Source organism: Typopeltis vanoorti, chromosome 26 (genome assembly GCF_054136105.1).
Source record: "Typopeltis vanoorti isolate ZY-2024b chromosome 26, IOZ_Tvanoo_1.0, whole genome shotgun sequence".
NCBI classification, from domain to species: domain Eukaryota; kingdom Metazoa; phylum Arthropoda; class Arachnida; order Uropygi; family Thelyphonidae; genus Typopeltis; species Typopeltis vanoorti.
In genome coordinates, this window is record NC_143574.1 from 26150001 (window position 1) to 26589575 (window position 439575).

A 439575-nucleotide genomic window follows, 5' to 3' on the forward strand; every position below is an offset into this window, starting at 1 on the left:
TCTACTCTCTGGGACAGGAGTTGCCTCCATCTTAGAAGCATGAATGAAAACTGAAGCTGTGATATGATACAACATTTTCAAGCGCATCATCGATGTTGTACTCTTCTTGGGAGAACGTGGCCTAGCATTTTCTGGTTCATCCCATCGAACTGGTGATTAAAACAATGGAAACTTTTGAGGACTCATCGACCTACTTTCCAGGTGGTACCCCCCATCCTTCAGGAACCTGTGCTAAGTGTAGAGGAGTCAAAAAAAGAAATGAGCGGCTTCAATGAATGCATATCTGAAGCAATAAACTTTTTTCGGAACAATTCAAACTGTGTGCGACTTGTTAGTGCCGGTCCTAAGTGGTGGGAATAACTAATAATCAAATTATTAGTTATTCCCACTGGAAGACATTGGCAACAAGGTCATTGAAGATAGAAATTCCACATGGATGCTGAAGTAGCAAACAGAATTCTGCTCACAGAGCTCACAAAACTTCGAAACAACAAGAAATATATGAATGAAGCCAAATTGGTTCCATCAAAAATAAATATAGAAATAAAACCTCTCCCGTAGATGTGGAAAGTGATGTGAAGAGAAAAGCTTTATTTTTATAAGAGCAATATCCTGCTAAACTTAACGGCGATGATTTCGGAAAAGAAATGCAACATTAACCCATTCACCACCCTTCAAGTAAAAAAAAAATACTCTTAACACCTTCGCTCAACACACTCTTTCACGATCTCCAGGGGTGACCCTCGTTCTAATAATAATGATAATAATATTTTAATTCAATGATTTTTATTATTAAAATTATTATTAATTTTAAAAATTATAAATTAAATTAAAAAATTAATTTTAAAAATTATAAATGAATTTAAAAAATTAATTTTAGAAATTATAAAAATATTGATAATAATAATACATTTGTATACACCGCGCTAGGCCGCACGAAGGAAGTCTTGGTTTCGAGTCTAGTCGGCGACTAGAGGAAATTTTTCTAAGCCTTTTTTCGACCGGTTCCCGAGTTAGTCGATCTCTGGCACGGGCAAGCAGGTTTTTCGTCCTGTAAATTCAAGAAAATCGACCGTAGAACCCACAGTATTTCAGACATTAAATATATTGTGTTAGGGTTAGAGACCACGAGATGGCGGCACATTTGAGCCGTCTCTCTTCACTGCGTACCGCTTAATTAGTGATAGCCTTGGGCCATCTGTCTCTGATTGGGTACCAGTGGAGATTGAACTGCCCACTCAGTCTCCAAAAGTTAGATAGGGCTAAATGGCCTCGCCTACTCCCGTATATACGGGAATAAAAAGGCGTTAGCTGATTTTTTTTTTTTTTTTTTTTTGTATTTCATACCTAACAATTATAAATAATGCAAATGAACAGGGTTCTTAAGCTTGTAATTCCAATATTACAAGAATTTCAATGTAACAACCAAAAGACTACTTACCTTCTTCCATTGAAACAGTGCGCAGCCGTAATTACATGCCATTCGTCTATTAATACGCCCCCACAGAGAAACTTGGGACCATCTCCGTTTACAGTAAATATTGCCGTCTGAAAAAAAAAAAAAAAAAAAAAAAGTTCATATAGAAAGAACAGGCAAACATATAAAATCAAACGCTTATTACTTTCGAGATTCTTTACAAAATTGCACCAGAAGTATAAACTTTGATAATTTGGTTATTAAATTGCAAAAGGCCTAAGTCTTATGAATATCTCATACATATCACTGGTTGCGAAAATAGTCTAAGAGACTTTTCAAAGAAACGTTGCGCCATCTCGTGACAAAGTTTGAACACAAATAAATTTATAAAAATTTCGTCATCGAAATCACACACACACATGACTACAGGGCCGCGCCATATGTTTGTGCAGACTGTGCCTTGCACAAGGGCGCTTGAAGATGAGCGGCGCTATTTTACCACGGGAAAGAATATATATATATATATATATATATATATATATATAAAATGATAAGCCTTTTTATGTCTGTTTGTATGTCACGTTTTTTGAAATGTTTTGAGTGTCGAGTCTTCAAAATTCGAGTCATCAGAATTCAAGGAGAACAGGTCTACCAGTCCGGAATTCGGGAGGGGGGAGGGCCCCCATTTGAGGATTCGACACTCATGGACCGACTCGACAAATTGATCAAAATTAGACTCGGGAAATTTCTGAACAAAAACAACTTCTTTTCAAAGAATCAATTTGGGTTCAGGCAAAAGTTTAGCCCAGAACGTGGTTTAGTGAACTCCACAAACACAGTTTATACCTCCCTTGACGAACATAAACTAACATTAGCAGTATTTCTAGATATACACAAAGCTTTTGACTGTGTATCACATGAAATTTTAATTTAAAAAAATTAGAAGAGATAGGAATACGAGGTACTGCCCTAAACTGGTTCAAAAATTACTTAAATGCCAGATCACAAATTGTAAAAATAAATAACAGCTATAACAGCTCCAAAACAGTAGACTGCGGTGTACCTCAAGGATCTGTTTTGGGACCAATTTTATTTAATATTTATATCAATGACTTCTGCAATCTTAAACTAAACAGTAAAATAAATACTTCTGCAGATGATACAGTACTCATTTTCAAAATGAAAATCATCGTGAATGCTGAACTTTTGAAAGTAACCAATTGGTTCCAGTCAAACAAACTCAGTCTGAGTGTCTCAAAAACTAAATACGTAAATTTTAACTTGCGAAATACAACTGGCAAAATGAACTTCACTGCGCAATTAATTTTGCAATTAATTTTGATAAGCTAGAAACCGCATATCACCGATGTCGTAACTAAAGTAAGGATTATGTTAAACAGACTTTACTACCTAAACAGATTCTTAAATTTAAATATGCTAAAAATATTATATTCTACCTGGATTCAAAGCACACTACAATATATTAAGTGGGGGAGGAATCTATCGCACTACTCTGAAACCTTTAGTCTCGACTCAGAATAAAGTAATTAAAATCTTAACTAGAAAGAAATATAAGGATAGCTGCAATGTGTAATAAATACACCATATGGGAGATATTGGTGAAGAGAGAGACGATGTCAAAGTTAATTAGCATGTCAGTTTTCAGCAGTTGAAGGTCTTTTATTTTGGCATGTAATTCTGTGGAATTTTTTATTGAAGGGGTTGAATGGCCTATGTGGGGACGGAGAAGGTTGAATAAGAATAGGTCTAGCTACTCACTAATGTCCACCTACTGTCAAGCCCAGCCGCTGTTTTTTCCTGAGATCCCGAGCCTGAGAATCCTGTGCGAGCCCTGCTGCATGATATCTGCAATCAACGTGGTAAGACCCCTTTTTTTGTTATTTTCCTTGTTTTTCTCGGCTATTTTTGATCTTGCCTGGTGCCTGTCTGTCAGTCTTCCGCCTGTTAGTAGGAGATTTCTGCTGAGGGGGAAAGCTTGGCGTTTCTCCTTTTTTTTCTCCTGGAAGGCCCGCTGGTTCCTTCCTTTTTTTCGGGAAATTATAACAAGGATATTCTTAACTTTCTGATATGACTTCCTTCTTACCTAGAGTGAAAACCCTCGGTTTCGAGGTAAAATCTAACATCGAAAAGCGGACGTTCGCGAAAGCTTTAATAGATACTGTAGGGATAAATAATATATTCGGATTTACCTCGTACGGGGGAGGGAGGTTCCAGGTCGTTGTAAAAGACGAAGCAACGAGAGAAAAACTCTCTTTAGGAGTTCAATGCGAAGGACAAAAATACCTCCCTACTTTAATAGGGAGTATGTTAAAAACGATCAGAATAGACAGATTCCCAGTCGAATATTTAGAAAGCGGGGACGCTTTAATTAAGAATCTTTTTTCCAAATGGGGAACAGTGAAAGAAGTTAGAATAATGCAGGACAGTGACTTCCCAGAATGGAAGTCGTGGGTGGTATACGTCTCCATGGAGATGAAAACACCCGTTCCCAACTTCGTCTTTATCGGTTCGGCCAGGGTAATGATCAATTACCCTGGTGTCAAGAAGCAGTGCTTCAGATGTGGATCCTTCGAACATATGGGGGCAGACTGCCCCACAGGCAAATGCCAAAACTGCTTGACAGCAGGTCATGGCCGGGATAAATGCGATCAAACATGTTTAAAATGCGGGGACACAAAACACAAAGTAAATGAATACCCGCGTAGAACAGCTGCGGAAAGAACAGGAGGCAATATAACCCCTGCCTCCGCAATACCTACAGAAAACCCTGCGATGGCAGAGCAAGAAGCAGCTCCATCCGTACAGCCACCACCTGACACGATGCTGATAGCAGATCCTAAATTGTTGAAACAAACCACACCAAGGAAAACAGAAAAGAAGAAGCAGCGCTCCTCAAAAGGTAGAAACCCCTACTAGTACAACAGAAACAAGAGAAGAAAAATTGGAAGCAAACAGTGCCGCAAAACGCACGAGAGACTCGGACACGGAAGAAAATAAAAGGACAAAAGCCAGCAGTCCAAATCCAACAGAAAATAATAGTGAAACCCCAACACCAGCAAAGGAAAATCTAACAACAATGGGGGAACCAGGGGAACTGGAATCCCAGATCTCCGGTAAAGACGATTCTGACGATGATATGAAATTCTAGGACAGCAACATGGAGGAGCGAAATGATATGAAATTCTAGGACAGCAGGGAGGTTTGTAAATTAATGGTGCAAACCTCCTATCCTCTGTGTCCTGAGACAGGGCTTAATCATACCGTGTCTCTTCCTTTAAAAAGAAATATGTTTGTCTATTTTTCCCCCCCTTTCTCTTTTTCTCTCTTCACGAGTTCTTACAGTTCATATAGGAGGGGACAGATCTGAGAACCCGGGCTGCGAAGGCTTACAGCGAGGCGGTGCTGCTCGTTGTGAGCGGCATCTCTCGGGCCAGATTCTTCCCCCAAATCTTGCTCTTCCCGTGGTGTAAGGTTGGCCAGTTCTCTTACTGTTTATATATATATTTAAAAAAAAACCTGTTCTTTTTCAATAAAATTAAATGAAGTTTTAAAAGAAACACCTGGTCAGTTAAATTGTTAATTTAAAAGTATTTTACGAGCGCATTTAAGAAAAGTTTATTTCAAAGTTTTTTTTTAGAACAGGTGTAAGGGGATGATGTTTTATAGACCTTTTAGCCACAACTTCTGGGTTATATAGCTAAACGGTTTGACTGAGGCCTCTTTTTAACTACTACTATCCTACTCTACCTTTCTTTAATCTCCCCTATTACTACCTGCTGACCCTCAGCAATCTTTATACTCCAAAGGCCGATGATGAAAGACATTAACTCCCATTCTACTCCTGAGATATTTATACGTCTATAGGATTCTATTATTCATAAAAAACGACAATGAATACGTAAATATCAAACCAGATACTTTCCTTAGTAGATATAAAGGCCTAAAATATTTAGTTCCAAAAGCAAATAAAGAAGCAATACACAAACATTATACTTATTTAGCGCCAAAAGTATTCAACACACTACCTCTAACAATAAGAAATGAAACTAACCCAAACAAATACAAAACTCTAATCAGAGTATTTATTTTCGCACAGAAATGAGGAAGCTCTGTTCAAAATAATTGTATAAATTATTGGTTTTTAGCATATTGTATTCAAAGATCCAGTCTTATGTGTAAAACGTAAAATTTAAATACTATTTAACTGCTTTGTTTTGTTTCGTTCCTAATTAATTGTTATGCAACTTTCGCTGTATGATGAAATTTTATTTTATCTGCGATTTTATTATGTAATTATATTATAATAATATGTAATATGTATATTATATGAATTTACATATGTGTATATAATGAAAATGCATTACAAAATTTTTGTAACTTTATGCATATCGTAACCTGGATGAGCTGTTGCTCTTAGGTTACACACGTGATTATTCAACATTTTGTACTATTATAGGAAGCTTACAAATAAACATATACAGTATCTTATTTAAAAAAAAACAAACAAACTCGGGGAGTTGGGCGCCGTAAGCGCCAAGGGGAAGAGCCCCCTTTTGAAGACTCGACACTCAGGGGATTCGCTAGTCGCCAGGGGGGGCGACTCTCCCCTTTCTAGTCTTCAAAATTCGAGTCATCAGAATTCAAGGAGAACCAGAACCAGCCTACCAGTCCGTAACTCGGGGAGTTGGGCGCCAGGAGGCCGGCCCCCCCTTTTGAAGACTCGACACTCAAAAAGGGGGGGAGTTCCGCCCCTTTCGAGAATTCAAAAGGGGGAGGAATCGCTCCCCCGTCATCAGAATTCAAGGAGAACCGGTCTACCAGTCCGGAACTCGGGGGTTTTGGCGCCGTAGGCGCCAGGGGGGGAATATCCCCCTTTCGAGTCTTCAAAATTCGAGTAATCAGAATTCAAGGAGAACCAGCCTACCACTTCGGAACACAGAGGGTTGGGCGCCGTAGGCGCCAGGGGGGGGGGCGTATCCTCCCTGGTATACATATAAATTTTCTTATTCTTGAATGATATCGTACTATATAAATTACACAATTACAAATTATAGTTAATGCAATAAAAACGAAATTTAAAATCAGTCAAATTATTATGGATTCTTAATAATCTAACAATATTTTCAACTTAATACATCACCAGTTTAGTGGAAATTATTAGTTTAAGACAGACTGTGAATTTATTCTTACGCTGTGCTTTACCCTTTGTGGATGTGTGATTGTGACTAAAACAGTGACATTGTTCTGCAAATTTGGAAGGTAAGAAACTATAACATAATTGATTTTTTTTCGATAGTAAGCATTTGGTGAGACTTTAAAATAAAAAGGGCAGTAAACTTGACCATCCAAAATAAATTTTGATTTTAATTGAACCTCTACTTTGCAAGAAAAACATTTATAAATTAAAAAATAATAATAATAAATTGTAAATTGCCGTTATTTTTGTTGCCACTTAAAAATAATATCAAGGAAATTTACCAGACTCTTTTTGATATTACAGAAGATGAAATCAAAGATATCGATTCTAGAGTTCAGGCAGACAACTTAATTTCAAAGATTTATTCGTTTAAATTTATTTACTCTGTTCATGTTTGATACGAAATCGTAAGTTTCGTAAATGTTGCAAGCAAAATAATGCAGAATCCGACATTTGATATAGGAAAAATTACAGAAAATCTTGACTATGTTATACAAGAATTAAATACTCGCCGAACAGACCAATATGTTTAAAATATTATTAGAACTGCAAAAGAAGTAGCAAACGATCTTAATATTGATCCTATTTTTCCAGACATTCGCAAAAGAACAAAAACAAAAATATTTAGTTACGAAGCAGCAGATGAGACATTGCATGATCCTAAACAAAATTTTAAAATAAATTATTTTTCTTCGCGATTTTAAACATGACAATAACTTAAGTCACGGAAAAATTCATACTCTTAAACCAACATAGTGAGGACTTTAAAGTTATAAGAGACATTAGCGAATTAAAAGATTGGAGCGATGAAGATTTAATGAACTGTAAAGATTTGCACTTAAAACTGAGCGACAATCAAGATTCCGACAATCGCGATATTGATGGTATGACTTTATTTGAGGAATTAAAAACTTTGCAATGTTTTATTAAAAAAGAGTCGGCTCCTCAGGATGTTATATACGAAAATAAATTAACCGACACGTTTCCGAATACTGAGATCGTGATGCGTATTTATTTAACATTACCAATATCCGTAGCATCGGAGGAAATACGTTTTTCAAAACTGAAACTAATAAAAAATTATTTGCGGTCAACAATGGCTGGAGAACGTCTAACGGATTTATCAATTATACCAATCGAAAATAATATTATGGATTCGTTGCACATTAAAGATATTATTAAACATTTTGTGGCTGCTAAAGCAAGACGATAAATATGTAAAATAAATCTACATTTATCCTAATTGTTATACAATTAAAAACATCTCCAAATTATCTTTCTTATGTAATAATATTTCTTTTTATATTAAAATAAAAGTAATTTTTGTTTATATATATATATATATATATATATATATATATATTGTATTTATATATTAACGAAATAAACATTTTTGAAAATTTTTATTATTAAAAATTCCTTATTAATGAATTTTAGTGATTACAATGTTCTACTATTGTTAAATAAAATTTATTTTTATGTATGCGTATAAACTGTTTTGTACTTTTAACAAAGTAGAATTTTTCGCAAAAATATTTCATGGAAACTTATTTTATGAGGGCGCTGAAAAACGTTTTGCACAAGGGCGCCTCCTACCCACGGCGCGGCACTGCAAGACTCCTAGTGAATTCTTTTTATTATTATTATTAACTGTGGAAATTGAATATCGTTTATTATGGCTTGTTTTTTTGTGAATATCCAATTATGTTTGTGCTGTACTGACTTGTTTGTTTTTATCCTCTTTCACAAAGTACTTTCTCTTCGTTAAAATAAAATAAAAAAATTAAAAAAAGGTGTGCGAGGTGGGGTGGAGAGCGATTTCACTCGTTCTTGCTACGTTGCCTCCGTTTTCAAAATGTTGAGAAATAGAAAATTTCATCGTCTGTTAGCATACAGTCTTTGGGGAGACATGCAGCGCCACACCTCTTCTTCTTCCCATTATTAAAATCAGGTTCAAAGTATGGCTTTTTATTGTTGTTTATTTTAAGCATTTTATTTTGAGTTATCATTCGGTATATACCAACATATTATCAGTAAAGGATCGTGCATTACTTTGTGGAAACTGACCACTATCTTTCTGATAATTTTCCATTAATAATTTTTCAAAACAATAATACGGGAAAGGGGGTTATTAAGACATGATTAATAATACTGAAATAGATGCTGAAGTAAGTGGGTTCGGTGACCAGAAATCTTATGAGTCTAGCCTTCCCGGTTATCTCTATTGGAATCACTTTCGTGATAAAACTTCTTGCTTCCTCAGGGAAAGGGAAACCTGTTTGGCCTCAGACTACCTTGACACCTATCTGTCCGTGTATCTTCTCTTGTATATCATCTTGCATGATACTTTGAGGACAGACGTATATGTTTCACTTTCGTACATTTACAAATATTTTTAAAATGTTCATATTTTTTTTCTGTATGGTATATCTAGGAAATTAAGAAACATTTGAAACTACTAAATGTTGATTCATTTGGGACAGCATGGTTTGAGCTCCACAACGTATGCGACAATTCTGTAGTCGAGAAACCTTTTGCAAGATTCCACATTTACTTATGCTTGCTTTTAAAATTTATTAACGCTGTTTCAAAAGGTGTAACAGAATGATTTAGTACTATAGTGAAGAATTAATTAAATTATTAATCCTATTTAAGTTTCGTTGTTTCAGTAAAATGGCCGTGAATTTAACTATCTAAAAATATTTCCTACAACAGACGAAGTCCAGTTCTTACCATCCAAGGCCAACTGCCCTGTTTTGCCGCAGTTCCTCCCACAGCAAATTGATGAATGACTGCGTACGGGTGGGTTTGGGCAGTTGGAATACGTCGACCACTAATCAGAACGGTAGTCAGAATATCTTGTTCTTTTTCATCTCCACTACTATTACTTTCGTAGTTCTCTTCTACGTTAAAAAAAGATCTTCTCGGCTGAATGATACCTTCAGGCTCAGGACCATCAGTTGGGAACATAATACCCCCACGATTTGGTGGAACGGTGACAGGCGATGTCACTATTGCTTGCTGATTAGGTTTTTTCCCACATCCTGTGGGGAGAAATAAATAGAATTAGAGTGGTTTAAACAGCGGCTATCGACAAAAGATGTCAAATATTAAAATGGGAGAATAAAAAAGACCAGAAGGGGAAAAGTCTTGATTTATTTTTGCATACAATAATTTGCATATAATCATAATAAGTTGCTTACTATTACATCTTAAGGGGGGGGGGAGTTCTCTAACCTTCGAAGATCTGTTTCGATTCGGCAGTGGGAGTAATTGGTTCAGTTGTCACTTCCTTAGTTAATTCTATTTCACAGCACACCATTGGGACTACATCATCGATCCATCCACAAGTATGAGGGGATTTTCCTACAGCGATACTTTCGAGTGCCGCACTGCATTCACGGACATCTCGACATTCGCTTGGTCTTCCTATTGCTTCGGAACATTTTTCATCTTCTGGGTAGATAAGAGTGGATGCTTCATCTCTTGAAGAAAGAATTTCTGGAAATATTAAAAAAGAAATACTTTTAATCCACACAAAATGTTTGAATATTTATTTATTATTCACAACGGAAACTCGGGTTTTTCCGTTTCTGAAAACAGGAAAAGCCATCCCGTGGACATACGGATCTACACCCTCTGTCCAAAAAAGAAACCGAAGTTTTGATAGAAAATAAAACACAGGCCAATTATAATTATTCAAATCATTTGTTTCAATCAATATACTTTCACTCAGCTTCGGTACAGCGTTTGGCATGTTCAATTAATTCGTTAAATGAGCTTTTTATATCGGTTTTTGGGATACTGTTGAGGGTCGTGGTTATTGCCACCTGAACGTTTTCAATGGTGTCGTGTCGCTTTCCTTTCATCGGCAAATGAAGTTGGGGAAGAGAAAGAGGTCACAGTGTGCTAAATCAGGTGAATACGGCGAGTTTGAGTCCTTACGAGGGGTTTTAATGAGGTCCTTGCAGTTCAATTCCACACATTTTTTGGTCATCGGTCAACTTGTGGGAAACAAATCGCAAAATGTTTTGCACAGCTCATTTCGGAATCCCCAATTCATCCTCAATCAATCTTATGGACGATTTCTTTGATGAAATCACGCACTTTTTGGATGTTAACTTCGCTCAGTCCAGTTTTTGGATGGCCCGGCTTTTCATCGTCCTCAAGCATCTCACGACCAGTTTAAAATCACTTAAACCACTCGTAAACTTGATTACGGGATAAGCATTCATCACCGTATGCATTTGATGCGTTTCGGTAAAGCTTTTATCAAGTTTAACACAAAAGTCAATCGCAGCTCTCTGTCTAAAACTCATTTTCCGATCGTTCGTCAAAACACGGTCACTCTTGGCACTATAACTCGGCTTCTAATGAAACAAATGTCATAAATAGTTGACACAACACTAACGAAGGTTGCCGCTTTCGACAACAAAAAGACACAACAGGTGGCGCCACTACTTTCTTCAATTTTCGAAAAGTTCAGTTTCTTTTTGACAGAGGGTGAACAGACATAGAACCCTATTAGACCAGGAAGGCAAGGTGAAACCACCTTATTCTATAATAATTCCCTAGCGAAGCAGCACTGCTACTCGCCCACCACTGGGTCGAGGGATACTACTAATTCTAAGCTAATAAAACTTTCCTTACTGTCCATTAGCATCGTAGAGACGGAATGGGCTAAGGCTTTTATTTATTTTTTACATAATTCGGAAAATTCTGTACTTGAGACTAATTGTGAAATTTACTCGTATGAAGCTGGCAAGTAAGACATTTCCCTCATCACCAATTTAGGAAATTTCGAATTTAAAAAATAATCAAAAATTGGTTTATTTAAAATAGTGCTTAAAACTGTCTTAAGTTTTAAGACAGTTTTTAAGGACCTCTTTTGCAATTACAGTCACGTGACTTAAATAAGGCGATGAAATATATTTTATCTCACGAATCGCAACGTTCATTGTCGATTCGTATTGTAGAGGCGGATCTATCTAAACACACCTTCATATAAAAATGTATTATGTAAACACATCTTTAATATGAAGATATGTTATAGAACAGGGGTGGCCACAAGCACTGTCAATGGACTCACGCAACAATATGTTGAACGATACCAATGGACTTACGCCTAACTAACGTGTCGTGGCAGGCAGGCATAGCTTCTGCATTTCCGTCTCACATTTCGCCATGCATACACTCACTTACTCCCGTACAATTGCATCAGTCAAAGCTTAGCTCTTTTAAGTCTTACCGGAATTATTTTGGCTCCAAAAGGACGCAGAATTGGCCACCCCTGTTATAGAATCTTGTGGATACGACGTCTTTTTGTTATATTTCCATGGTAACAGTAGTGTTCTGCTTCTGCACAGCGTTATCACCAATAAATGCTATTTACTTGTTTTATTATTATAACGTATTATTATTATAACTATATTATTATTATTAGTAGTAGTATAACGGTCTACGCAAACACATCAAACAACCACTTAACAAAATTAGAAATATTACGTAGGAAAATCGTGTCAGCAGTGATTTGGAGACTTTACAGCCAATATCCGAACCGCTTATGGCGACACACAATCCTGAGCATTAAAAATCTGAAACATTACATAATGTTACCAAGAAATTACTTCAACATCACCTATTGTAACAACAGAGACACATCGCATAACACGACCCACAACAACTCTTTACATCCCCACACCCTTCAACAACTCATACGGTTCTTTTGTGAGATCACATCTGATACCCACGCTACTCAACAACCTACCAAGAAATTTAAAACACAAACAACTACAGAACATTAAAACACGAACTTTGGAAACTATACCAACGCAGTTAATATAGTAGCATTAACACTTATATACACATCACAAATCACCAGCATCCAACGCCTACATTCCATCCATAAACAGTACCAAACACCATAAATAGTGAAGGCTAATCCCATTCTCTTAATAAAAGTAAACCCTAGCTTCGAAGCAGGAGGGATTAGCCTGCCTCATTCAACTAATCCTCATAATCATAGACTGCAAATTATTGTAATGTCAATACCGTGCATAATAATAAATGATGATATTGATATGAAAAAAAAATGTGTATTTATATTTAAAGAAAAAATATTAAAAAGAAATAAGATACTTTAAACTGCGTACAGAATTCTGTACAAAAAATGTAACGTATCTTAATTATACATATATAAATACATGTACTCTGTATGATGATAATAGAAAAAAAAATCATTATTAAAAAATTATATAGAGAGAAATAATATTAAAATGGCACGGATATAAAAATAAATCTGTAATAATCATCACCGTTAATATTATAATAATATACGTTGTGTAAACAATTATTATTATTTCAAAAAATATTATGTGCGTGGAAGTATCTGTTATGCACAAATGTGTTCATGGTTTTTATTTTGATTCATTTATTTTTATATCCATCCCATTTTAATTTTTAATTGATGTATTAAATATTTTGAGTTAAAGACGTAAGCATGATGAAAACGATATCGTTTTGCATATTTATTTTTCTTTTCCCTATTTTGACTGGCTTAATAAAAATAACTGCTAAAGTACTATTTTGATAAAAATGATATTTTAATATTCTTCAGGAAATCCGCATGTTCTGAAGGTTGTGAAGAGTCCAGTTTACCTTGAAGTCTATTTCATCATATAACTTGCATGAAGCAATTATAAACTGCTGGAGGGTTAAAAGTCGGTAAAGCTTTATATTCTGTGTTTGCATCATTTCAGTAAATTGGTAATGATTGAAACAATGTTGGACAACTTAATAAAAAAAAATAATCGTCCGATAGTCAGTTAAATATTAATGAGCGCTCTGAAATGGAGTCATGGATTTGAAAACTTATATAATTGCTTATACTTCCAAATTAAATAAATATAGTTTTGAATAAGAAAATATACAGCAGTTGAGATATTGAATACAAAAATATCAGACGACTTTGAACTCGAAATGTAGAAAATGAATCAAAGAAAACAATTGAAGAGAACTCACTAGAAAAACGGCGAATGGGTGAGTAGCTATATTTCACTGTACATTCTGTTACTTGAAGGTTATATTCTCTGAATGTGTTTGTAACAAAGCAAATTCCGCTGGCAGAATGCCATCTTTTTTATCTTTTTACCTTGCTTTACATGCATTGTCGGTCATAAAACCTGAGAAATGTTTGGTAAAATGATTTCACACATCTGTTTTTGATAAGCGTAACTCTTGAACGACGCCAAACCAGTTAAATATTAAAGATAAAAAAAAAAAAAAGATTTTCCAGGGCCTCCTCAAGAAGGATGCGTTATCACTTTTGTAAAAACTATTTCTTGATAGATAAATAATATCTTAGTTGCGCAGATTCATCTTCCGCTTATCTTTTCCTGCACTCGCCTCTTCCCCTTCTGTCTGTCTGTCTCTCCTTGTGTGCGTGCGCGCGCGTGCGTCTCCTTATGCATGTGGAATTCTAAACATTTTCGTAATCTACCTCTGATGGTTTCAGTTGCAATCTTCTTAAAAATAATTATTCCTTGAAAAATATAATATGCCAAACTGTAAGAAATAAATGAGGTACACGTCGTTTAGATGAAAATGAAAATGGAGTTAGAAAATATTTATTTATTTATTTATTTATGTTATTTTTTTTAAATAACAAGAGCCAATAAGCTTCATTCCAGGGATATAAACATTATTCAAATTAAGAGGATATTAAATCCCACATTGTTTTAAAACCGAATAAGAAACTCAAAGATCGGAAACAGTTTCATGCCGAAACTTTTATAGTTACTATAGTAACTATAAAAGTATCAGCGAATTACTAGCGTGAGCTAATGCAAGTAGTCCTAGTATACGTAGTACAATCTCGGGCAACTCGTTGCAAAGGTGGAGAAAGTTCAGATCGTTATTCTTAGGTATTTTCCATAATGTAAAAACACATTTCCTAGGAAATGTATGCTGTTATTACATTATGGTGGGAGGTCACTACCCAGACCGGTTTCAGCCTTTTTTGAGGCTTCATCAGTGAGTAGCAGTAGTATTATGGAAAATACCTAAGAATAACGATCTGAACTTTCCCCACCTTTGCAACGAGTTGCCCGAGATTGTACTACGTACTAGGACTACTTGCATTCCACTCACGCTAGTATTCGCAGATACTTTTATAGTTTTTTATACTATATTCGGCATGAAACTCTTTGATTCCAATCTTTGAGTTTCTTATTCAGTTTTAAAACAATGTGGGATTTAATATCCCCTTAATTTGAATAATGTTATTTTTTATTTTATTATTTTTTTACAACCAATTTATTTAATAATTCTAATTTAATTCTCACTTAACACATTAAATGAGAATATAAATGAGATTGCATTTTGTGTGTGTGTGTGTTCTAAAAAAAGCTAATTTTAAACTAGTTTCTTTACTTGGAATTAATTTGCACTTTAGCTTCATTTTCACTGTGGCTATGACGATAGTACAGCGATAATAATAACAACATCGTGTAATTTTTGCTTGAAAACTATATATTTTATATAATACTAATATTACACATTATAAATGTTCTTGCATAAAGAACTCTCGCCTCAACACAAGTTGAGTAGCGTGATTTATGAGGAATATTAAAGTTTTTTTTTCATTCTTTCTTCTTCTAATCCATTTTTTATAAAAAATCTTTGGTTGTTGCCCCCCCCCCCCCCCCTCATTTGTCTCCTTCTGTCTCTGTTGAAGGCTCCCCGATGCCAACATTCTCCAAACATCCCCTCTAGGTCATCCGTTTCTATAATACTTTTATATATCCATTTGTTTTATATCATTTTAAATTTAATTTATTATAAATAAATAATAAACGTCAAAATAATAATAATAATAATAAAATCCGTCGAATGTAGCTGTTGTTTATTGTAAACAAGCAAATTTATGGTACTAAACTCTGCTAATATAAAACACAAGTGAGTTTTGATGAGTAGATTTTTAATATAAAATATTCAATAAAATTAACATTCTAAATTAACGAGAATATATTCACTAATAAATATATTTCCTATATAGAATTTGACTTCCTTTAACAGTAGGATTTAATGTCAAAACTCACCACGGAGGGCCCCAGTAGCGATGCAGAACAATAGCCATGCAAAGTGTGTAGTCCACATTATAATAATCAGATTTCCGTAAAACTGACTTACTGGTGGGACTTTGATTTTTTTTCATTCAGTGAATATCACGAATAAATCTCATTTCGAAAACGCTTGGAGATTCCTAACCAACCATCTAAATAAGAAAGGGGTTTTCTTGTGATCACACACACATTTACGTCATCTTGACATTATGCTCTGTTTGACTGTAGTCAAAGGCCATTTACTACTCAGCTTGACCCGGCTACCTACACTCACCGCCAACAACTTTCTACGTATTAAAGGTGCGACCGACTCTTCAAAGACGTACGGAAATACAAACGTTAAGTTCCTTGTTTGGTTTCTTTCCCTTTTCTACACTCAAAGTCATCCATTTTCCCCCCTTCTTAAGACAGGGATTTTGCATACAAAATAGTAAAACTCCCAGATATGACAGCTTTTGCTACTTAGAAGTGCAATCTTGAAGTAGTTGTGTAGTTGTATAGCTTGAGGCAAAAGAACAGTGCTAAAACTACTTACGCAAGTCTGCAACAAGAGCCTATTTGTTACGATATAGCTGAATTAGCTTCCTTCAATGTTTCTTAATGTTAACTATATTCGTACTTGAAATGACATTATATTAATATTGCTGTATTTATATTCTACGTAGGAAAGATAACGTTATGTATTGTTCTATTTTAAATGCTCTTAAAACTTGTTCATTTTGATATTTCTGAAATACCGGATTTCTTCATTACGGGACCAGTCTGCCATCTAGCGACAATTATGAACAACATTAATTGTTATACTGTACTAATAATAAATTTGTTATAGAATGTTGTATAGGTAGAATTCGATTAAAAAGAATTACCGGATAATTAAACTGTACCCTGAAAGTTTTGAATTAAGAATTAGGAAATGGGGTTCGGACTCAAACCATTTTCTATTTACAATCCAAGTGTTAAAAAATTGTAAAAAATCTAAAATGTGTTTTTAGATTTTCTTTATTAAAACATCTATAAATTCATGTTACTCACGTTGCAATGCTTTTCCCATATTTTATGTAATGTGTGTGTGTGTCAGTTCGTCTCGGACTGGTTTACTGGTTTGTGTATTTCCAGGAAAAAGATCGGAGTTTCCAGAAGGAAAAAAAAAATAATAATAAAGTTACCTCTGCGCGTGAAACTAGGTAATTGCATTCCTTTTGAAAAAAATAGGTCAAGTTATCTGGGCTACGGATTAGTCTTATGACTTTCCCTTACTTCACTGGGGGGGGGGGGGAATGTTCAAATTCAGTAAATAGTAGGAATTTCATTGAGAAATTCCTACTATTTGGCTTATCCATTATTTCAGACGTGGATAAGCCAATTAATTGATAATTATTTTGTCACGGAATCTTTCCACCAATCATACCATATGTTTTGCAACCTATGACTTGTCCTTGCTAAAAGCATAAAAAAAGAAAAATAAATAATAAACGCTCGCAGTGGCAACAAACGATATTTTCACCAATAAAAGTGCCACAGTTAATTACTAAACGACGATCCAAACTTCGGAAGTGCTGTTAGATTAAAATGTAGAAAGCTATAACACACTCATAAACGAACCCTAAATTTTACGGTCAGACATACCTTTAGCAAGCCATAAAATCATACCTTCGCCTTCTTACTTTGAAGCGATCTGATTATCGTTTGCTAAACATACCTAAACTGGATACAAGCGACATCTTGCGTTAGATACTGTTAATAACACTAATTATAAGTTCACCTTTAAACAATTAAATACATAATATTAATTAAATATTATGGCGTGCATTTACTGCCCGATTTGCATGTTTTTCAAAGGAGTAAAAATTCACTTACCACCATCACAGACTAACTAATTCACCTTTAGTTGAAACATCGTCATAAAAAATAAAAATAAATAAATAAATACATAAATATAGTTGACCAATATAATACTCATAAGTGACCATCAATGCAATTTATAGGTCACAATAAAATAATAATATTTATCCATGTCTGTCTCATAAATGACTACATATATCTTACATAAATGAGTTTCCTTGGAATTACGCTACTTATAAGACACGAACTCGCTTATTGCTTTTGGGTAAGAGTCTCACAGGCTTAGTTTCTTTGGGTTTAGTTAGAATTGCCAACCAAGCCACTAAAGCTATGAGGGACTAGTTGATTATATCTGGTAATATGAACCGCATGTGTTCTTCAGATTGACGGGTTTATGACTTTCGTTCTAAAAAAGTATAATATAAATATGTACTTTAAATAAAAACTGTTTTTAATTTGACTTTCCTCAATGAATATAAATTTTATATTACACTTTGCATGTTATAAAACATTAATCGAACTGAACTCGGGAAAATAAAATACAAGCTAATGCGATCCTTGAGCTTGATGTCTGCTGCAAAGAGTTTTTATTTGGGATACTAATTTAGTCATTTTTAATCTTGAATCCCCATGGTTTGTGGTATCCAGATGATTTCTTTTTTTCAGTAGCAAGTCATTTACTGCACTAAAGCCACATTCAACTAAATATGACCACGGGAAGGACAACAGTAATTTTTTAGACTAATAGATTTTGCTTTTCTGAGAGTTTTTCTTGATATTGTATTTATGTCAACTGCTGTATTAGTGAGGTCAGCTTTTTTTCTTTGAAAGTCAGGTTGCAACATCGACAATTTATCCCCGACAATGGTGAGTTTTTTGAGTATATCAGTGATGAGGTGACGAATGCAACGTCATTTTCAAATTGCCCCCAAAATATTCAAATCCCCCTGTGGGGCGTACCCCCCACGTTGGAAAACAATGCTATATAAGAATGCGGGCGAAATGCATCCGAGAGATTATATAGAATCTTGGGCAAAAAAAAAAATAATCATCAATTTGGCTTAGTAATTATAATGTACAATACAATCTTGGGGGAGAGGGAGATATACTCTACATAAAGGAATCACTAAACAGATTAACAACTCGTTTTAATCCTACTTAAAAACCTCTCAACAAATAAATTCTTGTTACAATGGATCGTGGAGCTGTCCACAGTTACTAAACATATTCATACGTCGCCTACCTTTGAATATATGACACACATGATTTGTGAAAAATTCAACAGCATGTTTCCTGATATCTCTAAAGCTAATCCTTTCTTTTTATAAAAGCCAGACTAACAAAAGGTTGGGAACGTATAATACATTAGCATTTTGGGTTAGCTAATCCGGAAAACATGGACTGGACATTAAACATGATGTTTATTTAAGTCACTTAGGCATCCAATAATAAAGTAGTAATAAAAATCATCTATGACCGAAGATTTTTTCGCATTCATGCTACCCTAGGAAAAGCGAGACTTGACTAACGAGGAAAACTACTTGGACTCGTACATGGACAATAAGACTAGCACTATTGTCCCTATATCTCAGGCTGCATTTTTTTAAAATCTTTTTTTCCTTAATGGATAGACTTCGGCTTGGAAATATCCTTTAAAAGCCATGATTTTTGTTTTTGTTGTAGTATGGTATGGTACGTCAAGGCAAAGCAGCTAATCATTTGTTGAGTTTACTCATTGAGTTCATTTTTCATCGCCTTACTGTTTATTTTAAATCGTGCAATCTATGTAGTAAAGTTTTATTTGATGAATAAGCCCATTATATAAAAATGTACTATTATTTATCGTCTTGAAGTGGCGCCCCTCCTGATCAGGCGCTTTAATTGCCCTCTTATTAAACATGTTAATAAAATCGGTGAATAACAAGGTCAATGAGGATACGCCAGCCCATAAAAAGAGGCTTTCTGGTATCAATTAGGATTCAAAGTTAAAAATCATACAAAAACTGGAGTCCGTTTTAAGATTGTTGGCTTCACACATCAATGTAAATTAAGTGAGTCAACAGTAACCATAACAGCGCATACCCTGAGTAAAATGGGAATTACCTGTATGTTGACAATGTTTTTCTATTACGATTTAGCATGAAAAAAAAAAAAAACTTGACCATTGCATGATGGTTCTTTTCGATCCTTTTGTTCTACACAAAGTTACATGTGATCTTTTATATGTGATTTTAGTTTTCAAATTAAAATATATTGCGTAATTTATAACAATATTTAATTTTATCATCAACAATCCTATACAATTCTCTTATTTTGTATAAAAAATAATAAAAATCCATCTTGTAGCACTTAGGAGGACGCTAGCAGCACTGTGTTTACCACAGTGTCATATTGCTACGCACGCAAGCATATGCACGTCATAGTGAGATGGGAGCTATTAACGTAATGCGGCACTGTCCGTCACACAGTTCCACTGTTGTTTATATGCAGTTTGCGCCAGTAGAAGTGTTCGTAGTTCTTATCGTGTTTACTCCGTCTCTTTAAATACTTGGACATTACAATTAAAGACATAACATTTGTTATAGTTTTATTTTAGAACATTATTGGGGTTGTGATGATGGATTTTATTTTAAGTAATATTTCTTTTTCTTCTTCATTCACGTTTCTTAATATTTTGGACGCATAATATTATGAAGTTCCGTGTTTATCTATTTTTATCCTGCATGCTTTTGTGTGTGTGTGTGTGTGTGTGTGTTTTACAATTAATTTCTTCTTCTTGTGATTTTTTATATAACCATTGTTTATATGCTTTCTTTTCTTTGATTATTATTATTATTATTATTATTATTATTATTATTACATGACATCTCTAGGGAGTCCAGTGATTCATCGAGGAAGGGCACCTACTCCACAATTCTCTGCCCCACCAGTCAATTTACCAACTACAACGAACCACAATTACAATTATCATATACACCAGCGCCACCTACCTCCCACCACTACCACTATCGAACCCGCAGCCTTCCAAGACTTTCATTCTTATTCTTTTTATTTATTTACTTATTTGTTTATTTATTTTTAGCAGCATTGGGAAATTGAACGAATTTCTCAGTTGACAGAAACTCCATCAACAACTATTCTAATAATCCACAACAGTTGCGTTTCTTCTCCAGCAAATCTCACATGACACAAATCAACCAAACCTTTGGAACTCTTTTACCTCCTTGCTCATTCATCTCCACACCTTTCTTCAATAGTGATCAGATAATCTTGCCCATTTCACTACGAGTAAAATTTCGGTCTTATTCTGTTGAAAAATAAAACTCTGCAAACAAATAATGACATTTTGTTAGCGCATCAAAAAACTGTCATATATTTTACTGATAAAATCATTGTTCTTTATATAGCAGTTAACAATGTAGTCACTGTTCCATCTACAGACAGAAATTTCTTTGGGAATCAGACAACTCGCACTCGTTAAATTAATGCCTTGATGGTAATTCAAAAACAACCCAGAGTAGTAATTAGAATGTTAAATAACTAACTGTCCTTGAGGACTCCCGGCCTAGTAGTCATTATGTACTTTCAGAATAAGATGTGCTTGGTTCTGGCAGGTTATTCTTAGGGCAAGTACCAGCTAGGTACTTGTCCTAAGAATAAGAATAAAGAATAAAATTATCGTTTAACCGATCTGGTGTTTCGCAGGTGAGCGGTGAGCTAACCAACTACCATTGCAAAAAGGTCAGAAGGCAAAATAGATACATAGAATAAATTAGATGGGAAATGAGACGGATATAATGGAAAAGAAGCAGTCAATGGATAAGGGAAGCCGATTGCTAGAATGTACGTTTATACAATGAAAGTGAGCGTCCAGATAAGTAGTTAAAGAGGATTTGATTGGACATTTCAGTTTTCTGATTGGTTTCCTAAATATTCAGAAATATTGCTGAAATAGCCAACTTTCCTACAAAAGTATTATAAATTTCTGTAGAGTTCTGTGTAAACTTGTTTAATTCCTTTAGCGTGAACTATTGGAATTCGCTGTCTAGGTTTTATGGTGCTAAGAGTCATCGCTCATATTGGCATTGAATTCTGAATCAAATGAAACAATTGTATTATCAATTCTATTTTGCCTTTCGCAGGCAACCACATGCCTGGGGAAGGAGGATCTTCTTCGGCCATAGCCAAGTTAGCTGGTCTTGGGCGTTTACAGCAGGGGTTTTTCCACCAGTTTATCTGGGTTTTTCATCCAGCAAAGCAGGCAAACCAGCCCCATGAGCACACGGATTACAGTCAAGAATATTGACCCAGCCATAGGTCTGATTCGTCAGCTATGTCGGTTCCGAACCCGGATAAAATTTGGGGGGATTGAGGTGATGTCGTACATCCCAGTAAAAAGGGACTCACGGCTGTTGTATCACAATACGAAATAACACCAACGTGTCTAGCAGGTTCTCGTAAACTTCCTAGATCTCACATTTTCTCTTCCAAGATATTTCCACCGATTGTGTATTCTACATCCTATCTTTGTTTCCCAAATTTCAAACCTTACACTTCACAACTTTGAATTGACATCCCCACTCATTTACCCATTTCTCCAGTGCATTCTGCAGGGGTAGGCCATATTTTTAAGTGTGCTTTCCAAAATCGACAAATCTTTAACGCAAAATTTTCTCAAGTGCCCACCGAAATTTTAGGGAACATATTATTATTTGGTGTATTTTAAGTATTGAAAGAACCTTTTCAAATAATCAAAAATCACACTAGAACGGTAAAATCAAAGAATATTGTAAGAGTGATGATTGTAAGTCATGCAAGATTGAATGAATGTAAAAATTAGTGATGGAATTTTTACTTAAAAGTCCTTCTACCCTGTTGATAACGTGGATATTTTTTTATTTACATTTAAATATATTTCTAGCTGTCATATAAAGCCACACAATTTAAAGACGTTTTATATTTTGTAACCTTTAGAGATGTGCATGCGCTACTAGCTTCATCTGTAAGGCTACTCCTGTTAGGAGACTTAACAAAGTTCATCACTGAGAACAATGATTCACAAGGATATGTAGATGCAAAAATGGATAGTAATGCTGTTGCAAGAGTTGTTAAACATACAAAAGTTTCGGGATTAGCATTCCAAGTCCTTAGTACCTTGTTTTTCGCACCGCTCTGTTACTCACGTTTCTAATCGCGTTTCAATATTTTCAAGTCAATTCTGAGGTCAAACAAATTTCTGTCTTCAAATTGAGCTACTTTGAAAATCGATCAACTGCATTTGAAAATCATCCATATTTATCCACGAAAACATCTGCAAGTTTAGTTCACCCAGTTTTATAATGGCTGGACACTTAATGAATTTTGTGGCCTCTTCTAATTCTCTGAACTTAACAAATCTTAGCGAGACTGCTCAACAGTTTGACACATTGACGTTTAAAAATAGCTTTTGATGACATTACATTGGCGGTGTGGTTTGTCATCCTTTTGAAGATCATTGATGTATTTCTTTAGGTTTGGAAAATATCTAAATCTCTCACTGTCTACGTCCCTCTTAAAACTCCTAGTTGCATTTCAAATGCCTTTATGTCTTACCAGAGTCTTACTAGACAACAGAGTCTTACCAGACCCTGTAGTCCAAGGTTCAAGTCATTTAAATGTTTGCAAAAATTGGCAAAAAAATTAGTTTACAAACCCACACGATGTCATACATTTCTTTATAAGACATTTGTTGATTAGTCCAAAAGAGATTTATCTCATCCAGGCACTCAACAAATCGTTTCAGAACAAGACCTCGACTAAGCCAACGAACATTGTTGTACATTATTAGTCCTTCGTACACCGATCCACCTCATTCAGTAGATTCTGAAATTGTCTTTTATTCAAAGCACTTGCAGAAATGCAATTAACAACTTTGTTTACTGTTTACATCACTTTTTGAAGTTCCTTTAGGCTAGCATTTGCACATAAAGTCTCCTCATGTATGATGCAATGAAAACCTATCAGGAGATGTTGGATATGTATTTATTTATATGATTATTTTAAAGTGAGCCTTGGGTTGCGTGCTGGAAAAAAGTCGTTGGCGTGCCATGTTTGGCACGCGTGCCAAGGATTCCCCATCACTGTCCTATTGCAAAGCCACTGCATCCACTCTACTCCTGATCCCCAATTTTGCATCATCTGTAAACAAATGCTTATACATTATAATTTTGAAAGCCTATTTGTCATAGGAGTTGCCTATGTGTACACAAAGACCGTGTGAACAAAGAATCATGAATAGCATTGGTAAAGAAACTAATTAGCAACTTCAGTTTGCATTATTTAGTAGATGGTAGGTAACTGTTGGCATTATAGTATTACGCGCGCACACACACACACAAGAAAACATTTAAAAGCCCTAGAAAAAAACGGACAGGCTTTTGAAAGAAAAGAAAATTAATTTTCAATGTCGGTGCATTTCTAGAATTATAATAATGAAGTTTACGCTATCTTTAAATGCGCCTACAGCTTACTAATGTCCTCATTGACATCAGCTTTGCTCACTGACACTGACCTTTGGGTGATTTTTTTGTTATTCGTTTACATATAAATGCGTGTGCCTATTTATTAAAAATTCCGAAAAAGATTGTTTCTAATATTCGGAATGCAACGTCCAATTTGATTCCAGAACTCCACCCGGATGTTCAAGGCATTTAAGGACTAAGCAACTCCTCCTTAGATTCGTTTTTCTTTTATAATAACAATTACAGGAACAGGGTTATAGTTATGTTGCCGATGGGACCCGCTAGCCGATAATAATCGGGTTGTTTATGCACTGTACGGCATTGGCGGAATGCATGCGTCCAGACTCCAAATCAAGATATACATAAGCAGACTGGAATGCGGGTATAGCTGAGTAAAGTGGGGGAGATGATTAACCCCCCCTAGACAGAAGAATTCAAAAGATGAGTGGCCTTTGCCTCTTCAACGTCCCACGCAGCTTGTCATCCCACAGACTCCATCATTAGAACGGGGATCGGCTGTAAAATTAACATAAAAACGGCTACCAAGAGGTTGTCTGTGTTAAATAACCATATCACTATGGAGCACTCAGAAAGACAGCAGGGGAGTCAGACAAATGGCAGATTGTTCTGTTTTTGACATTTCGATCACTACAAGTCTCGATGTAATCTTTGGGTTACGATACAAAGTCAGTCAGTCACCTGTGCCATTGTTCCTTCACCCTTTTAAAGCTAAGAGCCATCCGACAATGCTTCATAGGTATTTCGAAAAACAACACAAACAAACCCACTTCAATGTCAGCGCACCTTACAATACGACCTTGGTAAAGGCATCTCCATTTCAAGTCCTAATATGCTGGTACATATCGAGAAAGAAATGACACTTGCTAATCGTAGAGTAATGTTTGATCACGTACCCCCAAGACAGAAAAAAAATAAATAGCGCGTACCCCCAATTGATTGAGCAAAAATCTATTGTAATAAGTATTATTTATTAAATATTTATTACAATATTTAATGTGAACAATGGCCTTGCATTTCTTTAATAATTTCTTGAAATTCTGGTCTCTTACTTCTTATCTACAGATGTAGATAAGAAGTAAGAGATTTACTCCCTAGTTTTAAAAAACATGACAGCTTTGCCACGGACGATGTGTGCAAAGTCGCCCAATGTGCGCTACTCGCAAATTTTAGTTTACAGGAGCTTCATAACGTCTTTGTCTATATTAGATATATGTTTAATTGATGAAAGAAAGTAATATTCTTTATCTTTAATTAATTACTTAATTTTTTTCCTATCAATATAAAACTTTTTTTGGCGTACCCCCACGTATCGACTCGCGTACCCCACTTTGGAGACTACTGGTCTATGGGGTCACATTTTAAAACCTTATTCCTCACAAACAACAATATAAAAACTGCCTGGTTATAGTTATAAAATAAAATACTTATTTTTAGATATTAAATTCATAATATAAACACTAGAGGTCGCTGAAAAATTAGTTATATATAGATTATTTATTATTGTTATTTTACTGATGCGCGTTTATTTTAACAAAACCAAGATACTACTGTTTCTATTTTTGTATTTTTTTAGCTTTTAACGTAATTTTTTATTTTATTTATTTGTTAGTATTAATTAGTTAGTATTAATGAACGATTTGTCGAGCACATTTTAATAAATATGCCTCAGAATGTTGGTAAAATCGAAAATTAAAAAAAAAAAAAAAAAGAAATATTAATATCAGAAATTAAGGAAGCTTCTTATTTTGCAATAATGCTCGATTCAACGCCAGACTTTGCCAACTAGCTATTATATTTAGGTACGTTACCGCAAATTCAGACATTAGAGAAACATTTATCGGGTTCACCAGTATTATACAACATATTTCCTTATATTTAGAAGAGAGAGTATTAAAAAAATTAGAGTAATTATCTTTGGAGTTAAAAATGTGTAGACGGCAAAGCTATGATAACGCTACCAACATGAAAACTGTCTATACAGGTTTACAAGCCATCAGGCGCTCCTCACTTTGCTTGTGGATTGTACTGTTAATGCCAGCGCGCGCTGGCCTCAACTCAGCCGCCCGCGGTTGTCGACACCTCCGAGTGCGAGTGAAGTACGGAGGTATCTGTTCTAGGAAACGTACGGTCACAAGCAAGATCAATGCGATGCGATGCGGCCCGGCATGTCTGTAGTGTGCGCTGTCGCATTTTTGCGACGCGACACAGTCTGCTGCAGCAATAGTGCGCGCTTAGCTTTACATTAGATGGATATACGTGGATATAAACAAATTAAAGACGTATTACTTGAACTATCCATCTCTCCTCATGAAAAACCTATTTCTAAATTAGAGAGCTCATCATTGGCTGAACATTTTGACAAACCAGAAACAGCAATTTTAATAGTTATATGGGACAAACTTTTACAACGAATACATGCTACTAGTAAATCTCTACAAGATCCCGATATGGATTTGTTTTTAGCTAATAATTTGTTACACTCTTTATGTGGTTTTATTTTAGATATAAGAAATAGTTTTGCTGCTGTAAATGAAGAAGCGAATTTATTACAGATGAGACAAAATTTAAAGATGAAAAGGAAAGAGTTAAAAAACGAGAAAAAAAGTCTCACGAAATTTCACAGTTTAACGAACAGATTTCTCGTATATTACATGGGAAAGAAAATTTCCTTGTTAGTAATTTTAATGTGATTTGCGATAAGCTAATTTGGAAATTAATGAAAGAGAAAAACACTATTTAGACATATTAGATATGTTTGACATTTTTTGAAGAAAGATATAGATCAAGACAAGTACAAGACTAGTATTAACAAAATTTTACTAATTTATGGGACTGATATGGAAACAATTTTAAAAATATTTTTGACGATGCCTATTTCAAATACAAGTGCTGAACGCTCATTTTCAGTGTTGAAACGAATAAAAAATTATTAAAGAAGCAACTTGCACCAAAATAAAACAAGTGACCTGTCGTTATTATGCATTGAATCAGATGTAATGGACTCGATCAATAATGAACATTATAGATATATTTGCTAAAACCAAAGCCAGAAAAAAAAACTTTTAGCTATTATTTTTTTTATTTAAATTTGAACTGATTTATTTTTTATCCTTTTTTTAAATGCAAATATATGTATACCAATATTGTGTTATTTTTATTTTATTAAAATAAAAATAACACAATTTAATAAAAATAAAAATTTTTATTTTCAATAAACTAAAAAAAATGCATATGAATTTGATTAACTGAAATAGATTTGTTCTTTTGAGGCCTAATAATAATGATGTTGCGCCAGGGTCTCCAAAAGTATAAATGCTGCCCTGACTGAATATGTAACAATATTAAAGAAAATCTGGACTCACTAATTATAAAAAGCCAATAAAAGAATAGAGCCAATGAATGAAGAATGGAAAAAATCATATAGAAAGAAGGTCAGCACAATAACTAGTTGGCCTATCTATCCTTGTGAAAATGGCGTTCATTGCCAAAAAAAACCTACTAAAACGAATAACTCAGGTTTTTATCCCCCTAACTCAACATTTAAGACATAATATATACCTGTAGAATATAAGGATATTATATAGGATATAGGCACACAGGATGGCGGCACTTGTCAGCCGTACAGCGTCGTCCCAGAAAGCCTTTATTCATTGATAGCCTCTAGGTCAGGTATCATTGAAAGCTAAAGGGTGAAGTCGGCTGCCTCTCTGTCTTCAAAAAGTCAATTAATGTTAAAAGAGCTCTGTCTGTGAGGAATACAAGACGTTAGAAGATTTATTTATTTATAACACCATAGCTCTTTGTTATCATCATCATAGAACTTTGTAATGCGGTTATTATTGATGTTTGCGACATTTGAAGTAAACGATGACCAGCAACTTATGTACCATTACAAGTGAACTTGAGGGTAGCGACTTGGAACCAATAGGGGAAAGTCTAAACGTAATTGGCAGGAAGAAATCAACAATAAAGGACGTCCTCAATTTAAGTTGCTTTTCTTCTCGGAATCAGGTGTATTCAAGGAAAGTTCCCCACTGAGGAAATACCCTGCAAATTTCCTGCCCTCATTTAAACTATAAATCTCTCGTCCTTGACCATTCTCGTTTCCGTTTTACAGACCAACTGGTCCGGTGGATGATACGGAAACAAGAAATTCTCTAGCCATTACTGATGCAATTATTTAAAATTATTCTTTGTTACTTATTAACCTCACCAAGAGACAGCACGAGAAACACACCTTTTAAAGTCGTTAAAAGATAAAATCAATAAAATCTATAAAAACCAAAAAGAGAAGAAAAGACAATATTTTAAAACCATTTACATGGTCCAAACTCTTTATCGAATGTTTAAGTTTGTGGTAGCCATTGTTTTAAGGCATCGGCCGCTGTTGTGCGCATCAATTATTCTAAGAAATGTTTCTCTCCATAACTGCAACTAGTAAAGGACTTTGAGATCAATGTTTCTTAAACTGTGTTCCCTGAGAACATGTCAGGATTCCGCAGAACATACAGACATTTGTAACTTATTTTTAAGTAGAGTTTAGTAGTCTCAAAATTTTTAAGAAACAGTGTTTGATATCATAGGTTACAATGGTAACGTATAATCTCAGAGAATTCATAGAATGCGACTAATGGTTTCAGTGAACTTGGCCACATTATATACTTATTAACTTCACTAGGTCAAGGCTAACAGTATTATCAATATTTAAGAGTTTCTTTCTCCGAAGGATCATGAATCCTTGCGCACGTGTGCAAACTTTTCCTGGTATAGATGTCGCCGTTACCGAAATATGAATTTAAAAAAAAAGGGGAAAAAAGAAAAGAAAAGTGTAATTATCCTACATTTACTAATTCATCACATTTAATATAAGAATGTTCCCAATAAATCAAATGTTTGGTATTATTTCACTATATATATATATATATATATATATATATATATATATATATATATATATATATATATATATATATATATATATATATATATATATATATATATATATATATTGAGCTTTGCGTTGTGTATCGAAGACCGACGCTAGACAAGCTACCTTGGCTTGCTCGGTTGTGGGAGCATCCAAGGTAGCTCGACTTATGGTAGCTCGACTGGTGAGTTACATATAATATGTCATGCTTGTTTTTTTGTGTAAAAAATTATTTTTATAATAATGATCACAAACTGCAACGAAAGGAAAAAAAACAACATTGAAAACAAAATTAATTCCTCTCTAAGAAAAATATTCCAAATCTTGGATCGGTTGAAAAATGAAGAAAATATTATAATTTTATAATAAAACAAATTACTTGTTTTATTATAAATTTTAAAAATAAAACAAACTACTTGTTTGTTTTATACAGCTTTTATACATTTTTTATACAGTTTTATACATTTTTTAAACAAAAAAAAATTTACGGATAGTGTTGCCATCTATGGTCTAGGCCGAGAACTTTTCAGATCACCCTCATATATATAGTATGTTTTTACCCTGAGGGTAGCCGAAGAATTTTTCAGCCACCCTCCAAGACTCGAACTTTCAGTCGTCGGTCCTGTATAGAGCAACACGATCTACTGTAGTTAGGCCGATTTTAATAAAATTTGGTGTTTAAAATGCTACTAAAAATTGTCAACTTATTGGAATTTTCAATTTTAGTATCGCCCGAACCATAAAGGTGGGAAAATGATCCAGAAACAGCATCAAATTGTATGTTTTGGATTATAATAATCTGAGCACGTAGTACATTATGATTAAAATAGCTCTTATGGTAATAAATGACGTTACTATGGAACTATTATCAATCGTACTAGCGTATGAACGAGAATTGTTTTGTGACAGCATTGAAAGAGTAACTCGAACCGATTACCGTAACCATTAAACATATTTTTATGTCTACCATTTAAAACACGGAAAAACTAAACACCCCCGTGTTTAACATTTTATGTAAGTAAGCTGTTTCCTAATATAAGTCACTATTACTAAATCCATGGCATGTTGAATACAAAATAATGATCATGACACGTTTATGTCTTTCAAAGAAACTGGGTACACTTTTTAGTAAACCGCTTCTTGTAAAAATAAGAGAAAATGAAGGGTTGTAAAGAGATCATTTAAAAAATTGTACTCGATCGGTTGACATTTAGCCTTGGCCTTATGACCTACCACTTTATTGGCGGTTACAAATAGCCACACCGTTCTCTGAAGTGTGTTGCGTACTAATAATGATGGCATTTCATGGCATTTACCCACACGATTTGTACTCCCACGCAAAACAAGTTGCAAAAGGATCTGGAAATTCATAATAACTGGTTCAGGGAAATTTTACTTTCTGTTTTTTAACAGACATATATCACCTGAATTAATGAGAGAGAGAGAGAGAGAGAGAGAGAGAGAGAGAGAGAGAGAGAGAGAGAGAGAGAGAGAGAGAGAGAGAGAGAGAGAGAGAAATAGATTGACAGCAGGGTTTTTCCCTCCTGGCAACTCGGGTTTTTCATCCGCATACAGGCAAATCGACCAGAGAACACACGCCATTTGCAGATACAAAAAATGCTGTTAGTGGGCGGTTGATGATGCGATATGTAGGGATGCTGAATAGTGGCGTTGCGTATAGGTAGAGGATTAAGTATTGTAGAAAGTGGGTGGTGTGGAGTAGAATGTCTTGCAGCGACCATTCTGTAGACTCTTTGGAAATGTCACATCAACAATAATAATAATAATAATAATAATAATAATAATAATAATAGTGGCGGTTGTGAGCGGCAGATGGCGTTGGTGTAGATGGTGAGGTTCGCTGTAGTTGAGGATTGAATGGTGGAGACAGAGTAGATGCCCTCCCTCGATGAGTCTCTGGACTCCCTGGAGGTGTAACATAATAATTTATTATAAATTATTACCAACATTTATCCGTTATCATTTATTTATGACGTTTCAGGTGTACCATAGAAAAGGGATTTTTTGTAAGGTATTTGTGTTGCTTCTTTTATACCGTATATTTTTATTGAAAGCTTGGAATTTCTTGTTCTATCATATGAATTATGATAATAAATTAGGAAAATTCAAGCACCATATTGAAAACGACCACGCAGCATTTATAACATCCTCATAAAAGAGCTAATAAAAATCGACGTCATGTTGAACCTGTAATTGACAGTTAATTATATTTAAATGTAATTTTTTAAATACAATCCGTCTTGATTTACACATGGGTTGCATTCCTGGACCATCGCGTAAAGAAGAATTTGCCTCAATTAAGATCAATTATCCAATAAAAACAGATTAAAATTCGAGGGAGGTGAATGCCGCGAATGCATAAGTACTTAGCATTGTAACGGTTTTCCAGCTGGGGAAAATCTTAAGAAGAATTATGGTACAGTTCTGCGTATATCGCGAATTGTACGACGTACCTTCACTAAGGCTAAGTGTACCATTAATCATGGCACTGCCCTGATCAGTTCTATAACTTTTTACAACTTTCGTTTTCGCTTCTAAATTTAAAGTTTTATTATTATATTTTTTAAAGCATTAGTTGCACTAACACTTGGCTGTTTAGAAGTTACATAACACATATTTAATACTGTTTTATTATGAAAAAAAAAATTACTGTTATGAAAACAAACCTTCACTACATATCCACACTCACTAACCGAACCATTGCCGTTACCTTAACAGATATTGCATATTCTATTGAGGAAATAACATTCATTGAAATATTTTGATTTGTTGAGTTAGCGGTCTTTTTTGTAAGTTTTTTTTGACCCTGGGTGAACATAAAATAGTATTTAATTTTTACGTATAATAAGATTAAATAGAATTCGTTGTTATTGGTTGTTGACCAAGTTTTCGCAGAGATGAAATGTGAATACATCGCTCTGAGATACGCTATAAGACAAGCACAAGTACATTATGATGTGTGCCAATAGTCCTGTGAAAATGACTGAAAAGCTAAGTACCATGCACCCTCTATCCAAAAAGAAACGGAACTTTTCGAAAATAGAAAAAACTAGTGGCGCCACCTGTTGTATCTTTTTGTTGTCGAAAGCGGCAACCTTCATTAGTGTTGTGTGAACTGTTTATGACATTTGTTTCATTAGAAGCCGAGTTGTAGTGCCAAGAGTGACTGTGTTTTGACGAACGGTCGCAAAATGAGTTTCAAGCAGAGCTGCGATTGACTTTTGTGTTAAACTTGGTAAAAGGTTTACCGAAACGCATCAAATGCTTCAAACAGCATACGGTGATGAATGCTTATCCCGTACTCAGGTTTACGAGTGGTTTAAGCGATTTCAAAGTGGTCGTGAGACGCTTGAGGACGACGAAAAGCCGGGCCGTCCAAAAACTGGACTCAGTGAAGTTAACATCCGAAAAGTGCGTGATTTCATCAAAGCAAACCCGAAATCGTCCGTGAGATTGATTGAAGATGAATTGGGGATTCCACAATCAACTGTGCACAACATTTTGACCGCCAGTTTGGGCCTTCGTAAATTGAATTCGCGATTTGTTCCCCACAAGTTGACCGACGACCAAAAAGGTATCGAATTGAACACTGCAAGGACCTCATTAAAACTCGTAAGGACTCAGACTTCCTTGAAATGATCGTTACTGGTGAAGAAAGTGGTGCTTTGAGTATGAGCACGAAACAAAGCGCCAGAGTGCTGAGTGGACACCACCAGAAGAGGGGCATCCGAAAAAAAGTCGCTTGGAGAAGTCAAAAGTAAAGACAATGCTAATTTGTTTCTACAATTCCAAGGGCATCAACCACAAAGAATTCGTTCTCCTGGTCAAACGGTCAATGGTGAGTTTTATCTCGAAGTTTTGAAGCGATTGAAAGCGAGAATTTGTCGCGTACGGCATGAATATCGTGAAGACCGACCGTTCGTCAAAACACACTGTCATTCTTGGCAATATAAATCGGCTTCTAATGAAACAAATATCATAAACAGTTGACACAACACTAATGAAGGTTGCCGCTTTCGACAACAAAAAGACACAACAGGTGGCGCCACTAGGTTCTTCTATTTTCGAAAAGTTCGGTTTATTTTTGGACAGACGGTGTAGGCCAGTTTTTTATTTATTTATTTATTTGATATGATGATAATTCGTTGGTAGCCCTTTTACGGGGAGGTACAACACCATCTCAATTCCCCCCTTCCATTTTATTTGGGTTCGGGACCGGCATACTTCACAAATCAGGCCTATCGCTGGGAGGGACTGTTTCTTAAGATTTCTGACACTAATTCATGTGTTTACAGGGTGGACGGTTCGCTTGTTCTGGGGTATGGAAAACGGGTGAAAAAAAAACCCTACCTCCATAAGAGATCGGCTAACTCACCTTTAGTCGAAAGAGACCAGTGCAATCGAAACCGCCCAGAGGGCTTCGTTTATACCGATTGAGCTACCGAGGCTATAGTCCTTACTATTCTGCTTACAAGAATCATCAGGGCCGTATTCTCTCTGTGCAAATGCTGGCTAATGATATTCAACTTAGAACCCACAGTTACAGGATACCAGTTGGAGGTGTGAAGCGTCAAATCGAGTTAATAAAATGCGTAGATAATTGTTTTAATGCAAATGAGATAGTTGAGCTAAGAATCCAGGAGTAGGGAGTTTAAAATAAATTAAATTAATAAAAAAAAAAACACTTAGCCCACCCACGGGGCTAAATTATAGGTTATAACCTTCGTGGGTGGTCATATTAAAAATAAAAAAACTAATTAGGGGGGAGACGATTCCCTCCTAGCTAAACGCCACTGATCGACTGTGTTGCTCTGGACATTTATTAAACTCAGCGAGCACAGAAATATGCCAACAGAGTTAGTAGCTAATTGAGATCAGCATGTGCTGATCTCAAGCTATGGGTTAGATGCCAAACATATAAGAAACAAAAATGACCACATCTAATAAATTCTTTCTGCATCGTAATTTACACAAGTTAGGAGGTCAACTGAATACACAGAATATACAACTGGAATGTACGATTTTTTGTTTTTGTTCTTTCATGCGCCCGACACTCTCCCACCCTGTTTTTATTGCTAATTCTATTATCGAAGTGGGTGTTGGGTTACACTTTAAAAGCCATTTAAGTCTCTATTAAACACATTAAACCACTTACTGTCTTCGAGCTCACTGTTACCACAATCTTTGTCTCTTACCCTACCCCGAAGTTAATACTTGAGGGGTCACACAACTAAAGGGGCATAATTACAGTACTAATTTTCGAAGCATGAGGGTACACACCCTTGAATTTCAATTTATCATGATGCCCTTATCTGATGTTTACGGGACTTGGGATGGGTGAGTTGGGGTGGGAAGGAAAAGTAGTAGAAGTAAGTGTCCATCCATTTCACGGAGAAAGTCACCGAACAAGGGACCCCCTCCGGCGAGCGTATAAGAGCTAGCTGTTAGGACCATCGACCTGCAATGTAAACGGTGCGTTCCTTCCAAGTCATGTGATCACGTCATAGGGCGCATCCTGTAGATGAGCTTGCTAATGCACGAGCAAGCGTCTGGGTGTCTTCTCTTCGTGTATACACACGCGTGTGCGTGTGCGCGTGCGTGTGTACGTACGTCCATCTATGTATCTACATAAATAGTTCGGCTTACGTATGGTGCGCTCTGTCAGGAACTTCACTTGCGTAGATTAAGTGTGTCCAGGTGAGGGAACGTGGTCGACTTTAGGATCGTAGATTGAAGATTGATAAGTTCGTGAGCTATCAGTATTGGACCAGGACCAAAAGTAACATGTACAATTATAGAACCTCAGTTGAAGTTTTTCTTGTTGGCTTGATGGTAGTGGTCAGTGGACACTACGTATATGGTAAGTTATTGAGTTGGATCGTTGTGCTTATGAAGTCTTTTCTTTTCTATCTTTTTCGTTCTTCCTCAATCCAACTATCACACTACTTTCTCTAAGTACCGCTGACTTTTTTTTGGACGAGTTGGATCAAGTTCTGGAGCAAGAGTTCAAAGCAACAAAGCATTTTCTTACCTGCATTGAATTAACCTAATTTTTAATATTCATTAGTATTAAATGTGTGAACAATAATAAAGGATCGTAAATGTTATACAACACAGGTTGTCCCACCTCAGAATTCAATTATAAAATGTTTTTTTATTTATTTATGTTGTGTCTTCTATTTCTATCTTACTTATGAATTAGCGATCACCGCAGATGCTCAGTCATAGGTCGTATGCGATGCGTAGTGTGTATTCGCAAATCGTCTACTCAACTCGCCCCCCCCCCCTCCCCCAAGGTTAAATCCTGAGCGATCGGTCCCCTCCAAGATTAAATCTTGAGTGCGCCACTGGCTTATATATGTATATAGAGACAGGTCTCGGTACATACGCTCACTCACATAAAAAAATTTCAAAAAAAAAAAAAATTAATGCTATATTTTCTATTCATCCTATGGGGAGTCGGGTGAGTAATTTTTTTTTTTTTTTTTTTTTTTTTGCTTGTAGGATTTTGGCTGTTTGCGAAATCATTCCAATATTTATTCGTGGATTACTGAAGGCGATAAGCCTGTTTTGTTTTGTTTTTAATAAATTCAGGTTTTTAATCCTACCAGTCTATAAAATCGACCGTAAAACACACAAGCACAAATAATATTAATCAGGATTAGGAACATCCTCCCTGGATATCATTGAAACTACTCAAACTTCGTTAATGGCAAAAGTTAGCTGACCACCAATACTTTTAGATTGTAACTAGTAATATTGGATGAAATGATCTATCGTATGGGGATTATAGAACAAATTGTTCTAGCTCTATGGGTTAGTGTTTTTAAGATACCATATTGTTGAGAAGGGTAATGGTGTGATTGTTTGTGTAAATATCTCCCTGTATGTGTGGGTTTTCTATCAACCGAGATGATAAGGATCCTTCTGGAAGACGTGTGATAAGTGTGTCCAGAGGGCAGACAGTCATTAGCTTCTGGTTCTATTGTAAAGTGGACTTTTTGGATATTTTAAATGCGCTAAAAATGTATTCACTGTGTGTGGGCCATGTGGCCAAATAGCAGACACGTCATCAACATAGCGTAGCCATCCCATCTGTGTTCGCATCGGTACTGTGAACTAGGTTAACAGTGCTGATCTTATACTAAAGAATACAAATATTCTAAAACTCAGAAGTACTCTAAATATTTTTGATATATAATGATATATACTGTCTATTACAAAAAAACAACATAGTTTAAAGATAAACAGCCTTAATCATCGGAAAATGTGAATTTTATTTTTTATTTATTTATTTATTGGGCTGGAGAAGGAACGTTGATTGAAAAAAGGATATTACATGAGGCCATTACCAACAATGGTGAATGGAACTTTGTTTCCTGGTGTTAACAGCCAGTATTGTGATAATCATGACATAAATGTGAAGATAATGTTCAGGATTAAGAAAGTTTCCTTCCATCGGATATCTCCGACACGTTGATTAGTCAAATGGAGTAGAATAACGTTCAGGGACAAGCATAACATAAAAACTAAGAAAGTTATCCTCTTCCCACGAAGAATGAACTATGATCTCCGTATAAGTTGATGAATGAAGGGGCAGAGAATGCAGTAGGCCTTTCTCTGCATTCTTGAGCAATCATCCAAGAAGAGCCGAAGTTAATTGAACTCAGGTAATTGCAACCGAAAGCAATTGAGGCGAAACACGGAGTTGCTGATTATTGTGATTACGTTAGGGGTGTGTGTGTGTGTGTGTGCGTGCGTGCGTGCGTGCGTCGTACGTGTGTGTGTGTGTTGGAATAAACTGATCACAGATCTTTTATATGAAGTAAAGAGCAATAAATAGAGGGCGCTGTGCAGTCGAGTTTTTCCATTGGTAGCTTCAAAAAAGGGTTTTTCAAATTAAAACGTTATTTATTTATTTACTTTTGAGATCAAGGTTGTTGCGTTTAATAAAATCAGCTGTGGATATATCAAGAGTTAGATAAAGTGTCATATTTATTTATTTATTTTTAAAATATATATGAGATTTACAAAAAAAAAACGGTTTTATTACAAACTTTATAGTAAAAAAATTACGATTTTATATAAATACACCCTCTGTCCAAAAAGAAACCGAACTTTTCGAAAATAGAAGAAACTAGTTGCGCCATCTGGTGTATCTTTTTGTTGTCGAAAGCGGCAACCTTCATTAGTGTTGTATCAACTGTTTATGACATTTGTTTCATTAGAAGCCGAGTTATAGTGCCAAGAGTGACAGTGTGTTTTGACGAACGGTCGGAAAATGAGTTTCAAACAGAGCTGCGATTGACTTTTGTGTTAAACTCGGTAAAAGTTTTATCGTAACGCATCAAATGCTTCAAAAAACATAAAGTGATGAATGCTTATCCCATACTCAAGTTTACGAGTAGTTTAAGCGATTTTAAAGTGGTCGTGAGACGCTTGAGGACGACGAAAAGCCGGGCAGTCCAAAAACTCGACTGAGCGAAGTTAACATCCAAAAAGTGTCTGATTTCATCAAAGAAAGCACGAAATCATCCGTAAGATTGATTGCAGATGAATTGGGATTCCAAAATCAAAACACACGGTCACTCTTGGCACTATAACTCGGCTTCTAATGAAACAAATATCATAAACAGTTGACATAACACTAACGAAGGTTGGCGCTTTCGACAACAAAAAGTCACAACAGGTGGCGCCACTAGTTTCTTCTATAAATCTTCTAACCTGGCAAATGTGCTGTAGGTGTTGTAACTTTTCGTGTCTGGAATCAATATTAAAAAAATAAATTAATATTTAAAAAAAAACAATCAAATAAAAGCAATGAAGAGGTTGAAGAGTGGAAAACTTTTTTTTTTAATTTGTTGATCTTGCCTTTTGATTAGATTACGAAAAGCAGTTGAAGTGAGGAATTTACATCAGTAATGCTCGTAAACAGGTGTTGACTGAGGTGTTCTGTGCCATGTCATGTTATTCTAATAACAAATATCTATGGGTATTCTTGTTCGTCAGCACTATTCAGGTAGGTCACGTGATTCAGCACTTACTCTGGCGCATAGGACTATCAGGAAAACATTTTCAAGATCTTTTTCCAAGTCATGCCTTTCAATTGTTGGTAGCAACTATGTTATTTGTGATTAATTGGACAATTCATAGTGCTTTTTGGGGGGTGGGGGGTGGGGGGACCGACTAACTCACCAAGTTAGTCGGTCTCTCATGGAGGTTGGGGGATATTTCCCGCAAATATGCAGTCGTTTTGAAATTTCTGAAGAAGTAAATAAGGTTGCGAGATCAGGACAGTATATTTATGTTGTGTTGAGTTTTTCTAGCTGTTTGGTTTGCTTTGTTGGATGAAAAACCGGACTTTTCTGCAAGAAATATCTCTTTCACCTCGTGTTGTTAATCGAAACAAGAGATCGCTAGACCGTAGCGATGTCTCCCCACTCAAGAAATTGTTGTATTAAACTAATATTGCAACATTTCATTTAAATAACAGGAACGACAAAGCCAGCAAAGGATGATCGATTGGTAAAGCCTCTGCTACTAATGACTCACGCAAAAAAAGTTAAGCAAGTTTCAGCGCAGTTAGTAGTTGGAAGGGGTGTCGTTCGTTGCTGTTGGCACACTCTCCCTCGATGAGTCTTTGGACTCCCTGGAGGTGTCACATAACAATAAAGACCCCTACCAGTCTTTTTTTTCCTAAATGCAGATTGAACACCAGCAGTTATTTCAATAAATAGTTTATTATTATTACTTAAGAGCTGTAATACCGCAAGGATGTTTCGCTTTTGCTCTCTGAACCTGTGGAGCTTTTGACCTTTCACCTGATAGTAACGCCACACCAACTGAGGCTTTTGACCTTGAAATCACAAAGCGATACGCTGAATGCCACAGACACAAGGCATCACAGACACATCATTATGGACTAGTAGAAGAAGCCTACTTAAAGTGGACTGCAATATCCTCAGATAACATAAAAGGTCAATAGAATATTATAAAATTATGGGTAAACTAGAAATTAGTTCTAAAAAGCAACCTAAAGCATTTATCGAAATCATTCAACAATTTGCGACATAAATACCATTAGGGTTATGACCTCTAAGCTACCTTTTAAGAGTCCACCCCCCCCCCCCCAATGGATAAATTCTACCGTGGGTTATCTGTACCGAGGGAGGAGGTGCTTGTAATGTAAGCCTCTAAGCTGTAGCTTGTCTATGTGTCAATCCAGTCATGAATGTCGCGTGTACTTGTATAGTCTGTGATCTTTCAACGTGACACTTTGAATTTCCTTATGTCTCGTCAAAAGCTTCACGTTGTTTCCATCTATTTTTCTTGTGACTGATGTACCTGTACATGCTTGTACAGGTACATCAGCTGTCATAACCCCAATTTACTTTTTTTTTCACCTAGGAGACAATCAGGACAAGTTTACGTCATTTGAAGTAAAAATATTTTAAAAGAATGCTTTAAATGATAATCTGATCAAAATATTCACTGGAATTAATTTTTTTTTCTTGCCTTTACAGTACCATCATTTATGATAATATACTGATGTGATTTGAAACATGAAAAATTCTCTAGATGGTGATACTAGACTGGATCTTCCATGTTATCAAACTATGGTAAAACACAAACGTTTAATAGGTATAGAAATGAAATAATGGGCGAAAAATTTGCTTGGAATTATGTACGAGGAGACAAAGGCAGAATGTTATGTTGTAAGGATGGAGGCATTGATTCTCTTTTTTATAAAAAGAAAAAAAAATGTCGAAATTACGAAACTGGATAAACTCATTATTTGATTGAAATACCTGATAGAGGTTTCTCATGTCATAGAGTGGATTCCAATCACGATTTTTCCATCCAAAGTGCCTGTCTATACCTACTCAGCTACCCAGGCTTCAATAAATATCCTACATGCCAACTAAAATATAAAAATAAATAAATAAATAATCCACTAATGCCTTTTATTACTCAGAGAAAGTAGGCGAGATTGTTTTAGTCTCTACTAACTTTTTGAATAGCGATGGACAGACAGTTTCCACCCTTAGACATCACTGACAGCTTACCCAAGATATCATGATTCAAAAGCACCTGGAAAGGAGAGTATGGTAGACGACTGCTGCTTTATCGTGGTTCCTAACCCTAACACTCTTTATTATTATCTGAAATAGTGTGGATTCTACGGTTGATTTTCTTGAGTTATGGTATAAAAACTCGACTTTTTAGGGTAGGGGGAGGAACCCTACTTATCCATGTCAAAAATCCTAACTCCGGAATCGATGCTTCAATTCTGACTTGAATTCTTCTGATCTGACTTGAAAAAAAAACATCTGACAGTTTATTATTACGTTTTGTAATCCTATATTTGTTCATCTTTACTTAGAACCAAAATTTCCTTCTTCATTATTGGAAATATAGATTGAATTCGTCATTGCTTTAATAGGCAGTGTAAAAAAAAAATGCATTTTATTGACTACTTTATTGTTTTGTTTATATTTACATTCGTGATTCTTGACTTCTGTATTTTTAGCGCAAGGAAGTTCAAGGCACAGAGGCGCCCATAGGCTAACACAGTCCTGTTCTACAGCTAGAAGGCTTCGTGGAACGTGCATTGACATCAGAGATTGCACTGCAGCGAAGGATGAGATCGAAAGTGGATATTTACCAGTGCAATGTGGATGGAATGGAGATTACCCTAAAGTATGTTGTGAACGAAAAAGCCCACATAATGATTCCCCGGATATCTTCCGTGCTCCAGATGACCATTATCATTACGGTAGCATCACTGGACCTCCTTTGAGAACATCAGGAAGTCGTTATGAAACCAAGCAAAATAGTAAGTGAATTTACTTACTTACTTACAGAATAATGTTTATTATTATTATTATTATTATTATTATTATTATTATTATTATTATTATTATTATTATTATTATTATTATTATTATTTATTCACAGGCATTAGTAGACGAAGTGTTAATTTTAATTTGAAAAATTAAAAATTAAATTAAAATATCCAAGTTTCTGGGAAGAAAATCTTCTTCCCCACCGTATGAGAGCGGACGGATCACCTTCACTTGAAAAGTCCTTAGAAGGGTTTTCTTCGCGTCATGAATGGTATTTAGAACCCAAGTTGGGCTCCATATCTTGCTAATATTAATCTAATAATTTTTTAAATATTTTCTTGTTATTATTTAACCGATGCCTCCATTAATTAATTTAAAAATAATCTTTCCACCTTTTAATAGAAAAAAAAAACGGGAGAAAAAAACACGTGCAATCAACGGACATAATATATTGGCACACAACTACCCTTAGATCTAGAATATTTCATTGATAAACAAGTGCAACATTCAATTGGGTATGCATATACAAGAAATCAAAGCAGCAAGTGTCTACTTTGCTGTGATCTGTGCTGCCATCTGTTAATGTATTGTTCAACTAAGTATGTTATTTTTCTTGTATAATTATTGTAATTACATGGAAAAGAAAGTTGGTTCGAGTGGATCCAAAACAAGGATGAACTGACCTTAGTGGGGAGGCGGGCAACATTTGGTCCTTTTTTTGGAGGGGGATTAACAGCATACAGAAAAAAATATACAAATATATACAAAACTGTTCTTAAAACAACTTAGGGAAAAAAAGAACATAACAGTCTTCGTGCTGGAACTTACCGGCATATTGTAGGATTTAGTTTGGCCTTTGATGAACGATGATAGCTTCAAATAGTTTACCGGCTTGGTTAGCACGGTGGAGGGGGATCATTGTACGTGCTGCTAAAAACTTTTTATATGCAGTTTCAAAATTTAAAATATTAGATTACAAATTAAAGCTTTTTCACAAGAACAATGAAAAAATCAATAATTTTTCTATAAATTAAGTTTTCGTTGAATTATTTGTTCAGAAGAAAAGATCGGCAGGTTCGAATCCGGGTCTAAAAAGTGAGGGAGCCTTTGTGAGGGCTTTTCAATTGAAGATGAGTTATTTGCCCTTATATGGTGGTAGCAAAGTTGTTCTTACCCAACAGTTGGGGTTTTTCATCCTGCTAAAAGGCAAACAAGTCAGATACCACGAGGGAAAAACAACAACAACCACGAAAAAGACATAATATATTAGCCTCATAGCCTTAGATGCTACCAGTAATTCTAACTACTATGGCTTATCTTGTTGACGGAGTGGTTAGTGTATCCGCTGATCATATTAAATATTAAAATGCATATTAAAATGCAAATTACTTGATTACGTTCATCACCACGTGTTCTAGTTCGATAAAAGGTGGATCTGGATTTTGAAAACAGCAGAACTAACTGGTTTCTCAAAAGGTGAAATATCCTGGATGTTTAATCAGTGGAAAAATAACCCTTATCCTGGTCTAAGAGACATAACTAAGGTCCTAGGACAGTCTACTAAGAAAGAGATTGGCGTCGTCTGAGAAAGTACGGACAGACAGAACTTCTCGTGTGCAGAAAATGAACAAACCATTTAACGAAGTCTGTTGTCGACCCATATCGCATAGAACTATTCGTAGAGAATCGAAGAGGATCTGTGTTGGCAGTCGCAATACCTATACGAAAACTACTGAAATTTGCGAAAAATCGGAAAGTTCATCTACAGTGGTGTCAGGAACACCGTGACTGGACACTGGAAGACTGGAAAATAATCATGTGGTCCGACACTGTACATCGTGTTCCGTACTGGCAGTAGGCAACGGGAGTTCCATGAACCTAGCTTGCCTTGTAAAAACAACTGAAGATTCTGGAACTGGTGCCATGATGTGGGACATGTTAGGTTGGAACGGAGCAGGTCTCCTGATATTGCTTGAAAGTCGGGGGTGTTCTCCAAGGAATAACTGAACATTTCTGCGGATCAACTTCACCTACAATGTTCACTTTTTATCTAGCAGATGATGATTGATTCATGGACAACAATGCTACTGTCCATCACGCAAGAATTGTTCAGCAGTGGTTCAGAGAGAATGACAGCGACTTCCACCATCTTCCCTGGCGACCACAAAGCCGGAAGCTGAACCCCATTGAAAATGTATTAGACAAGTTAAAAAAACAGATCGGGCAAATCTGAGATAGATAAAAGACTGTTTGTTGAACTCCTGGTATGTTTTCGTAGAATACAATCCAACACCTTGTGGAATCTATGCCATACTGCACATGCGCTGTAATTCGGGCTGAAGGAGGTCCAACACAGTATTAAATTCGGGCTATATATATACATATATATGTGATTTTTTTCATATTAAGATATCTGCCATATAGCGAATATTCTTTGTTAACCTGTCAGCCATAATAAGGAATCCAAACTAAAAATTTCTAAGACCAGGAACTCTCCTTTCTGCTGATACTACTTGAAATCCCAGGTTTATCCACGTTTATAACATTTATTATTATTTGTTTTCACTTATTTCTTTCAGAATGTTAGGAGATGCATACGGTTCCACATAAGGTTCTATTAAGGTAGAAATGGAGGAATTTTGAGCAATTGACACAATGAAGAAGGAAAAGTTGGTCCTTGTTGGGGATCTAAATAGCAAAGTAGGAAATGATGTTCAGACATACAGGAATATTTTGGGAAAATGTGAAGAAAAGAGCAAAGCCAATAATAAAGGCAAATGCCTGATGGATTTCTGCTCATGGCATGGATTGTTTATTACTAACACCATGTTCCAACATAAAAATGTGCACAAATTCACATGGAGAGAAGAGGCAAGCAATAAGAAGAGTCTCATTGACTATGTTATTGTTGATAGTGATGTTTTCTCCTTGGTGCAGGACACCAGAGTGTACAAAGGATTTGAAATTGGAAGTGATCACTCTTTAGTCTTGAGCAGGATAAAATTGAATTTCATATTGAAAAGAATAACATGTAAGAAAGTTTTAAAGCAAATAAAAGTTGAGCAGCTCTCAGATGTGAACTGTAGACTAAAACACACAAACATTATTCAAGCAAAAATGCAAGAGATTTAAGAATAGGAACCAAAATTTGGAGATTCAGTAGCAAGCCCTGAAGAAAGCCCTGATTGATTCAGCCCAGAGAGGCATGTGGTGAGGTTGTCAGCAAATATAGAAAAAAATCAGAACTCCATGCTGGACAAAGAAAGTTAAAGAGGCAGTGAAGAAAAAGAAGAAAGCGTACCAAAAGTTCCTGGCAAATAAGTGAGCTTTTGCTCTCAGAGAATACGGAGACAAATGTAAGAAAGCTAAACACTGTAAAACTAGCTAAACAAAAGTCATGGGAGGACTTTGGCAAGAATATAGAAAATAAATATCAAGAAGGTGGCAAAATATTCTGGAGGTTGTTGAAGAATTTCACAAATGGAGGAAAGAGTGCTGTAAAAGGAGTTAGAGATGATAAAGGTTACATGAAAGCAGGAGAAAAAGATATCCTGGAAGTATGGAGTAATTACTTTGAAAAACTGCTAAATGCAACAATCAGTGATAGCATAGTGGTAAAAACACTCAATAGACATGAAGTCAAGAATACATATCCATACTTGAAGTAGAAAAAGCCATCAAAGGCTGGAAATGTGGAAAGGCAGCAAGAGTAGATGATATTCGACCAGAAATGCTGAAGTATGGTGGTATAAAATCTTACAGTGGCTGCACTGCATAGTTCAAAGGGCCTGGACAGAAGGACGAATTCCTGATGATTGGAGTAGAGCTCTCATAGTACCCATATATAAAAAGGGAATAAAGTTGAATGGGAAAATTTTATTTCATTGGTATTTCATTACCGAGTGTTCCTGTTAAGATATATTCAAGTATACTTGAAAATCGATTGAGAAAGATTGTGGAAGGGAAACTTGGTGAAGAACAAGCTAGATATATACCAAAAGAGAAATCCTGGGAATATAACAAAAATCTGTATTTAAGTTTTGTCGATCTGGAAAAGGCATATGACAAGGTGCCAAGAGAGAAGCTATTCAATACGCTGCAGTTATATGGTGTCAATGGGGCATTATATCAAGCAATACTTAGTCTTTATTTGAGTTGTGAGTCAGCAGTTAGAATTGAAGGAAGTAGTGGAGGTCGTTTAATGTCAAATCTGGTATCAGAGAAGGATGTACATTATCCCCTCTGTTATTCATTATCTATATGGATCACATTATGAAGGAAAGTGGTATTAAACATGATATTAGAATTGGACATGTTAATGTCAGCTCTTTGCTTTATGTGGACGATGTTATACTTCTAAATAAATCCGCTACAAGTTTGCAAGAGTCCCTGACTAAATTGAATAACTGTTATAATAGATGTGGTATGAAGGTCAGCAATAAAAAGACAAAGACAATGAAAATAGGCAGAATCATTGAAAATGTCAACTGTGTTGTGAATGGATAACCTATAGAACAAGTGGAATATTTCAGCTACTTAGGCTCAATTTTTAGTGAAGATGGTAAATTAAATATGGAAATAGACAACAAAGCTGGTATGGTAGGAAGCCAACTGAATATTTTTAGTTGACTTCCTACCTAAATATATATGGAAGAAGAGAGGAATTAGCAAAACACTAAATTAGCTGTATACAAGACAGTGTTCACACCAGTTTTAACTTATGGATCTGAGAGCTGGGTCACTTAATAACACTTGACCAAAGACTAGAGACCACAGATATGAGAATCCTGAGAAAGATTATAGGTGAACAGATGGCATCAATGGCAATATCATATTATAAACGAGGATATTAGGAAAGAACTTGATATTGTCAGCATCCAGGAATGCGTTAGCAGAGCTAATCTCAGGTGTTCTCTGCCAGGTTGGCAGGAAAACGACCCAGAAGAAGACCAAGATATAGGTGGACTGTTACGGTACAAAGTGCCTTAGAAGATAGAAATATAAGATCTGATAAGGTTGGAGTCTTGCGAGGTAACAGATTGATTTTGAGGAAAATTGTAAATAGCAAGTTATGACGTAAAATTTTCATGTAGTACTGTCATATCCTGTACATCCCTTGAAGGTACATGGCAAGAATTTGATGATAATAAAGCAGGATGTATAATATTTTGCAATATGAAATACGATGACAAATTCTGAGTAAAATATTTCCATGTTTTTGTCGCCAGAGGGCCATCATCATAATGTATAGCATTGTGTAACTGTTTGTATGTTTGAATAAATTCGTTTTAATGAATTTATTAAAATTAGTTTTCTTCATTTTTAGATCTTTGCTATAATTTTAATTAATTTCGAAATTAAGATAAATACAAAGGAACGTGGTTTTCTTTATGTGCTTTGCATCTGAAATATCTTTTATTTTCATAATATTTGCTATGTAATTGCATTGCATTTATTATCGTATTCCTCTATCGTTTGCAGGTTGCGGTATCAGTAGACTTGTTAATTTTTCGGTAGCTAGTCGAAACCAAAAAATATCATCTCATTTGTCAACAATTCAAAAGCGAAATCAGACTTCTCAGGGACTTAGAAGGTCTTCATCTCAGGAGGGTGTAGATCATGGACATTTAGATGCTGGTATATCACAATCTGCCCCTTTTCGTCCCCTCATTGCAGGAGGAAAAGATGCAAAGGAAGGAAGATGGCCATGGATGGTAAGTTAGCCATTAGATGTGCTAGCAGGATATTTACATGTATCGAACTAAACATTCTTAATAGATCTGTATAATTGAACTGACGAAACAGTTTTATTTTCGAAGTTTATTATTAAAAAAATCATGCCCTTCAGTGCAACAGTATATGGAAACGAAAAAGATAAATAAATAAAATGATAATAATAAAATAAAAATTAAAAACATATGATCGTTACGTTTACATCAACTGTATAAATTTATTAAATTGACCAATTTAATAAATTTGAATCCATTGAAGAGACTTGTCTTTCGCTTCTGAGGCTGGACCTCGAAATGCATTGTTGTTATTATTATTATGTCTTCCGGGTTCGAATTCTATGATGCGAAGAATCTCTATGATGGCATTTCAGATGAAGGTGAGTTGGGCAGTCTGCGCTGGAAGAGTTTACTCCTGGAAAATTTAAGTTTTTCATCCAGAACAGGCACACTATCTAGAAGAATACACACAATTTACAGAATAATACGCTGGCCTCATAGTCTTAGTTGTTTCGGTTGAATAAAACAAACAAACAAACAAATAAATAGTCTTGGAGTATTCGCTGTCCATTAGGATATTTACAGATGTAGCAAGTTTTGTTTTGGGTGTTGTGGAATGTTGCATATACGTATCTTTATACATTTGTTTTCTGCATGCTGTATACATTAGTTTATTACAATTAGTAAATCTGTTAACGCCTTTTACTCCCCCAAACGGAGTATACGAAGCTGTTTAACCCTAATTAACGTTTGAAGAATGGTGGACAGCCATCTTCACTCTTAGCAACGACAGTTAGCTGACCCAAGCCTATCAGTGGTTTTAATAGACATCGGGGAAGTTAAGAGTGCCGCTATCCTGCTCTTACTCTAACGCAGCGTTTCTCAATCTTTATAACCCCAAGGACCAGTAAAATGCCTAAAACAATTCTACGGATCACTACGTTACAGAGGCGTAGCTGGGGGGGGGGGGAATCCTCCCCGGTAAAATTTTACTTCAAAAATAAACATAGTGTTTTAATTTAGTTCCCTATACGTCGTTTTGACTTTTTGTAATTTTTTTAAAAACCAATGGGAATTACCAACATTTCGGAAAAACTGTGCCATTTATAACATAACAAATTAAAAGCATGTTTTGAATACATATGGAAACATAATTAATTAAATTGGAAGTAAAGGATTAAAAGTGTTTCATCATTGAACAAAGTCTTAATTTTTATTAAACGAGTAAACAATATGATATAATTATATTACTACTTAGTTTTAATGAGATGGTTGAGCTTCTCGGCCCTTGCAGAGTTGCTGGATATCTGGCTCAATATTGGTAAGCTTCAGTCGAAGATCGGCGCATACACTAAGACGATTTCTGTATTTTGTTTTTATTTGAAGGAACAATGATAATCCTTTCTCACAAAGATTCAATACTTCTTCAGATAATTCGGGAAATTCACTTCTCACTGAAGGCGAGATCCAAAATCGAGCCAAACTCAGATCACGGAATTGCATTTTAAGTCCACTGCCACTTGAAAGCTCAATTAACTGTTCTTTTTTCGATAACGAAAGGTCGTTCTCGTGGCTGCAAGCCTGAAATGGATCGCGAACCCACAGAAATTTCTTATAAAAGTTATTCGGAAAATATGTTTCAAAATTCCGTTTCAGATTTTTGAGGTGGTCACAAACCCTTTCCAAAAACTCAGAATCAACGAAAATATCATTTTTTTTCACTAAAAGAATTCCAATGTTGGAAAAGGTGCAAATTGTTTGTCTTTTATAATTAATCCATAAAATCAGTTTTTTCTCGAATGCCTTTATTTTGTCGTAGGCATCAAGAACAGTTAAAGAATTTCCCTGAAGGGAGAGATTTAGTTCATTTAATTGCGAAAAAATGGCTGAAAGATAGGATAGTGTTGATAACCATGCTTCATCAACAAGGAGTGATCCAAACAGAAGCCTATACATTTTTTCCCACTGGATCACTTTGTGTACTATGTAATTATTGAGAGTGTGAAATATTTCTTCTACAGTTGTTCGGGATGGCAAAACAGAATATCATCATGAATAATGTTATGATGCGTATACTAACTGCGTATCATTTGTAATATCAGTAGTCTCGTCTATTTGTAACGCATAATAAAGGCTTTTCTTAACTCTTTCGATTAACTAAGATTTTATATCACCTGCCATATCATTAATTCTGCGATCGACAGTGTCATTTGAAAGGAGGAATCAAATCAGCATCTTTTAGTAACTTGTTGCCAAACATAGTTTTTACCACATCTTTTATAGCTGGAAGTAGCAAATTTTCCCCGATAGAATGAGGTTTCCCTGTTTTCGCTATGCGCAAACTGAAGAGATAGGATTCTTCCAGTGCCTTGCTATTAATGGAACCCATGTAAGAAACAATATCTTTCCCAGGATTTAATGTTCCTAAGCGTCGCTGAAAAAGTTCAATTGGCTTATTTTTCACACGGCAATGTTTAGTTTCTAAATGTCGTCGGAGTTTCGCAAGTTTCATGCTCTCATTCGATAACACTTCTTAACACAAAACCCATTGAGGTTTCTGTTCACTTTCATCTCCACTTCAAGTAAACCCGAATTCCAAATATGAACTGTTATATTTCCTACCGTATTTTTTCTTTGAACTGCTTGTTTCTTCTACTTTAATAGTATCAGATTTACTCGCCGTTACACCACAATTAGGGTAGCATCACCTGTTTCATTTGCTCTTCTTTTCAAACTCCTAGTTCTAAGTCACTTTTCTATTATTAAAAAATGTTTCCGAAAAATATATAAATATATAATACTGGGGTTAACTCAGAACACACTTTGTCCAAGTATCACTTAGCACTTCTGAAGATATACTGGTCTTGGTTGAAGGAGGAAAACCTTCAATAATAAAAACCAATAAACACAAGCAATTGGTTGAAATGTGGATAACACATGTTGACTTCAAATCTGACAAAACAGCAGAGGAAGGCGGAAGCAATAAAACTATATTGTTGTTCACTTCACCCCACTTTTATTATTCGTCATTCTGCTGCTAAATTTGTAGCAGCAGAATGACGAATAATAAAAGAGGGATGAAGTGAACAACATTATACTTTTATTGCTTCCACCTTTGAACATTCTGATGCTTTTTTTTTTGTCTCCATTTGATTTCAATACTTTTTACTTACTTATTCAATTTTTAATTTGTTTTGTTTAGATAATTAAATATATATATATTTATTTAATTAATTTAAGTCTGCCTGAGGACCACCTGTCACATCGTCGCGGACCACAGGTTGAGAAACACTCCTCTAACGCAATATATTAATCTTTGAAATAATGTACACCCTCTGTCCAAAAAGAAACCGAACTTATCGAAAATAGAAGAAACTAGTGGCGCCACCTGTTGTATCTTTTTGTTGTCGAAAGCGACAATCGTCATTAGTGTTGTTTCAAATGTTTATGACATTTCTTTCATTAGAAGTCGAGTTATAGTGCCAAGAGTGACAGTGTGTTTTGACGAACGATCGAAAAATGAGTTTCAAACTAAGAGCTCCGATTGACTTGTTAAATTTGGTAAAGGTTTTACAGAAACGCATCAAATGCTTCCTAAAGCATACGATGATGAATGCTTATCCCGTACTCAAGTTTAGGAATGGTTTAAGCGATTTCGAAATGGTCGTGAGACGCTTGAGGACGACGAAAAGCCGGGCCGTCCAAAAACTGGACTGAGCGAAGTTAACATCCAGAAATTGACGATTTCATCAAAGAAAACCCGAAATCGTCCGTGAGGCTGATTGAAGATGAATTGGGGATTCCAAAATCAACTGTGCACAACATTTTGACCGCCAATTTGGGCCTTCGTAAATTGAATTCGCGATTTTGTTCCCCACAAGTTGACCGACGACCAAAAATGTATCGAATTGAACACTGGAAGGACAAACTTCCCTGAAACGATTGTTACTGGTTACGAAACGTGGTGTTTTGAGTATGAAACCGGAACAGAGTGCTGAGTAGAGACCACCACAAGAAGGGCATCAGAAAAAAAGTCGCTTGGAGAAGTCAAAAGTAAGACTTGTGATTTGTTTCTACGATTCCAATGTCATTATGCACAAAGAATTCGTTCTCCTGGTCAAACGGTCAATGGTGAGTTTTATCTCAAAGTTTTGAAGCGATTGATAGCGAGAATTCGTTGCATACGGCATGAATATCGTGACGACCGACCGTTCGTCAAAACACAGTCACTCTTGGCACTATAACTCGGCTACTAATGAAACAAATATCATAAACAGTTGACACAACACTAATGAAGGTTGCCGCTTTCGACAACAAAAAGATACAAAAGGTGGCGCCACTAGTTTCTTCTATTTTCGAAAAGTTCGGTTTCTTTTTGGAACAGAGGGGGTGTATTTTGCTATCTATGTTCTGGCTAGGAATGGAAATTGATACTGCCAGATTCTAGGATATAAATTGCTTGCAGAAGATGTAAATTAATAAGTTCATCTTCTTTACTTGTCCCTTCTTTCATATGAAGGTTATCAACATGTTTAGCATCTGTATGTATATCAATGATTGATTAACTGTCATCAATTTATCTCAGATTTATTATTTAGGCCAATCATCATTCACTTCAATGTCAAAATTGAATCCCTTTCAAAACACCAAACACAACAAGTTTATTTATTTTTTAGCTATAAAATTTCTATCAATATTCTCAGCTAATAGTGACACTGTGTGCGTCTTATTCCTAATAGGTAGCAATTTATTATATCTCACCACGCACCCAGCAGCCTGCTTTTCAATGTGGAGGTTTTTTGGTCGACAATATTCACGTGATTACTGCAGCCCACTGTTTTCCAAGGAATCCGTAAGAAATTTGTCTTTATGTACATATTATTTTGCTTAAAATATCCAAACTTATGATTAATAACAACTGAAAATTTAATCTGTGCGTGTGTGTATGCTTGTGTATGTATGCGTGCGCTAGGATACGTACATTTTGCTCTTTGAAACGTAAAATTAATTAATTAATTAATGTCTTTTATCTCAGAGGGAACAAAAAGAACTCTTTTTAGCCTCAACTAACTTTTAAAAATACGTAGGTAGGTTGTTGTTCATTAGTTTATATATTTTCAGATACAGTTTATAATAGTATATATTGGAATTCTTTTAATTAAAAAGTTCTTTTACATAATTCATTTAATTTTAATATAATAATATACACAATATTCTGACACATGCTACATATCAACAAACGAATATAAAGTGATACATAAAACCATGGTACGCTTAGAAATTCTGTTCTAATTTTCCACTCAAAACATCAAGCTTGTGTATGTTATGCCAACTACTCAACGAGCACTCAGGGACGGCAGATGAAGGCTCACCTCCGGCGATAAAATATGAGTTATCAGTAAAGGATCACTAACTATGGGAGCTAGTGACCCACTGAGTTATATGCTTTGTCAGACTGGGTTACTGGCCGAAAAGTTTGAGAAATACACTGTACTAGAAGACGATTGAGATTCCATAATGTCCTTTTCACTTCAGGTCCAGAGTACAGATATAGCTGTAGATGACCAACATCGATATCATTCTTCATTCACCCCAGACTGAAATTCACTTAAAAGTCCATTAATCTTTATAAGTGATTGAATCATAGCTACCGATCTGGCCTTGTGGGTAGTGTATCTTATCTCTAACCAAAAAGGCTGGGGATCAACAACCCAATTTCAAGAATCCTATCTTTGGATTAATGGATTCCACCTACATTTTTGTGGTTCTGCAGTATATGCTGGCAGTTCCTCAGTGAATGGTCACTTGTTTCTCATTCTATACAGAAGGTTTCAGTCATTTAAATTATCTGCATGTTCTATGATGTTGAGGAGATAATCCTGGAGGATTACCGAATACGTTTCGATACTTGGAATATCGATGTAAAGCAGGTTAATGCAGTTTTATGAATAAATTTTCATGCTTTATGTTACAAGATGAATATCGTCTGCAAGCACCAGAAGATAATATGCAGTTTTATATAAATAGAAGTTTTCTCTAATACATGTACTTTTGCTTACACATATAATACTTTGGTATTATCTTCTTTCTTCACGAACATTTTTGTATCTCTTGTACCATAACAACTGATACTTTTTTTTTATTATCACTTGCGTGCTTTTAAATAGGGAACTTCTCAAGTATTTTGAGAAGAACATGGGCCTCTTTGGCTGGTCAGTCTTTATAACCACCGTTGTCTTGATTTAATTACTAGCTCTTAGCATGTTATTTATAGTTACGTGCTGGTAAACTTCATAAAATTGGCAAAGACTGATTTCTTTTATTTTTGAAATCGTCCCTCACCAGTAATAATAATAATTTTTTTAAAAAAATTATACAAGTTCATGACTGTTTTGTTACATAATTTGCAGTCTTTGATTATGAGGATTACGTGTGGATGAGTGAGGCAGATTAATCCCACCTACTTCGAAGCTTGGGGTAGCTTTTATGAAGAGAGTGGGATTTAGCCTTCACTATTTGTGTTGTTGCTACTGTTTATGTATGGGATGTAAACATTGGATGCTAGTGAGTTGTGATGTGTATATTAGTGTTAATGGTATATTAACTTTGTTGGTATATTTTCGAGTTCGTGTTTTAATGTTCTGTAGTTATCTACGTGTTTTACGTTTCTTGGTAGGTTGTTGAGTAGCGTGGGTATCTGATGTGATCTCACCAAAGAACCGTATGAGTTGTTGAAGGGTGTGGGGATGTAGAGAGTTGCTGAATAATAATAATAATAATAATAATAATAATAATAATAATAATAATAATAATAATAATAATAATAATAATAATAATTTAAGTGCAAAATTTAAGTATTCAGGACAGGTTATGATCTTGCTATGCGTTTAAAACAGCTTCTATAGTATTCTCAACTAAGTTTGACTTTACTAGTAGTTAATTTTACTAGTACTCAATTCTCAATCCGATTTCTAGTATTAAATTCTGAATCGTAATTTGCTAGTATTAAAGTCTCAATCAGATCCTGAACAGTAATATTCTTAAATTAAAAACATGGCTATCTGGGCATTGCGTTAAAAAGTATTTATCTATAATTTATTTTTTAAAATAATGATAAGGAAATAATAAAGCGAAAGGGGCATTTTATTTTTTTATCTATGATATAAGTCTTGTTGAAGTTTAACTACTATTTCTTGTTACATAAATAATTGCCAATATGCCAGTCAGCCATTGGTAACAATTATTCTTGATGTCCTTTGAGCTGGAGGCCAATCTCTTCTCTGTTCTATGCAGCATCGTGTGCAAGCAAGTACCAAAAGCCAATTTAGTCAATCATACGAATCCTAGATGGCGCCATATTGCACAATTACTTCTGCGTGAATTTCATCTATGTTGTAATGTTTCTAAGAGCATTATGTAATCCACAGATTACATAATACTCTTAGAAAAGTAGCAGTTATAGTTCCATGACGGTTTGTTGAAAACTAAAAGTATATTACATAACAAAATTTTTCTCACGTTACTCATTAAAAAAGAAATATAATTTTTTACTTTTTTCATATGATCGGTTAACATTGAAACAGATTCTTTGTTTAAGATTTATATCTGTTTAATAATAAATGCTCAATTATAAATTGATGCTCTTGGACAAACAATGCATTCTCTGATATTCAATAAAATGTGTTATTGTTCATGCGAATAAAAAGATCTAGAATAGCAACACGTTAAAATGTAGTTGAGAGCTTTTGATTAACTTAATAATGTTGCTGATTATACTTTTTCATTTGATAATCATGTTAATATTTTTCGGCAAGATAAATAAGGCATATAAAAAAGTAAAAACATTAAAGAAATAAGTGTTATTAATTTGTATTTATTATAAATTCAAGATAGGCAAAAATATTCGTTTTTTTAGGTATTTGTTTTAAACATTGCGAACAGATTTAATATTTCATATTTATGAATTTAGGGACACAAAACACACGTGTTGAAAAGATTATTTTACTGATTAATAATAAAATAATAACCATACGTTTCGACCCTTATATTGAGGTCATCTTCAGAAGGATACATGTTTATAAGAACAAGCTACATGCTGTTGCACTCTATACAAGTAAATTACATCTACGTTGTTAACTAATCTTTTTTCTTAGCCTGCCCTCTAGCGATAAAAAAATAAATTAATAAAATAAAAACTACAATAAACAAAAAATAAAATAAAAACTACAATAAACTCTGCTAAAGTCCTCACGTACTAGGATTCTTCTGGAATTATTTTCTTCTGGATTTGTACAGGTTGCTATTGAATGTTCAGGAGGGAAAAAAAAAAAAAAACACTTGACCAAGTCTTCTTGTATTGAGATTTTTTTTCCTTCGTGGTTGCTATGAAGGTTGTAGATGGGTCCTCCATATTCTTGAAATTGTTAGGCCATCATTTTTATTCAGATTCGGATCATGTTTGAGCATTTCACATGCTTCCTTGAATTTCCGCTCGAACCAGGTTTTGGTGCGGTGTAGGGACTTGGTACCTTTCCTGTCAATTCTGTGGTATGTTTGGAGTGCATGGTCAGAAATGCCAGTTTTTCCAAAATGGAGCTATTTTATGTGATGTTTGTGTTCATCCTTTCTGATTGAGATGGTTCGCCCTGTTTCCCCTGTGTAAGGTATGTTACATGGTCAAACATGATCCGAATCTGAATAAAAATGATGGTCTAACAATTCCAAGAATGTGGAGGACCCATCTACAACCTTCATAGCAACCACGAAGGAAAAAATCTCAATTCAAGAAGACTTGGTGAAGTGTTTTTTTTTTTTTTTTTCTCCTGAGCATTCAATAGCAATACTGTACAAATCCAGAAGATATAATATAACAGTTTAAATTGTATAATTCCAGAAGAATCCTAGTACGTGAGGACATTAGCAGAGTTTATTGTAGTTTTTATTTTATTTTTTGTTTATTGTAGTTTTTATTTTATTTATTTATTTTTTTATCACTAGAGGGCAGGCTAAGAAAAAAGATTAGTTAACAACGTACGTGTAATTTACTTGTATAGAGTGCAACAGCATGTAGCTTGTTCTTATACCCATGTATCCTTCTGAAGATGACCTCAATACAGGGGTCGAAACGTCAAGTTATTATTTTATTATTAATCAGTAAAATAATCTTTTCTACGCGTGTGTTTTGTGTCCCTAAATTCATAAATATGAATGCTGATCACCGTGTAACCTTAAAAGAGTTTAATATTTGTTTAGTTTAGGTAATTTTTACTATTTTAATTACTTCTGATAACCTTCCAATAATATCATTCAGTATTCTTTGTTTTTCGTTCTCTCCTGATAACCTTATAACAAGAAATTACTATCTAGAGAGAAAGAAAGACAAAGAAAACTGATATTTCGATAGTTAAAGAAGTATCAGTAAAGTATGCACATACCTAAAGACTCTAAATGGTGCATTGCTTTCATATTAATGTTATGGGTGCTTTAGAGTTATTTCACTTAAAAGTGAAGCATTATTATAAACTAATATATTAGTCAATCAGTTCTTACAATTGTAAGACATTTAGAACATTGAAATCAGCAATGGCTAACATCATCAAAAGCTGGAAACGTAACGATGAAAAAGAAACCCAACGAATAGTTATGAACACTTTGTTCTGCATCACTGGACTCTTTCAGCCTCAGTGCATCGACAGTTATAATGGTTTGTGCTAGAATCCTATATTATCCACTCTGATATTTCATATTCTTTTTTGTGCAGTTTCAAGAAAGAATTAAAGCTTAAAATTTTAACATTTCAATGTTTTAAATGGACAAATATGTATACTTTTCAAATCAATTGGTTGTGTTTTGATGTGATGGCTGCCAGGAGAACGTTATTTAACAATACATCGTCTTGTCTCAAGTTTATAGTTACACGTTTATAGTTTTATGACGAGATACATACTCTCAGCACTAGTGATGAAATTTAATTTGAAATATAAACATGTTTACATGTTTATATTACATGTTTACATCACTGAACATTGTATATATAAAATAACGTGTGTATTTGTGCATATGTGGTTATTTTCGTATTTATTTTCAGGAAAATCGAGAATTTCTTTGTTCGAATCGGAGATATAGATGTTGAGCAAGGTCAAGGGATTTGGATTGATAAAGTATTCGTTCATGAAGGCTTTCAAGAAGGTAGATTTTACAATGATATAGCTGTTCTGCAACTTTATGAAGTTGTCGATAATCCTGGGGCAGGACCCTTATGCTTGCCCACGGCTGAAAGTGACTCACAGACACTGGAAAACTACAGAACTACAGTTTTAGGATGGGGAGATCAGACATATGGTAAGTAATGAATTATCAAGAACTCATAAATTAAATAATCTGCTAAGACCTTATAAACGGCATCCAATAAAGAAAGGCAGACAAGTGCCGCCATTTCATGGTCCCCTAACCCTAATGCAGTATATTAATGTCTGAAAGAGTGTGGGCTCGATAGTCGATATTCTTGAGCTACTGGGACAAAAAGCCCATGCCAGAGATCGATTAACTTAGGAAAAGTTCCTCTAGTCGCTGACTGGAATTGAACTTGGAATGGTCCTTCTTCTAGAAGTTCAACATTATGGTTGCAAAATAATTTTAATAATAGGTAATTTTAATTACTCTTTGAATATTGACGTATTGCTGACGAGTTTTTCCCCTGTGGAATGGCATTAGTTTCCATAGCGCTAGACCGCCAGAAGAAGCACCGTTTTAGGTTGGATTTTCTAGTCACTGACTAGAGGAATTTTACCTATTTCCGGTTTCCGATTTAGTCGATCTTTGGCACGGTAAGAAGTGTTTTCCTCCTGTAAATTCAGGTTTTTTTATCCAAGCAGTTCAGAAAATTGGCCACAGAACTCACGATTTGAAATATAATATATATTTTAGAGTTTAGGACAAGGAGATGATGGCATTCATATTCTGTAATCTAACTCGAGAAATCTCTCTCCACAGATAGTTGTCAGCTCAGCTAAAAGGTGAAAACCTTTTAGCTGACTGACAGCTAAAAGGTTTTCAGGTTGAAAACCTTTTAGCTAACTTTTCAAGATTGAAAAAATCTTTTCAAGATTTTTTTCAATCTTGAAAAGTTAGCTTTAAAGCAGTTTAATCTATTTCTTTTTAGAATAAAAGTCAATTTTATTTCTCCTGTGCTCATATCTGAATAAGAGGATTAATTTTTTTTTGGGTTAATTCAGAAATTCATGTTCAGGGTTATGAGTAAGTCCTAACCACTACGATGATAGTGATTAGGACTTTTCATATTAACCGAAAATCAAATCTCCACTGGCAAAGTCTTAGTCCAAAGAAACGAACCTCCTTGTAGAACCAGAGGAACCAGATGTCATGGAATTCATTGCAGTTTAAAGAAATAAAACGGTAATTGGAAATAGTGGTACTCCTTTGATGTGAAGACCATTGATGATTTTTTCATACGCGATTTTTACACCAAATATGTTGGATTCCGAGTATGAAACAGTTTCTGTTATATGAATATTATATATTATTATATTTTAATGAATATACAAAACTATTCGATGAAGTTTTCTTCAGAATTCTTGTGCAAAGGTTGGTCGATTGGTAGAGCCTCTGCTGCTAATGGCTCAGTAAAAAGTTAAGCAAGTTTGAGCGCGGTTAGTAGTTGATGAGTCTTTGGACTTCCTGGAGGTGTTACATAATAATAAAGATTTCAGACCATTTTTTTTTAAAACGAAGTGTTGTATTTCGACTATTGCACTTCTTAACACAGTAATGAAGGATGTTTGATCTAAATATTCATCGATACGCTGTATATTTTATTTATATATTTCTTTTGGATCATTCATAGCTGGAAAAAGTCGTACCAATTTATTGCAAGAATTGTCTGGAATTCCTATAGTTCCGACAAATGAATGTGATGCTGCCTATAACAAGTTAAACAACTTTAGAGTTCAGTTTCCTCGTGGTATCACGGATGAGTTTATATGCGCAGGCTTCCCCACTGGGAAGAAAGACGCATGTCAGGTATGTTTGCTTATTTACCATTATTCTTTTATATTATTATTATTATTATCATTATACAAAAACAATTAGACAAGATTTCTTTAAAATTCTTGTGTATGGACTCTTTACTATCTACCCATTTTGAATACAAATATATTACTGTATTTGAAATTGCCTCTACAGTTAGGTCAATGGACAACACGAAATACAACATAGTAATGGCATATTTCTACTGAACCAATATGCTACAGTAAATACATTAAGAATAGCAAAAGATGCTGTGTGCTCATTTCTTGTAGTGTTCACAATATCATTATTGGCATTTGGACGTACAGGTGAGGTATTAGTCAGAAGTTGCTACTTCTTAGCAATGGGGGGGCGGTGCAGAGTACCATCCACCCACTAGAGCTCCATATCAGGCTGTTCTTGGCTTGAAGCAGATGTCTGTGCAGCCGCGCTATATGGTAGACAGTCGCTGTGGTTGATCTTTGGATGCCTCCTCAGGGACATGCTTAGTTAATGGCGGCATGGGACGCAATATCACATTGTCGTTTTAGAGTTCTGTGGCGTTTGGTTTGAGAAGCCTTGCAAAGGACAGTTACACCACTCCTGATGAAAATGCTTCTGTTAGTTTCGGGCTGTTTATTCATGATATTATTCTGCTTATCTCACAGTTGCTTTCCATATCTGGGGTGTCAGTAGGCGATGTTGGTTTAGCCGTAAGTTTTGGAGACTGAGAGGCAAATAAAATAAATAAATCGACAGTATAACTCACACTATTTCAGGCAATAATGTATAGTGTTAGGTACCATGAAACAATGAGCGTTGTCTGCTATAATCTCCTCCTGATTCTTATTAAAATCAGTGATAGCCTTGGGTAAGCTTCTCTGTGATGGTTACCAGTCTTCAGAAGCTAGGTAGCTAAACGCCTCGCCAGTATTTTTAGGGAATAAAAGACGTTAGCAGATTTATTTATAAAATTTTATTTCCAAATGAAGTACGTAGAACTCTTTTAGCCCTAAGCTTTCACCAATCGGTTTGCAGCTGGTGTTTACTCTTAGTCCTCGACAGCTTTTGACTTCAAGGCTACCAGAAATTTCAAGACATGGCTGATAACAGTAGTAGTTGAGTATAACTCACAACAGTGAGTTGTATTCAATTTTTCTTAGTTGTAAAACTGGAATTTACTTTAGAAAAACTATTCCGACCTGCACATAGATCGACTAGAAAACTATAAGAATCAAGCTATTATTGGTGATGGTAATAGATAGTAATGTATACAGCAGTGTGATTATCGCTTTTATTCTTACCAAGTTTTTTATTAGGAATAAAAGCGATTATATGCAGTTTAATGACACTGGAGATAATACGGAAGAAGAGATAAAATTTGGAAACTTATGCATGTTAAATCTCTTAGAACTTTATTAGAGATAAGTGTACTATCTTGATAATCTAAGGCAGTGGTCTCCAGTGTGGTACGTGTAGCCCCAGGGGATACGCGAGTCGATGCGTGAGGGTACATCAAAAAAAGTTTTATATTGATAGGAAAAAAGTAAGTAATTAATTAAAGATAACTAATATTACTTTCTTTCATCAATTAAACATATATCTAATATAGACAAAGACGTTATAAAGATCCTGTAAACTTAAATTTGCGAGTAGCGCACATTGGGCGACTTTGCACACATAATCGTCCGTGGCAAAGCTGTCATGTTTTTTAAAACTACGGAGTAAATCTCTTATTTCTTATCATTGTCATTGTTTGTAGAGTATCCCTGGTGTTGACAAGCCCAACTAGAGAAGGAAAATATGCTTAGTTATCCTGCTATCTACAGATGGCACCACAGTCGTATTAATTATTCGACTATTAGTAGTAAGTTTAATGATTTTTTAGTATATATTGTGTCTGTGCAATTTCAACGCCTTTTTGTGATTACGTTTACACTAGAAATAGTGAATTAATATTATCAAAATCGCTTACATTTTTTAAAAGTGTTTGAAATTATTAATAGTAAATGAATTATATTTAAATTTTACAAATTAATCCTCACAAAATGGATAAATGGTTAAAAAAAATTTCCTCCAAAGAAACAAACCACGAATTGAAGATAATTATGATAGTACTTCTACATCAGACGAACAACAAGGAAAAGATAGGATTGATTCTTCTATTCAAACAAGTTCGTTATCGCTCAAATTAAGTGATAAAAACATTAATCTGGAACTTAACAAAACCTTGCCCAAGAAAGTTCGAAATTACCAAGAGGACTACTTGAAATGGGGTTTTACATCGACGATAGTCAACAATGAACCTCGTCCTACATGTGTATTGTGTCATGAGACGCTATGCAATGGAAGTATGAAACCATCATTATTAGTAAGACATTTAAAAACTAAACATCCTGAACATGAACACAAATCTTACAATTTTTTGAACGATGTTTGAAGACATGCAATTCTCAATCCAACAACTTAAAAAAATTCACTAAAATTAACGATAAATATTTGGAGGCATCTCTTGAGGTTGCATTCTTAATTGCAAAAGACCAAAAACCACACACCATTGGGGAAACACTTGTACTCCCAACCGCCATAAAAATGGTAGAAATAATCCATGGAAAAGAATACGCAGATAAACTAAAATGTATTCCCTTATCAGCAAATACTATTGGTAGACGTATAGAAATCACTGCAGATAATTTAAAGAAACAAGGTATCGCAGTATCAGAAGCCATCTAACCAGAATTTCAAGAAATTATGAAACACCTTGGTTAGAGTCGAGTTCCGTCTCGTATTCAATGTAAAGCTAAGCGTACACTGTTGCCGAAGCAGGCTGTATCGCATTGCAAAAATGCGACAGCGCACACTACAGGCGTGCCGGGCAGCATCGCATCGCATTGACCTTGCTTGTGACCATACGTTTACTAGAATAGATACCTTCGTACTTCACTCGCGCTCGGAGGTGTCGAACCCCGGGTGGCTGAGTCAAGATCAGCGCACGCTGGCCTTAATAGCATAGGTCACATGCCAAACATAGAGCGCCTTATTTTTCAAACATGTTTGAACTTGTCGCAGCATTTAAAACCATTACAGGCTAATATTAATTTTGATAATTTTTCAAGGAACACTTAGATAACTTGAAACTCGCTTAAACCGATGTGCGGATAACCGAATAAATATGGTATTCGCTTTCTAACCGACATGATATGGGTTTGAACAGATGCTTGAAACAATCTTTAGGTGGTAAATGATCTTTCCTGCTCTGTTCGATACCGTCACCGCTCTGCTCATTGAAGGCCTGTGTGAATTTGTAAAACTTCACCATGCTTAATCTCTAAAGAACGGTTTCTGGATTAATTAACCTTCAGCTCATCCACTGTACTAAATATGTACCATAGTTTTATAGCCTTCCATGAGTTAAATAAATCTTTAAGTAAATAAAATAAATAAATTTAAGGAAATAAGCAAATAGACAAGTCAAGATTGCACCTGAACTATGTTCAGGTCTGAGGCAACTCGTGGTAAAGGAGGAGTAAGCTCTGATCACTTTCCCTTAGTATCTCCCCTAATGCGCAGCACAGCTCCTTGCGGACATGTATGATGCTATGCATTAAGGGGAAGGCCACTACCCAGACCGGTTTCGTCCTTTATTGAGGTCTCGTCAGTGGGAGCCTAACCCTGAGATGCCAAGCTTAAGTGATGCAGAAGTTATAAATTTTTTTATTATTATTATTATTATTATTATTATTATTATTATTCCCAACACCTCCAAGGAGTCCGAAGACTCATCGCGGGAGAACACCTATAGCTGTCTCAACCACTACACTGAACCACTACTACGAATAATCTCCATCAACGCCATCTACCGGCCACCACAACTAGTATTTTACCTATACAAGTTGCCACAAGGTGCTTTGATCTTATTAAATAAAAATCTCAGGATGAGAGAAAGACGTAGAAAGTTTTTTACCTTGGGTATAATATACGTTGAAGATACCAAGTAATTTTATAAACTTGGTTTTAATCATTTTTCCCAAGTAAGCAAACAGACAGGCAGGGGAACGCCAAGGGTATTTGCAGCCTGGGCGCAAACTTTTATCGGTCGCCCCTAATACTGCATTGTATAATCCAATTTAGATATTAGCTACATAAAATGCCACCCTATCAATGATACCGCGCCAAACATGATGTTTGGCGCGGCCCTGCAGACAGGTTAGTCAAGTTTGCGCCTGAAGTATTTTCAGGTCTCAGGCAACTCGTGGTAAAGGTGGAATAAGCCCTGATCGGTCTGGCTCCCACTGACGAGACCTCAATAAAGGTCGAAGCCGGTCTGGGTAGTTGCCCTTTTCTTAATGGATAGCATCATACATGTCCGCAAGGAGATGTGCTGTGCATTAGGGGAGATACTAAGGGAAAGTGATCACACACACACACACACACACACACACACACACACACACACACACACACACACACACACACACACACACACACACTTTTTATAACAATAAGATGATTAATATTTATAATGATAGAAATGTTAATATATAACTTTTTTTCAAATATCTTTTACAGGGTGATTCTGGAGGACCTTTGATGATAAATTTAAATAATCGTTGGATGGCCATTGGTGTTGTTTCGTTTGGCTACAGATGTGCTGAATCTAGTTTTCCAGGAGTGTATACCCGCATATCGTATCACATGGATTGGATACAACGCTTCCTCAGTTAGAGCTTCAACAGATTAGTAACAGTATCCATGAGAATTCGCATCTCTGTACATCAAACGCCGCACACTCCAGAAAAAACTATGCTGCCACAGCTTAGGCTACAAGAACATTTGTGTATGCAAGAACAATTTCATTGGCTGAAAATACTTGCTCAACACGGAGATTCCTTATTTGTGCTAGTCCTTCCTTTTGATCGCACAGCAGTTTGTCCAATGTAACAACAGTGGGATGAGACAATGCTAAGATCATCATTACTGTGAACGGAAGCATTCTCCTGTGTTCTCATTATCACACAGTAATTATTTAGTTGATCTCATATGTTTATTTCTGTTCATGCCCTTTTATAGATCAATTTTTCCCTTTCATTTTCTTCCGCGTTTAGTGATACTATGATTTCAAACAACTTTCCGTTCATTAGTGATATGTCAGGGACACATTCATTCTCCTGGCGCCCCCTGTGATTTTATTAAAGCTACAAATCCTAAGAAATACTGTGTATCTAATTCTTAGATAATAAATCAATAATTTCTGACACATATTATTAAATTTCAGTTCGTTCTTTTTATATGCATACAATGGTATACTAATATATATATATATATATATATATATATTTTTTTTTTTTTTTTTGCAGAGTTTGCTCATACTAATCTACCTTATCATTGTTTCCTGCATTAATAATTTTTCTTTGTTTCAAATTTTTATTCGTTAACCACGCCACTGGCCAAGACATCTATGACGTCAAGGTTATCATGGATGCGAAGTGCATATTAAAATTGCAATACCATTGATATTACATTGAAATATATGATGGATACGAAGCGTGTGAGAATGCGTATTTGATCCATAATGGCCGGTTTTATAAGATTAAAAATTAAGGAAAAATGAGGTAATAGTAAAATGCTAAAAATTAACACTAGCTTTCTTATGTATTGTGCTATTTTTGGACATTTTCATATTATTCATATTTATCATAATTTAAATATAAATTGAATTCATTTCTTTAAAACAAAAGTTTTAAGTATGCCTCTAGTGTTCGTTTTCTTGCTATCATTATTTAATGAAATTAATTGCTTAGGTATGAAATTCACATCAGCTACGTGCTGAAAGACAGGAAAAATAAATACAGAATAATTTGCCCTTTATTTCACACTTCGATTGATATAGTTTGTTATCACTTTGTAAACAGTTTGCAACATTCTTTCATTGTGTTTGTATCACGCATCAGTAGGAGGAAATGCTACTACCGCTGCGTAGTTGTATTTCCGGGGTATTATGATAAAAGCTTCTGTCAATAGCGCGTATATTAATAAAACGGATATCTTGTAGTTGACTGACAGCTAACAACAGTGTAGAAAACTTGATTGATTTATGATGCGATAAGCATCAAGGGCATTAGGTTATATTTACATCGATTGGTCATGTATGCAGTTATATCTAAAGAGAGAGACAAAACACGGATTTCCCGTCACATGACTTATGATTCAGACAAGTTATTTTTATATCAGAAAATATTTCTGTTATTTAGAGTACATATGGACAGTTAATTTTTTTTTTTTTTCATGTGAATTCCAAATTGCTTCGTTTTAGTTGTCAGAAAATATTACACTGTTGATCATAGGTAAATAACATAAATCATTGAAAAAACAAATGAATACCAAAAAACATTTGGTCTGGCATTTATTGATTTTTGAAAAGGCATTTGATCCAATTTGAACGTTAGCTATTTTAGAAGCCCATAAAAAACATGGAATTGAAAAAAACGTACATTGATATACCTAGTTATATATATTAAAATGCAACTGCATTTTAATATATATAACTAGTCGTTTCACCTCAATTATTTATAGTAGCTCTAGAAGAAATTTTTAAAATCCTGAATTAGGAAAATAGAGGAATTATAGTAAATGGGAAAGAACTAAAGCAACTACGATTTGCTGATGACATTAAGAATAATGTCATCAGTAAAAAGAAAGAAGCAATTATAAACAAAGAAAAAACAAAGATAATGTATAATAAATATATCTCCAAAAAGTCAGTTCAAATGAAACACTAGGTAATTAATCTGCACCTCCTGTGTGCAGATCAATTACCTGGGACCAAAGATCACATTAGAGGGAGGTTGTGAAAAAGAAATTATACGTAGACCTCAACTTGGTTGGATAGCCTTTGGAGAACAGTGTGAAATACTCAAAGGAATACTTCAATCTACCTTAAAAGAAAAATAATCGACAGTTGTATTATTCCAGTCATGACATGAAAGCGAAACTTTGACTTTGACTAAAAATGTCTAAAAAGTTGAGGATTATCAGAGGAAAATGGAAAGATTACTCAGTATTACCATTCTTGATAGAAAGAGCAATACTTGGATCAGAGCTCACACTAGTACAAGGGTAATTATAACAGCCATTAAAAGATCCAAATGGCAATGGGAATGTCATATTGCAAGAAGTAACACTTAAACATGGACAAAATTTATATCAAAATGATATCCCAGATATTGAAAGAAAGAAAGCTACAGGAAGACTAAAGAGACTGTGTTAGGATGAGATTAAATAGATGGCTGGAACTCAGTGGCCTAGAAAAACACAAGACTGAATGCAGGAATTTGAATGTATGAGGCATTTGTTCAGCAATGGACAGAAAATCACTATGAAGGTATAATAGGTTTAAGCCTCCAGCTTCCACTTCAAGGAACACTATTCTTCCTCATTGTTTCAAATTGAGAACTCCATATTTAAGTTACAAAGAGTGTACTTTTATCCTTTTTATATGATATGGGATATTATGAATTTGTACCACACTGAGAGGCTTGATACTTGCTTCAAATTCTGGCTTTGCCTCTTACAGAATGTTGTCGTCTACGTACGTTGTACGATTAGGAAATGCTTCATAGAACTCTTCCTAACACTGGTAAGTAATTTTTCCTGGATATTCTTGCTGGTATTTTAGGTTAATTTTTTTAAGATGTCAGTCAACATACTATCAAATTTGAATTTAAATGAAGAGCTGAGATTCTTCCAAAGGAACAAAATCCAAATCAAATATGCATATTGCTTCTTCCAGAGATAAACTAATGTTCTCGCTGTTTTGACCTTCTAGGGTGAGAATGACATTATAAGCTACCATGAATATTGATTCCTTGAATTGCTTGTTGGTGTTAATTGCCATGGTAAGTCGTTTCAAGGGTAATATAATTCTTGACCACTTGATTAAGTAAGATGTGAAGAAGTTTTCATTTTGAGAAAAATCTCTAACCAACTCTCGAAGTTTGGCCCAAAATCTGTTCTTTTTATTATGCAAAAATGTACGCATGTTCCTCATGGCCGAAGCTTTTCTGAACTACAAAGCTGGAAAATATGACATACTCATCAGAATATAATGGTATCAGTTACTCAATGGGAAGGATATTATCAGTGCATGGAAAGCTTTGCAAAGGGGCTTAATTGAGATAGTATCTGAAATGTGTTATACGTCAAAGAACAAATAGTGTGCGAGCGAAATAGCTGTGAAACCTTATTAAGCAAGAGATCCCTAAGAAGAGAATAATGTGGAAGGAATTGGAATATCGTGAGAATAATGGTGAGAGAAGGTGTGAAATAAAGTGTATAAAGCACAGGTCAGAAAAGTTAGGAGTATCGTGCAGAAGGCTAAGTCTGGTACGAAAAGAAATTGGCTGCACCCGAAAGAATTTTATTGTTATACAGCAAGTAAAAGAAAGAATGAATTTGGAAGAGTAACTTTACTGAATTGTAGACTGTACCCCTGTATCAGAAGACGAGATAGGTCAAATAATGAGTGCTCACTTCGCTAAGATATCTATCAACCAGGCGTATGTAACATAGTGCTACCACAACGTTGGACGAAGAGATAGAAGTGCATGAGAAGGAGGTTCCAGAGTTGTTGCATAACCTGGATAAGAATTCGGCAATTGAAACAGATGGAATATCAGCACGTGCTAAAGGAATGTTCAGCCGAACTGGCTAGGTCCTTGATATTTTTGTATAATTTGAATCAGCTCAGAAAAGAACACACAGGAATGGAAATAATGTATGATAAAATCCATTGCATGAATGATGCAAAGACTGATGTATGTAGTCGACCTGTATACATCTATGAAGTTATGAAGAGTTTAGAGAAGTTGTACTAAGTCGCATACAGAAAGAGATTTGCAAGGAAGAACAGCATTGGGTTTAAAATGAGGTCGTTTCTGAGTAATCTGTTTATAGTTTATAATAATGTTACGATTGAGTAGGATAAAGCGAATAGATATACTGCGATATTGTTAGACCATGCTAAGGCATTTGATAGGATACTAGATGAAAGTCTTTTGGATAAAGTGTAGAATATGGGATTGGAATATAAACTATTATCTTGAATAAGTGGATCGCTTATGGACAGGTATCAGAAAGTGGTAATAGGGGTGTGAATCTGCCATATTTAAGGTGGCCATTGGTGAGCCCAGGGATCCTTGGACCATTGTTGGACTATATATATTAATGATATTGGGAAAATATGGAATAGATGTTCATTTTTCTACTGATAATGCAAAGATAAACAAGGCACGGATAAAAGCAGATATCAAGGATGCTACTGATATCAGCATTCACAGGGTTGTTCGAATAGGCTGAAAGTGTGGTCAAATGATAATGGCTATTAATTCAATGTTAGTAAGTGTAAACTGATAAACTGTCTTTTTAAAGTGCAGTTTAACGTTTTTATTTCCCATCCTCTGAGTGAGTGGATTTAAGTTTTTCTACTTCTGCTGTTATTTTTTGCCCTTATGTATTAAATTCATCTTCTTATAAAATTATTATTTTTTGGTTGAATTTCCATAATGGAAAGTTTATGCTAATAAATATTATTGATCTTTTTTTTTAAATTTTTTTCTTTTTTTGGAAGACTGAAGTTTAGTCTCTAGCATGTGGTGATCTCCGAAGATGATTAGCATATGTTTAACGCTATTTACGATTATACGTCAATGATTTGGAAGGAAATATTTGTGAATTCTGGATGCATTACTGGAGGAGCGAAGTGGATACTTTAGGCATTCTCTGTTTTGGATTAAAAATTGCCCTTGATGCCAATGGAGAAATATACTTTTAGTGATTTAGGTTTAGTAGCAGCCGTGAGCATTTCCTTCCTGTTTTTGATATTTCTTAATCAGATTTATTTCAATTTCTTTCGATTCAGTTTCCAAACGTATTCAGATATTTTTATTATTTTGTTTTTCAATGCTTTCCTTAACTGGACGAACTCTTTCTAAGCCAATCTTCGACCGGTTCCCGAGTTAGTCGATCTCGTGCACGAGCAAGCAGGTTTTTCGTCCCGGAAACTCAAGAAAATCGAAGGTAGCACCAACATTATTCCAGACAGTAACATATCCTGTTTGTGTTAGACACCAAGAGATGGCAGCACTTGTTTGCTGGTCTCTTCATCAGTAGTCGCCTATAATAAGTGATAGACATGGGTCAGCTATCTCTGATTAGCTATCGGTGGAGATTGAACTGCCCACTGTCTCCAAAAGCTAGATAGGGTATAAAGGCCTCGTCTACTCCCTATAAGGGAATAAAAGGCGTCAGCTGATTTATTTTTTTAATTTTTTTTCCAATTCATTCGGTAATAGGAGTATGTGCACCGAATGTGTTTCTATGGCCTGAGTTTCCTGTATTATTTAGTGTCATCGTGTTTGTGAATTTGCCTCGAAATTCACTGGAGTTCACAACTATTCAACTTAACTTCTTGATATACGGAATATATTCAATTTTTATCCCTTCCTCAAATTTTAAAATTAATTTCTTTTTATAGATGGTACCTGGTTTCCAAATTATTATTTTTAATAGTGACAATAGTATCTCAGAACTCAATATTATCATACTTTTCGAAATGTAGTACTGCTAATTTGATATATGCAGTGGCATCCAGTACACAATAATTTCTAATTTTCTGAAATGTTTATAATGATTATTTCGTACATTCTGTTCTTCACTTTATCTGAAGATGGGCTATACAATGGTGGCAGGATTTCCCTCCCCAAAACAGTTGCTTCATCAGGTAAAAACCAAGCCAGAAGAACACAATTGAGCAGTAAAAACATAAAACTGCAATATCCTCATAGTCTTTTGATTAGACCATCATCCAAAGAATACCAGCAATACTAACAGTTCCTCACGTTAATGTTACATATATTAATAAACTTTACTATACTATTCAGATCTATAATTTTACTTTTCTTTAAGATGTTTTCAATATCTGTAAACGGTCAGTTGATTCAAAGATAAAAGAAGAAACATAATTATACTTCAAATGGTATTCTTTAAATCATATTATTAATTCCATAATAAATAAATTATGGTCTGAGTCAATATCAGCTCCTGGATATGTTGATATCCTTTTTACACTGTTTCTATACCTGTTTTGTATTAACATATAATCAATCTGGTATCTTGCGATATCTCGTGGTATTTTCCATGTATATGTTCTTCTCTTTGGTTCTTTGGAAGTTTGAACTAAGTATTGCCAATAATTACTTTGTGTCTTTTACAAAAATGTATAAGTATTTCACCCCCTCTCAGTCCTTTTACCAAGGCAATACTTTCTGTTATTCCCTTCTTTCCCTTTTCACCTACCATTGCATTCTAGTCTCCCATCCAGATGGTACACCATTTAGTTTTGTCTTCTTCCATTATCTCTTTGATTTTATATCTCTTCTATTTCATTTTCATCATGTCACTTATGGGCATATATATCTGTATAATCATTATGTACACAGGCTTTGCTTTCAGTTTAATCATAATCACCCTGTCACTTTTATATATTGTTTTTTCTACTGAATCTTTAACCTTTTCATTCAACACAAATGCTACTCTATTTTTAACTCGTGTTCTACAGAAATATATAATTCTATAACCATCACTTTCAAAATCTATATCTTCTCATCTAACTTCACTTAGACCAACCACATCCAATTTATTCCTCTCATTTTTTCCTTGAAGTTCTCTAATTTACCATCTCTCAAAATTGTTCTTACATCCCAAGTTACCACTCATATAGTTTCTATCATATTCTCTCCTGGACGTCTTATTTTATTCCTATTTTCCTTAATACTTGACCCCATCCTCATTGTCCATATTAGAGTTTCGTAGGTTAACGACCTGAGAAGCCCCATTTCTTCTCCTGCCAGGCATGACACCGATAGACCCCGTTTTTGCCAGTTATGGAGACTAAATTTGCTGAGTTCACCATATTTCTTGGAAATAATACTGAGGTGGTTTTCCATTGCCTTCCTCAGGAAACCATTATGGTAAGATCTCAAACCTGGAGAGTAGCAGAAAATTTGCAAAATAATATAGAAAAATTTATTTTCAGTAGTTATATAATAGTAATAATAATAAAATCAGCTAAAGCCTCTTATTATCTTATAGCGAGTAGGTGATACCATTTTAGCTCTTTCTAACATTTGGCGACTTGAGTGTGCAATTCAGTCTCCACTGGTAGCCAATCAAAGATAGCTGGCCAAAGACTCACTAATTATAAAGTGCTACCTGATGAGAGAGAGAAGTGACAAGTGTCGACATCTCGTGTTCCCTAACCCTAAATGCTACTATTTGTAATAGTGTGGGTTCTACACTCGATTTTCTTGAGTTTATGGAATGAAATACCTAAACTCGGGAACTAGAAAAAGTTCCTGTAGTCGAAAACTCCAATTGAACCTAAGAGCGGCCAAACGCCTGAAAGCAAACAGAAACAAACCATACTTCCACTGAACTACACAAGCTTTAATAATACTAATTTTATTTTATTTTATTTTTTATTTTATTTTTTTTAACATTTTATTATGTCTCAGATAAATTACATATGGAAACAAACGACACTTCCACTGAACTACACAAGCTTTAATAATAATTATTTTATTTTATTATTTTTTTTTTTAACATTTTATTATGTCTCAGATAAATTACATACATAGATACAATAATAATTATATATACATATAGACCAGTGTAGAAACGAAACCACCGCCATCTATTATTCCTCAGATAAACTCTGCAAAGCTTCGAGGAAGAAATCAGAAATACCTTCCAAAGAAAGAAATTAATTTTATATACAATAATACTAATAATAATAATAATAATAATAATAATAATAATAATAATAATAATAATAATAATAATAATAAATTATTCTCAATTAAGCATTTAGAATGTTTGTTGCTTTACTGAACGTTTATCCCATTGGTGATTGTGGTATCACGTGCTCATAGTTGATATATTTTTATAGGCTTATCCTAATTGCGTAAACATTGCTCAAGCTCACAAAGCATTGCAATACGAATGCCTATAATATTATGACACGATTGAAACAAATGACAATGTTTATTTTACTTACATTATTATTAAATACGAAAGATAAAATATATGTAATTACCAAATCATTTGTATGGAAGAATAAAAGCAAGGAAAAATGGAAATAATAATATAAAATAGCAAACTTCATGATAAACGTAAATATAGCATTTATCATTCAATGCACATTTCATCACAATTTTCCTTCATCAGTCAGTAATTAATAACATCACTGAGAAGCAAGAAAAATCATAAGAAGCTGCGCCAATTCCTACTGCTAATAATGTGGTCTCATTAATCGTTTCTGAGTAGTCCTTCAGGGATATGACTATCTCTTGAAAACTTTCTTAGTTAGTTTGTTTGATTTGCCTATTAACTTAACATACTTGTGAAATGAGCGCTGTTTCCTATGGTCTCATTCTTTTTATTAATAGTAATAATAAAATATATTGTTGGGTTGATGGATCATTACATCAATGCTCCTATTAATTCACGTATTTTGGTTGCCATATCTGGGACCTCTAATGCATTTTATTCCCCAGACTGAGCAAGTAATGATAGTCTCTATCAATCAAGTCTTTACTGATAGTAAACCAGTGGATTCAAGCTATCAATGAATCAAAGATTTTCAGTGATCACTTCTTACTTCTCCACCTGCCAGCTTGACGTACATGAGAAATAGAATCATCATCATCATCAATTTCCTGAAAACCCTCTCAAGGGTTTTTCAGACTACTGTGATAGCAGTGCATGACTAAGTTTACATTATTATGAATGTCACAACAAAATTTTCCTGCAAATGAGTCTATAACTTAACAGCACTTCAATATCGTGATATCTGACATTTCATGCTTCTGAGGCACTTTTTATTGAATCAAACCAACAAGAACTTGGTCTTCCTCTGAGTCTCTCCTGCTGTCTCGGTATCAAACACTTCTTTTACTCAACTTTTCTCTCCCATTCTATTTAAGTGACTACATCACCTTAGATTAACACTGCACACACATTCTTAAATGCAAACAATGGTATTCTGCCACTGATGCCATTTGTTCAGGCATCTAATTTTTCTCTGAACTCTCATATCTGTGGTCCTAGTTCCAACCCCACTCTCAGACCGATAACTAAAAACTGGTTTAAACCCTCTTTTATTCTGCAAGTTTGTCGTTTTGGCTAATATTTCTCTTATTCCTTATAAATTTATTTAGCTGGCTCCCAACCATACCAGCTTTGTATGTTCTGCTGTCTATTTCCATATTTGTCTTACCAGCTTTGCTAAAATCTCTTCCTAAATTGACGAAATATTTTGTTCTATAGGCTCTTCATTTAGAATGCAGTTGAAGTGTTTAATGTTTTTGTATATTTTCATAGTTTCGCTCTTTTTATTGCTGACTTTATGCTAAATTTGTGACAGCTATTATTCAATTTAGTTTGAGAATCCTGAAGCCTTGCACTAAATCCTCTGCCCAAAAAGAAACCAAACTTTTCGAAAATAGAAGAAACAAGTGGCGCCACCTGTTGTATAGTTTTGTTGTCGAAAGCGGCAACCTTCGTTAGTGTTGTGTCAACTACTTATGACATTTGTTTCATAAGAAGCCGAGTTATAGTGCCAAGAGTGAGAGTGTGTTTTGACGAACGGTCAGTCGTCACGATATTCATGCCGTACTCGACGAATTCTTTGTGGATAATGCCCTTGGAATCGTAGAAACAAATCAGCATTGTATTTACTTTTGACTTTTGCAAGCGACTTTTTTTTCAGATGCCCCTCTTCTGGTGGTCTCCACTCAGCACTCTGTTTCGGGCTCATATTCAAAACGCCACGTTTCGTTACCAGTAACGATAATTTTTTCAAGGAAGTTTGAGTCCTTACGAACGATTTTAATGAGGTCCTTGCAGTGTTCAATTCGATATATTTTTTGGTCTTCGGTCAACTTGTGGGGAACAAATCGCGAATTCAATTTACGAAGGCCCAAACTCTCGGTCAAAATGTTGTGCACAGTTGATTTTGGAATCCCCAATTCATCTCTGATCAATCGTACGGAACGATTTCTGGTTCTCTTTCATGAAATCACGCACTTTTTGGATGTTAACTTCGCTCAGTTGGACGGCCTGGCTTTTCGTCGTCCTCAATCGTCTCACGACCACTTTGAAATCGCTTAAACCACTCGTAAACTTGAGTACGGGATAAGCATTCATCACTGTATGCTTTTTGAAGCATTTGATGCGTTTCGGTAATACGTTTATCAAGTTCAACACAAAAGTCAATCGCAGATCTCTGTTTGAAACTCATTTTCCGACCGTTCGTCAAAACACACTGTCATTCTTTGCTCTATAACTCGGCTTCTAATGGAACAAATGTCATAAACAATTGACATAACATTAATGAAGGTTGCCGCTTTCGACAATGAAAATATACAATAGGTGGCGCAACTAGTTTCTCCTATTTTCTGAAAGTTCGGTTTCTTTTTGATCAGAGGGTGTACAGGGTGTTCGGGATAAATTTGACAGTTTCGTAAGGAAAAAGAAAATCTTCTTTGTATCTATTAAATTTAATGAATTGACAAAAAAACATTACAGGCAGAGTTAATTACAATACTATCAACAATCAGATCGTCTGCTAGGGATCTTTCTTCTTGCTACATCCTCGTAGTCACCATTGCAAGTCTCTAGTTCATGCCTGATTGTTTTTACTGTATTCAGGGAGCATTGGGCAGCAGTCGTAATATCCTTATTTTGATGGCGGGCACGAATCATCATGATACAAGTTATTCTCTTCCATGATTCAGGTGGGTTCCAGCTATCCATCCTTTCTGACATCTTGTATATGAATGAAGAAGGGTCCAAACTTTTAAATGAAGAGAAGTGTGTGTTAATACATGTAACTTACGGAAAAATATAATTAATTATAAATATGTCAAATTTATCCCGAACACCCTGTAGTTGTGTTTAGGAGTACAACATCATCTGCATTAAGACTGGTATTAGAATCACGAGGCAGAATTACTTGCAGCATCTTCAATTCTAATACTAGACCTAATGCCATTTTGTGATCTATATAGATGACGAATAAGAGCAGAGATAATGTGGATCCATGTATTATCCTAGTAGTTTGAAAAGCTTTTCTGTAGGCACCTTATCATATGCCTTTTCTAGAACTACAAAGCTCAAGTACAGATCCTTGTAATATTCCCACGATTTTTCAACCCATTAATGATAAAGTGAAAATCTGATCTTGACAACCACTGTTTGGTTTGAATCCAGCTTGTTCTTCTCTGAGTTTCTCTTTCATGATCTTTCTCAATCTCTTTTCAAGTATGCATGCATAAATCTTACCTAGAACACTTAAGCAGAGAAATTCCTCTGTAATTCTTACATTCGTTTTATTCCCTTTTTTTATAGATGGGAACTATTAGAACTTTACTCCAATCATCGACCTCCTAAATATGCCCTCTGCATTATGTAGAGAGCATATTTTTCACTTCCATATTTAAGCATTTTTGGTCGAATATCGTCTACGCCAGCCGCCTTTTCGCATTTCAAGTTTTTGATGGCTTACTCTGCTTCAGGTATTGATACAGTCCGACCACATAAGAGAGAGCTGTCGTTGGCAGACTGCCAAGAAAAGTCAATTCCTGTTGAAGGGGAGAAAGAATACGTGCTTTATACGTCAAATTTTCCAACTGTTATACAAGCAAAATAGTTACCAACTTTAAAAACTACAATGATCATAAAAGAAAGGTTAATTTACTGACGTGTAATAATAAACAACTCATCCCACAAGACGGATTGATTACCCTATTATCGGAATGGATTCTCCTTCTTCTGATATGCGCAGAAGTGTCGAAGGGTCTCGTATCTGTGGGCGTACTTATATGCACACTCATTTTGCATTCCTGTTGAAAAATTTGCAAGCATAAAAGAAGCCGCTGTGTAATGATTTTCTTATTATAAAATATTATTTTCAAAGTTAGATAGGGCTAAAAACGGCCTCGCCTACTCCCTATGTATACGGGAATAAAAAGGCGTTAGCTGATTTTTTTTTTTTTTTTTTTTGATACATACAACATGCACGAAACACGCAGACGACACATATTAGCTCATTAGTTGGAAGGAGATTGGTTTGTTCCTTTACGAGGTGAGGAATTTTTATTTTAATCAAAGTGAATTAATTGATCTTGTATTCTCCAGATGTTTAATTTTGGCAACAAAATAAGCGCAAATAGCCAAAATGCTTTAGTGACAGCCGTTAATTCAAATCAAAACAAAGCCAAGCAACAGAAGAAAAATCATTTGAAGAACACTTATCAGATAAACAGTTTTCTGTGAAATTGTCTACAGCAGTAAATTGAAGATTTAGTTGTTATTATCAGCTAGTATAAGTAGCAAAACGTTTGCGCATTCTATGTTTTACAACTCAACAACAAAGTAAATGATATATTTTAAATCATAATTATAAAAAATCCACTAACAATGGCAAGAACCACTTAATATTAATGAGAACCAGCGGCGGCTCGTGACTTGAAATCGTGGGGGCGCTGCAACTTTCGAAATATACACACACACTGTAAGTACAGTGTATACGTGTTTGGATAAAATAATCAAATTATAGTAAAAATTAAAAAAAAAATTAAACATGAAAAAATATTGTTCATTATCGATAAAATTATATAGTTTGGTAAAATTCAAAATTACTTAAAAATAAAATCCATTATCACAACCCCAATAATGTTTAAAATTATATAATTAAGGGGATAATAAATCCCTCATTATTTCAAAGCCGAATAAGAAACTCGAAGATCGAAATCTTAGAGTTTCATGTCGTAGAACATTCGGCAAGTCCAAGCGTATACGGAGCATAATGAGGGATTTATTATCCCCTTAATTAAATATTTTACGTTGCTGAAAAAAAGCCTTTTGGCTCTTTATTGTAGTAATAATATATGGATACACCTTTCTGGCAATTCGTATAGTAAAGTATGTAAGATCTGTTCACTAAAATCTTTGTATTATTCAGGTCTACCTACTCACTGATGAGACCTCAATAAACGTCGAAACCGGTCCGGGTAGTGACTTTCCCTCATAATGTAAAACAGTAATGCACCTCGTAGGAGCTGCGTTTTACATTATGAGAAAATATTAAGGACAGTGATCGAAGCTTGCTCCGAGTTGCCCTAGTGTTGTACCACCAGGCGTTGACTTGCGCTTGGACTTGCCGAACTGGCATGAAACTCTTAGATTTCGATCTTCGAGGTTCTTATTCGGCTTTGAAATAATGAGGCATTTATTATAACCTTAATTAAATAATTCACGTCTCCGAAAAAAAGCCTTTTAGCTCTTTAATGTTCTAAAATAAAAAACTATAACAAATGTTATGTCTTTAATTGTAATGTCCAAATATTTAAAGAGACGCAGTAAACACGATAAGCACTATGAACACTCTACTACTGGTGCAAACTGCATATAAACAACAGTGGAACTGCTCGAGGGACAGTGCCGCATTACGCTAATAGCTCGCATCTCACTATGACGTGCATATGCTTGCGCTTAGCAATATGATACTGTGGTAAACACTGTGCTGCTAGCGCCCTCCTAAGTGCTACAAGATGGATTTTTATTATTTTTTATGCAAAATAAGAGAATTGTATAGGATCGTTGATGATAAAATTAAATATTACAAGAAAATATAAATAAATTAATAAATATATTTGTATGTCGAGAAAAATTGGGGAAGCTGCAGTTCCGCAGTGCCTATGAACGAGCCGCCCATGGTAAGAACCGATTTCGTGATGGGTCTCAAATTATTACTCAAATTCAGGCCAATATTAAATGTGCCAGTGATGTTTGTCATTAAGCATAATTTTATTTTATCACTGCTGTCCATAATTTACATCAGTTAAATACAAGTCATTAAAAGGTCAATAAATCTTCTAATGTCTTTTACTCCCAAAGGAGTAGATGGAATACTTTCATTCCTGACCAACTTTTGGAAAACAGTAGACGCTGATTTGTACCCTTAGCCATTACCGAAAGTTGAGTCAATTGTCATTGACTCAACTTTCGATTATACTATTATCAATATTACTATTACTATTACCTCGACTAACCTTTTTTACGATGTTGTCACCCCAAAGCCATTGCATCCCCATACCTGTGCCTCTTGTGCCTAAGCCTAGAGTGACGCTAGACTTAGGTCTACTTCCAAGTATAGTTTGCAGTAGACCAAAGTAGTAGTGGACACTAGTTTCCATCGTTCAAGCCTTTACTGATAGTGAACTCGAGTTGTCAATAAATCAAATCTTTTCAGGAGAAAGAGTACAGAAAACGACTGCATCACCTCGTGGCCTGAAATCCTAATACTGGTATAATTATTCACAACAATGTTTTCATGGTCGATTTCTTGATACTTGGTATTAAAATGCAAATTTCCTGGAAAAAGTTCTACTTGCTATGCCAGAGACCTTTTCGTTCGAAGAAATATCAAAGAAAGGCTTAGAAAATGTACCTTTAGTCGACGAGTATAATGGAACTTAAAACAATATTTTCTCAGTGGCCTAACGCTCTGGATGCAAACGCTATTTCCGCAGGGTTACAAAAGCACCTACATAATATTCATGAAACTCTAATGATGCAATGCAAATAAACAATATGATATGAACAAGAATTGAATTGAATCATAAAATGCAAAGGATGAATGAATTTTGAGAAATCTTGATAAATATATTATTATTATTATTATTATTATTATTATTATTATTATTATTATTATTATTATTATTATTATAATAACTGGTATTTCCATGGATATATCAGTATCTTTTTACTTCGTTGAGTAAGAAGACTCATCGCAGAAAACCCTATATTGACACACTAGCCATTATTCACACAATTCTTATGATACCACACCTTATACTGATTCACTGATAAAGCATTCACAACCAACTCTTGCAACCCATGTCACCCATTAACCACCTTCCAAGCAAAAAAATCTAGTTCCAAACCCACTTGCTAACCACACTCTTACACAACCTTTACTGGTGATCCCTTGTTCTCTCCCATCTTGCAATGTACCAAAAAAAATTTTCAGTGTACTGAATAACAAAAAGTATTCATTCATGTGACCAATTAGGACAGCACCAGCTTCTATACATAGAATTGATTTTATGAATTTCAATGAATTTAAATATTTTTATTTGAAATTATTCCTTGTGGCATATTAGAATTAACACACCATTACACTACGTGGAAAACCGTTATATTGTATTTGTGTGGTGATATGAATTTCTGTTACAAAATATAAAATAGGATTACTTCCAAAACATAGATAATAAAGAAATAAGAAAGAGTAATGCAAAATGAAAATTAGCTGTAATTTGTGAAACTATAAATTGATCATTACTGAACTATTTCAAGTTGTGGTTCTTGGTGGTGGTTAAGAAGAAGAAGTGTAAATTCTTTTCTAAATATTATGCTTAATCTATATTAGATGGATTTTAAAAAAATGGATTATTTAGGAGATAAATGAAACCCTATCTTATAGGGTAAGGTTCACCTAGTTACAATTTGTATATTTTGAGTTTTTCCATACATTTACAAAAAAATAATTTATAAATGTATAGAAAAACTCAAAGGCCTGTGTAGCTCAGTGGAAGTGGCGCTTGCGTCCTCTGTGGTTGGTCTTGAAGTCAGATTTAAGTTCAAGTCTAGTCGCCGACTGGAGGAACTTTTTCTAAGCCTTTCTTCGACCGATTCCCGAGTTAGTCGATCTCTGGCACGGGCAAGCGGGTTTTTTATCCCGTAAACTCAAGAAAATCGACCATAGTACTCACATTATTTCATATAGTAAAATATCTTATTAGGGTTAGGTACCAAGAGATGGCAGCACTTGTTTGCCAGCCTCTTCATCGGCGGCTGCTATAATTAGTGATAGACATGGACCAGCTATCTCTGATTGGCTACCGATGGAGATTGAACTGCCCACTCAGTCTCCAAAAGCTAGATAGGGTATAAAGGCATCGCCTGCTCCCTATAAAGGGAATAAAAGGCATTAGCTGATTTTTTTTTTTTTTTAGAAATTCTAACTATTATAATAACAAGCTTATTTTTTATTAGTCATGGTCCAGTAGTTACAAGAAAAATTAGATGCACGGCTAGTTTTTCTAATAAAATTATATAGTACATGTATTAGATATAAAGAAAACAAAAACTGTTTAATTTTCTGACTGAAGATAACATAATTGTATGTATCTTTTAAATGGCATAAAATATATATAAAAAGGCCCATATAGTTCAGTGGAAGTTGCATCCTCTGCTCTAGGCCGCCTGAAGATAGACTTAAAATTCTAGTCCAGTCACTGACTGGAGGAACTTTTTCTAAGCCTTTCTTTGACGGTTTCCGAGTTAGTCGATCTTATCACGAGCAAGTAGTTTTTTTTCCTGGAAACGCTGGTATTTCAACCCATAAACTCAACAAAATCTACCATAGAGCCCGCATTATTTCAGACAGTAACATATCCGGTTAGAGTTAGGTACCAAGAGATGGCAGCACTTTTTTACCGATGTCTTCATCGGTGGCCGCCTATATTTAGTGATAGCGATAGACCAGCTATGTCTGATTGGATACTGATGGATATTGAACTGCCCACTCAGTCTCCAAAAACCAGATATGGTTTAATGACCTCGCCTACTCCCTATAAGGGAATAAAAGACATTAATTTATTTTTAAGCAGTATATTTAAGATGTATAGATACATATAAAAATATGACGAAACCATTCATTCATATTTGCTATTTCTTGTCTAATTCGATGCAGAATTTCCTCGAGATATTTTATTACATTACCCTCTATAGCTTTGTATAAATGCCTCTTGTTCCATAATGCTAATCTACCACAGAAAGGAATGTTATATTTTTGATTCTAGTTGCCAAAACTTTTTAAGAGCTTTTTAGGCAGTTTCCAACTCGGTCTTAACATCAAAGGTGTTTATTTACTTATTTTCTACCAAAAACTGGAGATTTTAACCGCGCAACTCGGAAAAATAGATAAAAACTCTTATACCATTTCAGACAGTAATACAGGTTAGGATTTAGGATTACAATACAGAGGCAGATTTTTGTTATAATTTCTCCTGCACATACCTTATTCTTCAAAGTCATGATAACAATTGACTCAACTTTCGGTAACGGCTAAGGGTACAAATCAGCGTCTACTGTTTTCCAAAAGTTGGTCAGGGATGAAAGTATTCCATCTACTCCTTTGGGAGTAAAAAACATTAGAAGATTTATTGACCTTTTAATGACTTGTATTGAACTGATGTAAATTATGGACAGCAGTGATAAAATAAAATTATGCTTATTGACAAACATCACTGGCACATTTAACATTGGCCTGAATTTGAGTAATAATTTGAGACCCATCTGAAATCGATTCTCACAATGGGCGGCTCATGCATAGGCACTGCGGAACTGCAGCGCCCCCAATTTTTCTCGACACATAAATATATTTATTAATTTATTTATATTTGCTTGTAATATTTAATTTTATCATCAATGATCCTATACAATTCTCTTATTTTGTATAAAAAATAATAAAAATCTATCTTGTAGCACTTAGGAGGGCACTAGCAGCACTGTGTTTACCACAGTGCCATATTGCTACGAGCAGCGCCCCAGAAATGTTCTATTTGCATTTTTTTTTGGTGATAACTATGAACTGCTTTTAACAAAAAAATAACTTTATGATGCCTGTGTTGTCTTACAATGCCTTAAAAAAACTGGCTTAGTGGTTCCACATGCCCTTGAACCAGCACTGCCTAGGTCTACTCCCTTTGGAGAATAAAAGACATTAGATGATTTATTTTATTTCATTTTTTTAAAATAAATAAATAAATAAATTAGCTCACGCCTTTTATTCCCTTATATGGAATGGAATAAAAGCGACCAATTCCCAAATTATATCAACTAACTCGGGAATTGATTGAAAATAGGCTTAGGAAAAAGTTTCTCCAGTCGGAGACTAGACTTGAACCTAAGTTTAACATCGAACAACCAAGCACAGAGAAGGCAAGCACCACTTCCACTCAGCCAGCCTTCATTTTATGTTTTATAAATGTTTAATATTATGTAATTTTATATGAACTAGATTACCATAAGAATAGTGCCGGGTACCTTTTTCATATGGATGCAAATTTTGCTAAAATCAGGATATAGAAGAAATAAGGCATCCTTATATAAATAAATATACAATAATAAAGAAATAAATCCGATACGCCTAAAATTCCCCTATAAGAAGCAGGCGTAGCCGATCTAACTTTTTGGAGAATGAGGAGAAAGTTCAGTTTCTACTGGTAGCCAATCAGAAATAGCTGAATGACTGTCAATAATTATAAATGACATCTAGTAAACAAAAGGCTGCCAAGTATCCCATATTGTGGTCCCTGACCCTAAAAGAATATAATTATTGTCTGAATTAGTGTGGGTTCAACAGTTGACTTTCTTCAATTTATGGAGAACAACCCGAGTTTTCAGGAGAAAAAAGCCGATTGCCTGTGCACGAGAACTGTCAGAAGAAACTGTTAGAATTTGAGCAAAGCGCTTGTTGCTAGTGACCTAGTGCTATTGATGCAAATGTCATTTCCGCAGGGCTACGCAAGCCTTTTAATCCATTATTGCTATGCTAAAATTACAATACCACGTAATGTGCCGAAATTCATTCTTGTATTGCTATATTCATTCAACTTCTCGTGAGATCAAAATAGCTGCACGCAGCTTTAATTTCTCTCCTTATTCTCTCTCTCTCTCTCTCTCTCTCTCTTTTTTTTTGATGGTATCAGATCTCTATTGATGGTAATGGATATTTAGATTTCTGATCCCTAGATAGAATAATAAGACCAGAATCAGGATTCTTATTGTATCAGTCGTTTTGCAGGAAAAAGCTGAGAAAAACAGTCCCATCCATGTTATCATGAGAAATTTTTCCACCACCTTTTCCCCACCATCTACATGATTTTCACCAATATAAAATATTAATATATACAAAATATAAAATATAAAATGCTAAATCTGTTCTATTGGACATCCCAATAGACGATAATAAATAGTAAACAACAGTTAGAAAGCTTCGGTACATTTACAAAGGGTTAACCCCCCCAAAATATACTGGAAACGTTCAGAAGAGTTTGCAGAAGAAAAGAATAGATAAAAGTAAAAATGAGTTGAAAAACAATCGAAAATGTCAGCGACAACTATTTGGAATTTAGAATCTACATAAAATTAATTAGGTTCGCTTGATTAGGTTGCTATGAAAAAGAGTTCTTTAGATGACGAATCCAATTTTATGATGGATGAGAGAGAGGGAGAGAGATGCATGCTAAATAACAATCAGCTATCCAATTCATTTAATACTTTATCTGCACTTAGCTAGTGATTTGCTACAAGTTCTTAATTATTATTATTAAGAAATTCTCAAATGGTAAACAAAAAAATCAGCTAACGCCTTTTTATTCCTGTATAGGAAGTGAGGCCGTTTTAGCCCTATCCAACTTTCGGAAACAGAGCGGGCATTTGAATCTCCACTGATAGCCAATCAGAGACAGCTGGCCCAAGGCTATCTATAATTTAATCGACACGCAATGAAGAGACGGCTAAAAAAAATCGAACTTCTGTTTGTGGTATACCACGAACATTGAACTTCGACATGTATCTGAACATTCTGGACAATGCCATCCTTTCTACTTTGTGGCGTTTCTATGGAACCTATCATCATCTCTTTCAGCAAGACAATGCACCTTCTCACAAGGCTGCTGCTGGAACTGAGTAGTTTTTGGACATGAACATAATCACCCTTGACTAGCCTCCACAGAGCCCTGATCTCAACCATATTAAATATCTGTGGGATGAACTGGAGTGTTAGGTGAGGTCAAGAGACGTCCTCCTCACAACAGTCCAGGAACTCATTGCATGCCTACAGGAAGAATTGTCCAAAATTTCCATTGATTATTATTATTATTATTATTATTATTATTATTATTATTATTATTATTATTATTATTATTATTTTACACCTCCAGGGAGTCCAAAGACTCATCGAGGGAGAGTGTGCCAACAGATTATGTAAAAAAGTATGCTTGTAGGATTGCTGCGGTCATCGCAGCGAAAGGAGATCCTTCATCTTATAAGGTGGATGCTATGGCTGTTTGTTCCTCACAACATTGTGTCCATTGACTTCTTTTCAACAGTGTAGTAATTAATACAAAATGCCATCTACTGCCTACCATGGTAAATAGTATACTTTCTGTAAATTGAGGAACAATCCCATTGTTCCTCAATTGCACTCTGGAGGTTCTTATTATGAGAATTTTTTCTCTGAATCTTCGTATTATTATTAGTAATGATCACCTCTTTAGAGTTACAAGACGGGTCATTCATATCTCTCCTTAAACAAATTGACAGATGAAGCATTCTCGCAGTTAACTCTAGCAACTCATTCTATTCGTTCACCATGCTCCAACCAAAAATTTTAGTCCTCACACCATTGTTTACCATACTCTTACGCAATATCCAGGGATGACCATTTGTTCTGCCACTTCTAGCCAATCGTTTAAATATTTCCCATACATTAATCTATGAAACATTTTTATTAGCTCAATTGCTTTTTCATGTACCATCGTTTCTGCCTTTTGCAATCCACAGAGGGGACATCTCACGACCACTCACCAACTTAGTACTCTGTCTCTGAATCCTCTCCACCAATTTCTTATCCCCATCAAATCCAGGCAACCAGACCCAAGCACAATAATCCAGATATTGACGGATCAAGGCCTTGTATAGAGGAACGAAAACTGCTATATTCATGTTAATATGTTCTTCAATAACAAAGTAATTCTATGGACTACGTTGGACACATTGGCATCATGACCTCTGAACTTCGTCTCTCTATCTATCAACACTTGGACTCGTTGGAGATGTCACGTAATAATAATAATAATAATAATATGATGATGATGATGATGATGACGATGAAGAACAACAATAAAGCTTTGAATACAAGGTATTGAAATCTTTCTTCTGGTTGTTTAAATTATTTGCCAAATTTTCTTTCTATCTTTGGTTATTTCCTAGATGGCGCTTCCGAATAAAAACAAACATGTCGCGTTAATAATATGAAATGTTTTTAGTTGTCAAACTATAGAAATATTTTAAAATAACGAGTTCTGTTATCATCTTGTGTTGTTTGAAAATATCTTTCGTTGTGTGAGAAGTTTTTAGTCATTCGTATAAGTAGAATATATATACTGTATATGATGAACGTATTCTCACGTTTTTTGCAGTTATATTTAAAATTAATATGTTGCTTTTTTTAATCCCCCCCCCTCCGTATTACCATTTTTAAATGAGTGTCACCGTCATTCTAAGTATGGACCGTGCGAACCCTAACTTCTGTTGAACGAAGTCCAAAAGTTTGCTACTATTTTTGGATTTACTCCGATGCGATTATAGCTAGGTTTCTCATCCATATGTAGGAGATGTATCTTGAAATGGTGTTCGTCTTTCATTTCGGATATATCGACGGAGAATGTAGATGTGGAAGAACTTCATATTTCAGGTAGAAAAATAGAATTTTCGCGTAACCGTAACTTATAATTCAGAGGAATAATCAACCGCATTTTTGTTCTTGTATAAACCAAACTTGCTCTGGAAAGCTAAATACTTCTCGTTTGTCGTTTACGACTGCCGTCGTGGAAAGTTTTCTCATTTAAACCAAGGAGGAGCTTGCCTGTATTGGTAAGTAGATTAATAAAGTTTACGCATACGGGATAGCGATGTCTAGTCAAGTGCAGAGCTATACATTTATTTTGAATTATTATTTTGCAGTTGTTACATCATTGGCAGCAATGCGCACGATTCTGAAGTATGGAGATGCGTTACTATTGCTGTCAGTTAGCACAGATAAACAAATAATTCTATAAAATAGAAAATTGTGTATTCGGATTATTGCATCGCTCTATCTGGCATGTTCCAGTTAAAAAGTGTACTATTATTCGTTATTTTAAAAAGTCGTTTCAAACGAAAGCATAATGTATTTGGATAAAGTTTTCAAGTATAGTATATTTTGTAAGTAATTATATTATATAGAAATATAACTAAGAACTTGAATTAATTCAGTATTATATCTTGTTATTCTATTACATTTTACGTTGATTTCGGAGATTGTGCACTAGTCATTTCTATTATTTAATGTTTTAATTTAATTTGAGAATTAATTGTATTCATTATTTCAAATCACCATAAAGCAAATATAACATTTAAATATTTATATCTGAGCTAGAGTTTAATTGGTTAGATTCTCATATGCCTTATTGCTGTTGCTATAGTACTGATCCTCTGTATAGGACAGTTTCCTAGCATTTTTAACTTATAATTGAAATTTGAAATTTAAGGAACATGTTGCAAAGGTAATAAAGACAACTCAGAAAATTCTGCAATATTAAGATGAACATTAATCAGCAGAGATAAAATGTTAGTGATTCCATTGTATTCATTATTTCAAATCACCATAAAGCAAATATAACATTTAAATATTTATATCTGAGCTAGAGTTTAATTGGTTAGATTCTCATATGCCTTATTGCTGTTGCTATAGTACTGATCCTCTGTATAGGACAGTTTCCTAGCATTTTTAACTTATAATTGAAATTTGAAATTTAAGGAACATGTTGCAAAGGTAATAAAGACAACTCAGAAAATTCTGCAATATTAAGATGAACATTAATCAGCAGAGATAAAATGTTAGTGATTCCATTGTATAAAGCCCAGATCAGGTCACACCTGAACTCAAGTCTGGTCACTAGGGTTTGGAGGTAATGAAGATACTTTGGAGAAGATGCAGAGGTGGTTGACAAAAGTGATTTCAGGACCGTGGAATGTTAAGTATGAGGTTAGAATAAAGTCATGTAATTTGCACATTTTGACGATAGAAGGCGAAGGAGCGATATATAAAAGTTTAAACCCTTGAGAGGCATTTATTTACCGGATGGATACGAGAAAGATTTTTCAGATAGTGGAAAATAAGGATAGGGAAAGAACATCCTTGGAAATTGCGCAAGGAAGTGGTGAATAAGAGGGTGAGAAATTTTTGTAACATGGTGAGTGGAATTCTTTGCCTGAGTATGCTGTGAATGAATTTAAACTTCGGTATGATATATATGTTGCAGGTAGGAGAGATTTTCCGAAGTATACATTAAAAAGTGTGTGGTCTTTTTATTCACTGTGAAAGAAGTAATATATACTTCTTTCACATTGTAATATAATATAATGTATACTTCTTGTATAATGTAAATTGTTAATGGTATAAATGTCTCTCCCTCGATGAGTGTTTTTACCCCATAAGAGTTTATGTAATAATAATAATAATAAACGCACAATACCGAAAGAATATTCACTGTTAGATCTTTTTTTGTGTAGTATCCGCATTCCACATAACAGTGAACCGAATGGCCCAGAGAATTTATTATTATTGTTACAGATACTCGCATGGAGTCCAAATGTTATACTGCACTATCTACCTTGATAGGTGACAATTTTGTAATAAAAAATGCCTCCTTTAATTTCAATCGGAAATTTGATTCCCGTAGGACTCCATGGATGTGAGCGCATTATAAGAATAGTAAAACTTTTAATCTCGAAATTTCTATAACGAATATTATTATTATTATTATTATTATTAATAAGCGGAGCCGAGTGATTTACCAGTGCTGAGCCGCTCAATTTATTGTATGGTTAAGACAGTGCAGAAAAGGTAATTTAATAAAATGTCAGAGGGGTTTTCATAATGTTTTGAGGTATGCAAGCAAATGTATTTTACTTCCCGTTTCCTCTTCCTTCTTCTTCAAGTGTCATCCCCTAGATGGAAGTTGGCGAACATGTCACGGAACTTTTTTCTTTCTTTTGCTGGTCTGGAACATTTATGATAATTAAAGCCAGTTCAGACCTTAATGTCTTAAGAATGTAAAGATTCTTTTGTAACTTTTCGTAATTTGCATACCATTTTTTTTTTTGTGCTGTGCCGTTTATTAAATGAGTCATCGGCAATTGTAAAAAATCACGTGACTTTGTTTTTATTTTTTATTATTTTCGAATTAATTATATTAGAAAATGAATGTGCTTTTCTTGTTCATAAGGTCATGCATATTCATTTTCTTACACAATTAATTATTGTAAAATTTTAATGTCATCATTTGTTTTCTAATGATGTTTAATTGTTTTTTAATGTTTTCAATTGAATTATGTTTTCCTCTCTTCCTAGTGAAAAGAGGAAAAAATTGTTTGGTAAAGCTTTATTTTCCCATGTTAAGCATAGGACTCCCTTGGTGCTTTGGATATACCACCTTACCATCCGTCTGTCTCTTACAAAATCAGAGATTAATCATTAATCTCTGATTTGAGAAATTTTAAATAGCATCAGGAGAGCTAAGTAGAAAATCTTTACCTGTTCAACTTATCTTTTAAAATATGTTCAGTATATCCTTCCCAAAAGAGTCAGATGACAAACACCTACTGTGTCAAGTGCAGCCATGTATAATTTGAATATGGAATAGTTTTGTGTGTGGGGAAAAAAAGAAAAGAAAAAAACCAAATCTCGTTTTTAAACATATAAGCTACTAAATTCTATTTTTTCAATTTATTATTGATAATAATAAATTTAGAATTTAATTTTTTATAGTTATTAATAATAAAATAATAGAACAGATAAATACTTTCAGTTATCTTGGATGTGAAATATCATATGAAGGAGAAAAAGACATAAAATTAAAGACTTTGAAATTTTTACAGATTATAGGCCTGATAAATAGAACACTCAATCCAAATATAGTACAAAAAAGAAACACACTTGAAAATATGCAATACTTTAGCAGTGCCCACTAGTGAAATGAGATTTATGAGAAGAACTGCAAAATACACATTATTAGACCAAAAAAGAAACAAAGACATTTTATAAGAACTAAAAACAAAATTAACAGAAGCAAAACTAAACAATTATAAACAAAAAATGGATAGAACATGTAAACCGAATGACCAACACCTGATATCCTAAACAAATACAATATAATATAAGCCAATTGAAAAGAGAAGATAGGGTAGACCTCAAAAAAGGATATTGGATGGATAATGAGACCGGAACATACCAGTATGGTCTATATCCGTAATTAGTGTTATGATGATGCTGATGAATTTTTTTATTGTTTACCATTAAAGTTTTGCATACCCCCATTAAAATTCTGGGGATAAAGAAAGGAAAAAAACAACTGAATTTAATTTTTAAAAATTACCAAGAAGTATTGTCACATCTTTCAGAATTCTTCATTTATTATTTTTTAAAAAATCCTCCATGCTGTGTGATACTTCCTGGTCACCATATTGCTTTTTTAGTTAGCTATCTGGAAGAAATAATATATACACCAACATGCAAAATTGTCTTGAAGATAAAACTAGAAAACTTTACCATAATGGTTTTGTATGACAGATTTTTTGAGATAACACAAATCTCTTGCACAGATGCTAGGAAACATAAAAATGACTGTTGCACAGAATAACTTGATTTCATTTGAGTTTCAGTTTACAAATTGGCAGAAGTAACAAATATATGTTTTGTATGAGTTATCATTTTGACATAGTATTATCTTCTAGTTTTAAATTCGATGGCATAAATGCTTTGCACTTCTGCCTTTTGGGAAATCATCCACTCATTTGGGAAATCACCAACTCTTCCTGAATTATTGTTAGTATTCACAGTTCAAAAAAAAAAAAAAAAAACTTGGCAAAAAATAAATTTGACAAGAAGTACAGTTACATTGCCACTCTAAAATATTTGCTGTAAAACACACCACTGAATCATGAATAAGTCACTTTTCACTGTTTTGTAAAGAAAAGACCAAGGATTGCTATAGGCCAGAGACTTCCAGATGATCTGGAAGATGTGCTTCACCAAATTAGCACAATGAGTACAGGTTGGGTGATTATTGTGTTGGACTTCAATATGGAGATATAGACTGGAAGGAAGAAAGATCACATGGCAAGAAGGAAATAGGATTTATACACCTGCTGAGGGATAATTACATAAGACAGCATGTGATGGAGGGGACTAGGGGTGGGAGAGTATTGGACCTGATCATAGAATCAGAAGAGCTATCCATAACCAAGGCGACAACATTGCCTCTAATTGGTGAAAGTGGCCATGCGGTCTTGACTGGAGAGAGATTGTAAAACATGAGGAATATTCTCTCAAGAAGGGTATTTGTGGAACTACAAGGCAGGTGATTATGACATGCTTAGGAAGAAGCTTAAATCTGTACCATGGCATAAAACACTGCAGGATAAAGATGTTAGTAGTTCATGGGATATAGTTATTATTATTATTCCTGACACCTCCAAGGAGTCTGAAGACTCATCATGGGAGGACACCTTCGATTGAAGGATCATCTAGAGCATAGGTTCCCAAAGTGAGCGGTACCGTCCCCCCCCCAGTGGGTGCTGAAGCCTTCTAGGGGGGCTATAGCGCGCTCAGAAGCATTTGGGGGCGGTCGGTGGCTCTTTATAGAAGAAATTAATAATATATATTTAAAAATTAATTATTTTCGTCATTTTGCGATTAGATAATCATTTAAAATTTAAATATTGAATTTTAATTCATCTTATGCCCATCTTACATGATAAATTTTTTTATCAATTTTCTATTTCAATTATTTAATCATTTGAAAATTTACCATGTCAGATAGAAATAGATGCTCTATTTTCTCATTGACATAGAAAATTGACATGTATATATGTGTGTATAATAGGTTATGTTTACAGTGGCAAATATATTCGTTATATTTCATTTCAAAATATATATAAAATATATAAAACCACTTTTCTAATTGATTTGTACAAAATTAAACCCACTTTTATATAATTTAATATTACGAGTAAAAATAATAATGGCAAGAAAGAAATAAAATCATAAATTTTAGTTAGCCTTGTTAGTACTAACTTATATTGCTAACTTGAGGGAAAAAAGAAAGCAAATATTATTCGAAACTTATTATACTGTTTTCTGTGGTTATGTTTTGTAGGTTTGTTGTTTATATCTTGTGTAATTATTTTATTTATTAATTATTATTTATAATTATTCGGACGATGTCGTGGTCAGGCGAACAAAATGCGCTTGCGTGCTAAATAAAAAATTGAACGTGTCATAAAGGATATTTTAACTTCTATTCTTTATATACTTAAAAAATGTCTTCATTTTTTGCTATTGTTTAAAAATTGATCATGCCATACAGGCTTTAGTCTATCCACGCAGCAGATGAGTCTTAACTGGTAGAATGTCGGTCAACTATTACATAGGTAATTCACTCAATTTAGCATGTTTTGACAGGAATATGGGTGCTTGCAGTGACTTGTTCAAAGTACGAGTACGATGGTATCGAAACAAGTCAATGTATGCAAGTCAATTTGGGCTAGATTTCAAATCTATAAATACTAGTGGTTTAGGAATAAGTTTCATTATTTTTTGTGTGCTTTGCCAACAATCATCAGTCGAAAGTGTGATAGATAAGTGGAGTCATACAAAGTGTACATTAAATCTTTTGTTTTGTGAATATTTTTGTAAATTTTATTACTTCATTATGTCTGAATATAAGAAGAAATGTCGACAGTACAGTATTGAGTATTTGAAATATGGTTTTATTCAGTCTCAAATATTTGAAATATGGTTTTATTCAAACTGTTATAATGGGGGGCATTACAAAATTTGTCTTACAAAGTGGGCGGTGGCCCGAAAAAGTTTGGCAACCTATGATCTAGAGGAAGCAGCATTAAATTGTATATCTTGGGTAAGGAGGGTTAATTGAGTAGGAGTTACATGGATGAATAATATCATTAAGTACAAGCTGCAGAAGAAGAAAATGTTGTGGAGGGTATATAGAGAGAAAGGTGGCCAGCAAACTCATGAACAGTACAAGGTTCAGGCAAGAAAGGTGACCAGCATGGCAAGGAAGACAGATTCAGATTATGAGAAGAATCTAACTGAGCAGGCCAAAGGAAATCCCAAAGAGTTCCTTCATTATTTGGAAAGTAAAAGGAAGAATGATTATGGAAGATTCACTTTAATAAGTGATGGTCACCAGGAGACAGAAGCAGATAAAGTAGTTGAGTTACTGAGCTACCACTTTGCAAGGATATATCATCCTAGTGAGGTTACTGCTTTAACCATGTGACAGGCACTAATGTGTAAAAAGAGGTGGATGAATTGGAGGTTCTTAGGATATTGCAGAATCTCAATATAAATACAGCTGTGGGATTAGATGGGATAGGGTTGCCAGTTCCCTTACAAGAATGTGTAAGGGAACTGGCAATGCCTTTTGACTAAGCTGCTTAATTTAAGTCTCAGCAGTGGTAGAGTTCCAAGGGAATGGAAAGAGGACAAAATAATTCCTTTGCATAATAGAAGTTCTAAGACTACAGTAGCAAATTATAGACCAATCAGTATCTCAGGCGTAGTGGTAAAAGTACTAGAAAAATTGATAAAAAAAAAGAAAATTCAAGAATGAGTAGATAAAAATATGATACTGTATGAGGGTCAACATGGCTCTGTGAAGAGTTGGTCATGCCTTAGTAATTTACTAACTTTTTATTATAGAGTAACAGCTGAGTTGAATAAAGGAAATGGGTATACAATCATTTTACTGCATTTTGCAAAGGCATTTGACAGAATACCACATGTTATGCATCTGTTTCTGATGGTGTACTCAAGAATTTCTAAGGAAGTGTCACTGAGGCTGGATTTCTTTAAATTTGGAAGGAGGGGTGGCAATATTTTTTGATTTCCCTTTTTTTTTTTATTATTATTGTCTATTGACATGCTGCCAAATTATAGTGAAATTCATGTGGTAAGGCGTAAGTGCTAAGAAAACTCATGATAAAAGTTTAATGTAGTGAAAAAGCACTAGGATATGATTAAAAATAGTATTTAATGCTTTCAGTATTTCATTAGTTACAGAGACATTGTCAGGGAGTACAAAATGAGAATTGTGACACACACACACAGCACAAAACTAACTGAAACACTTGGGCGAAGGACTAGAGTCCTAAATAAATGGGACACCAACTATGGACACCTGTCGACAGCCTAGAATGTAAACTGGGATCTCGAAGTATTAGTGTTTTTCATAATTTGGGAAATTTTATGCAACCATATTTATTTAAATTAGGCTGATTTTTAAGAATAGCAGATTCTAAAAACAGTCTTTCTCTACTACATTTACTCTGATGTAAAAAGATCATCATTTAGCATGATGATCTTTTTAATGCTCTGTGTGTGTGTTAAAGTTTCATTTTGTACTCCCTGACGATGTCTCTATAACTGAGATGAAATACTGGGAGCATTAAATACCATTTTTAATCATTTCCTAAATGAAGTGCTGTTTCATTTCATTAAACTTTTATCATGAGCACTAAAATTCAATATTATGATGAAATTTATTATAACAACAGTTATGAATTGTCGTTTTGGTGTATTAAGAAGAAGAATCCAAGCTCCTTAGATCATATTCTGTGTTTTATTGCTACTCCATACAAATGGCAAAAAGTTTAACCAGAAAACTGCAGATTTGATTAAAGTTTTTTAATTCCATATCCCACAGTACAAAAGAAAAACATCACTAACACTTTTCTCATAGAGTAGTTAATTGAATCCAACTCATAAGTAGATGTTCAGTTGCTTATATTATTATTGTTATTATACAATAATAATAATAATAATAATGAACGGCATCCTTTGCATGGACATGCTGCAGTACATAGGAGGCTAAGATCAAGGATAAGTTTTATTCAATCAGTGGAACCGTTGGTTGATTCCATAAAAGCTACAAGGTCAACGATGTGGCAAGAACAATCTCCAGAGACTCTGAACTTAAAGTTCAGAGTCTCTGGAGATTGTTTAAGAAAGATTCGTTTAAGAAAACGAATCTTTTCTTTCCAGCTTACATCTAGACTGGCAAAGATGGAAGACATTGAATAGACTTTGTTCTGGAATGGGCAGATCAAAGCAGAATATGGTCAGATGGGGCTACACTATAATGATAGCTGCTCATGTTGTGAAACACAAACCATGGATCATCTTCTGCAATGCTGCTTAATATATATTAATAATATATGTACCCGAGAAGATTTAATGCAATGTAATGAAACAGCTTTAAAGTATATTAATCACTGGATGATTGAAATCTGACATTTTGTTTTTGCATGATATTTTATGCAAGTGGCATTTTTGTCTTTTAATGTATGCTTTTAATATCCCTTTTAATGTCTATTTCCTTAAATGTATGCTTTTAATTATTTATATATATGCTCTTACATTTTCTGTAATTTGCACATGAAATAAATTTATTTTCTCTAATCAAATATTATTAATATATTTAAGGGGGGGGAAGGCAAATGTGCATAACAATAAAATAACAAAACAAGGGCACAAAATACTTTAATGCCTCCATTTATGATTCTTCAGGATAGCATTGCATTGCTGCTTTTGTGTAAATCCCTCAATAAATGAAACATGTAGTTGAATATATCTTGTTTTTTTTTGTTAAATGGGATGTTTACATAATGGCTTGTTCATAATTTATGTAATGCTATTTTTTAGATTTTAGATATTCCCTTCCAGTTTGTCACATAATCTCGCAAAAAATAATGTCCATTTCCTCAAATTATTATCCTCTCCTCACCAACTTCCTCCAGAACTGTAAGGTTTATTTATGAACCTTAGTATATTTAGAACCTTAATATTTTTCACTTTTTTAAAGTGAAAAATATTATTTTAATATCTTGGTTTGATAATATATTGCTTTCTTTCCTGTGAAATTATTATTTTAAACATATACTATTATTATTATTATTATTATTATTATTATTATTCAGGCCTCCAAGGAGTCAAAAGACTCATCGAGGGAGGTCCTTCCTAAGACATAAAGTCTGTCAAGACTCATCGAGGGGAGGTCCTCCCCCTGAGAAACACAAAGTCTATCATACCACTCTTTAAACTCACTGACTGTTCTCACTCCCACCACTCCATCAGGCAATGCATTCCATGGCTCAACCACCCTCCACACAAAGAAACCACTCCTTACCTCTTGCTCACAGTTTCCTTTCGTAACTTCCAGGGATGGCCTCTTGTCATCACTCCTTCCCGCTGTTCAACCAAGCGAAAGAACTCCCCAGTGTCAACCCTGTAACCATCTCTCAATAACATACTAATAACAAAGCTTTCATTGCTGGATAACTGGAAAGAGGGAGATCTGTATAGCTTATATAGAATGTGGAGAACAGACCACGACTTCTGAATCTATGTCTAGTTCCCAATTTCATGTAATGTATCCTGTTGTTATTAGTCTCTGCATGGATGCTAAATGAATGAGGATGGGCTAGCAATTGGGAATTTAGCCAAACAAAATTGTATTCTGTATTGGTTTAATTAATGAGCAGATATAGTGGTTCATCCTGATCAGATATTATGCTAGCTGGGGTGGCTAGCTAAACAAGGTCTCTGCTGTTTTCATCAGGTAACTTGCATGAAAAGAAGTCAGCTAGGGAACAAATAAACAATCCAAAACTCATTTAAATTGAGGATGGACGTTATCAATGTATGAATCATCAATAGAAAAGGGTTGAAGGTAGCAGAGGATTATAGAAATGCTATTCTGATGTGTATTATTGAGATTGTATTATTATATTATTATGTATTATTAAGAGAGGACAAAAACAGATACATTTAATAACTATAAGATGTTATATTCAGTCAGTAGTGATCAAGGAAAGAAAGGAATAGCTTTATTATTCAACACCAAACACAGAAATTAACCTCTTGTATTGTAGGCAGTTTAAATTAAAATGATGACAAATTTCAAAAGGGAAGATAGTGAGATTTAGTTGTACTTATGGTGTTACAGAAGGTTCCAGTAGAGAAGTACAGAAATTTTTAGTAGTTATTAGTGGTCACCTGGTTTTCAGAAGGATGAAGAGATGTTGGAAAGGGTCCAAAGGCGACTGACTAAGGTAGTTTCTGACCTCTGGAATGTCGAGTATGAGGAAAGATTGAAAAGATGTAATTTGCAGAGTCTAGTGGAGAGAAGGAAGAGGGGAGATATGATAGAGACCTACAAGTTGGTAAGGGGTTGTTATAGGATCAATAGTGGAGAAGTTCTACAGAGAATAGTGGGAGATCAGGGGAGAACCAGAGGTCATGCCTGGAAACTGTATAAAGAGGGTGTGAGTAGGGGAGTGAGAGGCAGGTTTTTTTCGTGCAGAGTTGTGAATGATTGGAATGCCTTGCCTGAGAGTGTGGTGTCTGCAAGGAGTTTGAATGTGTTTAAGACCCGGTATGATGAGATGTGTGTGAGATAAAAGGACCTCCTAGATGAGTCTTTGACTCCATGAGGTCTTGTTTAATAATAATATAATAATAATAATAATAATAATTATTATTAGAGAGGGTCAGCTAATGAGAAGAAAATGGGAAAGCTTGTTTTTGTTGGAGACCTAAACAGCAGAATAAGAAATGAATCTAACTTGGTTGGCTGAGTGCATAGCATACCTGCTCTCAAACCAACAGGTTGTGGGTTCGAATCTTAGCATGGATGTTTGTAAAAGCCTGGATGAATTGTTGAAATTAGAAATTAGCTGAGCAGGTGCAAAAGGAAATCTCAAAGAGTTTTTGTTTTGTGGCAAGGAAGAATGACAATAGAAGGATAACTTTAATGAGTGCAGATTGTAGAGAGGTGACAGAGGCAGATGAAATTGTTGAGCTACTACTGAGTGACCATTTGCAAGGATATAGCATCCAAGTAAGATATTATGGTTGAGTTGACAGGAACTTATGTGAGAGCAGAGCTTGATGCATTGGAGATACTTAGAATATTGCAGAATCTGAATGCAAATACAGCTCCGAGATTGAATGAGATATCAGCTTGCGTTTTAAGAAGAATGTGCTGGGGAATTGGTGATGCCGTTTACTAGGCTATTTAATTTAAGTCTCAGTCTGGAAAAGTCCCAAAAAGAGTAGAAGGAGGGCAAAATAATTCCTTTGCATAAAGGAGAATATAAATCTGTTGTTGAAAGCAAATTATAGACCAATCATTATCTCAGGAGTGGTGGTAAAAGTACTGGAAAAGTTGGTCAAAAAGAGAATTCAGGAATGGGTGGATAAGGTCAAATATAAGTTAAAAACTTTACTAAGGTCACACCTTAGTTATGTAATAACTTTTTATAATAGTGACAGCTGAGTTGGATAAAGGGAATGGCTACATGATGATACTGCTGGATTTTCTACTTACTACTTAATCCTCTTCACTCCACCTGGGAGCATAGGTCTTCCACCACCATTTTCCACCGGACTCTGTTTTTTACTTCTGTTTTTATTTGGTTCCAGTTTTTATTAATATTTGTTATTTCTTTCAATATTGTTTTTTTCCATGTTTTTCTTGGGCCTTCCTCGTCTGCTTTTACCCTGTGGGTTCCAATCTAGAGCCTGTTTTACTATTATTTAATCTTCTTTCCTCAACACATGCCCCAACCATCTCCTTTTCTTATCACGTATCTGTTTCAACATGAGTTTTTTGGTTTGTTCTCTGCCATAGTTCTTTGTTTGATATTTGTTTTGGCCAATATATTCCCAGTAGCATTCTTAAACACTTGTTTAGGAAGACCTGGGCACTGTTAACTATCTTTTTGTTTAGCATCCAAGTTTCTGATCCATACATTAGTATTGCATTTACATTTGAGTTAAATATTCTCATTTTAGTTTTTATAGACAAATACTTGTTTTTCCAAATATTTCTAAGTTGGTTGAAAGTTGAATAAGCCAGCCGTTTCCTTCTATTTATATCTTCAGTAGTTCCTCCTTTTATTGATACTATTGAACCAAGGTATATGAATTGTTCTACTTCTTTAAGTGGTATTTCTTCTATTGTTATTTGTTTATTTTGCTTTGCATTTATTTTCATCAACATTATTTTATTTTTATTTATCCTAAGACCAACTTTTTTGGCTGTTTCTACAAGTGTTGTTGTATTTTGTTCTATATGTTGGTGCTTCTGTGAAAGTATGCAGATATCATCTGCAAAATCTAGATCGTGGAGTTGGTTTTGAAGTAACCATTGTAATCGTGTATTTCCATGAGATACTTTTCTCATCACCCAGTCTACAACAATTAAAAACATAGTAGGGGAGAGTATACAACCTTGCCTTACTCCTGTCTTTGTTTTAAATGGTTCTGAGAGGGTATTTCCATGTATTGCTGGATCTTACAAATGCATTTCATAGGATACAGCATGGAACTCTGTTAAGCAAACTGCAACAAATGGGGATGGATATGACACTGATGATATGGATAAAAGGGTGGCTGATGGAGAGAGATATCAAAAAGTAAAATATGGAGGAGCAGAATCCAGGAGAAGTGGTATGCTACAGGACTCTGTGCTTGGATTACCGCTATTTGTATATAAGTGATATAGAAAATATTTGAAGGCAGATATTCATTTGTTTGCTGAGGATGCAAAGCTGGGTAGGGTAATAGTTAATCAAGGTGATGCAGAGAGCTTCCAGGACGATTTAAATAGGCTGACAGCATGGGGTAAAGATAGTGGGTGTCAGTTTAATGTTGAGAAATGTGAAGTTATGCATTTAGGATAAATAACTTACAAGCTGTCTACCATATTGATGGAGTAGTACTCCATGAAACAGATGAAACTAGGGATCTGGGCTGGGAGGGGGTGTTAGTAGATGAAGTTTAGAGAGCATATTGCTAAAGTAGCCAGGGTAGCCTACAGGATGATTTAATTATTGAAGAATATACTAACAAGCAGCGATAAGGGAGTTATCATTTCTCTTTATAAAGCCTTGATATGACCACATCTGGATTACTGTGTTTAGGTCTGGTCACCTGGGTTTCTTGGGGATGAGGAACTGGTGGATAGGATCTAGAGGCAAGTGACTAAGTTGGTGAGTGGTATGTGTTGAGGATTTGTGGTTTGCAAAAGCTGGTTGGTAGAAAAAAAGGAGAAAGATATTATAGAAACATTTAAGTAACTTAAAGGATTTTATAGTATTGATGCAGAGGAAATATTTTAGCACTTGGCTACAGGGAACAGAATAAGAGGTCATCCCTGGAAGTTGGGTAAGTGTATGGATAGCAAGGTGTGAGGACTAGATTTTTCACTTGGAGAGTGGTGAATGAATGGAATGGGATTGTCTGAGTCAGTTGAGTGCTTTTTCTATTAATGGTTTCAAGGAGAGGTGCAATAGATATTGTTGATAATTTGAATCTCCCACAGTGAGTCTTAGGAGGAGGTGCCTATGCAATAATAATAATAATCTCCTACATACTGAAATGTTTTAAGAAAATGTAGGGAAAAGAGCAGAGCTACCTGTTGGATTTCAAAGGAATGAGTAAAAGCCATATCTAGGCTAATCATAGTATCTAAATTGCACCCCAAAGATCCACAAACCAAGTGTTCCATTAAAACCTCTAATAGATTGCACTGGCTGCACTATATTTTTAAATATTTGTCCACCTTCGCTTGAAAATCTGTTTCACATATTAAGAACTGGATTTTAAAACTAAATTTTGTGATCTTCATATAAGCCTTTCAGATACTATGATTAGTAACTCAGATTTTAGGGAAAGACAATGCATACTAAAATATTTAAAAAACTTTAATTAATGCTTCCTATATTTTGGTAATGTTACATTATCATCTTCAGGGAACATAAAAATATTGATATGTGCATGCAGGCACTAACACTAAACAAATATGGCTGAAGAAAACAACTGAAGTCAATCCTAGAGTCCTAAAGGTGCCCCCCCCCCTAGTGAGCTAAATTGGATTGTCTTGGCTGTAGGAATTATGATAGGGGCGACTCTAGGACCGACTGCATGCACATATTATTTTTATGATCCCTGAAGATGGTAATGTAACATTACCAAAATATAGGGAGTATTAATTAAAGTTTTTTAATTTATATTTTAGTATACGTTGGCTTTCCCTAAAATCTGACAGTTATGTATTACCAACGTAATCTACAAGTTTATCTACAAGAACTATGATTAGTCCAGATATGATATCTCTTTTCACTAACATCCCTTTGACAGAAACCATTAATTCACTTAAAGAAGATTTTCCTTTGGATGTTATCAAACTTTGACTATTATTCACTCCATTTGTTTTAGTGTCTGGGATAAATTATATTAGTAGACTGAAGTTACAGCCATGGGAAGTCCTCTTTCTCTTATGCTTGCATTAAATGGAGCATTTCGAAGAGTGTCTCATTAGAGACATTTCTCTTAAACGTACAGTGTAGTACTTAAAAGAAATGCACACTGATCACATCCTTTCTACTTCTCATCATCATCATCGTCGCATTCAAAAAGTCAGGATCTTTTTACACCACGCACATAGTTTATGTTCCTTTGAAGACCTATGCCAAGAATTGAATTATATTAAATCTTCCTTTTTAAAATGGTTTTAATGAATCCTTTATCAACAAAGCATTTCATCGCTTCAGGCTTCCAGTCGGTATGTTTTAGGAAGCAATTCTCAGATTCCTCTTCCATAATTAAGGGAATACCTGAACATACTGCTAAACATTATGGCCTCTTAACGCTGTGATGTCCTTTTGTCCTATCAGACTTTGAAGAGTTCTTCCTATAATCATGTTTTTACTAGTAAATACTCTTTAGACAAATTACATAGGCCACCCTTGAGCAAGTGATTTTACAGAACGTTCTACTATTGCTTCAATAAACTTTCTTATATTATTCACTTATTAGCTTCACTTTAAAGACTGACAAAAATATCTGTATTACATTTACATGTCCTTTCGACATACTTTACAGCTTTCAGTTAGCTGATACAGTTAGCAAAGTATGAATTTATGGTAAAGAAAACATTCGTTACTATAATTATTAAATGAGAAGTTTTCATCCTTATAGACTAGTTACAAATATCAAGATTTGTGATAAGTATACAGTTCCATTCATGGTGCTAATTTCTAAACATATATTGTTCTTATTATTATTACACCCTCCATGAAGTCGGCAGACTCATCATAGGAAGTTCATTCAACTGACAACAAATCTATCATACTGAATCTTAAAATTCTTAACACTCCCTGCATTAACAACATATTCTAGTAATGTCTTCTAATATCTTCATATTTAATATAATTCTGTAACTGAATGTCATTTTTTCACCTCCCCAATTTCTCTAATAACTGCCATATCAAAGGTAACAGAAAGGCAAGTATAAACATCTCTAATAACTGTCATATCCATTCACTCATAATTGTCCATGTAAAAAATTTACTCCTTATACCCCATCTTCACTACACTCTTACACAATTTTCAGGGATGGTCTCTGGTTCTTCTTCCTCTCACCGTCTCTTTTTATAATCTGCTCTGGATTAATCTGATAAAATCCTCCTGACTAACTTCTCTACCATGTCACCTCTTTTCCTCCTATCCACCAAACTCTACAATCCACATTCCTCCAACCTCTCTCCATAGCCAACATTACATAGTTCTGATATTGTCTTAGTCACTCTTCTCTGGATCCTCTCCTAGTTTCTACATCACATTGAAAGTCAGGTGACCAAATCTGAGCACAATACTCCAAGTGTGGTCTGACCAGTGCTTTGTATAGTGGCATACCCACCTCCTTATCCCTATATATTAGAGTACTTATCATAGTGGCACAACAATGTGTAGTCTTTGCAACATTTGCAATTTGACTTCTAAACTTCAGTCTACTGTCAACCGTCACTCCCAAATCTCGAATCTCATTCACTTCCTGCAGTATGGCACTGTTGATGTAATACACAGTCTTATATTTTTGCATTCCAAAATGCAACACCTTGCACTTATTAATATTAAAACTACAATCCCCCACTCCTTTGTCCAAGTCAAAAGTCTATTCAGATCTTCCTGAAGGGAATTAATATCAGCTGTGCTACTTGTAATTCTCCCAAACTTTGCATCAACAGCACACAACTGAAGATTCACAGTCAGTCCACGTGATATATCATTTGCAAACACGCTAAGTAGCAAGGGTCCCAAGAACAGATCTCTGGGACGTGCTACTGATTACTCTCCTTTTTTTTGAGCAACTACTCCATCATATACAACTTGCTGGTATCATTCAGAGAGCCAATCTCTGATGCAGTTTGTACACCAACTTATCATGTGAGAATCTATCAAACACTTTTGCAAAGTCCAAGAATATCACTGTATATGATTCTCCCTTATCTAACACACTAATTACTTGTCATAAAATGCATGTAAATTGCTAAAACAAGACCAACACTTTACTAATCATCATAAATTCATACTAATCACCATAAAGAATACTGTGTCTTGTATTCTATTCCTAACCAATCTCTCCACCACCTTGACTATAACTGTAGTTATACAAAACTGGTCTATATTCAACAAGTTTCCCATCATACAGCTTTGTTTATTCTATATAATTTATTTCCATATTTAATTTGCCATTTTCATTTAAAATATGGACATCTTCCTCTGCAAGGATTGCAAAGAATCGCCATTAATCAACAATAATGTCAGAAGTTTGGCTACAGTGAAAGGTAGAACATTTGCATATTTAACTCTGATATGATGATGTTCTACTTATGTGTTTTTGATCTCTTAAGTTTTGATATATTGAATGCTCAAATCATATAAACATTATCTGTTTTCTTTTTCGAAGGTAATTAATTTAGTAACCTCTTCATGTATACCGAAATTTGAAAATCAAGTCAATTCAGCTTACCATTACAGTAGAAATCTTGGTATCTACATTCACAGATTAACTTTTAGAAGTCAATAAGTTATATCCTCATGTGAAATACGTTTTTTTTTTTTACCAGACTAAGTACTGGAAGTGAGTCCTCAATGCAAATAAGGGGTCTCATTCTGTATGGACAAACTAGTCTGAGTAATGAAAGCTGGTTCTCATGGTTCTGAATAAATTGAAGTTTTAATATGTGCACTTTTGAAAGATTTATGATTAGCTTAAATGGTTTTAATAAACTTTTTATATTCAATTATCATTAACTGCAATAAGATGACAGGACCTTACTAAAAGAATTAAAGACTCAAATTAAGAAAGTTTTGTATGTGAGCAGGCTTAAAATGCTGTATAGCTCATTATGCAATTATAGAAATATTGCATGTCACTGAGGACTGAAATTAATCATTAGTTTAATAATTTTAATATATTTTGCTTCTCATACTGGTATTTAGCAAGTAGATGACAATATCAATCCTGACTCACAATGAGTCTTCATATCCCATGGAAATGCCTGTATACCAGTAATGATAAATGCAAAGGTTGGTCGATTGGTAGAGCCTCTGCTGCTAATGGTTCACACAAAAAAGTTAAGCAAGTTTGAGTGTGGTTAGCAGTTGGAAGGGATTCAATCGTTTGATGCTATTGGCACACTCTCCCTCAATGAGTGTTTGGACTCCCTGGAGGTGTCACATAATAAAAATAACTAAATTAATTACTATATTTTGCAAAAAGTCCAGCTGTCATTATTATTATTATTACACCATACCTCCAGGGAGTCCAAAGACTCATCGAGGTAGGGCTTTACTCTTTTATGTGGGTTGAGGATAGTAAGTTTTAATGTCACCAGAATGCTGTCCTGTTTCATTTCATTTTCTGGGAGAAAGACGATTCTTCACTCTTTGACGGTATTCTGCTTCAATCAGGATCAGTTGACTTTCGCATCTAGTCTGGCACAAACACATCATGTTTATAGCCTCTTCGGCCTACAAAAACCTTGTATTATTTTTCATTCCAAACTATACTCTCATACTTGGCTTCTGACACTTGACAAATTTCAAATCTGCCTGACCTTAGAATATTGTTCTCACATTTGGGCTTGTACACCTAGGACTTTCCTCAAGAATGCTTGATGGTATTCAGAAGAGAGCAGCTATTCACTTAATGATGATCCTTTCTCTCACTGACTCCATTTATCACTTTCTCATAGATGCTCTGCAGGGGTGCGCTGACCATATGTGCAATGTGTGCGACGCACACAGGTGCCAGGTTAGTAAAGGCGGCAAAGATTTGGTATGATATTTTAAATAAAGTGAATTTTGTCAGCAAAATACTGCAGTCTTCAATGAATCGCCAATCATTCAATGCATTTTGCTTTAGATGCATTGAATGATCTAAATCAATTTTTAAATCATTATAGGTCTGATGAAACTTGCAAAGAAATTGTAGAAAGCTCAAAATTAATTGCAGCAAATTTGATGCAGAATCTGTATTTTGTAATAGTAGACCACTAAGGCGACATAAAAAGACCACACAGTTTAATAATGAAAATATAGTAGATCCTGAAATTTCATTTAAAGTAATTTTTTTTTTATCTGCATAATACATCAAACATTACAATCTTTGCAGGAAAGATTTACTTTATTAAAAGAACATATGAATTCATTTAAGTTTTTGTATTTGTTAAGTGCTTCACAAAATAAAAAATATTTATTTTCTTGTTGTAAAACGTTACAACAAAAATTAACACATGAGAATCATTCAGACATTGTTGCAGATGATTTATGGGAAGAAATTTTACACTGTCAACCATTTATTTCTAATTTTAAAAACATATATATCAGATAATTCGGTATATTTATTCAAACGACTTAATCACAGTTTATCCAAACTTTACAATTGCTCTTTGGACTCTTTGTTATTACCGGTATCTGTAGCATCTGCAGAACGGTCTTTTTCTAAACTTAAAATTATTAAAACTACTTGCATTCCACATTGGTATAAGACAGACTTTCAAATCTTGCCATTATATCAATAGAGTCAGATATTTTAGATCAACTTGATATACATGATATTATTTGAGAATTTTCATTAATGAAAACTAGAAAAGTTCAATTCACAAAGTGATTTTTCTTTCTGTTTAAATATTTAACTATTTCTTTACCCAATGTTTAATATGTTCCTATTTTATATATTTGTAAGTTACTATTATTTATTTACTTTATTTTTTTCAAAATTCTTTTTGTTGTTTTTGTACCCTTCTTGTATGTTTATTGCTTTTTATACCTTTTTTTTTTTGTCATTTCTGCTTTTTGTTCAATAAACTTATAATTAATATATTTCATTTTTACTCACAGATACGTTTTATAAAGTGATTTTTTATTGGGGGGGGGTATAGGGGTGCCAACTAAAGTTTTGCACACAGGCGCTGGACACTACTGGCATGCCCCTGATGCTCTGTTGCTGCATTGTCTTTCTATAAGTATTTCCATGGATGATGCTCCATTGAACTGGTCACTACCATCCCACCACTTTTTTTTAAATTATATGTGAACACAAGCAGCTGCTTATCATCAATACCCATATACATTTCTGCTTCAAACTTATCAAACCAACTTTCATCATTCTCTCTTTCATTCCCTTCTTTTTGGAACAGTCTTCCCTAGACCGCTTTCTCTAATGATTATAATCCTCAGAAACAGATCAACAAATTTCTTTCTTCTCTCTAATGACTTGCCAGCACATGTCATAGGTTGGGTTCTCTTGTGTGTGTTTGAGGCTGATATAATAAATACACTTACTTCATCTCACAATTCTCTGTTTTATGATAATAGAGTTAAACAGACCTCAACATCTTTCTTAGGATTAACTTAAATAACACTTTATATAGTGCATTTTTTCTGTAAAAAATGCATTACAATTATCCTTATGCTAATCAGTTGTAAAAGTCTTCTCCTCCCATCCCATCTCTAATGAAAATGTAAAATACAAAATAAAAATTAATTTTTAACATTTAAGTCTCTTAATTGTAATCTGAACTTGTTCTATTCAAATGATTCCCACTTGAAATCAATTTCTTTTCTTAGGCAGGTTAATATTATTTGGAGAAGAGAGCAGCTATCTATAAGAAGAAAGGATATAAGACTAAGGCTTATATACCAACTTATAACTAACATTCATCAATTCATTAGTGGCTCTTGTTGTGTGCTATTGTGTGTGTGTGTGTGTGTGCATGCACACACACCATCATCATCATCAAATTCCTGCCATGTACCCTCAAGGGGTGTACAGGATATGATAGTACTACATGAAAAAAATTACATCATTACTAACTTCCTATCTACAATTTTCTTCCAAATCAGTCTGTTACTTGTCAAGGCTTCAACATTATCAGATCTTATATTTCTATCGTCTAAGGCACTTTGTACCGTATCAATCCACCTATATCTTGGTCTTCCTCTGGGTTGTTTTGTTGCCAACCTGGCAGAGAACACTTGTTTTGCTAATCTTTCTTCGCCCATTCTGTTTAAGTGACCATACCACCTGAGATTAGCTCTGCTAACGCATTCCTGGATGTTGACAATGTCAACACACACATATCTATTTCTTATTTGTTTAATGGAACTTAATTGTTAGTGCTGGTGGAGAACAATAATCTTAGTATTTGGTCCTGGAAGCCCATGCTTAAGGAATAAGTGGAAATCATTCAAAGTACACTGTTTGGAAAGAAGTCAATTGATAACATAGTGTGAGGAACAAACAGTCATGGGGCCCCCACCTTAATAAGATATAGGACCTCCTTTTACTGCAGTGACTGCAGCAATCCAATAGTGCATACTTTCCACAAGCATAAGATTGCAATCAGTAGAAATTTTGGACCATTCTTCCTGTAAGTATGTAATGAGATCCTGGACTGTTGTGGGGCAGATGTTCCTTTACCTCACCCAACACTACAGTTCATCCCACAAATGTTCAGTAGGGTTGGGATCAGGGCTTTGTCTAGGCCAGTCAAGTTTGGTGACATTCATGTCCATAAACCATGCAGTTGCAGTAGCAGCCTTATGACACATTGCATTCTCTTGCTGAAAGAGACAATTGGTAGAAATGCCACAAAGAAATAGGAAGCATTGCATTGTCCATAATGTTTCAAATACCTCTCGTAGTTCAATGTTTGTGGCTCCACAGAGGTTCGAGGCCAAACTATGAAAAATAGGACCATACCATCACACCACTACCTCTGAATTTCATAGTTGGGGTTATGTACTCTGCCAAGATATGTTCACTAGGAAACCGCCACATCCATCCTTCTGCTTGGTAGAGGGGTGTACCTTGATTTGCTGCTCTATGACACAGCTTTCCAAACTTCCAAGTCCCACTCTGCATGCTCTTTGCACTACTGAAGGCAATGCTGCATGTTTATTTGGATAATGTGGGGCTTGCATATTATTATTATTCCTGACACCTCCAAGGAGTCCGAAGACTCATTGCAGGAGGGCACCTACAACTGTTTCAACTGTCTCAACCATTATACCGAACCTCTACTACGAATTATCTCAATCAACGCCATCTACCACCCACCACCACAACTAGTATTTTTTTGTTTGTAAATTGTGTGTGTTCTGAAGTGCCGATTTGGCTGTATGTGGGATGAAAAAACCAGAGTTTCCAGGAGAAAGAACCCTGCTACCTCGGCTAACTCGCCTTCGATTGAAAAATCGTCCAGATAAACATTCCTCCTGTCGCGACGAGAATTGAACTTAGGCCTATTCCAATGGGTGCAATGTACCGTTGTTCTTCCAATTGCGCTACGGAGGCACGTAAATATTGCAGTCCTACCATGGAAATCCATGTTGTATACCTTGGTTCCGAATGTTTTTGTGCAGATTCATGTTCCAGACAATGCCTGGAACTTCACATTCTACAGTTATGTTCGGTAAGTGTGGCAACACTCGACCAAAGACTAGAGACCACTGATATGAGAGTCCTGAGAAAGATTAGAGGTGTAAACAGATGGCATCAGTGGCAATATCATATTAAAAATGAGGATATTAGGAAAGAACTTGACATTGTCAACATCCAGGAATGCATTAGCAGAGCTAATCTCAGGTGGTATGGTCACTTAAACAGAATGGGCGAAGAAAGATTAGCAAAACAAGTGTTCTCTGCCAGGTTGGCAGCAAAAGGACCCAGAGGAAGACCAAGATATAGGTGGATTCATACAGTACGAAGTGCCTTAGACGATAGAAATATAAGATCTGATAATGTTGGAGTCTTGACAAGTAACAGACTGATTTGGAGGAAAATTGTAGATAGGAAGTTAGTAATGATGTAATTTTTTTCATGTAGTACTATCATATCCTGTACACCCCTTGAGGGTACATGGCAGGAATTTGATGATGATAAGATCTGACTGTGAGATGAGATAATTAGACCTCTCAAGGAGTGTTTATTTTTGTCAGTTGCATTTTAAGAGTATCTCATTCTATCTTGGGGTCATTATTGAATTTTGTTTCTGTAGTATGCTGCCAAATGTAGACTTGGAAAAGTTTAATTGCTGTACAATATCACTTGCATACTTTTTTCTCTAAAAGTCATCAGATAGAAGATTAAAATGATGTCTGGATGACTACTTTGATTTCCTTTGTAGTCTTTTAGTAGATAAGGTTTAAGTGGGTGAGTGATGAAATATAAATGTTTATCCACTTCCTGTGACTTGAAGCTGAAATTGTGCACTTGATATAGTTTTGAGTGTGTAACAGTAGAAAAAAAAAAATCCACTGTTTTCAAGATTAAATAGCCTATACAAGTTTTTGAATCCTCCAAAAATACATTTTTGTTTGCCCTTGAACTAAATCTGTAAAGATATTAGGACAGAACATTTTTGCATTGTGTAGGACTTAAAAGTTGAGATACAATGTCTAAAGAGCTGTCCTGTCTTTTGTAGTTAGTTTTCAAGAGAACTTAATTTGAAAGAGAAAAAAAAATGTTTTCAAATTTTTGAAAGTTCTGCAGAATTTTCTATTAGAAATATGAGGGTGGTCTGCAAAGTTCTCGGCCTAACAATGAAAAAAACGAATTTATAATTTCAACATTATTTTTATTTTTCAACATAATCTCCCTTAAGACTAATACATTTATTCCATTGATGCTCCAGCGCCATTATCCCATCCCTGTAGTGGTTCTCAGTAAGATCTGCAAAATACCTTTCTACAGGTGCAATCACCTCTTGATTCGAAGAAAAACGCTAACCAGCAAGGAAGAGTTTTAGTTTTGGGAAGAGACAGAAGTCAGAGGGAGCCAAATCTGGGGAATACTGTGGATGTTCCAACAATTCACTGTGCAGATCCCTTAATTTTCCCATTTCCAAAACACCTTTGTGGGCAGGTGCATTGTCCTAATGAAAGATGTTTTTTTCTTTTGCAAACAGTCTTTTGTCACGAATTTTTTCATCTAGTCTGGTTAAAAAATCAGAATAATATTCTCCGGTTATTGTTTTACCCTTTTCAAGATAATTAATAAACAAAATGCACTTAGCATTCCAAAACACCGATGCCATGACCTTTCCAGCTGAATGGAACTGACTTTGTCTTCTTTGGCACCGAACAACCGGCTTCTGTCCACTGTTTGGATTCTGGTGTGTCATGGTGAATCCAAGTCTCATCCATAGTAATAAAATGACGCAAAAAATCAGTTTTATTCTTGTTAAAATGCTCCGAGCACTGTTCAGAGATTTTCATGCAAGTGCGTTTCTGATCTGCTGTGAGCAAGCGCGGCACCCATCTTGTGCAAAGCTTTTTCATATGCAATTCTTCATGCAAAATATATCCTATAGTCTCAGCAATTTAGTGCACATTGAGTCGCCGGTCATCCAATACCATATCGTGCACTTGATCGATGATTTTTGATGTTGTTACACTTTTTGGACGTCCTTCACATGGATCATCTTCAAGAATGGTGCAGCCAATTTCTTATTTGTCAAAAATGAAGGAGAAGAGTGCCCAAACTTTTATGAACTTTGAATGAATTTCTTTTGCCTTTAAACCTTCTTCTACAGAGAATTTTATAACCACACAATACTCATTTTATCCATTTCAAGGGATACAGACAACACTTTGGCTTCAGACAGCTGTATAAAACAAACTACTTGCTAGAATGACTTTCAATTTCACATGATGCTTATTATAGATGTGCCAACTTAGAAAAAAAAATCTTGCTGATAGTGTTGCCATCTATGGTTGAGGCCGAAAACTTTTCAGACAACCCTCGTATAAGCATAAAAATATCAAGTGGGTTCTTAACAAAAGGGCTTGCTTTTACTGTTGACATGAATTCATATGAAACATTTGTTATAAGAATATGAACTGTGAGCTTCACATGAAGCTAGATAAAAATCTAAGTATTATAAATAAATATTTTAGGATATTTTCTTGAAGAATTATATTTTATCATTTTTAAAAAAAATTTTCACCATCTTTGTGAGACTGCTGGTCTTCTCATGAAACTATTACAATATCTTTTGCTGCATTTTGAAGAAAACTTCACTTTGCCTTTCACTTTTAGTTTTCACATTTACTTTCTAAGTGTTCACTTTGGAGCGTACATCTTCACAGCGATTAGATTCATTTGGACATTTAAGTTGATGAAATCATTAGTTTTCTAATATGGTTGAACTGTTCACTTCACATTAAGCTAAAATGATTTGTTAAATATCATAAATATTAAAAATTAATGTTTTAGGTTTATATGCTCAATAATCATATTAATTGCATTTTTGGAAATTATGGAGACAACTACCGTGTTTGAATAAAAACTTTAGTTTACTATTACTAAAATTTTTTTAAAATTTACTATTACTACTATTACTAAAATTTTAGTAATAGTAAACTAAAGTTTTTATTCAAACACGGTAGTTGTCTCCATAATTTCCAAAAATGCATTCGGATCACCGTGCAAGCCTAAAAGAAAGGAATCATATTAATTATTTTTCACAGTATCTTAATGGAATATTCTTATGTCCCAGTTTAGCAGTTTAATTTTTATAAAATTATGCACAACAACTTGTAGGTTAATGACTGGATAGAGAGCTCATATTTTATTCCTGAAGGTGTAAAGAAATAGAAATTGTTAACTAGAAATTACAAAATTAGTTCTGTAACAATAGGCTTCAACAGAATATCTCTTTTTCTGCTATTCTCCAAATGATTATTTTAGGAAGCTCTTGGCAGGGGACTTCTCATTGATCTTACACTCTTGGAACTTCTTTCAAGAAAACTTAAATTGAACCTCTCTTTGTACTAGATGATAATAATAATAGAAAAGGGACCTGGTATTGTGGGCACTTTTCTATTATTATTACATGGATATGTTCATCCAATCTGAAGACTCGTCGTGGGAGGTCTACACTAAACATTTCACATTTCTACACATTTCTTCATTATTAATAATATCAGGTTCTTTTCTGATGTTTTCATTTTTAATGTTTCTGCCATTGATACTATCTGTTCAATCCTTTCATTTTCCTCAGAACTCTGATATTAATGATCTCCAGTGTGGAAGTAACATTTGATTGCTTTTGAGTTTCTTGGAGTGCTAATTTTCCCTTCATCCCTTTCAATAAATGATGTTAACTCTAATATTAAGATTACAGCTACATGTTCAATGGATAGAACTCAACTGCAAGAAATTGCTGAGGCTAATGAGGTTTTGGGTGTAATTGTGGACAGGGAGTTGAAGTTCAGAAGGCATGTTGCAAAAAAACAAACAAAATTATTCCTCATGACACCTCCATGGAGTCCGAAGACTTCGTTTGAGGACACCCATTGTACAACTCTTCGTCTCCACCATTACACCGAACCTCTTCTACCAATCATCTACATCAGCGCCATCTACTGCCCACAACCACCACAACTAGTATTGTGTGTCTGAAGGGCCGATTTGTCTGTTATGCAGGATGAAAAACCCAAGTTTCTGGGAGAAAAAATCCTGCTCCCTCCGTATGAGATCGGCTAACTCACCATCAATTGAAAAAGTCCATATAAAGATTTTCTAATTGAAGGGCACAGTGTACCGTTGTTCTTCCAATTGCGCTACGGAGGATCTAGTTCAAAGTTCAAAGGATCACTTGGATGGACACCATCCAGTTGATTCAAATGACAAAAGAGGTCATACATCTTTATAAGGATGTGATCACATCTGGATTGCTGTGTAAAGTTTGATCACCTATGTTTTTTGAGAATGAGGAAGTGAAGAGGATTCAAATGTAAGTGACCAAGATGGTAACAGGCTTTTGGTATGCTTCCTGTGTAAATAGATTGAAGGTTTATGAAATACAAAAATTGGTTCATGGGCAGAAGAGAGAGAGAGAAAAGATATGAAAGAAACTTATAAGTTGCTAAAGAGGTTTTGTAAGATAAGTGCAGAAGGAATTTCTCAATACATCACAAGAGTAGACAGGACCAGGAATCACCATTCCCACTCTAGCAGTGGAATAAGAGCATAGTAAGTAAGACCCTGAGGACTATATTTTTTGTAGGTTGGGTGAAATGAAGTTTAATAGATTGTTGCCTGAGGTGGTTATGAGTACTTGGTCTGTGAATGAGTTAAAGGAAATGTATGATAGGTATTGTGGGAATAAAGGTTAGAGTGGACTCCACATGATGAGCCTTTAAGCTCCCTGGAGGTGTCACGTAATAATAATGTTAAGTTTAATAGCCTATTGCCTTAAAGATAGTATGATCATTTATGATCCCTTGTTTTTTAGTGCTAATTAATTTGTGAAACTTTACATGAAATAAAATTAATTTCATGCAAATTAATGCTTCATATTGCAGCAAGGAACTAAAATATGGGAGAGTCCTGTTTGCTGAATATGTGCTTCAAGATAATTTGTACATTAATAAATACATGTACATGCAGTCTGTTGGAATGCTAGAGCACATATGTTGGATGATGATGATTCATACCCATATCTTGATACTGCTAATTAGTAACCATGCATTCAATTTCAAGTAGTATTAGCTAAGGTCAGTTAATGTGATAGACCCTCCATAGCTCAGTTGGTATAGGTGAAGATTTTTAAAATGATGTGGTGCAATATATAGAAGGGAGGCAAGTATCACAACAATTGGAAGTGAAAGAATCAGAGGTATATTAGGTATTGATTGGGTTAGATGTTAATTAGGCTGTGGGAGTTGATAGCATATCACTATGCATTAAGGAATGTGCACCACAGTTGGCTATGCCCTTGACCTATTATTTAATGAAAGTCTTGCAGTTGGTTGGCAGAAGGAAGGCAAAATAGTACCACTTCACAAGTATGGTTCTACAACAGGAGTTTCCAATTATAGACCAGTTTGTATAATGGTAGTTGTAGTCAAAGTGATAAAGAGATTGGTTAGGAATAGAATACAGAATTGGGTTGATGTACATACCATTCCTTTATGGTGGTCAGTATGGATTCGTAAAGGATAGGTGTTGTTTTAGCAATTTACTTGCATTTTATAATAATGTAACAAGTATGTTAGGTAAGGGAGAATCATATGCAGCGATGTTCTTGGGCTTTGCAAAAGTGTTTGATAGATTACCACATGATAAGTTGATGCACAAGCTGCAGAGGATGGGAATAGATGCATCGGAGATGTCTCTCTCTGAATGATACCAGCAGGTTGTGTATGATGGAGCAGGGTCTCAAAAAAGAAGGGTAACCAGTGGTGTGCCCTAGGGGTCTGTTCGTGAGGCCCTGCTGTTTAACTTGATTGTAAACAATATATCATGTGGGCTGAGTGGGGATCTTCACTTGTTTGCTGATGATGCAAAGTTGGGGAGATTTATAAGTAGCCCTGCTCATGTTAATTCCCTTCAGGAAGATTTGAATAGACTTTTGACTTGGACATAAAAGTGGGGTTGTAGTTTTAATATTAATAAGTGCAAGATGTTGGAGTGTAGAAATGTAAGGCTGTGTACTCTATCGACAGTGCCGTACTGCAGGAAGTGGATGAGATTAGAGATTTGGGAGTGATGGTTGACAGTAGACTGAAGTTTAGTGGGCATATTGCTAGTATTGCAAAGGCTGCACTAAGATGTGCAGCCTTTGCAACATAAGAATTACTCTAACCTTTGCTGCTATGATAAGAATTATTCTAACGTGTAGGGATAAGGAACTTGTTGTGCTGCTGTATAAAGCACTGACCAGATCACACTTGGACTATTGTGCTCAAATCTGGTCAGGAGAGGGTTCAGAGACAAGTGACTAAGACAATATCAGAACTTTAGAATGCTAGCTATGGAGAGAGGTTGAAGAAATGTGGATTGCAAAGTTTAATGGATAGGAGGAAGAGAGGTGATATGATAGAGACATTTAAGTTAGTGAGAGAATTTTATTGGATTAATCCAGGCGAGATGATAAAAAAATTGAAGGTGAGAGGGGAAAAACCAGAGGTCATTCCTGGAAGTTATGCAAGAATATAGTGAAGAGTGGTCCTGAGGAGTAGAGTTTTAACATGGATAATTGTCTGTGAATGGAATGCATTATCTGAATGTGTTGTTAATGTAAGGAGTGTTAAGGATTTTAAGATTTGGTATGATAAATATGTTGTTAGTTGAATGAAACTTCCACGATGAATCTGCTGACTCCATGGAGGGTGCAATATAATAATAATAATAATGTTTTTTATTTATTTTTTACATAGTTTAGAAACCTTGCTCTAGAGCAGTGGTTCCCAACCTTTTTCCACTTGTGTACCCCTTTTAAACCCATTTCTATAAATTGTACCCCTTGTTTTTCTGTTTTTAAATACTGATACTTTTGTTCGGTGCCTATCTTAATGTAAAATAGTGGAAATAATTATTTTTCTGCTATTACTGATTATTTTTTGTGTATCCCTGAACGGCCCAGCACGAACCCCTGGGGGGTAGTACACGTACCACCGGTTGGGAACCGATGCTCTAAACATTGAACTTTATCGAGCCACTTCAGGCCCTCCAGAGGGATTCAAGCCCACAGCCTGTTTGTTATAGACACTTACCACTTGGCTAGCTAGCATAAGTAATAGGTGGAGTAAAAATAAATAGAATATATGGAATTAAAAGAGGAAGCAAAGAAGTTGGTTTGGCAAGTTTGGAAGTGGACTACGAATGGATGTTAACCAGCATCTACTCTCGTTCTTACTGTTTTGAAGAAATGATAGTAGCCAGCAGTGCATTGTCCATGAAGTATCTTAAATAGGCATAAGGTGAAAACTGACATCTTTGAGAGAGCGAGATTGGAGTGGATCTATGAAAGAGGGACCATCATTTAATCATATTGTCCTCTTCTGGATAGTGTCAAACAGTCTTAGAGAAGACTTTGGTGGACAACTCCAAATGTGTGAGCAGTATCCCATGGTTGAGCAGATTTGGGATTGGTACAAAGTTTGCAGCTGTACAATGAGAAATTGCCTTGGGTGGAAAAGTACACAATTTTTGGCAGTTGCAGAAGATATAGATGAGAGGTGTTTGTGCCAGGAATGGCTAGAGGTGTAGGTCAGCCCAAGAAGGGAAATCTGATTGTGTTTGGATATCTGGGTATTATCAAAAGGTAGGGGAAAGAGAGATGAGGTCTTCCCCAGGGACTAGACAGGACTGAATTTTGGTAGCATTACTAATCCTTGGGACCAACAAGATTTGTCAAATGAAAAAGAAGAATGAAATGTACTGTGATCCCGAAAGCTTTGTATTGGATTTGAAGTCAATAAGAGCAGCTTAGTCATACAAGAGGAAAAGAGTGGGAGAAGGTACAGAACCTTGAGGTACTCTTGCATTGGTGGGGAAATCTGAGGAGAGGAAACCATCTAACATGATTCATAGTGAGCTATTGGGGATAAAGCTGGTGACCAGTTGTACAGGGTGGAAGGCAGACCATAGGATAGTACTATGTAGAGTAGGCTTCTCTGCCAAATACGATCAAATTCTTTATAAATGTCGATAACAACCACATGAGTTTCTCCAGTTTCCATGGCTTGAGTCCAGAGGGTGAGTGGTGAAGGCTACATCAATTGTGGATCAAGAGTGGCAAAATATTCCATATTGCTGGTCACTAATTACCTTTGGGTTTCCATGTGGTGCAGAAGTTGGCTGTTGATGAACTCATCTGTAATTTTTGAAAGAACAGAAGGGAAGGGAAATCAGTTGGGGCTTTAGTTTGTTGGCTGACTTTTGCCACCTTTTTTTTGGAATAGACTGGATATGCTTATTTCCATGTTGTAGGGTGGGTGCCAGTTGAATAGGATAGACATTAATTCTCCAGCAGAAGTTCTTAACACGTTAGGTGATATACTATCAGGACCAGATGCCTTTTTGTGTGTGTGTGTGTCTAAGTTATTAAGAAATCTTCTGATTTCTTTCTGGCAGAAGACTGTGGCTAGAAGGGAGCATTCCTAGTAAAATGGGAGGAACTATGCCTTGGTCATCAGTGTGAAAATTGGAAGAGAACAGTAAACTTTGGGTGATAGGTGACTACTGGGTTTGACTGTCCTTTGGACAGGAGGTGAGATTGCAGCATTTGGCCCTTTCATTTGAATTCGGAGATTTTTTTTTACATTTGTTGCTAGCTGCACTATAGGTGAGTGTGTAGCCGAAGTTTTGGTCTTGAGCCATACACATGGATTTTTTTCTTGTGCTTGATTGGTAGACTTTTTTGAGAACCAAGGTTTAGATAGTGGTTGAGAACTTTGGATTGAATGGTAGATGAAGGTCTTCATTCCTGTGAGGATGATTTCTTTTATTTTGGTTCAAGTAGGTGTTTGGATCAGGAGAATAGAAGCAACAGAGTTCATTCCATTTGGCACCCTTGTAATGTCAAAAGACATGGGACTGAAAATTGCTGGAAGAAGGTTGTTCCATGGTGAAGGAGACTTGTATGAGGTGTGATGGGGGTCTGAGTTACTGAAAAGAGAACTTACATCCACAGTCTGTTTTCAAAGTGAGCTGGTTAAGAAGAGGTCAAGTGTGTTGGCAATTTGGCGTGAGCCATCTGGTATTCTTGTAGAGAGATTGTCTATCATTGCTAATGGCAAATACATACCTTAGCATCCACAGCTTGAATGTAATTGGAGAAGTAAACCAGTTTGAATTGTAGATGTTGAAATCGTCTCGTAGGATGATCTTACTATTAAGATATTTTGATTGTAGAAAATCATGCTTTGGAGGTACGGTTGAAGAGGTCAGAGTAGTTACTGGAATGGCAGTGCAATAGCGACAGTAAATGAATGTGATAAGATAATTTGATAAAGAAATTTTGAGCCAAAGCACATCAAATGTGAGGAGGATGCAGTGGCGAATTCTCCTTGCTATGCTTGCTGCGCAAGCTCATTAATTGAGAAAGAAGTAATATTTATTTGTTAATAAATCCGTGCATTTATAAGCATTCCATTTAGGCTTTTATTTTTGTAGACAGAAGACGTCTTAAGCTTGCGCGGCAATAATTCAGCTTTGCGTTGTGCATCGAAGGCCGATACTTGCTTGTCTAGTCAAAGCTACCTTGGCTTGCTCTGTTGTAGGAGCTTCCAGGTCCTCGCAGCACTTTGATTTCATGCGCGCTCATAGCCATTTCCGCTCCCTTCATGTCATCTCAAAAATTCATATATTCCCTGTTGCTTAAACACGGGCCATACGCAGTCAAAGTAGCTCTAGCCAGTGAGCTTCAGCCAGCCTTTACAAGTGCCCGTGTTGCTTGGGAAAATTAAGTTACAACCAACTTTTTATGACGATGTTATTGACCAGTTCATAAAGAAGAACCGTAGGGTAGAATTTGTATTCAAGTAGCTAAATTGAAAAAGATAGAATATCATTTGTAAAATAAATGTTGTATTTGTATGATTAAATATACATAAATTTCTAAATATATTGTTTTAAATGGCCAGTAATTCATTATTCTGCTAATCAGACTTCAATCACACCTCTCACTCCTTGAATGATAACAAGAGCAAGCGTGAATATCAAGACCAGTATTCGCCTCTGGGAGGGTGAGAGATTCAATGTTTTGCATTCTCTAACATGGGATGCCAGTTTTGATAGCAGCACTTGTGCATTCATGAAGGAACCATGTAATGTGCAGTTTGGGCAGTTGAGATGAGTCAGCAAATCTTCATTAAATGTCCATATTTAGTTTTATGGAGTAAGGAGGCATTACTGCAGCAGTCAGTATGGGATGTGTGATCTAATAATCCTGTTATCTTGTCTTGTAATGCAGCTGTAACATGTTCCTGTCTGTTTAGATACTACGCAACCCGTTTGCCTTAATATACTGTGCACTGGATTCTGTATCCCTGATGATGAAAGTAGAGGCGGGGTAGGGGGGAAATGAGAATTAGATCCTTGAATGTTGTTGGGATCCGAATGATTAATGATTCTGTTTCATGAATTATGCCCATTCAACACTCAACAAGTATTAAACAGATCATTATTTTCTACTTGACCATTCGTTGATTATTCATTTGGATATTGCAATTTCAGATTCAAAAATTTCAGTTTCGTCATCATCACTGGAATTAGATTTTAATTCATGTTTTGTAAAATGGGCGAATTCTTAAATCTCTTTAATTAGAAGTTCATTATCAGAGATATTCAAGGGAAAAAAAGTTAGGCAAGCAGAATCTTATATATATATATATATATATATATATATATATATACTACATTAGTAAGTACAGTACACAAAAAATAAAAATAACTATAAAATAAGAAAATATATAGAAGAAACAAATATGTAAAGAATATATGTGAGCCTGCATGTTGTAGCGATTTACGTTGAAGTTTCCCGAACAAAAACAACTTGAAACCGGAATGTATTATTTACATGGCAATGTCATGCGAGCTCAATCTATTATTATCAGAGGCTCTTTAACAGTACAGTCAGTGAACGAAAGTCCTCGAGAACAAGGAAAAGTCATGCATGGAGGGAGACAGTGTCACCCTTCCTAATAAGTTTTGTTATTAATGCTGATAGGAAGATCGGACAGTGCACCAAAATCTTGCAGATATTGGTGCACTGCCATCAGTTCTGTGACACTTAACCAGGCTTTGTAGAACTTGTGCTACTTCCAGAAACATTTTCTCTGGTTCCAACTGGAATTTGTTGCAGAAACAGCATAACCCATTGAATACTAAATTCATACGCATTTTTTTAATCATGTGTTAAAAACACATGACTACATGTGCATTAGAAACAGCACTATAACTATTTTTTATATATATAATGTGACTAATGCACATGCCACATACAAGTGTGTATGACAAAATCTTTATGTATAGATTGATTCAAAAGTCGCGCACATCATAAAATAAACTTGAATTTTTCAACATTTGAGCAAGTGTTCAAAATGGCCGTTCTTGGCAGACACGTGAACTTTTTTACCAAATTGGAGGCAACTCTTCGAAGCATGGAATTACTGATCAATTGTGTGAGGATTATTTTCATACACCTTACCTTTCAGGTCACTCCATAGGAAGAAAGCTGGAGGTGACAAATCTGGCGACCTTGGGGACCAAAGTCCTTTAGAAATCTATCACTGAAATCTCGCAAAAAATGACATTATTTCATTTGATGTATGGCAAGTGGCACATAGTAAATTTAGGCGCCCCTATACAATGTCTCTATGCAGTAATTAGTGCGTCATTTTTTTTCGATACCCAAATTCGATTAGTGCGCCTATATACATCTTAAAAATAAATGTTACAGATTTTAAAAATTTAAAAATCGTTAATTTTCATACATCGAAACCTTTCAACATTTGGTACTGCTGTTTATGATCAGTCATAAAAATTGCCTGCAGGATTATAACAATCGACGGCGTATATTATTTTTCGTACAAGCGATGTTTTTAAGCAGTAATGCAGAGGCTGACCCTGATGAATAGAGAAGCAGTAAAATTTGCAGAAGAGTAGAAAAGGCAATAGGGCCATACCGTCGATTGTATGAAAAAAAGAAACAAAATGCCTGCCAAACTATGTTAGCTCAATTCTTTGTTAAGAAGTAGAATAATAAAATTTATATTCTGAATATGTTATATAGTCTTTCAGCTTCATGATTTTACTTAGTTTGCACGTGTAGTATCTTTATGACTGGGCTACTTGTATATAGAGGCTAATGACTTCATATAATTGTCTTAGTATCCCAAAATTTAAAGGATACTTTCTTTCAAATACGTCTATGCTATGCATTATGGGAAGAGCCACTACCCAGACCGGTTTCGCCTTTTATTGAAGTCTCATCAGTGGGAACCAGACCAAGAAGCTATACCAAGGTTGAAGTAATGCAGAAGTCATATATTTCCCATATACAAGTAGTGAAAAGGTTGAAAGTTTTTTTCCCTTGGTTATACTATAAATAACTGATAAGTTATGAGTAACCAGTCTGGGTAGTGGCCCTTCTCATAATACATAGCATTATACTTATCCGAAAGTTGGTGGTTTGAATTATGGGATACTAAGGCAATTGATGTGAAGTCATTAGTTTCGAGTAGTGTAACTAAGTGAAAAAAAAATTCAAGTAATATATATATGCAGTATCAACTATGCCAATAACGCTGTCATTTGTAAATTGAAGCCAACCCTGCTTTTCAGTACTTGGTTCAGTTTTTTTTTTTTTTTTTTCCTGCACGTAATGTGTACAGCGGTGTAACGGAAGATTGTATTGAAAGAGATATTAAAAGTGACACGATTAAGTGTGTGTGTGTGTGAGAGAGTAAAAGTGATGATCGAAAGAATAGTAGTTTGACGGACGTAAAGAATGAAGAGTTGGCCTTAATGAGGGTGATAGCGCGCTTACGCGGAATACAAAGCGTTTGAAGAAACGTCTGGCGAGTGGATCAGCTGATAAGAGAAAGGAATGCTTGAAGAGTTGAACCACAACCAAAGAGAGAGTAGAAGTTCAATTGCAGGCCAGTGAAAATAGCACATTTGAGACATCTAGTGTGAGATACTGGCCAACAGAACAAAATATACAGTTGGATACTTCTGTAGACAAGAGGATGATGGGGATAGCATGCATCGGCAAATAAGCTCAATGAGTAGAAGATAGGCAATTATTATGGGGCCTTCAACTTAGACGTAGGAGAGGACACAACTGAATCAAGGAGAAATAGTAGAATTACTTAGTGAACACTTTGCAAGAGTATATAATCCGATGGAGATATTGCAGTAACAAGAGAGGCAAAGAGAACTGAGGTAAATGAACTGGAGATGCATAGCATATTACAGAACTTTGATGTTTAATGTCAGCCCCCGCTCTGGATTAGTCCCAAGAGAGTGGAAAGATGGGAAATAGTTTTATTGCATAAAGGAGGCTCCAAAACTGATGTTAAAATTGTGCAGGATGATTTGGATAGACTGGCAGTTTAGAAAAAGGAGAATGGATGTCAGAAACTTTCCGGTCTAGGACGCTAGAATATTTTTCAGGATGAATTTCAGGTTTACGCTGGCAGGTACCCCCAAAACCGAAACCTGACAAAAATTCTGATAATAGACATACTTATACTGACTTCACGACCTTAGCTGTTTCAATATAAATCCAAACAAATCTTGATTTCGGGTTATGGACATTGAAAATGCAAGAATCTGCATCTTACAAAGTTTAAAATGATTTCGTTTCTGTTCAATAGATGGCGGTTCATGTAAACATGGATATATTTATATCCATGTTTACATGAACACGAAATATTTGGAGTCAGTTTATTTGCCTCCTTATATCATCTTTCTGTGCATAAGCGTGGAAAGACGTCTCCTCGAACCAGATTGACGCGAAAGAGTGGAGAGTCTTGCTAGCCTTCTCAACCAGCTTGATCTACAAAATGCAGATCCAGTTATTCCATATTATTCTTAATTGTTCGCAGTTTAGCTGTCTATATGTCTGTGTTTGTTCTCTCTATACGAAGTTATGACTCACATCCATTCCTATTCATCTCACTCACTCACAAATCCAAATAGACCTACTGAGAACTCAGTCATCTATCCAGGATGAATTTAGTCACGCTAAATACCCAGAGGTCTAATATTTTTTTTAACAATATTTTTCTCCATTATTTCATTCTCTGTTGAAGCTACGTTTCAGCTTCGTATTACCAACAGATAAATCGCATTTCAAGAATGTGCGGTTGTTCTTAATGCAACCCCTAAAGGGTGGAGTTATCATTGATTTGCCTGTACAAGTGGACAGCGAAGCAGTTATCTTTCTGTCATACAGTTTTGGACTATACTGCGAAGTGCAGTATTTTTAACTATATGTTTTGACAGGCTGAATGCTATCTGTAGCAAAACATTGCGACGTTTGGTAGTATTTCTATTGTCTTAGCAATATGAAGTTCCATTTCTTTTGGGATGTTTTCTTTTCTTTTTGACGAGTTACAGAATTAGGTTGCTCCTCCAGCCATACCTTCCCCAAAGTTTAATAAGTGATCTTGTTCTGTAATGTCATATTCCAGATTATTGTTCCTCTGTCAGCATACCGCATATTCCACACACGTTCTTAACGACTACTTATTCTTGATATCATTTCCATCAAGAAGTCAAACATTTTAGCCTTGAACGACAAAGCAGGATAGTCTGCAACTTGAACTTTATTACTTCTGTCACGTGAGTTTATAACTTAATTTGCGTTATCGAGTGAGCGATTTCGACAGCGACCTATCATCACGTTTAAAAGACAAGCATATATATTTATCAAATATAATTCACTTACAGAGAGAAAGAATAGAAATCCAGGTTATGTCACTGGTTTGGTCAGGATACGGTATTTTCAAAATTTTCAATTGCGCTTAAAAGATTCGAATTTTTTTTTTTAAATTATTCATCCAATCTACATAACTATATTAATCCAATATAATTAAACTTTTATTATTATAATTATAATTAATTATAATAATTAATTAGATCGCGCCCTGAGGCAAACAGTTAAATATCGCCCCTGATGGATTATAAGACAAAAATATAAGAAAATCTCCAATTGCTAATTTTGTTTTTATTTCAGGAGAAACATCAATGCAAACGATTCCAGAATAATATTAATTAAATGTTTGCTCTACGGGGATATCGTAAAATAAAACTGTTTATAAGCTCTTCTAAATTTAAATTATAAGCTATGTCCGCCTCTATCGATAGAGTTCCTAGACTAACCAATCTTTCTTGGATAACGGCTGTTCGCAAATAATTTTTAACCAGTCTTTCCGCACTTGCTACGCTTAGAGGAATTGTTAGCTTCGCGAATGCACCTACCGCAACATAGCTGAACGAGTGCCCGTATTAAGCCGTGTCGTGAGGCAGACTGCCTCTATGCTACACTGTATACAGTAGTCCCCCCCATCTTAGGGGGGAAACTACTGTATTCTTATTATTAATAACTATATTATGTTATATATAATTATAACAACATACTGTAATAAAGTTATCTGAATGGAATTTTTTTCAAAAGGCTGCAAGTTGCATGTAGCTTTGTCCACCTTTGCAAAGAGCTGCCCTAGTGTTGGACTATCTCTGGGATCAGCCGAACTTTTTTTTTGCAAAATTTTATCGCATTTCGCAATTTTTTTTTTCTTTTCCATTGAGGAGGAGATTTAATCTCCCTAGCTACAAGGGAAAAAGGAATTAATTGTACTTTTCTTTTCAATTAAGTAATGGTCATCTGGATAAGACTCAGATATTCGATAACCTGGCCGTTGCGAACCAGATTTCGAGTGGAGCGTAATTCATAAAAATCATCTCCAGATATCATCATTTGTCATTGCAGGTCAATGATGACCCTACCAGATGACAAATGAAACATCGCAACTAAACGCTTATGGAGTAAACATATATAAATAACCGAATGGTGTAAGAAACAATTGGCAATTTTTGTTTTAAATTTTAAAAAAAATTAATAAATTATTTTACTATATGTTTTAATATATAATTTAACAAAATATTTCTTAGAAAAATTCAATTTTCTTTAAAAGAATTGTTATACTATCTAAATATATGACTTTGGCATTATCTCCTATGTAATGTATTGATGACATCGTCAGTGTGGTTTAGGCTTAAGAACTTTCTATATTGGAAAGATTAACCAACCTGATTAGCAGAATAGAGGATTACGTTTAAGATTAATGCATGTGTAAACGTACACACACACATCTCATCTCATATGTGTAAATATATAAATAGGTATAGGTAAAAAATTATTTTCGTTATTTCACAGACTGTATTCGATATGTGCATGTTTTGTTTTGGTGGTAGAACTGAAAACACCGCAATAAAATTCAGTTATATATATTTAGAATATTTAGTAATGTATGGGCTGTATTTATGGTGTCCATTTTCGATTGATGGAAATCCCCGCCATATTTAATTTGGAAAACCGAGACATTGATTTTTAGCTATGTTAAAGTGTTTTGACCCCATGGAAGTCTGATAATATTAATACATTACGTAGTTACTAGTCATTCAGTTTATAACAGACCAGTATAAAAAATTCTTAAGCCTAAACCACATTGACGATGTCATCAATACATTACATAGAAGGTAATGCCAAAGTCATATATTTAGACAGTATAACAATTCTTTTAAAGAAAATTGAATTTTTCTAAGAAATATTTTGTTAAATTATATACTAAAATATATAGTAAAAATAATTTCTTAAATTGTTTTAAATTTAAAATAAAAATTGCAAACTGTTTCTTACACCATTCGGTTCTTTATATAAGTTTATTCCATATGCGTTTAGTTGCGATTTTTTTTCAAAGATCAGGAGTGTGATTTTTATTTAGAGGCGGTAGAGGAAAAAAAGTCCTTTTTAGGACTTCCAGGGTAACAAATAGCAATGCTGAACCGAGGAAGTAAACTGAGGTTCGGCTGTTGCTGTTATCCTGGGTGTGAGTTTTTGAGTTTGCTCCCTTAGGGTTTTTGCCTTAAGGGAGCACCTTGAGTCTCCGGGGAAGGTGTTCTCCGGCAGGGCCCGCTGAGGGGTTCTTGTCGGTGAAAATTATATTTTCCTCGGAATTTGAGCGGTTCTGCTCAGGAGTCGGGGAGCCCGTTGGGGTGCTTGAACGGGGCGGCCGACACTGAGTGGAACCAACGCTGAGCGGTTCTGCTTAAACGGGGAGCCCGTCGGGGTGCTTGGACGGGGCGGCCGTCAATGAGTGGAACCAACGCTGAGACATGGACGGTCTTTCGCCCACTATGGAGTGGCCTAGAGATCGTCCGATTTTTTGAGATTTTACCCTTTACTTACTAATCAGGAAAAAAGTCCTTTTTAGGTTCCCGGGTAACAGATGGCAATGCTGTAGCCAATGAAGTTTTAACTGAGGCTCGGCTATTACCGTTACCCAGTACCCAGCCATGACTAGAGCTTTTTAGCTCAACAACACTCCATCCACACAGATTTTCTTCATTCAGATGACGGGATAAAGAGTCAAGGACTCAGTCCATCGCCCACTTCTTATAAGAACTTTTCAAAGAACGGGTGTAGGGCGGAGATGTGTTTGGAGGAGCTGAAAACGTATTTGGGTTTACCCCCTATGGGGGCGGAAAGTACCAAGTAGTTGTCAAGAACATAGCAACCAGAAATAAGCTACTTATGTGGAGAAAAAAACATTTTTCCGCTTTCATGGTAGAGAGCATCTTAAAAATGCTCAGAATACCGATATTCCCCCTAGAATACGCGGAGAATGAAGACATCATTCGAAGCGTGTTCTCAAAGTGGGGGGACTTAAAGGAAATTCAGATTCTTAACGATGCTGACAACCCAGAGTGGAAATCAGGGGAAGTAAACATCTCCCTTGAGATGAAAACTGAAGTTCCCAACTTCATTCTCATAGGATCTGCCAGGGTAATGGTAAACTACCCTGGCGTGAAAAAGCAATGTTTCAGGTGTGCTGCCGTCAGTCATCTTGGGGCTGACTGCCCTCGACTAAAAATGCAAAAATTGTCTTAAAACAAGCAATACACTAGATAAATGTAAAGCAGCTTGCCTCAAATGTGGTGCCATAGACCACAAAGTGGACACCTGCCCATCCGAAAAAGAGAAGGCAGCCTCCACTCAGCATCCAAACCTAAGGAAGAGAAGAAGCGAGGCACACACGAAAAAGAAACAGCTAAAAAACAAGCTGCCACAAATGATGCAAATGACCCCCCACTTCTAAGTTCACCTTTCTATTATCTTTCCAGACCTTTCTGCAGGTTTACTATCTCTGTATCTTATTCATGTTAAGTTTTCTGGTTTTTGTTACGTTTCCTTTTCAGAATTTTTTCTAAAGTGAAAAATCAACGTCCGTTTTAGAAACACCCCTGGGGGGTAAACAGCTAAAACAGGTCAGCTGAGGCCTCTTTTACCTACTCTACCACTATGCACTCTATCTTTATTTCCTCTCCTACTATCTGCTGAATCTCAGCATCTATCTCACTCCACAGGCCGATGATGAGATTTTGTCGAGCTCACAAAATATATATCATTGACCTGTGTCCATACGCGACAGGTGGAAACCCCTCCATATTTAATTTGAAAAACCGGGACATTAATTTTTAGCTATGTCAAAATGTTTTGACCCCATGGAAGTCTGATAATAATACATTACGTAGATACTAGTCATTCAGTTTATAACAGACCAGTAATCGAATAATACTGTATAACTCAAAAATGTGTAACTCATAATGTGTTTTACATTATGAGAAAATATCAAGGATAGTGAAGGAGCTTGCTCCACCTTTGCTTCGAGTTGCCTTGGTGTTGTACTACCAGGTGTTCACTTACGCTTGGATTCGCCGATAGTTCTTCGGCATGAAACTCTGAGATCGTAGTTTTCGATCTCAGAGTTTCGCATACTGGCTGTAAAATAATAAGGGATTTTTATCCCCTTAATTTAATTAACTTCGCCAGAAAAAATAGCTGTTTGGCTTTTTATCTTACTATATAACTCAATAAAATAAAAGTATGGTATTTATGAGAATGTTCGAGTTTTTATTAACTTTATTTCAAAATGGAAGTGCACAGTTAACGTGATATTACAGATCTACTTGGGGGGGGGGGGTCTGGAAAGTTCTGATGACACGTAGAACAAAAAAACGTTTTTTCAAAAATGTTTTTTCTTTTAGAATATAATTTTTGTTTTAGTAGCCATTGGTTTTAAAGGTCCATTTAAGATGTTGTAGTTCTTTTTTTAGTTCTTCTTCATCTGACAGTCCAGATCTTGCACGATTCGCTAGAGTTGATATAATACCCAACTTCTGCGCTGGATGGTGATGCGAGGACGCATGCAGATATCTGTCCGTGTGTGTCGGCTTTCTATTTTCTAAATTTCTTTTTAAATGGACCTTTAAAAGCAATGGCTACTCTTTAAAAAGTATTGACAAACAATTATATCAACGTAGAGACACAGGACGACTCCAAAGGTTATATCTCCTTGCCATATATCAGCACACTATCCAAAAAAACTGCGTAGAATCTTAAAGAAGTTTAACATACAAACGTGCTTCTCGACTCTTCCAAAAATAAGATCAAGTTTCAGCAATTACAAACAAACTCACAACCTTCTACAATTCCCAGGTGTATACAAAATCGCGTGTGAGTGCGGAAAACCTTACTATGGCCAAACGGAGAAGTCTATCCTCGTACCTCTCCGGGAACACCAGAGAGACATTGCTTACAAGAGAACCAGGGCTACTACCCTATCAGACCATGTCCTGATTTCAATAAACACAAATGACGAAAGCCGCCAACATGAAGTAAATTGGACAACTTCAAACCTACACATTTGCCACGATGAGGTAGAACACCGCATTGTCGAGTCAAAAGAAATCACCTTGGACCCTCTTCAAATGAACAATAATCTCAGCTATAATTTGCCTGACTCTTTCAGCTCTACTATCAGATACTGGAGATCGCGTGGTTCCACACACGCACAAGTGTACAACAATAGAACACGGACTATAGCTCAAGTTCATAATTGTAATTTACAGTCGAATTTATAGCTTTAGAGTGTCTCAATATTTTTTTTTCAGTGTCTTTTAATAGCTTTCTATGTTCTTAACGGCCTGATGAGGTCGATCCCGACGAAACATGTTGCGTATCAAATAAATCTCAATTTTTTATAATTCTCGGGTTTTTAGTCAGTTTATATAAAAAATGAACATATCCCAACTACGAGTTAATATTAGTAGTCATATATATATATAACTTTACCAAGTTTAAGACAAAAGTCAATCGCAGCTCTCTGTTTGAAACTCATTTTCCGACCGTTCGTCAAAACACAGTCACTCTTGGCACTATAACTCGGCTTCTAATGAAACAAATGTCATAAACAGTTGACACAACACTAATGAAGGTTGCCTCTTTCGACAACAAAAAGATAAAACAGGTGGCGCCACTAGTTTCTTCTATTTTTCGAAAAGTTCGGTTTCTTTTTGTGTATATAAGTTCATACTCTGCTGTTGCTTGTCCACGTTGGTTTCTGCTTTAATTTTAATGTGTTACAGTTGCGTTTTACTATTAAAGTGAAAATTAGAATATTAATATGAGAATACGTTTTTGTTTGACTGAGCAGATAGTACGGCCGTTCTCCAACCTGCAGGACCTAACTTGCTTGGGTCCGGTGCGTCATGGACGTTAGTGGATGTTTTTAGGTGGTAGGTGATTTTCAATGCTCGGTGTGAAACCTCGAAATGACTTATAAAAGTACTATCAGACTGTTTGGTACTTTTATAGGGAATTTCATTTAAAGCCATAGTATGCTAGCAAATTGTAATCACTCAAAACGGAAGCTGAAGCTTACACTATACAACTTTGCAAATTCCAAAAACAGTCTATAGTTTACTGAACGGACATGACCTTTGGCATTTATCTTAATATTTCACCCACTTGAAAGACAATCTTCGAAGACTCCGTATATTTGTCTTTTATTATAGTGTTTCAGGGCTTTGTGGATCAGATTGCACCCTTTGCGAACTCAGTTTTCTTCATAGGTTAGGTAGAAACTCGAATACCTACACATCATTAATTCTTGTCAATAAAGATATTTGTTTATATCTGTACGCGTGTTATGACTTGTAGCAGGATAGTATATGTTCGTGTGTATATATAAATTTATGGTTTTTAATTCGAACTATGAGGATATTTTGTATGCAGTGAATGCGGCTCCTTGGGTGCGGCTTGTTTAACTTACTCTAATATCCTGTGCTCTGAACCAAAGTTAATTGCTGATGCTACTGCGACCACGATTGTCGATTTTCGTGATCACTCAGTTTGCTGCTGGTCTGGTAGAAAACGTTACATCTACATTAAACAAATAATATTTAATGCAGTATACAAAATCTTAGTGTTCAATTAACGATTGTGTAGAGAATTTTCTAATCCTGGTTTGATATTGTGTAGTTCATTATACTGTGAAAAAAGAATCATTATTTTTAATAAATTTTCGTGTTTGCAATAGTTATAGAAACTTATAAGGGGAAGAACTTTTTATTCTTTTTTAAATTACACTCTACAACTAGCTACGTACTACTTGACTATGCTGTTAAAACCATGGGAAGAACTTCACCAGCTTAACGTGAAGCCCTTTATATTATTACATATACTTATCCTGTACGGAATCTTTTGGCAAACATCCAACAGGGATATTGATTGCTGGAATGTTTTTTAAGTTTTGTTTTCTTTCTGGTATGCGTACACTTGACCTACTTGATCTTATAATGTCAGAGAGAGGTATGTTTTATAATTCAAGTAATTTTTTGATTGTGTTCTCCATAGTCTCCACATATCTATAGCTCAGTAGCAATTCCAGATTTAGTAGAATACATTTTATATAATATACTGCATTAACCCTCTGTTGGGAATTCTTAAATACGAATTTTTAGTACGTTTACTGTCATTCATTTCATATCCTACCACTTCTCTCGCCAAAATTTCCCCTATCAGAACTTTTTGGAAACTGGCTGTCCTCTAGTTTCTAAAAGTTAGACAAGGCTAAACGGCCTCGTCTAATCCCTTTGGGAAATAAGAGGTGTTGGCCGTTTTTAGTGTGGGTTCAAATCCTAACATGGATGTTTGTGAATATCTTTAGGTGGTAGATGAATTCTATTTATAAAAATTACTTACTCTGAATAGAACGTTGATTATGGTAGCCAGGCTGTAGCGCCAGAGCTTCCACCATTATTGGATGTCTTATACGTTTTAAAGCGGAAGGATAACAGGCTACCATCTCACCTCGATGGCAGATCTTATAGTTCTGAATTATTGGTTGTAGATTTTCAAAGAAGAAAACCAAGTTAGTTGTGCACGAGATTGACTTACCCACCTTCTGTTGAAAAAGCTTTGTTTCTTACGCCCTCTGTGGGAGATATATATATGATGAACTTTTTTTTTATTTCTTCATGTTTCTGAATGACTATTTCATTTTTTATATTTATATGACAGACTGTTTTATTATTATTCTTAGATTGGATTATTCCCGAACAAGAACAACATTTAAGTGATTCATACAATTCTTCACATGTTTTGGAACGATAATTTAAAAGTGAACCTGCCATCAACTTTTTTCTTTGCTACACTAAACGAGGAAGTAAACTTCAGAGAAAAATGGATATGAATTTTTGCGCACAGTACTGAGAAGGGTGGGTAAGTATATAATTTAGTTTATATGCCTTGTAATGGTATAACTCATAGTTTGCTACTTTTCCTAACATTAATGCACTCTGTTTAATTTAGGTGATTTTTTTATGTATTTAAAAACATTTTAATCAAATAGTACTTGATTATCGCTACTGTTAACATGTTTAGATTTTTTTTAAAGAAACTGCGCATTTGTAGTTTGTATACCAAAAGATGACTATTATATTTATTAAAACTTTATACAGAAAGACATTTCTTACAGCTGAATCTTATCGTGAAATTATATTATTTATTTATTGGCTTTTCTGTCACTCCAAAGTTAATCAGAGACGCAATTAATCACAAGTTACTAAAGATCGGTATTTTCTAGCGCGCTATTCTTGACGTCACATGCAGCTTCGTCTGCGCGCTACCATGACGACCGCTAGCGTCTATGCAGTTTAACCACGTTTTTGCTAGAAAGAAGCGACAAACGGTAATAAACCGATGTAGTCACTTCGAATATAAGGAAGTTGTAATATCAGCAGAGCACAGGAGAAAGTCCATGTAGAAGCTCAGCATTGTAGGATTTAAGCAAAGTCGATGGCATAGTCGTCGTACGTTTTAAACTGTGTATATGTGTAATAGAGAGTCAGCTGTTTGCGAATATTTTGCTGTCACGTTAATTAAAGGATTTCAAGGATAACCAGTGGGGTAAGAATTTCCTTGAATATTGTTTGCATACCGAGTAGGCGATACCACTATCATTAGAGTCTGTTTATTTGCCGTATTAGTAATGGACCATTTTACGTGAAAAAATCACTGTTCTTTTAGGAACAGATAGTGATATTTTTTTTTTATTTCTCAGCCATTGACTGTGTACGTGCGACTGTTTCGACTTCCTTAAGGCAGTTGCCAAACTGTTGGCTTCCCCACCCCTCTGTTTAGTACGATATTTTTGAATTAACATGCTTTCTCGTGAAAATCGAGCAGGATTCTCAAAATATAACGCTGAAATCGCGTAACTCTTTGTAATGGCACTTCCCTTTTGTACATTATTTCTCTTCCCCCCCCCCCCCCGGAGGTTACTTAACGCTATCGATTATGACTCATTTGCTGCTGTTCAAGAACAAGTGAAGGACAATACAATGGTAGCAGTATTAAGCGATGATTTTCGTGAGATATGGGTTCAATAAATTTTCACTATTATAAGGACATTTTCACTTAAGGAATATAATAAACTACACGTAAGTCGATACGTTTTGCCCTGTTTTTTTATTTCGGCGTTTCTAGCACTAATTCATAATGAAACCATTATACATTAGTGCTATATTAGATAATATAGAAGATAAAAAAACATTACCCTTAACAAAAATATTTTTTTTTTTTTTTTTTTTTTTTTTTTTTTTGCACATATCTCGGTCATCTCTGAAATCTTAACCTATATAGAAGTGTATGTAACATGTATTTTTATATAGGGAAAAAAGATGTGGACATTTTTAGAAACTATTTTTTCCTGTAGAAAACCCCAAAGATGTCACACAGGAACTATGTTTTTATCTCGCCAGATCTGCCAGTCTATCCTACGTAGTGTAAATCACAACTGCAATTGATCTTGTAGATGGTTTTTTTCAATGGCTGATATGGAGTTTCAGATGTTTAAACCTCTACATCCGCCACTTAAAAACAAAACCAGGTGTCTACATGAGCATTTGCAATTGTGGTTCACTCCAAAGTTTTTCAAACGGTGCTCCGCAGAGCCTTGGGCTCCACTGCAGTTATCTCAGGCTCTGTAAGACAATTTTAGAATATTCTTTATTTATTTTTCAAGCTATAAGATAACATCAGTAATTAGAATTACCACTTTTCACATCTGAATAAGGGCGCAGACAGAACATGCGATGTTTTCCGCTTGTTTTATACTTCATAGATGGCGTTATTGCATGCAATACGCCATCTATGGGCTTCGTGGAGCGAAGTTGAAAAATTCGCCAGTGGATACGGCAACAGCAATCTTTTACATTTTGCAAAAGTTAAATCAGTAAGTAGATGAATAAATATTCAAAGAAAAAATACATTTTCACAAGTATTTACATTTATGTAAAATTTAAAAAAAAAAATTAATTTAAATATAATGTAAAATTTAACACTCAAGGGACGTTGAGAATGAAAGATAGCATAAATCAGGACTGGCAGCACAGTGTTGGTTATGTAGGTTTTGCATCTTTTACTATGTTATTATATCCTGTATTTGATACTCTCCTCTGTCGTTTGCGTTAAGATAATAGTCTGTGACAAATAACGCAATCGGTGATCACATAGAAAACTGATTTGAAGGGCTGTTGAAACGGCCTCACATTGCACCATGATGTGAAACTGTAGCCTATTTAAAATAAAAAAAAAATCAGACGGCTGTAATATTTCTTTCTTGAAGCCTTACTAACAAGGTTAACAAAACTACAGACAAATTTGTAAGATTTCTTCTTGCTCAGTAAGTGCTTTGACTTTTGCATTCTCATTTTTGAGAGCGAATATTTTAGATTAGTACGAAAAGGACTGAAGCTAGATGGTAAGTATCATATCTAATGATTTTAAAGCTTTTTTTTTTTAATATAGCCATAAAACGCTGTGATAATGAACTGTACATTTTAGTATGGGAAAAAAAGTAAAACCGAATTAGTATCGGATTATTTAAAAAATAATCCTATGTTGCCAGTGGAACATATGGTTTTTGCTTGACACCACCCCCGTCGTTAACGTGTTAAAACTAAGAAATATATAGTGAATGTATTTCAGATATTATGGAATTCGGTTGAAGGGAATTAGCATTTCAACTCAACTGTTGAAATGCTAATTTGTCTTTGGTTCGCGCGATCTTTTGTTAATACCGCACCAATCATATGCACTGCTTCATAGCTGCTCTACGTATCTCAAGTCTTGTAAATTACTGGTAATTTTTGTTAGAAATAATGGGAAAGAAGATGACGGGTAGATGACTTTGACGATGCACACAAAGAAACTGTTCTCGATGCCAAAAGTAGTGATAGCGAGTAGGAGCTTCTTGGTAAGTCACACCATTTTCAGTTTTTTTTCTGAAAACTTGAGTTTACGAAAATTCCCGCATGTATCTCGCAACACGATTTTTTAGCTTTAATTTTGGGAAAAAAGTTAGTTATATTCTTGAAATCCTGTACAGTAGTACTCCTCCTTATGGCGATCCGCTTTTCAATTACTACTAATGCGTATTTATACGCCGCTTCTTTATTCACAAGTAATGCGCAATTACTCTGCGTTTTACTGTGAATTCTAAACTTATTTTATTGTTACTATAATAAGCCAGAAGGCTATTTTACCGGCGACATAAGTTAAGTTTAAAGGGAGATGGTAAATCCCGTTTTATTTTATAGCCAGGTTCGAAACTCGGATCGAAATCCATAGAGTTTCATGCCGAAAAAACTATCGGCGAGCCCAAGTGTAAGTGATCACTTGGGTAGTACAACACCAGGACAACTCGAAGCAAAGGTGGAGCAAGCTCCATCACTAACCTTAATATTCTCTCATAATGTAAAACACAGCTCCTAAGAGATGTATATATACTTATTTAAGTTAAGGGATATTATATCCCATATTGTTTCTTAGCCGAATATAGAAACTATATAAAGTTCGGCAATTCCAAGCGTAAGCAAATACGTGGATAGTGCAGCACCTGATCCCTTAGGTAGTGCAAGCTGAGGCAATTCATGAAGCCTTTTGAAGAGCCAAAGGCCTTGAAGCCTTTGGCTCTTCATATCATTAGTAATTTATTAGGACACCTTCTTGGCAATTCTCATAAAAGGGATGTAAGTTCCGTTCGCTACAAACTTGGTATTAACTAGGTCTACCTACTAACTGATGATACCTCAAAAAAGGTTGAAACCGGTCTGGGTAGTGATCTCTCTCATGATGTAGAACAACAATACAGCTCCTAGGAGCTAAGTTCACATTATGGTTAAATATCAAGAATAGTGATCGGAGCTTGCTCCACTCTTTCTATGAGTTGCCTCAGCTTGCACTATCCACGTATTTGCTTACGCTTGGAATTGCCGAACTTTATATAGTTTCTATATTCGGCTAAGAAACAATATGGGATATAATATCCCTTAACTTAAATAAGTATATATACATCTCTTAGGAGCTGTGTTTTACATTATGAGAGAATATTAAGGTTAGTGACGGAGCTTGCTCCACCTTTGCTTCGAGTTGCCCTGGTGTTGTACTACCCAAGTGATCACTTACACTTGGGCTCGCCGATAGTTTTTTCGGCATGAAACTCTATGGATTCGATGGATTTCGATCTGAGTTTCGTACCCGGCTATAAAATAAAACGGGATTTACCATCTCCCTTTAAACTTATTTTATTGTTGTTTAGAATGCAGATAAAATTCAAAGTAAGGGGGCGCTGTTGTTGCCAAATCACCGTCGTATAGCGATCACTGCCTTTTTTTTTTTTTTCCCACTTCTAGAGGCATGTAATGGTTTAATATATGCGCGCGCGTGTGTGTGTGTGTGTGTATGTGTGTGTGTGTGTGTGTAAATGCGTGAAAACGTTATTAAACTATTACTCGCGTCTACAACTAAAAAAATAAAATAAAAAAAACATCACCGATTCATTATTATACGACGAAATTCGCTATATTTGAGTTGTCACAATATTCGGTTGCCATAGTAATTGTCTGTATTTGGGTTGTCATAGATCTTGCATATTCCCTGAAGAGGCATTATTGGAAAATGAGTGCATACGTTGTTGAAGAATGTACTCGTGTAATTCTTTCAAAATTAACCTCTTCTCATTCACCCTTAGAAATAGCGATTGTTCTGTCTTCTAAAGCAACGGCAGCGCAGCTCGAAGACTTTATTTTATTTATTTATTTTTTAATCGTGTCCACGTTGTTTAGTTTACTTTTTCATTTACTATTTATATCTCTGTTCGTCGAATAAATAAAGCAAAGATTCGAGTTTTTAATTGCTTGTTGCAAGCAACCCTGACCTGGATAGGACGGAAAACTTCGTTCGTGTCACCTGCTATTAAATGAACTGCCGACCTTCAGAAAAGAACGGGAAAAGACGTTTTTGGCATTACTTTTGACTTGTTGCCTTAATCTTTGTCGCTTAACACGTGAGCAGCACGCCATTTGCATTATCACTGGCAGTGGCATCATAACTGGGAAAGAGTGTATGGTTAAGACTTGCGTTAATTGCCAATTAATTACACTTTTCGGAACACTGATCATTATTTGGTGCTTTGATATACGGACGTGCTTCAGTTAAAAATCGATTATATTTTATCAGAATCAACCATAAATTCTTATGATGTTCTGTCCATTGTTTGTCTTGTATTATGTTGATTTGTGCTATATCTCTTTCACCACTGTTTAATTTCCCCCATATTTTATTTGGCATGTTGATGATGGAAGTAATATTATGTATGCAATAGTCCTGTGACATCTGTGGCAGCTACAGATGCGGTATCTAGGTCATGGTCTTTTTTTTTTTTTTTTTTCCTCGAGTGCGAGACATTTTTCCTTGGCATTTAGGATTCAAGGAATTACTTTGTAACAAAATTCAAAATCAACAAAAAAAAAAAAATGCTGTTTTTAATGATTGAGTGCATAAATGTTTTAGACAAAATAAAATAAAGTGCATATTTTGATCGGCATTGCTCTCTTCAAAACGAACATTTCGTTGATGTTCTTTAAATGGCCGGCGGTCGTCACCACTTGAAATCTCTTGGACAGCATTTGTATAATTCTCATTGCATACTTCGGCTGGTTTAGTTATCAAGAAGTCAGTAATAAGACCTTGCTTACCACTATGCTGCACTTTTTTTTTATTAAGTTCATAATACGGAGCTAAACAAATATCCAATTGTCTCGTGAATTATCCATATCGCAAATTTGAGGAAGATAAAATTTGTTTTAATTTTTGAAAAATGAAAATGCGTCGCTGAAATTCTAACAATCCGTTTTATAGAAACAGAATTATACTACTAATGAAATTATTTATTTGTTATAGCTTTCTAACAAGACCGGTTTGATTAAAAAAAAAAAAAAAGTACTCTTGTTTATTACGCAGTTAAAATGAAGAAAACAAAATGAATATTGCCCCTTAAGCGAGGATACCTATAATGTCTAACAACATGCAGGTGTTATAACTGGTTACGACGCCTGTTATTATTAATATTAGCATCTGCTGCGAGGGCTTACTTCACCTGACAAAACACACACAAAAATATGAAGTCACTGCTGGAACAGGAGGATGACGTACGGATAAGTATAAGTTACGGCAAACTGTCTTTTGATACTGACTGGTCAGACAAGGATATGACCCAGACTCCACAATTTGCATTGTGTTGATAATTGCTAGAACTGACGATCTTTTTTTTTTTTTTTTTTTTTTTTTTTTTTTTTTTTTTTTTTACGAATCCACTTTTCACTGCAGGCTAGTAATATTTTATTGTTTCAAGCATCATAAAAAAATAATACACAGAACAACAACCAAAAATTTCCCCTTATACTAAAATTGGCTAAGAAAATCCGAGTGCTAAGAAAATTTAAAATTAAATTTTAATTTAATTTTAAATCTGGATGATTTAAAATTAAATTAAAAAAGTCAGAAGAATAGACGCAAGAGATAATCAATTGACCACGCCTCATAGTCTTACTCGGCCGTCTCGAACACGTTTTGTTGCTCTGTTCCTTTATTGTATTTTTTTCTTTAGGACTGTTCGCCATCATTTGTCCGCTTTCTTTTAAGCCCGTAAAAACAGGAATAATCCGTGATCAACATGCATGCATAGCTCACCTTCAACCTTACTGTACCAACATCTCTTTTTCTTGCTCCTTTCCATCTGCCTGGTTTCAACAATCTAAAGCTTATATCAGCAGGTTCCTCCTTTATCCTTAGCCACCTAGCCTACTCAGAACACTGTTGTGCTGTACAAGGCGTGTTCAAAACAAGACCGAACTTTTGCTATAAAGACTTGATTGCTTATTTTAGCACTCTTTAAGCACTGTCCCCTTCAAAGTAGTCCCCTCTACTGGTGATCCACCATTCCCCCATTGTTGAAATGCTCCCTGGAACGCACTTTGTGTGATGGCATACAGTTCTTTTATCACATTTTCCTTAATATCCTCTATGGTTTGGAAACGATGGTGGAGAATAAGGTGGATTCAAGTCTGGTTTCTTCACAATTCAGCCCTCTTCCTTCGCACGGCATTGGTCAAACGCGTTGAAAGTTCCTGGTACAACTCTTTGTTTACGATCTAACCACGTGATGCAAATTCATAATGGATAATGCCTTTCCAATAGGAAAAAAAATCCATCCGTGCTTTTTTTTGGTCGAGGAGACTCTTTCTCATCTCCTGTTATGACGTTCTTAAGAAAGTTTTCATTACCATTTGCATTGGCAAGCAGTTCCTGACTGGTTTCAACACGGTTCTCTTTTTGATCGTCAGTCGACAAACGCGCCACGAATTTTGCATCGACGCTACGCATCTGAAGTTTTTCAGTCAAAATTTGATGGCAAGATCCTATGCTGATTCCTACTTCGTCAGCAACTTCCTTCTCGGACAGTTAAACGACGATTTCCACGAATCAAAGCACGAACTCTCTTTCTCGACACGCTCGTTGTCTGTTGATGTGGAAGGTCGTCCAGGCTTGGGATCTTCATCGACTGACGTTCTGCTCTTTTTTAAAACGCTTAAACCACTCGTAGCACTGAGTTCGACTCATACAGTCCTCCTCTTATGCTTGGTTAAGCAATTGAAATGTTTCTGTAAAATTTTTACCAAGTTTGCAGCAAAATTTCACACACACACGTTGTTCTTCAAGCTCTTTCATTGTTACTAACCTGACGAACAGCTTTTGCACGTGCTAGCTTTGAGGATGTAACTCGGTGACTAATGCTCATAGCAGAACGGGACAAATGGCAGTTTGTTGTCAAACCATTTGCCCTGCCGCTAGGTGCGCTCAGTAACCGGAGCTCGCTCTCTGTATACAACCAGTCCTCGACTTACGACGCCCATCCCATTCACATGTTCATCGAATACCAACTCAATCGCTGTAACCCATGGACCAGAGTGTTATTGCTGCCTTCGAGACATTATTTAAGACATACTTTTTTTTTTTTTTCTCTCAGGCTATTGCTACTACTGAGGGTGACAAAATACTCAAACTTTTGGAAAGAGTAATATCTTACATTGTACAAAGAATGTACGCGCAGCAGGAAGGGAGTCAACATCAAAGTGCATAAATGGTGTTTGGGAGCAGCTGCTGAAAATGTGCTTATACATTCACACGATTCGGCAAAGGCAAAGCCTTACAAGAAACTGGTGACAAGATAGCGCTGCTAGCTCAAGAGTTAGAGGATGAGAATGAATATATATATCCTGTCCAAAAAGAAACCAATCTTTTCGAAAATAGAAGAAACTAGTGGCGCCACCTGTTGTATCTTTTGTTGTCGAAAGTGGCAACCTTCATTAGTGTTGTGTCAACTGTTTATTATGACATTTGTTTCATTAGCAGCCGAGTTATAGTGCCAAGAGTCACAGTGTTTTGACGAACGATGGGAATATGAGTTTCAAACAGAGAGCTGCGATTGACTTTTGTGTTAAACTTGGTAAAAGTTTTACTGAAACACATCAAATGCTTCAAAAAGCATACGGTGATGAATGCTTATCCCGTACTCAAGTTCACGAGTGGTTTAAGCGATTTCAAAGTGGTCGTTAACATCCAAAAAGTGTGTGATTTCATCAAAGAAAATCCGAAATTGTCCTTAAGATTGATCGAAGATGAATTGGGGATTCCAAAATCAACTGTGCACAACATTTTGACCGAGAGTTTAGGCCTTCGTAAATGGAATTCACGGTTTGTTCCCCATAAGTTGACCGACGACCAAAAAATGTATCGAATTGAACACTGCAAGGACCTCATTAAAACCGCTTATAAGGACTCACACTTATGAGCGGTTTTAATGGAAACTTAAGGAAACGATCGTTACTGGTGACGAAACGTGGTGTTTTGAGTATGAGCCCGAAACAAAAGCGCCAGAGTGCTGAGTAGAGACCACCAGAAGAGGGGCATCCGAAAAAAGGTCGCTTGGAGAAGTCAAAAGTTAATCAATGCTGATTTGTTTCTACGATTCCAAGGGCATTAACCACAAAGAATTCGTTCCGCCTGGCCAAACGGTCAATGGCGAGTTTTATCTCGAAGTTTTGAAGCGATTGATAGCGAGAATTCGTCGCGTACGGCATGAATATCGTGACGACCGACCGTTCCTCAAAACACCCTGTCACTCTTGGCACTATAACTCGGCTTCTAATGAAACAAACATCATAAAAAGTTGACTAATGAAGGTTGCCGCTGTCGACAACAAAAAGATACAACAGGTGGCGCCACTAGTTTCTCCTATTGTCCAAAAGGTCAGTTTCTTTTTGGACGGATGGTGTAAGCGCACATAGGCACTGTACATTCATGTTTCTTTGTTAATTAAAATACAGCACTTTTAAGTTACAATTTGTACATTGTGTTATTTCGCTTTGAAAAGAGTAAAATTAGTTAAAAATATAACAAAATAGATCTGTACGTTTTAGCATTCAGACATGTTAATTAACATATCCTTATAGTTCTGTAGTGAGATCCGAATTAGGATCATCGGAACGGAACCCCCGTCATAAGTCGAAAGCCGGCTGTACATTTCATATTTCAATATCCTAATATGGGAACTGTATTCCTTTTGTCACAGTTTTTTAATATACAATATTCATTTTTTGAGGTTCGTTTGCTGGCATAGAAGTTGGCGAAAAACAAGTTGTCCTCTATCAGTCTTCACAAGACGTCCAGAGGAGTTAAGTTTGAAGACCAATGGCCATGTATTTGCATTAGGCATTCCACCAATCTGGAACATGAATTGGAAACTTTCGGGCATAGTTATTGAAGAAGTGCGTCATCCTGTTGAAAATTACATGATGACGATCGGTGGAATCGTCATCAATATTGTTGAAACAACAAGTTGCATTGAGATGGTTAACTTGCCATAAATAGACCAAAAAGTAAGATCACTCTATCTTAATCATCAACCATATTTAGATGCTTCATTTAAAAAGCGTGCACTGAACTTTGTGAAGAAAATAGCATTACTTACTCAGAAATTCCCTTTGCATTGAGCAGACATATGGGCAATTACGTCATAGCAGTGTGAATCTTTCATTAACTCATGGAATCAGAATAGTCTAGTTGTGTCATACATTCCCTTTATATTACGAAGCTTTGTAGTCATGTCAGTTTTGTAACAGCAGTTTTTTTTTTTTTTCCTGAACTTGCTCCGAAAGATTTATAATTTAAAACTAAAAGCAAAAAATAAATTGCTTATCCGAAGCATTAAGAATTCATTTTTAATTTATAAACGGATATATTTGTATGCAGAAGATGTTAATGTTACGTTTTACTAATGAAACAATAGAACTGCAAACAATCCATAACGTTAACTCTGACGTCAGATCCCTTTAACGTCTTACTTCCGGTGCCTGAAACTGACAGCATGATTCTGAAGTTTAATCTTTATAGTTTCAATTTAGGAAAGCATCAAATATTATTTCTCGCATTAAATATTCTCATTTAATGTCTTCGCAATTCACACTACTGTCTGTTCTGAGAATTCTGTTGTCAATTACCTTCAGAGTCATAAATCAGATCCAATTTAACATGTTTGTGTTAATTTGCTTTGTCAATATCAGTTCTGTTAAATTTAAACGTTATTTCTCTATTTTTCGTTTGTTTAGTTCTTCCTGCGCGATGTCTTTCAGCTAACTTATTTGCAGATTTTTATTTACAAGAGTTCGAGATGTGATTTAAAAAAAAAAATTTTCTTTATTTAGCTGACTTTCATCTTTAGCTTATCCTGGCCTATTACATCCAGCCTCCAAAAAACTTGACATTACTTTTTTTCTTTATTTTGTTCGAAACATTACTTCTATCCTTCTCAACTCCTAACACCTTATGAAATCCAATCCTACCATCCTTAGAATATTGGGCTCTCATTCATTTAGATGTGCATCTAAATGGGAGAACCTCCCTAAGAATTCTTTGGTTATATGTAGGTGACAATCCGTTTAATAAATGACGACCTCTCTCACAGGCTCCCTCTCTTTACATTCCAAGGCGCTATATTTCTAGAAAAAAAATGCATTTTACTTTTTTTTTTATATAGAAGTTGGATGTAGTTTCATGGGCGTTGATTCACGGAATTAGTCACCGTATTCCTTCCTTTCTTGTAATCATGAAGAACACGAGCAGCCACTGGTTAGCATCTACATACAGTTCAACTCAAAGCATAGAGAACAACTTTCTTGTCTTCTTCCTGCATTCCATCTACCTCTGTTCTTATGACTTATGCTTGTGACAGGATAAACTGGATGCAAGTGAACCCAAAAAGAGAAAATTGATTTTGAAAGGAATCTGGAACATTATCAAAAAATGAGAGGGGATGAGGCAGGATTTTCTTGCAACTAATAAAGCAAGCTTGAGTTTTTTTGTTTTTTTTTGTCATTGAATTTTCTTAAGTTGTCTTCACCCCATTTGAGGATGTTGAGCGGGTCAGCGTTCAAGTCACTAGTTATGGAAGATCTTGAGGAATCTAACATTGGGGTACTGCAGGGTTTATCGAATGAGGAAGAGGAATGAAAAGTACTGTCATCGGCAAAGCTTTGAAAAGGATTTGAAGAGAGAAAGGTCATTGATAGAGGAAGAACGTGAGTGAGAGTACAGAGCCCTGGGGCACTCCAGTATAGATGTGGAAATCTGATAGCCATCCACCATGACACGCAATGAAGGATTAGTGAGGAAGTTGGCAATCTAATCACAGAGTGTAGAAGGAAGCCCATGAGATGGCAGCTTGTTCAAGAGGCCTCAGTGCCAGACACAATCACATGCCTTAAAAATAAATCAGCTAACGCCTTTTATTCCCCTATAAGGAAGTAGACAAGGCCGTTTCAGCTCTGTCTAACGTTTGGAGACTGAGGAGCAGTTCATCTCCACTGGTAGCCAATCAGAGATAGCTGGCTCAAGATTATCACTAATTATACATGGCACTGGTGAAGAGATGCGGCTGACAAGTGTCCCTAATCCTAGCAATACGTTTTACTGTCTGAAATAGTGTGGGTTCTACGGTCGATTTTTACGACCGTACAACTGCGAGACGAAAAACTCGCGTTTCAGGGAGAAAAATCCCGCTTGTCCATGCCAGGGATCGACCAACTCCGGAACCAGTTTTAAAAAAAAGGATTGGTAAAAGTTCCCCTAGTCAGCGACTAGAATAGAACTTGTGACGCTCTTCCTTCGGGTGGTCTAGCGCCAAGGACGGCACACGCCCCTTCGACTGAGCTACACAGGCGCCTTTGAAATATCGAGAGCGATGAGTTTCTCCAAATCTTTTCACGGGCTGTGTGGCTGTAGAACGAGAATGGCAGAATCCATATTGGTGATAGCTAATTAACTGTTGAGTCTCTAGGTAATGAAGCTGGTTGTTGAAAACTTTCTCCATCAATTTTGAAAGTGCCGAGGTGAGAGCAATGGGTCGATAGTTAGATGGCTGACTTTTGTCTCCCTTTTTGGGCACAGGCTGGATGTAGTCTTGCCTGTGCTGTTGGATAGATGCCAGTAGAATATGATAGTTTATATAGGCGATACAGGATCGGTGTCAATTCTGGAGAACAACTGGAGGAATACCATCTGGATCCAGGAGCCTTAGTATCAAGATTAATGAGATTTTCTGACGTTCTTTGACAGATGTTCAGAGGAGGCAGGCACCGGGAAGTTTGTGGTAGTATGGGAGGTGATTTGCTTTGGTCATCGAGGCAGGAGTTGGAGGAAAAATGGCTGATTCCAAGAGGTCTGCCTTTTCTTTCGGAAACGTTACTATAGTGCCATCGATAACTTTTTTACACATGTTTCTGGCTGTTGTGTAAGCTGAAGTTTTTAATTTAAGCCATTAAACATATGCTGCATTTTTATCATGGACAACAGAGGTACATTTTTGTGAGAACCAGGGCTTGGATACAGGTCGGGGGTTTGCAGTGGAGTGGGGAATGAAGGTTCTCATTCTAGTGAGGATTATTTCAGTTATTAGTTCAGTGCAGGTGTTGGATCGGGAGAGCGAAGCAGTAATCCGACTATGGAAAAGCGGCATAAAAATTGCGGAAGTCATGCCAGTTAGGACAATTATAGTGCCATAAGGTACGAGGCTGGGAAGAGGACAAACTGTAGAGATGGAGATTGGAACAAGACAGTGGTCAGAATTGCCAAGGGAAGAGTAGACATCTACAGTGTATTTTGGAGGGAGAGCTGGTTAAGAAAAAGTCATGGTCACGAATATTGATAGAATGACGAAGATTGACTATTTCTGTTGGCTCATGACTGATGCTAAATGATTCAGCTTCCCTTCCAGCTTGATCTGGGGAGTCAGTGTTAAAGTCGTTGAAGGAGGACAATCTCATAATTTGGGTAGTTAGTTTGTAAGGAATCAATTTTTAGAAATCTTGAGCCAGAGAAGATCGAAAAGTGGGGACTCCAAGTTGGATAACCTTTGACAAGGGATATCCGATTTTACTAAAGCACATGTTCCGCTTTTTTTTCTTTTAGACTGTGGTCGCGGAGGACGCCAACTAAGGTTCTGGGTGTATGTCACTAATGTTTGTATTATTGCCTCTAATGTTGATGAAATGAATATGGATTTTTATTGGAAACATTTTTGGTGTTATGGCAACATATGCTTGGTCTATATAGCAGTTTATATAACGTTATTGATTGAGGCTGTTTGTGAAACACACAAACTTGTCAGAGGACGCGTGCATTGAAACTATAGGAAACTATGAAGATAGTATTAACTGTTCTGTCGTGTCATAAATTAAGCTCTATATATAAACTACTCTACTATGTTAGTGAAGGATTGAATTAAAATTGTTCATGCATTTCCTGTGGGGAGTTAGAAAACAGCGTTTGCCCGGAGGTAGCTTCTTGTAACCCGCGAGAAATATTCGGAAAAAAAATGTTAAAGGAGCTAATTTTCCAAATAAATTTTTATTTTTATTTTTTAAAACTACAATGACAAAAGCTAAATAAAATGACTGCGCATGTCTATGCGATAAAATGCACTGTGGTGATTTTCACATACGATAGAAAGGTCTTGCGAATACTCAAGTTGAGTGTAACGAAATCATTCGATAAGGTTTGCTTAATAATTTCTAAAGTATTAAAGGTAGCCAAACCAAACTTATATCATTCGATAGCTGAGGGAATAAAGATTTCTCAGTGACCTTCAGATAGAATGCCGCGCCCCACGGGGGGATCCGCCATTTTTCTTCGCACTCTGTCGTGGTACGACGCTCGTTTTAGTGTCAATGGACAGCTCTCGTCGAGATCTATCGATTTAACGCATAATTCTTAAATTTCAGTACAGTGTTGGTGACGAAAATGTAGATTGAAGTTGGAAAATTTTAGAAATGCCACAATGTCCGCCTATACTCACCGGAAAGCCAGCCAGAAATATGCCGAACGCATACGACGGGAAAGAGCAACTCGTCAGCTTTCCAATAATATCCCAATGTCTGGGTCGGAACCAATAAGAAAGTATCGGGAGCGAAAGAAATTGGAAGTGGTGTAGGACGCTACTGACGGCGCCAGCACTTCGTGCGGGGGCCCCGCACGAACCCATTGATGTAAATGACGTAAGCGACTATGCCGCCGCTTCAGAAGATGGATTGAACGAAATGGATGTGGATTTCGGAAGATCGGTGACAGTGGAAGAGCATTGGAGATCGGCGAGCCCGCTTGCGTCATAACGATTCACAAATCGCAAGGAGGCGCTTTCGATCGAGTCGTCTTTCAGTACGACAAGTCTCAACAAAATCAACTCGTGTACTTTGCACTCAGGAGTCACTTCTATCGACGGGCTGTATTTGACTAACGAGAGAGACGATTATAAATTTTATTATGGTTACGGAAATTCAGCATCCACTGTCAGGGATATCTCCCTGACAGTGGACAGTGACAGATACCTCACTTGCCGACGCTGGTTAAGCGAGTTGACAGTTTTTGTGGTCGACGATCGTCGACTGCTGCGATCACAGAGGAGGTCCAGATATTAAACGTAGATGATGATCATGACAACGGCAAAAACTCACGGCTGGGAGTCTTACTTGTATCTTACTTGTCTTACTTATCAACGCACAGAGTTTGGTGGAGCACGCCGAAGATATCGAAACCGAGTCCAATACGAACAGATCTGACTATTTGGTCATCGGTGAAACCTGGATGGATGATGCCACACCTGTGAATGTATCTGGTTTCGAACTTAAAGCATGTAAGAATACAACCATACAAAGGCGACGCAATCAACCGTCAACTTCGTCGTCATCGTCCAAATGCACCGCCGGTGGAGAGTCGATGTGTCATGTACAGGAACTTCAACAGCTTCACCGATTGTCAACGTATCGTTACCATTAATGTCAGTCTTAAGCTTAGAGTCGAAGAACCATCAGTGAGAGAGAAAGGTATGCCTGGACGACGTAACGATCAACGGTGCATCTAAATTTGTCCTCGGAGCTGTGTACATTCATCCGAACGCTTCGTCGTCATTGATAGAATGTTGTATCTATCGATCCCTGCTGCAATACTCGAAAAGCATAAAGAAAATAAATCCCCAGTATCGAGCCAGACCTGCATACGCCCATCATCATCACCGGTGACTTCAATGTCGATGTGTCACAAATCCGATCACTGCAGGACTTTATGGAACGCGAGTTTAATCTCGTTTACGTTCAGACCACGGTTACCACGCCAGGTAACACATGTATTGATTCGACTTTCGCCCGAAACATGGACGTATCTTGTCTACCGTTTGTATCTTACTTCTCTTACCATAGACCATGATAAATAAAATTATAATCGATTAAACTTGTTTTCATTTATTTACACTTCCCAACACATATATAATCCGCTGGCGTGACGTATTCACGTAAAACCCTTCCGGCCTTGCTCCGATACAGCCACACCCGATTTTAATTTTTAATTTTTTATTCTTCTTGTATACACATTATATTCTATTTGCAGGTTAAGGGAGAACTATATAAAATATTTTCAAAGCGGTGTTGCTTATGTAACTCGTAAAGCGCGCTACGTTTTATTTGTAAAAACCCGAGTTCGACTCGTGTAGAGAGAAAGATTTTCAGTACATCGACGAGATTAAAACTGCTGTTGTCTTTTTAGTTATAATGCATTTTATGCTTCCGCTTCTCTCGCTTACATACTCAGATTACGTGCGTCGTAACGTCACTCATTAAATGAATAGGAGTTATTCCACTCCATGCTTTATGTACACCTGTGCTTATTAAAACAGGTGCACTGTCCCCTGACACGAGAACTCCCACTGAGAATGAAAAGTAAATTTTGATGGCGGAGCCGAAGTATCCTGTTGATTCTCCATTCATGGAAATCGTGTAGGTGTAAGTGTGGTTATTAGTTCGTTACTGCTTATGCTGTGTAATTATTAATATACAATAGATACAATACATACTAAACTCCACAGGCATATATGCAGAATCCTTTTTATGGAAAGGATTGCTGCGTATCACTTGGGAGGTTGAATCTGATCTGATAGATACATGCTAATTGTTAACATGAATATTCTTGAATCTCTCTATTGTATAGATAGATTCATGTCGTATGTGTGAGGGAGGAATCACGACATGTACTCTTTAAATCAGATTTAGGCGTTTGGGTATAAAATGGTGTGTGTGTGTGTGTGGAATCTGTGGGTGTTCAGACGTAGGCGACCTCCCACATACTTGACACGGCAATAACGATGCATTTTTCGCCTTCGTAATCCAGAGTGATGTTCCAATAAAAACGACTGCTGTTCGTATTGATTTATGTAATATATAAAGCGCAGACTTTGTCAATATTATCGGAATAATTTGTTAACGATTAGTTAGGCTGTTTTTTGTTTCATGCCACAAAGATGGGTATTGGGTATTTTGTCCAGAAATATTAACTGAAATAAAGGATATTCTGATGTACAACTCCAAGAGAAGGCTTGAGTCGAAGTCTATTGTTATTTCCAGATCAAAAAGTTTTTTTTAATAAAAACAAATCATTTATGTATTATATATTTACATTCTACAGTAATTTCATACATTTATGGTATGTATACGAAGTGAGTTGACATTTATACATGTAAAATAGGATCTTGGATTTCATAGTAATTAAAGATGTATCTAGTTGAGTCCTACGTGATAGTGTCCATTTATCCTGGCAGGGAAACTATCACTAAGATCTGTAGTAGGCGAATGAAGGGTTGATAGGGAAGCATTTCATGGACTTACTAACGCAAAATGGGTAACACTGAACGGTAACTTCCATATACTTTATTTATTTATTTTTTTAATACTGTTCACTTTGGAAAAAGTAAAGAAAGTTTCAGTATTAAAGAATTTATTGAATTCTTTAATAATAAAAGGCATCTTATATGCTTTAATTTCAAAGTTTATCTGAATAAATTTGAAGAAAAATCTATGAAAAACATTAGGCCTGATAAATAAGCTGTAAAGGATGATAGATATATACTCGACTATTGGGGTATAAAATTTCTTTAAAGCAAAATATCAATTAGATCTAGCTGGGATGCTAAGATTAAATGAAAATCCTTTTTATAGATGCTTGAAATCTACTAAGGAGAACAGAAACGGCTTGAGAATAATTTGAAGGTCCGCGCGGTTAGTCTAGTGGCTGTGCGCTTCGCAACCATATGCCTAGGGAAGGAGTGGCCTAGGTTTGATTCCCGTTGGTGATGTGAGGAACTGAAGGATCTTCCTCAGCCATAGGCAAGTTAGCCGGTCTTGGACGTAGACAGCAGGGTTTTTCCCCCCAGTTTATCTGGGGTTTTTCATCCTACAAAGAAGCAAATCGGCCTTGAGCACTCAACACTACAGGACATAAGATACACCAAGGCTCAGGGCTGACTACCTTATCCTGTGAACGGCTTGAGGCCCGATGATTAATAAACCCTCGACACCGCAAGGTAAAAAGAGGGAAGATGAGATGAATGATTTGAATAATTCATCAATGGTTATAAAATAATCGATAATGAACACCAATTAAGTAGAAGAAGAAATACTGCTTGATAGTAAAGTTTTACACAAAGGCATAAATCGTCAATATTGACTGAGCTACAGTCAATATTGACGATACAGAAGTCTACTTTATTTTCATTGAGTCGTTGAGAATGGCAATATGTTTATGAAGATGTCGCGAGAGAAGTATAATAGGATATTACGTATATTTAGATTTCAGCACAGCCTTTGATAGCATTTCACATAAAGAACCTGCTGATTAAAGTGTAACAATATTGGTTACTTAATGTCATGAATGGGGAATTGGTTCTTATTTAGATGTGAAATAGTGTTTAGAAGTTAAATTCAGGGTGTGTGTGTGTGTGTGTGTAGGAGAGATAATTGGCAGTTTGTTTCATTTGGTGCTACCAGGCTCTATTAGAATACGTAATAAAAAGTTAGTAAAGAGAATTAGAGCAAAAATAAGTTTATTTTGTACTGTTAAGGTTGAAGATATATGGAATGGTCTTCAGTAACGGGCTACAGAAGTAACAAATTTAAAAAATAAAGCTTAAGAAAGAGAATAGGTTAGTTCAAATTAATAATAATCATATGCATACGCGATATTACAAATATAATTTAGTAGTTGGAACCCGAATTTTATTTTGCTCGTGAATAAATCTATATACAGTATATCTTTAATACATACTCGTTCATAGTTTGCTTCATCGTTAGGTGTATCGGCAAGGCCACATTTATGCCATAGCCACTGTAGATAGAAGGTCAATAATAAATGTATTTCATTGTGGATGAGTAGTTGGATCGTTCTGAACAGAATAAATGTATAAGTTTTTGATTGTTAGGTTTTTTAGGGATTTGTTTTTTAATCCTGTGCATTTCTCTACAGTCTCTTTTGTTTTAAGCTTCATCGGGAAATTTTACTATTTATCATTATAGAAAGGGCATATTATTATTCGCCATTGCAGTTTTGATTGCTTTCCAGATTTCATAAAATTTTAAGATCGCATTCATTCTCAAAAGAAAGAGGTGGGGGGGGGGGCACTGATAAATCCGAAAAATCCGAAAGTCGTATAATTTTTTCTAAAATATAAGAAGAAAATCTTTAGAAGAAAAGACTATTGTAACAAATTCTTCTGAAACTCTTATAAGACTTTGTCTTTTGCAGATTTTGTAAAGAATATAATGCTAAAATGTGGAAAGGCAGAAGGAATAAATGAAATACCTGCAGAATTCCTGAAACAACTTGAAGAAATAATCAAAATAATAAATTTAATTTATAACAAACGAGAATTACCAAAGGAATTTATGACCTTAATATTTATACGTATACCAAAGAAAAGCAATGCAGCGAACTGCAAGGATTTTAGAACAATAAGCCTCATTTCCCATACATCAAAAATACTTATGAGAATCTTAACACGAAGAATTGCATCTAAAGTGGAAGATTTTCTTGGAGAAGATCAGTTTAGTTTCAGGAAGGGTAGGGGAACAAGAGATGCGATTGGACTGTTAAGAATCGTAAGTGAAAGAAGTCTGGAAGTGAATAAAGAGGTTAATATCTGTTATATAGATTTTGAAAAAGCTTTTTACTTTGTAAAATGGGATATGATGGTGGAAGTAATGGAAAAGAGTGGTGTAGATTGGAAAGACAGAGTCTAATTATCTCACTATATATGGGACAAACTGCCATGGTGAGAGACATATATGGCACAACAGAACCAGGTATCATTGGACGAGGCTGTTCTCTGTCACCAATTTTGTTTAACATGTATTCCGAAGCAATGTTAAAAGAAGCGCTGGAGAATTCGGAAGAAGGAATAAAGATTGGAGGCAGACAAATATTTGCAATACGATATGCAGATGACAAGGCATTATTATCAAATACTGAAACAGGACTACAACATCTGTTGAACAGATTACTGGGGTCCTGTATCAATTATGGAATGAAAATTAACATAAGAAAAACAAAGGTAATGAAAGTAGCAAGAATCAAGTAAAGACATTTAAATATCTAGGAAGTGTGATTAGCAGTGATGGAAGATGTAAAAGTGACATAAAAGCAAGAATAACGATGGGAAAAGATGCCTTTAATAGAAAATGCAATTTATTCTGAAGTAAAATGGATAGAAACCTAAAGAAAAGACTAATAAAATGTTATGTGTGGAGTGTTACCCTCTGTGCAGCTGAAACTTGGACATTGAAGAAATTAAGATTTTGGAAAGCTTTGAGATGTGGATTTGGAGAAGGATGGAAAAAATTAAATGGACAGATAAAATAACTAATGAAGAGGTCTTTAAAAGAGTAGAAGAAGAAAGAAGTCTGTTAAAGAGGATAAAAAGAAGAAAGGGAAACTAGATCGGACATATTCTGAGAGGGAATGGAATCATCAGAGATGCCATCGAAAGAAGAATAGACAGAAAAAGACCCAGAGGAAGAGTAAGTAAAACAATGCTAGATGTCATGCTGAATGGAGGTACACAACCTTGAAAGAGAAGCCTCAGAACAGAAAAGAGTGGAAGGAAAGTTTCTGCTACTAAGAAATGAATCTGCTCATTTGCAGAATTTACAGGGACTGCTACTGTCAATATCCATGTACCTTGAATTCTGCTCCACACTCACCGAACCGGCTTCTCGTCCCTTTCCTTGATTTTGTGTGTTTGTCTTTTGGAACAGGCTTCTCCACGGCTGTCCCCGACGATTATAGTCTCCAAATCTTCAGGAAACATCTTAACAAATTTCTTCTTGTCTTTCTGGTCACTTGTCCACGCACAGCACTATCATGATATAAGTTTTAGTCTTCTCGTGTATCTTGGGAGGTTGATATATAAATGTTTTATGAGTATACGAAATAAACTTTAGAGTAGAGTGCAGTGTGTCACATATTCTTGATTCGATTCAGTATTTTTGTTTTCACACAAGTTTAAGACACACTGGTCTAATTGATACGATAAGCACAACGTATCTACTACTTGACATTTGTTTGTACATTCTTATAATGTGCGAATTTTCATAAAATTATATTACAAGTAAGCTTATGTGTTGATTGTATTGATTATCGCTTCGTTGCTATACTGTATATTATTTCTTGATATAAAATACTATCATGGTAAATTGAAACATTTCTAATCAGCAAGTATATACCATGCTTTCAATTACGGAGCATATAATCTCAAAAATTGTTGCCATGCTTATTAATAAACCAGGCAAACTGGCAAGAAAAGCACAGGCAGTTAACAGATCCACAGTGTACTGGTCTAATCGTAGTCATTTCGGTCGCAATCCCAAACAACAACCCCAAACTGTATTTAATGCGGTTATAAATTTAACAAACTGGTTCTGCATTTCATCTGGCATGATGCCAACAGTAAAACACGATTATGTAAGGTGTGGAGTTACTTTTCTTCTACTCATAGCTACTAACGTATCGTAAGTAGCTGCGGGTGAAAGCTGTTCAATTGCATCTTTTGTGCATGGATATTACAGGCTGTGACTTTATCGTGAGCATGCATTGTACCTTTTGAACTAAGAGTCAGAGTAAAGCAATCATTTTATGTAAACAAAAATATAAAAGAAGGCCTAATAGTTATCCTTGTGTTACGTCCAAAGTGTAAATGGGAATCAGATAAGATATTTTGAATTTTTTTTTATCGGTATTTTTTTGTATTTCGCATAAGAGTTAAACTAATTAAAAATTGGCTGTTCAATAAGGTTGAGATCAGGGCTCTGTGGACGCCAGATCAAATGCGATGACGTTCATATCCACAATCTACGGTTTACAGCAGCAGCTTTATACGGCGCATTGTCCAGAATGTTCAGAAACGGCTCGGAGTTCAGTGTTCGTGGTACTACAGAGGTCAGAGGTCAAACCAGTAAAAAACAGGACCATACCACACATACATAACTCATGCCAAAAACATGATAATAAAAAAGAGAATCATGATGTCATTATATATTAACAGGATTGAAGAATTTGAAATATTTTAAGTTAAAAACTTTGAAGGAAAACATAGATCTAATCCAAGGAGTTGGAAAATGAAATTAAAAATAAAATAAATAAAAGTTAAAAGTCTCAATAAGAAAAAAACATATATATCATTATAAATTTGGATCTAAGTTCGTAATCCAGGTCACAGCTTCAGGAGCCACTTGTAAAAAAAGTCATTCCAGTCGTGATAAGTACGGAAGGTGCATTCTTTTACAATATGCTGCATAGTCTATCGTGGAGCACCACAGTCACATTCTGGAGATGTATGTCTGTTCCATTTATAGAGAGAGTATCTCCACATAGGCCATGGTTTGTCCGAATCCTGTTTAGTATTGTCCAGGTTTTGTGAGGTAGATCCGATCTTGTAATGATTTGATCACCTTTAAAGATACTATGCAAATGTTCTTTCGTGTTTTCCTTCCATGTTTCCTCCCACTTTGATAAAGAATTAAAATTATTTAGCACTGGTTCTGCTGCTCGTAGTGATGGATGACGAGATTTCAATCTATCGACGTTAAGAGTTGAGCGATCCTCATGAAATTCACGGACTAAAGAATTCAATCTACGTAGTTCTGTAGGAATAATGCCTGCTAAAAGAGGTAACCAATAAGTTGGAGTTGATCTAATAGAGCCTGTAATTAATCTTAAGGTATTGTTCAATTGAGAATCGATAATCCTTCTGTGAGGGCTATTTAGCCACACAGAACACAATATTCAAAAAGAAAAGATATAAGAGAGAAATATTAAGCTGAACTAGAAAATAAGATCAGCAGTATTGATACGGATAGACTGGATTGATCTAAGAGAGAAAATCAAAGAATGCGATAAAGGTCTTCTGGATCAGGCAGAGAGGAAGGAAGCGCCCTGGATTACTGAGGAGGTGGACGAAAGAAGAAAATTTGTTGAAGAATAAGAACAGCGATGAAGCCCAAGTCAGGTATAAAGAGATCAATAAACAAGTAAAACTTCTGGCTAAAAAGGCAAAGGAAGACTGGCTCAATGAGCCAGTCTTCCTTTATTAATCTGGAAATAGAGGAAAAGATTTTATTGGAAAAAAATGATAAGATGGAAGAAGTATGATACGGAACGTTATGGAGATGAAGGTAATCTGGAATGTGATCAGATAGAAAATGATGATGATGATGATGATGCCCCGGAAATGAAGAAATGGAAACCGAAGCAGCCATTAAAAGAATAAAGGATAGGAAAGTTCCAGGAGTGGATGATATTCAAGGAGAGTTACTGAGGGCATTGGGAAAGGAAGGAATAAAACTTCTATCCATCATCTTTAATAGAAGTCTGGAGGAGGCTAGAATACCTAAAGACTTCGTAAGAGCTATTTTTATTCCTATTCCCAAGACTACAGGAACGATGGATTGCAGCATGCACAGAACTGTCAGCTTGATTAGCCACGTTGCAAAAAGTCCTAATCAACATAATATATAAAAGACTGGAACAGATGATAGAGAGGGAATTAAATGAAGCACTTTGGTTTCAGGAGAAACAGGGGAACCAGGGAAGCTATCACAACACTATGGATATTGGGAGAAAGAATGATCGAGTGCAATAAAGATTTGTATCTATGCTTTGTGGACTATGAAAAAAGCTTTCGATAACGTTAATCACTGTTTTATTTGAGATTTTTCATAAAATAGGAATAGATAAAAATATTACGAGAATTTTGTTGAGAATATACAAACTCAAGAAGCCAGGGTCAGATTTGAAGGAGAGGATACTGAATGGATCCCCATAAGAAAGGGTGTGGGATGTCCCCACTTCTTTTTAATGTCTATAGTGAATGGATGATGAGGGAAGCCTTGGAAGATCTGAAGGATGGAATAAAGATAAACGGACATCTGATAAATAATATAAGATATGCACATGACATTGTACTTATGAGCGAAACAGAGGAAATCTTGCAAAGAATATTGAAGAGACTGAACAGAGTTGAAAATGAGAGATATAAAATGAAAATAAACATTCAGAAGACAAAAGTGATGAAGATTTCAAGGAAAGAAAACGATGGGATGGAAATCACTTTGAACGGACGAAGAATAGAAAATGTAAAAAGTTTTGAATACCTTGGGTGTTGGACAATAGAAGACAATAGATCTAATTATGAAATTAAGAACGGAATTAAAAAAGCAAAAGCAGCATTTTTCCAAATATACCACATATTAGGAAATAGATATCTGAACAAACAGTTGAAAGTAAGAATTCTCAAGACAATGATCTGGAGCATGGGGGCATATGGAGGTGAGTCCTGGACGATCAATAAGGAGATGATTGACCTACTGAATGCATTTGAAATGTGGTGCTTGAGAAAAATGGATCGGATCAGCTGGACTGAAAGAGTGAGCAATGAAGAGGTTCTTAAAAGATTCAAAATGAAAAGACTATATGGCTAGTATCCAAAGAAGAAAAATAGTGTTTGCAGGACATTTGATGAGGGGAAGGGGTCTTTTGGAGAGCTTCCCAGAATAGTATTGCAGGGGATGGTGGAGGGAAGTAGAGGACGAAGAAGACCTCGACTACAATAGAAAGACAACGAAGATTGGACGGACAAGAATCTTACAGAAGCAATAGATAGAGAGGCATGGAAGTGGACTGTTCATCAGCTGCAATCTTCTTAAAAAGGATGCCACAGGATTAGACTAGATAGCTAAGTCAGCTTTTAGAATTTGTTCTGTGTATCTTATGCATTTATGCTGTATAGTTATTGCTATATCTTCGGCATAGCAAAATTTCCTTGATGTAGTGACGTGATCAGATTTATACAGATTGAATAATAAGGGAGATAAAACAGATCCTTGTGGCAATCCATTATTTAACTTCCTTTCGCTCTAGTTTTATTACCTATAGCCACTGTAAATCTTCTATCTCTTAGCATATTGTTAATGATATGGACTGTTGTTTTACATGGGATAATTTTATATAATTTATATAGAAGGCCTTGTCTCCGGACGGTAACGAAGGCTGCTGACAAATCAATAAATGCTGATGTGTTTAAACCTTTTTGAAAACCAGATCCTATGTGAGTTACTAAAGAGAGAACCTGGTCAGAACACCCACGATTTGGTCTGAAGCCAACTTGTTCTTATTGAGATATATTTAAAAATAGTGGAGCTTATTTTATTATAAATAAGTCTTTCAAAGAGTTTATAACAACTGAGAAGAGTAATAGGTCGGTAACTTTCCGGTTTATGGCTTACCAGGCTTTAAAATTGACATTATTTTTGCTTTTTTAAAAATAGTGGGAAGTTTACCAGTTGTAAGAATGTCAGTAGAGAACTTTGTTAACAATAATCTTGCATTTCTTCCCAGATTAATCAAAAATTCTGGATGAATGTTATCAAAACCAGGAGCCTTACCGGCTTTAATTCCTTTAAGGCTGCTTCAACTTCTTGCTGCGTACAAGGGCGTGCAAAATTTGAAGTTATAGGTGAAGACTTGCTAAATTCTTTTAATTTTCTCTTTATATATCTTGTATGCTTTTTATTGATTGGGGTACGTGATGTATTAACAATATATATAGCTAGTTGATCTGTGGTGATTCTTGGTAGTTCTTTAATCAATGGAACACTACCACCTAGTTTCCTAAGAAGGCTCCAAGCTTTACTGCTGGAATGAGCAAAGTCTATACCTTCAACTGTATTTACCCATTTTTTCCTTCGGGATATATCCAAGTTTTCTAGGAGTTCGTCTGCTGTTTTTGGGTCATTGTTTATCTAATATTCATTATAAAGTAATTCACATTCTTCGCTCCAACCATGTATATAGTTAGGTCTAATACCTCTAGGAATACTTTTCTTGGCAGCAAGCAGGACTACACCTATAAATCGATGAAAATTACTACTTATTGGAGATATCCAGCGAATACATTTGTCTAGTTCATTTGCGTATTTATTCCAGTCAGCTTTTTTAAAATTCCAGCGTGGAATAGGCTTTGATCTTACAAGTGGAATAGAAATACCAATGTCAATTAATACCGGTCTATGTTGACTATGAGGAAAGTCGGTTAAGACCGTCTCAAATTTTTCTGGCCAAGGTGATCCAGGCGGCTTATAAATATTCGTAATTGTAATATCTTGAACTTTTTTATCACTACTATATGTATGTTTTCTTCAGTATTTTAAGATAGAAGAAAAACTTCTTTAAGACGATTTCGCACGTACGTTGCTATTCCATATACTTCGTGATAAGTTGCACCAACATCAGTGTAACCCTGGAGTGCGACCTCTTTTAAAGAGCTGTTCAGAATCAGCAGCGCGTGTTTCCTGGATCACAATCACATCAGCATTGTTGGGTAACATTAATTTCGATAAATAATCGCATTTGACTTTGCTAATAGATTCAGTATTTAATTGACAACTACGTAGTGTAGGGCCAGTGTTTCTAAATTCTAGTTTCCGCAAGTCACTATTCAGTAGACATCATGAAATTGACCAGGAGATCCTTAGGATGGACTGGCTGCCTAACTTTTGCTTCAGAGAATCATTACGAACATCCACAAGTCATTCACAGAAATCATCATCATCAGTATCAAGGATTTAGGCCTAGCATGGCCTGTTCCGGCCTTAGAAGTGATCGTTGAATCCTTTAAGAGGACATCCTGGTTTTCTTTTTCTTAATGGCTTGTACTTTAGATCTTGTTTTGGTAATCTTTCTGTTTTCATTCTTTGAACGTGTTCCATCCAATTTATGTTTATATTTTTTAATTTTTTTCTATTACTGGTTCTTGGTTTAATTCTTTCATAATTTCTTCGTTTCTTTTGTGATCAAATAGGGTATACTTTGCAGTTTTTCTCATAAACTTCATTTCTGCTGCTGTTAATCTTTGTTTGTCTTTTTGTTTTATTGTCCAGATTTCGCTTCCATACATTAAGACCGGTAGGGCTAATGTATTGTATACTTTTAGCCTGGTTTGCTTTTGAACTAGGTTTGGTTTAAATATAGAGTTAATTAAACCTGTTATTTTTAAATATTTTGCAATTTTTACGTTTATATCTTTTTCATTTTCATATGTGATCGTACATCCTAGGTAGTTAAATGAATTCACCTGTTCTAAGATCTTGTTATCTAATACTATTTTAGTTCTTGCTGGATCTTGTCCTTTAAAGGCCATAGTTTTTGATTTTTCCGTTGATATTATCATACCATAATCGTTGGATATCTCATTTAGATCGAAAATAGCTTTCTGTAGTTTATCTTCAGAATTTGTAATTATTATTTGGTGTCGTCGGCAAAGAGGAGAGTGTTTAAGTTTACTGTAGGAGAAAGTTTAATTCCTTGATGTAAATTTTTATTCCATTTTATTATTATTTAATTTAAGTAGATATTAAAAAGAGTTGCTGAGAGGGGACATCCCTGTCGAACCCCTTGGTTTATCTCTCTCGTATACGATAGCTCGTGATTTAATCTTATTTGTATTTGATTATTGTCATATATACCTTGTGATAGCTTTTAGGATATTATTTGGTATTTGTCTTTCTTTTAATATGTTGAATAATATGTTTCTTTTAACTTTGTCAAATGCATTCTCAAAGTCAATAAATGCAATATGTGTTTCTAAATTGTATTCTCTTCTTTTCTCTATTATTAATTTTAGGCAAAAGACCGGGTCTGTACATGATCGTCCTTTTCTAAATCCATTCTGTACTTCTAAAATAAAGTTTTCGGAATATTTCATTAGTTTGTTATTTAAGATTCTGCTATATATTTTGTAACAGGAATTTAGTATACTGATACCTCTATGGTTTTTAGGGTCATCTCTATTACAGAAATCAGCTTCATTAAACTTAGTATTCACTCATCGTCTGTTATTCCATTTTGAGAGGATGGAGCGAAAATTTCTCCAACATCATAGCTTAACTGTAATCGTTCGTTCATAAAATCGCTTTCCATTTAACGGCACTTCCAAACGAGATGCTGTGATCTGATAATTTTCCTTCAAGGATTGCTGTTCAAATCAGCTTGAGCGTTGGTGCGTGCTGTGTTTACATGACAGATATTTGCCTTCTCTTTAAAAGTGGTTACGTAGGCGTGCTTTGCGGCAAGCAACCCTGAAAACGGCCTGCCTGTTGTCGCCTTGTTGGACCCCTCTGGGAGTGGCCTCTCTTCACTGACCTAGAGTGGGCAGCGAACGACGACTGTCATGTTATGCTGCGCTGTCGTGTGGCAGCTGTTGGCGTGACTGGCATGCATCTTTTTAAAATAGCATTTCTCAGCACCCAGGATTTTTAACTCGATTAGTTTAAGAGCGAGATTGTTTACTTTTGGTGGGCGTTGGTTAGCGGTGGAGAGAAAAGTTTATAGATCGTTATTGCATCCATTATTACAAGTATGGCTGATATCCAGGTAGAGTGGCGTATAGACAGAGAGAGGAATCCGGATATCTGCTGTGGAATACCACTCAAAGAGAAATTGGGTGTTAAACATTGACGAATATATAGGAAACGTAAAATATTCCAATTGTGATGAATACAGTATGTTGTCTCAGACATTTACTAACTCCGTTTTTATGCATATTCTTGAGTTGCGGCTTCATTGCTAGTTTCTGTTCTTAACAGTTTGTCTGTTGGAGTTCAAATTTGATCAACTCGTCCTTTATTATTATTTTTTTAATTTTTTTTAAAGTCTATTGACCTTTTATCTCGGTCTTCTTCATACATCATTTTTGCCTGAAATTTGTTTTATTAATCGAAATTTCATTCCCAATCTGTGTTAGTTACTCAAGAGGTTTATCTCTGCTTACGTACTCTTGAATGGTAATTATATCAAGTTCTTTTTTAATAACTCCACTTTAAATTTGGTCTACCATGTATCATAATGATTTTCTCGGATTCATGTATTAAAATTGATTGCACACTGGTTTTGTATTGCTACTTTGTGGTCGTCTGATTCTCATTTGTTACATATCTGGCGTTGTTGATCGAGTAAGTATCATGTGACCATCGACTTAATCAAAGTGGTTTCAAAAAGTACCATGTTTAGTTGGGATTCCTGGATTATCAGATCCATAGCCGCCAGTGGAACTTAATAAATATTCTATAAGTTTCAAATCTTTCATAGGTGGAAAAGCATCTAGACTACTAGATAAACAATATTCTCTGTAAGGAAAATGAAAGAAATTCAGAGGTGTGTTTACGATAGAGGTACGAATGATTTAAAATTGGAATTATTAGAATTTCTACAGGATTTTTGTCTCCCATTTTAGCTGCTAAATCAAAACTCAAGAGGTAACTTTAACTTATAATGTTCAAGAGCACAAAGTTAGAAATCCGTTGTTATAATAGCAGCTAATGGGATGCTAAATTGGGCTATGTGCTATATATGACCGTAGCTTTATCATCATCATCATGCTTATCAAGGATTTAGGCCTAGCATGGCCTGTTCTGGCCTTAGAAGTCATCGTTGAATCGTTTAAGAGGACGTCCTGGTTTTCTTTTTCCTAATGGCTTGTACTTTAAGGCTTGTTTTGGTAATCTTTCTGCTTTCATTCTTTGAACGTGTTCCATCCGTTTATGTTTATATTTTTTAATTTTTTCTATTACTGGTTGTTGGTTTAATTCTTTCATAATATCTTCGTTTCTTTTGTGATCAAATAGAGTATACTTTGCAGTTTTTCTCATAAACTTCATTTCTGCTGCTGTTAATCTTTGTTTGTCTTTTTGTTTTATTGTCCAGATTTCGCTTCCATACATTAAGACCGGTAGGGCTAATGTATTGTATACTTTTAGTCTGGTTTGCTTTGGAACTAGGTTTGGTTTAAATATAGAGTTAATTACACCTGTTATTTTTAAATATTTTGCAATTTTTACTTTTATATCTTTGTCATTTTCATATGTGATCATACATCCTAGGTAGTTAAATGAATTCACCTGTTCTAAGATCTTGTTATCTATTACTATTTTAGTTCTTGCTGGATCTCGTCCTTTGAAGGCCATCGTTTTTGATTTTTCTGTTGATATTATCATACCATAATCTTTGGATATCTCATTTAGATCTAAAATAGCTTTCTGTAGTTTATCTTCAGAATTTTTAATTATTATTTGGTCGCCGGCAAAGAGGAGAGTGTTTAAGTTTACTGTAGGAGAAAGTTTAATTCCTTGATGTAAATTTTTATTCCATTTTATTATTATTTAATTTAAGTAGATATTAAAAAGAGTTGCTGAGAGAGGACATCCCTGTCGGACCCCTTGGTTTATCTCTCTCGTATATGATAGCTCATGATTTAATCTTATTGTATTTGATTATTTTCATATATACTTGTGATAGCTTTTAGGATATTATTTGGTATTTGTCTTTCTTTTAATATGTTAAATAATATGTTTCTTTTAACTTTGTCAAATGCTTTTTCAAAGTCAATAAATGCAATATGTGTTTCTGAATTGTATTCTCTTTTTTTCTCTATTAATAATTTTAGGCAAAAGGCCGGGTCTATACACGATCTTCCTTTTCTAAATCCATTCTACACTTCTAAAATAAAGTTTTCGGAATATTTCATTAGTTTGCTATTTAAGATTCTGCTATATATTTCGTAACAGGAATTTAGTATACTGATACCTCTATAGTTTTTAGGGTCATTTTTATTACCTTTTTTAAAGATAGGAATCACAATTGCTTTTTTCCATTCTATTGGGGGTGGGGAGTTACCAGTTGAATAAATTTTATTTAAAAATAATAAGAGTCTTTCTTTGAATCTTGTTCCTGCGTATTTATTTAGTTCTGAACCTAGCTCATCTTCTCCAGGTGATTTTCCGTTTCTTGTTTCTTTCAGGCTGATTTCTTCTTCTTTAGTTATTTCCTTTTCATTTTCGTTAATTGTTTGCCAGTTGTCTTTTTTAAAACATTTGTCTGTCCACAGTTCTGTGTAGTAATTTAGAAATTCTTCTAATTTCAATTCAGTGTTTAATTTTATGTTTTCTTTGGTATCTGCATTTAACTGTTTCAAAATCTTATACACATTGGGTCTTATTTTATATAAATCATGTTCTAAATTAAAAACAAATTTGTTCCATGATTCTCTGTCTTTTTCTGACTTCTCTTTTAGCTATGGCTCTATTCTTTTATATTCTATTTTATCTTCTAATCTTTTACTGCTTAACCATTTGTGATAGGCTTCTTTTTTCATTTTGATTAATTCTTTGGTTGTATCGTCCCGTATCAGTTTTTTTTCTTTTTATTAAATTTTTTGGTCTTTGATTTGCTTCTTCATTTAGTATCGTTTTTATATTAAGCCATTCAATTTCTGTTCGTTCAATTCGTTTTTTTTATCTAAATATTGGTTAATTCTTTGTTCATATAGCCATTGTACATTTGTGTCATTCAATAGTCTAGTTTTATAAACAAATGTTTCAATTTTTCTTTCTGTTCTTGTTACTTGTAGCTAGTTAGGTGGTAATCTTAATTTTATTTTAACAAGGAAGTGGTCACTGCTTATTTCATATCCTCTGTGAACTCTAACATCTAGTGAAAATTTTGATGTCTTTTCATTTAGTATAAAGTAATCTAATATTGATTTCCATCCTCTTGCTGCCCAAGTATATTTATGTATGTCTTTATGTTTATAGAAGGAATTCATTATTTTTAGGTTATTATAAACGACAAAGTCAATCAATTTTTTACCATTTCTGTTTAGAGTGTGTTCTCCATGTATTCCTATATTATTATTAATTTTCGTGTTTCCAATTCTTGCATTTAAGTCTCCTGCTAAAATTACGCAATCATTTTTATTTATTTTATTATATATGTTTTGTAGCTGATTATAAAAATCAACATTATCCTCTTCTCTTCCTTCTTTTGGGGCATATAAACCAATTATTGTTAAATAGCCTCTATCTATTTTTATACTAGCTTCTATTATTCTTTGATTCCATAATTTATAATGTTCTAACTGTTTTGAAAGGGAGTTATGAATCCAAATCATGACTCCTGCTTGTGCTCTTTGGTCTCTGTCGACTCCACTGTATATCACATTAAAATTTTAGTTCTCATAGTTCCTTTTAATTTCTGTTTTGTTTCAGTGATTACTGCTATTTTAAAATTTCTTTCATTTAATAATTGGTCTAATTCTATTTCTTTATATGCTATTCCTCTTACATTCCAGTTTGTTATGTGTATTATATTTTGTCGTTTACATTTTTGTTTTACCTTTTCCATTCCAGGGATTGTTTTCCATAGATTCAATCCGATTATCTTTTTCTGTCAGCTTACAAGTAGAATTATGTTCTCCATGTCAGGGGACTAGCCTGACGATGGAATAGTTCAGTGGTAGGGCTGCTACTTAAGGCTTCTGAACTAGCCTTCTTCCGAATTTAAACCCATAGGAGGAATAGGGTATATTGAAGGGGGAAAGAGTAAATTATAGAAGAATTATAGTAAGGTTTATAGAGAGGGCATAGTTGTAAGGCTAGAAATGAAAAGACCCCATGGCCCTCGAGTACTCTAATAGCATAAGGGTCATAAAATAAGAAGAGTTGGCTGATAAGGCCTTATAGGAAAGATTAAAGTAAGTGGATCTTCCTCAAAGTAGTAGAAGGAGAGGATAGATCCAGCTAGGGGTCCATGGGAGTGCTGCTTCCCTTACAATCAAGATGATGGCCCTGTTGGTCCACGAGTCTTTTCAGTATATTCGGACCACCCCACCATATATATATATACATACACACACGCACGCACACATGGTGGGCTCCCCTATCCGCCATCCAAGGGACGCGCTCTCTAGTAATTCATGAAATTATTAATTAGCTATTAATTCATGAAATTAGTTTGTTAAGAGGAAATACTTTGGCATCGATGACATCAATGTAAATATTTGCGATCCCTTGAGTTGTTAAGACCGCAAAATGCTAGTACTTTTTAGGAAGATTTAAGAACGAACTCTTTACACTTATTTTAATCATTTGCCAAGTTGACTGGCAGTTGACTTATCGGTTATAAGAGAAAAGCGAACCATTATTAATGAGGAATTTTAAATGGGAGATATTAACTCGAATAATTAGTTGGGAGATAGAAATGTTTGGAGCATCTTCATGATAGTTTTTAAGAGAAAAAAAAGGAGGGGTGAATTATTTAAAGGAATATGATCTTATTTTTCGTAATAACATCAGAGCAATTAGTAAATGGATCCTATATAAATTACTTAAGCCCTGTGTGATAGTGATCATTTGACCTTGGTAGAGGAATTAAGACTAACGGGAGAAGTGATAGGTGGGTTTCGCGTCAGCCATTCGCAGATCCTAGTCTGTTATAAGTTTGATATTAACGCCTACACGTTTCGAAAGTAATATGCTTATCTAAACCAAGTTTCCGCGCTAATAGCATTCATTTATTACTTGCGTTTAAACTAAAAAGCTCAATGTTTTCATAGTAAACTAGATGCCATGTAGAAAAGCCTTTATTGATATGTTTTTTTAATAGAACTTGCGTCATTATAACGTTTATTAGACACACATATTCACAAGAATATAGTAAATTTATTATTGCAAATATTTCGACCAGAAGCTAATTGGCATCGTCAGTGTATCAACATAATCACAAGACGAAGCTACACAAAGAATTTTAATCCTGTTTACAGGGCTGTTGTCGGATGCCACCTAGTGGGTGGTTACAGTAAAATAAGATTACAATTAAGGCACAAATTCCAAATTAAGTGATTAGAAATAAAATTAGATTAGATAATGAAATGACACCAGCATTATATTAAATTAAATCAACCCAATTTTTATTTAAAAATAAATAAATAAAAAATAAAATAAAAAGTAAATAATAAAAAAATTAATAATAAGTAAAATGGGGTGGAGGAACACGATTGCTTGCCATTTATAAGGATGAGACGCTCCCAAATCTTGGCAATAGAGAGATAAATAATCGCATTCCGATTTAAATTGGGTAGTGTAAAAGTGCTTCAGCACAGCACTCTTTAAATAACCTCTCAAATCTAAACTTGCACCGATGTAAAAGGAAAGTATTGGACCATAGAATATTGCGGTCTGTGTCCACTTCATAGCAAGGCCAGATTTTTCTGGTTTATTGTTGTTAATATAAGATTGGTGTTCTTCTAGTCGTTTTTCAACAGAACGTCCTGTTTGTCCAAAATACAAGCGGAAGCACTCGCACTGAACTCGGTAAACACCAGGGAGGGTGCTGTTTATCTTTCATATGTAACCAAGAGGAGATTTTGTTGATAGGGGAAAAAAAAGTAGAAACAAAATTATTTTTTCATAATCAGCAATCGTCTCAGAGATGCTTGCGATATATGGATAGGGTGCTCTTAGTACAGGTTCAAGGTGTTTGGCGATGGGCTTGTAAGAGTGCAAGATGCATGTAAACTTCCTTGAGGTGAAACCATTCTGTAGTAATATGCATTGGATGGTGCTCAATTCTTGTTGAGAGCTCGGGGATTGGAGTAGATAACACGTTCTAGTGAGCAAATATTTGAAGATACCTATTTTTTTTTTTTTTAGCTGGATGGTGAATCTTGCTGAATGTAGCGGCCTGTGAAGGTAGGTTTACGGTGAATAGAAATAAGTATTTTAAAAGGGATTACGGGAAAGGAGGACGAACATTCAGGAAGACTAATTGTCCATCCTTTTCTTTTTCCATAGCGAAGTTGATGCGTGGATGTAAGCTGTTGGTTTTGGTTAAAACGGTAAGTAGAGATGTGTAGATGTGTTTTGGCAAACGTATCATCTACATCTCTAACCCAGAAAGAAGATTCAGTTTATATTGAAGAGAATAGGTATTCATCGGGATGCTCTAAGTAGAAATTAGGAAATGCAGGTGACAAAGGGCGCCCCATGGCGGTTCCTTCAATTTGCTTGTAGAATTGGGTCTCGCAAATGAAATAACCCGAGTGCAATACAAAGTCGAACAGTTCAACTATGTCTGGAGGAAACTAATCTGATAGCAATTTGAAAGTGTCAGCCAGAGGTACATCAATAAATAAGGACTGGATATCAAAGCTAATCATGAGGTTTGTAGGCTTGATGGGTTGCGTTTTTTTATTTTTGTCAAAAAATCTGATATGGATAGTACGGGAGCTTAAAAACGACCTTGGAATTTGACTAAACGATACTACGTGTGTGTGTGGGGGGGGGTCTAGGTCTGCGTGTAACTTCTTCCATATGTATTTTTGGAAGGCCATAAAAGCGTGGATTTCTATCAAAATGGGTCTTCACATTTTTGGTACTGTCTTCATCCCAAGTAATCACTCTGTTTGAGTGAAGAATTAAATTTATTAATTTGATTGTTGGTATGGTTCTGGGGAATCTGGTAAGTGGACTAATCTTGTAACAGAAGAGATTTTTTTTTTTTTTTTGTTTACTCAGTTGTGTCCATGATAACTACAGCTGTAAATAGGATTAACGTTCTTTGTTGTAGCTTCACCTTGTAATCATGTTGCTGGTCGAAATATTTGCGGTAATAAAATTACTATATTCTTGTGACAAATCTTACTTTTTAGGAAGTATTCAACAAATATGAGTTCATTTTATTATGACTGAAAATACTGTATGTGGAATGGCTTTCAATAACGGTGAATTTATATACTTTTAAAGAATTAGTTGTGGCTGAAGGGTAGATTAATTAAAAAGTTGTAATACGATGATTAGTTGTAATTTACCTGTCTTCAGTACCTTTTTCATGATCCGTGACATAGTCAAGCAGAGTGCCCTAAACTCCTAATGCCTATTAGAAACAATCTAAAAAACTTAACCTTCAATAAAATATTCTTCTTATCAAGGATTAGGCATTGACTGTGTTCAGGCTTTATTGGTCTTTCCATGTTGTGTGATGAAATGAAAAAAAAAAAAAAAATCACTTCTATAAGATAGCAGCTAATTCATCTATAAAGGCCCTTATTAAAAAAAATCTTCATTTGATAGACAGGATTCGACTCAAATCTTGCAAACCGAAGGGCAAAAGTTATAATGTTCTTGCGACTTCACTATAACACTGCACCATTGAACATGTTAGTGATGCTGTTATGTATTTATTCATAAATATATATAAAATACAGTGAAACTTGTTCAAAGCGGAATCGCAAAGGATCGAATATATTCTCCTCCTCCTCATCCTCCACATCGTTTTGTGTATTTCTTACAGCTAGTAGAGCAGATTCAAAGCTGTAATGTGTGTGTGGCTAGATGGTCATCACTCCGAACAAAGTTCTTTTCCTCAGCAGAGATTGGATATTGCAGCAATGTTTTCACTCGCCTTCTCCAAATTATCTGCCCCATCACTTTCCCCAAACCCAGCTTTAGCAAAACACGATTTTACTGTTTGCTTTAATTTTCTTCACTGCCAACCCGATCCAATTCACAACATCCAGAACCGATACAGATCTTGCTAATGCGTAAGAACTATCGGCTTCTTCTACATTCAAAATCAAAGATTGCATCAGAAATCGTGCGATTCGAATGTGTAAATAACACCCAGTGTACTATGTAAATTATACCCAGTGTAAATGCAACCAGTGTATTACAGCCCATATCCATGGGCTGTAATACACTGGTTGCATTTTCTGAGAACCAGGCGATTTTCACATTTGAAAGGGTTACCTTTGGGTGGCAGGTAGCATTATCAAGAAAAAGGATGACATTTCTATTTTCTTTCTTCATTTTTGCATTAAACATGTTTAACCACTCTTCCATTGTAGCTGCAGTCATCCAAGCTTTTTTATTGTTTATTAATTTTCAGGTTCTTGAAACATCTTGGTTTTGCTGCTTTTCCATTTCTCCCACCAGATTCCCACACAATAACATTGTAAGTCTTTCTTTGGACATTTTGCCCCGCTACACTTTTCTCCCTTAACCGCCAGTGATTTTGTTGTTAATGCCCAAAAAATTCTAGCAGTTCCACACAATATTCCACACACAATCAGTTTATCGAAATTAGGGTTAGTGAAATGTTCGAATTTACCGGAAATGACCCACATTAATTCTCAAACGAAGCAGTAAAAGCACACAAGTGCCAAAATCTAACAAATATAGGTGTATTTTTAAAACACTTTCCGCTTTATAAGTAATTTTTAATAAATTCTTCAAATATTGCTTTCCGTTTCCGCGTTGAGCAGATTCTGTATTATACAAAATAACACTGTAATGTCTATTCTTCTGGCCGGGACTATATAATTCACCTTGAAATCGCATGTTCTTTATTTTAACTTATTATTGTCTGAAATAATGAGTTTTTTTTTTTTTTTTAAACTCGTTTCTTGAAAACGCTGGCTGCTCCGACATTCGACTGATTTGGAAACTGGACGAAAACAAACAAACAAAGAAAAAAACGACTTAGAAAAGCTCCTCTAGTTGGTAACTAGAATCAACCCTGTAACTTTTTTTCCTTTCATGTCCAGCATTAAAAAAGAATACAACGTTAACCTACATATTCATATAAAAATAACATACACCCTCTGTCCAAAAAGAAACCGAACTTTTCGAAACTAGGGGCGCCACCTGTTGTATCTTTTTGTGTCGAAAGCGGCAACCTTCATTAGTGTTGTGTCAACTGTTTGTGACATTTGTTTCATTAGAAGCCGAGTTATAGTGCCAAGAGTGACAGTGTGTTTGGACGAACGGTCGGTCGTCACGATATTCATGCCGTACGCGACGAATTCTCGCTATCAATCGCTTCAAAACTTCGAGATAAAACTCACTATTCACCGATTGGCCAGGTGGAACGAATTCTTTTTGGATAATGCTCTTGCAATCGTAGAAACAAATCAGCATTGATTGACTTTTGACTTCTCCAAGCGACTTTTTTTCGGATGTCCCTCTTCTGGTGGTCTCCACTCAGCACTCTGGCGCTTTGTTTCGGGCTCGTACTCAAAACACCACGTTTCGTCACCAATAACGATCGTTTCAAGGAAGTTTGCGTCCTTACGAGCGGTTTCAATGAGGTTCTTGCAGTGTTCAATTCGATACATTTTTTGGTCGTCGGTCAACTTGTGGGGAACAAATCGCGAATTCAATTTACGAAGGCCCAAACTCTCGGTCAAAATGTTTTGCACAGTTGATTTTGGAATCCCCAATTCATCTTCAATCAATCTCACGGACGATTTCGGGTTTTCTTGGATGAAATCACGCACTTTTTGGATGTCAACTTCGCTCAGTCCTGTTTTTGGACGGGCTGGCTTTTCGTCGTCCTCAAGCGTCTCACGACCACTTTGAAATCGCTTAAACCACTCGTAAACTTGAGTACGGTATAAGCATTCATCACCGTATGCTTTTTGAAGCATTTGATGCGTTTCGGTAATACGTTTATCAAGTTCAACACAAAAGTCAATCGCAGCTCTCTGTTTGAAACTCATTTTCCGACCGTTCGTCAAAACACACTGTCATTCTTTGCTCTATAACTCGGCTTCTAATGGAACAAATGTGATAAACAATTGACATAACACTAATGAAGGTTGCCGCTTTCGATAACAAAAAGATACAACAGGTGGCGCCACTAGTTTCTTTTATTTTAGAAATGTTCGGTTTCTTTTTGGGCAGAAGGTTTATATTGCTTCTTCACAATCCTTCCACCTCCCTATAATACATTTAATGAGATTAAGTAAAAAACAGTATTTTAGGTAAACCATGGAATGTGCAGTTGGAAAATATTATCTCTTCGTAGTTTAATATCGAGTTAATGATTTTTGTGATCGAGTTTTTGTTTTCATCCCACATTTGTTGACTGAAAGGGATTTGATTTATTTCAAAGGTAACATCCGCTGCATAAAATTGGGAATAGTGCTTAATGTGTCTCTATTTTGTCATCAGCTTTAATATCATTTCCTTAATGTGGACTTTGTAGAATGATAGATCACATTATTAATGTTGTAATCACAATCAAACTGCTTTCCTATGCATTTTTTAATTTCGCGTGTGACGTCATACGTTTTACGCATCGTTGCATGTTAGGTTCCTTTAACAAGGTATCAGTTGAGTGAAGAACAGTTTTACCTTTGGTACCTTATCATCATAAACTCGCTGTTATTGCATTCCACATATTAATCACTCGAAGTGTTGCTGGACCAATTCGATTGTCTGATTACTTTGTTGTCTTTAAAGAACGTCAGCATTATCGACATGTCGAAGGTCACATCTGAACTGACCACATTGTTGATATTCTTCCTGAACTGCTCGCATCACCGCTTTATCATCGGAGTTAGAAAACATTTCTTTCTGTCTATGAGGCCATCTGCCGATAACTGCCACTTACCGTGACATTCTGAAGTCACAAAAATCGCACAGGACTTCATAGTTTCTTCCTGCCCATATAAAGATAGGATAAGAGATATGTTTGGAATATCATAGCCGGGGCTGTGTCCCCACTTGGAAAGGAAATCAAGGATTCACCTTTCATTGGTATTTTCTAAAATGATCATAACGCTACCACATGTTTAAGAAATGGATGGCAAATGCTTCGATTTATTCTCATATATGTACATCCTCTGTCCCAAAAGAAACGGAACTTTTCGAAAATAGAAGAAACTATTGGCGCCACCTGTCGTATGTTTTTGTTGTCGAAAGCGGTAACCTTCATTAGTGTTGTGTCAACTGTTTATGACATTTGTTTCATTAGAAGCCGAGTTATAGTAGCAAGAGTGTGTTTTCACAAACGGTCGGAAAATCAGTTTCAAAGAGAGAGCTGCGATTGACTTTTGTGTTAAACTTAGTAAAAGTTTTACGAAACGCATGAAATGCTTCAAAAAGCATACCCTGATGAATGCTTATCCCGTACTCAAGTTTACGAATGGTTTAAGCGATTTCAAAGTGGTCATGAGACGCTTGAGGATGACGATAAGCCAGGCCGTCCAAAAACTGGACTGAGCGAAGTTGACATCCAAAAAGTGCGTGATTTCATCAAGGGAAACCCGAAATCTTCCGTGAGATTGATTGAAGATGAATTGGGGATTCCAAAATCAACTGTGTACAATATTTTGACCGAGAGTTTGGGCCTTCGTAAATTGAATTCGCGATTTGTTCCCCACAAGTTGATCGACGACCAAAAAATGTATCGAATTGAACACCGCAAGGACCTCATTAAAACCTCTCGTAAGGACTCAAACTTCCTTGAAACTATCGTTACTGGTGGCGAAAAGTGGTGTTTTGAGTACGAGCCCGAAACAAAGCGCAAGAGTGCTGACCACCAGAAGAGGACCATCCGAAAAAAAGTCGCTTGGAGAAGTCAAAAGTAAAGACGATGCTGATTTGTTTCTACGATTCCAAGGGCATCATCCACAAAGAATTCGTTCCGCCTGGCCAAACGGCCAATGGTGAGTTTTATCTCGAAGTTTTGAAGCGATTGAATAGCGAAAATTCGTCGCGTACGGCATGAATATCGTGATGCAAGCAGTTAGTCGCATTTGCACGATAATGGACCATCTCATCGTTCGAATATTGTGAGACAGTTTTTGAGCAAAAACCAAGTTTGTGTGTTGGATCATTCGCCGTATTCACCTGATGTAGCACCCTGAGACTTCTTTCTGTTCCCCCGACTTCATTTGCCGATGAAAGGAAAGTGATACTACACCATTGAAAACGTTCCAGTGGCAGTAACCACGACCCTCAACAGTATCCCAAAAACCGATATTTAACGAATTAATTGAACATGCAAAACGCTGTATCGAAGCTGAGGGAGAGTATATTGATTGTTGAAATAAATGATTTGAATAATTATAATTGGCCTGTGTTTTATTTTCTATCAAAAGTTCGGTTAGTTTATGGACAGAGGGTATAGGTAAAATGCTTAAAATGCTACTTATATAAAACTTAAAAGGTGCAACAAAGAACACCTTTAATATCTGTGAATATTGTTCATGAAGTTCCAGACCATTTTGTTTATTATCATTCGTAACATTTATTGATGATATACACTGCTTGAAAAAAAGTTAACGGACACCATAGTGTGAGGAACAAACAACCATGGCGCTCGCCCTAATAAGATGTAGGACCTCATTTCGCTGCAATGACTGGGAATTTTGGACCATTCTTCCTGTAGGAATGTAATGAAGTCGGTTACATGATGAAATTACACAGGACAAAATTACACAAAGAAAAAATTACACAAAAAATTATTTCGTAATTTCAAAAAAGAAACAATTACACATATAAGAAATGAAATGTAATTTTATTTCGTAATTTCGAGATTACGAAAAAAATTATAAGGAAAATTAGGAAAATATTTACACAAGTAATTTCGAAATTACGAAAATTACACTAAGAAAAAAATTCAAAGGAAAAAATACACAAGTAAGAAATTACACATAAAATAAAATTTACCAAAAATTGTACAAAATTTATGAACTGCTCAAGAATTTCTAAGAATTGTTTGGGTGAAGGTATATTAGTAAATGTTTGTCTTACATTCTTCAGTTCTAGTTTAGTGACTCGTAATACAACTAGTGTATAACATGCGAGTTAATAAATTTCGTGATTAATTTTTTAAAATAAATTTTTAATTTACCCATGGCTGATTTTGAGTATGGCGTTAGTAACAAAGGTGGTCAAATTATAATTTATAAAGGATTCGAGTTTGTTCGTCACCGTGAAACTGCCATCCGAACTATTCATTGGCGTTGTGCAAAGTTGTGCAAACTTTACATTGTCGATCGCTGTTCCATACCAGAGACAACAAGATTATCCGTGAGTCTTCAGAACACTGTCATGTTAATAGGACTTTTGAATCTGAAGCTCATCAACTTGCAAATCAAATGAAAAGAAAAATGTCGAATCCAGAAGCAACGGCTCGTGCAATTATAGCTAACAGTTTAGTGACTGTATCAGACGGGTTAAAAATGTACCTACCGAAGAAGAGCTCCATGACGAGGCGATTAAATAGATCCAAAGCTAAAACAATCGGAAACGTTCCGTCAAATCCAGATAACAAAAACTTTGAAATACCAGAGAAATACTCTAAAATGGATTATTCATGATTCCGGGGCAGAATAATACTAATTGGTCACAAGACTCTTCTAGATCAACTTGTAGTGAACGATTTTTGGCTAGCAGATGGTACATTTAAAGTGGTTCCAGAAATATATTATCAGTTATACAATATCCATGTCCAATATGATGCAGGCATCGCTTTTCCTTGTCTACTGGCTCTTCTACCAGGGAAACAGCAGCAATGAATGTTTTTCGTGCCGTGTTTGAAAACTTCGAAATTGGTGGCTGCTTTTTCCACTTATCACAATCTATTATACGCAAAGTAAATGAATGTGGACTAAAATCTCTATACGAACCCAATCAGTCATTTGCAGTACACATTAAAATGTTACGATCCCTTGCACTTTTACCAGAAAAATGATAGAAACATTTTTAGAAGTTGCTGATCTGTTCTCTAATTTAGACGAATTTAATGAACAAATCGAGCAAGTTCTCCTTTACTTCGAACGTACATATATTCGAAGTCGACAGCTCAGGAACGGCACTTATAGACAACCTCTATTCAATATTTCTGCTTGGAACCATAGACACTCTGCAGCCAACTGTATAGCTAGAACTACAAATTGTATCGAAGGATGGCACTATGGACTTCAGCCTCTCTTTCAGTGTTCCCATCCATCTGTTTGGAAATTTTTGGATAACATTGTTAAAGAATTATCTTTACAACATAAACTATTTGCAGCATTTAACTGCTCAACGAAACCCAGGACGTAGGTACATTTCGTTAAAATAACGTATTTCAAACATTGTACAAAACTATGACTCTAATAGACGATTGGAATTTTTGCGTTGTATAGCTTATATGACTTAGTGTTTGTTTTTTATTATTTTTTAAAATAAAAGTAATTTTTGCAATATTAAGAAAGTTTGTGTTTATTTTGACAACAAAATACCAATAATATTTTAATCGAATTCAAGTCAACAGGTAGGTCTTATAAAGTATTACAAAATTAACGGAACATTTGTGTAATTTTTTCTTAGTGTTCGTAGCACCACAGAGGTCCGAGACTAAATCAGGAGGAACACCAGTACTTCTGAATTTTATAGTTGAGGTTACGCCCTCTGGTAAGAGACGTTCACCGATCATTCGCCACATCCACACCCATCCATCTGCTCGGTAGAGGGTGTAACGTGATTCGTCGCTCCATAATACAGCTTTTTCAACTTCCACGTTCCACTGCATATACTCTGCTTCATTGAAGCCAATGCTGCATGGTTCGAGTAATGTGGAGCTAGCATATTGCGGTCCTACCGTAGAAACCCATGTCGTGAGCCTTGGTTCTAAATGTTTTTGTACAGATTCGAGTTCCAGTCGAAGCCCGGAACTCAACGTGTCGTCCGATGAATTGCGGGTTTTATGTCTCTATAGTTGGTGTCACTAATTATTGACTTGGAATGGCTCAGTTGTTCAACAATTTGCCGAACAGATAAACCTGCAAACGTTGACCCTTTTTTTTTAATCAGTGTACACATATACAGTAAAACCCCGTTTTTACGTTCCCGCAATTTACGTTTTCATGCCATTTACGTCATTTTTCGTTGGTTCCGTCTTAAGGCTTATTCTCACGATGTATTGTTTTCCCGCCATTAACAACTTGATGTGGACGTTATTTCCCGTGATTTGCGTTTTTTTTTTTTTTTTCTCTCGGTGGCAATACCGATTTTCGAATCGATTTCAGCGGAAATCTGCGCATTTCTGTTCTCAGGTGGCGTTGCTTTCGGCTGTAGTTTCGTTTCCACCATCACGGTGACTTGCACGCATGCAGCAGTACTGTAGTGATGAGCGATACCGTGATTTTTCAATCACAGTACGAATTGATATTGCAGAATTTCGGCAACGTAATTTAGCGCGTGAAAGTCTTTCAAGTTGCATGGTGGATTATCCATGTTAGTAACATGGAGAAAAAAAGACAGAAAATGTATTTCGGTAGAAGAAAAGATGGCAATTCTGCGACGTGTAGATTGGCATGCCGGAACACGTGCGCATTCAGCATAAGATCTTGGACTCTCCGTGTCCACTTTGAACACAATAGTAAAAAACAGGTCAAGCATTGAATTCAATGCAAAGCAGTCTTGCGCTAAGTCAACAAAAAAAAACGAAAAGCAAAAACAATCAACAATTAAAGATTTTTTTAAATAGATAAATGTAAGTACATTGTAAATTCATTTATTTTCAGTTATTAAATTTTGTAATCTAGTATGTAGACACATACTAGCAGTAAGTCATCTTTTAGCCTTTTTTAAATGTTTTTTTACATTTCCTGCTATTAACACTTTCCTGCTATTTGCACTTTTTTCCATCAGTCTCCTGAAAAGTGTGTAAAAAAGGGGTTTTACTGTATATTGAGTAGAATTTTGTTGTCTTGGAAGCATCTTTGGTTTGTTGATATTAAACATACACCAATTTATTTGTTATTCGGTATACGCGAGCAGACGTTGTGCTTCCATGTTGTAGAAATATAGAAGCACAACGTTATGTTCGCGTTAAATAAAACTGTTTTATTAATTTTTTTTCCCAGTTATTAAATGTCTTCAAATTAGTTTAAGAACTATGCAGTTTCCAACAAAAAATTACTGTTTGAATTCTCAGGTATGAGTCAGTCTTGATTATATCATATTTTTCTGTTATCAGCAAGAATTTTGCGGAAGTTCTTGCTGATGACAGTATCACATTAGTAAGCTGAATGTACAAATAAAAACAGGGATTCCTCATGACACCAAATGCAAAAGAGCTTGCTAATCTACAATGACATCACAGAAGACTTGCTGACTTCATTGTTGACAGAAAACGTGACTGGATGTTCATATTAGCCTCAGTAGGATGGATATGTTGCAGGAAGTGCAACAAACGAGAACATAAAAGTTGTTATGGTTGTAGAAGAAATTTCTAACTTGCCCAACGAGTTTTGAGAATGTTACACTAGTTCGGGTTTACGAACTAGTGTTAGTGGCAGTGTGGTGAAAAGCTATGCTTTCGCCTCCTAGAATGTAGGTCTTTCGAAAAGAAGACGTCGTTTTTTCAACTGCTCTATGGAGTCTCTGCCATAGAGAATCTGCCAATGGAAGGCACTTCAATTCTACCGAAGAGGAACAGCCCATGGGCACCAGAGAGTTTGGAGAAAACTCTCTAGTTCATTTATGATGGGAATGATAAATGAACCAGAGAATATTCTTCATACAAAATGTCTACCCGATGTCTGTTGATTCTTAAGAACAGAAATCTCAGTAAAAATTTCACCAACAAATTCAGTGATAGACTTGGGGGGGAGGGGGTCAGATAAGAAATTATCGGTTATATAGACAAGATTTAACTATTCTGCATGAGAAGACACTTTTATCAAGTGAATACAAGTTTTATCTCGATTTGGCAGTTATTTTATCAACTCTTTTGACAAATGTGCTAATTTAAAATTATGATTGCTATATGTTATAGTTTTTTGAATTGTTGGCCAATCTTCCATAAAAGAAAACTAATAAAAACAAGTTGACATTTTCGCATTAGGCCGTCACTTGTTGACCTGCCAGGTGGAGAGAAAATCTACATCGGACTAGATATAGTTTATAGTAACTGCTAATCAGACACGAACATGTTTCCTTATTTAGTCAAGGAATGAAAACACACAGGTTGTGCGTGGAGGATTGTGGCCTCGCCCGGCATTTACGTGGGCTCGGGTTCATTCCCATCGGTGACATTTTTCCTTGTCAACTGCAAGGTACACGTAGGTGTAGCCTAGCATTTGAGGAAGTACAGATCGAGTTGACGTTTATTCACCATAATCTGGTACACCATATTTACCAAATGTATGGTTTTTAAAGTTTTTTATAAGGCTCGGTTTTATACAACATTATTATGGAAAAGTAAAAAATAAATATAGCATGTGTATCTTGAATCCTGTTATTGAATAATTGCTTAGGGATTCGTGTGATCAAATAACAGATCAGATAGTCTCTTACTTGATCTTGCTACAGATTACAGTTTCTTGAATTATTGGCCGATCTTAAGCAAAATCATATTCTGGATTAAATGAGCTATAATTATTCTTTTAAATATCTCCGGAAACTCCAGTTTCCAGGAAAGAAAACCCTCCTACAGGGTGTCCCAAAATTCACGCAAGAAGTAATTTTGATAGAAAACACAGGTTTGTAATTAAAAATTGTAAGTTCTTATTGATTCATAAAGTATACAGTATAGGGTTATGCATGGAATAGCATATTGGGTAAATGGCCTCCACGGCTTTGCTGGCACATACGCACTCTTTTGTCGAAATTTTCCATGACCGTTTTGCATAAATGTGGCTGAATTTCGTTGATACAGCCTTCAATTTCCTCCTTCAAGGCGTGGGTGGTCATGGGCTTGTTGGCATAAACCTTAGACTTCAAAAAAAACCCAAAGAAAAAAGTCCAACGGCGTTAAGTCACATCACCTGGGGGGGGGCAATTCTGATCATCTAAACGGGAAATTACACGACCAGGAAATGACTCATGCAGTAATTGAATTGTTTCTCGGGCTGTATGGCATGTGGCACCGTCTTGTTGAAACCACATGTCGTCCACATCCATATCTTGCAATTTAGGCACAAAAAAACTGGATTATCATGTCGCGATAGCGAGCACCATTTGCTGTTATTGCCTTACCAGCCGCATTTTCGAAGAAGAATGGACCGATGATGCCTCCAGCCCAAAATCCGCAACAAACAGTGACACGTTGTGGATGCATTTGTTTCTCAACAATCACTCGTGGATTTTCTGAACCCCTAATGCGACAATTTTGTCGATTAACGAAGCCATCAAGATGAAAATGAGCCTCATCGCTGAAGATGATTTTGTTCGAAAAATAAGCATCCACTTGTTGTTCTATAATCCATTCAACGAACTCTCTTCGCTGTGTGTGGTCAGTAGGCTTCAGTTCTTGAGTCAATTGAACTTTGTAAGCATAAAGATGCAAATCTTTCGTGAGAATACGCTGTAGAGAGCTTCTCGAAATGCCCAATTCAAGACCACGGTGCCGAATTGATGTTCCTGGACTCTCAGCAACACTCTCACGAACTGCTTCGATGTTTTTTGTTGAAGGACGGCCAGAGTGTATAAGATCACTAATTGATCCAGTTTCCTTGAATTTTTTAATTAATCATTTCACAGTTGATGAAGTTAAATCACTATTCCGACCATATTTTGTACGAAAATTGCGAACTGTAGCTGCCAAACCTTCATTATTTTTAAAATATTGCTCAACAATGAAAATGCGTTGTTCTTTCGTGTAGCGCTCCATTTTTAATAACTCTGAACTGTCAGCTGTCACGCTGTCTTTTTTTTTCTCGTTGGCAACACTTTACCGCACAAATGGCGCTAAATTTAAATCTTGCGTGAATTTTGGGACATCCTGTACAAACATGCATTCTGGACAGAGAGCATAAGCAATTCATAGACATCATACACTGTCTTCGTAGCCTCAGTGGCTTCGGCCGTAACTTCAAACAAGTCAACCAAACTATACTTCTAATACCATGTTTGATCTCGAATTATTATCTGCAAAAAATTGTTTACCTTAATGTATAAAACCAGAACAGTAACAAGTATTCATTTTTTTTTTCATCACTTAAAATCCTTAAAAATCCATGACACTATCAAATATTATTCTCTATATGGGCAACATGTCTAAGAGTCTATCTCCTTATACTGCATGTTCCCCTGCTCTTTTTTGTCCTCTTCATTTCACCTCTTAAACTCAAATAGATAGTGTCACCGCGGATAAAAAAAAAACTTTAAAAAATCCAAAAAATTAAAAAAAAACACTCAAAATTCTTCCACATTCACTTTTGCATTCTTATCGTGAACACTAAATTGAATTACAGTGGTACCTTGAGATACGAGTGCCCCAACATACGAGTTTTTTTGAGATATGAGCCGTCACTAGGTCGATTTTTTGCCTTGAGTTACGAGCCAGAATTTGAGATACGAGCCTGCTTCGGTGACGTCACAACCACTACTCTTCTCAGATTCCCGAGTCTTGCGCGTCGTTCAATTCACGTATGCTTCTGCGGTGTTGAGTTTTTTTTTATTTTTTATTTTTTTTTTTTTTTTTTATGTACTATTCTGAAGCAGAAGAACTCGATAAAGGCTATAACTCCAGCTAAGGGCGTTAAAATTATTTCAAAGCTATGCAGCTCTGTCCATGGAAAGATGGAGAACCTGCTAATTTTTTGGTTAACATGGAAGCAGCTCGCAGGAGACACTGTGACAGAAACTATAATTTGCGAGAAGGCACGAGTCATTTACGCAGATTTGCTGCAGCAGACCCCAGATACTTCATCGCTTCACAAGAGCAGTTCAAAAGCGAGTCGTGGGTGGTTCGAAAATTTCCGAAAAAGGACCGGCATTCACTCCATTGTCAGGCATGGTGTAAAAACCTTTGCTGAATTGATCGAAGCCAAAGGATACATTCTCCAACAAGTTTTCAATTGTGACGAGACAGGGCTCTTCTGGAAGAAGATGCCAAGCAAAACTTACATAACGGCAGAAGAAAAGAAGATGCCAGGTCACAAGCCCATGAAGGATAGGTTGACCCTCGCACTGTGCAAATGCAAGTGGCGACTGCAAGATCAAGCCGCTGCTCGTATACCACTCAGAAAACCCCAGAGCCTTCAAGACACATAAGGTTTTAAAAGAAAAACTGCAGGTTATGTGGAGGGCAAACCCAAAGGCATGGGTCACCAGGCAGTTTTTTTTTGTGCAGTGGGTCAACTTGGTCTTTGGTCCTGCCGTTAAGGAATACCTCGAGGTCAATGACTTACCCCTGCAAGCACTTCTCGTCCTTGACAATGCTCCTGCCCACCCACCAAACCTTGAAGACGACATCCTCGAGGAGTTCAGTTTTATAAAGATTCTCTACTTTCCACCAAACACCACCACTATCCTACAGCCCATGGACCAACAGGTGATCTCCAATTTCAAGAAGCGTTTTACCAAACACATGTTCTGACGCTGCTTTGTGGTTACGGAGAGCACAAACCTCACCCTTCGAGAGTTCTGGGAGGACCACTACAACATTGTCATATGCCTCAAAATTATTGACATGACCTGCCAGGGTGTTACAAAAAGGACCTTGACCTCTGCATGGAAAAAGCTGTGGCTGAAAGGGACTTTGAAGGATTTAGATCTGAACAGGAAGTGCTGGAGGAGATTGTGTCCCTCGGGAAGTCCATGGGCCTGCAGGTGGATGAGGAAGACATCGAATACCTTGTCGTCGCACATTCCGAGCAACTGACGACGGAGGAGTTGACAGAACTACACACGCAGCAACATACGGAGGTTCTGCAGGAGATTGGCACAACCGCAGAGACAGAGGAGGTTATCTCTTCAAGTGAGATAAAGAAAGTGTTGGCAGTGTGGGGAAAAGATCTGACTTACCACAGCGTGGCAAAAAAGAGAAAAAAAAAACTAGCGAAGAAGAAAATTAAGTTAAACAAAAGTGAAGTGAAAGAAAAAATTAATACCATACTCTAATCGGCTCCGCCAACATCTGTTTATTTCTTTAGATTCTCTTTTATTTGTATGTATGTACAGTATTTGGTTTTATTTTGTTTCTATCCAATATTTGTTCATTATAAATGCATTATTATCAAAAAAGTGGAGTGGTTTTGGGAGCTGGTACGAATTAATCTCATTTTAATTAATTTAAATGGAGAAAATTGATTTGAGATACAAGCATTTTGACTTACGAGCTCGGTCATGAAATGAATTAAACTCGTATCTCAAGGTATCACTGTATATACATCTATACACATACAAACCATATCTCCTGTTTTTTTTTTTTTTTTTTTTTTTTTTTTTTGACAACCGAAATTACTGCCACAACAGCCACGCCCTTCTTAACTGTCTGAAGTATATTTCTTGCCAGAGGATGCCTAATCTTGAATCTCCTCTGTTCACCTTCTCTGCCTCAAAATTTCCGTGCTTCATTATGTATTATTCATCTACTGCTTTTACCGCTCCCCCAGTTCTGAAATTCAACTTGATCTCTTTGAATGCCTTATCCTTGAAGATTGATTTCCTGCAATCCAACTACCCTATCAGTGAAGTCATTTTCTTAACAACTCGAATGCAACTCTGACTGGCTATCTATTTCCAGTTCCACTGAGGAAGCTGGAAGAGAAGCTGAGGTCATTGCTGTTAAGCAGTGACCTCAGCTGTTAATCTGTCAGCCAGAATATCCAGACAGTTTTCTCCACTTACCCAACACTGGATCTTTTCTGAACCAGAAACTAGTACCTTCCAGGTACACTGTATATACAGGGTGGCCATAAAATAACTTTCCCTCTTTGGAGGCATCTGTAGCTAAAACCAATAAACGGAATGAGACCAAATTTCATATTGAGACTTTTGAAAGCATGGGGAGATGATTTCCGCGAAAAACAGATTTAGTACCAACAGTCGCCGATAGGGGACATTTTGGCGCTGGCGGAGCCATTTCCCGTAAGATTATCCAGACTGTACCATAAGCCATATCAAGCAACAACTGTTACTGTCTCTTCTTGCCCTGCTTTCTGTCCTCTGCCAGGTCTAACTCCTAGTGATCCAGTTTCTTCAAACTTCTTAATCATAGCTCTCAGTGCTACAGCTGACATAGGACCTGTATGCAGGTTATGAAGCCTTCTAAATTCCCGAAGGGCCGCTACGGCATTGCACTGTTTAAGGTAAAACAAGTTAGCAAGTAAAGTACGCTGAGGCAGGGTAGGACGCGTATTGAGCACAATTCGTCAGTCATTCGAATAACTGCCTGAACGTTCCCAATCCCTTTTTAAGTGGAATTGGTGGCGCTGCTGTCATATGCACAGTAAAATTTGCGCAATCCTTTTACCTGCATTTACTGCAAATATTTGACTGCTTTCGGCTCTGCTAGCGCCAAAATTTCCCCTATCGGCGACTTTTGGTGCTAAATCTTTTTTTTTCGCGGAATTCATCTGCCCATGCCTTCGAAAGTCTCAATATAAAATGTGGTCTCATTCCATATATTAGTTTTAGCTGAAGATACCTCCAAAGAGGGAACGTTAATTTATGACCACCCTGTATAATCCTTCCTCTTGGTAATTCAGATCTTGCAGTGGTGTGCAGGATAGATGTTAATTCCATAGCACAAGTTTTTAGTACAGCTGGAGGAATAGTATCAAAGGCCAGGAAACTTATTGGTACCAAGTCTATTGAGTATTTTCTGATGTCCTAACGAAAGATTAGATGAAACATTCTGTGGGATAATTTTGAACAGTGGGAAACGATGCTTCGGGACCTTGTTGGAGAACTAGGGCTTGAATAAGGGTCAAGGATTTGAGTGGAGTGGCGAATAAAGGCACTCATCCAAGCAAGAATAATTTTGGTTAGTACAACTAGACAGAGCCTCCATAGCTCAGTTGGTTTCGATGAACGCGTTGGTTGGAAAGACCCGGATTCGAATCCTATCTATAAAGTGGAGAACCTTTATCAAGTGTTTTCAATCAAATGGTGAGTTAGCCGGTCTTATATCTCATACAAAGGTGGAGAGTTTTTTCCTTCTAGAGACTTGTATTTTTCCTTCCTCAAAACAGGCAAATCCGCTGGAAGAACACGCGCAATATACAGACATAGGATACTACGGGAATAAGGATCACCCCCCCCCCCTATTCCGTCAGATTTAGTTTCGAATACCTGTACGGTAATGTTTGGGTCTACGCATAAGCATGAATCAGGAAAGAAGGAGAACCAAACAAGTACTTGGATCAGAAGAGTGGAAACAGTAATCAGACCAATGGGTTGTCTCCCACACATTGTGGGCGACTCCACAGGAAGCTGGCGACCCAGTTGCCAAAAGATTGAAGGCAGGCCATATGATAGTAGTTTGCTGAGCAGATCTCTGTACCAGACCCAACGAAATGCCTTAGAAATATCAATATCAACTATGTGACTTTCTCCAAATCTTTCCATGGCTTGAGTCCAGCTGTGGGTGATGAATGTTAAAAGATTAACTGTGGATCAGGGTTGCGAAATCTATATTGGTCACTAATTAGTTGGTGCTGGGACCAGTGGCGTATTTACGTATAAGCCATATAGGTCCGGGCCTAGAGCGACAAATTTTGAAGGGCGGTGGAAATTTCCGGGCTCTCATTTTTGTACTTATATTTATGTTACGAATTTACGATATAAATAGGTTATGCATGTAAATCAACATGTTCATTAAATATGGGGGGAAAGCACTTTCTACTGGCCTAGGGGCGGGAAAAACCTAAATACGCCACTGGCTGGTACTACAAGTGATAGCAGTTGGTTGTTGACATTTTCCATTTTTGAGATAGTGGAAGTGAAAGTAATTGGACAGTACTTTGTCGAACAGAAGGTCGAGTCTTTTAGCGAGGTTTAGGTTTAGAATATTTTCTGTTTATTTCCACTCGGTAAGAATCGGTGAAGAGAAGAAGACAAGTGTCGTCATATCGTATTCTTCAACCATACCTTTTATTGTCTGAAATAACGTGGGTTCTACGGTCCGAGTTTCCGAGCAAAGAAATTTACTCGGAAACTCGGCCTCTAGTCGGCGACTAGATTCGAACTAAGAACGCTTTCTTCGGGTGGCCTTGCGCTATGGATGCAAAAAGGATATGGACTTTTCAGCAATAAAAAAAACAATCATTAGTAGTCCATACTTGGTAAAGTGCTTATTCTAGAGTTTACAATTCATGTTCACGATAAGTTCTGTAGATTTCGATACGCAACAATTAGCAACAACAAGCGCGTACGCCTATACCACGTGTAGTTTGCGACTATGAGACAAATTCGCCATTTGCATTTATTGTTGTGTCTCATAGCAATGTAGCTTATGTTTTATGTGATAAGTGCATTTTTTTTTTTAATTGTACGTATTTCACCCGAGTGTGTAATTGAACAGTTGTAACTTTTATCCTCACATAGAGCATGCTGAGCAACTCAAACCTGGAATCATAGCTAAAAGCTAGAAATTTTAACTGCATCATACCTGCTGTTCTGTGATGAAGTCATTAGCTTCTCTATCATAACACTCAAATGTATACCCAGAATCCTCTTGCTGCTGTAGAAAGTTTGAAAATTTTTACAGTGTCTGTCCATATCGATGTATTTTCTACGATTATTTGGTCCATGTTTGTGGTTTTAACTAGTCTTCTTACAAGTGACATTTATTTACGATTTCTCTAAGGTGAATTGTCGTTACTTGGTGCATCACCTGTCTGACCTCTTTTTTTTTAAAAAAGCTATTTTTTTAATATATATATAATGACTGTTTCATTCTGGTGTAACTTTTTTGTAATCGATTTTGTTGTTTTTTAGCTCGCTCGTCCAGTTTAAAGTCAGCAAAATCTGCAGACAAGTTAAACTTATCTTTTGGTGTGCTTATTTTCTGGTAAGTAAGAAAATTAATTGCCGTATATGCTGTCCGCCATTAATATGCGAATTAACTAGCGAATTTTGATTGCAAAAACTATAATTCTGGCAAAACCAAAAATATGACTAGTAATTAATTTTACACTGATTTAATTTAATTTTATTTATTTATTTATTTTTATTTTTATTTTATTTTATTTTATTTTTTGCATTAAAGAAATACAAGCAATGCATTTAAATACTTGCAGGTGTTTTGATTATTTTTCTCCCTAAAGGCAGGGTGGTTTCTGTGTGATTTGTCCTGTATGCATTCATTGGGCACAAATGCATATCATAGCGGGATAACTAGATTTTTTAAAAAAATATATACATATATTCCACTACACCTACGGAATGCTTACGCTCACGCGAGTTCGACATGCCTTTGGCTGTGTCCCTCATTTCTTACAGCGACAGTTAAAAGGATGGAATGCCTGTATTAACATTCCAAATTACCAGAATGTTTGACCCTGGGCTACGAAGTGAAGGCACGTCGAGATACTAACACCCACGGATAAACTTACCCACCCACCCATGTTGAAGTCGCACGTTGTATACAAAGCGACATTCATGAACGTCTCTGATGTGCTATATAAGTGCACTTGTATTCATTTTAAGGCTTTCAAAAAAAGAAACCATCGTGCCACATTATAGCATAGTACTTGATTCGCTGCATTTCATGATTATAGTTAAAAGGATTAGCAACATCTATAAAGAAGGTTGCGAGTTATTACAGCGCTTTAATTGGAGCCTGATTGCTCTATCTATCTATCTATCTATTGATCCACGTTTTTAGAATTAATTGTAACAATAAGAACATCAACAAGTAAGATTTTCACGAACCAACTGCAGGTTTTTGCCCAGGGGCCCACCCATCACGTAACATGTACGTTACAGCATGGCAGCGTGAGTTGCCTGCGCACCACGCGGCTCCCAAGGTAAAGAGACGTGTGAGTTCTACATGCTTCACGAGGTCCCGGGCTCAAAACTAGCGTGAGTTAAATACAACGAACATGGCAGTTAATGTATTAAGTAGACAGATGAAAACATACATCATCTCTCTGTGTGGAAGATGTTCTCAAGTTTTTCATCTTAATGCCCCTACTCTAATTGGCTTTTCTTCTCCACTCATTTCCATCAAATACAGACTTTTTCTCCTTTTCCCCTCCTTTTGTACATCCTGGAGATCGCTTTGTAGGCTGGTGGTGGATGACTCATTATCTGTTGCGTCACAAACACCTTCAATAAGAGATTTCTTAACACCAAAATTAAACAAAGTCCCTTGTCCCTTATTCATATTAAAATTTAAATCTGCAGGCTTATTACTTTTAAAAAATCACGGCACCACGGTTTCGAAACTTTCACCCTGCAATACGAACTTGCGAAGAAAGTATTCAGTAGATTTGAGAACCGGATACAGACTATCTTGATCTTCAATTTTAATGGAAAAATTTTCTTTATACTTCCTTGCTGATTGGTCACTAACATTTGCAACGCATATGTTATTTCTTTCAGTTTTGAGAACAGAGGATACGCCGCCCATTGTTGTAATCGGCTTGCAGGCAATTTTTATGATCGGCCGATTGTTGACAGATTTCGATGTGTGAAAATTAACGATAATTCACGAATACTTCATCGTTTAAAAATACACGGCTTGGTCAGTAACATTTGCTACACAGATGTTATTAGGCGTTCTGGGTCTGAGCTTTTCGACATATTCGCGAATATTATTCTCCTCAGAATATTTCCACTATAAAATATTTATTCGTGAGAAATGCTTAGAAAACTAAAAGGACAAATTTGGGAAGTGGAGAGGATGGCTATTGGCAGTCGCTAAAGGAATTCCAACACGGTTTTAAAAGTTTCTAAATCAATGACCGATACTACAGCTCGCAAAAGCTGCGAAATGATTATAATAACGAATAAACAAAATAATATAAAATAGCAAGAAATAAAACAACAAATTCCGATTTTCAAATGCGATCTCTTCATTCAGGTGGAACCCATAGTTTATTTTATAGTTTATAAGCTCAAGATAATGCGAACGATTGCATTATCTTGAGCTTCTGTTCTGAAAAACCGTTTTAGCAGTGAATGTTTGGACCTGTGCGTGTTCTCTTTTCTAACCCTGCATCGTTCGATGTGTTCTGTTTCGAAATATCATTTTTAAGTGACAGCATCTTGTTCAAGAGGCAAAACATTTTTTTTTATTTCGCTAACTGATATATATTAAGATTTTGTCAGCTCTATCGACCATCATATTCTTTAGATAATCCATTTTGCATTATTATCATCACTTAAAAGCTCTCTTAACTGGGTAGGTAGTTACGATCCGAACTCTTTAAAACGCCAACGAAAGTGGGAGTGAGCTGCGTTGACCTCACGCGCAACAGTCGAGAGAATTGCGTAGTTTTAAGAGCACGTGACGTAGTTTTTGAAGCCAGCCCATCTTCGGGATAGCCTATTCGAAAAACGAACCCACGTGCAGCTTCTTCTCTTCCATGCTTCCCACTCATCCGTTCAAGATTGATAGTCGTTTCGGGCCATGGCCGCCTTGGCAAAGGACGCTATCCGTGGGCGGCACGGCCGCCAGACTACGTCGACGGAAGAAAAAGACAGTTAAAACATTTCTTAAGGCTCAACACCTATTGGCAGGACATAGAGCCCAAGCATTTGTGTCTGGCTATCGCTAGTTTCTGTGTTGTGTATTGATTTGGCTTGCCACGTGCTGTATCTTCTGGCGAGCGCATCTTGGCACGTGCGTCAGCGTTACTACGCGCATTTCCTTGTTGTGTTTTGTTCGCACTACGGCGAAGATTGCTCGAGTCGCGTTCGTGTTTACGTGGCAGACATCGCGCCATGCATCTCTTTTTTACGAAGGACTGTTGGAATAGTTAATTGCTCAGCAACACCTCAATGTCTCCATTAGGTAAGCACTAAAGAGCAGGGTATCGTTTAGGATTAGCATGCGCGTATGTTGGCGCGTGCGCGGTTTTGTTATAAGTGATATGGATTAGAAATCTCCGCTTTTATCTGATCAAACAGTATTTAAATTGAAAAAGGAAAAAAATCTTGCTGTTCTTTTAGGAGTTGTTCCCTACTGAATTTTATTTCCTACTCGTATTTTTTTTTTTTTTTTTCATATTTTTTGTCGTAAACCACTGCATAAAACATGACCGACGAGTACGTCCAACGTTTATTTAAGATACGATAATACTAAGGGGTTCAGGAACAAAATTTGATAATGGTTCTGTTTCGTTCACTTGGTTCTCAGCAATATTTTGATTTCCTTGTAATTTATAACAATATTTACACAAAAAAATCTATTGAAGTTTAAGCCTGTTGTCTCAGTTAATTATTACTTATTGCTGCGTATTGAACTGTAGACTTAAACCAGTTACTTCTCTTAAGTCGTTTTTGGAGGCCATAGGCCGCCAAACTTGTGTTTCTGTCCTTCCATTGGCTAATCACGCCTTATTTATTACTTTATATTTGTAAAATATTGCAAGGCTACTAGTTGCGTATTCAATGACCCTCTATAGTATTCCTTATGTGAATGTATAAAGAAATGAAAAATAAAAGTATAAAACAAACTCATAAATTTTATACTCTATTTTTTTTAATTAAAAATTCAACGTACAAAATCGATTTTCTTAATGTGCATTGTACCAGCGAAAGTTGTATCATACATTACACCTAGTAGAATATTCATTTGCCACCTGTAGACATTTACAGGCATTCATACCCAAGTAGGATTCGAAATAACAGCCTGATAGAGAAGCCACCTATTCGCTTGCCATATTTTCAAGCAGAAATCGATCTTCAGCATCAGGCCTTTCATCTATAGTGTAATAAAATTTTGTTCAAATAGCTAAGATCAAAATGTATTTTTGAAAAATTTCGTTTATCTTTTTATTGCGTATAGAATTATTCATATTTATATTTCATCGGCTAAAATACGTAATCAAATACATGCTATTTATTTATGTTTTTTAACAGCAGTTGGCTGCGTGTCTGAGATAGTAATTGATATTAGAGTGAAGGTAAAACGTATTGGGCCAACCTCCTTTACCAGAATAAAGTTGATAAAGTTGACGAGAATCATTTGAAACTTAGGGCTCCCGAAAAGCACAGAAATCACGCACTTTTCTAACAGAAAAAAAAAAAAAAAAAAAATGCACCCAATCCAGACTATAGTACGAAATAAAATATCAGACTACCTCATGATGATGGTGATAGTGAAAACATTCTTGAGGTTTGGAAACCTTAGTCATAGAAAATCACTATATTTCCAAACCTATTTTTACTTTCCTTGATCCATTATTACTGAATAATTACAGAGAATGTTCATTATTTTATTGCAAATTAAAATTTCAATTAAATGCCTTACCATCGGCAAATGGCATACCAGGAATAAGACTGGATTTACGATCCTCAAGACACTTTTATCTTCCCCTTTGCCTGTCCATTTATTATTCATTCAATAAGGATTTTTTTTTCTTTATTTTGAATTATAAATTATAGTACAAAATTCTGTCTTTTCCTCCACTTATTAAAATAAGAACCTATCAACTATTAAAACTTCAGAATATACTGTCATTGTAAGAAGACTGTAATAATACTTTTTAAGCCTAACGACCGATATACTACGTCTCTATGGGAACATAACAATCCTTAGCGGTAAGTTAAAAATGCATAGTAACAGTACTGTCGTTTGCATCTGGCATTCCTCTATTGTTGGCATTTCTTTTCCTACTAACGGTATTATTCTGTGTGTTGATAGTTTGGTTTATTATTTAGATTTGAAAATGCGTGAATTGTTGTATAAATAAATTTTACTTTAACGAAACACCAAATTTTTGGAATTGACTAAAAAAAAAAGAACCTTTTTGCTCAATTAAAATCAATATTATCAGTCTTTACGCTTTTTAAGCATCTTTTATTTTATAAGCATCTTGTTGTTACCGAGTTCATTCATTTCCTGACTTTCTGATAGATGCAAAAAAAAGAAAGGAATTTTCGTAGTACGACTAACTCGTGCCGACTGGTTTATCTTTGCTGTTGCCACGCGGGCCAAAATAGAAGCCAAGCAGTGTATACACGCGCACACATGCACACCTGCTCTGTCAGCTATTTTCGTTTTTTCCTGCCGGCACTTTTTTTTTTTTTTTTTTTTTTGAACCAGTTTATTGCCATGTCGGTCGTTGCTACGTCACTGGACGAATTTTGGCAGCAGAGACATCTGCAGTGAAAATGGCATCTTTAAACTGAAGCGAAGTTTCGTGTAATTGCGTTAGTTTTATAGCTATATTTGTGCGAAGAATATTTAAAACACCACTGAAGCCCAGTTCTTCAAATTCTCACTCCATTATTTCAATATTTTAAAGCGCGTTTTTCTTCTTTCATATTCATTTCTTTAAAAAATGTTACCTGTAGAAATTCAGATTTGAATTTAATAGATTAAACTTCGATTTAATAGATTAACAAGTTCGTCTTTATTGTTTGGGATCTCCATAAAACGAATGTTTCTTCTAAAAAACAAGATACAGATATTGTACACCCACACTTCATAGAACCGAGCTTGGCAATGTGCCAAGAATAGCAATTCATGCTGAAGGAGAGAAAGAAATAAAGGACCTACGAATTGATCACCAGCTCGCGAAATCACGTGCTTTTTACGTAAATTTTCCAATTGTTATACAAGCAAAGTAGTTACCAATTTAAAAACTAGAATTTTCGTAAAAGAAAAGCTAATAAACAATCATCCCACGAAATGCATTGATTACCCTGTTATCAGAATGGATTCTCCTTCTTCTGCCATGCTCAGAAGTATCAAAGGGTCTCGCATCTGTGAGCGTACAGTAGTTAAAGTTTTTTTTTTTTTTTTTTTTTTCCTTTCATGAAATAAACATAGGAAATTGTTCATTTCCTAGTATCGCATATGGAAATAGAAATTTAGAAGGAAAAAGAACCTTGGAAATTCTGGATATGAAAATCTATTTTTATCTATTTATTTATTTATATTTTTTTAATTAAGGAGGGAGGTTGTTCCAAGAAAGGAGAACAGTAGATGGAATGATTAAAGAAATTGTTTTGTGAATTTGGAGGCAAGAAGCTTAACAGATTTAGAGGCATGTGGGACATTTACTGATGCCATAACGCTGTTTTTCCCTCAGTTGCTAAATACGCACGGATGATGTCATAAATATATAAAAGACTAATATAAAATCTCATTTATTTCTAATTTCGAATCTGTATAGATGAATAAACAATGAACTATACAGCGTTTAGTTCACTACCTTATTCTGGCTGTTTGACTAAATGCGTTCGGAAGATTTATGTTTTGGAAATGCTTGGATGATTTTCAAAAAAAAAAAAAAAAAAAAGCTGTATGACTTCCGCAAACTTGCAAGTGTAATTACGGCTTCTATCCGAAGTAGTGCGTGTTAAGTTTGCTTTTGAATAGGCATCAACGCGCAACCGGTTTCATGACCCATATTAGCAAGGAAAGGACTCGGGTGCACGTCACGAATGTGATGTCAACACTGATAGTTAAACTTGGGTAATCATGACGTAAACTGCGACGCCTAGCTTGATGTTATGTTTACGTAAACAAACTGGAAAATATAAATTTATTTTTTCTCTGGTCGCGTGACACTAAGTGTAGTAGCACAATGACTTCGTTATAGATCTTTTGCATCATACTTTTCGTGACAGGATACCCAAGCAGAATTATTTCTATAATATTATGGCTGTCTTATAGAGAGAGTGTGATCTTTTTGGACGACTGACGTCCAAAACAAGAAAGTTGAGTAACATGAAGACTTGAATACCAAAAAACATTCCTTTTCCTTTTGACATTGGTTACTGACCTCTATCATTCATTCTCCAAACGTATTACACGCTAAAGCAATTTCCTATATCTCGTTGCCTCTTTACACTATTATTTCACTGGTATTCACTGGCTGAGAAATAGTTCCTGTTAAAAAATATGCGTCATCTAATTCCAACTTTCTTATTAGAATAAGAGGAAAACTTATCACCGTTTTTCCCTACCACCTGAAAGCTTTGCACCCAATCAGATATGAATCCATTCCCAGATATGAATGGAATTTGTTTGAGTGGGTTAATTGACGATCCTTCTCTTACAGACTCTCCATCCACTGTCTCGCTGATGGCCAGTTTTCTTATTGGGTCTCTTCTACATGAGCATTGTTTAGCAGAATTAGTTTCCATCATACCGTCCATTTATGCCGTTTATATCATCAAGGGCAGTTAGACTCATTTATGATCTTTCTCTTGCTGACCTTCTCTACGCTGGCAAAACGTTTAGTTTGTGCTGTTTTTTGTTCTCACCGATACTTCGCACGGGTGTTGTTCGTCTAGCTTGGCGTTCACTCTTGTCGATCGATCAATCACGATTTTGGAACTTATATTACTCAGTTGTGTTTCTTATTCATTCACACAGTGACTGTTCTATAGAACAAACGTTCTCCATCAGTATTTGCCAAAATTACAACTGCAGTAATTTAAAAGAATTGTCAGTATTTTGTCTCGTTTGTTGTCTAAGCCACAGTACCAATGGTTTCATTTGTGTGCGTTGTAAATGTTTGGCTTATTGAGAGAGAGAGAGAGAAAGGCACGGTGTGAAGACTCGATACTCAGGGGGCTACCCTGAGTGTCGAGTCTTCAAAATTCGAGTCATCAGAATTCAAGGAGAACCGGCCTGCCAATCCGGAACACAGGGGGTGGGCACCGTAGGTGTCAGGGGGGTGAAGTCCCCTAGTGAAGATATAAAGATATAAAAAGGTATAAAGATATACCTCATCTGCGCCTATTTTTTACTGTATTCTTTTGTCACTTGTTTTCTCACGTGACTAACAAAATAATATTTCGCATGGATCCAGTAGGCGGCCGTGGGTGTTCAGTTTAGTAGTCCTCATTGGCAAGAAACTGGAGAGCTGGGTTCTGTATAGGCGGTTAATCAAGGCCAACAGGGCTTTAACTTGATAATAAAAAGAAAAACATGTAACTTGGAGCGATTTTCTTAGTATAAAAGAAAAAAGCAGGACGTGCCAAGAATTGTGTTAACGTTTGTTTGCTGAAAACCTACATAATCTGCCTACTGATGAGAATTTGGTAAGCTGATTAGTAAATATATGTTAAAGCTTTCTCCGCCCTCGTATTTTGAATTTAAAATCTCTCTTAAGCCACATTCCTATTCCTTTATTATTAACGTGAAATATTTCTTGCGATAAATTATTTTAATATTAACATGATAGGAAACCTAGCAATTTCTCGATTAGTGCGCCTAATGCGTTAAAAACAGGCGCATTAATCGAAAACGCACTAATTAAATATAATAACCTGTGGAAAAAAGTATAATTCGTTCCTCAAATTTCTTTTTGGAACTTTAATTTTTTTTATAAAAGAATGAGATTTAATTTTATTTATTTTTTTCATAAAAGAGAAGTTAATTTTCTGAGTGTAATAATAAATAACTCATCCCAAAAGACGGATTGATTACCCTATTATCGGAATGGATTCTCCTTTTCGTGACATGCGCAGAAGTGTCGAAGAGTCTCGAATCTGTGGACGTACTATAGCAGACGACATAAATTTTGGCGGTAAAAATTTGGAACATGTATACATAGTGTACATGGAAGTAGTGTAGTAGGCCATTAAAAATAACTTTGTAAAATGTTTTTAATCGATAACTAAATTATTTCATTCTGGTGAGTGATTTAAAATAGTTGGCCATAAAAATGTAATTTAGTTGTTTGTTTATTGTTCTGTCCTTTTAAAAAACTGCTCTAACATCTATGATTTGACAGATACAAAAACACCTTAAATTGTTTTAACTAAGATTAGCGTCTGTTTTTCTAAAGAAGGAAACTATATCGCATATATACACCGATTGATGTTTTTTCTGTCTTGCAGACACTAGAGTTATAATACGAGTTTTAAAATTCGCTTTTTTTTCTTTCTTTTTTTTTTTTTTGCATTCATATTCATGTATACTGTCTAGGAATGCATGGCACATAAGCAATAGCTTTTCACGAGAGGCAAACAGTTCTATTTAATGATGGCGAAAATAATTATCAATATCATTTTGTTGAATTGAAATTTTTTTGATATCCAGTTTGAGAATCACTGATATAGTGTATAAAATTTAGTAAAATATTGATGAAAACAAAATACGGAAACGTTTTTTGAATTTGAATTAAAAAAAAAAAGATAAAAATTCGAATATGTAGACATAACCAGTTTGCCTGTTCGTATGTGTAAATATATGTATATATGTTACCGCTAAAGTGCAGAAACCAGTTATTCTACAGATTATCTAGGTATTGTGCAGATTAACTAGGGTGATCCGTTAAAGTGCCGAAAATTTTTTCATTTCTCAAATTACCTAGATAATCTGCACATTACCTACTAGGCACTCGTTAAAGTGAAAATAAGATCGTTGCTGGAACAACAGCAACGTTTCTGTACGCTTAAATTAAGATAATGTTATTTATTTATTTTTCGATATCTAAAGAATCAAGTTAATACAATCTAACAATCAACAAATTAGTTGATAGAATCAATCATCAATCAATTAAAAAACTATAATACAAAGAATCAAACGGTTTAAAATATTATTACAATTAAGGAAATGAATTTGCAAAATATATGACACATAACTTAAGCTAAAGCACGTAGTTCAACACTACGGCAACTCGTAGCAAAGATGGGTAAAGTTCTGAACTTTACCCACCTTTGCAACGAGTTGCCTTAGTGTTGAACTACGTGCTTTAGCTTACGCTACAATTCGCCGAAATTTTTATAGTTTACTATATTCGTCATGAAACGCTTTGATTCCGATCTTTGAGTCTCTTAATTCGGCTTTGAAATAATGTGGGACTTAATATTCCCTTGCCGATCAACAGTTGATCGGGTTTTTTTTTTATGCAGCAGCCCTTTCATGGAAATTTAGGCTGTGGAGTTAGTACAAGATTTGGCGCAAATCTCTGTGGCTGTGGACCTGAATTCTTAGTTGAAAATATCCACCGAGGCGTGACATCCTTTGGTGATGTCAGCCACAGTTAATCTTGGAATCTGCTGCAATTTCACGAACTGATATGACTAACATACTTGTGATAATACCTCGTTGAAAGTCAATTAACTCTAAACCACACCCTATTTTCTCTGTTGTGCACAGCTACAGCTATTTAGTGCTTTCCTTTTCATTTATATCTCGCTCTGCTACGCAATTTCTCACTACTATGTAGTACTAGAGGAAAACGAATGTTTGTATATGAGCAGGGTAATGAAAAATTAGATTGTGGCTGTATGCGACCGCAGGGATTTAATTGATAAAAATACAAGTACACTGCTCGAGGACACGGCTAATTGCGTACCAATTCTAAAATAAAGTCGATGCGCAAAATAGTTTCTTCGCTGAAACGCACATTGTTATATCACAATTTATATGATAAAATATTCACGTTTTTCAGCTTTCATGCACATCTTAAAGTCATGGGATTAGAAATGAAAATTTTTGTCATCGCTGGGAATGAGTGCATTTCTAGCCGGCATGCAGATAGGTGCAAAGTGAAGAATATTGTACACAGCTGGCGCCATCTCGTGTTCACAGTACTAAGTAATATATTATTTTTATGTCGTGTGTGTAAGATTGGCGTTTTGTTTTTGCGAGTTGCATATAATTGCAAGTGATGACACTATTCTCTCATACGTTTTATTGCATGTGCATGTGTGTGTGTGTGTGTGCTTTTCTTTTGTAGTAATTTAGTGAAGTAATGTACTAAAGAAAAGTTTAAATTCATCTATGTGTTCATATATAGAATCTATTTCAAGTTTAATTGTATTGTGAAAAACTGTATCAATGAGGTTCTTGAGCGCTTTTAAAAATACTGTAATTTGAAAATGGATTTGAAAACATCATTGTAAAATAAAATAAAATAAAACCTTAATTTATACAACGGAATGCATATATTTTTCATACTCTACCAACTGCGAGGCCCTTTCTAAGCTCGAGCCCTCCCTGTGCTACTGCAAAGGTCGCACACCCAGGAAACCGCTCCTTTTTCTGCTGATCTCGCAGTCAGTTATTGTATCTGGAATCATTAATGTTATCGCGAAGGTATCCAGGTGCTACCGATTTTAAATATTTTATGTTTAAATGCCCTCGTATCTGTACTGTAAAAATCAATGAGGGCATCTCTGTTCTCCACAAATAAGAAAACTGATAAATACAGTGTAAGATTTCATCACAATATCTGTATAGTGCTAAACATTTTTTGAAGGAAAGAAATAGGAACCGGTTGTCTTAAATATACACTGCTTGGAAAGAAATCAACGGACACCATAGTGTGAGGACCAAACAGCCATATCGCTCACCTTAATATGTAGGACCTTTCGCTGATGATTGCAACAAACATTCCTACGGGACATATTCTCCACAAGCGCACGCTAGCCATTAATCGGAATTTTGGACCGTGTAGGCATGTAATGAGGTCCTGGACTGTTGTAGGGCGGACCTCCCTTGACCCCACCCGACGTTCCAGTTCATCCTACAGATGTTCAGTAGGATTGTGATCAGGACTCAGTGGAGGCCAGTCCAGTCTGCGGACATCTGTGTCCTAAGGCTGGTGCTGTAACTGCGTGGTTTGTGGACATGAATATCTCCAGACTTGAAAACATAATTGTCTTGTTTCATAGAAACGTAGAAAACATTGCATTGTCTACGTATTGTCAGATACCTCCCGGAATTCATTGCTCGTGGTACCACAAACAGAGGTCCAAAGCCAAAGCGGGAAAAACAGAACCATATCACACTGCCACCTTCGAAATTCCTAGTTGGGATTACACACTCTGGTAACAGACGTTCATCGGACATCTGCCACACTCACACTCATCAGTCTGCTCGGTAGATGATGTAGCGTGATTCGTCGCTCCAGATTTCCAAACTTCTACGTCCCACCGTACATGCTCTTTGACTGAAGGCAACACTGCATGTTGGTTTGGCTCACGTGGGCTTGCATATTGCGGTCCTACCTTGGAAATTTTGGCATGGATGTTTGTGATTGTCCTACAAACTTTGTGTGGAAAGGGAATCTGCGACCCTACCGCTTATTCTAGTAGAAGACATCATTGCCATAACCATGTGAGGTACGGCAGTGACCATACTGCGTCTACGGACGTCAAATGTGATTTTTTTTTTTTTTTTTTTTTTTTTTTTTTTTTTTTTTAGCACCCTACGCACAGGTTCGATCAGCCTCTTTCAAACTCCATCTTTTAAACCTATATCACATTAGTAGGTGGTTATTTGAGACTATACATACTGTTTCAAGCATCTTCAAACCGGTAAATTTGAAGATGTTTTAAATATCAAAATGAAGAATGTTACTTCACTGTCTTTATAAGAAATATTCTTACAAGATTTCTCAAAAGTATTGCTTCCATTATAAATTAATAGCTTTGTTCTAGAGCCGAAAGTGAAAAGTCAGTAGTGAAATATAAGTTGAGGATTTTATTTAAAATAAAGAGCCAAGAGGCTTCAATTCGGCGACGTAAAATTTATTTAAATTAAAGGGACATTAAATCCCACATTATTTCAAAGCCGAATAAGAAACTCAAAGATAGAAATCTAATCTAAGAGTTTCATGCCGAATATAGAAACAAGATAAAGTTCGGCGACTCCAAGCGTAAGCCAACACCTGGTAGTGCAACGCCAGGGCAACTCGTTGCAAAGGTAGAGCAAGCTCCGATCAATGTTCTTAGATTTACCCATAATGTAAAATAACAGCTCCTAGGAGATGTATTACTGTTCTACATCATGAGAGGTCACCACCCAGACCGATTTTGACCTTTTTTTGAGGTCCCATCAGTGAGTATGTAGACCTGAATAATACTAAGATGGTAGCTTTTTTACATTATGGGTAAATCTAAGAACAGTGATCGGATCTTGCTCCACCTTTGCAACTTGTTGCCCTGGCATTGCACTACAAGGTGTTGGCTTACGCTTGGACTCGCCGAACTTTATATAGTTTCTATATTCGGCATGAAACTCTTAGATTAGATTTCTATCTTTGAGTTTCTTATTCGGCTTTGAAATAATGTGGGATTTAATATCTCCTTAATTTAAATAAGTTGATATCAGTAGCTCATTTTTATTGTAAATTTAATTTATTATTTTTCCCTCTAAGTAAGTATTTTGAAACTAGTATTGTTTAATAAACTAAACTCCTACTGAATAAAGCTTTCATTCGATAAAAGAATCCAGCTTTTTTTTTTTTTTTTTTTTTTTTAAACCTTGCGATACCAGTATATTTACTTATGTCCTCACTGCCTGCGGCTTTGTTTAAAGATTGCTATCTAGGCTGCACTGAAGAAGAAGTTCCGCATACTGGTTCAGGTATGGTTTTGTGACATTTTAATAGTTTAGAGGAGTAACATGGAAAATTTACAGAAATAATATTTATAATAATAACTTTATGTTTCTACGTAATGAAAAAAAAATGATAATTTCCCGAAAGGAAAGGGAACATTCTGAAATTTTGACGTAAAAAAATAATTTATGAAAGCCGAATTTCCTAGAAATAATCAAGGAATTAATATGGTAAATTTGTTTGCTTTCAACGAAAAATATATTTCGTTATTTAGTCTCGCTTGAAATACACGCTAATTCCTGTTTAATCAGTACACTGACTTTACTTCTTTGGACAGACTTATTTTGATATCTGAATTTCAAATGTTTTGTTCTACCCTTCATATCAATGCCAGGTGAGTCTTAAAAACTTGAGAATCTTTAGCATATATTTATTTATTTGTGTGTGTGTGTGTTAGATTGGATGTATTTCATTAATAACTCTTTGATTTTCAGTAATGAATAAATTGGTGAGAGGGCGCTGATAACGATATCGACATTAAACATGCTAATAAGTAAATTGTAAGGAACATTTGAGATCTATGTAAAATGTTTGGCTTTTAGATGATTTCTTTTCATGTCATTATATAAAGGAGAGGGTGGGGGGAACTGTTTTCCCTCCACCTTGACACTGTGATTGTAGAAAAACTTTTCATAAAACTAGAGCATAAAAAATATAAAAAAAAATCCATAATAAAAATAATAATTAGATTGGATGTATTTCGTTAATAACTCTTTGATTTTCAGTAATGAATAAATTGGTGAGAGGGCGCTGATAATGATATCGACATTAAACATGCTAATAAGTAAATTGTAAGGAACATTTGAGATCTATGTAAAATGTTTGGCTTTTAGATGATTTCTTTTCATGTCATTATATAAAGGAGAGGGTGGGGGGAACTGTTTTCCCTCCACCTTGACACTGTGATTGTAGAAAAACTTTTCATAAAACTAGAGCATAAAAAATAAAAAAAAAAATCCATAATAAAAATAATAATTAGATTGGATGTATTTCGTTAATAACTCTTTGATTTTCAGTAATGAATAAATTGGTGAGAGGGCGCTGATAACGATATCGACATTAAACATGCTAATAAGTAAACTGTAAGGAATTAATATTTAAGCTATAATCATAGCCTTAATTAATAATTAAGGCTATGTAAAATGTTTGGCTTTTAGATGAATCCTTTCATGTCATTATATAAAGGAGAGGGTGGGGGGAACTGTTTTCCCCCCACCTTGACACTGTGATTGTAGAAAAACTTCATAAAACTAGAGCATAAAAAATAAAAAAACACAAAAAATCCATAATAAAAATAATAATAAGATAATTTGTATTTTTCATGTTTCGTCCCCCCCACCTCCCACAAAATTTTGCGAACTTGTACACTAAGTACCGCTTATGAACTGGGGATTTTTTTTTATTAATTTCATATCTGGAAACTGTGCAGACCAAACATGGGACTTTTACAAGCCACTTCACGCCTCGCTATATACTTCAGGCCTGAAATCTATATAATGCTGTTTTCTTTATTCTGATATTCGTTTTAAGATAACTCATTTTAAGTTACCGCCCTAAGAAAGGATAATCATGAAGTGCCAAGTTTGTGTCACCATTAACACCATAGTCTTGCATTTCGCGTGATGGGAATGACTAAGATTGGGCACAAGCCAACATCAGCTAGGTTGGGGGTAGAAAATTGAGAAGTCTTAGTATATGCCGCAAAATGCTCGCTATTATTGAGAAACTAATTTCGGCTAGAATTTGGTGTAACCACAGTTCAGAACTAAAAAGTGCAACGCATCAGCATCTCACATAAGATGAGTGTTGTAAGAAGCTGAGATTCATATTTATACAGGTTTTGCTTTACTTTTTAAATATCTTTTCATAAAGCGAAATTAATTTTTTATTTTATTTTATCCAGGATTTTCAATTGCTCGGAGATTTATCGAGTTTACATATCAATCTGTCGTGAGAGATATTTTTAAAATTATGATTTTTGAATTTGTTGCTATTAGTAGACTATTTTTTAACGTTCTGATGTAGCAGGCAGGTGTGGAAATAACAAATCCACTGTTTGTGTCTTACAATAAATGTGATTCTAAATTCTCTGTTTACATCTGCACATTTGCTGAAATGCTGTAGCAAAGCAGTATGGCGTTTTTAACATTGTAAGAATTAAGTGACCGAGGATTATTATGATGTCTAAGTGAAACTCTTTTGTGGGTTATAATCCCTCTACTTTAATTCTGCAAGAATCAGAGATATGCTATCATACAAGAAGCATTGCATATAATTATAAATTTTATGCGCTTTAACTATCTTATCTTTAATATTTCGACATTTATGTAGATGACCAAGCAATGTAAGAAAGGTGTTTTTCAAATTTGTCGAAATCAATTGAACGATGTGAGCTGTAGAAGTTATTGTAAAGGATCTCTTCTTCAGATCTGGAATATACAGGGTGTCCCCAAAATTCACGCAAGATTTAAATTTAGCACCATTTGTGCGGTAAAGTGTTGCCAACGAGAAAAAAAAGACAGCGTGAAGCTGACAGGGTTATTAAAAATGACCACACAGCAAAGAGAGTTCGTTGAATGGATTATGGAACAACAACAAGTGGATGCTTATTTTTCGAACAAAATCATCTTCAGCGATGAGGCTCATTTTCATCCTGATGGCTTCGTTAATCGACAAAATTGTCGCATTTGGGGTTCAGAAAATCCACGAGTGATTGTTGAGAAACAAATGCTTCCACAACGTGTCACTGTTTGGTGCGGATTTTTGGCTGGAGGCATCATCGGTCCATTCTTCTTCGAAAATGCGGCTGGTAAGGTAATAACAGTTAATGGTGCTCGCTATCGCGACATGATAATCCAGTTTTTTGTGCCTAAATTGCAAGATATGGATGTGGACGACATGTGGTTTCAACAAGACGGTGCCACATGCCATACAGCCCGAGAAACAATTCAATTACTGCATGAGTCGTTTCCTGGTCGTGTAATTTCCCGTTTTGATGATCAGAATTGACCGCCCAGATCATGCGACTTAACGCCGTTGGACTTTTTTCTTTGGGGTTTTTTGAAGTCTAAGATTTATGCCAACAAGCCCACGACCACCCACGCCTTGAAGGAAGAAATTGAGCGCTGTATCAACGAAATTCAGCCACATTTATGCAAAACGGTCATGGAAAATTTCGACAAAAGAGTGCGTTTGTGCCAGCAAAGCCGTGGAGGCCATTTACTCGATATGCTATTCCATGCATCACCCTATACTGTATACTTTATGAATCAATAAGAAATTACAATTTTTAATTAAAAACCTGTGTTTTCTATCAAAATTACTTCTTGCGTGAATTTTGGGACACCATAATTGTTATAATGTAGAATGCATGGATCTCATCGGAAAAGGTCCGTGCTTAAATTCTCTCAAGGAAAGAAATTTTCTGGACCCTTTATGTAGCCCCCATAGCCGAGTCGGTATCACTGATGCCTCTTGTTTGGGGAAAAAACCTGGATTCGAATCCCGTTTTATACGAAAGTAGCAGGGCTTCTTTTCTCCCGGAAAGTGTGATTTTTAACTTGCATAGTCCAAACCAGCTGCAGAATGCACACTAACAGATATAATACATTGGTCACCCAGTCGCTTCCCTGCCATAATTCCAAACAATCCAACACCATCCTAGACTTTTGCAAGCGAGGCACAGAATTTCGATTTTTAATTCTACAAAATATAAAAATGGCCCATGAACACACTTAAATGGCAGCAATAGTAAGCATGATGTAAAAAGATTAAGGAGAGTCATCACAGTTAAACCAATTACCTCAAATTATGTGATAATAATGGATTATCACATGATAAATAATCAAATTAAGATCACGCATTTATTTATTTATTGAACTTCATACTGAGAGTGCAGTATTACATTTACAAATCTTACTAGGCCGAAGCCTTTATGAAGATCATCCGATTCTGGCACGAGGCATCCTAATGGTAAACGCTGATGGCAGCTCTAAGCCACCAGTGTGCCTTGCAGAGCACGCAGAGACAGAATTTTAAAGTCTTCATATGACAGTCCTAATAAAGTCTTTATAACTAGCGGAGCACCAAACCCCGCAAAAATAAATAGTAGCACTGGTAAAGTTAGGAGTTTCCCCAAACTCCTCTTGTATTACAAGGTCTTGGTTCTGCTTGTAGTATTGCACCTTATTAAGATGCCTAGAGGTGAGTGGGTGTCCAGTACCCACTACCCGGGCATCAGTAACCCATACTTCTTTTCCTTTCTTTATTATCAAATCTGGTTTCCTTCAGCGTACCTCTGTACGGAAGTGAGTTTCTACCATGGTCTTCCAACTTTATTTCTTAAACGGTTATTTAATATGGAGACCACGGCGCCATGCCTCCGTACACGGATTCCATGTGTTCTAAAACAACACTGAGAGATATGAGATAGAGTTTCACTGTAGCGGCAGCCAGCTCTACAGTTGATATCATTTCTACCCCAACGAGTTGTATGTTCCTTCGCGGGTAGGCATTAATCCTAATACGGTCTACATACTCATATCCTAGTAGTAATCTGGTGCCATCCCTAATCCATTGATGTTGAGGGGGGTGGCACACCTTGTAAGATTCACAAAGAGAAGCACCATCGAGAGTCATGAAGTAGAGATGTCCATCTCTTATGCTCTGCCGATGCTGTCACTATCTGGGAGCTCTGGTACTGGGTCCAACCCCTGGTAAAGGGGGTTGGACCCAGTACCAGGCGTCTGTAATCGTCTTAAATAATAGAACTGTGGAAAGCCTCCCTTTAGATGGGTGAGGAGGAAGCTTCAAGCTTTGCTAACCGGATGAAACGCAGTCGCGGAATCAACCAGCGGAGAGATCGAATACCGAGCCCACCATCCTTCATTGTAGCATGAAAATACGCCACTGGGGTGTCAGGAGATAGGCAGAGCCAAGATCTCACCGCAGAGCAAACTACCTTATCCATTCGGGATAATATCGAAACATACATACAGCTAAACTAATCACCTCAAGTTATGTGGTAATAATGGATAGCTGATTCAAATTAAGATCGTGCATTTCTCCATTAAATAGTCGTGAATTCAGTTTCTCTTATGACCTATTTCTAAAAATGCTTAAGGTTCTTTGAAAATTTCACTATGAACGTTTTGGAAGTATTAGTCATTTCTACCAGACATTTATCTGCCTGTCATACCTCTGGAACCCAGGCAATGAAATCTAGGCAGAATTATGTGTTCGAACAAATACGTTTTTTTTTTAATTGGAGTGAATTTGTTTATCTTTCATGGTTAATTACTCTCGACTGCTGATACTCTGCAAATGTCAAATCTATCTTTCATTAAAAGCCTGTTCTCGCATCCAAACCTCCTCGTGACTAAATAATAATAATAATAATTAACAAATAAATAAAATCAGCTAAACGAGGCTAATCTTCTTGAATGGCAGACAGTCTCAAGTAGAGTGATGTGGGCAAATGGGGAACTGGACAATGAGCCTTATGTGTGCCTATGGTCCAACAGAAGGGACCATAGGCACAAATTCCCATTTCTACTAAGGTAGAAGTGGAGGAATTTTTTGAGGCTTTAGAGAAAGCAACTGACACAGTGAAAAAGGAAAAGTTGGACCTTGTTGGGGATCTAAATAGAAGAGTAGGAAATGATTGTCAGACATACAGAAATATTTTGGGAAAATTTGGACAAAAGAGCAAAACTAACAATAATGTAAATACCTGTTGGATTTCTGCTCAGGACAAGAACTGGTTATTACTAACACCATGTTCCAACATAAAAACGTGCACAAATTCACATGGAGAGAAGAGGCTAGGAATAAGAAAAGTCATTGACTATGTTATTGTTGATAATGATGTTTTCTCTGGTACAGGACACCAGCGTGTACAGAGGATTTGAAATTGGAAGTGATCACTAATTAGTCTTGAGCAGGATAAAATTGAATTTCATATTGAAAAGATTAACATATAAGAAAGTTTTAAAGCGAATAAAAGTTGAGCATCTCTCAGATGTCAACTGTAGACTAAAATACACAAAGATTGCTGAAGAAAAAATGAAAGAGTTTGAGAACACGAACCAAACCTTCGAGATTCAGTGGCAAGCCCTGAAGAAAAAAGAACAGATTGATTCAGCCAGAGAGGCATGTGGTGAGGTTGTCTGCAAGGATAGAAAACTCAGAACTCCATGGTGGACACAGAAAGTTAAAGAGGAAGTGAAAGAAAAGAAGAAAGCATATCAAAAGTTCCTGGCAAATAAGTCAGCTTGTGCTCTTAGAGAATATTAGAGAACACAGAGACAAATATAAGAAAGCTAAACACTGTGTAAAACTAGCTAAACAAAAGTCATGGAAGTTTGGCAAGAACATAGAAAATAAATATCAAGAAGATGGCACGATATTCTGGAGGTTGATTGAGAAGCTCAGAAATGGAGGAAAGAAATTAGAGATGATAAAGGCTGTACAACGAATTAGGGATGATAAAGTTATCATGGAAACAGGAGAAAAAGATATCCTTGAAGTATGGAGTAATTACTTCGAAAAATTGCTAAATGAAGCAAGCAGTGATGACAGCAAAGTGGTAAAAAACACTGATCAGGCATGCAGTCAAGAATACATATCCATGTGGAAAGGCAGCAGAAGAAGATGCTATTCGACGAGAAATGCTGAAGTATGGTGGTATAAAAGTCTTTCAGTGGCTACACTGCATAGTTCAGAAAGCCTGGACAGAGGGACGAATTCCCGATGATTGGAGTAGAGCTCTCACAGTACCCATATATAAAAAGGGAAATAAAACTGAATGTGAGAATTACAGAGGTATTTCCCTACTGAGTGTTCCTGGCAAGATCTATGCAAGTATACTTGAGAAACGATTGAGAAGAATTGTGGAAGAACAAGCTGGATTCCGACCAAACAGAGGCTCTCAGGATCAGATCTTCACTTTACGACAAATAGTCGAGAAAGCCTGGGAATATAACAAAGATCTGTATTTAAGTTTTGTCGATTTGGAAAAGGCATATGACACGGTGCCGAGATAGAAGCTATTCAGTACGCTACAGTTATGTGGTGTCAATGGGGCATTATATCAAGCAATACTTAGTGTTTATTTGAGTTGTAAGTAAGCAGTTAGAATTGCAGCAACTAGACGAAAATGGTTTGACGTTAAATCTCACGTCAGACAAAGATGTACATTATACCCTCTTTTATTCATTATTTATATAGATCACGGTATGATGGAAAGCAGTATTAAACCTGATATCAAAATTGGAGGTGTTAATCTCAGCTCTTTGCTTTATGCGGATGATGTTATACTTCTAAATAAATCCACTATAAGTCTGCAAGATTCCCTAACTAAAATGAATAACTGTTGTAATAGATATGGTATGAAGGTCAGCAATAACAAGACAAAGAAAATGAAAATAGGCAGAAGCATAGAAAATATCAACTGCATTGTGAATGGAGAACCTATAGAACAAATTAAACATTTCAGCTACTTAGGCACGATTTTTAGTGAAGATGGTAAATTAAATATGAAAATAGACAACAGAATCAACAAAGCTGGTATGGTAGGAAGTCAAATGAATAAATTCATATGGAATAAGAGAGAAATTAGTCGAAACACTAAATTAGCTGTATACAAGACAGTGTTCAAACCAGTTTTAACTTATGGATCTGAGAACTGGGTCAGAAGTAAAACACTTGACCAAAGACTAGTGACCGCAGATATGAGGGTCCTGAGAAAGATTAGGGGCATGACATCAATGGCAATATCATATTAAAAACGAGGATATTAGGAAAGAACGTGACATTGTCAACATCCAGGAATGCGTTAGCAGTTTAAGTTTATGGAAGAGGAAAGATTAGTGGAACAAGTGTTCTTTGCCGGGTTGGTAGGAAAAAGATCCAGAGGAAGACTAAGATTGATGATGAATACCCTTTATTCGCTTATATGGAGTATTCGAGGCCATTTAATCCTATTTAGTTTTTGGAGACTCAGTGGACAGTTCAGTCTCCACCAATAGCTAATCAGAGATAGCTGGCCCAAGACTGTCATCGGCAACCAACGAAGAAACAGGGAAATAAGTGCTGCCATCTCTTGATTCCTGACAGGATGTGTTTTGCTCTGAAATAATGTGGGTTCTACGGTCGATTTTCTTGAGTTTACGGGAAGAAAATCCCGAATTTTCCGCAGAAAAAACCCGCCACTACCACCTTCGGAATCGAATAATTTAAGTACCTTTCCTTTGGAAATTAATAATATGGATATTATCATAACCATGATAATATGGATATTATCATGGTCATTGTTTAACGAACTAGTGTCTAAAAATTCATTTTCTTGAAAAACCTGTGAAAACATAAGCAACACCTAGTCATTATTGCTATATCTTTCTTCAAACTGCACCGAGTTCCCCCTCCCATCGAAGCATCCTCTGTAGTAAATTAAAAAAAAAAAATTGTGTTTTTGATCCAGTGGAGCTATCATTTAATGATAATTACGGCAAGAGTGAAATTAGATTTGTTTACACGATGACCTTCTATGCTAAGCAATCTCATGTTTCGCAATAAACAGAGAAAAAGTGTTGTGTATGCTGGGAGGGGCGGGGGATTGAAATGGAAGTCCTGGCTGTGTTGCAAGACATGCGACATTGGTTGCTCAAACTAGTGTTGAGCAATCGGTGGAAATATAGAGCGTGTATCATGGTAGCCAAGTCGTGCTAATGACATTACTTCTGCGTTGTGCTCGAGTTATGTCATTACGATCATAATAATGATTGCGAGATACATATCTACGTTATTTAGTTATCAAAAATTCTCTGTTGCTTTGAAATATCCCATCTGACTTACACGTCCGCAATCATTTACAAGGAATATATAGAGAATGTGCTTAGCTAAGTGACTTGAGTGTTACTAATGAAATGTTATGATTCGCAAAACGTATAGACTATATCAAGATAAAGCAACCGCTAATTCATAGCATTCCTTCTGATTACGACATAACTGAGTGAAATGTTATTCCAAAAACAAGGATGTGGGAATTTTCCCTTACATTTATCCCCTACGTAATGGAAAATAATCTCTACGCGACTCGCAAATTTCATAATGGAAGTCAGTATCAAATGACACTTGAACTTTGACTTAAATGACTGTATATAATCATTCTACATTTCATTATTTGTTTATTTGTTGGAACATCCACCCAATTCCCCAGATTTGAACGATCAGGCAGTCACTCTTCTGGTGTAGCCTTTGTTTTTATGATGAAAATGCCCAATGTGCTTTGCTTATTCCTCTTCTTCTTTCCATCATAAATTTGTTTACAGCAAGTAAACCCACCATGTACTTTTGTTTCTATTATTAAGTAGCGTTCAACATTGGGGTCCATGTCTTCAACCATTTTGAGAACATCGCAAACTGCAAAGAACATTTCTGCAAGACCTTTCACTGTAAATTGTTTAACTACCTCTTCTTGTTTTTCCTCTTCTGCAACAGTTGTTCCTCCACTTCGATCAATTCGTTGGTCAACCTCTTCAGGGGAACTTTCTGTGAGTTGAATTATGTCATCATTCACTTCGAGATTCAGATTGTTTGCTAGGCTCACTATTACGAACTTCCAAAATCAAGCACAAACCTTTTTAATGTCTTTTTCCATATGCCACTCATACATTGAGAGGTCACTTCGTCCCAAGCCACAGCAATATTTTTAATAGCATGATAAATATTGAATGTTTTCCAGAATTACATGAGAGTCTGGTCGTTTCCTTCAGTAGCAGAAATGGCTTGTGAAAAAGTTGTCCGTAGATAATACGCCTCAAATACGGCAAGAACTCTCTGATCCATCGGGTGGATCAATGACGTAGTGTTTGGAGGGAGAAACATGACCTTGAACTCGGTGAAGATCACCGCTTTAAGACGTCTAATCTGGAGCAGAATTAATAAAATTTTAAATTCTACATTTTCTTTCACACATTAGATTTTTATTTCACTCGCATAACAGTTTATATCCAGCCACATTACCCGTAACAGAATCGTATTAAGGGCATTACGACTTATAAAATTAGGTACAGATTTTAGCTTTTTTGGGAATGTTCGCTCGTGCATTTTTTTTCCGAAAGAAGGACGTCTCATCCATATTAAATATTTGCTGTGGCAAATAATTTTCCTCCGTAATAATTTTATCCAATTTTTCCACAAACTCCTTGGCAGCCTTCTCAGCACTTGCAGATTCCCAGCCCTTTTCACATTATGCAGCGCAAAATGCTGCTTGAATCTCATGAACCAACCGGAAGAAGCGTTGAATTGGTAGTCATAATCGGGTTCTGCTTTCTCCTTCAACATGTTGAAGAGGCTTAGTGCCTTAGGGTTATGAGCGGTTTGAACCAGTAATGGTCACAGTGCTAAGGGGCATGCGCTTTTGGTTCCGGTCTTCTATCCATGATGCAAGTAGCATTTCCATATCACCGATAGGATCCGATACAACCTCTACGATTTCATCCTTATTTTTCAAAATGGTCGTCACTGTAGAATGGGAGTCATGTGCGATAACATTGACGGACTAACCAGCTTCATTTTCCTTTATAACTTGCACCCTTGTTTCAAGATCAATTACTCGCCTCTTGTTCTGTGATTCTTCACTAGATTTTTTTATTGGGCTTGTAGGGGCCATGTTGCACAATACATCACAAAATATTTAACGATAAATACACAAATAACCTATTTCTTAAACACAAAATCAACAGAGGAACTATTGAAGACGTGCCGACTGCCGAGGGAGGTTGCCACTGTGCATGCTTTACCTTAAGCTCGTTTGCGTCTTGTTCGAAAGTATAGCCGAAAATGTCATTTATTCCCTTATGGGATCACGGACGTAAGTCGAGGGATGACTATATATATATATATATATATATATATATACAGGGTGTTCGGGATAAATTTGACAGTTTCGTAAGGAAAAAGAAAATCTTCTTTGTATCTATTAAATTTAATGAATTGACAAAAAAACATTACAGGCAGAGTTAATTACAATACTATCAACAAGATTTACTCAAAATAACCACCATTAGCATCGATCACAGCTTCAATTCTGCTTCGGAACCTCGAACAAGCTGATGCTACAGTCTCCCTGGGAAGGGCCGCAAAAACTGTTTTAATTTTATCCATTAACTGGGCTTTTGTATTACTGGAAGTGCGATTGGTGTCTTTTTCAACTGCGCCCCATACAAAATAATCCATGGGGTTAAGGTCTGGGGAGTTTGGAGGCCAAACATTTGGACTGGTGAAGTCGTAGAAATTTTCAGACAACCATTTTTGACTTTTCCCAGAGGTGTGGCAAGGGGCCGAATCCTGCTGCCATACATACGGCCTACCATTGGCTACCCTTGTTATCCAGGGCTTGACTACAGTTAGCAACTCCACGAACAAAGCCCGAATTCCAATGCCAGGGTTCTTCAACACCTGTTCCTGCAGATTTGCGAGGAATTCTGCTGTACGAACGCAATCAGATCGTCTGCTAGGGATCTTTCTTCTTGCTACATCCTCGTAGTCACCATTGCAAGTCTCTAGTTCATGCCTGATTGTTTTTACTGTATTCAGGGAGCATTGGGCAGCAGTCGTAATATCCTTATTTTGATGGCGGGCACGAATCATCATGATACAAGTTATTCTCTTCCATGATTCAGGTGGGTTCCAGCTATCCATCCTTTCTGACATCTTGTATATGAATGAAGAAGGGTCCAAACTTTTAAATGAAGAGAAGTGTGTGTTAATACATGTAACTTACGGAAAAATATAATTAATTATAAATATGTCAAATTTATCCCGAACACCCTGTATATATACACACACACACACACACACACACACACACACGAGGGTGGTCTGAAAAGTTCTTGGCCTCGACCATAGATGGCAACATTATCGGCATGATTTTTTTTTATCTAAGTTGGTACATCTCTCATAAGCATCCATGTGAAATTGCAAGTCATTCTATCAAGTAGTTTGCTTTATACAGCTGTCCCTTAAAATGGATAAAATTGAGTATCGTGCGGTTATAAAATTCTTTGTAAAAGAAAGTTTAATTCCAAAAGAAATTCATTCGAAGTTCATAAAAGTTTATGGGCACTCTTCTCCTTTGTTTTTGACAATTAAGAAATGGGCTGCCGAGTTTAAATGTGGCCGTACCAACCTTGAAGATGATCCACATGAAAGACGTTCAAAAAGTATAACAACCAGAAATCATTGATCAAGTGCACGATATGGTATTGGATGACCGGCGAGTCAAAGTGCGCGAAATTGCTGAGACTATAGGCATTTCAAAAGAACGTGTAGGATATATTTTGCACGAAGAATTGCAAATGAAAAAGCTTTGCGCAAGATGGGTGCCGCGCTTGCTCACAGCAGATCAAAAACCACTCGCATGAAAATCTCCGAACAGTGCTTGGAGCGTTTAATAACAAGAATAAAACTGATTTTGTGCATCGATTTATTACTATGGATGAGACTTGGATTCACCATTACACATCAGAATCCAAACAGCAGTCAAATCAATGGAGAGAAGCTGGTTGTTCAGCGCCGAAGACAGTCAGTAGGAAAGGTCATGGCATTGGCGTTTTGTTTATTAATTATCTTGAAAAGGGTAAAACAATAACTGGGGAATATTATTCTGATCTTTTAACCAGAGTAGACAAAAAAAATTCGTGAGAAAAGACCCAGTTTGCAGAAGAAAAAAGTCATCTTTTATCAGGACAATGCATCTCCCCACAAAGGTGTTTTGGCAGTGGAAAAATTAAGGGATCTGCACTATGTATTGTTGGAATATCCACCCATTCCTCAGACTAACAGTGGCGTTCGCTTGCGATTCACGTTGTGTTATGATGAATCAGTCACGTTATATTATGATGATCAACTTTCACCTTGTTTCTTGTTGCATGGATTTAGGTTTTTAATTGCAATGACTTTGAATGCTCAGACGAAGAAATTGTAGTCAGTGTAGGCCATTTTTATACGCTGCTATAATACTTCATGATATGTCTGTTATATGTGCTGCTAATCCTGATTTATGCTTTCCTTTTTATTCTGTAAGTTTTTGATATGTTCTGACATGTATATTTCTCTTGACTGGCCTGTTTTTCCCCCATAGTAAATTTCACACGAACAAATGATTTTGCATTCTCCCGGTTTTTTGAGTGGTGAATGGGGTAGTTTTGGAGGTCGAAGGAAACTGGAGATCTTGTTTGGCAGGGTAAAAACATCTTTGCTCTTGTTGACTCAACAGAGTGGCGTAGCTAGAGCTGTTGCCTCCCGGAGTGGTCCCTGAGTTTGCCTCCCCTCTCAATACACACCAAAAATACTACAAAAAGTCGAAACGAATATATTAATTAAATTAATTAAAACACTTATGTTTATTTTTGAAGTAAAACTTTAATTTCAACATTCTAAAATGTTATTTTTCTTGCTTTTCTGTTAGCAAAATCGTCGATGACAATGGCGAAGTCTATTTCATAGTAAAGTAGGTAATTCTTAATCAATTTTATTTAGAAAAACTCCTCTCACAACTAGCAACACTTACAGCAATTGTGACGAAAATTCGCAGCAGTATTACAATATTTGGAAATGAGTTCTCGAGACTGTATTTTAGAATTAACTGAAAAGGTTCAAAGTGCTGCCCGTGGCGGACTGCCCCCCCCCCGCACCACCACCCTAGCTATGCCACTGATTCAACATATTTGATAGCCGTGACAAACCATATACAAAGTAGCGACACGTCCGAATTTACGCGTAAGCTAGACTACTGGTTAAGGTCGAACTTCATTGCAAGGACCACCAAAAAAACTATTAAACCGGAAATTTAATAAAAGTTATAGCGTGGGATCACAGCAGTTCTTAAATCTGGCCCTCCTAGGGATTGCAGTTCTTAGTCAGATCGTTCAAAAAGTCATCGGGAAAAAAAAAAAAACCCTCAAATCTTTCATTAAAAACTATATGCACGCAGATATCGAACCCACCACTCAATTACATCGCTGTCCATCATTATACATATATGTATATATGTGTTAAAGATGCCAAGCAATTTTATAAAGTTGGTTTTAATCCTTTTTCCCAAGTAAGCAAACAGACAAGTAAGTCAAGTTTGCGCCTGAACTATGTTCAGGTCTGAGGCAACTCGTGGTAAAGGCGGAGTAAGCTCTGATCACTCCACCTTTACCACGAGTTGCCTCAGACCTGAACATAGTTCAGGCGCAAACTTGACTTACTTGTGTGTTTGCTTACTTGGGAAAAAGGATTAAAACCAAGTTGATAAAGTTGCTTGGTATCTTTAACATATAGTATACCCAAGGTAAAAAACTTTCTACATTATATATGTATGTGTGTGTATGTATATGTGTGTGTGTGTATATATATATATATATATATATATATATATATATGTGCCATTAATCAGCATGTCGTTTAGTTTGCAGCTGTCTTGTTTGTCAGTATAAGCAGTTGACAAGTGAGCGATGCGATCGTATGCAATCATAAAAAAAAAGTTGTGTAATGGCATTTCTCGTTACATCACTCGTGGTCATAATTAAATCTAGAGCCGCTTTTATCGCTCTCTACTATACGACATCATTTTATTCTGCTTAATCTTACCATTAAAACGGTCTAATTATAGCGAAAATACAGTAGTATGTATTTGTAGTAGAAGTTTCAATTCGTTTTGTTAATAGAAATTTAATTATAACAGAAAATATATTTTCTCAAATAGTCTTGAACTAAGAAATAGTTGAAAATAACCAGCTCATTGGTTAACGCTTCTTATCGCGATATATTATACAAATTAGAGTTGAATTGTCGATTGTTGATTGGTTAAAATACCGACAGGTATGCCAAAAGTTATAATATATTTTGTTAATTTCTGTTTCAAGACATAATTTTATTCTGGCTAGAGTTTTTTTTTTTTTTTTTTTCTTTCTCCTTTACATGTTTGATTAAAATAAAAATGTCACTAGCTTGACGCATTTTGCCGAACCAACGTAAGCGCACTAAAATTTGTTAAACATAAATCGATGTTTAAATAGCGAAAATGTTTCCTCGTTAGTTTAATTATTTGCTCGTTTATATAAATTCTGTTGTTAGATTTGTTTCTTTATGCTTGAGAGAATTGTCCTAGTAAGTCAGAAGAATGAATCCTAGTTGAGTCATACTTACGTTATGCTGTGAAAATTATATTAAATGACTTGTGAGATACTTGTAAAAGGTCACCGACCATATACTATTGTATATGAGTGTTTCCCTATGTGTGGTAATGTGTAATGCCAGCAGAGGTCGTCTGATTGCTTGCTGATTGTTAATACTTGTATTATTCGTTTAATAGTCACTTCGGTAGGCCAGTTACGGGCGGTTGCTTTGGTTCACTGACCTGATCATTAAGAAATATATAATTCGCGGTTTCATATTTGTTTTTATGTTCTTCTTAAGTGCGTACAACATTAATGGTAAGAAATTTTATTTTATCCAAGTAATAAGAACTATTGGAGTATTTTAATTGAATTTCTCGAATATTTTCCATCTGTGTGTGCGATAGATTATATTTATATGTTGTTTATATTTTGTCTAAAAAAAGTTATACACGTTTAGGCTACATCAGCCTAATATGTAGTTCCTAGCGTTGTTAGCTACCAATTAAATCATTTTCTTGCAGTGAAATATTTCTATAAATCGGTTTCGGAATTTACCAGCAACTTTGGAAACCGATTTTCCCCCCTTTCGAAATACCCTTCTTCAACAGTAACATATTTTTTTTTATTACTCTTCCAGTAACTTTAAGGACGAGTTAGAAAGGGTTAGAATTAAGTTAGAGTTGTAGGTGTCCTCCCGCGATGGGTCTTCGGACTCCTTGGAGGTGTCACGAATAATAATAATAATAATGATAATAATAATAATAATAATAATAATTACTTTCTAACCCTTCCTGTAATCTTAACGAACCCTTTGCACATCTACGCTATTTTTATTTCTTACCATGGAAGAAACGTGCATTGGCAATCATGGCCTAGTAACTTTCATGAACCACTCCATGAATAATTCACCAATATCCGGGTGTTTGTACACATCCCCACGTTTCATCACTGGTCACCTGTTGCTTAACAAGTACGCGATTGGATAGAACATTTCTATGTTTTGAAACCATATTCCAATTTTAATTAATTTTTTTTTCAGTTGAATTTAATTGTGTGCTACCATTCAAGGTCACTGTAGCTTATCTTTTCTTTTATTATTTTTCTATACACAGTATATATATAATTTTCTCGAACCTTAAATAATATGTTGCTTCTCTCCTGATGGTAGATCATAAAAATAACCTTTCGCTTTATTGCAGGACTCCGAGAGAGAGATAAGATCGTGTGTCGCGAAACAATCAGCATAAGGCTATTACAGCCAATAACACTGCGACGCATTACAGACATGTTTACGTAGTGACCCTTAGGCTAATAGCAATCTATAAATGCTCTTTATTTATGATCGATTAATTACTCTCCGTTAATTGCGCCATACCAGGATTTGGTCTGTATTAAATGAATTTTAAATAGTTTTAAATGCTTAACAAGTTACCTGTTCTGTGATCCAAATGAAAGGTAGGGAACTGTGAGTAACCTTTGAAAAAAAAAAAAAAAAAAAAAAAGGATTATAACGCATTTTGCGGATATCGTTTCTAAGAAATATTACCAAAGACTCTTTCAATATCTTCCTCGAATTAACGAAAAGGAAATAAGAAGCTTTCTTCAATAAGCTAAAGTTCCCGTTTTGTATCCTTGACAAAAATTAATTGTAGTGATTAAATATATTTTTCTTAGAATATTAAGAAAAATTCCAAAGTTGGAGTAAACGATTCCTTGTCATTCTGTGAATAGCGAATCACCATAAATAAATTATACGAATAAGAAAATTAAGTGTTCCTCTCTGAATTTGCGGTGTGTAGGCAGTTGTCGTTTTTTTCTTTTTCAAAAAAGCATATCATTGGTTAAGTGTTTACAAATCTACATTCACTATTTTAAATATGGATTTGTAAAAATTTCTATTTTCGTCCAAACTTCTGTAGTCACTACACAGAACACAATGGAACCTCGCCATGTAAGTTTATGATAGTTTTGTTTCATACTGCGTATTTCACTCGTTCTTAATATTACTTAACAATATTGGCTAAAGTTCGAAGTACGTATTTAAAATAAGACTCCCGACCTTTTTATTTTATTTTTATTTATTAGACACAGTGGTCTGTTAAGCCATGTAACTTGGTTTCTTGTAAACCTAACGTTAGTATGACATGGTAGATGATTCTGTTTCCTGTTTGTCGGTATTTTATTTATTTTTAATTTTTTTTTGAAAAATCCATGAGATCACTGGAAAGTTCGAATCTAGGATTTTTGTATGAATTAAGAAACTAAATGAGATTAAATACGTAAAGCTAAGATAAGATTTTCTGTCTACGTCTCAAAGCACTCGCTAGTAATAGGAATATGATTTATTTCTTCATTCTCAGAATAAAGCATGCTGGATACAAAATTGGTAATGTTTTTTACTCGGTAGTGACCTCGTGCTACTTAACTCTTTCATCTGATAACAAACATTGAAACACGTATCCTTTCAACATCGTTAAGTAGATATTCAAATTAATTTAGCTGTTTAGTTTGACAGTTAAAATTTTTATTTGTTGCTAAACGTTAGGCTTAGTAAGGGCGCTCGTTCAGCCATATTGCGGTAGGCGCCGAGCAAGTGCGGAAATAAGTTTTTCCAAGCTTAAACTGACTTAAAAATTATTTGCGAACAGCAATGACCCAAGAAAGATTGGTTGGTCTAACAACTATACGACAGAGGCGAACATACCTTATAATTTAAATTTAGAAGAGCTCATAAACAGTTTTATTGTGCGATATCCCAGTAGAGCAAACATTTAATTAATATTATTATGTAATCGTTTTGCATTAATGTTTCTCTTGTAATAAAAACAAAATAGCAATTGGAGATTTGCTTATATTTTTGTCTTATAATCCATCAGGGGCGATATTTAATTGTTTGCCTCAGGGCGCGATCTAATCTGGCGATGGCCATGTTTTCTATTGTAGAATGTATTTCAATAGCACGCGCACCAGCTTCATTTGAACGTTGTTTTGCATATTTTAAACTTTTGAAGACGATATTTAGTGTGGTGTATGTCTCTAAAAGACATTCACATCAAACTTAAAAGGAAGTTATTGTCATTTTTATTACTCTTGAAATGATTAGAAAAATGACGCTGCACAACAAATTTAAAGATTTATTTTTTTTTTTTTTATTAAAGGTGGTGATTTTTATAAATTTGGGTGGACTAAATTCAAATCTGATTTCTGAAGTGGTGCATTATATCATATGAAAACTTTAAGGTAGATTAATTTTTGTAATAAAAACAAAATTAGATTTAAAATTACCGTTTGATGCTTTTGGTTTGAAAACATCTGTCTGGAGTTTCCTTGATAACAAGTCAGAATGCTTAACCACCATGTTAGAATTCCATTTTCTTAGGAATTGCTTCTCCATTGTGGAATGTGCCCCAATGCAATCTTTCCCCATGTTCCTCTTTAACTGCATTTAAGTTTGTTAAAAGAAATGCAGACGTGAATCAAGCAGGGGCGGCTCGTGGCTTGAAATCGTGGTGCTGCAACTTTCGAAATATGTATATATACATACATATGTATATTTCGAAAAAGTGTATGCGTGTTTGGGTAAAATATCAAAATTATGTTAAAAATTAAACATGAAAAAATATTGTTTATTATTAAAATTATTATTATTAAAATTATACAGTTTAGTATAATTCAAAATCCATTCCTTTAATTGTAATTAAAGGAATGGATTTACAATTTTTGGACATTACAATTAAATCCTTTAATTGTAATGTCCAAATATTTAAAGAGACGGAGTGAACACGATAAGCACTACGAACACTCTACTACTGGCGCAAACTGCATATAAACAACAGTGGAACTGTGCGACGGACAGTGCCGCATTACGCTAATAGCTCGCATCTCACTATGACGTGCATATGTTTGTGCGCGTAGCAATAGGATTGACTCTAGTAATTTAACATCGATTTCAATATAAGGCCAAAGTAAGTGACTTTTTTTTTTTTTTTTTAACAGAACTGTAAGCACTGAATGTCCACGCGGTTAGCCTAGTGGCTATGCGCTTCGCAACCATATGCCTGGGGAAGGCGTGTCCTAGGTTCGATTTCCGTCTACGACGTAAGGAGTTGAAGGATCTTCCTCCGCCTTAACCAAGTTAGCCGATCTTGGGCGTGGACAGCAGGGTTTTTCCCCCCAGTTTATCTGGGGTTTAGCATCCCGCAAGCAGGCAAACCGGCCTCGTGAACACACACACACACGGACACAGTCATGAATATCGCCCTTAGAGGATGCAGCAGAGGAGTGGCGAACCTAAAAAAAGTAACTTCCGAGTTCTGTTATCTATTTGCTTAGAAAATCGACATTGGATCTACAGAAATCAGCAGCATTGAGTTTCATTGAGTCACGTTTATCCCGATAACTGTTCTGGCACGAGATTGATTGCACCCGTGGTTCCTTAGCTCACCCATTGCGGACTATTGCAATTTTTATTTATTTATTTTTTATTTTAAAACTATTCGTTTCTCATTTAATGATCCAAGCAGAATTGTCAGCTTGTAGGAGCTCTGAAATCTTAGGATCCAGAACATCGTTTTGGAAAAGTGAGAAATCAGCTTAGTTGCTAATGTAATAAATATCCCTCTATTCCAGTAACATGCTATCCTTATTGAAGTCCAAACTGAAATGACAGATGTCATCACGTTTCTGGAACAAATACGTTTTTGTATTCGTATAACCATTCCGGAAGCGAGTCTCTTTGACTGTTATTAGTTCACTATTCATGACCATAAGATCTTTTATAATTGACATTGCGCGAGGCTTAAACTAGCATTTTCGCCATGTTTATGTATTGGTTCCAAGGATAGAACTAACGCGGTACATACGTAAGCTGCTTGACAGTTTTCGACATCAAACACGAAATGGCACACATACTTCATTGATAAATTGCATTAGTTCAGTCGTGTTTTAGATCATCGAGTTACGATATTTACAATCATCATTCTTTATTTATTATTTTTCGTGTGTGCTCGTGCTCATATCCTGCAATTGAGGAAGGTAGTTGGATATAACAACTACTGAAACGTTGAGACTTTGTAGTATAAATAAAAGCTAACGATTATTATGTTCAATATGTATAATATCAAATCGCATAAACATATTTCACACAAAATATAGGTTAATATGAATTTCATGATTATTCTAGAATAGCATTAATTTCTCAACGAATGTAGATTTTTAAAAAATTGTTTACTGTGTCTTATTGATTAAATTAGCTCCGGAATCGTGAATTTTAATATATATATATATATATATATATATATATATATATATATATATATATATATATATATATATATATATATATATATATATATATATTAAAATTGTATTGCGCTTCATGTTCGTAGATCTCCATCACCACTTGTGTATTACACCTCGTTCCTCACCTTTTATGATACTGAGATGACGTCATGAAAATTTGAGACGTTTTACCTATTTTTTTGAAATGTGATAGTTGATTAGATTTTTATTATAACAAGAGAATGTTCAGTTTAGTATTCATTTTATTTTTTTGTTTCCACACAACTGTATATCGTGATTACATGTTATAAATGACTGTCTTGTATAATCGTTTTTTTTAAAGTTTTGCAGTGACTAACTTAATATACTTCTTGTATTTTCGCAGTAGATTTCTTTTGTAATTATATTTATCACTTGGAAATCATATTAGTGTAAAACGTATACTACTCAACTATATGCTCGAGTTTACTGTTTCCGAGATAGTGAGCTGTTTTCAGCGGTTGCGTAACAGTGGACATTGGATAATTGTCACTTGACTTAGTGTCATGCATATACAGGGAGCGGCCTTTGGCTAATGACGTGGAAATTATTGCAGATGATAATTTGGAAAAAAATAATAAGCCAGGAAGTAAATACTGTATATGGATGTCAAAATCAAGTTAAGCAGAATTCGCCACTTGAAGCGATTATTGTGACATTCTGTAATTTGCATGAAATATAAATCTAACCTTTGATTTCCAAAATAGTTTTAAACAAGGTATTGCATTTTGTTTAACAGTGAAACTGCATTTTTATGGGAATTATTAAATTGCAATGGGTTGTAATTTTTGATATTCTAGGATTTTGGAGAATATCGAGGAAAATTGGCTTTGAAACCCAAGCATCTCCTTTCATTTTTGACGATGATCACGTTTATATATATGTAGCGAAAAAGTTGAATGTACTTTATGGAATGTAGTTAAAAATCGCTTGCAAGTGTTAAGATGACTATTTTTGAGAGTTCTTGTGTTCCACTCAGCAAACAAGCAAAAAGATCTGCTTCTTCTTGCTTTATGTTTCAGTTTGTAACTATAATACATCATTCAGGGCAGTTTAGCATTTTGTATTGACAAAATGAAATAAAATTTCATTAATTTCAGTCTTTTTTTTCCTTTTAACAATTTTAAAATGGCACCCAAGAATGACTCTTCATTCTTTCCCTTCCTACCACTTACTGAACCCCCCCCCCATCCCTCTCTCCTATAAAACCGTTACAATTCCTTTTAAGTCTGTTTGCCAAACTCTTCAGTTAATATTTTTAGTTGTTCCTCATGCTGAACATTTCATAATTCTAATATCATGTTAGTTATTTTTCTCTTTACTATTTCTGTAACTGGACAACCAGATCTGTGAACACTAATCCAGAATCAAGGCCTCGTTAAAGAAGAACATTAACTCTCTTATTCCTGTCAGTGTTATCGTCATTATTCTTTGTGCCTTTATTACTACGTTTGTAACATATCACCTGAACTCTGTCCATTATCACAACACCTAGATCCTTAGCCTCTAAATACTCCTTTAGTACAGTCTCACTAATATAATAAAAAAAGCCTTAATTTTTTTCATTTCACAATGCATGGCTAAACTTAGCAATATTAAAATGGTATCTATTGTCCCAAAGATGGAAAGAGAGCTACAGGAAGACCAAAAAGATGGTGAGAAAATAAGATTAAAGAGATGGTTGTAACTCAGTGGCATAGCAAAGCAAGATAGAACTGAATGGGGAATTTTAGGAGAGGCCTTCATCCAGCAGTGGACAACAAATGGCTGCTGCTGACGATGATGATCCATTCTGCTATACTCACATTTCTGATTTATTCAAGTCATAATCATTTCTTAGCATTCTTCCTAACTTTGCATCATCAGCAAACAGCTGTGTATGCTTTTTCAAATCATACAAACTATTGTTCATATACCAATGAAGTAAATGTTGTTTTATGTACCTTTCTTGTATTTTCCTACTTTCATTAATTTTTGCACTACCATTTACTTTTATAAATCCTCCTGTATTATCATACAAAAATGAGAAGCAGAAGCATATGTAGGGAAGAAGGGGTATAGTAATTGAATAAGGAATTGATATCAACAGAAATAAGTGGGCAAAGTTTTAAAATAATATACATTAATCCTTAAGTAGATACATCAGTTGTACTTTCATTAGTGGACATATAGAACATACTGGTGGTATTTGTTAGATGCAACAGTTAATGTGAACAGGGTTGGGAGGATTGCCCCCCCCCACCACATAAAATCTGAATAAAATAAAGAAGTAATTATCAACTTAAAAAGCTGAAAATAAACCTATTTCAGCCAGCCCATGTTTTGGCTAAGTGGATAGCATCAAGTGGACAGTTCTCTGATTGAAAGTTTTTTGTGAGTTTCTTACACTGGAAAATGAAATTCGTATTATGAGATATTACTTTGCTTTTTGGAGTCCTGAAGGGACTTGGAAAAACTCCAAAGAGCAGATTTTGGATTATCTAACTCTTTGTCCACTCACATTACTGTGAGTGGATGAAGTAAGTGTACTATACAACATGCTATAGTATAAATGTACTATAGATTGCAGCCTTTTACAAGTGCACACCGAATCCACTTTTTTGAGATATAATACAAATTGCAGCATGAAACATGCTGAAACAAAATAAAAACAGGTGTGAATGAACTTCTGATGATAAATATATTTAATTAGCAGGGGCGAATATTCCGGGTGTGCTAGGTGTGCGATGCTCATCCACGAAATATCAGTATCACCGATATTATATTTATGCATTTATTCCCTTTAAAGACTCACTCATGTTTGCAGACTTCATGCGATTCCTAAAATTGAACACAATATACTATACTAATGCTTCATTGTCCTCTTCACGAGGATAATAAAGCATTAGTGCTTCATGGAGAAGGCACTTTTTGCCGCATAAACATTACATCACATTCGCGTTAATAGCCCAGGTGTGCTTTCAAAATGCATACACCTTTGAGCCATTTGAAAAGATGTAAAGAGTGTACAGCGTATCAAATTCTTAGCGTTGTATTTTTTTAAACCGCTGAGAAGGCGTAACTAGGTGAGCTTAAATTTTCAGCACCTAGCGGCTGTGATTGGTTATTGTGTCAACCAATCCAATTGAATGTTGTCACTGTCATGAGTTGAGAGATTACTATATCCAACAGCTTTATTACAAACAGTTGTTACACATGTTTTCTGGAACTGAAAATCTGAAAGTGGATGTTAGGAGAAAAATGCTAATTGTTTTTTCTTTTGTTGTGCAGTATAGCATCTGTTGAGATTGCAAAGCTTTTTAACGATATATAGAGACATTTTTATTCGTCTTTGGAAACAACAGACAGTAAAAAATATCTATTCCTGAATAAAAATGAATATTCTGTGTATTATAAGACATTGTTGATCTACAACAAAATACCAGCATATGTGAGATTGATAAGATAGAAGAACAGCTGATACTAAAAAAAAAAAAAAAAAAAAAAAAAAAAAACTAATGAATTTAGGATTCCCGAAAGTGTGGATAATTCCAATAATGATCAGATGTTATGTATACCGAGTCTCAGTAAACAAAATAAAATTCTTGGAAAACAGAGCGAAATATACACAAACCAGAGAAATTCACATAACATGTGCAACAAATTTTACGAGATGATTTGCTGCTCCATCAAACCATATTTATTCCTACAATACTCTCTCTCTCTCTCTCATAATTTTTTTTTTTTAATTATGCCATCATAAATTTACTTATTCATGTTTAGAATTTATAGGATCGTGCTACTTGTTCTACCCAGCAACTTATAGAACACACATCACAAATGATAATTATTAATTATTCTTTGCCATTAATGAAAATGTTTCTACTCACACTTATTATTATTATTAAACAAGACCCCATGGAGTCAAAGACTTATTCCTTCCTATTCTCACATCTTATAAATGATGGTTCACATATTTTCATCTTTGAGTACTTCAAATATACCAACCAAATTTAGCATTCTCCTGCATTGTTGTTTTCTAATCAATCATAAAACAGATTGTTCCCCCACTCTACGCAGAAGTATTCAAAGTTATCCTGCAGTTAGTTGCATTGGACCAATTAAGATGAGTGCTGATACACTGTGCCCTCTCAAAATTTTCATACATCGATAAAATACAATCCCATGGTCATAGGCATCCGCAGTGGGAGGGAATGGGGTCCTTCCCCAGGGATCGATTAAAAAATTCCACAAATTATAATCGTAAAATTGATTGAGATATGTAATCTTACACCCTTGACCTTGGGAACGCTTTTTCTTTCTTAAAATTTTATTATGGGGTGGCCATTGAACACATGTTTTATTGCAGTAATGTGTTCCTGTTTTTGGTTCATCTTTTTCATTTGTGAACAGTGACCAGTTAGTTTGCCCTCTGTCTAGTAAGTTACAGAGTGAAGCGTGAATTGTAAATTTATAGTGAAACAAATTTAAACAAAAAAATACATTTTTAAAAGGTCTTATCTTTTAGAAATGTATTTTTATTTGTATGTAATTGAATATTATTTTGCTTGTTAGTTTTATTATTTTTTTGCTTTTAAACTGAAATAATTTAATTTAGGATTAATTAATTAGTTGATTTTTAATAAAATATGCCAGTCAATTTTTTTATATATGAAATTGTGCTAAAAACTATTAATTCTTAGTATCTTTTTTTTCCCCCAAGAATTAAAGATCATTAAAATCAATGCAAAACGAAAATAATGTATTTATAGTTTACATCAACAAATAATTACATCAAAAGAGCTAAAAGACGTTTATTGATATAGTTATTTAATTAAATCAATAATTATAAAAATTTATTGATGTAATTATTTGTCTCCAAGCTTCCCCCCTCCCTGGAAAACATGACAACACACCTAACCGAAATGATCACATGATGCCACTTTTAATTAGTCACAAATTGAACTTTGTAAAAAAAATTCATTATGGAAACAATTGTTTTTCATGATTGAATGTGAGAAAGATTGACATTAGTGGAACTAAATTTAAATTAAATATAACTGTGAGTTTAATTCTAGTTTTGACTTTTTAACAAAGTCAAATTTTGTGGCAAATTATATAATTTGTCATAAATATATTTTTCACAATATGTTCAAATCCATTTTTATTTTATCCTTCAACATGCTTAATACTTATTTCTCTATTTCTCAATACAATGTGAAAAAAAATTGAAATTAAATGTTATTAGTGAAAAACTGATCGATGTATTCCATTTAATATGACTGTGGCATCAGTCTTCACAAATAATCATTCCATCTTCATGAATTTTCATTCTATCTTACATGTTAGGCTCAATGGCCAGTCATGGTCAGGTAACTTGGTTTCTTAGAAACCTAATTAATGCTCTGACAGGCCAGTTAATCTTGTTTGTTTGGTCTTCTCTGTCTGTCAAATTTTGTGTATTCCCTTGCCAGTTTGTCTGTCTTGCTTGATAAAAAAAAACTCAGGTTTCTTGCCTGAAAAAAAAAATAGTCTTGATTTCAGGTGTTTGTAGTAATAATAATAAAACCTTTCACTTCTGTATGAGACTAGCTAACTCATTTGTGAAAAGCCTTTATAGAGTTTTAACTCATTCTAGATGGGATTTGAACTCTGGTCTTTTCAACCAGAGGGCATTGTCTGTATTGAGTGAACTACAGTGTCTCTTTTCACAAATAAAAAGTTCTTAATTCTTTATTCAATCTTTCTTACTTCTCAGTTATAACCTCACAAGTACTGTAAGAGTGGTGTTGGTCTTTTTTTTTTTTTTTAATTAATTTTTTTTTTTTAAAGCATTGCAGGATCTTTACATCATTCAGATTATAATGAAATAATCTACCCTATCTGGTTGGCTAAGTGAATAGCATCTGCACTCTCCATCCACAGGTTATGGATCCCACAACAAATTAATATTTAAGTTTTGCTACAGGATTGAATTTTAGTGTGTGATTATTTATTATACTCATTTCATTTTTATTTTCAAATACTTCTGTTCTTGAATAATCTGTTTTCTGATGCATGCATATTTTTAATTTCCCAAAGGCAGTGACCACACACAGGGCAGGGAAGGAGCTGCAGAAATATCCTTTGAATTGAAAGATGTCATTTATTCTATATGGAAATTTTACAAGGTATGGGTTTAAAAACTTTAGCATTTATATTTAAATTTAGAGTATTTAATTATTAGCTAACAGTTATTGATCACCACTGTTGGCCAGTAGAAAGTGAAACACAAGTAATGAAATAATAACTATTATATTACACTTGATCCACACGAACTCCAAAGACTCATTACAGGAAGCCTGTGCTAATCATTATTCACACAATACTTCTCCTTAAACCTATTCACAAACAAAGCAAACTCATTCCACTCATTCATCACTTTTGAAGCAAAAAAAAAATCTAAACATCACATCCTTGTAGATCTTCCAGAGATGATCACCCCCCCCCCCTCTCTCTCGTCCATTCACGTATCAAAAATTTCTTTAGTTCTGTTGTGAACCAGCCACCAAAGTGGTGGCTGGTTCACTGTTTCTGCATCCTCTCCACCACTTTCACATCTCCAAGAAACTCACTAGATGAAATCTGTGCACAGTTGGTAAGATATGGTTGTATCAGAGCCTTATAAAGAGGAATAATTAATCCTTTCTTTTAGGCTTGCATGGTGATCCGAATGCATTTTTGGAAATTACGGAGACAACTACCGTGTTTGAATAAAAACTTTAGTTTAATATTACTAAAATTTACAATTCGACGTTTCAACCTTTATGTCAAGGTCATCTTCTGGAGCGTACAAATATACACAAGAAACAAGCTATACTACAATCAGACTGGTTCGTTAAAGACACTGACCAACCGCTATCACAATTGTTGGCCTGACCTCTGGTGGAAAAAAAAAAAAATATACATCAACGCTAGAGTCTTATTATTTGTGTTGTCTACTATATACATATATTAACATCATTCCAGCCAGTTGGAGTGGAATGGTTTCTAATACTAGCGGATTGGCTAGAGTCCTGACTTATGTTGAATCTTTCATATTAGGTTGGCTGAATGTGTGCCATCCAGATCCTTGGAATTTTCATACCATATTTATTGTTGATATTTGGGTGGTTTATCAGGATTTTGCAAGATTCTTTAAATTTTCTTTCGTACCATGTTTTTGTGCGGTGTAAGGAGCAGGTGCTTTTCCAGTTTTCCAGGAATAATTAACTTCCAAATGCCTGTTTTTCATTGCACTTCTTAGCATCCAAAAGTAATCATTTTGAGCTGTTTTGTGTACTTTTGCAATATATCCTCTGATTTTCAACTTCAATCTCAGTATCATTAATGAAAGTTGAATGTAGTGGCCCATGTGCAGAACCCTATGGCACACCTCTGGTCACCTGCCTTCTTTTTGATTCATCTCCACTATATACTATTCTTTGTTGTCTGTCTGTCAGCCATACTGTTATTCTTATCACAAACTTCATGGATAATAGGTCCTCTACTTATGTAATACAGGTTGGTGTGGTTTCCTGTCAGTTGCCTTTGTACAAAGTTTAGCAGTATATATGGTGTAACCATTTCTCATACTCAACTGAACTATCACTAGATTGTAGAAAGCATACTCCTTTCAGAAAGCCATGCTGTTACTTCAAGAGTATCTTATTCTGATCTACCCTTTCCTGAATTCTGCCCTAAAGAAACTTTTTAAATACCGTGACTACCACTTCTGAGGTGCTAGATGGTATATAATTTGCTACATCAGTCTTGGGGTCTATTTTATGTAATGGAACTTAGCACTCTGCCTGTGTTGAGACTTGAATCAAACAATCTGGTTAGGAACATTGCCATTTCTGGTGCACTTACTCATAACACATAGGCTGATATCTCGTTCATTCCATAGCTGATTATCCTTAATATCCTAAAACATCTTTGGTTCATCTACTTCTATTTTCATATTGATCTCACACTGCATTATCTCCAGCTGGAATGATACACACTTGCAAAGTGATCACTCAGTAATGCAACTTTTTCTATTTCTGTTACTCGCATAATCATTCTTCCTGTATAGGAAGAATATAGGAAAAACACTTTGGAATTTCCCTTGACCTGCTTGGCTTGACCACAATCTGATTTTTCCTTCCTAACCATACTGGTTACTCTTCTTGCCTATGCTTTGTACTGTCCATGAGCCTACTAATCACCTTTATCCTTATATACTTTCCACAACAGTGTGTTTTTTTTTGATATTTCTTGCTTAATGATGCTGCATATCTATTTAATTCCTGCCTATTTGCAACAGCGCTATGCTTATAAACAAGATCAGAGGAAGAGAATAAATGTATAATTTATTGAGTTGCTAATATTTCACAGATTTCAAAACAGAAATTTCAGAGTACAAATTACAAATGTGGTGAAACATATAACACCCAATTAGATTGTTGCAGAACATTTTGAATTGTAACTATAAAGAAATTGATGTTCTTTCAAGGTATTTTCTAGGTATCAGATAAAAATAAAGTAAATTTTGAGATTTCAAGCTAAATGTGGTCTTAGAATGGCTGTCTCCCAGACCTGCAGCCATATGTAACAAGGTTAGGGAAGTATTTCATATCTAGTGCTGATTCTAAAAGTAGTATTTCAGACATAGCAATTTCTGTGCAGCACAGTTGTTTTCTTCCATTTAATCCTTGGGAAGGAATATCCAGAGTATGGTCTGCCATCTTGACTTGACTTCACTTGACATACAGATGATAGCAAATGTAGATTTTATTTTCTTCCAGGCAGGTGTTAACAGATCTACTGGTATTGGAGACCTGAAGGGACTTGAAAAAGTTCCATGTCTGGTCTCTAGAGTAAGGTTTCTTGACTATGTAAAAAATAAATAAAAAAGTGCAAAAATGTAAAAATTGATAAAAATAGAAAAAAAAAATTAGCCCACCCATGGTACAAATCTACTATAAGTCTACAAATAACCTTTTGTGGGTGAGCGCCACATAAAAGAATAAAAATGAAATTTCCAAAGTAGTTAAGTTGCAACCATGAGGAAACTTACAGTCCAGGATGTGGAAGAAGAAGAAGAAGAAGCTGATCCTTTGGATAATGGATCAAGGTTGCCGGCTTTATGTTTGGTTTGAAGATACAGAATGTTGACAGAATACAGAGATGGGAATAGTTTTGTTGTATTATTTTGTGTTAAATGTAGAAAGGATAGGCATATGCAGTATTTTATCTATTTTATGGGGGTTTTTCGCTTGGCTAAAAAAAAAGTGATGCAAAGATAACCGAGTTCTGTGAGAGTAGAGTCATTAGAGTAAACAATTCTTTCTTTTAAGGTTACACTATGGTCAGTATTCATAGTGAAGAATTTACGGAGATAAAAACATGCATATTGGAATGATTGCTTTATTCATAATTAAGAAAATAATATTCAACGTTTTGACCTCTGTATTGAGGTCAGGAAAACATACATATGTACAGCCCCGTCCATGATGTGAGGAACCTTTATTTGGTCTCTTTCGACTAAAGATGAGTTAGCCAGTCTCATATGGAGGTAGAATGTTTTTTCTCCCAGAAACTCTGGTTTTTCATCCCTCAGAACAGGCAAACCGACCCTTGAATACACACGGATCTACAGTCATAAAATACATACTTAATCCCTCACAAGGAGGGCTCGACCAGTCCTAAGGGACGGTGGAGGAATTGGGAAAACCCCATATGAATAAATATTAAATTAGTCTATATCAGAGATAGATGTTGAAAGTTTTTTCACTTGGTTAAACATTTATAGTTTACACAGGTTCTTCTTGGCCTCATGTTCCCTTGGTAAGTCCCTGACTTCCTAGAGGCATCCATGTAGTATAAATAATAATAATTTATTTAATTAAATACCAGTTTAATCAGTATTAACACTCGATCATTATTAATTTAATTAAGCTTTTTTACTGTGGATGTGTTATCTTGTATTATCTTCTTCTGTAAATATGGTAATACTTGTTTCATATCTGAAACTACATTTTTTCATGATTTTCTACAAACTTGCAATTTCATTTTCTTTTGATTATAGATTGCATTATAAATTCCTGAGCAGCATGAAGTATTAATAGTGCATTAAGTGAATGAATAGAAAGGGATGAGGGGGCACATGGGGCCAGTCATAACAGAGTTGAAGACTGTTAACATTGCACTAGAATCCAAATATATCTGTAAATGAGTCTTGTAATTCCTGGAGACCAAATAATAATAATGATAATCTCACTATGTTTTGATGTTATTATTCATACTGTGGCTGGTAATGAAAATTTAGATCCCATTTGTGGTGCCTTTTGTGAAACTTGTTATTATATAAATGCAAGATTTTGATGTTACGATATTGCTCTTATAAAAACCATTTATTTTGTTATTAACGAGATTCATGATAATTACAGGAAATTATTTCAAGTCTGGATTGAGCGAGCTGAAGCAGCCAACAAACTCCCTGCCCATTCAGTGCCATTCACGTTTCATGATATGGACATTTTCCCCTCCAGTTCTCAAGGTGAGTATCTGTTTTTAAAGCAGTCTGATGTTAAACAGAATTTAATAATTATATTATACTGTACTAATGCTATTGAAACCAGTAGAAATCTACTTCACTACATGTACATTCTTTTGAATGTCCATATAATATATCAGAATACATTGGTTTCTCTCTGTGAATGTTTGTATAGCATTCATAAATTTTCTTAATCACTTGCAATTTTGAAATGTTTCATCTTTCTCATTTTTATGCATATGTGTACCATTTCAGAATGCTATGTGAATTTGACAACCATCCAGGCAGGTCTCTCTCTCTCTCTCTCTCTCTCTCTGCGTGCGTGCATGTATGCATGTGTGTGTGTTTTCCTCCTGATAATAACCTTACCAGGAAGTAATTTATTCCTACATACTCCAATGCATATATTACATGTAGTTTCCAAGTACTGATTAATATTTATATTTTTACATCAATATTCATATTTACATTTATTTATATCTATATGGACTTTTTCATCCATATTTATATTTTTATATATACATATATTTACACTATATAATTTTTACAATATTAGTAAATTATGTTACATTACAATGACTGGAAGTTGATCTTATCGGCAAATTGAATCAATTCTGAGTAATACTTTTCGATAAGTCTCTGTTTTGACACTGGCCACTTGTCTCCAGAAGTGATGATGAGTTGTATTAGGGGCATCTGGATGGAATCCAGTAGCCAACTGTAAAGTATGTGATTGACAGTCTAGTCTGTTTAGGGTGCAGACAAAATGCATAATAGGAATTCCAGGATATGGAATCTGTGTAGGTAGTGTCTTAGTTTTCCATGTCCTGTTAGTAGCATGGTTAAACCTGGAGAGCTGGCATGTTTTTTCAGCTGGAGTCTGCTTCTGCTACTTGGCCAGAATTCTTTTGTTGCTGATCCGTTTTTTGATGTTTTCATTTCTTCTTCTCACAAATTTAGGCTTCTTTCTTCTGCAAGAGTTTTTATAGCAGATTTTGAATACTTTTGGTAATTTGTTTCTACCATTTCATTTCTAGCCACTTCTTTAGCCAGCTGATCTGATCTTCGTTTCCTGCTAACCAAGTATACACATTCACAGAATTTGATTTCCCATCCCTCTAGAATGAGATTTCAAACCAGATATCTTGTCTGTTCTATTAATGCTATATGGTTGTTCTGTTTTTTTATACCATCTATAGTGCTTCCACTGTCACTGTAAATTGTTACTGTCTTTTAATGAGAGGTGTGGAGTTCTAATTCCCAGAGATATGTAAGTGAATAAACTATATAGCAAGTTGTTCTTCTTGTTTGTTGGAACAGAGAGTATCCAGTCTAGAGCAGCGTTCTTTTATAATGGATTGTCTGTTATATGCAATAAAAGAACAACTGAAGTCCCTTCAGTTTTGCTTCCATCAGTGTATATATGGAAATTGTCACTTTCAGAGCTTTCCTTTTCCTTAATATATGTTCTCTTTGCTGGGTGAGGCCACCTACTGTAGTGAAGCAGACATTCATAGCAATTTGGATCAATGCTGGAATTTCTGTTATATCTTCCGGAAGTGACTTCACATATAAGAGAGAAATCTTGCATTTTCAGTCAGATCCGTGTTAGACCAGCAATAATGCAAACTGCCTCGAAAGTATTGTCCTATATCCTTTAATTATACATAAGGACTTGTGAACTCTGTTTAGCTTTTTTAGTTTTTCTTTGATTTTAGTGCATATTTCCAGGTAGGTGCAGCATAAGATATCAATGGTAGTATAGCTCCATTATATATTGTTTTCAGTGCTCGTTTGCCTAATCCCTACTTAATCCTTGTTGACTTAGCTAGTAGTTTACTATTTGTAAGCTTTTTTTCAGCAACATATAAGATGTGCTTGTTGAAGGTAATTTTTCATCTATTGTTATTCCTAGGTTATTTTAGTTCATTGGCTTCCTCGAGAACTTCCCCATAATTTATAAAGACTGTTACATGTTGTTTTGATTTTTTACGTGAGATGTAAGCGCTTTAGACTTAGTGCTATTGAAGGTAACTTTCTTCTCACATGCCCACTCTACAATCAATTTTAAAGAGTTCTTCGTCTAAGTGTAAGTCGTTGCATCTCCGAATCATCATCATTGGCAAAAGCTATGACTTTTGTTTCAGTAGTGAAAGGAAGTCTTAATATCAAGGTACAACTTGCTATTAAGAACCTTGCAGAGAGCCTCGGTTGACTTCTTTCGTTATAGTTATTGTTTTTAATGTCATGGTTGCTCTTCTGTCTGTAAAATAATTTTTTGTAAGGTAGAGTAGGTTTTTTGGACATTTTAAATCTCTTAATTGATTGATTATGGCCACCACACAGCATCGAAGGCTCCTTGTACATCAAGTGAGATCAGTAGTATGTCCTTTTTTTGCTGTAGACTATCTTCTGTGAACTCTTTAACCTCCATAATTGCATCTACTGTGCTTGATTGAGGTCTAAATGCATGTTGATTGCTGCTTATAGATTTCTTGAGTAGACAAAGTGCGTTATTTGGTTTATCAGAAGTTTTACTAGTACCTTACCAGCAGTGTTTATGAGACTGATTGACCTGTATTTGCTAATTTTGTTGGTTGTTTCTTTTCCTCATTTGATTATGGGTATAATTTTAGAACGTTTCCATACTAAAGGAAATCTCACTCATTTTAGGCGTTGTAAACTGTTGTTATGAATTCCATAAGTTCGACAAATGCTCTTAGGAGAGGAGTATATCGCTGGTTATTCTGTCCTCTCTAGGAGTTTTTCTTGGATCCATTGATCTTAATACTGACTCGATTTCATTATTTGTAAATAAGTTGTCATTAGGAGTGTCTGTGTCTGTTTTCATTCTTTGTCTGTAAGTTTTGTGGATTTCTTCATCTCTTAATTCATCATCATCGGGAATAAACTTGTTTATCATAATAGCTGCAGTTTCTGCTAAGTTTTTAGTGTAGGAGTCATCTGTTTTCTTAATAGTTGATAATATAGGTGTTGTCTTATTCTTTTTCGCTGCTAATTTATATATACAGTTCCAAAGATTCAATACGGTTGAAACAGTATAGAATTTTTTCCATAATTCTGTTTTCACATTTGTAATTTTGGACTGATAGCTGTATTTGGCTTTATAGTAGTTCTATCTTAAATCTTGATTATTGTATGTTATTTGATATAGTTATTTGACATATCCATACTTGTTATTTGACATATTATTTGAGTATGCTATTTGACATATCCATACTTGAAGTAGATAAAGCCATCAAAGGGTTGAAATGTGGAAAGGCAGCAGGAGTAGATGATATTCGACCAGAAATGCTGAAGTATGGTGGTATAAAAGTCTTACAGTGGCTGCACTGCATAGTTCAGAAAGCCTGGACAGAGGGACGAATTCCCGATGATTGGAGTAGAGCTCTCATAGTACCCATATATAAAAAGGGAAATAAAACTGAATGTGAGAATTACAGAGGTATTTCCCTACTGAGTGTTCCTGGCAAGATCTATGCCAGTATACTTGAGAAACGGTTGAGAAGAATTGTGGAAGAAAAGCTTGGTGAAGAACAAGCTGGATTCAGGCCAAATAGAGGCTGTCAGGATCAGATCTTCACTTTACGACAAATAGTCGAGAAAGCATGGGAATATAACAAAGATCTATATTTAAGTTTTGTCGATTTGGAAAAGGCATATGACAAGGTGCCAAGAGAGAAGCTATTCAATATGCTGCAGTTATATGGTGTCAATGGGGCATTATATCAAGCAATACTTAGTCTTTATTTGAGTTGTAAGTCAGCAGTTAGAATTGAAGGAAGTACAGGAAGATGGTTTAATGTTAAATCTGGTGTGAGACAAGGATGTACATTATCCCCTCTGTTATTCATTATCTATATGGATCACATTATGAAGGAAAGTGGTATTAAACCTGATATCAAAATTGGAGATGTTAATGTCAGCTCTTTGCTTTATGCGGATGATGTTATACTTCTAAATAAATCCGCTACAAGTCTGCAAGATTCTCTGACTAAATTGAATAGCTGTTGTAATAGATATGGTATGAAGGTCAGCAATAAAAAGACAAAGACAATGAAAATAGGCAGAATCATTGAAAATGTCAACTGTGTTGTGAATGGAGAACCTGTGGAACAAGTAAAACATTTCAGCTACTTAGGCACAATTTTTACTGAAGATGGTAAATTAAATATAGAAATAGACAACAGAATCAGCAAAGCTGGTATGGTGGGAAGTCAATTGAATAAATTCATATGGAATAAGAGAGAAATTAGTCGGAACACTAAATTAGCTGTATACAAGACGGTGTTCAAACCAGTTTTAACTTATGGATCTGAGAGCTGGGTCAGAAGTAAAACACTTGACTAAAGACTAGAGACCGCAGATATGAGAGTCCTGAGAAAGATTAGAGGCGTGAACAGATGGCATCAATGGCAATATCATATTAAAAATGAGGATATTAGGAAAGAACTTGACATTGTCAGCATCCAGGAATGCATTAGCAGAGCTAATCTCAGGTGGTATGGTCACTTAAATAGAATGGGAGAGGAAAGATTAGCAAAACAAGTGTTCTCTGCCAGGTTGGCAGGAAAACGACCCAGAGGAAGACCAAGATATAGGTGGATTGATACGGTACAAAGTGCCTTAGACGATAGAAATATAAGATCTGATAATGTTGGAGTCTTGACAAGTAACAGACTGATTTGGAGGAAAATTGTAGATAGGAAGTTAGTAATGATGTAATTTTTTCATATAGTACTGTCATATCCTGTACACCCCTTGAGGGTACATAGCAGGAATTTGATGATGATGATGAAGATTCAATACGGTTGAAACAGTATAGAATTTTTTCCATAATTCTGTTTTCACATTTGTAATTTTGGACTGATAGCTGTATTTGGCTTTATAGTAGTTCTATCTTAAATCTTGATTATTGTATGTTATTTGATATAGTCGTCTGAATGCGCTAACATGTTTTCTTAGGACTCTTAGTTCACCATTCCACCAAGGTACTGATTTTCTTCCATCGATGTTTAGCTTGGTCGCATCAATATTTGGTCGCTGGATTTTTTCAGACCTGAAAATCATAGAAATAAAGAAGTCTATATTGGCTTGTGCTGATGCCCAGATGGCTAGGTTCTTGTCTAAGCTGAGCTTTGTTTGCTGATCCCATTAAAACGATATTCTGAGATTACGCATGAAAATTCTCTTTTTCATGCTTTTACAAATATGTTTTTATTAGTGAAGTACTTGATGTTAACGCAATGGTTTGTGTTGTGTATTCTGTTTAAATTTTTGTTACTGAAGGTGAAACTTAACATGCGATGATCAGAACAGCTTTTCTCTTCTTCACATCTCCATTCAGAGACCCGGGGTAAAATAGCATTGTTTGATATTGTCAAATCAATCAAATCAATGAAACTGCTTCCTCTGATATTTTTAAATGATGGAGTATTGTGTGTGTGTGTGAGAGAGAGAGAGAGAGAGAGGCTGACTTTTACATTAACCAAGACCAGATTTAAGATTTTATTGGCCTTAAGCTATAACTGTTAAGAAGTCTGCATGTAATGTGAGACTCTAAGCTGTAGTTTATTAAGCTTATACATAAATCTGGCCCTGTTTACAACTCTTGTAATAAAAGCATACACATTTTAATTCCATTATTGTAAGATGGAGGTTTTTGACAAGATTTTTGTATCCCTCATGCATTATTACATGGGCTTTTTTGAAAGGTTAGCTAAATAGATCTTTTCACATGCTATTTGGATGCTATTGAAAGTGCTTCAGTTTATTAGAAGTAAGCAGCATGAAGAATGTACTAACATCAACAGACAGTTAACATAAGTTTTTTTTTTTTTAATTTTTTATATATAAATATATATGTGTGTGTTTTTATATATATATATATATGAATATATGTGTGTGTGTCAATTAATTTATTTTCAGGAGTTGATATATATCTCGTACTGAAATATCTCATAGATGTGTATGTAAAAGAAGTTTTTATCTATACATAAACTATGAAATAATTTGATTCTTGCCCTTTACTAATAAAGTTTGTAGCTACAGTGACAAAGTGAAAAAAAAACACATAACAGGAATTATGTATTATTAAAGAGAGAATACTAAGAACATTTTGGTAGCAGTGGCAAGTTGATAACTGGCTTATGGTAGCCGCATGGGGATGTTAGTGAAAAAATTGATACTCGTTTCTAATGAGCTGGCTGCTCCCTACCTCCATGGGACTAGAAACTTTCAAACAGTAATATAATCACTTAAGTTCTAAAAACATTTTAGTAAAGAAAAGTTTTACAGTGAAAAATGTATCAACAGTTACATTTTTGAAGAAAAAAATATATACAACTTATTGTCACCAACAGCAAGTTACACATTAGGCCAATGGCAGACAACATGTTAATGAAACTTTAGTGAATAAGTAGCTTAAAACTTTTAAAGTAGCAACCACTGATTTTCTCAGAAACTTCAAGATAAAAGACTACAAGTCTTCACTTATTAACACATTCACATCAGGACAATCAAAACTCTCTCACCACCTTCATAACCATCTAGTGGGACGAGAGAAAACACCATGCCCCGTGTCAATTTCATACTTGCATATTGGCAGACGAATCACATATCGTGATGGTTCTTCAGTTGTAACCAAATATGCATGCACATGGAGGGGGGGGAGAGGAACTAATGTATGTGGTTGTTTTAGGATATTTGTCTAAAAATCAAGACGTAAGCGAAAGAATTCATCATAAAATATAAATACCAGAATCACTTATGTTTAATATTTTTATTTGGAAAATTTTCAGCTGAGCTTCATAGCTATTGCCAATGCAGTTATAGGAAAACTAAAAAGAACAACAGTTTGATTGAAAGCACATGATATTATGTGCACTATGGGCTGCAGGAGAATAGCTCCATATGCATTAATAGATATTCAAAATAAATTAATTTAGTTAATTATTTTTAAATATAATCAAAATTTAATTACAATTAAGAAACACATGAATGGTGAGTATTAATTAATATAACTACCCAAAATTGAGGAAGTTTTAGGCAGTTGCTTTTGTTCAGGTTTGGGTTGTGAATGTGTGCTTCACAGCTTTCTTTGTAGAGTCTTTCCAGAAGAAAATACTTTTGTTGTTTGGATTTTGGTTTTGTTCCACTGAATTCTGTGTTTTGTAGCTAAAGCATGGCTAGTTAAACTGGATTTGTTGGATTCTTTAAGAGAAATGTATTCTTGATGTTCTTCATGACGAATTTGTTCAGATCGACCAGTTTGTCCATAATAACATAAGCCACAAGAGCAGGGGATTCTGTAAACTCCAGGATAAGATGGAGGAGGATATTTGTCTTTTGGTGAGATAAGGAATGTATTAAGTTTGCGAACTGGATGGAAAGTGACTTGTATGTTAATCTGTTGAAGTAATCCTGCTATTTTTTCTGAAAGTCCCTTAACATATAGAATACGTTAATCATTTGTTTGCCATTAATGAAAGTATTTCTATTCAAGCCGGTTCTTTCTCTCCCATATATTTCCCATTCTCAAGTGGCTCATTAATGGTGGTTCACATTTTTACAGCTTTTATTAATTCAAATATACCAACCAAATATGGCATTCTCCTTAATCATTGTTTTCTAATATATCCTAAAACATGCCCTAATGTTTCTAATATGTTCTTCAGGAGGGTTAGAACATATTAGATATCTCTGTATTCAAACAAAGTTTGCACGTGTAGCCCAGTTTGTGAAGTGACTTCACGTGCAAACTTTGTTTGCTTATACTTGGATAAAGGATGAAACCAAGAATGTAATTTCTTGGCATCTTTAATTCAGTACTTTCCTATTCATCAGATTTAAGAAGCCTGCATGTTACATCTCTTTTTGATTCATATAACCTGGAAAGCATATATTATTATTATTATTACCCAAGACCCCATGGAGTCAAAGACTCATCTGGGAGGTCCTTTTATCAAACACACAGCTCATCATACCACACTTTAAACACAGATAAATTCTCTGCACACACTACACTTTCAGGCAAGGCATTCCAATCATTCACAACTCTGCATTAAAAAACCTGCTTCTCACTCTCCTACTCACATCCTCCTTATACAGCTTCCAGGGATGACCTCTGGTTCTCCTCTGATCTCCCACTATTTTCTGTAGAACCTCTCCAGCATTGATCCTATAACAACCCCTTAATAACTTGTAGGTCTCTATCATATCTCCTCTCCTCCTCCTCCTGTCCACCAGACCCTGCAAGTTGCATCTTCTCAATCTTTCCTCATACTCGATATTTCAGAGGTCAGAAACTACCTTAGTCATCTTGGTAGCCTCTGGACCCTCTCGAACATCTCTTCATCCTTCTGAAAAATCTGGGCACAATAGTCCATGTGTGGTCTAATCAAAGCCTTATACAATGGAACAAGAATCTCTCTACTTCTATAAGTTAGTGTCCTCCACATCATTCCCAGAAGTCTTTGTGTTGTCTTCACAATTTTGGCTATGTGTTCCCTAAATTTCAGATCCTTATCTATCACCCCTCTCTTTTTTCTCCACCTCCAACAATATATCCTTACCAAGCGTAAATTCTGCATTCCATTTTTTTTTTTCCAAATTTTAAAACCTTACATTTTGCAACATTGAACTCATATCCCCATTCCCATGCCCAATCACTCAATTTATTCAAGTCTTTTTGTAAGGCCACAACATCCTCTCTACTCTTCATGGTTCGTCCCAACTTTTGCATCATCTGCAAACAACTGAATATCATTAATATATAAGTTAAACAGCAATATAGTAAGTGATATTCCATCTTGTAGGACATATTGAATTAGATTTAATTTTTGTCTCCTTTAATGCCAAGGTTGTAACTAAATAATACTTGGTCTTCTCTCGATTTCCTTGATCTTGATATTTGAATTTGGTAAATTTCAAGTATGAACTTTTGAGATCTGTTCAATTAATCATCATCTCCTTTCTCGGAAACACACACACACACACACACACACACACACACACACACACACACACACACACACACACACACACACATCATCATCATCATCATCATCATTCCAACCATATTTCTAGTATTGTCATTGTCACATACTTCTATCTCCCATTTATGTCAGTAATAGATCGTACAACATTAGCACTTGTATATAAAAAAGTCGTCGTTATTAAATAGGGTTCAGAAAGTGAGTGGTGTAAGGCAAGGTGCAGTGCCTAGATGAAGTTTAATTGTTTGCAAGTAAATGAAAATGCTAGTGAGGATTATTATTAATGAAACTGATGTATAGAGACTCTTCAGAATCGTTTGAATGGACTCATATAGGTATGGTGAGTAATGTCAGTTCATTATGTGTAATTACAGACTGCTGGAAGCAGAGGAGGCAAAGAATCTTGAGTGATAATTGATATGGAGTAGACTTTCAGAGCTGTGGTAAAGATAGTAAGAATAACAGAGAATTGTTTCAGTGGTTGACACCGACAAGTAGAAACAAGGTATTGCTAGTTCAGTTTTATAAGATCCTGGTCAAACCATAACCTGGAATGTTGTACATAGCTTTGGTTGCCTGGATTTCAGTTAGGGATGAAACCTGGGGTAAAAGAGAATGGGAGAGAGAATATTCAGAGATGCATAACAAAAGTGATGCCTATTCACATAAATTGAGAATATGTAACTGCAGAGTTTGATTACATTTTAAGTGCTCACCAGATGAGCATTGTAAAGGAACTTACCAGATAAGTTCCTCTCAACAATTTTCAAGTTGCAAAACAAGGGCGTGATGTGCACCAGCGAAATGCCATTAAAGTGTGATGTGATATGATGGATGCAATGAATCTTTTAACTCTGGTTTTGTGGTAATAATAATAATAATGCTTAAAACAAACTTATCCATTCATGTAGACTATTTAAAATTCAAGGAGTATCCAACACATATTTTTTCATCATAATATAATAATGCATTTTTGCTAATTTTATAAAAATAAAATTAGCAAAAATCCTTGCAAGTAACATGTGTCTGCAAGACTATAGTTGACTTGACCTAGTTTATTGAGATTGCAGTGTGCTATATAACAGTTGCTTAAATGTAATATGTGATTTTTAAATTTGAATTGTATAACAGTACAGATTCCTAGTTTGTTAACCATAGTTTATTTATCAACAGTTCATGAGATGTTACAATGTGCCAATGAGTGTTCCAAACGTCCAAATGGGGACTATCTTACATTTGGGGAATTTTGTGTTTATGCTTCCGAGTTGAAAACATGTACAGACAACAAGTAAGTATCTCATGAATGAATCAGTGTGTACATATGTATTACATCTGATATTGGTATTTCACCGCACTACATATACATTAACTTTCAAATAATACATACAGAAACCATATAATGGTATATATTGATACAAAATTAATAACGGAAAAAACTCACGTACAAAGATTATTTAATAGTATAATTTTCGCCTGTGTGTCACAGGCATCTTCAGTACATATTAAGCTCAAATTAAACAGTAACTGACGATTCCAAAAAGCGCCACCTAAGTAGCTGGTGTAAGATAACTAAAAAGGTCAATAAATTTCCTAAAAAAAAAAAAAAAAAAAAAAAAAAAAAAAAAAAAAAAAATCAATACAATAAAAAGTTAGGAAAGATTAGCTGATTTGTAAAGTACTATCTCCATAAAGGGGGTAGACATAAGCTGTCAGATCTGTTTAAGTTAGGAGAATGAAGCAGAGTTTCACATGTTTCTTTATAAAGGCGTTCCATGAGGAACCAACTTTTGTGAAGAACTCTTGTCTCCAATGAACTCTATGTCTAGTGAAGATGGCATGTTCTGTAAGTCCAGCCTTTTCAGGTTTAAAGTATTCAATATAAGATTGGTGTTCTTCTAGCTGAATAGAGACAGGTCTTCCTGTTTGTCTGAAATAAGATAATCCACAAGAGCATGGAATCTGGTAGACACCTGGATGATTAAGATGTGGAAGCTTGTCCTTAGGAGAAGTGAGAAAGGTGGAGATTTTTCTAAACGGTCGAAAGGCAACAAAAATATTCAGTGGTTTTAAAAGTTTTGCTATACGTTCACTGATGCCTTGTACATAAGGGATAGGAATGTGCGTTATTTCTTCTGTGTTTGAAGAGGAAGACATATTAAAAGTACTCAAAGTTCTTTTAATGAAGCAATTCTTACAACCATTGGATAGAAAGGAAGAAGTTATATTATTATTGTTTATTATTATTATTGTTCCGGGAAACTCCAAGGAGTCGACAGACTCATCGAGGGAGGCCCTAACATGTCAAGAACAACTATTCAACATTCACACAGTATCTATCATACCTTGCCTTGAACTCATTCACGGTCGTAGCACCCACAACAGACTCTGGAAGCTTATTCCACTCATTTACCACTCTCCAAGTAAAGAACCTAGCTCTAACACCCTTGTCAACCATGCTCTTGCCCAGCTTCCCTAGTCCTCCCACCACCAGTCATATTTTCAAAAATATCTTCTGGATCAATCTTATAAAAACCCTTCAGTAATTTGAATGTCTCAATCATATCACCCCTCCGCCTATCATCCAATTTCTGCAACCCACAAATCTTCAACCTATTCTCATAAGGTTCATTCCACAGACCTGCTATCATCTTGGTCACTCGTCTCTGGACCCTCTCCACTTCCTTCCCATCACGAAGAAACCCTGGTGCCCATAGCTGGGCACAGAAGTCCAGATGGGGTCTTATCAAGGCTCGATACAGAGGAACAACAACTTGTTCGTCTCTGCATGTTAAAGTATTTTTCAGAAGCCAAGTGATTTGGTGAGCTGTTTTAGTTACTTTTGCAATGTGCCCCCCTAAACTTCAATTCCCTATCCACCAACACTCCCAAATCCCTGTCCTCATCAATCTCCTGGAGTATGGTTCCACCAATGCGATATACTGCTGCTATTCTTTTCACCCCAAAGTGCATAACCTTACACTTTGCCACATTAAATTGACATCCATTTTTCCTAGCCCAGTCCTCCAAACTATCCAAATCATCCTGTAAAATTTTGACATCCTGTGCACTCACAATTGCTCTACCCAACTTTGCATCATCAGGAAACAAGTGAACACTTCCTCTCAGATCCTTTCCAATATCATTGATGAACAAATTGAAAAGCAGTGGTCCAAGAACAGAGCCCTGTGGCACTCCACTAGTCACAAGACGTCTTTTAGACTCCACTCCTGAATAAACCACTCTTTGATATCTCTCCTTCAACCACCCTCTTATCCATCTCACCAACCCTATATCTATACCCATCTGCTCCAGTTTACTGATTAGGGTTCCATGTGGTATCCTATCAAAGGCCTTGTTGTTGTATATTGTAGTTCTTTCTGTAAAAGATCATCTGAAGAACAAAAGGAGTAGGCCTGATGAACCAGTGTTTTAATAGTTCCTGCCTTTTGACTGGGATGGTGATGAGATTCTGCATGGATATAATGGCCTGTATGAGTCTTCTTTCTATAAACTGAGAAATGTAGGTTACCATCTGGTTAGCAAAGAATTATAAGATCTAAAAAACTCTTCAGACGATCTTTTACAGAAAGAACTACAATATATAACTTCTTCCTTTCTATCTAATGGTTATAAGAATTGCTTTATTAAAAGAACTTTGAGTAGTTTTAATGTCTTCCTCTTCAAACACAGAAGAAATAACGTGCATCCTATCCCTTATGTACAAGGCATCAGTGAACGTATAGCAAAACTTTTAAAACTACTGAATATTTTTGTTGCCTTTCGACCGTTTAGAAAAATCTCCACCTTTCTCACTTCTCCTAAGGACAAGCTTCCACATCTTAATCATCCAGGTGTCTACCAGATTCCGTGCTCTTGTGGATTATCTTATTTCGGACAAACGGGAAGATCTGCCTCTATTCGGCTGGAAGAACACCAATCTTATATTGAATACTTTAAACCTGAAAAGTTTGCACTTGCAGAACATGCCATCTTCACTAGACATAGAGTTCATTGGAGAAAGACAAGAGTTCTTCACAAAAGTCGGTTCCTCATGGAACGCTTTATAAAGAAACATGTGAAACTCTGATTCATTCTCCTAACTTAAACAGATCCAATGGCCTACGTCTGTCCCCTTTATGGGAGATAGTACTTTACAAATCAGCTAATCTTTCCTAACTTTTTATTGTATTGATTTTTTTTTTTTAGGAAATTTATTGACCTTTTTAGTTATCTTACACCAGCTACTTAGGTGGCGCTTTTTGGAATTGTCAGTTATTGTTTAATTTGAGCTTAATATGTACTGAAGATGCCTGTGACACACAGGCGAAAATTATACTATTAAATAATCTTTGTACGTGAGTTTTTTCCGTTATTAATTTGGTATCGATATGTCTACTCACGGTATACCTCTGTTAAAACTTAATGGTATATGTTGTTATTATTATTATTATTAGACCTCTGGGAGTCCAAGACTCATTGAGGGAGGGATAATAAGCAGTATGGTTTAGATTTCTTCTAACGTTGCATTCTGGTTTCATCCATATTTTACTGTAGCATAAGGAAAAATATAATGCTTTGGATAGGAAGTAAACTTACTGACATCACAAATTGCTTGAAGTAGCCACTCTAATTCACAATCTTAAAAATTGACTTGCACTATGGTGAGCATACCGGCATGTTTCAAGCTTTTATTTTCACTATACAGAAGATGTCTCACTACATTTTCACTATATTGGTATTATACTACACTACATATATGTTAACCTTCAAATAATACACACAGTAACCATATAATGGTATATATAATAAGCAGTATGGTTTAGATTTCTTCTAACATTGTAAACATTTCAAACCATCCTATGCCAGTTCTCAGGTATTACTCCTCTTCACCAGACTTCAACTGTTTTTTTTTATCATAATCTCATGTTTTCCTCAGCATTCCTTCTTTGCATTGTCCATCACACACACACACACTGACTATTTCTGTGGTTCATACTGCCAGTGCTGCATTTCCTGCCTCCTATTTCCCTATCCATCCATCCATCTTGCAGCATGCCTTTTCTCTCATTCTCATCTCTTATTCCTTCCTGGTCTCTTACTGGCCTTCTCTTCCTGTCCATTCACAACCATTCCTTTAGTCTTCTCTTCATCTGTAAATAAACAGATTGCATTAATGCTGATATTTTTATCAAAGTTATAGAATAGTGATTCTTAAACTTTATTCTGTGAAACTCTAATGTTCCACAAGGGAATTTCAGGAATATTTGATGAAAAGTATATATAGTCATGATGACAGAGAAATGGATCAGTGGTATCTTCCCTTCCTTCCCACTGAATTGAAATTCTGGACTGTGTTAATCAAACTTTTGAAATTAGACTGCCGTCCATGCCTAGTTGCTCAGTTCATTATAATATGTGTGCATGCCCGCGTGCGCGTGCACACACACACACGCCTTGGAAACTGCTGCTATGTATTGTTCAGTATTTGTGGGTGTAAACAAAAATGAATATGATTCAGTTTTGATCCTGAAATTAAGAATGAGAATGATCATACAAATGATTCTTCAGTGGGAGTGACTCTAAACAGATAGAGAAAAAGAGAGAGCAGACATACACACAGACAAAGTCAAATGGAATAAATAATAAGGGATAATGCACAAGTGCCTATAAATAAGAGGGGAGGGATCAGTTGCTGCACTTACTATTCATGCCAGGAGTATCAGAAGTAAAAGTAAGAAGTTATGGTATTCATCAGGTGACTTGGGAAAAATTATTTCCATTAGCTTTACTTTATCAATAGATGAAGATATGAATATGATGGGGAAAATGTGAAGAATATTTACATGCAACTTATACATAACAAGAAGGAAATATTGTTAATAATAATAGCAACCAAATTTAATTCAATCAATGGAGAGATGCAGGTAATGGACAAAAAAAAAAAAATGGGAACAGTACATATTTTGATTAATATGGCATTGATCTAATGTGGGCTTCTAATATAGCCTGCATTCTTTAGGGAGAGACTCTGTCACTGCTTGGAATTCAACTGGAGGAATTTTACATCATTCGTCTGACAGAAACCAGATCAATTTGCCTTTGTTCTTTCGAGGTGGAAAACATTACCTGAGAGCTCACTTCAAAATGTTCCATAAATGTTCTGTAGGATTTAAGTCTGGTGATTGGGATGGCCATTGCAGACAGGATACCTCACCATCATGTACTGCAAACTACTGGGTGACCACATTTGCTCAATGAATGGGAGCATTATCTTGTTGAAACAAGGCTGGCTGCATAGGAGAAAAGTGTGTCAACATGCCATGAGAATGTGCGCCAGCCAGACTATTACAGAACCACCAAAACCTTTCACAGTTGGAAACAAGCACTTTGGTTGGTAAGTTTCCTTCGGCTGACCCTGCAGATGTATTTGTTTGTTTGCAGCAAAAAGTGTGAACGTGAATTCATCGGACCTGTGATCTTTGCACCATTGGACGCAACAGCTTGTGTTGATGAAAGTGATCAAAGGCTTGTGTAAAGCAACCTGACCATGATATCCAACTCTGTGTAGTTCCCAGTGCAGTTTTTGTTGAAATGGGTTTCTCACGACTGGTGTTGATTTTTTCACACAATAGCTCAGCAGTAGCCCACCTATTTTTTTGGTACAGCACACTAATGCTCTTGCAGTAAGTGCTTTCATCCACTATTGCATTTTGCTGATGTTTGGCCTATTGACTGCCATGTTGACATAACCTTAGAGTGTTTTTCAATAATTTCAGCAGTTCTGGTCACAGATGTGTATGCCACCTGGCTCAAACAATCATGTCCCTTTCAAAGTCACTAAGGTCCTCTCTGAGGTCCTCATTCTAACATGCAATAAATGGCAGCAGGCCTACATTTTCCTTTATACACATGTCCCTAGGAATGGCGGGAGTATATTTGCATATCGACTACATCTGTGCTTGATGCATCGTAGACGCTGCATTGCAACTGCTGATAGCATGATCCAATAGATCATTGTTTCCATTTTTTTGCCAATTACCTGTAGGATAAAATATGTGGTGTTGATGAGGATGATAAGCTTGTTATAAGCCTTGATGTACCATGAATGTGAAATGTATAGAAAAATTAACCACCCTGTAATCTTTGGTTCTGTAATTTGTTTTGTTCTGTAAGTACAAAACAGGTAACATTGTAAAGGATTTTAAATATGGGAACATGGATTTCAGAGACAAAATAGCACATGAGGAAGAAAAATAATTTGTAGTTGTTCTTGAGGAAAGAACTCAAAAGTGTTGATGTTATCTGAATGGATTAACATTTGAAATAATCTGGATTAACATGGCATGGTCTTTCTACGGTGCTAGGCTGGCATTGAAAAGAGAACCTATGCAGCACCGACCAGGATGGTGAAAACGGATCACATGACATGGCATAACAATTTTTTATTAATTGCAGACATCCATACTAGACTTCTTGCTCTTAACAGAAACCCAAATTCCAACTACATCAAGAATGTCTCACTTTCAATGCCCAAATTATATTCTTCACAATTCATTTCACTGCAAGGGTGGTATTTGTACCTTTGTGTGATCTGATATTTCCTATCAGAGAATGCAAATTTAGAAGGAAACTTGCTTTTGACCTCCTCCTCTGACTCAAGGTTTCTTGCACTACTTAGTAACATTCATTTGCTGCATTTACCTATCTCCAAATTTGGAAACCACTCATGCCTCTTCACTTTCCTCTCTATGAAGCTCAACTATCATTAATCCAGCTATCCAAACAAGTCATTCAATTCATCTTCCTAGGTGACTTGAATGTCCACAACTCTGGCTAGTTTCCCTTTGCTAACACTCCCGATCAAGCCAAACATGATGTAGAAGTTTTTGCTATAATTAATTATTTAGTGAAAATCATATATCTACCTACCCAAATTTTTAATAATCCTTTCCACCTTCCCAAGTACCCTTGATCTTTTTTTTTAATAACCAGTTCTCCTTCGAGATACACTGTGGAGGTCACCACCTCTTGGCAACTTAGATCTTGTGCAAGTTTCCAGTCTCACAGAGCACCTCTCCTCTGACCACACTCACCTTCACATCCTTTGGTACTACCAAGGTACCAAGTGGGATGACCTCCAGAACTACTACTACTCTTACTTTCCATAGTGTGACCGTTGCTTCAAATTTTCTGACCCAGACACTTGCACTGAGAAAGTTACAGAATTATCCACACTGGCATGAAGTTTTCATCCTACCCAAAATTCTCATCCACTTTCCAGCCACGAGTCAAAGTGAGTGAAATTGCAGACACAAGGAACTTTGTACACTTCTAAATTACAGATGCCAAAAAATTATATTCTTGTTTAATCTTTTATCCAAGTAGAAGCAAACAAAGTTTGTGCTTGAAATATCTTCACAACTAGGCTATGTGTATACAGAAGCTAATGACTTCACTTTATTTGCCTTAGTATCCCATAATGCAAAGCATGCATCCTCTCAGGTGTGTATAATGCTAAGCACTATGGAAGGATCACTACCAAGACTGATTTCGACCTTTATTGAGGTGTCATCAGGTGGGAGCCATACCAAGAAGAGTTACCAATGTTGAAGTAATGCAGAAGTGATATTTTTCCCATATACAAGTAGTGAAAAACTTGTATATGGTAAAGGGAAGTGTTCACATGACAGTCCTTAAAACTGATCTCAGTCTTCTTTGGTGCTGAACAACCGACTTCTGTACACTGCTATTTGGATTCTGGTGTGTAATGGTGAATCTAAGTCTCATCCATAGTAATAAATCGACTCACAAAATCAGTTTTATTCTTGTTAAAATGCTTCAAGCACTGTTCAGAGATTTTCATGTGAGTGCATTTTTGATTTGCTGTGACCAAGCATGGCACCCATCTTGCGCAAAGCTTTTTCATTTGCGATTCTTCATGCAAAATATATCCTACATGTTCTTTTGAAATGCCTATAGTCTCAGCAATTTCACTCACTTTGACTCATTGGTCATCCAATACCATATCGTGCACTTGATCAATGATTTCTGGTGTTGTTACACTTTTTGAATGTCCTTCACATGGATCATCTTCAAGGCTGGTACGGCCACGTCTAAACTCGGCATTTAAGCCCATTTCTTAATTGTCGAAAAGGAAGGAGAAGAGTGCCCATAAACTTTTATGAATTTCGAATTAATTTCTTTTGGTGTTAAACCTTCTTTTACAAAGAATTTTATAACTGCACGATACTCAATTTTATCCATTTCAAGGGATACAGACAACACTTTTGCTTCAGACAGCTGTATAGAACAAACTACTTGATAGAATGACTTGCAATTTCACATTGATGCTTATGACAGATGTACCAAGTTAGAAAAAAAAATCTTGCTGATAGTGTTGCCATCTATGGTCGAGGCCAAGAACTTTTCAGACCATCCTTGTACATCTAATGGTAGCCCATTCTGTATACTCACCACATGCCACAAGAAGAACCTGAACTTCACATGATTTCTAACAACACCTCCTAGCCACCTTCTAGGGATGACCTCAAGTTCTACCTTCACCATTCATTAACTGCAAAATCTCACTTGCATAAGATCTCCTTAATAACTTGCATGTTCACATCTCTTCTGCCTATTCCATCAGCTTAGAACACGTTTTTCTCATACATCTTGGTTACTTGGCACTGAATCTTTCCCGCTATCTCCATTTCCCCTTAGAACCCAGTTGGCCATATCTGTACACAGTAATCCAGGTTTGGTTTTATGAAAGCTTTGTGAAGTGGGAGAATAATTTATTACAAAGTTAGTATTTTTTATCAATGCTGTTATCTAATGCTGTGACTTCTAAACTTTTAGCTCAATGTCCATGATAACCTTTAATTTTCTAGCTTCATTGAGCAATGAATTTCCATTATTACAATATTCTTCCTATAATGTCCTACATGCTAAATGTATAACTTGACTCTTGGCAACATTGAATTGGAAGTCATTGTGATTTGCCCATATAACCAATCAGTTTCATATCAGCCTCAGGGATTTTGTATCAATTATATTAATCTCCCTACCTTAGCATTGTTGGCAAATAACGGAATATCATGTTCAAAACTGTCCCTAGTATATGTAATCATGTCCCATGATTACATATACATGTTAAACAACAATGGTCCAAGAACAGAGCCCTGTGGTACACCACTGGTACCCTTCTCCTCATAGACTTAGCACTGACATACATCACTTTCTGTTACTTGGTCAGCCACTCTTCAATCCGTGTCACAAGTTTATTCTGCGAACTCATCCATTTGAGGTTGTATACCAACCCCCACTGTGGAGGTTGGTAAAAACCCCCATTGTGGAGTCCTATCAGATATCATGGCAAAATACAGAAGTTGTGTGTAGTAGAGTATACTCTCCTCGATGAGTCCTTGGAGGTGTGACAGAATATTAACAATACTTCTCACTGTCTCCACTACTTACTTAATCCACTAACTACACACAACACCATCTACTGCCCACCAAAGTAGTATTTTTTTGTCTGTAAATTGCAAATGTTCTTCTGGCCGATTTGTCTATATTCCTTTTATCCTGAGTTTTCAGGTGAAAAAAACCCTTCTACTTTCATATGAGATCAGTGAATCATTAGCTTGAAAAAACCCATATAAATATTCCTCCCGTCATGACAAGAATCAAATTCAGGTGCTTTCCAACCAAACAGTGCATACTGTCATTTTTTTCACTTGCACTGCAGTTGCATATCATGGTATATTAATTCCCCTTATCTTACTATGCTGTCACTTTACTATAGAACATCAGCAGTTTACCATGAACAGAATCATGCTATCCTCTATGGAGATCATAGTGTTATCTACCCAGCTTTAAATGTAGTTCTTAACCATCCTTTCCAATACCTAATAACACATCAGAGATACTGATTTGTCTGCAACTCACTCCATCAGTCTTAGCTCCACCTTGGTATAATGGAATTATCTTGCTCTCCCTCTGCTCATTAGGAATCTTGCTTGTGCTGAGACTCAGATTGAACAACCAGGTCAGTGATATATCAACATCAGTGTGTGATATCCTAATTCAGTCCAACTGCTATATTTGAGTCAAGCTTATGAAACAGCTTTAATATTTCTAACTGATCTATTTCTATTTCTTCTCCACTGCTTTCCCAGCATCCAGAGGACTAATTTATCTGCCTGAAATGTATACTTTACTTAATTATTCACTTAACAAATCAGCTATTTTTTGTGTATCTGACAATTTGCTACCATTTCCATTCACTAAAGTTGTTCTTCCATGGTCATTCTTTTTTCTGTTTCTTTCATATCTATTTTCATACACTCACCTCTTTCACACCACTATTACCATCTTGCATTGTACCATGTCATCTCAATTGTTCCCTCATTTGAATTTCTGGGATAATCACCATTTCATGTGCCTTGACTCTCTATTATCACATATTTCTGGAAAATTCTAGCACCATCATTTACAGTTTCCCATAAACTGTTCACTTTTGGCAATACATACATTCCACACATTACATGGAATAATATTTTTCAAGTCAAACTCAGAGGACTCACACCTCCATTTTTATACCTCATGCACACACTTTATTAATGCATATAAATAAAGAGTATATAACACACAATCAACTTTGCACACATTTAAACTCTGCAGATTAATTACTAATTAATAAAAACACCCTTACAGTGCTACATATTAAAAAAAAAGGAAGCAGTATCTAGAGAGAAGCAAAAACAAACGTGACTTGTCACAAACTGTGCCAACCACCCTATTATATTATATACACCACTGTAAATCTTAACTAAATATCTAAATCAAAACAAAATCTGACCAAAACAAAATCTGACCAAACCAAAATCTGAACTAAACCTTTCATAATATAAACCAATATTGCTATTTTTTTTTTTTTTATGAAAACAAGCTTGTCTTTTCAGAGCACTCTTAACAGTGATCTTCCTCAATACTTTACCTAGTGATATCTTCCAATATATCATCTACTCCAGCTGCCTTTCCACATTTCTGGTTTTTGGTAAATTTTTCTACCCCAAGTATTGATATGTACTCCTGATTGCATTCCTCTTGAATATTTTTACTGCCATTGTGACACTTTGTGTTTCATTTAACAGGTTTTCAAAGTAATTACACCAGATATCTAGAATATCTTTACTTTCGGTTTTTTATATCATCTTGATCATCTCTGATTCCTTTTACAGTGCTCTTTCTTCCATTTCTAAGCTTTTTCAAAAGCCTCCAGAGCATTTTGCTACCTTCTTGGTATTTATCTTCTGTATTCTTGCTAGTCTTCCCATAACTTTTCTTTAGCTACTTTTACACACTTTGCTTCACCTTCTCAGAGCACATGCTGACTGACTCTAGGAACTTTTGTTATACTTTTCATGACTGCCTCTTGATTTCCTGAGTCAGCCATGGAAGTCTGATTTTTTTATCCTTACAATCAGCTTCACCACATGCCTCCCTGGCATTCAACCAAGGAGATATGTGGTTTAGCAATGAATCTCTAAGGTTTGACTCTTTTTTTTTTTTCCCCAAACACTTTCATTTTTTTTGAATAATATCTATGTATTTGAGTCTACAGTTCATCTCTGAAAGCTGCTTGACATTGATTTATTTTTAAAATATTTGTACATATCTTTTTTTCAATATGAAATTAATTTTATCTTGATCAAAAGCCAGGTCATCTTTTTTATCTTCCACCTTAGGTCATAGACCCAGCAAAAGTTGGTCAATTGGTAGAGCCTCTGCTACTAATGGCTCAGCAAAAAGTTAAGCAAGTTTGAGCACGGTTAATAGTTGGGAGGGATCAATCATTCGATGCTGTTGGCATATTCTTCCTCGATGAGTATTTGGACTCCCTGGAGGTGTCAAATAATAATAATAATAATAATAATAATAATAAAACTAAGTGGTGATCTTTTCAAATCCACTGATACTCTTGTGTCTTGAACCACTATGAAAAAGTTGCTATCAACCATAACATGCATTGTCAATGTACACATTGAATGAGTTTGTACTGGTTTGTTTGAAGTAGAGAAAAAACATCTTTATAATTTAAGATATTCTGTATAGCAGATAAAGCATAAATCCACTGTGTTCCACTCTCAGGGTTTTTGAAGTTTGTTCAAATGAGAGTTTATTCCTGAAAATCCCGGAGTGTTTGGAGGATTAGCATTGCAAATCTAGGAGATTGATATCGGTGATGACAAAGGGATTGAGGTGGCACTGGAGTTGCTGATGAGCTTGATATGGATGATAAATATCTTTACCTTTTAAAGCTATTTTAATGAAAAGTACAAAAAATAATTAAGAAATGAAATAATGGTTTCTTAAATATATAGTGACAGTAAGATAATCCATTTAAGCAGCGAGAACAAGACTGAACAACAAATCCTTAATAGAAGCATCATTTATACTGAAAAATTTAATATATTTGGTTTGATGATTAGTTAGTGCCATAATGTAGGATTATGAACCTGTCATGTACAATTTTACAATTGTCAGGCTTCAGGCCAACTATAAATCTGTCTTTTTGAAGGATAACCGAGTTTTCACATCAGTTATATGTTGTGATATCATCATCAAGAAAGGTTAGCATTATTGATCACACATATCATTGATGTAGATCAGAAAGAATGTGGGATTCTTAATGCTTCCATAGAATACTCCTCAGAACTAAAAAGAAAGCTGACAACTTATAGATTTCTTTTTAGTTTTCTTTTACTCATTACCCATAGAAATTTTGACTTTATGAGTTAGACAGGAACAAGACTGTTTCAACAAACTTTGCCCGATCCAATTCATTATAAAATTTTATGAACTCCAGGCAGGAAAATATAAATAAAATTCTATTACTGTTAGAGCAACTAGCAAATATTGCTACAGCAATCAAGGTAAAGCTGCAATCAATTTTTCTGTTCTGTTTTCTTTGAAAACAAATACCATCCCATAGTTTAATCAGTGTCTTGATTATGATATATGTAGCCTTAACGTTATGTACTATACAAACTGATTGTTGCTTGCAGTGTCCAAAAGATCTTAATAAAAACTACTTTCTAACTCTTATCTAATCTGTCATTTTTTATCTATAGGTTTTCAGACATGTACTGGAAATTGGGGATTTCAGAGTGGACTAGACAGGAAATTGCTTTGATCCTTTCTCCTGGCTTTTTATTTCTAATAGTATAATCCTTAGCCAAGGATAGTGTTTCCCAAAGTGTGGTATGAGTACCCTTGGGGATATGCAAAAGGTCTTTAGGGGATATTTGGCACTTTGTTTTAATTTCAATTATCATTTTATGTTATTTTTACTTTTATATTTCTGTCACCGTATTGCCACAGATAAGTGCAGGTGTCCATTTTATAATTAATTTTTCAATAACTGGAAGGAATATTTAAACAAAACATGTTCCTTGGCACTTATCACTGACCTCTGTTAGTTCTGCATCTAGTGGACAACATGATCTTGTTCCAACCACATGGTTCAAAGTGTTTGCATTAAAAGCTTAAATTCAAATGTAGTAGTTGAAACCATTTGATTGAAACTCTCCACTCAATTTCAGAATCACAAATGATTCTGAAATTGAGTGGAGAGGAAAAACTTACAATTTAAGATACTTGAGTATTTCACCACCCACGCATACATCTCTGTACATGTTTAATTGTGTTTGTGTCAGAAGTTGTCTTTGTGATGTGTTCCCATCTGTGACTAAAAATAATAAATATAGAAGTGGATTTCACCAAACTAACTTCTTCCTAACAAAAACAGGTTAGGTTAGAATTCAGAAACAGGTTAGTTTCATTCATCTAATTTAAACATTTGTTATTATTGAAAATTTAAATTTCATAATTTTTGTTTTTATTGCATACATATGGATTTGTATAACTAAAATATATTTAATAATTAAAAAAATTTCATGTGTTAATGCAATTTTAAAAAATAAATACCTTTATAATTATTCTTGTTTAAATGAAATATAACTTCTCTCAGATTTCCTTTTCCTGAGTGGGAGGATATGCCTGTGTTATGAACATTTTAAAAGGGGTACACAGGGACTGGAAGTTTGGGAAATACTGGTCTAGGATATACTATTTCCTTGTTGGTTCTTAGTTTAGGATTGACCATTAGAACATATATTTCAATAAAAAATATTGAGAACACTTAGGTAGAAAAAGTGGAGGTTATTTAACAGAGGTGCTGCCCTTGTAAGTTTAGATCACACAGTTTTAGACATCTAGATTGAACAAGCCAATCTAGTTATCTAGATCTCATTAACAGATATTGGAACATATCTAATATCAGTTAATGACCTATTCTTAAAACAACTTTCATATAAGCAGTATTTGCACCAAAATCTGCTTTTTTGAAGTATGGATATCCAGTATTGTCTCCAGATCAAGTTTGAGAGTCATCAGTGCATAAGTTGCTGAGATGACAGATAGACCAGAAATGAGGTATGTAGAGGAAGTGAAAATTTTTAGATTTAAAATATTTACAGGCTTAGTTGGTTGGCACAATAAGCATAGAATAAGAAATGGATCAAATCTTATGGAATCTTACAGGCAGTCCATTTATGGCTGGGTAGGTATCTAGAAGCAAGTCTTACATAATTAGTGGAGTGAAAAGTCCATTCTGTAAGGGCACTCAATTTGTTAGCAATGTTGATATTCCATTTGGGGCTGTATAACAAAGGGCTATACGATATGATTAGGTCTTGGGATTTGGCATCACCAATTAAGATTTAGATAACTGATACTTAATTTCATGGGTGGGTGAGTTCAGCTAAGCTAAATTTTAGTAACTTTTTATAAAAGATAATGCACATTCACTATTTTACTGACCTGCCAGCACATGGTAGGCTAAATGCTTGGATTTATACAGAATTGAATCAGTGTCATCTTCTAATAAGGATCAGTTGCAAAAATAATATTGCATGTGTGCATATCTAGAAGGTAATTTTGTTGGCCTGGTTAGCCACTTGGCTAACCAAGCCAACACTGTATAATAGTGATTGTTATACAGTGTTGTTTAATTACATAATTACATATAAGAGAACATAATTACATATAAGGAGTAGACATACTTAATATACTAAAATCTTTAAATAACTTACATGTGATAATTTTGCCTAGTATCAAGGCCATCTTCTATGTTGGATTATACATGAAATCAAAACAAACAAAGTGGAATAGAACGATTAAATTAGTGTATCCACTCTCCAGCCAAGAGACTGTGGGCTTGAATCCCGCCAAGGGCATGAATGTTTGTGATTGTCATACTAACCAGTTACCACATGTACTGCTGTGTCCTGGCACAGTATGACCTTGATGTCTTTGCAACATAAAAAATCAATCAAATCAAAATCAAACTATTATATGGTGAAAGAAATATGATGAATGCAATTTAATAAAAATAGCTACTTGTTACTGGGAAAAGTAAATACCACAAATTCCTAAATAGGTCAGAAATCTGTGTTTTCTACAAAACAATAGGTCTGGGTACTCTTTCAAGCAAAACGAAAATAATATTTTTAGCAAAAATATTATTTTCATTATGTAATTCTTCACATCTAATTCTGTAGTTAAAAAACAAAACTTATTTATTTATTTTTCTTGCAAACACTACAGTTATGTTAGCATGATCTTTTTTTTCTTCTGTCTCTTTAATATATTATAGAAATTTTCAGCATCTTAAAAATGTTTGACATTGATGCTGACATCAAAGGTCATGCTAAAGAAAATCCAAAACATTTAGTTTATTGATTGTGTTAAATGGCTAATGTCAAGAATAAAAATTTGTGAAAATGATTTGCAACTGTTTCTGTAAAGGTGAGCTGTGTTCAATCATGTAGGAGATATTCACAAAGGAAGTACAAAGTCACCATTAGAAAATAATTAGTACTCCATGTTTGAACTAAGTCCCAGAGAGTTTTTAGCCCCCCTCAGGTGGCAGTTGACTCTCCAAACAGTATCATTGTTTTGAGGTAAATCACTTTTTCAGGTGAATGGCATATATAAAAGAAAATTTATGATATGTCTCATAAATGAATTCATATTGTCATTCTAATCATCACCCAGGTTTAGTAAGTTTCCTTCATAATGGGTTCCATATAGATGATGAATAACAATAGAGATGGCATGCACCATCCTCTTACACACACCTGATTTTATATCACACTATCTTTGTATATATATCCATCAGTTGTAACTACTGACTTACAATTTAAGTGTAGGCTATTTTGTATAATGTCTAATTTACATCACATAATTGTAATTTTTTAGGAGCATTTCTTTTGGCATCTCATGATGTGCCTTTACCGGATGTACAAAACTTGAGCACAATTTCTCGTTAGAGTCCATGATTTCTTGACTGCTTGTTATAAAGTAGAAATTCTGGTCTTGATTCCTATTTGACTTGAATCCAGCTTGTTCTTCCACAGTTTTTCTTAGTTTCTTCTCAGGTATGCTTATATTTATCTTATTTGAATAACTGAATATGGTATCCTCATACATTTGGTTGCTTTAGCCATAATTCTAAATAACCAACCAACCAAGTAGAGTGATCTTCTGTAATTCTCACATTCAGTTTTCCATATACAAGTGGTCAAAAAGTGTCGCACGTTATTATTAAAATACTCTGGATTAAAGATAGATGTTGGAAGTTTTCCCACTTGGTTATACTATAAAGATGCCAAGAAATTATATTCTTGGTTTAATCCTTTCTCCAAGTGTAAGCAAACAAAGATTGTGCCTGAAGTAATTTCAGGACAAGGCAACTTGTATATAGAGGCTAAAGACTTCACGTCACTTGCCTTAGTATTCGATAATGCAAAGCACATGTCTGTAAGAATATGTGTTCATTTTAAAAATTTTATGGAATTTACAACCGTGTTAAAAAACTTTTTTTTTATTATCCCGACATTTCTATCTTCACATCAAGATCATCATCTGGAGCATACATAAGTATACAGAACAAGCTGAGTTACATCATTAACTGTAAGCTAGAGAAACAATGTCTAGAAATCATTGTTTCTCTAGCTTACAGTTAATGATGTAACTCAGCTTGTTCTGTATACTTATGTACGCTCCAGATGATGATCTTGACGTGATGAGCGAAACGTCGGGATAATAAAAAAAAGTTTTTTAACACGGTTGTAAATTCCATAAAATTTTTAAAATGAATGCTGATCACTGTGTAACCCTAAAAGAAAGGTAAGAATATGTGCTTTGCATTATGGGATATGTAATTAGCTTCTATATATGAGTTGCCCTGTCCTGAAATTACTTCAGGCTCAAACTTTATTTGCTTAAACTTGGATAAAGGATTAAACCAAGAATATAATTTCTTGGCACCTTTAATTTACGCATTCTGTTTTATTTCTCTTTTTATTTCATAGATGGGTATTATGAGGGCTCTACTATGTCTGTAATTTTACATTTCTGAATTATGCAGTGTAATCATTGTAAAATTGTTATGTCTATATTTCTGATCAGGTGTCATCTAACTTGCCTTTCCACATTAGATTTCCAATAGTTTTTAAAAATATTTAAAAATATTTTTCTAAAAATCCACTTCTTTTTTATAAAATGTAAAAATTTAATTTAGCATGTTGAAAGGCTTTGAATTTATGCTACAAAATTAGATTGAGATGGACCACTGTTGATAGTTTTTAATAAAGGATTGTTAGATATAAGATATAGAATTTGAAGAATGAAGTGATGAAAACAAATTCTCAAAAAGTGTCTTTATTTAAAAGAAAAAAAAATGTGAGTTTAGAAAATTAAGTTATCCATGTTAGATAAATTGGATAATTTGAAATATGTGCTTATTATATACAGATAAGCAAAGGTTTTCTTAATTGAATCATAATAGTTACTTATGACAGGTAAATCGTTTATTGGTATATTGGTCTCTTATTGTTTTCAAATTTTGTAAACCTAGTGTAATTATACTGTGCAATATTTATTGTTCTGTGGAATATTTCTTGATATGTATTAATAGTTTTATATACGAGGGTGGTCTGAAAAGTTCTCAGACTCGACCATAAATGGCAACACTATCAAGATTTTTTTTTTCTAGGTTTTCTTAGTTTTTTTTCCTTAGTACATCTGTCATAAGCATCCATGTGAAATTGCAAGTCATTCTATCAAGTAGTTTGTTTTATACAGCTGTCTGCAGCAAAACTGTTGTCTGTATCGCTTGAAATGAATAAAATTCAGATCGTGTGGTTATAAAATTCTTTATAAAAGGTTTAACGGCAAAAGAAATTCATTCGAAGTTCATAAAAGTTTATGGGCACTCTTCTCCTTAGTTTTTGACAATCAAGAAATGGGCTGCTGAGTTTAAACATGGCCATACCAGCCTTGAAGATGATCCATGTGAAGGACGTTTAAAAAGTGTACACCAGAAATCATTGATCAAGTGTGTGAAACTGCTGAGACTATAGGCATTTCAAAAGAACGTGCAGGATATATTTTGCATGAAGAATTGCAAATGAAAAACTTTTGCGCAAGATGGGTGCGTGTCTGCTTTTGATCTGCTCACAGCAGATCAAAAATGCATTCGCATGAAAATCTCTGAGCAGCGCTTGGAGCGTATTAACAAGAATAAAACTGATTTTGTGCATTGGTTTATTACTATGGATGAGACTTGGATTCACCATTACCCATCAGAATCCAAACAGCAGTCAAAACAGTGGACAGAAGCCGTTGTTCAGCACCAAAGAAGACAAAGTCGGTTCCCATCAGCAGGAAAGGTGATGGCATCAGTGTTTTGGGATGCTAAAGGCATTTTGTTTATTAATTATCTTGAAAAGGGTAAAACAATAACCGAGGAATATTATTCCGATCTTTTAACCAGACTAGATGAAAAAATTCGTGAGAAAAGACCTAGTTTGCAGCAGAAAAAATCATCTTTCATCAGGACAATGCAACTGAAGGTGTTTTGGCAATGGGAAAATTAGGGTATCTGCACTATGAATTGTTGGAACATCCACTCTATTTCCCCAGATTTGGCTCCTTCTGACCTATCTCTTTCCAAAACTAAAACTCTTTCTCACTGGTCAGCATTTTTCTTTGAATCAAGAAGTGATTGCAGTTGTAGAGGGTTGTTTTGCAGATCTTCGTGAGAACCACTACAAGGACCGGATAATGCTGCTGGAGCATCACTGGAATAAGTGTATTAGTCTTAAGGGAGATTGTTGAAAATTAAAAATAATTTTGAAATTATAAATTTGTTTTTTCATTGTTAGGGCGAGAACTTTTCAGACTACCCTCATATATAAGAAGGAGATCAACAGCTACATGTGAAAATTCTAATTATGTTATGAATTTATTTATCAGATATCTCATTTTAATCATTTAGAATATCCCGACCAACTCCCTTATCAAAATGCTCAAAAGAAGCTAAATGTCTTAATACAAGAAGAAAAACAATGTCACGTAAGTTAGAATGTATTACCAATAATTTGAAACTTTTGCAATAATTTTATTTGTTGATATACATAATTTTAGTCTGGAAACTTGTTATGCATATGAGAATGCATTGTGTTATGTTAATTATAATGAATTGCAATAATTCCTCAATTACCATATTTGCCAGCGTATAAGATGCACTTTTTTCTTTGAAAATAGGTCTGAAAAACAGGGTGCGTCTTTTATGCTGATACTCAGTTTTTTATTACTTTCATTTCTGGAAATTTTCTCTGTTCCGAGTTACTCGATTTCTTTCTTGCTTCCTCGCGTTGTGTGAGAGCATTCCAGTTACATAGAGTTCAGTGGATGCGCATGCGCTCTCATTGACGATCACAGCTGTGTTTCTTTTCGTTTAAACTTTTCAGTTGTTGTTGTGGTTGTTGTAAACGGCGATAAATTTCTGCCGTTAAATTTTCTCTAAATTTCTTGGTAAATTATGGCTGAAAAATGTCGGTATTGCTACAGTATTGCATACAAGCTACGTGTGATTGCGTGTGCTAAAGAACATGGGCTGCAGAGAAGCATTTCGGGCCACCCCAACTGAGAAAATGATAAGAACTCGGTGGAATCAGGAAGAGGATCTAAAAAAATTTTTTTTCCCTAAAAAATGCGTATAAAAATGGGGGTGCGTCTTATATGCTGGCAGATACGGTAATTGGAATTATCGTATCATCTCCAATCCAAGCATGCAGATGAATTGGATTGGAGATGATAAAGAAATTGATATTTCCATCTAATTTCATCATTCATTAACTTCTTGCCCATGTACTTAACTTCTTAAAGTTAAGAAGTTTTAACTTCTTAACATGGGCAAGAAGTTAAAAGAGAGTAGAAACACTTGACATGTTTTAAGCAGTTAGATGCTCAAAAATGTGCTTTGAACATTTTAGACACTGATCTTTTTAATTATTGCTTTTGAACACTTTACTATCATTATTATTATTATGCAGGCTCCTCTTGGGTGTCTAAAAATCATCAAGGGATGGGCCCCTTCTATGTCACTCATTGGCTACATATCTGTCATCTCTCTCCTTGAACACATTTATTGATGACACACTCACAACGTTGAATGGTAGCTCATTTTACATGCCAGTCAAGAACCTGGTTCTTACATTTTTTCTACCCATATGCTTCTGCTCAGCTTCTAGAGGTAACCTTATATCTTCTCTCACCCTGACATGAACTGCACAGTCTCATTTGTATCTCTATTATGCAATCTCCTTATCAGCTTGTCTATATTGCAGCTCTTTCATTCATCCTTTCTCAGATGAAGACCGCATTTATTCAGTCTGTTCTCATATGCACAATTTCATAGGCCAGATATTCTGGATTACATTCTTCTTGATCTTTTCAACTGTGTCTCCATTTCCACAGAACTCAGGTGGTCATATCTGAGTACGTTATTCCAGATGTGGACTTAACACGTTAACATTGTGGCTCTTCAACTCCAACTTTTTGTCCATCATCACTTGCAGGTGTCTGGTTTTATTGGCCCTGCTTAAGTGCCGGGAAAAAAACCTGATAAAAGTTTAATGTAGTGAAACCGTGCTAGGAAAGGATTAAAAATAGTATTTAATACTTCCAGTATTTCATCTCGGAGACATTGTCAGGAGTACAAAATGAGACGTAACACACACAACGACAACACAAAACTAACTGAAACATGTGGATGAAAGATTAGAGTCTTAACTAGGTGGGACACCCTCTATGGTCACCTGTCAGCGACCTAGGATGTAAACTGGGATCTCAAAGTATTAGTGTTTCCCATATTGTAGGAAGTTTTATGCAACCATATTTATTCAAATTAGGTTGATTTTTAAGAGCAACAGCAGATTCTGAAAACAGTCTGTCTCTTCTAAATTTACTGTAATGGAGCATGATGGTCTTTTTTCAATTGATTCTGTGAGCTATATCCAAAGAATGGTCTGTAAGACAAGATTGACTACAATCATGACTGTAGATACATTATTTTATGTTTTTCCATTTGGATGGTAGCTGATCTTTCTGTCTGCCCTAGTAGACCAACTTGCAGGAACAAGGAACTCTATGTACACCTGGAACTCAGAGGGGAGGGAGTTTGTCTTTAATGGAGCAGATAAGGATAGTAAGTTTTAAGTGGAGCTTGAAAGTGGTGCAAAAATTGTATTACTTTGAGATTCTAGATATTTTTTCTGATGTGTTTTGGGCATAGGGATGGTGATAGCATTACTAAAATCTTTCTGAAGAGAAGGTCGTGGATTTTTGGGGAAGGATTGATTTTTTTTTTTTTTTTTTTTTTTTTTTTTTTTTTGATATTATGGGAACTGTAGCCATTAGATAGAAAAGTGTGGTGTATTAATTGAGTTCTGCTGCAAGAGAGGTCTCATTGGAACAATGAGACCTCTCTTGCAGCAGAGGTTATAAGCTCTGAGTTAGTGATTTTATGACATTATATTGTTGAGAGGGAGAAGGGAATGATGGGAAAGTTTGTGAATGTATCTCTCTTTCTCTCTCTCTCTCTGTGACTTGGTTTCCAATACTGAAAAGGACAACCATTAGGGAGGCAAATGACCAAGGTGTCTAGAAAGGCTAGACTATTATTAGCTTCCATTTTCAATGTGATCAAATAGAAATCACATCTACATATCTTAACCAGAAAGACGGTTTGAGATGGACTCAGTCAAGAACTTGTTTTTCAAAATCTTACATAAAAAAATTTCAAAGGGAGGTGAGAGGGAGACTCCATAGAGGGACCCTCTATCTGTTTATAAATTTTGTTCTTCCAAGAGAAATTACCAGAATGGATAACAGAGGAAAAGAGGTAGTGACATCAAGAGTGAACAATGAGGTGATGTCAAAGCTTATTAGGATATCAGTATCATTAACTTTGGATACAGCTCACAGAATCAATTGGGAAAATACCATCATGCTCCATCACAGTAAATTTAGAAGAGAAAGACTGTTTTTAGATCTGCTGCGGCTCTTAAAAATCAGCCTAATTTGAATAAACATAGTTGCACAAAACTTTCCAAAATATAGGAAACACTAATACTTTGAGATTCTTCCAGTTTACATTTTAGGCTGTCAATAGGTGTCCATAGAGGGTGCCCCACCTAGTTAGGACTGTAGTCTTTTGTCCACTTGTTATCAGTCAGTTTTTTGCTGCCCTTTGTGTGTGTGTGTGTGTGTGTGTGTGTGTGTTACAAGTCTTATTTTGCACTCCCTGATGATGTATTTATAACCAAGATGAAATACTGGAAAAAATAAATTATTATTATTATTATTCGTGACGCCTCCAAGGAGTCCAAAGACTCATCGCAGGAGGATACCTATTGTACAACTCTCCGTCTCGAGCCGATTTGTCTGTATGCAGGACGAAAAACCTGAGTTTCTGGGAGAAAAAAAACCCTGCTACCTCCGTATGAGATCGGCTAATTCACTTTCGATTGTAAAAGTCCATATAAAGATTCCTCCCGTCATGACGAGAATCGAACTTAGGCCTTTTCCAATTGAAGGGCGCTACGTACCATTCTTCCAATTGCACTACAGAGGCGCTTCTATTTTTAATTCTTTCCTAGTGCTGTTTCACTCCATTAAACTTTTATCATGGGCCTTATCAGTCACCTGTTTCAAATTCCCATTAATATAATACTTGGACTGCAGTGTCTTCAGCTGAAAATGCATAACCTTATACCTTTTATTATTATTATTCTTGTTATTATTATACGGTATCTCCATGGAATTTGGAAACTCATCGTGGGAGACCCAAACTAACTGTTATATACACAAAACCTATCATACCTCTCCTTGAATTCATTCACCAGCAGGGAACTCGCAACCCATTCCACTCATTCACTGCTCTTCATGCAAAAAATCTGGTCTGCACATCCCGACTAACCACACTCTTGCACAACTTCCATGGATGGTCCCCTAGTTCTGGAGAGAACATGGAGAAAGTGCAGAGGCAAATAATGAAGACTCTCTCAGGACTGTGGAATATCAAGTATGATGAGAGTTTGAGGGAATGTGGTCTTCAAAGTTTGGCATATAGGAGGAATTGGGATGATATGATTGAGATGTATAAGCTGATGAGAGGTGCCTACCAAACAGATATAGGAGAATTATTGCATATGATAAAAGGCCTCATTAAAACTGTAATGTAATGTATTGTTTTTTGGTCACTTCTTAAAAAATCCTCATTTTCTGGCATTATCCTAGCAGATTATTATTATTATTTTTTTTATTATTATTTCCCAAGACTTCATGGAGTCAAAGACTCATCTGGGAGGTTCTTTTATCACACACACACACACACACATCATCATACCGTGTCTTAAACACACTCAAACTCCTTGCCGACACTACACTCTCAGGCAAGGCATTCCAATCATTCACAACTCTGCACGAAAAAAAACTGCCTCTCACTCCCTTACTCACACCCTCTTTATACAGTTTCCAGGGATGACCTCTGGTTCTCCCCTGATCTCCCACTATTCTCTGTAGAACTTCTCCACCATTGATCTTATAACAACCCCTTACCGACTTGTAGGTCTCTATCATATCTCCCGTCTTCCTTCTCTCCACCAGACTCTGTAAATCACATCTTCTCAATCTTTCCTCATACTCAACATTCCAGAGGTCAGATAAACTTTTAGTGAGGAAATCTTTAATAGTAAAAGTGTGTTTCTGTGCAGCCATAACCCTTCAGAAAATAATGACAGGACCTTCAAAATTTGGCAGCATTATTGGAAGTTTTGAGGCACCTTGAGGAAATGCCTTTAATCTTAGTGATACAATTTTTTTATTAATTTTATAATTTATTTTCTTTCTTTATTTATTTTATATATATGTATATATATATATATTGAATCTCTGCACTATCTTCTGGTAAATTTCACTGAACAATGCCAGGTTCATGGTAGTTGAAAATAAAATGTCCTGATTTTGAGTGTAAAAATTGTAATTTTGTCTTTGCAGTATCTATCCATTATTGAATTTTTACATATTTATTTATGTAAAATTTTTGAATAAAATTAAAAACACATAAAGAAAATAAATAAAATGTTTATGATTCTAGTGATAAAGTAGTATATTTGCTTTTTAAAAAATCAAAGTACTTTTATTCTCTTATAGGTCCTTCAAAATATGAAGGTGAGTTCTTCATTTGTATAATATCTTATATTGTGGAATGTAAATGATAATTTGTCAAACAATGACATTATAGAAGTCATATAATTAAAAATATGGGAAATATTTTTCTCATTTAATATTTTAGCTAAGTAAGTTATTTATTTTGATCTTCAGCAGAGTTAATTCCCTACCTATCCCTTTCCCTTATCCTCTAGTGTTTCTTGGAGGTTCATGCAATCCCACTACTTGGAGGACAGATCTTGCTATTCCTACACTAAAGAATATGGGAATTTCGTATTATAATCCAGTAGGTACATAACCCTATTATATTCTTATTGATACAACATATTGTTTACATATTTTCAAATCTATGAATGCAGTGCTATTATAATATGAAAATAATTAACTGCACCTCTTTGCATATCTTTCATATATGCAGATAAATCAATATTAACACTGATCTTCTATTACTATTAATTACCTTGCATTTTCATATTGGATTCAGGTTATTGTTGTATGTTTTTCATTGAGAAATAAATTATGCTTGACAAGAAATTATATTCTTATTTTCATCTTTATTTTACCCAATCGTGAGTAAACAAAAGTTTGTATGTGAAATATCTTCATGACTAATCTTGTAGATAGAGACTGTTGACTTCACATTAATTTCTATATCCAGGTGCATTTTTCCTGTAAATGGAAATATGAATTTTGCCATTTAGTTCCCAATATTTCCAGTGGTTTAGCTCACACTGATGAGATATCAATAAATCATCGAAACTGATATTGGTAGCGACGCTCCTCTAGAAATATTTTGAAATATCTTGAATTGTGATATATTCAAATGAGAGTATAATTTCTTGTGGAGTATAATTATATCACATTATTATTTAATTTTATGCTTTTTTTTTTTCCATAAAATTACAGCTTTCCTCCTAATGTAGCATATTAATTCAGTGCTTGAAGTAGGGAAAATAATTAGGATGTTCATGGGAAATGAGGAGAATTGTGCCTACAAAATCAACAAATTGATACTTTGATACAGTGTGAAATCAAGGTACAGTTGGGTCTCCTTTTATGCGGTAGATACGTTTCACAGAAAACAGCATTTAAAAAATCGCACAAAAAAGACCTAACTTATGTTGAAAAATTAGGGATACGTTCCATACTTTTTTAAAACTGCATAAAACCAAAGCAATGAATTAAAATAAACCTAAAATCGCATAAAAAAGTTTATAAAAATTCAGAAATATAAGAATGCCTAAGTTTATTTTAAAGCTTTATTCATTTAATTTTATTGAAAAGTGATATTTTTTTTTTACATTTTGTCATCAGAATTATCGTCACTATTGTTGGTTCTGTCTTTCATCCAATCTTATATTTGCTAGCTGTTGTTTGACTCCACTTTCAAACATAAAGAAAATTTTTATTATACTGCGCCACTCTATGTTTGAAATCACACAATTTTTGTGAAGGAATCGAGCACCAATTAGTACTACAGCTATAAGAACTTACTACAGGCCAAAATTGTCTTACTTATATATAGGGTTTCCTGCAAGATTCGTATTTTAATGAGCGGTGCAATGAAACTGAAATTAGGCAAGCATAAGAATCAAGTTAAACAAGATATTTAATTCTCTCACAAAATTATTCTTACATAAGAAACAAGAACTCTGTTAAGATCAATACAATTAGAAAACAATTTATGCCTTCTATAAAGAAATTAGATTCTGCTAGAACTTATGTATGAGGCTTTCACAATTCTCATCCATTATGATTTCAACTTAGTTTCACTTTAATCATGCTACCGGCCAAGACGTCAAGGTTATCATGGATGTGAAGTGCATATTAAAATTGCAATACCATTGATATTACATTAAAATATATGATGGATACGAAGCGTATGAGGATGTATTTGATCCATAATGGCCGGTAAGGTGGTTAAACAACATCCATATTCAGCAAAACATTTAAAAGTTAATTCTTTTTAGTCTCAGAGAAATATTCATAAACTACAATTTATCAAGCACTTAACTGGCAACTTCAATATCTATCAGAGGATTAAAATAGTTCTTAAAAGGTTGAGTCTTAAATATACATATGCATTGTTAGATAACACATTCAAACACAAACTATTTCTTTAATGAAGTTTCTCACATTTTGTTTCACAAGGAAATGTATTATAATATCACTCAATCAAGCTGGACTAGCTTGATTGAGTGATAGCAACACAAAATTTTACCATGTTCTTCGGACACAAGCATCACTATCACATGTTAGTTATAGAATGGATATTCTTACCGGTATGATGATCATAGCTTGCACATTATGGCACTCGATAATCTTCCACTTTAGACAACATTCTTGCTCGTAATAACTTGTCTTACGATAAATCTCAATCATATTATTATCCATTCATTCAGGTAAATTCCTTTACGAGGTGATAGGAAACTATAAATAGTTATGAGTTCGAAGTAAGATTCATTAAAATCAGAACAAGCTTCCAAATCTTTGTTGCGACGTTCGATCTCAGGTTAGGTCACATCTCACTACCTATCTACACTCACTCCATTTTCCTTCTGGTTCCTTCTTCCTCTATCTCATAAATCCTCTCTCTTTTCCCTGCCCAAACCACAAAATTATCATGGGATCGTTGTACAGTTCTCAGTGCTAAGGCACACACTATCATGAAATAACTTACTTTTCTGACAGCAGCCAATCAAATCACATTAGCAGAGTCCGTTAGAAATACTTTCACTTTCCGTAACAACAAATAAAATGCATATATTACAGTTCACTTAGGATACATTTACAAGTTATATTAATAATTTATACAAGATAAAATGACTAAAAAAAAATTACAATTATTATTTCAATGAACAATTAACAGTAAGTGTTTAAATTACAATTTATTTATTGAAAATTTATTTTTCACTTGGTCAGACTATAATAAATTTAGTTTAATCCTTTATCCAAGTGTGTGCAAACAAAGTTTGCGCCTGAAAGTATCTCAGGACTGGGGTAAAGTAGTACAACACCGGGCAACTCCTTGCAAAGGTGGAGCAAGCTACCAACTTCAGTGGGGCCTGGCTCCCACTGAAGAGACCTCAATAAAAAAAGATCGAAACTAGTCTGGGTAGTGGCCCTTCCCTTAATGCATGACATTATATATATCCGCAAGGAGATGTGTTTTGGCATTATGGGAGATACTGAGATAGGAGTGTTGGTATCTTGCTCCACCTTTGCAAGGAGTTGCCCAGTGTTATACTACTTTACCCCAGTCCTGAAGATACTTTCAGGTGCAAACTTTGTTTGCACACACTTGGATAAAGGATTAAACTAAATTTATTACAATTTATTTAGGAGCAAACTTAGCTCAGGAAATGCAATTCATGTTAAATCATGGATGAAGTATTAATAAATCATAAAATTCTTCATTCACAATTTAACACTATTACACAATATTCAGCAACGTTTGCGAACTGGTGCAAAATCACTTTCATCACCACAAGAGATAGTCACCGCATCAGATCTGTATGGTAAAGGCAATGGTACTTCACAAACAGAATTAGCTTTACCCTCGTTCTGTGCTGAATTTTTTCTTCTGACAATGTAATCAGTGATTATACTTTGTGATGATGATTTTACTAATTTTTTATACAGCTCGTGATATCGAGACATACAGTTGTTCAGCTCACATTGGAATATAAAGGGTCGTTCAGAATTTGTGTCATTAACAAGAAAATGATTTTCTAATTTATTGCACAGTTCAAGACCTTCACGAATTATATTTGTAGTGAGGGGGACAGGTTTTTCTTCTCCTTGACTATCCTTTTCTGGATCTTCGATGATATTTAAAGTTAATCGATATCCTATAATATCATCATCACGTAAGGCCTTATCCACAAGCAATTCGTCTACATCATTCTGGCTAAATGTATCAAAACCTTCTCCACCAATTTCCTGTGCCAAAGTAATGATTTCAGCTGATAATGTAGATGTTTGCATGGTTGTGCTGTTTGCAACACATCCAGGCCAAGCTGCTTTACAGCAGGCATTTAAAGTTTGTGGTCTTATTTCAGCAATAGCAGATGCAACATGATTTAAGCAGTCCAGAATAGAAAATTTTTTTCAAACGTCAGTTACTGTTAGTGATTCATTTTCTAGTTTATCCAATATACATAGGCTGTTCAATAAGTAATAAGACTATATTTATACAGAAAACAGATTACCTTTAATAGTCATCATTTACATGGTCTTTTTCGAAGTAAAGCATTTGTCCCAACGTTGCGTCCACTTCTTAAACACATGTGAAAGTCCGTTTTTTGAGAGTTCTTTCAAAACCGCCTCCGCAGCTTTTACACATGCTTTGTTGCTTTCGAAATGGCAGCCTCTTAGTGGTTTCTTGAGCTGAGGAAACAGCCAGAAATCGCATGGTGCGAGATCAGGACTGTATGGAGGGTGTGGTAGGATATCTGTGTTGTTCTGCAAAACGTCCACTACACAACCAGCAATATGTGGCCTTGCATTACTGCAGTGCAATAAGAAGCCATTCTTCAGCAACGGACGCTTCCTTTTGACGTGCTTGATGATAATTGCTGCTGTGTTGATCATTGTCTCTGTGATGGACGTTGAAGGGTCTTCCCTCACGTTCAAGATTTTCCACATTTTGCTTTCCTTCCTTAAAAGTTTTATGCCAGCAAAAAACACTTGCCCCGATTTTTGCAAATGCACACAAAATTTAATATTCGCATAACACTGTTCTAAGGACGCTTCCATTACGACAACTGGTCGCGACTCGTAGGCACGCCGAAACAAGCTTGCGTTTAGTCACGTGACACTCTGGCACATCAGCCCGTATACACCATCTATCAACCTCTTTTGTTAATACAGACAGCAACATTTCTTTATTCCACAGAAATTAATATTGTGATGAGTGGTTTCGCAGTAAAATTAGTCTTATTATTTATTGAACAGCCCACGTAAATTGAAATGTGTGCTTAACATAATATTTTTTAAAAGTAGCAATTATGCCTTGATCTAATGGATGAATAATGCTTGTTGTATTGGGTGGAAAAAACACTACCTGCCATTTGGATGTTCTGCAGATGACTTGGTGCATTGTCAGTAATTAATAAAACTTTAAAATCGAGAGCTTTTTGCTTCATATATGTTTCCACTTCTGGTACAAAGCAATTATTGAACCATTCAGTAAATACAGCAGTTGTTACACAGGCTTTTGTATTAGCCATCCAATGTACCGGTAGCTGTTTTAGATCTTTGCGTTTTAGAGCACGTGGTCTTAGAGATCGATTTACTAGGAGGAGTTTCAACATTCGATCTCCTGATGCATTGCTACAAAGTAGCAACGCCACTCAATCTTTGCTTGCTTTAAACCCACTTGCTTTTTTCTCAGACTTTGTGATGCAAGTTTGACTAGGCATTTTCTTCCAAAACAATCCTGTTTCATCAGCGTTAAACACTTGATTGGGACAATATCCACCATCTTCAATAATTTTGACTAACTTCTCTTGAAAATTTTTGGCTGCTGCTTCATCTGCTCCTGTAACCTCACCTGTGATCTTCATGTAATGAAGTGCATTTTTTTTTTTTTAAACCCAGTTAACCATCCTTTGCTAGCCGAAAATTCTTTGTCAGCCTGAGAAGCAGAAGTAGATGGCTCCAATTGCTTCATCTGTTCATAAAACCGAAGAATGTTTTGTTTAATTAAATAACCACTTATAGGAATTCTTCTTTGTGTTAATTCTTCAATCCAAATTACGAGCGCTCGTTCCGTTTTTTCTAATAAAGCATCTCTTGAGTACAATGATAATTTGGCACTTAGTTTTGTGTCAGAAATGACAGATTTTCTTATTGCGACTTCATTCTTTTTAATTGCTCTTATAGTAGATTCGTTTAAATTAAAATGTTTACCAATCGCCGTAGATCCCTATCCTTTTGCTAAGCGATCTAAAATTACAATTTTCATTTCCAAAGAAATTGCTTTTCTTTGGTACTTTTTTTTTTTCTCTATTGGGGCAAATTAAATCTTTAAAATAAAAATTAGCAAAATTTAGACTTTTGATAATGAAAATATGAATGCTTTCTCACATGCAAAATTAAACTTCACGGACACTCACTGCTTACATGTTACTCACGTTATGCCAGAATGTGCGGCAACGCGCTGTTCATTAAGTTTTGAAGTTATGCACCGCATAAAAAAGATTTGCATAAAAAGAGACCCGAGTGTATGTCTTATTATCTTACGAGTTATCCTGAAACTTCCAGGATGCTATAAGTCCTAGAAAAGGTAGAAGGATAGCTTGAGCCTTACAAAAAATATAACTGGAATAGCATCCTGTCACTTCCTGTCTTAGTTTCAGCACTGTCTTTAATGCATGACCTATGGAACTAGGATATTCAAAACAAAATGTTAGTATAGGAAACATTTTTTTTTTTTATTATTATTATCCCATGGTATTATTACACCAGATCATAGAGGTCAAGTTCATGTATTTTATACAGCACCTTTTTTGGATTGTTATAGAGTTCACATTTGGAAATATTCATACAGTTTAGCAAATGCATTGGTGATGCTTCCTTGATGTTACAGATTTTGCAGGTGGGGAAGACTTTTATGCATTGCTAAACTTGATTGGTCTTGTGTGGCCGGTCTTGAAGCGAGAGATCATGGTAGTCGCACTGCGATTAAACTTGGAGTTGATGGTAGCTCCTGGATTTTCTGCTGAGTACCAGTGGTGAGTCATGTCCTGAAGAAGTGTTCTTTTTATGTTTTCTTTTTGGGTGGTTTTAAAAAGATTGAAATCTGTGGTATCACTTGATATTGCAGCCATTTTTGCTACTTCATCTGCAGTTTTATTTCCCTTTAATCCCACATGGGATTGGATCCATTGGAAGATTATTTCGGAATCCTTATGTAGTTTGTTTATGTAAATAAAATAAAATTTTATTTATTTTATTTTGTTTAAATGAAATATCCTTGGATTGTCCAAATAAAATAGTCGACTATCCAGCATTTCCTCCAAATGAAGACAGGAAAAATATAGTTATCAACTCTGAATTAGGGAAACATGAGAAAAAAACCTAGAAAACCCTGAAATCTTGAGATCATTAGCCCTTTCAAAAATAATGGAATATGGACCTGACTCAATAAAGATCTACACAGATGGCTCTAAAAATCCAAATGGCAATTCTGGGAGTGGCGTACTCATCTATGGCACTGATAATATAGAACTAAAAACAACCAACAGTATTGGATGCAACGCATGCAGAATTAATAGCCATTAACACAGCACTGCAATATTTGGACAAACAAAACCTGAAGGAGTTTATATTTTTCACAGATTCCTTAACAGTCCTTCAAGCTATTAAGGACTGGCCATCAAGAAATACTTAGAGAAGTATAGGAAACATTTTTTAGGAGAATGAGCAATTATAATGGCTTAGCAGTCATAATTTGTTAATGATTTCAGTTACGAGGTACTAAGGAAAATGTGTCTGAAGGAATTCATGACGTTGTTGTGATGATTTTTGATCATGAAACCTTTAATACTGCAGCAAATTATCATTATGGGAAATTATCAATGTAGTAATGAATGTTCCCCTCAACAAACTCACTGTAATGATGTAAAAATAAATAAATAAAATAAATTACAAAAAACAGTGTGTGTGTATATATATATATTGTTTTTTGTAATTGATAAATTGTCATTGATAAAATTGGGAGTGGGGGGAATGCTTAGTCCACCCACTGTGCAAATGTACTATAGGTTCACTGATAATCTTTTGTGGGTGAGAACCATATAAAAAAATAATAATTAAAATATAAAAAAAAATCCAGTTTGTCAATATCTCCTGAAATCTTGCTTGTCCAAAGAGTTCAGCTTGATTGTATACAAAATTTCAGCTGCTAACACACATAGTATAAAGGTGTTTCTAGTAGAAAGACATATACATGGACTGTTTATAACTGTTATTTTTGAAGGAATTATAACGTATAATGAATATTAATTACAATGACTAACTAATACTTCTGATATTTTGGAAAAGTCAAATTGCCATCATCAGGGAACACAGAACAATGATATATGCATGCAGCCACTGCCATTGGGTAAATGATGCTGAAGAAAAGCAACCAAAGTTGGGCCTAGTGTCCTAAATGGCACTCATTAGTGGGCTACATTGAGTAGTCTTGGCCATTAGGCTGAAGATCTGGAAATGAGTGCTTCCCAAATTTGGAGCAGCTTCATGCACCCAAATTTGTTGAGATTTGGAAAGACCTGAGGGAGCTGTTGTAAGAGATAAAGGATAATAGTGTTGTAGGAAAAGTTGTTACCATGTTGCCCAGATATGACAACAGTGAGTTGAGAAGTAGAGCAGAGATCATGAATAGCAAGATGGCCAAGTTATGTGAGGCAAAAGGGGTTCAGTTTGTGAATCTGTGGAGTGAATTTGAAGGAAAGAAAGCTGGGATGGTTTAAAGTTGATGAATTGCATTTGATGAATGAGTTTGGGATTGGGCATTTAGAAAGACTGTTGTTTGCAGAGAAGGCACAGAATCAAGAAGTTAATGTTACTAAGGATTAAAGGATACTTGTGAAGCAGGATAGCACAGGTAACGTGTTGTATGATTGGAGGAAGATATGAGGTTGAAGAATGTGGTTGTGGTAGTACAAGGTGATGGAGTGCATAAAGGTGAGGATGAGACAGGTCTGTATGACAATCAGAGTCAGGATCAGGGAAACAGGAGTGGTCAGAGACTAAAGAGAGAGAGGTGTGATATAGAAGCTAGATGTTTGTATACAAATGTAAGTAGTGTTTGAAATAAGAGAGCTGTGTTTGTTGCATTGATCAGTATGTCAGCATGTCCAAAGATAATCAGTATAAACGAAACTTGGTTGCCTGAGTAATATCATGTTATGTAATATCATAAATCGAAATGGAAGGATATACAATTTTCCGGAAGGATAGGAGGGTGAAAAGAGGAGGAGGGGGGGTGCTGTTAATGACTGCAGAGGAATTGTGTCCACAAAGTGTGGATGTTTAATACTACATGTGCAGATTTCGAATTTGTGTTGTTCGAAGTTGAAATTAATATCTGATAGGATGCTGTTATAGGCCAGGGAATGTAGAGAATACTGAATATGAAATGTTTAGGCAAATTGATTGGGCATGTAAAAAGAAAATGATTCTGATAGGAGACTTTAATTACAGAAATACAGACTGGAAGGAGGAGGTAGCATATGAGAATAAGGAGAGTAACTTTGTTGAATTTCTGAAAGATAAATATCTTAAGCAGCATGTGACTGAAGCAACTAGAGGCTTTAGTGTTTGGATATTGATAACTTTACAAGATGTAGTTGTTAATGAGGTATTAACACTCCCACCAGTTGTTGAGAGTGATCACGAAGTACTTGTTTGAGAAATGGTGAAACAAGAAAAGGATGTATGTGGAATTATAAAGCAGGTGATTATGGGAAACTCTGTAGTCAACTGGCATCAATATGTTGGGTAGATGATGAGCTATACAGAAAAGATGTTTACAATGCATGGAAATTTATAAGGCAGTATCTGACACATGCAATGCATGACTGAATACCAAGGGTTAAGTGAGTAAATAGAGTAGAAGTGAAATGAATGAACAATGAAATCAAGCAAGCTGTGTTGGAAAAGAAGATGCTATGGAAGAGGTACTAGACAGTGGTGGCAATCAGATCCATCAAGAGTAAAAGTGCAGGGCAGGAAGGTGATAAGCATGGTAAAGAAAGAAAAGGTGCAATATAAGAGGAGATTGGATGGCCAGATCAAGGTTAATTGAAGGAATTCTTCTATATGGCAAGCAAGAGAAAGATTGTTTCATGTTGACACTGGTGGATAGTCATGGCAGTAGAGTGACCATTGCAAAGGATATAGTAGAAATATTGAATAAGCACTTTATCAGCATTGTCATACGGGTGTCAGTGATGCTGAGCAATATGTAGAAGGGAAGCAAGGATTAGTAGAACTGTAAGTGAAAGAATCAGAGGTGTGTCAGGTGTTGATTGGGTTAGATGTTAATAAGGCTGTAGGAATGGACGACATATCACCATGTATTTTTAAGAAATGTGCACAATAGTTAGCTATGCCCTTGACTTAGTTATTTGATGAACATCTTACAATGGGTAAGGTTCCTAAATGAAAAGAAGGGAAAGTAGTATACTCCACAAGCATGGTTTTAGGACAGAAGTTCCCAATTATAGACCAGTTTGTATAACTGCAGTTGCAGTCAAGGTGTTGGAGAGATTTGTTAGGAATAGAATACAAGATTGGGTTGATGTACATAGTATTCTTTATGATGGTCATCATGGATTTGTAAAGGAGAGCTTTTGTTTTAGCAATTTACTTGCATTTTATGATGAGGTAACAAGTATTAGATAATTGAGAGTCATATACAGTAATATATGGCCGAGTGGTTAGTGTCTGCTCTCCAGCCGAAAGGCCAGGTTCAAATCCTGCCGTGGGCATGGATGTTTGTGATTGTATGTGAAAGTGGTGGTGATCAGCGGTAGATGGCGTTGGTGTAGATGATAAAAGTAGTTGGTGGATGAGTGGTGGAGACGGAGAGTTGTAGTGTAGGTGCCCTCCCTCGATGAGTCTTTGGACTCCCTGGAGGTGTCCAAAGACTCATCGAGTTGGCTGCAGAGTATAGAAATAGATAGTATACTAGTTAGATGTATTGGTGATTGGCTTTCTGAATCTTACCACCAAGTTGTGTATGATGGAGCAGTGTCTCAAAAAAAGGAGGGTAACCAGTGGCATGCCCTAGGGTTCTGTTCCTGGGCCCTACTGTTTAACTTGTTTGCAAATGATATATCATGTGGACTGACTGGGGGATCTTCAGTTGTCTGCTGATGGTGTAAAGTTGGGAAGAATTATAGGTCGTATTGTTGATGTTAATTTCCTTCAGGAAGAAGATTTCAATACACTTTTGACTTAGACAAAGGAGTGGAGTTGTAGTTTAAATATTTATAAGTGCACTTTGGAGTACAGAAATATAAGGCTATGCACTATATTAATGATGCTATAGTGCAGGAAGTGGACAAGATTCGAGATTTGGGAGTAATGGTTAACAGTAGACTGAAGTTTAGAGTGCATACTGTAAATGTGGTTATTGCCGCTTGAACTTTACTGCAAGTGTTGCAAAGACTGCACATCATAGTGCTACTATGATAAGAAGTACTCTACTCTAACATATAGGAATAAGGAGGTGGTTGTGCACTGTATAAAGCACTGGTCAGACCTCACTTAGACTGTTGTGCTCAGATTTGGTCGCCTGGTTTTCACTGTGATGTGGAAACATTGGAGAGGGTCCAGAAATGAGTGACTAAGACAGTATCAGGACTCTGGAATGCTGGCTATGGAGAGAGGTTGAAGAAATGTGGATTGCAGAGTTGGTTGATAGGAGGAAAAGAGTAGAAGGCAAGAGAGAAGAAGAACCAGAGGCCATCCCTGGAAGTTATGTGTGGTGAAGAGTGGTGTGAGGAGTAGATTTTTTACATGGAGAATTGTTAGTGAATGGAACATATTATCCGAATATGTTATTAATGCAGGGAATGTTAAGGAGCTTAAGATTCAGTGTGATAAATATATTGTCTTCTGACTCTATGGAGAGTATTATAATAATAATCTTGTGTTCTAGATGTCTGTCTGAATTTTAAAGGCCTCATAATATATCTGCATTTTCATTTTCAATAACTTTTTCATTTGTATGTTCCCAAGGCATTTTGCAAGTTAGAAAACCATATTTCTTACACAAGATCAAATATGTACTTATCTTTTACTGATATTTTACTCTGTATAGTTAATTTCTCTCTGCTTTTTCATAGTACTACAATATTTTTAAGAATTTAAAATATTTTTTTAGTTAATATTTTTTCTTATTGCTTTTTAATCAAGATTCATTTATTGTTTGTACTTAGTTGCTTTGTTATTAATGAATGTACTTTGTTTATAAAGTTCACTTGGCCTTAACCTTTTAACTTCCTCTAAGCTTTTTTAATGCTGGGATTTATTGTATCACTGGACTCTTGAGGTAAAACAGGTTTGTTGATGCACTCCTTCCACACTATCACAACAGTTGATGTAAGGGATAATTTTGTAGATTTTTCTAGCTCATAGGAAAATTATTTATGTACCTTGGTTCTATGTTGTTGAATATATTTCAATTGGCAATTTCACAGATGCTGATTGTAGAACTGTTGTTGCTATATCTAATTGTGCTATAATCAGTGGCAGTGATAACGAACTAATATGAGTGAATGTAAACAAGAAAAATTCCTTCTCTCCATTTTTTTAAGAACTCAGAATGCAATGAAAATTCTGAAGATTGTGATCCAGTACAGTGATGTTTGTGAATTTGATGAAAACATCTGTTTTTCATTGAGAAATCACCCTATTCTAGGACACATGAGAAGGATAGGATTGGTTATCTCCAAGTATTGTTATTATTATCACATTATTAACAGACCTACATAGAGTCATGAAACTCATTGTAGAAGTCTCACTTAACCAGTAACATATGTTATATTGTTAGACTTTGACTCATTCATAATGCCTTTTTTTCAAAGCATGGTTAGTAGTTGGCATTGCTTGTCACCATGCAAAAGATTATCTCTCAGCAACTTTCTCGTTATGCCATTATACAGAACTTCAAGGGATGGTCTGTATTTCTTTCTCTCCACTAATCTCTAAATAATTTTTCATGCCAGTCTGGAAGAACCTCCTCGCTAACCTCCCTCAAACTTTCCTAATAAGAAAAATTTCAGAATTATGATATTGCCTTAGTCTGTCATGTCTGAATCCTTTTCAGAGTTTCTTCAGAATCCAAGTGTGGAAATTTGTGCACAAATACAGTAGCGAAGAATAAATTCATCCGAACAAGCCAAATTTTCATCAAGTTTTTGGTTTTGGTTTGATTTTTGTTTTAGTTCACAATAATTTTGGTTTATGTTTCAGTTCACAATAGTTTTGGTTTATGTTTCCGTTCACAATAATTTTGGTTTTGGTTTACTATTTTCGGCTTTTGTTTTAGTTCACAATTTTTATTTTGGTTAAGTGCTGTGTGTTTTAACTGTCTCTATGATGTTTATTAATAGTGTTGTGCATTTTTAATAGTGTAAACAAGTTGACATTCATAGTGTTTTATTCATTTTGTGTAGCTATAAAATGGATACATCTCCAAGAAAGTATTCAAAAATATGTACTCTTTCTCAGCACACATCCATGACTCAAAGACAAATTGCCAATGAGTGTGGTGTTGGTTTGGGTACTGTTAATGTGATTTTAACAGAGAGGGAGACAGGGACCTTTTCTCCTGCAGAAAAAAAAAATGTAGGCAGAAAAAGCAAAAGTATACTTACTCACACACTCATTCAGTTAGGAAAAGCAAAATGAATTCAAGTTTGTCTGCTGTAGACTTGAATAGAGACTTGGCAGCTAGTGGGATTAATGATACTACCTTTATGTTTCTGACATGACAGTCCATTGAAGATTGTTGATAGCAGGGAATACTGCTCACAGACCAAATAAGAAACAACTGTTGACAAAAGCTATGCAGAAAAAGAAAAAAGCTATGTACACTTTTGCTCCAGTGGGCAAAAGTGTACATAGATTGGACTGTGGAGAAGTAGAAGAATGTCATATTCTCAGATGAGAGCCATTTCTTTGTTCAAGGAGAGTGAGTACCTTATGTTCGCAAACCACCACCAAACTATTCTTTATTGGTGGTTATCAGAACCACTGCCTAAGAATAGTTTGGAGATCAGAATGTAAGGAAGTAATCTAGAAGTTTTGTTAATATGTGTAATGTGAAGTCTGTTAACTGAGAAAAAGGAGTGATGACAATTGTGCTTGTTTCAATATAAATATACTAGGATTAGCTTTGATAAAATTTTATCATATCAGTTATGTAAATAAAACTGCAGATATTCAGAAATGCTTTTTTTTCATTGTTAAATAAATGATAAAAATAATTATCTGCTACTATTTTCATATTTTTCTCTCCCTTGCAGCAAGTAGCTCACTGGGGACCAGAATTAATACAACTAGAAAATCAGGCTAAGCAAGTAAGAAATGTTATTATTATATTATTGTTACTGAATCATTAACAGACCTCTATGTGATCAGAAGACTCACTGAATGAGGTGTTCTTTAATAGATACTGTTTAATGTAATTAGTACTGTCATGGTAATTGTTATAAATTTTTTGGAGCATTGTAACCTTAAAAGAAAGAATTATTCACTCTTTGTACTCTCACTACCCTATCAGACAATGCATTCCACTGTCCAACTACTCTTCATTCAGTAAAGCCATTTCTTCCCCCACTCTTCCTCACCTCTTCATTTGTATCTCTCAAGAATGTCCCCTTGTCCTTGCTCCTTATTGAGACAGTTAAACTGTCCTCCCTTAACAGTTTAACTGTCTCAATCATATCACTTCATCATCTTCTCTCTACCTAACTAACATTGTACAGTCATGATATCTGCCTCTGCACTCCTTCCAAGGTTAATTTATTCCTTTCAAATCCCAGTGAGCAAATCTGAGCGCAGTAATCTAGATCTGGTCAGATCAGGGACTTTATACAATGGAATAACCACTCTTCTTTCTTTGCTGGCCAGCATCCCTCTCAGTATTATATCATAATCATCTGGGTTGCATTCGTGACCTTTGTAATATGTCCCCTAAACTTCAAGTTTCTATCAGTCATCACTTAGAACAGTTGCACCAACGGTATGCAGCCTCCCATCAGTGGATCTCAAACTTCAGGACCTTATGTTTGCATTAGGCTGATATCCCCCATTCATTTTCCCATCTCTCCAGCTAATACAAATCCTTCTGAAGAGCTAACCGTTCCCTTTCAAATAGAACCCAGGTAACAAAAATAGGTACAAACCACAGCAGAGATATATAAACCAAATGTAGAGTGCCTCAAGGTGCAGTATTATTGCACACTATTTTCAATGTATACATAAATGATATTCACAGGCTCTCAATACAGAGCTACTATTAACATATCGATATATTAGTATGCACTACTAAGAATCCAGACATTATCACCACCTCTCTACAGTATTACAAGACATATAAACACCAATAGCATATAGTATTCCAGGGGTGTGCTATGTAAAGCAACATTAAAAAATCATTAAATTCTATAAACTTACTTTATTAAAAAAAACAAAAAACATTCTATTTATACATCAGTTCAGTCCTTTGTTTTTGAAATGTAAATGCTACATAAATTTAAAAGATAGGGAGACATGATTTACAATCTTTCACAATTTTTAACTTGACTTCATAATCTTGGTTTCAAAATCATGTACATAAGATCTCTTCAGCACTGTTTCCCATTGTTGAGAAGAATAAAAATAGATGTCAGTTAAAAAAAGAAAAAGAAAAATACACAGTTATCTAACAGGAAACTACCAGGAATAACTAACTGCACTGCACTTCTTGGTGACAAATAAGCTGTTGAGCAGAACTAATTTGCTTATGCTGTTCAGAGCCTGCACACCTTTAATTCCCATACAAATTTTACTCAGTTTGCATGCACTCACCTTTACCTGTTAAAAATGCATGTTGATTCCTAATGGTAGATTTCTTGTACAGAAACACATTTCTCTCACTTCATACTCGAGTAGTCAACATGTGCTTTGACAACGATGCTCACCTTATTTGATTTACAGTCATCATGTGGGTATCTTAATATGTGTAAAAGTTCGTGACTATTTATTTTAAATAAATAATTGACATAAATAAATAAATACATTTATTTCAAATAAATGACTGCTCAAAAATTATTTCTTCATGAATTTCTCGGATATGTTGTGCACACCTAGCACACCCTGAATATACACCCCTGCCAAACACACTACTACCATATTTTTACAATAACTCAATCATAACACTAAAACCCAAATGCTAATTATCATAAACCCATGAATAGCATATTTTGCACCAGTCACACATATCATCATATTGATGATGACAAATGTCTTTGACCTGAACTGCATCTGCAATGTGCTAAATATTTAGGCCTTTATATAAATATGGACTGCTACGATGAGCCAAGAGGCTATTTTTTTCCTGCGGCGTAAATTAAGTTAAGGGGATAATAAATCCCCCATTATTTTAAAAACTGGATACAAAACTCAGAGATCGAAAAATAGCGAAATCTAAGAGTTTCATGCCGAAGAACTATCGGCGAGTCCAAGCGTAAGTCTTCACTTGGGTGGTACAACACTAGGGCAACTCGTGTCAAAGGTGGAGCAAGATCCATCACTATCCTTAATATTTTCTCATAATGTAAAACGCAGCTCCTAGGAGATGTATTACTGTTTTACAATATGAGGAGAGGTCACTACCCAGATCGGTTTTGACCTTTATTTTAAAATAATGGGGGATTTGTTATCCCCTTAACTTAATGGACTGCTACCTTAAATAGACCAAATGCATTAAATACCTTCATAACAAACTTTGCATCATTACTCACACTGTTCCACTTAAAAGTTATGATACCGATCAATACCAAGATACTTGAAGCAAGATTGAAGCAGTGGGCAGAACAGAGAATATGTATGAAAATGTTTGTGACAGTGTAATGGCAGATGGGATTGAAACAGGGGTTAAAAGTCACATGATTCAGAGAAAGAGCAAAAGTGTTGATTGAAACAATAGTAGTATGACAGATGTAAAGAATGAAGAGTTGGCTGTAATGAGGGAGATAGCTTAGTTACGTGGAGTGATACACAGGACAGTGGGAGCTGCAGTGAATGTAGAAACGTGTGGTGACTGGATCAGCTGATATCAGAAAAAAAGAAGTGTGAGAAAAGAGAAACGAATGTTTGACTAAGACAGAGAGAGAGAGAGAGAGAAAAGGAAAAATCAAGGAGCGAGTCTTTCTGGCAATTCTGCCCATAAGAGGTGTGATTGGCACAGATTCACAAAATCATACTTTCCAGGTGCAAAAATTAATGGTGATAGTGAGACTATTAGAGTGCAAAAGAGTAAAGTGAAAGCGTTGATCATTTTGACTGGAATGAATGATTCAAAAGGAGAAAAGAATGGCATGAGGGAGGATGTGAAATAAAGTAGCAAAAGAAATGAGGGAGAAAGTTAAGTGAGTCTGTTGCCACAGTATGACAGAGTTGAGCTGAGAAGGAGGGCCATAATATTGAATGACTCAATGTGTAGGTTATGCAGGAGGAATAATGTGGAGTTTGTGGATGTGTGTGTGTAGAGAGTTTGATGGGTGAAAGGACTTATACAAGAAGGATGGTTTGCATCTGAATGGATTTGGCATTCAGAGTCTGGTAAAAGTATTGTTAAATGAAGTGAAAGTGGATATGCAGAATCAGGGAAAGTAGAGCTTTTGGAGGTGGGGGGGGGTAGCTGTTGAGCATGTACATAGATACCAGTGAGGAAGCTGAACGTAAGAATATGCATAAAATGCCTAATACCACTGGTGACAAACCAGTGGAAAGAGGGGGATAATAGTTCCATTGCATAAAGGAGGTTCCAAGACTGATGTAGCAAATTACCGACCACTCGGCATATCAGAAGTTTTCAAGGTAGTGGAGAAGTTGGTAAAGAGTAAAGTACAGGCATGGATAGATAGAAATGGGATTCTGTGTTTTTTTTAGAGGGGGGGGGGACATGATTTTATAAGGGTAGGTCATGCTTCAGTAACTTGCTCACATTTGCAGTGACAGCTGAGCTGGATAAAGGTAATAGGTTTACAATGATACTGCTGGACTTTGCAAAATCCTTTGACATGATACCACATGGAATTCTAATCAATAAACTACAGCAGATGGGGATGGATATAGGGTTGGTTGGGCAGGTAAGAGGGTGGTTGATGGAGAGATATCAGAGAGTACTTTATTCAGGAGTAGAGTCCAGAAGAAGACCTGTGACTAGTGGCATGCCACAAAGCTCTGTTCTTGGGCTGTTACTGTTTAATTTGTACATTAATGATAACTGAAAGGAACTGTTCAGTTATTTGCTGATGATGTAAAATTGGGTAGAGCAATAGTTAATACAGATAATGTTAAAATTTTGCAGGATGAATTGGATAGACTGACAGTCTGGGTAAAGGAGAATGAATGTCAGTTTAATGTGGCAAAGTGGCCAATACAACAAGTTGACCCAAACCATACCATGAGAATGCGCCCAGACCATTACAGAACTATCAAAACATTTTAAAGTTGGAAACAAGCACTCTGGCTGGTAAACTTCCTTCAGCTGATGCCACACACACATTCGTCCACAGCAAAAAGTGTGAATGTGGATTAATTGGACCATATCACATCTCTCCATTGTTGTGTAGTCCATTGCCTCTGATCTTTGCACCATTAGAAGCAACAACGTGCATTGACAGGAGTGATCAAAGATTTGTGTAAGGCAACCTGACTGTGATATTCAACTCTCTGTAGTTCCCTGCACAGAGTTTTTGTTGAAATGGATTTCTCACAAGTGGTGTTGAATTTTTCACACAATTGCTCAACAGTAGCCCACCTGTTTTTCATGGTACAGTGCACTAATGTCTCTTCCTCTTGGAGTAAGCAATTTTGTCGATTATTGCATTTCGCTAATGATGTTTGTCTTGTTGATTAAAATGCTGACATAACCTTAGAGACTGTTCCTTGACTAACTTGTGCAATTTCAGCTGTTCTGGTCATGGATGCACCTGCCAGCCTGGCTCCAACAATCATGTCCCTTTCAAAGTCACTGAGGTCCTCTCTGGATTCCATTCTAACATGCAATAAATGGCAGAGCCTCTGTTTGCCTTTATACACACGTCCCTAGGAATGTCAGGAGTACATCTGTATTTAGTGCATTGTCACAGCTATAATAGTACCTAGTACCAAAGAAAAAATGAGAAAAAATATTTTTTAACAAATATTATTATTAACACCTGACCTCCATGGAGTCAGAGACTCATCAACGGGAAGTACACACCATCACACACAAAGCTCATCCTACCATGCTTTAAACTAATTCAATGCGTTCACAATACACTCAGGCAATGCATTCCACTCACCAACCACTTTCTATTTTTCATTCTCCTGCTCACACACTCCTTATACAGTTTCCAGGGATGGCTTCTTGTTCTACCTCCCCTCTCCCATTGTATGAAAAATTTCTTCCATGTCAACCTGATAATAACCCTGACTGTCTCAATCATATCCACACCCCTCCTCCAATAGGAAGCTTTGCAATTTACATTCTCTTAACCTGTCTTCATACTCCACATTCCAAAGACCACTGATCACCTTTGTGAATCATCTCTGGATACTTTCTGACATATCTTTGTCACCATGAAAACCCAGTGACCAAATCTGTGCACAATAATCCATATGAGGCCTGATCAAGGTTTTATACAATGGTATCATAACCCCTGCAGCAAACCACTAGTGACCTTCATCTTTTGGGATAAAGCACTCCCATATACAGTTTTCTGATGCCAATGTGACAGCCAGTCACTGATCCAACTAAGAAGTCTGTTATCCAATCCCATCCATTTCAACAGCTTGTTATGAGACCATCTATCAAAAGCTTTTGCAAAATCAAAATATACCACTGTCTATGCATCTCCCTTGTCCAAGACATTGTCACCTTGTTACAGTACATAAGTAAGTTGGTAAAACACGATTGCCCTTTAACAAACCCATTCTGACCACTACAGAGAATATTGCTGTTATCAACCCATTTCTGTATCGTACTTCTCGCCAATCTCTCTCTCTCATACCTTCACAAAAACTCAAAATATACAGATTGGCCTATAATTTTTAGCCACAGATTTATCACTACCTTTATGCAGTGGAACAATTTTACCTTCTTTCCACTCTCTTGGAACCTGTGGCATTGTAATATTTATTAAACAAGCATGCCAATGCTGCTGTCAGTTCCTTGAAACGTTCCCTTAAGATGTATGGTGGTATGTCATCAAATCCTGTTGTCTTATTGACATCAAGGTTATTTATTTCCTCAATTACCTCATGCTCACTCACAATTAAGCCATCCTTTCTTATGTCTTCTACAATTAGTTCCTGATGATTCCACAATCATCAGGTTGAAATATTGTCATAAAATGATCAATGAGTACTTCAATAATGTCTTCTGCAGCAGTTACCACTCTACAATTTTTATCCATTAACATCATCTTACCATAATCATTCTTCTTTCTACTTGCCAGATATCTAAAAAACTCTCTCTCTAGGGTTTTTTGTCTGATTCTCTAATTTTTGCTCATACTGCACTTTTGTTGTCCTTACTGAGTCAGTCTCCTGGCTTGTTCTTTATACACTTCATATAACTGATTATTGCCATTATTCATCTTATACTGCCTCCAAAGTGCCTTCTTCTTCCAGATTTCATGCTTAATCCCCTCATTCATCCATTTTACACCTACCTTATTCAATTTTTTGACCTTCAACACATTGATGCGTTTTTGTATTTCTTAATCAGTTCCCAAGCAGTATTTATTTCCTTATCACTCAACTTTTCAATCCATGCTATAGCTCCAAGCTACCTCTTAAGCTTGTCGTAATCACCAGCCTTTAACTTCCACATATATTCTTTCTTCACAGAAGTCTGCATATGGCTAAGTGATCATTTCATGATCACTCTCACCAACTGGAGAAAAATACATAACCCTATTCACAATTGCATCATCTGATGAAATGATCAGATCCAAACCTCTTGATCCTCACATGCCCTCCTTTACATGCTGCCTGAGATAGTTGTCTCTCAAGAAATTCATCTTCCTTATTCCCAAATACTGTCTCTTTTTTCCAATCTATACCGCCATAATTAAAATCTCCCATAATAATCATCCATCCTTTGTTCATACATTTTTTCATCCCCACTCTCCACATTCCATTGCTTATAGCAACATACAACTAAAAATTAAAGATACCAAGAAATTATATACTTGGATAAAGGTTTAATCCTTTATCCAAGTGTAAGCAAACAAAGTTTGTGCCTGTATGACTGTGGCAACTTGTATATAGAAGCTAATGACTTCATATCACTTGCCTTAGTATCCCATAATGCAAAGCACATATCCTTACGGACATGTATGATGCTATACATTATGAGAAGGGTCACTACCTACACTGGTTTCACTATATAAGTGAAGGGAAGTTTCCAAAAACTCAGCAAGTGCGAGCAACCTGAGAGATAATTTTACTCAGCGGTGGTTCCACTCAGTGACAGGCCCACCATGCCATTGAGAAGAATCCTCATCGGTGGCTCTACTCAGTGGTAGGCTCACCCCTCCACCAAGCAGAGCCATAATCTCAGTGATGGCCCCACTTAGAGACAGGTGAAAACCTACCCTCAAGAAGTGCCACTCATATATCAGGGAAAGGGACTCATTCACTGTATAAATAAAGCCATCTCTAAAAATTAGACAATCCCCAGACCACTCCCTATGATTGACTGAGAGATTGTCCAACTCAGCATTGGTTCCACTTAGTGACAGGCTCACCCTACCACTGAGCAGAGCCACTCATATTCCAGAGAAAAGCACACACCAAAATGACCCCAATAGAGGCCTTGCCAGAAAACACCAATCCCCAGGGACTCAAGTTGCTCTCTCAGGGAAAGCAACCACTTCTGCACAAAAGTGCATCAGTGTGAGGTAGACCAAGAGGTGAAACTAAGTCTTAAAAGAACTGGGTGATGGACTGAGTCCTTGACTCTTTATCCCGTCATCTGAATGAATAGAATCTGTGTGGATGGAGTGTTATCCAGCTAAAGACTTCAGTCATGGCTGGGTAACTGGCAATAGCCGAGCCTCAGTTAAAACTTCATTGGCTACAGCATTGCCATTCGTTACCCTGGAAGTCCTAAAAAGAACTTTTTTTTCTTCAAATTCAGGTGAAACTAAGTCCTTATAAGGACTGGCTTAAAGGGGCGAAGCAAGAATGCTTTTCATCTTCCCCGTTATCTGTAGAGGACAGTGTAGGGATAAGGTGTTATTGAGCAATTAAAGCTCTGATCATGGCAGGAGGGTAACAGCAATGGCCAAGCCTCAGTTAGAGCTTCATTGGCTACAGCATTGCCATCCATTACCCTCCAAGGGTATTAATTAATCACCGAATCTCACGGTCGATTAACTCATTCCTTCTTCTGGTGAAACTAAGACAACAACACAACAACAACAACGTTACTGGCTTGCTGGGTGAAGCATAAAATGCTTTTTATTTTCCCCTTTATCTGTGTGGAGAAGCTTGATGGGGGAGATTGTGAGACTTATGCTCGCACTTTGTGAACTATGGAGTTAGCTCTGTTCTGCTGAAAGCAGGATTGCCTTGGGTCTTTTGTGTTTTTGATAGTCATGTTCACTATAACTGGAAGCTTGTCTGATTAGTGGATTGGGATGAGAATGTGCCTTACTGAAGAACTTTTCTGCATGGTCATGAAGGAGAGAACGGATGTCAGGGTTCCGGTTTCTCTGTGGATCTGCGTGTTTCTGACGAACCATGGGGCATCTAAGATCATCCGCAGGCATTTGTTTTGTATCCTCTGTAGTTTCTGGATGTTAGATTTGGATGTGTGACTCCATGCCGGGAATGCATATGTGATTACTGGTCGAATTACCATCTTATATAATAACAGCTTGTTGCGTTTATCCAATTTGCTGTTGCGATTGATCAGGGGATAGAGTTGGGCTATGGTTCTGGATGTCTTTGTGCCTATGAGCTTGATATGGCTGTTGAAATTTAGCTTTTTGTCTAGCTGTACTCCAAGGTATTTGGCTTCTGTCTGCCATGGTATCTTTTTTCCGAGAAGTTCAATATCATCTTGGATGAAGGCTTTGCGTCTGGTGAACAGTATAGCTGAGCTTTTGACGGGGTTTACTTGTATCCTCCAGCCGGAGAACCATTTCTCTAGCTTTGTGATAGTATCCTGGAGACGACTGATCACCAGGTGTGGGCGGAGAGATCTTGTCATTATGGCTGTGTCGTCAGCATATAGGGCTGTGATGGTAGTCCTCAGGTTCTGTGGAATGTCCGCCACGTAGAGTGTGAAAAGTAAAGGAGCCAAAAGAGATCCCTGTGGTACTCCTGCCAGGATTTTGTGCCTAGTTGAGATGGTGCCATTTATTTTTATCTGCATGGATCTGTCAGTGAGGTATGATTTTATTAGACGGGTAAGGTTTGTTGGAATGTTGGCCTGAATGAGTTTATAAAGTAATCCTTGATGCCATACCTTATCAAAGGCCTTGGCAATATCCAGAAAAACTGCAGCTGTGTGAATGTTCCAGTTGTATCCTTGAGTGATATGCTCCACTAGTCGGTGTATTTGTTGCACTGTGCTGTGCATACGGCGGAAGCCGAATTGTTCGTTTGGAATTATTCCTATTTGGTCTGATTTTTCTTGTAGTCTTGAAAGGATAATTTTTTCAGCAATCTTTCCCAGGTTGGAAAGCAGGCTTATTGGACGGTAGCTTTGCGGATTGTTTCCTGGCTTTTTTATTGGTATGATGTCTGCTGTTTTCCATGCAGAGGGGAAGTGTTGTATCCTCAATATTGCATTGGTTATGTTAACCAGGTGCATAATAGCCTTTTTAGGAAGTAATTTGATGATTCTGTTAGTAATTCCATCTGGCCCTGGAGCTTTTTTGTTGTTTAGATGTTTTATGATGTTGGTTATTTCATCTGGAGTAGTGGGGGTGATGCTGGCTGGTTTGTCTTCGGACTGACTTAAGGTACGCTTGACCTGCTGGTGGACTTTATATATGTGGGTGATGTTTATATTATCATATGACGGGCTGCATTGTTTTTCTAGGTTTTCTGCTATTGCTTCTGCTTTTTCTTTATCAGTGTGCGCCGTTCCATGAGCAGTTTGCATGGGCGGTAGGGGATTGTGTTTAGTGCGCAGAATCTTCAGAAATTTCCATATTGTGTGATCTTCTGGGTTGAGTGATGATAGTTTATTGTCCCAATCCTGGTTCCTGTGGATTTGAAGTGCTTTTCTGACTTGATTGTTCAACTTGTTCAGGGTTTTCTTGTCCTGTGGGGCTCTTGTGTTGTGGTATCTTTTCCTGGCTTTGTTTTTTGTTCTGATGAGGTCCATTATGTTTTCTGGGAGCCGACCGGATGGGTGGTTGGTTGTGGTTTTGGTGACTGCTTCTAGTGCTTTTTTAATTTGGCTTGTTAAATTGCTTATTGCTTTATCTATTTCTTCTTTTTTGTGGATGATTGGTACATGACCAATGTAGTATTCTGGTAGGATTTTAGCTAGCCTATCCCACGATATGAAGGTGTGCTGGTGGGCCAGTTGGTCTTGCGTGCCAAGTTTGATCAGGATTGGGTTGTGGTCGGATGATAGTTCACTGAGCGTCTCTAGTTTGTATTGATAACTGATGTTTCTAAGGATAGCTATGTCAAGTACATCTGATCTGCCATGAGGGCTGTAATGAGTGTGCTCAGTGGGTCCTGCTACCACAACTGAGTTAAGTGTTGAACAGTTGTGTAGTATGCGACCACTTCTGTTGTTGGTGGTGCTGAACCATGCTGTGTGTTTGGCATTCAAGTCACCTACTATGATGGTGGGGTCTGTGGTGCCGAGGACTGCATCCAGGTCTCTTGTCAGTAGAGGATTGCTTGGTGAGTTGTAGGCAGCAAATATCTTGAGGCTTCCAGCATTGTTTGTGTGGACTTGTATTCCTGTGGTTTCCAGGTTTGTAGTCTGTGGGTTGGATATGGCATTGTGGTGGAGGTATGGTTTGATGTAGATGGCAGTGCCTCCCCCTCTGGAGCTGAGTCTATCCGTTCGGTATATTGTGTATCCTCTCACTTTTGGGTTGTTGGCAGGTCTTAGGTGGGTCTCGTTGATCAGCATTATGTCCGGGTTGTGTCTTTGTGCGAATTCCTGTAGTTCTAATGTTTTGTTGGTGAGGCCATTGGCATTCCAGGCTGCAATTAGAAGCGAGTTAGGTTTTACTTTTGTTTTATTCATAGTTGAGTGCTTGAGTATGGAATGGGTTCCTTGCAGGAATCTCTTTGTGGAGGATGGAGTTGGGTTTGTCCTGCTGAATTCCTGCAGCATAGTGGCTAGCGAAGCAGTCAGTATTGCTGTAATGTTGGAGCCTATTTGATTGCTTTGTATTGTGTCCTTTGGGCGGGCTGCTTCTGCATAGGTCTTGGTGGAAGGTTGAGCCCTTTCCTGACTTTTATGGATTGGGTTTTGGTGGTTTGATGACTGTGCAGCAGAGATGCTTTGAGTGGTGGTCCAGATTGGGGGAGGTTGGACGGGTCTTGTAGTTCCGTGATTTCTGGGATGGTGGCTGCATCCTTTGTAGTTTGCTGGGTGGGGACCTCCACAGTTGGCACATTTGGCTGGTGTGGTTCTTGCTTTTGTGCATGTAATGGTTCGATGCTTCTCGCCACACTTCAGGCATCTGAACTCGGCTTTATAGAGTCTTTGGGCATTTCCAAACTTTTGGCAACGATGGCATTGCCCTGCTGATGCCCTTTTCCTGAGTGGCTCTGTTGATATTTTAAGTCCACAGACTGCAGTTATGTCATAAATTTGTCTTTGTGTGTTCTGTATCTCAACCAATACTAATGGCATCGGTTGTTTATCGGATCTGTACATCCGGCTGACTTTGATAAGTGTTAGGCCCTGCTGGGTAAGGTCAGCTGCGATCTCCTCGGAGATAATGCCTTCGGTGACACCTCGCAGTACAACCTTTAGATTTCTTTTGCTGCTTAGTGCGAAGGTGTGGTACTGTAGTTTGTTGTTATCCATCATTTTTGTTATTCCTCTGTAGTCTGTGACTGTTGTTGGTTGAATTTTTACACCTTCGTCGGTGTTTCTGGCCCAGGAGTATCCAATTTGATGTTCTCTTAGGTTTCTTGCAACTGTGGTCCATTTTTCCTTTTCATGGAGAATTACAGAGGGGGACCTTTTCCCTTTTTTCAGGGACTATTTGTGAGGGTGTTTCGTTTTCCACATGATCATCCTCGATTCTACGTCTCTTGCCTGTCTGTTCTCCTGTGAAGACCGTCTGACTGAGGCTCTCGGGCAGGGAGATGGATGTGTCATTGATCTCTTCCACTTCGCCCTCCAGGTTTAGGAAACCTGGCCATTCAGTATCAAATTTTTTAAGCAGTAATTTAAACAATTTTAATGCTTGCTCTTTGTTTAGATGCTCTAGCAGATCAGTAATATTATCCATGTCTGTTTTATTTGTTGTTATATCTAGTAGGTAGTGATTGGAAAATTGCTTATGATCGCAATTAGAAATCCCGCAGGTCTTAAGACCTGTCAGCAGAAATTTTGTAGAGGATATTGCAGATGAAAAGGATTGCCAGCAATATCAAGCGATTAGCTAAACGCGCAAATCAATAGCATATGAAATTTCAGAAAATGAAGAACGCTTACCTCTATATATATCATTTATCATTCAAAACTATCGCACTGAACTAATATGCGAGCCACCATTTGCATTAGCCAAAAATACGCTGGTGAAACTAAGGTTGTAAGTAATGCAAAAGTCATATTTTTATATATGAGTATCCAAAAGGTGTCACTCCTTATTATTAAATTACTCTGGATTAGAGATAGTTGTTGGAAGTTTTTCCATTTGTTTATACAATAAATTAAAGATACCAAGAAATTATATACTTGGTTAAATCCTTTATCCAAGTGTAAGCAAACAAAGTTTGTGCCTGAAGTATTTTCAGGACTGGGACAATTCGTATATAGAAGCTAATGACTTCACATCACTTCCTTAGTATCCCATAATGCAACCTTAGTATCACCTCTGGGTCTGGCTGCCACTGATGAGACCTCAATAAAGGTTGAAACCAGTGTGGGTAGTGACCCTTCTCATAATGCATAGCATTATACATGTCCATAAGGATATGTGCTTTGCATTATGGGGTACTAAGGCAATCCTCAGTGATGTAAAGTCATTAGCTTCTATATATGAGTTGCTCCAGTCCTGAAAATGCTTCAGGCACAAACTTTGTTTGCTTACACTTGGATCAAGGATTAAATCAAGTATATAATTTCTTGGTATCTTTAATTTATAGCATAACCAAGTGGAAAAACTTCCAACATCTAACTAAATATCTCTTCCTGTCAACCTCTACCTCACACTGCACTGCCTCATTATTTCCCTATTTCCAACACTATTTCCCTCTTTCATGTCTATCTTATATGGACATAATTCTCCTGATATTATTAGCAGTACTCCACCTCCCTTCTTGTCCTTTCTCTCTTTATGAAAAACATTATACTCTTCCATTTTTATTTCCATTCATTCCATTCAATAAGCGAAATCATTTCATCTCCCATTTCTGATACTCCTTGCATTTGTAAATAAACAGCAGTTCACTTACAGGTCTCTAACCAGTCCTACCCTGGCCACTTGTTGGTTATGATTTCCCCTCACCTACCCTTGCCCAGTCACCTTTCACTGCTTACCACGTATGTCTGCTCAGTCTAAACTACCCCACTCACATTCTAATCTATTCCATTTCTATTCTGATCATCTCCGTGTATACATTTGCTACTACTTCCAACTCCCACTCTACCTATGCCATATCTTCCTGTCCACCCAGGCTCTCCCTGTTTTCTTATTCCTCTTGCATTCCCATTCACTCTTCATCTCTCACACTACTGCTGTTTCCATTTCCAAGCACTTCTTTCTCTTCAATATCACTCTTCTGATCTTTCACTTCATTTCTTACTTCTGATCTCTTGCTTGCATCACACATTGCACTTCCATCTAGCAATAATTTCACCAGTTCACTCACTCATTCCAAAGCCATTCAAATGAAATCCATCATGTCTGTATAATTCTATTCTTCCCTCATATACATGCCATACATCCAGAAACTCCACTCCCTTCTCCACACAACTCCACTAGCATTCCATTCGTGATTCTGGCTCTCTGTCTCAACTCATTATTGTCATACCCTCTGCAACACACTGAACCTCTCCCACTATGCTGTTATCTTTCACTATCTATTCTGAAATTTCTTTAATTTTCACCAGTAATAATAAAGGAGATCATTTTGACCAATAATAAAAGAAGATAATAATTTATATTGATTATCATCTTTATTTCTTGCTCTTTTTTTCTTCCCTCTCGTGTTTTCTTTGGTATCAGATGCCAATATGGCTGTGACAAAATATGTGGTATTTTTGCTACTTGAATTTTGTAAAATTGACATAAATCAATGAATCATCACAATGTTCATGCCTACAATCAGAACTGCCATTTTATTTTTAAGTACTAGCTGTTTGTTTGATTATATTTGGTTTAGAAATAAATAAATTTATTCTTTTACAAACTTTTTTTGAAACTGCCCAAATGAAATTGCATTTAATTTGCAAACATAAATTAAGTTGACAAATATAGCAAGTTGCCAGCAACTAATAACTATTATACAAATAACTATTATTTGTACACTGTGCAAAAAAACTTCCCATTTTGTAATGCAAACTCTGGTTTGTTGTTACTTCACTAAATGCAAGGGAATGGAATTAAGAAGCTTATATTTCATATTCCAAACAAAAGAACAGGCATGTCTTTCTTTCTTTCTTTTTTTCTTCTCTTCCACCCCCCCCATCAATCATTTTGTGTTTCTGTTGGCATTACTTATTCTTATTAATAGAACCATACTCACAGTATGAGATAGATATTTTAAAAAATTGGGGAAAAAAAGCAACAGTAAGTACTTGTACCAATCCTGAAATGAGAACAGAATTTCCAGCAATGTTTGCCTGCTTGACATCAAATAATATTTATTTTCAAATAATATTTATATATATATATATTTATTTGTATTATGTATTTGTGTGCACACATATATATATATAAGAACAGTCCACGTTGATATGTTCAATTCACTTCTTTCAGTATTCATATATTTTGTTACATTTTAGTTCTTTACATATTCTGTCTTTTTTTTTTTTTTTTTTGTTTTTCCATAGAGTATAGCTTGCTGTCCTTTGCAGGAATTTCATTTCTCCAGTTTCTATTCTTTTTCTTCTGCAGTTTTTATGGTCCATAATTCACATCCATACAGTAGAAAAGGTCTTGCCAAAATGTTCTAAACTCTGATTCTTATATGCTTTTGAACTTGGTTAGGTTTGAAAATATTATTGATCATTCCTGTTATATTTAGAAACTGTGAAATTTCAATATCGATGTCATCTTCTTTTGTATATGGTACAACACATCCAAGGTATTTGAAGCAGTTAATTTTTTCTAAAATCTTATTTTTAATCATGATTTTACTTCTGACTGGAGATGGTCTTTTAAAAGTCATGATTTTTATTTTGTCTATTGATATTTGCATTCCATATTTTTTAGCAATTACATTTAGGGAGTGTATTGATCTTTGGAGTTCCTCCTCACTTCTTGCTATGATTATCTGGTCATCTGAAAACAAAAGAGCATTGAGTATAGTTCCACAATCCAGTTTAAATGCTGGTTTTTACCATTTTATCATTTTTTTTAAAAATTCCATTTCATCTATATAGGTAATAAATAAGAGTGGTGACATTGGGCATCCTTGACAGAACCCTCTGTTTTTATTGATTTCTATTTTGTTTCATTCATTTTTTCAGCTATTTGGTTGTTTTGATACTGATTTGGAATGTTGAGATTCTTGAGTATGGTTCACAGTTTGTTCCTTAAGCCTCTGTCAAAGGCTTTCTAATAATGTACTAATGCCATGTGTGTTCTATGTTCAATTCATAACATTTTTCCATTAAGAGTTTTAATGTAAAAGCTGGGTCAATGCATGAGCATTCTTTTTGGAAGCCATTTTGTTCTTTATAAAGTTTATGAAGAACAAACCCCTTATGTAGAAGGGGTTTGTTCTTCATGATTTAAGTGTTGAAGTTAATATTTGTGCATATAACTTATAACCAGCATTTAGGAGACTTATTCTTCTCTAGTTTTCAGTTGCACTTATTGTTTTTTTTTTTATGCTGTGTATTGGAATGATAATTATCTTATTCCAACTTTCTGGGATTTTTCCTTGCTGCCAGATATTGTTAAATAATTTTAAAAGGCATTTGATGAATAGGATGCCTACATATTTAATAAGCTCTATATTTATTCCATCTTCTCCAGGGGATTTTGTACAACTATCTAATTGTAAGTTTTGGAAGTCCAGCCAGGTTTTCTCTTTGATTATTTTAAGTTTCACTTTGTCTTTTACCTCCTTATTCATATTTCTTAGAATTTGGCCTCTCTATGAAATTATCTCATGTTTCTCTGGTCCTTTTCTGGCATGCCTTTTTTTTTTTTTTTTTTGCTATTGCTCTTTTGTATTTATAATTAATTTCTGCTTCTAGTGATTTTGTGTTTATTCATTGTTTTTATGCTTCTTTCTTGTGTATGATTATTGCTTCAATGTTTTCATTCCAGTTTCTTATTCCCTTTCTCCTCTTCCATTTACTTTTTTGTTCCAAGGCATTCTGACGCTGCATGTATTAATATATATATATATATTTTTAATCATTCCATTTTATTTGATAAATGATAACTGACACTGGGTTTAATAGGTCGTGATAATATAGATAGTTAAGCCGACTAGTTCTATCACATATGCTAGTCACCTCTTGTGGGTTAGGAAGAACAAAAAAATACGGTAAGCAGTAAACACGAATCAGTACATAAAACTGAACATTTTTTACACAAAAGTAAAAAAACAAACAAACAGAAACATATGGAGCATGGAAGTTGACATGGGTCAGAGATTGTTCAGTAGGTATGCATGATAGTTGGCAGATTGATGTGAAGATGAAGTCTGATGTGTAGAAAGATCTAATAAGTTAATTCCAAATATCACATAAAATCATTCTTTAGTTTCTGTTGAGTGTGCCTCATGAGTTGATAACCATTGTAGCCTCTTTGATGTACCTTTCCTAGATGTTTTAATTTTGAAAAAAAGCAGAAGGAGGCCTCTATCTTAGCATATACCATAAGCCCACTCATATAGGTCATTACCTACATTTCTCTTCATTGCACCATATATTGTAAAAATTAGTTATTATACATATGCTAAAACAAGGGTGATGAAAAAACACTAAAAGAAGAATTACATTCTCTTCTCCAGTTGTTGGTGAGCAATGGATATTCTAAGAAAATGATATAAAGCATGCTATTCTCTACTTCTGCTCCACGACAGATTCCTAACATATGTTACAGAGGCTCATTTCCCATCCCTTATATTATTAGGCTTTCTCTCAAAATTACCAATCTCTTGACATAAGAGTGGCTTTCAAGCTCATTCTGACTATACAAGCTCTGTTACGTTCACCTAAAGACCACAACCCTTTCAACATTTTGGGGTCTAAAATATTTCATGTTCTTTGTAACCTTGCTTACTTAGGGCAAACATCAGAAGTTTGGAAATCAGACAAAAAGAGCATATTGGAGACATTAATAACAACATAGAAGACAGCTCAGGCCTAGCTTTCCACTTCTCCCACACTTATCACAGTATTGAATGGGACAAGAGCTTCATCAAGAGGCTACGATGGTTATCTACTCACAAGACACACCCAACAGAAACCAAGGAATGATTTTATGTGATATTTGGAAGTCACTTATTAGATCTCTCCACACATCAGACTTTAACTTTTCTGCCAACTATCATGCATACCTACTGAATAATTTCTGATCTATGTCAGCTTCCATGCTCCACATGTTCCAGTTTCGTTATGTAATGGTTGATGTTTATTGCTTATTGTATTTTTTTGTTCTTCCTTACCCAGAAGAAGCCACTAGCATACACTAGTGGCCAAAATTGTGGAAACCTTTTGGAAAAAATGTATTTTTGAGGTTTGATGGTTCATAACACCACTTTTTTTTGGTGTAATACCATAAAATTATATACAGGGTGTTCGGGATAAATTTGACATATTTATAATTAATTATATTTTTCCGTAAGTTACATGTATTAACACACACTTCTCTTCATTTAAAAGTTTGGACCCTTCTTCATTCATATACAAGATGTCAGAAAGGATGGATAGCTGGAACCCACCTGAATCATGGAAGAGAATAACTTGTATCATGATGATTCGTGCCCGCCATCAAAATAAGGATATTACGACTGCTGCCCAATGCTCCCTGAATACAGTAAAAACAATCAGGCATGAACTAGAGACTTGCAATGGTGACTACGAGGATGTAGCAAGAAGAAAGATCCCTAGCAGACGATCTGATTGCGTTCGTACAGCAGAATTCCTCGCAAATCTGCAGGAACAGGTGTTGAAGAACCCTGGCATTGGAATTCGGGCTTTGTTCGTGGAGTTGCTAACTGTAGTCAAGCCCTGGATAACAAGGGTAGCCAATGGTAGGCCGTATGTATGGCAGCAGGATTCGGCCCCTTGCCACACCTCTGGGAAAAGTCAAAAATGGTTGTCTGAAAATTTCTACGACTTCACCAGTCCAAATGTTTGGCCTCCAAACTCCCCAGACCTTAACCCCATGGGTTATTTTGTATGGGGCGCAGTTGAAAAAGACACCAATCGCACTTAAAGTAATACAAAAGCCCAGTTAATGGATAAAATTAAAACAGTTTTTGCGGCCCTTCCCAGGGAGACTGTAGCATCAGCTTGTTCGAGGTTCCGAAGCAGAATTGAAGCTGTGATCGATGCTAATGGTGGTTATTTTGAGTAAATCTTGTTGATAGTATTGTAATTAACTCTGCCTGTAATGTTTTTTTGTCAATTCATTAAATTTAATAGATACAAAGAAGATTTTCTTTTTCCTTACGAAACTGTCAAATTTATCCCGAACACCCTGTATATATCAGTGAAAAGATAATTTAATCAAGAATATAATGCAATAAAGTTTGTTCAATTATCTGTATTCTATGAAATGTTATAGCCAAATAACTAGAAAAAAGAAGCACAACCTGCTTACGTTGATATGAAGTAGCTTGCCTTCATTGATAAGTTTCGTGTAGCGTAATTGGAATGATCGCTGGGCAGCAGGATGTTTCATGATATATTTTGAACAACCTCAGTTCGTTTCCCAGAGATGTCTGTGCATTTGTTATTAATTCTATATTTTGTTGTGGCCTTGCAAGAAGACTTGAATAAATTGAGTGATTGGGCAAGCAAATGGGGATGTGAGTTAAATGTTGCAAAATGTAAGGTTTTAAAATTTGGAAAACAAAGATGGGATGCAGAATTTATGCTTGGTGAGAATATATTGTTGGAAGTAGAGGAAATAAGAGATCTGGGGGTGATAGTGGATAAGGATCTAAAATTTAGGGGACACATCGCCAAAATGTGAAGACAACACAAAGACTTCTGGGAATGATGCGGAGGACATTGACATGTAGAAGTACGGAGATTCTTGTTCCATTGTATAAGGCTTTGATTAGGCCACACATGGACTATTGTGCCCAGATTTGGTCACCGGGTTTTCAGAAGGATGAAGAGATGTTGGAAAGGGTCCAAAGGCGACTGACTAAGGTAGTTTATGACCTCTGGAATGTTGAGTATGAGGAAAGATTGAGAAGATGTAATTTGCAGAGTCTAGTGGAGAGAAGGAAGAGGGGAGATATGATAGAGACCTACAAGTTGGTAAGGGGTTGTTATAAGATCAATGGTGGAGAAGTTCTACAGAGAATAGTGGGAGATCAGGGGAGAACCAGAGGTCATCCCTGGAAACTGTATAAAGAGGGTGTGAGTAGGGGAGTGAGATGCAGGTTTTTTCGTGCAGAGTTGTGAATGATTGGAATGCCTTGCCTGAGATTGTGGTGTCTGCAAGGAGTTTGAGTGTGTTTAAGGCTCGGTATGATGAGATGTGTGTGTGATAAAAGGACCTTCCAGATGAGTCTTTGACTCCATGAGGTCTTGTTTAATAATAATAATAATAATAATAATTTGAATGTAGCCAATGAGCATGAGTGTTTAGAGAGCCAGTCAGGTGTCATCTTGTTTTGGCAATGAGCCAATAAGGTCACAGTAGGATTCAGCTATTGATGTCATGTATTGGAGCTGAGAGGAGGACATTTGTCAGTGTATGTTATGTGATTGCTATCAAGTTGGTTGTTTTTTTTGTGTGTTCTTTTATTTAGTAAGCTTGTAAAACGTAATAAAATTAAAGAAATGGCGCAAAGAGTTGACTGGTCACCCAGAAAGTGATGTAAAATAGTACTATTAAGTGAACAAGGCTACAGTTATGAAGAAATTAGAAGAAAAATTGGTGGAAACTTAACCAGAGGTGGCATTTCTAAATTTTTGAAGCAGTATAAGGAGACTCAAAGGCAGGAAGAGGTGCACAACAGCAAGTGATGATAGAAGAATTGAGAGACTGTGCCTACGTGACAGAAGAGAATCATCTGGGTGTATACAAGATGAAATGGCGCAATACAATGTGAAGTTATGTGCAAGGACTGTTTGGCACAGACCTCAGGAATTGGTCTAAATGCTAGAATTCCACTATAAAAGCCATTTTTATCTCTCAAACAAAGGTTGAAAAGATTAAACTGGGCTAAAACCCATGTTAACTGGACAGCAGAACAACGGGACAGTGTTACTTGGAGTGATGAAACCAAAATCTCCCTGTTTGGTAGTAATGGCATAAAATACGTAAGGAGAAGAATTGGAGAAGATTTGCATCCTGATTGCATTACACCTACCATGAAACACCCACTTAGGGTTATGATCTGTGGTTGTATGACATCAAAAGGTGTGGGCAGAATTTGCGTGATTAATGGGAATATAAATGCCCAAAAACATAAATGAAATACTTGAGCTCAAAAAGCCTTCCACACGTGATCTTTTCCAAGACAATGAAGCATTTATATTTCAACAGGATTCAGCTCCATGTCATGTTGCTGTTGTGTTTCAAGATAATCATATTCCACTGCTGGGATGGCCTGGGAATAGCCCAGACCTTAACCCAATCGAAAATCTAAGGCACCGACTAAAGAAACTTGTTAGTCAGAAGCATCCCCACCAATAAAACCCAATTAATAGAAGCAATAATTCAATCTTGGTTTCACATTATAACAGCTGCAGAACTAAAAAACTTGGTTCACTTCATGGGAACACATTGGGCGTAATTAACAGTAAAGGTTACCCAACTAAGTATTAACTCACATTATGAGAATTTTTTATATCTAATTTTTTCTATGTGTTTCACTTTTCTTCTTTATAACTGCTGTTCTAATAAAAACTCCTTCATAAAAGTTATTGCATTACATTCTTGATTAAATTATCTTTCCACTGATATATAATTTTATGGTATTACACAAAAAAAAAATGGTGTTATGAGCCATCAAACCTCAAAAATACACTTTTTCCAAAAGGTTTCCACAATTTTGGTCACTAGTGTATGTGGCGAAAACAAATGTGACAAATGTCACATTTGTTTTTTTGGTCAATCAATCTACAATCTCCATTCGACCTCTATATCATCATTTTATTTTATTTGCTCTAGTTTTCTATTTATTCTTTCAAATAAAGATAGCTAGCCTGGTTGGCCGAGTGGTTAGCGTATCTGCTCTCAAGCCAAAAGGTTGCGGGTTCGAATCTCGCCGTGGGCATGGATGTTTGTGATTGTCTGTGAGAATACTAGTGGTGGTGGTCGGCGGTAGACAGCATTGGGGTAGATGATTAACGTAGTCGTAGTTGGTGGGTTGAGTGGAGACGGAGAGGTGTGGAATAGGTTCCCTCCCTCAATCAGTCTTTGGACTCCCTGGAGGTGCTATGTAATAATAATAATACATTTGTCATCCAAGAGTTGAACTCTAAAAGATTCCTGTGGGTTTCTCTTAGCATTGATTTGGTTAATGTTAAACCATTTTGGGGATATTCTTGATTTCCTTCTAAGAGATACTGATCCGAAGGATAATGAACTCTGGCATTGAAGTCTCCCATTATTAATACATAATCATTTGGGCTTATTTTATCTTTTATTTTTTGTAAATGTGAATAAAAGGCATTGTTATTTTCCTTTCTTCCTTTCTTTGGGGCACATAGACATCAATAATATTCAGGAAGCCATAACTTATTTGTAAACTTGGTTCTAGAATCTCTTGCTACAGAATTTGTAATGTATGGTGTTATTTTAAATTGATTTGTCAATAAAAATCATTACTCCTTTTTGACTCCACTCTGTAGATATAGATGTAATTATCTGTTTCATTTGAATCTTTTTGTTTTTTTTCTTTGTTTCTGTCATTACTGCTAATTTGATATTTCTTTCTATTATGGTTTTGTCTAGATTTTGGTATTTGTGATGGATACCTTGACATTCCAAGTAACAACATTCAGATATTCTTGTTTATTTTTATTCTTTTTCCTTACCTTATCCTGCTCATATTTGTTAAACCTGTCAGAGTTATTTTCCAGAGTGACAGTGGGGTTACTTCTTTCCTGAGACATTGGAGTAAGAAAAGATTCAGCTGGCTTGGTTTAGCCATCTGCAGCCTAGTTTGGTGGTGAAGTGAGGTGGGGCTGCCACCTTAGGGCCTCCAAACTTGCCCTAAATATCCCTTCTCTCATTTGTAGCTGACCAAGCTTCCCACTAGGGTTAATTCCTGATCTTCCACTTGGTTACTCAGGTTCCAGGGTTCACCATGCAGAGGTGAAAGTTGGATTGGGGAGGAGAGACTGGGTGATCCTACTTGTGAGGATCATATATTAGAGATCCATCTCCTTTCAAGTCCAAGAACAATGTTTATAAGAATGATCATCATAAATAATGCTAATCCTAAATTTCGACAATAAAATTGTGCAAGTTTCATTTTGTTTTTCCTAACTGGTTACAATTTTAATTTTTGATTTTGTAGTACTTCTATTAGAGCCTCCATAGCTCAGTCAGTATAGACGAAGCCCCTTGGTCAGAAAGACCTGGGTTTGATTCCCATCCAAGACATCAGGAACCTTTATCTGGTCTCTTTCAACTAAGGGTGAGTTAGCCTGTCTCATATGGAGGTGGGGGGGGATTTCACCTGGAAACTCGGTTTTCTTCCCCCCCCCATAACAGGCAAACCAGTCCCATGAACACATGCAGCTACAGACACAGGACACACTGGGAGGCATAGGGCCATCCACCTTATCCTCAAGATGGTTGTGAAGTCCACAGCTAGTTAACTTCAATGGTTCATGAAAAGCTTAAGATAAGACAAGTACTTCTATTAACTTTCCCAGTAGTAAATTACAAAGTACTGTAGTCACTATGAACTATGAAAATTACTTTAGGACAATTTCAGAAATGTGTTTAAAGCAACAAATTCTATTTATATGCTTGATTATATTTATATACTTCAGCAAAACATATATATCCAGGTGGTAAGAATGCCAGTAGTAGTGAAAAAATAAATAAATAAAATAAAAATTAAAAAGTGCTACAGTACAGCAAGTATTAACATTATAGTAGCTATTTTCATGCTACTTTGATGAATTATTACTGTTTTTCTAATCAGCATAAGGAAAATAGTAAAATGCATTTCACTCTTGCAGTTAAAAAGATTGCAGAATTCATTATTCTTTAAGAATAATGTAATGGAGTAGTGTGCTCTCCCATCAGTCTTGGACTCCTTGGAGATGTCATGTAATAATAATAATAATATACGATTATGTACCCGAGGTTAGGAAGAAAAATCAGGTGGGAATTCAGTGAATAAGTAGTATTATTAAGCAAGAGCTGAAGATGAAGAAAATGTTATGGAGGGTACTTAAGGAGAAATGTGATCAGCAAGTCCATATATACATACATACATACATACATATATATATATATATATATATATAGAGAGAGAGAGAGAGAGAGAGAGAGAGAGAGAGTACAGTCAAGACAGATAACAAGCATAGTGACAAATGCAAAATCAGATTATGAGAGAGAATTAGCCTAGCCAAGGAAAATCCCAGAGAATTTTTTTGCTATATATATTAAGCAAATGGAAGAAATGAGCATGAAACGGTAACTTTAATGAATGCTGGTGGTAAGGAGGTGGCAGAAGTAGAAGATGAAATAGTTGCATTAGTGAGTTGATCACTTTGCAAGTATGTATTATCCATGTTGAGTTAATGGAGAATCCAGTTTGCAAATAAAAATGTAATGCTGTGATATGTTGTTGCTCTTCAGCTTACAGTACAAGCTTTACTATCTTCACGGAAGAAAAGAGAAAGATAGAAAGAGAAAAAGAAGCATTATAATGAATAGCAATTTAAAGATTGCTTTGGTTTTATGAAATTCTATTTTTTTTTCTTTTGTTTTTTATTTGAATTCTCGTGTAAGTTATTATTAACTTTTGTTTTGTTATTGTGAATTCTTGTATTAGTTATTTTTTTTTTTTTTTTTTAGAATGCAGAGGTAATGTTTTTTGTAATAGACAACCAAACACGATCAGTTGCATCAATGATTGAGGCATCTCACATAGCTGGTAATTATTATAGAATTTCTCAGTACAGTTTTGCATGCTATTTATTCTTTTACCTTTTTTTTTATTATTATGCTAGAATAAATTTAAATTTATGCATTGAAAACATGTATTTACATAATTTAGGAACACAGAGAAAGCTGATACTAGTTATCCATGAATTTGAACGACCAGGATCTATAGTTATGGGGGAATCCATCACAGAAATGTATGAATAGTTTTTACTTTATGCATACAAATGAATTATTACTTTTTTTATTTATATTTTATGCAAAGATCTGATAGTATTGTATTATCTTTTAGATGTTGAGAGCATGTAGAAATATTTTTAGTTGTTCTTTCTTTTAGGCTTACACGGTGATCCAAATACATTTTGGAAAATTATGGAGACAACTACCGTGTTTGAGTAAAACTTTAGTTTAATATAAACTAAGATCCACTTTCGATGTTTCGACCTTTATATCAAGGTCATCTTCTGGAGCATATGCTATATACAGAAAACAAGCTACCCTACAATCTACATGGTTTGTTAAAGTTACTGATCATCTGTTACAACAATTATTGGCCCGACCTCTGGCAAAAAAAAAAAAATAAAAAAAATAATACATAAATAAAAATAAAATAAAATAAAAAATAAATAAATTAAAAAAAATAAACGAAAATTAAAAATGTACATCAATGCTAGAGTCCTATTATGAATATTATGTAAAATTACATTGGGAGCAATAACAAGTCTATGTATATATATTATTATTATTATTATTACTACCCCAAGACCTCATGGAGTCAAAGACTCATCTGGGAGGTCCTCTTATCACACACATATCTCATCATACCGTGTCTTAAACACACTCAAACTCCTTGCCGACACCACACTCTCAGGCAAGGCATTCCAATCATTCACAACTCTGCACGAAAAAAACCTGCCTCTCACTCTCCTACTCACACCCTCTTTATACAGTTTCCAGGGATGACTTCTGGTTCTCCCCTGATCTCCCACTATTCTCTGTAGAACTTCTCCACCATTGATCTTATAACAACCCCTTACCAACTTGTAGGTCTCTATCATATCTCCCCTCTTCCTCCTCTCCACCAGACTCTGCAAATTACATCTTCTCAATCTTTACTCATACTCAACATTCCAGATTTCCCCCATATATATATATATAGAGAGAGAGAGAGAGAGAAAGAGAGAAAAAAAGTTTTTTACCTTGGGTATAATATATGTTAAAGATGCCAAGCTATTTTAAATCTGGTTTTACTCCATTTCCCAAGTAAGCAAACAGACAAATAAGTCAAGTTTGCACCTGCACGTACCATGATCATACATATACATTCCAACCAGTTGGTATGGAATGGTTTCCAATACTGGCTGAAGGTTGCCTAGAGTTCTGACGTATGCTGAATGCTACGTGTTAGGTGGGCTGAATGTGTGCCATCCAGATTCTTGTAATTTTCATGGCACCATTATTATTGATATTTGGGTGGTTTATCAGAATTTTGTAGGCTTCCTTAAATTTTCTTTCATACCAGGTTTTAGTATGGTGTAAGGAGCGGGTACTTTTCCAGTCTATTTGGTGTAAGGTGTTGAGAAGTGATAGTGGGAAAGTGTTTATATTAAACTAAAGTTTTACTCAAACACAGTAATTGTCTCCATAATTTTCCAAAATGTATTTTTAGTTGTCTCTGCTGTTATTGTATTAATGCTACCAAATTTAGTGTTGGCTTTACTTGAGACATATTAGGTATTTGCTGTCATTATGGTACATATGCTACTTATATATAAATATTGATATAATGATATAAAAATAATGAATTTTAGCAGTTGTAGATATAACCAGTGTTCTTTGTGATTCCCCTCCCCTTCCAGTCACTGCATACAGTGAATTTTGCTGTATGTCATCAGTGGTATTACTGCATGGCACTTGCAACCTGATCAAAGTTCCTTTCAATTTATGTTGCACAAGCACATAGAGTGAACAAAACCCTTATCAGGAATAAATACCTATAATAAAACTCTTATCCTGATTTCTTATACTTCATCCAGTATATGGAAATTTAATATTGATATTTTATATTGATCTGATTTGGAGGAAAATTGTAGATAGGAAGTTAGTAATGATGTAAATTTTTCATGTAGTACTATCATATCCTGTACACCCCCTTTAGAGTACATGTCAGGAATTTGATGATGATGATGAGATTATTTTTCATCTTTAGTGAGAAACAAAAAACTGAATATCTCTGTGTCAATATTATGATTTACTTTAAGAAATATTAATACTCTTGAAGTTGCTAAGGATAATTTTGACTATATCAATTACTTTGAAGCTAATTGAGTCTGATTAATTTTGACTAATTTAGATGTCCTCTTTTGGTTTTCTCTGACCCAAAATATCCTTACACCATTTGTTGCTTATTTGCTGCCTTTACCAGTCTTCTTCTAATCTCCATTCTGATTTCTTTGATTATTTTTCTCTGAATATCTCTGTGTCAATATTGTGATTTACTTTAAGAAATATTTATGCATTATTTGTATTAATACTCTTGAAATTGCTAAAGATAATGTTGACTAACTGATATAGTCATATACTAATTGAACAACATCAACGAATTGAAAATTTTGTTTTACTTTGAAGCTAATGAGTCTGAAAAGCTAATTCAGCTAATCTGAAAAGCATTTGATAAAGTTAAAAGAAGTATTTTATTTAACATATTAAAAGAATGACAAATACCAAATACTATCATAAGTATATATTAAAATAATCAAATACAAATAAGATTAAATCACGAGCTATCATATACGAGAGAGATAAACCAAGGAGTCAAACAGGGATGTTCCCTTTCAACAACTCTTTTTAATATTTATCTAAATGAACAATAATAAAATGAAATAAAAATTCCATCAAGGTATTAAACTTTCTCCTACTGTGAACTTAAACACTCTCCTTTTTGCTGATGATCAAATAATAATTATAAATTCTGAAGATAACTAACAGAAAGATATTTTAAATTTAAATGAAATAGCCAAAAATTATGGAATGATAATATCAACAGAAAAGTCAAAAATGATGGCCTTTAATGGACAAGATCCAATAAGGACTAAAATAGTAATAGATAACAAGATTTTAGAACAGGTGAATTCATTTAACTACCTAGGATGTATGATCACATATGAAAATGAAAAAGATATAAACCTAAAAATTGCAAAATATTTAAAAATAACAGGTGTAATTAACTCTATATTTAAACCTAACCTAGTTCAAAAACAAACCAGACTAAAAGTATACAATACATTAGCCCTACCAGTCCTATTGTATGGAATGGAAGTGAAATCTGGACAATAAAACAAAAAGTCAAATAAAGATTAATAACAGCTGAAATGAAGTTTATAAGAAAAACTGCAAAATATACCCTATTTGATCACAAAAGAAATGAAGAAATTATGAAAGAATTAAACCAGGAATCAGTAATAGAAAAAATTTAAAAAATACAAACATAAATGGATGGAACACGTTGAAAGAATGAAAACAGAAATATTATCAAAACAAGCTTTAAATTACAAACTGTTAGGAAAAAGAAAACCAAGATATCCTATAAAGAGATTCAATAATGACTTCTAAGGTCAGAACAGGCCACTCTAGGCCTAAATCCTTGAAAAGCATGATGAGGAGGATTTATCTCTGAAGGTTAAAAGAAAAACAAAAATGAGATCATCTTTCTCAGACTTCAGCTGTCATAATTCAATCCTGCTTCCCTTCTCTAACTTTGCAGATTAGGTGAAGAAACATGTGCCAAAGTATTTGTTGTTAATAATAATAATCTTAACACAAATTGTCCTTCTGCAAACCAGAATATCAAATTATCCTCATTATTCTAATCTCCCTCCAATACACTATTGATATCAGGTCTCCTTTTGGTAACTAACTTTTATCCATCTCTTTTTTATACAGATTGACCTTCTCACCCAGCCAGTCTCAGTCCACCCCACATCCTCTGGTGCATCAACAGTACTAAACAGGTTGAGTTCAACAGTTCTTATATTTCATTTCCATTCTCTGCTCTCCTGATCTAAGCACCTGCTCTGACCAAATAACTGAAATGAACTTGATCTCCTGACCTTAAAAAGAGGAAGGGAACAGAAGTGAACATCAGTTTGTTAGTAGCCTGAGGAGAGGGGAAAAGTGATACATGGTTGAACGTCAACTTCCTGATTGGACAGACCCAGTGAGATATAGCTGGCATAAATTAATTCTCTGAAAATTAAAGAATTATTGCACAATATACAGTTTGTTTGTTTGTTTTTTATTTGAAGTTGAAGTAAAAGTTATGAAATTTGTTTGGGTAGTAGCTCATTTTATGTTTGAAAGAGACTTTTTCTGATTTCTAAATTTCTTATTTAGAATTTTTGACCTAAAGTTTAGGTTTCAACCATAAACACTTATGATGATCATTAGTTTTTATGGTTGAAATCTAAAATTTCAACCATAAACTTAAATTAGAAAGCTCATTAATTCATGTAATGAGAAGGGTAACAAGGTAGTGGTAGTAAAAAAAAAAAGTAATTAATGCACTTTTTAATTGTAATTTATAATATGAATAAAGCTATACCTTGAGTATGAGGATGTTCTGTTTTCAAATTTCAGTTTTTATTATCTGTTGATCAGTTTTTATTTGCATCTTATAGAAAAGTAAGCAATTAATTAACACAAAAAAATTGCATCATAGATGCAGGATAATAAAACTGTAGCTTGTTTTTATGTGAATATTGTTCACCAGTTCATAAAAATAAGTCGTGTGTATTCTATTTTATAATAGAGAATTTAAGGACCTCCAGCAGGGTCAGAGGTATTTGCAAGACCTTGTAGAAAGACAGAGTATCCCCGTATTTCAGAATATTCACCATGCTTTGTTATGCTGTGGGAGAGTTTTACGTGAAGGAATTAGGCCGCAAGACCTTTCTCTTCAGGATGCAGCTCATCCAGTTAAGATGGCCTATCTTCATTTAGGGGACAAGCTTATGTGAGTTGTATTTTTGGAATATGTTTTGTTTATTATGCAAGATTAAACAGTCTTCTTAAAAGGTTCTTAACATGAGGCCATGTTATGTTATAATTACTATTCATTTTTGAGAGCATTTTGAGTCAAATTCATTTTGAATTTGACCATAATAATGCAACATATTCTGATCTTTGGTTTAATGACTCATCTGCCACTGTAACCTGGGTAGCTTGGGCTGTAGCAGCCCAAGTTAAAGTGGGAATGGTTTAGACTGTATACTTTCAACATTTGTAGATGTCTTTACCAAACTGATCTAGTTAGTTTTAGAGGTATACTACCTAAAATAATTACCTATATTTTAGGAAATTACCTATTTTAAAAGGAAAATACTTTTTAAAAGGTATTTTCCTTTTAAAAAAAGGAAAATACCTTTTCCTTTTTTAAAAAAAAAAAAGAAAAAGGTATTTTTCTTTTTTTTTTTTTTTTTCCCTGCTTTTGTGCAGTAGAAAAGAAAACAAATGGTCTGGATTTTGTTTCCCTTTTTTTTTTATTTTTTCAAAACCTTTATTCTCTCATTCAAAAACTCTCATTCTGTTTGGTTGCTCTCCATATTCACTGCTAAGGTTACTACCAAAACATTTCACAGTACTTGGATAGATTTCTAAATTTTGCCTTTTTAGATAACACTTAGGTGGATCCTTTTTAAAATAGTTTACAGCAATACATATGTTCAAAAGGATGTGTGCTGTGCATTGTGGGATACCTAGGCAATTGATATGATGTCAACAACATCTATATGCAAGTAGTCTAGATAAATGCATAAACATTGTTTGCATTTATATTTGGGTTAAGAGTAAAATAAGAAATAATCTACCTGTGTTCTATTTTAAGTTTGCTATTGAGATGTATTCTGTTTCATAACACTCACACTAGTTCTGAATTAGGAGTCCACAATGCTGTATATAACTTGATTACTGTATAGTAGTAAACTCTCTTTTACTTCACGTACTAGTCTCATCTTCCATAATTGCAGCAGTGTACTATGCCACCTTGAAAATACTTGTGAGTTGGTGCAATTGTAGTTTCCTGTTAACTGTCATACCACCTCATCTTTCCACTTCTTACCAGTACAACTCTGCCAAAACAAATACAGAATATTCCATATCTTCATTCTAAAATGTAAATTGTATATACTGCTTCAGTGCCACTGAAGATGATAACTAATATCATCCTTAGTAGCAGCTGAGGATGATACTAGTCTGGGTTGAACTAACATTATTAAACTAATTATTTTATTTATTTTTGACTGTTGTTAAGTGATGTTGTTTAGTGAACTATTATTACACAATATACTTTCAGAAACATTGTTTCATTATGGCACTGATGCATATGATTAAAATGGCGACCAAGACATCAATGTTGACTGATATCGAAGTGTGGTATTTAGTGTGATGTAGCATATATTTCATGTATTCGCTGCCGAGAGTGAATGGTTTGTGGTATGAGAGCGAGAATAGAGAAAATATTTGTTGAAAATGCTTCATGAGTATAAAAAATGCTAGGCATGTTGAGAGCAAAAGAATGACATGACTGATATTATGGATATAAGGCAAGATTGTCAAAGTGTTGCCGAATGTGTAGCGGAAGCAGTAAATGATGGTGCACAAAATACGAATGAAAGTTTGAAGACAGTGATTGAAAGAAATAATGTGGAGGATGAGATGCTAATGCAGAAAGAAATTGCACACTTATGTAAACTTCTTCACAGGACAAAACTTGAGCTCGAGTGATGGAAGAAATGATTACTATGTAGTACAGAAAGATGGAGAAATGAAAGAAAGAGTCAATGGGAAAAGCATAAAAGTGCAAAAAACTGGAAAAAAAGAGATAATATTGTATGGATATTTGATGATAAGAGGTATACTTAATGAGAAAATGAAAGAAAGCATGTTTTCCAGGTGTGAAAGATAAAGGACATATGCAATGAGAGAAGATATGAAAGAATTGTTAGAAGAAGCAAAAATGAAGAGTAAGAAAGTATAAATTGTGAGTCTGCTGCCTCAGTATGATAGGATAGAATTGAGAAGAATGGTCATGATTGCCAATGAGAAGATTGTGCAGGGGGAATGGTGTACAGTTTATAGATGTGTGGAATGAATTTAATGGATGTAAGCACCTGTATATGCCTGATAAGCTGCACTTAAATGGCTTTGGAGTTAGGTGCTTGGAGAAAGCATTGCTCAGTGAGAGTTTGGAAGTGCAAAACTAGAGATATTAGAGACATTAGGGAGGGAAGCAATCAATCATGGGTGGCTACACACGATTGATTGCTAGATGAGTATGGGTGTAGGAATGATTGTGAAAAGCTAGGTGCAGTTTCCCAGGTTTCGTATCTGAATGGGTAGCTAATGATAACTGTGGGCCCAAATGCCCAAAGTATCAGAATAAAGGAGACGTCACATAGGCCAGCTTAACTTGGCCAAAATTTATTGGCATCAGCGAGACCTGGTTGTCAGAGAATGATGTAGTTACAGGGTTAGAATGCAATGGATATTGTATTTTGAAAGAAGATAGAAGAAATAGGGCACGAGGAGAGGTATTATTAATGATAGCTGAAGAACTTCAACCAACAAAAATAGAAGTTAAGGAAGATTGTAGGTCTGATGGAAATGATTTATTTGGGGCTGTCTGTTGTGTGATAGAAGCCAATAGAACAAAATATATTGTTGGTTGATGCTATAGACTTGGGTGTCCAGAAGAAAATGTGGACAACATGCATCAGCAGATTTGCACAATGAGTGCAGTTATCATGGGAGACATCAACTATGGTGATATACATTGGAAGAAGGAAAGGGCACATGATAAAATGGAAATGGAATTTATACAGTTACTAAGGGATAATTACCTGAAACAGCATGTGATGGAAGGGACTAGGGGTTTGAAAGTGTTGGATCTAGTATTAGCTTCAGAAGATCTACCTATTACTGCAGTAGTAACTCTACCTCTGATCCAGGAAAGTGACCATGTAGTCTTGGAAATGTAGTCTTGACTGAAATTTCTCAACGTTGAGCCTCTCAGGAGGCTCAACATTAAGAAATTTCAGTCAAGAAAGGGATTATAACAAACTTAGGAGACAACTTGTGACAGTGCCATGGCATAAGAAACTACATGAAATGAACGTCATTAGTGCATGAGAAGTGGTTAAGGATTCTTTGAGCATGGTATCAGAGTGCATACCCAGGGTCAGGAGGATAATCCGAGTAGGGATTACATGGATGACTAACAATATAAAACAGGAGCTGAAAAAAAAAAAAAAGAAAGAAAGCATTGTGGAAGAAATATAAACAAAAAGGTGACAGAGAGTATTGAGTTGTGAGTATTGAGGTAGATGAACTAGAGGTACTCAGTGCAGTCATCCCTCGAGTTGCGTCCGTTCGAAGATACGTCCATGATCACATAATGGAATAAATAACATTTTCGGCTGTACTTTCAAACAAGACTCAAGTGAGAGTAAAGTAAAAAGGTTTCTATTCAGTAACAGTGCATCATGCACAGTGGCAACAGCTCATTCAGCAGCTACCTCGTCAGTCGGCACGTGTCTTCAACAGTTCCTCTGTTGATTCTGTGTTTGAGAAATAGATTATTTGTGTATTTATCATTAAATATTTCGCGATATTTTGTGCAACATGGCCCTTACATGCCCAATCAAAAAACCTAGTGAAGAATCACAGAAAAAGAGGTGAGCAATTGATTTTGAAACGAAGTTGCAAGTTATAAAGAAGAAACATGAAGCTGGTAAGTCCGTCAATGTGATCACACATGACTTTGGATGGTCTCATTCTACAGTGACGACCATTTTGAAAAATAAGGATAAAATCATAGAAGCTGTGAAAAGATCTGCTTCCATTAAATCGACGATAGTGACGAAGCAACGACAAGGTCCCATCAGTGAAATGGGATGTTGAAGTAGAAAGTAGGTCCTGATTATGACTACGAATTTAACGCTTCTTCCGGTTGGTTCATGAGATTCAAACAGCGTTTTGCGCTGCATAATGTGAAAATGTATTATTATTATTATTATTATTACATGACACCTCCAGGGAGTTTAAAGACTCATCGAGGGAGGGCACCTACTCTATAACCTGCTCCACCAACCGCAGCTACCATCTACCGCCCACCACCACCACTAGATTTTCACCGACAATCACAAACATCCATGCCCACAGAGGGATTCGAACCCGCAGCCTTTTGGCTGGAGAGCAGATACATTAACCACTCGGCCAACCAGGCCAGCATGGTTAGTGTGGTTATTAACTAAGAACTGCAAAAAAATGTTACAATTACACTAAGTTCAAGTTTTAATAATAAAATACTTTGAAAATAGTATCCCTCAAAATATGGAGTTAAATTTATATAAAATACAAAAATTCAGATTATCATAAATAGTGGAGTGCCCCAGGGGTCTGTACTACTCTTTAATTTTTATATTAATGATATAGCAGAAGATTTGAAGTGGGATATTCAGTTGTTTCCCGATGATACCAAACTAGGGAAGTCAATAGTTGATAAAGGTGATGTAGATATTTTATAAGATGTTTTAAATAAATTTGCTTTGTGGACAATGGTTGGAAATTCAGTGTTGTAAAATGTAAGGTAATGCACTTTGGGATGAAAAGATTACATACTTCATATCATATTGATGCTACTAGATTACAGGAAATTGATGAAACTAGGAATCTGTGGGGTGATGGTGGATAGGGATTTGAAATTCAGAGGACATTGCAAGAGTTGACAAAATAGCTCAGAGAATTCGTTGGATGCTGAAGAGCACATTGACAAGTAAAGATAAGGAGGTTATTATTCTTCTTTATAAGGCTATGATTTGGCTGCATGTTGACTACTGTGCACAGACTTTCTCACCTGCATTTCTTGGGAATTGGGAGGTTGTGGAAAAGATTCAGAAATGAGTGACCAATATGGTGACATGTCTGTGGAATTGTAGGCATAGGTTTTTATGGTTTAGCAGTTCAAAAGAAAAATTCCGGTATTGCGACCACATGTCTGTGGTCTGTGGAATGTTCCCTATGAGGATAGATTGAGGGTGTGTGAATTGCAGAGTTTAACTGACAGGCAGAGGGGAGGGGGATATGGTAGAAACTTAAAAGTTACTAAAAGGATATTATAACATTGACACAGAAGAAATTTTTCATTGCATGAGGAGTAGAGGGAAAACAAGGGGTCTTACTTGGAAGCTGTCTAATGGTGTTAGTAAGGGTGTGTAGACCAGGTTCTTTTCTTGGAGAGTAGTGAATGAGTGGAATGGGTTGCCAAAGGTTGTTATGAGCACCTCAGAAGAGAACCCTTTATTGAATAGAATGGGTCTCCTGCAATGAGTCTTTTGACTCCATGGAGTGCCCATATATATAATAATAATGATTCTGTGTTCAAATCCTTCTGAAGGGACATGACATCAGCATCATAATATTTTAACTTTACTAAATACAAATATTTATATTGGTAAATATTTGTATTTATATAAATAAATATTTATATTAACTTTACTAAATACAAATATTGGATACAAATCTGCACACATCATCAGATGTGTGCAGATTTGTATCCAACCACTCACTGTATGATTTACCAATTCCAGTCAGTCCTTGACTTAAGTGGTTTATGTCTTAAGTGACTTAAATTATCAGGTTAATTTTCGACAATCCCATCTAAAGTCATAAATGTTGCAAGTCAGAAATCACTATATGAACTATAAGAATGCTAAAACGTATTGGCTGTTTTGCTATGTTTTTAAACTAATTTTAGTCTTCATAGTGAAATAAAACAATGTACAAATTATAACTTAAAATTCCTATACACAGTATTATACTATAATAAATAATGAAACATGAGTGCTTCGGTGCACTTATAAGTACAATAATCAGATGAAATATATGTAGCAAGATTAATTCTTCAAGGTTGCTACTTTATCAATTGGAAAATTCATCAGATTGGGTAGGGGAAGCTAGGTAATCAACAGCAAATTCTTCAAATTCAGGAAATGCAACAAAGTGTTCTGAGGATGTTCACCAGATGAATTGCTTGTGCAGGGTGTAGGCTCATCTTCAGATGTTGAGGTCAGAGCAGCAGTGGGATTCTTTAAAAAATGTTACATTATATTGAACTCAGTTCTGTACAGGTTTCCTTTTTCTGCATAAATTTCTCTATAGCAAGTAGTTTGCAGCTTGCACCATTCTGTCTGCTTTTCTAAATCTCTCTATGTTCGGATTCATGCCTTCAAACAACTGAGCCACCATATTAACAGAGGCAAATCTCTGCCAGTTTTCTTACTGAACTTTTTATTTTTTATTATTTTATTTTATTTATTTTTTATTTTTTTTGTAGGGAGGGTGCTAACTTTCCTTTTCTTCCTCTTCTCCTACTGCTTCTGAAATGTCTTAATTTAAGGGCACTGTCAACTTCCAAATCTTTAGCTACCAACATCAATATGTTCACACATTCAAATCCTGAATGTGTGAACATATGTTTTCAGCAACTTCTTCCAAAAGTCTCTAAGGATTTGAGAACCCTCAGTAGCAGTAATAGCCTGAGCAAAAACATTTCTTAAATAATATGTCTTGAAAGCAGCAATAACAGCCTGGTCTAAGGATTGCAGGAGTCAGGAGTTATTTGATGAATATGTCAATGGGTTGTCATCATAAGTCAAGGACTGACTGTAATTAGCAGTGACATAAGAACAGAATTTTGTAATGTGCCATTTGTTACAAAAGAATTGTAAAAACCAGGAGGAAAATGCACATGAAAATCTTTATTAGCATAGAATTTTCGCCTAAGTATCATAGGTTTCATTAGTACAAGATCACGGAATGGCAATTAATTACCATTCTGTGATCCTATGATACTTCTGAGAAAATTCTATGTAATAAATTTTCCATGTGAGTTTTCTTCCAGTTTTATAATTTTTTTCAATATGCCAATTCACAGTATTACATTATCGAAACAATTATTGCACAACTTGTTGTGCAATAATTGTTTCGATATTTTTTGATTATTTCTCTATTTTCTCTATTTCTCTATCGATTATTTCGATATGTTTCGATTTTTCCTCCAGCAAATAGGCAAACTGGTCATAGAGCTTATTATCCATTTGTCTGATTTATCCTATACCATCTTCCTTTATGTAAGGCCAATGTCTTGACTTTGTATAAAACTAATTTTAATGATGTTGAACTTATCTTCAGGGTCAGTTATGTCTGTGTGAACGAGAAACATGTGTGCTCTCTGACCAGTTTGCCTATTTTGCTGGAGGAAAAATCCAGTTTCCAGGAAAAGTTTCCCTGCCTTATCTATATGAGAATGGCTAACTCACTTTCAACTGAAAAGTCTTTATAAATAAACGTTCCTCACATCTTAGATGAAATTTGACTCCAAGTCTTTCCATGGTCTCATTGGTCTCATGTTGGGTGAACCACTCTAACCATTGTTTCACACAATACTGATCATACTTTGAACTCATTCATTGACAAAGCCCTTATAACCATCTCTGGAAACAACCCATTTATCACCCACCTAACAAAAAATCTTTTCTGACACACTTATTAAACCACACTTCTATACAATTTTCAGGGGTGATCCCTTGTTCTCTCCCTTCCTGCCATGTACAAAAAAGTCTTCAGGGTCAATCGTTTAAAACTCCTTTAATAATTTATATGCTACTATCATGTCAACTCTTATTCACCTATTAGCTAGTTTTTGAAGCTTATAGACCTTCAATCTATTCTTATAGGGAGCATTCCATAGATCATCTACAATCTTGGTCACTCGCTTCTGGATCTTCTTCATCATATAGGATCAAGGCAACCAGATGTGCAAAAAGTAGTCTGGATCTTCTTAAGGCTTTATAAAGGGGAATAATAACTTCCTTATATTATACTTGACAAGAAATTATAGTATTGTTTTAATCTGTTATCCCAGCATAAGCAAACAGAGTTTATGCATGAAGTATCTTCATGTCTAGTCTACTTGTATAATAGAGTCTGTTGACTTTTACATCAGTTGCTTCAGTATCCAATAATGCATAAAGTATCTTTGCTAGTTGTGAAGGTAATTCACAAATAAACTTTATTTGTTTATGCTTATTCTACAAGGATTTACTTAGTCTTTTCTGGGTCTAGCTTCCACTGATAAGACTTCAGTAAATATTGAAACCAGTCTGGGTAGTGATCTTTCCCATAATTCATAATAATATACACATCCAAATGATAGTGTACTTTGCATTATTGGATACTGAGGCAATTGCTGTCAAGTTATCAGCTGCTACAAGTAGACTAGTTGTGAAGATACTTAATGCATAAATTTTGTTTGCTTATGCATAAGTAATAGATTAAAGCAAGAATATAATTTCTTGTCAAGAAATCGTATACTTTGTAACCAAGAAACACTTTCTTCAACTGCAAATCCAGCTGAGTTATAAACCTTTTTGCTGAAACAGTGAAGATTGTTAGTAGCAATGCTTGTATTAATTACAGACTTCCTCAAGTAGTCTGTTGAGATTTTATTAAGCACATGTCATAATAAGACCCAGTCTCACACTGGGCAATTTTTGTTGCCCAGTGTGAGACCACCTGCCCTGCTTATTTGAGGCCTGAAGTAGCTTGAAAAAGTTTGATGTTTGGTCTAAATATGGGTCGTTATTATTATTATCATTATCCTGAGACCCCCATAGAGTCACAGATTTATCTAAAAGGACCCTTTTGTCAGAGCTCACAACTAGTTCTGGCAATCCATTGTGCTCATTTACCACTTGCCAAGCAAAAAATTTGGTCTGCATGCTGTTATTAACAGACTACAACTTCTAGGGGTGACCCCCTGGTTCTCTCTCTCTATTGTCGTCTATTGAAACATTTCTTTTATGTCACTCTTAGAACTCTTTTAGTATCCTATAAGTTTCTGTCATGTCTCTCCTCTTTTCTGCCTATCAACAAAACTTTGCAGTCCACACATCTTTATAGGGAGCATTCTACAAACTTTTGACCAGCTTGGTCACTTGCCTTGTATAATTTTCACTTTCATCTTGCCATTACCCCTTTCTTCACTCCAGTCTATGTCCCCACGGTTGAAATCACCCCATAATAATTACTCAGTGTACATCCATTGCACTAATCTGCCAGTGCATGGCATCTTCCTGTGAACCCCCTTCCTGGTCTGCAGCATCAACTAGCAATATATTTTGTCCTTTTGGCCTCTGTTTTACACCAGAGAGAGAGATTCAAATGAATCATCTCTTCCAGACATAAAATCCTTCTTAAATACTATTTTTGTTGGTCAAAGTATTTCAGTTATCATTAGCAATACCCACTTCCACTTATTCTCTCTCTCCTTCCTGCAACAATGCCCTGTACATTCTTTCCCTGTAACTATATTATTTCTGTTAACCAGGTCTTGCTGATGCCAATAATTTTTGGCTAAGTCAAGCTGACCAATGCCAAATACTCCTACCATGTACTTTCATTCATGTACATGCATTTCAGCATCCTTGCAGTCTTCTTGCTTCTATAACAACTCTTTCATATCTTCTCTCATTGCATATTTCTCACATTACAAATCATTCATACCAGCCAAAATAATAAATTCTTTCACTTTTCCCCTCTGAAAGCTAAGCTTCACTAAAATCATTGATCTTTGTACTGGGAAGCACTTTTGTCATATTCTCATTATATTACATGGAAGTTGAAAGTGATGTCAGTGCTGCCATGTGTTGGATGCATGTATATTCACTTTTTTGTTGTTGTTGTTGCAACCATGCAAATCAAATTAAAGTTTAGTTTTAAATTTATGCTCTTCATTTTGTTTTTTCTGATGGAGGATCTGAATATAAAGATGAATTTTATATTGCAGAAAACTTCGAGAAGTATTCGATGATCTGGATACACACAGTTTAGGAGAGATTACATTAAATGATGTAAGTATAAATGGTGATGCTTAAAATAGATCCCTGTAATCCAGAATATAATGCATGAGGATGTAGCAGAAATTAAGAGATCTGAATTTTTATTCATAGAATCAAGTCTAATAATTTGGTGTAAATTGTAACATGTCGGTACCAGTTCAGTTGATCTTTGATAGATCTTGCCAACCTCTATGACTAGAACTATATTATGTTAAAAAGGTCATATATATTGATGTAAAACAGCTAGAAAAATATTTAAAATAATGAAAAGCACATTTTAATTATAGTGTTGATTATCAGTCTAAAATTCACAAGTTGATGAACCAAACTGCCAAGAGTGTACCATTCCAGTAAACCGAAAGGAGATTTCTCTGAGAAAAATTCAAGATAATATATCCCTGTTTTGAAGAAAACTGAGTTGTTGGAAAGTCATCTGTACAGTTTTTATGTTTGTCAATGAACCAATAAAGAATTGGTGATCAAAGCCATGACTAATTTACTATATTCACAAGATCTAGCACCTCTCAATATTTTTCTTCCTCAAAAGTTGAAAAAAATTAAGAAGCCATTATTTTCATATATTAACGAACCGGGTAATATTGACTATAGCCAAATTATCAAAACAATGAATTTTGCATTTTTTATTAATAGAGGAAAGTGGTATATTACATTGAAAAAAAGAGTTTTTTGAAAAGCAATAAATAATTTTCAAATAGCGAGTAATTTATTTATTAAACTTTTCTTCTCTATTCTTTTATTTTCTGATCAACCCTTAGCTATGATTTAGAATGCAATCATCTTTTGCTACGGCAAACTTGCAGGATCTAGATAGAAAATGATACTTTTGGGATTTTGTACAGGACTTTTGGTCTTAATTTATTATTATTATTATTGACCTTTGTGGAGTCATAAGACTCATTGTGGGGGATGACCTCAGATGACACAAAATTTATCATACAACTCCTTAAACTCATTCACTGTTTGTACTCTCACCACCCTTTCAGACAATACATTCCATTCTCCAATCACTCTCCATGCAAAAAAGCTTACTTCTTATTCTTATCGACTACTTCCTTTTGCAACTTCCAGAGATGATCTCTTGTCCTTGTTCCTTCCCCCTTTTTCTACTATATAAAAAATCATTCTGGTATCCTTTTAAATGTCTCACTCATATCCCCCCCCCCCACCCGTTCATCTTCTCTCAACCACTCTGTTGTTTGCATGCCTTGTACAACTGCAACATTGTGTACAGACCTGATATCATTTTTATTATACACCTCTGCACCCTTTCCAAGGTTACATCTTCCCCTTCAAATCTCAGCTACCAGATCTGAGTACAGTAATCTAGATGTGGTGTGATCAAAGCTTTAAAAGTGAAACTACTACTCAGAGAATTGCAGTGTTTCTGAGTTTTCTCCACAATCATCATTGTGATATGTCCTCTGAACTTAACCAATTCTATCTGCAATCCCTGCAAGATACTTTCTCCACTTCTAGCATAATTCTACTAAATGAGTATGAAACATCATCTGTGGATTCCAAATTTCAAAACCTATTCATTTGCTCACATCTCCAGCCTATTCAAATCTTCTTAAGCAACATAACCCTCTTATTAATAATCCTCCCACATTTCACATCATATGCAAACAACTGAATATCTCCCTGTAATCTAATGCCAGTACTGTTTGATCTTTCAGACAGAAAGATCAAACAGCACTGACCCCCTATAGAACTCCACTTGTAACCTTTCTACTCTTTGATGCTGTTCCCCCCCCCCCACACACACACATGTACCCCATATACAACTCTGTGATATCTATCAGAAAGCCAATTACTAGTCCACTTTACTAGCCTAACATCCAAACCCATGTGTTGCAACTTAAATCATTAACTTGTCAAGTGGCACCCTATTAAATTTCTCTGAAAAATCCAAAAAAATGACAGTATATGAGTATATGATCATTTTTCCTTATCCTTATCCATTGCTCTTGTTATTCTATCATAAAAGGTAGCTAGATTATTTAAACATGCATGACCCTTAACAAATCCATGCTAGTAGGTATAAATAATATTGCCCTAATCTTCCCAATTCTGTATATGAGTTCTTACCAATTTTTCCAAACACTTAACAACCACAGAAGAAATATAAACTGATCTATAGTCTGATACCTCCATTCTGCCACCATTCTTATGCAAAGACTCACCATCTTATTCTCCTTCCACTCCCCAGATTTTTGCTCCATTGTAAACAACTGTCATTAAACAGCAAGGATTAATGACACAGTCAGTTCCTTATCATATTCCTTTAAGACACATGGCAAAATCCCATCTGGTTCCACTGCCTTACTGACATCTAGAATGCCCAAATTCCAGATATCAATAGGGTTCAAGATATCTGTAAGGACATCCTCTTCATTCACTTCTAATCCTTCACCCCTCTTTATCCCTCTAGGAATAGAAGCAGGATGGAATCCCTAGTAAACTTAAGTAAAATTAAATAGCTTAACTATGTCATCTGTCTTGATAACGTGACTTACTATCTCCATTCAGAAAGGTAATATGTCCACAGTCACTTTTCCTCCTACTGACCACATAGCAAAAGAATTTCTGGATTCACCTTGAACTGCAGCACTAGTCGTCTCTTGTATTATAATTTTTCTTTCCTTACTAGTCACCTTCCTAGTCTGAGTCTTATATTCCTCATGCAGTTGTTCTCTACCTTTTTCTGTATATGCCTTCCATAACCTCTTTTTCATCTATGATTACTGATTGATTTCTTAAGTCAAGGACTGAGAGCCTCCATAACTCAGTTGGTTTTGACAGAGCCCTTTGGTTGAAAAGGCCTGGGTTCAAATCCCATATATGACATGAGGAACCTTTATCAGGACTTTTCAGTTCAAAGGTGAGTTTGCCAGACTCATCCAGAAGTGGAGGGTTTTTTCTCCCACAAACTTTGGCTTTGAAACAGGCAAACCAGCCCTATGAACACACGCATATCTATAGACATAAGATACTAAATGCAAGCTGGAAGAGATTTCAGTCTCACCATCTTATCTTTTTGCTGCACATCATGAATCTCAGGTAAAGATCCATAATAGTCAACCTGCTGGATGGAAATGACACTTGACAACACAGTCAAGGATTCTGCTCCAATCTACCAACACACTTGATTTCTTCTTAATAAGCTCCCCTTCCAAATATACTGTGAATGTCAGTTCTACTCTTGAAAACTCAAGCTACAACCTCGTATAAGTCTCCTTTGCTATGTAACAACCTTCACCCAACAGTCCTTAGTCTCTTGTCCTTTGGCACTACCAAATGAGATAACCTCCATGAGTCTAGGTATCTGCCTGACTCTGGGTATATACAATTTGATACTTCAAACACCTCTTGACCATATCCCATAGACTAATGCTGTATTTTTTCAATCACCTGCTTTGTAATTCCACAACCCCTTCTTAACAGACAATTCTGCATGTCTTGCATTCTCCAGGTTATGATCATATGACTACTTTTCTCAAGCAGAGAACGTGCAGCTGCATTAGGTAATTTTCTCTTAGCAACTATATAAATTACATTTCCTTCCTTCCCTCTGATTATTCCTCCCTCCAATCTGTGTCCCCATAGTTGAAGTTTCATATAATAATTTGACTTGTGCTAACTTTCCAATGCATGCTTTTTACATTCTCCCTTATAACCCCTGTCCTATAGGAGCAACCAACCTATATATTTCATCTTGTTGAACTCTGTCTCATACCAGATGTTTCAAATGACCTGCCTTCTGTATCCCTGTCCTTACGTACTTTTACTCTTTTTGGATTCAACTCTTCTGCTATCATTAGAAAAATCCCCTCTTCCCATTCTGTCCCCTCTGTTCTCTGAAAATACTATCTCCCTTGCATTCTATCCCTTTGACTATATCATCCTCCATTAACCAAGTCTCACTAATCCCTATAACTATAATTGTATTTATCTTCTGCCTTAATTTTAGAAACACCACTTCTTAGAGTAAAATAGCAAAATAATAATAATAATAATATATATTTAGTAAATCCATACTTCTCTCATTCTTTATTTAGTATAATTGAGAAATGCTTAAATCATTTCTCTTGCAAAGTATTATATAATTTTATGGTTATATTTCTGGTTTATATAAACATCATGACAAAATTTTTTAAATTAAGGGGATATAAAATCCACATTGTTTTAAAACCGAATAAGAAACTCAAAGATTGGAATTAGAGAGTTTCATGCCGAATATAGTAAACTATAAAGTATCGGCAAATACTAGTGTGAGCTAATGCAAGTGACCCTAGTATGTAGTACAATATCGGACAACTCGTTGCAAAGGTGGGGAAAGTTCAGATCGCTATTCTTAGGTATTTTCCATAATGTAAAAACCCATTTCCTAGGAAATGTATGCTGTTATTACATTATGGAGGGAGGTCACTACCCAGACCGGTTTCAGCCTTTTTTGAGGCCTCATCAGTGAGTAGCTAGACCATAATACCAAAGTGTATAACGAAAAGAACTTATATACTCTGCTATACGAGTTTCCAAAGAGGTGCAACCATTAAGTTACTTAAATATAAAGAGCTAATAAGCTTCATTTCGGCGATATAAACAATATTTTAAATTAAGGGGATATAAAATCCACGTTTTAAAACCGAATAAGAAACTCAAAGATTGGAATCACAGAGTTTCATGCCGAATATAGTAAACTATAAAGTATCGGCGAACACTAGCGGTTTTAAAACAATGTGGATTTTATATCCCCTTAATTTAAAATATTGTTTATATCGCCGAAATGAAGCTTATTAGCTCTTTATATTTAAGTAACCTAATGGTTGCACCTCTTTGGAAACTCGTATAGCAGAGTATATAAGTTCTTTTCGCTATACACTTTGGTATTATGGTCTAGCTACTCACTGATGAGACCTCAAAAAAGGCTGAAACCAGCTGGGTAGTGACCTCCCTCCATAATCGTGTGGACAGACTTATGTGTTCGTCGAACATGTTGTTTATTATTTTAACGGTATAATAGAACACAGAAACTAAGTAAATAATTAATTTATTGACTTGATGCTGATATTTCGCTGGTATTATAACCAGCATCTTCAGAGCACAAAAACACTGTTTGTCACAATACGCGAGACTAAAACAACATGGTGTACTTAACCAAAATTGTAGCAGCAACACAAAGACTAAGGTCCTGATTTTGGCGCCCTCTATCTGAAAAAAAAAAAACGCTATCATATGTTACTAGAGTCCTAGAAAAGTGCTAGTTTTTTCTTAATATGACTGTCTCCCAGATCTTTGGCAAGTTAATACAGCCATATTTGTTGAGATTTGGAGTGTGTTTTAGGGCTTCTGTCGCCTCTAAGAACAATCTCTCTGATTTATATGGGTTTCTGTGTAGTACTTTTGTGTTTTTCCAGTTGATCCTGTGTGCAGGGGTATCCAGAGCATGGTCTGCTAGGCCCGACTTCCCATAATGATATTTCCGGATATATCGTTTATGTTCGCTGATGTGGATATTCACAGTTCTTCCTGTTTGACCGTAGTAGGCTTGATTGCATGAGCAGGGTACTTGGTAGACTCCTGGATGTGATAAAGGAGGAATGCTGTCCTTGGGTGAGCGGATAAGGGTGGCTAATTTGCTACATGGTCTGAATGTGGTGCGTAGTTTATGTTTATTGAGGATTCTTGAGATCTTTTCGGATGTGCCTTTAATGTAGGGGATGGTGACTGTTTTGTTGAGTTCTCTGTGGTAGATGGTGGGAGGGGTTTCTTAGGAGTGTTTAGTATTTTGTTTATTTTTTGTGGATTGTAGCCGTTGGCCAAGAAGGTGTGGCGTAAGTGAGTCAGTTCAGCAGTCAGAGCCTTGTCATTTGAACAGATTGCTCTCGCTCTATGGGTTAGCGTTTTTAATATGCCATATTGTTGAGAAGGATGATGGTGTGATTGTTTGTGTAAGTATCTGCCTGTATGTGTGGGTTTTCTGAAAACTGAAAATGATAAGGAACCATCTGGGAGACGTGTGATGAGTGTATCCAGGAAGGGCAGACAGTTGTTGGCTTCCAGTTCCATAGTAAAGTGGATTTTTGGATGTTGGCTATTTAAATGTGCTAAGAATGTTTTCAATGTCTCAGGGCCATGTGGCCAAATAGCAAGCACATCATCAACATAGCATAGCCAAAGTGTTGGTTTGAGAGTGGCTGTATTGATTGCTTGTTTTTTCCAGGTGTTCTATGTAAAAGTTGGCTAGGGGGGGAGAAAGAGGGGAGCCCATGGCTGTCCCATCAATTTGTTTGTATATTTTCCCTTTCCATGTGAAATATCCTGCATGTATTGTGAATTTGAATAGTTCAAATATATCAGGGGGGAAGTGTGACTTCAGTAGATTGAGGGTTTCTATTAGTGGTACATTTGTGAATAGTGAAGTGATGTCAAAGCTTACTATTAAGTCTGAGCTTTTTAGGGTGAGGTGTTGTAAGATGCTTTTTAGGTGCGCTGAATTTTTGATAAAGGTGGGAGAATTGTTAGTGAGAGTGGCTAGTAGCTTCGCTAAATGTCTAGCCAGTTTGTATGTGGGACTATTTATACTGTCCACAATTGGGCGTAGGGGTGTGCCTGGTTTGTGAATTTTTGGTGATCCATAGATCCTCGGTGTTTTAACATGGAAAGGTTTGAGTTTGTTAACTGTGTCTTTGGGCCAGGAAGTGACTTTTTTTAATAATTTTCGTGTCTTATTCTTTTGTGTGTTGGTAGGATTGCAATCTATAATTTTGTATGTTGACTGATCTTGTAATAGTGTGTGCATTTTGTTTTCATATTCAGTTGTGTCCATCACCACGGTTGCATTTCCTTTGTCTGCTTTTGTTATGGTAATCTGGCTGTTGTTGTGTAGCTCTTTTATAGCAATGAATTCCTTATGTGGGATATTATTTTTTGGAGGCTTGGACTTGATTAGGATGTTGGCCACATCTAAACGTATGTTGTTAGCTATTGTTGGAGGCAGGTCGTAAATTCCTCGTTCGATGGACGCCATTATTTCGGCTTTTGGAACTTGCTTGGGAGTTATGGCAAAGTTGTGCCCTCGACTTAAAGCAGTCATGGCTTCTTTGCTTAAGGTGAGTGACGATAGATTCACGACGACGAGGTCTTGTTGTAATTGTGGTCGTTGTATGGTGTTCCGTTGTTGTAGATTTTCGAACTTCTTTTGGTGCCGGTTTTTGACTCTGTCGAATTCTTTTTTTGCCGTTGCATCGGTGATGTTCTCTAAGATCTGCCAAAGTTCCGTATTTAGAATATTATGCAGTGATTCTCGTAATTCGCTGATGGTTGTATTTGCTTGTGCTAATTCCCGACGAGTGGTGTTAATTTGTTCGCGTAAAAGCGCTACACTCGCTCGTTTATAGATGCGTTGGGCTTTGGCCGAGTGGAACTTGTTTTTGATTTTAAAACAGTTCGGTATTAATTTGGTGTCTCGGCACCTCTTTAAGATTGTGGACAGTATAAATAGTCCCACATACAAACTGGCTAGACATTTAGCGAAGCTACTAGCCACTCTCACTAACAATTCTCCCTCCTTTATCAAAAATTCAGCACACCTAAAAAGCATCTTACAACACCTCACCCTAAAAAGCTCAGACTTAAGTAAGCTTTGACATCACTTCACTATTCACAAATGTACCACTAATAGAAACCCTCAATCTACTGAAGTCACACTTCCCCCCTGATATATTTGAACTATTCAAATTCACAATACATGCAGGATATTTCACATGGAAAGGGAAAATATACAAACAAATTGATGGGACAGCCATGGGCTCCCCCCTTTCTCTCCCCCCCCCCCAGCCAACTTTTACATAGAACACCTGGAAAAACAAGCAATCAATACAGCTACTCTCAAACCAACACTTTGGCTACGCTATGTTGATGATGTGCTTGCTATTTGGCCACATGGCCCTGAGACATTGAAAACATTCTTAGCACATTTAAATAGCCAACATCCAAAAATCCACTTTACTATGGAACTGGAAGCCAACAACTGTCTGCCCTTCCTGGATACACTCATCACACGTCTCCCAGATGGTTCCTTATCATTTTCAGTTTTCAGAAAACCCACACATACAGGCAGATACTTACACAAACAATCACACCATCATCCTTCTCAACAATATGGCATATTAAAAACGCTAACCCATAGAGCGAGAGCAATCTGTTCAAATGACAAGGCTCTGACTGCTGAACTGACTCACTTACGCCACACCTTCTTGGCCAACGGCTACAATCCACAAAAAATAAACAAAATACTAAACACTCCTAAGAAACCCCTCCCACCATCTACCACAGAGAACTCAACAAAACAGTCACCATCCCCTACATTAAAGGCACATCCGAAAAGATCTCAAGAATCCTCAATAAACATAAACTACGCACCACATTCAGACCATGTAGCAAATTAGCCACCCTCATCCGCTCACCCAAGGACAGCATTCCTCCTTTATCACATCCAGGAGTCTACCAAGTACCCTGCTCATGCAATCAAGCCTACTACGGTCAAACAGGAAGAACTGTGAATATCCACATCAGCGAACATAAACGATACGTCCGGAAATATCATTATGGGAAGTCGGGCCTAGCAGACCATGCTCTGGATACCCCTACACACAGGATCAACTGGAAAAACACAAAAGTACTACACAGAAACCCATATAAATCAGAGAGATTGTTCTTAGAGGCGACAGAAGCCCTAAAACACACTCCAAATCTCAACAAATATGGCTGTATTAACTTGCCAAAGATCTGGGAGATAGTCATATTAAGAAAAAACTAGCACTTTTCTAGGACTCTAGTAATATATGATAGCGTTTTTTTTTTTTTTTTTTTTTTTTTTTCAGATAGAGGGCGCAAAAATCAGGACTCTAGTCTTTGTGTTGCTGCTACAATTTTGGTTAAGTACACCATGTTGTTTTAGTCTCGCGTATTGTGACAAACAGTGTTTTTGTGCTCTGAAGATGCTGGTTATAATACCAGCGAAATATCAGCATCAAGTCAATAAATTAATTATTTACTTAGTTTCTGTGTTCTATTATACCGTTAAAATAATAAACAACTCCCTCCATAATGTAATAACAGCATACATTTCCTAGGAAATGGGTTTTTACATTATGGAAAATACCTAAGAATAACGATCTGAACTTTCCCCACCTTTGCAACGAGTTGTCCGATATTGTACTACGTACTAGGGTCACTTGCATTAGCTCACGCTAGTGTTCGCCGATACTTTATAGTTTACTATATTCAGCATGAAACTCTCTGATTCCAATCTTTGAGTTTCTTATTCGGTTTTAAAACAATGTGGAATACGAGGCTAATCTTCTTGAATGGCAGTCAGTCTCAAGTAGAGTAATGTGGGCAAATATGAGAATGGGGAACTGGACAATGAGACTTATTTGTGCCTATGGTCCCACAGAACGTTCTACTAAGGTAGAAGTGGAGGAATATTTTGAGGCTTTAGAAAAAGCAACTGACACAAAAAAAAATGAAAAGTTGGTCCTTGTTGGGGATCTAAATAGCAGAGTAGGAAATGATTGTGAGACATACAAAAATATTTTGGGAAAATTTGGAGAAAAGAGCAAAGCTAATAATAATGGCAAATATCAATTGGATTTCTGCTCAGGACATGGACTGGTTATTACTAACACCATGTTCCAACATAAAAATGTGCACAAATTCACATGGAGAGAAGAGGCTAGGAATAAGAAAAGTCTCATTGACTATGTTATTGTTGATAGTGATGTTTTCTCCCTAGTGCAGGACACCAGAGTGTACAGAGGATTTGAAATTGGAAGTGATCACTATTTAGTCTTGAGCAAGATAAAATTGAATTTCACATTGAAAAGAATAACATGTAAGAAAGTTTTAAAGCGAATAAAAGTTGAACAGCTCTCAGATGTGAACTGTAGACTAAAATACACAAAGATTATTGAAAAAAAAATGAAAGAGTTTAAGAACAGGAATCAAACCTTGGAGATTCATTGGCAAACTCTGAAGAAAACATTGATTGATTCTGCTAGAGAGGCATGTGGTGTGATTGTCTGTAAGGATAAAAAAATCAGAACTCCCTGGTGGACACAGGAACTTAAAGCGGCAGTGAAGGAAAAGAAGAAAGCATACCAAAAGTTCCTGTCAAATAAGTCAGCTTGTGCTCTTAGAGAATATAGAGACAAATGCAAGAATGTTAAACACTGTGTAAAGCTAGCTAAACAAAAGTTGTGGGAGGACTCTGGCAAGAATATAGAAAATAAATATCAAGAAGGTGGCAAAATATTCTGGAGGTTGTTGAAGAAGCTTAAGAATGGAGGAAAGAGTGCTGTAAAAGGAATTAGAGATGATAAAGGTGACATGAAAACGGGAGAAAAAGATATCCTTGAAGTATGGAGTAATTACTTTGAAAAACTGCTAAATGAAACAAGCAGTGATGACAGCACAGTGATAAAAAACACTGACCAGGCATGCAGTCAGGAATACATATCCATACTTGAAGTAGAAAAAGCCATCAAAGGCTTGAAATGTGGAAAGGCAGCAGGAGTAGATGATATTCAACCAGAAATGCTGAAGTATGGTGGTATAAGAATCTTACAGTGGCTGCACTGCATAGTTCAGAAAGCCTGGATAGAGGGATGAATTCCTGATGATTGGAGTAGAGCTCTCATAGTACCCATATATAAAAAGGGAAATAAAACTGCATGTGAGAATTACAGAGGTATTTCCCTACTGAGTGTTCCTGGCAAGATCTATGCAAGTATACTTGAGAAACGGTTGAGAAGAATTGTGGAAGAAAAGCTTGGTGAAGAACAAGCTGGATTCAGGCCAAATAGAGGTTGTCAGGATCAGATCTTCACTTTACGACAAATAGTCGAGAAAGCATGGGAATATAACAAAGATCTGTATTTAAGTTTTGTCGATCTGGAAAAGGCATATGACAAGGTGCCAAGAGAGAAGCTATTCAATACGCTGCAGTTATATGGTGACAATGGGGCATTATATCAAGCAATACTTAGTCTTTATTTGAGTTGTAAGTCAGCAGTTAGAATTGAAGGAAATCCAGGAAGATGGTTTAATGTTAAATCTGGTGTGAGACAAGGATATACATTATCCCCTCTGTTATTCATTATCTATATGGATCACATTATGAAGGAAAATGGTATTAAACCTGATACCAAAATTGGAGATGTTAATGTCAGCTCTTTGCTTTATGCGGATGATGTTATACTTCTAAATAAATCTGCTACAAGTCTGCAAGATTCTCTGACCAAATTGAATAGCTGTTGTAATAGATATGGTATGAAGGTCAGCAATAAAAAGACAAAGATAATGAAAATAGGTAGAATCATTGAAAATGTCTACTGTGTTGTGAATGGAGAACCTGTAGAACAAGTAAAACATTTCAGCTATTTAGGCACGATTTTTACTGAAGATGGTAAATTAAATATAGAAATAGACAACAGAATCAGCAAAGCTGGTATGGTGGGAAGTCAATTGAATAAATTCATATGGAATAAGAGAAAATTAGTCGGAACACTAAATTAGCTGTATACAAGACAGTGTTCAAACCAGTTTTAACTTATGGATCTAAGAGCTGGGTCAGAAGTAAAACACTTGATCAAAGACTAGAGACCACAGATATGAGAGTCCTGAGAAAGATTATAGGCGTGAACAGATGGCATCAATGGCAATATCATATTAAAAACGAGGATATTAGGAAAGAACTTGACATTGTCAGCATCCAGGAATGCATTAGCAGAGCTAATCTCAGGTGGTATGGTCACTTGAACAGAATGGGCGAAAAAAGATTAGCAAAACAAGTGTTCTCTGCCAGGTTGGCAGGAAAATGACCCAGGGGAAGACCAAGATATAGGTGGATTGATACGGTACAAAGTGCCTTAGATGATAGAAATATAAGATCTGATAATGTTGGAGTCTTGACAAGTAACAGACTGATTTGGAGGAAAATTGTAGATAGGAAATTAATAATGATGTAAATTTTTCATGTAGTACTATCATATCCTGCACACCCCTTGAGGGTACATGGCAGGAATTTGATGATGATGATGATTTAAAATATTGTTTATATCGCCAAGATGAAGCTTATAAGCTCTTTATATTTAAGTAACTTAATGGTTGCACCTCTTTGGAAACTCATATAGCAGAGTATATAAGTTCTTTTCGCTATACACTTTGGTATTATGGTCTAGCTACTCACTGATGAGGCCTCAAAAAAGGCTGAAACCAGCTGGGTAGTGACCTCCCTCCATAATGTAATAACAGCATACATTTCCTAGGAAATGGGTTTTTACATTATGGAAAATACCTAAGAATAGCGATCTGAACTTTCCCCACCTTTGCAACGAGTTGTTCGATATTGTACTACGTACTAGGGTCACTTGCATTAGCTCATGCTAGTGTTCACCGATACTTTATAGTTTACTATATTCGGCATGAAACTCTCTAATTCCAATCTTTGAGTTTCTTATTTGGTTTTAAAACAATGTGGATTTTATATCCCCTTAATTTAAAATATTGTTTATATCACCGAAACGAAGCCTATTAGCTCTTTATATTTAAGTAATCATGACAAAAGAATCTGAACTAGGTAGGATTTTAATGAAATAAGAATAGTACTGCATATATTAACTTTTCTGTTAGATGGATATTTATATGTACATTATATTCAAAATGTAGTTTTAATATTAATGAATTTCAATTCAATTTATTAATCAATTTAAATAAAATTATTAGATTTCATTATTATTTAGTATATCATTATCAGTACACTTGTTTTCTGGTGATGTGAAGGATGTGTTTTCACCTATTATTGTGTTCATAAATTGCACACTTGATCTCTGAATAATTGGCTGATATGTCATTATATCATCAAACTCAGTCATGATGGATTATTTCTCATTTATTGTGACTGTTTTCTATATTATTTCTTCCATTATAATAAATTTTTCCACCATTATGTAACTGTATATTTATCAGCTGTTTCAAGAAAAAATATATATAGTTCACAACTATTGAGGGGTATTTGTAGGGTTTCAGACAATAATAGAGATAAAGTTAATATGAGGGATGATTTTGTAGATTGTTCTCTCATGTGGACTGCCTTAATAAAATAATTGAAATCTACCTTGGTGGTATACTTCCATTTAGAAGTTAACTTATTTTGAGTATGCTTATGTTGATGATTACAATGTAGCAAACACATGGAAACCAGAAGAATCATTTGTTATAGTGGAAAGTTTGTTATATAGTGAAATTACCTTTATCATTGTAGGTGGTTTATTATTATTATTATTGTATTATTATTGTTAAAGGAGTGAATTTATCTTAGCAGTATTTGCTGTAGTGCGAGTTTATCATATTTTCATAGATGCCATTATCAAATAGTCTTTGTTTTGTTTTCTGTTTATTTGTTTATCAGTAATGAATAAACAGAAGTTCATCCATTACTGAATACTGTTCATTTCTGCAGTATTCAGTAATTTGTTGTATTATTTTATTTTTGATTTTTTAATAAAGCATATACATTATTACATTATTTTGCTTCTTAAACATTCCAGGTATCAAATATATAATTGATTTTCTTTCATGTTTTCTTTAATTAAGTAAAACTTTTTTTGTATAGGTATGTATGGCTTTCAGAATTGTAACCTGTCAAGAATTACCTCTTGATAATCTAAAATCCATAATTTTTAATCAAAAAAATCACATGCTAAATGGAACCCAGTTTAAGGATCTTAAGGTCCTTGATCTTGATGCTGTTAAAATAAACTTTGACCAGTTCTGTTGCATCATGACAGAATTTCAAAATCAGGTAAGCATATTTTTGCTTATTTAAAAAGATTAATTTTTACTGCTACCTACTGAACTTATTGAAATTTTATCCAGTGCTGGAGTTTCTATACTGCTCTCATGGCCTGATTTACTTTTTTCCCTGAAATCTAAATACCCCAACTTTAAATCATTAAACAGGACACATCGTTGGGAGACATTTATGCTACTAATAATGGTTGCTGAATTCCATAGCTCAGTCGGTATAGACAAAGCCCTTTGGTCAGAAAGACCTGGGTTCGATTCCTGTCTATAACATGAGAAACCTTTATCTGGTCTCTTTCGACTAAAGGTGAGCTAGCCGGTCTTATACAGAGTTAGAGGGTTTTTTCACCCAGAAACACGGGGTTTTCATTCATCAGAACAGGCAAACTGGTCTTCTGAACATGCACAAATTTACATGAATACTTACAATATGTGGGAGAGATAGGGTCCTCACCTCGTTATGCCTGTAGTCAACCATAAGTCATATCGTGGCAGTCAATCTCCTAGATAGGAGATGACACATGAATGGGATGGGTACGGATGCACCCTTCCATGAGATAGGTTACTTTCTTGACACCATGGATTACAAACATATTTATCTCCCCCCCCTCCCCTACACACATTGTCTTAGTGTGATTTCTGGTTGTAGTTCAACCCAACAGTTGTGTAGCACAGTGCTTCCCAAACTTCTGGATGTCAGGGCCCCCTTGGGAAAAATTAAAATATTTCACAGCTCCCCTCGGAAAAAAATCGTAATATAGATATATATTATTATAATATTTTTTATATTTATACTCAATACAAAACATACTCAGTGAAATTGCAAAAATCAAATGCAAATATTGCATTTTTAGCATCTTACATACACATTTGACATGGCACATTATCTCATATTTTTATATAGATAAGGAGTGTCCTAGTCTCGATTCCCATTGCCGACGTGAGGAGCTTAAGGATCTTCCTCAGCCATAGCCAAGTTAGCCAGTCTTGGGTGTGGATAGTGGGGTTTTTTTCACCCAGTTTATCTGGGGTTTTTCATCCCGCAAGGTAGGCAAACTGGCTGTAAACACACACGGATCTACAGTCATAAATACTTAACCCCCATGAGGGGGCTCAACTCGCCCCAATAGGGACGGGAGAGAAAAGGGAGGAAACTCCATATGAATAAATAAATAAATAAATTGATCTTATTGTACATTTGCAGTACGAGCACATGAAACGTAAAATGATTAGTAATAAAGAAAGAATTAAAAACTTAAAAGAAGTTTAATAACAATGTAATGTGATGGATGTGTTTCAATACTGCTACACAAAAAGTCAATATCAGGTGAAATATTTGAAACTGCAATTCTTAGATTTCTGCTTTGAAATGAAACTTATATGAATAAGCATATATTTACTAATGTTCATTAAGCGCCGAAATATGCAGGAAGCAAAATTTGTGAATCCTCACTAATGTGTGATTTTTTTCCATTAAAATATAAAAAATAACAAAAAGGAAATAATAAAAATTAAATACGTTTCTTTTAAGATAAAAAAAAAATCTACTCAGTCTTAAAACATTTTAAATTTGTTTTCATTATTTCACACCCTCCCCTCAACAAAACCTACGGCCCCCAAGGGGGCCACGGCCCACAGTTTGGGAAGCACTGGTGTAGCATATCAAAATGCTGCAAAGATGGAGGGATTAGCAAAAGTCCTTGTTGATTTCTTCAACAATATGCCATGTTTTTGCATGGCATATTGTTGAAGAAATCAACAAGGACTTTTGCTGATTTATTGATGGATGAGTTTGCATTCAAGTTTGTATTATCATATACTCAGTGCAAGTAACATAAATTGAGGATATCATGGTTTTTGATATTGCATGTATAGTTCATATGACCCTTACCAGCTTTTTTTACACATGAATCTTGGTGACATTATTTATAAATAGATTATGCAGAAAAAGTCACTTTTAAAATTCTTACAAAGGCATGGTAGAAATATTTCATGATTGTTGTTCCGATAGATAAAATGTACATCTAATTATGAAAACATGTGGCAGAGGACATTCTTTTTGGGGATTAACTGACACATTTTGGCACTTCATTTTTACCATCTGGGGACGCTTAAAGCAGAAGGTGTATTATAAAGTTTTCTGATCGCACGAGTATAGACCAAAATGTAGATTTAGAAGATATGAAGCATGACATATAACAGGTTATTAAATGTTTATTTGGTAAAAGAAGGCAAGGTTTGAAGGATGTTCATAATATCCATAGCCATGAAGATGGCTATAGATGCTCTGAACATTTTAATTCTGTGAATTAAAATTTGGAATTCTATGAATTTCAAAATGGTTGTACATTACTTCATCATCATATTCCATGTACAGGATATTATGATAGTACTACATGAAGAACTTGCATCATTACTAACTTCCTGTCAACAATTTTCCTCCAAATCAATCTATTATCTGTCAAGACTCCAACATTATCAGATCTTATATTTCTGTCTTCTAAGGCACATTTTACTGTATCAATACACCTATACCTTGCTCTTCCTCTGGGTATTTTTCCTGCCCACCTGACGGAGAACAATAGTTTTGCTAATCTTTCCTCTCACATTCTGTTTAAGTTACCATACCACCTGAGATTAGCTCTGCTATTACATTCCTGGATGCTAACAATGCCAAGGTCTTTCCTAATATCCTAAGGTCTTTCCTAATTATTTCTTAATATGACATTGCCATTGATGCCATCTGCTCAATCCCCCTAATCTTTTTCAGGACTCTCATATCTGTAGACTCTAGTCTTTGGTCAAGAATTTTATTTCTAACCCAGCTCTCAGATCCATAAGTTAAAATTGGCTGTATACACTGTCTTGTAGACAGCTAATTTAGTGTTTTAACTAATTTCTCTCTTATTCCATATAAATTTATTCATTTGACTTCCTATCATATTGCTTGATATAATGCCCCATTGACACCATGCAACTGTAGCGTTTTGAATAGCTTTTCCCTTGGCACCTTGTCATATGCCTTTTGCAGATCTACAAAACTTAAATACTGATCATTGTTATATTCCCACGATTTCTCAACTATTTCTCGTAAAGTGAAAATCTGATCCTGACAGCCTCTGTTTGATCTTAATCCAGCTTGTTCTTCCCCAAGCATAAATCTTACCAGGAACACTCAGTAGTGAAATTCCTCTGTAATTCTCAGATACAGTTTCATTTCACTTTTTGTATATGAGTACTATTAGAACTCTACTCCAATCGTCTATAATTCATCCCTCTGTCCAGGCCTTCTGAACTATGCAGTGCAGCTACTGCAAGACTTTTATACCTCCATACTTGAGCATTCCTAGTTGAATATCATCTTCTCCTGCTGCTTTTCCACATTTCAGGCTTTAGATGACTTTTTCTACTTCAAGTATGAATATGTATTCCTGATTGCATGCCTGTTGAGTGTTTTTTTACCTAGCTGTGCTGTCATTGACTATTCCATTTTGTAATTTTTCGAAGTAATTACTCCATATCCATTTTTGAAAATTATGGAGACAACTACCGTGTTTGAATAAAAACTTTAGTTTAATATAACTAAAATCTACATTCGACGTTTCAACCTTTATGTCAAGGTCATCTTCTGGAGCATACAACTATACACAGAAAACAAGCTACACTACAATCAAACTGGTTTGTTAAAGTTACTGACCCACCGCTACAACAATTGTTGGCCTGACCTCTGGTTAAAAAAAAAAAAAAAATTATACATCAATGCTAGAGTCCTGTTATTAGTGTTATCTGTTGGTTGTAGACATATATTGGGCGCAACAACAAGTCTATGTATCTATCTATATACATATATTAACATCATGATTATACATGTACATTCCAGCCAGTTGGTATGGAATGGTTTCTAATACTAGCTGAAGATTGGCTAGAGTCCTGACTTATGCTGGATCTTATATATCAGGTGGGCTAAATGTGTGCCATCCAGATCCTTGGAATTTTCATGCCATCTTTGTTGCTGATATTTGAGTGGTTTATCAGGATTTCGCAGGCTTCCTTAAATTTCCTTCCATACCAGGTTTTTGTGTGGTGCAAAGAATGGGTGCTTTTCCAGTTGATTTGGTGTAAGGTGTTGAGCGCGTGATCTGAGAGGCATGCTTCACCATAATGGTTATATTTAATGTGTTTAATGTGTTCTTTCTTGCGTATAGGGATTGTCCGTCCTGTTTCACCAATGTACTGTAAGTTACAGGTGCAGCAGATGCAATAGACTCCAGGATGTGCCAATAGGAGGAGAGGATCCTTAGTGGAGCTGAATATATTTTTAAGTTTAGTGGGTGGTTTAAAGGTGGCATCGAGGTTATAATGTTGTAGGATTCTGTTGATTTTTTCTGATAACCCTTTAATGTATGGGATGGCTATAGTTTTACTGTAATCTAGATTCGTTTTTGTTGTTGTTTCATGGAGTATTTTATTAATAGTATTTTTGTTATATCCATTATTTATGAATGTGTCGCTGATGATTTTTAATTCTTGTTTCAGGGCTTGCTGGTTAGAGCAAATTGTTGTAGCTCTGTTTTTAAGGTTGTTAATGACTCCATACTTTTGTGATGGGTGGTGGTATGAATTAGCATGTACGTATTGGCCAGTGTGTGTCGGTTTTTGGTAGACTGTGAGGGATAGACTGCCTGAAGGAAGATGTGTGTCTCAGAACGGGAGCGAGTTTTGATTTTCGATTTCAATGGTAAATTGTATGCGTTCGTGTTGTTTGTTCAGGTGGCTAAGGAATGCGTTTAGTGTTTGTCGCCTGTGCAGCCAGATCGTGAACACGTCGTCGACGTATCTAAGCCAGACTGTCGGTCAGCGTGGCGGAATCTAAAGCCCTTTGCTCAAAGGTTTCCATGTAGAAGTTAGTGATTGGGTGGGATAGTGGTGAGCCCATGGCTGTACTTTCTTTTTGTAGGTAAAATTTGTTTTGTCACACGAAGTAACCGGACTCTAGTACGTGGGCAAAGAGAGCCGTAATGTCGGGTGGAAATTTGTTCTGTAGTAGGAGAATTGTGTTATTGATGGGAACATTAGTGAAAAGGGCAGAAACGTCAAAACTGACTAATAAGTCGTCTTTGTCGAGTGTTATGTTTTTAATTTTGTTTGTAAAGTGTTGTGTGTTCTTTACGTTGGAGGGGGAATGACCTACCAACTCCTTGAGTGTTGATGCTAATTTCTTGACTAAGTAGTAATTGGGGCTGTCAATTCCTTCCACAATAAGTTGAAGGGGAACATTTTGTTTGTGTATTTTTGGGACCCTATATATTCTGGGGGGGTTTGCGTAGTGGGGTTTGAGTTTTTTAACCGTGTCCGGTGGCCAAGAAGTGACGGACTTGAGTAGTTTCTCTGCTTTATCCTTTATCCTGTTTGTTGGATTATAATTCACCAGCTTATATGTGTTGTTATCGGCTACTAGCTGATTCATCTGAAGTATGTATATTGACCTGTCAAGGATGACAGCGGCATTGCCTTTATCCGATTTCATTATTATTATGTCTTGGTTGGCTTTTAATGATTTAATTGCTGTGAGTTCTGTTTTTGTGAAATTGTCCTGTATGGTTTTCTTAATGTTTAGGACATTACTAGTTTCTAGTCGTATTTTATCAGCTATATTGTTAGGTAGGGACTTGATGCCTCTTTCTATGTGGTAGATAAAATCCAATTTGTTTACCTTTTTAGGTGCTATTGCGTAGTTAAGTCCTTTATTCAGTAGCGTAAGTTTGCTGCTGTTCAAGGTGTGGTTTGATAGGTTGATCACATGGTTCTTGCTTGTGGTTGGTCGCTCCTTGTTTGTTGTTCATTGTTGGTGTTTATTGGGGAGGAGGTCTCCTGATTGGATGGATTCCTGTGATTGGCCACCATATTTCGCCGTTGTTTCAAACTATGGAATTTGGTCTTGAGTTTTTCTTTATTCTTTTCCAGGGTATATTTGGCTGAATTGTCAGTAATTCTTTCAAGTACTCGTAGAATGTCTGGATTAATATAGTTCAATAGTAGTTCAGAATTGCAATTTTGAAACCAGATTTCCGCCTGACATTATGGCCCTCTTTGCCCACGTACTACCATCTGGTTACTTCGTATGGCAAAACAAATTTTACCTACAAAAAGAAAGTACAGCCATGGGCTCACCACTATCCCCCCCTTCCCCCCAATTGCTAACTTCTACATGGAAACCATTGAGCAAAGGGCTCTAGATTCTGCCACGCTAAGACCGACAGTCTGGCTTAGATACGTCGATGACGTGTTCATGATCTGGCCGCACGGGCGACAAACGCTAAACACATTCCTTATCCATCTGAACAAACAACACGAACGCATACAATTTACTAATGAAATTGAAAATCAAAACTCGCTCCTGTTCCTAGACACACTAGTCACACGTCTTCCTTCAGGCAGTCTATCCTTCACGGTCTACTGAAAACCGACACACACTGGCCAATACATACATGCTAATTCATACCACCACCCATCACAAAAGTATAGAGTCATTAACACCCTTAAAAACAGAGCTACAACAATTTGCTCTAACCAGCAAGCCCTGAAAGAAGAACTAAAAATCATCAGCGACACATTCATAAATAATTGATATAACAAAAATACTATTAATAAAATACTCCATCAAACAACAACAAAAACGAATCTAGATTACAGTAAAACCATAGCCATCCCATACATTAAAGGGTTATCAAAAAATCAACAGAATCCTACAACATTATAACCTCAATGTCACCTTTAAACCACCCACTAAACTTAAAACTATATTCAGCTCCTCTGAGGATCCTCTCCTCCCATTGGCACATCCTGGAGTCTATTGCATCTGCTGCACCTGTAACTTACCGTACATTGATGAAACAGGACGGACAATTCCTGTACGCAAGAAAGAACACATTAGACACATTAAATATAACCATTATGGTGAAGCAGGCCTCTCAGATCACACGCTCAACACCTTACACCAAATCAACTGGAAAAGCACCCACTCTTTACACCACAAAAACCTGATATGAAAGGAAATTTAAGGAAGCCTGCGAAATCCTGATAAACCACCCAAATATCAACAACAAAGATGGCATGAAAATTCCAAGGATCTGGATGGCATACATTCAGCCTACCTAATATATAAGATCCAGCATAAGTCAGGACTCTAGCCAATCTTCAGCTAGTATTAGAAATCATTCCATACCAACTGGCTGGAATGTACGTGTATAATCATGATGTTAATATATGTATATAGATAGATACATAGACTTGTTGTTGCGCCCAATATATGTCTACAACGAACAGATAACTAATAACAGGATTCTAGCATCGATGTATAATTTTTTTTTTTTTTTTTTTTTTTTTTTTTTTAACCAGAGGTCAGGCCAACAATTGTTGTAGCGGTAAGTCAGTAACTTTAACAAACCAGTTTGATTGTAGTGTAGCTTGTTTTCTGTGTATAGTTGTATGCTCCAGAAGATGACCTTGACATAAAGGTCGAAACGTCGAATGTAGATTTTAGTTATATTAAACTAAAGTTTTTATTCAAACACAGTAGTTGTCTCCATAATTTTCAAAAATGCATTCGAATCACCATGTAAGCTTAAAAGAAAGTAATTACTCCATACATTAAGGATATCTTTTTCTCCCATTTTCATGTCACTTTTATCATCTCTAATTACTTTTACAGCATTCTTTCCACCATTTCTGAGCTTTTTCAACAGCCTCCAGAATATTTTGCCACATTCCTAATATTTATTTTCTATGTTCTTGCCAAAGTCTCCAAGTGACTTTTGTTTAGCTAGTTTTACAGGGTGTTTAGCTTTCTTACATTTGTTTCTGTATTCTCTAAGATCACAATCTGACTTATTTGGCAGGAACTTTCGATATGCTTTCTTCTTGTCCTTCACTGCCTCTTTATTTTCTTGTGTCCACCATGGAATTCTGATTTTTCTATCCTTGCAGACAACCTCACCACACACCTCTCTGGCTGTATCAATCAATGTTTTCTTCAGGGCCTGCCACTGAATCTCCAACGCTTGGTTCCTGTTCTCAAACTCTTTCATTTTTTATTGAACAATGTTTGTGTATTTTTGTCTACAGTTCACATCTGAGAGCTGCTCAACTTTTATTTGCTTTAAAACTTTAATGAAATTCAATTTTATCCTGTTCAAGACTAAATAGTGATCACTTCCTCTGTACACTCTAGTGTCCTGCACTAGGGAGAAAACATCACTATCAACAATAACATAGTCAATGAGACTTTTCTTATTCCTAGCCTCTTCTCTCCATGTGAATTTGTGCACATTTTTATGTTGGAACATGGTGTTAGTAATAACCAGTCCATGTCCTGAGCAGAAATCCAACAGATATTTGCCATTATTATTAGCTTTGCTCTTTTTCTCCAAATTTTCCCAAAATATTTCTGTATGTCTGACAATCATTTCCAACTCTGCTATTTAGATCTCTAACAAGGACCAACTTTTCCTTTTTAATTGTGTAAGGTGCTTTCTCTAAGCCTCAGAAAATTCCTCCACTTCTACCTTAGTAGAACCTTCTATGGGACTATGGACACAAATAAGTCTCATTGTCTAGTTCCCCATTCCAGTATCTGTCCATATCACTCTACTTGATATTGCCTGCCATTCAAGAAGATTAGCCTCGTATTTAGTGTTGAATACTATGACTACTCCTTGTTTTCCCTGATTGTTATTGCTTGAATATAACATTTTGTATTTATTGCTTAGAAAGATCTAACCATTACTTAAAAATGATTGTAGATTTGGAGAATAGAATTTTTAAAACTGCTCCATTAAAACAACAATCCACAACTGACTTGTCTACATTAAAATGTATAAAAGATTATCACTTTGGAAGCACAGTCAAAAGAACATATGCCTTTGATAGTTAACATCTAGAATTGAATCCCATCTAGTACATGAAATATACTGATTTGAAACTAAAGGTGAATTAGCTGGTTTTATATGGAAATAGTATTTTTTTTCTCTCCTGCAAAACAGCTAGACTAGCTGAAGAACACATCTGATTTTGATACAAATTATCCTTGTTGCTTTAATATAGGTACATAAATTGACATACTTAGAAAAATTAAAGATGGAAGCATAAAGTTATTAGCTGTAAAATTTTTGCCTACATATTCCATTTTGCCTACATTCCATCATTGAGGCATCCTCAGTAATGGAACACAGTATTAAATTACAATTGAAGAATCATTTTCAAAAATCATCACTGTAACATTAATAGGACAACCGATGGTCAGTTAAGATTCCTAATTATTTACAAAAATAAATAAATAATAAAAAAATTACAATAATGTAATGATCAGTTCACATCTGAGAGCTGCTCAACTTTTATTTGCTTTAAAACTTTCATGAAATTCAATTTTATCCTGTTCAAGACTAAATAGTGATCACTTCCTCTGTAATAATATTTCCCATAAAGGGGATAGATAACCAAGGACCATCAGATCTGTTTAATTTTGGTCAGTGTAGGAAGGTCTCACAACTCTCTCTATATAAGCAATCTACTTCTATGCAAAAGCTTAGTTTTCTTCCAAGAAACTCTCTGTTTAGTTGAGATTGTAGTTTCATTCATGGTACTGGATGTAAGATTTATGTTCTTCACAACAGATGGTGACAGATTTACCAGACTGTCCAAAGTAAGACAAACCATAGGAGCTTGGGATCTGGTAGATACCTGGAAGGTTGAGTGGAGAAAGATTGTTTTTAGGCAAAGAAAGGAAATTAGAAATCTTCCTGACAGGACAAAAGGATACTACAATATTAAGAAATTTTAGAATTTTAGCTATATATTCAGAAATCCCTTTAATATAAAGTAGTGGAATCTGAGTGATATCTTCAGGCGATCTAGAGACTGATTGTCTAAAGCTGTTTAAGGCTTTCTTAATAAAAGATTCATTAAAACCATTCTTCATAAAAGATATAATTTGATTCTTGTTGTAAAAGGTCTTGCTATGACATAGGTGAAAATTTTACAACTAATAAATTTTTCTAAGATATCCTTGTCTCAAAGATACCTTAGAAAACCTTATAATACCTTATATTTCAAGTATGCTGTTCTTGATAGTATTTTATGTTTTTTCTTCAAGTTAAATCTTAACAATTTTTAATTCTGAAGGAACTAATTTCTCAAATATATATGTTTTAAATAAGCATTAAATTAATCAGTTCATATTGTTCTCATCAGTTCATCAGCTTCATCTGTCTATTATAATAATTGCCATCTCATCACTTTTCTACATATTAACATCCCCCCCCCCCCAATGTGTGACACTTGTTTCTTTTGGAGTATATCTCCCATTGATGGTACTGGCCTTTTCGTCCTTATTCTTACAGTATGTCCTTATGTTTTTCTTCCCGCATTCTTTGTTTTACTTCTCTAAGTCTTTTTTCACTATCCTGTCTTTCCAAACCACCTTCACTGGGGTCCAATGCCTCGACACCATGTTTACTCTGCAGTGCGAACATGGACATCTGGAAAGTGGGATATTTAAACTACCTGCTTAGGCTTTACACCCCAAACCTTTTTCGCTGCTTCAGATGTCAAAAGTATGGTTATTCTCAAACTGCATAGTGTAGCTCTGCCATCTGGACCTGATCTAGCAGTAAAGATCATGAGAATAAAGACTATAAGAGCAAAATGCCCTAATTGTGAAGAAGATCACCCAGCCTTTGCTGGGTGATCTATGCAGGGATAGCCACAGCCTTTATGAGGCAGTGCATTATCTTGCTGAAAAAGAATAAAGACAATGGTCAGTTCCATAGAAATGCCACAAAGTAGGAAGCCTTGTATTGCCAGAATGTTCAGATACCACTCAGAGTTCAGTGTTCGTGGTCAGAAATAAAGGTCTGAGACCAAACTAGGAAAAACAGGACTATCATCACACTGCCACCTCCTAATTTCATAGTCAGAGTTAATCACTCTGGTAAGAGTCATTCACCCATCCATCTACTCGGTAGAGGGTATATCATGATACACCCTCTACTGAGCAGATGGATGGGTAGAGGCTGTATCCTTAGTGTTGCTCCATAACAGTTTTACAAGCTTCCATGTCCCACACCACTAAAGAACGATGTTGCATGTTGATTTTGGTAATGTGGGACTTGCATATTGCTGTCCTACTATGGAAACCCATTGTGAGCCTTGGCTTTTAATGTTTTTGTGCAGATTTGTATTCCACTTGATGTGTGGAGCTCTTCATTCAATATTTTAGCTGACAAATGGCAGTTTTTACATATTATCCTTCGTAGCACCCTACAGTCATGTTCAGTGAGTGTGGTGAATTGTTCACTGTAGGTAGCACTTAACAGCTGACTCCCTGCACTTCCACCTCAGTATGGTATCACTGATTATTGATCTGGGATGGTCCAATTTGTCAGCAATTTGCTCAACAGATAGGCCTGCAACATGGCATCCTATCACAATGCCTCTTTCAAACTGCAGCAATTTCATTCAGATACAGTTTCACTGACTTGGGAGCATCATATTCCTCCAATTTATGCTGGCTACCAACACATGACTCATTACATGGCACAATGCTCCTTGCCCATGAGGATGTCCATTAACTTCTTTCCAAGCAGTGCAAAACGACATTTCTAGTGTCCTAGAAGGAGTCTAATTTGACAACTTCTTGGATATTTTTCCTGATGAATACTGGCCATCCACAGTCTCTAGACGGAAAAGAATCCAAGGCTAATGAAAATAAAAACCATTCAACATAAGAAGTCAGATGATACCACCAAAGAAAAAATAATAATAATGAAAAATTATACAATGGAGTTGTTCTGGATTCTCTCAAAACATCAAGGCTCTCTTGCAGAAGTATAAACTGATATGCCTGCAGGAAGCATACCTGCAGGCATATCAGTTTATTAAGAAATGGCTTCTGTCATTCATGAAAACAGGACAGAGGATGGATCTGTCCACAGAAGCATTGTTATTTTTGTTGGGAAACCATCCCCTGTCCAGCAAGTCCCACTTAATATGAATGTAGCAGTTACTATCCAACTCCCAGTCAGAAATTTAGCAGTATGCTGCATCTATGTTCCTCCTGTTAGATATCTCTCAAGATAACCTTGATAACATCATATTGCAGTTACCACCCACCTTAATCTTAGTGGGTAATTTAAACAGATACAGCACTCTAGGGCAGTCCTTGAACAAACACAGAGAAAGAGCTTTTGAATGTATGCTCGAAAACAATAATCTCATCCTCCTAAACACAGGAAGCAATACCTTCTTTCATATTCCTGCCCAAACATTTACTACCATCGAATTAACTGTTTGTTCACTCTCCCTTTTATCCTTTAAGTGGGAAACTGACAAGAAATTATTTTGGAGTGATCAATTTCCTATGATATCCATATTTCTGCATAGGAAACCAGCTTTCCATCATGTATATCATGATGGAAAATTGAACAAGCTGACTGGCCCATTTTCTCATCATTAGTATTTGATTCTGTGATGGGCAGCTCCTCTTCTATCAGAAATGCAGTGAACTATGTGATAGTGTATTATATAAGCTGCCACAACTGCAATTCCTAAAACATCTAGTTGGTTTCCACATTTCCCTAAGACTGTGGAATGATGATCGCATAGCATCCAAAGAACCTCTGGGTATTTTCTGATGATATCCCACAACAACGAACCTTATTTATCCCAAATGTGCCCAAGCTTAAGCATGGCACATCTGGTGGCAGAGTCAAAGGAATCCTGGATCCAATATACATCCTCCATAACAAGAACAACAAACACTAAAGAAGTCTTGGACAAAATCCAGAAACTGAAGAAGATACTACCCACCAGCTCTCTATCCTTTCAATGGATGCACAGTTGCTTATCCAACGGTGATTGCTGACACACTCAGGGAAATTTTTGCTATGACAGCAGTATCATCATATCCTCTCCCCCTCAGTGTTTCTTGTTCAAAACAGCAAAGCAGTGAAATAACAAATTCTGTTTTCTTTGAACAGTACTGAAGAATGCAACAGGCCATTCACAAAAGGAGAAATGAAAACCACTTGGTTTAAGTACCACCCAACTACTTTTGAACCAAATAATATTAGCTGAGATGGTCAAACACTTTTCACTATTATCTGTAGATTAATTGTTGCATCTTTACAAGAGAATTTTCTGTGAGAGTATAATTCCAACCCAGGGAAGGGTCCAAAATTCCCAAATAATTACTGTCTGATTACTGTGATCAGCTGCTTGTGCAAGATTCTGGAAAAAATCGTTAACTCTCGTCTTTTATGGTTTCTGGAGAGTAACAACTATTTTTTTCCAGAACACAATCTGGCTTCCAAAAATATTATCCTACTACTGATCATCTAGTCTGGCTGGAGGCATTCATTAGAGATGCCTTCCTAAAACATTAAAATCTAGTATCAATTTTCTTTGATGTGGAAAAAACATATGACACTCCTTGGAAATGATACTTGAGACCTGCACAATTTTGATCTCAAAGGAAATTTCCCTTTTTATAAAGAACTCTCTATCAAACCAAATCTTCCAAGTCTGGGTGGGTTTTAAATTTCGATTTTAAATATCACATTTTTTTGTAATGTAATCAAGGTCAACTCGATAACAGAACATCTTCCTCCAACAGTAAGTAATGCACTCTGTGGATGACTTTACCATATTTGTCATTAATGTAATATGAGGGTTATAGAAACACAGCTGCAGCAACCTATTGACCATCTCTTAAAATGGGGGCTTGCAAATGGATTCAAATTTTCACATCAGAAGACAGTTTGTTTGCTTTTGCCACAGATGTGGTCTTCACCCTAACCAGAATTCTAACTAGGACAAACATGAAATGCAGTTGCACAAGCCAAGTTCATAAAGCGCATATTTGACAAATTTACCTTCCTCCCTCATGTAAGACAATTGTGAGATAAGTGATAAAAAGCAATGAACATCCTTTGCATCCTGTCTTCCATTTGTTGGGGTGCTGACAGATGTTCTTTGGTTCATTTGTACAGGACAATGATAAGATCAAAACTTGATTATGGGTCCCAAGTCTAACTTCTGACAGAGGGTAGCCCTGTAACGGCTAGACCTGGAACATTTTGGACTGTTTTCAAAATGTTCCAGAAAAACACCTATTCTCCTATTGAGGCAAATGAACTACCTTTTTCACTTTGGCATAAAACAGCTGTCTCTGTATATTTTACTTTCATTGCATTATATGCAATGAAAGTAAAATCCCTGCCAGACGAACCCATGTGGCCAACTATTTTTTGTCCATGATGAGAGAATCTGTACAATACGTGACAGATTGCCAACTTAGTAACCCTTTGGCTTGTGAATAAAAGCTCTCTTACAAGCTCTAGATATTAGGGTAGACCATAGCACAGATGCCACTAAATGTGCTTCCATCATGGCATTCATGCATACCACCATGCAGCTTTTCTTTCTGTAAACTACCATAATATTTTGCCCCTCTCATTGTTTACCAACAGCTTTTTTCAAGTACACAGAAGAGAATACTCTAATTTTGTGCCTGTCTACACAGACAGTTCAAAATTGGAATACCTAGTACGATCTTATGCTGTCTTTCTAGACAGCATTATATCTGCACACAAATCCCACTAGAGCATAACAACATTAAAGTACATCAGACTACATTGCTACCAAAGGTGCATAATATATTCAGACTCACACAAAGTTATCATCAAGCTATAAAAAGTCTAGAGCTGCACAAACATTCAGAATTCTCAAATTTAATGCCTCTCTCAGTTATGGAAGCTACACTTAGATGTACATTTCTATTGGATTCCAAGCCAAGATACTGGATGTTGGATTCCAAGATACTGCAGCTAGGTTAGCTCATTTCTCAAGCATTCACCATCTGCCCATACCATATATTGATTACTGACAAATTATCAGACACAAATGTTTATCTCAGTGACATCTTTGCATGAATTTTCAAGCAAGAAATCTTTCAAGTCAAAATATTATTTCTACACTTCTTATCTGTAAAATGGAGTAACGCTATTCTCTTTAGCTATTTTCGTCATAAACATGCAAAAACAGCTAAATAGAATAGTGTCGCTGCATTTTACCGATAAGAAGTGTAGAAATAATATTATTTCTACTTTTATTATTATTATTACATGACACCTCCATGGAGTCAAAAGACTCCATGGAGGTGTCAAACTCTGTCTCCACCACTCAATACACCATCTACGACCCACCACCGCTAGTATTTCCACAGACAATCATAAACATCCATGCCCATAATGGGAGTTGAACCTGAAGCCTTTTGGCTGGAGAGCAGATACGCTAACCACTCAGCCAATGGGAAGATGAGTTTATGCTGTAAACAGAATTTTGGGGCTTTGCAATTAAGCCTAATTAGGTGTGAAAAGGAAATCTCACATTCACAGTATATGTAATTTCAAAGTTCTTTACTTATAAAAAGGAATTGTTTTCAAGTACAATAAAAGTGGCATATTGCAGCATAATTCATTACTTTAAAGTGTTATTTTTCATAGTTAAATGGACTGTATTCCAGGGACAAAAAGAGTTTGTTATAGGATTTTAACATAGAGTTTAACATAGGATTTTCAGGCTCAAAATAATATTTCAGCACTAGTATCTCAGAACTGGAGTAAAGCTATTCTGTTTACCTCTTATTATGAAGGTCAGATGTTATGATGGTGCTTGTGTAGTAAGTGCCGACTGTATAAACTTCATTTAAAAGAGTGGAAAGACTTTTTTGAAAGGAAAACTTTTATTTGAAACATACTCAAGTCTAAACATCAGAAGAAATCAAGAAGTATCCTCAGAAAAGAAATGGAACTAGCATAAGAATTAGAGAATTACTAAGTTGACCAAATGGGTATTACCAAAACAAGGAAGATAATAAACAGGTGAGATTCTTCTAAGTAATGACCACAAGATATTATATTGAGGAAAAGAAGGAGCAGCTATAGTATGCAACACTAAACATGAAGACAATCTTCTTGAATGGTAGGTAGTTTCAAGTAATGATATGCACAAACATCAAAATCAGGAATTGGTAATCGGAGTTATTTGTACCTATGGGCCTAAAGAAAGAATAAGAAAAAATCCATAATTGTAATTAAATTCTCTGACATAAAGAAACAGAAAAAGGGTGTCCTTGTTGGACATCTAAACAGTAGAGTAGAAAATGAATACTGGACATATAGAAAATTCGGAGAAAAGAACAAAGCTAATAATAAATATCTGCTGGATTTTTGTTCAGGCATGGACTACTCATCATCAAATGCATTTCCCAATATACAGATATGGTCAAATTTGCATGATACAAGAAATAAAAGTCTCACTGACTGCTATTGCTGATAGTGATATCTTCACATTGGTTCAGGACACATACGTGTATAGAGAATTTGAAACAGGAAGTGACTATCATTTAGTTTTCAGCAGGATAAAATAGATGTATCATGCTGAAAAGAAAAATATGTGTGAAAGTTTTAAAAAGAATCAAAGACCAGCAGCTTTCATAGGTGAACTTAAATTCATTTATACAAATACTGTTCATGAAAAAAAATGAAAGTTTGAAAACAAGAACTGTATCTTGAAGATTCACTGGTGGACTCTAAAAAAAATCATTGATTCATCCAGAGAGGCATGTTGTGAGGTTGCCTACAGGTATAGAAAAATCAAAACTCCATGCTGAATGCAGGAAGTTAAAGAGAAAAAAAAGCATAAAATTCCTAGCAAGTAAGTCTGCATATGTTCTGAGAGAATACAGAGCAAAATGTTAGAAACTGAAACAGTTCCACTCCTTTGGAACTCGACCTAATGTAAGACTGATATTAAACAAATATGTCAAGGCAGATGGCAACTCTTTGGCACTTTCCTTCAAAATATGCAGTTATATATTATCAAATCCTCACATCCTTATTAATATCAAGTTTGCTTAATTCCCAATATACCTCTTGCTCACTCACAGTCAGTCTCTCCTCTTCATCATCCACTGCTCTCAGACTCTCCATGATAGTACATTCACAAGGATGAAAGATCTTTATGAACTCTTCATTAAATATCTCAACTATATCCTCTACTGCAGTTGTCCTTCTACTATTTATACTTTTTTTATATATACTTTTACTTTTTCTTATACTTTTTTACATTTTTACTTTTACTTTTTCTTATACTTTTTTACATTTTTACTTTTACTTTTTCTTATACTTTTTTTACATCTATTTTTACCCTGATGAAGCCAAACAGCTAAGTTGGCAAAACTTGTCAGTATTTTCTTACTTAGTTTCAAATAAATTTGACCTATATAAACCCAAATTGAAGTTAATCTCTCCCATAGAACTCCCAATGTTTTTTTTTCCCCATTAGCTAACTACTGCTCATGATTCACTTTTGCTTTCCTTACCTATAAGGTCACCTTTCTTGCCTGTTCTTTGTACTCCATATTTAATTGATTATTATCACTACTTATATGTTGCCTGCATAAATCCTTTTTTCTCTGTATTGCATGTGTAATCTCTTCATTCATCCTTTTCACATCTACCTTATTTAACCTTCCCCTTGGAATACATTTAGACATTGTTTTCTACTAAATAGTTCTTAAATAGCACCTGAGCAGCATCGATCTCCTTTCCACCCAACTCCCCATTCCATGCTACAGCTGCAAGCTGTTTCATTAACTTCTCATTAATAACTTCTCTTATACACAGAATTCCTCACATGACTGGCAACCACCCAGATAATCACTTCACTTGGAGGGAGATTTGACACCTCATTTATAATGACATCCTGTGAGGAGATGATCAAATCCAAGACCCTTAGTCTTTGTGTGCCTTCTGTTGCATACTGTCTGAGGTAGGTTTCTCTCAGAAACTCAAGAAATTCATTTTCTTTACTTCTGGTTGTTATTTTGTCATCACAATCTGTATTGCCATTATTAAAAGCACCCTGTTCCTATTTGCTTGTCTAATTTTCTTATACATTTCATGGTCACTACCGTCCACATTACCAGGTCTATAGCACTTCCGATGAAGTATTTCAATATATTCACCTCCACCTCACACCATACTGCCTCAGAACCATTGCCACTATTCCCCCCCCCTTGTCTCTCTATCTTGTATGGACATAACTCTATCTTCGATAGCACCCCATCTCCCTTTTTACCCTTTCTCTTTTCACAAAAAACATCACTTTCATCTTTATTCTTGTCAGGATGTCATCCTCATCCAACCATGTCTTACATATTCCAACAGTTTTTGGTAAATGAACTGAATCATTGCAACCATTTCATTTCTCATATTTCTGCTACTTCAGGCATTCTTCTTTAAACATAACAGCTCATTCCTATATAACAAGTTTCACTGATACTGCTTATTAGATGCGACTTCTCCATACCTTATTTGAGCGATTTCTTTTTTTCCTTACCCATCCCAGAACCTTCTTCAGATTCATTTGTTCTCCCTACATCCCAAGCCATCCCATTCCCTTGTCTGCACACTGTCACTTCCTCTTTGAGCAGTAACCTTTCTCATGCTACATTCTAATACCCACCTTGAATCTTCCCGATTTCGCTGTTTATCTTTGCACACTTGTTCTCTCATTCTCTACACTCATGCTATTCACTTCTTTATTTATAAGCACCACTTCAATCTGTCCTTCCTTATTCTCTCACTCTTTCCCATGGCTTCTTATTTGTTCAGATTCATTCTCTCCAAATGACTCACACCAAAACCATTCAAATGCAGTCCATCACTCTTATACAGTTCAATTCATCCTTCAAACAACTAATTCCACACATTAACAAACTACACTCCTTTCCCTTCATTTCTGCATGCATATCATTCATAATCCTTGCTCTCTGCCTCGTTCCATCACTGTCATACCTGAACAATAAACTGACTACATTTCCTATCACACTATTATCTTTTATCCTTCTCAACAACCTCCTTATATCCAATCTTACATTCTCCTTGTTCCCCAGTCAAGTCATTTGTTCCTACTACCACTACCAATGCCACTTTCATTACCTCTTTCATACCAACATCATTTGTTCTCGTCTTCTTCACTGTCGCATACATATCTACAATTCTCATCATTTCACTCTGCATCTGCTTCATCTCTTGCCTCATCCACACCAACTTTGCTTTCATGTCTTGCATCATTTTTTGCTGTGATTCACTCTTGCTATCTTATTGTCTTGTTATCATCTTATTGTATTGTTACTTGATTATTGAAATTATTGAGGTTGTAAAAACAGAATGGATTTATCAGAATAATTTAAAGAAAAAAGTTTTATATTTTTTCTTTGATAAAAATGTGATCTTCAGCAAGGAAAGAATAAAGGATTCATCCCAGACAAATCAACAAACAAACAAAAAGTGTTGACATTATTTCAGAATTTTTCCCTTCCCTGTTTCTGAACTGATCAAGTAGTCGGAAGTGTTTGATGTTTGAAGATTAGATGCTAAATTGTTTACTATATTTTTAAAATTAGTAGATTTAACATGTTTCATCAGTTTTCTGTAATTCTGTACCATTTCTTCTCTCTCTCTCTCTTTCTTTCTTCACAGTTAGAGAATGGACCCCGTTTATTTGATTCATTGGCAAATAAGGCATCCCACATGCTGTGTTCTGTTTTGCATTCTTTTGCACGGATCTTTGGTAAGTATCTCCAAATGGAATGTGCCTTCCTATGTAATAAATGATTGTTAAATTTAAAAATTACTTTATAAATAAATTACTTTGATAAGTAATATGTGGTATGATGTAATTCTACATTCAATGCTTCATTAGCAAGTGAAGTGTTACAGCACAGTTGTAAAATATGTGCTGTTGCTTCAGCCATTTCATGAGTCCAACTCCCAACAACTATTCTTTTGTTTGAACTTGGGGGGGGGAAGTGTTTTAGAGTCCTGTGTAGGTGCCAAAATGTTAGTGTATATAGTGTGCCTGTTAATTGATGAGACAGATTTTTTATTGGTGTATTGTAAATAGAATTGAGCAAAATAGTATACAATTTTAACTGGTAGAATGTACTCTCTCCAACAAGCACATGCACATTGAGTTAGCTTCATTAGTTCTCACGTAGATTGCTGATAGTGAGACAGTGTTAGTATCTTGTGTGAATGATTGACCAAGATTGTACCATTTTAGAAAAAAATCAAGACTGTTGACAAATCATGGTGTGCCATCAATCTTCTTCTTCTTCGCGTTCTTCCTGCTTCCTATGCAGGGTCCGCGTGTTACTTAGATGCGACTACTTGTTAGTACTACTCCCAATCGACCCGTCGCCTGGTCTGCCGCTAGGGGGGGGGGAACATATTTTTGACTGTAGAGGTGTATGTTCACGGGGCCGGTTTGCGGGATGAAAAACGCCAGATAAACTGGCAGAAAAAACCCTACTGACCGCGCCCAAGACCGGCTAACTTGGCTATGCCTGAGGAAGATCCTCAAATTCCTCACGTCTACAATGGGAATCGAACCTGGGACACTCCTTCCCCAGGCATATGGTTGCGATGCGCAAAGCCACTAGGCTAACTGCGCGGTCCATGGTGTGCTATCAATACAACCTAAAAACAAAAAGCAAAGCATGTGGCAGTTGATGACATCTCCAAGGCAACAAATAGTTCAATTGTCAAAGTTTCTTCAGCAATCTGTTTTCTTTGGCATTCATGGAATTATCCATAAGGATTTGTTCCAAAGGGCCAAAAACAGTTACAGTGTATTGTCTGATTCGGAGAATGAGATGAGTGCAAGAGGAGCAGTACCTAACAAACAGCTGTTGCTATGTGAAAATATGCTTGGACATTGTGTTAAGTGTGGCACAGTTTCTTGCTTCCAAACCCACTATATTGTTCAAACACCCACCATATTGCTGGATATGGAACTGGTGGAGTTTTTGTTTCTGAAATTGAAAACAAAATTCAGAGGATGGTGTTTTGACTCATTGGAGGTTATCCAAGAGTGTGACTACTGAGCTTTAGACACCTGCCAGTAGTGTTTTGAAAATGTGTATCAATGACATACATGTTGTATTGAGTTAAGTGAAGATTATATTTAAAATAAGTGATTCACTCCTGTATTTGCTCTTTATTTTTATATGAATTTTGTTATTTTTATTTATCAGACACACTATGTGTGTGCGTGTGTGTGTACATGATGATGATTTGCTGTATATAATCAAATTCCTGATATATACCTTCAAAGGGTGCCTTCATAGTGGCTTCATTTTTAATTGGATAATGCCGTTGGTGCCATATGTTCACTCCTCTATTTTTTCTCAGAATTCTCATATTTGTTATGAATGCTGACAGTGTGATAGTACTAGATGAAAAGTTTACATTGCTACCAACTTCCTATCAATAATTTTCTGCCAAATTAGTCTGTTACTTGTCAAAACTAATATTGTGTGATCTTATATTTTTGTCTTCTGAGGCATTTTGAACTACATTGGTCCACTAGATCTTACCCTTTCTCTGGATCGTTTTCCTACCATTCTGGCTTCAAACATTTGTTTGTTTTGTTAATCTTTTTCCCCACCTGAGCTGTGCTCACACACTTAACATTGTCATCATTGTGTGATGACAATGTTAAGTGCCTTCATAGTGTCTTCATTTTTAATTGGATAATGCCATTGGTGCCATATGTTAACTCCTCTATTTTTTCTCAGAATTCTCATATTTGTTATGAATGCTGACAGTGTCAAGTTCCATACTAATATCTTTATTTTAATGTAATTCTGCTATTGATGCCATATATTCACTCCTGTCATTTTTCTCAGAATTCTCATATCTGTGACCTCAAGTCTTTCATCAATTGTTTTATTTCTAACCCAACTCTCAGATTCTTAAGTCAGAATTGGTGTGAATATTACTTAAATATAAGAGCCAACAAGCTTCATTTTGGCGATATAAACATTAATTAAATTAAGGGGATATTAGATCCCACATTGTTTTAAAACCGAATAAGAAACTCAAAGATTGGAATCAGAGAGTTTCATGCCGAATAAAGTATAAAAAAACTATAAAAGTATCGGCAAATACTAGCGTGAGCTAAATGCAAGTAGTCCTAGAATGTAGTACAAACACAGCAACTCGTTGCAAAGGTGGGTAAAGTTCTGATCACTATTCTTGGTATTTTCCATAATGTAAAAGCACATTTCCTAGGAAATGTATGCTGTTATTACATTGGAGGTCACTACCCAGACTGGTTTCAGCCTTTATTGAGGCTTCATCAGTGAATAGCTAGACCAAATTAATACCAAAGGGATAGCGAAAAGAACTTATATACTCTGCTATACGAGTTGTCCAAAAGGTGCACCCATTAAGTTACTTAAATATAAGAGCCAACAGGCTTCATTTTGGCGATATAAACATTAATTAAATTAAGGGGATATTAGATCCCACATTGTTTTATACTTTTATAGTTTTTTTATACTATATTCGGCATGAAACTCTCTGATTCCAATCTTTGAGTTTCTTATTTGGTTTTAAAACAATGTGGGATTTAATATCCCCTTAATTTAATTAATGTTTATATTATCACTGAAATGGCAGAAAAGCTTATCCTTCCACATGAGACCAGTTAACGTACTCTCAGTTAAAATCCATTTGTATGTAACTCTCACTACCACTACAGAATTACTACTACTTACTTATCCTCTTCATGCCTCATGGCACATAAGGCTGAGATGTGTTTCTTAGTCCTCTGTTCTCAGCCACTGGTTCAGCTTCTCTCCAGCTATACCAGCCAGCCTTTCTTCTTTCTTTTGTCTCAAGTTAATCTAGTCGTATCCCTTTTCTGTAGTTCTTCTGGGATCCATGTCAAAGCCACTCTAGGAGTCTCTCCGCTGTCCGTTCTCAATGTATTATTATTATTATTATTATTATTATTATTATAAACAGATCTCCATGGAATCAAGAGACCCATTGAGGGAGGTCCCACTCTCACATGCACAGCTCATTTGTACTTCGATTTAAATGCATTTACTGTCCCTGCACTCTATGTCCAATCCATTTCCATCTGTGGTTTTTCTTTCATCAGTGATATTTTTTTGTTCAGTCAGCTTATATAAGTCATCATTTGTTATACACTGTGGCCAAAATATTTTTAATATTTTGCACTGACATTTTTTTTAACTATTTAAAAGAGCTTTCTTGTCTCTGATTCATATAATAATATGGCCTTAACATTGCTATTGAATATCTTTATTTTGGTTTTATTATGATTTCCATATATTACTTAATTTTTTGAAAGTAGTTTTAGCTTTTGTCAATCTTTTGCATTATATTCCTGTCAATTCCACCTTTAGTATCTACATTTGCTAACAAGTATGTAAAATTCTTAACTTCTTCTTCTACAGCCTGCTGATTGATTTTAATTTCTTTTTGGCATTTGCTATTTGACTTAAGAACTTTTGTTTTAGACATATTTATTTTAAGGCTTACTATTTCAGAATTGCTCACTATAAAAAACTGCAGAAGAGTCCTAACTAAATCTCTTTCTCTCTCCCTACGTATATATATATATATATATATATGTACATAAATGGTGCCCAAAAATAACTGGAATCCGAACTTGGGGTGTGCAGTTTTCTGTGTCAGTCTGGCAAGTGGCATCATCCTGAGTGAACCAATTTGTTGTTCTGACCTTTTTTGTTAGTGCTTACAAGCAAGTTTGGCAATTTTGTGATGACTGACCATAAGGAACAGAGAGTGTGCATGAAATTTTGTTTTCTTTTGGGTAAAACTGCAGCTGAAACTATTGTTATGCTTCAACAAGCCTTTAAGGATGACGCTTTAGAGTAAATGCAAGTAGGTCTATGAGTGGTTTTCCCATTTCAAAAATGAAGACATGTCAGTTGAAGACCAATCACAATCTGACCGACTTTCAACAAACAGAAATGATGAAAACATCAAAAATATTTGCCAGGCAATCAATGAAGATTGTTGAAAGACTTGAGCAAGTTTTCTGAAGAGACAAATTTGTCATGAGGTTTGTGCCAGTGAATTTTAACAGAAGATCTGTAAATGAAACTTGTGTCTGCTAAATTTGTACCTCGTTTTCTCACAGAGGGTAAAAAAAATAGCCGTGTGAATATTTGCCACGATTTGAGGGAGCAAGTTCTTAATGACCAGAATTTTCTTTCAAAAGTTGTGACTAGGGACAAGTCTTGGTGTTACGGTTATGATCCAGAAACAAAACAGGCACCAAGCCAGTGGAAAAAACATGCAAATTCACTGAGACCCAAGAAGGCATGTCAATGTTGATTTTAAAAAAAAAAATTTTTTTTTTTTAAATTTTTATGTGATTGGAATTGTATACAAATGATTTGTTCCTCTTGGACAGACAGTGAACCAACATTGTTATCTCAATGTTTAGAGAACTACATGATAGGGTGTGACGAAAATGGCCAGAAATGTGCAGATTGGCTGCTGCACCATGACAATACCCCAACCCACACAGCTTTGTCTGTCCAACAGTTCTTGATGAAAAACAACATGACCATTGTTCCCTACTCTTCCTACTCACCGATCTCTCTCTCTCTCTCCATGTGACTTTTTTTTATTACCATGGATAAAGAAAAATGAAAGGGCAGCAATTTTGTTGATGTGGGTGAAGTGAAAGAAAAGTCACTGGAGGCATGAACAGTATTCCAGCCGAACAGTTCCAGAACTGTTTCCAATAGTGGAAAAAAATTGGGACAAATGCATTGACTCACATGGAAAGTACTTTGAAGGAGACCAGAATATGGTGTTATAAAACACGTGTTATAAAAATCCATTAAGCCTCCAACATGATGGTGTTATAAACTTTAATAAAAATTTAAAAAAAAAAAAATTCTGGTTATTTTGGGGTCCTCCCTTCCCCTTATATATATGCTGGGCCCGACAAATACATGTGCACATGACAAGTAGATTTTGCTAGCTAGTGACTATCTGCAGACTGGACAGAATGGAATATTTTCTATTTAATAAAAAAATTTAACTTCTCCAGCTAAGGTGCGAGCACTGTTATTCATTTTGTGGATTTCCTATTGACTTATTGGGGCATATCATTTAAAAAAAAAAAAAGGATTGGTCTTGGGCGAGCAAATTTGTTGTGTGACAAGTAGAGTTTTGTATAATTTGTTGATCCCTGTGTATATCTATCTTCTTTTTTTTTTTTTTGTGATTTCCATTCACACACACACACACACACACACACAAAAAGATTATATATATCCCTGCAAGTGGCATTGTATGAATATTTAGTGGTGTAGTGAATGAAAGGATGTGCTATCCTGGAGGTAGAATGACTACAGTGATTGAGGCATTGGATCTGAGGGTAACCAAGCAAAACAGTGATAGTGACAATAAGACAAATGATTTGGTTCAAAATGAGGAGAATGTAATTCAGGGGATCAGGGGTCATAGATGGAGATCATCAATTTCCTAATATGTACTATGACATATATGTACACAATTACTATGATAGTACTACATGAGTAACTTTACATTATTGCCAGTGTATGAACAATTTTCCTCAAAATGTTATATCTAACATTTTGGTTTTCTAAAGGCACATCTAACTGAATCAATCCGTCTAGATTTTGGTCTTGCCTCAATCCCTTACCTGCCATGTTTTCATCAAACATGTACTTTGCTAGCCTTTCCCCCTCCCATTCTGTTTAAGTAACCATATCACCATATTTGCCTTGCTCACTCATTCCTGAATGCTAACAATGCCATGTGTTATGATAGTATTATACGAAAAAGTTATATAATCACTAACTTCTTATCAACAATTTTCCTCCAAATCAATCTGTTGTCTTTCAAGACTCTAATATAATCAGATCTTATATTTCTCTATTCTAATGCACTGTTTACTGTTTCAATCCACCTAGATATTGGTCTTCCTTTGGGTCTTTTTTCTTGCTGTCCTGGCAAAAAACACTTGTTTTACTAAACTCCTCTCCCATTACACGTAAGTGACCAAACCACCTGAGATTAGCTGTACTAACACATTCCTGAATGTTAATAATGTCAAGTTCTTTCCTAATATCTTCATTTTTAATATGATATTGCCATTGATGCCATATGCTCACTTCCCTAATCTTTCTCAGAACATTCTGCTGTCTGTAATCATCACTATCCTAAGACTATCATAATATCCTGTACACCCTCAAGGGGTGTACAGGATATTATAATTCTACATGAAGCATTTACATCATTACTGACTTCCTATCAACAATTTTTCCTCCAAATCTATCTGTTAGCTCAGTGGATGTGGCGTTTGCACACCACGACACTTGGCCGCACGAAGGAAGACTTGGTTTCGAGTCTAGTCGGCGACTAGAGGAAATTTTTCTAAGCCTTCTTTCGACCAGTTCCCGAGTTAGTCGATCTCTGGCACGGGCAAGCTGGTTTTTCCTCCCGGAAACTCGGGTTTTTCGTCCCGTAAACTCAAGAAAATCGACCGTAGAACCCACATTATTTCAGACATTAAATATATTGTGTTAGGGTTAGGGACCACGAGATGGCGGCACATTTGAGCCGTCTCTCTTCACTGTGTACTGCTTAATTAGTGATAGCCTTGGGCCATCTATCTCTGATTGGTACCAGTGGAGATTGAACTGCCCACTCAGTTTACAAAGTTAGATAGGGCTAAATGGCCTCGCCTACTCCCCATATACGGGAATAAAAAGGCATTAGCTGATTTTTTTTTTTTTTTTTTTGATCTATCTGTTATCTGTCAAGACATAAACATTATCAGATCTTATATTTCTGTCTTCTAAGGCAGCGCTTCCCAAACTGTGGGCTGCGGCCCCTTGGGGGCTGTTAGTTTTGTTGAGGGAGCCTGTGAAATAATGAAAGCAAATTAAAAATATTTTAAGACTAAGTGTGCCATGTCAAATATGTATGTAAGATGCTAAAAATGTAATATTTGCATTTGATTTTTGCAATATTCGCTCTGTATGTTTTGTATTGAATATAAATACAACAAATATTATAATAATATATGTACGTAATACAAATTTTTTTTTTGATTGGGGCCATGAAATATTTTAATTTTTCCAAGGAGGCCTTTACATCCAAAAGTTTGGGAAGCACTGTTCTAAGGCACTTTTTACTGTATCAATCCACCTATATTTTGGTCTTCCTCTGGGCCTTTTTCCTGCCAACCTCACAGAGAACACTTGTTTTGCTAATCTTTCATCTCCCATTCTGTTTACGTGACTATTACTACCTGAGATTAGCTCTCCTAACACATTCCTGGGTGCGAACAATGTCACGTCTTTGATAACTAATATAATCATTTTTAATATGATATTGACATTGATGCCATCTGTTCACTCCCCTAATCTTTCTCAAGACTCTCGTATCTGTGATTTCTAGTCTTTGGTCAAGTGTTTTATTTCTGACCCAGCTCCATAAGTTTCGATCTTTCTGATCCAAAGTTAAAATTGATTTGAACACTGTCTTGTATACAGCTAATTTAGTGTTTTGGCTAATTTCTCTCTTATTCCATATAAATTTATTCAATTGACTTCCTACCATACCAGCTTTGTTGATTCCGTTTTCTATTTCCATATTTAATTTAACATCTTCACTAAAAATTCAGCGTAAGTAGCTGAAATGTTTCACTTGTTCTATAGGTTCTCCATTCATAATGCAGTTGATATTTTCAATGCTTCTGCCTATTTTCATTTTCTTTGTCTTGTTATTGCTGACCTTCATAGCATATCTATTACAACAGTTATTCAATTTAGTCAAGGAATCTTGCAGACTTATAGTGGATTTAATTAGAAGTATAACGTCATCTCCATAAAGTAAAGAGCTGAGATTAACATCTCCAGTTTTGATATCAAGTTTAATACTGCTTTCCTTCATACTGTGATCCATATAAATAATGAATAAAAGAGGGGATAATGTACATCTTTGTCTGACGTGAGATTTAATGTCAAACCATTTTCGTCTAGTTGCTGGAAATCTAACTGCTGACTTACAACTCAAATAAAGACTAAGTATTGCTTGATATAATGCCCCATTGACACCATATAACGGTAATGTTTTTAATAGCTTTTCTCTTTGGCACCTTATCATATGCCTTTTGCAGGGCTACAAAACTTAAATACAGATCTTGGTTTTATTCCCACGATTTCTCAACTATTTGTTGTAAACTGAAAATCTGATCCTGATACCTCTGTTTGGCCTGAATCCAGCTTGTTCTTCACCAAGCTTCCCTTCCACAATCTGTCTCAACTGTTTCACAAGTATGCTTGCATAAATCTTGCCACGAACACTCATTAGGGAAATACCTCTGTAATTCTCACATTACATTTTATTTCCCTTTTTGCATATGGGTACTATTACAGCTCTACTCCAATCATCTGCTATTCGTCCCTCCATTCAGGCCTCCTGAACTATGCAGTGCAGCCACTGTAAGACTTTTATACTTCCATAAAATTATCTACTCCTGCTGTCTTTCCATATTTCAGACTTTTTCTGGATTTTTCTACTTCAAGTATGGATATGTATTCCTGATTGCATGCCTGTTGAGTGTTTTGCAATTGTTTGAAGTAATTACTCCATACATCAAGGATATCTTTTTTTCCAGTTTTTATGTCACCCTTATCATTTCTACTTCCTTTTACAGCACTCTTTGCTCCATTTCTTAGCTTTTACAATAACCTCCAGAATATTTTGCCACCTTCCTGATATTTATTTTCTGTGTTCTTGCCAAAGTCTTCCCATGACTTTTGTTTAGCTAGGTTTACACAGTGTTTAGCTTTCTTACATTTGTCTCTATTCTCTAAAAGCACAAGTTGACTTATTCACCCAAAACTTTTGATATGCTTTCTTCTTTTCCTTCACTGCCTCTTTAATTTCCTGTGTCCACCATGGAATTTTATTTGCTTTAAAACTTTCTTACATGTTCTTCTTTTCAATATGAAATTCATTTTTATCCTGCTCAAGACTAAATAGTGATCACTTCCAATTTCAAATCCTCTGTACACACTGGTGTCCTGCACCAGTGAGAAAACATCACTATCAACCATAACATAGTCAGTGAGACTTTTCTTATTCCTTTCCTCTTCTCTTCATGTGAATTTATGCACATTTTTATGTTGGAACATTGTGTTTGTAATAACCAGTCTATGTCCTGAACAGAAATCCAACATGTATTTGCCAAAGTCTTCCCATGACTTTTGTTTAGCTAGGTTTACACAGTGTTTAGCTTTCTTACATTTATTAGCTTTGCTCTTTTCTCCAAATGTTCCCAAAATATTTCTGTATGTCTGACAATCATTTCCCACTCTGCTATTTAGATCACCAACAAGAACCAACTTTTCAGTTTTCATTGTGTCAGTTGCTTTCTCTAAAGCCTCAAAAAATTACCCCACTTCTACCTTAGCAGAACCTTCTGTGGAGCCATAGGCACAAATAAGTCCCATTCTGATATTTGCCTGTATCACTGCTTGATAATGCCTGCCATTCAAGAAGTTTAGACTCATATTTAGCGTTGAATACTATAGCTAGTTCTTATTTTCCCTGATTGTTATTGCCTGAACTTTGTATTTATTGCTTAGAAATGTTTACTGTGATTTTGTATTTATTGCTTAGAAAGATCTCACCAGTTTTTGTTTCACTCACCCCTAGTATGTTGATCTGGCACTTATCCAATTCTTCTGCTAGTTCCATTTCTTTGTTATTCAGGCTTCTTATGTTTGATAGTACTGATCTTGAAGTCTGGTGATATTGAGTAGGGGTGCATTTCAGGATTTGTTCGAGTAGCTGACTTTTTGGTGTTCATCCTTGGTTCCCTGGCAAAAACAACAGGGCCTAGTTTAACCAGGCGATGCCTCAGCCAGCATGAAATTCTGTCATGTTGTACCATCATTTTTCTTGTGGTTTAAGCCAATAAGGAGATAGTTTGGTTGGCTAAATCCGAAATTGCCAGCCCATCCTCATTTGTTCAGTATCCTGGTAGATACCTAACAGGGTGCACCACGAGAAAGTGAGTATTGGACATTATGTCAGAACCCCTGGTTGGTTGTATGTTCCTTTAAAGGCTATGTGGAGGTCTCCTCTCAGTTGTACAGTTTTTATCCTAAAGCACCCCTTTTGCTGTCTATTTCCGTATTTAATTTGCCATCTTTGCTAAAGATGGCAAATCATGGCAAGATCCATAAAAAGGGGTGATTAAGGGTCAAAGCTGTATAACTGAGAGGAGTCCTCCACATAGCCTTTAAAGGAATATGAAGAACCGATCAGGGCTACTGATCTAATGTCCAATCCTCACCTTCTCGTGGTGCACCCTGTTGGGTATCTATCTGGATACTGAATGGATGAGGATGGACTGGCAATTTGGGATTTAGCCGACCAAATTGTATTCTTATTGGCTTATACCAAATAACAAAATGATGCTACAACATGACAAAATTTCATGCTGGCTGGGATGTCGCCCAGTTAAACAAGGCCCCCCCCCCCCATTGTTTTTTCCAGGGAACCAGAGCAAACAGCAAAAATCAGCTACTGGAAAATCTGAAAACACATCCCAACTCGACATCAACAGAGCTAAAGATCAGTGCTATCAACATAAGAAGCCTGAATGGCAAAGAAATGGAGCTAGGTAAAGAATTACATAAGTACCAGATCGACATAATATGGGTGACTGAAACAAAAAAGACAAAAACTGGTGATATCTTTCTGAGCAATAAATACAAAATGTTATATTCAGGCAAAGACAATCAAGGAAAAGAAGGAGTAGTTATAGTATCCAACACTAAATATGAGGCTAATCTTCTTGAATGGCAGGCAGTCTCAATCAAGTAGAGTGATGTGGGCAAATATCAGAATGGGGAACTGGACAATGAGACTTATTTGTGCCTATGGTCCCACAGAAGGTTCTACGAAGGTAGAAGTGAAGGAATTTTTTGAGGCTTTAGAGAAAGCAACTGAAACAATGAAAATGGAAAAGTTGGTCCTTGTTGGGAATCGAAAAAATAGCAGAGTAGAAAATGATTGTCAGACATACAAAAATATTTTGGGAAAATTTGGAGAAAAGAGCAAAGCTAATAATAATGTCAAATACTTGTTGGATTTCTGCTCAAGACATGGACTGGTTATTACCAACACCATGTTCCAACATAAAAATGTGCACAAATTCACATGGAGAGAAGAGGCAAGGGATAAGAAAAGTCTCATTGACTATGTTATTGTTGATAGTGATGTTTTCTTCCTGGTTCAGGACACCAGAGTGTACAGAGGATTTGAAATTGGTAGTGATCACTATTTAGTCTTGAGCAGGATAAAATTGAATTTCATATTGAAAAGAATAACATATAAGAAAGTTTTAAAGCGAATAAAAGTTGAGCAGCTCTCAGATGTGAACTGTAGACTGAAATACACAAAGATTATTGAAGAAAAAATGAAAGAGTTTGAGAACAGCAACCAAACCTTGGAGATTCAGTGGCAAGCATTGAACCCTGATTGATTCAGCCAGAGAGGCATGTGGTGAGGTTGTCTGCAAGGATAGAAAAATCGGAACTCCATGGTGGACACAGGAAGTTAAAGAGGCAGTGAAGGAAAACAAGAAAGCATATCAAAAGTTCCTGGCAAATAAGTCAGCTTGTGCTCTTAGAGAATACATAGACAAATGTAAGAAAGCTAAACACTGTGTAAAACTGGCTAAACAAAAGTCATGGGAGGACTTTGGCAAGAACATAGAAAATAAATATCAAGAAGGTGGCAAAATATTCTGGAGGTTGATGAAGAAGCTTAGAAATGGAGGAAAGAGTGCTGTAAAAGGACTTACGAAAGGAAACTGTGAGCAAGTGGGTGAGGAGTGGTTTCTTTGCATGGAGGGTGGTTGAATCATGGAATGCATTGACTGATGGAGTGGTGAGAGTAAGAATGGTCAACGAGTTTAAGGAGTGGTATGATAAACTTCGTGTTTCTTAGGGGTGACCTCCCCTCGATGAGTCTTGATAGACTTTGTGTTTCTTAGGAAGGACTTCCCTGACTCCATGGAGGCCTGAATAATAATAATAATAATAATAATAATAATAATAATAAAGGTGACATGAAAACAGGAGAAAAAGATATCCTTGAAGTATGGAGTAATTACTTCAAAAAATTGCTAAATGAAACAAGCAGTGATAACACAGTGGTAAAAAAACACTCAACAGGCATACAGTCAGGAATACATATCTTTACATGAAGTAGAACAAGCCATCAAAGGCTTGAAATGTGGAAAGGCAGCAGGAGTAGATGAAATTCAACCAGAAATGCTCAAGTATAGAGGTATAAAAGTCGTACAGTGGCTGCACTACATAGTTCAGAAGGCCTGGACAGAGGGATGAATTCCCGATGAATGGAGTAGAGCGCATAGTACCCATATATAAAAAAAAGGGAAATAAAACTGAATGTGAGAATTGCAGAGGTATTTCCCTACTGAGTGTTCCTGGTAAGATTTATGCAAATATGCTTCAGAAACGGTTGAGAAGAGTGGAAGAAAAGCTGGGTGAAGAACAAGCTGGATTCATGCCAAATAGAGGCTGTCAGGATCAGATCTTCACTTTATGACAAATAGTTGAAAAATCATGGGAATATAACAAATATCTGTATTTAAGTTTTGTCGATCTGGAAAAGGCATATGACAAGGTGCCAAGAGAGAAGCTATTCAATACACTACAGTTATATGGTGTCAATGGGAGATTATATCACGCAATACTTAGTCTTTATTTGAGTTGTAAGTCAGCAGATGGAATTGAAGGAAGTACAGGAAGATGGTTTAATGTTAAATCTGGTGTCAGACAAGAATGTACATTATCCCCTCAGTTATTCATTATCTATGTGGATCACATTATGAAGAAAAGTGGTATTAAATCTGATATCAAAATTGGAGATGTTAATGTCAGCTCTTTGCTTTATGTGGATGATGTTATACTTCTAAATAAATCTGCTACAAGTCTGCAAGATTCCCTGACTAAATTGAATAATTGTTGTAATAGATATGGTATGAAGGTCAGCAATAAAAAGACAAAGACAATGAAAATAGGTAGAATCGTTGAAAATGTCAACTGTGTTGTGAATGGAGAACCTGTGGAACAAGTAATACATTTCAGCTACTTAGGCATGATTTTAAATGAAGATGGAAATAGACAACTGAATCAACAAAATTGGTATGGTAGGAAGTCAATTGAATTAATACATATGGAATAAGAGAGAAATTAGTGAAAACACTAAATTAGCTGTATACAAAACAGTGTTCAAACCAATTTTAACTTATGGATCTGAGAGCTGGGTCAGAAGTAAAACACTCGACCAAAGACTAGAGACTGCAGATATGAGAGTCCTGAGAAAGATTAGAGGTGTAAACAGATGGCATTAATGGAAATATCATATTAAAAACGAGGATATTAGGAAAGAACTTGACACTGTCATCATCCAGGAATGCGTTAGCAGAGCTAATGCTTTAGACGATAGAAATATAAGATCTGATAATGTTGGAGTCTTGACAAGTAACAGACTGATTTGGAGGAAAATTGTAGATATGAAGTTAGTAATGATGTAAATTTTTCATGTAGTACTATCATATCCTGTACACCCCCTGAGGGTAAATGGCAGGAATTTGATGATGATGATGATCTTTGCTAAAAATTATGGCTAAATAGCTGAATTGTTTTACTTGTTTTTCAGGTTCACCATTCAGGATATAGTTGATGTTTTCAATGTTTTTGCCTATTTTCATTGTCTTTCTCTTTTTATTTTTGATTTCCATACCCATTATCACAGCACTTATCCAGTTTAGTCAGGGAATCCAGCACACTTGTATTGAACTTATTTAGAACATCATCTGCAGAAAGTAAGAGCTGAGATTTACATCTTTAATTTTGATATTAGGTTTAATACCACTTTCCTTCACCATGTGATCCATAATAGATGATGAGTAACAGTGGAGATAATGTAGACCCTTGTCTCACACCTGATTTAACATCAGACTATCATCCTGCACCTCCTTCAATTTCAACTGCTGACTTAACAACCCAAATATAGACTTCTTTGCTGCTTAATATAATGTCCCATTTATGTCATAAAACTGTAGCATTTTGAACAGCTTTCCTTCTGGTGCATTGTCATGTGCATTTTCCAGATCTATAAAACTTAAAGACATATTATTGTCATTTTCTAATGACTTATCCACTATTTATTTTTAAGTGAAAATTTGATCCTGACAACTTTTATTTGGCCTGAACCCTTGTTCCTTTCCAAGCTTCCCTTCCACAATTTTCATGAGGTGTTTCTCAAGTATACTTGCATAAATCTTACCAACAACACTCATTATGGAAAATCCTCAGTAATTCTCACCTAGTGTCTGAGTTTTATTTCCTTTTTTTTTTTTTGTATGGATGGGTACTATGAGAGCTCTACTTCAGTTATCTGGAATTCGACCCTCTAACCAGACCTTATGAATTATGCAGTGTAGCTACTGTAAAACATTTTCACCTCCATATTTGAGCATTTCTGGATGTATATCATCTACTCTCATATCTGTGGTCTCTAGCCTTTGATCATGCGATTATTTTTTACCCAATTCTCAGATCCATAACTTAAAACTATTTTGAAACACTATCTTCTGTATTGTTTGTTTAGTGTTTTGAATAATTTATCCCTTACTTCATATAAATTTATTTGTCTACAGTAGCTTCCCACCATACCAGCTTTGCTTATTCTATTGTCTATTTCATACATAACTTGCCATCTTCACTAAACGCTGTGCCTGAAATATTTTACTTGTTCTATAGGTTTTTTCCATTGCAAATGCTGTGGATTTCTATATTTCTACCTATTATTAAGAGAGACCTCCAGGGAGTCAGAGACTCATCGAGGGAGGCTACATACTACACACACCAGCTATCATACTTATTCTTGAATTAATTGACATTGCTTACACTCACAACATCCATAGGCAATCCATTCCAATCATGCACCACCCTCTGAGAGAAAAATCTAGCCCTCACACCCTTCTTGCGTGCCTTCATTCTCAGCTTCCAAGGATGCTCTCTCGTACTCTCCCCACCCTCCATAAATTGATAAATTCCACAATTGAATCCTGTATGACCCTTTCAGAAGTTTGTAAGTCTCAATCATATCACCCCTCTTTCTCCTGTTGGCTAGTGTCTGCAGTCTACAAATTCTCAATCTGTCTTTGTAATCAGTATTCCACAATCCTGATATCATTTTTAACACTCTCCTTTGTACTCTCTCCAGTATATCAGAATCACAACGGAAACCAGGAGACCAGACCTGCACACAATAGTCCAAGTGAAGTCTTATCAAGGCCTTGTAAAGAGACAAAATGACATCCTTATCTTTACACGTGAACATTCGTTTCAGTATTGCAATTATCTTTTCAGTTGTATTTGCAATTTTTGCCACATGGCACCTGAACTCTAGTTTTTGATCATGCGATCATTTTTTACCCAACTCTCAGATCCATAACTTGAAACTAGTTTGAACACTATCTTGTTTGTTTAGTGTTTTGAATAATTCCTATCTATTAACACTGCAAGATCCCTAGCCTCATTCGTTTCTTCTAGCCTAATCCCACCAATATAATATGACATTGGATATCTAATCATGCCAAAGTTATATATCTTGTGAGTAAATGTAAAGTCTTAATGACTTTACATTTACTCACATTGAATTGACACCCATTTTCCCATGCCCACAATTCCAGTCTATTCAAATCATTCTGTAAAGACTGCATATCAGCAGCATTCCTGATTACCCTACCTATCTTTGCATCATCAACAAATAATTATATGTTACTTGTCAAATCCTTTCCAATATCATTAATGTACAGATTGAATAACAGTGGACCAAGAACTGATCCTTGTGGTACACCACTTGTTACCTTAAGCCTTGCAGACTCAGATCTCCCGTATACCACTTTTTGATATCTGTCAGTTGGCCATCCTCTTATCTATGCTAATATTGTATAACCCAAACTCATTTTCTCCAATTTATGCAGCAGTCTGCCATGCTGTATTCTATCAAAAGCCTTAGCAAAATCCAAAAGTATCATGGTGTATTCATTTCCCCTTGTCTAGTTCAATGGTAACATTGTTATAGAATGTGAACAAGTTGCTAAAACATGACCTTCCCTTAGTAAACCCATGTTGTTCACTGGAAAGTAGAGATTCACTGTCAACCTATTTCTGAATGCAGGCCCTAACCAATTTTTCCAAAATCTTCACCACCACTTCTGAGATACTAATTGGTCAATATTTGGATACATCAGTCTTTGCACCACTCTTGTGCAATGGAATTACCATACCTTTCTTTTAGTGTTACACGGTGATCAGCATTCATTTAAAAATTTTATGGAATTTACAACCTTGATAAAAAAACTTTTTTATCATCCCAACGTTTTGATCTTCATATCAAGATCATCATCTGGAGCATACATAAATATACAAGACAAGCTGAATTACATTATTAACTGTAAGCTAGAGAAAACTAAAAAAAAAAAAAAAAAATTTTTTTTTCACTAGAGGTCATGCGAGTAGAATAACGTGATCAAATCATTGTTTCTCTAACTTATAGTTAATAATGTAACTCAGCTTGCCTTGTTTATTTATGTATGCTCCAGATGATGATCTTGATATGAAGATCAAAACATCAAGATAATAAAAAAGTTTTTTTAACAAGGTTGTAAATTCCATAAAATTTTTAAAAGAATTACCATACATTCCACAAACACTTTTATCAACAAGGATGTTTTATTAACGCTAATATTTCGCTGATTTTCAAATCAGCATCATCAGAGCACAACACACATGTAAACGCGACAGTGAGTGAAACAATATAATTGCAGAAAGACAAAAGATCTAAAGTCCTATTTTTGGCGCCCTCTAACGAAAAAAAAAAAAAAGCAGCAGTTATCCAGGAGTTTTTCTTAGGATAACCGTCTCCCAAATTTTTGGCAAATTAATGCAACCATATTTGTTAAGGTTGGGAGAATTCTTCAAAGCCATTGCTGACTCAAAAAATAGTCTTTCAGATCTATAACGACTCCTAAATAGCACATTCGTTTTTCTCCATCTAATCCTGTGTGAAGGAGTGTCCAAAGCGTGGTCTGCCAGTCCCGACTTGCCATAGTAATAGTAACGAATGTATCTTTCATGTTCTTCCAGGCGGATGTTCACTGATCTTCCTGTTTGCCCATAATAGGCCAAGTCACAGTCACATGGAACTTCATACACTCCTGGGTGTGCTAAAGGGTGAAGTTTATCCTTTGGTGAGCGGATCAGAGTTGCCAGCTTGACATGAGGCTTGAAGGTGGTGCGAAGGCCATGTTTCACCAATACTTTGGCTATCTTTTCCGATGTACCTCTGATATAGGGAATAGAAATGGTCATGTTGTATTCTTGTGTATTAGGGGGGGGGCAAAGTAATGGGCCTATGTAGTATTTTTTCTATTTTGTAGGGATTGTAGCCGTTGGCTAAGAACGTATGGCGCAGGTACTGGAGTTCAGTGGTCAGAGCTGTATCGTTAGAACAAATGGCTCTGGCTCTGTGTGTCAGTGTTTTTAAAATGCCGTACTGTTGGACTGGATGATGATGTGATTGTTTATGTAGGTATCTTCCTGTGTGTGTGTGGGCTTCCTGTAAATAGAAAAAGATAGTGATCCATCTAAAAGGCGGGTGACTAATGTGTCAAGAAATGGTAAACAGTTATTTGATTCTTTTTCTACTGTGAAGTGAATTTTGGGGTGTTGGCTGTTTAGGTAGGTGACAAAAGCATCCAAAGTGTCTTGTCCATGGGGCCAGATGGCAAACACATCATCTACATAGTGCAACCACACTAGTGGCTTGTATGTAGCTGTGGTAAGTACTTTGTTTTCAAAGTGTTCCATGTAAAAATTTGCTAACGGGGGGGAGAGGGGGGAACCCATAGCAGTACCATTAATCTGTTTGTAGAATTCCCCCCCCCCCATGTAAAGTAACCTGCATTCAAGGTAAATTGAAATAATTCAAAAATATCTGGGGGAAATTTAGACTTGATTAATTCAAGAGTGTCTATAAGTGGTACATTGGTAAATAGGGAGGTGACATCGAAACTAACCATTATGTCTGAATTTTTTAGGATTAGATTTTTAACCAGTGTTTTGAAATGGATAGAATTTTTTACAAAAGTAGAGGAGTTGCCAGTAAGAGGGGCAAGCGACTTCGCTAAATGCTGGGCCAGTTTATATGTGGGACTATCTATGCTATCAACCATGTTAAAACACCACGCATTTATGGATTACCAAAAATCCACAAAACTAATGTTCCCCTACGCCCCATAGTTGATAGCATAGATAGTCCCACATATAAACTGGCCCGGCATTTAGCGAAGTCGCTTGCCCCTCTTACTGGCAACTCCTCTACTTTTGTAAAAAATTCTATCCATTTCAAAACACTGGTTAAAAATCTAATCCTAAAAAATTCAGACATAATGGTTAGTTTCGATGTCACCTCCCTATTTACCAATGTACCACTTATAGACACTCTTGAATTAATCAAGTCTAAATTTCCCCCAGATATTTTTGAATTATTTCAATTTACCTTGAATGCAGGTTACTTTACATGGGGGGGGGGGAAATTCTACAAACAGATTAATGGTACTGCTATGGGTTCCCCCCCTCTCCCCCCCGTTAGCAAATTTTTACATGGAACACTTTGAAAACAAAGTACTTACCACAGCTACATACAAGCCACTAGTGTGGTTGCGCTATGTAGATGATGTGTTTGCCATATGGTCCCATGGACAAGACACTTTGGATGCTTTTGTCACCTACCTAAACAGCCAACACCCCAAAATTCACTTCACAGTAGAAAAAGAATCATATAACTGTTTACCATTTCTTGACACATTAGTCACCCGCCTTTTAGATGGATCACTATCTTTTTCTATTTACAGGAAGCCCACACACACAGGAAGATACCTACATAAACAATCACATCATCATCCAGTCCAACAGTACGGCATTTTAAAAACACTGACACACAGAGCCAGAGCCATTTGTTCTAACGATACAGCTCTGACCACTGAACTCCAGTACCTGCGCCATACGTTCTTAGCCAACGGCTACAATCCCTACAAAATAGAAAAAATACTACATAGGCCCATTACTTTGCCCCCCCCTAATACACAAGAATACAACATGACCATTTCTATTCCCTATATCAGAGGTACATCGGAAAAGATAGCCAAAGCATTGGTGAAACATGGCCTTCGCACCACCTTCAAGCCTCATGTCAAGCTGGCAACTCTGATCCGCTCACCAAAGGATAAACTTCACCCTTTAGCACACCCAGGAGTGTATGAAGTTCCATGTGACTGTGACTTGGCCTATTATGGGCAAACAGGAAGATCAGTGAACATCCGCCTGGAAGAACATGAAAGATACATTCGTTACTATTACTATGGCAAGTCGGGACTGGCAGACCACGCTTTGGACACTCCTTCACACAGGATTAGATGGAGAAAAACGAATGTGCTATTTAGGAGTCGTTATAGATCTGAAAGACTATTTTTTGAGTCAGCAATGGCTTTGAAGAATTCTCCCAACCTTAACAAATATGGTTGCATTAATTTGCCAAAAATTTGGGAGACGGTTATCCTAAGAAAAACTCCTGGATAACTGCTGCTTTTTTTTTTTTTTCGTTAGAGGGCGCCAAAAATAGGACTTTAGATCTTTTGTCTTTCTGCAATTATATTGTTTCACTCACTGTCGCGTTTACATGTGTGTTGTGCTCTGATGATGCTGATTTGAAAATCAGCGAAATATTAGCGTTAATAAAACATCCTTGTTGATAAAAGTGTTTGTGGTGTTGTTAATACCGTGAAAAAATAAGTAATGAATAACCAGCAACGCCTAAGCTTATCAGTTAGATTACCATACATTCCTTCGATTCCTGCAGAATCTTCCCTATTCTGAGACTCGTATTAAACATCCTGGTCAAAGGAATGGGTAGTTCAGCTGAACACTTTTTTTAGCACACATGCTGATATTTCATCAATCCATCCCTATTGCTGAATTCTTATTTAGTTTGTGCAATAGCTCTAATACCTCGGCCTCACACACCTGCATTTCTTTATCTAGTGAAGAGGTAACAGTGAGCTGAATGCTGCATTCACCAGGTAGATAGCTTTTAATGAAATAGGCATTCATTAACTGAACAACCTCTTCTGCATCTGTAACCCTCACGCCATCTGGATTTAGAAGAGTTATTCTTTCATATTCAATCTTTCTTTACTTGCAGCATATCGATAGAATTCCTGTGGGTTGTCTTTTGCATGCAGAGCCAGTTTCTTTTCATAAACAGACTTTGCTTTCCATGCAACAGTTGTGACTATTCTAGCCTGCTGCTTATAATGTTCATAACGCACGTCATCCTTATGCAAACGGTATTCCTTCCACATCGTCCTTTTCTTACGAATCTCTTGCTTAATAAAATTACACATCGATTTGTCTCCTACTTTATTTATTCTTCGATTTTCATAGTTTCACTCTATTTTCATAGTTTTGTCTTTTTATTGCTGATTTTCTTGCAAATTTGATACAGTTTATTATTATTATTATTACCCAGACTCCATGGAGTCAAAGACTCATCTGGGAGGTCCTTTTATCATACCGTGTTTTAAACACACTCGAATTCTCTGCAGACACCACACTCTCAGCGAGGCATTCCAATCATTCACAACTCTGTATGAAAAAAAAAACTGCTTCTCATTCCCCTGCTCACACCCTCTTTATACAGTTTCCAAGGATAACCTCTGGTTCTCCCTTGATCTCCCACCATTTTCTGTAGAACCTCTCCAACATTGATCCTATAACAACCCCTTACTAACTTGTAGATCTCTATCATATCTCTCTTCCTCCTGTCCACCTGACTCTGCAAATTGCATCTTCTCAATCTTTCCTCATATTCGAAATTCCAGAGGTTAGAAATTACCTTAGTCAGTCGCCTCTGGACCCTTTCCAACATCTCTTCGTCCTTCTGAAAACCAGGTGAGCAAATCTGGACAATAATCCATGTGTGGCCTAATCAAAGCCTTATACAATGGAACAAGAATCTCCCGATGTCTACAAGTCAGTGTCCTCCGCATCATTCCCAGAAGCCTTTGTGTTGTCTTCACAATTTTGGCAATGTGTCCCCAAAATTTCTGCATCCTGTCTTTGTTTCTAAAATTTTAAAACCTTACATTTTGCAACATTGAATTCATATACCCATTCCCGTGCCCAATCATTCAATTTATTCAAGTCTTCTTGTAAGGCCACAACATCTTCTCTACTCTTTATAGTTCATTCCAACTTTGCATCATCTGTAAACAACTGAATATTTCCATTCAAATCTTCACCAATATCATTTATATACAAGTTAAACAGTAATGGCCCTAAAACAGACCCCTGAGGCACACCACTAGTGACTTTCCTTTTCCTGGATAACACTCCCCCGTACACAACTTGTTGATACCTGTCAGATAGCCAGTCTCCAATCCACTGCACTAATCTGATATCCAACCTCATCTGCTTTAGTTTGACTATCAATTTATCATGCAGTAATCTATCAAAAGCCTTTGCGCAATCTAAGTATATTAATGTGTATTGTTATTGAGTTTAGTCAAAGAATCCTTGAGACTTGCAATCAATGTATTTTGGAGTACAATATCTGCATAAAGCAAAGATGTTATCACTGATTCTAATATCATGTTTAATGTCATTTTTTTTTCATAATGCAATCAACAAATGATGAATAAGCAGAAATAGTGGGCATGCTTGCTTACACAGACTAGTATTGCTCTGCATAACTTTCCATTTACTCCATATAATTGTAGAGATTTGAAAAAATTTTTCAAATCTCTACAATGTTTGGTTTGGTTCTTGAGTCTACAGTTTATCTGTAAAAGTTGCTCAACTTTAATTCTTTTAAAAACTTTTTTTATCCTCTTTTACTGATCCTGGGCACCTTGTTGTATGCCTTTTCCTGATCTACAAAAGTACAGACGTTGTTACATTCCCATGATTTCTCAACTATTTGTCATAACATGAAAATCTGATCCTGACAACTTCTATTTGGCATGAATCAAGCTTGTTCTTCTCCCAGTTTCTCTTACAAATGTTTTTCAACCTCTTTCCAAGTTTGCTTGCATAAATTTTTCCTGGGACACTTAGTTTAGAAATTCCTCTGTAGTTCTCACATTCAGCTTTACTCCCATTTATAATAGATGAACTATGACAGCTCTATTCCAATCTTCTGGAATTTGACTTTCTGACCAGGCCCTCTGAACCAAGCAATGTAGCTACTGCAAACTCCTTTTTTACCTCCATATTTAATTAATCTGGTCGAATATCATCTTCTCCAGCTACTTTTCCACATTTCAAATTTTTATTTACTTCAAGTATAGTCATACCCCAAAGTTACGCGGTAGGTGGGACGAACAAAAAGTGCACAAGTCGAATTTGCGTAACTCGGGATATAATTTTGCATGTAATTTATATATACAAACATACAAAATATTAGTTAATTAGGACCAAAGGTTTACAAAAACACCTATTTTTTTAAGAAATATAATCAAAGTTATTTTTGATGTTGATGATTTCATCATCATCATCATCATCAAATTCCTGCCATTTACCCTCAAGGGGTGTACAGGATATGACAGTACTACATGAAAAAATTACATCGTTACTAACTTCCTATCTACAATTTTCCTCCAAATCAGTCTGTTACTTGTCAAGACTCCAACATTATCAGATCTTATATTTCTGTCGTCTAAGGCACTTTGTACCGTATCAATCCACCTATATCTTGGTCTTCCTCTGGGTCGTTTTCCTGCCAACCTGGCAGAGAACACTTGTTTTGCTAATCTTTCCTCTCCCATTCTATTTAAGTGACCATACCATCTGAGATTAGCTCTGCTAACGCATTCCTGGATGCTGACAATGTCAAGTTCTTTCCTAATATCCTCGTTTTTAATATGATATTGCCATTGATGCCATCTGTTCACGCCTCTAATCTTTCTCAGGACTCTCATATCTGCGGTCTCTAGTCTTTGGTCAAGTGTTTTACTTCTGACCCAGCTCTCAGATCCATAAGTTAAAATTGGTTTGAACACAGTTTTGTATACAGCTAATTTAGTGTTCCGACTAATTTCTTTCTTATTCCATATGAATTTATTCAATTGACTTCCCACGATACCAGCTTTGCTGATTCTGTTGTCTATTTCTATATTTAGTTTACCATCTTCAGTAAAAATTGTGCCTAAGTAGCTAAAATGTTTTACTTGTTCCACAGGTTCTCCATTCACAACACAGTTGACATTTTCAATGATTCTGCCTATTTTCATTGTCTTTGTCTTTTTATTGCTGACCTTCATACCATATCTATTACAACAGCTATTCAATTTAGTCAGAGAATCTTGCAGACTTGTAGCGGATTTATTTAGAAGTTTAACATCATCCGCATAAAGCAAAGAGCTGACATTAACATCTCCAATTTTGATATCAGGTTTAATACCACATTCCTTCATAATGTGATCCATATAGATAATGAATAACAGAGGGGATAATGTACATCCTTGTCTCACACCAGATTTAACATTAAACCATCTTCCTGTACTTCCTTCAATTCTAACTGCTGACTCACAACTCAAATAAAGACTAAGTATTGCTTGATATAATGCCCCATTGACACCATATAACTGCAGCGTATTGAATAGCTTCTCTCTTGGCACCTTGTCATATGCCTTTTCCAAATCGACAAAACTTAAATACAGATCTTTGTTATATTCCCATGCTTTCTCGACTATTTGTCGTAAAGTGAAGATCTGATCCTGACAGCCTCTATTTGGCCTGAATCCAGCTTGTTCTTCACCAAGCTTTTCTTCCACAATTCTTCTCAACCGTTTCTCAAGTATACTTGCATAGATCTTGCCAGGAACACTCAGTAGGGAAATACCTCTGTAATTCTCACATTCAGTTTTATTTCCTTTTTTATATATGGGTACTATGAGAGCTCTACTCCAATCATCGGGAATTCGTCCCTCTGTCCAGGCTTTCTGAACTATGCAGTGCAGCCACTGTAAGACTCTTATACCACCATACTTCAGCATTTCTGGTCGAATATCATCTACTCCTGCTGCCTTTCCACATTTCAAGCCTTTGATGGCTTTTTCTACTTCAAGTATGGATATGTATTCCTGACTGCATGCCTGGTCAGTGTTTTTTATCACTGTGCTGTCATCACTGCTTGTTTCATTTAGCAGTTTTTCAAAGTAATTACTCCATACTTCAAGGATATCTTTTTCTCCTATTTTCATTTCACCTTTATCATCTCTAATTCCTTTTACAGCACTCTTTCCTCAATTCCTAAGCTTCTTCAACAACCTCCAGAATATTTTGCCACCTTCTTGATATTTATTTTCTATATTCTTGCCAAAGTCCTCCCATGACTTTTGTTTAGCTAGTTTTACACACTGTTTAGCTTTCTTACATTTGTCTCTGTATTCTGTAAGAGTAAAAGCTGACTTATTTGCCAGGAACTTTTGATATGCTTTCTTCTTTTCCTTCACTGTCTCTTTAACTTCCTGTGTCCACCAAGGAGTTCTGATTTTTTTATCTTTGCACACAACCTCACCACATGCCTCTCTGGCAGAATCAATCAATGTTTCCTTCAGAGTTTGCCACTGAATCTCCAAGGTTTGATTCCTGTTCTCAAACTCTTTCATTTTCTTTTCAATAATATTTCTGTATTTTAGTCTACAGTTTACATCTGAGAGCTGCTCAACTTTTATTCGCTTTAAAACTTTCTTACATGTTATTCTTTTCAATATGAAATTCAATTTTATCCTGCTCAAGACTAAATAGTGATCACTTCCAATTTCAAATCCTCTGTACACTCTGGTGTCCTGCACCAGGGAGAAAACATCACTATCAACAATAACATAGTCAATGAGACTTTTCTTATTCCTTGTCTCTTCTCTCCATGTGAATTTGTGCACATTTTTATGTTGGAACATGGTGTTGGTAATAACCAGTCCATGTCCTGAGCAGAAATCCAACAGATATTTGCCATTATTATTAGCTTTGCTCTTTTCTCCAAATTTTCCCAAAATATTTTTGTATGTCTCACAATCATTTCCTACTCTACTATTTAGATCCCCAACAAGGACCAACTTTTCCTTTTTCATTGTGTCAGTTGCTTTTTCTAAAGCCTCAAAAAATTCCTCCACTTCTACCTTAGTAGAGCCTTCTGTGGGACCATAGGCACAAATAAGTCTCATTGTCCAGTTCCCCATTCTCATATTTGCCCACATTACTCTACTTGAGACTGACTGCCATTCAAGAAGATTAGCCTCATATTTTGTGTTGAATACTATGGCTACTCCTTCTTTTCCTTGATTGTTATTGCCTAAATATAACATTTTGTATTTATTGCTCAGAAAGATCTCACCAGTTTTGGTCTTTTTTGTTTCAGTCATCCCTATTATGTCGATCTGGTACTTATCTAATTCCTCAGCTAGCTCCATTTCTTTGCCATTCAGGCTTCTTACGTTGATAGTACCGATCTTTAACTCTGGTGATGTTGAGTTGGGGTTTGTTTTCAGATTTGTTCCAGTAGCTGACTTTTCGCTGTTCGCCCTGGTTCCCTGGCGAAAACAACGGGGGCGTTGTTTAACCGGGCGACGCCCCAGCCGGCATGAAATTTTGTCATGTTGTACCATCAGTTTTTATTTTGGTTTAACCAATAAGAATACAATTTGGTCGGCTAAATCCCAAATTGCCAGCCCATCCTCGTTCGTTCAGTATCAAAGTAGATACCCAACAGGGTGCACCACGAGAAGGTGAGGATTGGACATTAGGTCAGAAGCCCTGGTCGGTTCTCCGCATTCCTTTAAAGGCTATGTGGAGGTCTCCTCTCAGTTATACAGCTTTGACCCTTAAGCACCCCTTGATGATTTCATTAAATCTAATAGATTCGTCTGACAGCATAATGTCTTTTTCTTGTCACGTAAAATGTCTTCATAGGAAGCTAATGATTTTTTTATTCTTTGCCTTGTGGCTACAATTCGTTCCTCATTAGAATCTATGTCCTCCAAAATCTGCAAACGTTTCTTTTATGATTGTTCTTACTGTGGATTTCTGTAGATCGAACTTCTTGACTAGCTCACAAATTTTCATTCTGCCTTCAAAATCCTTAATAATGTTCAGTTTTGTTTTCAAAGTCAATGTTTTTCTTTTCTTGCTAGCTATAAAAGAAATCGGACTTGCTTCTTTTGGACGACATTATTATTTTTTATGTGATAAAATTTTTATCAAGAACATAACATTAAACAATCGCAAGGTTTGTAGACTATAAAAATCGTGTATGAATGGAGACTGCACGGAACACGTCAGTGCTTGTTCACAGCATGTGCGATATTGGCGAATGCGGCCGGCGCCGGAAAGATACTACTAGTGGTGAAGCGGGACGGGAATACGTACATATAAGAAATCGCGTAACTCCGGATTCGTGTAAGTCAGGGTATGACTGTATTGAAATCTACTCCTGTTTACATTTCTCTTGAATATTTTCTTCTAGGCTCTGTCACTTCTTGTTTCACTGTTAAGTGAAACAAGAAAAAAGCTTACAGATTGTTCTTATTGAAAAATAAGTGGACTTTTTCAATAGCCTCCAGAACATTTTGCTACCTTCCTGCTATTTATTTTCTATATTCTTACTGCAGTTTTCCCATGACTTTTGTTTAGCTACTTTCACACATATCTTAGCTCCCTTGCATTTTTCTCTGTATTGTAGGGCATCTACCAACTTATTTGCTAAGAACTTTTGGCATGCTTTCTTCTTTTCCAGGACTGCTTCTTTAACTTTGTGTGTCCACATGCCTCCTCCAGCTGAATCAATCAGTGTTTTCTTCAGAGTTTTTCACTGAGTCAAGGTTTGGTTTCTTAAGTCTATAGTTTATCTGTAAAAGTTGTTCAACTTTAATTCTTTTAAAAACCTTTTTTTACCCTCTTTTACCTTTTTTCTTTACCTTCTTTACAGTTTACCATACTTAGAACTAAGTGAGGGTCACTTCCAATTTCAAATACCTGTACACTCTTATAGCCTGAACCAGCATGAAGATATCACTGTCGACAATGACTTAGTCAATGAGGCTTTTCTTATTTCTTGTAGTGGAGGAAAGGTGGTTGCCCAGGTGTGACAATGATCAGTGGAGGCAGTGAACAAAGATCATGAATGATATGTTAGCAAAACATGAATGATGTATTAGCAGAAATATATGAAAAGAAAAGAGTGCAGTTTGTGAATGTGTAGGATGAATGAATCTATATAAGAGCTATCAAATGGACTGCCTATCAAATGGACTGCATTTGATAGGTTTGGCATCAGTCATCCGAAGATGCTGTTGCTGGAAGGGAGAGTAATGATGGCTACAATGGATCTGGGCAATGTAGAAGAGCAAAGTAGGAGGGATTATAGGAATGTTTATGAATGAAGATGTTAGTAGCATGAGTGAGGATACTGAAAGAACTGGAGTGCAAGCCAGAGAGGGAAATTGGGTGGGGAGAGCAGACAGTGAAACGGAATAAGAAAGGTCAATGCTGGAAGAGAAAGTGAATGTGCAAGTAGACAAGAAAGGAATGGGATGACCTTGGATTTGGGAAGGGGGGGGGGAATAGCATTTGGGTCTAGGAGGTCTCGGGTAGGTAATGAGAGAGAGAAATGGCAGAGGAGTCACATCTGAGAAATGGTATCAGTGGGACTTGTTATAGATCCAGAAATTAACTGTTATCTTGTATAAGAATGCAAGAAGTAATAAGGGAATGAAATTCTTGCACTTTAAGTTTGTAAACACCCACCCAAAAAAGTGTTGGAATAAGTAAGACAAGGTTGGATGAGAATGACATCCTGATAGGAATAGAGATGAATGGGTGAAATACTTCTCATGAAAATAGAAATGGCAAAGAGGGAAGTTGATGATAGAAAAGGAGTTGTGCCCATGCCAAGTAGAGATTTAAGGGAGAAATAATGGCAATAGTTTTGAGGCAGTATGGTGTGAGGTAGAGGTGGATAGAATGAAATATTTATGGGATGTTGCTGTAGACCTGGTAAGGTGGAGGGCAATGACAATAAAATGTATAAGCAAATACAAAAAGGGTTATCATCATGAGTGATTTTAATGATAGTAATATAGATTGGAATGGTGAGATGGAATCCAGTAGTAAAGAAAACGAATGTCTCGGCAGTATGTAATAGAGAACATGCAAGGATTGAAAATCTTGCATTTGATCATTTCATCAGTGAGGAGATCATTATAAATGAGATGTAAGATCTCTCTTTAGCTGTAAGAGTGACCATCAAGTGATTACCTGAGTGGTTGCCTATATGAGGACTTCTGTGAGGAAAGGATATATATGGAACTACAAGATGGGTGACATGAAAAGTTCAGGAAATAGCTTGCAGCAATATCATCGAATGAGGAGTTAGGTGGGAAGGAGATTAAAGCTACTTGGGTGCTATTCAAGAACTATTTAGCAGAATCTGAATGTATTCCAACAATCAGGTTAAATAAGGTGGGTGTGAAATGGAGTAAGAACACATTTTGGAGAAGCATAAGATGAGTGACAATAATTATTTGCATGAGGACTACATAAAACAGGCTAAGAAGGTGACTTGCTTTGTAAAGGGTAGCAAAAGTGCAGTATGAGCAGCAGTTAGCTAATAAAGTAAAAAAAAACAAAAAACTACAGAGTTCAATACATAGCCAGTATAAGAAAGAGTGATTATGGAAGGACACAGGTCAGTGAAAATGGTATAAGGATAACTGCTGCAGAGAATATAGTTGATATATTAAATGAGTAGTACATAAATGTATTTCATTCTTGTGGATGTGAAAACATGCAGAGTTTGAGTGCAATGGGAAGGGAGGAAGAGAGACTGACTATGAGCAGGCAGAAGGTATATGGAGAATTGAGTAAACTTTATGTTAATAATGGCAATTTGGGACTTGATGATATATCACTGCATGTTTTGAGGGAATATGTTACTAGCTGATATGTGCCTTGACAGACTTGTTTAATATGAGCCTTACAGTGGGCCAACTTCCAAAGGAGTGGAAGGATGGCAAGGTTCTACCACGCTTCATAAAGGAAGTTACAAGACTCAAGCTACAAATTATAGGCAACCCTGTGTGTGTGTCAGGTGTTGTTGTTAAAGTGTTAGTGGAGAGGTTAGTGTGCACCAAGATCCACAACTGAGTTGACAGCAGCAGTTGACAGCCTTTGATCAATAAACATGGGTTTACTAAAAGAAGATCATGTTTTAGTAATCTGCTTAGTGACAACTTTTGATAGATTGCCATGTGGCAAGTTGATAATTAGGAAAAGATGGATCATACATTAGTGCAATGGATTGGAGACTGACTATCTGGTAAGTTTCAGATAGTCAGTCAGATGGGTTTTCCTCAATACACTATCAGGTTGATAGCTAACTTATACAGGGAGTAAGAAGCCGTGGTAAGAACAGGTGTTGGATTGACTGACTGGCTTCAAGTAGGAAAAGGAGTTAGGCAAGGATGTTTACTTTCTCATCACTTGTTTAGTATGTATGCAGAGGACATCATGCGTGAAGCATTGGATGAGATCGAGACAGGAATTAGGATAGGAGTAGATTGATCAGTAATCTGAGGTATGCTGATGATACAGTACTTCTTCGTAATGACATGGAAGAACTAGGACTAATTCTTGACAAAGCTAATAAGATCAGTAATAACAGAGGACTTCAACTCAATCCTAGCAAGACAAAGATTATGGTTCTCGAAGGAAATGCAAACAAGAAGCTCTTGAGAAACAAGTGTACCTTAATGGAGAAAGAATTGAGGAAGTCAGCAAGTTTGAGTACCTGGGATCCATTATTAATGTGAAGAATTGCTGTTCAGAAGATGTCAGAAGAGGGTTAGGAATGGCTAAAACAAACAGTCAGAGACTTGTCTAAAATCTGGAAGGATGGATCTATGGGAACAAAGTTGAGGATTTTGGATGCGGTTGTTTTTCCAACAGCAACTTATGGATGTGAGACTTGGAACCTAAAAAGGTCAGATAAGAAACAGATATCTGCTTTTGAGATGTGGTGTTACAGAAGGCTGTTGAGAATATCATATACTGAAAGGCATACAAATGAATGGGTGTTAGAAAAGATCAGTAGAACTTTAAGACTCCTTAAGGTATTGACAGAAGAAAGGTAAAATATTTTGGACACATTGAAACGATGGATGGGGTGACTTCTCAGAACAGTAATAGAAGCTAAAGTTCCTGGAAAAAGAGGAAGGAATAGACCATCAATGAGATGGATGGATGGTGTGTGTGTGTGGAGTGACTGATCCTCAGAGAGTTGAGGCCTCCAGAAAAGCAAACAATAGGACTACATGGCGAGGCTTGGTGTGGCATATCACCGAGCATTGGAGCGACCATACGGCATCTGTGGATGCCCAGTGAACATAGTAGTAGTGGGAGTCACCAGAGCTGAGACTTAGATTAAACAACATGGTCAATGGCACTGACATTTCCCTCACTGCTTGACGTAAAACTCAAGCTAGTATACCATTTAATCCCACAGCTGTATTCACATTAAGGTTTTGTAATATGCTATGCACCTCCATTTCATTTACCTTAGTTCTCATAATCTTTTGGCTCTCTCATTCCTGCAATATCACCACCTGGATGATATGCTCTTGCAAAGTGTTCACTTAGTAATTCTACTATTTCAACTGATTCAGTTACCTCCCTACCATCAGCATTCCTTAAAATCATTTTGCCATATTTCTTTTACTTGCAGCATATCGAAAGAACCGTTTGGGATTCTCTTTAGCCTGCATTGCTGTCTTCCTTTCATAATCTGCTTTTGCCTTTCTTACCACACTAGATACCCTTCTGGCCTGTGCCTTGTACTGTTCATGTGCCTACAGGTCACCTCTCTCTCTCTTTTTAAATTCTATCACAATTGTTTCTTTTTTTGCATCTCCAGCTTGATGATAATATTCATCCATTTAATTCCCACTTGATTTACTCTCCTGACTCTAGGCAGACTATCATCATCCAGCCCTTGCTGTTTTACATGCCATTACACCGATCCAAGCAATCTCCTAAGCTTGTCACACTTACTAGCTCTTTAATTCCACATATATTCTGTCTTAACTGAAAATTCCACATATTTGGACATTTCACTGATTGGTGACAACATGGTCATATTCATTATAGATGAATTCTCAGATTCAGTTACTAGATTGAGTACTCTCGAATCCCCTGGTATATTCCATTACATGCTGTATCAGGTAATTATTCCTTAGTAACTGCATAAAACTCATTTCCTTCCTCTCATGTGTCCTCTCCTTCTTCCAATTTATGTTTCCATAATTGAAATTCCCCATAATAATTACTTTTCCTCCACTCGTTGAGTTCTGTATGCTGATGCATACTATCTCGATCATCTTTTCCATCCCCTGCTCTATAGCAGCATCCAACTGTATATTTTGTTATGCTGGTCTCAATCTCACACCAGATAGCCTCAAATGTGCTATTTTCACTGGCCTGCAGTTGAACTTATGCTCTCTTTTTGCAGTTCATTGGCTGTCATCAAGTATCATTAACATACAAGTTTAACTTGTGTGTTAATAATATTGGGAAAAGTTTGAATGGGATTATCCAGTTGTTCACAAATGATGCAAAGTTGGGAAAAACTATGAGTAGTAGAGCAGATGTGTGACTTTATAAGTGGACTTGAATATGGTAAGTGAATGGGTGTGGGATTGCCAGTTTGATGCTGCAAAGTGTAAGGGTTTAAAATTTGAAAAGAAAGATGGGATGTAAAGTATATAATTGAGAGGGATATACAGAGTCCGTCAAAAAAATGTATACACACTTCAGCAAAAGAAAAACCTGTATAAAAATTATTGTAATATTAAATTTACACAGACATCAAGGGATAAATACAAGTTACTTTTGACTTCTACAATTACACAAGGTGCTCAAAGTGGTTACCATTAGTTTCCAGACACTTATTATTATGGCGAACTGCTACTTGGGCACCGTTGGCCAAAGTGTTCAGTGGGATTGTTGCGCATGTTGTTTCAATTTCTTTTTGAAGGGCCCCCAGTCTAGCTGGTTTTCTGTGATACACTACATCCTTTAGAGTCCTCCCAGGTAGAAGTCCAAGGAGTTCAAAGAAGTCCTCTCCCCCACTCTATTTTATAGAGTGGGAGAGAGAGGGGGGGGGGGATAGAACAAGAAACTGTATGAAGAGGGTGTGAGCAGAGGAATGAAGAGTAGGTTCTTTTCATGGAGAGTGGTTGGTGAGTGGCATGCATTGCCTGAGTGCATTGTGGGTGTAGTCACATTGCATCAGTTTAAAGCACGGTTGGATGAGCATTGTGTGCAATAGTGTGTATACCTTCCATGATGAGTCTCTGACTCCATGGAGGTCAAATGTTAATAATAATAATTATGGTTTAACTGCATAAGTCCTTGATTAGGTCTCATATGGTCACATATTTGGTCATCTACTTTACAAAAGGATGAAAAGATATTGAAAAGAGTCTGGAGGCAATTGATTAAGGGTTTCCTGGAATGTTGAGAGATGGGGAGGGGTAAAAACAAGAGATCATTCCTGGAACTCTAAGGAGGATCTGAACAAGAGAGCAAAGCAAAAATCTTTGATTTTTGCATAAGATTGGTGAATGATTGGAATACAGAATGTGAGTGCACTTAAAGCACAGTCTGATGAACTCTGTGTGTGTGTGTGTGTGTGTGTGTGTGTGTGTGTGTGTGTGTGTGTGTGTGTGTGTGTGTGTGTGTGTGTGTGTGTGTGTGTGTGAGTGAGAGAAAGAGAGACCTCCCACTACTAATAATGATAATAATAATTCTTACCAAAATGCATGATGCCATTTAGAAGAGGGTAATCTGGTTAATTGGTGATCCTTCTCTTACAGATTCTCTTCAAAAGTGATGAATCACTTTCTCATAAATGCTCTGTTTTTACCATTTACAAATAGGTATTTCAATGAATCTACCGAACTGCTCTACTGAACTAGCTACTATTACTCTTCCTTCTCCTGTTAGTCCCTTTAACAATACTCAAGCAACTGCTCAAACCCACCAAACCAACTTTTGCCTTCCTTTTTTCGTTCCATTTATATCTTTTTTTTTTCCTCTAGGGTCTTCGTTATTATTATTATTATTGTTGTTGTTGTTCCGGCAACTCCAAGGAGTCGACAGACTCATCGAGGGAGGCCCTAACATCATGTCAAGAACAACTATTCGACATTCACACAATATCTAATCGTACCTTGCTATGAACTCATTCATGGTCGTAGCACCCACAACAGACTCTGGAAGCTTATTCCACTCATTCACTACTCTCCAAGTAAAAAACCTAGCTCTAACACCCTTGTCAACCACGTTCTTGCCCAGCTTCCATTATGTTGCTCTTCATGACTACAATCTTTATCTATTTAAGAAAAACATCAACAATAATAATAATTATGGTTTAAATGCATAAGGCCTTGATTAGGTCTCATAGGTCACATATTTGGTCATCTCTTTTTCAAAAGGATGAAAGGATGAACACTGCCCATGCATAGCATTAATGTACTATAGGTTTTTTAGCACTTCATGTCATTTGATATAATAAAATCTCAAAGTGAGTAAAATAAGATTGTATTTTGATAGCAAAGTAAATTTTGAGTAATGTATGGTTGGATCTAGAATTTTCTTAGAAAAATTCTGCTTTGTGTAATAATGTTTCTCAAAAACATATATAACAGTATTATTTTTTTCATTCTGTTGTTCTTAAAGTTTTTATGGTTACTTATAAAGGATCACATATGGAAATTATTATTTTGAAAAGGATTTAGTTTAAAAAAAACACAAAAAAAAACCTTATTTCTTCATTAAAGGGTAATGCAGTATTTCTTGAACAGCTCATGTATAATCTAAAGTTGCTTTTCTTTTCATGCTTTCTTATGCATAATTTACTTTTGAACTTTTTAGAGTGGATGCTTCCTAATCATAATTCAAATTGTAATGGTGAGGTTTCATTTGCTTCTCATTGTCGTGATATATATTTGGGAGGATCAGGAAGGCCTTCAACTTGGAGAGAGAACATTGCCATTCCAATACTTAAGTGAGTATGAAAATATTGTATCCAATCATTTTCAGTAGACAGCTTGCCTTCCCAAATTACCGATATACTAGAATGCCAAAAGGTGATTTTTAAAGAGTTCGTAATTAGATATCCATACGATAAACTCATATTTGAATTGACATTTGCATTGTTATATAATATGTTCTTTAAAATGTATGTTTGACCAACACTTGTTTAATTAATCGAATGTGCTGATGCAGTGCAAGAATATCTACATTTAAAAAATGACATTAAAGTTGTGTTACTCAGTTACTCAAAACTGAGTCTTCTTTGAAGAGAGATTCAGGGTGAAAGCTTCAGAGAGAAATATGATGGAAGAGACATGAAGAGGCTATAGTAGCAGATGAAATATGAGTGACAAAAACCAAGAGCATCTTTGTAAAGAAAATAAGATAGTTTGCCATGCTTAGCAGCAGAAAGGAGGTGAGAAATAGGATATTTTATGGTAAATTTCTTATAGAGAAGACGGAATGAATGATAGGAAGAAATCTGCTGGAAACAAAGATTTAGAATGCGATCAACAGGAGTGAGGGCATTGCAAAGGATTTTGGGTGGTTGTATTTACTGGTTTAGGATAAAAGAAAGTTGTAGGTTTCTGAATTTTTTTTTTTTTGCTAATGTTTGATAGTGTTACACTATGAGGAGAATTCAAATGACCAGTACAGCCATGGTTCTTGACTCAGAATTTGTCACTGACTTTCCCCCCCCCCCCCATGCACACAATAAGAGGTTGTAAAACCTATATATCAGTTGCATGTATGTGCAACAAGAAAGAAGGGATTTGTTAATGTGTTTCTTTAAATAACTGTAGGTTGTTGTAGACTGTTGGAAGAAACTGTTCCAAAGTACAGAGGTAAAAGGAATAAAAGTGCATGATGATAAGTTGAGTCAGTATGCTTGAAGCTAGATAGCTGGCAGATGTTGTCCTCCTTGTAAGTTTGGGCTTTAAGAAAAGTGGTGGGATGGTATCAGCCAGTTTAGTGAAACTTGGTGTAGGATTAAACCAAGTTTGGTCTACTTTCATCAAAAATCTAACAACTGTAGAACTAGGATATGACATATGTCATGCCACAGAATATGACAGTAACAACTGCATTGTTCCACCACCTACATGCTAATTAACACAAAAGAGCTTTTTCCTGGTCACTTTGTTTATATGTACCAGTTCTGATAACATCTGTTATGTGTAGTTAATTTTTCTAATTTTTTTTTTTTTTTTTACACAAGTTTTGTACCCCTGATATCGAACTTGCATCCAACAACTTACAAAACTTACAATATTGGGTTATATTGTTTATTTTAATAAAATATTTTATGTATAGAAACATGTGGTCTCAATTCCAGAAATTAAATGAAGATTTACTATACTACAGAAATATTCAATTCTATCCAATTCTAGAAGAAGCTTATGGTGGTGAGTGTTTATGAGTAATTGATGGTCATCTAGGTGTGAAAAAAGCTTATTGCCGATGAGAGGTGAGTGCAGTAGGTTGATGACTGGATTAGATGGATATAGGCTTGTTTACATCTTGTAGGACAGATGCCACGTGAGCGTAAAAGATTGAAAAGACAATGCAAGATGAGCATTAATTCAGATGTACAAGTTTTAAACAGTTTGAAAGATATATTATCAGAACCAGAAGACTCGTCAGTATTCAGTCTGTTCATCTTTGATGTTTTTCTGACAGCAAACATAAATGAGACATGCAGTAAGTAATAGTTCTTGGTAAAGTGGCATGACGGCAGGGGGGGGGGAATACTTTGTGTAGGGGTTGGAGGAGAAGAACGATGCCAAGTTTTGAGTGATATCTCAATGGTATCATCTGGGTGTGTGTGTGAGAGAGAGAGAGAGCTAGAGAATTGGATAGAAGTTGCACCTGGCCTTAGCAAAGGACCAGAAAGCTCAGCAGGAGGTAGGTTTGTAGAACTTGACTCTTTCAAATTACGTTTTGGATTGGTTGATGGTCTTTTTGCAGTTATTGCATGCTGCACTGTAGACTGAGTGGATTGCTTGGATTTTGTTGTCAAGCCACTTGCAATATGCTAAATTCCTGAATTGTTTTCTTGGACTTCCTTTGTACTCTTGTTAGAAACACAATGTTTGGATAGTGGTTTGGACTTTTGAATGGAATGGGGATGAAGGCCTTCATTCCAGCAAGAATTATTTCAGTTATTCAGTTGGAGCAGGTGTCTCTGAGACCAAAGTAGTGTTAGTCCAAAGGAGAAGTAGAATCAAGCAGTTCATTCGATTTGGCACTGTCATAGTATTAAAGAATGCTAGACAGAGAGTGACTGAGTGAAAGGTATGTATTCTACAAGAAAAGCAGACTTGGATGAAGTTATGGTGTGAATTACTAAGAGCATTTCAGACCATGTCTAAATTGCTGATATCTGCAGATAAATACACCAGTTCTCCTATAAATACATTGTATTTATGAGGAGAACTGGTTAAAAAAAAAAAAAAGATCAAGGGTGTTGAGAGTGACAAAGATTATCAGGGTGGAGAGATGGACAGTTTGTGTAAGATTGCTACTAACATCAGATATCTCTGCATCTCTTATGGCTTGATCAGTGGAATTGGAAAAGGGTAGCCATTCTGTGTTGTGAACATTGAAGTCCCCAAAAAAGATGACCTTGATATTTGGGTATTTGGACTGTAGATGATCAAGCTTCATGCAAATAATGGAAAAGGTCAGAATAGTTATCGAAATTTGGAAATCAATTAACACAGCAGATGAACTGCATGGGAAAAGGAACTTTTGAGCCACAGCAAGTTGTGAAGAGGGGATTCAAGATTTCCATTCTCTGGCACAGATTGTCAGACTTTACAAATGCATAGGTTCCACTCTTGTTGCAGAAGGAATTGTGCAACATGAATTTAAATGATGTGTGTGTGCATCATTTAAGTTCATGTTAAAACCACATGTTGAAGTAGATAGGAAGTTTTTTTAATGCTTTTGTTGTTTGGATTATCATTGGTTTTTTTTTTAAGTTTTTTGGTTAAAATTTTATGAGTTTTTTTTAGGGAAATATTTTTTGGTCTGCAGTGCTAAAAAAATTTATGTTGATTTACATGGTTCAATTAATGTTAAGGAGTTAAGATTTGGGGATATGGTGGAGTGAATGATACACAAACATGCTTCTCACACAGAGACAGCATCATCCAGTCTGTTGTGTGGCTTCTGCATATTACAATTTCACTTCCTCCAGGCATGAACTGGCAAAGTACGTGGCAGCAGAATTATTTGCTAACTGACCAGGAAGGTCTCTGCCCAATGTATTTCCCTTAAGTTCAGGCTCATGTACTATGTATTGGCCATCCTGCTGACCTGTTTTATGGTCATACCCTCAAATATTGTAGGTTTATTATTATTATTATTGCATGGGCACCTCCATGGAGTCCTAAAACTCACCATGGGAGATCCCAGCCATCATCACAATATCTATTGCACCTCTCCAGACATAGCACTTACAACTGACTCAGGCAACCCATTCCATTCATTCACCACTTTCCAAGAAAAAAATCTAATTCTCATGTCTTTGCTAACCACACTCTTACCCAGCTTACAGTGATGACTTCTTGTTCTGTTCCCTCTAGCCAAGCCAAGTGCTGAAACATTTCCCCTACATCAATGCTATAAAATCCTTTAAGTAACTTAAATGTTTTATCAAGGCTGGTCGATTGGTCATACTCATCGATGGGTAGAGCCTCTGCTACTAATGTCTCAGCAAAAAGTTAAGCAAGTTTGAGCACAATTAGTAGTTGGAAGGGAACAATTGTTTGGTGCTGTTGGCGCACTGTCCCTCGATGAGTCTTTGCACTCATCGGTATAGAGGGTGATATTGCTTCCTCCTCCAGATATCCTTTGACTCTCCCACATGCACTGTGAACATCCTTCTCTCAGAACTTTATGCAACGGTACTCCTTCAAGCTGCCTCCTAAGTGTGTCATAATCATCTACCTCACAGCTCCACGTATACCCTGTCTTAACTGGAATTTCCACATTCTGTTATCTCCCAAGTCAAGACCACTTGATCATTTTCCCCAATTAGAGGTAATGTTATGAACAGGTCTTATGAATCGGTAACAAAATCCAAAACTCTCATACCCCTAGTCTCTTCCATCACATTCTGCTTCAAGTAATTATTATCATCATCATCAAACCTCCATAGAGTCAAAAGACTTATTGTAGAGGGTCTCACCCTCACATGCACAGCTCAGCATACCTTGCTTTAAATGCATTCACTGTTTCTGCACTCCCCACACACACTCTCAGGCAGTGTATTCCAATCACCCACTACTCTTCATGCAAAAAATCTACTCCCCGCTCCCTTGCTCACACTTTTCTTATACAGCTTTCATCGATGGTCTTGTGTTCTCCCATTGTCTCCAGACTTTTGTGAAAAATGTCATCTATGTTAATCATGTAATTATTCCTTACCAGCTTATATATCTCAATCATGTCCCCTTTTTTCTTTCAGTCCACTAGGCTCTCCAATTTGCAATCTGTCTTCATAACTCTACATTCCAAAAACTGGTTTTTGGAATGTAGAGTTATGATTCCGACATTCCAACAACTCATCATTGTTTTGAAAACTAGAAGACATAATCTGCACTGTAATCCATATATCTCATCAAATCCATGTACAATGGAATCATAACATCCTTACTTCTACATGTCAGTTTTCTACTCATCATTCCCATAATCTGCTGTGTTGTATTTACAATTTCAGCAAAATGTTCATGATATTTCAAGTTCTTATCCAGCATTACCCCCAGATCTTTCATCTTCTCCATCTTCTCTAAGATATATCTCCACCAATACTATACTCTGTATCTCATCTTTGCTTCCCAAATTTTAAAACCATACACTTTGCTTCATTAAACTGACATCCCTGCACACACTCCCATTTAGACAGTCATTTCAAGTTCTCTTGCAAGGCTAGAACATCTCTTATCTAATGCATCAATTATCCTGCTAATTCTCTCTCTCTCTCTCTCTTGGAAAACACCTTATGGAATCTCTCATTTATCACAACTATAATAATGGAATCTCCACATCGCTGTTCTCAGCATCACCTCTTTTTCTCTACTTTCATCTTAACCTTTTGTACTCGTCCATTCTTATCCACCAAACTTCTCATCTCACTATGCATATTTTTCATTTCACTTCTCATTCTGATCAACTCATTTTTCAAGTCTTGCATCTTGGCAACTGAACTATCTATTAGTTTATCATTTGTTTCTTTCATTTCTTCATTCTGACTGTCCTTCACCCACAGTGTCACTCTTTTGTTTCTTCAGCTATACTTTCTTTCATTCCCACTTGCTTTTGTCCCATGATTTATACAATCACTTGTTCCCACAATTAAGCACTTTCATTTCATTCACCAGTTTCTCACTTACTGATAACTTGTAGTCTAACAGAATATCACACTTTTGACATATCCATACCCTCTCTCTCTCATCTTCTGTTCAGTCTTTCCACAAACACACACTCCACATTCTGCCATGTATACATGTTGCATTCAAGACAATGTACCGTTCTCGAAAAGTCCATGCCATTAATTACATTTAATTTTCATGCTGTGTGATGCACTGATATTGTTTTACTGCTATTTTGTTGTCATTCACTGCCAGCTTCAAAAATAGTAAAAGTCATTTCAAACACACAAATCTCCACAATTATCATTTAAGCTAAGCTATGAAAAATAAACGAACTACACCAAACACCAAAACACAAATTCAAATCACTACTTTACTACAAAAATAAAACTTATCTTTTCAACAGCAACTTTTGATGGCCTTTCACAAAGTGCCACTCTAATGCCTCCATCTGAATAAGTTAAAGGAGTGCTAAAGTAGTAATAATTGCAGCAGTAAATTTCAAAACTTTAAGGCATTGATTTTTAAATCAACAATGGAGCTGTTTTTTTGCTCTTCTGAAAAGTAGCCAAATCCATATTCGCTAGTTTAGCATGGTGGTGAAGATATAACAGATGTATGTTATATGAGGTAAGGCATGATCCCAACATCAAGTTCTTCAGGTTTGCTACTCCCATACTCACTAGAGTAAGTCCTTGAGTAAATACTATGAAACATAATTACACTATAGAATATACTACAGAATATGCATAATTTTAAATAAACAGAGATCTTCATCCTATGGAATTACAGTTCGGTATTATTTATTTACAGAAAGAAAGGGCTCACCTATTTTAGTCCCCAGGATGGACACTGGAGCGACAGATTAATTCCCCTAGAAGCTTCAGCTATAGAAAATAGTCAAGTTTTACTGTTTGTCATTACAAAAGATACAAGAGCTTTGGCACAGATGATTGTGGTATGTATTATAGGTTTATTTTTATTTCATAATTGTCAGATTTTAGGGAAAGATAACGTATGAAAAGCCAAACGGCTATTTTTCTGGTGACCTTAATTAAAATTAAGGGGATAAAAATCCCTTGTTGTTTTTCAGCCAGTAAGCGAAAATCTAAGATCAAGAACTACGATCTATGAGTTTCGTGCTGAAGAACTATCAGCGAATCCAAGTGTAAGTGACCATTTGGTAGTACAACACCAAGGCAACTCAAAGCAAAGGTGGAGCAAGCTCCCTCACTACCCTTGATATTTTCTCATAATGTAAAAACACAGCTACTAGGAGATGTAATACTGTTATTACATTATGAGGAGAGGTCACTACCCAGACTGGTTTCAACCGTTTTTGAGGTCTCATCAGTGAGTAGGTAGACCTGGATGATATCAAGTTTTAAGTGAAAAGAACTTATATACCTTCACTATACGAATGCCATAAAGGTGTGCCTATATATTATAACTAAGATGAAAAGCCAAATGGCTATTGTTCTGGCGACCTTAATTAAAATTAAGGGGATAAAAATCCCTTGTTGTTTTTCAGCAATTATGGCATTCGTATAGTGAAGGTATATAAGTTCTTTTCACTTAAACCTCGATATCATCCAGGTCTACCTACTCACTGATGAGACCTCAAAAACGGTTGAAACCGATCTGGGTAGTGACCTCTCCTCATAATGTAATGACAGTATTACATCTCCTAGGAGCTGTGTTTTTACATTATGAGAAAATATCAAGGATAGTGAGGGAGCTTGCTCCACCTTTGCTTCGAGTTTCCTTGGTGTTGTACTACCAAGTGGTCACTTATGCTTGGATTCACCGATAGTTCTTTTGCATGAAACTCATAGATCGTAGTTCTCGATCTTAGAGTTTCGCTTACTGGCTGAAAAACAACAAGGGATTTTTATCCCCTTAATTTTTAAAAACAACGTATACTAGAATATTAATTAATACTTCCTATATTTCAGTAATGTTACATTACCATTTTCAGGGAACATAAAAATAATGATATGTGCATTCAGGCACTAACAATAAATAAATATGGCTGAAGAAAACAACCAAAGTCGATTCTAGAGTCCTAAAGGTGCCCCCCTAGTGGACTAAATTGGACTGTCTTGGCTGTTGGTCTGATGTTCTTAGAATGCAAAGCTTTCCATATTTGGGGCAGTCTCATGCATCCAAATTTGTTGAGGTTTGATGAGTTTTTTAGAGCTCAGGCTAATTCCAGGAATAATCTCTCATATTTATACTTACTGCGGTGTAGTAAAGTGGCTTTCTTCCAGCATATTTTTTCAGCCATATTTGTTTATTGTTAGTGCCTGCATGCGCATATCATTATTTTTATGTTCCCTGAAGATGGTAATGTAAAATTACCGAAATATAGAAAGTATTAATTAAAGTTTTTTAATTAATATTCTAGTACATGTTGCCTTTCCCTAAAATCTGACAGTTATGTATTACCAACGTATAAGTTTATCTACAAGAATTATATTATTTCAGTCTGAGGATAGAACAAAGATTGCATCATAAGAGTTTTAAATTTTAACAATTAATTTTATTATGTTTTAGATATTGCAATTTTTTATTGAGATATATCAATATTACTAAAAAACAAAAAAGTTTTCAAGGTATATGATATTAGTCTTCTTCTTCTTCCTGCTCGGTCTCCTCATGTCTGAGGACTCCTGACCCTAGCTACAATGTCTCTCCATTTCTTTCTGTCTTTTGTTGCAGCAGTGCCAAACTCCATAGTAAGTCCAGTGATCTTTTTTTGCTCTTGGGTGTCCTCTTTTTCTTTCTCCTTCCACTTTGCCCTGAATGATAAGTTTTTCCAGATTGTCATTTTCACATCTTGAAATGTGACTAAAATATTTGAGAATTTTTTCATTTACAATATCACATAGCTGCCTCTTGATTTTTAGTTGACTTATTATACTTTCATTAGACCTTTTGTCCATCCAGGAGACTCTCAACATCCTTCTCCGGCACCACCACGTGATATTAGTCACTCCAAGTGAAATCATCAGGAGGGGTGGGGGGGGTTGAAGCTGCATAATTTTTGATTTTAATGACAGGAGCTCCTTTGTCAACCAATCCTTTATATCAGCAGTTCTCAAACTTTTTTTTTGGTCTCAGTGACCCCTTTGCACTCTTAATAATTACTGAGGACTTCAAACAGCTTTTTTTTTATATGGGTTATATATCTATCAATGTTTACTGCATTAGAAATTGAAACTGAGAATCAATATAACATTGCATGCTTATTTTGTTTAGGAGGATCCCATAAATCTGTGGGCTTAGATTTAGTGATTAAATCACAATTAAACTTTTAGTGATATTTGCTATAGTACATGGAAATAGATCAGTTCCTGGTAATAAAAAATTAAATTCAAAAAATATAAAAATGTATAATTGCCCTAAGATGCTAGCATGCATCTTAGGGCAATTCTGAAACAGGCTTTAAAGAAAAGATTTTATATATATATATATATATATATTCTTATTTCTTCCTTCCCTCTTTTACCTTGTAGTGTTCGAGGATTTTCTATTCATTTAACCTGCTACTGTATTGAGGATAAGGTGGTTAGCCCTATACCTCTGATATATATATATATATATATATATATATATATATATCAGAGGCATAGGGCTAACAATTTTATTATTTTAAAATAACAATTTTAATTAAAGCATAGGGCTATAATATATATATATATATATATTCATAATCAACAGCCATTGTCAATCCACTGATGGGTGAAGGCCTTTCCAAGATTATTCCAAGACTGTCTGTCCATGGTTCTCTTTTCCCATGTCAATCCTGCAAATCTGATGATGTCATCAATCAACCATGATTTAGGTCGGCTTGTGGAATCCAATCCATTACTTTTTTTTCCATTGTTGATCTTGTCCAGCCCATTGCCACTTCAGATGTTTCACTCTTCCTATGACATCAGAGACTTTGGTTTGGTTTCTTATCCACATATTCCTTTTGTGATCCAGGTCTTGTGATAACAAGCATACTTCTTTCCATACTAAATTGTGTCGTTGTTAATTTTTAAATTTCCTTTGCCTTTAGTGTCCATGTTTCACAGCCATATGTCAATATAGTTGGCTTTTGAATACTGAATGTATTTTTCCAAATGCTTTCCACCCAAACATTGTGCACCTTTTAATTTCATCCATGATATTTTGTTCCATTGATATCTGTTGTCCTAAGTATATGTAATGATCTACTTGTTTAATTTCATCGTTATTGATTTTTATTATTTCTGGTTGGATAACTATTGAACATAACTTGGGTCTTCTTTAGGTTTATCCTTAGGCCAGCTGTTTTGCTAGCAATTTGAAGTTCATGGATACAGGTCTGTAATTCATGCACCGTTGAAGTAAAGATAACTATGTCATCTGCAAAGCATAAATGGCTTCAATAACTTCTATTTATCTTCAGACCTTTCCCTTCCCCAATCAAGAAGTTTCAATATTTCTTCTAGGCATGCTGTGAATAATTTTGTAGATATTGTCACCCTGTGTTATCCCTCTCTGTATTTCCACAATAGAAATGTTTCCAATGAAATGAATTGCTGCTGTGGCATTGATTTGATGGTCCTGACATATGGCTCTTCCACTTGTTGGTTTCGTAATGCTTTAAGTATTGCACAAGTTTTTACTGAATTGAATGTTTTCTCATAATCAATAAAACCAAGACATAGTGGTAACTGATATTCATTACACTGTAATGATTATCAAACATTACAGTTTCATAATCTGTTGTACAACTTGAATATGGTCCATTGTACTACAGCCACTTCGAACGCCTTCCTGTTCTTTTGGTTGTGCTAGGTCATTGACCAAAAATCGCGGAGCGATTTTTGGTCGATCTCTTGTGTATTCCTCCTTACTTACAAATTTAATTAAAACTGAAAACATAATATTTTATTTATCATTATTTTGTATTATTTTTAGTTCACTTTAAGTGTATTGCTATTGTTTATTTATTTTTTGTTAAAATTGTCTAATCAGTAATTTTCTTATAAGTCTGGGTAAATGAATTAATTTGGATTAGTTGAAGTCAAACAGCGAGCCGAGTGAATACGATTATAAGCAAAGTGTAAAAACTCAATTGTAGCTTAAATATTAAATATTCCAAAGCACATTACATTGATTTTTTACTTAGGTTAAGTCCCATGTGAATATTGTAAAAAAATAAACTTTGTTTGTCTCGGTATAGTTTGTATTAGATGTTTTTGCAAATAACTCTTTTGAAGCTAATTGTATATTCTGCTTTAATAAGAATATGTTAGAGTGTTAAAAACAAAGGCAATGTTTTTGTCGCTGAAGCTGTACATGGCAGCATTAGAAAGATTGTTATTGAAACTTGTATGTATGAGAAAGGCTTGCAGGCTCTTAAGTGTAAACATCTCTGAAGTCAGTCAGAAAGAGTTCAAACAACTTTCCGATTGTCAGCAACTTACAATCAGAAGAAAGCGGAGGAGAACAAAAGGCGTGCTGAACTTGAAACTTAAGATGAAAGACTCATACTGATTCTTTGGGGGTTGCCAAACTTCATGCGAGGTCTCAGAGGAGGCCTAATAAAAAGGGACTGAAGCAAGCAGAAGGGGTCCCGGTTCCAGAATTGCTGTCAGAGAGGAGGCCGCCCGGTCCAGAGTCGCCATCATAGAGACTGCTCGGATCCACATTGCTTGAGAGAGGAGTTTCCCTTCCAGAAAGGAGCTTCTCAGTTCAAGACGACGCTAGAGAGAGACTACTTCTAGGCCACAGAAGTAGTCTCTCTCTAGTACATGGCCAATTCTTCATATCAACTTGACTATGACAATATTGCGAGGTCCAAACAATACCAAATTTCACATTAACTTTTTTTTTTTTTAATCAACCAGCATTTCCTGTAACTTGTGAGTTTGTAATCAATCTGTTGTTTTTTCTAACTTTGGTTTTCCAGAATAGAGAAATAAATATTTTATTCCAATATAATTTTTTTTTTTTTGTTGTATTAAAAAATTAAAAGTGATAAATAAATTTTAAATACACAAATAAAATTTTTAGTTGTGTATTTAAAATTTTTAAATACACAACTTTTTTTAGTTATTTATTTTTAGTTGTTTATTTGTGCATAAGCAGGTTGGGGGAACGTAATTTATATAAGAGAGTAGATCAGCGAATAACATATATAAGAGAGTAGATCGCCGAATAACTTTTTATAGAAAAGTAGCTAGCGTAGTAAAAAAGGTTGAACACCACTGTGCTAGGTCTAGAGTCGTACAAAGCCTATGAGCCAAGACTTTTGTAAACACTGTAAACCACCAATAGTAGACTTATGGATCAGTAGTTTTTCATGTCTTCTACTTCACTTTTTTTATGTATCAGAATTAGTGTAGCCTTCTTCCGTGTTCTTGGTACATCGATTTTCTTTAGACATAAGATAAAGAGTTTTGCCAAGAATTTGTAGATTATTTCTCCACCTGCTTTTAGAAGTCCAACTACAACTACATCTTCACCTGCAGCTTTTCTATTTTGCTAGCTTTGGATGCTCCACATAACTTCTTCTGATATAGAAAAGTTATAGAAAAATTCTGCTATAAACACCTTCAACAGATAAAGATAAAGTCTGTTTGCTTTATCTGTTTGCTGAAGATAAAGTCAATTTCACTAGTTTTTCCCATTTGGGCTCTTCCATGTCCATCAGAAAGTAATTATTAACCAAAACCTTTTACAGTGCTCACTTGAAATAGCTGGTACCACAGAACAGAAACAAGACAAAATTTCTGAAGAAACAAAACAGCTTATGAAGAAATGAAAACAATTACTTAATATCAGAAAAAAGAGATGTTTTTCTTATTGCTGAAGATAAAGTCAGTTTCACTAGTTTTTCCCATTAGGGCTCTTCCATGTCCACTTCCTATGTGCTTTTTTCTTGAAAAAGGAATTCATGATGTACAGGTTTTCTTTTTCTGCAAATTCTATTACCCTTGCTCTTCTATCATCTTTCATGCCATATCCGAAGTTCCTCATTGAGCTTTCATCTGATTGTTGTATACCAATTCTAGCATTAAAGTCTCCCATTATAATTCTGAAATGATGTTTTCCTTTATTGTAAAGTTGGGATACATCATGATAGAAGACTTCAATTTCTTCATCAGTATGACTTATTGTTGGTGCATAGATTTGGATGATCTTAAGAGTGTATCTTTTTGAGATTTGAATAACAATACTTACTATTCGATCTGATATACTGTCAAATTCTATTATGTTGTTCTTCAATTTTTTTATTAATCATGAATCCAACTCCACTGATTCTTTCCTTATCTTGACTTGTATAATAATAATAATTATTATTATTATTCGTGACACCTCCAAGGAGTCTGAAGACTCATCGTGGGAGGACACCTATTGTATAGCTCTCCATCTCTACCACTACACCTAACCTCTCAGGTGTTTCCATTATGTCTCCATTTTTTAATTGAAGAATTTCTTTGCCATTATGTCTAACTTCACACAGTCCGAGAATGTCCCATTTTAGTCTCTTTAGCACTTCAGTTAGTTCATTTAGCCTTGCTTCAGTGCTCAGATTCCTACAGTTTAACACGTTCATTGCCAATCACGTGATATCGCACAATGCGAGTTCTCACCAAACTGCCGATCATGTGTTATCGCGTGGACATTGCTAACTAAATAAAAAAATAAAAAAAATTTGGCCACCACACGAAATTCCAATTTTCAGCTTGGCAAATGATATCACGCGATGCGAGTTCTCACCAAATGGCCGATCATGCGTTATCGCGTGGACATCGCTAACTAAATAAAAAAATATAAAAAATTTGGCCACCACACGAAATTCCAATTTTCAGCTTGGCAATGAAAGTGTTAAAGTTGTGAGGTTTAGCTTATATATATATATATATATATATAAGCGATCGCTTAAGGGTCAAGCCTACTGGGAGGAGACCTCCACATCACCTTTAAGGAATGTGGAGAAACGATTGGCTTCTGCCCTAATGTCCAATCCTCACCTACACTAGGAACTGAAAGAACAAAAATGGGCTGGCAGTTTGGGACTTAGCTGACCAAATTGTACTTTCTATTGGTGAGCAATAAAAAGACTACCGGAACTCATGCTCAACATCTAGAACAGTGGTTCTTAACCTTTTCAAAGTCAGTCGTGGAACACTTTTGATTATAAAAAAAATTTGGGGAACACCAAAAACATTAGCATCATAAAACTAACAATAAAGATATGCCTTTTATAAAAATGGAACTTATTTTAATGCGATACTTGAGCTTGTCGGATTTTGACATTTCAGCAATATAAGGTCTAATAGCGTTTATTTGATGCTTTTTAGTTTTTATATGGGTTAATATTGAGAAACCAAGTTGACACAAATATGATGTTGAAAACCATAACAAAATTTTCAGTACTCTTGTGGAGAGAGCTGGGTATTCAGCTTGGACAAAAATCCAAAATTCCTCAAGAGTTATTTCAGAGAATTTCGTTTTTAGAGTACGATCCGTTGACAAGGTAACTAATTGTTGTTCTTCTTGTAACGAAAATTCACAACTCGATATATTATAACTGTGCCAAATGGATTTCGTATCCAGTGATAGTGTGTATTTAAGGAAGGAAAGTAACTTGAAATTTTTCTTCCAATATTGTTTATTGTTCTGTTATAACAAAAATAATTCCTTTGACATTTTTATTCAGAGTAGCCAATTACACTCAGAACTGTGTCATCTTTCACCGGCGGAACACTTTTAAGCAGTTCGCAGAACACAAGTGTTCTGGGGAACACCAGCTACAAACCACTGATCTAGAAGAAGAAGAAGAAGAACAAACCCAACATCAGAAGAACTGAAGATAGCAACCATCAATATAAGGAGTATCAGTGAAAAGGAAATCGAGCTTGCAGAAAAACTGAAAAAGTACCACGTGGACATAATTTGCATCACTGAAACAAAGAAGACCAAAGCAGGTGAGATCTTACTAAATAATAAGCATAGGATGTTATATTCAGTCTGTAATGATCAAAGAAAGGAAGGAAGGAGTAGTGATAGTATTCAACACGAAACATTAAAATAAACTTTTGATGGAAGGCAGTTTAAAGTAGAATTATGTGGACAAACTTCAAATGCAGAAATGGACAGTAACACTTGTTTATGCCTATGGTCCCACAGAGGTTCTCCTAAGGAAGAAGTGGAGGAATTTTCTGATTCACTAGAGCAGGCAACTGACAAAGAAAATTGGAAAAAGTGGTACTTGTTGGAGATCCAAACAGCAGAGTAAACAGTGAATCCCACTGGCATATAGAAATGTCTTCAGAAAATTGAGGGAAAATGGCAATGCCAATAATAATGGTAAGTATTTGCTGGATTTCTGCTCAGGATATGGACTAGTCACTACTAACACCATGTTCTAACATAAGAATATTATTGTTATTATTGTTATTCTGGCCTCCATGGAGTCAAAAGACTCATCGTGGGGAAGTCTTTCCTAGGAAACACAAAGTCTATCATACCACTCCTTGAACTCATTGATCGTTCTAGTTCTCACTACTCTATCTGGCAATGCATTCCACCGTTCAACCATCCTCCATGCAAAGAAACCACTCCTCACCCTCTTGCTCACAGCTTCCTTTTTGCAACTTCCAGGGATGGTCCCTTGTCATTACTCCTTCCTGCTGTTCGACCAAGTGAAAGAACTCCCCTTTCCTATCATGCACAAGTTTACGTGCAGAGAAGATACAAGAAATAAGAAAAGCCTCATTGACTATGTTATTGTTGATAGTGATATCTTCATGCTCGTTCAGGATATATGAGTGTACAGATTATTTGAAATAGGAAGTGACACTCACTTACTTTTAAGTAGGATAAAACTGAATATTGTATTGAAAAGAACAGTGTGTAAAAAAATTTTTTTAAATAATTAAGGTTGTGCAGCATTTACAAATAAACTGTAGACTTAATTATGTGAACATTATTGAAGAAAGAATTAAACAGTTCAAACACAAGAACCAAACCTTTGCGTCTCAGTGGCAAACTGAAGAAAACATTGATTGATTCAGCTAGAGGGGCATGTCGGGAAGTTGTCTTCAAGGATAGAAAAATAAGACCAACATCATGGATACACAATATTAAAGAAGCAGTCCTCAAAAAGAAGAAAGCATACCGAAAGTTCCTAGCAAATAAGTTGGTAGATGCCCTACAAGAATACAGAGAAAAATGCAAGGGAACTAAAGTATGTGTGAAAGTAGCTAAACAAATGTCACTGAAGTCATGGGAAGACTTCAGTAAGAATATAAAAAATAAATAGCAGGAAGGTGGCAAAATGTTCTGGAGGCTATTGAAAAAGCTTAGAAATGGAATAAAGTGTACTGTAAAAGGAATCAAAAATAATAATGGTGACATGAAACTGAAGATAAGGATATCCTAGATATCAGGAATAATTATTTTGAAAAACTAATAAATGAAACAAGAAGTAGCAGAGTCATAGTAGAAAATTTTTAAGAGAAATGTAAACAGGAGTACATTTCAATACTTGAAGTAGGAAAAAAACATTAAAAACATGAAATGTGGAAAAGCAGCTGGAGAAGATGATATTATTATTATTATTATTATTATTATTACGGGTATCTCCATGGAGTCAGTAGACTCATCGCGGGAGACCCAAACTAGCAAAACAATATCTGTCATATCTCTTCTTGAATTCATTTACAGACGAAGAGCTCACAACTAAGTCAGGCAATGAATTCCACTCATTCACCACCCTCCAGGCAAAAAACCTTGTTCTGACACCTTTGTTAACCACACTCTTCTTTAATTTCCAGAGATGACCTCTTGTTCTTCCATCACTTTCACACAGCTGAAACATTTCCCCTGCATCAATCCTATAAAAACCTTTTAGTAATTTGAATGTTTCTATCATATCCCCTCTTCTTCGCCTATCAACCAATCTCTGCAATCCACAAGCTCTCAATCTATCGATGTAGGGAGCATTTTTTATATCACTCACCAACTTGGTCACTCTTCTCTGAACCCTCTCCACAGCCTCCTCATCTCCAAGGTGACCAGACCTGAGCACAGTAATCCAAATGTGGAAGTATCAATGCTTTATAAAGGGGAATAATAACCTCTTTATCTCTGGATGTCAGTGTGTTCCTCAACAACCAAGTAATCCTATGTGCAATCTTGGACACCTTAGCAATGTGTCCTCTGAACTTCATCTCCCTATCTACCAATACCCCTAAGTCCCTAGCCTCATCAATCTCTTGGAGTACCTTTCCATCGATGTAGTACACAGCTGGTAATCTTTTAATCCCAAAATGCATGACTTTACACTTTTCCACATTGAACTGACATCCATTTTCTTTTGCCCATTTTACCAGCTTATTTAAATCCTCCTGCAAACTTTCAACATCAGCTTGATTTTTTATTGCACTACACAACTTTGCATCATCAGCAAACAACTGAATATCTCCCTTTAAGCCGTTTCCTATATCATTTATATACAAATTAAACAACATTGGCCCAAGCACTATTCGACCAGGATAATCAAATATGGAGGTAAAAAAGAGTTTGCAGAGACTACACTGCTTAGTTCAGAGGGCCTAGTGAGAAGGTCGAATTCCAGACGATTGGAGTAGAGCCGTCATAGTTCATCTATTAAAAAAGGGAGTAAAGCTGAATATGAGAACTACAGAGGAATTTCTCTACTAAGTGCTCCATGTAAATTTATGCAAGCAAACTTGAAAAGAGGTTGAGAAAAACTAAGAGAAGAACAAGCTTGATTCAGGCCAAATAGAGGTCGTCAGGATCAGATTTTCATGTTATAATAAATAGTTGAGAAATCATGAGAATATGACAGGGATCTGTACTTAAGTTTTGTAGATCTGGAAAAGACACACAACAAGGTACCCGAGGGAAAGCTATTCAGAACTACATTTGTATGGGATAAATGAAACATTACACAGGGCAGTACATAGTATATTTAAGTTGTAATTCAGCAGTCAGAATTGAAGGAAATACAGGAATATGGTTTCATGTGAAATCAGGTGTGTAAGACAAGGATGCATATTATGTCCACTGTTATTCATCATCTATATGGACCACATTATGAAAGAAAGTGGCATTAAACATGATAATATATTTGGAGATATATCGAACTTAGTTCTTTGCTTTATGCAGATGATGTTGTACTCCTAAACACATCCAGTGCAAGTCTCCAGGATTCTCTTACTAAAGTACTAAATTGAATGATCGCTGTAACAAATGTGGCATGAAAATCAGCAATAAAAACACCAAAACTATGAAATTGGTAAGAACTTAGAAAAACTTTGGCCACATTCTCAGTGGAGAACTTATAGAACAAGTAAAATATTTCAACTATTTAGGCGTACTTTTCAAGAATGCGTGACCAGAGCTAATATAAGATGATATGGTCACTTAAACAAAATGGGAGAGGAAGGGTTAGCAAAACAGGCATTTGATGGCAGGAAAAAGACCTAGAGGAAGACCAATGTCTATGTGGATTGATTTAGTCGGAAGTGCCCTCGAAGAAGAAATGTTAGATACAACAGTATTGAAGTGCTGACAAGTAATGGACTAATTTGGAGGAAAATTGATTATAGGAGATTAGAAATAATGTAAATTTAATGATATCATACTGAGATAGTAGCCTAAACACCCCCTTGAGGGTACATATCAGTAAATTAATGATGGTGATATAGAAAAAACACACAGACATATATTCACCACACAAAAAATAGACTAAAATCATTGCTAGATTCAAATGCCTGGACACTGTTTCTCAGATTATATTCAATCCCAAATTAACAATTGCATCAAATTGATTGCAGCTCATCATGCAGAAAAATGGAATGCCTTCACTAACCTCCATAAAAATGTTACATCCACTTCCTTCAGAAATACTAAAAATACATCTGCACTGGGAAATTCAGTTATCAATTTATCAAACTATAGTGCTACTTAAGATGAAATTTTCATATTATACAAAGGCCTTAATTTTGCCGAATCCCAAAGGTACATATGATATCATTATTGAAATCCAAGCAAAACTGAAAATGGACCCCAATAAAGAAGCCATTTTCAATAAAAATACAGTGTAATCTCTCTCCTAATCTACAGAAAGCCCAAAAAAGATATCCTGATATTATGATCAATAAAGCTGATAAAGGTGTCATGGTGGTTATCATAAATAAAGTTGATTATTATAATATCCAGCATATCCACTCTGCAGCCAAAAGGCTGCTGGTTCGAATCCTGCTGTGGGCATGGATGTTTGTGATTTTCTGTGAAAATGCTAGTGGTGGTGGTGGGTAGTAGATGGTGTTGGCCTAGATGATGTTTGGCTGTAGTTGATGGATTGAGTGGGGAAGACGGAGAGTTGTAGAGTAGGTGCCCTCCCTCAAAGAGTCTTTGGACTCCTTGGAGGTGTCACATAATAATAATAATAAAATCGAAGAAATCTTGAATAACTAAAACACATATAAAAAATATCCAGTGATCACACTCTGAATCTCATGAAACAGATCCCCAGAATACTCGTTCTCCACATATTTTTGGAAAATCCAATAATCTCGTATCAAGACACCACTATATCACCACTATTAAAATACATAGCAAAATTGCTAAAACAATCCTTGGGGTTATTTTATGATCAAAATCACCAGAAATCTTTTTCACCATATATCGAACTTAATTCTATCTCAAAATGTCAATCTAATATCTTTGGATGCAACAGCTCTGAGCAGCAATGTTGTCATCTCTAATGCATTGGACATTATTCGCACCCTGCTTTTAGAAGATCCTTCTTTAAGTTCATGCACTAAATTAACTCCTAATGATATTTTAACCCTTTTTAAGTTAATAATTTCTATAAATTCAAGTTTAATAATGACATATTCAAACCTTTGGATTCCCAGTGGGCAGTTGGCCAAAGTATTTTTTGGCACATCTGGAATCCAACATACTGTACCCCTTTTCTGTCCTTTTGCATTACTTTTTATGGTTGATTCCGGATGATACATTGAAGCCTCAACATGCATAACCTTCCTGCAAACCTCACTCAACGATTTCAGTAACAGACTTACATTTACTATAGAATCAGAACATAACAAATCTATTTAAACTTCCTAAATTTAACTAAAATCAAAACAAAACAACCATATAAGAAACATAAATATTCCATAAATCTATATACACACATCAGGAATTACCTGCACTCCAACTCCTACCACTCATACTTCATTAAAAAATCAGTGATTCTTTCACAGTTTATCAACACATAAATTCTCAACCAACAAGAATCTTAATATAGTATCTACCATTTATCCAACCTTCAGTCAATTAGCCCTTTCATGTCAACCAACTTCTGGTGGAGTACCATGTAATTGTATTTCAATTATCAGAACTTTTGTTCTGAAGTTAAATGTTAGATTACTGTAATGAAATTAAAAAAAAATTAACACAGGTTTGCAAAAACTGAGAATATCTAATCTTCTTCTTTCACTACTCGTTATTCCCGCTTCCTATGCAGGGTCCGAGTGTTACTTTAGATTCGACTTCTTGTTAGTACCACTCCCAACCGACCTGTTGCCTAGTCTGCCACTGGAGAGGATATATTTTTGACCGTAGCAGCGTATGTTCACAGAGCTGGTTTGGTTTGCCGGCTTGCGGGATGAAAAACCCCAGATAAACTGGTGGAAAAAACCCTACTGCCCGCACTCGAGACCAGCTAACTTGGCTATGCCTGAGGAAGATCCTCAAGTTCCTCACGTCTTTGATGGGAATCGAACCTGGGACACTCCTTCCCCAGGAATATGGTTGCCAAACGCAAAGCCACTAGGCTAACTGCACGGACTAAAAAAAAAAACTGAGAATATCTAATACAGTTGATAAATTACACAAACTTAACTGCTAGGGTTCTGTAACTACTCCACCCACCAAAGAAAATTTTCCTTCACGTAAAATAGTAAACTATCCTATATTCAGAATATATATATCAATCTTTTAACATATGGACTACAAATTAGTTTTTATTACTAGTAGTAATTTATTACCAGTAGTACTACTACTAGTCAGAACTTGTACAATGGGGTATGGAAGCCTGGAAAGCTGTGTTATGGAGCAGCAAATCAAACTACACCCTCTACCAAGCAGGTGGATGGGTGTGACGAATGCCCAGTGAACATCTCTTACCAAAGTGCTTAACACCAGCTGTGAAATTCAGAGGTGGCATTGTGAGGGTGTCGTACTGTTTTTCCTCAAACTTTTGTTTGTAGTGTTACAAGGTATCGGAACATTCTGGATAAGCAGTACTTCCTACTTTGTGGCATTTCTACAAAACTGACCATTGTCTCTTTCAGCAAGACAATGCAACGTGTCATAAGGCTGCTTCTGTAACTGCATGATTTGTGGAATGAACATGCCCCTGCATGTAATGAGGTCCTGTCCAGGACCTCATTACATGCCTACAGGCAGAATGGTTGAAAATTCTATTGATCTCCATCATATGCTTGTGGAAAGTATGCTCCCATAGGGTTGCTGCAATCATCGCAGCAAAAGGGGGTCCTACACTTATTAAGGAGATACCATGGCTGTTTGTTCCTTCACACTATGGAAAAAAGTCCATATAAACTTTATATAACAAATTCCAAGCTGCCTGTAGGAAAATGAAGCTACACCCTCTACCAAGCGGATGGATGGATGTGGCGGATGCCCAGTGAACATCTCTTACCAAAGTGCATTGCCCCAACTGTGAAATTCATATTTATTTATGTTATTTAAAAATAACAATGGAACCCATTACATGTTAACATAAATAACAATTTCATCATCATAATGCTAATTACGGATATAGACCATATTGATCTGCTCCAGTCTTTATCCATCTAATATTCTCTTTTGAAGTCTATCTGGCCTTCTCTTTCCAATTGGTTTATTTTATTAATTGCTTAAGATATCGGATGTTGGCCATTTGGTTTACATGTTCTATCCAATTTTGTTTGTAATTGTTTAGCTGTTGGAAGTTTTTCCACTTGGTTATACTATAAATTAAAGATACCAAGAAATTATATACTTGGTTGCAAACTTTGTTTGTTTACACTTGGATAAAGGATTAAACCAAGTATATAATTTATTGGTATCTTTAATTTGTAATTGTGTAGTTTTTCCTTCTATTGATTTTATTTTTAGTTCTTTTAAAATATCTTTCTCCCTTTTTTATGTAATAATGTGTATTTTGTAGTTCTTCTCATGAATCTCATTTCACTTATTTTTATTCTTTGTTTATTGCCCAAATTTTGCTGCCATGTGTGGCACTGCTAAAGTATTATATATTTTTAAGTGTTTCTTTTTTGTACAATATTTGAATTGAGTGTTATATTTATCAACCCTATAACCTGTAAAAATGTCTTTTTCTCCTTCATATGATATTTCAAACCCAAGATAATTGAAAGTATTTATCTATTCTATTATTTTATTATTAACTATTTTACTTCTAACTAGAATTTGTCCACAAAATGCCATTGTTTTAGTTTTATCTGTGGATATTTTCATTCCAAACTGTTCTACTATAACATTTAAATTATATACTGCTCTTTGTAAATTGTCTTCCTTATCTGATATTATTACCTGATCTTCTGCAAATAATAGCATATTTATTTTGTTATTCTGCTGTTTTAATATTTATATTAATAATTCATTAATATAAATATTAAAAAGTGTTGGAGGCAGAGAGCAGCCCTGGCTTACTCCTTGGTTTATAGATGGGTTTTCAGACATTTATTTATATTTCATTATCTTTATATATATTCAATATTGAATGTAGTAAAATATTAGGTATATTTATTCTTTGTAATATAATCAAACAGTATATATATCTTTTTACTTTGTCAAATGCTTTTCTTCATAATCTATAAACAAAAAATGAGTTTCTAAATTAAATTCCCTCCTTTTCTCTGTTAAGTAGTTTTAAACAAAGCTGCATCCATTGTAGAGCATCTTTTGTTTTTTTAAATCCATTTTGGCATTCTAATAATATTTTTTCACTGTATATTTTCAATTTTTCATTAAGTATTCTACTATATGTTTTGTAATATGTATTCAATAAACTAATACATACCTAATTAGCAGGTTATGTTTTATCTTTTATCCCCTTTTTTAAATATAGGTATTACTATACTTGTATTCCATTCTATTGGTATTTGTCTATTTGTATATATTTTATTTAAAAATTTTAATAATCTCTTATGAAATTTTTTTCCAGCAAATTTATATAGTTCGGAATTTATCCGAACTATATACATTGATTTACCATTTATTTCACTTAGATTGCTCTTTAATTCTTTCATTGTTATTGTATCATTTCAAGCATTTTGTATGTTTTTGGTGTAATTTTTTTTATGTTGGCATTATCTGTCCAAAGATCTGTAAAGTGATCCAAGAATTTTTTAAAATTATTTTGCAATTTATATTTGCAGTTTTTTTATATCTGCATTCATATGCTTTAGTATTTTATATGCATTGGGTATTATTTTATATATAGCATTTTCTAGGTATGTAAATCATTTTTTTATGAAAAATAACTATTTTCTAAAAAAAAAAAAATAGAGAGAAGAGTGGCAGTTTTACATTACTAATTCTACAAGTTACTAAATTCTTAGTAACTTGTAAAAAAATTTTAATAATTTTTATAAGTGGAACTATCTTTTAGGAAAATAAAAGAAACTCAAGATAGATGAGAAAATAATTTAGAAATAATTAGAACATTTAATATAAGTATTCAAAAAAATAACATCTTTACAGAATAACAGAAAATAAATTAAATTACATAAATATACTTGAAATTTTTTAAATTAAAATTTTAAGGTTTTTGATTTCATAGTCACAAAATTAGAAATAATGGTCTTAACATCTAATTCCACACATTATCATTTTCAATAGCTATTAGCACCAAACTAATGAGCCTTTTTTATGACCTACTTGTTCTTAAGTAGGTTTTAATAAATTTTCAACTTGGAAAAGGAACGTTCACTGTTCGCTACACTAACAGTTAAGGTTAATAGTATTCTTAAAGCAATTGAAAAGTTAGGGAAAGATAAGTTATTGGACACAATAAAATTAAGAATATCGAAAGGGCTTTTGAATATTTAAATTATCCTTCCGAAAAATATCCTGGAAAGCACATAACTCGTCATATTGTTCTATTGCATTTACGTCTTTATTGTCGCAGTCCTTCAAGAGAATCTCTAAATCGTCACAATTTCTTCGCAAATCTGCGTTATTAATTTGTAGTAATCTATACAAGAAATTGAAATTATCATAATATGTTTTTAGTTGTTCAAAACGTTCTATTAACGAACACATTGCAACATCTAGAAGTGTATAAAACACATTCACTGTAAATTTATCTTCTGGCGATTGTGGCGTTTCGTCATGATGCTCATAGTCAAATTGTCGTGTCTTCTTTCGTCGTCGAACATCCATACCTGTTTGAAATTCTTGTTCTCCATCCACCTCTTCACTCAGTTATTTTGCAGTTTTTAGAACTTTAAAATTTGTATCTGATCGATACTCTTGTAAGAATATTTTAAGTTTTCGATAGATTCTAAAGCAAGTGTAATGTTCATATTTTTGTCTTGAAGCATTTTACTCACAGTGTTTATTCTGTTAAGTAAATCATGTCAAGTTATAAGAGAGCAAATAAATTTGTAGTCTTATTTTAGCACATAATGTTTGTGCTTCATGCTGAGTTTCTTTATTAAAATTTTCATTATTTAAAATTTCAAAAAGTGCATCATAAATTTCTCCTAACTGATATCGTAGAGGGCGGATTGCATTAATTTTACTTTCCCATCGCGTTTCTGATGGCTGTTTCAATGTTAAATTTTTTTATGAACTTTAAAAGGATTGCCCAACGTTTGTAAGAGAATGAAAAGAAATTTTATATTTCTTGAATAATTGCAAAGAAACTAATTGTATCTGCATTCACATGATTAAATTTAGAGTATGAGCAGCACATGGCACGTAAAAAAGTTCGAGGATTTTTGTTCGAAAGCAAATTTTGGAGCCCATATTTTTTCCCTTTCATATTTGCCCCATTGTCATACCCTTGACCTCGCATGTCTTCAATGGGAATGTTCCGTTTTTCCAGTTGTTCCATTATTGTTGCACATAAACCACGTCTTGTGGAATCTGATATATCTGCAAAACTTAAAAAGTTTTCTCTGATCTTGACAATTCCATTGTCACAGGAAACAAAGTGAATAATAATGTTCATTTGTTCTGTTTTACTTGCATCAAGTGTGCAGTTTAAAATTATGGAATAATATTTAGATTTGTGAATTGATAATAAAATTGTATCCCTGATTGCGTTACTTAAAGTTTCCAATATTTCATTTTGACTGTCTTTACTCAAATAGTGTACCCTGTTGTTTCGTTGTAGATCACTTTCAACATGATTTTCCATAATGGGATCAAACATAGCAAACAGTTTGACTAATTTTAAAAAATTGCCGTTATTCCTTTCATATAATTTATCAGATGATCTGCAAAAAGCTAAATTTCGACTATCAAGGAACTTTATAATTTCAATCAAGCGTTCTAAAACACTCGACCGTTGTTTCTTTTCCATTTCATACATGCTTTGAGTCTGGAAATCAATAGTAGTTTTTTTTTTTTAATTTTTATCAAGTTCCTTCCATTTTAAGAAATTTTTCATGTGAGATAAACTAGTCTCATGTCTATGTAAAGTTGTACTTACATTTCTCCAGTCGTTATAACCTTCTACAAGACTCAGTAGGTGATTCAGTTGATTCAGTAGGTGCGACACGTTTGCAACAAAAGCAAAAAACAGAATTTAAAGTTTCGGAATAAGTGAGCCATGTTCTTGGCAAGAGCTCCCATTTTCCATTTTTCTATTATAATACGTGTCGCCAAATTTACGACCACATGTATCTCTGGGATATATTATATTTTTATTTTGAACAGGCCTCATTTCAATTAAAACAACTTGTAATTTTTCATCAATATTTACCCATTCACCTGGATCTTCTAAATTTACAGAGACTAACAATGTGTTAGTTTCATGGTCAACTACAACTAAATCTTGTTGTAGCTGACTAAATCCTAACGTTTTCACTTAAATCATGTTGAATTATCTTGTTCAATATTTGCAATAGTACTTTCATGCAAACTGGATGATGTGCATGGTTCTTTGACTCTGATTTCTGATGTATCGAGTTGGTTACAATCTGCATCAGAATATTTTAATATTTTAACAAATTTATTAAGAGCCCCAGTTTGTTTCTTAATATCTGCTTCTTTCGCAGCATGATGCATACGATTTTGTGCACCGAATAACTTTTTTTAAATTTTTGATTCCATTTCTATTTTATACCCACAAGAAATTATTACACAACACGACACAGAGACGAAATAATAGTTGGCACTGCGCTACTGTCAGTGGCCTACTGAGATGTGTACCATATGACTGGTTAACTAGCAACAAATGTTTTGTACGAAAATTTGTTTCTGCGCATAAAAACCGTTCATCGTTTCACTTTAGATAGATTGCAGTAGACACAACATTCTGCAGGCAAGCATTTAGCCTGCTCTCGCTGCAAAATTGTAAACAGCCGGCTGATCAAAGAGGCAGCAATATACTTTTTTTTTTTATTCAGTGTATCAGGCCTTATTTATTTTAATATTGATCATTCTAAGAATTTTTTGTTTTTATGATAAAAATTTTGTTTCTTAAAAATTAAAAATTATGAACCGTTCCCTGGCGGCATAAAAATTTTGTTTCTTAAAAATTAACTTATGAACCGTTCCCTGGTGGCAGTGCCTGCATGCATCGCATGCCTGCTTCCACCAGCCCTGGTGATAAGTCACCTTCCCATAATGAGTGTTTGAACTCTGTGGAGGCTTGAAAGTCAAAATTTTCAACTTTAGTGAAAGCAATAAAGCAAACATCTGTTTCTTACTTTATAAAAGGAATTTTTCCAACTCTTCCTTTCGTTTCCATATATCTTCATTGCTATCCTCTCTAACATCCCCATTATTCAGCCCAAGCACTAACCTATTCAAATCCTCTTGCAACAGTATCACATCAGAACTTCTTTACATTGCTTTCCTTAATTTAATATCATCAGCAAACAACTGAATATCTCCTCTCATCCCCTGAATTAGATCATTGATATATAAATTAAACAGTGATCTCAGAACAAAACCCTGTTAATGGGAGGAATGGTGAGAATGTAGTGTAAGAGCGACAATGTTATATAACTGTGTTAATGACGGGAATGGGCTTTGTCATGGAAATGTTGACGAGGAGAGAACGATTTCGACTCTCTCTTCATCCGGTTTGGACCCATCAAACATGTGCAAAGATGTCTACATATATAAGGCATTAGAGAAGAATAGAAATCTGCAAGTTGTCCAACTGTGTCATGCAGACTGTAGAAAAGAGTATACAAAAGAACATGCAGATAGATTATTATGTCTGTAAATGAATGCTAGGAGTATCAGAAACAAAGGGGTAGAGTTTGTTACCTTAGTCAATATATTGGGACATCAGATTGTAGGCATTAGTGAGACCTGGATAACAGAATCATACATACTAACTGGTATCGAGTGTCAAGGGTACAGTATTTTTAGGAAGAATACACAGGATAGGAGAGGAGGGCGTGTGTGCTGCTAATGATATCAAATGTCTTGAATCCAGTTAGACTTGAGACCTATGACAGCAATACTAGTAACAATTTTTCATGAGGCAGTGAGTTTGAATCCATCTTGGGAATCTAACAAGATCAATTACATAGTGGGGTGTTGTTATAGACCTGGTGGAACAGTCACTAGTGATGAAGAAATGCATCACCAAATAGAAAAGTTGAGTGCAAAAAAAAAAAAATAATCATAATGGTAGACTTTAATTATCCAAATATTGATTGGGTAGCAGTAGAATCTCGTGAGAAGAATGAAAATTCATTTATTGAGCTGTTGTGGGACAACTTCCTCAAGTAGCATGTGACAGAAGGAACTCGAGGTCAAAGAGTGTTAGATTTCATTATTGTGTCAGAGGGCATTTCAGTTGAAGACATGACTATTCTGCCTCCAGTTGGTGACAGTGATCATATGTTACTCACATGGAAAGTGACTAAGTTTATGAATGTTCCATTCAGAAAAGGTTACATGCTGAACTACAAAGCAGGAAATTATGACAAACTGAGGAGTATCCTGAGTTCAGTGGAATGATATCGGTTGCTGGATGGGAAGAATATCAGCAGTGCATAGGGAGCATTTAAACAATACTTAAATGATGCGATATCACAGTGTGTCCTGAGAGTTTGAAGAATAAATAGGGTAGGAGATTTGTAAGAAAAGGATGATGTGGAAGGAATACCGTTTGCATAAGGATGACGTCCATTATGAACATTATAAGCAGCAGGCTAGAATAGTCACAACTGTTGTACGGAAAGCAAAGTCTGATTATGAAAAGAAACTGGCTCTGCATGCGAAAGACAACCTGCAAGAATTCTATCGATATGCTGCAAGTAAAAGAAAGAATGAATATGAAAGAATAACTCTTCTAAATCCAGATGCCTTGAGGATTACAGATGCAGAAGAGGTTGTTCAGTTAATGAATGCCCATTTCATTAAAAGTTATCAACTTGGTGAACGCAACATTGAGCTCACTGTTACCTCTTCACTAGATGAAGAAATGCAGGTGTGTGAGGCCGAGGTATTAGAGCTGTTGCAGAAACTAAATAAAAATTCAGCAATAGGGACTGTGGGATATCTGCATGTGTGCTAAAAGAGTGTTCAGCTGAACTGGCTATTCCTTTGACCAGGTAATATGAATGTTTTTAATATGAATCTCAGAACAGGGAAGATTCTGAAGGAATGGAAAGAATGTATGATAATTCCATTGCACAAGGGTGGTGCAAAGACCGATGTATCCAGCTATCAACCAATTAGTATCTCAGAAGTGGTGGTGAAGATTTTGTAAAATTGGGCAGGGCTTGCATTCAGAAATGGGTTGACAGTAAATTTTGCAGTGAGCTTTGAACTCTACTTTGCAATGAGCAACATGGGTTTACTAAGGGAAGGTCATGTTTTAACAACTTGCTGACATTCTATAATAATGTTACCATTGAACTAGACAAGGGGAATGGATACACCATGATATTGTTGGATTTTGCTAAGGCTTTTGACAGAATACAGCATGGTAGACGGTTGCATAAATTGGAGAAATTGGCCCAAGTGGTGTACTACAAGAATCAGTCTTGGACCACTGTTATTCAATCTGCACAGTAATGATATTGGAAGGATTTGACAAGTGGCATACAACTATTTGCCGATGATGCAAAGATAGGTACGGTAAAAATCTCTCACGATAAATTTAATTAATTAATTTTTTTCAAGTTCTTTGCAGAGGTTTCCATTCATATATTTTGTATGAATTTATGTAGTGGTATGTAATAATTGTATGAATGTTAAATTTTACTGTATCAGACATACTAACTGGTATCGAGTGTCAAGGGTACGGTATTTTTAGGAAGAATACTAAAAGTGTGCAAAAATAAGTTTTATTAAGTTGTATGTAAAATGAAGGAAAGAGGATTAGCAGAGATTATAACAATGCATAAACAAACATTCACAAGATCTTGCGAACATAAAAATATGCACCCACGGTATAGTGTCTCGCACAGAGCCTGCGCGATGTGTTGTCACTGTGCCGATGGTTGATCCTGGAAACAATTACGGAGTTACATAGAAGATAATAATGAGAAGATATTTAAGAGGGCTCTCAGAAATACGAGGGTGGTCTGAAAAGTTCTCATCCTAAGGAAAAAAACAAATTTATAATTTCAAAATTATTTTTAGTTTTCAACATAATCTCCCTTAAGACTAAGACATTTATTCCAGCGATGCTCCAGCACCATTATCCCGTCCCTGTAGTGGTTCTCAGTAAGATCCGCAAAATCCCCCTCTACAGCTGCAATCATCTCTTGATTTGAAGGAAAACACTGACCAGTGAAGGGTTTTAGTTTTGAAGAGATAGAAGTCAGAGGGAGCCAAATCTGTGGAATAAGGTGGATGTTCCAACAATTTATAGTGCACATCCCTTAATTTTTCCATTGCCAAAACACCTTCAGGTGCATTGTCCCGATGAAAGGCGATCTTTTTCTTCTGCAAACCGGGTCTTTTCTCAAGAATTTTTTCGTCTAGTCTGGTTAAAAGATCGGAATAATATTCTCCGGTTATTGTTTTACCCTTTTCAAGATAATTAATAAACAAAATGCCTTTAGCATCCCAAAACACTGATGCCATCACCTTTCCTGCTGATGGGAACCGACTTTGTCTTCTTTGGTGCTGAACAACCAGCTTCTGTCCACTGTTTTGACTGCTGTTTGGATTTTGATGTGTAATGGTGAATCCAAGTCTCATCCATAGTAATAAATCGACCCACAAAATCAGTTTTGTTCTTGTTAAAACACTCCCAGCACTGTTCAGAGAATTTAATTCAGTGCATTTTTTGATCTGTGTGAGCAAGCATGGCACCTATCTTGCACAAAGCTTTTTCATTTGCAATTCTTCATGCAAAATATATCATACACGTTCTTTCGAGATGACTATAGTCTCAGCAATTTCGCACACTTTGACTTGTTGGTCATCCAATACCATATTGTGCACTTGATCAATGATTTCTGGTGTTGTTACACTTTTTGGACTTCTTCACATGGATCATCTTCAAGGCTGGTATGGCCACGTTTAAACTTGGCAGTCCATTTCTTAATTGTCGCAAATGAAGGAGAGGAGTGCCCATAAACTTTTATGAACTTCAAATGAATTTCTTTTGGCGTTAAACCTTCTTTTACAAAGAATTTTAACTGCACGATACTCAACTTTATCCATTTCAAAGGATACAAACAACTTTTGCTTCAGACAGCTGTATAAAATAAACTACTTGATAGAATGACTTGCAATTTCACATTGATGTTTATGACAGATGTACCAACTTAAAAAAAAAAAAATCTTTCCGATAGTGTTGCCATCTATGGTCGAGGCCGAGAACTTTTCAGACCACCCTTGTAAGAGAATAGAGGATTTAGAAGACTCTTCCTGGTCACTCTATTGCTCTCCTGAGTTTTGGAGGCTTCTGGTGCCGGTCCCTTTCGGTGGAGAGGGTTCTGCTGGTGAAGGAAAGGCCATATTTTTTCAGTGGAACTCCAGCCAGATTGAAATGACGTGCTCAGACCGTACAGCTATCTGTACAGACATCTGTCATAAACATATGTCATATGTTTATGACAGATGTACCAACTTAAAAAAAAAAAAAATCTTTCCGATAGTGTTGCCATCTATGGTCGAGGCCGAGAACTTTTCAGACCACCCTTGTAAGAGAATAGAGGATTTAGAAGACTCTCACTGGTCACTCTATTGCTCTCCTGAGTTTTGGAGGCTTCTGGTGGACAGGGTTCTGCTGGTGAAGGAGAGGCCGTATTTTTTCAATGGAACTCCAGCCAGATTGAAATGACGTGCTCAGACCGTACAGCTATCCGTTGGCATAGCAGAAGACATCGGCAGTTCATTTCCTGTTTCCGAAAGAGAATTCTACCTAAATTTCCCGGCAACTGCAAGAGTGAAGAATGGTCCAGTCAACAGTCGTATTCTAGGAAAAGGTCACAAGGTTAAGCATATCTAGCTGAAGAATTATTCATGTCAACTGGACTATCTGTAAAGGCTACTGTAAACAAGCATAAATGTTTTGTTAATGTTTAAAAGCTTACTGTTGGAATTTATGTATATAATGAAAGTGCTTACAGGAAATTGTTAATAACTAGTTAAGTAAACAGTTATGGTTATGGAAACGAATGTAAATTTTGTATATAGAATGAATGGAGATTAGCTAAGTTAGCACATAAGGAATAACTGTATGTTAAATTTAGATGAGTTAACAATATAAAGGGTTAATGTAAGAGAAAGTTAATTGTATGTTGCACTTGATGTGTATATGATTAGGTTGAGAAAGAGATTTTCTCCTTCTTATATTGTGATTTGTAGTTTCATACTAAGATCAAAATAAAATGTTATTTAAATTAAGGGGATATTAAATCCCACATTGTTTTAAAACCAAATAAGAAACTCAAAGATTGGAATCAGAGAGTTTCATGCCGAATATAGTAAACTATAAAGTATCAGCAATTACTAGCGTGAGCTAATGCAAGTAGTCCTAGTACGTAGTACAATCTCGGGCAACTCGCAGCAAAGGTGGTAAAGTTCTGATCGCTATTCTTGATATTTTCCATAATGTAAAAACACATTTCCTAGGAAATGTATGCTGTTATTACATTATGGTGGGAGGTCACTACCCAGACCGGTTTCAGCCTTTATTGAGGCTTCATCAGTGAGTAGGTAGACCAAATTAATACCAAAGGGTATAGTGAAAAGAACTTATATACTCTGCTATACGAGTTGTCAAAAGGGTGCACCCATTAAGTTACTTAAATATAAAGAGCCAATAGGCTCTTTATATTTAAGTAACTTCGCCGAAATGAAGCCTATTGGCTCTTTATATTTAAGTAATCAAAATAAAATGTTTTGTTTGTATAACTGTCTTGCCTGATCTATTGCCATTCACTGTCTCCTAAAAAATTACCAAACCTACAAGCTTGTTTGATTAAAAATTGCCACGACTAGCTATAAGAGATTGTGTATATTAAATTTGATCTTGCCTGTGCTCCATACTTTAATCCTCTAGCTATATATACAAATTAGAATGATGCGGTCATTAAACAAATAAATTTTTCTAATTGCATAGTTTGAGAGTTGGTAACCTGTTTATCGTGGATAGACTAATAACAAAGACTAATAATCTTCTTTATGGGAACATAAAAAAGATTATAAGGGATTAATAGAGAGGTCTATCTTAAGCAGATTATAGTTATGACTGAGTAAAATAGAAGAAGTAAGTAAGTTAACCCTAAGATGCAAAAGAATAACAAAGGTGCGGTTGATAGAAATACAAAGTTAATAATAGACATAGAATATTAGAATGGCGCAGTCGATGTCAGTTAACAATTAAATTATAAATAAATATTATAATTTAGCACAGGAATGTTGCTGATATGTACAGTACTTGCAGAATGATTTGGATAGGCTGGAATTGTGGGCACAGGAAAATGGATGTCAGTAAATGTAAAGTCACGATTAGATATTAGATTTAAGGTAACAAGTGGTGTACCACAAGGATCAATGCTTGGTCCACTGTTATTCAATCTGTACATTAATGATATTGGGAAGGATTTGACAAGCGACATACAGTTATTTGCTGATGATGCAAAAATAGGTAGGGTAATCAGGAATGCTGCTGATATGCAGTCTTTGCAGAATGATTTGATTAGGCTGGAATTGTGGGCATGGGAAAATGGGTGTCAGTAAATGTGAAGTCATTCACTTCAGCATGATTAGATATCCAATGCTGTATTATATTGGTGAGATTAGGCTAGAAGAAACTGATGAGGCTAGGGATCTTGGAGTGTTAATAGATAGGAAGTTGAAGTTCAGGGGCCATGTGGCAAAGATTGCAAATACAGCTCAAAAGATAATGCAATGCTGAAATGAACGTTCAAATGTAAAGATAAGGATGCCATTTTGCCCCTTTACAAGGCCTTGATAAGACCTCACTATTGTATGCAGGTCTGGTCTCCTGGTTTCTGTTGTGATTCTGATATATTGGAGAGAGTACAAAGGAGAGTGTTAAAAATGATATCAGGATTGTGGAATACTGATTATGAAGACGGATTGAAAATTTGTAGACTGCAGACACTAGCAAATGGGAGAAAGAGGGGGTGATATAATTCAGACTTACAAACTTCTGAAAGAGTCATACAAGATTTCAATTTATGGAGGGTGGGAAAAGGACAAGAGAGCATCCTTGAAAGCTAAGAATGGATGTTACTAAGAAGAGGGTGAGGGTTAAATGAGTCTCTGACTCTTGGAGGTCTCTTTTAATAATAATAATATCTTACTTGTCACCTTCCTTTTTCAGGACACTGCACCAATATAAATAACTTGCTGGCTCCAACCACCCCTGTAACCAAAAAATTTCTATAGATATTCTAATTTACTTGAACATTGGTAAATATATATATATATATATTTTTTTTTTAATCTCATAGCTGTCAAACAGAAGAGAAACAGTGTTCCAAACCAAAGTGCTCTTGATCTCTATTTTTGAACAATCAAAGAAGTTTAAAAGAAAATGTTTATTACTATGCTGCATATTTGTATAAGCAGACTGATTATATTTTCATATTTTTTATAATATACTTTCATATTTCATATAAAAGAATCATTTTAAATACAATTTAAAATGATTTTTTGTGACAACATTGATACAGATATTAATTTCTAAATACAGATGAAGCTTTTTTTTTTTTTTTTTTTTAATCCAACATTTGAGCCGTGGAATTTATTCAGCTTGGTGTAACTATTTATAAGTTCACTTGCTGCTGTTGTTTAGTATTCTTCCTCCTGGAAGAATTCTGATAACTTGAGTGTCAAGAATAAAACAACAAATAATGAAAAAGAATATTTTCTTTTCTTTCTTTTTTTTTTTTTTTGTTGAAGCTGCTTTATACAAACTTTTCAGAATCTGCATGTTACAGTGAAAGACAAATTTATTATCTTAAATAATTGAAAATTGTTATACTTGTTTCATGGAGTAAGATGGTTGTCACTCCATATTATTTATAGGTATCATATCAGAAGTTCAACCTATACTTTTTTTTTCTTTTTCCCATAAAGAATGGAATAGCATGTGAGCATGTAAAAAGTCATTAGATATTACAGTTTATTTATTTATTTATTTTTTATATTATTTACATACATACACATTGGTGATAAAATGGTAAAAGACAAATGCTTGAAAACTTAATCCTGAGTTTGAAATGTGCTCCTGGTGAAACTCCAGATATGGGGATAAGAACCTGTTCAGATAAAAACAGGGAATTTTTTTTTTTAAAGATTCTTCTTCACAAACATTTCTGATCAGAGATAGAAGAATTATTTATGAAATGGTATGCTGGCCTCATGGTCTTAGTTGTTTTGGCTATTATTACAAATATTGAGAACAGCCCATTCTTTTTCAGCATTTGTACCCAGTATTTGAGAACTATTTTATTTGGTGCCTAGAGTTGAAGGTTATCAATAGCATAAAGTCCTAATTTATTTTAATTCTTCTGAACTAGTTGACCTATCAGGCAAAAATCTGTTCCCTAATGGAAAAGTTGTGTCAATGATTGAGACAAATTTCAGCCCAATATCACATCACCCCTTTTTGTCCATGTACTACAATCTTGTATAATAATACTTCTTGTAACACAATAACTTTTATTTACAAAAAGAAGATACAGCAATAGGCTTGGCACTATCCTATATCAACAACTTTGTTATGGAAACTTTCAAGCACCATGTTGATTCTTCTGGTCAGCAACACAAAATTTATCTCAGATATAAGTATCATGGTACTTGAATCGTCATAACAGGTGAAGAATGAGCTGTTCTGTTGCTGGCCTGGTTGGCTGAGTGGCTAGCGTATTTGCTCTCCAGCCAAAAGGCTGCGGGTTTGAATCCTGCCCTTGGCATGGATGTTTGTGATTGTCTGTGAAAATACTAGTGGTGGTGGTGGTGGTTGGTAGTAGATGGCATTAGTGTAGTTGCAGTTCATTGTAGTTAGTGGATTGAGTGTTGGACTCAGAGAACTGTAGAGTAGGTTCCCTCCCTCGATGAGTCCATGGACTCCCTGGAGGTATCACATAATAATAATAATAACCAGAGGTAGCTCCAAGACAGAAGTATCAAATTATATGCTAATCAGCATCTCAGGAGTGGTGCTTAAGATATTGGAGAAATTGGTAAGAGACAGAATTCTGACTGGGTGGATAGGAATATGATACTCTATAAGGGGCAACATGGTTTTGTGAAGGGTAGGTCTTGACTTAATAATTTGCTTACTTTTTATAATAAAGTAGTAATAGAGTTGGATAAGGGAAATGGCTACTCTGTGATGCTGCTGGACTTTACAGAGACATTTAACAGGATTTCGCATAGAATTCTGTTGTCTAAATTGGAGCATATGGGAAGTATATGAATCCGGTGATATGGATTAGAGGGTGGTTGATGGACAGATATCAGACTCTAGTTTATAAAGGAGTTGAGCCAGGAGAAGGCAGGTGGCCAGTGACATGCCACAGGACTCAGTGCTTGGTTCCCTGTTGTTTAATTTGTACATCAGTGGTATAGGAAATTATTTGACAGGAAATATTCAGTTTGTTGATGATGCAAAACTTGGAAGAGCAATGGTAAATGAGGGTGATGTAGCCATCTTACAGGTTGACTTAAATAGGCTAATGGTAACAGTAAATGGCTGCCAGTTTAATGTAACCAAGTGTACAGTGATGCACTTGGGAAAGAACTGCAGGAAACTGATGAGGCCAGGGACTGAGGGGGGGGGGAGATTTTAGACAGGGAATTGAAGTTTAGAGACACGTAGTGCAAAGGTAGCCAAAATAGTGCATCAGGTTATGTGGTTGTTGAAGAACACTAACAAGCAGGGACAGAGAAATTATTGTTTCCCTTTATAAGGCTTTAATAAAATCACACTAACAAGCAGGGACAGAGAAATTATTGTTTCCCTTTAATAAGGCTTTAATAAAATCACATGTGGACTCCTGTATGCAGATCTGGACACGGATTTTGTGGGGGAGTGAAGTGGTGGAGAGGATCCGAAGGCGAGGGCAACAAAGATTGTGGCAAATCTATGGAATGCTTCATATGAGAATACATTAAAGGTCTATGGACTTTAAAATCTTAAATAGAAACTTATGTGTTTCTATCATGAGAGACATGGTTAGCAATGGTGTCAATACTAGGTTATTTGCTTGGAGGGTGGTGAATGGGCTGCCAGAGGTGGTTGTGAATGAGTTTAAGGAAAAGCATGATAGGTGTTATGTGAATATTGGCTAGTGTGTGAATAATGGATCTAGTGGAATGAGTCTTTTTAACTCCACAGAGATATATGTATAACAATAATAATATCTTGATGATATATTCATTATTTGGACTCATGACTGCTAAACATTAAACACATTCCCCATCCACCTGAGGATGCAACAAAGATGCATCTAGTTTTACATTTATGTTGAAAACCAAAATGCACTTTTGTTTCTTCATACACTTGTCATAAATTATCACTCTAGCTGCCTATATTTTGCTGTCTGGTGTGTTTGTGTGTGTGTGCACGTGCTTGCATATACACTCTGGTTACTTAGTATATAGTAGATTCTTACTACAATCCAGCATAAAAAAATTAAGTATTATTAGTCTTATTAGATAATCAGCAAAATAATTATAACCAGTTCTTATTTTATTAAAGTTTAATGGTTGTTGGCATTCATTATGTAGAATTATGGAGACAAAGTCCCATGTTAGGGCAGTTACTTTACTTAAAACTAATTTGATCTTAGTTTTAAGTAAAGTATTTCTCTAACACAGGAATTTGTCTCCATAATTATACACAATGAATTATAAATACTGATTTCAGCACAAAAGAACAATCAACACAATGCTCATCACTTAAAAGAGAATGTGTTAAGGGGATATCTAAAAAATTGGCCGAATGCCTCACAAATAGCATATAACCTTAATGCCACATATAAACCTCCCATGGAAGAAGGGGACCCTTGGATTATTGAATGCACTCTGTTTCGCCTATGTAAGGCAAAAAACAAAAGAATTCAAACGACTCATCAGATTTAATAAATATGAAAAATTAGGCCTTTCTGATCATGCATTTGGAAAGGATCCCTTTCTTATACTCATGATCATACTAAACATTGGCAGAAGAACAAATTTAAAAGCACCTGTAAGACAGTAATGAACCACCTCAACAGTAATGCTATCCTTTAGATCTAAAAAAACATAGTCTGCATGCAATCTATATATTCAACCTATTCAATATAGGTGGATTGAATAGGTTGAATTTGGTCAGATTACAAACTATGGTGAGTTGTTGTGGTTTAGTTTATTTCCCTTTGTATATGTGTGTTTGAACTTGAAATATTGATTAATTAAGTTTAATTTCTCTTAAAGTTATTAATTGAACATGACAGTAAACTTCAGAATTGTTCTATAATGAATGATGAACACGATTGTTTTAATTGAGAACTTTTGGTCTAATAATTGATTCAGCTTTTGCAGTGAAATTTTAAATTTATCTCTTAATCTGCTTAAAATATTGTTAAAATATCCTATCCTACTTGTAGGCTGCTCATTATGTTGGATTGGGATGTAATATTGTGCTTTGTATCCAGTATTTGGAAGATGACATAGAAATAGATGGAGAAAAGGTATTGAACTTTTATTATTATTATTATTATTATTCATAATACATTGTCAATCCTCATAGCCAATGTTCTATGATCCTGATAATTTTGTAACCCGCCTTTGTACCTTTTCTAAATTTTAAATCCTGACATTCCATTATGAGCATAATAATCCACATGTTGTCTGATTGGGACCTTATGCAATGGAATCATTGTCTACTCTTACATTTCTGATCAGTGTTCTCCTCAGTAGTGCAGCATTCCTCCAGATTGTTTTCACCACCTTCACAATATTCCATGAATTTCAAATTTTTATCCACCATCATTGCAAGACCCCTTACCTTCTCTGTTTCCATTACTAAAGCTTCTCCATTAGAGTTGTGGATCTTCCCATCTGGGGGGGGGATCCTAAAGTTCAAAACCTTAAGCTTTGCTATATTAAACTGGTATCTCCAGTCATTTTCCAATCTTTCCAGTTTATTTTAATCCTTTGGAACTCATGAGATTGGCACTGTAAGCAGTAATTCTCTCCTCGCTCACATCACATTATTATTATTATCATCTGACCTCACTGTAAGAGGTACACACCACTGCACACAATAGTGTGAGAGGTACACACAATGCTCATCCTACCATGCCTTTAACTGATTCCACTGTGAGAGGTACACACTATTGCACACAACGCTCATCCTACCTTGCCTTAAACTGATTCCACTTTCCATGCATTCCAAACTGATTCCACCTCCTACCATGTGAGAGGTACACACTATTGCACACAATGCTCATCCTACCATCCCTTAAACTGATTCCACTTACCATGCAAAGAATCTTCTCCTCACTCCTCTGCTCACATCCTCCTTATATAGTTTCAGTGATGGCCTCGTGTTCTATTTCCCTCCTCTCCCATTCTATGAAAACTCTCTTCTATGCCAACCTGATAACAACCCCTGACTAGCTATTATGTTTCAATCACATCCTCCCCCCCTCTCTCTCTCCCTCCTTTTCACGAGGCTTTGCAACTTACATTCTCTCAATGTGTCCTCGTACTCCACATTCCAAAGGCCACTGACCACTTCTCTGGAATCTAAATCTTCTCTGGACCCTTTCCAACATATTCTCATCACCATGAAAACTTGGCCAAATCTGTGCACAATAATCCATATGAGGCTTGATCAAGGCCTTATACAATGCCATCATAACGTCTCTATTTTTGCATGTCATGGTCCTCTGCATCATTGACATTATCCAATGTGACATCTTCACAACTTGTGCCATGTGGCCCCTGAATTTTAGGTCCTTGTCCACTATCATGATATGCAGTTTCTCCAGTTATGAGAGAGAGAGAGGTATACTTATGGTAATGTACAGTACTTTTTGAAAGCAAAATTATGAAACAGTAAGAAAACTAACACATTATTAATGTTATATTAAATATCACTCACCTTATGCCTATGTAAGGATAGGCTATCCACTTCCGTACAAGTCTTGCACATGATTCTACACAATGAATACTTAGGCGATGATGACACAAAAATGTCTCATCCAGTTCTTGCTGTACAGTTATTAGATTTTCACACACACACACACAACAGATAAGTTTATTAACTGCACAACATGATGATTATTTACTATTCATTAAGTGGATCATCATAAAGGTCTTCATCGTCGTTGTCTTCACGTTGTGTAAGCTGAGGAAGAGGTGGAAGGGAAGCAGGCTCACTCGGTGTAACTTTACGGAAATGCATAGTAATTTCTGTCTGACTTTTTTGCTTTTTTTTTTTTTTTCATTTCTCTAAAATGTTTCTATATAGTACCAATCCTTCTTTCACCTTTTGCTTTAGTTTCAGTGCCATATCATAGAAGGATCCATGTCATAAAAGAATTCAGTTTGTCAATTTGTTTTCTGGCACTGGTTTGGAAGCACTCATCTCCATCAAGTCATCTTCTGTTAATTCCTCTGGTGTGTGGTGTCTATTAGCTCTTGAATTTCTCCAGAATCCATATCTTGAAACCCTTCACCCTCCACCTTTTTTGCTGTATTCACAATCTCTTTCATGATTTTCTTGATCAGCTCTGTCGTAAATCCTTTGAAGTCATGCACAACATCTGGACACAGTTTACTCCAGCAGGAATTTATTGTTTTGGATGGCTTTCGGCTTCACAGTTTTTTATAACAACAATGGTATCTTCAATGGTGTAATTCTTCCAGACTTTCATGATGTTTTCTCTATTGGGGTTCTCTTCCATAGCATTGATAATCCTTTCCATAGAGTACTGTGTGTGTGTGTGTGTGTGTGTGTGTGTGTGTGTGTGTGTGTGTGTGTGTGTGTGTGTGTGTGTGTGTGTGTGTGTGTAACGAGCCTTAAAGGTCCTTATGACCCCTTGGTCTAGAGGCTGAATTACAGACATTGTGTTTAGGAGAAAGTACACTACTTCGACGCTTTTGGTGTTGAACCCATGGGGTTCTGGGTAGTCAAGGACATTGTCCATATCAAAAGAACTTTAAAAGGCAGTCCCTTACTGGCAAAGTACTTTCTGACTTCAGGACCAAAGCATTGATGGAACCAATCCAGAAAAATGGTTCTCATTGTCCAGGCTTCTTTTATCTTTTCTCTTCAAGGCTCTTGGGTTAACAGCTTTATAAATAAGGGCAGTCTGGATCATAAACCCAATTGCATTTGCACTTGAAACAAAACAATAGAGTTATCCTATCCCTTCCTACCTTAAATCCTGGTGCTCGCTTCTCTTCCTTACTAATAAATATCCTTTGTGGCATTTTTTATTTATTTTTTCCAGAATAGGGTACTTTGTCTGTATAAAAAATCTGTTCAGGCAGATATCCTTTCTCCTCATTGATTTTCTTAATGGCATCTGGGAACTTGTCTGCTACCTCTTGGTCGGCAGAAGCTCTTCTCCTGTTATCTTGACATTTTTTAAGTCGACCCTCTTTCTGAAATTATCAAACCATCTTTTGCCAACATTAAATTCTCCAGATTTGTTGCCTTACTTTGCTTTAAGTTGTCATATAATGACTTCTCTTTTTCTCAAATCATATTAGTCTATAGTATGCCTTTCTTATAGCAATCCTGCACCCACATAAAAGCTGCATTTTCAGTATGAGATAAAAAGGTATTTTGCAACTGCTGGCATAGCTGCAGCGATGACTTCACAAATTTCCCTTTCTTACTTTACAATGGTCCTTACGCTAGATTAATTTATTTTGAAAAATGGCTGGCAACCACAGCTGCAGACCTCAATTTATGGTACATATCAAGCAACTCAACTTTTTCTTGTAATGTCATGACTTTTCTCTGCTTCTTGGGAGTACTTCCAGATCATTAGTGGTACTTAGTATGGGTGTCCCCTGGTCTTATTCAAGGTTTGCGGAATTGCACTAAACACAAAAAATATGTGAGAGCTATGAGAGAGATGAACTGCTCATGTGGAGATGATAAGTGTCATATGGCATTTTAAGCTGATACTTCCAACACTTGAGCTCACCGCAATAGCAACAGGAAGTGGCTATGAAATTATTATTATTATTATTATTAAACAAGACCTCATGGAGTCAAAGACTCATCTAGGAGGTCCTTTTTTTTATCTCACACACATCTCATCATACTGCGTCTTAAACACATTCAAACTCCTTGCAGACACCACACTCTCAGGCAAGGCATTCCAATCACTCACAACTATGCACGAAAAAAACCTGCCTCTCACTCCCCTACTCACACCCTCTTTATACAGTTTCCAGGGATGACCTCTGGTTCTCCCCTGATCTCCCACTATTCTCTGTAGAACTTCTCTACCATTGATCCTATAACAATCCCTTACCAACTTGTAGGTCTTTATCATATCTCCCCTCTTCCTTCTCTCCACTAGACTCTGCAAATTACATCTTTTCAATCTTTCCTCATACTCGACATTCCAGAGGTCAGAAACTACCTTAGTCAGTCGCCTTTGGACCCTTTCCAACATATCTTCATCCTTCTGAAAACCAGGTGACCAAATCTGGGCACAATAGTCCATGTGTGGCCTAATCAAAGCCTTATACAATGGAACAAGAATCTCCCCACTTCTACACGTCAGTGTCCTCCGCATCATTCCCAGAAGTCTTTCTGTTGTCTTCACAATTTTGGCGATGTGTCCCCTAAATTTTAGATCCTTATCCACTATCACCCCCAGATCTCTTATTTCCTCTACTTCCAACAATATATTCTCACCAAGCATAAATTCTGCATCCCATCTTTGTTTTCCAAATTTTAAAACCTTACATTTTGCAACATTTAACTCACATCCCCATTTGCTTGCCCAATCACTCAATTTATTCAAGTCTTCTTGCAAGGCCACAACATCTTCACTACTCTTTATGGTTCATCCCAACTTTGCATCATCTGCAAACAACTGAATATCTCCATCCAAATCTTTGCCAATATCCTTTTAATATACAAGTTAAATAGTAATGGCCCTATCCCTGAGGCACTCCACTAGTGACTTTCCTTTTCCTGGATATTGCAACCCCCATACACAACTTGTTGATACCTATCGGATAGCCAGTCTCCAATCAAATGCACTAATCTAATATCCAACCACATCTGCTCTAGTTTGACTGTCAACTTATCATGAGGTACTCTATCAAAAGCTTTTGCGAAATCCAAGTATATTACTGTGTATCCTTCTCCTCTGTCCAAGGAAGCAGTCACTTTATTGTAATAAGTAAGTAGATTACTAAAACATGATCTCCCTTTAGCAAATCCATGCTGTCCATCAAAGATTATACCATTGTTGTCAACCCAACTCGGGATCCTCACAAGCTTCTCCAACAACTTAACCACAACACCTGACACACAGATAGGCCTATAGTTTGATGCTTGAGTTCGATCACCTCCTTTATGAAGTGGCACAATCTTGCCCTCCTTCCACTCTTTAGGGACTTGACCAAGTGCAAGACTCGTATTAAAAAAATATGCCAAGGCAGGTGTCAACTCTCTGGCACATTCCTTCAGAATGCGCGGTGATATATTATCAAGTCCCACAGCCTTATTTACATCTAGTTTACTCAACTCCCCAAACACCTCATGCTCACTTACAGTCAGTCTCTCCTCCCCATCATCAACTGCTCTTAATCTCTCCATGAAGTCACATTCACAAGATTGGAAGATCTTTATGAACTGCTCATTAAGTATCTCCACCACACATTCTGCAACAGCTGTCTTTATACCATTTCCTCCAATCAATGTCATTCTTTCTTTTGCTGGCTACATATCGAAAGAACTCCCTAGGATTCTTTTTTGGCTTCATTAGCTAACTGCTGTTCATACCTCTCTTTAGCTACTCTCACCAACCAAGTAACCCTCCTTGCCTGGTCTTTGTAGACCTCATGAAATTGGTTACTTCCACTTCTCTTATGCTGCCTCCACAATGCCCTTTTTCTCTGTATTGCATGCTTAATCTCTTTATTCATCCATCTCACACTTACCTTATTTAACCTTCTCACCCATGGTATACATTTAGACATTGCATCTACTAAATATTTTTTGAAAATCCCCCAAGCTGCATTGATCTCTTTTCCAGCTAACTCCTCATTCCATGCTACACCTGCAAGCTGTCTCCTGAGCTCTTCATAATCACCCCCCCCCCCTGTAGTTCCACATATACCCTTTTTTCACAGAGGTCCTTGCACTGCTGGCAACCACCCAAGTAATCACCTCATGGTCACTTTCACCAATTGGTGGATGATTTGATACCTCATTGATAATTACATCCTCCGATGAGATGACCAAATCCAAGACCCTTAATCCTCGTGTGCCCTCTGTTACATACTGTCTCAGGTAGTTATCCCTCACAAACTCAAGAAACTCATTTTCTTTACTTCCAGTTGCTTTCTCTTCATTCCAGTCTATATTGCCATAATTAAAATCACCCATAATGATCACCCTTTTCTTATTTGCTTGGCTTATTTGACTATACATTTCACTATCACCACCATCCACATTACCAGGTCTATAACAACATCCCACCAAGTATTTGATTCTCTTCACCTTTATCTCACACCATACTGCCTCAAAACCACTGGCCCCATTTCCCTCTTGCATCTCTACCTTGTATGGACATAACTCTTTCTCTATCATCAATAGCACTCCCCTTCCCTTTTTACCCCTTCTATTCTCATGAAACACATCATACCTTTCCATCTCTATTCCTGTCAGGATGTCATCCTCATCTAACCATGTCTCACTTATTCCGACAATCTCTGGGTGCACAGATGCAATTAGTGCAACCATTTCATCCGCCTTGTTTCTTATACTTCTAGCATTGGTATACAAACACAACAACTAATTTCTGGATCTACAGCTAGTTCCACCGATACCACTCACTCGATGTGATCTCTCCATGCTGGACTGGGGCCATTTCCCTTTCTGCTTCTTCATTTTAGAACCCTTTGCAATTCCATCTGTTTCCTTTTGATCCCTGATCATCCCATTACTTTCCTGCCCACACATGCTCTCACCTCCTCTTGGAGCATCCACCTTTCTCATGCTGTGTATCCCTGTCCACCCTGAGCCTCCCCGTTTCCCTGCTCCTCTTGCACACCCATTCTCTCATTTTCTATACTCATTATTACGGTAGTACAGTATGTAAATTAATTTTATGCAGTTATAATTTAATACTGTATCTTTGTGTTAGTTTATGTTTGTTGAGGTTTAAGTACTGTGAAGAATTCATGTTGGAGGTTTAATGGAGGTTTAATGTGTTAGTTTACATTTCTCTCGACTGCAAATGGTGCCATGTACGGTCTGCAAGTGTTTGTGTGTGTGTAAGGTTTGATAAATTTTAGCTTTTTATAATAGATTTGTGTATATTTTATGGTAGTGAATGATAAAATAGACTAGTATCTACATATATTTTATGCATTCATGACATACCTTACTTTTTCTTAATTTTTTTGATATTTCTAGGCAATGCAATTCATCTGTGAGTTTTTTCAAATTGTCGCAAATCTTCAAAATTTTTTCCAATATATTTATTGAAAAAAAATCTGTGTATAAGTAGACCCGTGCAGTTCAAACCCATGTTCAAGGACCAACTGTAGTTTTATTTTATCACTGAATAAGGTACAGAGACATTTGCAGTCTGTGTAATATATTTGTCAAGAAATAGCACAATTAGAAACTGGGATAAAAACGGCACTACCTAATGAAACATGTCTACTCCCACAGAAACTATGCTGCATAGACTCGAGCAGAACCATTTGTTGTACTGCTAAACACAACTGTTTACCTAAAAACAATTGTCTAACATTTGTCCAAATTTTCAATTAGATGAAATAAGTGTTTGATTGTATTTGAAAATTTCAATGTCATTAAGACAGATCACAAATGCTAACTTCAAATAAAATTCTACCAAAAGAGTTGCAACTAACATGCCATATAAACTTTGTGTCATTGAGCGCACCTGCCCAACACAGAAGCAGCACACAAATGGTAATGTGGTTCGCATTCGTGGACTAGGTTTTTTGCTTGGAGAGTGGTGAATAAATGGAATGGGTTGTATGAGTCAGTTACAATTGCTTTGTCAGCTAATGGTTTCAAGGAGAACGATAGATATTCTATTGATAGTTTGGATCTCCCACGATTAGTCTTAGGACTCCATGGAGGTGCCCATGCAATAATAATAATAATAATTTCTGTATGTGTGGTGGGATTCATTTCCTACTATGTTTAGATCTCCAACAAGGACCATTTCTTCCTTAGAAAAATCTTCTGTGGAACCATAGACACAAATAAATTTCATTGTCCATTTCCCCATTTTGAAGTTTCCCGTGTAATTCTACTTGAAATTGCTTTCCAATTAAGAAATTATTTTGTGTTTGGTGCTGATTGCTATCACTTCTCTTTCCTTACCCTGATCATTATTGCCTGAATATAACATCATATACTTATTATTTAGTAAGATCTCACCTGATTTTGTCTGTTTTGTCTCAATAATGGCAACTATGTACACATGGTACTTTTCCAGTTCTGAAAGTTCAATTTAGATAGTAGAACAGAGCCAAGTGATTCATCCACATTTGTTTCTCTACCTGCTATCTACATAACAAAAGTATTTTTTTGGGATATTCCATTTTGTCTTCTTTAATATAGTATAAGGGTAATGGGTTTACAGTGATTCTACTGGACCTTGCCAAGGCCTTTGACAGAATACCACATGGAACTTTAATCAGTAAACTGGAGCAGATGGGGATGGATATCGGGTTGGTGAGATGGATAGGAGGGTGGTTGATGGAGATGTTAATAATTGGTGGATTTTTATATAGAGGATATTCATAGATATTATCATAATATTAATCCTACCATAGAGATGATCTCTGTTCAAAAATTATTTTTAATTTATTTCCGAGTATATCTATATATTTATTTATTTGCACAAGGGTTCACTCCGATTGGGGCAATGACCTCTTTTTTACTATTTCTTTCAGAATCCAAATAAATCACTGACTCAAGATTAAAATACAAAATAAACACATTTAATATAACAAAAACAATATATATATATATATATACACTTCAAACAAATATTATATAACTAACTACAAAATTAATTGGATCCAAGGCCTTTTAAAAATAAACTTACACTTAAGACTAGACTAAACACTTTGTTTGCACAATCACAAAATGTTCATAGCCAGTTTCTTTCTCTGTCAAGGCCCTTTTCTGAAGATATATGACTTTATTCTTCATTTTCACAGGATCCTTTTTTACCATCACTTATGTAGCACACATTAATTCTTCCTGGCTTAATTCTGTCTCTTTTCTTCAGTAGAAATAATAGTCAGATCTGGTGTCCTTAATACAGATGAAATTTCCTAATCAAGAGTTTTCTTGAACATTCCTTTAAAACGTAAATAGCAAATTCTTCTTTTATTCATTAAATGCTTATTGACAGTCTTAACTCTTCCTATAAAAAAAAAAAAAACTTACAGTTCTATGATTACCTTTTCAGAATTTACTATAAATCTCTCAATTAGTGTTTCCTCCAATATTCCATTTAAAACGCATATAGCAATATTTTCCTTTTATTTATCAATACTTATTCCACTTTGAAACTTAATAGTTCCACGATTCCTTTTACGGAATATACTATTAATTTTCCTCCGACTGTCACATAAAAAAAACTCAATTTCCTCCAAATCTAAATGTCTGCCAGCCTATGTTCTAATTTTCTCCCGAACGCTATCTTGTTTACCTCTCTCGTTGCTTCGATACCGAACTTGTCAGCTGTCAATCACACATCAAACTTCTCGACGAGCATGCGCACTCAATGAAAGTGGCAAGCGAGAAACTAGGAATAATGGCTGGCACGTTGTCTCCGTTAGCGACAAGAGAATGTCTTCATAAAAACACAAAACTTAATATTTTAAATTACAATAAAATTCCTGTAAGTAATACAAATATCAAATCCAGTAAGTACATCAATGTTTTAACTTCTTTACATATCATTTTTGACAAAACAATTTCAATAATGGGCACATCGCAAATGCCGACAATGCGTATTATGAAAACAAAACTAATAAACAGATTAACATAAACAATGCGTAAAAATATTCAGAATTTTAAATTATTATTATTTTTACATCAGTTTCATCTTTCTCGGAAAATTTTTTTAAAAAAAAATTTTTAGATATTTAACCTATATCTAACCAAACTTTTAATGCTTATTCCTTGATCTTAAAAAATGACGTGATTCCTGCTGATCATTATTTACACTCTGAGAATCACTGGTTTCAGAATCATCTGATGCCAGAGATAATTCAGAATTTACATCTTCTAATTTACTATACTTACAAATTTCATTTCTATACTTTTCAAATATTTCATTTAAACTATTTGAATTATGCCCTAAATCTACAGAATCATCACTATCAGAATCAAATTCTACAGGTGTCTGAAATTCTACAAGTTGAGATTTTTTATTCTTATTAACTAAATTAGAGGTATTTCACATTCCTCTGGTTTATTTAACTCCAAATTAACTAACCTATTATATTCTGCTATAATTTCATCAATGTTAGAGTCAGTTTGATTATCATCCCTCTTACATTGTACATTATCTGAATTATGTACCCTGAGATTTCTAAAATTTCCTGCATTAGATTTAGTTTTACCAAAATTAATTTTTCTACTTTGCTGCATATTAGAATTATGAGCTTTAAAACTATTTCCTTTTCTACTATTTGATTGTGAATGAGATGCACAATTAGTACCAGGAAAACAACTCTCATCTTTCAATATTTTATTCATATTGTCTCCTAATGTAACTAAATTTCTACTCCCTAAAAAGTACTTTTTTAACCTATCAGAGTGTACACTTCAAATTTTACTATGATTTTTGACATCTTGAATCCTAAAATTCACAGGAGAAAATTTGTCTAAAATTCTATATGGACCTAAAGCCTTCCTTCCTAATTTCCCAACTCTTTTTATACTAGATTTATCATCTAACAGTACTAAATCTCCTGGTGCAAATGACTTATACTTTCTAAAACGATTTATATACTGCCTAGTTTTCTGAGAACTTAATCTACTTATTTCACCTACTAATCTGTGAGTAGTGGAAAATTTATCTACTACTGTTTCCAAATACTCATTTATGTCATTGTATCCTGTATTAGGAATAACTGAAACAAGTTCATTAGGAAAGATTTGATCAAAGCCATATAAAGCAAAAGATGGTTTTTCTTTGATAGCAGAATGAAAAGCAGATCTGCATGCAAATAATGCTTGAGAAATATATGTATCCCAATCATTCATTTTAGTGTTTGCCAGATTGGAAAGTATTTGCTTTATATTTCTATTCAGCCTTTCACACATACCATTACACTGCGGGTGGTAAGGTGTTGTAAAAAATCTTCCTAACGTTGAGTAATTTACATAACTGTAACAATAGTTCAGATGTGAAATTTGCTCCTTGATCTGAAAGTAAGGTCTGAGGAGTTCCATATCTACAAATAATCATATTCAAAAACTTTCTTGCAGTAGTCTTTTATGACTACTAGAATATACCTATTGCCTTTTTAGTAATTGGCAGTGGACCTACTACATCAATAGCAACAGCCTGAAAAGGTCTAGTTGGAATTGGAAATGGTTGTAATGGAGCTTTTTTTTTATTATTATTATTCAGGCCTCCATGAAGTCAAAAGACTCATCGTGGGAGGTCCTTCCTAAGAACATAAAGTCTGTCAAGACTCATCGAGGGGAGGTCCCCCCCCTAAGAAACACAAAGTCTATCATACCACTCCTTAAACTCATTGACCATTCTCGCTCTCACCACTCCATCAGGCAATGCATTCCACGGTTCAACCACCCCCCACGCAAAGAAACCACTCCTCACCCTCTTGCTCACAGTTTCCTTTCGTAACTTCCAGGGATGGCCTCTTGTCATCACTCCTTCCCGCTGTTCAACCAAGCGAAAGAACTCCCCAGTGTTAACCCTTTAACCACCTCTCAACAGTTTAAAAGTCTCAATCATATCACCTCTCCTTCTTCTACCCACCAAACTCTGCAGTCCACATTCCCTCAGCTGATCCTCATAACTAACATTGTACAGTCCTGAAACCATCTTTGTCATCTGTCTTTGTATCCTTTCCACAGTTAATTTACCCCTTCAAATCCTGGGGACCAAATCCGAGAACAATAGTCCAAGTGTAGTCTGATCAGAGACTTATACAAGTGAATGATAACCCTCTTATCTCTGCAGGTCAGTGTCCTTCTCATAATTGCAGCAATCCTCTGTGTTACCTTCACCACCTTTGCAATATGTCCCCTAAACTTCAGGATCAATCATTTTCCTCTAAAAGGGGATCTTATTTGGCACTTATGGCATGATTTGACATATGTGAGTATGTCACTCTTCATACCTTTCCAGATATAATGATCCTTTACTCTTTCCCAAGTTCTAGAAAATCCTTGGCAAGACACCAAGTCTGAATCATGGAAAGTATATATAATCCAAGGAATCATTTGAGTTGGTGCCAATATTTTCACTTTCAACCTTCCATCTTCCATTTGTCTAGGTAAGAGTAACCCATCTTTATCATTAAATAAGTTTTCCAGGTTTAAAAATGTATCCAGTTGAGTTTCACCCTTCAACACTGCTTCATAGATAGTTTTGAGTATGGGATCATCTTTCTGAGCTTGGACAATCTTATCTTTTTCCCAAATTTGTGAACTAGGTTCCTTATTCTTTAGAGTCTCAATATTAAACTCTTGATCATTATCATCAGTGTCTTGAAAAACTTCAGGAGACTGCTTTAATTTTCCTTTGTCACCTGATTTTCTGTCTAAACGGCATTCTAGTCCACACAAGGACATTGTATTATCAACAAAAATTACATGCAAAATCATGACATTTCAGAAAATCAATTCCAAATATTACTTGTACATTTGGATTTGAGGATTCTGGAAGAACTATTAATGAATGACAAACTTTCAATGGAAAACAAGAAATTGAAATAAAAACATTGATTTGCTTATCTGCTGAAATTTCTGATTCAAATATGTCCTTTAACTTAATTGGATAGCTTAAAACTGAAATATCATTTCAGTTTTAAGCTATCCAATACTTTTCAATTTGTTCATTAACAATATAGGAAAGGATCTGAGAGGAAGTGTTCACTTCTTTGCTGATGATGCAAAGTTGGGTAGAGCAATTGTGAGTGCACAGGATGTCAAAATTTTGCAGAATGATTTGGATAGTTTGGAGGACTGGGCCAGGGAAAATGGATGTCAATTTAATGTGGCAAAGTGTAAGGTTATGCATTTTGGAGTAAAAGATTAGCAGCAGTATATCACATTGGTGGAACCGTACTCCAGGAGATTTATGAGGCCAGGGATTTGAAGTTTAGGGGGGGGGGGCACATTGCAAAAGTGGCTAAATCAGCTCATCAAATCACTTGGTTGCTGAAAAATACTTTAACAAGCAGAGACAAACAAGTTATTGTTTCTCTATATTGAGCCTTGATAAGACCCCATCTAGACTACTGAGCCCAGATATGGGTGCCAGGATTTCTTCTTGATGGGGAGGAGGTGGAGAGGATCCAGAGACGAGACCAAGATGATAGCAGGTCTGTGGAATGAACCTTATGAGAATAGGTTGAAGATTTGTGGGTTGCAAAAATTGGTTGATAGGCGGAAAAGGGGTGATATGATTGAGACATTCAAATTACTGAAGGGTTTCTATAAGATTAATCCAGAAGATATTTTTGAGAATAGGACTGGTGGTCAGAGGACTAGGGACCATACATGGAAGCTGGGCAAGAATGTGGTTAGCAGGGGTGTTAGAGCTAGGTTTTTTACTTGGAGAGTGGTGAATGAGTGGAATAAGCTGCCAGAGTCTGTTGTGGGTGCTATGACCGTGAATGAGTACTAGGCGAGGTATGATAGATCTGTGTGAATGTCGAATAGTTGTTCTTGACATGTTAGGGCCTCCCTCGATGAGTCTGTCGACTCCTTGGAGTTGCTCAAAATAATAATAATAATAATACTAGTTACTTTTCTAGCTTGAGCTTATATTCCTCATAGAACTGTTCTCCATCTTTTGTACTTTTTCATACCCTCTTTTTTATTTGCAGTTCCTGTTTGATTCCTCTAGTCATCCATTTTATTCCAATTCTTTTATCTTTCTCTCCATAAAGGGACTCTCAGAGCTAAGTACCTTGGCTTCCTTGAAACCTAATTACTACTCTAGTTAGTAGGACACTTAATCTGTTTTCTTTATATATCTGTCAGTAGCATGTGTTCATCAGTTTGGTTTACTTGTTTACTGGGATGAAAAACCCTAGTTTCCAGGAGGAAGAAAATCACTGCTACCTTTGTCCATATTATATTCGACTTCCTTTCTCTTCCGATCATTTAAGATCATCACCTATAATGAATTAGTCATCTGTGCAATGTACCACACTACTCTACTCTGCTTCACATTATCAGCAGAGAGAAATGTTGATATTTGATTTGAGTCCAAATCATTAATGAATATATTAAATAACAAATAATAATATTATTAAACAATTAATAATAAATAACATCCTAGAAAACACGAAGAGTATCATACCACTCCTTGAAATCATTGGCCATTTGTGCACTCACCACTCTATCAGCCATGCATTCCACAGTTCAGCCACCCTCCATGCCAAGAAACCACTTCTCACTCTCTCGCTCACTACTTCCTTTTGTAACTTCCAGGGATGGCCCCACTTTACACCAAATTGTGTTCTCTTCTTCCCTCATGGTATACAGCTTGCTATTGCTAATCTTTAAAGGTACCTGTGGCATAACTATAAATAATAAATTACACAATATTATTTATAGCTTGCTATTGCTGCTAATAAATATTTCTCCACCATTTCCCAAGCACTAATAATATCGTTCCCTTCTTCCTTCCTCCATGTGGAACTTCCCCAAGTTGATATCTATGACTATTATAATCACCCGCCTTATAATTTCACATACATTCCTTTCTCTTTGATTCTCCTGCTTGTCTATTCATCTTCCAAGTCAAAACCACATGGTCACTCTCTCCAACTGGAGGCAGAAATGCCACCTCAGTTATAATTAGCTCTTCCGATGCTATGACCAAATCTAAAACTCTTGAACCCCATATTCCTTCTACTACATGTTGCCTAAGACATTTGGCCCTCAGGAATTCCAGAAATTCCATTCCCTTATTAGGACATGCAGATAATTTTCCCAATTTATACTGCTGTAGTTAAAATCTCCCATAACAATTGTTCTTCTTGCACTTGCGAAGCTCAACTGCCTAAACATCTCCTGCTCTTCACCCTCTATGCTCCCTGACTTGTAGCAACACCCTACTAAATATCCTGTCCTGCCCACTCTCCCTCACACTATATATGCTTTCAAAACCATTAGTGCCATTGGCCTCCAAACCTCTACTCTGAAAGGACATAAGCCATTACTTATCATAAGCAGTATTCCACCATTGCGTTTTCCCTTCCTGTCCTGTTGAAAAATGCTATACCCTACTACTTCTAGTCCTGTGAGTATATCATCCTCCATCACCCATGTCTCAGAGATCCCAATAATCTCTGGACAGGCTGATGCTATCAGTGCCACCAATCATCTCCTTTATTCCAGATGCTCATGGCATTAGTATAAATAATCAGGGCATTGTCACTGTTTCTATACCTATCGTTATCCCTTCCAGACTCCATTGGATTCAGCATTATGCAATTTATTTCCCCTTCTCCCAAACACCTATTCCTGCAAGAAGCCACCCCTGCTACCATCCATTCTGATAATGTTATGATGAACACAAAATAAGAACTATTTTCTCCTATTGCATACAGATTCTTCACAACATATCATACCTTTTTGTTTTGTTTTATGGAAGTATTTGGCATATTGATAGAAGAATATTCTTGACTTATGAGAAATATGTAGAGGTTTTGAAAAGAATTTTATCAGGGAACACCACCCTCACAGGATTTATAAAATAATGCTTTTGCTTATGTTTCAAATATAAAATAAAAGTATTAATATCATTATTATTTTAGTTACATTTCGTAATAAATTACAAACAACCACAGTAGTGCAGGGCAGATTAATATAATTGAATAACATTAAAAATATTGAAGATACAGAAAATTATATAGAGATGCTAGAAGTCTTGTAGATTTCCTGGAAATTTTAATCAAAAATCATGAATAAAAATAAAAGAAAAAAATATAGTCCCTAAGTAGTGCAATATCAAGGCAATACTCATTCAGCAGATTTATTTTTAAAAGTTTTTACACTTCAAAGTACAAATGCTATTTGCCTACTTAATGTATAAATCAAATATATATTTATTTATTTTCTTTTCCATATTATAAGTGTATATCACTCCCACATGATTTTCCTCTATATTTTTCTTTACCCCCCCCCCCCAAAAAAAAAACAGAAATATCGATGAACATTTTTAATGTGGTTAAACAAAGATCCAGTAAACTTAAATAAATGACTCTGATAATAGGTTTGAGAGTTTTTCTAAAGCCAACATTCCTTATATCAGCATTGAATTTCAAGAACAACCTACACACAGATGACAGAACATTAGTTTATCATTAATGTCATTGGTATTAGTTCAGTTTTTCATGATAATTTTCTGTATGGCTAAAATATTTTGAAAAATTAATTTTTATGATTATTCTGACAACAGAAAAGAGGTTTCATATCACATTTCTTGAAATGGCCTTAATATGAATATTAATAAATTCTTAGTTGAATTAATAAACCATATTGTTTTTAGCTGTCCTGTCAAGCCGTTAAAGATTATAACCGAGGACGTGTCTACCTCTCTGATTTGGCAAACAGAGCTGGTGTCCCTGTTTTTGAAGACATTAAAGAAGCTACTTTGTGTGCAGTTGAAAGATGTCTAAACTCTTAATTGAAAGGTGACTGATTTCATTATTAAGGAAGAAACAAAGGATATTGTTTTGAACATCAGGATTTCGAGTCTGCTACATGATAATAATACCTTACACAATCCCAGATACTTTGGTGTTTTCCTTTGTCACAACTTTATGAAACACGCACAGTTAAGTCTGTCCATCAAGTGATTTTTTGTTATATGTGAGTGAGTACGTACTAAAAACTATTAATATTGATATGCGAGAATATATTTCATGGCATTACTTACTGGTGGTCAGGTTTGAATGAATTTGTTAACATGTGAAATGTCTGTTTTTGTATAATGTTGTCTCATTTCAGAGTACAAGGTTGGAAAGTCTGTAGACTCACTGCTGTTATATAAAATAAAATATACTGTCCTGTATTAATTTTAATAATCGTAGTTGAGAGGTATAAAGGTCAAGTTCTAATTTCTTCTATTATCCAAATAATAGGAACATATTACTCTGAAAGCAGATTTTGCAATAGAACAGTAAATTATCATGAAAATTAGTATTAATAGCAAATGGAAAGCATCATTCTGTTTAGATTTAATAGGGATCAGGTTATTTATTTACTCTGTTATACATGATTGGTTATATATCGTACTCCATTTAAAAGTTAGCAAGGTCGATAAATATACAGAAGTAAAATATGTAAGTAAAAGTTTTTTAAATTATTAATTGCATTTCTTGGCCATCAATTGGAAAGATTTAATCATGAAAAATACGATTAAAAGTTCTGAACTCTGAAGAAATAAATGTATAGACATATAGGACATATTGTGCATAAGCATATGTACACACATACACATAATATTAAAGAAAAAAAGGTTTAAATTTTATTTCTCCACTTTAACAGTGCCTTAAATGATATGTTGTCGTAGTGTTTGTTATAATTTTGTCTCTGAAACAAATAATATAAAGTTTGTCTTTCAGAGAAACCACCTC

The 439575-nt window shown here is 35.6% G+C and overlaps 3 protein-coding genes across 7 annotated transcripts in view; 2 read left to right on the forward strand and 1 right to left on the reverse strand.

Annotated features, from left to right (window-relative positions):
* The window catches only part of LOC150092426 (venom protease-like), a 37762-nt gene extending 21315 nt beyond the window's left edge, over positions 1–16447 (reverse strand). For 2 of the 3 annotated variants that reach the window (XM_090415141.1, XM_090415140.1), the window contains exons 1-4: positions 15734–16264; positions 9873–10136; positions 9369–9679; positions 1442–1548 (exon numbers count right to left, since the gene is read on the reverse strand). In XM_090415141.1, coding sequence (XP_090271267.1) covers positions 1442–1548; positions 9369–9679; positions 9873–10136; positions 15734–15791 — 740 coding nt within the window. In that variant the 5' untranslated portion in view covers positions 15792–16264. Of the gene's footprint in view, positions 1–1441; positions 1549–9368; positions 9680–9872; positions 10137–15733; positions 16265–16292 lie in introns of those variants that run through there. The other variant, XM_090415142.1, reaches the window with a different exon arrangement.
* Positions 16448–34852: 18405 nt separating this feature from the next.
* On the forward strand, positions 34853–63904 carry LOC150092427 (venom protease-like). Its single transcript, XM_090414861.1, has 7 exons — positions 34853–34928; positions 40599–40904; positions 46396–46628; positions 51383–51495; positions 56731–56984; positions 58507–58682; positions 63237–63904. The coding sequence occupies exons 1-7, from the start codon at positions 34853–34855 to the stop codon at positions 63390–63392; spliced, it is 1314 nt and encodes a 437-aa protein (XP_090270987.1). The 3' UTR covers positions 63393–63904.
* A 21283-nt stretch (positions 63905–85187) lies between these two features.
* On the forward strand, positions 85188–439014 carry LOC150092428 (uncharacterized). Of its 3 annotated transcripts, none has more exons than XM_090414980.1 (20): positions 85188–85511; positions 130033–130211; positions 183593–183665; positions 223689–223777; positions 228059–228168; positions 238356–238470; positions 257590–257666; positions 262812–262829; positions 263024–263115; positions 276878–276931; positions 301187–301265; positions 301389–301470; positions 306081–306284; positions 316176–316239; positions 329927–330115; positions 349722–349812; positions 384236–384368; positions 390589–390733; positions 422121–422204; positions 438486–439014. In XM_090414980.1, exons 4-20 carry the CDS (start codon positions 223746–223748, stop codon positions 438621–438623), a joined length of 1707 nt encoding a protein of 568 aa, XP_090271106.1. In that variant the 5' UTR covers positions 85188–85511; positions 130033–130211; positions 183593–183665; positions 223689–223745; the 3' UTR covers positions 438624–439014. The 3 variants fall into 3 exon arrangements, with proteins under 3 accessions (XP_090271106.1, XP_090271107.1, XP_090271108.1); XM_090414981.1 differs by lacking the exon at positions 85188–85511 and adding an exon at positions 85771–85841; XM_090414982.1 differs by lacking the exons at positions 85188–85511; positions 130033–130211; positions 183593–183665 and adding an exon at positions 186540–186614.
* The last annotated feature ends 561 nt before the right edge of the window (positions 439015–439575 follow it).

Excerpts from the sequence above, each read along its gene's own strand:
- LOC150092427 (XM_090414861.1), top strand. The coding sequence starts at position 34,853 with ATGTACAATTATAGAACCTCAGTTGAAGTTTTTCTTGTTGGCTTGATG. Across the intron at positions 34,929-40,598 it reads CAGTGGACACTACGTATATG|CGCAAGGAAGTTCAAGGCAC; the intron begins GTAAGTTATTGA and ends CTGTATTTTTAG. Across the intron at positions 51,496-56,730 it reads CACTGTTTTCCAAGGAATCC|GAAAATCGAGAATTTCTTTG; the intron begins GTAAGAAATTTG and ends ATTTATTTTCAG.
- LOC150092428 (XM_090414980.1), top strand. The coding sequence starts at position 223,746 with ATGTCATTTATTCTATATGGAAATTTTACAAG. Across the intron at positions 238,471-257,589 it reads AAAACATGTACAGACAACAA|AATATCCCGACCAACTCCCT; the intron begins GTAAGTATCTCA and ends TTAATCATTTAG. Across the intron at positions 422,205-438,485 it reads TAGAAATAGATGGAGAAAAG|CTGTCCTGTCAAGCCGTTAA; the intron begins GTATTGAACTTT and ends TATTGTTTTTAG.